The 576716-nt window shown below is 41.7% G+C and overlaps 6 protein-coding genes across 9 annotated transcripts; 3 read left to right on the top strand and 3 right to left on the bottom strand.

The window, feature by feature from the left end:
• Window positions 1–21204: 21204 nt before the first annotated feature.
• On the bottom strand, window positions 21205–74153 carry dctd (dCMP deaminase). The gene is made up of 6 exons (XM_063047706.1): window positions 74029–74153; window positions 69922–70030; window positions 61217–61352; window positions 49039–49155; window positions 31964–32060; window positions 21205–23701 (listed from the first exon to the last, which is right to left on the bottom strand). Exons 1-6 carry the CDS (start codon window positions 74085–74087, stop codon window positions 23596–23598), a joined length of 624 nt encoding a protein of 207 aa, XP_062903776.1. The 5' UTR covers window positions 74088–74153; the 3' UTR covers window positions 21205–23595.
• A 75211-nt stretch (window positions 74154–149364) lies between these two features.
• Window positions 149365–392770, top strand: LOC134347184 (protein WWC2-like). Its single transcript, XM_063049433.1, has 23 exons — window positions 149365–149707; window positions 257011–257120; window positions 283988–284191; window positions 298029–298105; window positions 304079–304158; window positions 315375–315504; window positions 317399–317545; window positions 328380–328453; window positions 332898–333140; window positions 337606–337695; window positions 343852–344543; window positions 359677–359782; window positions 362118–362198; window positions 364092–364178; window positions 365918–366110; window positions 368055–368219; window positions 371157–371257; window positions 372268–372439; window positions 374583–374747; window positions 379694–379786; window positions 384141–384380; window positions 386971–387098; window positions 387638–392770. The coding sequence occupies exons 1-23, from the start codon at window positions 149580–149582 to the stop codon at window positions 387702–387704; spliced, it is 3573 nt and encodes a 1190-aa protein (XP_062905503.1). The 5' UTR covers window positions 149365–149579; the 3' UTR covers window positions 387705–392770.
• A 7912-nt stretch (window positions 392771–400682) lies between these two features.
• LOC134346354 (CDKN2A-interacting protein-like) lies at window positions 400683–421576 on the top strand. Of its 4 annotated transcripts, none has more exons than XM_063047702.1 (3): window positions 400683–400998; window positions 413798–413928; window positions 420602–421576. In XM_063047702.1, exons 1-3 carry the CDS (start codon window positions 400766–400768, stop codon window positions 421558–421560), a joined length of 1323 nt encoding a protein of 440 aa, XP_062903772.1. In that variant the 5' UTR covers window positions 400683–400765; the 3' UTR covers window positions 421561–421576. The 4 variants fall into 4 exon arrangements, with proteins under 4 accessions (XP_062903772.1, XP_062903771.1, XP_062903775.1 ...); XM_063047701.1 differs by having other exon boundaries at window positions 400685–400998; window positions 420605–421576; XM_063047705.1 differs by having other exon boundaries at window positions 400685–400998; window positions 413798–413965; window positions 420605–420730.
• A 15846-nt stretch (window positions 421577–437422) lies between these two features.
• Window positions 437423–441145, top strand: LOC134346353 (inhibitor of growth protein 2-like). The gene is made up of 2 exons (XM_063047700.1): window positions 437423–438000; window positions 440337–441145. Exons 1-2 carry the CDS (start codon window positions 437673–437675, stop codon window positions 440999–441001), a joined length of 993 nt encoding a protein of 330 aa, XP_062903770.1. The 5' UTR covers window positions 437423–437672; the 3' UTR covers window positions 441002–441145.
• Window positions 441146–449576: 8431 nt separating this feature from the next.
• On the bottom strand, window positions 449577–531438 carry si:ch211-212k18.6 (NACHT domain- and WD repeat-containing protein 1). Its single transcript, XM_063049747.1, has 18 exons — window positions 531336–531438; window positions 529059–529262; window positions 526241–527136; window positions 511253–511392; window positions 508776–508904; window positions 505822–506153; window positions 502842–502975; window positions 487733–487861; window positions 483554–483600; window positions 475740–475908; window positions 472707–472908; window positions 471294–471424; window positions 465385–465557; window positions 463749–463903; window positions 460670–460876; window positions 459296–459390; window positions 451153–451277; window positions 449577–449815 (listed from the first exon to the last, which is right to left on the bottom strand). Exons 2-18 carry the CDS (start codon window positions 529227–529229, stop codon window positions 449577–449579), a joined length of 3474 nt encoding a protein of 1157 aa, XP_062905817.1. The 5' UTR covers window positions 529230–529262; window positions 531336–531438.
• A 1734-nt stretch (window positions 531439–533172) lies between these two features.
• LOC134346351 (NACHT and WD repeat domain-containing protein 2) lies at window positions 533173–563757 on the bottom strand. Its single transcript, XM_063047699.1, has 8 exons — window positions 563572–563757; window positions 560572–560771; window positions 556494–556918; window positions 555287–555441; window positions 552218–552426; window positions 545998–546137; window positions 540855–540968; window positions 533173–533351 (listed from the first exon to the last, which is right to left on the bottom strand). Exons 1-8 carry the CDS (start codon window positions 563726–563728, stop codon window positions 533189–533191), a joined length of 1563 nt encoding a protein of 520 aa, XP_062903769.1. The 5' UTR covers window positions 563729–563757; the 3' UTR covers window positions 533173–533188.
• Between the last annotated feature and the right edge of the window lie 12959 nt (window positions 563758–576716).

Raw genomic sequence — 576716 nt, 5'->3', positions numbered from 1 at the left:
ACTTGAACTTATGCAAATAAGAATGGCAGGAGAACACAACTAACACAAAATCACTTACAGCCATTCTTGCACAACTGGGAGTCCTTATAAATGAACACTGTCCACTGATTCCACTTCATCTTCTTAATGCCTTTTTTAGCTTCACAAAATAGTACATCACTGTAAGTAATTAAGTGATTTTGTTAACAAATGAATTTGTTTCAGTTACAAACACAATAGTGATTGAGTCTCTGGCTGTTTCTTACCCATTATCTCAACTGCATGCCACACATCTTTAGTACAAGCTCTCACAGTCAGAGGGATAAATTAACAATGGAAGATCTATCTAAGCAAAAAGGATAAACACAGTGTAAGATTTCACTGACTGTGAGGATTTAACTAATTGTAAACAAATCCCGAAAAGCCATTCTATGATTTTTCTTCCCAAAGCAACCAAGATTCCTCATTCCCCAGCTAGTCAATTTCCACATAGTTAAAAAATAACTCCCATCTCTGTCTAGGCAATTCAAATAAATCCATCTGGATATTCAGAGATGGAATCTGGCATCCCTCACTGGTATGAAATATACGTGACCTCAAACCTACAGCAAACGATTGAAATGGCCCAGCAAGCCACTTAGTTGTATTTTAGAGTCATCACGTGATACAACACTGAAGCAGAGGATCAGTCCCCGACAATTACGAAGAAAGCACAGTAGCACCTTTACTTCGTTAGGAGTGTACGAAAATTTGGCCTTACTAGATTCTGGAATAATTCCGGAAGACAGGCAAATTACAAATGTCACTTCACTCCTCAAGAAAGGAGAGAGGCAGAAGAAAGGAATCTATAGGCTAGTTTGTCTGACCTTGGTGGTTGGGAAGATGTTGGAGTCAACTGTTAAAGTTGAGGTCTCAAGCTGCTTAGATGATAAAATAGTCAGCATGGTTTCATCAAGGGAAAATCTTGCCTGACATATCTGTTGGAAGTCTTTCAAGAAATAACAAAGGAGAATCAGTTGATGTTGTGTACTTGGATTTTCAGAAGGCTTTTGGCAAGGTGACACACATGGGGCTGCTTAACAAGCTACAGCCCATGGTATTACAGAAGAGATATTAGCATGGACAAAGCAGTGGCTGATTGGCAGGAGGCAAAGAGTGGGAATAAAGGGAGCCTTTTCTGGTTGGCTACTGGTGACTAGTGGTGTTCCACATGGTTCTATGTTGGGACTGATTAATTTTATATATTTATGTCAATGATTTGTATGATGGAATTGATGGCTTTGTTGCAAAATTTGCAGATGATATGAAGGTAGTGGCAGATGGCATACAGTGTTGGAAAGTGTATGGTCATGCACTTTGGTAGAAGAAATGAAAGGATTGACTATTTTCTAAAATGGTGAGAAAACACAAAGATCAGAAGGGCTTGGGAGTCCTTGTGCAGCATTCCTGAAGATTAATTTGCAGTTTGAGTCACTGGTGAGGAAGGCAATTGCAACGTTAGCATTTATTTCAAGAGGACTAGAATATAAAAGCAAAGATGTAATTTTGAGACTTTGTAAAGCACTGGTGAAGCCTCACTTGGGATGTTGTGAGCAGTTTTGGCTCCCTTACCTTAGAAGGGATGTGCTGAAATTCGAGAGGATTCAAAGGATGTTCACAAAAATAATTCCAGGGTTGAATGACGTCATACGAAGAGTATTTGATGGCTCTGGACCTGTATTCACTAGAATTCAGAAGGAGGTGTGACTTAATTGAAACTTATCGATAGTGAAAGGCCTTGAAAGCGTCGACTTTGAGAGGATGTTTCCTATGGTGGGAGAGTCTAAGACCAGGGGACACAGCCTCGGAGTAGAGAGGCATCCTTTTAGAACAGAGATGAGGAAGAATTTCTTTAGCCAGGGTATGGTGATCTGTGGAATTCTTTGCCATATGCAGCTGTGGAGGCCAGGTCTTTATGTATATTTAAGGCAGAGGATGATAGGTTCTTGATTGGTCAGAGCATGAAGTGATATGGGCGAAGGCAGGAGATTGGGGCTGAGAGGGAAAATGGATCAGCCATGGTGAAATGGCAGAACAGATGCAATGGACCAAATGGCCTAATTCTACTCCTATATGTGGTGGTCTTATGACATCTATAATTTTGACTAACTTCTCTTCATTTGTGGTGGAGAGTATATATTGACTGGCTTGCATCACAGCCTCGTATGACAAAACCAATGCCCTTGAGTAGAAAGTCTTGCAAAAGTAGTGGATATGCCCAGGCCATCACACGTAAATTCTTTCCCACCACTGAGCACATCTACATGGATGTTGTCACAGGAAAACAGCACCTATCGTCACGGATACTTACAATCCTAGTTATGCCTTCTTCTCACTGCTCCATCAAAAAGGAGGTAGAGGAGCCTCAAGACTCACACCATCAGGTTCCAGAACAGTTATTACCACTCAATCATCAGGTTCCTGAACCACAGGGGATACCTTCACTCAACTTTCACTTGGCCCATCACTGAACTGTTCCCACAGCCTATGGCTACACTCTCAAGAACTCTTCATCTCATAGAAACATAGAAAACCTACAGCACAATATAGGCCCTTCGGCCCACTAAGTTGTACTGAACATGTCCCGACCTTAGAAATTACTAGGCTTACTTCTAGCCATCTATTTTTCTAAGCTCCATGTACCTATCTAAAAGTCTCTTAAAAGACCCTATCGTATCCACCTCCAGCACCGTTGCCGACAGCCCATTCCACGCATTCACCAATCACTGCGTAAAAAACTTACCCCTGACATCTCCTCTGTACCTGCTCCCCAGCACCTTAAACCTGTGTCCTCTTGTGGCAACCATTTCAGCCCTGGGAAAAAGCCTCTGACTATCTACACGGTCAATGCCTCTCATCATCGTATACACCTCTATCAGTTCACCTCTCATTCTCCGTCACTCCAAGGAGAAAAGGCCGAGTTCACTCAACCTATTCTCATAAGGCATGCTCCCCTATCCAGGCAACATCCTTGTAAATCTCCTCTGCACCCTTTCTAGGCTTCCACATCCTTCCTGTAGTGAGGCGACCAGAACTGAGCACAGTACTCCAAGTGGGGTCTGACCAGGGTCCTAAATAGCTGCAACATTACCTCTCGGCTCCTAAATTCAATTCCATGAATGATGAAGGCCAATACACCGTATGCCTTCTTAACCACAGAGTCAACCTGCACAGAAGCTTTGAGTTTCCTATGGACTCGGACCGCAAGATCCCTCTGATCCTCCACACTGCCAGGAGTCTTACCATTAATACTATATTCTGCCATCATGTTTGACCTACCAAAATGAACCACTTCACACTTATCTGGGTTTGACCTACCAAAATGAACAATGTCTCCCATCCACTACATAATGTACTGGTTGGGCACAGGAGTACATTCAGCCGGAGACTCATTCCACCGAGATGCAACACAGAGCGTCATAGGAAGTCATTCCTGCCTGTGACCATCAAACTTTACAACTCCTCCCTTGGAGGGTCAGACACCCTGAGCCAATAGGCTGGTCCTGGACTTATTTCCTGGCATAATTTGCATATTACTATTTAACTATTTATGATTTTATTACTATTTAATTATTTATGGTGCAACTGTAATGAAAGCCAATTTCCTCTGGGATCAATAAAGTATGACTATGACTATAACAATGAACCACTTCACACTTACCTCACGTTCTTGATATTTATTGTTTATAATTTATTATTAATTCCTTTTTTTCTCTATTTTTATTTTGCATAGTTTGTTGTCTTCTGCACACTGGTTGTCCCCCCTCTTTCATTGTCTGCAGTCTTTCATTGATTCTATCATGGTTATTGGATCGATTGAGTATGCCCACAAGAAAATGAATTTCAGGGTTGTATATGGTGACGTATATGGACTTTGATGATAAACTTACTTTGAAACGGTTTTTTCTGTCAAACTTATCCATGCCGACTAAGAAGCTCATCTAAACAGATCCATTTTTCCCATTGTTTGGCCCATATTCTCTAAACCTTTCCTATTCATGTACCCAGCTAAGTGCCTTTGTCAATATTGTACCCATCTCAACTCCTTAACCCTGCAGCTTTTCCATATACGCACCACCCCCTGGATGAAAAAGCTGTTGCCTTAGGTCCCTTTCAAATCTTTTCCCTCTCAGTTTAAAATCTCGATTTGATTCCCTTTCTTTGGTGAAATAGACTGTACATTCATCCTTTTTATGCCCCTCATTATTTTCTACATCACTCTGAAATCGCCGCTCAATCTCCTCCATTGCATGGAATAAAGTCCTAACCTGCCCAACTTCTTTACCTAACTCAGGTCCCAAAAGATGTAATAAATAATCTGTAAAATGTAGAATTTGTTCTCCAGTACTTTAACCATAAATACTACAGCATGTAAGAGGATACTGTAGCTTAAGATCACTTTAGGTATCCAATAAATAGTGGTTTAGCAAGAAACACCCATGTCCCATGAGTAAATAAAGGCAGATATTGATTGCATTGATCAGGTCACCTCTGATCTAGAGGCAAATGTTGATCCCAAGATGGCCGATCAGTGCATTTTTGAAGTTAGACTGAAATCCATTGCAATTCTTCTTAAGTGCTAATTCACTGGGAGGCGGATTCGCCTACATAAAGTTTGGTTATACTTTATTCAAGAAAGCATTCACTGAAAATGAAACCAAGTTTAAAAAAATAATTTTGATCTACTTGGACTCTATGTTAGTAATTTTGACTTCTGAGGAACAAGATATGAAAAATTTTTATAGCATCTTTCACAGCTGCAGGACATCCCAAAATGCTTCACAGCCAATGAGGCATTGAGACAATAGTCACCGCTATCATACACAAAACATGACAACTAATTGCAAACAGTGGATAGAGCAAATAAGGAGTCTTATAAAACCTACAACCTACTACCTAAAGCCAACAGGCTCCTGAAGCTGCAGGGATAACTTCATTTGCCACTTCTCTGACCTAATTCTATGATCTACGGACTCACTTTCAAGGACCCTATACAATCAAGTATCAGTGTTATTTTTATTTGTAATTTGTCTTTTTTTGAATATTGGTGTTTGTCACTCTTTGCTTATGTTGTGTGCATTGCGATCACTTGATATCGAGTATGATGTTCTCCTAATGGGTTGTGCATTGGCAGGGCCTCAGGTGGGAATAGAGGCCAAGCTGGGAATCACAAACTCTGGGAAAGTGGTGGCCATTGTTAGTGGTTGGGTCTTTTGCAGTTTATGATTTACTTGTATTTTTTTCCTATAAATACTTGCAAGAAAATGAACCTCAGGGTAGCATCGAGTAACATATCCCATAAGACCATAAGATATAGGAACAGAATTAGACCGTTTGGCCCATCTTGTCTGCTCCACCATTTCATCATGGCTGATCCATTTCACTCTGAGCCCTAATCTCCTTCTCCCCTGACTAATTAAGGAATTATTAACCCCTTTCTTAAATATACCCAATGACTTGGTCTCCACGGCTGCCTGTGGCAACGAATTCCACAGATTCACCACTCTCTGGCTATATAAGTATTTTGATTACAAATTTACTTTGAATTTTGACATCTATTTTAGTGGGATTGACTAGAGATTTCTTTTTCTGGACAGCAGATGATGACTTTTTTGTTCTTGTTCAAAATTCTTTCTTGTACTAAGGCATCATGTCAGTCTTCATTTTAACATCTTATCTGACTGTCAGGGTGTTCTTTTGATTAAATTATGAGGTGAACAAACCAAGTTCTTCTGAGCATAAATTCTCAATAAGAACTCCCAATGGTGAATCAATTCTAAGCATGTATAGAAGCAATTTTTTCTTGTGCTCAGCAGTAAGGGAATTGGAATTGTGTTCTATCTACTCCTCAACTTGCGCCTGTATAGGTAGGTTCCAGCAGAGTGATTTTCACACATTAGCAGTAAATACCCTAGCTATTTATTGCCCTTTCATTAATTGCTGTGTTGTCTGAGGTCACGTATTTCAGCGCCAACTGAAGATCAAACCAAAGTCAAGTCAAATCAACTTCATTGTCATTTACGTAAACACGAGGAAATCTGCAGATGCTAGAAATTCAGGCAACATGCACAAGAAGTGCTGGTGAACGCAACAGGCCAGGCAGCATCTATGGGAACAGGTACAGTCAACATTTTGAGCCAAGACCCTTCGTCAGGACTAACTGAAAGAAGAAATGGTAAGAGATTTGAGAGGGGGAGGGGGAGATCTGAAATGATAGGAGAAGACAGGAGGGGTAGGGATGGAGCTAAGAGCTGGAAAATTGATTGGCAAAAGGGATACAAGGTTGGAGAAGGGAGAGGATCATGGGATGGGAGGCCTAGGGAGAAAGAAAGGGGGATGGAAGCCCAGAGGATGGGCAAAGAGTATAGTGAGAGAGACAGAGGGAGAAAAGAGAGAGAGAGAGTGAGAGAGAGATAAATAGACAGATAAATAAATAAATAAATAAACAAATAAATAAATAAATAAATAACCGATGGGGTACGAGGGGGAGGTGGGGCATTAGTGGAAGTTTGAGAAGTCGATGTTCATGCCATCGGATTCGAGGCCACCCAAACGGAATATAAGGTGTTGTCCCTCCAACCTGAGTGTGGCTTCAACTTTACAGTAGAGGAGACCGTGGATAGACATATCAGAATGGGAATGGGACGTGGAATTAAAATGTGTGGCCACTGGGAGATCCTGCTTTCTCTGGCAGACACAGAATAGGTGTTCAGTGAAACGGCCTCCCAGCCTGCGTCGGGTCTCAACAGTATATAGAAGACTGCATCGGGAGCAGTATATCACCCCAGCTGACTCACAGGTGAAGTGTTGCCTCACCTGGAAGGACTGTCTGGGGCCCTGAATGGTGGTGAAGGAGGAAGTGTAAGGGCATGTGTAGCACTTGTTCCGATAAAAAGGATAAGTGCCGGGAGGGAGTTCGGTGGGGAGGGATGGGGGGGGATGAATGGACAAGGGAGTCCTGTAGGGAGCGATCCCTGTGGAAAGCAGAAAGAGGGGGGAGGGAAAGATATGCTTAGTGGTGGGATCCTGTTGGGAGCAGAGTTGATGGTGGAGGAAGGGAAGCCCCTTTCTTTAAAAAAGGAGGACATCTCCCTCGTCCTGGAATGAAAAGCCTCATCCTGAGAGCAGATGCGGCAGAGACGGAGGAATTAAGTGTATACATGCACAACATCAAACGAAATGTTTCTCCAAACAATTGTGTAGAGCACAGCAGTACACATAACACACATATAACACACAATCATTTAGGAAAGTAAGGATAAAATCTACAGATCTATTATGTGTAAATAAAGAAAGTAAAGTGTGTAAACTAAATATTGTCAGACACAAAGCAGATTAATCAGTGACACTTTGAATGCAATGCGGCAGTGAGTTCAGAAGCCTGATGGCCCGAGGGAAGAAGCTGTTTCCCATCGTGACCGTTCTTGTTTTTATGCATCAGTCTCCTGCCTGATGGCAGAAAGTCAAAGAGGATGCTGGATGGATGGGCAGGGCCCAGCGTACACAACACTCCTGATAAATGCCCCTGAAGGATGGTAGGGAGACCCCTGTGATCCCCTCAGCCATGACTCCAGTCCAATGCTTGGCTGCTCCCATACCAGATGGAGATGCAACTTGTCAGGACCCTCTCAATGGGGAATCTATTGAACCTTTAGCATCTGCCAAGAACAGTAGGGACAGCAAACCTTCAACTGCAAAGTAGCGGAAGCTCAGAGGGCAGACGTTTCATTGGTCAATTTAGGGCGTTGGGAGCAAGGGTGGATCCAAATGCAAGACACATCTTGTGAGGTTAGGGCTTGGATTCAGAATCACGGATCGCCAGGACTTGACTTGAGACTTATAGAGTTCTAGAGAGATTCAATATGGAAACAGGCCCTGCGGCCCATTGAGTCTACGTCAACCACTGACCACACTAATACTGCTAATCCTAGTTTTTATTTTCACACCTCTTCCATTCCTCCCCTGCCACCCTATTCCCACCCCCTAGATTCTACCACTCACCTACACGCTAGGGGCAATTTTACAGCGGCCAAGTAATCTACCAGCCCATACGTCTTTGAGATATGAGAGGAAACTGGATCTCCCAGAGGAAATCTGCATGGCCACAGGGAGAACATGCAGACTCCCCATAGACAGCTCTGGAGGTCATTTGGATTTGTGAGACAACAGTGCTACTTGCTGATCCAGCAAGCCAAGAATCACAAGCTTTCTTTCTTAAATCCATTGGAAAATAATTGTATAGAATTAATAGCGGCTTTTTTTTTGTTTTTACAAATTATCCCAATAACCCACATGGTTTAATTTCATTCTGAACCGTAGTTTTGTAGAGAAACTTCCTGATAACTTTCAGTGCTGTTCTGAATCTATTCTAACCTGAGTTGATTCAGACATATTTCTTCCTTTGTGCCTGATTCAATGCCAGTGACTTGTCTGGGTTTGCTCATTTTTCTTTAGAAAGGAAGAGTTGTCACATAAGCTATGGGCATCGTTCCAGTTACCCCATCTGTACATGAAAGACACCAGGCAGCTACGTGACAACCATTCTGTGGTTCAGTGTGCAGCAGGTTCCCGTCTCTTGATCACTAACGTGGCATTTTTGTTTTTTTTTCTCAATCGTTTTTGTTGATGTGTGCATCCAATCTGTCTGATTTACATAGTGGCCTACTGCCTGTGCATCTGTTCTCATGCCAATCTTGTATATGTGTTTTTTCTAGCCTAGCTACTTAGATATTGGGGAAGAGTCACTGTGCGAAGGATTTGTTTCTTATCCATGGCTCAGTGGAGTTCTCTGACTATCTAGAGCAGGCGTTCCCAACCTTCTTTATGCCATGGATCAATGGCATTAAGGACGTGGTCTGTGGACCCCAGATTGGCAACCCCTGATCTGGCGTTTCCACTTCCTCAGCCCTAAATGTATTAGTTAACCTGTATTTCAAGGGGTGTTATTATACGAACATAAAATAATACAAAAAATTTCACGTGACCGACCAGTGAAACTGGAACTAGAGGGTTGTAGGTACAAGGGAGACAGCTGATGAATCTAGAATGACAAATAATCTGCTGGAGGAACTCAGCAGGTCAAGCAACATCAATGGTGGAAAGGAATTGATATTTCGGATTGAAGCACTGCATTCAATCTATCACATTACAATCTTACACCTTGCTAGCTACTTGCACTGCACCATGTAATGAATGATCTGAAGGAACAGTATGCAAGCAAAGCTTTTCACTGTATCTTGGTACATGGGTTAATAAAAAAACTTCCAAATTTATTTCCAAACTTTAGCTCAGAAAGCAAATGCACCATTTCAGGAGGAAATTCTTCTCTCAAAGGAATATGAATATTTGGAATGCTCTGCCCATGAGAATCGTGGGGCTGAAATATTATTCAACGACGGGTGATAGACAGAATTGGAGCCAGGTGTTATGGGCATTAGGGTGGAAAATGAAGCTGAGACCAAGATCAGTTTGGCCATTTTCTTAGTAGTAGGCTGATCAGCTTGGTCTCCAGCTATTTTCATTCCTTCTGTTCTCCCTTTAGGGGTTGTTATTGGGACAGTACTAACTCTGAAAGGCCATGCTTCACAACCAGCCAGGAAACTGGAAATTTACACTGTGACATCTTGTTGGGCAGTTGAAACCAAGTCCAACATCAGTGAATTTGGTAGTGGTCTTGCCTTTAAACAGCTTTCATATCCCTTTTGGAATATCATAAACTCCTCCATAGAGATCGTTAAGAGACCAAATTTCTTGGTGTTCACCCGGTGGAGAATCTCACCTGGTCCCTCAACACCAGCTCCATAGCAAAGAAAGCCCAGCAGCGTCTCTACTTTCTGCGAAGCCTGAGAAAAGTCCATCTCTCACCCCCCATCCTCACCACATTCTACAGAGGTTGTATTGAGAGCATCCTGAGCAGCTGCATCACTGCCTGGTTTGGAAATTGCTCCATCTCGGATAGCAAGACCCTGCAGCGGATAGTGAGGTCAGCTGAGAAGATCATCGGGGTCTCTCTTCCTGCCATCACAGACATTTACACCACACGCTGCATCCGTAAAGTAAACAGCATTATGAAAGACCCCACGCACCCCTCATACAAACTCTCCTCCCTCCTGCCCTCTGGCAAAAGACACCGAAGCATTCGGGTTCCCACAACCAGACTATGTAACAGTTTCTTCCCCCAAGCCATCAGACTCCTCAATACCCAGAGCCTGGACTGACACCAACCTACTGCCCTCTACTGTGCCTATTGTCTTGTTTATTATTTATTGTAGTGCCTGCACTGTTTTGTGCACTTTATGCAGTCCTGGGTAGGTCTGTAGTCTAGTGTAGTTTTTGTGTTGTTTTACGTAGTTCAGTGTAGTTTTTGTATTGTTTCATGTAGCACCATGGTCCTGAAAAACGTTGTCTCGTTTTTACTGTGTAGTTTACTGTGCAGTTATGATCGAAATGACAATAAAAAGTGACTGGACTTGACTTGATAAAGTTCTATCAGCCATGAAGTACAAACGTTTGTACATTTGAAATGGAAGAATTTACAATGATCAATTAACCTACCAACAGGCATGCCTTCGGACTGTGGCAGGAAACTGGAGCACCTGGTGGAAACCCACAACGTCATGGGGAGAACGTATAAACTCCTTTCAGACAGCAGTGGGAATTAAATCCGGGTCGCTCTCTCCACAAGTGCCACCTGGCCTTTTGAGCTATTCCAACATTTTATATTGCCATTTCAGATAAAAGAATTTCTCTTTATTATTATATGATTATAATAAGCAACTGCAGCAAATTTAACTGAGGCAAGAGCAATAAAAATATTATCGAGAATTTCTTCATTGATTTACCTTCAATGCTGTTTTGAGCTGTTACAAAGACGCCCAAAGGGCCACCTGGCAACATTTTTACATATAATTTTTAATCTTTTTGATGGAATCGATGAGGCAGTTACTAGTGCTGAAAAAGTTATTAATTTTATGAGGTGAACTGAATGATATTCCGAGTAACCAAAATGCTTTAAAAGTGACTTAATCAATTACTGGTAAGTGTGATCAGAATTGGATGAAGCACCCACTCTGTTGACACGAATGAGCTAGAAGCAGAAAATTAATTGCACCTTATGCACATCCTATTTAACACTGAATGTGGACAAACAGGGTCAAATGCAGGGGCCGCATTGGTAAGGTTAATGCGATCTGTTTATTCAAAATGGCAACCCAACCAAAGCTGACATCCATTGCTGACAAAGGCTATAAATAGTGCACTCTATTATCAGCTGAAAAGATGTTAGCATAGCGGCAGCAAGAGAATTTTATTGCCCCATATGTATCTGTCATGATCGGAAGTGCTTTTTGCTGTATGGCTGTTCATAAATTGGAAATAACAGATGTGTTGTCTCAGACAATTATGTCACTCTTACTGCGGGATATCTGGCTGCTGATGGAACTGAGTATCAGGCACGGGAATTATCTGACAACCCAGGCTAATTGAAAGCAAGGGTGTGCAATGTTATTTTGTATATTTTTTACTGTTGATGGAATGAAGCACTTGGAATTGAACCAAGTGGGAAATTGACAAGATTAGATGGAAATATTAGCACTGCTCACATGCGACCTGAGGAATTTCAGCTCCCTGCTCTGGCAATAATCAGGATATTTATTATCACCTTTCATAGCTCCTCCTGAACTTGTGGCTTACTATAACAACAGCCATTTGTCATACTTGAGTCTGTGTGTTCTGCCAGGCTGATATGCACTGTGCCTTGTGTATGTTTGTCCTGTTCCATTATGCAGTGTTGAGATGCTCAGCTTCCTGCAGTCACTCCATCTCTAGGTAGGAAATATGTGAAAGACAGTTTACTTCAGGCAGTATTGCACAGAAGGACATCTCACTGTCACACTTTGCAACCTGTCACAACTTCTGCTCATGTTATAACTGGTCCATGTGGCAAGACGAACCAGCGCCGACTTGCTCCAAAGGACGTGCTCAGCAGAGAAGGGCAGCTTCTGCAGCAAGAATCTTTCTGGCACCCACATTTTAAAAAGGTGGACCTTTCAGATTAGATTGCTGTCTTCAATCTAGATATTGGGTCAACTTCCCATTGAAATGCCCTTGAGGGACAGGTGGAGTTGAAACTGCTCAACTTTATAAACAAGCATTTTATTAAATTTATGTTTATGTAAATATCCTCAATCCACTGTTTTTGCACCTTTGCTAAGGGAATCCTTCCAACTGCTTTTCATTTTAGAGTCATCAAACACTACAGCACAGAAACAGGCCCTTTGGCCCATCTAGTCCATGCCAAACTATTATTCTGCCCAATCCCATTGCCCTGCACTCCATACCTCTCCCATCCATGTAGTTATCCAAACTTCTCTTAAATGTTGACATCGAACCTCCATCCACCACTTCCACTGGCAGCTCGTTCCACACTCTCACCACTTTCTGAGTGAAGAAGGTTCCCCTTAAACAATTCACCTTTCACCTTTAACCTATGGCTGTAATTCTAGTCTCACCCAACCTCAGCGGAAAAGGCCTTTCTGCATTTACTGTATCTATAACATTATAATTCTGCATACCTCTATCAAATCTCCCCCAATTTTCTTACGCTCCAGGGAATAAAATCCTAACCTGTTCATCCTTTCCCTTAACTCAGATCCTCAAGGCCAGGCAGCATCCATATTAATTTTTCACATATTAATTTCTTTCCTATAGGTAGGTGACCAGAACTGCACTCTGCTCCAGATGGGGTCTCATTAATATTTTATACAACTTCAACCTAACATCCCAACTCCTGTACTTCATACTCTGATTTATGAAGCTCTCTTTATAACCTAATCTAACTGTGACACCACATGTTAAGGAATTATGGATCTGTATTCCCAGGTACTTTTTTTCTACTGTACTCCTCAGTGCTGTGCCTCTCATTGTGGAAGTCATATTTTATGCCATATTACATTGTCATTCCATTGATGGTACAGTATTGAATGTCTTTAGAGTCACCGCTGACATAAAATATCAAGTTCACTGTGATGTCCTCTACTATCTCCACCCAAAATTTCTCCAGTTGTAGCACTGGCCACAGTTGATCATATTGATCACTGGCCACGGTTGGTCATATTGATCACTGGCCACGGTTGGTCATATTGATCACTGGCCACGGTTGGTCATATTGATCACTGGCCACGGTTGATCATATTGATCACTGGCCACGGTTGGTCATATTGATCACTGGCCACAGTTGGTCATATTGATCAGTGGCCACGGTTGGTCATATTGATCAGTGGCCACGGTTGGTCATATTGATCACTGGCCACGGTTGGTGATATTGATCAGTGGCCACGGTTGGTCATATTGATCACTGGCCACGGTTGGTCATATTGATCACTGCCACAGTTGGTCATATTGATCACTGGCCACGGTTGGTCATATTGATCACTGCCACGGTTGGTCATATTGATCACTGGCCACGGATGGTCATATTGATCACTGCCACGGTTGGTCATATTGATCAGTGGCCACGGTTGGTCATATTGATCACTGGCCACGGTTGATCATATTGATCACTGGCCACGGTTGGTCATATTGATCAGTGGCCACGGTTGATCATATTGATCACTGGCCACGGTTGATCATATTGATCACTGGCCACGGTTGGTCATATTGATCACTGGCCACGGTTGATCATATTGATCACTGGCCACGGTTGGTCATATTGATCAGTGGCCACGGTTGGTCATATTGATCAGTGGCCATGGTTGGTCATATTGATCACTGGCCACGGTTGGTGATATTGATCACTGGCCACGGTTGGTGATATTGATCAGTGGCCACGGTTGGTCATATTGATCACTGGCCACGGTTGGTGATATTGATCAGTGGCCACGGTTGGTCATATTGATCACTGGCCACGGTTGGTCATATTGATCACTGCCACAGTTGGTCATATTGATCACTGGCCACGGTTGGTCATATTGATCACTGCCACGGTTGGTCATATTGATCACTGGCCACGGATGGTCATATTGATCACTGCCACGGTTGGTCATATTGATCACTGGCCACGGTTGGTCATATTGATCACTGCCACGGTTGGTCATATTGATCACTGGCCACGGATGGTCATATTGATCACTGCCACGGTTGGTCATATTGATCACTGGCCACGGTTGGTCATATTGATCAGTGGCCACGGTTGGTTATATTGATCACTGGCCACGGTTGGTCATATTGATCAGTGGCCACGGTTGGTCATATTGATCACTGGCCACGGTTGATCATATTGATCACTGGCCACGGTTGATCATATTGCTCTTCTCCTCGTGTTAGCTTTTATATAAAGTGGCGTCAATTAAAAAATGAAGAGGAATGTAAAACAGAATGTCAATTTTCAATAAATAATCACACACCTCTCCCCAGTAGGAAAAAAACAGACAAAATGTCCCTAGTCACAAGAATGAGTCATTGATTCAATTATGGTATTGAATTTATTGAGTATGGCCGCAAGAGAGTGAATCTCAGGGCTGTATATGATGACATTTATGTACTTTGATAACAAACTTACTGTGAACTTTGAGAATAAGGCAAAGTAATGAAATGAGTTCATTCTGTATGGGAAGGTGCTTGTTCTGTGGATCTTGCACAGCAACTTCGTAAAGAATGCCAGAGATTTGTTCTGATCTGAAGATTTTATAAAGAATACAGAGATCTATGAAAACATTTAAGGACAAGGGTAAAATTATGCAGTCAGTTTGCAGAAAGTCGATCAGAGGATATTGCAAGAGACCTGATGGGGGTATTTTAAATTATCACAGGGGAATCCCTAGAGAGAAACAATTCCTCTTATTGAAGATGTCAATAGTAGAGGTTATTGAATGAAAGTAAGAAAATCAAAACACAAATTTTTCCTCACAGCATATGGTTAGAGCCCAGAATGCACTCAAGTGTGAGTAGTGAAGGCAAATTCATTTCTATGAAACATAAGAGAGAGGAACCAGGATTTGAAGGAATTTGCAGAGCGGTAGAAACTAGTCTAGTTACAGTAATCTTGCATAGAACTGGCACAGACTTAAAACCTCTAAAGACCTCCTTGCATGTTATAATAATAGAGATTCTAAGAGAGCTGGTCGTGAGCACAAATGGCCAGCATTGCAAAGCTTCGAAATGACATCAAGCAGCTATCTGGAAACGCCATGGAGAGGGAAAATAGGTGGAATGATATTAAATGAGATTTGATCTGAGTAAGGAGATGGAAGGGTGTTTCCAAGGAGCTTGCTATACACCATTAGTGGCAGGGAAATCCACCAAAGCCTCTTATGCCAGACATCACAAGATTTTGAACAGCTGACACTTTATCTTCGAGTAATTCATTGAAAGAAAAATCGAGTATAAGCCACTTTAAAAATGAACTCATGATTTAATTTTGGCTCCTCTATGATGTAGATATGTTTGTTCTTTTATTTTTATATTCATACCTCTAATCCAGCAAGACAGGATATAGGGTAAAGGCACTGGCAGCTTCTTTTTCTACATAATAATTAAAGTAGTTAAAATTACTCATTATTTCTGAGGTTCAGGTACATGAAACATAATAGGCCAACCTGCAAACAGTAACCTGCTAGCAAAGTAGAGGATATTGTTATTATAATCAAACAAGAGGGTATCTGTTACATTTGGAAGCATTGCAATCAAGTTGGGTCCAAAGCTCCACACACACAGCGAGGGACAGTATTTCCTAAAGGAACTTATCAATTTTATTTGAAGTGCAAGTGTAGAACTCCAATAATGCATCTGTAACTCTTTAAAAGTTCAAGTGTGGCTCAGATGGTTGTAGTCATTAATTTAACTAGACAACGGGGTGACCCATTGGGGCACCCTTTGAGAGAAGGGTCGTGCAGTCTGATGTGATCAGAATGAACATTAAATTTTCTTGAATGCTATTGGTATTGGTTGGCTTTGGAAATTGAAGAAGAAAACCTCAGTTTATTAAAGAAGAACGACTTGTAGCAAGGCAAATATAGCTCCTCCTCATTTAACGAAAGACACTTTTGATGGCATCATTTCTGGTTGATCTGCCACCCTTATGCCTCTCGTTGTCATTCTGGAGACGTGCAGTTCTTTCATCTGCCGTCTCTTCATCTCTTCTGCTGTTTGTTGTTTGTCTCTGATCCTGGAGACGTGCATTTATCAGCTCCTTTGTCTCTTCGTCTTTCCTCCTTCTATGCCAGTTGTTGTCATTTTGGAGACGTGCATGCCTCTCCTCCTCTGTCTCTTCTTCTCTCATCTTTTTTGTCCTGATTCTTTGATCCTGGAGTCGTGCGGTCCTGGCCTCATCTGATTCTTGTTCTCGCCCTCTCCTTGCCGCTTCCCGACGCATTTGGTGTCATCTCTTGACCATAATGTCCCCCTTCTCTTTCCACGCAGCATAATTCGGCTGACCATATTCTTTTTACCCTAATGCTGGATAGAAGGTATGAAGCAGTAACATCAAAGCCTCCAGAATGCTGATTATTCTTGATGATGTGGTTGGCGCTCTCCTAAATGGGCGTGATATAGTCACTGCTTTCCTCTGACTGCAGCAAAGGGTTTGATGGGTGTCTCAAAGTACGTCATTATAATAAAATTTAATTATCTCTTATTGATGGGTCTCAGTTTGATCTGTCCCAATCCTGCACATGCTGATGGTGATTAGCGGAATGTGACCGCTCAAAATAAAGCTGCCCTGCCCTTTTGCCCTGGTTGGTGTCACTGCTGTGAGCATCATGAGTCGCTTCTGAGGCTGGCTGTGCATATGCGTCGTGGTGTCGCGTCGCGGTTTCCACCATGGCTGTCATCGGCTCTCAGGTGAAAGCGGGGCTGTTGATTTTGGTGAGTGAGCAATTTTATACGAATATATAACCCTGAACTTTGCCTGCATTCTGTAAGTTGGCGCATTTTAAGTCAATTTAGCCAAAAATAGTGCTGCTGTAATATAAATAATATAAAAATTGTGCCGTTTGCACTAATTGGAGGTCACAAACAGACAAACAGAGCATGAGGGCTTTAGTAGTATATAGATGGTGAAGCAGTATCTGTTTCATAGATATTAGTTGGACCCCTGGTCCAGAGACATGAGCACAAAAAGTATAAAGAGAGTTAGTTTTACTGTCGCACGTATAAAGTGAAATGCTTTGTTCTGCATCAATGACCAACACAGTCTGAAGATTGTGCTGGGGGCAGCCTGGAAGTGTCACCATGCTTCCAGCACCAACATAGCATGCCCACAACTCATTAACCCTAACCATACACCTTTGGAATCTGGAGCACTCAGAGGGAACCCACACAGTCACAGGGAGTATTGTGACCATGAACAAAGTCACTGGAGAGACACTGGAGCTTTATTCATCACAACAAGCAGGCATTCTTCTGGAGATCCTCTGGTAGAGTCTCACAAACTCAAAAGTACATCATATTTTTATACCCTTAAGATCAAAGGTAACGATAGGTGATACAATTTTAACATTTGCAATGACATTTACTTCAATGCCTCAGTTGAATTACCTCTCTCCAGTGGGAGACACCTGTGAATGTTCAAATACACCTGCTGGGACAAACCAATTGACACAGATATTCTAAAAACTTGTGAAGACAGAGGGCCAGATGCCCAAGATTAGGGTTCGTGTAAACTCACAGTAGATCAGCTATTGATTACAACTGTACCTGTGACCATGTTTGATATGCTAATTGACAACATCAGCCTAGTCACAGAAGTGCAAATAACTTAGTCATGTTGCTTGGTTTGATGCAGGCCAATTAACACAACCCTATAGACTTAATATTTGGCTGATGCACTACGAACTTCTCACGGTCACCATTTTACAAACCATAACTCTTAGTATGTGGGCCAGCCTGTGCTATTAACCTCAACTTACTGATTGCAATTTAGAATTTACATCAAGAATTGAAGATTGGTTCTTGCTTGAATTAATATCTGCTATATCACATTAATTGCAGAATACTCCCTAACAGCAAGTATGTACAAACTCACAGGAATCAAATCCCAATCGGTGTTCGCAGCCACTGTAAAGCAATTGCCCTAACCACTAAACTGAAGGCTGACACTCCAAAACTCCAAAATTGTACAGTATTGTGCAGAAGTCTTAGGCACACACATACTGTGTGTGTATATATATCTAGGGTGCCTAAGATGTTTGCATAGTACTGTAGTAATTTCAAGTACTGTATTGCTACCACAAAAATGCAAATTTCATGACATATGATAAACAAAGATGATAAACCTGATTCTGATATGAGTCTCTATTGCAGACTGAGAGTGGAAATGGGGCAGGGAGAAGGGAATCATGGTTGGGAAAAGGGGGAGAGAGAGAGGGGGGAGCAAGTGGAAAGTACCAGAGGGACATTCTGTAATAATCAATAAACCAATTGCGTGAAATCAAATGACCTTGCCTGATGTCTCAGGGCCGGGTGTCTCTGCATCCGTGCCACCACTCGTCCTGGCACACCTTCTCTGCCAACTGTCCCACACCCCTCCCATGGCATTCCACCCTCGCCATTTCCAATATCCTTTGCTCCCACCAAATTTACAAACTTGCTCTCCACTCCACAAGGACAAATAGAGTACTGTGCAAAAGTCTTAGGCATCCTTTTCACAGGAGATATGAAACAAAGACCCTATCTACCCGTTCAAAATCCCCTAATAGCTTTATGTAGATACACACGGAAGTTATCTCTTAGTTTGTCCTGACCAATTAATTTCTCAATGTGATTAGAATGTGCATCCCAAAACACCTCCCAACCAATTCAGTACTGCCAAGGTAGTCAATCCTATAATGTCAGAAATGTGGAGGTCAATTTGGACACAGGAAGCTCCTGCAATGTTAACATTCCTAATGCTACAACACTGACTGAATTTCAACAATGTTTAATTGGTTGTAAAGTGTTTTAAAATGTCTCAGTAGTGGTCTTCTAAAAATTTATATGGCACAAAGATAAAAGCTCTTTTCAATAGAAAATGTTAAGTAAAGCACTGACAACATAAGTTAGACTAATCATTACATTAAGAAAGAGTGCCACTAAACATTTGAGAAGTGTACTATAATTACTGTAATTCTACAGATGAAATGCATGACTTTGGTGTTAAATTGCACTTTCAGTGCATTGAAATATTGTAACGTAGAAGTACCTTAAGTCTGATCCTGGCAGACATTTTGTCTCTGCCATAGAACATTCACATTAATAAGATGACATTGGTCCAAAAGCAAATGCATTTGTGACCAAGACTGAAAAATGAAATGAGAGCAGTTTTGCAATTTGTAGATTAGATTGGATATGAAAGCTATTATCAACAATTCATATGCCAATTGCCATGTAAAATGAAAGCACCAATAGGCCAGAAGCCAATCTGAGTACACTTGACAAAATATAGAGATTTCATCTTGCCTACACTCGTTGCATTGAAAACAAAAAGGAGGCTGATTATCCAGTGCTGTTAACAGATTGCTGAAGTTGCAAAGACTTGGCCCTGGCTGTGCATCACTCAGATTATAATGAAACCGTAAACAAAAGCTAAAAGTGAAACGTTTATTTCCCTGGAGAGCTCATTTCCTTCTTCAGGATCTTAATGGCTTGGCTTGGCTTGGCGATACAGATAAAATGATTATCATGTCATTTAGCCTTTCCAAGGGTGTCAGATGATGACGTCTATCTGGATTAATGCATGATATTTATGTGCTAGTTTTATTTTACAAGCTTTAAGAGATTTTGTTTCTGATACTTTTGTTAATAACGGTTATGTTGAATTGATCTGAGCTCCAGTAATTGCTCATTTTGCTTCAGGAATATAAACCACTCTCTAAAATAGAAGGCAGTGAGATTATCCAAGACCGTAAAGGGTGTTGCTTGTCCTTCCATTCAGCATTTTAAAGAATTTTCCTTTTGGTAAAGTGACAAATATAAACAGATATTAACACTGACCTGCTTTGGCAAGAGTTAGACCTCATAGTGATGTGCAAAATAACAGGTACATTATTTGCCCTTCTTTAAATGTAGTGCATTTGCCAGTGCAAAATAAATTTCACATAATCTCAGTCATTGACAATAAATCGGATTCTGATCCCTATCACTTGCTTCTTCGACATAGAGAAAGAATGCAGCTAAGTCATTTGAGTTTGGTATACCGCCAAATCTAGAAGTTCAGGAAGTTAAAACACATTAAAAATAACTTGGGATTATTTCCGATTTTAAAAAAGGGACCATGAATACTGAAGTAAACATCTTGGGCTCATGCAGAACAAAGTAGAATGCTTGATTGGGATCTACTGATCATTCTAAACACCTACTCCCAGGGCTGACAGCATCAACCAAATTGCACTCTCTCTACCTCTAAGGGCAACAGAGGCAAACTCGTGAGAACACCGTTACCTATGGGTTCCCATCAAGCTATAAAATATTCAGACTTTGAGATATGTTGCTGATCATTCTTATCCAACAGCATTGATGCTGTCACCTTCACCAGGATGAAAACAGTTCAAGCTTATAGCTTACCGTCACTTGGCAATCGCTACATCTCAAGAAATCAATAAAAACTGACAAATTGCCAGTTTTTCTGTCCTATGTTCATGTCATGTATTGAGAAGGCGATACCTTCTGAGATGTCAAAACTAACACCCGCTTTAGAGGGAACTCAGCAGGATAGAGGATACTTTAATCCTATCAGCCCTGGTACCATGAAAACAAATTGCCTCTACTCAATTCTATTGACAATTGAAGGAGGCTTTTAAGATCTAATGTGGTTGATTAAAGAATGAAATTATTTCAACAATGAGACAAAAATTAAAATTAGAATCAAGAATGCTCAAAGTGAAGTCAGTTAACAGCTCAAGACTGTTTAATGGTAACTTGAAAAACTTGCCCAAATGGCTGTGGATTTTGGAAAGAACGGAAGTTTATATTTATTTATTAGGTATGGCCTCATGGGACATCTAGCAAAGATGCCCATACAGAGGTTACTGATCAGCCATGAACAAATTAAAAGGACCTCCCTTGTGCCTATGCTCTTATGATTTTAAGCAAGCTGAAGTTCAAAGCAAGAATTATTTTCAATGCTGATGAGTAATTATTTGAAACTCTCAAGTTATTTTGAACATTTATTGATCCAATACCATTTTAAAAGAAATTACTTATAGACCAAAATAACAACATCTGAAATCTATGTTTCAGTTAGAACTTTAATAGTGGAATTAGACAGTCTGGGGATAACAGTCAACAAAACTGGTCAAATGAACCTCCGTGCCAAGTAGTGCTCATTTGCACTGAGAGTCACACAAATAAAAACTGCTTGAAAATATAAAGAACCTTCATGAGAACATGACACCTTCTCTCCAATGCTTTAATTTTGAAGTGCGGCAACTATCAATTTCACATAACAAGACCTCACAAACAGCAATGTCAAATGAGTGTAATGTTACAAAATATTGATCAAGTTACTAGGAAAATAATTTGATCTTTAAGACAGCATTCTCATTAAATACCACTCCATTCATAATGGACTGGATCAAATATATATAAGTGAAGGTCATATCCAACATCTGATTCAGAGGCACAAAAAAAAAATCACCAATAAGCAACAGATACATCATTTTAATTTAAAACTACTTGGAATATTCATAGATATTAAGATACATGTTAAACATCCTCAACTCTGGTGCTATTATTTTGATGACCTTTGATATCATATTGAAGGCAACTCCTCTGAATCCTGGATTATGGGCATAAGATATTGTTCCATTAAGATATTGGTCAATATCGAGAGGATATGAATTGATAATCAGAACAATATCCATGAGTTTGGAAGAATTTTGTTAAGGCATACTCTGGAGTTATGGTATATAACAAATATTTACTTCACCGGCATCCAATCTTCAGACCTGAACATGAACTGTAGATTGAATTTAAAGTGCAGTCCTGAACAATAGATTTCCTGGAGCTCTGCACTGGAGTTGATTGCAAACCAGACAATGCTGATTAACATTCATTTTGGGTGTCTGGAGTGTAGGTGCAAAGGTGTGTGTAATTCAAAGGAAGTACTGTAGATATATTGAACTATAGAATTGTTCTGCTGTTACCTTTGATCTTGAGCATATAAAAATGTCACAAATGTCACATAAGATCGGGTCAGAGGGTATCCTCCTCCACGAGTGTCTCATTTTCTTGAATAAAACACTTCCATATCTACTAGCTTCAGTGTTTCTCCGGTGACTATATTCACATTACAACAATATGTACATGTATTATAAATCAGTAATGCACTATGTAAATAGACAGCGGAAGCAGACTATAATGCATCTTTTCAAATACAAGGGCAAAAAAATTGCAATGCTGAACAGACTGGTCAAATGCTGAATAAGAGCAGTTCTTCAATAACTACTAATAGTGAGCAAAAAGGCTTCCTCTAGCAGTGTACAATCCTAGGAAACCTGTTAATATTAGAACTCAGTCTAGTCAGGAATATGGGCAGCCTCTTTGGAAATGCTGAAGGCTCAAAAAAAAGACAGAAAAAGCAAGAAAACATCATAATCACAATTTCTGTTCATGTTCTTTAATTACTATGAAACCAAGTTGGCTGTACACAATTCCTGTAAGTTAGAAACCATTGGAAATCTGAAATGAAGTTACTTTCATTCAGTTTTAATTAAATTTCATTTGCCACAAAACATTTTCAGCATTACATTTTTAATGGAAGCCACAATAGTCTGTGATGACCAGATTACTAGCCACACAATTTATTCATGGAACTTCACCAAAGAAATTACGGCAGATTCAAAACTTCAGTCTTAATTTCCAGCACCAATTTCGACCAAAAGATTCCAGGCTCAAGAGGTGAGAGCTTAGACGTTCCAAGTTGGTGCCCCAACAGTTACAAGTTTATTTCTGATAACGGTCTGGTTCAAGAGTTAGAAACCAGGCTATTCCTTTATCAATCCTAGTACTAAATCCTAGAACTGCCTATACTGAAAGGTACCTTCACCAGTAAGAATGGGTAAGTGGGCCATCTTCTAAAGTCAATCAAGACTGAACAATAAAACTGGTCTTACCAGTTCAGCACACCCCATAAGAAAATTAAAAAGTGCAAAAGATAGCAGCAGTTAGAAAGTAATGGTTTTATGCAACCAACAGGTGAGATTAAAACTTCTGATGAGCCTCACTACCAGCATTCAGTGGCTATGGTGCCAGGTTTTAGGGTCAGTCATGTAGAAACTCATATCTGGGGAAGTTCTCATTCTAGACTTGGGCTGCTTAGTCAGGTGGAGGGGGTAAAGAGGGTGGGTTGGAGAGAGTGGTCATATTTATAAAGAATCTGTTTTCTTGAGCCAGTCAAACTCAGGCTCAACAGTAGATCAAGTATCAATTGGAAAAGAAACCACATGACATACAACAGTATGGTTCAACTGTACCATCAGAATACAGGGTGACATATACCAGTGATATTAAACCTGATTCTGACATCAGGTTTCTACTAAAGAATAGCTACAAATAAAAAAATATGAAGTAACAAATAAGGTTCTCCATGATGAATAATTAGCACTTTCATGGTGATGTAGGTGAGGTAGATTTGCTTGACTGTAGACAACTTCCACTTTTGTTTATTGCATCAAAATCAATGGTAATCGTTTTATTCTTTGGAGTAAATTGGCTGCAGAAATTAAAAAAAACAATTTTAGTACATGGGTGCTTTCTGATTTTGTTAAAAGCACATTCCCATATAATATTCACAAAATACAAACGTTTTTATTGTTAAACATCATTTCTTTCATTTTGTTGCACACCAACTCAAAATCTGCTCTGTACTGAAATGTTTGATTTGTGTATGAACTTTCTGTAGTCCAATGGGAGCTCACTTTCACGAAAACACAAACGTAGTTTAATATGGCACCTTCAGATTTACAGCACAATCCAGACATAGGTAGTCTAGGTTGAGACTGTTAAATTCACTCCGTTTTATAGGTCAGATACAGCGAGTTGCACCCAAGTGTCCTATGAAAAAAATCCAAAGCAGTTTTCAGATTGGAGGCCTGTGACCAGTGTGCTGCAGGGATTGGTGGGTCCCTTGTTTTTTAGATACATTTGGTTGAAAAATGTAGCAAGCTTGCAGATGACACCAAAATTGGTGGTGCAGTGAACTGTGGCTAGGTGACAACAGGATCTGGACCAACTGGAAAAAATTGGTCCAAGAAAGCCAAACAGAATTTAGCTCAGGTAAATGTAAAGCGATACTTTTTTGGAATTTAAACCAGGGCAGAAAACTGGAGAGTATTGTAGAACACAGACCTAGGGATACATGTACATAGCTTTTTGAAAGTGTTTTCAGAGTTAGGCAAGATGGTGAAGAAGGTGCAAGGGATGCTCCCTTTTATTAGATGGGGCATTGTAGTGAAGTCCATGCCAAGGTGACACTTAAAAATTTTAATGAATGTTGTACAGAATCATTATTGATGGATTTCCTTCTTCATCACTGGGTCTAAATTGTGAAGTTCACCACCATTAACACTTTTACCAGGAGCACTTTTACCAGAGGACCACATATCTAGGCAACTTTCCTTCTACTCATAGGGAGAGCCAAATTGGCTTGTTCAGTGCAGTCATCTGAGTTAATAGAAACAACTTATAGTAGCACCTTAAATACAGAACTGTGACTTGGCAAAAGCATCCTAGTACTTGAATTTACTTATAGTTACATTACAATCTCGACAGTCAGGGTAGCGTTACTGCAAGAAATAAAGTGGGACATTTAATTTTGACACAGATCTAATAAAAAAAATGGGCACACAATAATTCCCATGGCAAAGACAGATAAAAGTACTCTGATCAATCGTAGGACTTAAAAATTAACTAGAGATTCAGCTAAGTCACTGATAGATAGAAAACCTTTCTCAAAATCAAGCTGAATTTCAATCTCAGAACATGGTAGTGCAGTGCTGAAGAATTACGCACTTTCCAACATCAGTGACACCCAAGTAATGCAGCAGTTACTCAAGTCATCTACAGGTATTAATAACAATTCACTGAAATCAAGAAACACTAAGTTTAGATGCCTCTTTCACTCTTTAAGAAAATCAATTCACTCCCAAATGCTTGCACAATTCTGACACCCTTTGCTATCTTTCCCACCATTAAACACACTACTGCTCTCTTCTAGGATCCTTAAAATAGTCATAGCCAGGGTAGGGAGTGGGGATAAGCCCCCATTATCTACTAAATACTCCTAATGGTGTGTACCTCAAATAGCCACAGAAAACCAAATCCAGCTTCTGGCCTTCATGTGCGGCTTAGCTACTAAGCCCGGCTGAACTGTTTCAACTGAATGGAGAAGGGGCGAGGATGGGTTACTGGCACCTTAAAAACAGTTACTATGGATAGATGGGGCTCATCAGTTGTGGTTGGCAACTCATCTACAAGTTAAGTTCTGATCTCAAATTTCTGCGCCTTGTGGCTATATTCATTCACGTTGGCTTCAGTGGTAAACCTGAGGAAAAATCCAGAGCTGGAATCCCTAAGGCAGTCCTATGTTGAGTTCAACACTGACTAGCAACTCCTGCGACACCAGTGGTGCCAAACAGCATTGATCTCTGCCATTCCTTTGGATTCGTCAGCTGTGCAGTGAGGGGGAACCTGCTGCATGGGCAACAGCTTGCTCTCCATATTCTACAGCTTTGGCTTGTGTATCGCATAGGCAGCTAGAACACAATATACGTGGTCAACCTCCATTGACAGAGGGCCTCATTTTGAGATTTTTGCATCTAGTTCAGATGTGAAGCTGAACCAGGTGCCATGGTAGAGCCAACACAGGAATGAAATGAAAAGGATAAAGAGTTATGTGTAGGTGGTTGGATTATTTTTGACCAACTGCACTTATCCCAGATCAAAAGAACTGCTAGAGAAATAAATAAAGTCTTACATGAAAAGGAAAAGATCACTAATGGAAAAATAGATTTTAAGCAGAAGGCAACCAATGTACTGCAAACTTCATGTGATCCCACCAAAATTTCAAAAATCTTAACAGAGAAATTTCCTAAAACATATTTGTACTATTGAGAGGATTAATGGAAATTGGAGTAAAACTCCATTAATCAACATGCTCAGGTCTTTGGTAAAGTCAGACTAGCAAATTTTACTCTATTAATTCTCCAAAACAGTTTGAGTTGTCTTTTTAAATTATATTACACAACATTTCAGTGAACCTGGCAAATAGAAATGGAGCACAACAACCTAGTGAGTCCACGTTGCAAGCATTGCCTGGTGAGCCTGATGGTACTGTTGAATGGTTAGATAGTGGGTTATTGGAGTGTTACTAAAGTGAGACTCCTCATTTATCAGATAACTATAAACACTTAACACATACAGTGCCTTGTAAAAGTATTCAGCCCCCAACCCTTTGTTCACATTAATAAGTGAAACAGGGATTTGATCCATTTAACTGAGGAATTTTAATTTGTGAATCATAAGCTCTTTTTCTTTCCCCTCCCCACCCCCCACAGTATATCCCAAAAAAAAGGAACAATTGTAAAGCATAACAAGTAAAAAAGAAATCAAGAACTAAAAAGTCAGCAGTTCGAAAGGACTCATCCTCCTTTGCTCAGTACTTAGTTGAACCACCTCTCACAGCTATTACAGCCAGTTGTCTTTATGGCTAAGTCATTATTAGCTTTGCACAACATGGAGCAAGATTTTCCCATTCCTCCTTATAAATTACTCAAGCTGTTCCGCTGAAACTTTCTTCCCAGTTTAAGCTTTCTAAGTAGAGGCTAGCAGGTTTTTATCCAGGATCTCTGTATTCATCTTCCCATCAATCCTGACTAGATTTCCAGTTCCTGCTGCTGAAAGGCATCCCCACAGCATGATGCTATCTCCACCATACTTTACAGTAGGGATGGTGTTACCTGGCTGATGCACCGTATTAGATTTATACAATGCGTACCACTTAGCGTTGAGGCCAGGAAGTTCTACTTTAGTTTCATCCAACCAGAAGACCTCCTTCCACATATTTAGAGTATCCTCTAAGTGATGGTTTACAAAGCCTTTAGGAGCAAGGACTTGCTTTTTTTTCCGCAGGGCTTCTTCCTTGCCACTCTTCCATTTTTGTGGAGGGCCTTAGCAATTTTCATAGCAGTCACAGAGTCCATTCTCACGTACGGATGCGAGACGTGGACACTCACCAAGACGATGCAAAAGTGTCTAGATGGTTGCTATACACGAATGCTCCGGATGGCTCTTGACACGAGTTGGCAACAGTACATGACGAACGTCGAGCTCTATAACAACCTACCGATGCTCACCACTAAAATAGATGCGAGAAGACCGCAACTAGCGGGGCACTGTCTACGCCACCCTGAGCTACCTGCCAGCCTAGTCATCATATGGGAGCCCAAGCATGGGAGGATGAACCCTGGGCGCCCTCCCAAGACTATGGTCAACATGCTCCTAGCAGACAGCAGTGCGGCTAATGGACTGAACAGACTGATGAGGGAGAGGGAGAAGTGGAGGGTCCGTCATCATGCCCGACGCCGGCCCCCTAGCCCTGAGTCGACATAGTAGTAGTAGTAGTTAGCAATTGGGGACCATGAACTTCATCTCCTGTTGCAGTCAATGACTACTGCAGCTCACACACAGTGACTGATGATATCACTGTAGCCACTTTTACAAGTGCCACTCTTCTGCAAGTAAGCTTAGAGACAGGCAGCATGGCTGTGGTTTCGTATTTTTTCCAATTTTTCATGATGGACTGCACTGAGCTCCGAGTTATGTCCAGTGCCTTTGAGATGGTCTTATTCCTTTTCCCAAAGCTTCTGCTTCTCTATTATCATTACTTTGACTTGCCTGAAATTCTGTGTTGGGGCTGCTTCTTTTTACGTTGTACATCAACGATTTGGATTATGGAATAGATGGCTTTGTGGCTAAGTTTGTTCACGATACAAAGATAGGTGGAGGGGCCCGTAGTGCTAAGGAAACAGAGAGTCTGCAGAGAGACTTAGCTAGATTGGGAGAATGGGCAAAGAAGTGGCAAATGAAATACAATGTTGGAAAGTGTATGGTTATGCATTTTGGTAGGAGAAATAAATGGGCAGACTATTATTTAAATGGGGAGAAAATTCAAAGTTCTGAGATGCAACGGGACTTGGGAGTCCTCGTGCAGGATACCCTTAAGGTTAACCTCCAGGTTGAGTCGGTGGTGAAGAAGGCGAATGCAATGTTGGCATTCACTTCTAAAGGAATAGAGTATAGGAGCAGGGATGTGATGTTGAGGCTCTATAAGGCACTGGTAAGACCTCACTTGGAGTACTGTGTGCAGCTTTGGGCTCCCTATTTAAGATAGGATGTGCTGACGTTGGAAAGGGTTCAGAGAAGATTCACTAGAATGATTCCAGGAATGAGAGGGTTAACATATGAGGAACGTTTGACCGCTCTTGGACTGTACTCCTTGGAGTTTAGAAGAATGAGGGGGGACCTCACAGAAACATTTCGAATATTGAAAGGCATGGATAGAGTGGATATGGCAAAGTTGTTTCCCATGGTGGGGGAGTCTAGTACGAGAGGACATGACTTAAGGATTGAAGGGCACCCATTCAGAACAGAGATGCAAAGATATTTTTTTAGCCAGAGGGTGGTGAATCTGTGGAATTTGTTGCCACAGGCGGCAGTGGAGGTCAAGTCATTGGGTATATTTAAGGCAGAGATTGATAGGTATCTGAGTAGCCAGGGCATCAAAGGTTATGGTGAGAAGGCGAGAGAGTGGGACTAAATGGGAGAATGGATCAGCTCATGATTAAATGGTGGAGCAGACTCGATGGGCTGAATGGCCAACTTCTGCTCCTTTGTCTTATGGAAATGCTCCTTGGTGTTCATTTTGGTTTGCTTTGTTGAAAATCTATCATAATTTTGGACCATAGAGAGAGGGGATATTTATTCAAGCAATCTTCCAAATTTCTACATCAGCAAATTGGGTAAGTATTGCACCCGAAGGAAGTTAGCATAGCAATTACAAAGGGGATGAATACTTTTTCAGCTTCACAATTCTGGTTTTTAATTTTTCTTTTAACTTGACATGATACACAATGTTTTCTAGATAGCACAAAAATCCTACTTCAGTATACTTTAAATTTATAAAAATGAGATAGGTAGATAGATAGATAGATATACTTTATTAATCCCGAGGGAAATTTGGTTTTGTTACAGCCGCACCAACCAAGAATAGAGCGTAAATATAGCAATACAAAAACCACAAACAATCAAACAACAAAATGCAAACTATGCCAGATGGAAAATAAGTCCAGGACCAGTCTATTGGCTCAGGCTGTCTGACCCTCCACGGGAGGAGCTGCATGTTCAATGGCCACAGTAATATGTGCGAAAATAGTTGTTAATGAATACTTTTTCAAGACACTGTATGTAGCTTAGCTTAAAAATTGGAAATTTACAGGGTCAACCTAATATTTAGGGGAAATAACTGATTGAAGGAATTAGATTCTATCAAAGAGAATTGAGTAAGATTGCCTCATACTTGTTTCAGTTTAGTGAAATATGATGCAATCTCACTGAAATATAGAAGATCTTGTCCCAAAACGTTGACTGTTTATTCTTCAGCACAGATGCTGCCTAACTTGTTGAGTTCCTTCAGGATTTTTTTTTTGGTGTGTTGCTCAAGAATCTGAAAGTTTGGCAGAGTGGATATCTTTTTCCAGAGGCCGGAGAACCTGAGGTAATGAGTGAGGAACAAAGAGGTCAATCATTTAGGGAAGAGACAGAGGGAATCTCCTTACTCAGAGGATTGAGTAACTTTGGAGATTTTTTTATTCCAGTAAGCTCCAAATACCCAGTCACTGAACTACAGCCTGGTAAAGACGTTTTTTTTTTTGCTCATCTACAGGTTGGTGGCAAGGCCAGCATTGGTTGCTGACACTTAGGATGTGTCAAAAAAAATTGAAGCAAGAACAAGTACCACAAGTCAGAGGGATTTGTGGAACAAAATGACCAGTTCAATGCTGTAAATAGAATGAATTGCAATTCATGGCCACTAGTTAAACACTGTAAACTGACAACACAAACACAGGGGTGCTCAAACCATACACAAGGAGGCTCAGTTCAAGCAGAACAAAGATGACAAGATGGAACAGAGCAGATGCAAAAATAAAGAAATAAACCATCGGTTCCAGAATGAGGCAGCTGGATAAAGTTGCTAGGCAGAAGAAATGTACATTTGAATACAATATGTATAACCCAGCAAGTGTGGAACAGTTTTAAATATTTGTTTTTAAAAAGAGGATTGTACAGATGTATTTGGTGCAATGTCTTTATAAGGTATTGGTTAGACCACACTTGGATTATGGTGAGAAGTTTTGGGCCCCTTATCTAAGAAAGGATGTGCTGACTTTGGAGAGGGTCCAGAGGAGGCTCACGAAAATTAACCTGTGAATGAGGGGGTTGACACATAAGCAGCATTTGTTGGCTGTGGGCAGTACTCGCTGGAGTTTAGCAAAATGATGGGGAGTCTCATTGAAGCCTATCAAATATTGGAAGGCCTAACTAGAGTGGATGTGGAGAGGATGTTTACTACAGTGGGTGAGTCTATGACCAGAGGGTGCAGCCTCAGAATACAATGATGCCCCTTTAGAACAGAGATGAGAAGGAATTTCTTTAGCCAAAGGAGGTGAATCAGTGGAATTCATTGCCACAGGCGGCTGTGGAGGCCATGTCATTGAGTATATTTAAAGTGGAAGTGGATCGGTTCTTGATTAGTAAGGATGTCAAAGATTACAGGAAGAAGGCAGGACAATGGGATTGAGAGGGATAATAAATTAGCCATTATCAAAGGCAGAGCAGACTTGATGGACCAAATAGCCCAATTCTGCTCCTTTGTTTTATGGTATTCTGAAGGGGAACAGGAAAGGGCACAGCATTTGAATGTTTCCACAAACAGCAGAAATTCAGAGGGTGCAATCATTCAGTAGATGATTAAAGACTATTTTTTCACTTGGAGACTCTGGCTTCCACAGCTCACACTACCCACCACTGCATGTGATAGAACCAAAAGCATACAGTCCACAATCTCAAAACCTGCAGGTGCCCCACTGAGCAATAGTTAGAGCCAGAGGATGTCTGGGAATCATGATTCGATGGGGGGAGAAAAGAGCAGATTAAAATTTAATAAACTGGAAGGTCAAATTACATTACAAGATCATTTGACGAAAGTACTCCACAAGTGTGTGGATTTGATAGGTTAATTGGCCATTGTGAATTGCCCTAAGGGTGCAATGGAGAGGTAGAATCTGAGGGTGGAGGGTGTTAAGGGAAACAATATATATTGTGGAAAAGGCCCCTCCCCCAGAGTGGCTGGGAAACAGGCATCCCAGGCTAACAATCACCATATTAGCTGATCCAGCTTGTACTCTGTGAGCCCACAGCAGTGAAAAAGGAAATAGTTTCACCTCGATATCCAAAATTTTAATTCATAACATCATGGAGAAATAGGAACCATTTCTGTGTGCTTCGGTCCACTGAGTCCACATCATGGAGATCATTCTCCTTTACACACTAATCCCATCACCCTCCACCCTCAGATTCTACCTCTCCATTGCACCGTTAGGGCAACTCACAATGGCCAATTAACCTACTAAATCTGCACATTTTTGGGCCGCGGGAGATATCCTGAGCACCTGGAAGAAACACACGAGAGAATGTACAAGCTCCATACAGATGGCGCCAGAGGTCAGGATGGAACCCAGGTTGTTAGATCTGTGAGGCAGCTGTTTCACCAGCTGTGCTACCCAGTTTTGTGACTACACACAGCTTGTCACTTGACACCAGTACACGTATATCACAATCAAAGAGACATTTTTCTTGTGGATGGAGCTTTATTCTTTTTAAGTAATTTAACATCTAACTCCATGCACCATCTGCTTACCTGCATTCTACACCAGCCATGTCCAACATGAGTCTGGAGGCCTTCATTTCTGGCAAATCCTGGTATTTGTCTGACATGTAAGTAACCTTGCTGATGCCTACAAAAAAATAACATTAGATCAGATTCACAAAATAGCAAAATAATTTTCATCGGGATGTTCAAAAGTGGCGAGGCTCCAATTGAAAAATATATTCTCACTGCCAGTAGTATCAGTACCCCGAACAGACTAAGTTGAGTTAATTTACAAAAGAACATTGGTGAAAAGGAAATTCCTTTTGTGTAGCAGGTCTCTATTATTCTGAAAGCAGCATCTACACTCGTAGTTAAAGCAACTTAAATAAGAATGTAAGAAAATAGCAACTGTGCCAAGGAAGAAGATATGTGCCGAATACAGAATATGGCGACTAGCTGGGTATACACTGTAGCCACCATGGACTTGCAGGGCTGAAGGGCCTATACCCGTGCTGAAAATTAATTTATTGATCTCTGCTCTGAATGCAATCAATATCTAAGCATCCAGAGTGCTCTGGAATAGAAAAATTTATAAATTCTTCAACATATTAAAAGGTATTCCCTTCTCACTTCAACCCCAAGTGGCCTACCCTTTATTCTGAGAACGTAGCCCATATGCTAGGCAAACATCTTCCCCTCATCTTCCCGGTCAGATTGTCCTAAGGATCACCTTTAATGAGGTTGCCTCTCTCATTCTAATTTCCATAAGACCATAAGATATAGGAGCAGAAGTAGGACATTCAACCCATCGAGTCTGTTCTGCCATTCAATCATGGGCTGATCCAATTCTTCCAGTCACCCCCACTCCCTTGCTTTCTCTCCATACCCTTTGATGCCCTGGCTAATCAAGGAAGTATCTATCTCTGCCTTAAATACACCCAATGACTTGGCATCCACAGCTGCTCATGGCAGCAAATTCCACAGATTCACCACCCTCTGACTAAAGTAATTTCTCCGCATCTCAGCTCTAAAAGGATGTCCTTCAATCCTGAAGTCATGCCCTCTTGTCCTAGAATCCCCTACCATGGGAAATAACTTTGCCATATCTAATCCGTTCAGGCCTTTTAACATTTGGAATGTTTCTATGAGATCCCCCCTCATTCTCTTGAACTCCAGGGAACACAGCCCAAGAGCTGCCAGATGTTCCTGATACGGTAATCCTCTCATTTCACAGAAGAGAGGCCAGACCCATTCAGGCTTCTGCCTTTCCAGAAATCAATTTGATGAATCTTTCTTGCACCATCTCGATAGATTAGAGCACCTATGTATTCTGAGCAAGGCTTTATGAAATTGTAGCATGACATCCCCTCTCTCAAAATCAAATGCCTGCTGCACTTTCAGTGACTTATGGACATGGATTTCCAGATCCCTTTGAACAATCCACAACCTTCTACAGAATCTGTGAAACGTTTAATTATTGTAACTTGGGGAGGGTGGGAAAAGCTACATCAGGAAGAAGTATAAGTGGGATTAATTAGAGGCAGTGCAAAAGAGAAACAAAGCAAAAAGATCCTCCTACACTGGAAAATTCCAGAACAAGACAAGTGTTTGCAACTTGGGACTTCATAATAACATAGGAATTCTTAGCTAATGAACATAAAATCCCATCTTTGAGATTAATCTTTCTCAAAATAGTTCTTTAAAAAAATGCCTTAATTATACTGCAAGAACAAAGAACTCCTAAATGAAACAGCTGACAGGAAGTAAAAGCTGCTTGCTATTTGTAAAGTGACCTTATGCCACTAGGATGCTGCTCAAATGGTGTTGACACACATTGCAAAGTAACTACAGGCCATCCCTGGGTTACAAACACTTAACTTATGGGCATTCCCTTGGACAAATGAGGTGTCATAACATTACATTCAGAAGTCTGACATATATACATGCATTCCTACAAATGACAGAACTAGTTTCCTCTTTTCTGCACCACTTCCACTTTTAGCAGTTGTTTTCAATGAATGTTGTGCTTTTGATGTTATTCATTATAATACTTTGGAGGTGTGGTTGCCATTATGGAGTGACATATCCAACTTATAGGCGAAAATAAACTTATAGACAGCTATTAAAATGAAAACCGCTTGTACCCAGGATGACCTCTAAATGGATATTCAACTTGTCAGCATTGCCTAGTCAGCAGAGAAAATTAACAGTTAACATTAGGGTGCAAGTTTCAATCTCATTTTATTTTGGGTGCCCACTACTTATCATTTCTAGTCTTGCTATTTGGCAGACCTCTCCCCATCATAACCATTATATTACCTATAACTATAAAGTTTGTATAGTAAACAAATATTTCATTTTCCATTTTTACATAGTTTGTCTCATGCTCAGGGGGTGCTAAAACTATCCTGCTACCAACACAATATTCAAGCATAGTCGTTCTAACAGATAAAACAATTAACCATGGCACCACGAACTCCCACAACTGCAATGTGACAATGTCCAGAAAATACCCCTTCCCTGGTGTTGACAGAGAAAGCCCAAGGATGTGGTGCCACTTCAACATAGCTAGGGACTCAGCTTAACATCTCATCTGCAGAAGGACAACTCCAGCAGTGAAGCATTCACTCGGAACTTCCCTGAGCTATACAAATCTGTCAAACCTTGCTATACATGCAAACTCAGCTTCCAAATAGATGACAAGCTAAAAAGATGTAGACCAACTGAATGGAGGTGCTCCAAGGGGAGGCACACACACAGAGATGTCTAAACTGATACTAGGATATGGTGGTGGTGTGGGGCAATGAAAACCATCTTGGTTGAGGCATCCGGCGGTCAGGGTCGACCATCGATATTGCGTCCTAGCTGTCTAGATATGCAAGTCTGGGCAGTACGTTATGGAGAGCAAGCTATTGCCCATGTAGCAAGCTCTCTCTCTTCACGCATCTAGTGAACCTAGAGGAACAGCAGAGACCAAAACAGTTTGGTACCAGCAGCATCGCAGGAGTTGCCAGTCAGCATTGAACTCAATGTACAATTGCCTTAGGGACTCCAGCTCTGAATTTCTCCCTTGGGGTCTCCAGCTCTGGATTTCTCCCTTGGGGTCTACTCCCGAAGCTTTCCCCATAAGTAGGTATAGCCGCAAGGCAGCAGAGGTTTGAGGTCTGAGTTTTCCTTCTCCTAGATCAGCTGCCAACCACAACAGATGAGCCCCATCTGCCCGAAGCAACTGATTTTAAGATGCCAGTAACCCATCCTTGCCCCATCTCCTGTCAGTAGAAATGGTTCTGGTGAACTTAGTAGCTAAGTCACACGTGAAGGCCAGGAGCTGGATGTGGTTGTCAGAGGCTTTTTCAGGTGCACACTCCTGGGAGCATTTACTAGGTAGCTTGTCCCCATTACCACCCCCAGCTACAACAATCTAAACCCCCGAATAGCACTCTAACATTAGGTCTGTTTGGAGCCCACTGCGCTGAACATGTCTTGCACAAAACTGTCAACACACCATCTTCGCACCATGTAAATAGATTATGAAATTACAACATAACAAAAAGCTGTCAGCTTCTAAAGATTGGTTTTGAGTTGTCAATACTGCAAAGAGATCATTGCTTAGTTACAAAACATTTTGAATGATTTATTAGGTCCACTGGACAAGGAAAATAAATTCTTTATATCAACCAACAGTGATTCAATCAATATTTTTGCTATCTGAATGCAAAAAGAAAATAATTACTGATTTTTTAAACAGATGACTTAAAATGTCAGCTTGAGGAGATAGTCCCTGCTACTAAAGAAAGGAAGAATGTCCCTTCCTATGTAATTAATAACTAAGTAGTAAAAGCTTGCATTTCAAATCATAAAATTTTAACATCTTACAATTTCTTGAGCACAGAGTTAATTTCTGAGCAAAATAGGTAATCACACATTTTATTTTTAAACAACACTCTTCTGACCTGAGACCTCAAATGTTCCTCATGGTAAGATTTCACATCAGGAGCTCTAATAGTTGCCACATGTATTTGCTGCATGGTGAATGGAGGTTGTCAGATATTTTCACCCCAGCATCAGCTTTGTGTATCTATAAATATCATTAACTGCTTCATCTGTTGCACATGTCAACTTGCAGAGAATAAGTATAACTGAATAAATTGGTGTCATGTCACTGAACTTTTCCATTCAGCAACAATTCAGTGACTAAAGGCTAAGAGGCAGAGATTGCTATTTTGAGGAGTAAATATACAAGATCCATTTGGAAAAGGCAGCATGGATCAGATGAAATTGCATTATGACAAAGGAATAGTAAGCAGAATAACCACACGGAGTCGGTGAGTTAGAGTTGCGATGAAAGAGATTTATTCAAACTTCGCGGCCTGCTTTAAAGCCTTCCCATTCCCGCCCTCCCTGGGGCGGGACTGCTGTGGGGAATGCATATTCCCAGACCCTTTCCGCGCGCAGGATTTTCCCCCGATGGTGAAGATGGCCTGGCACCCTTTTTGGGGCAGGCCCTCTGCCTGCGCGCGCTGTTGTGAGCCGGTTCGTGGGTGCCGGAAAGTGGGTCGCCACAATATTAAATAGATGCTCTCCAGTTCCAGCTTGGATAGAGCTGCTGAAGCAGTACAGACTCAGTCGCCTGTTCTACATTATCAACAAGAGTGGTGCTTACATTGAAAGTCAAACTTAAAGCAAGTTTCTTCAAGCCGCTGCATAATAATCACAAGCTAATTTGCTTTAACAGTCCTGGTGGAGTTATGCCTAGTAGCTAGAACACCAGAGGAAACTTTCATGCTCCTCCTCCAGGTGGCACTGTAGCATAGCACAATGCTTTACAGTTCCAGCGACCCTGGTTCAATTCCGCAGCTGCTCATATGGAGTTTGTATGTTCTCCCCGTGACCTCATGAGCTTCCTCCGGGAGCTTGGGTTTCCTCCCGCAGTCCAAAGATGTAGCAGTTGGTAGGTTAATTGATCGTTGTAAATTGTTCCATGAAGTTGGAAGTTACTGGGCATCGTGGTTTGAAGTGCCGGAAGGGCCCATTGCATGCGGTACATCAATAAAATAAAAAGTACATGCAGAAGTCTCGTGTCAACCTGAGAGACTAGCAGAGAAGAGTTTGACCTCACAGCACCTCTGTGTGGAGTGCTTGTTCTGAATTTCTACACAAGGACGACACTCCAAAACACATAGAATGCCAAAGGATGGTTCATCAACTGTTTCTGGTTCTGGTCGGGTCTGGCGTAATCATGAAGGAAAACACTCATCCACACAGGTCTTGATGAAGCTTTCAAAAGAAGATGCATCCATCACTAAGAACTCTCACCATCCAGAGCATACCCTCTTCTCATTACCACCATCAGGGAGGATGTACAAGTCCACAATCCCTTATCCAAAATCCTTGGGGCCAGTTGTATTCCAGAATTCAGAATTTTTCGTGTTTCAGAATTCCTCCTTATTGGTTCCAGGACCCCCCGCGGATACCAAAAAACACATATGCTCAAGTCCCTTATTTAACCTGTCTCAGTGTGGGTGGACTTTAGGACCCAGCCGAGCTCTGGACCAATGCACATCCTCCCGTATACTTTAAATCATCTCTAGATTACCTATAATACCTAATACAATGTAAATGCTATGTAAATAATTGTTATACCATATTGTTTAGGGAATAATGACAAGGAAAAAACATTCAATAGCTTCAAACGAACCGAATCAAACGCATAGTAAATGACTTATTGGAATAAATGTAGAACATCACTGTCGCTATAAAACTTCAGTAACTTGTCTTTCTGTTCCTTTAAATCATATACAGTGGTAGTTCCGACACCATATTCTTCAGTAAGACGCCGCACAGACACACCACGATCAAGCTTCAATTTTCTGCGTTATTGATAATGATAGATGCTTCCTTCTCTTTTTCCACATTGTTACCCATAGCGGTATCTGCAGCTCTTTTTGACATTTTCACAGTGAAATTAAACACAAAGTCAACAGTGAACACAAAATATCAGCGAACAGCAAATGCATGTGTAACCGGTATGAGTGCTGAGCCACAACTGATGTCTGGCAGCCTCTACTAGTGCTGCCACGTCACACTTGAGTGACATCAGTATTGGCAAAAAAAAACTTCGGTTTTCAGAGCCTTTTGGACAAGGGATCATGGACCTGTACAGCAGGAGCCTGAAGACACATATTCAACATTTTAGGAACAGCTCCTTCCCCATCCGCCATCAGATTTCTGAACACTAGTTTGTTCTTTTTGCACTATTTTAATACTTGTATTCTAATTGTAATTTATTGTATTTTATGTATTGTACTGTACCGATGCCGCGAAACAAAATCCACGACAGATGTCAGTGATAAGAAATCTGACTGATTTGTTATCCAATGGAAATAAGCTGCACACAGCAGTAAGATCCCAAGTTCAAACACCACATAATGCCAAGCAGATAAGCTGACAGCAGGAGTGCTTTAATTGAAGCCAGTGTTAATAAACTAGGAAGGATGTGATGGGTGAAAACAGCTGGAAGGTGCATAGAATAACAAGAGGAGTGGATATTCAAAGGTGAAAAATGAATAGCTAAATAAAAGACTTGTAGACCAAGTTGTAGGCACCCAATAATCCAATTCATCCTCCTTTTAATGGCCCCCTTTTCTAAAAATTAAAAATCATCTCCCAAAGTATGACTGCCAAAGGTAGGGAAAAGCACAACATTAAGTTTCAGTCAAACTGAACAAGGCAAGTTTGATAGTTGCCTGATAATTTTTAAACCATCCTTTCATGAAAAGTGAAAGTAGCATGCAGCAGAATCAATTCCACATATTTAATACAACGCGAGCTATTCATGGTAATGATAACCCATATAAAAGAAACAAATTAATCTTTTTTATTCACAACGTAATTTATTTTTGATCTTACAACTGTTATTAGAAAGAAAATATTTAGCTGTCAAATGCAGTAAGTTGAGTACAGCTAATGCACAATTACTTTAAATTATATTTACTGTTCTTGGCATCTCTTCTCAAGAGACTACTGTGTAGATCAGAGGTGCAGCAGCAGCAGCAGCGAAAATGCTGCTCACTTCAGACTCCCCTGAATACACAGAGGCAATGCACATATTGTGACTCGCATTATTTATTCCAACTGCTGTTCTTCATTTTACATCTGATGGCTTCTTTGCGTCCTTTCACTTCCCAGACAACAGCTTTCAATCGTCTAGCAATATAAAATAAGTGATACAAAAAACTCCACCCAAAGAAGCTGATAGAGCACTAAATAAAGCAGCCACTTGACTTAGAACCAGTTGAAATTGGCAACAAAACTGTCAACAGCCCTTGTGACCTGAGCTAGTTGACCCATTGAAATTATTTATTCGCCATCCAATTTAAAACTATCAATGCTGAAGGAAAGTTGAAACATTCCTGAGCAACACACAAAATGCTGGAGGAACTCAGCAGATCAGGCAGCATCTATGGAGAGGAATAAACAAACAACGTTTCGGGCCAAGATCCATCAGGACGGCAAGGAAGGGGGAGGAAGCCAGAATAAGGTGGGTGGGGTGGGGGGGGGGTGCAACCTGGCAGATGGCAGGCGAAACCAGGTGAGGGGGCTGATTGGTAGGTGGGCAGGGAAACGAAGTAAGAAGCTGGGAGGTGATAATGTGGAAGGCTAAGGGCTGAAGGAGGAATCTGATAGGACAAGAGAGTGGACATTGGAAGAAAGTGGGAGGTGATGGGCAGGCGAGGAAAAGGAAAGTGGTAAGAGGGGTGCCAGAATGGGAATTCCTGACTATCCAAATCACTACTAAAGATGATGAGAGGAAATTTTAACCTTTCCCACCACTCCTTCTCTAGACTTTCACATAATGGAGAACCAAATTATTTACCTTTAATTAAACCCTTTCAAATGAAGCACTCCTAATACAAATACCAGTCCTTCCTTTCACTTATAAGCACCATTTTCCCTCCTAACCCAAAAAAAATGCAATTACTAGAGTAGACAGACAAAGGAAATACTTAGTTCACCCTGACTTTTTGCATTAACTGATAGACCTATGGCAAAAGAGCAGGGAAGCAAACTTGGAATGAGTCGACTAGGAGCAAGCATAGACTTAATAGGCTGAATTTGGTCTAATTTTGCAGATGATACTAAAACAAGTGGCATCATTAGCAGTGAAGATGGTTAACAGGATTTACAGAGGGATCTTGATTAGCTGGGTAAATGGGTTGAGATTGGCAAATTGAGTTTAATGCAGAAGAGCATGAGATGTTGCATTTTAGGAAGATAAATGGGGAAAGGTCTTTCACAATGAAATGAAGAGCCTTGGGGAGTTTTGCAGAACACAAGGCCTAGGAATTGAATTGAATTGACTTTATTACTTACATCCTTCATATACATGAGTAAAAAGCTTTACTTTACGTCTCCATCTAAATGCGCAATATGCAATTATAGTAATTTATAATAAATATTATGTATAACAGGATAGTCAATATAACATAGAAATACAGTTGCCATCAGCATGAATTAAGCAGTTTTAAAGTGCTTGTAAGTTGGTACAGAGGAGATGTCAGGGGTAAGTTGTTTTTTTTTACACAGGGAGCGGTGAGTGCGTGGAATGGGATGCCGGCAGTGGTGGAGGCAGAAACGATAGGGGCTCTTAAGAGACTCCTGGATGGCTACATGGAGCTTAGAAAAATAGAGGGCTATGGGTAAAGCCAAGGTAGTTCTAAGGTAGGGACATGTTCGGCACAGCTTTGTGGGCCCAAGGGCCTGTATTGTGCTATAGGTCTTCTATGTTTCCAATCAGTTTGATAGCCTGGTGGAAGAAGCTGTCCCAGAGCCTGTTGGTCTTGGCTTTTATGCTGTGGTATCGTTTCCCAGATGCTAACAGCTGGAACAGTTTCTGGTTGGGGTGACTCGAGTCCCCAATGATCCTTTGGGCATTTTTTGCACACCTGTCTTTGTAAGTGTCCTGAATAGTGGGAAGTTCACATCTACAGATGTGCTAGGCAGTCCACACCACTCTCTGCAGAGTCCTACGATTGAGGGAAGTACAGTTTCTGTACCAGGCAGTGATGCAGCCAGTCAGATGTTCTGAATTGTGCCCCTATAGAAAGTTCTTAGAATTTGGCATCCCATACCAAATTTCTTCAACCCTCTGAGGTGAAAGAGGTGCTGCTGTGCCTTTTCCACCACACAGCTGGTATGTATAGACCAGGTGAGATCCCCGGTGATGTTTATGCCAAGGAACTTAAAGCTGTTCACCCTCTCAACCTGAGATCCATTGATGTCAATAGGGGTTAGCCTGTCTCCATTCCTCCTGTAATCCACAACCAACTCCTTTGTTTTTGTGACACTGAGGAAGAGATTGTTTTCTTGACACCACTGTGTCAGGGTGATGACTTCTTCTCTGTAGACTGCCTCATTATTATTTGAATTAGGCCAATCAGTGTGGTGTCGTCAGCAAATTTAATTAGCAGATTGGAGCTGTGGGTGGCAACACAGTCATGGGTATATAGAGTAAAGGAGTACAGGTACATGGCTCCCTGAAAGTGATATCACAAGTAGACAGAATGGTGAAGGCGGATTTTGGCACCTTGGCCTTCATCAGTCAGCATCAGAATCTGAATCCCATTTAATACCACCGGCATATGTCATGAAATTTGTTAACTTAGCAGCAGCAGTACAATGCAATACATGATATTATAGAAAGAAATAAGTAAATCAATTAGGTAAGCACGAGGAATTCTGCAGATGCTGGAAATTCAAGCAACACACATCAAAGTTGCCGGTGAATGCAGCAGGCCAGGCAGCATATCTAGGAAGAGGTACAGTCGCCGTTTCGGGCCGAGACGCTTTGTCAGGACTAACTGAAGGAAGAGTTAGTAAGAGATTTGAAAGTGGGAGGGGGAGGGGGAGGGGGAGATCCAAAATGATAGAAGACAGGAGGGGGAGGGGGAGATCCAAAATGATAGGAGAAGACAGGAGGGGGAGGGATGGAGCCAAGAGCTGGACAGGTGATTGGCAAAAGGGATATGAGAGGATCATGGGACAGGAGGCCCAGGGAGAAGGAAAAGGGGGAGGGGGGGAAAACTCAGAGGATGGGCAAGGGGTAGAGTCAGAGGGACAGAGGGAGAAAAAGGAGAGAGAGAAAGAATGTGTGTATATAAATAAATAACGGATAGAGTATGAGGGGCAGGTTTTTATAGCTCTTTTTGATCCTGTGCAGCAGTCCTCCCCCCCCCATACAAGACAGTAATGCAGTCTGTCAGAATGCTCCCCAGAACATCTATAGAAGTTTGAGTGTTTTAGGTGACAAACCAACCTCCTCAAATTGTTTTAAGCGACAAACCAAATCTCCTCAAACTCCTAATGAAATATAGTCGCTGTCTTGCTTTCCTTAAAATTGCACCAATATGCTGGGACCAGGCTAGATCCTCAGAGATCTTGACACCCCGGAACTTGAAATTGTTCACTCTCTCCACTTCCGATCCCTCTATGAGGATTGGTTTGTGTTCCCTCATCTTACCCTTCCTTAAGTCGACAATCAGCTCTTTGGTCTTACTGACATTGAGTGCAAGGTTGTTGCTGCTGCAATACCACTCAACTAGCTGGTATATCTTAATACTGTACACCCTCTCGTCTCCATCCGAGATTCTGCGAATAATGGTTGAATCATCAGCAAATTTATAGATGGCATTTGAGCTATACCTAGCCACACAGTCATGGGCATTGAAAGAGTAGAGCATTGGGCTAAGCACACATCCCTGAGGGATTGATCATCAATGAGGAGGAGATATTATTACCAATCTGCACAGACCGTGGTCTTCTGGTTAGGAAGTTAAGGATTCAATTCCAGAGGGAGGTATAGAGCCCAGGTTCTGTAGCTTATTGATCAGGACTGTGGAAATGATGGAGTTAAATGCTAAGCTATAGTCAATGAACAGTATCTTGACGTAGGTGTTTGTATTGTCCAGGTGATCGAGGGCCGTGTGAAGAGCGACTGAGATTGCATCTGTCATAGTGGTGAAAGACAAATTGCAGTGGGTCCAGGTCCTTGCTGAGGCAGGAGTTGACTCTGTTCATGCTTAATCTCTCAAAGCATTTCATCACCGTAGTCAGTACTACCCCTCGCTCTAAATCTCAAATTTCATCTACTTCTGTTATGGGGAAAAATTTTAAATGTATTGGACAGCTAAATGGCTAGGAAAGAATGAGGGATATGGCCAAAAACAGGCAAATGGGACTAGTTTAAATATGAATCTTGGTCAGCATGGACAAGTTGGGCTGAAGGGCTGTTTCGTACTGTATGAATCTATATTGCCTCCTGCACTGTCACAACAATTCTATGATTCTTTCAATAATTCCACAAATCATTCCATCATACCAGGTAGTAGTGATTTTCTGTAAACGAGGCCTCCACCCCAACCAGAGCAACAGGTAATATGCAAGATCTTGATAGCACTGGGTGAAAACAGTGGGAGATTTAAACAGAAGTGCAAAGTTGGTAGCAGCAGAGCACAGAAGAATTAGTGACAGACATCAAACAAGATGAAGTAAAAGAAAGCAAGGTACCACAAGTCAAAGGAAGCACAGCTAACAACACCTTAGGCGATAAATTACATAAGAATATGTCCTTTGGGAAAACAAATGGACCCAATAGGCTACATAAATGGAGCAGTGTAGAGATGAAACTGGTAGAGCTGCAGCCTTAGCTCTAGCAACCTGGTTTCTATCTTGACCACCACTGTGTGTGTTAAGTTTGCAAGTCCTCCCTGTAACTTGGTATATTTCTCCCAGGAGCTCCGATTTTCCCAAACATGTACAGGTTGGTAGATTAGTTGCCACTAAATTAAGTAATGGCAGAACGGGGAAACCCAAAATGAAATTAGATGTAGCATTAAGTGTTAATGTTTGCTTGATGGTCAACATGGATTTGGTAAGCCAAAGGGCCCTGTTTCTGTGTGTATAACTATGAGATAGATGGGCTACCAGCAAGGATAAAACAGATGATGCAGGAAGCTAATAAATGGATCCAGTCTGCCTTAAATAAGTATCCACCATGCATAAATAACAACCAAAATAATTGCTAATTAATTTAAAATCATACTAATCCATCAACTAATTAATAATAAGTGTCAAATGATTCTATTAGCTCTAGATATAATTTACAGCTAATAATAGTAAACAAATGGAGGGTTATAAATGAACATAAAGTAGGAGCTTGATTGTCCCCAATTACCCAGTGCCCCAGGAGATGTTCTACCTCAAGTCATTCCAACTCAGTCATTAATGATGCACAGAATATTTTAGTTTATGTATTACAAATAGGAAAAATAGTACAACCTTTACTCAAAAATGCAAGCTTAAATATAATGAAAAGTATATACTCATACAGCATAACAGCATAGAAAAAGACCACTCAACCCAATACGTCCATGCCAACTAGTAGACGTTAATCCTTATTAATTACATTTTCCAACACTTAGGCCAATGCAAGTGATTGCCTTGGCACTTCATAAATGCAGTCAGCAACTCAGCTTCCACCATTCCCTCAAGCAGTGTCCTGCAGGTACACATCTCTCCCTGGAAGATAAATATCCCCTCGGATCCTCTACCCCTCGCCCTAAATCTCAAATTTCATCTACTACTGTTATGGGGAAAAATTTCTTGTTGTCTACCCTACCTATAACTTTCATAATTTGTTTTTATACTCAATCAACATCCTTCTTAATCTCCTTGCTCCAGGAAAAACAAGCCAGCCTCTCCAACCTCTCACAACTGAAATACTCCATCCCAGGTAATATCATGGCTAATCACCTGTGCAGTCTTCCAGCACTATCATATCTCTCCAATAGTTTAGTGGTGAAGTAATGGTGCAGTACTCCAGAGGAGGTCTGATCAAGGCTTTATAAAGTTTGGACCGTAACACCTCTACTTGTATTCAGTGCTCCAGAAGGCCAATATCCCATAAGCCCACTTAACTACAGTATCTACATACCCCTTCAAGGATCTTTGGATTTGTACATCAAGGTCTCTATTTCTCAAATATCCCCCAAGATCCTACCATTCTGTTTAAATTCTACCTCATTGGTATACCCAAAATGTATCATTTTACATTTATCTGTATTAAATTCCATTTCTTATTTCATAATCTGTTTCACCAACACACTGATCCACCTTATGGTCCAAGACCACTCTCCATCTTCTTCAGCAATCTTCAATATCATCTGTGAACCTAATGATCATACCTCCTACCTCCAACATCATTCAGAATCTGTCTGGATGGCATGCAAATGAAAGCTTTTTAGTGTATTGCAGTACATGTGACAATAATAAACTATTTCCAATTACATTTCCAAAGAACAAGGGCCCAAAGAACAATCTGCATGCAACACCATTGTCACAAGCATGCAATCATAAAAACAATCCTCTACCAGCATATGACCATAAGATACAGGAACAGAATTAGCCCATTTGACCAATCGAGTCTACTCTGCCATTTCATCATGGCTGATCCATTTTCCCTCTCAGGCCCAATCACCTGCCTTCTGACTAATCAAGAATCTATCAACTTCTGCCTGAAATATATCTGAAGAGCTGGCCTCCACAACTGTCCATACAAATGAATTTCACAATTTACTACTCTCTGGCTAAATAAATTCCTCTGTTCTAAAAGGATTCCCTTTAATTCTGAGGCTGTATCCTCTGATCTTAGAATCTCCCACCACAAGAACCATCCTGTTGCCAGTCTCCCATGTGGGACCTTGCCAAAGGCCACAATGAAGTCCATATATATCACATCTGCCCTCATCAATATTTAGACTTTTTTTTGAAAAGATAGCAATCAAATTGGTCAGATAGAGCTACCACAATTATGTCAAGGATAGATCCTATCTGATTACTCCCTGGCCTTCCAAATGATCATTAATATGGTCCCTCAGAATTCCTCTATCTGCAAGGATTGATCTGTTCCTGGTCAATCTTTGCCAGGATCTGTCTCAACTTAATTAAAATGCTATTTCTCTTATTTAAGATGTTCTGCTCAACCAACATTAATTTCTTTCAAAACATTTGTGGCAGCTATATAGTTTGATTTTCAAACAATAACAATACCTCAAAACAGAAGCACACAAGGTCAGAGAATATGGAGTCAGCAGACAGGATCCAAAATAGATTACAAAGAAAAAGAGGTGGATCTAGTATTCCATTTCTACTATTAATAATGCTATTCCCTTTCAGAATTTACATTAGTACCTTGAGAACAGAATCAAAGCATAATCTCAAAATTTGAGAGCATCTTAAATTAGGGGGGCAAATGGTTAACACTGAGAAAGAATGCAACAAATAGCAAGGTGCCATTATTAAACTCTCAGGATGAGCATGCAGTAGAAAAACTAACTTCAATACACATCAAATGTGAGAGGTAACATTTTGCTCAGAGTAACAGGAAGACTGGATAACAAGATATTAAATGGCATCAAAGGGCAGAGAGGTTAAGGCTACCAATATACAAAACTGGGAGCAGTTGCAATTCAGGTTATCAAGGCCATGAAAAGAATAGCACTGGGGAACCACACTGAAAAGCAGAGAAACTAAACATACTTGGTTAGACTGCATGGTGTTCTGACCTTTGTATTATTAAAACAATATGCAGACACTGTAGAAGGGAAAAAAAAAATCACAAAGAGGATTGCAAATTGAGAGGTTATATTTATTAGGAAAGAGTAGGGGTGCTTTTCTCTACAGAAGAGAGGCTCTGAATGACCTGTTAAGTACACAGAAAAAGTTGAAGATAGTAGGCAGGAAATGTTTTTACTTGCACACAACTCAAAACTTAGTGTTCATAAGTAAAAAGATTGTTACTAATAAATACAACAGGGAACTGAAGTGAAACTTCTTTATCTAGAATCGTGAGAATATGGGACATACTGTCACAATAGTTGTTAAGGCAGACAGCACTGATGCACTTAAGGAGAGGTTGGTTAAGCACATGGGGGAGAAAGGAATGGAAGTGTGTGCTAATTGGACTGAATGAAGAGGGATGGGAGGAGGCTCCTGTGAAGGATAAACAGCAGCTTAGCCACTTGAGATAAATGGCTTGTTTCTTTGCTGCAGACTGCATGTAATTATATGACTGCAGCAGTCAAAGGACTATTCCATGCACAGATGAGAAGAAATGCTTTCCGATATCAGCCTGAAACTTACCTCTCATTACTGCAAACTGCATCTCAGAGTCTTGTAGCTGTGATCTATTATGAAATAATGTTCTGGATTAACTGTTTCTATTCTTCCTAGCACCATGCATACACTCAGGAGCCACTTTATTAGATACCTCCTGTACTTAATAAAGAGGCTTATGTTGAGCTTATGTTCATGGCCTTCTGCTGTTGCTATAACCTATCCATTTCAAGGTTCACCCCATCTGGCATTAACAACCATTCCCAGTCAAAGTAACTTAGATCACATTTCTTCCTCATCTAATGTTTGGTCTGAGTAACAACTGAACCTCTTGACCATGTCTGCATGCTTTTATACATGGAGTTATTGCCACATGATTGGCTGATGAGATATCTGCAAACAGGGTGGTTTGAGTATCTCAGAAACTGATGATCTCCTGGGATTTTCACACACAATAGTCTCAAGACCTTACAGAAAATGGTGTGAAAAACAAAAGAAAAATCACACAGTGAGCAGCAGTTCTGTGGGCAAAAATGGCTTGCTAATGAAAAGGGTCAGAGGAGAATGACCAGACTGGTTCAAGTTGACAGAAGGATGACAGTAGCTCTGGCTATTAAAGGTAATTAAAAACCAGGAGCTTTTTGCTTTTTGTCTGTCAACCTCAGCCAGATCACAAAAGGGGCTTAAATGTGACCAGGGTTCTTTGTACATTGAGAATCAGGAGGAAGGAAGGAAGGAAATTATAAAGGAGATGGGTAAATCATGGCACCTGCTACCCACTATCTGATATACATGCATAGTCATAATTTGCAAACTCGCTGGATAGAGTGGACTAGAAAGTACATTTCCTATAATGGGGGAGTCTAGGAACAGAGGGCACAGCCTCAGAAGGATGCCCCTTTAGAATAGGGATGAAGAGGAAGTTCTTGAGCTAGAGGGTGGTAAATCTATGAAATTCGTTGTCACAGATGGCTGAGGAGGCCAAGAAATTGAAGCGGCATAGTAGTGTCACAGTTAGCTTGACACTATTACAGCTCGAGCTGCCGGAGTTCAACTCCAGTGACCTCTGTATAAAAGTCTGTACATCATTTCTTCTAACATGCGCATGTGTTTCCTCCAGGTGCTCTGATTTCCTCCCACAGTCCAAAGATGTATGGGTTAAATAGGTGGATTGCTGGGCAGTGTGGCTCGATGGACTGGAAGAGCATGTTCCATGTTGCATTCAAAACAAAATAAATATATTTAAAGCAGGGGCTGATAGGTTCTTAACTAGTAAGGGTGTCAAAGATTATGAGGAGAAGGCAGGAGAAAGAGACAACAAATCAGCCATGATGGAATGGCAGAGCAGGCACTATGGGCTGAATGGCCTAATTCCGCTCCTATGTTTTATGGTCTTATGTTGTAAATGTGCCAGATGGATGGGCTACAGAGAGGTGACACCCACTCTTTTTCCTTCCCAACCATACAAAAGATCAGCACGATTTAGGAGGGATAGGGAAGCAAATCAAACAAGGATGACAGGGAGAACGCGATCCCAATTTATCCTGATTATCAGCATCTCTAATGGAGCAGAAGATGGTCACCTGCAAACACAATCAATTTCAACTATAGATTTCTCCATTAATCTTTCATTGTGCACTTAGGGTCTTCACAGCTTAAGATCTTCACATTAATTATGCACTCTGCGGTGTTCTTATTTGGCAGCCAGTGTTTTAGAAGGTTGTTGATTTAAATTAAAAAACATGTTAAGATTTGCACAGTGTAGCAATTAGCCAATGGAAACCTGACATTGTCTGGTGATAGGAACAGATAATTTTTGCAAAATGATAGTATGATTCATTCAGACAAAGGGTATCAGTTTAAAATATATACATGCTTTGTAATGAGTTATTGAGCTGAATGCTGGTATATAAATGAAGAAAATCGAAAGCACAGTGATTGCAAATCTTTACCTGACTGGATGATGAGCTTAGCACATTCATTACAAGGGAATAAGGCCACATACATCGTGCATCCTTTAACGTCACTAGCATTTTTGTTCAGAATTGCATTTAATTCCGCATGACAAACTGAAACAGAAAATAAAAAGCCATACATAAATTAAAAATAAGATTCATAAACCAAACAACTTCTCACACAATTAATCCTGATCACATACTTGATTAAAGAAGAGCTTTCAGTCACAACCAAGATTAAATGACCAGTTCTTTATATTTTTATTCAAAAGAGATGTGTACACAACCCCTGTCAAGATACCTGGAAGTGCCCGGAATCTCATTTGGGAAGTACAGCTATTGTTACAATGCATAGAAAATAGAAATTTGTAGAAAATTTTAAACGCTGGAAATCTACCTAGAGACACAAGCATGCTTTCGAGACGACATACCCCCACACATCAGCATCCCAAAGGAATCCATCACTCTACAACTCCTTGTTGCACTTCTGCATCCCCACCAACTACTCCCCTTCTTTACCTTCTCCTTTCTCACCAGACAAGAATCCACATAATCATTAAGCATCTCTTGCATCTCTCTCCCTCACTCCAGGGAAATCTGCCATCCTTACTCAATACGAGTACAATGCACGCAACTCCCAAAATCAAAAAGTAGTGGCATTGTCAACAATGTCCCACATTCCACAAATGAACAAAGAAGCAAAGATAAAAACACTATTGCTGATGAATCTGATAGGTTAATTATAGAAGAACTAGCTAAATATTAAAACCAATAGAACGAAATGGAAGTGAGGGCATCTCATCTTCGTCCCATTCTCCTTAACCTTCTAAGCCTGGGTATCAGATTTAACGCAACAGTAAGACTTTGTCATCAGTATGTTGCCACAAGTTCCACAAAACTCCCAAGGCTTACAACTGTGAATAAGACACAAATATGTTTTGTAAAAATTATATAAAGCTCCTAAACATCCAAAGTCACTTTTTTTAAATGTGCAAACATCAACACCATTTAAAGAGGGCCAAGAAAAGAGTTGGCCATTTTCAATATCATGCAATTTTACACCAAGCTATTAACGTTAAAGCAACTTTATTATTTCACAAAAAAAGATTCCAACTGTCTTCCAGTAAGTATCTCTCCCCCTCCCTGGTTTATTCTACCAGAGCAGGTTCAAGATCAATCTGAACCAGCTAAATCTTATTCTATTGTATGCCGTGCTTAAATAGAGAGCAACTGAACTACATATAAAGTAGTGATGGAGTTTTCCCATGAGGGAAAGCAGGAAAAAAAACACCATCAAGAGTTGTTTTCAAATGAGGCATTAACTTATACTCATACACACAGAAACGGGCCCTATGAACCAACAACTCCATGCTAAACACCAAATACGCATCTATATTAAACTCTCTTAGTAGCCCGTTTGGTCCTCACTTAGATGAGAGAGAAAGAACCATTGCCTCTAGCATTCTTACAACAGCGTATTCCAGGTTCCAACTAGGCTCTAGATGAAAAAAAATCAGGTCCCTCTCAAACCTGCCACCTCTTCTACTAAAAACTATACCCTTTACATGGAAAAGTTCCTTACTATAGACCCTATAAATGCCCCTCTTAATCTAGCTTAATCTATTTTAATATATTCCAAACAGGTTACCCTAAACCCATTCTGGACAGTTTTTCCTTACAAATGAAACACTGAAAACAAGCTCAGTAGCAGCTCTTAGAATATCCATCTTTACAAATCGCTGGATTATAGTGCCACACACTGGTGAGATGGGAAGAGGAGGGTAGGTGATAGGAATGCATGGCCAGAGACATGATGCAGAAGGGAGAGCTGGGACGGGGTTTTCTTTTGGTGTAGTGAAAGCCAAGGATTGACCCGAATGAAGTATACAAAATTATGAAGGTCGTAGAAAGAGTACATAGTAAAAAAAAAACTTTGCACATAGTAGAAGCATTTGTGACCAGAGGGCATGGACATAAGATAAGAGATAGGAGATTTGAGAAATAATTTGTATTGCTCCCAGAGGGTGGTTGAAATCTGGAACATACAACCCAAGAGAGGGATGCTGGAGCGAGTACACTCATAATATTTAAGATGTATTTAAATTTGTAATTAAAATGCCATGCCATAAAAGAGAATGGGATGGACATCAAAAGCCAAGGGCCTGTTTCTGCAGTACAATTCCAAAAAAGTAAAGATAAGTGGAGCTCTAAGTGTCAGTCCTAACTTCCTGCTTGATGATTAAAAAGGAATGAAGGTCCAAATGTAGCAATTCTTTGACTGAAAACTTCAGGTTTCATATTCTCACTTTTTGCAAGGTATATCTTGTGGCAATCTACAACTCAAGGAATTTCTCTTCCGCACTACACAGTTCAAATTACACACTGGCAATTCAGATCTTTGACATCAGTCACTCGGTGCTGTGGGAGAGGGGAAGTGGTGCTCAGCCATCATTTCACCAAGTTAAACAATAAACTAATAAAATGGGAATTCAGTTATGGATTTGACTGCAAAACTTCAACCGCCCCACTTCACTGCAATACAAAGGACATATGGCCACATTTTTCATCAGCTCCCACCACTCCTGCATGCATTAACATGGATGCCGTACTGTGTTATAGATGGACAACACATTCAAGCTGGTAAATCATTTATTGCCCCTGCTTGAAGATTAGCCTTCCTATACACGGCAGTTTGAAAAGAATGCAGCTCCAAACCCATCTCTCCATAAAACGCGGTATGACAATGACATCTACTGGTCATAATTAGGAAAAGGGCAAGTGTTTTTGAAAACAAATCAAATCTCCCAAAAGAAGCCAAGGTGCCAAACCATGAGCAATAATTAAAATCTTTACATTTTGGCTTAAATATATTTTCTATATAATAGGGAGCAAAAGTAAGCAATTATAAGATTAGGCTTTAGAAGCTGTGTTTTTTTCTCCTTTGAATGAAGTGTTTTCTAATGTACACAAATTCATGAATCAGAATCAGGTTTATTATCACTGGCACATGTGAAATTTGTTAACTTAGCAGCAGCAGTACAATGCAATACATGATAATATGGGGGAAATAAGTAAATCAATTCCAGTAAGTGTATATATTTAATTTAAATAATTAAATTTAAAATAGTGCAAAAACAGAAATAATGCAAGTGAGCCGTTCATGGGTTCAATGTCTATTTAGGAATCGGATAGCAGAGGGGAAGAAGCTGTTCCTGAAAAGCTGAGTGTGTGCCTTCGGGCTTCTGTTTCTCTTTCCTGACCGTAACAGTGAGAAGAGGGCGTCCTGAGTGATGGGGGCAGGGATCTTTAATGATCAATGCCGCCTTTGTGAGACACCTCTCCTTGAAGATGTCTTGGATACTACGAGGCTAGTACCCAAGGAGGAGCTGACTAATTTTACAAATTTCTGTAGCTTCTTTTGATCCTGTGCCCCCTCTTCCATACCAGACAGTGATTCAGCCTGTCAGAACGCTCTCCATGGTACATCTGTAGAAGTCTGAGTGTCTTAGATGACAAACCAAATCCCCTCAAACTCCTAAAGAAATATAGCCACTGTCTTGCCTTCTTTATAGCTGCATTGATTATGCTGAGACCAGGTTAGATCCTCAGAGATCTTGACACCCTAGGACTTGAAATTACTCACTCTCTCCACCTCTGATCCCTCTACGATGATTGGTTTGTGATTCCTCATCCTACCCTTTCTTGAGTCCACAATCAGCTCTTTGGTCTCACTGACAAGGTTGCTGCTGCAACACCACTCAACTAGCTGGAACATTTCTCTCCTGTCCACCCTCGTCTCCATCTGAGATTCTGCCAACAATGGTTGTATCATCAAATTTATACAGTAGATGGCATTTGAGCTATACCTAGCCACAGTCATTGGTATAGAGAGAGTAGAGCAGCGGGCTAAGGTGCGCTAGTGTTGATGATCAGTGAGGAGGAGTTATTACCAATACCAATTAGCACCAATCAAAAATCCAACTGCAGAGGGATGCACAGAGACCCAAGTTCCGTAGCTTATCGATCAGGACTGTAGGAATGATGGTGTTAAACGCTAAGCTACAATCAATGAACAGCATCCTGGCATAGATGTTTGTATTGTCTGGGTGATCTAAGGCCGTGTGAAAAGCCATTGAGAGTGTGTCTGCCATAGACCTATTGCAGCAATAGGCAAATTGAGGTGGCTCCTGGTCCTTGCTGAGGCAGGAATTGATTCTGCCCAAGACCAAACTCTCAAAGCATTTAATCACCGTAGATGTGAGCGCCACTAGACAAGTCATTAAGGCAGCTCACACTACTCTTCTTGGGCACTAGCATAACTGTTGCCCTTTTGAAGCAGGTGGGAACCTTCGAATGTGGCAATGAGAGGTTGAAAGTGTCCTTGAATACACCCACCATGAACGATGTAGATTGGATATTCAAACGGAAGCAGGTCCCTTTAGTGAACTAAAGGATTAGGGGGTCATAAAAATAAAATCTGGGACAAAAAGGAAAAGTAATAAAAATTACTCAGCAACTGGAATCTGCCAACTAGGATGTTAGAAGTAGAGCATTCAAATATAAATTTAGATTGGCACTTCAACAAAAATAACCTGCAGGATTATGGGCAACAAATGCAGGAAAATGGGCCTGATGGAATCACTCTACTAGGAACTAATATAGACCCAACAGGACAAATAACCTGCTATTCTATTAGTTTAAAAGAACAAGCAAGAAAAACACTAAAACTACATGTGTGTAAAATGGTTTCAAACCCAGCTCCATCAAGGCTATAGATGGAGCCTCTTTGGTCGGGTGACCATGAGGTCATATGCCCAGAATCTGATTATCTTAATTAAATATGGGAAAACAATAGTCATTCACTTCAAAGATACCACAATATGTTAACCGAATCTGTTGTGACTGGAGGTCAAATTATCAGACCAGATGACCAAGTTTCTTAAAGAATGGAGAAAGAGTCTAAGAGCCTTCAAAGGCTGGCACTGAGGCAGGATCTTGTAATAAATATTTATATTTTCATTTTGACACAAGTGGCTGTCATGAGTCTTTAAAGCAGGGGGTTTCTAACCTGGGGCCCCTTGGTTAACAGTAACCTTTACTGTTCCTTACTTTCTATGGCATAAGAAGGCTGGGAACCTCTGCTTTAAAGGATTCAAGTTCGGCAATAGAATTGTAGTAAATTGCATGGAATAATATTTACATGTCCTGCCTTAACATGTTTTATATATTTATTTTATTTAATGATACAGTGTTGAGTAGGCAATTTTAGCTCTTTGAGCCACTCTGCCCAGCAACCCCATAAGCCTAACTTAATCACAGGACTATTTACAGTGACCAGTTAACCCACCCAATACTTCTTTAGACTGTGGGAAGAAACTGGACAACCTAGGGAAAATCCACGCATTCCACGGGAAGGATGTACAGAGACTCCTTACAGAAGGGCACCGGAATTGAATTCCAGAATGTCCCGAGCTGTAATTAAGAGCTAACTGCAATTAAGAGTGCAGTTCTGAAGCAAAGTTTAATATTTTGTTATTTTTGAAAGGTTGAAGTGAAAAGAGAGAGCAGATGCGAATACCTTGGATATAATTTGCTTTCCTCTCCTGCAAGTCTACATGGTTATTCTACAGAGGTAGAATAACAACCTGTTATTAGAATTATAGAAGTTCAACCTTTCATTGCTACATTCGAAGGTTCCCACCTGCTTCAAAAGAGCAACAGTTATACCAGTGCCCAAGAAGAGTAGTGTGAGCTGCCTTAACGACTTGTCTAGTGGCACTCACATGCTTTAGAACTGAGGGATCTAGGAATAATGGTGCATAGTTCCCTGAAGATGGAGGGAACTATGCAACTATGCTTTTGGTTTGCTGGCCTTTATTAATCAGAGCATTGAGTATAGGAGTTGGGATGTAATGTTGAATTTGTATAAGGCATTGGTAAGGCCAAATCTGGAGTACTGTCTACAGTTCTGGTCACCGAATTATAGGAAAGATGTCAATAAAATTGAGAGAGTACAGAGGAGGTTGACTAAAATGTTGCCTGGGTTTTATCTCCTAAGTTACAGAGAAAAGTTGAACAAGTTAGGTCTTTATTCTTTGGAGCATAGAAGGTTGAGGGGGGACTTGATAGAGGTGTTTAAAATTATGAGGAGGATTGATAGAGTTGACGTGGTTAGACTTTTTCCATTGAGAGTGAGGAAGTTTCAAACAAGGGGACATGGGTTGAGAATTAAAGGACAAAAGTTTAGGGGTAAGATGAGGGGGAACTTCTTTACTCAGAGAGTGGTAGCTGTGTGGAATGAGCTTCCAGCAGAAGTGGTTGAGGCAGGTTCTATGTTGTTGTTTAAAGTTAAATTGGATAAATATATGGGCAGGAAAGGAATGGAGGGTTATGGGCTGAGCACAGGTCCGTGGGACGAGGATAGGGTAAGAGTTCGGCAAGGACTAGAAGGGCCAAGATGGCCTGTTTCCGTGCTGTAATTGTTATATGGTTATATAGATACCAAGTAACTCTGACAATTATAACACTGCCTTGGAAATGTCTTGAGATTAAAAAATATTAAACAGTTTGATTTTGTATTCCCTCATAGCCTTTATTTAACCCACCTGCCAATTTAAAAAAGAACACACTAGTTACAGGCAATCTAATTCATCCCTACACCGATAACCCAAGGATCATGATAATGGGCAAATCCAAAAACCAGTTCAAAATTAAAAGGTTTCTTCTTACATGAAAATTTCAGTGTAATGGAATTAAAAGTTGGGCTCTGTCAATAAACGTGATCCTCTTTTAGACAAGTACCGTACACCAACTTGTATTTTTCTGTTCAACAAGTTTTTTTGGAGAAGAAACTAGAACTTGCTGAACGTGTCATATAAAAACATGGACACGCTGAACTCCACCTTGGAAACTTGATTCCTTTATCATCAGGGAACTGAATTTCAGAATCCGAGTACCCTGCACAGTTACTACTTTGGTTTGTTAGATCTTACTAGATGCATGAAAGAACAAACTGAATAGCCTTTATCAGTCTTTAACAAATACCTTTCAGAATCTGATTTGGGCACAGCAACCTCCACCTCAAGCACCATTCAACTTGTATTGACCCAAAATGACAAAGGGGCTTTTCTGATCAAAAGAACTGCAAAGATGAAAAGGTTTTTTAAAAACACTATACCAAGTAATGCAGTGTGCATGTCAATATTTACCAGAGGGAAAAAAAAACAAATGTTACCAAGCTATAGCTTCAAATCAAGAGAAAGCCAAAAGTTGGAGCCTATGCAGCAAAAAATAGATTAATACAAACACTGAAGTTAAGCAGATGAGGAAAAAGAATGTCAATAAAAGACTACAAAGTTTGATACTTCAGAAACAGTTTGGTGAAGCCTAATGTAAACCAAAGGAACAGCACATCCTATTCTGTCTGAGTAGCTTATAAGCCACTGCATTTTCTGATTTCAAGTAACACTTACATGTGCCCCACCTCTTCCTTTCTCTTTCTGACATTTCCCTGGTCCTACCATTTTGTCCCCTTTCCCCTTTCCACCTTCCAGTCCAATATCACCCATTTTTTAATTCCTCACCCCCTCATGGTTCCATCCAGCTACAACCCACACATTTTACTTACCAGCTTCCACACCCCCCCATCTGATTCCATCTGTTCTTCAGCCCTCTCCAGTGGTTTCCAGCAGCACCTTCCTTACTTATCAGATTCCAGCATCAATAGCCTTTGTAATCCTGCTTTAATACCCTCCTCAGCTATCTCTATCTCTGACTTTCCCTCCATACCTCCTTCTGCCTTCTTTTATTTTCCACTGGTCTGCTTCCATCTATATCTACCTGCCTCTGCCTCCCAACTCCACCCCTCTCCTAACCAGCTCAATCTACCTGTCATCCTTCACTCCTTACGAGTGTAATAACCACCTCTGGTCCAAGTCTCACCACTCCTCCTCTCCTCTTCATAACTATCTATCAGGACCTCTCAGTCCTGATTTGGGCTTTTAACCTGAAACATCAACAGATCTACACCACCCCCACCCCAACCATCTGATGCTCCAGTCTGGTGAGGCAAACTGGGAAAAATAAAGAACCAAATCAGGCAATGGTGTGTTCAACAGAAATCACTAATGGCCCACAAGATCTTGCTTCTAAAGAGTACTATTAATTTAACACAGGTTTTTATACACATCTAGATTTTCCTTCCATCTCAATGTACTTCTGAAATACAAGTGCACCACGCCACTTGCTTTCACTCAATGTATCATGTTTATCTTTCAGATACAAAACATATGTTATTAACATAGAACATAGAATAGTACAGCACAGTACAGGCCCTTCGGCCCACAATGTTGTGCCGACCCTCAAACCCTGCCTCCCATATAAGCTCCCACCTTAAATTCCTCCATATACCTGTCCAGTAGTCTCTTAAACTTCACTAGTGTATCTGCCTCCACCACTGACTCAGGCAGTGCATTCCACGCACTAACCACTCTCAGAGTAAAAAACCTTCCTCTAATATCCCCCTTGAACTTCCCACCCCCTTACCTTAAAGCTATGTCCTCTTGTATTGAGCAGTGGTGCCCTGGGGAAGAGGCACTGGCTATCCACTCTATCCATTCCTCTTATTATCTTGTACACCTCTATCATGTCTCCTCTCATCCTCCTTCTCTTCCAAAGAGTAAAGCCTTAGCTCCCTTAATCTCTGATCATAATGCATACTCTCTAAACCAGGCAACATCCTGGTAAATCTCCTCTGTACCCTTTCCAATGCTTCCACATCCTTCCTATAGTGAGGCGACCAGAACTGGACACAGTACTCCAAGTGTGGCCTAACCAGAGTGTTATAGAGCTGCATCATTACATCGCAACGCTTAAACTCTATCCCTCAACTTATGAAAGCTAACACCCCATAAGCTTTCTTAACTACCCTAGCCATCTGTGAGGCAACTTTCAGGGATCTGTGGACATGTACCCCCAGATCCTTCTGATCCTCCACACTACCAAGTATCCTGCCATTTACTTTGTACTCTACCTTGGAGTTTGTCCTTCCAAAGTGTACCACCTCACACTTCTCTGGGTTGAACTCCATCTGCCACTTCTCAGCCCACTTCTGCATCCCATCACTTCTGCAATCTTTGATAATCCTCTGCACTATCTACAACACCACCAACCTTTGTGTTGTCTGCAAACTTGCCAACCCACCCTTCTACCCCCACGTCCAGGTTGTTAATAAAAATCACAAAAAGTAGAGGTCCCAGAACAGATCCTTGTGGGACACACTAGTCACAATCCTCCAATCTGAATGTACTCTCTCCATCACAACCCTCTACCTTCTGCAGGCAAGCCGATTCTGAATCCACCTGGCCAAACTTCCCTGCATCCCATGCCTTCTGACTTTCTGAATAAGCCTACCGTGTGGAATCTTGTCAAATGCCTTACTAAAATCCATATAGATCACATCCACTGCACTACCCTCATCTATATGCCTGGTCAGCTCCTCAAAGAACTGTGTCAGGCTTGTTAGACACGATCCGCTCTTCACAAAGCCATACTGACTGTCCCTGATCAGACCTTGATTCTCTAAATGCCCAGAGATCCTATCTCTAAGAATCTTTCCCAACAACTTTCCCATCAGACGGAAGGCTCACTGGTCTATAATTACCCAGACTATCCCTACTACCCTTTCTGAACAAGGGGACAACATTCACCTCCCTCCAATCCTCCAGTACCATTCCCGTGGACAATGAGGACATAAAGATCCTAGCCAGAGGCTCAGTAATCTCTTCCCTCGCCTCGTGGAGCAGCCTGGGGAATATTCCATCAGGCCCTGGGGACTTATCCATCCTAATGTATTTTAGCAACTCCAACACCTCCTCTTCCTTAATATCAACATGCTCCAGAACATCAACCTCAGTCATATTGTCCTCACCATCATGAAGTTCTCTCTTCGGTATTCACCAATGAGAGAAGTATTCATTAAGGACCTTGCTCACTTCCACAGCCTCCAGGCACATCTTCCTACCTTTATCTCTAATCGGTCCTACCTTCACTCCTGTCACCCCTTTTTCCTTCACATAATTGAAGAATGCCTTGGGGTTTTCCTTTACCCTACTCGCCAAAGCATTCTCATGCCCCCTTCTTGCTCTTCTCAGCCCCTTCTTAAGCTCCTTTCTTGCTTCCCTATATTCGTCAATAGACCCACCTGATCCTTGCTTCCTAAACCTCATGCATGCTGCCTTCTTCCACCTGACTAGATTTTCCACCTTACTTGTCACCCATGGTTCCTTTACCCTACCATTCTTTATCTTCCTCATTGGGACAAATTTATCCCTAACATCCTGCAAGAGATTTCTAAACATCGACCACATGCCCATAGTACATTTCCCTGCAAAAACGTCATCCCAATTCACACTCCCAAGTTCTAGCCTTATAGCCTCATAATTTGCCCTTCCCCAATTAAAAATTTTCCTGTCCTCTCTGATTCTATCCTTTTCCATGATAATGCTAAAGGCCAGGGAGCGGTGGTCACTGTCCCCCAGATGCTCACCCACTGAGAGATCTGTGACCTGATCCGGTTCATTACCTAGTACTAGATCTAGTATGGCATTCCCCCTAGTCGGCCTGTCTTTTATTTCTTTAATAAAAGAAAATCCTTTCGAATCAGCTTAGAAAAAAACTGACAGTCTTCTAGAGGTATGAGACCATCAACATCAGTGTTCAGCGGGAGAATTAACATTCTTATAATATTCTCTGCAAAACCATTTTCAAAGAGATGAACTTTGTATTCCAACAGGAAGATAGCCTAAATACTATATAATCCTGTAATACATTATTCCATATTTTAAGCCCAATTTACTCTCAAAGCTGGCATGAAATTTTTTAAAAAGACTAGCTGCAGAGTGAGCTATGCCTGCTAAATTGACTACTGCTTCATGCAAGTTTCATGCTGCGACCAGTGGATTCAAACCTGGCATTTGGATCATCATTGGAGACATCCAGTGGAGACAGCTAACATTCAACTGTAAAACATATGCTCCACTCAATCAAAAATACAATTAAAACTATCAAATTCAGCATCTCAATATCACATATAATATTAGATAAAAGTACAATAATCCTGGTTACATCGCAAAAAAAAATACAATACGACCATAAAGCAGAGCAGAATTGGGCCATTCAGCCCATCGAGTCTGCTATGTCATTCTATCAAGGCCTATTTATTTTCCCTTTCAACCCCAATTTCGTCTCTTCTCCCCATAACATTTGATACTATTACTAATCAAGGGCTGATCAACCCCTGCTTTTAAAATACTTAATGACTTGGCCTCCACAGCTATGCATGGCAAAAAATTCCACGATTCACCACTCCTCTGGCTAAAGAAATTCCCCCTCATTTCTGTTTTAAAGGAGATGTACTTGTATGTTGAGGCTGTGCCCACTGGTACTAGATTCTTCCACTATCGGAAACCTTGTCTGCATGTTCACTCAAACTAGGCCTTTGGGATTCTAAAAAATAATCATATCAGCTTCAATGAAATACTAGGTTCAAGTTCAAGCTCATTGTCATTCAGCCATACACATGTATACTGCCAAATAAAACTATGTTCCTCTGGACCATGGTGCACAACACAGTACATATAACTCACATGCAACACAAAATAATGTTACCACAAATAATTTTTTTAAATGATGAGGTATATTTATGACACATTTTAAAAGTAAACAGTATAACGCTACTGGCGCTTCATGTGACCTGGCAGCTGGCAGGGAGTTTTGTCATCTCACAGCCAGAGGGAAGAAGCTGGTGTATTGCACACTTAGGTACAGTACACTGAAGATGGACGACATGACTAGACATCACTGGTCCTGTGTGGTCCCACCATGGCTGGCCCTCCAGGCACATTGCACATGACTTGCCCAGTGCAACCTTTATATAAACTGCAACTTAACCCTCTCTCAAACAAATCCAAACCCTGTACACAAAGTACTGCTCTTCTCTTCTATGGATTCCAAATCTGTAATCCTCAAGGCAACAGGTTCACAAGAGGCTAGTCATGCTCTGGCAAGTGCAAATAATTTAATTCAATATTAATTTTAAACTGTTTCAATAAAGAAATTAAATACTGGAGTTAAAATAATTGAGCTTTACAATGCTTCTGTATTTTACAATACTTACCATACATATATTTTGTGTCCAGTTTATTTTTAGCAGTTCTTGCCCAAGGTAAAGAATCATCACTGCATCTATTTGGCATTCCATTGTATCCTATGCCAACGATCTTGTTTTCTGAATTGACAATGCAAGCACCAACCTGTATTTAAATCAAAAAACAGATCACTCATTCACATTAGTGAACTTCAATCCACAAAATGTAGTCTCACAGTCCATGTCTTTATCAAAAGGTCAACTAGACTTTTTAAACTAATAATGCCATTGGTTTAAAAATAAATATGAAAAAGGATAGGTCTGGTCTGCGGGTTGAGATTCCAAATTGGAGAAAACCCAATTTTAATGGCATCAGAAATGATCTGGCAAGTGTGGATTGGGACAGGCTTTTTTTTTGGTAAAGGTGTACAGGCTTCCCCCGCCATCCGAAGGTAGAGTGTTCCTATTAAACGGTTCGTAAGCCGGAATGTCGTACAGCGAAGAAGCAATTACCATTTATTTATATGGGGGAAATGTGAGCGTTCGCAGACCCAAAAATAACCTACCAAATCATGCCAAATAACACATAAAACCTAAAATAACACTAACATATAGTAAAAGCAGGAATGATATGATAAATACACAGCCTATATAAAGTAGAAATACTTTTCCACAACCATTGCCTGCACTGTTCTCCGTAGCGAAAATCTCACGCAAGCGCTCTTGGCAAAAACACTCTCCAGTAACCTTTAAGCTATGAAGCTGCCAAATCATACCAAACAACACATAAAAATACACAGCCGATATAAAGTAGAAATAATGTATATACAGTGTAGTATCACTTACGGGAATCAGGAAGACAGCGCAGAGCACACTGATGATGGTGTGTTAGGCTGAGTCATCAGAGGTTGGGGAGGTGTAGTGGTCCCCACCCTCCGGGCAGCAAACCGATACCGATCCACAATGAACGCAGTGTTCCAGCAGTAGCCGGGATGCACCCAGCACATCTTTTAGAAAAAAGCCAAAATAAACAAGCTAATTAATTAGGTGCCGCCCAGCACATAAATGTCGGCAAGATCAGAGCCGATTACGTCGCCTCTGATCTGGGCCGGGCGACACCTAATTAATTAGCTTGTTTATTTTGGCTTTTTTCTTTCTTTCTTTTTAAATCTTTTTATTGAATAAGTATACAAAAAGGTAAGCCATATAGGCACTAATACACTGTTAGAATATAATAAAATTACAGGAGATATTAATACAGATAAAAAAGATACAATGTAATTTAAACATAATAAGGTAACATAATAGTATACTAATATATATATATGTATACTATTATGTTACCTTACTATATATATATATCAATAGAGAAAAGGAAAAAAAAAACCCAAAAAACCCCACCGTGCAGCTAAACTAAAAGCAAAGCAAAGCAATGGGCTAACTTGGAACCAAGCAGAGTTAAAAAACTTAAAATCACGTCCTCAATCCCGACCTCCATTAAAAACAGTAAAAAAAAACAAGAAGGGTATATAAATATGGAGCAAAAAAAAGGAGAAAAAAAAATTACATTATATGAAAATATTGAATAAAAGATCTCCAGGTCTGTTCAAATTTAAGTGAGGAATCATAAAGATTGCTTCTAATTTTCTCCAAATTCAAGCATAATATCGTCTGAGAAAACCAAAAAAAGGTAGTTGGAGCATTAAGCTCTTTCCAATGTTGTAAGATACATCTTTTCGCCATTAAAGTAAGAAATGCAATCATTCTACGGGCTGAAGGAGAAAGATTACTGGAAATTTTAGGTAGTCCAAAGATAGCAGTAATAGGGTGAGGAGAGATATCTATATTCAATACCTTGGAGATAATATTAAAAATGTCTCTCCAAAAAGTTTCCAGAGTAGGACAAGACCAAAACATATGAGTTAAAGAGGCTATCTGCCCCGGACATCTATCACAAAAAGGATTAATATGAGAATAAAAGCGAGCTAATTTATCTTTGGACGTATGTGCTCTATGAATAACTTTAAATTGAATTAGGGAATGTTTAGCACAGATAGAGGAAGTATTGACTAATTGTAAAATCTGCCCCCAGTCATCCACGGAAATGATAGACCCCAATCCCTGTTCCCGATCTACCCTAATCTTATCAAATGGAGCTTTCCTAAGTTTCATAATAATATTATAAATCATAGCCGATGCACCTTTCTGACATGGATTAAGGTTAATTATAGTATCTAAAATGTATGTAGGAGGAAGCATTGGAAAAGAAGAAAGTATAGTACTTAGGAAATTTCTAACTTGTAGATATCTAAAAAAATGTATTCTTGATCAATTATATTTATTAGATAATTGTTCAAAAGACATAAGGGAACCATCTAAAAATAAATCCAAAAACCGTGAAATACCCTTAGTCTTCCAAATTTGAAAAGCACAATCCGTAAAAGAGGGAGGAAAAAATATGTTACCTAAAATAGGAATCACTAGCCCAAATTGGTTAAGATCAAAAAATTTTCTGAATTGAAACCAAATACGTAAGGTATATTTAACTATCGGATTAGATACCTGTTTGAGGCGTTTCAAATCAAAAGGAAGAGAGGAACCTAAAATAGAGCCAAGTGTATAGCCCTGAACAGATTGTAATTCCAATGCTACCCATTTAGGAATGGATAGTATATCCTGGTCAAGTAACCAAAATTTCATATGTCGAATATTAATTGCCCAATAATAGAATCTAAAGTTAGGTAATGCTAAACCTCCATCTCTCTTAGCTTTCTGTAAATGTATTTTACCCAGTCTCGGGTTTTTATTTTGCCAAATAAATGAAGAAATTTTTGAGTCAACTTTATCAAAAAAAGATTTTGGAACAAAGATTGGTAATGCCTGAAATATATAAAGAAATTTTGGCAAAAAAAACATCTTAACTGCATCAAACTATTATATCATTCTCCTGTGGCCTCGGTCCGTACTAACTCTCTAAGCTCACCTTTTTTCCCTCTTTTTCGAGGTACTCGACAAGGTTGTCCTCTTAGCCCTTTATTATTTGATATTGCATTAGAACCTCTTGCAATTGCCATTCGAGAATCTCCAAATATTACTGGGATAACTCGGGGCTTAAAGTCCCATAAAATATCACTCTATGCTGATGACTTACTTTTATATACTTCTAATCCTCAAAAATCCATCCCTGCTGTTTTAGAGTTATTAGCACAACTTAGTCTCTTTTCAGGTTATAAATTAAATCTTAGTAAGAGTGAACTTTTCCCGATTAATAAACAACTTCCCTTATATCATAACTTTCCATTTAAATTGATTAATAATTATTTTTCATATCTTGGGATTAAAATTACTTGTAAATACAAAGATTTATTTAAGATTAACTTTTTACCCTTAATTGACCATATTATTCAACTTTCATCTAAATGGTTTCCTTTATATTTAACTTTGATTGGTCGTATTAAGGCTTTTTTCTTAAAGCCATGCTGGGTGCCTCCCGGTTACCGTCGCATTCTCCGCGGATCGGTATCTGTCCGCGGTGCAGGGGTTGGGAGCACTGGGGTGTCATCTCATCGTCAATCAGGGCAGGCAGGTCATCTTCTTCTATGTCTGCCTGCCTTGATGTCAAAGGTCAAGGTTCGTCGTCTGCTGTGGCTGATGTGGAAGGCTTGAAAAACGACAGTATGCTTGACTGCTAGCTTCGCGCATTTTTCTATCATACAGTTCTTTGTAAGCACTCAAACCATCTTGCAAATATGCCCTAAACCAACGTACCCTTTCAAAATTAAAGTCATACTTTATCATTGCAGTGAAAATCTCACGCAGTTGCTTTATTCAGTTCCTGGACAACTTCACTTTTGGTCCGTTCGCTACTGCATTCAGTTTTGTTATCCTTTCCTCTTCCAGCTGTATCAGCTCTTCATCTATCAGTTCTTGGTCATGGGATGCCAAAACCTCTTCAACATCATCTTCATCAATTTCCACAAGCCAAACTCACTTTGTCCTTACTTCGATCACCACGATCGAAACACTTAATTATGTCTAGTTTTACACTAAATGTAACACCCTCTCTTGCAGGCTTTTCCGATACCTTAGAACTCATCTTGCTAACGGCTGCTCACAGGCACGTGTTTAAGCAATGCCGGCGAGAATGCCGTTCCGAATCCGGGGGAGAGCGGCTGCTCGGGGCACATGCCACTCTTTTATCGCGCACTGCCTTTTTTTGCAACAGTGAAAACACCTTCTGTTAGCGAAAACAGGTAACTAATGTAGGTCTTTCATAACAGTGAGCTTTCCAAAAGCGAACGTCGAAAAGCGAGGGACACCTGTACTTGGTAAGGGGGAAACCTACAAAAGTGAAATTTTTAGATACAAAGCTTGTAATGTGCTTGTCAGAATAAAAGTTAAAGATAAAAGGTCCAGTGAAACTTAGTTTTCAATGGATATTGAGGCCCTGGTTAAAGAAAAGAAAGTGCCCAGCAGGTAGGAACAAATGAGGTGTTTGAGGCATATAAGAAATGTAAGAGAACACTTAAGGAGTCAGGAGGGCTAAAAGAAGGCATGAGGTTGCCCTAGCAGACAAGGTGAAGAAGAATCCTAAGAGATTCTATAGACATATTAAGAGCAAAAGGATTTGCAAGGGTCAAAATTGGTCCTCTGGAAGATCAGAATGATAATCTATGCGTGAAGTGAAAAGAGATGGGGAAGATCTTAAATCTACGTTTAGTCGGGAGACAGACACAGAGTCTATGGAAGTGAGGCAAAGCAGCAGTGAGGTCATGAACCCTATAGAGATGAGAGAGAAGGTGTTTGCTGTGTTGAGGCAAATTAGTGTGGATAAATCCCAAGGGTCTGATAAAGTGTCCCCTTGGAGCCTGTAGGAGGCAAATACAGAAACTGCAGGGATTTGAGCAGATACTTAAATTCTTAACAACAAGTGAAATACCAGAGTATTGAGCGATAGCTAATATTGTTCTGTTTAAGAAAGGCTCTAAAAATAAACCAGGAAATTATAGGGCATTTAGCCCGACATCAGTAGTGGAAAAGTTATTGGAAGGTATTCTAAGGGACCAGATATATAAGTATTTGGATAGACAGAGACTGATTAGGGATAGTCAGCATGACTTTGTGCATGGTAGGTCACGTCTAACAAATCTTAAGAGTTTTTCGAGAAAATTACCAGGAAAGTTGATGAAGGCAAGGCAGTGGATCTTGTCTACATCAACTTTACCAAGGCATTTGACAAGGTCCCCCATGGGAAGTTGGTCAGAAAAGTTCAGTCGCTTGGCATTCAAGATGAGTTAGTAAACTGGATCAGACATTGGCTATGTGGGAGAAGCCAGAAAGTGGTAGCTGATGGTTGCCTCTCTGATCGGAGGTCTGTGGCTAGTGGAGCGCTGCAGGGATTGGTGCTGGGTCTTTCGTTTTTTGTCATCTATATCAGCGATCTGAATGATAATGTGGTTAACTGGATCAGCGAATTTGCTGGTGACACCAAGATTGGGGTGTAGTGGACAGCAAGGAAGACTATAAGGATCTGGACCAGCTGGGAAAATGGACTGAAAAATGGCAAATAAAATTTAATGTAGACAATTGAAGGGCTGTGAACTTTGGTAGGACCAATCAGGGTAGGTCTTACACAGTAAATGTAAGGGCACTGATGAGTGTGGTAAAACAAAGGGATCAGGGCATACAGGTCCATAATTCATTGAACGTAGTCGCATAGGTAGAAAGAGTCATAAAGGAAGCTTTTGGCACAATGGTCTTCATAAATCAAAGTACTGCATACAGGAGATGGGATATTATGTTGAGGTTGTATAAGGCTTTGGTGGGGCTTAAATTGGAGTATTGTGTGCAGTTTTGGTCACCTACCCATAGGAAAGATATAAATAAACTTGAAGGAGTACAGAGAAAATTTACAAGGATGTTGTCGGGACTGGAGGACCGGAGTTACAAGGAAAAATTGAATAGGTTAGTATTTTATTCCTTGGAATGTAGGAGATTGAGGGGAGATTTGATAGTAGATAGGGTAAATGCAAGAAGGCTTTTTCCACTGAGGTTGGGTGGGACTGAAATTAGAGATCATGCATTAAGGAAGAAAGGTGCAATGTTTAAGGGGAACATGAGGAGAAACTTCTTCACAGAGGGTCGTGAGAGTGTGAAATGAGCTGCCAAAGCAAGTGGCGCATGCAAGCTCAATTTCAACGTACAAGAGAAGTTTGGGAAGGTCCGTGATTATTAGGGGTACGTATGGCTATGGTCCAGGTGCAGGTCAAAGTGACTAAGCATGCACTAGATGGGTCAAAGAGCTTGTTTCTGTACTGTACTTTTCTATGACTCTAGAAGATGACCCAGACCAGTTTTCTGTCATTAGAACAGCTTGTGGGTGACACACAGTTTAGAAAATCATGGGAACTCCACTTCTGAAGTTCACACAACCATGTTTTCAGCTCTCCTCATCAAACTCATTGCCAATTTCAGTACAATATTCTCTACGGATGTGCTATGAGCTCTCACGCTTCTCAGCATGCAGCCAGCAGGAAAGATCTTCGCATCTAACACAAATAAGCACAGCACAATGTAAACTATATTCTTCCTGTCATTGATAATAGATGAACAAATGCTGCAATGATGGGTGGAGCTGGGGGGAAAAATGGAAGTGTGTTCTCGGCATCAGAGATACCTGGAGTGGCTGAAGAACAATTTTGCATGCATATCTAGGCTGAGAGCAATCAGAGGGTGACATCTTACTGCTCTTGCTAGGAAGCTGCTGTGGAAATTTATGCAAAGAACAAAACCCAACAAGAGTAGGCCATTTAGCCCTTTCAGCCTGCTCTACTATTCCAAAACTAAAATCATGGTGGATCTTTTACCACCATAATTCCCCCAAATCTTGTTCCCCATTCCTTTAAAATCCATTCGAGAAATCTATCAATTTCTGTGTGAATAAATGTTTGCCTGCATTTTGGAGAAGCCTGCAAAGCCAACAAATTCACATCAACTCTGCCTACTATCATGGGTTGAAAGGAGAATAAATTTTAAAATTGTATGGAATTTGGGTGATGTCCTAGTGCAACAGAGAACAATAAATAAATAAATCGGTTACATGGTAGAGACTAGCAGCAACTTGGAATGGTCCGAAAGCCACAAAGTTAAGAGAAATCATGGCCCTGACTTGCAGTAGTAAAGATACTCAAGAGATTTTGTAGAGACAAAGAATCAAATTTGTTCATTGGTCCTTACACAGGAGCTTCAAGAGAAATGGAAGTTACTTAAACTTGATTGTTCTCAACTAAACTACCATCTTTCAAGCCAGTGATGCTATAAATTTCACCTCAGAAAAAAAACTTACATACTGTATTATTACTGATGTCAGTTCAGAGTATTTGTATCATGGAAAACAACCATTAAGAATAAAAATCTTTTTGGAAAGAAATGTGAACTTCCTGACAAGCATTTAGTCACCCAGAAGCATGCAAACAACAAGAGTGGAGAGGTTACATTCCCAGAAAGGCATTTATATTATGATTTTACACAACACAAAGCCACATCATCTGTACACATCAAGACATGTGGAGTTAAAATAAAATTTACAAATTCTGTGAGGCAAATTTTTATTCTATATCTCAGAATTTCTTAGTCGTGATTTGTGAAATATCCAACCTATCAGTGAGGGGTGGGGCTGCTTGCACATATAATTTCTCCAGTTCAGATGAATCCAATTTTCAACAGCACAGCAGTTTTTTTTTCAGAATTTAATGAATAAATTTCACACATTTATTATTTATTTCATAACTGAATTTAATTAAACAACATGCGATATTAAATGGCATTAAAAGAAATATATTCCATGAATATTCAGCTAAGCACTCATTATACAAAGACGGGCAACAGGCATTTTATGATTTAAAAAAATAATCAGAAAATGCAGGTCTGGCAGATCTGTAGAAAGAAAATTCCCTGAAGAAATGTTAACAGTTTCTCTTTCTGCAGAAGGTGCCTGGCCTACTCAGTGTTTCCAGCATTCTCTGCTTAAATTTTGTATTTCTTGCATCTGCAGATCTTTTTTATTTTCACAGGCATTTTAATTTAGCAAAGGGCTCTCTGTAAAGTGTCATCATTTCGTTAGTTTCAACACATAGTAAAAAAGTAAACATTATTATAGTAATAAATGAAAACAAATTCCAAATTAAGAAACAATTCAGGAGGAAATGAACTCTAGCGTGAAAATACTTGAGTGTATGTAATGAAATGCACATAGACACAAGCCGTGTCATACAGTGACAGTATGAAAGAAGCTATTTGGACAACCTTGCCTGTGACAGCTCTTTGAAAAAGCTTCAGAATGGGTCGCTTTCCCATGTCCACTTCTCTACAACGTTCCAAAATAAAACAAATTCTCCCTAAAGTTTATTTAGTTCCCAATTCCACTATCCCTTCAGAAGAAGGGAAACAACCCGCTCCAAATAGGTAACCTCACCTCTGGCTCTGTCGCGGCTCTAAAAGGCCCAGCTGTGATTTCTAAATGAAAATCATAGTCTGTATTCTTTTAAAAAAAGAGCAGGCGAAGGGGGAGAAGATGACTCAAATTAATGGTGAAATACCCAATTGCTAACAATACAACTTATTTCAAAGACAGACAGTGACCTTGAATGAACTGTGAGCAACAAGAAACAGAAGGAATAGTATTCTACATCATGTATACAAATCAATACCAAGGAGACGAGCTGCAGTCCTCATACCTGGGAGCTTGGGTCTTTGCTCCTCTGGGCTGATAGAAAAGCCACTGCCATAAAATATTCCGACCACTCAAGATAATTTTCTCTTTTTCTGCATATTGCTGCATCACCTCTGAAACAAAATTGAACATTAACGCATATCAGGTAAAGTTAGAACCACATTGCAAACATTCATTTTGTATTGTGTGATACACAAACCAATTTGGTCAATGGAGAGAAATCAAAAAAAGCCTTACACAGAATCAGCATGTCGCTGACGCACAAATGAGAAGGAGAGAGAAAGGTTTAGCCAAGGTTGGTTCAATTGGACTGCAAACACATGCCAATGTGTAGGGTTGGCTTTGATCATGAGTAGTGATTTTAAAACATCAATGGTCTATAAATGGATCCTATGTGAGAACTTATGTAGTAGCAAATACTAGTCTTTGAGATCTGTGTTAGAACATTATAAACACAAGAGATTCTGCAGAGGCTAGAAATCCAGAATAACATTACACCCTTCACTGAACCTTAGCCACTTTAGCATTTCTCAGGAACTTAAAACATTATTTCAGAATCAGGTTTACTAACAGCGGCATATGTCGTGAAATGTGTTAAATTTGCAGCAACAGTACAATGCAATACATGATAAAATAGTAAAAAAAACTGAATTACGGTAAGTATATATATGCATATTAAATAGTTAAAACAAGTAGTGCAAAAACAAATAAATTAAAAAGTAGTAAGGTATTGTTCATGGGTCCAATGTCCATTTAGAAATCAGATGGCAGAACACCCCAACTCTTAGGAAAAATCATCAACCTGAAATATTAATTCTGTTTCTCTTGCCACAGAAACTGCCTGACCTGCTGAGTACTTCAAGTATGTTTTGTGGCGGGGGCGGGGGGGGGGGTGCTAAGACTCATTTATAGCACCTGCTGATGTTTGCTGTACAAAAATGAAATTCTCATGTGTACTTTACACTTGACAATGTGATTGAAATATCCTGTTCAAAAGGTCAAGGACACTCAGGTACAAAAGTGAAATACGTAAGCAAATAAATCAAGATACTTTTCATGCTCAGTATGACATCTGCGACCTTTGTTTGCCTCAAATCGCAGACCCTTGCAATGGTTCCATCCACGTGACGAAGAGTAAATTTCCTGCAATTGCACTGACACAGATCAAATGCAAAACTAAACCCTAAATTTCATATAAAGTAAGAAACTAAGTTGAAAAACCAAAGAAAGCTTCCTATTTTGAAAATCTGAAGTAAAAGTTGAAAATGATGGAAGTACTCAGCCAGTCTGGCAGCCTTTAGGGAGAGACAGAGTTAACATTTTTGGTAAATACCTTCAATCAGAACTGTTTAAAACAATTTGCCTGATGTTCCGATATATTCTGAGATACACTTAAAAATTCACCAGAGAGATGTTCATCAATATATTTCTTATGGCCAGTGTGAGCTACAGACAAAAATTGAAAAACATCTACATTGCCAGTTCTTAAATACACTGAACCTAAACTGCATCAAGGTAGTTAAGTGGACTTAATCTTTACATTTTCTTCTTAAAAAGAATCATATTCATTGTCCCTTTGTACTTGTACTCCACCCAGGTTGGTTTTATGTTTTATTTTCATTCAAGTTTTATTGTTAGATTATTGTAGGTCAGAGGTAAATAAATGCTTTTGTGAAAGATATTTTAACCATACTACTGGATATTGATTTTTTTGTCACATACTAAAGCAGCAATACTGAAAATTATTAACAGCACAGGTTTGTTCAGATTGCTTGCAAAACAAAAGGTAACAGTCCCTTATCTAAAACTGCTGGGAAGTTTGACTTGTGATTTTGCTGGGCTTTGACTGTATAATTTACTCAAAGTCAGCTTTCTGATCAGTCAGGAAAACTTAGAAGGGCTTGGGTTTACATCCAACTAGCATCTCATCATAGCTCTGAGTATTTATCAATTCACCTCCTACCAACTTCATACAATATTAATTTGTTTTATAATTCCACACAATCACCTTTAAGAGCTTCCATCATGTGATTGAAGACATGGGAGCATTTCTATTTCTCCAATATTTTTAACTCCTCAACCACTTCCTTCCCACCAAACGTACTCCCTGAGCCCACTTAAAACACATTTAGTTCAGTGAATTAGCAAAGTAGCTGACAAATAAGTAGAGGGAAAAAGGTATAGGCCTACTATTGGAGTTCAAAACCAAGAACCTTTCAGGCACGGAAGGCAATGATTTGCCCCACTGAGTCTTCACTGTGTAAAAATTGCACAATGCCATCAGTTCCCTTTGCCCACTTTTTCCTTATAGTACTGCAAATTGTTTCCTGTCAAGAGCCCATCCATTTTGTTTCTAAAAGTTTCCCAATCTTGTAGGTGGTGAGCTCTGTTCCACAGAGCAGTACCAGAGTTGTACAGCAGGGAAAAAGGCTCTTCAGCCCAACTGGAAAGGCCACACAAACAGAAACATTGGAGCAGCTGAATGGGAAATTGGGAAAGGCACTTCTGTAGAAATAAGTTGCAAAATACGGAAAAAAAAGATTATCAAGGATCTAAGGAAAAAGAGTACAATCGACACCGGCGAAGTGCCGCCTCACCTGGAAGAACTGTTGGGGCCCCGAATGGTAGTGAGGGAGATGTAGGGGGGCAAGTAATAGTACTTGTTCTGCTTGCAAGGATAAGTACTGGGGGGGGGGGAGTGGGGAGGGAGAAATGGATAAGGAAATCACAAAAGGAGCAATCCCTGTGGAAAGCAGAAAGTGGGGAGGGGGAGAGGGAAGATGTGCTCAGTGGTGGGATCCCGTTGGAGACAGTGAAAGTTGCAGAGGCTGGTGGGGTGGAAGATGAGGACAAGTGGAACCCTATCCCTGGTTGGGTGGCGGGAGGAGCCCAGTATCTCTTTCACCAATCAACTCCCCAGCTCTTTACTTCATCCCTCCCCTTTCAGGTTTCATCTATCACCTTGTACTTCTCTCATCTATTAAATCTACTCCTCAGCTTTTTTTTCCCTCTAGTTCTGCCAAAGGGGCTCAGCCCAAAACATTGACTGTACTCTTTTCCTGGCCTGCTGTGTTCCCTAAACATTTTGTGTGTGTACTTGGATTTCCAGCATCTGCAGATTTTTTCTTGTGAGAGTTTGTTGGTAATAATCTATTGCTACCAATCACTTATAACCTGGAGACAAGATACAGGATTCAAATGTCACAGGATCACAGCAGGCAAAATTCAATACTGTTATCTCTTGTGTCTTAGCAGATTTCCATATAAAACACAACTTCCTAAAAATGGTCTTACAGAGGCCATTCTGCAACTGATGCAAGTGGTGGTTGTTAGGTTACTTATTTCTAAGAACTGCTGTATTTTATGCCATATGGTATAATTGCCTAAGAGGCCAGTTGGTATTCAGAAAGTTTTTGCTGTCCACAGAATAAAGTTAACTAGCCGTGTGAGATCTCCCATCCACAGAGGGGGATAGAGATAGGAGACACAAAGAAACATAGGAGACATAGATACGAGGTGGAAGGTTAAAAAAAACGTATTCACATTATAGAAGGCATAGGTTTAAGACAAGACGATTATAAGATATCTCGATATTTTTCTTTTACTCCTAAGAAGACTGCAGTCACGATGCTGGCATCTGCAGCAAAAAGTAAGTTGCTGATAGGAAGCACTACGAGGGTAATGGACAATTAACATTTCAGGTTGGACTCAAAGAGGAACTAGCGGAAGAAAGATTTGAGAGGGAGGGGTAAAGTTAAAAGCTGGAGAGCGATAGATGGACCCCGGTGAGGAAGGGTGAAGGGCAGATGAAGTCAGGTGGGAGAGGAGACGCCGGAGATAGCGACAGAAACTGGGATGATAGGTGAAGACAAAGAGCAGCAACACTCGCAACAGTCGAACAACATTTGGAGATCTAAGTGAATGCCGAATTATCGCTACCGACCAAGTGCTTTTAAAAGGAATGAATAATAGATGGGAATTCCCCGATCGGAATGGTGGTCCGAAGGCGTTGTTTCTGTAACGTGGTTCGATCCCGTTGGCCCCAAGACAGGCCGAAGGTATTACTCACTCCGTTGCGAGCTGTTTCTGCTTCAGTTATAACAAATATTACCTGTCTACATCGTTTTGATGGGGCAGCTCCTGCTCGGCGGCGCCCGACCCAAGCATCATAAAACTAGCCCCAGCTCCCCGTCCACACGCACTTCACTCACTCACTTCCCCTTTCCGCTGCGCTCATTCGGTTGGCGCGCTTTTCCCGCTCCCGCGCTCCGATTGGTGCTCACCGCTGCCAGTCTGCCTTACGTCCAATTGGGAGCAAGATGACCCAGAGGGTTTACTGGGTGGGCGGGGTGAAGTTTGGCCCAAAGGAGGAAGGTGGGGCCGTAGGAATTAGTCCTTCCGCGTCGGCTGAATTAGGAATGTATTTGCATTCGTGTGTTAGCTAGGAACAGGGGCGTTAATGAAGCTAATAAAGAAGAGCCATTATCTTTGTTAAAGAAGTGTGTTACACTCATGGTGTTGCCTGGGGAACCTAGCGCAAGCCGCTTCTCTCCGCTGTCGGACCTTGCTGCAACGGGAACCCGTGTCTCACATAACTGCCTTAAATCGTTAACACGAGGAAATCTGCAGATGCTGGAATTTCAAGCAACACACTTAAAAGTTGCTGGTGAACGCAGCAGGCCAGGCAGCATCTCTAGGAAGAGGTACAGTCGACGTTTCGGACCGAGACCTTTCGTCAGGACTAACTGAAAGAAGATCTCTTACTATTTCTTTCAGTTAGTCCTGACGAAGGGTCTCGGCCCGAAACGTCGACTGTACCTCTTCCTAGAGATGCTGCCTGGCCTGCTGCGTTCACCAGCAACTTTTAAGTGTGTTGCCTTACAGGAATTTACAGCAACAAATGAAAACTCAATCTGGAAAGGTTGGGTTTGGGAGTATACAAGTGATATGGCCCTTCCACAGGAAGATGTGGAGCTATGTGTCCGACTGTGGTTGGGGCAACGAATGTGGGCCATTGTCAAGACCTACTCCATTTGTTGACAGTGATCATAAGGACTTTCTGATCACCTCTTGGATGTGATAGAAGCTGCCTTTTTCTTCCTTCTTTGCCTGCTTGCACAGTGCTCCCTAGATCAGAGATCGCCGTTTATGGCTAGCGATTACCGCAATGATCCACATGCACAATGCTGGTTGGTGTGCAGCCTGGGACCACACAGTGCTGGTCAGCTTCAGTGTTTTCCCTAACCTGCCCAACAGCAGCCTTCATAACAAGTATGGACTGCTTAATTTGTTGAGGGATTACAAATGGAATTCAGCATTATTTTCATTTCTGATCCTATGATGGAAGGTCATTAAAGCATTAATTGATTCTTAAGGATGCCATTCCATTCTCCCGGTTCCTCCAAGCTTTCTCATTGTTCAGATAATGAGATTTGCTGCATATACTGCTTTGAAATGTTTTTCTTCTTGCTGAATGATAGCTTCCCTACCAGACAGAACCTTTGACTGATGTCATCTTTTTTCTGAACAGATCTTCCAACTGATCAACTACCACATTCAACACATACTTCACAATTTCCACCACTTTCAAAGTGATTTTACCACTAGGCAGAGCTCTTAAAGACAGCGCAATCAAGGAAAATGGGGAGAAAGCAGGAACGGGGTACTAATTGTGGATGATCAGCCATGATCACAGTGAATGGTGGTGCTGGCTCCAAATGGCCTACTCCTGCACCTATTGTCTATTGTCTAATCTTGCATCGCCTTCTCGTGCAACTGCAGGAGGTGGTATACGTCCTTTAGGCACTTCCCTCCCTTTCTCCCTTGTTCAGTTTTTCAAGTATTTCACTTGCATTTCTTCCAATCTTTTGTTCTATACTCAGTTCTTTTAAGACCATAAAACATAGGAACAGAATTAGGTCATTCAATCCATCAAGTCTGCTTGGCCATTTCATCATGGTTGATCCCGGATCCCATTCAACTCCATATACCTGGTCTCTCACCATATCCCCTGATGCGCTCAAAATGCGGTCTCCTCGACGTCTAGGTTTGAGAAAACACCTGCATTTAGCATACAGGAGCAAATCTGAGATTCCTGTGGGCTTTCACTTTAATTCTTCACAATCAGAAACGGGTTTATTATCACCAGCATGTGACATGAAACTTGTTAACTTAGCAGCAGCAGTTCAATGCAATACATAATATAGAAGTAGGAAAATAAACAAATCACGTTATGTGTATACTGAATAGATTAAAAATCGTGCAAAAACAGATACATAAAAAAAGTGAGGTAATGTCCATAGGTTCAATGTCCATTTAGGAATCATGGCAGAGGGGAAGAAGCTGTTCCTGAATTGCTGAGTGTGTGCCTTCAGGCTTCTGTGCCTCCTAACTGATGATAACAATGAGAAAAGGGCATGCCTTGGGTGCTGGGGGTCCTTAATAATGGAGGCTGCCTTTCTGAGACACCACTCCTTGACGATGTCCTGGGTACTTTGAAGGCTAGTACCCAAGATGGAGTCAACTAAATTTACGACCCTCTGCAACTTCTTTCGGTCCTGTGCAGTAGCCCATACCAGACAGTGATGCAGCCTGTCAGAATGCTCTCCATGGTACTTCTATAGAAGTTTTTGAGTGCTTCTGTTGACACACCAAATCTCTTCAAACTCCAAATGAAGTATAGTCACTGTCTTGCCTTCTTTATAGCTGCATCGATAGGTTGGGACCCAGGAACTTGAAACTGCTCACTCTCTCCACTTCTGATACCCCTTTGAGGATTGGTATGTTTTCTTTCACTTACCCTTCCTGAAGTCCATAATCAGCTCTTTTGTCTTACTGATGTTGAGTGCCAGGTCGTTGCTGCAGCACCACTCCACTAGTTGGTATATCTCGCTCTTGTACGCCCTCTCGTCTCCATCTAAGATTCTACTAACAATGTTTGTATCATCAGCAAATTTATAGATGGTATGTGAGCTATGCCTAGCCACACAGTCGTGGGTATAGAGAGAGTAGGGCAGTGAGCTAAGCACACACCCCTGAGGTGCACCAGTGTTCATCATCAGTGAGGAGGATATATTATCACCAATCTGCACAGATTATGGTCTTCCAGTTAGAAAGTTGAGGATCCAATTGCAGAGGGAGGTACAGAGGCCCAGGTTCTGTAACCTATCAATCAGGATTGTGGGAATGATGGTGTTAAATGCTGAGCTATAGACAATGAACAGCATCCTGACATAGGTGTATGTATTGTCTAGGTGGTCTACGGCCATGTGAAGAGCCATTAAGATTACCTCTGCCATTGACCTATTGTGGCTATAGGCAGATGGCAGTGGGACTAGGTCCTTTCTGAGGCAGGAGTTCAGTTTAGTCATGACCATCTTGCTTCCTCTCTGAGCTTATCTGTCTGTGGCCTCCATCACTGTTATAATGAGTTCCATCTATTGTGGTCTTCCAAAGAAACCCTCTGTTTCTGTCTGTATTAGAACTATCAATTCTCTGCTATAAGGGAACGGTTTTGGGCTCCTTATCTAAGAAATGATGTGTTAGCATTGAAGAGGGTCCAGAAGAGGTTTACAAAATGATCCCAGGAATGACAGCTTTAATGTATGAGGAGCATTTGGCGAATCTGTCGAAGTCATTGTCATAGATGGCTGTAGAGGCCAAGGTTATAATTAAAGTGGAGGTTTATAGTTTCTTAATTAGTAAGGGCATCAAAAGTTATGGGAGAAGGCCAGAGAGCGTGTTGAGAGGGATAATAAGTCAAGCAGAATGGAATGGCAGAGCAGACACAATGGGCCGAATGGCCTAATTCTGCTCCATTGTCTTATGGTCTATGGTTATCCACCTGCGATTTTGATTGTTTCTCACTCGCCGTAAGTACAGTCTGGCTTGCTGAGCAGTCTCTCAGCCCTGCTGTTGACAATGCATTACACTCCCCTGTCTGCATTTTCTTCCTCTAACTGCCTTTTCAACTCACTTAACCGGATAACAGCACAAGTACTATTCATTCCACTACTGCCTGCAGATATCTTCTCTGCAACTTAAAACTACCTGTTCTATCTTCCTCTCCTAGTTCTGGAAATGAGTCTTCAATCTCCAATTCTGGTTGTCTTCCTCAGATGTTACCTGATATTCTAAGTATTTATTGTATTTTCTGTTTTATCTTAGATCTCTAGCATCTGTATTTTGCTTTTGATTTTCATTGCTGAAGCTGCTGAAGATCGTTGGGAGTAAAATACTGTGCTGAGGATCTCCTGCGTTAATATCCTGCAGCTGGGTTGATTGACCTTCAACAATCCACAGCCATCTTTCACTGTGTGAGGAGTTACCAAGCATTCCAGCACCTTCCCCCGATGCCCATTGGGGATTCAATTTTACCAAGTTTCCTTGCCGCCAAGCTCGGTCAAAATTGACTACTCGGTTGGTTAATGGCAAGGGCCATCATTCTCACTTCATCCCAGTAAAGGTCAGCAGTGAGTTTCAAAATGGCAAGGGGATTCACTTCTTGACAGCCTGCTTCATGTAGAAGTGGAATTAAAATCTATCCAGTGTAAAACCCAATCCATGTGACAGTGATTATTTTTTAAAGGATGTACTCTATAAACCATTCTGTATTGATGTACAAGTAGGAGTATAAATACAGCCTCTGCTTCCATCCCTGACTATTTTATATCCTTTTTCTCTGCAGGTAAACCATAAAGGAAGGCTGCACTTGTATGGATTGGAATGAAAATAGCTGTCACTTTTCTCTGGACTATTTCATCTATGAGACCTAAAGTGATACCTTATTGTGAGCATTATAAATTATGCAGAAATGTTAGAATAAGTTTTTAACGGCACTCTTCAAAAGAGTCACTTTTAGATTTCTTGAGATGATTGGAAATTTCCATGGATGGACGATCAGTGCAAAATCAAATCCCACAGCTAATCATTTTCAGCTTTTTTATTCCCATGCCTAGAAATACATCCCTGATTATTAAGATAAATGTATGAAATAGTAGTGATAGTGTGATCTGCTTCACTTTACAAATTATGTTCCAATGAATGTGATGTCTGGTAAGATGGTAATGTGCTCAGATGTAGTGGCCTCTACGGGGCCAACTAAAGGTGTTACTGTCTTTTTTATGATCACAAGACACTGATGGACATTAAGTACTGCAGCAGGTCTACCCCATCAACGAGTTGCTTGTTGGTGGAGGAGCTGGACTTGGTGCAGACCGTGCTGCCGCCTGCTACAGAGAAGTGTTGAGTTGGGGCACGAAGGCGGTGTGCAGTCTAACAGTGAGTTATAGTCTGAGTAATTTTTCTAGTCATTGCAAGACTCTGCTGGAGATTAGTAATGTGGAATGCTGTAAGTTCACTGGTTTATAGGCAGGACTAACGGTGGGAGATGTAGGGCCTTGGTTGGAGCGCAGAGAAGCCTCATGCTGAGGTGCTGCCTGATTGCAGCAGCCTGAGGTAGAGTGGCGTGGCATCGGTGCTGCCCTCTAGTGATTGCTTGGTGGAAGACAAGCTGGATTGCATTCATCTCCACACTGCAGCGGACGTGCTCTTGCCAAAAACACTCATGGACTTGGGGACTTGGGCTATTTTGTATTTTTTTGTGTGACTGTATGTTCACTGCTATCTTATATGTGCTATATTTGCCTTGTTCAGTTTGTACTGTGCTTTGCACCTTGGCCCCAGAGGAACACTGTTTCGTTTGGCGTTACTTGCGTATGGTTGAACGATAATTAAACTTGAATTTAAATGTCAGGTGGTGAATATTGAGAAAGGTGAAAAGAAGACTATGCTGTTTCAAAATGTACGTTGAAAGTACTGCAGGGACCTCTGTTTGAGGTCTTTTTCTTAGTCCATCATCAAATTGTTCTACATTCCTATATACATATCATGATGCAGCCTAAAAGGGGACCATTCGGCTTACAAGGGCTGGGCTAACTCATTGATAACCCTACTTCCCTGCACACCATCTTTTTTTCAAACTCTTGAATATTAGAATTGAAACTGTTTCCAGCTCTCCCTCGGTCAGGTCATTCCAGGTCAAAACCATGCTGCATTATATCATTTTTCTAATTATCTTCTCTGTTGCCTTAAACTCGGAACTCCTCTATTAAATCTATTAGCTTGCTCTCCTTCAAAGTGAACAACGTCAAGCTTCCCACTTCTTCAACATGAATGAAGTTCCTAGTCCATGGAGTCATTTTCATATTTTTTACACCTTCACTCAGACCATGTCACCCTTCCAAAAGAGTCCTGCCCTGAACTAGCTAGATCAACCTAAGGACTGACTAACTCTCTATAAAGGTATGGCATTACTTCTTCAGTTTTAGAGTCCTTTTCTCTGCCAGTAAAGTAAAGGTTCCCATTATGTTTTTATCCTGCTATCGTCAATGGTTTGTGTCCCTGCATTTCTAGAACTATGTTTTTACAGCCCTTTTAAAACACCTAGCTTGATTTTTATCACTCTTCCTATTTTGATTCAAGATCTAGGATTGCTTAATGTCATTTCTAGTACATGAGTGTGGAGGAGCATGAAATAATGGTTACTCTACATTTGGATCTGTCACATATCCAGACATTTTATAAATATATGCCTTTCAGTCTTTTCCACTAATCTCAGTATCTTTCTTTCCTTTAGTCACTGAGATAATGGAAGACAGCTAATTATTTAAACATAATAATTGATTGTTAAACAAATATTGTATTTGTGGAGAGACAAGCATGTTTCTCTAATGTGTCTTCTAACACAGAGGCAGGCAAGTTCTCCCTAAAGGCAAACAGACACTTACTGGTACATTATTCCACAAATTTCTTCCAATATTTATGCTGTGAGCAGCTATTCAAATAGTTCAAATCTTATATGAGGCTTACACCAAATTATATATAACTACATAGTATATCTACTTAATACAAGTCGCAATAGCTTACCATATCTTATGCAGCACCTTCCAAACCCATTAATTCTGCTGTCTCAAAGGGTGGGGGAAGTGGTTTAACTGAGATGCCCTCTGGTTCCTTTCAAGATAAAGTACTATCTCAGTATTGAAAACGTATCACTTTTCTTTCATTGTCACTGGGTCGAAGTCTTGGACAGTGCTGTTCAAATCCCTCTTTGCCACATGGTTTGTATCAGATTGATAATGTACCATCAGCAGCTTCACAACTGGGAAGGATCATAAATTTTAGCCTTGGCGGTGTCCCTCATCAACAATCTGTTCAACCTCTTGCCATCAGGCAGAGGGTACCGCAGAATAAGAATCAGAACTGTCAGGCTAGGTAGCAGTTATTCCCCAGACTGTGAGGCTTCTTAACACCCTGATGCCACCCTGTCTGAATGCCCTCCCACTCACCAACTCGTAGACATACTCTCATTCTGCACTTTTCATCTTTCATTCCTGCTGTATCACGTATTTATAAGACTGTTTGTTTCATTATAATAGTGCCTATATCGTTATATTGTCTTACATAAACATGCACCTTGCACTTTATGTCAACCTGTCAATCTTAAGGCCATGCCACTCAGGGACGTGCTAATATTAGCTGAATCGGAATTGTGTGCTGTTTGTGACTAGATGGAATTTGTTTTCCACCTTCCCCCCAGAGGAATGATGTTTCATTTATCTGTATACACATGTGGTTGAATGACAATAAACTTGAAAATGAATTTTAAAATGTGTAAGTGAAAGCTGATTATGAATAAAGTGATGCTTGAGGTCGGGGGACATAATCCAATCAAATGTTACATCTTTCATGTCCTGGAGCCAAAAATATGAATTTTAAAGGCATTATGATACCAAGATATTCTGATGTGGAACGTAAACGTATGGATGATTTAAATAAAGGAACGATTACATTTATATAGCATCTTTCCTATTTGTTCATGCGTTTGCAAAATACTTCATGGAAATTGTAAATGTTTCCTTTTGAGTCTATTTCAAAAGTTGAATCTGTACCAGAGTAGTTTTTGAGTATGATGTTTAGATACCCTAAAGCTATAAATCGAGCAATTTCAACAGCTGCATGGTAGAATGTTAGCACTAGCTCAAATTATCCGTAAACTCGTTGAATTGTTGACTGACATTAAATAGTGAGTGAAAGTGGTAGGCTGCTATAACCCACTAGATGGCGCTCTGCTCTTGGCAGAGTTGAACTCAATAAAACAATTTGGAAACGCTGGCTTTTTTGTTGAAAGGTTTGAATTTGCCCATGGAGTAGAAGAAGAGTTCTACTCTCATGGTAGTGTTGCTTGGCACACATTTTGAACGGATAAGGAAGATTTGTTAACAAGCCTCAAATTTCTAAGCATGTGGTGTTTGCAGGAAGCCAGAAAATACAGAGAAATGTCTGCCTCAAACAATATTCATGAGCTTGGCGAATGGATTCCAAGCCTTTCTGACATTTTGGAAACAGAAACATGTTTTCTCTGTTTATGAAATATAATGTCAATTGAGCAATGAATAAACTATTTTTCACAGCAATGCAATGTAACTGTTTATTTAAAGTGAACCATAATACGGTTCATTGAATTAACTCAGAGGCTTGCTAAGCTGAATAGACAACGATGGCTTTTTAGGTTTTGTAGAAATATGGAACAAATGTAAAACTGTATCACTTCTGATAAATGTTATTCATGAAGGAGTACATAATAGTCATTGAGGATACCTACTCTAAAAAGATATATTCTCATTAATTTCAAATACATTTGATTCTCAATTGGCTTTTTATAATTTACAGAAAACAGAAAAAATATAAATGGCTTTGATTTTTATCTTAATTCAATGGCTGACAGCGATAGATATCTTCCCTTAACAGAACCATTCTCTCCTTCTCAGAGAGACTCCTTCCCTCTCTCACAACCTCATTTCCCATAAGACCAACTAATTCTAAATGGCAAATCCTAACTTACATACACCCAGTGGCCACTTTATTAGGTACAGTTGTACACACGTTTGTAAATGCAAGTATCTAATCAGCCAATCAATGCATAAGGCAGCAACTCAATGCTAAAAGCATGCAGACATGGTCAAGAGGTTCAGTTGTTGTTCAGACCAAACATCAGAACAGGGAAGAGATGTGATCTAAGTGACTTTGACTGTGGAATGATTGTTGGTCCCATACGGGGTAGTTTGAGTATCTCAGAAGCTGCTGATGCCCTGCGATTTTCATGCACAATTGTTTATAGAGTTTACAGAAAATGGTGTGAAAAACAAACCATCCAGTTCTGTGCGTGAAAACACCTTTTTATTGAAAGACATCAAAGGAGAATGGTGAAACAGGTTCTAGCTGACAGGAAGGTACTGATAACTCAGATAGCCAGGCATTACCCCAGTGGTCTGCAGAAGAGCTTCTCTGAGTGCACAATATGTCGAACCTTGAGGTGGATGGGCTATAGCAGCAGAAGAGCATGAACATACACTCAGTGGCCACTTTATTATGTACCTCCTGTTCCTAATAAAGTTGGCACTGAGTGTAAGCGGTTTGTCTGCTGATCTCCATAATCTCAGATCACATCAAAAATCTTCTGCATGGCCTCTCCTTTCTAGTACTAATATTGTCCCTGATCGGGGTGGGGTGCGGGGACTCAGGGCACGTGCTACACCTTGCTCAAGGGTGAGCCGCAGGCTAGCAGAGGGAAGGAGCGCCTTATATCTCCTTTGGTAGAGATGTATCTCCTTATTGCCACCCAAGTAAAACCAATAAATTCTTTTAATAATAACACCTTCATATATTCCTGTTCATAATTTACAACAGGGGTCACCATGTTTGACGGCAGAGCTTAAATCAGCTAAACTTTGGTTAGTTAACAATGCAGCCATTGTGCATCGGTGGTGGAAGGAATGAATAATTAGGTAGGTTGATGGAATGCTAAGCTGCTTCATCCTAGATGACATCAAGTTTCTTACAAGTGGTTGAAGCATAACTCATCCATATGTTTGTCTATAGATATGAATTTATATTCTCTATTGGGAAGTCCCTTGGGATGGGAAAGATGCTATATAAAATCAAACCCCTTCTTATTGACAAGCATATCCCGTATAATTTCAACAGATCAAATGAACATACCACCACAATACTTGTTTACTGTGCTGAGATAATGTTACCACACCCAGGAGTTCAGCTACTTAAGTTTCCATTACATCAGAGGCCAAGGATGTAACAACAAGGTAGGGCCCTTCATTGACCATCCATTCAGTGTCCTGGCCCAACCATCTCCAACTGCATCATCCAACATAAGATTAGAAGTGAGGATGTTCAGTGATACCTACACATCATTCAGCTTCATTCACATCTTCTCTGCAAATGAAGCCACCCCAGCCAGCATGCAGCAAAACCTGGATAACATTCAAACATGGGTTGATAAGTAGCAAGTGAAATGACCATTTTTAACAAAAGAGCATCTAACCACCTAGACCTTACACTCTTAAGACCGTAAGGCACAGGAGCAAAATTAGGCTATTAGGTCCTTCGAGTCTACTCCACATTTCAATCAATGCTGATTTATTATCCCTCTCGACCCTATTCTCCTGCCTTCTCCCCGTAACTTTTGATACCTTTACTAATCAAGAACTCAATGGCTTTATGGTGACCAAGTCCTCCACCGGCATTATTCTGGTTATCATCACTGAATAGAAACTCATTGGATCAGCTCTATAAAAAGGGCGATTATCTTGTGGCAGGTAATCTTCTCCTGATACCAGGAGAGTGATGGAATACCCTTTCTCGCCTGGATGAGTTATGCTCCAACCACTCTTAAGAAACTAGGATGAAGCAGCTTAGCATTCCATCAACCTACCTAATTATTCATTCCTTCCACCACCGATGCACAATGGCTGCATTGTTAACTAACCAAAGTTTAGCTGGTTTAAGCTCTGAGCCAGATAAAAAAGATTAAAGTGTCAAAGCTGAGGGCAGAGGTCAAACTGGTGTCAGGCAAGATCCCCCCTCAGAGCAGGTTCCATCTGCCTGGGTTTGACCCATCTCCCACTCTTCTCCCTGCTACCATTGGGCAGGTGATACAGGAGTCTTGGGTACACGCCTCCAGCTTCGGGTGTAGTTACTGCAAAACTCGACACAGGTCACTTAAATTCCTGAAGCCACTCTTGGCTCTTGCACCTTAATTGTCTGCCTACACTGCAGTTTCTATGTAACTAACACTAGATTCCGCATTCTATTATTGTTTTGTGTTACCTAAAGGTACAGTATTTATGTTTGGAGTGATCTGTCCGGATGGCATACAAAACAAATTTTTTCACTTATTGTATATCTTTTGCACACCTCTGTTGTAATGCATGGTTATTTGAGTTACTGACGCCCTCCTATCAGCATGAAGCAATCTGGCCACTCTACTCTGACCTCTCTTTAATAAGGTGCTTTTGTCCATATGACTGCTGCTCACTGGATCTTTTTTTTTGTGTTTTACACCATTTTCTGTAAACTGTCAAGACTGTTGTGTGTGAAAATGGCAGGAGATCAGCGGTTTCTGAGATACTCAAACCACCCATTCTGGCACCAACAATCATAAGACTATAAGAACATAAGATATTGGAGGAGAATTAGGCCATCTGGCCCATCAAGTCTGCTCCACCATTCAATCACGGCTGATCCTTTTTTGCTATCACCTCCTTAACACCAGTTCCCAGCCTTCTTCCCGCAACATTTGATGCCATGTCCAATCAAGCACCTATCAATCTCTGCCTTAAATACACCCAACGAACAGGCCCCCACAACTGCAGGTGGCAACAAATTCCACAAATTCACTACCCTTTGGCTAAAGAAATTTCTCCACATCTCTGTTTTGAAAGGGCGCCCCTCTAACCTGAGGCTGTGCCCTCTTACCCTCTTGTCCTAGACTCTCCCACCATGGGAAACATCCTTTCCACATCTACTGTCTAGGCCTTTCAACATTCGAAAGGATTCAATGAGATTTCCCGCTCGTCGTTCTGAATTCCAGCGAGTACAGACCCAGAGCCATCAAACGTTCCTCGTACGATAACCCTTTCATTCCTGGAATCATCCTTGTGAACCTCCTCTGGACCCTCTCCAATGCCAGCACATCTTTTCTAAGGTGATGGGCCCAAAACTCTTCACAATACTCAAGGTGATGCCTCACCAGTGCCTTACAAAGCCTCAGCATCACATCACATCCTTAGTCAATCATTCCTTAGTCAAAGTCATTTAGATCACATTTCTTCTCCATTCTGATGTTCATTCTGAACAGCTGAACCTCCTGAACATGACTGCATGCTTTTATGCACTGTTCCTACCCTATGATTGGCTTATTAGATACTTGAATTAATAAGTAGGTGCGCATGTGTATCCAATTAAGTGGCAGTCAGTGTAATTTTCTCAATGGGATTTTTTAGAACAAATTATTTCATCATTATGACTTTGTTATTTTGTAGGAAAATATTAGCTGCAATTTAATGCTGAAATTCCTACTGCATTGCAGAAATACTACAAAACGCTTTGGTACATCCAGAGATTGTGATAGGTGCTATGTAAATACAAATGCTTGCCTCCTCACTACTGCAAAAGATGTACAGAACCATTAGAGAGCATTCTAATTTTTAGAGGAGATGGTAAGATTGCAGTTGTGTTCAATAACTTAAACTTTTTAATAAAGGGAACAGGCTGAGAAAAAAAATACTACAGGAGATACTCATGCAGCACACAAAACCAGTTAATAAATGCAATGCCTTTATTGTCACAGCAAAGAAGTTTAGGTGTGAACTTCATTTTCTGTGAAGGATCAGGTAGCAGTGAGTGAACCTTTGCTGTAACCATATCCATGCAGGGAATTGAGCTAAGATCTGTACTTTGTCCCAGATAATAATATCAAAGGCATGACTGAGAGTGATTTAAATTCCTGAAGTTCTTCTTCATTCAGGCCCTGTAAATTCCTACACATTTTTGGTTCTGTGTCCTGATGGGTGTGGAACTATGAGTGATAAAGGGTGATCTGAATACCCTATCGCAGGCAAATTTTACCTTTTAACATTTATCTGGTGAGAGCCATTTACTGTACTTAAGACCTTTGGATCAACAGTTTGTGTGCTAAAGCTCACATTTCCCGTGAGTGAGTGTCTCATTGATAGATTAGTGTCAGTTGGTCAACAAATACATCAAGAATAATGTAGTATATAATGGGAGGGTAAGTGCTACAAGCACCAATAAAATGCCCTATGGGATCCAGAACACATCCATTGCCTCATTATATAGCAGTTTACCTATTGCACACATTATCTTTACCAACATATTTGACAGATTTGTCATTCTGCTCCATCATTATAGCACTGGAGTTACAAATTATTCAAATTATTAGTGTGAGACTTGAACGCCTAAACTACTTAGCTCAAAAATAAGAATGCTTTCAGCTGGCTGACTTGCCATCAGGGGATTTTGCTTTCAGAGCATTGCATCAGAAGTTGTGTCTCTGGCCGTGTGCTTCCTAATGTCATCAGAGGAGCTGAAGCAAACTGAAAGAGAAGGGAAATGAGCGGTAGAAGTTAGAATGTGAAATGTTACCTGTTGGACAAGAAGCAATATTACATCATAAAAATTATTAGCTCCTAAGGGAAAATATGCAAGAAACTAATTGAAAATAAACACCTTCAAATAATGGAATGAATATTAGATTATGAAGACACGCAGTCCTCTTTTATCGTCATTTAGTAATGCATGCATTAAGAAATGATACAATATTCCTCTGGTGTGATATCACAAAACACAGGACAGACCAAGACTGAAAAAACTAACAAAACCACATAATTATAACATATAGTTACAACAGTGCAACAATACCTTAACTTAATGAAGAACAGTCCATGGTACAGTAAAAGGCTCAAAGTCTCTCAAATGTCCCACATCTCACGCAGACAGAAGAAGGAAGAAAAACTCTCCCTGCCATGCCCGACTCTGAGTCATCCAAAAACTTTGAGTCTCCGAGCAGCCTTCTGACACCGAGTACTGAGCACCATCTCTATCCGAACGATTCGACCTCAATCTCGGTCGCCAGCTGCAGGCAAAGCCGGGGATTTTGGGGCCTTCCCTCCGGAAGATTTCTTGATCGCGCAGTAACAATGGCAGCGAACTGGCGTTTCAGAATATAAACAGTAAATTTTGATTACACTTAAACAGGATCAAGTTCAAGTTTATTGCTGTCTGACTGTACTGTATACGCAACCAAATGAAACAATGTTCCTCTCAACCATAGTGCACCCACAAAGCATATACAACACAGCACATAAAATTAAGTATTACTACAACTAAGTTAACAAAATATAATTCTAAATGCATGCAGTGCACGGCATACGTAAACAGTAAATAAACATGTTGCTGTCATAGTGATGGCATGGTAATCATTAGTCTCGCAGCCCGAGGGAAGAAGATGTTACCCACTCTGGCAGTCCTAAACCTAATGCTCCTGTACCTTCTTTCTGATGGTAGTGGGTCAAAGAGATTGTGGGATGGGTGAACAGGGATCCTCAACAATGCTTTGGCCTCTTTTTCTATAAATTTCACAGTAAATGTCACAAACAAATAGGTGGATCCTCTCAGCAGGCCAAACGAAAAGAGAGCCATAGTTAATGTTTCAGGACCTTCTTCAGAACTGAAAAGTAAGAAATCGAGTTAATTTTAAGTTGCAGAGAAGGTGGGGGAGGGATACAGAAGACAAAAAGAATGGAGTAAGACCAGAGTTGCTCAAGTGGGTCTGCTATTTATGTAGCCATATAGTTGGCGTGGAACAGTACAAATGGGAACTGGCCATTTTGGCTGCCATGTTACACCAACCATGATGCCAATTTTAGTAATCCTGTTTAGGCTGCACATAATCCATATCGCTCTGTTCACTTGCCTGCCTAGTGGGCAGCCGTCGATCCCACCAGCCCAAAGCCGGTCTAAGTACCTCTTAAGTGTTGCCTAGTATCTGCTTTTACCATCTCACCTAGCAATGCATTAGAAGCACCTATCTCTCTCCATGTAAAACGTTTGCTTAGTGCATCTCCTTAATACTTATTCCCCTCTCATCTTTATTGCATATCTTCTAGAACATGATATGTTGACCCTGGGAAAAGTCCATCCAATCAATGTCTCTCATAATTTTATAAACCTATATCAGTCTCCCTCCAGCCTCTGAATCTCCAGAAAAAAATAACACAGATTGGTCCAAATTCTCTTTATAGCTCATAAACTTTAACCTAGGTAACAGCCTCTTCTGCACCTGTTCCAAAGCCTCCTAATCCTTCCTATAATGGAGCATCAGAATTGCACACGTTCCTCTAAGAGCTGCCTAATGAAAGTTTGATACACCTGCACCATGACTTTCTGACTCTTATACTCAATACCCCAACTAATACAGGGAAGCATGCCATCCGTCCTCTTTACCACCCCAGCCACTTGCATGGCCATTTTCAGAAAACTATGAAGTTGGACCTCAAGATTCCTCTGCGCATCAACACCAGCACTTCCTGTTGATACCTAACTGTTTATGAACTACATGAGAACAACCTCTGTTGAGCTGCAGAGAACAAGAAGCAGCTGTGAAGGGAGAGGGTGAGCAGCCAAAAGACGGAACACTAACCACAGTCACTACTTGCTCTTGCCCACACTGAGCCAGAACATATGGATCCTGGATCAGCCTCTGCAGCCGCTTGAAGATCCATTAATAGATAACTCCTTTGAAGAACATCACATTTGACTCAAATGATTGCACTACTGATGAGAAGCCAGTTATGAGAGACCATCTTGAACCACTACATTCTTTCTGGTGAAGGTAAAGGATGGTAGGTTCCTTGATTTGATTCTTCTGGTGTCCTGCATTAAAAAATATTGTGGAAGTTCAGTCCAGTTTTTAGTAGGCATGGGTCCACAGGGTATTAGGATTTCAGGAAGCTCATGAAGTGAGCTCTCGCTCTTGAGGGAATGAGCAACATAAGAACAGAAGAAATAGAAGCAGGAGTAGATGATTTGTGTATCACGCCTGCTTCATCATTCAATGATGGTAATGGGGACAATGGAGATATTATGGAATTAAGAAAACAATATTCTGAATTTAAAGCAAAAGCATGGGGAAACTGTTGCCTCATTTCAATTCCATTATCCAAAATCAAAAGACTCCCATTACTCAACATTGACAATCCTACAACTCAATGACAAGCATTTTGAAAACTATTCACACTGCACATTTCAAGATCAAGATTGGTAATGCTATCTTTCTCATTTATTTTGTATTTAATGAAAATCTCGGAGAGAAAATAATGATTATGATGTTCCTTTCTGAATGTTTAATGCCACCAGGGTGGCTAATCTTTCAAAAAAAAACTATTTTTTTTCTTGTGCAGAAATAATATGCAAAGGAATGTAGCATGTCAAAATTCCTGGCCTTTACCTACTGTACTGCAAATATATGTGCTTGTGAGCATGCATTTATCCAGGAATGTGGTACCCAAGTGCACTGAATTTCAGTGGACCTTAAGGGTAAAACAAGTCACTGAGATTTTATTTCTATCCATGTGGTTTAAATTTTAGCAAACCCCTTCTACAATACACATACCAGGTTCATTCTTCTCAACAATCTTAACTATTTTCCCTGTTGATCAGCTCCTAAGAATCTGAAGGATCTCCTTCCTTAACCTAATTGCTGCTAGTTCCCATTGTCACCATATATAAACCAGGAGTAGGATCTCAGAAACAATAGTTAAGGTACTGAGACCCCAATAAAAAGGGATGGTTCCATAATTACAAGAGCAACACACACAAAATGCTGGAGAACGCAGCAGGTCAGGCATCATCTGTGGAGAGGAATAAAGAGTTGCACTTTGGGCCAAGACCCTTCATCAGGACGAATAACCATCTCAGTAGACTTCTACATTAGTGCAGAAAGCTGCCAGCAATAAATGATTAGACATTGGGTTTAAAGATACACTGCTGTATCATATAATATCTGTATCATGCAAGTTTACAGTACTATATACTAGCGTTTCCAACCTCGGTTCTATGGACCCCTCACTTAATGGTAAGGTCCCATGGCATAATAAAGGTTGGGTACCCTTGCTATACACAATCATTTGAAAAGCCCAGTTGTCAACAACATGTATGGTAGTGGTATCATCTCAAGCTGAGAAATTATAAAAAGGAAACCATTACAATATAACTTCATTGTAGTCTGATTTTCTTCCGGAAACTGATTCATCCTGCACATTGTAAATTTAACTAATTAAATTAGAAATTTATTCTTTTCTGTAAACTATTAGTAAAATAAATAAACACATTTTAGATTTCCTTGTGGCTAGGAGCAGAAGAAAGTTGGTACATTCAAAGTTCGTAGTGTTGTGTGTTCGTCCATCATCAATGTCGATGAGGACCTCGACACCATTATGATGGTGTTGAGACTAGCGCGTAATTTGGATTTAAGTGAGGGAGAGTTGCGCGGCGTCAGCCTCACTCTCTCTTCCCAATTCCCATCTGGATCCAGTGGCAAGACAGAGTCGAGACGGCTGGAGATGGGACTAGGCGCAGTGGATGACCAGGACGTCTTCTGTGTCTTGTCCTGCTCTACATGTTCCACAACGCTTGCAGAGACCGCCTTCTTGACTGTTGGACCTTCCATTGGTCTCGTCCGCTCAATCCGCCGGAGTCTGTCTTCACATGCAGGAGTAGACAACTCCCTATCTCACCGAGGGTTTGAGACTCGTCGGCTACCCTCACCTGGCTTAGCGGGCTTGTTGAAGCCATTGCCCAGGGTGTGGCCGCTGTCACATGCAAACAGCTACAGGGAGCCACAGGTGAGAGCTGAGTGCCAGGTGGGGACCAAAGGTGGCCTTGAAAAGGACATGACAAGTTCCCCCACCAGAGGTGCTACCCCTCCCTGACACCCCATACACCCAAAGTTCGAAGTAACTTTATTATCAAAGTTCACATATGTCACCATATACAACCCTGAGATTAATTTTTTGCTGGCATGCACAATAAGTCCAAGAAACACAATAGAATCAATGAAAGGCCGTGCCCAACATTTACAGACAAACAAACAGCGTGCAAACTGTGCAAATACAAAATAAAAATAATAATAAATAAATATGCAATAAATAATGAGAACATCTGATGAAGAGTCCTTGAAAGTGACTCCATAGGTTGAGAACAGTTCAGCGATAGGGCAAATGAAGTTATCTCCTTTGGTTCAAGAGCCTGATAATTGAGGGCTAATAACTGTTCTTGAATCTGGTAGTGTGGGTCCTGAGTCTCCTGTACCTCCTTCCGGATGGCAACAGCGAGAAGAGAGCATGCCTCGATGGTGCGGGTCCCTGATGATGGATGCTGTTTTTCTGCGATTGTGCGCCGTGTAGACGTACTCAATGGTGGGGAGGGCTTTACTAGAAATGGACTGGTTTGTATCCACAACTTTTTATAGAATTTTCTGTTCAAGGGCATTGGTGTTCCCATACCAGGCCGTGATGCAACCAGCCAATATATTCTCCACCAAACGTCTATAGAAGTTTGTCAAAGTTTTAGATGTTATGCCAAATCCTTGCAAACTTCTAAACTTGCTGTGCTTTCTTTCATAATGGCACTTACATGCTGAACCTTGGACAGGTCCTCTGGAATGGTAACACCCATGAATTTAAAGATCCTGACCCTCTCCTCCACTGATCTCCTAATGAGGACTGTGTGGTAAACCATGTATATATGTTGTAACTCGGTTACCTGTCTGGACACACCCCTCTGCTGACTGCCCCTGTGGCTCCTCCCACAGAGTCCTGTATAAAGGTGTTCGCCTTGCCCCTCCCCCTCAGTCCGGGGGCAGACACTCACTGTGGAGGTCATATTGTACAGTGAATAAAAGCCTTTCAGTATTTTACCAAACCTCAGTCTTTTGGAGTAATTGAAGGTGCTTCAGACTGGTTCATGGACCTCCAGTTTCATCCTCCTGAAGTCGATAATCAGCTCCTTGGTCTTGCTAACATTAAGTGAAAAGTTCTTGTACTGCCACTCGGCCAGATTTTCAATCTCTCTCCAATATGCTGACTCATTACCATCTTTGATTCGGCCAATAACAGCAGTGTTGTCAGCAAACTTAAATATGCCATTGGAACTGTGCTTAGCTTCACAGTCATAAGTATTAAGTGAGTAGAGCAGGGGGCTAAGCACACTGCCTTGTGGTGGACCTGTGCTGATGGAGATTGTGGAGGAGATGTTTTTGCCAATCTGAACTGACTGAATTCTACAAGTGAGTAAATCAAGGATCCAGTTGCACAAGGAGGTATTGAGACCAAGATTGTGAAGCTTATTGATTAGTTTTGAGGGGATGATGGTATGAAATGCCAAGCTGTAGTCAATGAAGAGCATCCTGATGTGCAGTATGCATCTTTGCTGTCCAGATGTTCCAAGAATGAGTGAAGAGCCAATGAATTTGCATCTGCTTTGAACCTGCTCTGACAGTAGGCAAATTAGAGTGGATCCAAGTCACTTCTCAGACAGGAGTTGATACGTTTCATCACCAACCTCTCAAAGCCCTTCCTCACAGTGGATGTAAGTGCTACTAGGTGACAGACATTGAGGCAGGTTACTAAGTTCTCCTGCAGGAACTACTCCAAAATTAATAGAAAAAGTCTGTAAGCCTAAATTTTTTTCAGTTTTTCTGAAAAAGAACCCTTGGTTGTGTATTATTTATGTAATTCATATCTAGAGTTGGAGACAAATTCTCTAAAGGTTACAGATTACATTTACCATCAAAGTTAGAGAGTTTAAATGTAATATATTTTGATTGAGAAGGTAGCATAATTAATAGTGAATGTGAAACTACTAATGTCATTAAAATCTAGATTACTAATGACCTATGTGACAAACACTCAAGACAAACAGTACTACAGATGTGCTTTCAGGTGTGAGGTTCAACTAACTTCTGCTGGTCTCCTCAAGGTAACAAAAGAGGCTCCTGCACTTATCTTGAGAAGAATGTTAAGAGTTTTCTCTGGTGTTGTGGTGACTATGACAGGATCTTTAAAGTAAAGTAGCCGGTAATTATTACACCGCTGCTTGCAGGATCTTGCTTTAAGCTTGACTTTCAGTGTAAGCACCACTGTTGATAATGTAGAATGGGCGACTGAGTCTGTACTGCTCCAGCAGCTCTATCCAAGCTGGAATTGGAGAGCATCTATTTAGTATCACAATAATTCTAACTTTTCTGCTTACTAATCCTTTGTCATAATGTAATTTCATCTGATCCATGCTGTCTTTTCCAGATGGGTCTTGTATATTTACTCCTCAAAATAGCAATCTCTGCCTTTTAGCCTTTAGTCATTGAATTGTTGCTGAGCCGAAAAGGTCAGTGATAATACACCAATTTATTCAGTTATATTTAGTCTCTGCACTTTGACATGTGCAACAGATGAAGCAGTTAATGATCTTTAGAGATAGACAAAGCTGGTGCTGGGGCTGAAATATTTGACAACCTCCAGACATCATACGGCAATACATGCTTCAAGCAGGCTTCAATTATGTAATAATAATAAAATATACTTTACTGATCCGGAGTGGGGAATTCTTTAAATATCGGTGCCTAAGAGGAATGTGGTAACCTGCCTCAGTGACTATCATCTGGTAGCACTCACATTCACAGTGATGAAGTGTTTTGAGAGGTTGCTGATAAAACATATCAACTGCTGCCTTAGAGGGAACTTGGATCCACACCAATTTGCTTTCTGGCACAAGAGATCCACAGCAGACGCCATTTCATTACCTCTTCACTTAACCCTGGAACATCTGAACAGCAAAGATGCATATATCAGGATGCTCTTTATTGACTACTGCTCTCAATCAATGCTATCACCCTCTCAAAACTAATCAAAAACTTCAAGACCTCTGCCTCAATACCTCCTGTGCAATTGGGTCCTTGGTTTCTGCAGTTGCAGATGCCAGTCTGTTCTGATTGTCAGCAACATCTCCTCCACAACCTCCATCAGCATAGGTGCACACAAGGCTCTACTCACTTTACATTTATGACTGTGTGGCTAAGCACAGCTCCAATGAGCATGAATGTGCTTTTTAATCCAGAAAATAGATCTTCTTCCTTAGCACAGTTTCTATTTTTTTTTAAGATTCTTATTTAAGTTGCTTTAGCTACAAGTGTAGATACAGATTTCAGAATAATAGAGACCTGCCACACAAAACAGATTTCCTTTTCACCAATGACCTTTTGCACATAGACTCAACTTGGTCCATTCAGGTCACCCACCCTACTGGCAATGACCCACCAAATACCCATCACTTTTGAACAACCCCACGAGCGTTCTCTCAATCTTTTGCTATTTTGTGAATCTGATGCAATTCGTGTTTTATTCTTGTTTTGCCATAGGCATCAACAAGGTTACTTATACGTCAGATAAGTACTGGGACTTGCCAGAAATGAAGGTTTCCAGACTATGTTGGACATGGCTGGCGTAGAATGCAGGAAGCATATGGTGTGTGGGATTAGATGTTAAATTACTTTAAAAAAGAGAATAAAGCTCAATCCACAAGGAAAACGCCTCTTCTATTATGGTACATGTGTCAAGTGGCAGTACTCTGCAGATCAGGTAATATCTGTGGAGATTTGAGTTACGGTCAACTTCCTGTCAGCTTGAACCAGTCTGGCCATTCTCCTCTGATTTGTCTATCACAACCGCTGCTCACTGGATGTTATTTTCACTTTTCTCACCATTCCCTGTAAATTCTAGAGATTGTTGTGCTTGAAAATCCTAGATCAGCATTTTCTGAGACACTCAAACCACCCCATATGTTAGCAACAATCATTCTACGGTCAAGGTCACTTAGATCACATTTCTTTTTCATTCTGCTGTTTGGTCTGAGCAACAACTGAACCTCTTGACCAAGTCTGCAAGCTTTTACGCATTGAGTTGCTACCTGGCTGATTAGATATCTGCATTATCGAGCAAGTGTATCCAACAGAGTGGCCACTGAATGTAGTGACTCTAACCTGCATGCAAGTCCAGACCCACCAGTGTGGTTAACTGTTAGCTGTCTCCTCAGTTCAACAAGCAATCAGGGATGGACAATAAACTTCAGTCTCGTTAGCAATATTCACATGCTGAAATGAGTTTTAAAAAGATACTGATCTTATAAATATGTGGCTTCTTATAAATCTCAGAAGACAACTCAAAAGGGAAGTGTATCTAGGCATTCTGTACAATCATGTGACATTATTAAGCTGTTAAAAGAGGAAACCCTGCTACTCTCTGTGGATACATATAAAGTACCCTTTCTCTGAACCTCGACATATTTAAACAAGTATACCTGTATCTTTTCATTGGTTGGAAGAAGCTGAGCAAATAAATAAAGCTAGTTTCTGAAATTGTTCGGCATTTTATGGATCGATGCACCTTTGTGAATGAAAGCTAAAAATTGTTTATATAAAGCATCAAAGCACTGGTGTTTATTAAGAATACAATTCATCCTCTTGGGCATCATTTCTTATCAGTGAATGTGGAAGAAATTAATTCATCCTCTGAGAGAAACAGCTTTCATCCTGTGCTGAACAGGAACATTCGGAATCAGAATTTGTATCACTGGCGTGTGTCATGAAGTTTATTAACTTAGCAGTAGCAGTTCAATGCAATACATGATAATATAGAAAGAAAAAATAAATAAGCAAATCAATCACAGTATGTGTATTAAATAGTTAGATTAAAAACAGAAGTAATATAAAAAAGTGAGGTAGTGTTTATGAGTTCAATGTCCATTTAGGAATCTGATGGCAGAAGGGAAGAAGCTGTTCCTGAATCACTGAGTATCTGCCTTCAGGCTTCTGATTGTATTTCATGGCTTATGATTTATTAGGGAAATGAACCTCAAGGTAGTATATGGTAAACATGTATGTACTTTGATAATAAATTTACTTTGAATTTTGAATGAATGATAGGAATAAGACGAAAAAAATTTTAGAAGGACTCCTTGTTGGTGCTCAGTAAATATCACACTGTGTTTGGCTCTCTACAAGAACACGTGCTTGATATCAACATTTGTCAAGTTCATTTTGACCTTGGTGCTAACCTAATTGTTCTCGTTCAAAGCAAAAATAAATATTCAAGATCATTATCCTATTGATTATTAGCACAAGATGCACCTTTGCATCTTGGAACCATTGGTTGGCATCATTTTATTCAAAGGTCTTTTAGCTGAGATATCAATTACAGGCTTCCATCAATACATTGGATTCAGTTTCAATGGATTTTTGGTTGACATTTGAACTCCATTTTGTGAGCAGTAATATATTCTCACCTATGCATATGTATTGCTATAAGTCTATGATGTACTTCTCCCAAAAGCTTCTTGACATTATTGAGCAATTTAAGGGAACGAATCCAAAAATAATATAGCAATTGCTTATGGATTAATGTTACCTGTCAAGGCCCTAATGTCTGAAATTTTGTACTAGAATTCTCAAACTTCAAAGTAAATTTATTATCAAAGTATATTTATGTCAGTATATACGTACAACCCTGAGATTAATTTTCTTGTGGGCATTCACAGTAAATACAAACAAACACAATATAATCACTTAAAATCTGCAGACAACAAAGATGCACAATCTATTTGCAAAAGATTGTGCAAATACAAAAGGAAAAATAATAATAAAAATATAAGCAATAAATATCAAAAACATGAGTTGAAGAGTCCTTGAAAATGAGTCCATAAGTTGTGCAAGCAGTTCAGTTTGGGGTGAGTGAGTTTATTCCCTCCGGTTCAAGAGCTTGATGGTTGAGCAGCAAAAGCTCCTAATGTAGCTCTCCCTCTTGGTCTTGAAACACTAAAACAAAACCAATGAGCTTTGACTCACCTATTGATAATTACTTACTGTTTTGTTCGAGGCAAACCAGAGCACTTTGCCAGCCCTGCCACCTGAAGGAGCCAACTGGTCTGCTGCAACGTTTGTAATGACCAGTGTGTGCAAAACTCTTGTGCTGTGCAAATTTTCGCCCAGTGACAACAACATGTGCGCACAGGATTTTTAAGTGGAAGAAAACCTGAAGCTATTCTAAGGATAATAAACTACCAAGTCCAGTTTGTTGTTCATTGTTTAAAAGAAATAAAATAACTGTTAATAAGAACTTTGATCTCCCTTGGGTTTGATCGTTTTTGCTTTTTTTCATCTACGCTCTCACAAAACATTCATAGCAGGCCTATTGCGGGTAATGAAGGATTTTCTTGCCGGAACTTTTGCACACTATGCATGTACGACTTGCTTGCTAAATGACACTTTAAAAAGCCACTTCTTCCCACTTGCAAATTCTCCAGCAACTTCTGCACCACAACAATACATGCAGGTAACACTATTTTTTGTATTGTACATAAATATTTCTCATAGCTACACGTTCCTGAACTGAGCTTTTAGTGTAGCAGTTTATATTGTTCATTAAGCTATTCCGCTTTGAATGAGCTAACAGTTCATTTGCATTTCACGCCTTTTGCTTCTTTAGAATTCAACATGATGAATCCAAAATTTCTTCAATAAATAGTATAAATAAGCCAGTTCTAAAATCTGCAGACAAATTATCGCAAACTCCACTATCTGCATCAGAAACCTGGGAAGGAAATGTGATTGTGTATGAACATGAATTATACCAATACCAATGAGGTTGAGCGTGACAACCTTTTGTGTGCAGTTTAAATTCCTTTGTGCGCTAGTAGCAAAAGATATGTGCGTGTGCAGATGCACACCTCTTAGAGGGATCATTGGTGTGCTCCTGCTTCTATTTCTTATAGCTTTAAAAATGATTGGGATTTGGAGATTTGAATTGAAACTCACCTGAACTTTATTTCCTGTTGTTTTTTGACTGAGTTCCATAAGACATAAGCATAGGATTAGACCATTTGACCTGCTCGACATTCTATCATGGCTGATTGATTATCTCTCTCAATACCATTCTTCTGCCTTCTCCCCATAACCTTCAACAACCTTACTAATTAACTTCCGCTTTAAATATACCCAATGACTTGGCCTCCACAGCTGTCTGGGCAATGAATTACTCAGATTCACCACTAAAATTCCTCCCCATCTCTGTTGTGAATGGACATCCCTCTGTTGTCCTCCGGTCCTAGATACTGCCAGCTATAGGAAACATCCTCAGCGCATCCACTAGCCCTTCCAATAATCAATAGGTTTCAGTGAGATTTCCTCCCCCCCCCCATGCTTCTAAATTCCAGCAAGTATGGGCCCAGAGCCATCAAACTCTCCTCAAACATTAACCCTTTCATTCCCACAATCATTCTCGTGAACCTCCCTTGGACCTTGTCCAATGCCAGCACATATTTTCTTTTATAAAGTTGCCAAAACTGCTCACAATTGTCCAAGTGTGGTCTGCCCAATGCCTTATAAAGCCTCAGCATTACATCCTTGCTTTCATATTCTAGTCTTTTCGAAATGAATGCTACCATTGCATTTGCCTTTCTTGCCACTGACTCAACCTGCAAGTTAATATTTTGGGAACCCTGCACAAGGACTCCCAAAGTCCCTTTGCACCTCTGATCTTTGAATTTTGTCCCTGTTTAGAAAATAGTCTACACCTTTGTTCTTTCTATCAAAGTGCATGACCATACATTTCCCTACTCTATATTCGATCTGCCACTTCTTGGCCCATTCTTCCAATCAATCTAGGTCCTTCTGCAGACCCCCTCAACACAATCTTCCACTCCACCTATCTTCGTATTGTCTGCAAACTTGACCACAAGGCCATACATTTCATTATCCAAATTATTGACATATAATGTAAAAACATGCAGTCCTAACACCTACCCCTGCGGAATACCACTAGTCACTGGCAGCCAACTACAAAAGGCCCTCTTTATTCCCAGTCTTTTCTTCCTTCCAGTAATAATCCATGTGCACAGGTGATATGGTAGTGTAGCAGTTAGCGCAATTGCTTTATGGTGCAGTGAACACTGATTGGTGTTTGATTCCTGTCACGGTCAATAAGAAGTTTGTACATTCTCCCTGTGACCGCTTGGGCTTCCTCCGGGTGCTCCAATTCCCTCCCACAGTCCAAAGACGTACAATTTGGGTTAGTGAGTTGTGATTTGTTAGTGTTGGATGTTTGGCTACACTTGTGCCCCCTGCATAATTCTCGGGTCTGTTGGTTATTTTTGGTCATATTTCACTGTATGTTTCGATGTAAGTGTGATAAATAAAGCTAAGCTTTAATCCCTTTGAATATGAGGCACAAAATAAACACAGACTCATTTTCAGCTGTAGGATCTGGATTGACAATGTTTTAGGCTGAGCTAGGAAAAAAAGTGATAAATATTGTGGATTCAGAAACTGGGAGCAATGGCTGTAACGCAATCTCAAGTACACTTCTAGGTCAGACCCAAGCCTGAAGCAGAGTTTGGTTAAAGGTCTGAATCATCAGCAAAGTATGGTGAAAATAATGGAAAACTCAGATGGTAGTCTTCATAATGTTGAACCAAAGAAATCTGTTCTTGCAGGAGATTCTGCCAAATTGAAGTGACATCTTCAGAGCAGAACTGCAAACCCTGACATCATTTGAGAAGGTAACGACTGTACTTCCTGAGGAGGCTCTGGTCATTCAAGGTCTGCACTACTGTGCTGCAGATGATCTACGACTCAGTGGTGGCCAGCATTCGATTCTGCACTGTAGTCTACTGGGGCAGCAGGGTGAGAGCTGCTGCTGCCAGGAAGATTGATAGGCTTGTCAGGAAGGCTGGTTCTGGTCTGGAGGTGGAACTGGATTCCCTGGTGATTGTATCTGAGAGGAGAATGCTGCAGAAGCTACAGAGCATTATGGACAATCCTTCTCAACCCCTCCATGACATACTGGGCAAACTACACCTTTGGTAACAGACTGATTTCACCGAGGTGTACCGCTGAATGCCACGGGAGATCCTTTCTCCCTGTGGCTACAAGACTCTACAACTCCTTCGCCTTAAGTATATGGTTTCATTGCACATCTGTATTTTGCACTATTACTTTTTAATGCACATTTTGTACTCTTTTTCATACCTCAATGCTTACATTTTGTATTTTAAAGTATATATTTCTGACTGAGCAACCTTGCAACAATAATTTCCTTCAGGATAAATAAAGTTTTATCTTATCTTGTGTTACCTTAACCATCAGCACAGTTGGAAGAGGGAGGGAGAGCTTACAGCCATGGAAAATGTGAGGCTGAAGATTCAAATGGCATTTGGCAGCATTTTCCATTTTCTCTCTCTGCTTACCTCGCTTTTGCTCTCATATACTCAGTGGCCACTTTATTAGGTACACGTGTACCCCTGTTTGTTAATGCAAATATCTAATCAGCCAATCATGCAGCAGCAATTCAATGCATAAAAGCATGGAGACATGGTCAAGAGTTTCAGTTGGTACAGGTAGTTTGGCAATATATGCAAGGCAGGTACTATGGTTTCTTACATATCTATGCTGATGGTTCAAAAGAGCCAGTGACAGGTCATTCAGGTGTTTCTGTTCCAAAGTTTCAGGTGAAGAAAATATTATCAGACAAAGTATCAGTATTCACATCTAAGACGGATGCTATCATTTTAGCTTTGGAATGGATTGAAGAGATACACATTGATTATGTACTTCTGTGCTCTGATTCATTCTTAGTTTTGACATCTATTAAAACACGTACTTCAAGTTGTAGGGCAGACATTCCTGTAGAGCAGGGTTTCCCAACCTAGTGTCCATAGACCCCTTGGTTAATGGAAAGGGTCCATGGCATAAAAAAGGTTGGGAACCCTTGTTCTAGAGTTTGGAAAAACATTTATGGGTAAGCCTAGGTAGTTCTAAGGTAAGGACATGTTCAGCACAGCTTTGTGGGCTGAAGGGCCTGTATTGTGCTATAGGTTTTCTATCTGCTGAGGTTGCAGTGTCTAAACTTATGTATCCATTTCTTATGGGTCCCTGCCCATGTTGGTGTTGAAGGAAGCAAGGTGCCAGACCTCTAGCCAAGTAATCATTAAAAATTAAGGAATTAGTGGTGCATTTGCAGAAAGGGGACATGAAAGCCATAATTTGATCACTATGGCAACAAAGTTGAAATAAGGAAAAGAAAGGATGGCATATACATAAAATTCCAAGGATGGTAGGAACTCAATTGGAAGATGGGTATAACAGGAGGGAAATTATCTTTACACGCTTACATATTGGATATACTTGGTTGAATAATTCCTTCTTCAGAACTAATATTTTTGATACGGGCTTTCAGAGGGAGCGCACTTGTCCAGAAATGGTGCAGCATATATTGTTTGAATGCAGATACTATGAGGTGCAAAGGGAACCTATAATTGCTAATTGAGAACTTTAGGACAGACACAGTTTAACACAGATAGTTTGATAGAATATCACTGCTGTCGTGATGTATATAAGTACGCATTTGACTCTGAGAAACATTAGACCTTTTGATATTACTTGAGGTTTTTTTTTGGTGGAGGGGATTAAAGAAGGTGTACTTCCTGTGTCTTTGCTCCACACTCCAGCTCAGTAGGTGGCGGTAATGCACCTTGCGTTAGGCTGCCAGGGGAGGGGGGGAGGGGAGGGCACGTCGACTCAGACCATGAGAGGCCTGCGTCGGACATTTTCATGCCTTACGAGGCGCGGATTGGAAGCCTGTGTGGGGCGCCAGTCCTCGCACAGACACTAGAGCAATGTGTGGTTAACACGCTGCCACAGCTGAGGCTTGAACTAGCGACCTTCAGATCACTAGGCCACTTGGCCACGTGCCCAACTGCTATCAAACTTTACTAGAAGGAGAGTTTCAGCTGTTGTTTGGACAAAACATCAGCAAAGAGAAGGAAAAAACAAGAGAAAATCTGCAGATGTTGGAAATCCAAGGAACATAGAGGAACACAGCAGGCCAGGCAGCATCTATGGAAAAAGAGTAAGAGCGAAGAAATGTGATCTAAGTGACTTGGACCAAGGAATGATTATTGGTGCCAGTCAGGGTGGTTTGAGTAACTTAGAAACTGCTGATCTCCTGGAATTTTCTCACACAACAGTCTCTAGAGCAGGGGTTCCCAATCTTTTTTATGCCCTGGACCCCTACCATGAATGGAAGGGTCCGTGGACCCCAGGTTGGAAATCCCAGCTCTAGAGTTTACAGCGAATGGAGTGAAAAACAAAAAAAAAACAGTGAGCAGTAATTTTGTGGGTGAAAACACCTTGGTAATGATAGAGGTCGGAGGAGAATGGCCAGACTAATTCAAGATGATGGAAAGCGAGAGCAACTCAGATAACTGCGCACTACAACAGTGGTGTGCAGAAAAGCATCTCTGAACACAGAACATGTCAAACTTTGCAGTGGGTGGACTACAGCAGCAGAAGACCATAGACATACACTTGTACCTTTTTATCTCCTGGCAGTTAGGCTTTACAACCTAGCCCCTCAGTTTGTGGAACAAGAAGCACAGCCAAGGCTTGGATCTACCTGTGTCCAGTCTACACTAAGCGTTTCCACAAGGCCTCCTGAAGGCTGAGCCTCAGGCAAGCAAACTCATAATAATGCAGCCCCCTGCCAACCAAAGTGAGTGGCCTTTCGGTGACCTTGAATATTTCATCCGGTTTAGGATCCAAGCTCATTAGCTCATGTAAAAGTTAGATGAAAATGCTTTTCAATCTCACTAAATTAACAGTGTTGCGTCACAGATTCTCTACAATTCGTCTCCTTCACATCACGTATGGTCACAATTTACTTCCTTAAACCTAAATCTGGTAATGCTTATTTCCCAGTAAATCTAGAAACTTTAGAGATTTAAGAATCATTCTAAAATGTTTGCATTCTTAAAGCATGCTTGTAGCTTCAACTCAAGTTTGTTGTGTTCCATTAAAGTCTCCCAACATGGGTAACACGTCTTTCCGAACTAACAATCAAACTTAAAGAACATAAGCAGCACATAACAGGCCCTTTGACCCACAATGCTGTGCTGCACTTTTAACCTACTCTATGATTAACCTAACTTTTCCCTCCCATACATATGAATTAGAAAAAGCAGAAGGCCACTCATACAGCGGATCAGATTATAAAGTCAAGTTTGCTTTTCCATCTGCATGTGATAAACCTTCTCCCTCTACATTAAGTAACTATATAGTTCAACCTTAAAAGTATGTACATCCCTGCCTTCACTGCTCTTTGAGGAAGAGGGTTTCTAAGACACTGGACTCTCTGACAGAAACAAGCTCTGCTTTAAATCAGTAACTTCTTATTTTTAATTAGTGCTCTGTAGTTCCAGATCCTCCCACAATTTAAAAATTCCTCTTCTTTTTCATCCTGTCAAGGCTCTTCATGATTTTATATGCTTTAATCAAGTTCCACCTTTTAAGCAACAATAGATATAAGACTAGCCCATCCAAGCTTCTTCATTAAAAATAATCTTGCAATGAGGAAGCAGTGTGCATGTGGCAAAATCTTCAAGAACGATTGTGGCTTGAAGATCCACCAAACAAGGATGAAGTGTTTGGCGGGAGCAGGAGCAGCACAACGCACAGGTGTCCAACCTGGTGAGACGAAGGAGGGGCCAGGCCCGGAGTCACCCCATAGTGCCCGGAACCTCCAAGTGTTGCAAACTAATCCCTCGAACATGAAGTCTAACAGGAGGTGGATCAAATGGCCTGCAGCTAACTTGACTTCACTGTGGAAGCAGTTTGATGAAGATGTTAACCAAATTCTGGAGGCAACGGCGAAGGGAGGGGTTGATAGGAAGCTGCAAGCCATAACAACAATTATTGTATGGAGAGCGAGGTGTCTCCCAGTGGAGGTTGGTTCTAGGGGATTCATAGCCCATTCTTTAGTTAGAGCCTTCAGCATTTTGGGCATTGAGGGATGGAGGAAGAGGAGAGCCATCCGCAGTACCACCGATGCAGCAGAGAGGGCCTCAAGATGGCTGTGGCTCAGAAGAGGGGAGCCATGGAGTCATAAGTAGCTAGCCATCTGGACACAAGCTGGGGTCTGATCAGCCCTGGCTGGGTCACCTGGAGGAGGTTGTATGATGTTGAAAGACCCGAAACACTCAATGATTCCAGGAACATCACTGAAGATGTGTCCAGAAGCATCATAGATGTATGTACTCAGCTGCCCATTATGAATTAATCAAGCATATCTTTAAACTGCTTCCAATTCATTAATGCAATTCCTAGAATCAGTAGTCCAATATGGTATAAAGTACTCAATATGTTGTTTCACAATTGTCTTAGATCAATCCGTTTAGACATTCAGTACTACAGATATAATTGCCTCACCTTTAAAATTCACTCTGCCACTTGAATATGAGTATCAATTAATGTGTAACTAGGGGCTGTGCACAATCCGGATTTGATGGAGATAGACGTGAGAAGCACGGAGGAACACCTGGAGAAACTTCTGAAATGCCTGCTGTGCGATAGAGAATCTCCGGAGACAAAGGCCCCAAATCCTCGGCTTTGCGTATCGCCTGTTGCCGGGGCCGGGGTTGAAGCGCTCGGCAGAGATGGTGCTCGGTGCTCAGTGTCGAAGAGGTGGTCGGAGGCTCAGAGTTTTCGGACAGACTTGGAGTCGGACCGTGGTCGGATGCTTCCAGGATGCTGCATCGACAAGTTGGCGGTGCTGGAGGTTTACTGTCTGCGTGAGATGATGCGACTTTTGAGAGACTCTGAGACTTTTACCGTGCCATGGTTTGTTCTTATCAAATTACAGTATTGCTTTGCACACTTGTAACTATATGTTATAATTATGTGTTTTTTGTCAGTTTTTAAGTCCGATTGTCATGTGTTTTCATGGTATCATTCTGGAAAAACATTGTATCATTTCTTAATGCATGCATTACTAAATGACAATAAAAGGGGACTGTGTGTCCTCATAATCATAATCATAAAAGCACTACTGTACATCAATTAGACTATTTATCAACTTTATGAAATGTTTCCTTGCAGAACATATAGTGGGGAAGTCTAGGACCAGAGAGCATAGCCTCAAAATACAAGAATGTCTATTTAGAACAGGGATGAGGAGGAATTTCTTTAGCCAGAGGGTGGTGAATCTGTGGAATTCATTGCCATGGACAGCTGTAGAGTCCAAGTCATTGAGTATACTTAAAGTGGAGGTTGATAGGTTCTTGATTAATAAGGGTGTTAAAGGTTAGGGGTAGAAGGCTGGAGAATGGAATTGAATGGTGGAGGAGACTCAATGGGCTGATTGGCTCCTATGTCTTATGGTTTTATGGTCTTATGGATATCATCCCCCAGAGCTGGAGGCTTGAGTATTGATAATAACCAAAAATGAGCAGTAATGAGAGTAAGGCAGCCAGTTCTACACTACCCAGCTTTATCTTGTGCAAGACTATGATCATAAACCACACAGATCACTTTTATCAGTGGGATACTTAATGTTCTTAGCTTACAAGATTTCAGGATGATATTTGCGTAGCCTTGGATGCAAGATTCTTCTCAATATGTGTGATTGTACAAATGTGAGTGGTTTCCTAAGCAATATGCATGTTGTCTCTGTATCAATGAAGGTGAACAGTTGTTGCTATGCATTATAAGACTCCCAACACATCCATCTCCCCACCCAGGAAATCTCATCATAATGTCCGATTCAGATTCATCCACTCGTGCTGTGCAGTGAGTCACATATTTGAACTATTGCCATTTTTCTGTAGCATTAGCTCCAATAGATTGTACTGGTTGAATAAATTAGAAGGGAATATACATCCACAATGGCTAATGAATAAATTTCCAACTTTGCCGGCAACAAGCAGTTGTGATTGAACATGATGCTAGTTCCTTGGAACTTGTGAGTATGTCATTGAGTAATACAGCATGAAAACAGGCTCTTCAGCCCAACTTATCCATGCCGACCAAGATGCCTATCTAAGCTAGTCATATTTGCCCATGTTTGGCCCATATCTCTCTGAACTTCTCATATCCATGTAGCTCTCTAAGTGTCTTGTAAATGTAATTTTGCCCGCCCCTTTTAACTCCAGGGAAAGCAATCATAACCTGTTCAGTTTCTCCTCATACGTCAAGCTCTCCAGTACAGTGACCATAGCTGTACTTATCCTCCAAAGCAGTCTTACCAAATGTCCATATGACAACACATCCTATCTCTTGTTGTAAGTACCTCAAGAGGAATGCATGCCATCTTCTTCACCACTTTGACTACTGTGTCAGTACTTTTCGGAAACTATCTCTTTGTCTCTCTATTCTATAACACTTCCCAAGGTCTTTTACTGTGTAAGTGCTGCCCGGTAGTAACCAGTGTTGGAAAAGTTCTGACTAAGAGTAGATAATATAATGTAATGTCCTAAAAAATGAGATTGCCATAATTTTGCATGCCAGCCTTAGGGTGTTAAAAGAGTGTAAACTGGGCAAGTCAAAAGATCACTGAACAATTTAAACGTACCCCAAATCCGAACTACCTCACTAAGCCCCTTAGATTGACGATTCCAGAAAATTAGCTATCTGCCCATTGCCATAAATTACTCAGTATCTGGTGCCTGCTTGGTATACAGTTATTTCTTGCTTGCTGGCTTTCTCATGCAAATGCTAGGAGTTATTATAAAGCCAGAAAATATTAGAAATGTGTGAAAAAAGAAAAGATGGTTAATGTTTCAACTACAGCTGTTCTGTTAGAATAGATTCTTTTTACTTGGGTAGTACAAGATGAGCAAGATATTGGCAATGTGGAATAAGATCAGCTTTGACCTCTGCTCTTTGCTAAGTTACCTGATATCAGTATGGGTGACAGTTGCCTTGTTTAATATGGCCTCAACAACCTCAGACTGAGGGGTTTGAGAGCAGTCTCTTGTTGTGCAGTTTCCCATGCTTGGAAAGGGATTGTCATTCTTGGCTGTGATGTTTCCCATGGTCAAATATTCTGCTAATGTTCAACGTGTACTCTTATGCCTCAAGAATGGACTTTTCGGTAATATATCCAAGACTTCCAATAGCCTGTGGAGATGTATGACAACACCTATTGGAGAGCAGAGGACCAAAGGAATAAACAGAAAAGAACAAATAATATGTAGGTGTTTTACGTTGTATTGAGTTTCACTTTTATGATTATGTATTTTGTGGCTACAAGACAATTTAAAGCAGATTTTAAAAAGGCTCTGTAAAGTTACAAGGCCGTTTGAGACTCACATACTTGTCAGTAGTCAACCCCTTAACATCTTTCCCTTTCAAAGGAGGGAATTCTGGGCCACTAAGGGTTTATCACATTTCAGTACTGAGGCAAAGATATGATGAACCTTGCTCTTTTTCGGCCTTTTTCAAATCTTCTGTCACTCTCTTACAACAGCTTCATGCTGACTTCAAGGATTGCTACAATTAAGAAATGTCGTCGTGCATTAGTAGAGTTTATCTGACCTCTAGTCACTTTTCCCCAGAGTGATTACTCAGCATCAAATAATGATGAGGAATTCCAGAAGTGCTGTTCTGAGGCTGACTTAACTCAAAAGAATGAGTTGCAGCTATTTTTAATGTGTTGGCACACTTTCAGTGTATTTTCCTTTGATGCTAACTGACATCAGTATTACCAGTGCACTTTGATGCAACGCACACGTAAATGTTGCCTTGATATTAAGGGCAGTCATTATCACCTCACCTCTGTACTCTGGAATGAGATTTTCAGCCAAGAAAAACCAAAACAGGCATCACTAAGTATGTTATTGGTGATCTTCAAAAGGCAATGCCTCAAAAAGGCGGCATCCATCATTAAGGACACGCACTACTCAGGACATACCCTCTTCTCATTACTACCATCAGAGGAACTGGAGCCTCAGGACACACAGTCAACATTTTAGGAACATGTTCTTCCCCTCTACCATCAGATTTCTGAATAGACAATTAACCCATGAACATCACCTCTCTTTTTGGACTACTTATAATTATATCCAGGTATCTGTGTTCTGTATATATATATAAAACATAGAACGTTGAAAACCTACAGCACAATACAGGCCCTTCGGCCCACAATGCTGTGCTGAATATGTATACTTACTTTAGAAATTACCTAGAGTTACCCATAGCCCTCTATTTTTCTAAGCTCCATGTACCTATCCAACAGTCTCTTAAAAGACCCTATCGTATCCACCTCCACCACTGTCGCTGGCAGCCCATTCCACACACTCACCACTCTGTGTAAAATCTCACCTCTGCAGTGTGGAGGATCAGAGGGATCTTGGGGTCTGAGTCCATAGGACACTCAAAGCTGCTGTGCAGGTTGAATCTGTGATTAAGAAGGCATACGGTGCATTGGCCTTCATCAACCGTGGGATTGAGTTTAAGAGCCGAGAGGTAATGTTGCAGCTATATAGGACCCTGGTCAGACCCCACTTGGAGTACTGTGCTGAATTCTGTTCACCTCACTACAGGAAGGATGTAGAATCCATAGAAAGGGTGCATAGGAAATTTACAAGGATGTTGCCTGGATTGGGGAGCATGCCTTATGAGAATAGGTTGAGTGAACTCGGCCTTTTCTCCTTGGAGCGACGGAGGATGAGAGGTGACTTGATAGAGGTGTACAAAATAATGAGAGGCATTGATTGTGTGGATAGTCAGAGGCTTTTTCCCAGGACTGAAATGGCTAGCACGAGAGGGCATAGTTTCAAGGTGCTTGGAAGTAGGTACAGAGGAGATGTCAGGGGGAAGTTTTTTAAGCAGAGAGTGGTGAGTGCATGGAATGGGCTGCCGGCAGCAGTGGTGGAGACGGAAACGATAGGGTCTTTTAAGAGACTCCTGGATAGATAAATGGGGCTTAGAAAAATAGAGGGTTATGGGTAAGCCTAGGTAGTTCTATGGTAAGGACATGTTCGGCACTGCTTTGTAGGCCGAAGGGCCTGTATTGTGCTGTAGGTTTTCTATGTTTCTATCTATGTTTAGTTCTGTTCTTCAGTACCACAGCTGAGATTTTGTCCACTTCCATAGCTTTGGCTCACTCTAGTGCTCCAGCTGTTTCATGGTATCACATGGAGTGAATTGAATTGGCCGTCGATTGGTTTCAGTGATGGTAGAATGGCCAAGAGTTTCCAGTTCAAACTAGCTACATTTCAGTTTATCTGATTTCATTTGCCCTGGTTCAGAGTCCTGACCCTTTGTTGGGCAAGGTTCATTGTTCCTTGGTGCCCATCACCTTATATCTGGAATTTAAGGAGCAGAAGTATGTGTTTGAGAATGGAATAGTGGAACAGCTAACGAAGCTGTTGCCTCAAAGCTCCAGTGATCCTGGTTGAATCCCAGCCTCTGGTTTTGTGTGTGTGTGTGTGTGTGTGTGTGTGCAGTAGGAGTCACAATGTCACAGAATCGTACAGCATGGGAGCAGGCCCTTCAGTCCAACCTGTTCATGCTGATCATGTTGTTTACCTGCGCTAGTGTCATTTGGTCCATATTTCCAGTCCTGATGAAGGGTCCCATTTGGCTCATACGGAAAAATGAGGAGGAGATACACTGGAGCAACAGGGAGGTCGTCACCCCAAAGTTGCAGTAGGCAGGTACCTCGGTGACTGTCAGGAGAGGGAAAGGGAATAGGTGGCCACTGCAAACTACCCCTGAGTTCTCCTCAATAATAGATATACTGCTTTAGACAACCTAACAGGAGGAAAGTTCAGCAACCAAATCTCTGGCTCTGCCTCTGGTCCTGTGGCTCAGAAGGAAAGGGGAAAGAAGAGGAGGGCAGTAGTGATAGGTCATTCCATAATAAGAGGAACAGAACGCAGATTCTGTGGACGTGAAAGAGACACCCAGATGGTATGTTGCCCCTCAGGTGCCAGGATCAGGATGTCTCGGATCAGATCCATGACATTCTAAAGGGGGAGGACGAACAGCTAGAAGCCGTGGTACATATTGGTACCAAAGACATAGGTAGGAAAAGGAATGAGGTCCTGAAGAGAGAATATAGGAGTTAGGCAGAAAGCTGAAAAGCAAGACCTCCAGGGTAGTAATCTCTCAATTGCTGTCTGTGCTGTATGTGAGTGAGGGTAAGGATAGGATGAATTAGCAGATGAATATTGAGCTGAAAAATTGGTGCAGGGGACAGTGTTTCAGATATCTGGATCATTTGGATCTCTTCTGGGGAAGATATGACCTGTACAAAAGAGATGGGTTAGACCTGAACTTGAGGGAGACTAATATCTTATGGGCAGATTTGCTAGAGCTGTTGGGGAGGGTTTAAGCTAATTTGGCGGGGAGGTGGGAACTGGAGTGATAGGGTTAAGGATGGATCAGTTGGTATACAAGTAGATGCAGTGTGTAGTGAGACTGTGAGGAAGGACAGGCAGGTGATTGGGCAGATTTGTAGTCAGTGGGTTGAGTTAAAGTGTAACAGGGGGCTAAAGTCAAAAAAGGGTGATGAATATGGGACTGAAGGTATTGTACTTGAATGCATGCAGTATACAGAGTAAGGTAGATGACTTTGTAGCACAGTTAGAGATTGGCAGGTAGACGTGAGCATCTCAGAGTTGTGGCTGAAAAAAGGTCAGAGTTGGGAGCTTAACATCCAAGGATGAACATTGCGTCGAAAGTACAGACATGTAGGCAGATTTCTTGGGGTGGCTCTGTTGGAAAAATAAGGAATAAAATCCTTAGAAAGAGGTGACAAAAAATACAATCAAAAGATGTAGTATCCTTGTGTGTAGAGTTAAAAAACTGCAGGGGTTTAAGGCCCCTGATGGGAGTTATATACAGGCCTCTGAAGCCAGGACGTGGGCTACAAATTAGAGATTACTAATGCCTCCACAATCTCTTCAGCTACCTGGGGTCTGGTCCATCTGGTTGACTTATCTACTTTCAGACTCTTCAGCTTCCGAAGCACCTTCTCCTTAGTAACACTTATGTAAGGGGTTTCTTTTTTTTATATGTCACTGCGTAGCCTAATTAAAATGGCTTCTTTGTTACGTTATCATTGAAAGGGCTTCTTTGTTATGTTAACTACTGAGAAAGTCCTCCCGCTAGCAGTTTGTTTGGATCACGTTACTGATAAGAAGATGTTATGAACCAATTGGGATAGTTGTTATGCTTTTGGTGTGTCTGTAAGATATTGTGTATGCGGGGTTTTGGGGGAGAAGGCGGGAGAGACAGATAGAGGATGGACCAGGTGCGGTGAGTCCGCCAACGGGGTCGGACCCTGAGCGGGGCATTCGGTGAGGAGAGGAGACGGAGACGGACTCGTGTGGAGCATCTGGTCGACCACCATTGTTGGTCCCAGGTGGCCGGTCGAGGTGGTCCGAGGGGTCGGGGGGTGAAGAAGAAGGGTCCTGAGCTCCAACTGTTTGTGTACGAAGAGATTGAACTTTGATAAGTGTGGTGCCTTTTTATTTTCCTGTGATATTTTATTCTCTATTAATTATATAGTTCCAGTAATATCTATAAACTGCAAATCATTTAATCGTATCTGGTGTATTGTCTGTTATTTGGGTGGGGTGGGATACATCACACAATATCCACACAAACTAATTACCCAGTTTGGCAGGGCTGAGGGCTGTTTCCCTAGAAGACAGCGAGCCGAGCGACCCTGAGGATGGCCAGGGGGGCTACATTGTGCGGGCTTTTGTCCGGGGGTTGGATCTGCTGGTACACTGTGTGGGTGCCCTGTTTAAATCAGTAATGTGTGTCTCTGTGGGTTATTTGCTGGTTATTGCTGCATGCGTGGTGGGTGAGGTCTTTGTTTAAGTTCAGACTAGCATTGGCGAGTTGGAGGTGGAACTCGGGGCTGTCCATGCTGTTGGGAGAGAGAGGAGAGAGTGGTCTGATTTGGAGGTAGTGTCTGCGAATAAATGTTCTAGCTCTGGCAGGCTCCACCTGGCGTTTGGGATAGTGTCCACCCCAAGAGGGGCAGAGGCATGCGAGATGTGGGCGGAGTGGATCTCTCAGTTGTTAGTTGAGTGGCAGTGCTCGGTTGAGGGAGAGTGACAGGGATTGGTTGAAAGTTTAAGTAGGTGGGCTGGTGACGGTGTGAGAGCTGTCAGGTTCACTTACACTGTAGTGACATTTGTCAGTTATTTGAAAGGGGAGGAAAGTTTTCAGTGTGTCTTCTCTGGCTAGGAGGGCGGCTAAATTGCTTGTAGTGCCAGGGGGATCATTTCAGGGGATCAGCCCCTCCGTCAGTTGTTCAGCTGATCAAAGAGGTGTCGGGATACTTAGTGGAGGCCCAGTGGGGGAAAGGCTTGGGGTCTCTGGGGAAGCACGTTCCCAGCAATGTACCAATGAACTTCCGAAAGGAAAAGACCCTATTCCTGAAGGCTTAGAGGGACCACGCCCCAGGGTGCCGTTATGGATAGAGGGAAGCAATGTTAAAGCCATCCTCGACCCCGGGGCGCAGGTCAAGTTGTTGTACAGTTCGTTTTACAACCAGTGTCTGAAGCATCTACCCTTGACAACCGCAAGAGCGCCGGAGATCTTGGGTACCAGTGCCAGTAATTATCCAGAAAACGATGATTGGTTAATGACCCTGGAGTTCGTGGGGGCATTGTCTGGGCACCCAGCATATCGAGTTGCTTCTGAGGACATGTGTAGCAGCCTTGAGCCGGTACCCAATTTAAACGAGACCCAGCTGTGGTATGGCCTGGGGGAAGTAGCTGAGGGTGAGATCCTCTTAGTAGTTGTTGGTCCCAGGCGGCTGGTCGAGGTGGTCCGAGGGGTCGCAGAGTGAAGACGAAAGGTCCTGAGCTCCAACTGTTTGTGCACGAAGAGATTGAACTTTGATAAGTGTGGCGCCTTTTTATTTTCCTGTTATATTTTATTCTCTATTAATTATATAGTTCCAGTAATATCTATAAACTGTAAATCATTTAATCGTATCTGGTGTATTGTCTGTTATTTGGGCGGGGTGGGGTACATCACACAGCATCCACACAAACTAATTACTCAGTTTGCCGGGGCCGAGGGCTGTTTCCCTAGACGACAGCGAGCTGAGCGACCCTGAGGTTGGCCAGGGGGGCTACACTTACTTCTGCCCCTGGCACTCTCATATTTCTGTTAGTATCGTATTTCTGTCAAAAGGTCAATGTTGCGATAATCATGAGAGATTTCAATATGCAGGAGGGGAGGGAGGGAACGTTGACTCAGACCATCAGAGGCCTGTGTCAGGCATTTTCATGCCTTACAAGGCGCAGATTGGAAGTCTGTGTGGGGCGCCACACCTCACACAGACACTAGAGCAATGTGTGGTTACGTGCCTTGCTCAAGGACACAAACACGCTGCCACAGCTGAGGCTCAAACTAGTGACCTTCAGATCACTAGACGAATGCCTTAACCACTTGGCCACGTGCCCAACAATATGCAGGTGTATGCGAAAAATCAAAGTGCTGGATCCCAAGGGAGGAAATTTATATAGAATGCCTACAAGGTGGCTTTTTAGAGCAGCTTGTGATTGAGCCCACTAGGGGAATGGCAATTCTGGATTGGGTGTTATGTAATGACCCAGATTTGATTAGGGAGCTTAAAGTAAAGGAACCCTAAGGAGGCTGTGATCATAATATGATGGAATTCACCCTGCAATTTGAGAGGGAGAAGCTAAAGTCATATGTATCAGTTTTACAGTGGAGTAAAGAGAATTACAGACGCATGAGAGAGGAGCTGGCCAAAACTGATTGGAAGGGAACACTAGCAGGGTTGACAGCAGAAGAGCAATGGCTGGTGTTTCTGGGGGAAACTCGGAAGGAGCAGAGTAGATATATCCCAAAGAGGAGGAAGCAAGAGGCAACTGTGGCTGACAAGAGAAGTCAAAGACAACATAAAAACAAAAGAGAGGACATATACTATAACAAAAATTAGTGGGAAGGTAGAGGATTGGGAAACTTTTAAAAACAAACAGAAGGCAACTAAGAAGCCATAAAGAGAGAAGAGAAGAAATAGGAATGTAAGCTAACCAATAATATAAAAGTGGATACAGAAGTTTTTTCAGATATATTAAGAGTTAAAGAGAGACGAGAGTTGGTGACTGACCACTGGAAAATGACATAGGAGAGGTAGTAATGGGGCACAAGGACATGGCAGGCAAACTCTTTTGCATCAGCCTTCATTGTGGAAGACACTAACAGAAATACAAGAGTGTCAGGGGCAGAAGTAAGTGTCATTGCTATTACTAAGGAGAAGGTACTTGGGAAGCTGAAGACTCTGAAAGTAGGTAAGTCAATTGGATCAAATGGACCAGACCCCAGGTAGCTGAAGAGATTGTGAAGGCCTAGTAATGATCTTTCAAGAATCACTAGATTGTGGCATGGTTCTGGAGGACTGGAAAATTGCAAATGTCACTCTACTCTTTAAGGAGGGAGGGAGGCGGAAGAAAGAAGTTAGCCTAACTTCAGTGGTTGGAAAGATGTTGAAGTCTATTACTAAGGATGGGGTTTTGGAGTACTTAGAGCCACATGGTGAAATAGACCAAAGTCAGCATGGTTTTCTAAAGGGGAAGTGTTGCCTGACAAATCTGTTGGAAAAGCAGACAGGATAGACAAAGGAGAGTCAGTGGAAGTTGCTTACTTAGATTTTCAGAAGGTCTTTAACAAGGTGCTGCTCATGAGGCTGCTTAACAAGATAAGAGCCCATGGTATTACCGTAAAGGTACTAGCATAGGTAGATGATGGACTGACTGCCCGGAAGCAAAAGTTGGGAATAAAGGGGGCCTTTTCTGGTTGGCTGCCAGTGACTAGTGGTGTGCCACAGGGATCAGTGTTGGGACTGCTTCTTTTCACATTATATGCCAATAATTTGGTAAAGGAATTGGTGGCTTTGTGGCTAGGCTTGCAGATGATATGAAGATAAGAGGGGGGTGAGGGTGGACAGGTAATGATGAGAAAGCAAGGTGTCTGCAGAAGGACAGAGAGATTGAGGGAATAGGCAAAGAAGTGGCAATTGGAATATAGAGTTAGGGAACTGCATATTCATGTACTTTGGCAGAAAGAATAAAGATGTGGACTATTTTCTAAATGGGGAGCAAATTCAGAAATTAGAGGTGCAAAGGGACCTAGGAGTCCTCATGCAGGGTTCCCTAAAGGTTAGCTTGCAGGTTGAGTCGGTGGTAAGGAAGGCAAAATGCAATGTTAAGAATTATTTTGGGAGGACTAGAATACACAAGCAAGGATGTAATGCTGAGGCTTTTTAAGGCATTAGTCAGACCACACTTGGCGTATTGTGAGCAGGTTTGGGCCACTCATCTAAGAAAAGGTGTACTGGCTTTGGAGAGGGTCCAGAGCATGTTCATAAGAATGATTCCAGGAACAAAAGAGTTAACATATGAGGACCGTTTGATGGCCCTGGTCCAGTACTCGCTGGAGTTTAGAAGAATGAGGGGGATTTCTTTGAAAAAACCTATCAAATATTGAAAGTCCTAGATAGAGTGGATTTGGAGAGGATGGTTCCTATATGAGAGAATCTAGGACCAGAAGGCACAGTCTCAGAACTGAGGGATGTCCATTTAGAACAGAGATGAGGGAAAATTTCTTTAGCTTGTGGAATTCATTGCTACAGATTGCTGTGCAGGCTAAGCTATTGTGTATTTTTAAGGCGGTGGTTGATAGCTTCTTGATTAATCAGGGTGTCAACGGTAATGGGGAGAAAGCATGAGAATGGGCTTGAAAGGGATAATAAAACAGCCATGATGGAATGGCAGAGCAGGCTCACTGGGCTGAATGGCCTAATTCTGTTTTTGTGTTTTATTGATTTATGGTCTTATATCCATCTATACCTTTCCTATCCTTGCACCTGTCTAAATGCTTCATAAATGTTATGATTCTCGCTGTTTTTATAGCTTTCTCTTCCAGTACCTTACTCTTGGCTAACATTTATGCAAATGTCTTTCCCAGGTCCCAATAATTTCTACCCTAGCTTCCCACAATGATCTGGGATACACTTAGTCAGGCCCCAGGTATTTGTTCACCTTTTACACATTCTCTCTCTGCCCACATGGATATTTTTCGAGTGAGTAATAGAATCATTGAATTATACATGCCCTGTTTGCCTATCTCATCCGATGTTGACCATAGTGTGTATCTACACTAATGTTGGTTGCCCACAGTAGGCTTGTATTCATCTGCATCTTTCCTATCCAGGGTACCATTCCAGATTGTATATGCCTCAACCACCTTGTTGGGCAGCTCATTAAAGATGTTCACCTTTATAGTGCCCTAACTTCCTCCTATGTTCCAAAGACTAGAGGACTAGTAGGTTCATTGGCCACTGTTTATTGTGTTGGTGAGTGGTAGAACCTTGGTGGGCACTGATGTAAATGTATGAGATAAAATAGGATAAAAAGGGATTAGTGCAGGATTGGTGTAAGCACTACTTGATGGTCAACATGGACTTGGCTGATTAAACTACCATCTCCTCTCAGTGCCATTGTTCAAAGCACCTCATTCATCATCTTCCTCATCTAACTCTACCACCTCAGCACCCCAATGACCCTGCAACATTTCTGATAACAACCTATCATCCTACCTCCTTGAAAGCATATCTGCATCTCTGACCCACTCCTGACCCATCCACCATCCTCTATTCACAGAAGTGAAATGAAAAAATGTACTTACAGGCTGTACCTAGTTCCCAGGATAGTATTGCCTGACTTACACACACCTATACAATAGAATGAGCTCCTACTACGTCATTACTTCAAAACATAGCATACATATATAAGTCCTACAAATAGCAGAATGATTTCACTCTCTCCTTCCCTCCCCCTCTTTCTTTCCCTCCCCCCTCTCTTTCCCTCTCTCTCTCCCTTTGCCAAAGAATTCCACCCTCCATATCTCAGCTACACAATCCTCTGCTCTTCTCACTTATTTTGAGATCTCTGTCTTCTGAAATAGTATCAGAGTATGGAGGAAGAGTCTTATTTACCACTATATCTTGGTCCACACACACAGTAAAGTCTGTAAGCTCCCACTTCAGAAATATTTCCCTCAGCAAACCAAATTTTGCCTGTAGATCATAATTTGGGTGCCTTTTATTTGGAGGCAATCCACTTCCATGACTACGTTGAGGAAACCAATAGCTGTTGAAACTAGGCCCATCAGCCCATCAGAACATCTTGGGCTCTCTAGCAATTAAAGAGGAATTATCAATAACAGGCCATTCCTGGGTAACAAAAGGATTTCATTTTTATAGACGTCTTTTAATCGATTTGTCTGTGAAATGGAAAATACACAATGATCACTTTACATGGCATCTATACTCCACAGTATTGTATGATTCCTCTTCAAAGCACAGAAGACTGATAAGAAAAAACAATTCCTAAAGTAGAGAATAAACGGGAGGGGAGGAAAGAGAGAGGGGGGAGGGAAATTGTTCTGCTATTTGTAGGACTTACATACGTATGCCATATTTTGAATGTAATGACGTAGTAGAAGTTCATTCGCAGGTATAGGTGGGGGTAAGTCAGGCAATATTATTCCAAGTACTAGGAACAGCCTGTAAGTACATTTTTTTCATTTCTCTTTTGTGTATCGATGTTTATTTCCGATAACAATCATGTGAGAAAAGCAACTCTGACTAGACTGGCAAGATTTTTTTTTAAATCATGAAGGGATTTGATAGAATGGACTCAAAGAAAATGTTTCCACTTGTGAGGAAAAACATAGCCAGAGACCAATGTAAAATATCCGGCTAGAAATTGAATAAGGAATTCAGATGAAAGTTCTTTTCTTCAAGGGTGGTGGGAATGTGGAACTCATTACCACAGGAAGTGATGGAGAAAAATGCTTTTTAGATGCATTTAGAGCAACTTGGCAAACATTTGGGAAGAGAATAGTGGGTCACACTGACAGATTTACTTGAGGAAAGAGAGAAAGTGGTTCAACCCAAGCACAAACTCTAGCACAGATTGGTTGGGCTGAATGGCCTGTTTACATGCTATATCTCTTAAATAATCTTATGAAACTTCCAGGAAAAATGTAATGACAATCAGAAATTCTAGCTGCTTAGCAGCATCTGGCATTCTCCCTGACTCCCTGGGGAATGTGCTTTGTCTCAGTATCCCATTGCTGACAGGAGGAACTCCAATGTCAGTCAGACTGACCTGGTTTCAGATCTTTGCAAAATCATTCCCTCTCCTAGCTCAGTAATTGAACCTGTCACTGTAGCTGTGATACTTACAAAATAGTTCAGTTTCATCGAGCATCTGTGTGACAACCTACTTCTGAAAAACTTTTCTTAACTATTAACAGATCTGTTAGTAGTTTGGTTTATACTACACTTCCTCACTGATCAGAGCTACAACCCAAGAATTTATCTCAGCGCCCAGAAACCCCCGAAAAGCCACAAATTAACTATAAAAGGTCGACAACAGTAAATGCTCCTTCACTAATTCTGTAGGTCAGCATATGAACAATTTACTTTCATTGTAGCCTGTAGTGGGTCTGTCATAGTGGAGTGCAAAATTCCCCGCTCCAGGATTTTCAAGCTCCTTTTCTTTGTATTATTCTGGCTGGAATAATGACTTATGGAACTCTGTAAAAACAGTTCACTGGATATGAATTAACCCCTTTGAGAATGAATACATTAATATTACCAACTGTAATAACTTGCCTTTCTTTCGGCCTTTAATAGGATTCTTGGAGCTTTGGGCTGAATGGCCTGTTTATATGCTATATATCTTAAATAATCTTATGACTATTTATCAATCACATTCTGTCTCAAAAACTAAACCCAACTGCTGCTAACATTCTTGACAGAAGAGAACTAGTTATTTGCCTCTTTTCACTTGTCATTGTCACCATTATATTCGGAACTAACTGTATGATACCTTAGAAGAGAGATGGTTCCAAAAATATATTAAATGCTTAATATTTGTGAGTATTTAACACAGCTCACATATTGTTCTCCATTCCTAGTGCAGGGTAGATGATATTCATTCTGCGATGCCTCATCCCACTCAAATAAATGATAAACTTTACAATAGTATGTTATAAATTATTTCCCTTGCACCTATATTTGCTGTGAGCAAATCTGAGGAGTTGCTCATGGATAAGGGACAAGGCTAAGGGCTTTCGGTATTGTGAGGCCCCATCAGAGAATGGCTCTTAAGATCATTCCAGTTTGCTCACATTGACAAGATCAGGAGAAATACAGTATTGGCACATTTTTGTCAAATGCCAGCTGCAGACTGGACTAATATTAGACAAGTAGATTGTCCCAACCTCCATGCTGCGGCAGTGCATACAACTTCATGAACAGTAGTTATTGTCTGAGAAACACAAGCACCTCCAATTTACATTTCCTATTCTCCTGCTGCAAGTAAGAATGTGAGATCACAAAAGAGGTGAGATGCACACTATATATGCAACCCTTAAGCAGCTCTCAAGGTTGCTTAATGACTCAAGTTTGGCAAATGTCTCATAGAGCACATAAGTGTAAAGCAGAATGAAGCAATAGTTACCCCGGATCCAACGCAACACAAAAAAAAGCCACAATAGTAGAATACAATAATAAAATCACAATAAATCAAATACATAAGATAGCTGATATACGTTTAGTGATTGTATGTCCATAAAATGATGCTAAGCACAGGTCTGTGCATAAGATGACTGACAAGAATGATATAAGTAGTGGTGGTGGAAGGCTGTGGAGGGGTGGGTTAGCGGATGGAGGTGTTGCTCAGCCTTACTGCTTGGGGAAAGTAACTTTTTTTGAGTCTTGTGGTCCTGATGTGGATGCTAAGTAACCTCCTCCCTGATGGGAGCGGGGCAAACAGTCCATAAGAAGGTTGAGCGGGATCCTTCATGATGTTAATGGTCCTTTTCTGGCATTTTTTCTGTGTACTTGTCCTTGATGGTGGATGGGCTGCTGATGCTGTGCATTGGGCAGTTTTGACTACGCATTGCCTTCTTGTCCACTGCAGTGCAGTTTCCATACCATGCAGTAATGCAGCATGCTAGGATGCACTCTACTGCGCATCTGTAGAATTACATGAGTATAGATGTGCATTGTCCTGTCTCTTCAACCTTCTCAAATATAAAGGCATTACTGAGCTTCCTGATTGTGTAGAATGTGTTCTGGGACCCTGATAGTTTGTGCCAGATGTACACTCCTGGGAGTTTGAAGCTGTTTACAGCTTCCACTGCTGTGCCACTGATGTAAAGTGGGCTGTGAACGGAGAGGATTTTGCTGAGGTCAATAACCATCTCCTTTGTCTTGTTGACATTAAGGAAGAGGTTATTTGCCTGGCATCTGACCTCAAGCTCTTCCATCTGCTATCTGTCGGCCATCTCATAACTGTTGGTGATGAACCCCACCACTGTTGTGTCATTGGCAAACTTGACAATGGGATTTTTCGGGTGTTTGGCCATGCAGTCATGTGTGAGGAGAGTGTACCTCAGTGGGCTCAGCACACAGCCCTGGGGGCGGGGGGGGACCCGTGTTGAGGATGAAGGGCATGGGGAGGGAGGAATGGCTGTGCACCCTGACAATCTGATGTCTGTTGGTGAGGAAGTCTAACACCCAGTTGCACATTGGTGTGCCAAACTGAAATCTAAAAGCAGCAGTCTGACACAAGTGCCCTTGTTTTCTAGGTGTGTCAGAGCCAGGTGCATGACGGATATTATGACATCATTTGTAGTGCATTCAATGTGGCAGAAATGGAATTTCTGATATGTGCCACTAGCAGCCATTTAAAGCACTTCATGATGATTGGTGTCAGTGTCACTGTGCGGTATTTAATTCTAAACTAAACGACTATGTGTAGGCGACGAAGTGTAATGTTCTTTGGTATAGAGTTGATGGTGGCTGATTTGAAGCATGTGGGGACAGCAGTCTGGATGAATGAAGTGTTGAAGATATCTGTGAAGACATCAGCGAGCTAGTGTCACACTCCCTAAGTACTTGGCCTGGGATTTTGTCTGGCCTTGTTGCCTTATGGGGGTTGACTCATTGCAGAGTCTTTCTTATGTCTGCTGTTGTAAGAGACAGTGGCTGTTCACACGAAAGCTTTGGTGGCCAGCGTTGTGTTGCATGCCTGGAGGAGTGCATAAAAGTTGTTAGAATGTCAGGTAAGGAGGCATCACTGGTACCTTTGATGCTGTTATTCTTTGCATAGTCAATAATACCCTTTATACGCAGCCACATGCGCGTGGATCGTTAATGGACAGGTGTTCCTGAAGTTCTTGTGCGTAGGCAGCCTTTGCCCTCTTGATGCCTAGGGTGAGCTCTTTCCTAGTTGCTCTAAGAGCTGTTCTGTCACCACACTTGAAGGCATCATCCCAGGCCTTTAGTAGGGAGGGCACCTCTGCGTTCAGGAAATAGTTTCATATTTCTCTGTGACATAGAAGGGGCCATTCAGCCCATCAAGATTATGCTGGCCTTCAGAGTATTTCTGTTACTCTCATTCATTCACGAAGAGTGATTGATAAGTTCATGGCTAAGGTAGAAGGAGTCAATTTTAGAAAACCTAGCATATTTACTTTTCAACATAGTCTCCTCCTACACTTACATGCTTAGTCCAGTGGTCATGGAGCATACGGACCTTTGACCTCCAGAAAGTGTCCACAGCAGGGGTGATTGATAGGTTCATGGCAGCGCTCGTTACATGCATGTGCAGTTCAATTCTTCTAGTGATTATGCAGAAAGTTTGAAGTTAATAACTCATCAGGGGTGATTGATAAGTTCGTGGCCTAAGGTAGAAGGAGAGGAGTTATTAACTTCAAACTTTCTGCATAATCACTCAAAGAGTTGACCTTCATGTTTGTGTAACGAGAGCTGCATAACTCATCTCCTTCTACTTTAGGCCACGAACTTATCAATCATCCATCTGTGGACCCTTTCTGGAGGTCCAAGATCCGTATGCTCCACGACCGCTGGACTAAGTGTGTAAGTGTAGGAGGGGACTATGTTGAAAAATAAATGTGCTAGGTTTTCTAAAATTGGCTCCTACCTTAGGCCACAAACATATCAATCACCCCTCATACAGACTCTTCTAACACCTAAGGACTAACTTACAACAGTCATTTGCGCATTTTTCAGATTGTGGAAAGAAACCAGAATAACTGGGGGAAACTATTTGTAAAAGGACCACCCTCTCATCCTAGGAATTAGTTAATAATTTTATTTGCACTGTGTCCATTGTTAAGTATGCTTTTCCTAAGTAAAACAGCCCAGACCTTACATTATATCCTAAGTGCAACCTCACCTATGCTTCTCTATTCTTAAACTATAATCATCCAGCAACAACACAATATTCCATTTGCATTTTTAATTAGCTGCTGCATCAGCAAATTAATATGAACACTCGATGCTTCATCCTCATTCTCCATTCATTTCCAGTCTCTCTCCATTAGATTACAGAGGCATGGAGTCAGAGAGCAATACAGCATGGTTAAGGCCCCCCTGGCCCAAATACTCCATTCTGACCGTGGTGCTTACCCAGCTAGTCACAATTTCCAGTGTTCAGCCCATGTCCCTCTAAGCCCCACAACAAATAGCTTCTTAAATGTATCCACCTCAACCATGTCCTCTGGCAACTTGTATCCTATACTCATCACCCTCTGCATAAAGAAGTTGCCCCTGAGGTTCCTTTTAAAACATTTCCCCTCTCACCTTAAATTATGCGCCATAGTTTTAGACCCCCTTCCCTGAGGAAAAGACTGATACTCTATAAACCTCTATTACGTCACCATCAGTCTCCTATGATCCAAGGGATAAAGGCTCAGCCTGACCAACTTCTCCCTGTAACTCAGTCCCTCTAGTCCTGGCAATACTCTTGTAAATCTCTTTAGCACTCTCTCTAGTTTAACCACATCTTTCCTCTAACAAGTTGATCAAAGCTGAGCACATGTAGCTTCACCAGCAATGTATGCAACTGTAACATTATGTTCCAAAATTTTTAATTGTTCTTATCAAGGTGCACGACGTCACATTTTCCCGTACTAAACTCCACTTGTCAAATTTTTGTCTCCATACTTATTGATATCAGAGTCCAACTATCCACATCCTAGCATGGCCTTTGAATATAGAAACTGGGAGGTAATATTGTGATTGTGCAAGTTATAGGTGAGGCCATATTTGTAGTATTGTGTTCAGTTTTAGTCATCCTACTACAGGTAGGCGACTAAATGGGAAAGAAAGCCAAAATGATTTATACAGATGTTCCCGGGACTTGAGGGACTGGGCTATAGGGAGAAGTTAGGCTGGCTGGGCCTTTAGGCCTTGGAGAGTAGAAGACTAGGAGATGACTTCACAGAGATAAAAAAAAATCAAGAGGAGCATCAATAACTGAGAAGTCTTTTCTCCAGGGTTGGGGAATCAAAAACTAAAAGCTGAAAGCGTTTTCAGCTGAGAAGCTGACAGCGATGCAGGTGGGTGCTTTCCTGGTGTCATGGATTCTTGATTACCTGACTGGCAGACCACAGTACGTCTGCTTGCAACACTGTGTGTCCTTTCTTTCTTTTCTTTTTAAATCTTTTTATTAAATAAGTATACAAAAAGGTAAGCCATATAGACACTAATACATTGTTAGAATATAATAAAATTACAGAAGATATTAATACAAAAAAAATACTACAAACAATGTAATTTAAACATAACATACCAAGGTAACATAATAGTATACTAATTTTATATATATATCAATAGAGAAAAAGAAAAAAAACCCCCAAAAAAAACCCACCGTGCAACTAACTAAAAGCAAAGCAAAGCAATGGGCTAACTTGAAACCAAACAGAGTTAAACTTAAAATCACGTCCTCAATCCTGACCTCCATTAAAAACAGTGAAAAAAACAAGAAGGGTATATATTACATTAAATGAAAATATTGAATAAAAGATCTCCAAGTCTGTTCAAATTTAAATGAGGAGTCATAAAGATTGCTTCTAATTTTCTCCAGATTCAAGCATAATATCGTCTGAGAAAACCAAAAAAAGGTAGTTGGAGCATTAAGCTCTTTCCAATGTTGTAAGATACATCTTTTCGCCATTAAAGTAAGAAATGCAATCATTCTACGGGCTGAAGGGGAGAGATTACTGGAAATTTTAGGTAGTCCAAAGATAGCAGTAATAGGGTGAGGAGAGATATCTATATTCAATACCTTGGAGATAATATTAAAAATGTCTCTCCAAAAAGTTTCCAAAGTAGGGCAAGACCAAAACATATGAGTTAAAGAGGCTATCTGCCCCGGACATCTATCACAAAAAGGATTAATATGAGAATAAAAGCGCGCTAACTTATCTTTGGACATATGTGCTCTATGAACAACTTTAAATTGAATTAGGGAATGTTTAGCACAGATAGAGGAAGTATTGACTAATTGTAAAATCTGCCCCCAGTCATCCACAGAAATGGTAAACCCCAATTCCTGTTCCCAATCTACCCTAATCTTATCAAATGTAGCTTTCCTAAGTTTCATAATAATATTATAGATCATAGCCGATGCACCTTTCTGACATGGATTAAGGTTGATTATAGTATCTAAAATATATGTAGGAGGAAGCATTGGAAAGGAAGAAAGTATAGTACTTAGAAAATTTCTAACTTGTAGATATCTAAAAAAATGTATTCTTGATAAGTTATATTTATTAGATAATTGTTCAAAAGACATAAGGGAACCATCTAAAAATAAATCCAAAAACCGTGAAATACCTTTAGTTTTCCAAGTTTGAAAAGCACGATCCGTAAAAGAGGGAGGAAAAAATATGTTACCTAAAATAGGAATCGCTAACCCAAATTGATTAAGATCAAAAAATTTTCTGAATTGAAACCAAATACGCAAGGTATATTTAACTATTGGATTAGACACCTGTTTAAGGCGTTTCCAATCAAAAGGAAGAGAGGAACCTAAAATAGAGCCAAGTGTAAGACCCTGAACAGATTGTAATTCCAATACTACCCATTTAGGAATGGATAGTATATCCTGGTCCAGTAACCAGAATTTCATATGTCGAATATTAATTGCCCAATAATAAAATCTAAAGTTAGGTAATGCTAAGCATCCATCTCTCTTAGCTTTCTGTAAATGTATTTTACCCAGTCTCGGGTTTTTATTCTGCCAAATAAATGAAGAAATTTTAGAGTCAACTTTGTCAAAAAAAGATTTTGGAACAAAGATTGGTAATGCCTGAAATATATATAAAAATTTTGGCAAAAAAAACATCTTAACTGCATTAATACGACCAATCAAAGTTAAATATAAAGGAAACCATTTAGATGAAAGTTGAGTAATATGGCCTATTAATGGTAAAAAGTTAGTCTTAAATAAATCTTTGTATTTACAAGTAATTTTAATCCCAAGATATGAAAAATAATTATTAATCAATTTAAATGGTAATTTATAATATAAGGGAAATTGTTTATTAATCGGAAAGAGTTCACTCTTACTAAGATTTAATTTATAACCTGAAAAAAGACCAAATTGTGCTAGTAACTCTAAAACAGCCGGAATGGATTTTTGAGGATTAGAAATATATAAAAGTAAATCATCAGCATAGAGTGATAATTTATGGGACTTTAAGCCCCGAGTTATCCCAGTAATATTTGGAGATTCTCAAATGGCAATTGCAAGAGGTTCTAATGCAATATCAAATAATAAGGGACTAAGAGGACAGCCTTGTCAAGTACCTCGAAAAAGAGGGAAAAAAGGTGAACTTAAAGAGTTAGTACGGACCGAGGCCACAGGAGAATAATATAAGGGTTTAATCCAGGATATAAATTTCGAGCTAAAATTAAACCTTTCAAGCACCTTAAATAAATAAGGCCATTCTACTCTATCAAAAGCTTTCTCGGCATCTAAAGAGATAACACACTCAGGAACATTTTGTGAGGGAGTATAAACGATATTTAACAGTGCAACACTGTGTGTCCGACAGAGTGATCAGCAGCACTGGGGCTCCACAGGGGACTGTCTTGTCTCCCTTTCTCTTCAACATTTACACCTCGGACTTCAACTACTGCACAGAGTCTTGTCATCTTCAGAAGTTTTCTGATGACTCTGCCATAGTTGGATGCATCAGCAAGGGAGATGAGGCTGAGTACAGGGCTACGGTAGGGAACTTTGTCACATGGTATGAGCAGAATTATCTGCAGATTAATGTGAAAAAGACTAAGGAGCTGGTGATAGAGCTGAAGAGAGCTAAGGTACCGGTGACCCCTGTTTGCATCCAGGGGGTCAGGGTGGACATGGTGGAGGATTACAAATATCTGGGGATACGAATTGACAATAAATTGGACTGGTCAAAGAACACTGAGGCTGGCTACAAGAAGGGTCAGAGCCGCCTCTATTTCCTGAGGAGACTGAGGTCCTTTAACATCTGCCGGACGATGCTGAGGATGTTCTACGAGTCTGTGGTGGCCAGTGCTATCATGTTTGCTGTTGTGTGCTGGGGCAGCAGGCTGAGGGTAGCAGACACCAACAGAATCAACAAACCCATTTGTAAGGCCAGTGATGTTGTAGGGATGGAACTGGACTCTCTGACGGTGGTGTCTGAAAAGAGGATGCTTTCTAAGTTGCATGCCATCTTGGTCAATGTCTCCCATCCACTACATAATGTACTGGTTGGGCACAGGAGTACATTCAGCCAGAGACTCATTCCACCGAGTTGCAACACAGAGCGTCATAGGAAGTCATTCCTGCCTGTGGCCATCAAATTTTACAACTCCTCCCTTGGAGGGTCAGACACCCTGAGCCAATAGGCTGGTCCTGGTCTTCTTCCCTGGCATAATTTACATATTACTATTTAACCGTTTATGGTTTTATTACTATTTATTATTTATGGTGCAACCGTAACAAAAACCAATTTCCCCCGGGATCAATAAAGTATGACTATGACTATAACTATGACTAAAAGACATGGTTTTAAAGATAGGGGTGGAAAGTTTAGTAAGAACATGAAGGACAACTTTTTTTTACATGATGGATGGTAAATATATGGAACCAACTGTCAAAGAAAGTGGTTGAGGCATATATATTAGATACATTAAAAAGGTATGTGGACAGATATATGGATGAAAAGGGCTTAGAGCTACATTTTATAAGATAGGATAAGCCTTGAACATACATCTTGGTCAGCATGGGCAAGTATGGGCCAAGTGGCCTATTTCGATGCTGTATAACTCTTTAACTCTATGAATCTTTTCACCATCATCAACAAATCTATATAATTTAAACTCTGCTAGCCCCTCTGTAAATAATATAGATTGTGACTAATTAGGGTCAAGAACTGAACCTTGAAACACCCGACTACTTAAATCTTCCAAGAAAGATCTACTTATTCTGACTCTCTATCTAAATATTAACCAGTCTGTCATCCATTCTAATACGTTTTCTCCAATACCATGAGCTCTTACTTTATGAATCAGCCTTTTAAGTGGCACCTTAATGAACGTATTCTGAAACTCTAAATATACTCACAGCTATCTGGACTATTCCTCTTCTCACCCTGTCTCTTGCAAAAACGCCATCCCCTTCTCGCAATTCCTCCGTCTCCGCCGCATCTGCTCTCAGGATGAGGCTTTTCATTCTAGGACGAGGGAGATGTCTTCATTTTTTAAAGAAAGGGGCTTCCCTTCCTCCACTATCAACTCTGCTCTTAAACGCATCTCCCCCATTTCACGTACATCTGCTCTCACTCCATCCTCCCACCACCCCACTAGGAATAGGGTTCCCCTGGTCCTCATCTACCACCCCACCAGCCTCCGGGTCCAACATATTATTCTCCGTAACTTCCGCCACCTCCAACGGGATCCCACCACTAAGCACATCTTTCCCTCCCCCCCTCTCTCTGCATTCCGCAGGGATCGCTCCCTACACAACTCCCTTGTCCATTCGTCCCCCCCATCCCTCCCCACTGATCTCCCTCCTGGCACTTATCCGTGTAAGCGGAACAAGTGCTACACATGCCCTTACACTTCCTCCCTTACCACCATTCAGGGCCCCAAACAGTCCTTCCAGGTGAGGCATCACTTCACCTGTGAGTCGACTGGGGTGATATACTGCGTCCGGTGCTCCCGATGTGGCCTTTTATATATTGGTGAGACCCGACGCAGACTGGGAGACCGCTTTGCTGAACATCTACGCTCTGTCCGCCAGAGAAAGCAGGATCTCCCAGTGGCCACACATTTTAATTCCACATCCCATTCCCATTCTGACATGTCTATCCACGGCCTCCTCTACTGTAAAGATGAAGCCACACTCAGCTTGGAGGAACAACACCTTATATTCCGTCTGGGTAGCCTCCAACCTGATGGCATGAACATCGACTTCTCTAACTTCCGCTAAGGCCCCACCTCCCCCTCGTACCCCATCTGTTACTCATTTTTATGCACACATTCTTTCTCTCACTCTCCTTTTTCTCCCTCTGTCCCTCTGAATATACCTCTTGCCCATCCTCTGGGTCACCCCCCCCCTTGTCTTTCTTCCCGGACCTCCTGTCCCATGATCCTCTCGTATCCCCTTTTGCCTATCACCTGTCCAGCTCTCGGCTCTATCCCTCCCCCTCCTGTCTTCTCCTATCATTTTGCATCTCCCCCTCCCCCTCCAGCTTTCAAATCCCTTACTCACTCTTCCTTCAGTTAGTCCTGACGAAGGGTCTCGGCCTGAAACATCGACTGTGCCTCTTCCTATAGATGCTGCTTGGCCTGCTGCGTTCACCAGCAACTTTGATGTATGTTGCTCTAAATATAATACCAGTTTCCCTCTATTGGTTTGACATATTATAGTTAACATAGGGAAAGAGCTGATAGAGGAAATCTGTTTGGTGACCATTCTCTTGTGGGCTTCAAGAACATGTCAAGAGTAACTTGGAATTCATCATCTGAATATGTGCATATGCAAGCAGTCTCTGTTTACTGCAACAGGATGACCAAGGCTGGAGTGCACTTAGTTCTGGAGTGGAAGGCAAAATTGAATAATTTCCCATTTGGTTTCGGGTAAAAGGTTGTTGGAGATGAGGTGCATCACTGCAGTAAAAAAGATGAGAGGCTTTAAGGCAATGACACCAACTTTCTTCATAAAAAGTCTGCACTGCAATTGCGTCAGTGAAAAGCAAAATGAATTTGCAGATGCTGGAAAAATGAGATAAAAACACAAGGTGTTGGACATCCTGAAATAAAAATTCTAATTTTACCTGAATTCTAATTGTACCAGAAATATTCAGCATATCAGGCACCATCTGTGCAATTTCTGATCTCTTCTGAAACATTAAGTCCAGGTGCTGACTGACCTGGTGGACTGCCAGATGAAGCATCTTGACCCGAAAAGTTGACTGTCCATTTCCCACTGTAGATGCTGCCTGAGTTATTGAGTTCCTCCAGCCCCTTTTGTGTTGCTCAAGACTGGAGGTGCGTTTTTTCAAACTTTTGTATCTTCCATGATGGAAGGGGGAAAAGGGGGTATGACTAGGGTGGGAGGGGTCTTTGATTATGTTGGCTACATTCCCAAGGCAGTGGGTAGTGTAGTCAGACCCATTGGAGTGGAAGCTAGTTTCATGATATATGGGGCTGTGTCCACAACTCTTTGCATTTTCTCAAGGTCTTGGGCAGAGCAGTTGCCAAGCTGTGATGCAAGGAAGGACAAGTATCAGTAAAGACTCGAGAGAAAACCCTTCTCATCAACAGAACTTGGAAAATTATATGGAATGTGAGTGGGGCTGAGTTTAACATCTTATCCACATTTCCATTCGAGCAGATCTCCTTCACTATTCTCTGGAGAGTCAGCCTATACTTGGTGCTGTAATCTCTGAAGTGGGATTTGTATCCATTACCTACTGTTTCAAATAACTGAATGCAGCAGCATAGGCACTCCAGACACCTAGGCTGAAGGCAGGAAAATTGAACCAGAATTCACTTATTGAATGGCTCCTGTTGGAATACTGGAGCCGGATTATCTGTTTCATTGCTCCTGGCATGTGCAGACAGATTATTATCGGAAGATTAACACCTTCCAGTCATGTACCTAAATGTCAATGTAGTTGCTGCATACTTTAAAGTTTTATATTTTATCACATTACACATAAGTGACTGAAAAATAGTTCCATAAACAGTACTATTACGTCCTTTGCTGTTTTTTAACCTCTGTTTACTGTTTTGTTTAGTTTCACTCTGTTCCTTGTTGGCATATCGAGTATAGCTGGAGTGGGTAATACTAATTTAAAGATGGCTCAGCTTTAATTAAAATCAAGCCTTGGGACAAAATCCAGGCATCAATGTTGCAGCTCGTGAATCATCCATTTTACAGATCAGCACACATCAAAGGTTCCGTGTCTGTGGAGAACTTTACCAAAAGCATACTGACTCTAATCTGCTTCATGTGATCAACCAGGAAACAACTGATGAAATTCACTTGGCTTGATTCAATCTAAATTCCAAAACAACTGCATGCACACCCTATAATATCTCCCATAAATTTGAACTAACTCTGCAATTATTTGGAATTTGCAGGGAAAAATATTGAATTTGGCCTGTATAAGGTTGAGGACTTAGATGCTCTGATTATTGGTGTCAAAACTCACCTTTAAGAATACTCGTTCTAAGTTACAAAGAAGGACATTCCCACTTAACCATATTAATAATCTATGGTTATTGTGAATATTTGGGCCTTAAATTAAATAAGTAATTAAATACTATACTTCCAGCTGTAACAAACTTCAGGGAGGCTTTGGTAGAGCTATACATTAATTTGGTTGAACCACATCATGAGCTATTTTTTCTCTAAGCTGTGCGCGTGTGCCCACGTGCACACACGTTTTTCAACCAGCGCACAAAGGAAGTTAATGTGCGCACTAAAGGTTAGTTACCTAAAATAATGTAGTAATTAATAATTATACTTATTGAAAATAATCTTTTAGCTAAATGTTTCTGTTAACCAGTTAGTCGGTTTTACAAATACCACAATGCACATCACTAATTTACATCACCTCACCTTTCCTGTTCCGGTTTGTACAGCTGCATCACGGTGGCAGCCATCTTTGGCAGACAGTGTTCCTATCGTAAAGTTTACAAAGATCTGATTCAAATCCTGTAGATAGCTTACTAAGTTTTTATTGAAAAAGATATTGATTCACTATGTTGAATTCAAAAGAAGCAAAGGGTGTGACGCGCAAAAGAACTGCAAATTTGTTTAAAGTTGCATGGCTTAACAAGATAGTAGAAACTGCTGCACCGAAAGCTCATGAGGTCATGAATGTTCAGCTACAAGAAATATTTATTTATGATTCAGAAACTGGAGTTATCTGTTCGTATTGTCATGATGCGAAAGTTGCTGCAGAATTTGCTAGTAGAAAGAAGTGGGATGATACTTGGAAACTTGACTTTTTGAAGCGTCATTTGGCAAGTAAATTGCATTTGGATGGTGTACAAAAGCACAGGCAACAGAACCTGTCATTACCCGTTACAGGAGTGCTACGCATGTTACGGTTTCTTCACGTTATCTGGGAGACAATGTTCCGTGGAGTGACAAAGTTAAAGTTTTGCTAAGTCAACAATGTGAAGAAAATGTCACAGTAGATACAAGTTCGCTGTTGACTTTTATAAATAGTCTTTATGTTCATTTAGAAGAAAGGTTTCCTGAAGATGGTGGCATTTGTACTTCAAAATGAACAGTTTTGCGACCTTGCACAGTTGATGGACATTGGTGGAACCTTTCTTGCATCTAGTGCGGACTGTGACCGAGGTTTTATCCTAATGAATCAACTCAAAAACAAGCTGAGAAACCGTTTAGGTGAATGTCGTTTGGATATGTTAATGAGAATCAAAAGCTATCAATTGGATGGAAGTTCTATTAATCTAGATAGAGTTTACAAAGAACGGGTAAAGGCCAAAGACAGGAGAGAGAAAAAATAACTGAGTGACTTAAATATGTATGTTGTTTTGTTGTTATTCTGTGTAGTTTTATGTCAAATATTTTGTAAACCTACATGAACTGTGCCATGTGTGCATTCATGCGCACATACTTTTGTCACAGGAAAAAAGTTTGCACAACATAAGATTTTTGCGCACATTGACTACTAAAAATTAGAGGGAACATTGATCATGAGTTTAACATTTGACAAATAAACCTGAATCGTGAATCATAAGTGTAGACTATTTATTCTAGATACCACAGTATTGGAAGGATGTGATGCCTAAATAGTGAAGAGATTTATGAGAAGATTTCCAGAGCTGTAGGATTATAGTTGTGAAGACAGATTTACTGAGAGTTGGAATGCCAGAGTACATACATTAAATAGCTCCATTTTTTTCTGGCATGCATATGATGGGCTGAGTGGTTCTTTCTGTGCTATAAATATCTAGATTCTATGATTCAGCATATATCAGGGGCAATTGTATTCAGTTCATCTCATTTTGAACTATGCTGAACAGGGTCTCATTTGATTTGAAAACACAGTGATTCTTCAGGGAGCCATTAGTACTGGTTACCCAAGGTGTGTGCTGAAAATGCAGGAGCTAATATTAAGCAAATGAGGAAGAAAAGTGGATTAAGCACAATCTTCAAAGTTGCTGCTAGACTTGAACACTGAATTTAATGTTTGAGCCAATGTAATCAAATTTGTACCTGTTAAGGTTTTAATGATGCTTGTATGTTTTTACAGGAAAACAAAAAATGTTGGAAACAAACATATACACACACACACACTTGAGGTCTAGTGAAGTGTGGTAGCAAAAACTGAGCTAGCATGCAGGAATCTAGAATGCAGGTATGCAAGCGTGAGTTTGAATCTCATCAGAGCAGCTGAGGGATTACATTCAAACATTTTAAGATAATTAAATCTTGACTCTCCTTTGAAATGTATTACTTCTTCATGCATTGCAGTTATACCAACCTTATTATGCCACCCACTTTCCTTGAACAAGTAAATATATTTTTCAACAAATCAGTAATTGTGACCATCAAACTATCAGATTGTTGCTTAAAAGTCTATCGAGTTCACTGGTAATTTTGGCAAAGCAAATAAGCCAGCCTTAGCAAGAGTTGACTCTGTATACTCCTCTGAAATATCCTGGTAAGCTACACGGAGAAGGGCAATAAATAGGGTTAAAATACAACACAGGAATGGCCCACTGAGTTATTGTCAGACCAATCCCATTTTATGCTCTCATCATTCCCATCAGCTCCTCCCAGATTCTACCCTTCACCTACTGGGGTACTGGGGCTAACTAACTTACCAAGCCACATTTTTTGGGATGTGGGAGGAAACCAGAACATTCAGGATAAAACCCATGTGGTCACATGGAGAATGTACAATCTTCACCCAGACAGCAGCAGAGGACTGGATTGAACCTGGGTTGCTAGAGCAGTGAGGCAGCAGCTTGCTAAAAGAGCCACTGTGCTGCCCCCTTTAGCCCACTCTTAGCATTGCAAGTGATGCCTACATCTTATGAATGGAGTTCTTCAGAGTGTAGGAAATTATTAAGTTTTTTAGTACTGAATAATCATTATTTAACTCTGTTATGAGTATTCATATTTGTGTGTGTTTTCTTAATTTTGGGATCAGTGCTTTTTGCAGACTTATTGTGTGTGTACACTTGTTTTCCCACTGCATTAATGAATCAAACACTTCTATGGGAAACCAATCACAGGAAAAAGATGAGATGTCCATTCAGACTATCCCATATCTTCTGTCTCATGTCAAGAGACTTACAAGATTCCATGACTTTTGACATGGAAAGGGCAAAATTATCAAATAGTAGGATAAGTTTGTGGGAAAAAAAATCTAGAAGTTTCTCTTCAACCCTACTAGGCAAATGGATCTATTTGAAGGAATCATGATGATCAATTCTCATATCATGTGGTGTTCATCCCTCAATTCTCTCTTAAAGATATATACAAAACAGAAGATGAGAAGATGTATATAAACTAGAAGGGTGCAAGATCAAAAATATCTGCAGTTACAGAATATGTGCATATTTCATTGAAAAAGACAGGGCAGTTTGAGATAGTTTAAGATAGCACATAGAATCCAATTTTTAGAAACAGAAGCAAAAAATGCAAGGACAAGGAAGCCACAATGAACCTATATAAAACTCTGGTTTGCAACAACTAGTTCTAAATACAGTATTGCAATTTGCAAAATAAAAGATTTCAAGGGGATATCGGATGCGATTTACCAAAGCAATTCCATGTTTAAGACTTTGGTTGTGTGGAAGAAGCTAGGAACCTAGGAGGCTCTAAAATCTGACTGAAATATTTAAAATCATGTCGACAGAGCAGACAGAGTGAAATTGCTTCCCTTGGAAGTGGGGTCAGGAACTAAGAGACCAAGAATGAAGGTGTTTGGTAAAAGAACCAAACATGGCATAAGGAAAAATATTTTTATTCATGAACTGTTGGAATCTGGATAGCTCTGAAGTCAGATTTAATTGTAGGGCTCAAGAGGGAGATGGAGAAATGACTGAAAGGGAGGAATTTGCTGAGCCATGGGAGAAGGCAGTGAAGTGGAGCTTTAACGTAGAGCCAAAATGGACTTGTTAGGTCACATGGCTTCTTGTCATGTTGTAACAATTCTGTGAAATTGGCAATGTTCTCCATGGGCCTACATCTGTCAGTGAAAAGAACCTCCTAGCATTTGATCTATTTCTAGAGTTAATTACCTGCATGAACCTACACGAGCACTATCCCTAGTTTTCAGATAGCGGTATCTTGACCCACTGATTTATTGCCGTTATTTGACCATCCGCAATTCTGAAATTTCTGTTCATTACACTATTATAATCAGAGTCACTACAGTGATTCAAGAGGAAAGACCATTTTATCAGGGCCACTGCAGTTTTGCAATAAATTTGACCTTGCTGGTGTCAATGGCCAACCAAGACCAAGTTGCAGGAATTAAATGAAGCATCTCCATATGAATTTACAGGTCAATAATATATTGACAAAGTAAATTTTCAAAGGCATATTAGTTTATGTAGGGATAATTGTTTAATGACTTATTTATGTCTGGTGGGTCAATTCCACGTGTTGCATGGGAGGAAAAGCCTCAATAAGCTAGAGTAACACACACAAAATGCTGGAGCAACTCAGCAGGTCAGGCAGCATCTATGAAGAGAGATAAACAGTCGACGTTTCGGGCCGAGACCCTTTACCAGGATATATAGCTAACTAAGCTATATGCAAGTTTTTCATTTTATTGTTTATTAAGGACTTAATTCATCTTTGTTGATATTGCTGCAAATATTAAAAGTGCCAATAAATTCAAAGATGCCTACTTAATAAATATCATATAATTTCCCCTTTGCTTTTGTTGAATCTGGAATCTGATTCTGGTATCTTAAATAGCTGAGGTAGAATCCAGAAATGCTGAAAAGCCAGCTGCAGAACAATACAACAATCCTCCAATAGATTCTTCTTGGTAACTGGTAAAAGCTAGAAGGCATACAGTTGAAAGAATCCTCTGATGTTAATGCCACGGCACATACTCTACTTTCTTTAAGTACCCGTCTTCTCTAAGCTTGCCAATTTTCAGCGTGTTGTTTATCTGCAGAGTCTTGTACGTATCAGAATATGGCTTCTACTCTCCTTTTGATTTTTCATTCCTTCATTGTTTTGCCTCTGCACACAGTTGCTGAATATGTGTCCCAGGCGGCTTGACTGAGACTGTTCCGAACTTCTTGCCTCTTTGCAATCCAATCCTTCAGTGCATTCACACCCTCTGGCTCTTAAATTCCTTTTAGCAATTTGTTTGCTAGCAGGAAAATGGGTTTGTAATATTTAATTTTTTCTTTGTAAAATTATTTTACATAGGCAATCAAAGATATACATGTACATTTCTTAGAAACACAGATAACATTGTATATAGTTACAGATAATAAATTCATATCATACCATGAGCAATTTCATTATTATCTTATAAGTCAACACATGGTCTCTGCCCTGACACACATTGTGTGCAAAGGAAATTTGTCCTTTGGAAATGCTGCATCCTACTCGCACACATCCTACAATAAATTCCCTGTATCTTAAAATGTGTTCATTGATAACTTGTGGGCAATTCCTCAGCACCTGCTTCAAATGAAGAAATTTGTAACCTGCCTCAATGACTATCATTTAATACCACTTGCATTCATAATGAAGAAGTGTTTTGAGTGTTTGGTGATGAAACGTATCAACTCCTGCCTGAGAAGTGACTTGGATCCGCTTCAATTTGCCTAGCGGGGCAACAGGTCCACAGCAGATTTTATTGACTCTTTGCTTAGCCCTGGGATATCTGGACAGCAAAAATGTATACATTAGGATGCTCTTTTTCAACTACAGCTTGGCATTCAATACTAACCCCCTCAAAACTATTCAATGAGCTTCAAGACCTAGGCCTCAATATCTTCATGTGCAATTGGATCCTTGGTTTCCTCACTTGCAGACCCCAGGCAGTTCGGATTGGCAACAACATCTTCTCCAAGATCTCCATCAGGCTGTGTGCTTAGTCCCTGTTCTTGGTTTACACTTATGACTGAAAGGCCAAACACAGCTTCAACGCCACATTTAAGGTCGCTGGCGACACCACTGTTGTTGGTCGAATCAAAGGCGTTGATGAATCAGTATATAGGAGGGAGATTGAAAATCATGCTGAGTGATACCACAACAACAACTTCTCACTCAATGTCAGCAAGATCAAGGAGCTAATTTTTGACTTCAGGAGGAGGAAGCTAGACCTCATTGGAGGATCAGAGGTAGGGAAGGTCAGCAACTTCAAATTCCTCAGTGTTATCATTTCAGAGGACCTGGCCTGGACCCAGCAGGTAAATGCTACTACAAAGAAAGGACAGCAGCACCTCTGCTTCCTTAGAAGTTAGCAAAGATTAGGCATGAATCTAAAACTTTGACAAACTTCTATATATATGTAGTGGAGAGTACACTGACTGGCTGAATCACAGCCTGGTATGGACACGTCAATGTCCTTGAATGGAAAATCCTACAAAAAGTAGTGGATACAGCCCAGTCCATTATGGGTAAAGCCCTCCCACCATTGAGCATATCTACATGAAATGTTGTCGCAGGAAAGTAGCATTCATCATTAGGGACATCCACCACCCATCATGCTCTCTTCTCGCTGTTGCCATTGGACTAGAAGTTACAGGAGCCACAGGACTCACACCACCAGATTCAGGAACAGTTATTACCCCTCACCCATCAGACTCCTGAACTAAAGGGGATAACTTCATAACTTCACTTGCCACATCACTGAAAGGTTCCCTCAACCTATGGACTCACTTTCAAGGACTCTTCAACACATGTTCTCAATATTTTTGTATATTTATTATTATTATTATTATTATTATTTCTTTCTTCTTGTATTTGCACAGTTTTTTTTTTGCAGACAGTTGACCACCCTAGTTTGTGCAGTTTTCCATTGATTCTATTATGGTTATTATTCTATTATGGATTCATTGAGAATGCCTGCAAGAAAATGAATCGCACGGTTGTATATGGTGACATATACATACATTGATAATCAATTTACCCGGAACTTTTAAGCTTTTTTTAACTGGAAGCGCAGTAAGTTTTGTGTGGATCACAGAGCCTCTTTCACCAAACTGATGGTCTTTGATCAGCAAATGATATCTGTTTCCATATGAATCTGTGGGAACAGTTGTCAAAGCAAAGTCTTGTTTTATGAAGCTTTTAGGGATGTACCAGTACAGAAGCAGTGAAGTATCCCTCTCGAATGCCAGGTGTGTCCTTATAGTCCAACAGCATTACTTCCCTCAGAGGTGTAATTTCCATCATTCTATTTTAAGGATCCCGTTTCTCAGATCAGTATTGTTTGACATACAGTATTTGTATTGATACTACTGACCATTTGATACATTAATTTTTTTATTTAAGGTAATGATATGTGATGAGAATATTGTATGCAGGTTACTATTCTGGTATGGCAAAAGGAATGGGGCATGTTGAATTCCATTCACATTTGTGTATTTTCTCTTACATAGTGCCATTGTCTTTAACTCTTCAGATAACATCTGTTTATGATGGGAGCTTTGCATGCTTAAGATGTTCTTGCTGATAAATGTGGGAGAAAAACTGGTTTATATGTCCACTCCGCAGTTCTCTGGGGAATATACAGTGCATTTCAAGTATGATAGAGTATTTTTTATTGTTTCTTATACAACATGAATAATTTCATAGGGCATTCAAGTACTTTCCTATTGGTGCAGGAAATGTCCCATAGAGAATCTTCCTGTTCAAAGAAAATCGTGAACTAATGCCCTTAGCACATAATGACTTTCATTTTTTAATAAACGAATTTACAATGACCTTAGTAGCAAATTTCCACATTGATTAACTGACTAGTTCATAGTGACAATATCAAGGAGACATGTATATGAAATATTTACCAATGTCTCTTCATGCTTTCTGCTATATTTATTGAAGTACATTGATAATCAGCTATCATCATATTTAACAGAGGAACAGGTACAAAGGACAAATGGTTCACTCCTGTTCTAATCACTTTAGGTTTTTATGGCGAGTTATCTTAAGGATCTTCCTTGACTTCCATTCACTGGCTCATGTGAATGAAAAGCTTTCCCAAGTCACATTGCAAAACCTGCCCATTACAGGTAGAGAAGATCTGATCTTTACTGCTAAGAAAAAATGTAATAAAATGGCTCAAAATAAACTTGTCATTCACAAAGGTCTTTTCATCCATCAGCTGAGGATCCATCTCAGATATGACTTTTCTCAGAAATCCACGCCATTCTATGTCTGCTACGTGCAAGCTTGATAGCCTGATTTTACTCAATGGGTTCTTCACAGACCCAAATGTAGTACTGCCTGATGTCAAACATATTTGTGCCAGCCATAGCCAACCTTGTACCCTCACCCTTAACCCATGCCCTCTAGTTTGAGTCACCTCTGCTATTCTATATATACAACAAGGGCAAAAGGATAACTAGGGAGATGGTAGGCCCACTCAAGAATAAAAGGGGGAACATTTGTTTGGATGCAGAAGATGTGGCTAAGATTCTTAATGATTACTTTACATCAGTATTTACCCAGGAGAAGGATGTTAGAGGGTAGGAGATCAGTGTTGAGCATATTAATATGCTATGGTATTTTGAGATAAGAGAGGAGGCAGTATTGGGTCTCTTAAAGAGCATTAAGGTGGATAGGTCCCCAGGACCTAATGGGATATATCCCAGGTTATTGAAAGAGACAAGAGATGAGATTGCTAGACCAATATCTTTGTGTCCTCTCTAGACATAAGCGAAGTCTGTGCCTGGCGAGTAGCAAGTGGCTAATATTGTTCCATTATTCAAGAAGTGAACCAGGGATTATCCTGGAATCTATAGTCTGGTGAGTCTCATTTCAGTGGTAGGGAAGTTGCTGGAGATAATTCTTAGGAATAGGAAAACCATGGCCTAATTAGGGAGAGCCAGCAGAGCTTTGTGTGGAGCAGGAGATGTCTTACTAACTTAATAAAGTTTTTAGATGAGGTGACGAGGGTGATTCATTAAAGCAGAGATGTGGATGTTGTCTATGTTGATTTTAGTAAGGTGTTTGACAAGGTCTTTCATGGGAGGCCCATCCAGGAGATTAAGATGCATGAGATCCATGGTCATTTGGCCATTTGGACTCAAAACTTGCTTGCCCATAAAAGACAGAGGGTAGAGGTTGAAGGGACTTATTCTAGCTGGAGGTCTGTGATTAGTGGCGTTCCACAGGGATCTGTACTGGGACAACAGAAGTCCCAAACAACAGGTTTGTGAATTATATAAAATCACAAATGTATGAAATGTAGATAGGTGGGTTAGTAAGTTTGCAGATGATACAGAGATTGGTTATGTTGTTGATAGCGTAGAAGACGAGCAAAGAATACAGCAAGATATGGATCAGTTGCAGATATGGATGGAGAAATGGTTGAGGCATTTTAACCCAGCCAAATGTGAAGTGTTGCACCTTGGTAGGTAAAATGTACAAAGACAAACACTGTTAAGGACAGGACAGAGGGATCTTGGGGTCCAAGTTCATAGCTCCCTGAAAGTGGCTGCACAGGTTGATAGGGTGGTTAACAAGGAGTACGACTTGCTTGCTTTTATTAGTTGAGGCATTGATTTCAAAAGTCAGGAAGTTATGTTGCAGCTTTATAAACTCTAGCTAGGCCGCATCTGGAGTATTGCATATAGTTCTGATCACCCTATCACAGGAAGGATATTGAGACTTTGGAGAAGGTGTAGAAGCTGCCTGGATTAGCAGTCGTGTGCTGTAATGAGAGCTTGGACAAACTTGGATTGTTTTCTCTGGAGTGGCAGAGGCTGGTGGGAGATTTGATAGAGATTTATGTGAATATGAGAGGTATAGACAGAGAAGACAGACAGTATCTTTTTCCCAGGGTTGAACCAGAGGGCATGCGTTTAAGGTGGAATGGGGTAATTGCAAAGGAGAAGTGAGGGACAATGTTTTTACGCAGAGTGGTGGGTGCCTGGAACATGCTGCCTGGTGTGGTGGGAGAGATATTTAAGAAACGCTGAGATAGGCACATGAATGTGAGGAAAATGGAAGGATATGGACATTGTTTAGGTAGATGAAATTAGTATAATTGCCCATTTGACGACTAATTTAATTGGCTCAGCACAACATTGAAGGCTGAAGGGCCTGTTCCTGTGCTGTACTGTTCCATGTTCTATGGTGAAAAGTTCACTTTCCTATCTATTTATCTTGTCATTTTAAATACCTCTATCAGGTCCCTTTTAGTCTTTGCTCCAAGAGAAACAAACCCAGCCTATCAAATCTCTCATGGTTGAGAAATCTCCATTCTAGTTAATGTCCTGGTGACAGAAAATAAAAAAAAAGATGCTTGAAAGACTCAACAGGTCAGGCAATATCTGTGGAGAACAAAATGGTTAACTTTTCGGGTCAAAGACCTTCATTAGTTGAAGGGTCCCAGACCTGTCAAGTGTTTCCAGGATTTTCTATTTTTCTGATGCTCTGGTTCATCTCCCTCTGCATTCTCTCCAGTGCAATCACATTCTTCTTGTAGTGTGGTGACCAATACTTCCCACAGTATTCCACCTGTAGCCTATTCAGTGTATCATACTCTCTGGTATATCTGAAGATGAAGAGTCTATGTACTTAATTTAGATTTTTACAGTAGTATTTTGGAGAGAGTTGCAGAATAGCAGCTCAAAAATATTTGAAGGAATGCTGGAACATGCCTACGTATGGGTCTAAAAGAGAGAGCTTTCGGATCATAATATTCCCATGACATTATTGCCATCTTTTTCCTAAAAATAAAGACGAGTAGCTTTCTGCAGAGACCTACAATTTTTGAATTATCACAGCAATATGGCAATGGAATAATACAAATCATAAACACGAGAAAGTCTGCAGGTGCTGGAAATCCAAAGCAAGACACACAAAGTGCTGGAGGAACTCAGCAGGTCAGGCAGCATCGATGGAAATGAATAAATAATAGATGTTTTGGGCTAAGACCCTTCTTCAGGACCGAAAAGGAAGGGGAAAGATGCCAGAATAAAAAGGAGAGAGAAGGGGAAGGAGGATAGCTCGAAGGTGATAAGTGAAGGCACATGGGGTGGAAGTTAATGGGTTGAAGAGGAAGAAATATGATAGGAGAAGGGAGTGGATTATAGGAGAAAGGAAAGGAAGAGGGGACCCATGGCGAGGTAATAGTCAGGTGAGGAGAGGTAAGACACCAGAGTGGGGAATAGAAGAAGGGGGGAAGGGGAGGGAATTTTTCTTAACCGGAAGGAGAAATAGATATTCATGCCATCAGGTTGGAGGCTACCCAGACAGAATATAAGATGTTGCTCTTCCACCCTGAGGGTGGCTTCATCTTTGGCACAAGAGGAGGCAGCCGTGGACCAAAATGTTGGAATAGGAATGGGAAAATGTTTGGGCAGTGGTGGAAAGATCCACTTTAGGTGGAAGGAGCGGAGGTGCTTAAAAAGCAGTCCCCCAATTTACAACAGGTCTCACCAACGTAGGGCAGGCTGGGAGGACTGCTTTGTTGAGCACCCCGCTCCATCTGCATAGGGTGGCATGATTTTGTAGTGGTTAGCTTAACGCTAGTGATCAATGATTGGAATTAAATTCCCACTGATGTATTTAACGAGTTTGTACTTTCTCCTCATGACCACGTGGCTATCTGCTGGGTGCTCCACTTTCCTCCCGCATTCCAAAGAAGTACAGTAAGATGTAGGCATGGTATGTTGGCGCTGCAAGTATGGGCTGCCCTGTATTAGCCTTGATGATTTGATTTGATGCAAACGATGAATTTCACTTTATGTTTTGACATTTTGATGTGCATGTGACAAATGAAGCTAATCCTTATCTTTTATCTTTATAAAACTAAGTTGACTAAATATGGATTTGTAACTTGTTCTGTTACCTTCAAAAATTCTGTCCATCACCACTCAAAACTGTTTGGCCCTATAATCTCTTTAAAATTGCGACATTTACTTTATATTGCTTCTTCCTTTCAGGATGCTTTGCCTTGCATCTCCAAATTATCATTTACCTGTCATGTCTCTACCCATTCTATCAGTTATTCTTCATCCTTATAAATCTATCATCCTCTTCGTTCTTTTTTCATTTTGTTTCTAAATTTCATGCTATCTATAAATGTGGAAACCGTGAGCTGTGCAGATGATCCAGTGTCCAAAAAGTGTCACCTCTTTAATACTCCTGGTCCAGGGGACTATCTTCTATCCATCCGAAAATAACAATTGCTCAACTCTATTCTCTTGGCAAACTTTCATATCCATTTTGCCTTATCTCCTTTAGTTACATAGCCTTGAATTTAGCTTACAAGTTCATGGAGTGGTGCTTTACCAAATGCCTTTTGAAAATCTATGTTTATTGTATTAACTGAAATACGTTTGTTAACTTTATCCTGTTACTTCTTAAAATAATGTAAGGTATTTTGCTACAGTAAAGTGTAATGATTACAGGCTCTTATTGAGCTACTTAAACTTGCTTTATATTGAAACTATACAATAATCAGTTTTAAAGTGAACCAAATAGAATAGATTTTTTCATATATAACCATTTCTTTAATTGATGCTTGTCAACCTGCAATGATCCTTACATCTCTGCTTGAATGTGAACATAATGCAGTATGGCAATAATTTCACTGAAGAGATTTATAAGCAATAAATTATTTTCATCTTCTCAAATGTTTTATTTGCAGTAGTAAATCCCATCTTGGAAAAAATAATCACTCCTTTGTACTTTTATTAAAGTACTTTATATTAGGATGCATGACGGATCTAATGATAATAGCAGAAGATGTCCAACCAAGTAATTGCCATCAACTTGCTCATTAAGGTCTACAGATGTTGTTTAGGTTACAACAGGCATTCATACATTCTATAAGACATGATATGTTCTTTCAGTTCTGGTTCAGCAAAGATTGAGTTTATGGGGGTTTTCAGCTGACAGCAAAGCAATGGAGATGGTAGAATAGCTCAGGGGCACAATGCCTGCCTAAAATTTGGAGGAGGAAAACAGTAAGATCAGTATTTGAAACTGCTCTCTTTCTAGATCACTTACATCTCTTGACACAGAGACAGGAATGAAAATGGGATTCACAAACCCATTTCACATGCCTCCATCATGTACTTTATCAAATATTTATTTTCACTTCCTTTACTCTGACATTCATCATCAGGTCACAATGCAAAACTACTGCAGATATGGAAATAGTAATACAGATGTTGCTTCATAAATGTTTTTCACCTTAATATGTGTGTAAGGATTAAGTAGTCTGCTCTCTGTATCTCTGCTTCTACACTTACGTTTCCCAGTTTTTTTAATTAATTTTTTTGCTAATATTCCCTTCATTATGTTTCTTTATACACCACCTTGTTTTTATGCTTATTTCTCTCTTTCATCTCGCTCCTCTTTTGATGTATTTGGTCCCCCTATCACCTCCTTTCTTCGGTGATATCAATAATAAGTGGTGATCAAGGTTCAATGTTCAAGTTTCAAGATTCATTATTGTTTAATGCACCCACTAAGCTGCAGTGCTGCGCAGTAACTGAAATGCTCCTGTGCACATGGCCTTTGTTGCCGTGCCATGGAATTTTTTTTTAATGTGGTGTTTCACTAAAGTGCCACGCAATTTTCAGGCCATGTAAACATTTCCTGCTCAGAGGAATGGTTGGTTTGCGCAGTTGCGCAAATGGCTGTCATTTTCAGTACAAAAGTGTAAAGGAGAACAAAATATTTGTTACTCCAGTTCCAATGCAGCACTAAAAATAAAGCACAATAAGATAAAGAACATAATAACAAAAAAAAATCAATAAATATAAATATGTAAGCTAGCTTATATACTTACCTCGATTGTATGTCCGTAAAGTAATTTTAGGCATGGGAGTGTCTGTACATAAAGTGACTCTGACAAGAAATGAAAAAGCAATGGTGGATGGGGTGGATTGGTGTGGGTGTTGATCAGTCTTACTGCTTGGGGAAAGCAACTGCTTTTGAGCCTGGTCATCCTGGTGTGGACGCAGCACAGCCTCCTCCCTGATGTAAGAGGGACAAACAGTTCATGAGCAGGGTGGGTGATGTTACTGGCCCTTTTCCAGCATCTTTCTGGTGACAGGTAGGCTGATGCTAGTGATGTATAGGGTATATTTGACTACCTGGTTTAGAGCCTTTCTGTCCGCCACAGTGCAGTTTCCATACCGTGCAGTAATGCAGCATTTTAAGATGCCCTCTGCCGTGCTTCTGTAGAATGATATGAGTATAGATGTGTGTAGTCCAGCCCTCTTCAGCCTCCTCAGAAAGTAAATGTGGTGGTGAGCTTTCATGATTGTGTAGAATATGTTCTGGGACCATGAGAGGTTGTGTGAGATGTACACTCCTAGGAATTTGAAACTGCTCACACTTTCCACTGCAAGCATAAGTGTATTCAGTGATTTGCTCCTCTGATCCATGTTCTTGTACAACTTTCTCCTGTCCTTTTCTTTTCTGAAGTTCACATCACAGTGAGGAATGAGTCACTTTCTCATACCTCACCCAACAGGATCTTGACTTATTGATTTGTTCACTGATGATCTACTCGGTTAACAATGCTTACAATTATTGCCCATCCCACTTTGCCACTGAACCAAGGATGCAGTTAAGAGTGAACCACATTGAAGTGTCTGGAGTCTCTTGGAGGCCAGGCAAAGGATGGGCATCAATGAACAAGATGGGTTCATGCAACAATATGTTTGTTTCATTATTACTGTTACTATGATTAACTCACTTATAGACAATAATCATGAGAACCAATAACAAAAGAGCTTATTTCTGTGCTGTAGTGCTCTATAATTCCAAATTTAACTTTTTTAATTACTAAATTCTCCACCTGCCCTCTCTAGGATGTGAACTCATTTTTCTGCCTCAATGTCCCAGTTTGCTGTGAACCCTCCAGGCTCATCCCCTCTATGCACCTATCTAAATCCCTCTTAAATGTTGCAATTGTATTTACCTCAGGCTTTCCTCTTGCAGCTCATTCATGGTACTCACTACCCTCCACGTAAAATAAGTTATCTCTCTGGTCTCATTTCATTTTTTCCCTTCTTATCTTGTACCTGTGCCCTCTGGTTTTGGACTCCCTGGTCCTGGGGAAAAATGATAACTGTCTACCACATCCATACTCCTCATGATTTTATAAACTTCTGTGAGGTCATCTCTCATTTTCCCACACTCCAAGGAATGAAGATCCAGTGTGGCCAAACTCTCCCTATAATTCAGGCCCTCTTGTCCAGGCAGCATCCTCGTAAATCTCCTCTACACCCTCTCCAGCTTGATGATAACAGGGTGACCAAAACTGTACACAATACTTCAAGTATGAACTTGCCAACAACTTACAGTATTTCTGAAAAATGTTCTCCCAGGAGCAGGTCAGTTTTCACCCATGGAAGTGCTGGCCGTTTCTGAGTTGGGTTTGGCTTGGTTAAGTTATAAAATAAAAACAAGAAAGAAAGTAGACATAGCCACGTGACGCTTTAAGTCTGCTCTACTGTTCCTTGGATCAAGGCTGACCTGATTTTGGCATCAACCCAATTTTTATGCCTCTTCTTCATAACCTTCAATTCCCAAGATCTAAAAAACTATTTCAGCTTGAATCTATTCAATGTTTGGAACTCTCTGGGACAGAGAATTCCACACATTCCCAACCTTATGCCAGATTCTTCATCACTTCCATCTTAAGCGTGCAGGTCCCTAGTTTTAGAATATTTTGATATAGGGCCCTGGTGAGACCATAGCTGGAATATCATGTATAGGTCTGGTCTTCTCACCTAAGGGAGGATTTGTTTCTGAGACAGATAGGGCACCAAAGGTTTACCAAATTGATCCCTGACATGGGGAATTTGTTTTATGAGGAAAGATCAAGTAGAATGAGCCTATATTTTCTAGAATTTAAAAGAATCTAGCTGAAACTTATAAAATTCTTACAGAGCCTCACATGATGATGTTTCCCTGGATGGTTGTCTCAGTCTCAAGACAAGGTTTTGACACTCTATGACTGAGCTGGGGTGAAATTTCTTCTCCCAGAGATACTGCATTATTGGAATTTTCTAGGAGGTGACTGTGGAGACTCATTGTGTATATTCCATGCATAGATTTTTGAATATTAAGGAATTAAGGAACATAGAAAAGAAAGCTGGTGAATATAGCATTGAAGGTACTGTGATGAAATAAGGTGGATGATCCTGTAGCACAGCTACAAATTAGCAGGTATTCAAGCGATTCATTGAGTCATGGTTGAAGGAAGAGCATAGCTGGGAGCACATCTAGATATACACATTGTTTCGAAAGGACAGGCAGGTGGACAGAGGGAGCAGGTGGCTTTGTTGGTAAAAAATGAATTCAAATCCTATGAAAGAAGATATAGAATCCTTGTGGGCAGAATTATGAAACTGCAAGGGTAAGAAGGCCGTGATGGGAGTTATAAACAGGCCTCCAAATAGTGGCCAGGATGTGGGGTACAATGGGAGATAGAAAATACATTAAAAGGGGCAATGTTATGATGGTTATGAGGGGTTTCAGTATAGATTGGGAAATCAGGTTTGTGTTGGATCTCAAGAGAAGAAATTTGTAGAATGCCTACGAGATGGCTTTTTAGAGCAGATTGTGTTTGATCCCACTGGGGAAAAGGCAATTCTGGATTTGATGTCATGCAATGAGCCGGATTTGATTAGGGAGCTAAAGGTCAAAGAACCCTTAGGGACAGTGATCTTAATATGACAAAATTCACCCTGCAGTTTGAGAGGGAGAAGGCTAAAATCAGATGTGTCATTACAGTGAAGCAAAGGGAACTACAAATGCATGAGAGAGTAGCTGGCCAAAGTTGATTGGAAGGGGACACTTGCAGAAATGGTGGTAGAGCAGCAACGTCTGGAGTTTCTGGAAGTAATTTGGACTATGCACAGTCTGTTCATCCCAGAGAAGAAGCATTCATAAGGCAACCATGGCTTACAAGCAAAGACAAAGAAAGCATTTAAAGTAAAAGAAAGGGTACATGAAATAGAAAAAAAAACTAGAGGGAAGTTAGAGGATTGGGAAGCTTTTGAAAACCAGCAGAAGGCAACTAAAAAAGCACCAGAGAGAGAAAAGACGAACATGAGGGTAAGCTAGCCAATAATACAAGAGCATATCAAAAGTTTTGTCAGATATATAAATGTTAAAAGTGAGGCAAGAGAGGGCACCAAACCACTGGGAAATAACACTGGAGAGGTAGTAATGGTGAACAAAAGAAAGGCGGGCGAACTCGATAAGTATCTTGCTTCTGCCTTCACTGTGGAAGACATCATCAGAATGCTGGAAATTCAAGAGTGTTGGGTGGCAGAAGTGAATGTAGCTTTTATTTCTAAGGAGAATGTGCTTGGGAAGCTGAATGATCTGAAGGCAGATAAGTCACCTGGACCAAATGGACTACACCCCAAGTTTCTGGGAAAGTAGCTGAAAATACTGTAGGGGCATTAGTAGTGATCTTTCAAGAAACAGGTGGAACTCTTATTCACTCTTTCTTGTTCATATTTATATTACCTTTATCATCTTGTTGTAATTGTGAATTTTATCCACTCTTCATTTTTTTTTGCATTTCTCATTAACCTTCTCACACCACACAATCACATATTGGCCCCGTGTAAAATGCCAGGTCCAAAGGGGCTGGGGGGAATGTTGGTTGCCACCAGAATTTGTAAATTTGCTGTATGGAAAAAAATCGAGAGTGGGGAAGGGTGGGGGGCAGGTGGTGTTGAAGCGAAGTTGGGGGGGGGAAGGTGGTATTGAATCCATTACTAATATTTATACTTATCAGCAAACGATACTAAAATTGATTGGCTGGAAGGGAGGACACTTTTCCGGCATTCCCGATCCTTACAGGGAATCCAAATTATCACCAAACTCAAACCGAAAGGAACAATTTTCCGAGTTTATTTTAAAAAAAACAGGGCTGAGTACAGTGACACAGGCTGGCACAGCCCAGGCAACTGCGCTGCAGTAAGCCGCGGACTTGGATTTGGCGGTTGTGGTATTAATATTTGATGAGATGTTGAGGGGAGGAATTTGTATGTAAATGAAATGTATGCTAATTCACCAGCCGACAGTGTGTGAGTGTGTGTGTGTGTGTGTGTGTGTGTGTGTGTGTGTGTGTGTGTGTGTGTATATTCCTGGATAGAGTTAAGATGGAGGACCAGTTCGTTGTAAGGATGTGAATGATCGCAGGGCTGTTTTTTTGTTAGCTTCCCCCCTCCCTTCCTCCCTTTAATTTTCCCCCCTCCCTCTTCCTCCCCGCACTTATGGAGGTCCTTACAGTATTACAACATGCATAGGAAGGGCAATGGAGAGCTCCCTTTGCCGGATGGTTGGGAAGAAGCGAGAGATTACGACGGTAAAGTCTTTTATATTGATCACAACAGCAAGCAAACGAGCTGGATCGACCCCCGAGACAGGTAGGAGGGCACTTTGCAACTAATATTCACCCTCAACACAGTGGCCGAAACTGACTCACTGCCTTGCGCACATGATAATAAAGTCCAAGGATGGGAGAGTTTGAAATGCACCTTTTGGTTCAGTAGTTTTACCCCGGCAAGAGCTGAAAATGGACTTTGATCCGCAGGGGGACAGGCACAGTGCCTTTTCAACAGACCAGAGCAAAACTGCAAAAACCCGGGTTTTACGGATCAGGGAAAGAAAGATTCTTTGTAAAAATGAAAGTCGCCACCAGTAGTTCTTTACTGCAGCTTATACTTTGTAGGTACTTTATCCCTCTTATTCTGGCTGTCTGTACGAGAAGGAGTCACAGTGATTTTGGCAGCAGGTTTAGTTCCAGCAATGAGGGCAGGAATATGTGAAGAATTTCTCACAACTTAAAATCTTCAGATGAGCCCTGCTTTTTAAACGGGCCTCGATTCTGCGGAGGATGAAGATTTTCGGTAAGGGAGAGGACGTTTTATTGCACGGGGCGGGGGTGGATGGGGGGGCAGAGGAGGACCAGGTTGTGAACAGGTTACAGGGAGGGGTGAAATTATGACAGAAACACTGGCTTGTTGGCAGGAGCTGGGGGAGGAGAGGGAACGTTTCTAACATGTAGCATTTGTGCAATAACCCAGAAGTGTAGCGGATCACAGCGCGTAGTGGTAGGAATGGAGTCTCTATCTCTCTCTCTCTCTCTGTCCTCCACTCCTTCCTTCTCCTTCTCCCCCTTTCTCTCTCTCTCCTTTCCTTTCTCTCTATTCTGCATGCTCCCTCCCTGTAGCTCTCCTCCCTTTCTTCCTTCCCTCTCACTAGCTTTCTACCTCTCAGCACTTCTCCTTTCCTCCCATCCCCTTCCTTCACCTCTCACTTCACATTCCCTCCCCCCATCACCACTCTCTCCCTACACTTCTCCACCATCTCCCTCTCCACCTTTCACTTGACCTCAAACTGTCAGCGGTGAAGGGTTGAGCCAGGTACCCTCCCAGAGGGAATGAGGGTGTAAAAGGGAAAGGAGCTTTGGAGCACACAACCTCCCCAGTACACAAACACACCTCCTTTTACTGTATATCCCTGATTCACCCTTCCCCTCGAGCTTCCTCCGCCTTTTTCCCATGCCCCGCATCGGGCTGAAGGGAATCCAGGGCTGGTTTCCGAACAAAGCGCGTCAGGAGGGACAAGGGGCGGAGCGGCCGCCCATTCCGGCCTGGGACGTATGATGTCCAGTGCCAGTGGCTGAGGCCAGGCCCGGCGGCCGGGAGGGAGGTCCACTGTCCCCCGGTCCCTAAACCCCGCCGTGGGACAAAATACAAGAAAATCTGGTATTTATACTTTGGAAAACGGGTGTCATGCAGCTCCTTGTCGTTAATCTTCGCTTTTAGACGCCGGTTTGGCATTTTCACACACAATGAAGCCACTGAATTGGCAGTGGTTTGCTGAGTTGTGTGGTAATAACTTTGTATCAGGAGCGCAGTATTGATACTGTTACGTGATGGGAGCATTTGATGCTGCGAGTAGCTTTTCTTCATGGCTGAATAGTGCCCATAAAACCCTGAATGCGGATGAGGTGTGGGGTGGGGGTGGTTCAGAAGGGGGGGGGGTGTTCATGGTTATGCAAATCGGTACTTTAAGGCGCTCACTGGAATGCAGCGATGGGCATCTGAAGAATTGAGAGAACATTGAACTGAATGCAAATAAAGCGCCGGGGAGAGTGGGCAGCTCCTGCTTCTTTCACACTAGGCTGCCCCGTTTGAGTTATGCAACCTGTTACTCACAGATCCCGTTAATTGCTGTTTTCCCCCTTCCGGCTGCACGCCACGTGTTCCTTTTATTTCATATATTGCCTCATCTCTGAATTTACTCCTAGGTAAATGGCTAGGTTTTGATGAAGGGTCTCGGCCTGAAACGCCGACTGTTTACTCTTTTGCATTGAACTCATGCTGCCTGGCCTGCTGAGTTCCTCCTGCACGTTGTATGTGCTGCTTGGCTTTACAGCATCTCCAGATTTTCTGGTGTTTGGATGCTGGATTAAATCATGGGATTAGTATCTAAAAATCTGTGCAATGAATCCAGAGAGGCATGAGTTCAAATCCTATCATCATAGATGGAGAATGCAAATTCAGTTCACTATGCACTCAGTACCACTTTATTAGGTACTCCTGTACCTAAAGAAGTAGCTACTGGGTGTATGCTCATGGTCTTCTGCCCATCCACTCCAAGGTCCAATGTGTGTTCAGAGATGCTCTTCTGCACACCACTGTTGTAACACCTGGTTTTGAATTACTGTTGCCTTCCTGTCAGCTTGAATCAGTCTGACCATTCTCCTTCACCGTCTTTCATTAATAAGGCATTTTCGCCCACAGAACCACCACTTGCTAGAATTTTTTTTTGTTTTTCGCATCATGTTCTATAAATTCTGGAGGCTGTTGGCATGAAATTCCCAGGAGGTCATCAGTTTCTGATATACTCAAACCACCCCATCTGGCACCATCAATCACTCCATGGTCAAAGTCATTTAGATCCCATTTCTTCCCCATTCTGATGTTTGGTCTGAACAACAACTGAACCTCTTGACCAGGTCTGCATATTTTTATGCATTGAGTTGCTGCCACGCGATTGGCTGATTAGAATATTGCATTAACAAGCAGGTGTGCAGGTGTACCTAATAAAGTGGCCACTGCATGTATAATTCTGGATTTTTTAAAGGAAGTCTAGTGTTTCCAACAGTAACAGGAGACATAATTAACTGGAATCTGAAGCAACAAACAATCTGCTGGAGGAACTCAGCAGGTCGAGCAGCATCTATAGAGGGATGCAAGGCTTTAGTCCAAAATGTGGACAATTCCATTCCCCATGGATGCTGCCTGACCCACTGAATTCCTCCAGTGGGTTGTTTGTTGTAACTGTGAAACCACTGGATTGTTGGCAGGATGCAGTTATCTGGAAAGAGTGCAAAAAAAAATGATGAGAATGTGATAATGCACAGCTTGAGTTGCAAGGCAAGGCTGGATAGGCTGGGATTTTCTTCTCTGGAGTGTAGAAGGCTGAGGGGTGACCTTACAGAGGATTATAAAATCATGAAGGCATAGGGAAGGGGAATACCCCACCTCCCCCCATTACCCCATCTGTTATTTATATATAACATTGATTTCTCAAACTTCCGCTAATGCCCCACCTCCCCCTCGTACCCCATCCGTTATTTATTTATATACACACATTCTTTTTCTCTCTCTCCTTTTTCTCCCTCTGTCCCTCTCACTATACCCCTTGCCCATCCTCTGGGTTTCCCCCTCCCCCTTTTCCTTCTCCCTAGGCCTCCTGTCCTTTCATATCCCTTTTGCCAATCAACTGTCCAGCTGTTGGCTCCATCCCTCCCCCTCCTGTCTTCTCCTATCATTTTGGATCTCCCCCTCCCCCTCCCACTTTCAAATCTCTTACTAGCTCTTCTTTCAGTTAGTCCTGACGAAGGGTCTCAGCCCGAAACGTCGACTGTACCTCTTCCTAGCGATGCTGCCTGGCCTGCTGCGTTCACCAGCAACTTTTATGTGTGTTGCTTGAAATTCCAGCACCTGCAGATTTCCTCGTGTTTGCGTTTTTAAATACCCACAGACTTTTTTTTCCACATAGTATAGCCCAAAACTAGAGGACATTGATTTAAAGTGAGAGCGGATTTATAAAGAACCTGACGGGAAACATTTTTACGTACATTTGTGGATCTTTGATTTTGCACAGCTAAAAACTGGGTTACGTTTTGTGATTGGTATCCAAAAATCTGGGCCATTAATCCAGAGGCGTGAATTCGAATCCCACCATTGTAGGCAGGGTGTATATATGAAATGAGCTGCCAGAGGAAGGGGGGCAGAGGCAGGTGGAATTAGGACATTTAAAAGCAATTTGAACAATACATCAACAGGAATGGTTCAGAGGGATATGGGCCAAAGGCAAACAGATGGGACTAACTCAGTAAGGCAATGGTGGGCATGGATGAGCTGCACCCTTCAGCACACCAGTATCCTGGGTAGGCAATCTGCTGTCCTTACTCCGATAGGCTCATATGTGCTGTGTGGTTGACCTCATTGCCTTCTCAGTTCAGGGCAGTTAGGGAAGGACAAAGTTACCAGCATTGTGTGCAATATCTACATCCAGTAACTAAGTTCCGGATAATTCTGCAAGGGTTGGGTGAATGTGTTGCTGTGATACCTTCTTCACGCTTGTGGATAAGACAATGAGTAGTTGTGTGTTCCATAGTCTGTTCCAAATTAACACAGTCACACACTGGAGGAGTTGTTACTTTCTATTTGCGTATCAAATATACTAAAGATTAGCCTCATTTGTCACATGTACATCAAAACATACAGTGAAATGTCACTAATTCTGTCAGATCAAATCAGCGAGGATTGTGCTGAGCAGCGCACAGTGTTCCAAGCCTTTGGTGCCAACATAGTATGCCTACAACTTACTAATGCTAACCATATATGTTTGGAATGTGGGAAGAAACTGGAGCATCTGGAGGAAACCCACAGGGTCACAAGGAGAATTTACAAACTCCTTACAGTCAGCAGTGGGAATTGAATGCCGATCTTATAAATGGCAGTATAAAAGTGTTGCACTTCTGCTGCACTACCGTGCCAAGTCCATTTGATTGATGCAAGTGACTCACCTCAAGGCACTCCAAAGTCTTCCGACCATCAACAAGGCACAAGTCAGGAGTTGGATGGAATCCTCTCCATTTGTCTGGATGAGTGCATCCCTAACAAATCTCAAGACACTTGATAGCTTCCAGGACAAAGCAGCCTTCTTGACTGGCAGCCCCTTCAGCACACTAAGCTCACATTCCATCCATTACGAGGGGATAGTGGCTGCACTGTGTACAATTTACAAAATGTACCACAGTTATTCACCCACTAACCTCCACCACCATCAACAAGAAGGGCAGATGGTGCATGGGACACCACCACCTACAGGAATCCCCTCCAAGTCTTGATTTGGAATTCTATCTGAAATCTGTGTGGAAGAGTTTTTAAATTGGAAGAGCCATTGTACTGGGACAGTTGCACTCTCTTGGCCCTGGAAGTTCAGGTCCAGTGGTATGAATAGTCACAACTGTGGACTTCCATGGTTCAGGTCCAGTGGTATGAATAGTCACAACTGTGGACTTCCATGGTTGCAGTTGATGACCATGATTTCTTCCGTGCCTTGTCATGCTCTTTGCTCTCCATAAAGTCTTCCTGGCCATCGGACTTTGCTGTAGATATCATCTGTCCAGTCTGGTGGAATTGATATCTATCATAGATCAGTTCCAGCATATATATATATATATATGTATGTCATCAGGTTAATATCTACTATGTATGAAGCACCAATGCCATTCTTGTGGTCTTGTTACGAAATGTACACTTCAAGTCTTTGAGGAGCTAGCCATGACCCAGGCACTCAGTTACTATGTCAGAGGGACCTTAGGTTGCAGTTAATCCACACAAACACTTTTTAATGGCTGCATTAAGCCTCAGTGCCTTCTTCAGCATGTGGTTCTGCCGCAGACAGCATTCCCGTTATGGGCAACGTTGCATTGGGAGACCAGACAGTTTCAAACCAAAATACTCTTTCAGTGAGTTGATGATCCAACAGCTGCAGTTGATAGTTATCTTGATATGCCTTTCTCAGAACAGCCCGTAGGTCAGAGAGTCCTCGCTTCTGCAGCTGTTTGGGACGGACTTCGACAAGGACCCTTGCATCCTTTTCCAGGCCTTCTTTGCAAGTCTGCAATCTACAAAGGCATGGGCAATTGTCTCATCCTCATCATAGTTTTTTGCAATGGGGGAAAGGATCTGATGGGGGAGAACCCCTCTCATTGGCAGGAAATCAAGCTTTAGGTGCTTGTTGGTGAGCTCTGAGTCAAACGTTCAGAATTCCTGCTGCATCAGCACTCTGAGAGTAACTTAACCAGGACAAAGCAGTTTAAAATGATGGCTCCTCACTGCCTTACAGCAGGAATACACAACATATGATGGGCTTGCCAGCAACACCAATAGTTCATTAAAATTACTAAGTAATATGTAATGTCATTATATCTTAAACAAGCTAGGAATAGTACTTTATTTTCATTATTGCCCGCTTCATGTCAAATAGGGGAAAGGTAAACATTTGTGTTTTGAACTACTGGCTCTTTGGTATCCTCCCATCCTCCACAGGCCAGGCATAAAACTATCGTAATCTAGTATGACGATGTAGTGTGTTATTGAGAAGTACCTCTGGTACAGATGCCATCTTTTGAATGTGATGTCAGAGCACGATCTCAAAAAGCATTCTGGTGCCCTGGCTAGTGACAACTAGCCATCATGCCTCAAAGTGGGTAACCTGACCAAGTGACATACATAACTATGTTCAGGTTGTTACTGTATTTTCTACAATGCTACCGTGAATACATTTCAGAAGCAATGCTACAAAAGCATCACTTACAAAGCATGAAAATAATTCTTCTTCAAAATTGTTAAACAGCCATAAGTGTGGTGATATTAGAATTCTCCTAAATGGATATTACTCATGGACTTGATTACTACCTTTCCCTAAGTTTGATTAGTTTTGAAGGATTTTGGATTCATTACATGGTCGTTTCTGTATTTCTCACCTTATTATTGAATCTATTGTACTTAGTTATTTCTTCACATGCTTTAAACTTAGTTTAGTGGATAGATAGTGTTCACTTGAGTTTACCGTGTGCAATAAACTTTCTAAGTCCAAAACCATTGATTTGCCCTGAACCTGTCTGAAGCTAATCCAAGAGGGCATAACTTTAAGGTGTTTGGAGGGAAGTATAGAGTGGGGATGTTGGAGGTAGGCTTTCCCCTCATGGGGTGTGTGGAACAGTTGGCCAGATAGAGGGAGATTTAAGAGACTCTTAAGTTAGGCACATGGATAAAGGAAAATTGGAAGGCTATGAGGGAAGGAAGGATTAGACTGATTTTCGAGTTGGTTAAAGTGTCATGTAGCATCATGGGCCAAGGGCCAGAACTGTGCTATACTGTTGTATGTCCTATGCTCAATTGCCAAATAAACACAGTAAATGGTGTGGAACTGTTGAAGTTAAATCTGACGTTGATAGTTTTCTGATCTCTAGAGGAGTAAAGTAGCAAGGTGAAAAGGTGGTTATATGGAGTTAACTACGATATGGCCGTATCCGTATTAAATGATGGAGCAAGTTTGTGTTGTGACACGTTGAAACCCCGTGTTACTGGGCATCTCTGGAAATGCGGCTTGTAGCCCTCGCTAACGGTCACCAGACTCAGCAGTGAGAAAACCACCTCTCTCAGATTCTGTACATCTAGGTTTGATATGACTTGTGTTCCACCAAACCCATGAGGTTGGGATGTCTCACCTACCCAAACCCCGTTTTGTGTGAATACTGTGTAACTTACTGCCCCATGCAATTGCCCGGCAGCAAGAAATAACAAACCATGCACTGCATACAATTATAAAAAAAGTGTATTTGTGAATGTTAACTTAACCAAAGAGTATTAAAGAAAAGAAAGAAAAAAAAAACAAAAGGGCCCAACAGAGTTGAACAGCCAAATGTGTACAGGTTGGAGCTCAAATCTTCCAAAAGCTGTTGTGTCCGATGTTCTCATGGCACCAACTTCTATCCAGTAATCCCCAGTAGAATTAACCCTCTTGGGGTCCATCGGATCTCACATTCCCGCCGGATCAAATCCTACGGCCGGTTCTCTCAAGCTTCTGCTCTCTCCATCTCCCGCCGAAAAAGACCTCCACACCCCTCAGAGTCTGTCACAAAAAACCTATCCTTCAGCATTCTCTAGAACCTTCTTCCAGTTCCACTTCCTGATTGGATGACACAACATTTCTAAGCATCCCTTATCTTTAGCGGTAACCCAAACACTACCAGCAGAACACCCTGCTTCTACAGAAAAAGATTACATGAAATACCCTACAATGTTAGCAGTAAACTCTTTACCAGGGCATTTCATTGTATTTCTGTCCCAATGTTTATACTGATAGGTCTCAAGTTTAATAGTAGGTGACAAGAAAACTAAATAGAGTCGAAAGCTCCCAGATGTTGTGGTACTTTGGCTCTATTCTTACAGTGAATTTTATACTCCAACTTTTGGAAGTCAAGATACGTGATCTGCTTCTCAAGATTTTACCTTTCAAAGTTTGACACATGCCATTCAGACCTAAGAGAGCCTTGAGAAGTTCTATGGAGTCATACAGCACAGAAACAGGCCCTATTGCCTATTGAATCCACATTAACTCTTAAGCATTCACTTACCATGGTCATATTCTCATCCAATTTTACTCTCCTCACATTCCATCAAGTTTCTCAAGACTAGGGACAATTTGCAATGCCCACTTAACCTATAAACCCACATAATTTAGAGCTGTGGAAAAAGAACAGAAATCCAAAGGACACTGTCACAGAGACAATATGCAAAATCCACACAGAGAGCACTGAAGGCCGTGACTGAACCCAGAGCACTGGAGCTGTGTGGCAGTGTCTTTGCTAGCCACGCTAGTGTTGGCCTTTACGGTCACTGAGAGGTGGACAAGCAAACTAACACATCTCATTTTGCAGTGGCGTCCCCTCCACGCATCTACAGAATACCTACAGTCTTTGGTAGGACTACCCCATCAACAAAAGCTTGCAAAGACGAAGCCTTTTATTATACTAAAAATATTTCGAGGCATTTCACTGGAAAAAAGAAGCATTATTAAACTATGTTTGACACTTAACCGAATGAACAGGTCAAGGAGGGAAGGTTTAGAGGCAATTTATGATCAGGAAGTTCAAAGATAGAGTTCCATACGTAAGGGCTTCCAGCTGGATAATGGTAGGTGTTCATGGCTTAAAAAGGTTGGGAAACCCTGCCTGCTGCAGACTTGTCCATTAAAGTTGGAACAATCAAAATAAAGGATAGCAGCAGGAAGGAGAGTGAGATCTCAGTAGAGTGGGGTTGAAATAGATTGCAAACAAAGGACAGCTGGCAAATGGTACGTCAGTTTGAAATGCAATGCAGTGGTGAGCCAAAGCACATTTAATGCAAGCACATTTGATGGTCAGGATTTTGTGTTTGCTTGGATATGAGAGGCAGAGTTTAGGATGATGTCAGGCTTGAAGTGGGAAATTAATCAGGGAACCTTGGAGTTATATGGTCTAGAAGCAATGGAGGTATGAATGAAGGCTTCAGCAGAAGGTCAAAGTCAAAGTAAAGCAAACAAAATTTATTATCAAATATGTACATGTATTTTACCATATACTACCTTGAGATTAATTTTCTTGCAGACATTTATAAGAAAGTAGAGAAATATAATAGAATTTCTGAAAAAACATAAACAAAGACTGAGAAACAATGGATGTTTAAAAGGAGACAAATTGTGCAAATAAAATAAAAATGCAAATATGAGTTGTAGATTTCCTGGAAGTGAGATTGTTGGCTGTGGAATTCATTCAGAGTTTGGTGAGTGAAGTTGGCAATGTTGGTTCAGCAACCTGACGGTAATAACTGTTACGGGGAAATTACTAGAAGCTGTGCGTGCAGCTTGCAAAACGTTGTCGTGTGTCACCAGCACCATCTTCATGGTAGCAGCAAGAAGAGAGTGTGCCTTGGATGGTGGATGTTGTTTTCTTGTGGCAGCTCTTCATGTGAGTGTGCCCAATGGTGGGGAGGCATATGCTGTACCCAGCACTTTCTGTAGATGCTGCTGTGCTTGGGAATTGGTGTTTCTCATACCAGGCTGTGATGCAGCAGTAAGGATACTCTCCACTGCACATTTATAGAAGTTTGCCAAAGTTTTTGGTGACATGCCATTGAGGTAGGGACAGAGGAAATAGCAACTACAAGTGTCAGGGGCAGGTTATTGCATCTTACTTCTCTGTGACAGTGAATTGTAGCTCCAGTCATCTGAATTATATTGATGCTGTCTGAAGCTCAGTTAAAGCAACAGACAGACTTTTCTTTGAGTGTGGAATTCTTATCCAGATATTGGCATATATTGAATAAAATAGCACAACGCAGTTCTTGTCATGTATTTGTTGTGCAGCAGGGGCTATATAACTGTAGTATGTTCAGCACAAACAGTATGAATAAGGTGGTTCTGGCAGAGTACCAGATATGGCCCTTTAGTAAATAATCGGTCAGATCTTCCACTCCTATGAAACAGATAATGATGGGATTTATCTGTGTTCCCTTCTCTGGCATTCAGTGTACCTAAGTCAGAGGTGGTGTCTTCCTGACTGCCATCTTAGGTACTTTCTGCCCCAGAGTTCAAATGGTGAATTCAGCATGTCCCAGGTGCAACAGGAATGGCCCCAACAGGATGAATGGGAGACACCAACTTCAGGGAGAAAAGTGAAATTGATGTCAATGTTTTCAATTGTTCTAGCAAAAAATGCTTAACTCATTGAAAAATTTAACAACACTTATATGATGAATAAACTCTTTTCAGGCATCCAGCTGGGTACAGGTATCGATTATAACCAATGTTTAGATGGCAAACTCTGCCATCTTCTTCAGGGTTCATGCTTGGCATGGCTAATCTGGTGGTATACCCCTGAAGTTCGTCCACCCCCCCCGCCCCATTGGTTAGTCATCATCCAATCAGGCTTCTGCTCTCCCACCTTATCAGAGCGATTCAACCTCGCACCCGGGTTAGTTGGACAGGCATCGAAACTCCTCTGCCTTGAGTTCTCTCGGAATCACTCACTCCAAATCCATCTGTGTCCATTTTCAGTGCACCAGCACAGCTCTAACTCTATCGGCGCGAAATCAAGAAAATGTCCGGAGAACAATTATTTTGTTAGAAAATGTATGCCAGTTGTGTTAAGCAGTTTGTTATAAAACTAATATATTTACTACAGGGATGAGTAAACAAGCCAATACTGGCCTTAATGCATGGATTTTCATAAAGGTTATAAATAAGAGAGTACTTTTTGTTATTAAACTGGCTTTGTTCATTACTAATTGTCATATATACAGTGTATAAATAATTCACAAGTGACTTAGTGATTCAGCAGAGCCACCGCCTCAGAACACCAGTGATTAGGGTTCAGTCCTGATCTCTGCTGCTGTCTATATGCGAAGTTTACATGTGAATTCCCTCTCTCGTCCCAAATACATGAAAGTTGCTAGATTAATTGGACTTTGTAAATTGACATTGGTGTGTTGGTAACTGTTAGAATTCAGAATTTAGGATGGTGGGGTGGATGGTAGGTTTAATGTGAATTAGGGGAGAATAAAATAGGATTAGCCTAAAATGAGTGTAAATGGTTGATCAAGTGACCTGTTTCCATGCTGTAGAATGCCACAGCTCTGTGGTGGCTGTTCTGTAGGCTCACATTTCTTTGCTTTATTACTTGAAATAAAAGTGCTTTATTTTGCTGTGGTTATTTTTAAAAGTTTGATTCCACATGATAACCACAAATAATTTTGATGATGGATTGTTTTTATAGCATTAAGGAAGTAAAAGAATTTCTCCGGCATATTGGTTTCAATCCCGGTGCAAGTATTATTTCAATGTGATAGCTATTGCTAGGAAACTGGTACGAAGCTTGAAATATAAACAGTCTTGTTTTGCTGCCGCCAGCATTTAGTGACACACCTGTATATTCCAGTGCTTCCGAATGTGAAGAGGGGTGTGTTATGATATTGACTTCTTCACTTCAGCATGTGTTTTCTTTATCATGACAGTACTAATGATTACTAGACGTGTAATTGTAGCTACCTGTGAGAACTTGCGGACCAGAACCTGAATCAGGTTTTTTGTCACTGACACATGTGAAATTTGTTCCTCTGCAGCAGCAGTGCAGTGCGTTACATAAAGCTTGCTAAAAGTTACAATAAAACATGTAGGAAAAAGGTAGTGCAAAAAGAGAGCTGAATAGTCAGGTAGTAGATGATTCAGAAATCTGATGGTGGAGAGGAAGAAGCTGTTCCTGAAGCGTTGAGTATATGTTCTCGGGCTTCGGTACCTCCTCCCTGATGGTAGTTGTGAGAAGAGGACATGTCCTGGATGGTGAGGGTCCTTAATGATGGATGCCATCATTTTGTGGCATCGTCTTTTGAAGATGTTCTCGATGGTGGGAATGGTGGGGCATAAATCTTTATTGGGAGTTTCAATAAACCTAAACATCTCCACCTTACTTTTTTACTTGCTTAAAGTCAGCACTGATAGAACTTTTGATTGTATGGCTCCTCATGTTTCAGCAATTTTAGTCAAGAGTTTTTGCTATTCAATTGTTCGAAAGAAGTTGGTGGTGGTAAGGAACGGATGCAAAAAGCCAGAGGAACTCAGTAGGTCAGGCAGGATCTATTGGGAAGAATAAACAGTTGATGTTTTGGGCCAAGACTGAGACCTGGTGCTCTTCAAGAGCTTTAGTCACATCTTTCAACAGTGACCAATCATTTTACATGCCAGGTTATGACCAGTGATTCTTTCAACAATTATCTTAGATAGATTCAATTTGGAGTAGTAATTATCTTATCAGCATATCTTTCAGATATGGGAGGAAACCCCTCAGTATACAGAAGAAACCGAGGCAATCACGGGGAGAACATGCAAACACCATACAGACAGCGTTGAAGGTCAGGATCAAACATAGGTCCCTGGGGTTGTGAGACAGCAGCACCTACAGTAATGCCATTGTGTTGCCTTATTGATTAGATCGGAAGCAGAAGAGAAAAGACCCCATACTTCATGTGTTGAGTGGTCCTGAAACCGGTTTTTGCCAGGGATTGATGTGATGTTTATGTTGCCGTGTGTTGTTTTGTAGACAGAAGGGTATTTAAGTAAGAAACATCCATTCCATATGCATTACGACTATCCTATTAACATCATGACTGTTTTAGCCCTTGTAGATCAGTCGTGGCTTTTGGAGTTAAGGGCAAGGCTGGCATGGTTTACTTGAACAAAATCTATTATGCGAATGCTGTGGAGGGATTTGAAATCACAAAGTTAGTAGTGCAACAGTCAAAATTTGTCTCCTGTGAGACTTCTGGAAATGTATCGAATAAACAGGTTTTCCTCTTACTTTTTCCCCTGAAATGGTGCTTTTTAAAGAGCTGATGCTTACATTGCATTTTTGTTGCCTCCACTGAGACCTATGAATTGCTGCAACTGCACATACAAGGTCAGGAATGTGTGCCCTTGGTCCGAAGATGACAGGGCCATGGACATCCTCAGCTTTCTGACCTCAGGATCTTTCCAGACTGTTGAGCTGTCTCACAGTTCACAGTTTTAGTATTGTAGTCCCCCAAACGTCATATTCAAAGATTGAAGTATGTCATCAATGCATTGGTGTTTCCATACCAGGCCAGGACACAACCGGTCAGTATATTCTCCACCACACATCTATTGAAGTTTGTCAAAGTTTTAGATGACATGCCGAATCTTCACAAACTTCTAAGAAATTAGAGGCGTTGCTGTGCTTTCCTTGCTGGGCCCAGGACAGATCCTCTGAAATGATATCACCAAGGAACTTAAAGTTGCTGACCCTCTTCACCTACGATCTCCTGATGAAGACTGGCTCACGGACTTTCTGTTTCCTCCTTCTGAAATAATCAGCTTCTTGATTTTGCTGACATTGAGTGAGAGGTTGTTGTTGTGGCCACCACTCGGTCAGATTTTCAATCTCACTCCTATGAACTGATTTGTCACCACATTTGATTGAGCCAACGACTGTGGTGTTGCCAGCAAACTTAAATTTGGCATTGGAGCCTCACAGTGGTAAGTATAAAGCAAGCAGGGCAGGAGGCTGCACACACAGCCTTGTGGTGCGCCTGCGCTGATGGAGATTGTGGAGGAGATGTTGTTGTCAATCTGAACTGACTGGGGTCTGCACGTGAGGAAATTGAGTGCACAATTGAACAAGGATGTATTGAGACTTAGGTCTTGAGGTTTATTGATTAGTTTTCAGAAATGATAGTAATAAATGGCGAGCTGCATTCAATGAAGGGTGTTCTGCTGTATGCATCTTTGCTGTCCAGATGTTCCAGGGTTGAGCAAAAAACCAATGAAATAGCATCTGATGTTGACCTGTTGTGATGTTAGGCAAACTGGTTTGGTTCCAAGTCATTTCTCAGACAGGCATTTTTCATCACCAGCCTCTCAATGCACTTTATCACAGTGGGTGTAAGTGCTACTGGATGATAATCATTCAGGCAGATAACCACGTTCTTCTTAGGCACTGGATAACTGAACCCTGCCTGAAGCAGGTGGGTACCTCAGACTGCCAGAGTGGTGAAGATATAAAGATATTGGTGAAAACTCCAGCCAGCGGATCAGCACAGGAGATTAGTACTGGCCAGGTGCCCCGTCTGGGCCAGATGGTTTCTGTGAGTTCACCCTCTGAATGATGCTCTCATGTGGGCCTCAGGAACTAAAATCACAGGGTCATCAGGGCTCTGGGAGTTCATGAAGGTACCTCCATGTTATGAAGAGTTAAGCATCCTTGTTTGTAGATTTTCATTGATTGTATTGTATTTCTTTGTTCTACAGCGAATGCCTGTAAGAAAATGAACCTCAGGGTAGTACTTGCTGTCATATGTATACTTTGGTAATAAATTTACTTTGAACTTTGAGTATTCATGCTGGGTCCCTCCCTCCTGCTAGAAGAGCTTGGCCGTAGATCTGAATGGTTTCCATGGTTCTGTAACATAGAGTAGACTTCTTCCCCAATCTGATTCGGGGACCAAGACAGAGTCATGAAGAATGGCTGTATAGAGAATTGAGAGAACCAAAATACGAGAAATTTTGCAGGTGCTGGAAAGCTTGAGCAATACACACAAAATGCTGGAGGAACTCAGCAGGTCAGGCAGCATATATGGAGGGAAATAAACAGTCGCCATTTCAGGCTGAGACCTTTGATCAGGACTGGGCATCATAGAGGCAGGAAAGTGAGTATGCCATGTTTCTACGTACCTTAGTCTAAGGTAAGGCTGAAGAAATCGATGGAGGTGGGACTGGCGTTTGCAAAAGCCAAACAGCTTGATGATAGTTTTGCTGAAATTTATTTCATGGAAGTCAATTGTCAACTTGGTCTGAATGTCATCCAAATAATTTGAGATGTCTCTGGCACCAGTGGAATTGGTGGAATTGAATGCCATCCTAGACATATGTACATTGATCCCACTTTTCTGGTTGATGGAAGTCAGGTGAAGTTTAATTATTATGTAGTGATGGAAGTGAAGCTATTAGAATGCTGTGACACCTATTGTTCTGAGACTGAACAGTGAAACTAACAGAAGTTCTGTGGTGATGAACTGTATTAGAAAGATACAGCTGACGATGTTGAGTGAAATTAGAAAGAATAAAAAAAAAACAAAGCCATAATCACAAGAACAGCACGTCTACACAACAGTAACAAACACAGCACGAAGATTCCATGGTTACCATCACAGCTCACATGCTTTTGGAGCTGGAAATCATATTTAATTTAACTCTTTCCCACCTAAGGATTTTTGGCTGAATTTAGTTGGGGCTCTTGATAAAAGTCCCACATCTGTGCTTTCCGAGCTTACTGAAGAATTGAGTCTGAGAGTTCAGTACAGCCTTGAAGGAATATTTCAAAGAGAATGATGCAAATTTTTGTGTGAGTTCCCATGACACACTAAGAGTAGGGTTGTTCCCCTGTGCATAGACAATATTCTTCCCTCTAACAATACAGTCAAGTTCAGATTGTCTTGTTAGTAATTTATTTATGGCTTTGAGCCCACTATTGTGTGAATTGGCAGTTGAATTTTTATATGGTAACTACTGCTCTCCAACATTGTGTGTGGCTCTGAGGAATCTTGATGTAAGGATAATTCAAATGTGCTCACTGTGTACATGCACAAAAAGGGTTAATTAAGAATAGTTTTGACATTAAATCTTCAAAGTACATTCTTTTTGAATGCTTCGACATTTTTTCTAAAAGACTGACCAGTGAAAATCTTGATGGGTGAATATCAGAATGCATTAGGACCAGGGTTAGCAACAAGTACCGGAAAAGCTCGGCCAATCAAGGAGCAACGGTGGAAAGAAAAAGCAGTCAAAGTTTTACATCAATGACCCTTCTTCAGAGTCACTGTCTGTCTTGCATCCATCACAGTTTTGCATCAAGGGTTCAGAAAGTTGGCATGCAATGATCTTTTCAAACACCTTGTCAGAATTTTTAAAAATGTCAGTACTTGGCCAGATCAGTTTGCAATTAATTTATGCTATTTAAATGTCTCACCATAATCATTCTGAAATTTCTTGCATAATACTGGCAGTACTGTATTAGGAAATTTTGGATCAGAAAAGGAAGAAGGTAATTAAGAACTTTTTCTCATTTGGCATCACATGGCACCTAATATTTAAGAAAGCACTAGCTGCATTTTAGAAAGAGCTAATTCCTGTGCTGTAGAAAGTTTGACATTCTGAATAGAAAACATAAAATGGGCAATAGGCCTTGAAACCGACGTTCAGAATTGTAAGAGAGCTGTTGGGATAAAAAAAAAACATGTAGATTACCAAATTTAAGCTAGTGAACAAAAATGTGAAAGGAAAGATAAGAATTATTTTTATTCCAAAATTTTGCTTGTGCATGAAACACTAAAGCTTAGGTCAAAGGTTAGACAAGGTCAGTGTCCACTGTTAAGATTTGGTTCCAATACTATATGACCTTTCATGTTAGACATGAAACAGCAACACAGTTGTTGTTAGGATTTTGTAATGTAGAAAGAGTAAATGAATTGCAGGCAGGTGCTATTAAATGTTATAGTCCAGCATGACATAAAAATTCTCTGATGAACATACTAGAAGGATTAGGATTACCCAACTTCATGATCTTCTGATTTGAATTTAAGATGGATATAGGAGACAGAACTAGATAAATATTTGGGGAAAATATTTCTTTACATCCATTATGTATAGACAGGAATTGGAGTTAATATATTTTTCCCAGAGCTAGCACTGAAACAGTAGCTGTGGGCTTGCTTTCCTTTTCCGAAATAACATGATTTAATGCATTTTTTGAGCTACAGGCGATTGACTTGCCAGAATTACTTGTAGGGTTTCCATTGAGATTTGCCGATTCCTTTCCTCACTATTGCATATGTATGTGTTTGCACGTGCTTCCATGTTTGAGGCTTCTTGTAGTGCAGTAAATGTCTCATTTGCTTAGCAGGCTGCAGTTTGATTGTAATAAATACCTATTAGCTTGTTTGTGTTTTCATTAACGAAGAGAAGCCCTTGTTTAGCCTTATGAGTTGTGACTCTATTATCTCCTTTCAAATCCATTGTAAATGTTGCAAGACAAGCAGTAGGTGATTAGTTGAATACATTTTTATTTAGAACATAGAACGCATTCGGCCCATTATATTGTACTGACCTTTGACTAGTCAAACCCTTCTCTCCTATATAGTCCATAATCCTCTATTTTCTTTCATCCACATGCCTAACTTTGAGTCCCTATAAATAAGTGATGTTTACTTTTTTTTGTAATGATAGAATTTGCACAAAAAGAAAAAAATAGCTAATCTCTATCTTTATGTTCTTCAAAGAAGGTCAAGCTGCCAAATAAAATGTCTTGACTGAGGGGAACATTAACAGAGAGATAACTGTGTGTGATTTATATGAAGAATTTAGAGCTTGTTGTAGATTATAAACACCTCTATAGTTAAATGTTCAGCAGCTTTGGCTACAAAGAGTTTATCTGCATCCAGTCTTTGGCAAGAGAACTTTGTGGATTGAAATGAAGGACATGCTGGTGAATTATTTGGTCTGGATAGATCTGTGGAGTTAAGAGTCACTAGGACAACTTTATCAAGGTACTTTTGTATAACAGGTGCTCCCTTACTTATTTTTTACAGTAAATTCTTCTTTTAATTTCTGTTAATATGTGGCTATTCCTCAGTTTCAGTGTATTAGTTGCTGTGCTGTGAATGGTGCACCACTCTGCTGCTTCACAGCTCCATCATTGAGTCATAGAACACGACAGCACAGAAACAGGCCCTTCAGCCCATCTAGTCAGTGCTGAACTTTATTACTCTGCCTAGTCTCATCAACCTCGACCCAGGCCATAGCCCTCCATACTCCATGTAGCTATTCAAATTTCTCTTTAACATTGAAATCAAACCCGAATCCCCCACTTCTTCTGGCAGCTCGTTCCACACATTCACCACCCTCTGAATGAGGAAGTTCCTCTTCATGTTCTCCTAAAACAGTTCACCTTTCACACTTAACCCATAACCTCTACTTCTCAGCTCACCCAGTCTCAGTGGAGAAAGCCTGCTTGCATTTACCCTCTCTATACCCCTCATAATTGTGTATACCTCTATCAAATCTCCAACATTCCTCTATGCTCTAGGGAATACAGTCCTAATCTATTCAACCTTTCCTTATAACTCAGGCGTCAAGTCCAGGCAACACCTTTGTAAATTTAACACAGGGTTTAATCCTGAATTTAGGTGCTGTCGGTGTTGAGTTTGCACATTTTCCTGTGACTGTGTGCAGTTCCTCCTACATCCCAAAGGCATGTAGATTGGTAGGTAAACTGGCTATTGTAGATTGCCAGTTGCCCTTGGTGTATGGGTGAATGGTAGAATCTGAGAGGGGTTGATGGGAATTGGAGAGAAAGTGGGATTCATGTATGATTGGTGAGAGTGGCTGATTGGTGCACTTGGTTGGTAAAAGGACATTTTCCCGTGCTGTTTGATTCTGTATGTTTTTGTCTTGGTTGGTTTAGATATACTAAAAACTAAACTTTGCTGAGGAATTGTGAGGCATTTCGCTGAGGTCATATGTTTTTGGGTGGTTAAATTGGTAACACTTACATTTTGGATTCAAACGAGAAAAAACACATCTCTCCTATGTGTTAAACGATGGTGTTTGTGCATTGGAATGCACATCCAAAATCAGAGCATATTGAAGATTGTTTTATGATCTGCTCCATTATATTTCCTCTCTTCACTCAACTTCCTTTGGCTGGATTTCCAGTCCTCATCAGCAATGGTTATTCCAAATCTGCCAGTACACATAACTGACAGACTTTTCACCAATGTGTCCTTTCCCAGTTAACCACTGGATCACTTTTCCTTTCACAAATTAACTCTTGATTTGTAGCTATTACAAATATTTGTGTAATATTTGTTTGTGGTAACTTATTTTTTATTCTTTCTGCTTCTCTTCTAATATTTATTTCTGTGCACTTGTAATGCTACTGTGACTGTAATTTCCTTTGGGATCAATAAAGTATCTATCTATCTATATATTATCTCAATAGCAGACTTTGGCGCACTAGTTAGAATTTATCGATAAACCCATAGCAAACCTGTAAGCTGACAAGGTTTAAGCATGGCAAACTATCAGATGAGAAATAAAACAGCAGATTTTTTTTGCACAATATATTGTATGCTTCCTAATATTCTTGCAATCCTTAAATATCGAAAGACAGAAGAAAACAATTTGAAGTCACTTTTAGCACATTGGCTCACCACTTTCTTGCTTCTTATTCAATTATTCCACTGAGCCAGAGGATATTGCTCACCTTCTTGACATTTCTCCAAGGTGATCATTTTAATTTCTGAGTGAAGGTTGGAAGGATGTTTAAATGGGGGAAGGCAAAGGAGGGGGTGGGGTGCAGTGCTCCAGAGATGGCTGGTAGTATCTGATCTGTTCTTATGAAATGTACGTACACTTGGATACTTTTATGGAATTGTGATCAAGTCAGAGCCAGAAGCTGTGTGGCAACTCTGACACAGGATTGTGAATGTTTTCAGCTGGTTATTGGCATCCTGTTTGAAACAAATTTACTGAGTCCTCTTAAAAGTTCTGGTGCCATCTGAGCTATATTACATGGTGGCTTTATTTGTGATTTGCCCTTACATTTGCTTTGGGACAGTGGGCACTGGAGATGGAAAGGATCTGGACTTTTTATTTTGAAGGTGGGTCTTCATCCCTTCGGCAGAAGATGCAAAAGCACGTACCACCAGGCTCAAGGATAGTTTCTATCCTGCTGTCATAACTATGGAATGGATCCCTCATACAATAATATGAACTCTTGACTTTACATTTCACCTCATTATAATCTTGCACATTGCAATTTCTGCAGTTTCACTTTATTCTGCGTTCTGTTATTATTTACCTTGTTGTACCTCAATGCACCATGCAATGATTTGATCTATATGCACAGTATGCAAATTAAGCATTTCACTGTGATTAAGTACAAACGTTTGTAGATAAACTAATTCCAATTTCAAATTCCAGTGTCCCAGTACATAAGTGGCTTTTAAAACTACTAACAGAGACCATTTCCTAGTACCCAAAAATCAGAGTTAACCTTTCAAAGACTCATAAAACTCAGTCCTTTGCAGTGCAGAGGCGGGTTAGCACTGCAGTGATTTTGATTCAGCAAATAATTGTATGCTAGAAGGCACAGAATGATTACTTCATTTGGAAGCACACGCATAGTTCTGCATTTTAACTGGCACTCAATGGTATGCCATGGTCTTGGAGCAAAGTCTTGCATTTTCCTGTTAATTCAAGTGAGCTATCATTTTGATTGTTTTCATTAGTGCTTGCCAAAAAGAAGTAGAGCCTAGAACTTTTTTTAGTCATTAATAGTTTATGGATGAAAGTCTTCATTGCATCAGTCACTCTTCTATTTCTGATTGCACCATTCTGAACTACACACATGCCAGCGGGGAATTGATGGAGATTTTATATTTGTTTTAGATTTAGAGATATATCCTGGTAACAGTACCTTCCAGCCCCTGCTGCCCAATGACACCCATGTGACCAATTAGCCTTTTAATCCCTACATCTTTGGAATGCGGGAGGAAACTGGAGCACCCAGAGGAAACTCGCACAGTTATGTGGAGAATCAGAATCAGGTTTAATATCACTGGCATATGTCACGAAATTTGTTGTTTTGCAGCAGTAGTACAATGCAATGCATAATAATAAAAACTATAAGTATATATAAAAGAAGAAAATTAAATGAAATAAGTGGTGCAAAAAGAAAGTGAAAAAGTGAGTAAAAAATACTGAGGGAGTATTCCTGGGGCCATTCAGAAATCTGATGGCGGGGGGGGGGGGAGGAAGCTATTCCCGAAACATTGAGTGTGTGTCTTCAGGCTCCTGCACCTCCTCCTTAGTGGTAGCAATGAGAAGACGACATGTACTGAGTGATGTCTTCCTCCATGCAAACTCCTTCCAGACAGCAGCGGGAATATAGCGTTATGATAACCACTAGACTACCACACTGCCCCAAATTGGTTGTATTTGTTGGAATCTAACCATTTAACACAAACAATAACACGGCAACATGGGGAATTGAAACATAACGTCGTGCAGTCTTGTATTCTCTTGCGATAGTGTAATATGCAAGTCAAAGCTACTTAAATAAATCTACAGTGCATATCATATTGGTATGAACAGTGAAAATCCTTGCACGTATTTCTAAAATGAAAGTAACTTTGCGTCAAAGGAAGCATTTTGTATGAGTCATTTCTGATTTTTAGTTAGTGATTCATAATGAACCAAAGTTGATGGATATGCTCACTGGACAAGTTCCGCCCTAAAAACAGGAATCCCTGTGGAAGCAAGCATTCTGGCAAGTTATGAAAATTTTCAGTGAATAAAAATACACTGATCTCGCTTGTTAATATGGAGAAATAGCTCCTGAATGCAAGTCATTTTCTCATTTATTGATGATTTACAACCACATTGTGCTCCCCTTTTGGGTCTTATACAAACAGCAACACAATATTGGGCAGTGTTGTGTAGCCATACTGGTTTAAGTTGCTCTATTCAGGAAGCTTAACCTTCCACTAGTACCCTGCTTCCTGACCTTACTTCAGGAAGAGTGTTGCCATGATTGGGAGGGAGTGACATTCCTGGGATTGTTATATATGTCAATGACATGTCCAGCAATTTCTTCAACTCTTTGAGCCACTTCTTAAGTGTGAAAAATGAAAACAAAAAAGATGGAAATACTGACCAGGTCAGGCAGAAGCTGTGGGGAGGAGAGATAAACTTAATGGCTCTATCTTCATTGAAAGCAGGAAAGCAAGTTACAAATTAAAGAACTGAGGAGAGATGAACTGGACAAAGGGATACTATAGAGAGAGTGCAGAGGAGATTTACAAGGATAGGTTGAGTGAACTTGGCCTTTTCTCCTTGGAGTGACGCAGGATGAGAGGTGACCTGATAGTGGTGTATAAGATGATGAGGAGCATTGTTCGTGTGGATAGCCAGAGGCTTTTTTCAAGGGCTGAAATGGCTAATACGAGGGGGGCATACTTTTAAGGTGCTTGGAAGTAGGTACAGAGGAAATGTCAGGGGTACGTTTTTTACACGGAGAGTGGTGAGTGCGTGGTAAGGGCTGCCGGTGACGGTGGTAGAGTCAGATACAGTAGGATCTTTTAAGAGACTCCTAGATAGGTACATGGAACTTAGAAAAATAGAGGGCTATGCAGTAGGGAAATTCTAGGCAATTTCTAGAGTAGGTTACGTGGTCGGCACAACATTGTGGGCCAAAGGGCCTGTAATGTGCTGTAGATTTCTATGATTCTATGAATATCTGTGGGTGAGACCAGAGTTGCCCAAGTGATCCCTCTGTTAATGGAATGCCTGGTTAATAGGTTAATTAGGCTGGTTGGAGAACATGAGGCAGAAGGGACAGGAACAGGCTATCCACGTGCTTCAAATTTTCTCATCCACTTATCCTGACCGTGGCTGATCTTTGACCATGCTGCCAAATTCCAGCTCTATCTCACTATGCCCAGAAACCTCTCGATTCTTGTTCTGATTGAAGACAACAACAAGGCTTCCACAGCCCTTTGGGCTACAGAAATCCACAGGTTCAACTTTTTACTGAAAGAAGAAATTTCTCCTCATCTTGCTTCAAAACATTCAGCTGTTAATGTTTCATCTCTACCCTCCGAGCCGAGCCTCCCCAGCTCGGGGGATCCAGAAAGAGAGAGACAGAAAGATATACAGAAACATATTAAAGCTGTGAAGTGCAGGTCAGAGCTGTTGCTGAAAGCAAAGGAGAGCTAGGCCATCTTCTGGAAGCCAATTTCCCAATATGCATATTGATACAGTCCCGATGAAGGGTCTCAGCCCAAAAAAAATCTATTATTTATTACTCTCCATAGATGTTGTCTGACTTGCTGAGTTCCTGCAGCATTTTGTGTGTGTGTGTGTGTTGCTCTGGATTTCCAGCATTTGCAGAATCTCTTGTACACATTGATACCTTACTGAAGATTACCTGGAGCCTACACATTCCCCATAAGACATTATAATTTATCTTGGTGTACACAGGCAAATGCACAGAAGGCTACAGACCATGTGCTGGTAAATGGGACTACTATAGGTAATTGATGGTGGACTGAAAGAACTGTTTCAGTACTCTGTGACTCTTGATCCTATGAAAAATCATCTGGCTGAACTTTCTCATATTCCTCTCTCATTGTTCTGTAGTCTAAAGTGAAGAGTAACCCACAGGAACAGGCCCACAATGCCAAATGAAACTAATCTCTTCTGCCTGTGCAGGATTCATAACCCTCAATTTCCTGCATATTCATGTGTCTGCCTAACAACCTCTTAATGCCACCTTTCACCTTTACCCCTGGCAACCTGTCCCAGACACCTAAACCTCTCTGTGTAAAATCAGAACACCCCCCCCCCACACCGCGCCCCCCCCCCCACACACACACACACACACACACACACACACACATTTCCTCTAGAAATTGAAGTATTTCTCTGGAGCGCAGTATTTTTCCTCAGGCTGCCCTGCATTAAATCTCTCTTCCTCATCATCCCTTCCCTGCTTCCCTACACACCAAGTCAATATCTTCATTCTCAAAGCCTAAGGTTTCTTTCTTTGTAAGAAATTTGAAATTTATTTTCTATATTTAAATACTTGCTATAAATACTGTATGTGATTCTGGAATATTTATGTCAATACTAGACAGTCAGAATCAGTATCAGGTTTAATATCACCAGCGTATGTCATGAAATTTGTTAGCTTTGTGGCGGCAGTACAGTAAAATACATTATAATATAGATAGGAAAAAACTGTGCATTACAGTTCATTACTATATTAAATAGTTAAGTTAAATAAGTAGAGTAAAACCATAAGTAGGGAGGTAGTGTTTATGGCTTCAATGTTCATTTAGGAATCGGATGGCAGAGGGGAAGAAGCTGTTCCTGAATTGCTGAGAGTGTGCCTTCAGGCTTCTGTACCTCCTACATGATGGTAACAATGAGAAGAGGGCCTGTTCTGTATGTTGCGGTATCTTAATGGCGGACACTGCCTTTCTGAGCCACCACTCCTTGAAGATGTCTTGGACACAACGGAGGCTAGTGCCCATTATGGAGCTGACTAATTCTGCAACTCCCTGCGGCCTATTTCGATTTTGTGCAGTAGCCCCCCCGCCCCCCGCCCCAACTCCATACCAGATGATGTTGCAGCCAGTTAAAGTGTTCTCCATGGTACATCCGTAGACATTTGTGAGTGTTCCAGGTGACATACCAAATCTCCTCAAACTCCTAATGAAATATAGCCGCTGTATTGTTTTCTTCATAGCGGCATCGATATGTTGGAAACAGGTTAGGTCCTCAGCGATATTAACAGCTAGGAACTTGAAGTTGCTCACTCTCTCCACTTCTGATCCCTCTATGAGGACTGGTGTGTGTTCCCTCGTCTTACTCATTCTGAGGTCCACAATCAGTTCTTTGGTCTTTCTGATGTTGAGTGTGAGGTTGTTACTGCAACAACAAGAATTTATTAAATAGTTGGCTTAAAGAAAAAGCCTTCTCACGGACGTCATTGGTCTGGTCAATAATTTCTATGGCCTCCTGATTTCTGCCAGAGCTCATTGCACATTTTAGAGATACCATAATGATAATTCCTGCAGATTCCTTGTGGTTATTGTAGATCTGCAAGCAATCTTTCCTCAGGGTGATATTATCGATTTTTTTAAACTAAGACCCTTTTGTTTGTCAATAAATTGCTGTCAAGGTTTATGTGCAGTGTTAAGAGTTGATAGCTTTGAGTAATTTCTTTTGTTGTCGTCACCCTACAGTATTAAAACATATTTTTGGGCCTCTCCTCTATTTCAACTGATAATCGAGTAACTTGCATTGCAGAGTATCTTGGAACTTTCCAAAACATACAAGCATATTTTTGAAGTTTATCCATGGTCTAACAAGCAGAAATATGAGAGCCAGTTTATGCCCACCAAGCACCCACAAACAGCAATATCATCTGTTCCCAGGATGAATCTTTCCTTTCTAGAATGCCATTTCCTTTTCTCAGTTCCTTCATCTCCACCATGTCTGTTCCCAGGATGAGGATTTCCTTTCCGGAACATCAGAGGTGTCCTCCTTCTTCAAAGAATGTGGATTCCCTGCCTCCCATTGATGCTGCCCTCACCTGGATCTCCCCCATTTCCTGGGCACCTGCTCTCACCCCATCTTCCCGCAGCCTTAACATGGATAGAGTCCCTTTTGTTATCACCTACCACGCCATGAGGCTTCACATGTAGTATGTCATTCTCCACAACTTCCACCATCTTCAACAGGATCCTACCACCAAATAATCTTTATCTCTGTCCCAACCATACTCTGCTTTCCACAGGGTTTACTCGCTGTTTACGTGTCCTTCCCCATTAATCTCTCTCCTGGGACTTACCCTTGAAAGCAGAAGTGCTGCACCTGCCATTCACCTTTTCCCTCACATTCATTCAAGGCCCCAAACAGTCCTTACAGGTGAGACAACACTTCACCTGCAAATCTGTCTACTGTATTCAGTGTTCCTGATGCAATCCGCTCTACATTGGTGAGACCCGACGTAGGTTGGGGGCCTGCTTTGTAAAGAACTTTTGCTCCATGCACAAAAGGAGTGCTTCCTGGTAGCCAACCATTTTAATTCCATTCCCTATTCCCTTTCAACATATCCGTCCATGGTTTCCCCTACTGTCACAATGAGGCCGCTCAGGCTGGAGGAGCAACACCTCATATTCTGCCTGGGTAGCCTCCAACCTGATGGAATGAACATTGATTTCTCTAACTTGTAATTTTCACCCTCCCCCTTCCCTCTTCTTCCATTTCCCTCTCTGGCTCCCCTCTTACCTCTTCTCTTCTCCTCACTTGCCTATGACCACCCTTTCTGGTGCTCCTTCTCTTTCCCCTTCTCCCATGGTCCCCTCTCCTCACCTATCAGATCCCTTCTTCTCCAGCCCTTTACTGTTTCTACCTATCACCTCTCAGCTTCTTACTTCAATCTCCTCCCCACCCCACTTAGCTTCACCTATCACCTTCTAGCTTGTACTCCTTCCCTTCCCTCCACATTCTTATTCTGGCTTGATCCCCCTTCCTTTTCAGTCCCAATGAAAGGCCTCAGACTGAAACATCAACTGAAATGCCTAATGGGTACTCATCCTATCCTGATAAGATTTGTTAGCCCTCTGTGAAAGCAAGGGCAGTTTGACTTAATACCTCTTTGATTATGCACATCTAGGTGTATCAAGTGCAACATATAATTAAATAATTCTTTGAAAAGTTCTGAGGCCAGTTCATACCAGCATCATAATGAAGATCATTCAACACAAGCTGGGTATTGGAAGAGGGATTTCCATGACCCATAAAGCTGCTTTAAGCATCTTAAGTCAAAGCAAGCTGTCACATTCTATTGTTTTTTTTCATATATGCTTCAGTCTTTGTTGATCTTTCACCAAAGTTAGAATGGTATAGTATTGGCTTATTGTCGCATGAGCCAAGACACAGTAAAACATCAGGAACATTTCAGCCAATTAAAAAGATGATCAGAAAATGTACTGTGCGAGATGAAAAACAATCATTTTCAATGTTGCAACAATAAAAATTGTTGGGTTTCTTGAATGATGATGATTACAATGATTATGATTATGAGCACATGCAGTCCCCTTTTATTGTCATTTAGTAATGCATGCATTAGGAATTATAAAAATGTTTTTTTCAGAATGATATCATGAAAACACATGACAAACTGACTTAAAAACTAACAAAAACCACATAATTATAACATATAGTTACAACAGTGCAAAGCAATACCGTAATTTGATAAGAACAGACCATGGCACAGTAACAGTCTCAGAGTCTCTCGAAAATCCCATCATCTCACGCAGACGGTAAACCTCCAGTGCCGCCAACTTGTCGATGCAGCATCCCGAAAGCATCCGATCACAGTCCGACTCTGAGTCCATCTGAAAAACTCCGAGCCTCCGACCACCTATTCGACACCGAGCACCATCTCTGTCGAGTGTTTCGACCCCGACCCCGGCCCCGGCAACGGGCGATACGCAAAGTTGAGGATTTGGGGCCTTCGTCTCCGGAGATTCTCGATCGCACAGTAGCAGCGGCAGCGAAGCAGGCATTTCAGAAGTTACTCCGGATGTTTCTCTGCATTTTCACGGCTGTCCCCATCAAATCCGGATTGTGCACGGCACCCCTAGTTACACATATCGATATTCATTCGGAACGACCGTGTGCGCTGCCTGAATTCTATAAAAGTTCAGAACAAAAATACATTATTGATTATATTGATCATTCAATATAATCAATACAGTGTTTTCATCATTCAAAAAAAACACAAAGTGACCGTTTTACTACCGTACACCTTTGTTTTCTTATCCTACCTCTGATAAAAAGGTTCATTTCCCACACTTTCTCAGAGCTGTGGCTTGTTCCTCTACCTTGTGAAAGTAACTCCATTTCCAGCTGTACTGTTCTTTATTGCTATGAAATAATTTGGAATGTTCTGAGATTGTGAAAGCCATTCTCTTAAATGTGTCACTGCCAGTATCACCCAAGACCCTTGAACAAATTACGTTTTGTTTTAAGTTCTTGCCAATAAACTTCCCACTGAGCACAGAACCATGTTAAGTCCATTTCAAGTGCAGGTTTATGTGGTTTCTCAGTCAATGAATTCAGCAGCTCCATGAGGTCATGTTCCACAATATGTTTTCCCTATCACTGTGAAAGCTATAAACCACATATTGCTAACAACAGGAATTCTGCAGATGCTGGAAATTCAAGCAACACACATCAAAGTTGCTGGTGTACGCAGCAGGCCAAGCAGCATCTGTAGGAAGAGGTGCAGTCGACGTTTCAGGCCGAGACCCTTCGTCAGGACGGCCTGATGAAGGGTCTCGGCCTGAAACGTCGACTGCACCTCTTCCAACAGATGCTGCTTGGCCTGCTGCGTTCACCAGTAACTTTGATGTGTGTAACCACATATTGCTATTTATTAGAGGTTGTGAATAATTTTTTTTTAAAAACTTGAATTTGTATAGTGGGCCAAACTTTCCTTCACAAAGTTCAAGTTTGAAGTTGAAGCCTTGTATAACTTTAGTTGAAGGAGATGAGTCTGACTTGGCACCTGAGTCATTGATCCCTGGCTAGTAGTGATCTTTGAAACCTTGCTTGGTGTTTGCTTCCACAACTGCTCTGCTAATGCTGAAGTCTTGGTATTCCAATTATTTATCTGTCCCCCTCTCCAAACCTTGGTTGATCATTTATCCAACCTCAAGTCGCGTTTACTGTCATATGAACAAGTACTTGTATGCACAGGTGCAGTTTAAAACTTTATCCACAGGTAGTTAGGATTTCAGAAGGGATTTTAGTTACAAGATAGATTTGTTCTCTTATTGCGAGAACAGCAAGTTGTTGTTAAACAGATTTATACAAGATCAGTACTGGTTCAAGCAGTATAAGTAGAATCCGTTCCCATTAGCACATGGTTCAAGGAGCAGTTGAGACAAGAAATGGAAGGATGTGAGGAAAGGCTTCTTTTAATGCACAATAATGTCATCAATAAGGCTGGACACACCAAATCCAATTAGGGCTTTTACAAATTGTGTTGATTTTTTGGTCACGCTGTTATAGGAATGATTAGGTTAAACTAGAATGGGTGCATAAAAGATTTGCAAGGATACCCCCAGGACTCGGGGGGCATGAGTTACAGGGAGAAGTTAGACAGTTCTATGCCTTTTCTCCTTGGAGCCTAGGAGGCTGTGGGCTGAACTCACAGAGATATATAAAGTCATAGGGTGAATAGTCTTCTTTCCTGGGATGGGGAATTGAAAGCTAGAGGACATAATTTTAAGATTAGATGTGAAAGGTTTAATAAGAACCTGAGGGGCAACCTTTATACAGATATGTACAAATGGCTGCCTGAGGAATTGGTTGAGGCAGGTGCATTAAGAGATTGTTAGATATATTTAAGATGTATGTGGGCAAGTGTATTGATGACAAGGAGTTAGAGGGAAATAGACAATAGACAATAGGTGCAGGAGTAGGCCATTTGGCCCTTCGAGCCAGCACCGCCATTCACTGTGATCATGGCTGATCATCCACTATCAGTATCCAGTTCCTGCCTTACCCCCATAATCTTTGATTCCGCTATCTTTAAGAGCTCTATCCATCTCTTTTTTGAAAGCATCCAGAGACTTGGCCTCCACAGCCTTCTGGGGCAGAGCATTCCATATATCCACCACTCTCTGGGTGAAAAAGTTTTTCCTCAACTCCGTTCTAAATGGCCTACCCCTTATTCTTAAACTGTGGCCTCTGGTTCTGGACTCAACCATCAGCGGGAACATGCTTCCTGCCTCCAGTGTGTCCAATCCCTTAATAATCTTACATGTTTCAATAAGATCCTCTCTCAGCCTTCTAAATTCCCGAGCATATAAACCCAGTCGCTCCAATCTTTCGACATATGACAGTCCCACCATCCTGGGAATTAACCTTGTGAACCTACACTGCACTCCCTCAATAGCAAGAATGACCTTCCTCAAATTTGGAGACCAAAACTGCACACAGTACTCCAGGTGTGGTCTCACCAGGGCCCTGTACAGCTGCAGAAGGACCTCTTTGCTCTTATACTCAATTCCCCTTTAGTTAATATTGGATATTTTAATGAGACACATTGGCCAGGATATCTATGATATCAATGCAATGTGCTTATTTTATTGCAGAATTAATGTGTACAATATTTAAAAAGTTTTAGAAACATAGAAACATAGAAAATAGGTACAGGAGTAGGCCATTCGGCCCTTCGAGCCTGCACCGCCATTTATTATGATCATGGCTGATCATCCAACTCAGAACCCCGCCCCAGCCTTCCCTCCATACCCCCTGACCCCCGTAGCCACAAGGGCCATATCTAACTCCCTCTTAAATGTCCTACAACTGCAGTAGAACTTCAAGGACAGCCCAAGGTAGAACTCAGGTTCTGGATAAGTAATTTGGTGCTCAGCCAGTTGACAAATCTAGCCACAGGCTGCATATTCTGTACTGAGTGACTCACCTGACAGCCATAGCCTTTCTGCCATCTACAAGGCACATGTCTGGAGAGAGATAAACTTTGTTTTTGGGATGAATGGACCTCCAACAACTCTCAAGAAGCTTAGCACCATCCAGGATAATGTGAACCACTTGAACCGCGCCATGTCAAACATCCATCCTTTCTGGAGGAGCCCACTAATACAGCCTATACTTTAGAGGGAATTTGATAAAAATTTCTACTTTGAAGTCAATGGTACATGACCAAAAGTGGATGAGTGCACTTATTTTGAACAAAAAATAGTCTTGCAGCGTAATGATTTAGTTTGAACTATATACTCAATCATTCTTCTGAATTATATGTTAGTGACCTGGTTGACAACAATTTTCATGTAAATAGCATTTGTAAAAAATCCAGGGTGCCCCATAGGAGAGTTATTATAGTTTTGACATCAAGCCACTAAAGGGATGTAAGAAAAGAGGCAATTATTGGGAATGTTTTAAAGGCTAAACAAACTGATGGAGTAAGGTTAGAAGACCTTACTGAAAAGTGACCAAGTTGGGGCAGGGTTTGACCATCTAAAGCAGTGTTTCCCAACTTCTTTTAGCCTGATGCCCCTGGCCCCCCCCCCCCCCCGAAAAGCACTTCCATACTTGTCAATGCCCCTTTTAGGCACAATGATGAATTTCTGACTCTTTTCAAAAGTGGATCATCACACTAATTTTTGCAAGTCAACAGAACAAAATCTGATCTGGGTATGAAAACAGTTTCAGGGAATTAATCCTAATCTCGCAGAGAATGAAAAACTATCAGCCTTCACTCAATTCATGCGGCTTAAAAATTTGTATGATATTTTGCTGGGGATTAGTGCCCTCCTCACTCTCCAACCAGGCAATTTATGACAGTCTTTAAAATACTTTTAGAATCAATTGTATCAAGTAATAAAGTTAAAGAGTCATAGAACACTACAGCAACATACACAAAATGCAGGAGGAACTCAAAAGGCCAGGCAGCATCAATGGAAAAAAGTACAGTCCAAGTTTCAGGCCCCCCATCCCTTCCCACCGATCTCCCTCCCGGCACTTATCATCCTTGCAAGTAGAACAAGTGCTACACCTGCCCTTACACTTCCTCCCTCACCACCATTCAGGGCCCCAGACAATCCTTCCAGGTGAGACGACACTTCACCTGTGAGTCGGCTGGTGTGATATACTGCGTCCGGTGCTCCCGGTGTGGCCTTCTATATATTGGTGAGACCCAACGCAGACTGGGAGACCATTTCGCTGAACACACACGCTCTGTCCGTCAGAGAAAGCAGGATCTCCCAGTGGCCACACATTTTGATTCCACGTCCCATTCCCATTCTGATATATCAATCCATGGCCTCCTTTACTGTCAAGATGAAGCCACACTCATGTTGGAGGAACAACACCTTATATTCTGTCTGGGTAGCCTCCAACCTGATGGCATGAACATTGATTTCTCTAACTTCTGTTAATGCCCCTCCTCCCCTTCTTACCCCATCTCTTATATATTTATTTATTAATCTCTCTCTCCCCCCCCCCTTTTTCTCTCTGTTCCTCTCACAATCACTCCTTGCCTGCTCTCCATCTTCCTCTGGGCTTCCGTCCCCCTTTCTTTCTCCCTTGGTGTCCCATCCCATGATCCTCCCCCTTCTCCAGCACTGTAACCCTTTTGCCAATCAACTTTCCAGCTCTTAGCTTCATCCCTTCCCCTCCTGTCTTCTCGGATCATTTCGGATCTCCCCCTCTCCCTCCCACTTTCAAATCTCTTACTATCTCTTCTTTCAGATAGTCTTGACGAAGGGTCTTGGCCTGAAACATCGACTGTACTTCTTCCTATAGATGCTGCCTGGCCTGCTGTGTTCACCAGCAATTTGTCAGAGTTCACTCAACCTGTTTTCATAAGGCATGCTTGCCAATGCAGGCAACATCCTTGTAAATCTCCTCTGCACCCTTTCTATGGTTTCCACGTCCTTCTTATAATGAGGTGACCAGAACTGAGCACAGTACTCCAAGTGGGTCCAGGGTCCTATATAGCTACAACATTACCTCTTGGCTCCTAAACTCAATTCCACGATTGATGAAGGTCAATGCACCATATGCCTTCTTAACCACAGAGTCAACCTGCGCAGCAGCTTTGAGTGTCCTATGGACTCGGACCCCAAGGTCCCTCTGATCCTCCACATTGCCAAGAGTCCTACCATTAATACTATATTCTGCCATCATATTTGACCTAACAAAATGAACCACCTCACATTATCTGGGTTGAATTTCCACTTATTCAAACTTCTCTTAAATGTTGAAATCAAACCCGCATCCACCACTTTCTTTGGAATTCGATTATTTAGCTCTCTTCAGTTGTAGGTAATCACTGGAAATAACAACTAAAACCATTGAACAAAAGGTGATCAGAAATAAAAGGAGTAATGAAACCATTATTTATATCAACTGCACTTTCCTTCTTTATCTCTGCACCTTTTAATTTCCTTTGGGCCCAAAAAGCTGTAGATTAGCATTTCAAACACACCCTGCAGACCTCTGAGGTAGAAAATTCTGAAGGTTCACAACACCCTGAGTGCAGGAGTTTCTCCGCACCTAAGTCTTCAATGACTGACACTTTAGACTCTGTGTCCCCTACCTTACTTCTTGATTCTGCAATCAATCAGTAAAGAATTCTAAGCATTTCTTTGAGATCACCTCTCATTTTCCTACACTTAATGAGGGCAGGTCTTTTATACTTGTCTCTCATTTGTGGATCTTCTCATCTCAGGAATCAAGTCGATTATCGTTGAGACAGCTATATCCTTTCTTCAGTCTGCATTTCTTCCCATTTTTATTCTTGTTGGCTTTAAGAAGAAGGATCAAATATTGCTTGCTGCCTTGCTATTGCCTGGTTTACACAGTAATGTAAAGTTAAACCCTTTCCAGGTTTGCTTTCCTATTGTCTGTTGTCAGATAGCTTTCTTTGCAGAATACTCTGTTTAACCATAATAACACTCTTTGGGATTCCAAAGAAAGAACAAACTGTAATCTCTTTATAAAATCCATTATGCTGCTCCGTGACTCTTGTGTCCAAACTGTCAATCAGAATTTGTAGCAGCAAAGGGCAGCACTGCGGCATGAAGCTACAGTGATTACCACATTAGCATCTCAGAGGGATCAAGTTCAGATAGCCATGGGCACGTCATTGCCAAGGATTATGCCTTATTGGACTGTTTACCTCACACAAAAATAGTCAGCCAAAGCTTATCCTTGGTGTAATCTTTCACAGGTGAATGAGGCATAGCCCACTCCCTAGCAACTGTAAGAGGTGAGCAGAACTGTGCTTGACATCAGAGGGAGTAGAAATTGGATGTGGTTGTTTTTGGTTTAAGGGTGCAAAATTGGGGCAGTATGGAAGAATAATAGAGAGCAAAGCCTTCTTCTAAACAGCAGCAGGGAGATAGAGCCGTAGAGCACAGAAATGACAGTGATTTGGAAGGTGGACTTGATGGCTTCGTTTCAAAGTTTGCAGATGATATGAAGACAGGTAGAGGGGCAGGTAGTTTTGGGAAAGTAGAGAGGCTACAGAAGGACTTAGACAGATTAGAAGAATGAGCAAAGAAATGGCAGATTATGCTGCTCTGTGAAGTGTATGGTCATTCACTTTGGTAGAAGAAATGAAAGGGTTGACTATTTTCTAAATGGAGAGAAAATACAAAAAAATTATAGTGCAAAGGGACTTGGGAGTCCTTGTGCAGGATTCCCTGAAGGTTAATTTGCAGATTGAATCTGTGGTGAGGAAGGCAAATGGGATGTTAGCATTCATTTCAAGAGGACTATAATATAAAAACAAGGTTGTTGAGACTTTATAATACACTGGTGAGGCTTCGCATGGAGTATTGTGAGCAGTTTTGGGCCCCTTATCTTAGAAAAGATGTGCTGAAACTGGAGATGGTTCAAAGGAGGTTCACAAAAATGATTCTAGGATTGAATGGCTTGTTATATGAAGAGTGCTTGATGGCTCTGGGCCTGTATTCACTAGAATTCAGAAGAATGAGGGGTGACCTCATTGAAACCTATCGAATGGTAAAAAGCCATAATAGATTGTATGTGGAGAGGGTGTTTCCTATGGTGGGAGAGTCTTAAGACCAGAGGACACAGCCTATGAATAGAGAGGCATCCTTTTAGAATGGAGAGGAGGAGGAATTTCTTCAGCCAGAGAGTGGTGAATCCGTGGATTTTTTTGCCCCAGACAGCTGTGGAGGCCAAATCTTCATGTATATTTAAGGCAGAGGTTGATAGATTCTTGATTAGTCAGGGGAGAAGGCAGGAGATTGGGGCTGAGAGGAAAATTGGATCAGCCATGATGAAATAGCAGAGCAGACTCGATGTGCCAAGTGGCCTAATTCTGTTCCTATACCTTATGGTCTTATAAACTGTAATCATAGAGCACTACAGCTCAGGGACAGGCCCCCTGGCCCAATTAGTTCATGACAAACTGTTGTTCTACCTAATCCAATCAACTTACACCTGGACCTTAGTCAGATCAGCTCTAAGCATCCTACCGCTCACCTTGAATAGATACCCCCTAAACATGTATATCAGCGTCATGGGTAAAAGCTTTTTATTATATATCATCTATTTCTCACCATTTTCAAATACTTCAGTCAAGTTGCCCCTCACTCTCCTTTGCTCTAGAGGAAACAAACGTCTGATAAGGAAAATGCTGTAATCAAGGTAACATCCTCATGAGTCTCCTCTGCACCCTCTCCATCCACGTGTTCCCTTGGATGAACTTGATATCTGCCTGAAATGGGGTTTGGACTTCTTAAAACAGTCTGCTTCACTATTCATGCTATTAATAAATAATAAATCTAAATCTAATTTTGTAAACACTAGTCACTGCAAAATTGGTGATGAAGTAATTCTGGGTCCTGAAGCAAAGTCCTGGTCTGAAATTTTAGCTATTGTCAACAGATGCGACTTGACACATTCAATTCCTCCAGTGCTTTATTCTTATGTTTTCTAAGCCTTCACTGCACAGAGGTAAATAGAGGTTGCAGCCACCACACTGTACTTAGTAGCATTGGAATCCTGACATTAACATCCCATAGACTTCCCCAACTATGCCACTATTACTTGCTACTTGCCTCTTCGTTTTGTCTTTCTGCTCAGCAAGGCTTGGTCGAGACCTACTTGATCATAGACCACACATCCATTCATCCTCTCCTCTCCCCTCTCCCATGGGGAGAGCTCATAATAACAGGCTCAAGGAGACCTTCCATTCGGCTGTTTCATCAGACTCCAGTACGGACCTCTCGTGCTAAAGATGAACTCCTGATCTCCCAGTGTACGTCACCATGGCCCTTGCACTTCATTTGGTTACTCCTCTGCAATTCCTCTGTAGCTGCAACACAACATTCTGTGTTCTATTTTTGTTTTACTGCCTCAGTGTACTTGTGTACGACATGATCTATCCGGATGGTTCTTCACCTTATGTCAGTACACTTGAAAATAATAAATCAAATCAAACATTTGTTGTGTCCACATTTACCAGAAGATTAGATTCATTCTTTTTTTTTTAATGGTTATTTTCCACTCTGGGTACCACAGAGTGATGGGTGCCAGATCCCTAGAGTCTGAGATTGTGGCCAGGTACTCTTATCATTGGAAGAGAATTCATCGGTTCACATTGGACACATTTCCTCAGAGGGGAAATTTGGATGTTTTGGAATCTTGAGAGTTAATTTGTTTTGTCCGACAGACACGATGAAACAAGTTGTTGCTTCCTGTTGGCACATATGAGGCGGCATCCCGGAAATGCCTGCTCTATCTGATTTGCCTACTCTGCCAGTCAGGTCAGGTACATCCAGGTGCCTGCTTGGTATCTAAAGCATTTAAAATAGGTTCATGTTTGACCTGGTATGTGGAGCCCGTGGCATATGGATTTGCTTTTTTTGTTTTACCTGTTTTGGATATGGCTCGGATTTATATTGGCATTCTGTTACCATTTCTTTAGAGATACAGCATGGTACCAGGCCTTTCTGGTCCAACAAGCCCGTGCTGCCCAGTTACACGCATGTGACCAATTAATCTATTAACCTGTATGTAGTTGGGATGTGGGAGGAAACCGCCACCGGAGGAGATGCACGTAGTTATGAGAACATACAGACTCATTACAGACAGTGGCAGGAATTGAAACCCGGTTGCTGGTACGATAAAGCTGTGCACTACTGTGCTGCCCCAGGTTTGTTTCCTTTACGGTAATTGGAATGAGCTTGTGAAATTATTGGTAACAGTTGGAGAACAGGAAAGAATATTCTGAAACTGAAATGGAGGGTAAATACAATTGTTAGAAAATTAGTGGCAAAATGGCAGGTTACCTAATGAGTGAGGTCAGAGCCAAATATGATTGACAGATATAATTAAGGTACACTGTTGGATACCAGAAGCCAATTAAAGGCCTCATTACGTTTCACCAGTAAAGATGGGCTCCAAATCTACTATCTCCTGCACTGAAATTTCACAGTGAGGATAGAAACTGCATTCAGGCTACTACCAACCCTGCCTCTCTTTACCTTACAAAGATATTTCCTGAGCTTTGTCGAGTGGCTTTTATTATGGTGCACTGGCTAAGCTGACCAGACATTGTTAAAATCAAGTGCAGAAAGTGGAACCATTTTATCTTTAAACGCAGTGGCTTGACTGAGGCCTAATTCCACGTGCTGCTTTTTCCCCAAATATTCCCTGATACCATCAATTATTCCTTTTTGATTATCTTGGTCTTGCACGTTGAAGAAGCTCCAGCAAACTGCCAGACTCAATATGGTGTCTGGTGTAGCCTGTGTATAGTTCAGCAGCCACATGTTTTTATTTATTTAGAGATAGGGTATGGTAACAGGCTCTAATGGGCAATGAGCCTGTGCTTCCCAGTTACACTCATGGAATTTGGGAGGAAACCAGGGCACCCAGAGGAAACCCACGTGGTTGTGGGGAGAATGTACAACTCCTTCAGCAGCAGGAATCGAACCCAGATCAGTGATTACAGGCACTGTAAAGTCATGCGCTAAATGCTACACTACCATAACATCCCTATGAAGTTATGAGATTTCCTTAGAAGTTATCAGTGGGAAAATATACAACTGGGAATTGAATTTCCCTCTTAAAATGTTAACCATGTTAAGGCCTTCAATGATGAGAGACAGGGGCATCCTACCAAATGTATATGTTTTGATGCACATGTGATTGATAAATCTGAATCTGGAAATGGATCTATTTGTCTGGGAGTTGTCTGGGTATCTTTAAAACCCCAGCATGAGTAATCAAGTAAAATTGGATTTTGCCTGCAGAAGTAGCGATCCACTGCTTCTCATTCACCTGCACTATGAAGTGTTTTTTTTTACAATGGAACATTGCTCTTTTCTTTTCCATATCAGTGGCAAGCATTTATAGAACATTTATGCTTGATTTAAAACAAACTTTCATTTTCTTTTATTTTTGGCTGACTAAACAATGTAGTAAAAGTTGTTAGTTTTATTTTTTGGAAAGCCCGGTGACTGCAGGGTCTGATGTTCTGAGTCACTTTATTAGCTATTTATAATGTTAAGCTTATCATCTAACTGTTGGGGTTAAGGGAGCTTTTTGCGTAGAGTGATTTTGTTTCTAAATTCCATGCTAATGAGAGGGCATGACATTACATTTGGTGCTGTGGTTTCTTGGAACTTGGCCATGCCGAGTTTACCATCTGAGAGGACTCAGTTTGTGGCGAACCATTATGGTGACCTTTCTTGTCCATATATTGGTGCTTATCCATCTCTGCAGAACCACGCAGAGATGGAGACATCACACACTGCTGACATGGAAGGAAGCCGTTTGCTGGCTCTGTGTTATAGCAGTCCACCTGGCCCCATCTCTCCACACATTCCACAGAAACTGCAAATTATTTCTTTTCAAGTACACATCAACCCTTTTTCTTAATGGAACAATGGAACGCCTGCCTCTAGTAATATTATCGTTGAATCTGCCTCCCACCTGTTACTTTTGGTTCTCTTGCCAATTACCTTAATTCTCAGAATCAGAATCAAGTTTAGTATCAGACAAATGTTGTAAAATTTGTTGTTTTGTGGGAGGAGTACAGTGCAATACATTAAAAATTCTGTTGATTACAAAAAGATATATATACAGTGGATTCTGGTTAATTGGGCCATCGGTTAATCAGAGCAACCACTTATTGGGGCACTATACTGTGCTTAGAATGAACAGTTTTTATATAGTTTCAGTTGCATGGGTTTGTGTTCAAAAACAGTGATTTTTGTTAGTGATCGTTGGCGAAGACAATTCAAAACAGTTTTGCTCATTGCTGTTTTAAGAATTCAGGCTTGGAGATGCCACAACTGGCCAGGGGTGAAAATGAAATCATTTCACTACTTCAACAAGTTAGGAGTACAAAGAATTCGAAGACTACAATGAAAATGAAGGTTTGGAAGATACAATTGTTGAAAGTATTATTTGGAGGAAATTATCTGCACTAGATGCCTGCACTTATTTTGTTCATTTACGGTCAACCAAAAGAATGTGGCAGTGTACACTGGATAAATTCCTCCACTGTTAACTATTAGGAACTAATAGACAGTTTTATAGTACTGCAGTAGTATTGATCGTGTTCTAATTTGTTCTGCATTTCATTTAAGTACATAATTTGTTACTCACTTTGTTTCCCTTTTTATACCTTTTTAACTATTTACATGGAACTTAAGTTAAATCTAGCTCCTGACTGAAATGCTGGTGTTGGAGGCAGATGTCCCAGTATAATATACCAGGAACATTCACTCTATTCTGACAATGCTCTTCATGATCTTAAATACTTTTATTGCATCTCCTTTTCCCAAGGTCTGATATCCAGAACTGGATGCAATATTTCATACGTATGATGGAAATAGCTTCTTCATTCCACTGAGTCCATCCTGAATTTGAAGCACCCAGTTAGACCATTCCCATTTTATTCTCCCCCTGCTTCCATCAGCTCCTCCCAGTTTCTCATGCTCATCTACACAACAGGCTCACTTTCCAGCAGCCAATTAATCTATCTACCTACACACCTTTGGGATGTGGGAAGAGCGGAAGCACTTGGAAACAACCCAGGTGGCCACAAGGAGAAGTCAGTCGAACGTTGAACGGTCTCAATAGAGTAGATGTAGAGAGGATGTTTCCTATGGTGGGGGAGTCTAAGACCAGAGGACTTAGCCTCAGAATAGAATGGAGATGAGGAGGAATTTCTTTAGAGAGTGGTGAGTCTGTGGAATTCGTTGCCACAGGCAGCTGTGGAGGCCAAGTGCTTGGGGATACTTAAGGCAGAGGTTGATAGATTCTTGATTGGTCAGGGCATGAAGGGATACAGGGAGAAGGCAAGAGATTGGGGCTGAGAGGGAAATGGATCAGTCATGATGAAATGGCAGAGCAGACTCGATGGACCAAATGGCCTAATTCTACTTCTCTATCTTATGATCTTATATGCAAACTCTACACAGGGAGCACTTGAGGATCCCTACCTGTGGCCAAACTAGTGATACAGCATGAATTCTCTGCTCTTGTACTCTGAATCTCTTTTTACAAAGCTCAGGATCCTCTATGCTTTTCGAACCACTTATGCAAACTGTGCACAACAACCCATCCTCCCGAGATCTCTCTGTTCCTGCACCCTTTTTAGAATTGTACACTTCTGATTATATTACCTCTTCTCATTCAGGAAAGTAAAGTGTAACAGTTCATAAACAAAAGAGATTCTGCAGATACTGGAAACCCAGGGTAACATCAGCAAAATGCTGGAGGAACTCAGCAAGGTCAGAAAGCATCAATGGAGAGGAATAAAGTGTTAATATTTTGGGCGGAGACACCCAGAAATTCGATTGTTTTATTCCTCTCCATAGATGCCGCCTGACCTGCTGAGTTCCTCAGAATTTTGTGTGTGTTACATTTCGTGTTTTTCAGGCTAAATTTCAACAGCCACCTGTATATCCATTCTATCAGCTGGTCTACATCTCCTCAAAGTGAATTATAAACCGAACTCCCCCCACCCCCGAACGAACACGCACACACACACACGCACGCACGCACGCACGCACGCACACACACACACACACACACTGCGTTGTTTGCCACACTACAAATGCAGAATTAAAATTTAAATCAGGAAAAAAAACAGAAAGTGCTGAAAAAGCTCATCAAATTAATCAGCACCAATGGAAAGGGAAACAGTTAGTGTTTCTGGTCAGTGACCCTTTGCTTGACCATTAGTTCCAAAACATAGTGCCTGGAATAAAAGCAGCTGGAAGAGCCTGGGTAGAAACCGGTGAAGTAGAGAACTGTAGTTTTCAGACTGGAGGAAATTGCACAGTGAAATTCTCCAAGGATCTTTACTGCTTTTTAATCACACATATGCACAATAATGTTTCCAGTATTTTCTGTTATTATTTTGTAAAATATGCCTTGTAAATGTCAAAATCATTCATCTGCATTAAGAAAAGCAGTAAAAACCCTTGAGGAACTTCTGTGCATTTTTCTCCAGTTCAGAAACAACTACTGACTGCAGTTCTCCACCTGGCCAACTCCTATCCACACTCTTCCAGCTGCTTACGTTCCACGGCCTTCAACTTTAATGACACACCAATAATATGGCACTTTACCAAGTCCCATCTGGAAGTCGATATCAGCTGCATTTCCATCCAGTGCCCTTGGACGTTTCAAACGCTGTGTGCAGCAACTGTAGTTGCAATGATACAACCTTTTTCTGTGAGCCAAACCATGTTTGCTTTCTATACAGGAGCACATGAATGGAGGTAATTTGTGTAAATGTCAACTTGCTTATCTAAATCGTATCCAGCCAATTCATTTGATTTCAGGATTGATTTGATGTCTGTTTTATAATTTGTGGTGATTAATTTAGATTATTAGATGATTCAAGCTTTTTGAAATCAAAATGGTCTCGACCTGTGTACATATATACAGAATAAAGTGGCTAGAAAGGACATTGTTCTATGAATGAAGTCAACAATCAGGGATAGAAAATTTTTGGCTGCACCATACTTTTCCAGTAGCTTTTACACTTTATTCTGCATTGAGGAAGGATCTCAATAAAGTAAACCCCCAGGATCAATGAAGTATGACTATGACTATGATCTCGCCCCGAAACATCAACTGTACTGTTTTCCATAGATGCTGCCTAGCCTGCTGAGTTCCTCCAGCATTTTGTGTGTGCTACTTGGATTTCCAGCATCTGCAGATTTTCTTGCGTTTGTTATTGTTTTACCTTATTCTAGTTCAATGCGCTGTGTAATGGTTGGATCTGTATGAACAAAATGCAAGACAAGTTGTATTTTGGTATAATCATAAACAGTTTACATTTTAAGTATTTAAAATAGTGAATTAAACAAAAACAGAAAATAGAGAAAAAAATAATGAAAAATAGAGGATGGTTTGGGAGAATATTTTTTTCCACTTGGACTGTGATGTGGATCTAGAAATCTCAATGCAAAAGGTCTATAGAGGTACATCTCAGTTACTTTTTCACCTGTCTTTGTGTACACAGAAAACATTGACACATGGTCAGTCCATTCATCCAAGTCGACACAAATTGTATATTATCCACGGAGAATCACTTCTCCATTACCCTGGATTAAATAATCAAAAGTAATGTGTATTCTCTTTAATTCTGTCTTCTGAATATAACAGATCACATTATAGTTGGTTATCAGGCTTCACATGAGTGGTGATTTGTGTGAAAGCAGACTGGATTTACTGGTACAGCTGCATATCATGAGCAAATTGAAGCGTGTTTATGAAAATGCCAGGGATGGAAACAATGGGCTGAATTGTTGCTGGAAATGAAACATTTGCTACTATATGGATTGTTTTTTTTTATTATTCTACCTTGTTCTACAACCTAAAGAGATATCAGCTTGTTTTCATATTTGCCATATCACTTGAGATTCCTCAGCTGCTGAAACTCCTCAAGTGCTTGACTTCTTTCCTAAAAGGTTCAGTTTCATATTCACTTATCACATGTACAGGATATTGAAACCTACAGTAAAGTGTGCTGTTTGTGTTAGCAAGCTACAAATCTAAGGATGTGTTGAGGGCAGCCCCCAAAAGTCACTACACATTCTGGTATCATAACATGCCCATAATGCTCGGCAGAACAATACAAAACGCACAAGCATCAAAATACCAGGGCCTTCAAACTTCAGGCCTCTATTTCTGGTCTCACTGATCCCTGGACTTTGACCTCTGGCTTCTTTCTCCAGCCTTGGCTGACTTCTGGGTATTGACTCCAGTTCTCACCAATCACAGGACTTAGACCTCTGGGCCTTGGCTATTGGACTCAGATTGTCCTCAGCCACTAAGACTCAGCGACCTGGGGTCACTGGTCCTCATGTCAAACCCCAGGAATGGCTTGCCTGGGGGGACTCACTGAGCTGTGTGGTCACCAGCCCTTGTCGATCGGGCCCACCAACCTCAGTCATTGACCATGAAGATTGCTGGTCTTCATCCTCAGCTTCTGCTAACCCGGCGCTCCTTCATGGGCATCACTGGTCTTCGACTGCAGAGCACTCTGACCTGGATTCCAACCAGATCCTGCCCCTGACCCTTTATTTACTGCCTCTGACCTCTATCTCCCCTCATCTCTGTCCCCTAACCCCCAGCATTTACCCCCAAAACCATCCCAATGAACCTTAAAAACAACTATGTCTGAGCCACAACCTCGATGGCCATCTTGTCTTATGCCTATAATTATTCTCCCATGCCTTTAGTGCATTAACTAAAAACTTCTTGGTTCCAAATTATTTTGCTAATATGATTGTGAAGCAACTTAAAATCTTTACTGTTTTAAACATGCTAAGAAAATGTCTATTTACTTTGCTGGAGTTGCCAGTCGGCATTGAACTCAAAATAGGATTGCCTTAGGGACCCCAGCTCTGGATTTTTCCCTTTGGGTTTACTCTCGAAGCTTTCCCCATGAGTGGGTATAGCTGCAAGGCAGTGGATGTTTGAGATCAGAGTCTTCCTTCTCCTAATGAGCCTTGATGAAGGGTCTCGAGACAAAATGTCGACGGTTTACTCTTTTCCATAGATGCTGCTGAGTTCCTCCAGCATTTTGTGTGTGTTGTTTGGATTTCCAGCATCTTCAGATTTTCTTGGCCTTCCTCCTCCTAGATGAGCTGCCAGCCATGGCTGACGAACCCCATCAGACATCAGCTCTATCTTGGTAATGTGAACCATTCCAATTCCAATTCCCATTGCATAACACTGGCTGGGCTGCCAGATAACTCTCCCCACACCCAAGCTGAGGGCAGTTTTAGAGCTCAGTTCTTTCAACTCAGATCAGTGGCAAAAGGAGCAGACCACTTTGCACACCAATCAACAGCTTGTCCCATTTACGGAGAGTTTATGGTTCCCACATTGACTTCATTAACCATCTCAGAACATATTTTACTAGATTGGAAGTAAATCATTCTCCAGTCTTGATGAACTGCCCAAGAAGATAGAGCAGCAAGGTAGACTTTTGACACTATTTGCATCCTGTGTAATTACAGCAGGAGGGAAGGTAAGCTATTCTTCCTCAGAACTGACATCTACCTGATGCACACTTGAAAATCTGGTTGAGTGGTGTCACAACAACAACCCCTCACTCATCATCAGCAAAACCAAAGAGTTGGTTATCGACTACAGGAGGAAAAAGCCAGAGGTCAATGGGGCAGTCCTCATTAGGGGAACGGAGGTGGAGAGGGTCAGTTCTGTGGCGTTAATATATCAGAGGATCTGTGCTGGGATCAGGTATTATAAGAACATAAGATATAGGAGCAGAATTAGGCCATTTGACCCAATGAGTCTTCTCCACCATTTGATCATTTGATCCAATATTCCTCTCAGCCCCAATCTCCTGCCTTCTTCCTGTATCCTTTCATGCCCTGGCCAATCAAGAATCTATCAACCTCTGCCTTAAATATACATAAAGATTTGACCTCCACAGCTGCCTGTGCCAAATAATTCCACAGATACACCATTCTCTGTCTAAAGAAATTCCTCCTCATCTCCATTCTAAAAAGACACCCCTCTATTCTGAGGCTGTGTCATCTGGTCTTAGACTCTCCCACCATAGGGAACATTCTCTCCAGCTCCATTCTATCAAAGCCTTTCACTATTCAATAGGCTTCAATTAGGTCATGCCTCATTCTTCTGAATTCACAAAGAAAAAGAAAAAAATTGTCACAAAGAAAAGCATAACAGTGCCTCTACTTCCTTAGAAGTTTGTGCGGATTCGGTGTGGCACCAAATACTATGACAAGGCTCTGTGGATGCACAGTAGAGAGTATTGTAGCTGGCTTGCATCATGCCCTGGTATGGAAACACCAAAGCCCAGGTGGTGAAAGTGGTGAATACATACCAGTCTGGCACAGGCAAAATCCTCTCCAGTATTAAGCACATTTACATGGAGAACTGCTATAAGAAAGCAGTATCCATGATCAAAAACTCCCACCATCCAGGCCATGCCCTCTACAGGGTCCCACACCACTAGGTTCAGGAACAGCTATAACCCTACAACCACCAGGCTCCTGAACTGGCATGGGTAACATCAATCACCACTACTCTAAACTGATTCTACTACTGACAGAGTAACTTTGAAGGACTCTTTACAAGCTATTGACAATAGTTTGTGTGTAAAATTGTAATATATTCCCCTTTTTCTGTAAGTGCCTGTAAGAAAATGAATCTAAGGTAGTGTATGGTAACATTCACGTACTTTCATAATAAAATTATTTTAAACTTTGAACTTGAAATATTGTCATGAATGACAATTCTGTCGGTAACAAAGAAATCAGTGTAACTTACATTGTCCAAAAATGGTGAGTTATGCATTGTAAGCGAATGAGGGATCATCCAGATTCTCGTAATTCTTTAGTTTCTCTCCTGAATGCATTGATGCTTACTAATTCCTGTGGTTTCTGCCTTCCACTGTGATGGGTGAAGGTTGAAGAATAAGAGCATTTTCATCTCTGTCAGAGTGTGGGAATAAATTCTTGACTTAACAAGAAATTTAGAGGAAATGTGGCTTTGAAAAAGATTCCTCAGTGTCCCCTGGACAGCAAAAATAACTGCTGTCTGATATACTGAGTAATTCTGGTAGTCTCTGATTTTATTTTAGATTTCCTGCATTTGAAGAAATGTGTTTCAATATATTGCGCATTGGAAAAAATGATCTCCGCACTGATGCCACAGAAAGCAAGAAAGGCTATGTTTAAAGAATCCTATTGGACTCAAACTCTGCAGAACATTGTAAATATATCAATATGTGCACAGTAGTGTGTGTTGACAGTCATTCATTTCAAAGAAATATATTTACTGTATATCAGATATTAACTTGCCTGGCCTTATCTGAGACTATAATAACTATACCTCAAAATTATAAGAGTATCAGCCATGTTCTCACTAAATGGGGATAGGACCCTGCATGATTTTAAAGCTCCTCTTTAAACAGTTTGCCCCCATCAACTGCACAGACCCGACTTGAAGGAGACCTATTATTATAAGCAGTCATGTCACACTGGCTGGTGGCGTCATGGCATCTGCACCAGACTTCGAGGCGAGTGGTTCAGGGTTCAAATCCAGCTGCCTCTTTGCACCCTATCCATCCGTGCTGGGCTGAGTGTCAAGTTTGCAACTTGGCGTCGAAAAAAGACAGCCAAATGCTGAAAAAATGGCAAAGTTGCCACCCGATATCCCACAAGGTGTGGAGAGGGACAACAACAAATAGTTATAGCCCAACATAATTTATAAGGGAGAGAATGGATGATTGATGAACAAATGTTTAGGAAAATTGCCACAAATTAATATAACTACCATGATTATACTTTAAAAATATTTAAGTATCCATATGCAAAGCTATGCATCATATTTAAATTAATAACATAGACGTTATTACTTTGATCGTAACATTTTGATGAGTCCATTTGGTTTGTAATATTGTTGGGAATACTTTGAAGACTAGTTGTATCAATGGGACCTGTGTGTTTTGGCACTAGTTGTATCGATGGCGCCTTTTGACAGAAGTTATGACTGACACTCCTGTCTCATTATGTAACTGTGGCTCAAGGAATCAGTAACTGAGAAGGTTGAGAGCCTCAAGTTCCTAGAATTGAACATCACCAGTACCCTATGCTGTCTAAACACGTAGACACCGTGGCAAAGAAAGTTCGTCAAGGCCTTTACCTTGTCAGGAGGCAAAAGAAATTTGACATGTCCTCATTGAATCTTAACAGTATTTATTGATTGTTGTTGTTCCTTTATGCAGTGCATCAGGCGGCAGTCTTAGCATCTTTGTCTGTTTTTTACGAGGCCAAGTTGCTAGCTTAATGTTCAACCCAGCACAAATGGAAAGCATGCAAGAAGCTGCTGGATTTGTCCTGGGCCCACTCGCCTCGAAGCCAGTGCGGATAGCACCATACCACCAGCCAGCTATATTTATCGATGCACCGTAGAAAACATTCTGTCTAGATGCATCACCGCTTGGTACGGTAACTGATCCATCCATGACTGAAAATAACTGGGGAAGATGTGGATGCAGCTCAGCTAATCACAGAAACTAGGCTGCACTCCATGGACTCTGTCTATACTTATTGCTCTCTCAGTAAAATGCCAGCATAATCAAAGACCCTACTAGACATTATCTCTTCTCCTCTCTTCCATCTGACAGAAGAAACAAAAAAGAGACTGCACATACCACCAGGTTCAAAGTCAGCTTCTGCCCTGCTGTTATAAATCTATTAAATATTTCCCTTGTACGATAAGTTGGTTTCTTGACCTCACAATCTACTGTACTTTTTATGATCTTGCACTTTATTATTTACCTACATTGCACATTCTATGTACGTAGTTGTTGCTCTTAATAATGCATTGTTTTTGTCTTGTTTTTCCTCAATGTGCCATGAAATGAACTTAACAGTATGAGCAGCACACAAGACAAGGTTTTCACTGTATCTCAGTACATGTGATAATGATAAACCAACTCCAAATTCCTAATAGGTGAAGGAGTACCTGATTTTCTGGTTTGATCACACCCCAGATCCTGATACTTGTCAGTGACAGTTGTGGTACAAGGTCAACTATTTAAGCTATTTAACCCTCATTAAAAATCTGCTTTCGTATGATAAGTGTGATTTATCAGCTAAGGCTGATTTATGAGCTCTTCTTCCTGTTCCACGGTGCTTCCCCTTTTTCTTGCTTATGGAACAAATGGGCCAGATTTTTTTTTTCTGACAAGATAATAGAAACATACCTGTTGGAAATTTGCTGACTTAAGGCAGTTTGTTGGAAAATATGTCAGGCACCAGGCATGGGTATTGTAAAAACTTATCAGTTGCTCACCCTGATGGATAAGATTTGTTGGGCAAGTGTTGATATTGACAGTCCTAAGGTCTTACCTCCCGCTTTGAAGTGCTCTGAATTCTGTTGGTGTACTGGAGTGTTGTCAGTATCTAATGTCAGCCTTGAGCACTTGAGATCTGACAGGCACTTTCACACTATCTCCCCTTCTATTTGCACAGGCAGAAAACGGACGTTTGTCATTTCGATGCATCCATCTTCCCATGATTTGAAAACAAGTGGTATTTATGCCAACTAAATTGGAATACCATCTTCAATAAATGATCAGAACCAGAATTAGGTTTAATATCACCGGCATATGTCGTGAAATTTGTTAACTTATTGGCAGCAGTACAATGCAATACATGACAAATATTAAAAAAATGAATTACAATCTTTCCATCTCTGTTTTGAATGAATTCAGTGATTGACCATGCATGGCACTTTGGGTTCAAAGGCTCATTTATTATCAAAGTACGTATCCATGTACAACTCTGAAATTCATCTTCTCCAGATAGCCACGAAACAAAGAAAGAGCATGAAAGTCATTCAGAGAGAAACATCAAACCCATCCTCCCTGCACAAAAAAGAACAACATCCCAATCAACTCCTAACCCTCCCCCCACTTCCTCTGCATAAAATGGTTCAAGAGCATTGATCCACCAAACAACCTCTGCCCCACACAAACCAAGTCACTTTTTATCGTCATTTCAACCATAACTGCTGGTACAGAACATAGTGAAAATGAGACAATGTTTTCCAGGACCATGGTGCTACATGAAACAATACAAAAACTACACTGAACTACGTAAGAAAAAAAACACAAAAACTACACTAGACTACAGACCTATCCAGGACTGCATAAAGTGCACAAATCAGTGCAGGCATTACAATAAATAATAATAAATAATAAACAAGACAGTAGGCACAGTAGAGGGTATAGCAGGTTGATGTCAAGCCAGGCTCTGGGTATTGAGGAGTCTGATGGCTTGGGGGAAGAAACTGTTACATAGTCTGGTCGTGAGAGCCGGAATGCTTCGGTGCCTTTTTCCAGATGGCAGGAGGGAGAAGAGTTTATACGAGGGGTACGTGGGGTCCTTCATAATGCTGTTTGCTTTGCGGATGCAGCATGTGGTGTAAATGTCTGTAATGGCAGGAAGGGAGACCCTAATGATCGTCTCAGCTGACCTCACTATCCGCTGCAGGGTCTTGCGATCCGAGACGGTGCAATTTCCGAACCAGGCCGTGATGCAGCTGCTCAGGATACTCTCAATACAACCTCTGTAAAATGTGGTGAGGATAGGAGGTGGGAGATGGACTTTTCTCAGCCTTTGCAGAAAGTAGAGATGCTGCTGGGCTTTCTTTGCTATGGAGCTGGTGTTGAGGGACCAGGTGAGATTCTCCGCCAGGTGAACACCAAGAAATTTGGTGCTCTTAATGATCTCTACGGAGGAGTTGTCAATTTTCAGTGGAGAGTGGTCGCTCCGTGTCCTCCTGAAGTCAGCAACCATCTCTTTTGTTTTGTTCACATTCAGAGACAGGTTGTTGGCTCTGCACCAGTCCGTTAGCCGCTGCACCTCCTCTCTGTATGCTGACTCATCGTTCTTGCTGATGAGACCCACCATGGTCGTGTCATCGGCGAACTTGATGATGTGGTTCGAGCTGTGTGTTGCAGCACTGTTGTTGGTCAGCAGAGTGAACAGCAGTGGACTGAGCACACAGCCCTGGGGGGCCCCCGTGCTCAGTGTGATGGTGTTGGAGATGCTGCTTCCAAACTGGACTGACTGAGGACTCCCAGTCAGGAAGTCTAGGATCCAGTTGCAGAGGGATCCAGTTCAGGCCCAGTAGGCTCAACTTTCCAATCAGTTTCTGAGGAATAAGCTAACAGAACACATCAGAGCTTCAACGTCCAAGCACCCTCCCCTCACACAACAAAACACAGAATATAGAAACCAATGTCTGAAAACGTTCACAGTTCATAAATATAGAACCATGATACCATTCGTCAATATCACTGACACTTAGCAAAAGAGAGGGACACTGAACGAGGTAGAGGCTTACCTGCCTGTCACAGTGAGATCGCCCACAGACTCCCTCTCAACAGCGATCAAAAGGAAGGCAGTTGGCACTGAATACTCGCTTGCCTTCCGCATTCATCTCAATGTCTCAATCTTCCTCATGCTTTAATCGGCGAGTAATGGATGCTTTCATTGCCAAAATGGAGTCCAACAACAGCTCGTGCCTCATTTTGAAGTTTCTTTGCATCAAGGCTTTCTGAGGATGCGCTCGCTTCCCAGAATCTTTTTGGGGACACCGGAGTGTGGGATCACGCAATCGGTCTCCAACTGTAAATCGCAGGCTCTAACAGGTACGCACGTAAAAGAAGTAAAACAGACATTTTCATGAGTTATATACATAGAACATAGAATAGTACAGCACATTACAGGCCCTTCGGCCTACAATGTTGTGCCGACCCTCAAACCCTGCCTCCCATATAACCCCCCACCTTAAATTCCTCCATATACCTGTCTAGTAGTCTCTTAAATTTCACTAGTGTATCTGCCTCTATCACTGACTCAGGCAGTGCATTCCACACACCAACCACTCTCTGAGTAAAAAACCTTCCTCTAATATCCCCCTTGAACTTTCCACCCCTTATCTTAAAGCCATGTCCTCCTGTATTGAGCAGTGGTGCCCTGGGGAAAAGGCGCTGGCTATCCACTCTATCTATTCCTCTTATTATCTTGTATACCTCTATCATGTCTCCTCTCATCCTCCTCCTCTCCAAAGAGTAAAGCCCTAGCTCCCTTAATCTCTGATCATAATCCATACTCTCTAAACTAGGTAGCATCCTGGTAAATCTCCTCTGTACCATTTCCATTGCTTCCACATCCTTCCTATAGTGAGGCAACCAGAAGTGGACACAGCACACCAAGTGTGGCCTAACTAGAGTTTTATAGAGCTGCATCATTACATCGCGACTCTTAAACTCTATCCCTCAACTTATGAAAGCTAACACCCCATAAGCTTTCTTAACTACCCTATCTACCTGTGAGTACCCTATCTACCTATCTGGAAGATGTTGACCAAAGAAGCGTTGTATGCTGGCGCCATCTTTGACCAGATAGCCGGAAGTTAAGATGGGACCAAGAATTCCAAATCTTCTGAATGAAGGCATTTCTCCTCATCTCAGCCCTGAATAGTTAACCTTATTCTCTAGTTGTACCCACTGGACCTATCTGGCAGGGTTAACATCCTCCTTGTACGATTTTTTTACATTTCAATGTGATTTCCTATCCTTCTAACCCTGTGGCCCATCTTGGTTATCTTCCTTCCCACTCAGTGGCCTTCTGCCTCAGAGTAACTCTCCATATACAATAAATTCTGTGGGCATGTTTGTAATTTACGGTGCAGTGTTGTGAAATTGGTTACTGCACCTCTTGTAAAAACTCTGCATGTCTACCATTAGGACCTTTGGACACAGTACGGAGTCTAGCAGCAGAACAAGGCACCAGGTTCGCTGACAGCCAACCTGTGACTCATTCTTGACTTGCACACTGGAATGCAAAGGCAAAGAAATCAGTGATGAGCTGGTCGATGAGGGTGGTGCAACTGGCTGTTCTCTACAGAAGTATCAGCCAAAGGTCTTTGTGGTTCAGATCATTAAATTGCAGCAAAATGATCCTTATTAAAGCCTTCTAATCAGCAATATTAGGATTCCTGTTGTCGTAGGATCTGGTTGGCAATTCCTCATTGCAAATCTGAGACCCTCTATGGGGAAATCAGTAATTCAACAGTGACTATCAACATTTTGGGCCAATCTGAATCCATACAGTGTTTCAACACAAAGTTGAAAATTTACTCCCACCCATAGATGCTGCCTGACCCACTGAGTTATTCTAGCAGATTGTTGGTAGTTCCAGACTGAAAGAACACGTGAGCATGAATTGACCACTTGGCCTCTCAAGTGTGTCTGTCATTGTGATCCTGGCTGGTCTGACCCAGTGTTCAACCCCCTTTTCCATGTCAGTTCCCCAAAGTGTCCAATTAGTTTATTTTCATTGTAGACCCATCACACCCTGGTCATCACCTGTTCCAACTCCTTCCTTCTGGTAGGCGCTTTAGATCACTGTATGCCAGGACAAATAGGTACAAGAACAGTTTCTTTCCGTATGCCATCAGTCTTATGAACACTTGAATTTTAGTCTATTATAAACCAAGTCCACCTGTACATGCACTGGTATACCTCATTGTATATAGTTCACAATTATTTGCACTATTGTTTTGTTTGCTTTTTGATTCTGTACAGCGAGAGCTCAGGGAAACCGGCATCAAATTCCCTGTATGTGTCCACATACTTGGTGATAATAAAGGATTCTGATTTCGAAAAACACATCTTCAAGCACTTCTATTAATACAGCCTCTAAACTGTCTGGAACAGAGAATTCCAGATATTCGTCACCCTTAATGAGATAAAAAAAATTCCTTCACACATTAGTTCAGAATCAGAATCAAAATCAGGTTTAATATCACATTTCACATATCACATGTCATGAAATTTGATGTTTTCAGCAGCAATACATAAAGAAACTATCAATTATAATAAGATAAATATATATATTCACAGTTGGAGGGCGGGAAGAGAATGCAAAGAAACTTTCGATGCTCCTCTCTACAAATTCCTTTTTGGCAAACTGTGTGCCATGAATTGTGCACCTGTGAAGCAGTAGTTTGTAACCACCATGGGAGTCCTACATGTTACATATTAATTGGTTTGTTAGCTTTCAGGAGTATTTCCAGTTCAGAGTAAATTTATTATCAAAGTACATACATGTCACCATGTACAGTGCATTCCAGTTAATTGTGACACATTGAGAGCAGTACATTTTGGCCCAATTAAGTGGCTGTCCCAATTAGCTGAAGTTTCATGGGAATAGTTAAAACGGTATTTTAAAAAAAACAAACGAGCATTTAACTGAGAAACAAATTATGTATTTAAATGAAATACAGAACAACTAGAACACTACCAATGCCACTACAGTACTATAAAACTATCGAGTACGATAGGGAAATTACATTGTGATTTTCATGATCAGCAGCCCAAAGTCCATAAGATGCAGCTCAAAACCCATAAGATATAGCCCAAAACTATTCAATGGAAGGAAAATCTTTGTTATCCAGTGTAGTTATTGACAGAGGAATTCATCCAGTGTGCAGTGTCCAGGGGGAGGGAGCACCTCTGGTGAAGGGAACTGTATTGTCTATTACAGGGCAGCTCACTCACCTTTGTTCCCCACCGGACACCCAGTTCTCCCCTGTGCCTCCAAGTAGCTGTTTGCACGTGACAGCGACCACACCCTGGTACACCACCTTAACAGGTGGTCTAAACCAGTTGTGGTTAGTCAAAGGGTCCTGTACCATGATGAAAGAGGGACATGCCAGTCCTAGCATGTGAGGTCATCTCTGGCGGACTAGGCCGATGAGATCAGAACTAAGATCCAGCGGCCAAGAAGGTGGTGCTGCAACACATTGTGGAAAGCAAAGGGCATGGTAAGGCACAAAATAAGTCATGGTTATCCATTGCGACTAAGAAAGACCACAGTTTCTGACGACTACTTGTACCCCTGTATCTGTACCGTACCACTGTACTTCCGAATTCGACAGAACGGAACTGGCTCAATGCAATGGGTTTTCCACTTTAAAAACTCTCCTGCATAGGTTTCACTGTCATTGTCGGCTATAACAGACAGCCAACACACTACCGTGTTCTTTTGATCAACAGTAAATGAACAAAATTAGTGCAGACACCTAGTGCAGATAATGTACTGCCCTCATATAATGCTTCTGATGATTACATCCTCTAAATCTTCTTTTCCATTGCAACATTCAAGATGATTGTCGATACCTTTAAATGTTTCACTTGTTGAAGTAGTGGAATCGTTTCACTTTTACTCCCGGCTGTTTCTGGCATCTTCAAGGCTGAATGTTTGAAACTGCATTGAGCAAAGCAGTTCCAAATTGCCTTACTGCTTATTTTTCATCATTTATCAGTGACAAGAATCACTGCATTTTGAACACTAACAAAAGCAATTGACGCTATTTAAAAATTGTTTGCTGAGGTATGGTGTAACATCTGACAAGTTCAAGAGTCTGACGCTAGTTTGAAAATGTTTGGCAACAGTCTCCTATCCCAAGTAAGCAGTATAGTGTCCCAAGTAACGAAGGGAATCCCAGCTATTTTCTCCATTAGTTTTCATTCCTTAAGAGTTGATCCAGTTGAATGGCTGCCTTGATTAACTGGACTAATCAACCAGAATCCACTGTACTACTCTTTATTTTCTTGCGGGCATTCACAGTAAATACAAAGAAACACAATAGAGTCAATGGAAAAACTGCACACAAAGGCAGATGCACAACCAAAAGGCAACAAGTTGTGCAAATACAAAAATAAAAATAAAATGTTAATAGGTAGATAATAATGAGAACATGTGAGACAGAAGCCATGAAAGCGAGTCCATAGATTGTGGAATCAGTTTAGTGTTGGGGTGAGTGAAGTTATCCACGTTGGTTCACGAGCCTGATGGTTCAGATCAAATCCTGCTGTAGCCTTGAATAGAATTTGGAGGCATCTTATTTTACCGGAATGAGGGACACATCTGGATAACAAAACAGTTGCAAACCACATTGCTGGCTAAATAGCTGCAGAAAGCAATTTAAGGAAGATGCTGTCCAGTTTTGGTAAATTCCAGCCACTGCAGTTTCTAAAGAACCAAAACCCCAGTGGTAAGATAATTCCTTTCATTGCATTACTCGCATTCTTTCCACTAATTACTGTGACTCGTTCTTGGCTGTTTTGTGTGCCTTGGGTTACAGAGCTGTGTGCTCCCTGCATTGCTAAATCATCCTGGCAATTGAGGGTTTTGGAATAGTGACAATGGATGTTACAATTTTTGTGCCCATGTTGGGAACAACTCTGACTCTGTGGTGAACGTACTGCCTGCCTGATTGTGCACGGGGCAGTCCCAAGGTTTAGCATGTTACCCTGAGTTAGCTGATTTCTTCTGAGGCAGCTTAGTAGCTGGCTTCTTTAGATTTATGAGAACCAGAAGCACAAATCTCTCATCATCTGGTGAGCTGCACTGAATTAGACATCAAAAAACCTGCTATTCTGATGTGAGTAAATTAGTAAATGATAGGTATCGTGATGGGATGGGCACAATCTAGCCTTGCCGGTTTTCCTTGATTTTACTGAAGCATTCTTCAAGAGCAATGCACACTGTGGCAAGAGACCTAGGCAAGGATGGTTGGGACCTACGTGCTGGAGCATCCGAGGCTAGAATTGAGACATGATACAAGACTGAAATGAAGACGGGGCTCTAAACCAGATGCTAGACAAGAATCTGAAGCTGAGTTAACGATTGAGCACCGAACCTCAGTTCAGGTGCTCTTTAAATATTAAAACCTTGGAGCCAAAACGTAGCTGCCAATTAGCGGGGTGGTCGGATGCATGTTGTAACAGGACCCGCTCCCCTACGGCCAACTCCTGATGGCCCCGGCTGCTCAGGAAGATGATGATGGTAGTCGTGGTTAAGAGCCGGATCCAAGAGGTCCCCTTCAGGAACCCAGCACCGTTCCTCATGTCCGAATCCTTCCCAGTCCACAAGGAACTGCCAAGCACCTCAAGCAGTTTGTAAATACAGAATTCTTTTTATGGGTGAAGACCTGTTCCCCATTGACAAACCTGGGTGGTGGTGGGACTGTTGCTGGTGGGGGTAAAGGACTGGTGTTTACAGGTTTTAATTGGGAAATGTGGAAGGTGTTATTGATCTTGGGGTCTTGGGGAGCTGCAAGGTTTTAATTGGGAAATGTGGATGGTGTTATTGATCTTGGGGTCTTGGGGAGCTGCAAGGTTTTAATTGGGAAATGTGGATGGTGTTATTGATCTTGGGGTCTTGGGGAGCTTTACTTTATGGCAGCTGCACATGGCAACCTGGAGGTCATGTATTTCCTGGCTCTGACTTGAAATTTTCTCACTGTGGCTGCCCACAGCTGACTAGAGACTCTGATACCCTGTTGGGTCCATATTAGGCACAAACGTACTGTGACGAGAGACCTAGGCGAGGATGGTTTGGACCCAAGTACTGGAGTATCTGAGACTGGAATCAAGACACAATACAAGGCCGAAACAAAGACAGGATTCTAAACTAGACCCTAGACAAGGATCCAAAGTTAAGTTGATGATTGAGCACCGAACCTCTGTTCAGGTGCTCTTTAATTATTAAAACCTTGACGCCAATTAGCTGGGTGGTCCTGAATCTTTAACGGGGCCACATCAGATTTCCATATTCTGGAGAGTTAAAGCATCTAAACCCCAGAGGCTGGCGCGGTCGGATGCGTCACATAACACACACAAAATCCTGGAGGAATTCAGCAGGTCAGGCAGCATCTTTGAATAAACGCTCCTCTCCTATCAGATTACTTCTTCCTCGGCCCTTTTAGCTTTTCCACCTATCATCTTCCAGTTTCTGAATTCAACTCCCCTCCCCCACTCACCTAGCTTCCCCCTCAACAGGCTTTACCTATCACCTGGCAACTTGTACTCCTCTCCTCCCACCTCATTCTGGCTTATTTTTCTTTCCAGTCCTGATGAAGGGTCTTGGCCTGAAGCGCCGCCTGTTTATTCCTCTTCATAGATACTGCCTGAGCTACTGAGTTCCTCGAGCATTTTGTGGGTGTCGCTCAGGATTTCCAGCATGTGTGGAATCTCTTGTGTTTATCATTTGCTGCGTGCTCGAAGAGTTCTGAATTGACCAATAGTGCAGGAGTGCGCCACGAGAGTCTTTATTTGGCTGCTGCAGAACTGTAAGTTAACGAGAGGTGTGTCGGGAATTGGAGGAAGGAGGAGAAGTAGTGCTCACCCAGAGTGTGAAAGAGAGTTATTCTCAGGCGGGGGTTTGGAGATAGTGCCCCAACTGTTCTCAATCTGCAAAAATGACCTCAGCTCAAGTGGACTGGAAGACATTTAGAAGAATGTCTCGTTGGTCTACCCAAAGCTTGTTGATCTGCCAGCAGATCAAGATGTCCATGGAGGAATGCTACCAATGGGCACATTCCAGGTAGCAGTAGGTGCTGAAGGACACCCTAAAGCTTGGTGCAGCCATCGCAAGTGCTTGGTGTGGGAGGCCCACAGTATAGGGCTCTTCCTGTACTGGACAGGGAGGGGCCAGGTTAGAAGATGATACTCCTCAATTATTGTTGTAGTATATAGTATATGACCCCAGAGGACAACATGGGTGGCAACCGTCCAGCGGGTGTTAAGGAATGTAATAGAACAGTACTGAAAGTATTGAGTGTAAATGTAAGAATGAACAGTGTATTCTTGTAAATAGTTTTATTATAAGTAAAGCTTATTTTGATATAATATAAAGGAAGACATTTGGAAGAATGGGTGGCCCTAAAGTAGATGGCATTTGAGCCTTATGAAGCAGATGTTCAGTGCAGGCTTTAACCTGTTGATAAGGAACAGGTAATTGCCTCTGTTAGTTTTATTTGGATGTGTGAAGGACAGCCCAGAGACTCGCATGTCGACAGTAATCTCTCATTTATCCAGTACTTATGCATCCAGAATTCTCTTGCAACTGTCAAAATTTTTACTTTTGAAAATAAAATTGAAATAGGTTTTATTTCGAATGTTATGCAAAATAAGTTGGAAAAGACATTTTTAGTTTATTTCCATTTATATAAACTCAATGGCCAATTTATTAGGTACAAGGGTGGAACTAGGTGTGGTCTTCTTCTCCTCCTGAAGCCCATCCACTTCAAGGTTTGACGTGTTGTGCATTTAAAAATGCTCTTCTGCACATCACTGTTGTACCGTGTGGTTATTTGAGTTACTGTTGCCTTCCTGTCAGCTTGAATCAGTCTGACCATTCACTTCTAACCCCTCTCGTTAACAAGGTGTTTTTGCCCATGGAACTGCTATTCACAGGATGTTTTTTTTTTGTTTTTCGCACCATTCTCTGAAAACTCTGGAGATTGCTGTGCGTGAAGATCCTAGGTCAGCAGATCCTGAGATACAGTACTCAAACCACCAACAAACATTCCACAATCAAACAACAGGAATTCTGCAGATGCTGGAAATTCAAGCAACACACATCAAAGTTGCTGGTGAACTCCTGGCATGCTGCGTTCACCAGCAACGTTGATTTCACAATCAAAGTCAGTTAGATCATACTTCTTTCCCATTGTTAGGTCCGAACAACAACTGAACTTCTTGACCATGTCTGCATGCTTTTATGCATTGAATTGTTGCCACATGATTGGCTGATCCGATATTTGCATAAATGAGCAGGTATACACATGGCACTGAGTGTATTATATGGGCAGTGCAATTATACGGTGATTAATGACAAACCATAGAACCACAGAACATTGACGTTAAAGATTTGGCTCTTCATGTTGGTTACAGTCTTTTATTTAATTTATTTTTCTTGGATTTTACATTAATACTGTTCAGCATTAAAATACAGCATATCAGAGTGTGACACACAAAACATTGAAGGAACTCACATAAAAGTTGCTGGTGAACGCAGCAGGCCAGGCAGCATCTCTAGGAAGAGGTACAGTCAACATTTTGGGCCGAGACCCTTCGTCAGGACTGGAAAGGAAGGGGCAAGATGCCGGAATAAAAAGGGGGGAGGGGAAGGTGGACAGCTGGAAAGTGATAGGTGAATCCATTTGGGTGGGAAAGGTAAAGGACTTCAGAAGAAGGGATATGATAGGAGGGGAGAGTGGACCAGGGGAGAAAGGGAGGAAGAGCAACACTAGGGGGAAGTGATAGGCAGGTGAGTAGGAGAGGTAAGGGACAAGAATGGAGAATAGAGAAGAGAGAAGGGAGAAGCAAAGAAATGACCAGAAGAAGAAATCAATGTTCCTACCATCAGGTTGGAGTTTATCTGGATGGAATATGAGCTGTTGCTCCTCCACCCTGAGAGTGGTCTCGTGGCAATAGAGAAAGCTTTGTTATTTAGAAGGATAAAGAGGTGAAATATAGCTAGGCAATCTCATTTGCAACTGGCATATTCTTGCAAGTGGCATGGCAAATTCCCTGTGGATGCTGAAGAGCTCTGAGAGTTTACTCTGTTTATTGGGATTTCAGGCATGGAGAACTGCATGCCTGTTTGATTTTATGACTACTAATGATTAAATCATATGTATTGCACAAAATTCCACATCTATTTCACATCATGGGTTTTTTCCTCAATCTTCTATGCTAAGAATGGCTACCTGCTACAAACAGTTCATTTTCAATTGTGCCATGTTCAGAGAAGGTTACACAAAGCATGCTTCGTAGAAATCCATGTGCAAAATTTAAGTTCTCTTATGACCACCCTGAATGGCAGCCCCTTTATTCTGAGGCCCAAGATGCACACAGGAGAAATATTAATTCTACTTTTGCCATGTCAGATTTTTGTAAAGTATTGCAGAGAAAATAAGCCCCAATCTGTTTACTGTCTCCTCATACAACAAGACTGTCACCCCGGGAGCTAACCAGGTGAATCTTCACAGCGCTCCCTCTGTAACACACACAAAATGTTGGATGATCTCAGCAGGTATGACAGCATCAACGGTGAGGAGTAAATAGTTGAGGTTTTAGCAGACATCCCACCTCTCCCGGAAGTTCCGGGAGTGTCCTACATATTAATAGTGGCTCCCTGATGTCCGCAAATTATATGCAATATCATGGAAATCAATTTTTTGAGAGCGAGTGAAAGAAAGCAAGCGAGAGAGAGCAAGAGCGCGCCATGGCAGAGTGTTCCAAAAAAAAAGAAAATATAAAACGTACGTCTTCCCAGACTACCCTGAAGTGCACCCCTGCCTAATAGGGGTCAAAAATAATGGCAGTGTTGCTCGCTGCACTGTTTGCAACAGTGACTTTTCTATTGCCCATGGTGGGTTAAGACTGGAAAAGACATGTTGAGGTGAGTTTAACAGATGTCATTCGTTCATTAGCATTGCTAACGTTATTTAAACTAGCTGGCTGGCTGCTCAGGAGCTACTCTATTGCAGACATCCCACCTCTCCTGGAAGTTCCGGGAGTCTCCCGCAAATTGATGGTGCTACCTCCCTGAAATGAGTTTTTGCAGGGTGGGATGTCTGCTTTAGGCTGGAATTCTTCATCGCTCCTGGAAGTGGAAAATATGGGTTGGTGTCCACATCTAGGAAGAACAGGCATGTTAATCTTTCTGGTGTGTGGACTGGTCAGTCTGTGCATTGAAAGCTGTCAGGAGTACAATAATGAATGTATTTATTTGCTGTTTAGCCGGCCAGTGGCATAGTGGCATCTGCACTGGACTTTGAGACAAGTGGTCCTGGGTCAAAGTCAGCCGGCTCCTTGCATACTTTTCATCTGTGCTGGGTTGAGTGTCAAGCTAGCAACTCAGCCTCATAAAGAACAGACAAATGCAAAAGAAATGACATGTTTGCTTCCCGATGCACCACAAGCCATGGAGGGGAACCCAACAACTCAATGTACTTGTTGGTTCGGGGTAAATGTTGACCACAGTGCAACTTTTCTCCATGGTACTCTGAGATCTTCTGCAGTTACCTGAGAGTCTGCAGTTTAACAGCTCCCCCTAAGAAACAAAGTCTCCACCAGTAAATCATAAACACAAGAGATTTGGCAGATGCTGGTAATCTTGAGCTACGCACATAAAATGCTGGAGGAACTCAGTAAGTCAGGCAGCAGCTATGGAGAGGAATAAACAGTCAACTTTTGGGACTGAGACTTGCTAAGTTCCTTCAGAATTTTGTTTTTTGTTGCTCAAATCTCCACTGGCACCTCATTTCTTGAAGTGTTTGTCAAGACTTTTGTAGCTGAAGCAGGAATCCAGCATATAACCGTCTGACTCCAAACCAGAATGAAATGAAAACAAAAATGAGAGAAAGTCCCTGGCTTCAGGCAAGGAGAGGTTAAGACTCTTCTCTTTAATGCCATGGCCTGGACTCTTCAGCACAGTGGATGACCTGAAAAAAAGATTGTTATTCATTGACACTGGAGAGCAGTTAGCTAAATGTAAAACTGTTTTGCAGAATATTACACTCGCTTAATCGGCACTTAAAATTCGCTTCAAGATAACTTCCCTTATTGTTTGCTTATTGCTGTTGGGTTTGTTCTGTGGATTCCAGAGGTAACATTCATGCATTACTATACAGTGAAGGATTGAATGCACCATTGTACCTGAGGGATTGTCTGAAGGAATTTGTGAAATAACAGAGCGCGGAATATTTTCCTTGTCTTGTCACAGTACGGTTGAAGGCTCTTAATGGGACATTGTCAACCTCTTAGTAAGTCTGCATAGTCAGAAGGAGCCTGCTGTGAAAGTGCCTGTTCTGCTGTTGCCAAGTCGAATGCTGATTCCCATTTGTTTGGCACTGCAGCAAGTCTGTGACTATGCCAGCCTTTTACATGTCATGTAGAGGTCTTTTATTTAAATGCAACACACTTGATAAGTGAGTTACAGGTATAACAACATGACATAAGCAAGTTTGCAAACAGCAACAGTGGATGCCTAAATAAATAGAGAATAAATTTCAATTTGTTGCATATTTAAATGTAGATTAGTAGTTCATTCAGTCGTATAAAATAGAAACAGGCCCTTTGGCTCACAGTGTCTGCAACTGCCTCCGTACCTATCTCTACTAATCCCACTTCACTAGAATGCGTTTTTTGATGGGGCTCAACATCAGTCTGAGAGAGCTGACTGCTAATAGTCTTTTCTGGTGAATGACAACTAGAAATTGGCCAAGTATTTATCAGGAATGTAAATTCAAGGATGCCCAATGAGATGCAGATTCAATAGCAAGAGCCAAGTGTACAGGTTTTGGAGAGAGGATTTGTCCATCCAGTGTCATACCTTTGTCCTCTGTGTGGAATTCATAAACCGAACAGCCAAGACCAAAAGTTACTTCGAACAATACGGCTCCAACCTTTGACATGGTAGTTAAACCGGATAAATAATTAAATATGTTCCAGTTCTGTCTGGTAATCCCATACTAAAGCACAGTGCAAATCTTATCAGGTTTATGGATGCCTGATTCGTTTATTGAAACATATAGTGAAATGTATCATTTGTGTTAACAACCAGCGTAAACTTAAGGATGTGTTGGGGGCAGCCCATACATATCGCCACACATTCTGGAGACAATATAGCGTGCCCACCATGTTTTCAGAACAACACAAGCAACAATAACAGAACAGGAACAAGATAACAACAGCAAACACAAGCACTTTTCCTCCCTCCCACCCACCCATGCACTCACACAGACAGACCTCTAACCCCAGGACAGACCATTTCTGGGCCTCCAGTTTTCAGTTGACTCAGGACATTCGCCTTTCTCAACAAATTCACTTGCAGGCCTCAGGCTTTGACATCAGGCCTCGATTCTGGACTTTTGATTGACCTTCACGCTTCGATCTTTGGTACTCAAGAACAGCCTCGGGGGGTTTGTTTAGAGTTAAATGATTCTCAAGTGCGAAACATCAAACTGACCATGTGTATGAAGACATTCACTTCAAAGTGTAATTACACTCAAGTTGGTGTGGTCTTTCATTGATTCCGTTCTGGTTATTATTCTATTATGGATTTACTGTTTCCACAACCTATCAACTCACTTTCAAGGACTCTATCTCACACTCTCAATATTTTTTGCTTAGTTCTTTCATTTGTATTTGCAGTTTGTTGTCTTTTGCACATTGGTTGTTTGGCTGTCCTTTTCATTGATTCTGTTGCGTTTCTTTTATTTATTGTGATTGCCTGAAGAAAATGAATCTCAGGTTTGTATGTGGTGACATATATCTACTTTGGTAATAAACTTACTTAGAATTTTTGTGTAGTGTGTGCCACTTGGGTCTCACAAGTAAGCTATATGATTACGATCAAATAATCGGATTTTGTGTATTTGATACTGATTTGTGGATTATTGGCTAAAAAGTCTACAGATAATTCCTGTTGTGCTTCAGAACAGTGCAATAGGATCTCCTGCATTACTCGAGGAAGGCAAGGTTGAGGCTAGGTTCGACATCTCGTCAGATACATGGCATCTCTGACAGTGAAGCATTCTCTCCATGTTGAACCAGAATCCCAGGTTCATTTTGCAGATAGGGTAATGAACTTTTACCATGAAGGTACAAATTGGGGGCCGGCTGGTGGCGCAACGACATCGGCGCTGGACCCGAGAGCGGAGGTTCCTGGGTTCGAAACCAGTTGGGTCCGCTCCCGAGTACGCTTTCCATCCGTGCCGGGTTGAGTGTCGAGATCGCAACTTGACCTCGTAAAATAAAGGGGAAGATGCTGCAAAAATGTGTGTATGATGAGTGGAACGCCACACAGTCTCTCTCTCTCGCTCCGCGCCATGTAAAAGCTATGAAAAAGACATCATCATGGGCGCACGCACACGCACAGACTCGCACGCACGCAGGCACATGCCAAAAAAAGAAAGAAAGTATAAATTGGGTGGGGTTAATTTCAATAATTAAATAACCAAAAGAGCTCCAGTAGCAGCATTTATAGGAGGCAATAGTTTAGAGAACCATGATATTGACAATGCACACAAAACGCTGAAGGAACACACCCCTCGCTAGCCTCATACCCGGCCCGCCAGTACCCCACCTCCTTCCCTTTATTTCATGGTCCTCTGTCCTCTCCTATCAGATCGCTTTACCTCTTCCACCTCCAAGCTTCTCAAATTATTCCTTCTCCCCAACCCACCCACCTTCTTCCTCATCTGCTAGGTTTCACCTATCACCTGCCAGCTTGTATCCCTTCCCCTCCCCAACCTTCTGCCCCCTTCCTTTCTAGTCCTGGCAAACAGTCTCAGCCCAAAACATAAACCAGATCGAACAGAAATGTATTAAACATGCCCCTAACAAGCATTTCTGACACCAAGGCATGCGCGTTTCTGATCATGGAGAGGTAATAACCAATGTATGCTACTGGAAGAATCCAGGATAGTTGATTAGGAATAGGATAAAACAGCAGCTTAATAAGATGACTCTAAATGGGTGCATGTAATGAATATAAATAGACTAAAGGGCCTTTTCCCACACCTTGTGACTCTCTCCTTTTTAACAGAATTGCAGAGAACAACGCAGATTCCAAATTAAAATTCTCTGCCTCTACATAGGTTTTCTGGAGTTGGGAAAACCTCATGTGTCCAACGTCGTTATCAAAAACACTGACCCAACGTCGTTATCAAAAACACTTACCCACCTCCCAAAGCCCAATTGTTAGGTAATATCCCCAAGAGTTCTCAGTGTAGCGTCCTGCCATTTTGATTTTCTGCAGCCGGCTTCAACCTAACTGGTCAGTTTGGTTTGACTTCTCCCTGGTATTTGGAACAAAAAATGATGATGTTCTTCATTGTTCAACCTCCATGGCTTGGGTCATGAGTGGCATCACAGATAGACAGGGTAGTGACAATTTTTGGCACGCTGGCCTTCATCAGTCGGGGTTTTGAGTGTTCTCCTTCCGGTAAAAAAACGTTTCCCTCACCCTCCCCTTTTCTTCTATTCCCCACTCTGGCCTTTTACCTCTTCTCACCTGCATATCACCTCCCCCTTTATTCCTCCTTCTTCCTTTTCTCCAATGATCCACTCTCCTCTCCTATCAGTCCTTCTTCTCTAGCCCTTCACCTTTTCTACCCACCTGGCTTCATCAGTCACTTTCCAGTTAGTCCTCCTTCCCATCCCTCCACCGTCTTATTCTGGCATCCTCCATCTTCCTTTCCAGTCTTGAAGAAGAGTCTTGGCTCAAAACATTGGCTGCTTATTCATTTCCACGGATGCTGAGTTCCTCCAGCATTTTGTGTGTGTTGTTCTGGATTTCCAACATCTTCAGAATTTCTCCTGTTTATTGAGTATAGAAGTTGTTATGTTGCAGTTGTGCAAGAGATTGGTGAGGCCATGTTCAGAATATCACTTTCAGTTGTTGGTCACCATAGAGTAGATGCCATTATGCTGGAAAGAATGTAGAAAAGGTTTACATGGATGTAGGATGAATGTACTCAGCGTTGGGGAATCAAGAACTAGAGGATATAGGTTTAACATGAGAGGGTAAAGATTAAATAGGGAACTGAGGAGCAACAAGTTCACCCAGAGAAGAAGCCATTCACAAGTGAAGTGGGTAGTGGTTGAAGCAGTTAGGTACATTAACAGCCTCTTGGGCAGATGCATGGGTAGGAAAGTTGTAGTGAGATTTGGGTCTAACACAAGTAAATGGGGCTAGCTTAAACGGGCCTCTTGGTTGTCATGGGTGAGTTTGGTTGCAGGGCCTGTTACAGTGCTTCTCTCTGCTTTCACCCACTCCTGCATCCTTTCGGCTCGCCCCATAAGTATCAGGGCTGTCGTGTTGTTGCATATCTGTCACTAATTCTCTTCTGAATGCTTTACTCCCACTTTTGTGCCTCTGTTCACTCCGCCCCACCTCCCCACTCTCTGCTGAGCGGATTCGCTAAAAGTGCCCCCTGCTTGGAGTGACTCTCTCTCTCTGGCTGGAGGCCCTGCCAGTGTGACACTCCGCATTACGTTGGAGCACCAAGACTTGCATCCAGAGCCGGAACGGACGCCTCTCCCCACTCCACATAATGTCAGCCGCTTCACAACAGGGTTGTTCTAATTAGAGGCCACAGACGATGAACTCCAGCTGGCTGCTTTCATGATGGGGAGGGTTTGATCTTCTTCCATCATGGATGAGAAGTGATGCTTTTAAAGAACGTTATATCGGTATAGTATATAAGAGAGCTGTGGGGTTAGGATGATAGGTTTTAAAACATTTCTTGCACGGTACCTTCTAATGCTGATTAGCTGACATAGCTTCACCCTATTGACATTGCCTGGGATAATACAATGCACAAGAACAATTTCACATTTATATATCACACGAACATTGAAACATAGCGAAATCCAACCAACACAACCTGAGGATGTGTTAACAATAGATAATGTGTTAACAATTAACATCTATGGACTGTGGGAGGAAACCAGAGCACCCAGAGGAAACCCACGTGATCATGGGAGAACCTACAGACTCCTTACAGACAGTGGTGGGAATTGAACCTGGGTCACCTGTAGAATAAAGTGTTGTGCTAACCACTACACTACAGAGCCACCCCATATGTTAGTGATAATAAGTATGATTCTATAAGAACTTTACAGAAAATTATATTGCAGATAATAAATGGGGAGAAATATTTTGGGCAACACACATCAAAGTTGCTGGTGAACGCAGCAGGCCAGGCAGCATCTCTAGGAAGAGGTACAGTTGACATTTCTGGCCGAGACCCTTCGTCAGGACTAACTGAAGGAAAAGTTAGTAAGAGATTTGAAAGTGGGAGGGGGAGGGGGAGATCCAAAATGATAGGAGAAGACAGGAGGGGGAGGGATGGAGCCAAGAGCTAGACAGGTGTTTGGCAAAGGGGATATGAGAGGATCATGGGACAGGAGGCCCAAGGAGAAAGACAAGGGGGGGGGAATCCAGAGGATGGGCAAGGGGGACAGAGGGAGAAAAAGGAGAGTGAGAGAAAGAATGTGTGTATAAAAATAAATAATGGATGGGGTACGAGGGGGAGGTGGGTCATTAGCGGAAGTTAGAGAAGTCGATCTCCCAGTGGCCACACATTTTAATTCCACATCCCATTCCCATTCTGACATGTCTATCCACGGCCTCCTCTACCATGAAGATGAAGCCACACTCAGGTTGGAGGAACAACAGGTTATATTCTGTCTGGGTAGCCTCCAACCTGATGGCATGAACATTGACTTCTCTAACTTCCGCTAATGCTTCTGTCTGGGTAGCCTCCAACCTGATGGCATGAACATTGACTTCTCTAACTTCCGCTAATGCCCCACCTCCCTCTCGTACCCCATCCGTTATTTATTTTTATACACACATTCTTTCTCTCATTCTCCTTTATCTCCCTCTGTTTCTCTGACTATACCCCTTGCCCATCCTCTGGGTTCCCCCCCCTTGTCTTTCTCCCTGGACCTCCTGTCTCATGATCCTCTCATATCCCCTTTGCCAATCACCTGTCCAGCTCTTGGCTCCATCCTTCCCCCTCCTGTCTTCTATCCCCTCCCCCTCCTGTCTTCTCCTATCCCCTCCCCCTCCTGTCTTCTCCTATCATTTTGGATCTCCCCCTCCCCCTCCAACTTTCAAATCCCTTACTCACTCTTCCTTCAGTTAGTCCTGACGAAGGGTCTCGGCCTGAAACGCCGACTGTACCGCTTCCTAGAGATGCTGCCTGGCCTGCTGCATTCACCAGCAACTTTGATGTGTGTTGCTTGAGTTTCCAGCATCTGCAGAATTCCTGTTGTTTGCGTTTTTAGAAATAATTTGTGGGTATTTTTTGTTAATGAGATACCAATTTGGTTTTTATTGTTGTAATTATAAATAATATTCAAAGCATTATTTATTGAGTGGTGTAAAGTTGCTGTGTAATGCTTTCCAACTATAATTGCAACCATAAAATATTTGTTGTAATAATAATTATCATATTCCAGAGTCTGCTTATAAGAATTGTTGTGTATTAGTAGCAGAGAGGCACGTTGTTAAAATCAGGCTCACTCTAGCCCAAGAGAAAAATGACTCACTTTATTCCCGGAAAGGGGGAAACATTTACTGTACATTTATTTTCTCTCTCTTTATTTCCTCCTAGGACCACGTTTTCTAGTCAGTAATTTTATTATGAAAATTATATCTTGTTTGTACAATGGAAAGGCTACTTTGGAGGGTATTATGAGCGCATCCCATTGTGGCAAACTGGAGTCATTTCTAGCCCAGACCAAGCTGGAATGTCAGTTCACCTTTGTTGAAAGGCATCAATAAACTAGTTGGGTTTTAACAACCAACATCAAGGTCATTTCTTTTTGGTGCCCACTCATAAATTACTTGGCTTATTCAATGCGAGTTTACAACTTGCCATTAGAGGATTTAAGCGTGACCTCTGTAGTTGTGGTATTTACATAACTGCCATACGACTGTGTTCTTGCAAAGATATTCAGTTGCAGAAGTGATCAGTTTTGGAAATGAGTCTGTGTCCTATTTCCTCTATTTGCTAACAGTGGCAAAATCATTCTCCTGTGCAAGGAATACTTATACTGCAATGCAAAATTAATGAGCGGGTGAAATTTCCCACCATCCTCCTCCCTCACCACCCCCACAGTAAACATGATGAAAGGGAAAAGATCCTGAGAGAAGAGAGCTAAAGGTAAAGGTTCCGAGAAAAAGAAAGGATCTTCAGAGCAATAAAATTTAATCTGAAAATATAATTTCCTCTGCACCTGTTCTTGGAATGGAAGAGCCATTTACCGACTGTCTTAAATTCCTCAACAGATTATCACTACAATCTCTTAGTCAGAGTTAGCAAATTAGTCAGAGTTAGCATCTGTGAAATGTTTGCACTGATCAGACCATCAAAGTGTCAGCTGATTGGTTAAAATGTTACCGGTGCAAATGTGAATTTTTCTTGTCCATTGGTGAATTCACAGTTAAAGTGAGGTGGTAAAAGTGAAGGCATAGTTTGAGCTGATGAAATTAAGGACTACTCTAGAAGCAACAGCATAATTTAATATCATTTATTCATTTAATGTCATTCTTTCAATAGTGTTTTGCTGTCAACAGGCTATCTGAACCAAGCAACATTTTTTTTGCATTCGATCTTTTGTATCTCACAAATTTGCTTTTTCTTTTCTTCCCTTCAGTATTGCTATTCTTCCCAAGGTGCTAACTCTTTTTATAGGGAGGCAGTTTGACTGCCAGTGGCAACCTCTCACTTGATGAAGTGACTGTTTTTCAGGTGTTAATCTGACTGTGAATAAGAAAGGATTGTACAGCTGGAGTGGGTGTGAAAGTTGACCTCATTTCTTTATCCATGCAGGTGATTGTGGGAGAATTATAACATTTCCTCTGAATTCCTCACTTTTACTACCCTGACTATTGCAGCAGAATAGTAGGGAAGCTAGAAGAAATGTTACAATAAAATAATAAGCTTTGTAAAGTTTGTTGACAAGCAATTGATAAACTGGAAAATCAAGGGCAAAAGAAGTGAAGAGGTGACACTGTATTCTGTTCTGATGAAATAGAAACCATTGTTGTACTTTTCTGCTGCTGCCCCGGTTGCACAGGCTTACAACACTGATACAACACGGAAGGAATATTGAACAATAGCACTAGCAAACATAGAATCATAGAATTGTTACAATACCCACTGTGTTCATTTGGTTGATGCACCGCCCAGGGGCAGCTTGTTGACCTTTGGTCCCCACCTGCCACCAGCTCTCACCTGTGGCTCCGAGTAACTGTTTGTATGTGGCAGTGGCCACACCTCGGTACACCGCTTCGACAGGTGTGCTAAACCAGGTGAGGGTAGCCGGAAACCTCCAACCCCTGGCAGACTGGGCGGCTGAGATCAACTACGTGATCCAATGGCCAAGAAGGCCTCATGGCTATCCACTGCAGCAGAGGAAGTCTCCAGTCGTGATGATTTTTCATACCATTGGACCAAGATTTTTGAGGCTGAGAGAGTGGAACTGCCCCAATGCAACAGCCTTTTCACTATAAAATTCCTCCTGCACAGGTTACGTCATCGTCAGAAACGATGGACAACCAACACACCAATGAATAGTCTATCCTATCATTTTCAATCCCGAGCTTTTCTTCCCCTCCCCCCGTCCAATTCCCAAGATTCCTACAAATTATTATTTATTGTTTGTCTCATTTTGCAAGAAAATAAATGCAGAAAATGCTGGGAACATCTGCAGAGAAAGAATCAGAATTAATTTTTGAGGACCAAGATCTTTCATCAGGACTTGGGATGCTGTTTGGTTATTAGAACAGGGGCAAGTTTGGATCAGGTGTTGCAAGGACGGTTCAGTGTAGACCACAAGGGAGAGATGCTCTGAGTGACAGAGAAATACTCAGATATTCAGGTCCAGGGAGAATATGTTTGTTCATTTTTGCCCCAAGGACTACTAAAAAGACATTAACCTCTGGAGGAACACTCACAAAAGGCTGGAGAAGCTCAGCATGTCAGGCACCATCTGTGGAAATAAGTAAGCAGTCATGGGTCTCACCCGAAATCTTTTCCATAGATATTGCCTAACCTGCTGAGTTCCTCCAGCTTCTTCTGTGTGTGTGTTGCCCTGGATTTCCAGCATCTGCAGACTCTCTTGTGTTTATGATTTGACCTCTGGAGCCAAGTTCCAGAGCCATTTTGGTACCAGCTTTCCCTGGCCAATAATTATTAAATACAAATTACTTTCCCAATTATGAAGTGAGAGCATGACTTAAATAAATTAATGAAGCGGCCCCTCTCTCTATCCCTAGATGGGACACTCAGTTGGCAGCACGTAGCAGGTTGGGGGTCACTTATTTCTTTTTCAAGGAGCTCCTGCTCACCCCTTCCCACCTGCTCATTTTGCTGGGATTAATATATAGGGTATTCTGTGGGAACCTCCGAGAGGACCACAGCCTTGTCGTAGGCTTTGGACCTGATTCATGCCTCAATGACCTGGAGAGCTATGTTGGCTGGAGTCAGGGCCTTGTGCTTCTGCTCTTGGTAGGGTCACCTATGCCAAACGGCAGAGACCAGAATAAGAATGGTCCACCATTCCTCCAGGTTTGGGGGTTCAGCTCAGGACTAACAACCCTGACTGGTCAAAAAAAGTTGCTACAGAAACAGCATTGAGGAATCCTTCTATATCTGTGTGCAACCAAGGACAGAAAGAGATGGAGGACCTTCACAGCTACCCTATATGCCAGCGGCGTAACAGGCAGTAAGAAGATTCGGTGGGAAACTGAGTATCAGTGTTGGGTAACTCACTGTTATTTTCTCACTGAATCAGATTTGGCAGTGATTTGTTCTTGTCAAATGTACCAAAATTCAATGAGTTCATGCGGTTGCTCTCCTCGTATGTAGACAAAAGGACGTTTCCCATATTCTGAGATTTATATGATTATTGGACTGTACTTTATGTTGGTTCCTTTCAGTTTTTTGGTGTTTCCTTTCTTGTGGATGATTGGTGACTGGGTGATTTGTTAACCTTTGTGTGTTGGGGGGGGTTGGGTTTGGTGCTACTGTCACTGTTTTTTATGAGTGAGAGGGGTCGAGGATTGTTATGTGTAGGGGTAATTGATTGTTATTGTGGCTGTTCTTTGCTGTGAGGTGGAGGGGGACTTTGGGGTCTGCGAGTTATGTTTCATTTCCTTTTCATGCCAAGGAGGGGGGAGGTGTTGATGTCTTTTCTTTCATCAACACCCATGGTCTTTCTGTGTTCAATGGTTATCTGGAGTAGACAAATATCAGAGTTGTATTCTGCGTGCATACTTTGACAGTAAAGTGAACCTTTATGAACCTTTGAAAAGCTGGTCAGACAGGTCATGTCACACATACTGTAATTACAATAAGTTAGTAGAAAGAAAATACAATGCAAAATTATTTTAAAATATGAAGTTCAAAAGTTATCACTTGAACAAGAAACAATGAACAAGAGAGCATCAAGTTCAATTGGAAGAAATTCCAAACAGCTGCTATAACAGGCCAAAAAAAAAACACCATCCTCCTGAACAAACTTGACACCCTGCAGTTTGCCTACCGCCAAACCAGGTCATCTCCCTGGACCTACGCTCATCTCTGGAGCATCTGGGCACCCATGTTGTGTGTTATCGTTTATTGACTACAGACTCACCTTTGGAATCAGAGTCAAGTTTAATATCACTGGCATATGTCATGAAATTTGTTGATATGTAGCAGCAGTACAGTGCAATACATAATAAAATCCTATAAATTACAATAAGGAGTAAATATAAAAATAAATTAGATAAGTAGTGCAAACAGAAAGGTGAAAAAATAGTGAGATAGTATTCATGGATTTATTGTCCATTCAGAAATCTTATGGCAGAGGGAAAGAAGCTATAATTCCAAGTAAACTCACCTCCAAGCTCAAACCTGGGACTCAGCACCTCCCTTTGCTACTGGATCCTTGACTTCCTGATCAACAAACTACAATCAGTACAGATAGGCAGCAACAATTCCACCAGGTTTATTCCCATCACTGTGTCTCTCAAAGCCATGTCCTCAACCCCCTCTTATACACGCACACGACTGCACGGCCAGATTCTGCCCAAACTCTATCTGCACGTTTCGAAATGATACCACCGTAATGGGCCATACCTCAAATAATGATGAGTCAGAGTGCAACAAGGAGGTGGAGAGTGACAAACTTTTCCTCAGTGTCAGCAAAACAAAAATGCTGGTCGCTGACTTCAGGAGGAGCAGCGGGGCACATGCTGCTGTTTACGTGAACTGTGGTGAGGTTGAGAGGGTTGAGAATTTCACGTTCCTAGGATGAACATAACCAGTAGCCTGTCCTTGTCTAACCAGGTTGATGCCATGGCCAAGATAGCCTCTTCAAGAGGCTAAAGAAATTTGACACTCCCCTTTTGATTCTTACCCATATTTATCGATGCACCAACGAGAGCAGGAGCTGGGTGCATCATGGCTTGCTATGGCGACTGCTCTGGCCAAGACTGCAAGAAGCCGCGGAGAGTTGTGGCCAGCTCAGTACATCACGCAAAGCAGCTCCCCTAAGTCCTGACGAAGGGTCTCGGCCTGAAACATCGACTGTAACTCTTCCTAGAGATGCTGCCTGGCCTGCTGCGTTCACCAGCAACTTTGATGTGTGTTGCCCCTTCATGGACACTGCCTCGGTCAAGCAGCCAGCATATTCAAAGATCCCACCCACTCCAGACACTCTCTCTTCTCCCCCTCTTCCCATCTGGCAGATGATACAAATGCTTGGCTCAAGGACAGCTTCTCTTCCACTGTTATAAGACTATTGAATGGTCCCCTAGCATGATAAGATAGACTCTTCACTCCACATTCTATCTTGTGTCTACCTGCATTGCGCTTTTTTCTAACAAGAGAAAGTCTGCAGATGCTGGCAATCCAAGCAACACCCACAAAATGCTGGAGGAACTCAGCGGGCCAGGCAGCGTCCATGGAAAAAAGTACAGTTGACGTTTCGGGCCAAGACCCTTGCTGCACTTTCTCTGTAGTGTAACACTTTATTCCACATCCTGTTGTTATTTCTGTTATGAATTGATCTGTGTGGATGGTATACAAGGCAAGTTTTTCCACTGTATCTTGGTACATGTGACAATAATAAATCAATTTACTAATTTATTTACTAATTTACCAAACAAGTGCAATTGATAATGGGCAGGACTGTCACACATTGCGGTGATTTTTTATGCAACACACATCAAAGTTGATGGTGAACGCAGCAGGCCAGGCGGCATCTCTAGGAAGAGGTACAGTCGACGTTTCGGGTCCTGACGAAGGGTCTCGGCCTGAAACGTCAACTGTACCTCTTCCTAGAGATGCTGCCTGGCCTGCTGCGTTCACCAGCAACTTTGATGGGCGTTGCTTGAATTTCCAGCATCTGCAGAATTCCTCGTGTTTTGGTGACTTTTTTATCTTCCTTTTCAGTCAATGTTTAATGTGCTTTATCTTTTATTTGCTTTGCTTGTTAAATGCCGCACACTTTTGCATTGGTTTAACTAATTACAGATAATCAAAGGCAACTGGACAGAACCATAAACTGTTAAGATATGTCTGTGAGGCAACCGTCCGGTTGTCATAATAATCTCAGAAGTTTATGTTTGGTGATAAATCCAGTGAACTGGTGGACCACTGATTTGCCTAGCAACACTGTAATTGTCTTGTTGCCATTTTCATCTGGAACTGCATGGTACAATGCCATTGTGAGTTCCTCATTAAGCGATAAAACAGACTCCAGAGCTGTTAATGTGTACCTTGTTACTGAATAAACCATGGCAATAAAAATTCCTCATCTTAATTGTACTGTAAGTAGAAGGAGAGATTAAACATTTCTTTAGAAATATATTTGAGTAAATTATTGATTTAAAATAAAGGGATAGTTCAGCCAGTCGTTTTCCCCAGGGCTGAAATGGCTAACAAGAGGGGGCATAGTTTTAAGGTGCTTGGAAACAGGTACCGAGGGGATGTCAGGGGTAAGTTTTTCACACAGAGAGTGGTGGGTGCATTGAATGCACTGGTGGCGGTGGTGGTGGAAGCAGATACAATAGGGTCTGTTAAGATCCTCTAAGATAGGTACATGGGGCTTAGAAAAATAGACAGCTATGTGGTAGGGAAATTCTAGGCAGACTCTAGAGTAGGTTACATGGTCGGCACAACATTGTGGGCCAAAGGGCCTGTAATATGCTTGAAATTTCTATGTTCTATATAAAACTCAGGAAGTTAGTGATGAATTGATATTACCATTTCACAGATTTTCATTAATATGTAACCTCCAAATTATATGCAAAAGTATGAATGTTTTAAATGGATGTCAGCTTCCAGTACAGCCTCTGCCTTTGATAGAATCCATTAACCGTTAGCCAAAGATAATACTAAATCGTGTGTTTTCTATATGACATCAATATCATTAACCCCTAGACAAGTTAATGGGATGGGATCGGAGTAGTATCAATTATATTATTATAAAACTTCATCTTGTCTGCTGGAATTCACAGTATCAGATGAAAAATCATGTCATTCATTCTCAAGAACAAGAATTTATTAACAATGGGATAGTGATATTGCTGGCATTAACTTTTAACATGTTAGTTTTATGGCAGTTGTAAAACACTTAGAATATGGTTACCAGAATAAATACATTTAAAATTGACAATACTCATGATATTAATTAAAAGTGCATTAGGTGCTACTGTGTTAATTCCATGTCATAATTTTATACCTCCAACTAAAGCAAGTTGTAATGCAAACTTCTGAACCAATTGCAAATCCTATCAGATTCTGCACCACACATACACGATTAAACTCTGAGACTAATAGTAGTACAGGTTGAGTACCCCTGATCCGAAACTCCAAAATCTGAAAACCTCCGGAACCCAATTTTTTTTTAGCGCTGGCATAACCCACAAATGGAAAATTCCATAAGGGGCTGGGAAGATTCTGCACACAGCAGTTCTAAGAAATGACCTTACATATTGCAATGAACAGAAGATCTACCAAAATGAACTGAAAATTGAAGGTCATTGTTTCACGCACAAGATTATTAAAAATATTATATCAGACTAACCCCTCCCATCGTAGCTATTGTGGAACGGGAAGCTGTTTGAAAGTTGTGGTGGGTATGAAGCCAATCGCAGTGCTAGAACCAGGTAATGGACGTGGTCTGGGGTGGTCATCCACCTACAACAGTCTGTGGATGAGCAAGACTGTGTTCCGACTGAGGACCGTTCAATCCGTGAGCTTCTTACCAGCTGTACATTAGCTGTATGTATATGTAATGTAAATGGATTTGTGTTTAGACTTTGGTCCCGTGCCAAAGGCATCTCAATATATAGACGCAAATATTCCAAAATCTGAAATCTAAAATACGGTCCAAAGCATTTCGGATACAGGATACTCAGCTTGTAGTGCAATTACTCGAGTCGAGTCTGATGTTCTCCTAAGGGGTTGTCATTTGACAGATCCTCAGCTGGCTGTAGAAGCCATTCCAGGATGCATATATTTTGGTTCAGGATCTACATCATATCACATCCCCATCTACATCAACGGAGCTGTAGTGGAGCGTGTATCAAGCTTCAAATTCCTTGGTGTCCACATTTCTGAGGATCTCACCTGGTCCCTGAACTCCTCCATCCTGGTCAAAAAGGGGCAACAGCGCCTTTATTTCCTGCGGAGCATCAAGAAAGCTCACCTCTGTCCCAGGATACTGACGGACTTTTACCGCTGTACCATTGAGACCATACTCACCAACTGCATCTCAGTGTGGTATGGCAATTGTCCCGTATCGGACCGCAAAGCACTCCAGTGGGTGGTGAAAACTGCCCAGCGGATTATCGGCACCCAATTGCCCACCATTGAGAACATTTACCACAAACGCTGCCTGGACAGGGTGAAAAGCATATTCAAGGATGCATCTCACCCTAACCATGGACTTTTTACTCTCCTCCCATCCGGTAGGCGCTACAGGAGCCTCCGCTCCCGCACCAGCAGGCACAGGAAGAGCTTCTTCCCTGAGGCTGTGACTCTGCTGAACCTCACATCACAGTGCTAAGCAGTATTGCACCCATATTGTACTGTCTCAGTACTTTTATATTTGTGTGCTGTAGCACTTAATTTTTATTCACAGTAATTTTGTAAATAACACTATTCTTTGCATTTCTGGTTAGATGCTAACTGCATTTCATTGGCTTTGTATCTGTGCTCGGCACAATGACAATAAAGTTGAATCTAATCTAATCTAAAACGTATTTTGGTTCAGTGTGGGCAAGAGTAAATGGTGCTTGTGGTTAGTGGTTGGGTCCTCTGATTGTTCAGTCTCTCCTTTCCCAGCTTGTTCTCTCAGGCCGATTTTGATGTTATGTTTTCCTTTGCCCGTCAGGATTCTCTGCAGGATAATTGTGAGAGACAGTTATGTGCTGTTAGAGGTGTAAATTTTGAAATATCAAACTGAGAAGCTCTATTCCTTGACAGGTGTCCGTGTAAGATCCCATGAGCTTGTTTTGTAGGAGAACACGGGAACTTTCTCAAATGTCTTGGCCAATGATTATCCATCAGTCAACATGACAAGGCAGATTATCTATCTATTATCATGTTGTTATGTGTGGTAACTTGCTGTATGCATACTTCCATCATGTTTCCTCCCTTATAACAAAAATTACACTTCAAAAGTTATGTCATGAGCTGCTCAGGCACTTTGGGTTATCCCAAAGTTATGAAATAAGATGCATGTCCTTCTTTATATGCTGTTGATTCATTTGTGGATTTTCAAGCATGCAGATAGTTCAAAGTTTAAAGTAAATTTGTTATCAAAGTACGTATATGGTACCAAATACTACACGGAGATCCATTTTCTTGCAGGCATTCACAGTAGAACAAAGAAATAGAATGAAATCAATGAGAAACTATGCACCAACACTAACAAAGAGTACAAATACAAAAAGCAACAAGTAATATAAATATTAAATAAATAATTCAGAGAATTTGAGTTGTACAGTTCTCGAAAGGTTCAGTGATGAGTTCAGTGTGGTGGTGAGTGAAGATGTCCATGCTGGTTCAGGAGCCTGATGGTTGAAGGATAATAACAGGTACTGAACCTGGTGGTATGGGACCTCAGGCTCCTCTTTCCTCTTTCTGACATAGCAGCAAAAAGAGAGCATGGCCTGGATGGTTTGCATCCTTGATGATGGATGCTGCTTTCTTGTGCCTGTGCTCTTGTGCAAAGTGTACAAAGGAGTGCATTCTCATGGCCAGGTGCATGTAAGTTATTCACTCTTCAAATTTTGGTTTAAGAGAGTTAATTTATCTGAAAATTTACCTCTAGTTTATATTTGTAGCTCCGTGGAGTACTGTATCAATATTTCTCATTCTTTCAGCTTAATGTGGCCACAATTTAAATTCTTCGGCTTCTTCATCTTTTGACATTTACTAAACCTCACTAGTGCAAAGTGGATCGTGCTGGGAAAATACTCTTTAAACTGGGACAGATGGTAATGCCAGATTTACAAGACTTTACCAGGCTTGACAGTGCTGCGGCTGCTACAGATTGTCTGCATTCTTAGGTCTCCTTAGACAATTTTTTTTTAAATAAGGGAAATTTAAAGAGATCGACCAAATGACCTGGACATTCAGCCTGAAAAATGTTCACCTACACTGCAGAGTGAAGCCTTACCAATCTTATTCAGCCTGTTTAATGAGGCTCAAACAATTTAAACAGCCTTCACTTTGTAAAATGAACCCACGAGGCCTGCATTTCTTCTTTTGCCATTGTTTAAAGGACTTTTAAAATCCCTGCATTCCATGGGCTTGCAGTTTGAGAGTACAACTAGAAGACAATAGACAATATCAAGAGAGCTCAAAGAGAAAGCAATGCTTTTTCCTCCCAGAAATCAGAGCAGTAGAGAAAAAAAAGTTGCATTGTTCAGGAAATGTTTTGAACATATTTACTGTAACCAATCACTTCTAATTCACAGAGGAGAAGAGAGTCAATATTCCACAATTGTTCTTACTGGATCTAGTTTTCTTCAAAGTGGTAGTACTTTCTCTCTCTCTCCCTCTCACCCCCTCTCTCTCTTTCACCCTTTCTCTCTCTAATATATATAGACGTGTTTAGGTCAGACTAAAGGACATTCCTTAAAGACACCACTGGGCCTGATGGATTCTACAAAAATCTGGTGATTTCTTTACTGCAAATAGCATTTTTCTTAGTTACAGATTGACGGAGTTAACCGAATGTAAATTTTCCAATTGCCATTGTAGGATTCAAACTTGTATTTCCAGATCACGAACCTAGCCCTCTGGATTTCCTGTAACATAACCCCCATCAGCAAAGAGAGGTCAGTCCAGTAATTATAGATGATTTGTTTTTGTGAGATTTAGCAGATGAGGACGTGTAAACATTAACAATACTTCAGGTGGAATCAGTCCCCTTTTTGTGGAACTTTAAGTCAGCACGCATCACATCGTTTTCAGACAGGAACTTACCGATTGTTTCACATAGTGCTCTGAGGCAATATGGTGAGGGAAGATCTATTCATTTGTAGTGTGCAGGTCCACTGTGCAGAGTGAGTGTTCCAACCACTGAGCACATCTACATGAAATGCTGTTACAAAAAAGTGGAGTCCATCCATCATCAGGGACCCCCACCACCCAGGACATGCTCTCTTCTCACTGCTGTCATCAGGAAGAAGGTACAAGAGCCTCAGGACTCACACTGCCAGGTTTAGGAACAGTTATTACCCCTCAACCATCAGGCTCTTTGAATCAAAGAGAATAACTTCACTCAATTTTACTTACCCCATCATTGAAATGTTCCCACAGCCAATAGACTCACTTTCAGGGACTTCATTTCATGTTCCCAGTATGTATGTATGTATGTATTTATTTATTTATTTCTTCTCTTTGTATTTATACAGTTTGCTATCTTCTGTACTGTGGCTGTAAGCCCTATCTGGGCGGTCTTTCATTGATTCCATACATTTATTGAGTAGGTCCACAAGAAAATGAATCTCAGGGTTGTATATGGTGACATATATGTACTTTGATGATAAAATTTACTTTGAACTTTGATGTTCATGTTCTTCTGCTTTTGTAGCCCATCCACTTCAAAGTTCGATGTGTTGTGCGTTCAGAGATGCTCTTCTGCACACCACTGTTGTAATGCATGGTTATTTGAGTTAGTATCACCTTCCTGTCAACCTGAACCGGTCTAGCCATGTTCCCCTGACCTCTCTCACTAACAAGGCATTAACACAGAACTGTTGTTTTCTTTTTGTTTTTCACATCATTCTCTGTAAGCTCAAGAGACTGTTGTGTAGGAAGATACCAGAAGATCTGCAGTTTCTGTGTTACTCAAACTGCCTCGTCTGGCACCAACAATCATTCCACAGTCAAAGTCACTTAGATCACATTTCTTCACCATTCTGATGTATAGTCTGACCAACAACCAAACTTCTTGACCATGTCTGCATGTTTTTTATGCATTGAGTGCTGACACATGATTTGGCATTTGCATTCCTGGTGGTCTGAGATCAGGGGGGAATAACCAAAGTTATATGCATTATTACAGAAAGGCACGATATACACACACACACACACACACACACACACACACACACACACAAACCTTGGTTTACCTATCAGTTCATGAGAAATTTTATCTCCTTTTTAATGTATTGTATTGTCTGCCTTCCTTTGGATAGCAGCTGTCCACTTTTGTGTCTTTTAAAAGGCAAGATGTGAGGAATTGTTCTTGCCTGACCTTTGTAGTTTTGCCAGAAGTTTGTTCATTTATTCATTCACAAGAATCAGACATCGCTGGTAATCCCAAATTGCATGTTGACTAAATTGGTAATTTGGTTTATTGTTGTTACAGTGAAAATCTTTTAGTTTTCAGAATCAGAATCAGAATCAGGTTTAATATCACCAGCATATGTTGAGAAATTTGTTAACTTAGTGTCAGCAGTACATTGCAATACATGGTAATATAGTAAAAAAAAGTAAATGGAAGTGTATATATTTAATTTAAATAGTTAAATTAAAAATAGTGCAAAACAGAAGTAATAAAAGTGAGGCAGTGTTCATGGGTTCAATGTCTATTTAGGAATCGGATGGCAGAGGGGAAGAAGCTGTTCCTGAATCACTGAGTGTGTGCCTTCAGGCTTCTGTACCTCCTACCTGATGGTAATAATGAGAAGAGGGCATGCCCTGGGTGACGGGTTCTTAATAATGGACTCCGCCTTTGTGAGACACTAATCCTTGAAGATCTTGGATACTATGGAGGCTAGTACCCAAGATGAAACTAACTAGTTTTATAACTTACGGTAGCTTCTTTCGATCCTGTGTAGTAGCACCCCCCTCCCACCTCCTCCCCATACCAGACAGTGATGCAGCCCGTCAGTATGCTCTCCACAGTACATCTGTAGAAGTTTTTGAGTGTCTTAGGTGACAAACCAAATCTCCTCGAATTCCTAATGAAATATAGCTGCTATCTTGCCTTCTTTATAGCTGCATCGATATGTTGCGACCAGGTTAGATCCGCAGAGCCAAACAAGAGAAAATCTGCAGACGAAGGAAATCTGAGCAACACACACAAAATGCTGGAGTAGCTCAGCAGACCAGGCCGCATCCTGGAAAAGAGTACAGTTGACGTTTTGGGCTGAGATCCTTCAACAGGACACTGCCGCAAATCCTCAGAGATTATGACACCCAGGAACTTGAAATTGCTTAGTCTCTCCAATTCTGATCCGTCTATGAGGTTTGGTTCATGATCCCTCGTCCAACCCATTCTGAAGTCCACAATCATCTCCTTTGTCTTATGACATTGAGTGCAAGGTTGTTACTGTGACACCACTCAACCAGCTGGTATATTTTGCTCCTGTATGGCCTCTCGTCTGCATCGGAGATTCTGCCAACAGTGGCTATATTGTCAGCAAGTTTATAGATGGCATTTGAGCTATACCTAGCCACACAGTCATGGGTATAGAGAGAATTGTGCGGTGGACTAAGCACACATTACTGAGGTACGCCAGTGTTAATCGTCAGCGAGGAGTTTTGCATGCCATCCACACAGATACTTTCATTACAATGGTACTTGAGGTAGTACAAAGGGAAAGCAATAACAGAGTGCAGAATAAAGTGTTATAGTTACAGAGAAATTGCAGGGCAGGCAGATAATAAGGTGCAAGGCCATAGCGAGGTAGATTTTGAGGTCAGGAGTCTATCTTATCATACAAGTGGCTCATAAAAGCAAACTAGAGGCTGTCCTTGAGCCTGGTGGTATGTGCTTTCAGGCTTTGTTATCTTCAGCCTGATGGGAGGGCGGAGAGGTGAGAATGTCCGGGTGAGTGGGTGGGTAAACCTTGATTGTGTCTGCTCCATTACTGAGGCAGCAGAAAGAGTAGACAGAGTCCATGGAGGGGAGGCCGTTTTCCCTGGTGCGTGGAGCTGTGTCCACAACACTCCGCAGTTTCTTGCAAAGAGTTGCTGTACCAACCTGTGATGCACCCAGATCGGATGCATTCTATAGTGCATCTATAAAAATTAGGATCAAAGGGCATATTCCAAATTTATTTTGCTTCCCGAGGAAGTTGTGGAGTTGTTGTACATTCTTGGCCACAGCACCTAAGTATGTGTTCAGATCATTTTAGAATGGAGTTAAAACTCAACTACACTTACTTAGAGTTACATAGAAATCAGATCAGCTGGGACAACACATTTCCTTCTCTGAAGGGAACTGGGGCACCCAAATAGATTTATGACAGGTTATAACTACTAAAACCAACTTTTTTCCACTGTTATTGAAAATCAGTTCTTTTAGAGCCACTAATCCAAGCATCTACATACTGAGGAGACACACAAGACTGCAGATGCTGTAATCTGGATTTTAAAAAGGCAACCTCAGTGGGTCAGACAGCCTCGACAGAGGTAAAGGGGTAGTCAGTGTTTCAGATGAAGCCTCTGCATCTGACCTGAGAGTATAGAGGGCAGGTAGCCAGGATTAAGAGGTGAGAGAGAAAGGTGAAGCAGTGGCTGGCAGATAATAGGTAATGAGATGAGAAATGATGGCAGGTGGAGGAATGGGAAGGGTGAAGTATGAAGGTAGAAGCTGATAGGTGATAAGTTTAGCTGTTGAATTTTCTTATTTAATCCTCCCCACCTCCCTCACCCTTTTCTCTCTCCTAATCTCACTCCACCTTTACTAACTCCTTCTCATCAACCTGCTCCACGACTGACCTCTCCACAGCAAATCACAGGTGCAAGTTTATCTTCAGCATGAACCACCTTGACCTTTCCATCTACCACAAAAGGCGGGCTTTCCTGGTGGCCACACACTTTAATTCTACTTCCCACTGGCATTCTGATGTGTCTGTCTGCGGCTTCTTCTACTGCCATGATGAGGCCACCCTCAGGTTGGAGGAGCAACACCTCATATTCTGTCTGGGTAGCCTCTGACCTGATGGTATGAACATTAAATTCTCTAACTTCCGGTAATTTAGAAGTTGCCGGAACTTCCCCTTCCCCTTCTCTCTTTTTCTATTCCCTGTTCTGATTCCCCTCCTTCCCCTTTTCTTCTCCTCACCTGCCTATCACCTCCCTCTGGTGCCCCTCCTCCTTCTCTTTCTCCCGTGGTCAAATCTCCTGTCCTATTGGACTCATTCTTCTTCATCCCTTTATCTTTCCCAGCTTCTCACTACATCCACCCCCTGCCTCCCACCCACCTTCTCTCTCACCTGGCTGTACCTACTACCTGCCAGTTTGTACTCCTTCTACTCCCACCCCTCTACCTTCTTATTCAGGTCTCTTCCCCCATCCTGATCCAGTCCTGATGTCAGGTTTCATCCTGAAATGTTGTCAGCTTGTTCCCCTCCAAAGTTGCTGCCTGACTTGTTGAGTTCCTCCAGCATATTGTGTTTGTTGTTCTGGACTTCCAGAACCTCTTGTATTTGTATTTGAAGGTTTCCTCTACATTTCCTGTGAAGACACAGCAATGGGAACAGGTTCAAGGGCATATTCCTACTTGTTTAACAGCTGCTTGCTTTCAAATGCCTCTCACAATTTTACTTTACTTTTGCAAGACCAGGGTCAAACATAAACATTTTATTAGTGCCTTTCATGTCCATGTTAGAATGCACCAATGTCCTAGTAGTTCTTCTGAGTTGTAGACATTGCTATAGTGTTGCATACATGACAGCTGGTTTTAATTCAGCCAAGAAAGACCAAGGCGTTGATAAAGACGGAGAGTAGAACTCGGGAACAAGCCTGAGCGAAAGATTAAAGTAGGCTGTAAAATTTTCTATAGATCCATTGAAAGAAAGGGAATTAGCAAAAGTGTGATTGATGTAGGCTGAGCTTGAGGAGATTATATGGGGATGTAACTTCAAAGATAATATAAAAGGTAATTTCAAAGGTAATATCGTAAGAAAATGGGACAGGTATTAAAAACAATTTTTGTCTTTGTAATGAAGTTAGATGCAAATGATCACTTGGGAATAAGTCTAAAGAGAAGAGCTGAAAGGTAGAGCATGTGAAAGGAATATTTTTGGAGAAATAGTGGGACTGAAAGCCAATAAATCTCTCTGGCTCAGTTACCAAGGTTTTAAAGAGGTCATGATGGAGTTAAGATTTAGGCGCAGAGTCAGACTATTCAGCCCATTGAGTCTCTTTCAAAATTCCCAAAGATGAGAAGGTAGCTTGTCTGTATTTAGGAAAGGAGGGCAAGAGAAAATGAACTAGCAGCTTATTAGCTGGATATCAGTGTTAGGGGAAATGCCAGAATCAATCATTAAAGACTTGTTAATGGGGCAGTTGGAAAATGGTCAGAATGGACACAGACTTATGAAAGAAAATTCACGTTTTAGAGGTTGTATTTAGAAAAATAGAGAAGAGCAAACCAGTGGATGTGAGCTATTGGGGAGTTCATGTGTTACGGAAAAGGTTTGGATTCAGAGCCAGGTTTATTCTCACTGATGTATGTCATGATTTTGTTCGTAATGAGAAGAGAGCATGTCCTAGGTGATGAATAAAATTAGAACAGAAAGATTGGTGTAATCTACTGGAGTTGATTGTGGGTGCTTCAGGGACTGGTGGCCAGGTCCACAAAACTTCACACAAATGATAGTGATATCTTTGAGGACCAAGTGGCCCAAGATCCAAATTTGTTGATGATACAAACTTGGGAAGCAGTATGAGGATGCAGAGAGGCTTCCAGCAGATAAAGACAAACTAAGTCAATTGGCATGGATATGACAGTGGGAGTAAAGTAGGGAAAAACACGAGACCATGCACTTCGGTAGAAAAAATAGAAAAATGAACAAGATTTGGAAGGAGTTGCTGTTCAGGAAGACAGGGTGACCTTCCATATGAAGGCAGGGGTTCCCAACTAGGAGTCCACAGACCCCGTGCTTAATGGTGTTGGTTCATGGCATAAAAAATGGTTTAGAATGCCTGATTGAAGGTTAAGACTGGTACAATAAACAACAAGAAAGGAATATGACCTTTGTTGCAAAGGATATGTTTGCATGACCAAAGGCACCTGACTGGAATTGTATGGCAAAGATTTTACATGGACTACTGTGTATAGTGTAGGTCTGATGTCTCTAAGAAAATATACGTTTGGGGTGAAAGATTCACAAGATTCAATGCTGGGAAGGGGGAATTCCCTAGGAGGGGAGATTAAGTATTCAGGGGCTCAACTTTGGAAGAATCAGGTCAAAGTTCAAATTTCAAAGTAAATTTATTATCAAAGTACTGTGCATATATGTTACCATATACTAGTCTGAGATTCATTTTCTTGTGGGCATTCACAGTAGATATAAAGAAACACAATAGAATCAATGAAAAACTGCACACAACAAAGACAAACAACCAATGTGCAAATATAAAAACAGAAAAAAAAGTCATAAATAAGTAATAAATATCAAGAACATGAGTTGTAGAGTCCTTGAAAATGAGTCCATAGATTGTGGAACCAAGTCAATGTTGGGTTGAGTGAAGTTATCCCCTCTGGTTCAAGAGCATGATGGTTGAGAGGTGATAACTGTTCCTGAACCTGCTGGTGTGGGTCCTGAGGCTCCTGTACCTCTTTCCTGATGGCAGTAGCAAGAAGAGAGCATGGCCTGGATGGCGGGGGTCTTTGATGATGGATGTTGCTTTCGTACAGCAATGCTCCTTGTGGATGTGCTCTATGGTGGGGTGGTCTTTACCACCCACCCACCCCCATGAGATAGGCTACTAAAAACATTCAGCTTGTTTATATAACTGAAAGGATAAACGTAGGGAGAATATTTCCCCCAGCTAAGGTGTCAAGAACCCAGGTACACAATTTCAAGTAAGGGTTCTGCTATTCAGATCAAATGAGAAGAAATTTCTTCCCTCCAAAGACAGTGAATCTTTGACTTTGTACTTGGCCTGCAGTGATAAACTGAAGTCTATGTTCAAGTCAGAAATTGATAGACTCTTGAGTGTTGGGGGAATTGAGACATGTGGCAGTTTATGCAGGAAAACAACACCGAAGAAAAACCTTTATGAAAGCCTACTCCTGATCTTATTTTGTATATACGTACCAAACTCCTACAAATAATAATGTGGGACAAGCAAATACCTGATTGTCTTTTGCATGGTAGCTTTTAATACTGTTTGGATTTGTGCAGACTGATGAAACATGATAAAAAGGTAATATTAGATTATGCATTTAGTTTTTATATTCTTCATCCAATTGTTTCATAATAGCTAATGTGAGCAGGGTGAAGAGGATTGTGTTGAATAGCACCTGGGACCATTTGGAAGCCGAATTCTTCATGCCCTGTGCTGAATTATGGATGAGTACAGCACAGAAAGAAGCCATTCAGACCATCAAACTGCTTTATTAACTGCTTCGCTAAACTGTCCAATATTCTTGAGCGATTTGAGCAAAAACACCCCTGGTTTTTGTTTTGGTATTTCCTTTTCTGAGGGGCAGGGTGCAGATATGTCTCTACCAAAGGAGGTGTAAGGCACTCCTTCCCTCCACTCGCTTGCAGGTCACTACTGGGTAATGTGTAGCACCTGCTTAGCGCCCCCCCCCCCCCGATCTGGGTCATGTGAGGCCATGAGAGTAGGTTCTGGATGGTCGTATGAGAAGCTGATGCACATCACAACTTCTGGTTGTGAATTCAACCAGATATCATCAAGATTCCAGGCAGACAATCTCTGAAGGGTATTGATAATGGCTGAGGGTCACCTGTCCTGTAAAGACACTGCCCACATGAAGGCAATGGCAAAGCACTTCCGCAGAAAAAATTTGCCAAGAATAATCATGATCATTAGACCATGATCGCCTACATCAAATGACACAGCACATAATGATGATGTTGATGATGATGATGATGTTGATTTTCTTTTCAAAATTATCGGTTGTGTTACGATAACTTTTGCTACTTTTGGCTTAAGCACCATCTTGGGCACTAGCCTACAAAGTACCCAGGATATATTTAGGGAGTGGTGTCTCAGAAAGGCAGCGTCCATTATTAAGGATCTTCAGCCCCCAGGGCATGCCCTTTTCTCACTGTTGCCATCAGGTAGGAGATACAGAAGCCTGAAGGCACACACTGAACGATTCAGGAACAGCTCCTTCCTGTCTGCCATCCGATTCCTCAATGGACATTGAATCTTTGGACACTACCTCACTTTTTTTTTAATATACAGTATTTCTGTTTTTGCACTTTTTAAAAATCTATTCAATATATGTAATTGATTTACTTGTTTATTATTTTTATTTTTTTCTCTCTGCTAGATTATGTATTGCATTGAACTGCCGCTGCTAAGTTAACAAATTTCACGTCACATGCTGGTGATAATAAATCTGACTCTGATTCTGATACAACAAGTACACCTCACACTTTACAGCATTGAATTTTATCTGCCAGGTGTCCATCTATATTCTAGTTTGCCTGTTTTTCCTTGAAGAGCATTACAATTCGCCTCATTATTTATAAAATTTGTAGGCTTTGTCTGACCCAGACAGTGAAGAACTTAACAAGGTCCTGATGAAGGGACTCTGACCTGAACACTGGCACTGTTTCTCTCCTTGTAGTTGCTGCGGATATTTCCTGTATTTTCTGTTCTCAAAAGTTTTACACTTGAATGTGACAATTGCTTGAAATATTCCATGTTTATAGAGCACTAAGGTAAACAGTGGATTGTAAAGAAAGCAGTCACATCAGCACTTTACGTATAATTTATTGCAGATGATATCAAAATAGCAAACATTATCAGATTACATGCCTTCAGTCAAGTGAATAGAATTATAGACTCATTCTCTTGTCAGTAGGTAGGAGGATGTACATAATGTTAAAAACACTTAAGTATCCTTGGTATTATGAGTGGAACGTTTGATGACAAATTCAAAAAAACTAAGTGATGCAAATATTCAAAAAATTGCAGGGTAGAGAGCAAGAAGAACAAATTGTGTTTTTTTTTCGGTTTTATGAATCATGTTAAGCGGCCAAGGAACAATTAGAAGCCAGAAAGACCAAGGGAGGGAATTTTGTAGATTTGGATCTGAAAGATGGAAAGATGAAAAAAAACTAATTTAGAGATGCACCAGGTGCCTAAGTTGCTGGCTTGTAGGGATTTTGTAGGGCTGGAAGAGCTTCCATGGATGGATAAACTAAGGTGGTGCTTGAAAGCAAAGTCGGTGAGCTCCAAAATTGTCTTGCTGGAAACTACTGTTCATTACTGACCTGGGGCAATTAGCTGAGGAGGATTTGGTGCAGGTTTAGTGTGCAAACAGTGAGCTCCTACAAATTATAATGTGGAACAGGCAATTACCTGAATGCATTTTGCGTGGTAGCTTTGTATGCAGATATGGCTGGCAGACTTTTGTAAACTGGCCAGAAGGTATTAGAATATTCAAATTTAGAGTTGATATGAGGTAGGAGTTACAACTTTCTCATATCCTACAACATCAATCCCTGCACAGTCTCCACAGTACTTCCACGGTGAGGTAGTGTTGGTGTCAAAGCATTGTTACATTTGTGGAAGCAGGTGATCTTGGTGATAGAATGAGTTTGTTATCAGAAGCTTTATGTCAGCTCAGATAGGGCACCAAGGCTTAAAAGGTTTGATTCATTTTTGGACAATTTACAGGGAGAAAATGAGTCAGTGGCTAGGAGGACAAGTAGATAATGTTAAAGAAGCTTCAGAATCTTTGGTATCGTAAGTGGAATATTTGAGTAAAAACAACGAACTGAATACAAATCTTTAACAAATTATATGTAAGGGGGTTTTGGCTTTTATGTTACTGCGGAGGCTAATTAATATGGCGTCTTTGTTATGTTAATCTGGGGAATGCGGCTTTGTTGTGTTAAACGCTGAGAAAGTTTGCGCTAACAGTTTGTTTTTGCTTTAGTGTGTGATAAGAGAGCATACTATTAACCAATTAGGATAGTTGTTATGGTTTTGGTGTATTGAAGATACTGTATGTGCAGGGTTTTGGGGCAGAAGGCGGGAGAGCGAGACAGAGGATGGACGAGGTGCTGTGAGTCCGCTAATGGGGTCGGACCCCGAGCGGGACATTTGGCGAGGAGACGAAGACGGACTCGTTTGGAGCGTCTGGTCGACCACCGTTGTTGGTCCCAGGCGGCCGGTCGAGGTGGTCCGAGGGGGTCGCAGGGTGAAGAAGAAGGTCCTTGAGCTCCAACGGTTTTTATGCACGAAGAGATTGAACTTTGATAAGTGTGGCACCTTTTATTTTCCTTTTATATTTTATTCTCTTTTAATTATATAGTTCCAGTAATATCTATAAACTGTAAATCATTTAATTGCATCTGGTGTATTGTCTGTTATTTGGGCAGGGTGGGGTACCTCACACAGCATCCACACAAACTATTACCCAGTTTGCCGGGGCCGAGGCTGTTTCCCTAGACAACAGCGAGCCGAGCGACCCTGAGGGTGGCCAGGGGGGCCTACATATAAATAACAGGCAAGTGGATAATTAACAGTAATATAAACCCAATGCATATATTAACAATAGTTTTTATAAAGCACTCAGTAGAAATGGACTAAGGAGCAGCCTATTGGGACCTTCCCGCCTGCCCCACCATTCCAGAGGATGAGGAGAAACATCAAATTCAAGTTCAAGTTTATTATCATTCAGCCATACAAATGTATACTGCTAAATAAAACAACGTTCCTCCAGACCAAGGTGCACAACACAGTACGTATGACTCACGCACAACACATGAAGTAGTATTACCACAAATAAATGAGCATATACTAAGGTGCATTTGTGATACAAGTTAAGTCAAGTCAAGTCAAGTCACTTTTTATTGTCATTTCGACTATAACTGCTGGTATAGTACTCAGTAAAAATGAGACAACGTTTTTCAAGACCACAGTGCCACATTGAAACAACACAAAAACTACACTAGACTACAGACCTACCGAGGACTGCATAAAGTGCACAAAACAGTGCAGGCACTACAATAAATAATAATAAATAATAAACAAGACAATAGGCACAGTAGAGGGCAGTAGGTTGGTGTCAGTTCAGGCTCTGGGTATTGAGGAGCCTGATGGCTTGGGGGAAGGAACTGTTACATAGTCTGGTCGTGCGAGCTCGAATGCTTCGGTGCCTTTTACCATATAGCAGGAGGGAGAAGAGTTTGTATGAGGGGTGCGTGGGGTCCTTCATAATGCTGTTTGCTTTACGGATGCAGCGTGTGGTGTAAATGGTGGGAAGAGAGACCCCGATGAGCTTATAATTTCAGGACCATGGTGCTACGTGAAACAATACAAACACTGCACTGAACTACGTAAAACAACACAAAAACTACACTAGACTGCAGACCTACCCAGGACTGAACAATACAATACTACTGGTGCTTCATATGTGATGAGACCTGGGTGATGGCAGAGAGTTTATTAATCTCATGGCCTGGGGTTTCCCATGCCAACAGACCTTGGCCTAATCGATACCTTGGTACATCCTGCCTGATGTTAGGCAGTCAAAGGGATTGTTGCATGGATGGGAGGGATCATCGACAGTGTTAAGGGTCCTGTGTATAGATACTCTGATAAATATCTCTGATGGTTGGAAGAAAATACCCAACGATCCTCTCAGCAGTTCTCGCAATCTTTTGTAGGGACTTGTAGTCAAATCCCTTGCAATTCTCGTACCAGACGGTCAAGACACGTTCAATGGTGCTTCTGTAAAAATTAGTGTTTGCTTTAGTGCAGGGGAGGTTCATCACGTTCAGGGCCTCCTCGAAGTTGCATGCTATAGTGTCTTGGATATATCACCTGCCCTTCATCATGGCTACGTCCAAATCCATAAACTCCATCTCAGTTCCATTGTCCTATCTGACCACTCTATGTGGCTAACTTAAGTAACATCCCAGGTACAACCGCACCGAAAATCAACCTCAAGTAGCCACTTGTTAAATATTTTAGAAAGCCGTTTGAAATGATGATTACAAAGTGTCTAGGTCTCCAACACCCACTACCCCCAGCCGGAAGGTAGCCTGACTTTTCTTCCCTTGATCTTTGCAGGCTACAGGACTTTGGGCCCTTCAACACCTGACAGCAGTTTGAGCATGACCTGGTCTTTTATAGGGCGGAAAGAATCTGCAATAAATTCTGGCCTTACCAGCAAACTACCGTATTCTGTAAATTAATATATTGTATATTTAAAAAATGATAGATCTTGCCTTGATTTGCAGAACAAGAATGCTGAATCTAGTTTTCTTTTAACCTCATTGATTATAGTACCAACACAACCCAGTTGTTTTTATTTTGAAGATAAAGATGAGCTTTATTTGCAGTGAAATGGGTTATTTGTGCCAATGACCAACATGGTCCAAGGGTGTATTAGGGCCAGCCCGTAACTGCTATTAGACTTCCAGCACCAACAAAACATGGCCACAGCTTACTAATACTAGCCTGTGCATGGAATTTCCAGAAGGCATTTGATAAAGCACTGCATAAAAGACCTATCCGTAAGGTAAGGATGCATAGAGTTGGGGTGATATATTAGCATGGATAAATGATTGGTAAACTAATAGAAAGCAAAGAGTTGGGATACATGGGTGTTACTCTAGTTGGAAATCAGTGGTGAGTGGTGTAACTGTTCATGATGTACATTAACAATCTGGAAGGGGGAACGAGCCTAGTGTATATAAGTTTGCTGATGATACTAAGTTGAGTGGAAAAGCAAATTGTGTGGAAAATATGGAGAGTCTGCAGAGTGATACGGATAGGTTAAGTGAGTGGGCAAAGGTCTGGCAGAAGGAGAACAATGTTGGTAAATGCGAGGTCATTGACTTTGGAAGGAAACATGGAAGAGCAGATTATTATTTAAATGGTAAAAAAAAATTGCAGCTTGCTGCTATGCAGAGGGACTTGGGAGTGCTTGTACATGAATCACAAAAGGTTGGTTTGCAGGTGCAGCAGGCTGTCGAGAAGGCAAATGGAATGTTGGCCTTCATTGCTAGAAGGATTGAATTTAACAGCACGGAGGTTATGCTGCAACTGTATAGGGTACTGATGAGGCCGCACCTGGAGAACTGCGTGCAGTTAGAAACATAGAACATAGGAAACCTACACCGCAGTACAGGGCCTTTGGCCCACAAAGCTGTGCCGAACACGTCCTTACCTGAGAAATTACCCAGGGTTACCCACAGCTGTCTATTTTTCTGAGCTCCGTATATCTGTCCAGGAGTCTCTTAAAATCCCCTATCATATCTGCCTCCACCATCGTCGCCGGCAGCCCATTCCACGCAGTCACCACTTTCTGTGTAAAAAACTTACCCCTGAAATCTCCTCTGTACCTACTTCCATGTACCTTAAAATTGTGCCCTCTTGTGCTAGCCATTTCAGCCCTGGGAAAAAGCCTCTGACTATCCACAGTTCTGGTCTTCTTACTGGAGGATGGATTTACTGGCTTGGAGGCAGTGTAGAGGAGGTTCACCAGGTTGATTCCAGAGATGAGGGAGTTAGACTATGAGGAGAGATTGGCTTGCCTGGGACTATACTGGCTGGAATTCAGAAGAATGAGAGAGAGGAAACATATAAAACTATGAAAGGGATAAATAAGATAGAGGGAAGAAAGTTGTTTCCACTGATAGTTGAGACAGAACAAGGGGAAATAGCCTCAAGATTCAGGGGAGTAGATTTAGGATGGAGATGAGGAAGAACTGCTTTTCCCAGAGAGTGGTGAATCCGTGGAATTCTCTGCCCAATGAAGCAGTGGCAGCTACATCAGTAATTATACTTAAGACAAGGTTGGATAGATTTTTGCATTGTAGGGGAGTTAAGGGTTATGGGGAAAAGGCAGGTAGGTGGAGATGAATCCATGGCCAGATCAGCCAGAATCTTATTGAATGTTGAAGCAGGTTTGGTAGGCCAGGTGGCCTACTCCTATTTCATAATGAGCACCTGGAGGAAATACACTTGGTCATAAGGAGAACATACAAACTCCTTCCAGACTGCAGTGGGAAATGAACCCTCATATTCCAATCAGTGGTGCTGTCAGGCATTATCCTAACAACTGCGATGCCATGTTACCCTGGGCATCATTTTGACATTGGCATTAGAATAAAATGAGTTACAGTCAGATTAATCAGTTCAGTGAAAATGGGGGAAAACAATGACCTAAGACTGGAAGGAACAGGTCCTTGAAACTAAGGGGAAACTTTGACAACTGAAATAAGGTAAAACACCACACCTTTGTCACAGAGACCATAGCACAAACTAAAAGATCAAAATTTACCATCTCAGTCTCAGAAACGTGTCAGTGAAAGCACTGAATATGAAAATTAGGGAGCTTTTTGGTTTGAATGGACTTTTTACCTTCAGTTCTTATGTTTCATACTTTTTAATAGGTCACCCTTTAATCTTAATAGAAAAGGTGTCTCACCATTCTAACCTCTACATCACTCCTTCAATTCTTTGTTAGGCTGCACTTGCTTTTCTTACGGAAATGTCCCAGGAAAAAAAGGAAAATATTAACTTTCCAAATGAGAATTTATGAACTGGAAGGCATTTTTCATTTCATTGTTCAAACTCAGATCAACCCCACCTGAGTTTGAATGTATTTTTTTTTGCATAAGATACCAGCTTTCCTCCGAACTAGGTTGGGTTGAATTTGCAGTCATGGTGTTCCAGAAATGTGACCCATCACTATCTCCTTTCTCCGGCTGTCTTTATGAAGCAGTCCACCACCATGCTGCAGGGTGACAAAATGGAATCCCGGCGAGGCTCGCTAGATCAGATTTTGACTGGCTGCTCCTGTGATAATGACACAAATGTCATTGATTGCTTACACAGAGAAAGACTTCATGCTTCCATTTGCCAAAATATGCATTGCTTTGCCATGTGCACAAGCGAGTGATTTAAGTGGCAATCAGGCTATTAACAGATTTCTATTCTCAATTTAATTCTAAAATGCCTGTGCTCGATTGAATCCATGCCTAAATCGACCATTGGAATCCTACTTGCATTGTACATTCTCAGCTGAACCTTCATTAACCCTCTGAGATAGAGAATCCATAATAATTGCAGCCCTTTGTACAAAGAAGTAGTTCCTCTTCTCAGTTTTTTCCTGAGACTTTATCTCATCGAAGAAAAGAATTTCTCAGCATTTGCTTTGTCAACCTTTCTCTAAATCTTGTATGTCTCATGTTGATTTGACATTTTCTTAATCACCAGTGAGTATAAGCAAGTGTTCTTCAGTTGCACTGTGTAAAGTCTTGAGCTAACACATTGGTTTAGCCCAACTTTAGTACAAGTTTTCATCGTGGTAATGGAGAACAGAAATCCGTTAACAGCCTGATTGCCACTTAAATTGCTCGCTTGTGGACATGGCAAATCAATGCACATTTTGGCACTTAAGCAGGTGCCCTCTCCTAACCAGCCCTCTTCAGTGACCAGCCAAATGCTGATCTTATTTTCCATCAAGTGAATATCAACTTCCATCTTGAAGGAAACAGATCGACTGTTTCTGCCATCCTTGCAAGCATTGAATTCAAGATAGTAGCCACTCACAAGTTTCCCCTCACATTTGCCCTGTATCTTGTGCAGAGTATTTTCAATCTGTCTCTCCTGACCATTCTATCATTTTGCTAGTGGATAATGTCTGCACTTATTTATAAAAAAAGGAACTCAGAGATACAGGAATATTGCAGGAGAGTGATGCTGAGGCAAAAGATCAGTCTTGATCTCAATGAATAGCAATGCAGTCGTAAGGGGCCAAATAGCCTACTGCTGCTTTGACTTTTCATTCTCTTCTTTATGATCATCCTTTTTAGCCTGAATAAATCATTCATGATTTTCAAAGTTCAAAGTAAAGTTATTACCAAATTAATGTGTTATTTTCTCTCAAGCACTCACTATGGAACAAAGAAATACAATAGAATCAATAAAAAATCACACAAGGACTGACAACAACCAATGTGGAAAAGAAGGCAAACTATGCAAATAAAAAACAAATAATAATAATAATAATAATATCTAATATTATTGATAAATGCAGAAAATGCCGAGAAACCAGAAACAATCCAACAAATTACAGGATCCTGCTGCAGTTTAACTCAATCTGATTACTTACACAGACACAATCAAGTGGCAAACATCATTCACCAAAATCTTACTATAAAATACAAACTCATAAAAGACACCATACCTGACTATAAATACAAGCCTGATTCAGTTTTAGAGCCAGAGTCTTACAATTTGTATTACAACCGATATACAGATAGGACAATCCATAATAACCATCAGGATACAATATTACAGGATCAACAAGCAAGGCAGCTTACTTAATAGATATAGCCATTTCAAACACACATAATGTATAGAAATCAATAAGTGAAAAACACCAGAAAAATGCTGAATTAAAAGAGAACTTTGAAAGACTATGGGGTATACATTGTCCCAGTAGTAACATCTATAACTGTGTCATTGCGAAGTCACTACACAATAGCACTGAGCAATTCGGTCTGTACGGCAATATTTATGTAAAACTCCAGCAAGCCACAGCACTAAACACCACTAATATAGTCTGAAGGTTACTAGCAATTGGGAAATGAGCGTGCTTGGCTATGTCGCTACCTCAGATTTTACCAGTCTGAGCTGAGAAAACAAACAAATAAGTAAATAAGTAATACAGTCGTCCTTCACTGATCTGACTACCTGTAATCCAGTTCCTTCGATAATGCGGCACTGATTATGCTTAATGTGATCCTTCTGTAATTCGACATTTTCACTAATCCGGCACTCCTCAGGTCCCAATTGTGCCGGATGAGTGATGGTCGACCTGTACTGAGAACATGAGTTGCAGAGTCCTTGAAAGTGAGTCTGTAGGTTGTGGAATCAGTTAAGTGTTGAGGTGAGTGAAGTTATCCATGCTGGTTCAGGAGCCTGATGGTTGAAGGGTAATAAGTATTCCTGAACCTCATAGTCCAGGACCTAAACCTATACCTCCTACCCAATAGCAGCAGTGAGAAGAGAGTATGGCCTGGATGGTGAGGCTTCTTGATAATGGATGTTGCTCTCTGTAGCAGCTTTGTCTAATCTCTCAGCTTTCCTAGCTGCAAGTAAAACCAACCCACCCTTTCCAACTAAACCAATGGTTGAAATTCCTCATTCCCAGAACCATTTAAGTGATCTTTTCTCCACCTTCTAGGACTTTAATATTCTTGCAACCGTAACAAAAACCAATTTCCCTCGGGATCAATAAAGTATGACTATGACTAAAGCATGGCAACCAAGATTGAACACAACATCCCAGATGCACTATTTTGTAGGGATGCTACGTATACTCCCTTGATTTGGACTCTACCCCCTGTTAATAAATCTTCGTCTTCCGTATGCTGAACTAACCACTCTAGCAAAACGTCCTTGCACTTTTAATTACATGCAAATGCTGTTAGTATGTGCATGTCCTTCACCACACTGGCTTTTCTTTCTAGCAGAATTTATCACTTTGAATATTGAAATTTCAAATGCCACCCTATTAAAATAGTGAGGTTGTGTTCATGAGTTTACAGACCATTCAGACATCTGATGTGGAAGGGAAATAACTGATCCTAAACACTGAGTGCCTTCAGACTCCTGTACTTCATCCCTGATGATATTAATGAGAAGAGGGCATTTGGTGGTGAGGGTCCTTAATGATGGATGCCACTTTCCTGAGGCACCACCATTTGAAAATGTTGGTGTTGCTAGCTGAGTCTACAATGCTCTGCAACATTTTTCATTCCTGTGCATTAGAGCCTCCACACCAGAAGGTGATGCAAAATATAAAAATACTTGGCTGTACTTCTGCAGAAATGTGCTAGGGTATTTGGTGACATACCATATCTCCTCAAACCCCTAACAATGTATTGCTACTGATGTGCATAGTTCGTGATTGTATCATATGTGGGGATCTGAGAGATATTAATGTCCAGGAACTAGAAGCTGTTCACTTTTCCGCTGCTGATCCCTCAGTCAGTACTGGAGTTTGTTCCCTCGACTTACCTGTTCTGATATTCCCATTCATTGGAAATATTCGGCCAGAAAGGAATGAATAGTAACCACAATCCCAATCAGTTTAATAGTCTCAATAGGTGAACTGGAAAAAAGTAATTTTAATTAAGCTGCAGGTGTTGGAAATCTGAAACAAAAACAGAAAATGCTGGAATTACTCAGAGTGAAACCAGGCTGTTCATGTTGAGGATTAGCAGAAAGTTCCAGAACATCCTATCTCCTGGTTTCTTTTTGCAGTGGCATCCAAGCAGACATGATTGACAGTAAAGCATTGAAGTAATGGAATGGAATGGTCAGGAGCCTATCAGTCGGAAGCAACCTTGTATAAAATATTCAGACTTTAGTCAAATGAAGTGATCTTCTGTGGAATGTTCCCTACTCACATCATTATATAGTATGCTTCTTCAGCTGAACGCACACTTTGCATGTGTATCTTGAGACTGACTGGTGTCAGTCTGGCTGGCCAATTAAAAAATGCTCAAGGTTAGTGACTGGTTTGAAAGCTTCGGTGCTCTGCGTTGGCTGTGGAAGTTTGTTGTTCTGTGGTGTGCAGAGTAGACATGAAAGAAGCTATTTCCCCAAGCTGAATATCATTGTGATAGAAAATTTAAGTACTGCAGGACAGCGTGCACTGAAGTGACAGGTGCAGTTGACTATTGTGAGTTTCTCGGTAGACAGCCTCGTATACAGACTACCTCAGAGTCCTGCTTGTTCTCAGCTTGGTATACAACAAGAACAACTGCCCACGTTAAAGAAACAAGTAAGGGTCCAGTCCATCACGGGTAAAGCCCTCCCCACCATTGAGCACATCTTTACGAAATACTGTTATTAGCGATAGCTTCAGTTCCTGCACAGTGGCACAGCCAGTGAAGCTGCTGCCTCGTAGCTCCAGTGTCCCAGGTTCGAGCTTGACCTGTCATGCTGGATGTGTGGAGTTTGCACGCTCTGCCTTTCACCACGCAGTTTTCCACCAGATGCCCCAGTTTACTCACACGTTCCAACACACGTGCCATCAGGCTGATTCATTCATGCCGATACAATTGTATTTCTATGTTATATTGACTGTCCTGTTGTACATACTATTTATTATAAATTACTATGAATTGCAGATTGCACATAAAGACGGAGACTTAACGTATAGACTTTTACTCCTCATGTATACGAAGGATGTAAGTAATAAAGTCAATTCAATTCAAGACGTACAGTTTAGTTAGTGTTGGGTGGTAGGGTGGAGATACGTGTCTACCAAAGGAGGGGCAAGGCGCTCCTTCCCTCCACTAGCCTGCAGGTCACCCTTGCGCGAGGTGTAGGACCTGCTTAGCCCCCCCTCACCCCCAATTAGGATCACATGAAGCCATGAGAGCAGGTGGATGGTCGTATGAGCAGCCGGTGCATATCGCAAGTCCTGGTAACATGACCACTGATGTCAGACAGACAATATCTGAAGAGTATTGATAATGGCTGGGGTCACCTGTCTTGTAAAAACATTGCCCAGAAGAAGATGATGGCAAACCACCTCTGTAGAAAAAATTTGCCAAGAGCAGTCAGGGTCAATGGACCATGAATGCCTACATCACGTGACACGGCACAGAGTGGTGATGATGATGATGAAATTGTAATCGGTTGGCGTTAGTTGTATCTGTGATGTAGATGAAAGGTAAAGTCTGGGAAGTAGTTGATGGGAACGTGGGAAGAGTAGAACATGTCAATGATGAATAAGTGTAAAATGGGAGGGGAGTTGATTGTCAGAGATTGGAGAGGTTAGCTTTATTTGTCACATGTGCATCAAAACATCGAAAACATATATAGTGAAACGCATGATTTTCATCAAATCAATAGGATTGTGCTGCAGCAGCCCACAAGTATCACCACGATTCTGGTGCCCCCACAGCATGCCAAAACTCACTAACCCTAAACTTACGTTTTGGGAATGTGGGAGGAAACAGGAGCAGCCAGAGGAGAGCCTCATGGTCGGCTAGAAAGTACAGAGTCCTTCCTGACAGCGGCAGAAATCAAACCCCGACAGGTGATCTCCGGTGTTGTAAAGTGATATGCTAACCACTATGCTGCCGTACTGGCCCACAGTAAAGTACCTGCAGGACTCAGCACATGATTCTGAACCTACCTTCCATTCCAGAGATGGCCAGTTTCATCTCCTGCAAAAATTGGGAAGATACAACTGCTCCTTTCCCCATGTGGGTAGCACTGACTTATGGCCGTTCCCTGTAACTTTATTGAATGGAAAAGAAATACTTGGGGCCGAGTGGCCTACTCCTGCTTCTGTTCCTTATGCTCTCAGAAGCAAATACGTTGGTGTCAGTCAGAATGTGTGAGTTGTCAGGAGAGTTGGCAGTCCATGCAAAACATTGAGATGTAGGAATGTGTCGTGGAATGCATCTTTACAACAAAGAAACAAGGCCTTTGATCTACTTGCAGTGACAATTATCCAACCTACACTAATCATACTTCCCTGCATTAAGTCCACATCACACTATATCTTCCCGTTCAGACACCTGTACAAATGTCTCTTGAATGTTATTATTGTTCCTTCCTCCGGCTTCTCCTGGAGGCTCATTCCAGAGACCAACTACATTTGTGTGAAAAACTTACCTCTTTATACTTCCTCTCTCTTATTACTTGTTTAAGCTCATCACCCCTACTGGGGCATAGGCCACCAATAGCAGCTTGCCAGAGTCTTCTAATTTGGGCCAGTCTTTCATGTTGTCCCCAGGTGTAGCCCATCTTCGAAGATCCTTCTTCTCCCAGGGATGAGGTCACTGGGGCATTTCTTGATGTTCCTGCAGCTCTGGGTTTTGACGGGATGGCATTTCTAGCCCCATGCCCAACCCTCCTCCTTTCACGGTTAGACTTGAGATAGTCCATGGCAGAGTTTTAAAGCTATGGCCTCCCCTTAATTTTACATACCTGTCATCACTTTGCCACCTCCATTTCAAGGCAAACAGACCTGATGCAAATATCTAATCAGCTAATCATGTGGCAGCAACTCAATGTATAACAGCATACAGACATGGTCAAGAGGTTCAGTTCCTCAGACCAAACAGAAGAAATGTGATCTAAGAGGCTTTAACTTTGGTATGTTTGTTGGTGCCAGATGGGGTGATTTGAGTATTTCAGAAACTGCTGATTTCCTGGGATTTTCATGCACAACAGTTTCTAGAATTTGCAGAGAATGGTGCAGAAAGCAAAAAACACATCCTGTGAGCAGCAGTTCTGTGAGGAAAAATGCCTTATTAATGAGAGAGGTTAGGGGAGAATAGCCAGACTGTTTCAACCTGACAGGAAGGCAACAGTATCTCAAGTAATCACACTTTACAACAGTAGTATGCAGAAGCGCAACTTTGAACGCACAATACGTCGCATCTTGAAGTAGATGGGCTACAGCAGCAGAAGTCCACGAACATATACTCAGTGACCGCTTCATTAGGTAAAGGAGGTAGCTAATAAATTGACCACTGAGTGTATATCCTGTTGTAACATTAGGCAATCTCCACTGTCCCAGCATCAACAAGTGTTAGTTGTAAGTGTTGACTGATAGAGATCGCTGTGAAATAAGTATTGAGAGTAAAGACACATGAATCTTGTGGTGCAGTTGATAAGTTGTCATTGAACATCCTGCACCATGTCTAGGTTCGAGCTGGACTCCTGGAATTATTCTCCATGGCTCTTTGGAGCAGGTGTTAAAGGGCCTTCATCTCCATTCTGTTACCTCCAGTCAGATCTCCAGTTGAGCTTGCAAAGACCTTGGAGCTGGTTTCGTGTCAGATTGTGTTAACTCTCACTGCCTGACATATTTGGTCTGTTTGTGACACCGCTGCTCTGACCACTATGCAGTTTCTCTCCTTTAAGAGGTGCACGCAAACCCTTAGGGCAGCACAGTCTTGCTTTAGCTGGGGCTAGCAAGTTGTGTTATTGAGGCTCCCCCGCTGATACCTGGTGACGTGTAAATCCAATCAACGGTGCAACTAGCACTGGCTGTGTGGAAAAGGCCTTTTAATGAGCAGGCCTGCACAAAGTTGGCATGGCGCCGGCCTCACAATCAATGGACGTGGGTCAGTCACGCATCAAGATTCCTGCACTCGGCAGTCCAATGCAGCCCCCACTGGTTCTATGTTGCTCTACTCTTTATGCAATCCTGGGTGCAATTAAAATTCACATCAGTAGGAAAGAAAGCTAGAGACAGGTGAAAGGATCGTTAGAGTGATGGTATTCTAGTCTTCATGGTGCACAGAATACCACAATGACCCCCAAATGTTCTTAGCAGGAGACATTTTCTTTTTGGAAACACTTATTCTTCCATAATTAAATGGCAGCCGGATGTCGAGGATTCTGTGAGCTTGTATCACATGTTGATTCATCTTCCAGTGTGACACATACAAAATGCTGAAGGAACTCAGCAGGTCAGGCAGCATCTATGGAAAAGGAATAAACAGTTGGCGTTTCAGACTGCGACCCTTCATCAGGACTCCATGTGTTACTCTGGCTTTTTGCATCTGCAGAATCTCTTGTATTCATGTTCATTTTCTGGATCCCGGAGTGTAAAATCAGAATCAACAGTGGGTGACAAAATATGCACCCACACACTAGCAACGTGCAATGCCATGAGATCAGCTTCAAAATCAATGTCTCTCTCTCTCCATGGTTTCCTCCCACTTAAGTACTTGGCAATGATTCAGCACAGAGGAGATGGACCCTGTAAAGGAGTGCATTGTATGCAACCTGGCTTTTTACATTTATCATCATTGACTGAAACACTGCGGTACTCTCTACGGGAAGCACGTTTTGTTCTACATTCCCTTTGTCTGAGTGACATTCAAGTTATAACTGACAACCATTCGGCATTTGTCGAGTTTAGTAGATTACTAGAAATCACTGTTACGTGACCTGTGTCAAAAGCTTTACCTAGTTATTCATTAACCTCTCTGGTTTAATACACAATAAATTCAGTCTCACTGTGGCGTGACTTTATGAATAATTTCTAAATGGTTCAGGGCACTAAATTTGATTGCGATGAAGCATTCTAATTGGTGGAGACAGTGGCAACTCAAAGGGCATGTTATTTTATTTACAGTCGATGAAGGGTTGCTGTGTTGTACAGGCCATCGGGCATTCCTGGCATACCACTTGTCTAATTTTTAACATTTATTGTAGATATTTATAACCGAGTGCAGATTCCAGCTCGCCAGGAATGCAGAAACAAATAATAATTCTCTGCAGAGCATGGTGCAGTAAAGAAAATATCGCCCTGTGAGAGTGGTTGAGGAATTGCATTAAAGGAGTGTTCCTGCAGAACTCTCCACAATAACAGCCTTGCAGTGAGCACTCCTGTTCCTTTCGAGCTTTCTTTCCCTGTGAAGTTCATTTCCTGCTAAAGATCTCTAAAAAGACGCGGAGAGCAGGAAGGAAAACAAAGGAGCCCAAAGGATTGCATTGTCTGTAGCTTGTAGTGGAAAGTCTGCAGGTTTTGGCAAGTAACACACACAAAATGCTGGAGGAACTCAGCAGGTCAGGCAGCGTCTATGGAGAGGAATAAAGAGTCAATGTTTTGGACTGAGATCCTTCCACAGGATTTCAGCTCCAAACATCGACTCGTTATTCCTCTCCATAGACGCTGCCTGACCTGAGTCCCTTCAACATTTTGAGTGTGTGTTACTCTGAATTTACAACATCTGCAGAATCTCTTGTGTTGTCAGTTTTGACAATCAGAGGTTCACCACTTCACGAGAACTCTGAAGTCATGTTAGTGGGATGATGGATTGTGGGGTTTGTTGGGATTAGGATATCAGTAAATAAGAGTACATCTGGAAGAAGGTATGTCCACATTGTTGAAAAATTCTCATGGGATACTTTAAAATTAGCTGCAGGAGACCTTTGAGATACTGTTTTACTTGTTGCAAGTTCCACCATCCAATGAAGATTCCCTGTAAATACTTGTTCCCATAGTATTTTGAATTTCAGAGACTAAATAAGAATCAAATTTGCAAAGGTCCAAAGAGGAAAGGTGTTAACCCAGCTGGTGAAAATGGTAGGCAGGCAGTCAGTGGAAATTTTTGGTGTTTCACAATTATGGATTTTTCAGGAGTAAAAAGGAGCCTGAAGTCTGAAATTAAATCAGAAAACGTTGGAAACACTTAGCTACCGGTATTCGGGAAGTGCCTGGAGAAAGTGAAACAAAATTAATGCTTTGTATTGAAATAGGAGCAGTAACAGGCCATGTGACACCTCATTGCAAGCAGAGCTTATCTTCTGCCTTTGGGTCATTTTCCAGCACTATTTCAATTTCCCTTAATACCTAAAAATCTCTCAGTCACTCTTTTGAATAAACAGAATTATAGAGCTTCTAAAACTCTCCAGGCCCTCTGTGTGAAATAACCTACCTCCTGAGGTAGGTTCTTTACACAGAGAGTGGTGCGTGCGTGAAACGCCCTGCTAGTAGTAGTGGTAGATGCGGATACAATAAGGTCATTTAAGAAACTCTTAGAGTAGGCACATGGATGATAGAAAAATGGAGGGCTATGTAGAAGGGAAGCGTTAGATTGATCTTAAACTAGGTTAAAAGGTCAGCACATCATTGTGGGCTGAAGGGCCTGTACTGTGCTGTAATGTCCTATGTTCTGTGTTCGAGTACAGCGATTTGGCCTGATTGTGCAGTTTTATATGAGCTACATTGATGCCTTGCAGCCTGCATCTCCTCACTATGTTGGGGTGGCAGAGAGAGAGTTGCTGGCTCTCAGCTCCTGTGAGCCGGGCTCGGGCCTGATCTGCAGAGTAGTTTGCATGTTCTTTGTGTGGCAGTTTCCTCTGGTTTCTTCTCCTGTTCCAGGGACGTGTGGCTTGGTGGATTAACTACCTCTTGTAAATTGCCTTAAAGTGTAGGTGAGTGGTAGAATCTAGGCCAAGCTGATGGGAGTAAAAATGAAATGGATGCTTGAAAGGCCTGCACAGAGTTGGTGGGCTGCAGTGCCTGTATCCATGCTATAGAACTCTCAGCACAGGTTCCTTTTCCTCTGTTTAATTTCCCTCAGTCGTTCATCGTAGGCTCTTGATTAGCCAGGACATCAAAAGGTATTTGGAGAAGGCAGGGGAGTGGCAATGACTGGAAGAATTGGATCAGCCCATGATTGAATGGTGGAGCAGAGTTGATGGGCCGAATGGCCTACTTCTGCTCCTGTACTTATGGTCTTATCAAAAGATAAACATTTAACGAAAAGGGAAATGGAATGACATGTTGATCTACACATACTATCCGAAAATTGTGTGACCTTATGCTGTATGGTTTCACAGCCAGGTATCTTGTTTAGCTCCTAAAATGAACAGGCACTTCGCATTGTCATTCATAATTCCACATCCATGCAGTTAGTGAACTCCCTGTAAAGCTGTTGCAAATGTGAGAAGGAATAATGATTTGCAGTGCATAGACTTCTGTGATGTAACACACATCAAAGTTGCTGGTGAACGCAGCAGGCTAGGCAGCATCTCTAGGAAGAGGTACAGTCGACGTTTCGGGCCGAGACCTGAAACGTCGACTGTACCTCTTCCTATAGATGCTGCATGGCCTGCTGCGTTCACCAGCAACTTTGATGTGTGTTGCTTGAATTTCCAGCATCTGCAGAATTCCTCGTGTTTATGACTTCTGTGACGTGATTGTTTGTCTGGAGTCAGTGTAATATATTTACAGTACTGTGCAAATGTCTGAGGCACATATATATATATAGCTAGGGTGTCTAAGACTTTTGCACAGTACTGTAGTAGTTTTACATTGCTGCTGCCAGAAATAAAAAAATTCACGACATCTGTTAAGTGATGATAAACCTGATTCTAATATGGGTCTCTATTGTGGAGTGAGAATGGGAAGGGGAAGGGAGAGGGGAAGGGGAAGTGAGAGGGGAGGGAGTGGGAAGCACCAGAGAGGCATTCTGTAATGATCAATAAACTAATTGTTTGGAAGCAAATGACCTTGCCTGGTATCTCAGGCTTGGGTGTGTCTGCACCCGTAGCAAGCCTGCCCCTGGCACTCCTCTGCCACCTGCCCCATACCCCTCCTGTGGTACTCCACCTTCGCTCCCGCCAGATTTACAAGCTTGCTCCCTGCTTCACGTTGACAAATACAGTACTGTGCAAAAGTCTTAGGCACCCTAGCTGTATATATTGGTGCCTTAGTACTTTGGTACAGAACTGTACACGTAACAAAAACAAGACAAAAGACAAACTCAAGGTAAAGAGATATGGAGATATTGGTATAAATATTATAGGTTTTTAAAAAATCTCTTTTAAATCATGCAAGTGTGGTATCTGAAAAAACAGATTTTTGTTACCATGTTAGAGTCTAATTTTCCTTTTTTGGTCCTTATCTGCCTCTATCTCCAGCTGCCACTGTCTTCTGGCTTGATCCTTGTATTCTAAGGCTGTGTCTTCTGGTCCTGGACTCTCCTACTGCTGAAAACATCCTCTCAATATTCACTTTATCAAGGCCTTTCAATATTTGATGTGTTTGACTGAGATTCCACCCCCCCCCATTATTCTAAACACCAGCTAGTTCAAATCCAGAGCCATCAAACTTTCCTCATACATTAACCCTGTCAACCTACTCCCAATAGACTCCCTTACCATGGTAAAAAGACTGACCATCCATCTCACCTTTGCCCATCTTTATAAAACTCTAAAAGGTCACCCCATAGACCCCCACACTCCAGGAAAATCAATCTCAGCCTCCTGAAATTTTGGGATAAGACCCTTCGTCAATCCTGATGCAGGGTCTCAACCTGAGAATGTTGACCATTCCTTCTGTCTCCAGAGCACATTGCGTGTCCAATGAGTACCTCCAGCAGTCTGTTACTTCTTGCTGCAGGTTCCAGCATGTGCAGTTTCCTGTGTCTTCAGCTGCCCAATCTCTTCTCTTCTATTCCCATCAACACACCTCAGATTTAACAACAGGCTAGGGGGCAACTTAGCCAATTAGCTCCCCAAACCTGCACATCTTTAGGATGCTGGAGGAAACCATGTTACATAGGGGGAAATCTCAGAACAAGCAAACTCCACACAGACAGTGCCCGAGATCAGGACTGAGCCTGGGTCAGAGGTGCTGTGAGGCAGAGGCTTTAGCAGCTGTGTCACTATAAGAAATCCTCTGCAATAAACCCTGGGGCTTGGTTTGTTTCTTAATGGCCTCACTAAGAAAGCTCACCAGCAACTCTACTTCCCCCAGAGGCTATGGATAGTTGCCATGTCCTCATTGACTCTTACCAATTTTTAATCGATGCACCAAAGGAAGATTTCCATCTGCACCTGGTTCCATCTGCCCATCTTCTGTTTCTTCACCTGGATCTACCTATCGCCTGCCAGCCCCTGCCTCATCCATCCTTCTCGCCTCTTTCAACTCGCTGTTTCCCCTCTGCACTCTCCATCCTGATGCAGTCCTGTCCTGCTACACTGAAAATCCCTTTACCTACTGAGTTCCTCCAGCAATTCGTATTTTTACAGTAAGAGTTGTGTTCGTGGGCATGTGAAAGTGAACAAGTTGTATGGCAACACACACAAAATGGTGGAGGAACTCAGCAGGCCAGGCAGCATCTAGGAAAAGAGTACAGTCGACATTTCAGGCCGAAACCCTTCAGGGGAGTAGATTTAAAAAGTGGGGGGAGGGGAGAGAGAGAGAAACACAATGTGATGGGTGAAACCCGAAAGGAGAGGGGATGAAGTAAAGAGCTGGGAAGTAAATTGGTGAAAGAGACAGAAGACCATGGAAGAAAGGAAAGGGGAGAGGAGCACCAGAGGGAGGTGGTAGGTGGACAAGGAGATAAAATGAGAGAGGGAAAAGGGGATGGGAAATGGTGAAGTGGGGGGTGGTGTGGAATACCGTAAGTTCGAGAAATCGATGTTCATACTATCAGGTTGGAGGCTACCCAAACGGAATATAAGGTGTTGTTCCTCCAACCTGAGTGTGGCCTTATCACGCCATGGGTAGACATATCAGATTGGGAATAAGAAGTGGAATTAAAATGGGTATCCACCGGGAGATCCTGCTTTTTCAAGCAGACGGAACATAAGTGCTCGGCAATGCTGTCTCCCAATCTACATCAGGTCTCACCGGACACAGTTTATGACCCCCAACAGACTCACAGGTGAAGTGTCGCCTCACCTGGAAGGACTGCTTAGGGCCCTGAATGGTAGTGAGGGAGGAGGTGTAGAGGCAGGTGTAGCACTTGTTCCGTTTGCGAGGATAAATGTCAGGAGGGAGATTGGTGGGGAGGGACGAATGCACAAGGGAGTCGTGTAGGGAGCAATACCTGTGGAAAGCAGAAAGTGGGCGGGGGGAGGCAGAAGATCTGCTTGGTGGTGGGATCCCTTTGGAGATGGTGGAAGTTTTAGAGAATTATGTGCTGGATGCGGAGGCTGGTGGTGTGGTAGGTGAGGAGAAGAGGAACCTATCCCTTGTCGTGTGACGGGGGAATGGGGTAAGAGCAATGGTATAAGCAGGGAAGCAGATTACTCTGAGGGCCAGCATGGACTCCATGGAGCAAATAGTCTCCTTTTATATAGTTAGCAAATATGATGTTGTTGGGTCTGTGCCATTATTGGAATTGAACAGCAGCTAAACACAGCTAGTCCTGAAACTTAACTGTACAAGGATTGGAGAAGAGTGATAAATTAATGACATGCACATCTTTGCATGAATAAATAAGAAAATCCCTTTCTGAATTCTTTTCTGCGTTCCTCCTACATGGTCTGAATTGCTCAAAGATGCTTTCTTTGAAATGGCTATATAGAATACCGTACTTGGGGAATGTTAATATAAAGCATTGCGAAAGACTTGAGAATTTTTTTGCTCATGTGACTTAAGTTATTAGAGTGAAGTAACATTAGAGCAAACAATTTTTATCAGTCAACACCCATAACTAACCATTATGTTTTTTTGTGTCTGTTTCAGATTTACCAAACCCCTGACATTTGCAGATTGTGTAGGGGATGAGCTGCCTTTGGGTTGGGAGGATGCCTACGACCCACAGATTGGTATCTTTTACATTGACCACATCAACAGTAAGTGCTTCATGCAAAGCTGTGGTTACATTTCAAATATCAAAGTTCAAACTAAATTTATTATCAAAGTATGCATGTGTTACCATATGCCAGCTTGAGATTCATTTTCTTGCAGGCATTTACAGGAAACAGCACAAAAGAATTTTATGAAAAACTATACCTAAACAGATCAGGACTGACAATCAACCAATGTGCAAATGAAGAAAGTCTGTGCAAATAAAAATGAGTACTGAGAACATGAGTTGTAAAAAGTCCTTGAAAGGAGGCTTTATGTTGTGGAATCAATTTAGAGTAGTGGTGATTGAAATTATTCACACCAGTTCGAGAGCCTGATGGTTGTGTGGTAGTTACTGTTCCTGAACCTGGTTTGGTGGGACCTAAGGCTTCTGTACCCTGCCTGATGGTAGTAGCAAGATGGGAGAATGGCCTGGATGATAGGGCAGTTGACAATGGATGCTGCTTTCTTGTGGCATGGCTTTATGTAAATGTAGTCAGTGCTGGAGAGGACTTTGCCTGTGATAGACTGGGCTGTATGCACCACTTTCCACAGCCTTTTTGTAACTGGGCATTCTGTTCCAATTAGCCTTCACTCGTTGTTGAAGAGTTTACATTCTCTTAAGATATGATACTGAACATCTTTATCCATAAGGAATGTTACAGTGCAATAATGCAATTTTTAAAAATGAAGAAAGAAATGAACACTGTGCTGGTCCATCTGAGATGTGTTCAGTTATAGGATATATACCTGAATGGATCAACCCATTTTTTTCTTTCCATTTCTGTTCTCTGGTGTTTGGAGTTTTAAAGATCACAGGTTTCTGTGATGTGATCCAATGAGTGTGTGAAGTTTCCTCCATAACTTCACCATATTTAATCTTTTCTTCTCCAATGCTCATCTAATGAGCCCTCCTTTGCATCCAAACTGTATAAGAATCTTCAATTCCCTTTTGCCCATTATAAGTCAACACCATATTCAACCAGACTGAACTGATTTTGCATTCTTTCCTCTTTTTGGGAGCAGATGCTTTCTGTGAGCCGCTCACTGCAAACACAATTCAAAACTGCATTCCTCTCAAAAGCATTTTGCAAGTTGTGGATTGGAAAAAAAACATAAATGGTTCTAATTTTAAAATTATTGCAATAATTTGCTACATGCCAGTGCTTGTGAAATGCATAAGGTGCTGGGAACTCTGAGGGGCTATCTATACATATCGCTTTATTAAACTATCCTTTAAAAAAAGATCTATTGTGTGCAATATTCATCTGGTATCTTCAGTGCTGAGCTCAGTTCAATAAAATTCCCGCAAGTTGAGCTTTTTAACATGCATTTTCTCATAGAACATATTAAAAGCCTTATTCCCGCATGTGGTACCACGTATGATTGTCAGCCAGCTTTGCTGAGCTGTATAAATTAGTGGGTGCTATTTTTCATTTTCTTCTACAAAAATAAGCTTGAAAATTATATTTACTTAAAGTGAGAAAGAGATATTGTTTTGATTTGCTTTGCGATCGAGGTGTCTTTTTAAATGGGTAAATTTATTTTTCATGTTGTTCAATCAGCTTGGCTGAGCAGTTGTTGAAATTCCAGTGTGACCAGATTGATTTGGATGTATTTCTGTAACTGCTGGCCAGTTCAGAAACTTGTTTAGTTGAAAGTGGAGTCATGCTCTTGGTAGACTGCCAGGGATTTTGCTGTCTATGTGGGTGGGCTGAAGAGACCAGTGTCTATGTTCCTGCCTACCTGCCTTTGGATTTGGGTTTCACAGGCAGCTCACAAAGACAGAGGTGTTTACCACAGCTCAGAATGACCAGCACAAGAGGCAGAAGCTTGTGCTTTTAACTAATTTGCTCTCCTACCACTCAGAAGGTGCAGGGGGCAGCAGGTGTATGGGAACATCTCCACCATCATGTACACACATCCTCCTTCATTGTCACTGGGTCAAAGTTCCAGAGCACCCTTCCCATCCACTTGAACTGGGAGAGCTCAAGTGTGTTTCTCAGGGTAATAAACAGTGGCATTGTTCTTGTTCCATAGTTACATCGAGCAATAAAAAGCATGATTTTGCCTTGTTTTTGTTGCAAAGAAGTAGATTATCTTGACTCCACACAAACTCTCACAGAAATCAATGCACTGCAACTTCTTATTACTTCTCACATCTGCAAGTTTTACAGGGAATTCACTGACTGCGTGGATAAGAAATTCTGAATGTTATCAAGTGTCTTTTTAAATAAAATTTAGGGTTAACTTTATACCAGAGCCGGAGAATTGACTAATTTTTAATTTTTCGTTAAATTTGTGTCAGTTCATTTTACCACAATGGCTGAAGAATATAATTACTTTTATCTCAACAAACATGGACAGTTTGTTTTAGTAATGTCCAATTAAGTGCTCTCATGGGGAAATTAATGCTGGAGGCTCATATTTAAAAGAATCTGCACAGGGAATATTTGAGTTTATTTAACTGTGAAAACGACAGCCAACAAGGAGACTGGATAAATCCAGGTTTCAATAGTGAGGTCTGGATTACGTTTCAGTTTCATTAGCATGGTGGTTATGTTACGAGGCTTATATCAAAAGACTTGTACTAATTATCCAGAGATGTTCAAAATCTATGCTGTTAGCCATTGAATTTAAATGAAACGGCAATCTTAAAAAATGCTAGTTTCATTTGTAAGCATTAATGGGAGGAGAGGAGGATTATAAAGAAAATGATACATTAATGTACTTCAGGGAAGAAAATTTGCCATCATTACCTAGTCTAGCCTACATATGATTCCATACCCACCAATGTCATTAAGTCCTAATTTGGTAAAATTGGAGACATTCCAGGCTGGCAGGTATATGTCAAATATGGACAAATGTCCACATCCAGTAAATAATCTTTTCAGACAAAAGCCAATGAACCATGTGTAAGCCTTTTCCAATTTCAGGAAGGAAGTACTTGCCTTGTAGTCAGTGAAACGGAGTCTCACTTGATTCTTGCTTTGGCCTGTATGAAAGATCAGAAGAATGAGGAGTTATCCACCTTGAGGTGTACGAGATTCTGATGAGAAATGTGACGTAGATGCTGACCAATTGTTTCCTGCAGCTGGACAGTTGAAAGGAAAAGGGTGGGACACTAGACTGAGCTGAGGACAAATATTTTAACCCAGAGGACAGTAAGTCTTTGGAATTCTGTACCTCAGAAGGCTGCGGATACTTGCCCTTGAAAATTGTCAAGGTTGAGATCAGTAGTTTTTGGACAGCAAACAAATCAGGTGTGGAATTCGGCTTGGGATATAGAATCAGCTGTGATCTTATTGAAAGATGGGTGAGTCTCAAATGTCTGCTCCTGTGTTAATTTGTTTGATCTGATACAAAGATTTATAGAGGGATTTAATAATCGTTTGCATCAGGAAGCTTCCCGGATCCGAAAGCTGAAGGATGCACAGAGCAGCTTTTTTGAGAGGGTGCGTTTTTCAAACAATGGTCATTGTTTCCTTGCTGTGATCGGTCAGAATGTTTGTATGTAGCACTTTGATGGGGCAAGCGTGTACTTCATAATGAGGGGATGATTGATAGTGTTTCAAATTTAGTTCTGTGGTGTGCCAATCAAACAGTTCTTTTCTCCAAAAAAAACAGTCAGGAGTAAGAGGTTTAGAGGGGACGTGAGAGGGAACTTCTTGACCCAGAGAATGGTGAAATACACTGCCTGAGGGAGTGGTGGAAGCAATATCACCAGCAGCATTTAAGAAGTGTCTACATGAGCATTTAAATTGTGCATGGGCCATGTTCTAGAACATGGGAGTGTACGGATTGGTACACGATGGTCAGTATGGACATTGTGGGTCGAATATATGTCTATGGCTCAGTGACTTTATAATGCTGGATGGAGAAAACCTTCTGACAAGATGGTTTGCAGCAGTCTCTCCATATCCAACAAACTTTGCAAATGTTTGTCTTAAACATTTTTCTTGTGGTCACAAGATCCTGTTCGACATTGGTAATGTAAAATACTGAAACTGGCAGTCACTGTTTTGGGGAAATTGAGAATCCTGGTCGGGGAGTTTACTGTTGTGTTCATCACTGCTGTCTACATCCCCTCCGAATGTGAATGCCAAGGACGCAGTGGGAGAACTTTACAGTACCATCAGCTCTCTATAAGACAAGCATCTAGACGGTCTCTTCATAATTGTGACACACTTCAATCATTTTAACCTGCAGGAGATTTTACCCAAATTCCACCAACGTGTCACCAAGGCCACTCGGAGAGAAAAAAGACTGGACCATGTTTATACAAATAGGCGTGGTACTTTCAAAGCCATCCCACACCCGCATTTTGGGTTCTCTGACCACATCTCCATAAAGTTAATCCTGGCTTACTGACCACTGCTGAAAATGGAGAAACCAGTCAAGAGGACAATCACTGTCCGGCCTAATGAAGCAATCTCTATGCTTCAGGACTGTTCTGAATGGACCAACTGGCAGATGGTCAAGGAGGCCACTGCAATCGGAGTAGACACAGGTCTCAAGGAACATGTCTGATCTGTCATTAGCTACATCAGCAAGTGTGCAAACAATGTTGGTACTCGAAAACGATCATCTCACTGTCCAACCAGAAGTCCTGACTGAACACAGAGATGCGCTCCCTATTAAAAGCCTGGGAAGCTGCCTTCAGGTCGGGTGACAGAACAGCTCTCAGATCAGCCAGGGGAAATCTCATCGGAGGCATCAAGAGGGAAAAGGCCGCCTATGCACAAAAAATTCAGGGACAGCTGTTCGATAGCATATGTGGCTGGGCATCAAGGGCATTACTGGCTACTCAAGGGAAAAGAGCATCGACTGTACCAGTGACGCGTCACTCGCTGATGCTCCAAACAGCTCTTATGCATGTTTCAAAGCGTGCAACACAACACTGGCCATGAAATCTGCCCCTCTCCCAGGTGAGCAGCCACGGTCTGTAACAGCAGCAGATGGGAGAAGGACTATGCAGAGAGTCAACTCCTATAAGGCAACCGGGCCACAAACATCCCAGGCCAAGTACTCAGAGAGTGTGCACACCAGCTCACTGACATCTTCATGGACAACTTCAACAGTTCACTCATCCAGGCTGCTGTACCCACATGCTTCAAATCAGCCACCATCTTCCCTGTACCAAAGAACTCTACGCCTTCTCAACTAAATCACCACTACCCAATGGCACTGACACCAATCACCATGAAGTGCTTTGAACTGCTGATAATGGCACATATTAAATCTCCATTCCTGCCACATTCGACACTCACCAATAACAGAATCGCTCCACGACAGATGCCATAGGAGCTGGCTTTGATATACCTAGAAAACAAGGGCACTTATGTCAGAATGCTGTTTCTGGATTTCAGTTCAGCATTCAGCACCATTGTCTCACAGACCCTGGTGAACAAACTCTACTCCTCGGTCTAAATACTCCACTGCGCAACCGGCTGTTGGACTTCCTCAGATCGTCAGGGTGCACAACCGCTCCTCCCTCCCCATCGTGGTCAACACGGGTGCCCCCAGGGGTTGTGGGCTGAGCCCACTGCTGAACATTCTGCTCACGGCCGGACGCCCGAGTAATCACAGCGTCAGCTTCGCTGATGACACGACCGTGGCGGGGCTCATCACGAACAACGATAAGAAGGTCTACAGAGAGGAGGTGGAAGAGCCCAAGGCCTGGTGCCAGACAAATAATCTCTTCCTCAGTGAAAACAAGACGAAAGGGCTGGTTATCGACTTCAGGAGTACCGCGCCATTCACACCCCTCCCCTTTACATCTACTACAAGCAGTTTCAAACTCCTGGGAGTGCATATCATGCACAATCTCTCATGGTCCTAGAACACATCCTACTGGGACAAGAAAACATCCCAACACCAGTACTTTATGAGGAGGCTGAATGGAGCTGGACTATGCACATCTGTAGGCACATCATTCTACAAATGCCCAGTCGAAAGCGTCCTGACAAGCTGCCTCACTGCATGGTACGGAAACTGCACTGCAGCGGACAGGGAGGCTCTGCAATGGGTAGTCAAAACTGCCCAACGCAAACAACAGGAATTCTGCAGATGCTGGAAATTCAAGCAACACACATCAAAGTTGCTGGTGAACGCAGCAGGCCAGGCAGCATCTATAGGAAGAGGCGCAGTCGACGTTTCAGGCCGAGACCCTTCGTCAGGACTAACTGAAGGAAGAGTGAGTAAGGGACACTCAGGTTGGAGGAACAACACCTTATATTCCGTCTGGGTAGCCTCCAACCTGATGGCATGAACATTGACTTCTCTAACTTCCGCTAGGCCCCACCTCCCCCTCGTACCCCATCTGTTACTCATTTTTATGCACACATTCTTTCTCTCACTCTCCTTTTTCTCCCTCTGTCCCTCTGAATATACCTCTTGCCCATCCTCTGGGTCACCCCCACCCCCGTCTTTCTTCCCGGACCTCCTGTCCCATGATCCTCTTGTATCCCCTTTTGCCTATCACCTGTCCAGCTCTCGGCTCTATCCCTCCCCCTCCTGTCTTCTCCTATCATTTTGCATCTCCCCCTCCCCCTCCAGCTTTCAAATCCCTTACTCACTCTTCCTTCAGTTAGTCCTGACGAAGGGTCTCGGCCTGAAACGTCGACTGCGCCTCTTCCTATAGATGCTGCTTGGCCTGCTGCGTTCACCAGCAACTTTGATGTGTGCTGCCCAACGCAACACTGGCATCAGCCTACCCACTATTAGGGACACACAGTATATACAGAAAGGGGCCAGTAACATTATGAATGATTTCACCACCCTGCTCATGGAGTGTTTGTCCCACTCCCATCAGAGAGAAGCAATGTCGCATCCATGCCAAGACCACCAGACCGAAAAACAGTTGCTTTCCCCAAACAGTAAGACTGATCAACACCTCCACCCATGAATTGCACCACTACAGTTCGACCTTCACTAATCCGACTACCTGTAATCCGGTTCCTTCGATAACCTGGCACTGATTATGCTTAATGTGATCCTTCTGAAATTCGGCATTTTCACTCATCGGGCACTCCTCAGGTCTCAATGGTGCCAGATTAGTGAAGGTCGACTTGTACTATTATTGTCTTCTTTATCTTTTGTGGGTTATTTTGTGTTGCATTGGATCTGGAGTAAGAATTATTTTGTTCCCCTTACACCTGTGTAGAGGAAATGACATTAAATAGTCTTGAAGTTCGATTTGTTGATTCATTGGTGAGCCCGATGGCGTGGGAGTTCCGTGGCCTTGGTTGTGGCACAGACTAGGCCCTCATGCCATGGCATCACCTGTTACGGCCACCTGGGGGAGGAGGCGCCAGAGGCAGTGTGAGCGAGAACAGAGGGTCAGTGAATACTCTGGAATCCACGCTGTGTTGGGGGCTGGCCTCTCCCTTCTGTGTTGCTCTCCAATGTTTGCTCCCAAAAAGACAAGCTGGATTGTCTACACTTGCGGCAGACCCTGAGTGGTATAAACTGAGTTTGGCTTCACCTGCGGCTGAACTAGCACAAGATGAGGGTCCAGGGCATCATGGCTCTAGGACACCCAGGCATTGTCAATCTTCCTGCAGTGCCGCTCAGGGAATTACACTAATATGATCTTTTCTGACTGTATGTGCCATTGTAACTATATGTGCTGTGTGTGACTGTATCCACTGTGTGTGACTGTATCCACTGTGTGCGAGTGTATATGCTGTGTGTGATTGGATATGCTGTGTGTGACTGTGTATGCTGTGTGTGACTGTATACGCAGTGTGTGACTGTATGTGCTGTGTGTGATTGGATATGCTGTGTGTGACTGTATGTTGTGTGTGACTGTATACGCAGTGTGTGACTGTATGTACTGTGTGTGACTGTGTATGCTGTGTGTGACTGTATATGCAGTGTGTGACTGTATGTACTGTGTGTGACTGTGTATGCTGTGTGTGACTATACGCAGTGTGTGACTGTATGTTCTGTGTGTGATTGGATATGCTGTGTGTGACTGTATACACAGTGTGTGACTGTATGTACTGTGTGATTGGATATGCTGTGTGTGTGACTGTATACGCAGTGTGTGACTGTATGTACTGTGTGTGATTGGATATGTTGTGTGTGACTGTATACGCAGTGTGTGACTGTATGTACTGTGTGTGACTGTATACGCAGTGTGTGACTGTGTGTACTGTGTGTGATTGGATATGCTGTGTGTGACTGTATACGCAGTGTGTGACTGTATGTACTGTGTGTGATTGGATATGCTGTGTGTGACTGTATGTACTGTGTGTGACTGTATGTGCTGTGTGTGACTGTATGTTCTGTGTGTGACTGTATACGCAGTGTGTGACTGTATGTACTGTGTGTGATTGGATATGCTGTGTGTGACTGTATACGCAGTGTGTGACTGTATGTACTGTGTGTGACTGTATGTACTGTGACTGTATGTACTGTGTGTGACTGTATGTGCTGTGTGTGACTGTATACGCAGTGTGTGACTGTATGTACTGTGTGTGATTGGATATGCTGTGTGTGACTGTATACGCTGTGTGTGACTGTATGTACTGTGTGTGATTGGATATGCTGTGTGTGACTGTATACGCAGTGTGTGACTGTATGTACTGTGTGTGACTGTATGTACTGTGACTGTATGTACTGTGTGTGACTGTATGTGCTGTGTGTGACTGTACGCAGTGTGTGACTGTATGTTCTGTGTGTGATTGGATATGCTGTGTGTGACTGTATACGCAGTGTGTGACTGTATGTACTGTGTGATTGGATATGCTGTGTGTGACTGTATACACAGTGTGTGACTGTATGTACTGTGTGTGATTGGATATGCTGTGTGTGACTGTGTATGCAGTGTGTGACTGTATGTACTGTGTTTTGCAACTTGGCACTGGAGGAACGCTGTTTTGTTTAGCTGTGTACGTGTGATTTGTTGAATGACTGTTGAACTTGAACTGTAAGAAACTCCATTAAATGTTCACTGCATGACTAGAAAATTCCATCCATGCTTGCTAGCTCTGAGAAAATTACTGAAATTTCTTTTACATGTAAAGCAGGTTTTGTCTCTGTCCTTAGGGTAAACTGCATTTGCCGTAAACAACAAAACACACCATGTGTGTAACAAACAAAATGCAAAGGGGCTCTGCAAACTTGGTCTTTTGAGAGCTCTCACATTAAATCTGCCTTGCTGTGGGGTTTGCTAAGTGGAGTCAGAGCTTTGTTTCCAAGAATCCTGCTTGGTTGCATCAGCAGCAGTGAGTTGCCTTTGAGAAGGTTCAAAGGCAGGTCAAGTGTAACATACCAGATGTCAATAGAATAAAGCATGCTTTAATCCACCTGAGTAGAATGCAAGTCAGTACAATGTACTGATCCACTTTGGTGGTTTCCAGAGATATGTAGCTTTGGATTTTCTCCTATTGATTACTTTCTTGGCAATTTTCCCTCTTCATTATTCATTCCACCTCCCTCGTCCCCTCCCCCAGCTCTACCTGCTTTCTCTGATCTGATTAATGGTCTACGACTGCAAAGCTTAGCATTAGAGATACCAGGCCGCTTTCAAATTAAAGGCATTAACTGTAGCCATCTAAATCTTCTCACGAGGAAAATTGCCACATGTCATTCTAAACCACAGCCACCAGGACCACCAAGACAGTTTTGCTGCCAAAGTGGAGAAAGAATTGGCAACGCTTCCTGCTTTACTCTTGTGTGTGAGTATCTGGTGAACCGAGGACTGGACTGAGGTGAGATGTAATCTCCATCACGGAATAATGGGTGGAAGTATTATAAGGAGCTGGCACAGAAGTGAGGAAAGACTTCTTCACCTTTGGAATTCTTTCCCCTGGAGGGTTTTAAAGAGATAAAGATAAGCTTTATTTGTCACATCTACATACAGCGAAATGTTTCGTTTGCATCAGATCAAATCAGCGAGGAGTATGCTGGGGGCCGCCCACAGGTGTCGCCACGTTCCCGGCGCCAACATAGCTTGCTCACAGCTTACTGACGCTAAGCGTACGTCCTTGGAATGTGGGAGGAAACCAGAGCATCTGGAAGAAACCTACAAGGTCACGGGGCAAACATGCAACCTCCAGTGATAGAAATCAAACCCCGATCAATGATTGCTGACGCCGTAAAGTGATTTGCGCTGACTGCCGTGCTACCGTACCGTACCATAGTGTGGGGACTCATTCACTGAGTTCATTATAAACGTAGATTTCTCCTGGTGCAGGAGAATAGTGCAGAGGTGTAAGTCAGCCATAATGAATGGAGAAGCAGGAGTGAAGGGGCAGATGGCCTACTCTTGCTCTTGCAGTAATAGGAAATTAAATATTGGAAGCTCAAAGATACAAAGAGCATAGCACCATTGTATGCTACCTCGTGGAATTTTCCTGTGGTTGTACAGCAGTCTATGATCCTGAAGGGTCTTGACAAAGTGGATGTTTATTTTTGTGGAATATTTCAGATCTACAGTCACTGTTTAAAAGTAAGGGGGTTGCTCATTTATGCCGGAGGTGAGATAAGTCTTTTTTTCTCTCAGAGGAATGTGAGCCTTTGAAGCTTTCTTCCTCAAAGGGCGGCGGAAATGGAGGCTCTGAATTTTTGCGAGGTAGAGATCGATGGATATTTGACTGGGGTGAAAGATGACCACGGGTAGTTGGGAGTTTGGAATTGATGCTATCATCTGATCGACCATGCTCTTAAAAAACGGTGGACGCAGGAGATTCTGCAGATGCTGGAAATCCAGAGCAACACACACAAAATGCTAGAGGAACTCAGCAGTTCAGACTGCATCTGTGGAGAAGAGTAAAACATCGATGTTTCAGGCGGAGGAGGGTCTTGGCCTGAAACGTGGATATTAATTTCCCTCCATAAAAAATAGTGGTGCAGATACAGAATCAAAATAATTGATAAGCTTAAATCAGGAGGCCTGCGAGTAAGATCAAAATCTTTCAGCAAGATTTAAACTGAGCCATTTGAGAACAATAACCCTCATTTGCAGTGACCTTGAGATACATTACTGCACATAGGCACATATATATAGCTCAGGTATATTACTATTGTATTTGTCAACGTGGAGTGGAGAGCGAGTTTGTACATCTGGCGGGAGCGAAGGATGTTGGGAATGGCGAGGGTGGGGCGCCACAGGAGGGGTGTGGGACAGGTGGCGGAGAAGGAGTGTCAGGACACACTCAGCCCTGAGACACCAGGCAAAGTAACGATTGGTTTATTGATCATTACAGTATGTCTCTTTGGTGCTTCCCGCTTCCTTCCCCTTTTTGCTGATCATGATTCCCTTCTCCCTGTCCCGTTCCCACTCCCAGTCTACAAAAGAGACCCATATCAGAATCAGGATTATCATCACCAACGTATGGCATGAAATTTGCTTTTTCACGGCAGTACAATGCAATACATAAAATTACTACAGTACTGTGCAAATGTCTTAAGATCCCAAGCTATATATATGTTCCTAAGACTTTTCCACAGTACTGCATACTGTATTTAAAAGTCTTTCTTTTGTAGTGTTACTTTGTTATAATTAGAGTTCAAATAGGTCAGACCTGGTAAGGTGATTGGTCCCAATCATGTGAACTTAACATTTGCAAAACAGGCCTCACCAGAAACAACACGGTACTTGTATACTAAACTCCATAAAAAGTAACTGAAAGGAAGGATTATATGTGCCTGGACTTGCAAATGAGCCAAGATGCCTGTGGCAAGGAGGGCTGGTTATTCTTCATAACCCACTGTACACATTTCACTTACACACTTATCATTACAATTTGATTGAACTCTAAGGGACATCCAAATTCCAAACACGACTAAAACTGTCTCGGGTTCCAGAAGTATCAAAATGCACTGGGATGGAGCCAGCACTTGAATTGACTTGAAAACAACAGCTCAATTCAAGGAGCCTTATCTGATCTGATGTTGAAAAATCCCGCACACTAGTTTCACCTGTGTCCATGGCACCAACTGATGCACAGGCGTCACAGAAATGATAACTTTCCCAACTCACTTCTGTCTGATTGCAGGGACTTGTCCTATCATGTTACGTTGTAAACAGTTTCTGGAATAATCACCAGATTATTGATAAATATTGGTAACTATTATAAACTAAATCCTAGAGAGGCACAGAGCCTCTGTGCTGTTTCAAAGCCAGGTTTTAACTTCAAGTTACACCAGGTTTTAACTGTATACTTGTGTGTTGCCAAGCATAACAACATTCTTCAGGACCAAAGTGCACAACATTACCTCAAATAAATTTGCAAATAATCAAATATATTCTAGAAAATTGACATTTTGCGTAAGGCACATTTACAACACAAGTCAAAAGGCAAACAGTGTAATGCCACTGGTGCCCATAAGTGATGAGACGTGTGTGGTCGCTGGAACTTGAGTAGTCCCATGGCCTCAGAGAAGAAGATGCTTCTCCTATAACAGTCCTTGTTCTAATGCTATGTTACCTATGGGGGTGAGGGGGGGGGTCAAAGAGATTGAGGGATGGATGGGAGGGATCCTTGGCAATGCTAAGGGTCCTGCATACGCAGTGCTCTTGATAAGTGTCTCAGATGGGTGGAACAGAGATTCCAATGATCCTCTCAGCAGTCCTTGCAATCCTTTGTAAGGTCCTTGCGATTACCATACCAGGCGGTGATGCCACTAGTCAGGACACCCTCACTGATGCTCCTGTAAAAATTGGTCTTAGTTCACCTTATCATTGGATAATAGTAAATGACTGGAGCTCCTAATTAAAAGATGAGTTTGATTTGTCACACGTATATTGAAACATTGAAATATACAGTGAACTGTGTCGTTTGCATCAAATCAGATCAACGAGGAGCAGTGTGCAAGTGTTGCCAAGCTTCTGGCATTAACATAGCTTGCCCATATCTCACTAACCCTAACCATTCATCTTTGGAACGTGGGAGGAAACCAAAGCACCTGGAGGAAACCCACATGGCCACATGGTCACAGGGAGAACATACAAACTCCTTAAAAATTTCTGAAGGCTCATTTTATTATCAAAGTATGTATGCAGAATACAACTCTGAGATTTTTCTTCTCCAGATAGCCAAAGAAAATGGAAACCATTGTAATTGAAAGAAAGACAACAATTCCCTCCCCTCGCACAAAAAGAAAAAGAAACAAGAATTTGCCAACCCCAACTCCCCCGCCCAAGCCTCTCTCGCACAAAACTAACTGATCACAAGGAGAAACAAGAACATCAAACCCCAAACCCACAGCCCACCAATTGGCAACAAGACAGAATGGGCAAGAACTCAATACAAAAACATAGAAATGAAAGAGGCCAAGGTGAACTGCAGTCCAATCCATAAATCCCAGAAGTTTGAAAACATCTCCTAGTGCATTGACTCAAACCAGAGGCCCCCTCCAGGGGTAGTGATTCAAACCAGCGGACCCTCTGAGGGCAGCAACTCAAACCAGCAGGCCCCTCCGAGGGCAGCGACTCAAATTAGCGGCCCCTTCGAGGGCAGCAGCCCAAGCTATGCAGCCTCTCTGAAAACTGCTCGCTCTCCTCCGCATTTGCTTCAATGCTTCAATCTTCCTCACTGCTTTAATCAGCGAAAAATGTAGTCGATCATGGCGCCTTGTTTCATCTCGGAGCTTCTCCTCGTGGTAGCTTCTGCTCACGTTTCTCTCCTGTAGGTTTCCTGGGGACCACAGTACACTAGCTTACTCAATTGAACTACAGACTGTAAGTCACAGGCTCCAACAGTTCCTGAAACAAAATTAAGATATAAAGAATAAGCAGAAGACGTAGAAAAACTGAAATTATTGACTATTTGGAAGATGTCACCTTATCTATACCCTATCTATACTCATAATTTTGTATACCTTTAGCTAATCTCCCTTCATTCTAGGGAATAAAGTTCTAACTTATTCAACCTCTCCCTGTAACCCAGGTCCTCAAGTACTGACTACATCCTTCTAAATTTTTTCTGTACTACCTCAATCTTATTGATACCTTTCCTGTAGGCAGGTGACCAAAGATCCACACAGTACTCCAAATTAGACTTATCAATGTCTTATGCATCTTCAACATAACATCCCAACTCCAGTACTTAATATTTTGATCACCGATCCTCCCCAACTGGATTCATGATCAGCTCCGCTTCTCTCCCCAGAATCACGGTGCTTCAGACACTGATTGTAAGCACTCAAGTTGCTCTCTTATTTAGGGTCTGCTGACCCTGACCCCTTCCCAACTAACATCAGTGACGTCTCTTGGCAGAAACTAAAAGCTCCACGCAGTGTGCCAGAATGTTTTAAGGTCCAGTGTATGATTCTGAGAGGCCGTGAGATTTTTATCAAGGCTGAACCACGATTTTCCGCGCCACACAGCCTTTTACGGAAAGGTCACCGTTTGTGTGCCCCAGATTAGTGGCAGTGTTAAGGCCTGTGTCACCAAGCAAGATTTATAGGTTGTCTGGCTGCCAACAGAAATAATTTCTCCCATTCCTGAAGGGAAGGAGTGATGGTGCTGTTTCCTAGGCTGCGACAGGACATAAATGTGTTTTTCTCTCGTGAACTTTTATCAGGAGAAACCTTATTCACGCTGCAGAATGGCTGTTCTACATCAGCCTTGGCTTATTTTGACTATGGATCATATCAAGGCAATACAGCCACAACTCACACAATAAATTCTAGCTATTATTCAGGCAGCACCTTTGTAGCCGAAGGCTAAGAACGATCATTTAAACGTTTATTTAATTAATCTCCCTCCCACTCCACCAACGTTTTCTGTTCTCACCGGGGCCCTATTCTACACGACCTTGGTGCTCAATCAAGCAATTAGACTGTAGATAGGGAGGATAAGGAGTGCTGCTTTTTGTTTTGTAGGCATGTCATGGTTGTGTGTGTCGTTGCCATAGCCAAAGCACTTGTTGTCTGTGGCATCATAACCAGCTGGAATCAAAGGGGAATTATGAGCATGCGTGAGAGAGAATAGGAACATGGGTGTGGCTTCAGGGATAAACACTAAGTGATCACTTTATCGGCGACCTCCTCTACCCAAGAAGGTGGCCGCTGAGTGGATGTTTGTGGTTTTCTGCTACTATAGCTCATTCACTTCAAGGTTTGACATGTGCATTCAGAGATGTCCTTCTGTACACCACTGTTGTAACGTGTAGTTGTTTGAGTTACTGCCCCTTCCTGTCAGCTTGAACTAGTCTGGCTATTCTGCTCTGACCTCTCTCATTAACAAGGCTTTTCTACCCACAGAACGGCCGCTCACTGCTGAGTTCCTCCAGCGTGTTGTGAATGTTGCTCACTGGATGCTTTTTGTTTCTTGCCATTCTCTGTGAACTCTTTAGACTGTTGTTCATAAGCAGTTATTCCATGGTCAAACTCACTTAGATGACATATCTTCCCCATTCTGATGATTAGTCTGAACAACAGCTGAACCTCATGACCATGTCTGCATGCATTTATGCTTTGAGGTGCTGCCTCGTGATTGTCCGATTTGCTTTAATTAGTGGGAATACAGGTGTAGCTAATAAAATAGCTACTGACTGTATATTACAATATATGGGTACAAAGAAATAAGTAGGAAGTGGGAAGGTGGTGAGATAGGATAACAGGATTGTTTCCGTAGGAACCAAAATGTACTGAATGGGCCAAATAGGCTCCATTGTCATTGTAAGTATTACTGTAATTGTGTCCACACCCACTACCACGACCTGATTGGTTGGAATAGAGAACTGTGGGTGATTTTTTTGCCCTTCCCACTGCAGGGCACTAAGATCAATCATAAGAAAGCGAAAGGGGGGCTTGGTATTTAAACTATTCTGAAACATCCAGAGAACATCCCAAAACATTTTGCAAGCAAGAATTTCCGAGCCACAGGCTTGACAATACTTGACAGTCATTCTGCACAGAGCAACGTCCCACTAAACACCAGAATCAGCCATTTGCTTTTTTTTTCATTTGAATCAAGAATAAAAATTGACTCCTGTCTTGTTCAAATCTTCCACAGGGATCCTCTTCTTCCATCTGAATCCGTTGAGGCTCAGTTTAACGACTGGTATTTAAAATGGCACTTGTGAATACTCCATCTCTGGAGAAGCAGCCAAGTGTCAGCAAGACCACAACTCAAATCCTTGGCAGGGGTTTAGAGGCAGTTTCAGTGGACAGAGTTGTATGTGGGGAGCTAAGCTGATTTCAGCATGCCAGCTGCTTCCTTAGTTTTCATTAATTAACTTCACACAGATTGCATAATGAGCCAGGAGCCTTGCTGGCCTTTACAACCTGCTGTCAGAACAGCAGAGAGCATCAGAGGCGGTGAGATAAAAGGTTCATCCAGATGGTTATCTGGAATCTGAAATCATGATGAAATTTACCTTCAGTACTTGACATTTTTCCTGTCTTTTTCCCAAGAGCTGTTGTGTTTGTCCACTAAAAGGAATGAATTAAGAAATTTTATTTTAATGCAAGAAGTTCTGATTTTTTTTCGTTAATGAGAAATCCAGCCTGAGCAATTATTGTTTATCTTCTCAGCAGAACAGTGTCATATTGTCCTCAGCCCAGACAGTTGTCAATGAAAACCCCTAACCCGTTTTGAATTAATAAGCCTGTAATCTGCTTCCCATGGTTAACATGAAAGCATATGTGTAAAGCTCATATTCTATAAAGCTTCTGAACATTGTGGGGAATAGGTTATTGCCAAAGTTGTTCATTATTGTGTACAAGGCGACAGTACTGAACTGTAGAGGACACCTACATCTGAGATCGTTCTTATTCCTGGGGATGGTCCTAGCGACTCTGGATGGAACCTCTAGTTGGAGGCTGGAGACAGTTTTGCTGAGGAGTCTGGGGAATTGGATGGTTGCCGTGTTGGGAACATAGTATGAGTGTGTGGTGAAGGTGCCAGGTCATGGGGATATGGATCAAAAGTATGGGAGAGATTGGGAACGAGTTCATTGTGTGGGCTTGTTGGCATTCTGGCTGGGTTGAGAGGTAAGTAATAGGGTTCTAGCTCAGATCAGCATTATTAAAACTCATTTGTCCTGGCAGATAACCCCAGCATGGGGTAAGGTGTAATTGGCCAGGCCTCCCGTGCAGGTGACTGGCGACTGGAAGCAGCTGGTCGAGTTTCCACAGTGGTGCACCCAAAAGCAGAAATGGTCGGGATTGCTTTCTACTTCCGAAAGACATTGCCAATCAGACAGGTCGCTCTCAATAATGTGGTGACCCTGGCCCAAAGTTTCACGTTAAAAGATCTAAAATCAGAATGTTTCAGTCACAAAGTAATACAGCACAGAAACAGGCACTTCGGCCCAACTGATCCATGCTGACCACAGCACCCTGCCCGCTTGTCCCCGTTGCCCATGATCAGACCACAACCTCCAAGCCCCTCCCTTCACGTACCCATCCAAATGCCCATAAATAGAACATAGAAATCTACGGCACATTACAGGCCCTTCGGCCCACAATGTTGCAATGGTGCAGTCGTATCTGCCTCAGCTACTTCCTCTGTCAACTCACCTCAAGTACTCACTACTCTTGGTGTAAATAAGTTAGCTCTTGGCTCTCTTTTATATCTTTCCCCTCTTATCTCTAAACATCAAGTCGCTGATGTTCTAATATGTAGTGTAGCAACTTGCTGAGACTTTTAAGATCAGGAATGTCCCAGATGGAGTCTCCATTTGGGTGTGGCAATTGATCCAACCAAGAGAGCCCTGGGGTTACCCTAACCAGCAGTGTTCACTCTGTGAATGCAGGAGCAAGCCTCTTGCAGCAATATAATTAGTGTTAGAAGTTGGATCTGAAGATCACATGGCCTTGGAACTGTACCTCATCTCTGGGAGAGAGAGGTAAAAACTATTAAAAAGAGAAGTTTGTCATGTTCTGCGTGCTTTGTTGCAACAATTGGCTGTGGAAATGCTAACGGAATAGTACAAGTTAAAGTACATTTCTCAGTACTTGAAAGTAAATCAGTAGAAATTAAAGTTCAGAGTAAATTTATTATCAAAGTCCCACAATCCCACAATCCCACAATCCCACATTCCCACAATCCTAATTGAGAAGTTACAGAACCTGGGCCTCTGTACCTCCCTCTGCAATTGGATCCTCGACTTTCTAACTGGAAGCCCACAGTCTCTGCGGATTGGTGATAACATCTCCTCTTCGCTGACGATCGATACTGGTACACCTCAGGGGTGTGTGCTTAGCCCACTGCTCTACTGTCTGTATACACATGACCGTGTGGCTAGGCATAGCTCAAATACCATCTACAAATTTGCTGATGATACAACCATTGTTGGTAGAATCTCAGGTGGTTACGAGAGGGCGTACAGGAGTGAGAGATGCCAACTAGTGGAATGGTGCCGCAGCAACAACCTGGCACTCAACGTCAGTAAGACGAAAAAGCTGATTGTGGACTTCAGGAAGGGTAAGACAAAGGAGCGTATGCCAATTCTCATAGAGGGATCAGAAGTGGAGAGAGTGAGCAGCTTCAAGTTCCTTGGTGTCAAGATCTCTGAGGATCTAACCTGGTCAACATATCAATGTAGTCATAAAGAAGACAGCAGCTATACTTTATTAGGAGTTTGAAGGGATTTGGTACGTCAACAAATACACTCAAAAACTTCTATAGTTGTACCATGGAGAGCATTCTGACAGGCTGCATCACTATCTGGTATGGAGGGGCTACTGCACAGGACCAAAAGAAGCTGCAGAAGGTTGTAAATCTAGTCAGCTGCATCTTGGGTACTAGCCTACAAAGTACCCAGGACATCTTTAGGGAGCGGTGTCTCAGGAAGGCAGCATCCATTATTAAGGGTCTCCAGCACCCAGGATGTACCCTTTTCTCACTGTTACCATCAGGTAGGAGATACAGAAGCCTGAAGGCACACACTTAGCGATTTAGGAACAGCTTCTTCCCCTCTGCCATCCGATTCCTAAATGGACATTGAAGCTTTGGACATTACCTCACTTTTTTAAATATACAGTATTTCAGTTTTTGCACATTTTAAAAAATCTATTCAATACACGTAATTGATTTACTTGTTTATTTATTATTATGTTTTATTTTATTTATTATCATTACTTTTTTCTCTCTCTGCTAGATTATGTATTGCATTGAACTGCTGCTGCTAAGTTAACAAATTTCACGTCACATACCGCTAATAATAAACCTGATTCCGATTCTGAAAGTACGTTCATGTCACCATAATACTACCCTGAGATTCACTTTCTTGCAGGCATTCACACTAAAACACAGAAATGCAATAAAATCAATGAAAATCTGCACACAAACACAGACTGACAAACCACCAAAGTACAAAAGACTAACTGTGCAAATGCAAAAAAACCCAGTAATTATAATTAATTAATTAATTAATTAATACTGAAAACATGAGTTGTGGAGTCCTTGAAAGTGAATCCATAGGTTGTGGAATCAGGTCAGGGTTGAGGTTCAGCTTGCAAATTAGCTTGCAAATTAACTTGTGGCAAAAGAGTGAAGGTAGGACCATTTTTGCCACAGACGCAGGGAGATGAGAATCATGGATCCTGATCCTTCCCTCCACTCTGCTCAGCTCTTCCCCCACAGTAATTCCACTTGCAACTGATTTCAGTATGGTAGGCGTACCACATTAACTGCAACCTGTCTCTCGTGTACTATTGAAAAATTTTACTGCGAGTGATCTAATGTGTGTTGCCTGTTCCTGCAAAATTATTTGATCGTTACCTCCAAGTTATTCATTCATTGTTCATTTTCAGGACAATCACAGGAACTGGGGCATAAGCAACTCCCTGTCAAATTTTAAAGTCAAATGTTCTGTCTCTTCCTCTTGGCAGAAATCAGGTCCCTGAGGCACGATATTGGTATCAGGGGAGTTTGGCTAACCACTATATAGTGGAATTATTACTGGAAATTCAAAGATGCCTTTAAATACGAAGTCTCAATGGACCTGAAGAGTGTTTGCTATGAACTGCATAGACGCACATTATAGCTGTCTTAACTGCAATAGTATCAGAGCTGTACAGAAAGGTCCTTTGGTTCATCATGTGACTATTGTAGTCGTGCACTTACTGATGACATTTGGTTCATAAAGGCATAAAATTACTATAAATTACAAAATAAATAATAAGGAGTAATGAGGTTATGTTCATGGACGCTTAGAAATTAGATGACAGAGAAGAACAAGCTATTCCTAAATCTTGGTGATTTAAAAGCTTGTTTCTCTTTTTTTTATTTTTATTTATAGATACAGAGAGGAGCAGCTCCTTCTGACTCTTCGAGCTGCACTGCACAGCAACCCACCCATTTAATCCTGACGAAGTCCAGTCCTGACGAAGGGTCTCGGCCTGAAACGTCGACTGTACCTCTTCCTAGAGATGCTGCCTGGCCTGCTGCGTTCACCAGCAGCTTTTATGTGTGTTGCTTGAATTTCCAGCATCTGCAAGATTTCCTGGTGTTGGCCACCCGTTTATCCCTAGCTTATTCACAGGACCATTTATAATGACCACTAACCAGTATGTCTTTGGACTGTGGGAGGAATCCCCCCCCACCCCCGCACACAAGAAGGATCGTACAAATTTGCTTACAGAGGATGCCGGAACTGAAATCCGAAAACTCTGACGTCCCAAGCGTTGCGCTAATCGCTATGGTACCGTGGCGCCAGTGCTTATTATATGTGATGAGATGAGCTACAAGCAGCTCGGGGCAGAGTGGTTCGCACATTGATTTACAGTGCCTGGGGGGAATTTGAGACCGTGTGAGTTTCCTCGCACTGCTCCGCTTTCCTCCCACATTCCAAAGACTTATGGTTAGGCTTAATGAGCTTTGACATGTCGGTGCCAGAGGCGTGACAGGACTTGCCCAGTACAATCTTCGCTGATTTGATGCACAATGTCGCTGTTCACTGTACATTTCAATGTTACATGTGATAAATAGAGTTAATCTAATCTTACCTCCACCACCTCCTTGGACAGCTTGTTCCAGATTCCAACCATTCTCTGTGTGAAAATATTCTCCCTCTGATCCAACAAATTTCCTCCCTCTCACCTTTTGCCCTTTTGTTTTGAACTCCCCCACCCCCTAATGCCCTTGTGCACTTGTATCAGGTCACCCCTCACTCCCCAGCTTCCTTGGCTCCAGGGAAAACTAAATATAGCAATCTCACAAGCTGCCTAAAGGCAAGAAATTCTGCAGGTGCTGGAAGTCCAGAATAACACACACAAAATGCTGGAGGAACTCAGCAGCTCAGGCAACGTCTATGGAAATGAATAAAGGGTCAATATTTCAGGCGAAGACTCTTCATCAGGGTTGGAAAGGAAGGGGGAAGGAGCCATCTTGAGAAGGTGGGGAGGGTGGGGGGAAACACAAGCTGGAAGGTGATAGTGAAGCCAGGTAAGGGGAAAGGTAGGTGTGCGGAAGAGGGGCGGATTAAGTGAGAAGCTAGGAAGTGATAGGTGGAAAAGGTAAAGAGCTGAAGAAGAAGGAATCTGATTGGAGAAAAGAATGGACCATGGGGCAAGGGAAGTAGAAGGGCATCAGAGGGTGGCGATAGGCAGGTGTGGAGAAAAGAAGAGGTAAGAGGGGAAGGAAAAGAGAGAAGGGGAGGGGGAGAAATTACTGAAAGTTAGGTAAATTAATGTTCATGCCATTTAGAGTAATCAAAAAATCAATGTTCATGCTATTTATAGAAATTGAAAAAGCATTTGTGCGTGTCACAGAGTTACATTACAGTACCATGGCTTGGGTCATCATCAGAAAGGTGAAGGAGGAATATTTCCATTTAAACTTGGATTTGTATAGTATCTTCATTGTAGTACTACATCCCAGAGAGGAGGTTGATTGTACGGATATAACTTCAGTCCATGCAATAGTAATCATGTAGCTCTGTCAGTGCAGTAACGACAAGCTAACATCAGCTGACCATCTTCATTGAATCAGAATCAGATTTACTATCAGTGACATTATGACGTGCAATTTGTTGCTTTGCAGCAGCAGCACAGAGCAATACATAAAAATGCTGTAAAATACAATATGAAATATGCACCTGTATGTAAAAAAGTAAATCAGTGTAAAAAGAACAAGGTAGTGTTCATTCATTGTCGGATCATAAATCTGATGGTGGAGCGGAAGAAACTGTTATTAAAAAGTTGAGTGTGTGTCATCAGGCTCCTATACCTCCTCTTTGATGGTAGCAATGAGAAGAGAGCATGTCCTGGGTAATGGGGGTCCTTAAAGATGGATGCTGCCTTTTTGAAGTATTGCCTTTTGAAGGTGTCCTGGATGCTGGGGAGGGTAGTGCCTTTGATGGAGCTGGCTGAGTTTGCAGCTCTCTGCAGGTTTTTCCGATCCTGTGCAGTGGCCCCTCTGAACCAGACGGTGAAGCAACCGTCTTCATTACTTGGTCCTTCATTACTCATGACTCTGTCAGTCTTACAATCCGGTGGGAGTACGTGCAAAGCGCAGAATGAGGACATGGTTTTAGAGGGCAGCTCTTCAAAGGTCAATTAGGCACGGCCATAAAATGGGTGCTTTGCAAGACATATCCACATCCAGTGTGAAAGAAGGAAAATTCCCGTCTCTGATTTGTGAAGTGACACGCATATTAGGCACAGGAGGGTGAAACCCAAGCTGCTTCAGCACACTGATCCCTGTTCACCTCACTGGCAGCTGGTTAGATACATCATCTCTGGTTGTTTTGCTTTCTACCACCATTTGTGTATGTTTGGATTTAATGGAACCGGATGGGAGGAGTTGGACACAGCCGGTGACTGAAGCTCTTTCACAGGTTTAATGTTAGTGACCAAGGACACATTCACTTCATCATTTTCTCCCCTCTCTATCCACTAACTGTAACCAACTATGTCAGCACGAGCCAAGCACAGTGGACGGTAGGGCACTGAGGAGTGCAGTGGGACAGAGGGATCTGGGAATACAGATCTATAATTCCTTGAAAGTGGTACTGCAGGTACAGTAGAGAGAGTTTTGGCATACTGGCCAAAATGTTATGATGAATGTTATGTTGAAGTTGTATGAGACATTGTTGAGGCTAAATTTGGAGTATTGTCTGCAGTTCTGGTCACCTACCTACAGGAAAAAATATCAATAAGATTGAAAGAGTACAGATAAAATTTACAAGGATGTTGTCATGACTTGAGGGAAAGGTTGAATTGGGTCGGACTTTATTCTTTGGAACATTGAGGAATGAGGGGAAATATGCTACAGTATACTAAATTGAAAGGAGTATAGATAAGGTTAATGAAAGCAGCTATTTCCACTGAGCTTGGGTGAGACTAGCATTAGAGCTTATAAGTTAAGGGTGAGAGGTGAAATATTTATTGGGAACCTAACGGGGAACATCTTTTCTGGTGTGGTGTGAATGTGCAATCACCTACCAGCGCAAGTCGTTCATTTGGCAGTAAAGTTAATCATCATGTATCTTTTTATTATGTGTGGGGTTTAAAGAATGGAGGGACAGCACCACATGCCACGTGCCAACAACATTTTTGTGTCTGCCATCTTGGGCACACATGCCATAGGTTCGCCACCTCTGCTAGAGAAAGCAAATGATGAAGAGAGGTTTGGTTAAGCTATTAAGAGTGAACAGTTCAATTTACCATAAGAATTAGCATTTAGACTCTCTACTGCCATGTTTAATTTTCTTCAATTGCACAGAGTTAATCCTAGGGATTTTGGGAATCTATGTAAATAGATGCCATTAAATTAAATTGGACACACTGATAAAATTTCATAAATGTACAAGATGCAGGGTTGATTTCGGGATTTATTTCCTTCCACATTCTGAGCCAAGCTGGTTGTATTTTTATCAGCAGTTAAATCATTTTACCTTTAAAGAGAAATTACAATTTTGTAAAGCGAAAGCAAGTGCAATAGCCCTACTATTGACTAAAGCCCCGAGTTTGTAGAAGGATACAGACAAGACCACTGCTGAGAATGAAGAACTGCTTCTGCCTTTTCTTATATGCTATTAGACTTAGCAATAAGCTTCAACAAAATTGTCTCCTTCATGTTTTTTGCTTTGAGATCAGATTTACAATGGTTTGTTTTTAATCTTAATCTTCTGTTTAAAATCTGGCTTGAATGAGTTTAAATAGTGTCCGGTTACATGGTGTTGCACAAAATGACTGAACATTTGATATGCATATTCTTTCCCATTTTTCTGGGAGACTGCGTTTCATATGTGAAATATGCAGATTTAACACAACTAGGCTTGTCTCATCTGATGACCACCGAACTGTGATTCGTGGGTTGTGAACACTGTGAGTCCTTATGTCTCAGATTAAACCCTCTAATTCTCCTGACGGCTAAACTAATTAAATCGTTTAGGAGCCGAGCCATACAGATGAAGAAGTGGCCAGGTTGTGCCTCTGTGACTGAGCACAGTTAGATGCCAGTGAGGGGGAATCAGTAGCTTACATTAAGAAGAGAGCAAATGATGTTTCTGCAGCTTCTTTCACAAGGAAGTGCATTTGTGTGCACATATGGACTTGATTATGTGCCAACCCCCTTAGCCCACTCCTTGGTTGCATTCACATATGATGGGATGTCCAGGGAGGGGGCGGCACCTCTGGTGAAGGGGCTTGTCGTATCCAACAGCCATGTTATTGTCCGTTCACTCAGTTTGGTTTGTATCTCCTTTAACTCTTCTTGCATCCACATTAGCTTAGTGTCATCAACAAGTCTGGAGATGTTGTATTTGATCCCCTTGGCCAACGTGTTAACTCGAGAAAATACATGGGGTTTAAGCACTGATCCCTGTGGTACGCCACTAGTCCCACAGCCTGCCAAACTTAGAAGGACCCATTTTCTCTATCTCTATCTCCAGCTCTAAAGCCATGCTGGTATATTACCTCCAGTTTTACATGCTCTAACCATATTTATTTATTTCAAGATACAGTGTGGAACAGGCCCTTCTGGCCCACCGAACTGTGCCACCTAGCAACCAACCAATTTAACCCTAGTTTAATCACAGGACAATTTAAAATAATAATTTAACCTACTTACTGGTACCTATTTGGACTGTGGGAGGAAACTGGAGCAACCAGAGGAAACCCACATGCACACAGGAAGGAAGTGCAAACTTACCTACAGAGGACACTGGAATTGAACTCCGAACTCCGATGCTGCAAGATGTAATAGTGCCGCACTAACTTCTGCACTACCGTGGCACCCCTTCATCAAGTTCTTGTGTGCGATCTAATGGAAAGACGTCTGAAAATCCTAATAGAACATATCGATTTGTTCCTCCTTATCTCTTCAGTCATTTGCATCCTCAAAGAATTCCACTAAATTTGCCATGCCTGATTTTCTTCCATAAATCTATGCTAACTCAATTATAATATTTTTTTCTAAGTGTATTGGTGTTATTTATTATAATAAGTATATGAAATACCTTTCATAAGTAGGAGTAGCTGAATACGATGGCCACATGGACTTAATGAACTGAAGGACCTATTTTTATGCTATGTGTCTCTGAGACCTCGTGGCTATGAATTTCAGCAGTTTCCCAGTTACTGATAGCAGGCTAAAGTGGAGAAGTTTCCCATTTTCTCTGACCCTCTTTTCTTAAATAGCAGGGTTGCATTTGCATCTCCCCATTCATCTGTCAGTATTGAACTCTAAGAGCATTATGTTGTCCTATGTTCTGTGTTCTGAAGCTTTGGTGGGCCAGTAATTCAGAAAAATGGAGGGTATGGGCTATGTGGGAGGGAAGGGTTAGATTGATCGTGGTGTAAGTTAAAGGGTCAGCACAATATTGTGGTCTGAAGGGCCTGTACTGTGCTGTACCATCTGATGTTCCAAAATTGAATTGAGAAATCAATTCCTCCTCTCTTCTCAATGGAAGCACCCAGTTCAAATAGATAGATCGTTATTGATCCCAAAGGAAATTACAGTGTCACAGCAGCATTATAAGTGCACAGATATAAATATTAGAAGAGAAGTAGAAAGAATAAAAGATAAGTTACCACAAACAGTCTAAAAGGAGGGCGGGGGAGGGGGTCACCACTTCCCCAGCTATAGGTTGACTCATTATAGAGCCTAATGGCCGAGGGTAAGAATGACCTCATATAGCACTCTTTGGATAAGACAACTGTCTTAGTTTATTACTAAAAGTGCTTCCCTGTTTAGCCGAGGTGGCATGCAGAGGGTGAGAAACATTGTCCAGAACTGCCAGGATTTTCCGTAGGGTCCTTTGTTCTCCCACAGCCTTCAGTGTGTCCAGTTTGGCTCCGATAACAGAGCCAGCCTATCTATTAAGTTTATTGAGCCTGTTGGCATCACCCATGTTGATGCCATTGCCCCAGCACACCATCGTACAGCAGATTGTACTGGAGACAACATATTCTATATTGTATATTCTTGAAAGAGGTTTGCAAAGAATAATCACTCTGTTGTACGCAATGGTAATTCAGAAATCATGCGCAAAAGTGGACTAAATGCAGACTCCCCGGGTTACAAATGATTTGACTTACAGATATGACATAAAAATTCTCTCCTATAGTTTTAAAGCATTTTTCAAGCTAGTTATAATGACATGATTTATGGGCTCTGTTAATGACCAGATGGAGAATACTGTATCCTGGATTGGTTTAATTTTGAATAGTGTAGGGTGACTATTCAATGAAATGAAGGAATTATAGCAAGTGGACGTAAAATGCTCTGATGCGGATTACTATAAAAAATGAATGCTCTGGACTTACGATGAAATCGGCTTATTGACTGTTCTCAGGAACGGAGCCCTTGCGTAACCTGGGGGCTTCCTGTATTCAGAAATTGTGAAATCAAATGACAGAAATAGTAGGAAGCTCAGCAACCTTCCCCCCCCCTCCCCACAACAAGTCTGATTTTGCTGAGATAATTTTTAAAAGAGCATGATTTTTTTCCCCCTTTCAGAAACCACACAGTTAGAGGACCCACGGGCGCAATGGAGGAAAGAGCAGGAGCGGATGCTGAAGGATTACTTGATGGTGGCTCAGGACGCTCTCAACACACAGAAAGAACTCTACCAGGTCAAGGAGCAAAGGTTAACTCTAGCCATCGACGAATATGTGCGCCTCAATGATGTCTGGAAGGACAAGAGCAGTTCACGGACCAGTTGTGAGTACTGGGGGAGTGTGCTGAGTGGGTATTGCTTTTCCTTCCAGAAAGTTATGAAATCCCTGACTCCTTAGCAATACAGGTTGCACTGCTTGTGATAGAGTTTCAGTGAAGTGAAAGAATGTTTGGAATTATCTGTCGAGGGGGGGATTCTCTCCTAACTCTGCTGCCAAGTAGCTCTGGATAAAGAGCATACACATCCACACAGTGTGGTTTACAGTGTTATACAGTGACAAATCCTCTACATTGTTCTGTCAGACTTGATGACACAGAAGTAAGACTTGCTGGAGACCACAGTTATTTGCAACATTTATCGGATGTTTACAACTGATGTTCTGAACTGCATTAAGACTCTTGCCTTTTGATTATATTGGAGTGGGTCCCATCAGTAGATAACAGTGAATCCCTGTACATGTCTGTGTATACCAAGTTAATTTGAGATTTCTGGTTATTGTCATGAGCTATGGGAGAAATGGGTAATTGGTTGTATTACCTAACTACGTGAGACAGAAATGCACTTGGTGGCTATTTTATTAGGTATACCTGCTCGTTAATTGAAATATCTAATCAGCCAATCATGTGGCAGCAACTCAATGCATAAAAGCACGCAGACACGGTCAGGAGATTCAGACCAAACTTCAGAATGGGGAAAAAATGTGATCTAAGTGACATTGAACAGGGAATGATTGTTGGTGCCAGATGGGGTGGTTTGAGTATCTCAGAAACTGCTGATTTCCTGGGGTTTTCACACACAACAGTCTCTAGAGTTTATAGAGGATGGTGCAAAAAACAAAGAAAAAAAATCCAATGAGCAGCAGTTTTGTGGGTGAAAATACCTTGTTAACGAGGGAAAATGGCCAGACTGGTTCAAGCTGAGAGGAAGACAACAGTAACTCAAATAAATACACATGACAACAGCGGTGTGCAGAGAATCTCTGAAATCACAACACACCGAATCTTGAAGGGAAGGGCTACAGCAGCAGAAGATTATGAACATACACTGAGTGGCCACTTTATCAGGTATAGCAGGTATCTATTAAAGTGACCACTGAGTGTGTTTTTCGTATTAAGAGACTGTGTGATGATTTAGCTAAGTGCGCAATGTCACAAAAATGTTTAAGTAAGGTCTTCATTGAACTTTACAGTATATGCAAAATTTAAGGACTTATACTGAATTACAGGTCTGTGCTGGGATAAGATGTGTCTAATTTTAAAAGACCACATAGACCTGCAGATGCGGTTCCCACTCTAGAGGCCTCTCTGGGCTCAGCCAACAGTACTGTGGAAATGGGACCACCTCAAGAACCGAAAGGTTGCCCTCCCTCTCGAGGACAGTTCGGTGTGGGCATGACGTATCGGCCTTGCCAGTGACACACGTACAAAATGAATAAAAGTGATAGAAGACGTGCACTTTGGGTTTCTAAAGGGTCTCGGGGCTTTTTGCTAAATTGTTCTGAGAGACTGAAAGTTACAAGAAATTAAGACCAACAGATTCTGTTATTCAGGTAAGATAATTGAAGTTAACAGCAACAAGGCTGTAGTAATGTCATAATTTGCCCAAAGCACCACTGCACTCAGCATGGTTCTCCACAAGGTGAGCTGGTTCGACACAGTATACAGATGGTGATGCTCTGAATTATGCGTAGTGGTTAGCGTAACGCTATTACTGTGCTAGTTATAATTCAATTTCGCCGCTGTCTGCAAGCAGTTTTTGTGTTCTCCCCGTGACCGTGTGGGTTTCCGCCAGATGCTCTGATGTCTGTAGACCACAGGACATCGGAGCAGGATTAGGCCATTCAGATCATCAAGTCTACGCTGCATTCATCCCACATTCCAAAGTCAAGTTCGAGGTCAAGTTTAATTGTTGTTCAACCAGGCCTGAACACCCACGAATACAACCAAATGCGACAGTGCAACGCTCAGGAATTGCTGGAGGAACTCAGCAGGCCAGGCAGCATCGATGGAAAAGAGTAAACAGTCAATGTTTCGGGCTGAGACCCTTCTTCAGGACTGGAAAGGAAGGGGAGAAGCCAGCATAAGAATGTGGGGTGGGGTGGCGGGGGGAGATGAGGACGAAGTACAAGGTGGCAGGTGTTTGGGAAGGGGGAGGAGGACCGGAGGGAGGTGACAGGTAGGTAAGAAGATAAGGTGAGAGAAGGAAACAGGAATGGGGAATGGGTGGTTTGAATATCTCAGAAACTGCTGATCTCCTGGTGCTTTCATGCACAGCAGTCTCTGGAATTTACAGAGAATGGTGCAAAAACACTAAAAAAAACATCCAGTGAGTAGCAGTTCTGTGGGCAAAAACTTAGTTAATGCGAGAGGTCATAGCATAATTGACCTTATCAAATCTGGGGATCTCCCATCTACTGTCACCAACCTCATAGTTCTCTTACCCTGCACATCCCGTTTCTTCTCCAATCCAAGATCCATAAACCTGCCTGTCCAGGTAGACCCAGTGTTTCAGCTTGTTCCTGCCCCACTGAACTTACTGTATATCTGCTTACCTCGACTGTTTTATCCCCTCTAGTCCAATCCTGATCTACCTACATCTGTGACACTTCATATGCTCCAGATCTTTACAATGACTTTGAATTCCCTGGCCCGATCATCTCATTTCACTGTGGGTGTCCAGTCCCTATACACCTCTATCCCCCATCAGGAAGGCCTTAAAGCTCTCTGCTTCTTTCTGGACAACAGAGCCAACCTGTTCCCCTCCACCACCACTCTGCTCTATCTGGCAGACTGGTCCTCACTCTCAGTAATTTCTCCTTTGGCTTCTCCCACTTCATCCAACCTAAGGTATAGCCATGAGCACTAGCATGTATCCCAGCTCTGCCTGCCTTTTTGTCAGCTATGTGGAACAGTCCATGTTCCAAGCCTATAGCGGTAGTGCTCCCCAACTCTTCCTAGGCTACATTGATGACTGCATAGGTGCTGCTTCCTGTATCCATGCTGAGCTCATAAACTTCATTACCTTTGCCTCCAAATTCAGCTCTTCTCTCAAGTTTACAGTCCATTTCTGAAACCTCCCTCCCATTCTTGATCTCTCTGTCTCCATCTCTGGAGACAGTCCGTCTACTGATATATAAACCCACTGATTCTCACAGCTACCTGGACTATGCCTCTCCCCACTTGTAAAAATGACATCCCCTTAGACCATGAGACATAGGAGCAGAATTAGGCCATCGAGTTTTCTGCTTCATTCCACCATGACTGATCCCATATCCCACTCAAATCCATACACCTGCCTTTTCGCCATGTCCTTTGATGCCCTGATCGATCAGGAAACGATCAACTTCCACCTTAAATATGCCCACGGACTTGGCCTCCACTGCAGTCTATGGCAGAGCATTCTACAGATTTACTCTCTGGCTTAAAAACTTCCTCGTTACCTCTGTTCTAAAAGGTTACCCCTCAATTTTGAGGCTGTGCCCTCTAGTTCTGGATACCCCCTCCATAGGAAACATCCACCCTATCTAGTCCTTTCAGCATTTGGTCCCTTTTCTCAGTTCCTCTGTCTCTGCCACATCTGGTCTCAGGATGGGGCTTTTCATACCAGAACTAATCAGATGTCCTCCTTCATCAAAGAAAGGGACTTGCCTTCCTCCACCATCACGCTGCCTTCACCCTCACCTCTTCCATTTTGTACACGTCTGCCCACACCGCATCCTCCCGCCACCACGCTAGGGATAGAGTTCCTCTTGTCTTCATTTATCACCCCACTGGCCTCTGCATCCAGCACATAATTCTCCATAACTTCCACCATTTCCAACAGGATCCCACACCAAGCACATCTTTCCCTCCCCTCCCCACTTTCTTCTTTCCTCAGGGATTGCTCCCTACGCGACTCCATTGTCCACCCGTCCCTCCCCACTGATCTCCCTCCTGGCAAACTGAACAAGTGCCATACTCGCCCCTACACCTCCTCCCTCACTACCATTCAGGGTCCCAACAGTCCTTCCAGGTGAGGTGACACTTCATCTGCAGGTCTGTTGGGATCAGCTACTGGATGTGGTGTTCCCAGTGTGGTCTCCTGTATATTGGTGAGACTCGACATAGATTGGGAGACTGCTTCGCCAAGTACTTACGCTCTGTCCGCCAGAAGAAGTGGGATCTCCCACTGGCCACCCATTTCAATTCCACTTCCCATTTCCATTCTGTCCTGTCAGTCCATGGCCTCCTCCACTGCCGTGATAAGGCCACACTCAGGCTGGAGGAGCAACACCTTATATTCCATCTGGGTTGCGTCCAGCCTGATGGGGTGAACATCGATTTCTCAAACTTCTGGTAATTGCTCCCCCATTTCACAAATAAATAGATAGATAGATTATTTAACTGTCTCTGCTTCCTCCTTCTGCAGCAGATGGTTGGAAGTGATTGTTTTCTGTCAGTATTGTAATTTAGTGCATTTGATCATTGGTGCCCTTTGCAAATAGTCTCTGTCTGTGGTTAGGAACATAATGTTGGCCTTTATCGCAAGGGGTAGTATAAAAATCAGGTGCATGGTACAATTAAATTGAGATAGCAGTCAAGATGGCACCAAGCTATGATCTCCATCATGGTCCTGGCTCAGACTTTTATTTTGTGTTGTAGGGAGAAATGGGGCTTAGACCATAAGACCATAAAACGTAGGAGCAGAATTAGGCCATTCAGGCCATCGAGACTGTTCTGCCATTTCACCGTGCTGATCCCAGATCACAGTCAACCCCATACACCTGCCTTCTCACCATACCCTTTGGTGCCCTGACCGATCAGGAAACTATCAACTTCCATCTTAAATATACCCACAGACTTGGCCTCCTACCGCAGTCTACGGCAGAGCATTCCACTGACTTGTTTTGCTGTTGCTGCTTTGTTGCTTATTGTGTTCTGTTGTTGTTTTTTGTGTTGTTCTGTGACCTTGGCTATGTTTATGCCGGAATGTGTGGTGACACTTGTGGGCTGACCCAAGGACATCCTTAGGTTGTGTTGGTTGTAAATGCAAACGCCGCATTGCATTGTATGATTAGATGTGATGAATAAGTGAATCTGAATCTGAGTACTGCTTACAGTTTTGACCTCTTTAATTAAGAAGATTCTGCTTCCTTTGGAGAGAATGTTATTTGATGTAGGGGTTGACGTATAAAGAAAGGTTAAGCTGGTCAAGCCCACCATCATTGGAGTGCAGTGAATGAAATGTGATCTGATTGAGATCTGTAGGATTTTGCAATACATTGACAAGGTGAATACTGAGAGGATTGTTCCCCTACAGAGGTTGTCATTGCTGAAAAAGGGGAAGTCCACTTAATACAGAAATGAAGGGGATTTTTATTCTCTCTTAGCAAGTCATTAATATTTGGAACTCTCCACCCCAAAGAACTATGAAGGTAAAGTTATCGAATACATTCATGACATAGACCAACAGACATTTAAACTGCAAGGATATCAAACATCAGTGGGAGACAGTGGGGAAAATGGTGTTATCAAGAATCGATCAGCCATGATTGTATTGCAGGGGTCCCCAACCTTTTGTGCACCACGGACCGGTTTAATATTGACGATATTCTTGCGGACCGGGGGGGGGGCGGGGGCGGGGGTCTTCAAGTTCAACAGTGCGTGACAGGGATTGAGGAAAGGTGCAGCTGACTCATATCGTTTCTGCGCAGCCCGGTAACACATGCTCGCAGCCCGGTGGTTGGGGACCACTGTTGTATTGAACAGTGGTACAGGCTCAAGGCTCTGACTTACCTAGCCCTGGTTCTTTTTCTTGGTTAGCATGGGTGAATTGGGCCGAAGGGTCTATTTCTATATAACTATGATTCTTACGTGAGTGGCATTGAGATAATTTTTGAATTCTGTTAGATTGTATTGTTAAATGCCCTTGTAAGAAAAAACCATTTTATTTTTATGTGCTGATATGAAGCTAATATGTAGGCATATGTCTTAAAAACAGAGCATGCTACAGAGAATAGCCTATTAGAGAAGCTGAGTTGGCTCTGGTAAAAATGCAATAGTATCTTTCATTTTGTAGCATCAACATTTACATTCATTCTTACATCTGTATCTGATACTTTGCTCAACTGACTAGCCAGGAAGAGAGTTAAACCTTATCCACTAAGGCAGTGCGTAGATCTGTTGCCAGTTAATCTACAGACACACTTGTAACTCCTCCAGAAACTCAGTGAGCTTTATCTGCTGGATGACAATGATCAGCACAGAGCAGAAGTGCCAATTAAGAATGCTGTTCAGCTACCCTGAATTAAGGTGCAAGAAAACAGGCAGGGTTTCTAGTCCATCTATGCTACAAACACTGTTGAAATCAGACAAATGTGGACATCAGTGAGTGCTATATTAACCTCATTACATATCCAATGGGATTGCTTCTAGATTTTCATTTGGAAATGTGTAACAATCCTTCAAGGCTGATGGAAATGTATCACACTGGAGAGTAAAAAAGGATATTTTGGAAGACCTGGGAAGGAATCAATGGAAAAAAGAAATACAAATTTGATTTGAACATTAATATTATACTAAAATACATTTGATGTAATGCACTACATGCAAGGGTTATTTTGTATTTACTGTAGTATATTTAGTATTGAACCAAAAACTAAGGTGAATAGGTAAATAGATAGACATACTTTATTGATCCCAAGGGAAATTGGGTTTCGTTACAGTTGCACCAACCAAGAATAGCGTATAACTGTAGCAATATAAAACCATAAATAATTAAATAATAATATGTAAATTATGCCAGATGGAAATAAGTCCAGGACCAGTCCAGGTCCTGTGCAATACAAAGATAACCAAGAATGTTTTATAATTGATTGTTGACAGAAAATTACTGAGTAAAATTAAGATAGAACGAACCCTGGTTACTTCAAAGACCATCAGTTTTTGTTTCTTCATTTGGTCTGTGTAAAATGTATTTTAATGTCTCCAGTTAGTAATAAAATCACTGCATTTCTTTCCATTAAGTGAGCTGTTATTCACCAAGGAGAAGGTGTGAGGATTCATTATGAATCAAAGGCATCAAATATATTACTTGCCATATCAATCCATGCTCTGTTAATTTGTAACTCAGTCTCATAGAAACATAGAAATCTATAGCACATTACAGGCCCTTCGGCCCACAATATTGTGCCAACCACGTAACCTACTCTAGAAACTGCCTAGAATTTCCCTACCGCTTAACCCTCTATTTTTCTAGGCTCTGTGTACCTAAGAGCCTCAATTTGAAATTGAAAGTAAATCTATTATCAAAGTGCGTAAATGTCACCCATATACTACCCTGAGATTCATTTTCTTGCAGGCATTCACAGTAGAACAAAGAAATACAATAGAATCAATGAAATACTTCACAGAAAGACTGACAAGCAACCAATGTGCAAGAGAAGACAAACTGTGCAAATACAAAAAAAAACTAATAGAAATAAACATGTAAATAGATAAATAAAACTGAGTACATGTGTTTTAGAGTCCTTGAAAATGAGTCCATAGGTTCTGGAATCAGTTCAGTGTTAAGGGGAGTGAAGTTCTGCATGCTGATTGAAGACCCTGATATTTGAAAGGTAATGACTGTTCCTGAACTTGGTGGTATGGGGCCTGAGGCTCCTGTACTTTGTTCCTAATGGCAGCAGCGAGAAGAGAGCCAAGCCTGGATGGTGGGGATCCTTGATGCTGCCTTCTTTTGGTAGCGCTTCTTGTAGATGTGCTCTGTGGTGGTGGCTTTTCCTCTGATTGACGATTGCCTTTTTATTTCAAAGGAAAACCCATTGAATGTTGAGGGGACATAGCTGAGCTCTTGCTGTAGAAAGCAAATGTTTATCATTTGTGTGGCTGTGTAAATTTCTTGTTACTTAGGAACCCAAACAATAAGGATTTCTGTGTATGGATACACATAAATGTGGACTGCTTCATTATTTGAAGAATTGTCAATAGAGTGAGCTTTACAGTCAATGCATTGCTCAAGATCATTGAGGAAATAGCCAATGGATTGCTACCTTAAGGGAACCTTGTAGAGATTTTCTACCTCTGCAATGATTGTTTTCCAGCAACCTCAGGCATCTTTCTTAATGCAAGTATGAATTCCCCCTTCACCCTTCTCTCTTTTTAAATTCCCCATTCTGCTTCCCCTCTCACCCCTTCTCTTCTCACCTGCCCACCTCCGCCCTCTAGTGACCCTCCTCCTTCCCTTTCTGTCATGGTCTACTGTCCTTTCCTATCAGATCCCTGCTTCTTCAGCCTCTTACTGCTTCCACCTATCACTTTCCAACTTCTTGCATCATCCACCCACCTTCGCCCTCACCTGTTCTGGCCTATTACCTTCCAGCTTGAATTCCTCCCCCTCCACCCACTTTCCATTTTAGCTTCAGTCCCCTATCTTTCCAGTCCTGATGAAAGGTCTCAGCTAAAATGTTGACTGTTAATTTCTCTCCATAGATGCTGCCTGAATTGCTGGGTTCCTCCAACACTTTGGATGTGTTGTTCATAATTTCAGAGTATCTCGCTCCTGATCCACACCCAATTTCAGTTTTATTAAAGCACCTTGATTCCATAGTCATAGAGTCATTTAGTTGTACAGCACAGAATTGACCCTTCAGCCCACCACGTTCATACTGACCCTTATTCCCATCTACATTTACTTGCACTCTTTCTGCATCATTTATGCCTTGGCTATTTACATCTGCCTGGGCACTAGACTCTTCGACTAATGGAAACATCCTCTCTACATGTTACACATCACTTCTGGTTTTCTTCATGAAATGAATTCATGACTGTGCTATGAATATTGGAAAGTGAACTCACTACTGGGCAAATGCCTTTATAGAAAAAAAAAGACTTCTGTGCTGTTTTAATATGGAGGTCCATGTCACTTCATGTTTATGCTTTTGGCTATTATTTGGAAGAATAAACTGACCAGAGGTGAGCTTCAGACGATGGCAATTGAATACCATACGTATTAAGTTGCAAGTTACCTCAGTGGTTCCCTTTGACATCAACGAATATCCACATTCTCAGAGTGGGAAGCAATATTGAGGAGGCAAGGTAGAAGGTAAGGTGGTCAGTGGACTCCTTTAGTAAATCACTTTTTTATTCTATCACAAAATTTCCATGTTATAAAAATTAGGGCAAATAGAAAATAATCCTTGTGATCATATTGGATAGGTTACAATGAGATACATAGTAGGGGGTTTAACTAATCTGTCTTTATTGAACCTATGTTATACATAGCCTTACAGAACTGAGTGGAATAGTTAGTAGATCAATTTCTGAAATAATCCAGGCTCCATTCGTCAATTTAATTGACAAATAAAGTAATACCTGCCAGACCTATACATATTACCGAGCATTATTTAGCTGGTTTGCTGACTCTGGAAAATTGGAGATAACATCTAGAGCAGTGCAGCTCTCCCCTGAACTTAAACCTCCTTGGGCAAAGTGTAATTTCTGTCTCAGGTATTGCATCTGCCATTCCGAAAGTTATGTCTACTCATTGTAAATCCAACAATTTAAAGCTAACTTGAAAGCTCTTAACTTCTGTCTAAAGTTACTGATGACACCTAAAACTGCTGTCTACCCAAACACAAAGTCAGCTTTGATATGGCACATTTGCAGATCGCTCTCCTCGGCTGCCATCCCGCCCCTATCCTCACAAAGTTTGTTTGGGATAATCCAGTAGGTAACTGATACTGACCAAGAAATTCTTGGAGAGATTCCTGGTGTCTGTTGATCAGAGACTGCCAGCTATAATTAGCCTGAAATCCTTCAGGCCAAGGGTGGGGAATAATTGGGCTCCACTTCTGATCACTATCATGTGATATGTGTGAAGGGGGATGTGCAGGTGAGAACATAGAACATATGGTTAATGCACATTGGTGGTCCGTCGACTGATTCTATTGTGTTTTTTTTTCTTTGCCATGAATGCCCGCAAGAAACTGAATCTCAGGGAAGCATAGGGTGAGATATATGTACGTTGATAATAAATTCACTTTGACTTTGAGTGCAATGCACCTTCAAATCAGCTGCCAACAAGCAGGTCAGTAGGTCAAAGTTGCAATTAATGGTAATTCAAAAGAAATGCCAAAGGAAGATCTGTGCCTCTTGAACTGTAGATAATATAAAGTTTGTTACTTCTGGGTGTATTTAAAAAAATAAGGAATATATACAGTTATTTATTTTAAATACAAGAGATTCTGCAGTTCTTGGAAATCCTGAGCAAGACACACATGATGTTTGATGAACTTAGCAGGTCAGGTAGCTTATGTGGGAATGACTAAACACTCGACGTTTCGAGTCAAGACCCTTCATCAGGACTGGAAAGGAAGGGGGAAGATGCCAAAAATAAAATAGTGGGGGGTGGAGAGGAAGGTGGACAAGCTAGAAGGTGATAGGTGAAGCCAGGGAGGGGGGAATGAAGAGGCTAGGAAGTGATAAAGGCAGAGGGTTGGAGAAGAAGGAATATGATAGGAGAGGAGAGTGGACCTTGGGGGAAAGGAAACGTGGATGAAAACTGGGGGGGGGATGTGGATGATAGGCAGGTGGGGAGAAGAAGTAAGAGACCAGAGGGGGAAATAGCAGAAGATGGAAGGATGAAAGGGGGAGGGGAAAAGTTACCGGAAGGAGAAATGGATATCCATGCCATCAGGTTGGAAGCCACCTAGATGGAATATACGCTGTTGCTCGTCCTCCATGAGAGTAGCCTATTGTGGCAGAAGAGGAGGCTATGGACCAACAGGTCGGAAAAGGAATGGGGATATGAATTAGAATGGTTGGCCATTGGAAATTCTGCTATTTGTGGATGGAGCGAAGGAAACCAGTGCACCCGGAGGGAACCAATAAGTTTACAGGGAGGACTATGCAAGCTCCTTATCGATGATGTTGGAACTGAACTCGAACTCTGATGCCTTGAGTTTCACTGTAAAAGGTCACGCTAACTGCTACCGTGGCACCCCATTTGAAAATGCCTCGCATGAAAGACTCCCTATAAAATTATTGTTTGTGACCCCACCTTCTATAGCAATTGATCACTGGAAAATGTGCAGGAGCAAGGAATGAGTAGCATAATCTGAACTCTTTCCCCAAGTGTGCTTGCACTTAATGATACTGATGTTTGGAATAATTTTTTAATCCAGTATTGCCGTAGATACTGTGGTGATTCATCCCCTAGCACTGTTGCTATAGGGTGGGTTAATATCATCAGCAACTCAAAGCTGAGCTGCCTGCTTATATTACCACGGGGCTTGATAAACTTAAACCTAACAGCTTTTTCCTGCTGTTCTGTTTACCTTTTATTTTGATGTACTAACCTCGTGGGTGGGCTTCCAACATCTACATGTAATCAACTGCCCATCCCCATATATGTGCAATTATACAAAAACAAACCACAGGTCAACACAGAGCCATCTCTGTGAATGTGCATATTATTGGTTGCAAATACCAGTTAATATTCAGGCCATGAAAATCTTTTCAGGAATGTAGTTTGTACACCTACGTTGGCATTGGTATGTATAATGGGTGCGTGCATAAACAGTATGTGATGATCTGCCAGATTACCACACTGGTGCTAAGGGTTAAAATGTATTCCATTGTCCTGAATATCCACGGTCACTGCGTACCACATTTTATTTACAACTACTGATCTTTAAACACCTACATTTGTAAATTGTTTTTTGGGAATAGTTCTTGTCATACCTAATGCTAATAGCTATGGAATATGAATGAACTGTGTCATGTAAGTATTCCGCTTTTCCCATATTACCACATGATAGATTCTATTGCCAAGATTACGGTGTAGAATTTTAAAGAAGTTTCTCTCATGGTATCACCATGATTTTGACACTAATCCCAGATAAAGAATGTAGGTAGGACCTCAGTGGAAATTATATACCTTCGTGCGAGACAATACAGATAAACAGGATTAGATTCAGATCTGTGATTCGTAGAAAGGGACAATTTTTCCAAAGTCTGCTGTCAGCAGAAAATTGTTGGGGACTCATCAGGAATGGTCCTTACAATAAGATAATAAGAGATAGGAGCAGAATAGGGCCACTCGGCCCATCGAGACAGCTGCCATCCTTCATGGCTGAGGCATTATCATTTTCAACCCTATTCTCCTGCCTTCTCTCCACAACCTTTGGCGCCCTGACTAACCAAGAACCTATCAACCTCTGCTCTAAATATACTCATTAATTTGGCCTGCACAGCTGTCTCTTGCAAAGGATTCCATAGATACACCACCCTCTGGCTAAAGACATTTTTCCTCATCTCTGTTCTATGTGGATGTCCTTCAATTCTTAGGCTTTGCCCTCTGGTCCTATTCTCCCCCATTATAGGAGACATTCTCTCCACATCCACTCTATCCAGTCCCTTCAGTATTCAGTAGTTTTCAATGATATCTTCCCTCACCGCCCCCCCCCGCCATCCTTCTAAATTCCAGCGAGCATAGGACCAGGGTCATCAATTGGTCTTCAAACGTTAACGATAAGAGGGAGGAGAAGATGGCAGCCTGACGCAGCATGCGCGGCCGTTCCGAATGAATATCGATTATGTGCAACTAGGGGGCCGTGCACAATCTGGATTTGATGGAGACAGCCGTGAGTAGCGCAGAGGAGCATCTGGAGCAACTTCTGAAATGCCTGCTTTGCTGCCGCTGCTATTGTGCGATTGAGAATCTCTGGAGACGAAGGCCCCAAATCCTTGGCTTTGCCTATTGCCTGTTGCCGGGGTCGAAGCGCTGGGCAGAGATGGTGCTTGGTGCTCAGTGTCGAAGAGGTGGTCGGAGGCTCGGAGTTTTTGGACGGACTCGGAGTTGGACTGTGGTCGGATGCTTCCAGGATGCTGCATCGACAAGTTGGCGATGCTGGAGGTTTACCGTCTGCGTGAGATGATGGGACTTTTGAGAGACTTTAAGACTTTTACTGTGCCATGGTCTGTTCTTATCAAATTACGGTATTGCTTTGCACTGTTGTAACTATATGTTATAATTATGTGGTTTTTGTTAGTTTTTAAGTCGGTTTGTCATGTGTTTTCGTGATTTCATTCTGGAAAAACATTGTATCATTTCTTAATGCATGCATTACTAAATGACAATAAAAGGGGACTGCGTGTGCTCATAATCATAATCATCATAACCCTTTCATTCCTGGAATCATTCTCATGAGCAGCCTTTGGACTTCCTCCAATCCCAGTGCATCCTTTCTTAGATAAGGGGCCCAAAATTGCTCACAATACTCAAAGTGCGGTCTGACAAATGTCTTATAAAGGGTCAACATTACATGTTTGCTTTTGTATTCTAGTCCTCTCAAAATGAACGTTAACATTGCATTTGCCTTCCTGGTCACCAACTCAACTTGCAAGTTAACTTTCAGGGAATCCTGCACGTGGACTCCCAAATCCCTCTGCGCCTCTGATTTCCTTTCTTCTGCCTCCTTCCCTTCTTAAGAAGCACATTGACATTTGCAATTTTCCTGTTCCCTGGAACCATCCAGATGCTAGTGATTCTTGAAAGATCATTACTAATGTTCTTCAGTAGTATAATATCACATTCAGATACCTAAAATGTATATAAATGACATAGATGAAGGTGAAAAAAAGGTATCTTATAACGTAATGATACCAAATTAGATAAGAAAGAAAGCTGTACTGAAATCATATGACGGCTGCTAGGGCATATAGATAAGTTAAGTGAATGAGCAAAGATCTTTCAGATTGGCTCCAATATGACTGAATGTGGAACTGCCCACTTTAGTGGTGGAGAAATGGAAAAGCATGTTATCTAAAGAGGGGGGAAATCTCTTAATTGGTTGTTGTTAGGAATTCAGTAGCTAATTAATCTTCATTGTTTACTTTGCAGTGTTCTCAGGATCTTCATCAAGCACTAAGTATGATCCTGATATCCTGAAGGCTGAAATAACAACTACAAAATTCCGGGTAAGAATAACAGATGCTAAAAGAATTTGATTCAGACAGAGGTATCACTGAGAAGATGGAAAGCAGGTGTCACACCTGATTCGTTTTTAGTTGCTGTGGCTGATAGTTTGTAGGCATGAGTCCAGAAATGTTTAGCTGCATCCTATTGAATTCTTGACTTTTTAACCTGAGAGAATCTGTAGCACCTCACAAAGATTTTCAACCCTTACCCAAAAGATTTATGATTTTCTGGAGGGAATACCTTGGGCGAGTTTCTCATGTGATCCATACCAAGCGCTTTGCAATCATGATACTGCCTAAGCTGCTGAGTTCCTCTAAGATACTGTGTGTGTTGCTTTGGGTTTCGAGCATCTGTGGAATCTCTTCTGTTTGGGAGTTACTCGCAATTACCATGCAGATACTTTCGACCATAAAACCTCGGAGCAGAGCTAGGCCATCCAGTGCTTTGAATCTGCTCTGCCATTCCATCATGGCTGATATATTATCCCTCTCAACCCCATTCTCCTGTGCTCTCCCCGTAACCTTTCACACCCTGATTAATCAAGAATCTATTAGTCTCTGCCTTAAATATACCCAATGACTTGGCCTGCATAGCCGTCTGTGGCAAAGAATTCTACAGATTCACCATCCTCTGGCAAAAGGAATTTTCCTCATCCCTGCCCTAAATGAATGTCCCTCCGTTCTGAGGCTGTGCCCCCAGTCCAAAACTCCCCCACTATAGGAAACATCCTCTCCACATCCACTCTATCCAGTCCTTTCAATGCTTGATGTTTCAATGAGATCCCCCCCTTCTTCTAATCTCCAGCGAGTACTGCTCCAGATCCATTAAATGTTACTCATATGTTAACCCTTTCATTCCCGGGATCATTCTCGTGAACCTCCACTGGACTCTCTTCAGAGCCAGCACACCCTCTCTTAGATAGGGGGCTCAGATCTGCTTACGGTACTCCAAGTGCAGCCTGGCCAGTGCCTTATAAAGCCTCAGCATTACTTCCTTGTTTTTCTATTCTAATCCTCTAGAAATGAATGCCAACATTGTATTTGCTTTCCTTACCACCAACAAGCTAACCTTCAGAGAATCCTACACGAGGACTCCCAAGTCCCTCTACATCTCTGATTTGAATTTTCTCCCCATTTACAAAATAATCCATGCCTCTATTCTTCCTGCCAAAGTGCATGACCGGTCACTTCCCAACATTACATTCCATTTGCCACTTCCTTTCTCATTTCCCCAGTCTGTGAAGTCCTTTAGTAGATACCTTGCATCCTCAACACTGCTTACCCTTCCACCTATCTTCTATATCAACTGCAAACTTGGCCCAAAGCCATCAATCCCTTCATCCAAATCATTGACCTATAACGCGAAAAGAAGTGGGTCCCAACACTGCCCCTGTGGAACATCACTAGTCACCAGCAGTCAACCAGAAAAGACTCCCTTTATTCTGACCCCTTGCCTTCTGCCAATCAGTGGATCTTCTAAATATTTTAGTACCTTTTCCATACTCCTATAGCTCTTATTTTGTTAAGCAGCCTCACTGCAGCACCTTGTTAAAGGCCTGCGAAAAATCCAAACATACAAAATTCACTGACTCTCCTTTGTCTATCCTGCCTATTATTTCCACAAAGAATCCCAAGAGATTTGTCAAGCAAGATTTTCCTTTAAGAAAACCATGCTTACTTTGGCCTATTTTATCATGTGCCTCCAAGTACCCTGAAACCTCATTCTTTAAAATAGGCTCCAACATCTTTCCAACCACTGAGGTCATGTTACCTGGCCTATAATTTCCCTTTTTTCTGCCTCACTCCCTTCTTAAAGAGTGGAGTGACATTTGCAATTTTCCAGTCCTCAGAACTATTCCAGAATCTAGCGATTCTTGAAAGATGATTACTAATACCTCCACAATCTCTTCAGCTACCTTTTTTAGAATCCTAGGGTGTAGTCCATCTGGTCCTGTCAACCTACCTGCTTTCAGACTTTCCCGTTTCCCAAGCACCTTGTCCTGTCCCTGACACTCCTGCATTTCTGTCCCTGTCACTCTCTTCTGTCCCTGACATTCTGCTAATATCTCCACAGTGAAGACTGAAGCAAAATACTTGTTAAGTTCCTCTGCCATTTCTTCACCCCTCATTACTACCGCTCCAGCGTCATTTACTAGCAGTCTGATATCCTCTCTCGTATCTTTTTTATTCCTTATATATCTGAATACCATTTTGTATCCTCTTTTATATTATTGGCTAGCTTACCTTCAAGTTCTATGTTTTCTCTCTTTACGGCTTTTTAGTTGCCTTCTGTTGATTCTTTAAACCTTCCTAATCCCCTAACTTCGCACTAGTTTTTACTATAGTAAATTATATGCCCTCTCATTTGCTTTTATGCTGTCTTTGGCTTCCCTTATGAGCCACAGTTGCCTTATCCACCCTTTAGGATACTTCTTCATATTTGGGATGCATCTACCCTGTGCCTTCCGAATTTTCCTGAGAAACACCAGTTATTGTTGTTCTGCTGTTATCCCTACTGGTATGCCCTTCCAATCAGCTTTGGCCAGCTCCTCTCTTACGCCTCTGGAATCCCCTTTACTCTACTGTAACACTGATACATCTAATTTTAGCTTCTCCTTCACAAACTGCAGTGTGAATTCTATCATACTATGATCACTGCCTCCTAAGGTTTCCTTTACCGTAAAATTTCTAATCAAATCTGGGTCATTACGTAACACCCAGTGCAGAATTGCGACCCCCTAATGGGCACGACAAGCTGCTCTAAAAAGTCACCTCATAGGCGTCCTTCATATTCCCCCTCGGGGTACTGCTCCTACCGGATTTTCCCAATCTACCTGCATATTGAAATCCCCCATGATTATCACAACATTACCCTTTTGACATACATTTTCCTATCTCCCATTTGAAATTGTAGCCCGCATTCTGGCTGCTGTTTGGAGGCCTGTATATAACTCCCATCAGGGTCTTTATAGCCTTGCTGTTTCTTAACTCTACCCACCTGGATTCTACATCTCCTGTCCTATATTACATTTTTCTAAGGATTTGATTTTACTTTTTACCAATGGAGCCACCCCACTCCCTCTGACCACCTGCCTTCTTTTCAATATAATGTGTATCCTTGGATGTTAAACTCCTAACAATGATCTTCTTTCAGTCATCACTTGGAGATGCCAACAACAACATACCTGCCAATCTCTAACTGCACTACAAGATCAGCTACCTTATTCCATATACTGCATGTATTCAAATTTAACGCCTTCAGTCCTGTATTTATCAGCCTTCTTGATTTGGGCCCCGTTACACTTTGAATTCATCTCACTGACTGCAATTTTGATCTATCACTTGCCTGTCCTTCCTCACAGTCTCACGACACACTGCATCTAGTTGTATGCCAACTGCCCCATCCTCAGCCCTATCACTGTTGTTCCTATCTCCCTGCCAAATTATTTTACACCCTCCCCAGCAGTTCTAGCAAACCCGCCCACAAGGATATGGGGCGCCCATGGGTTCAGGTGCAACCTGTACTTTTTGTACAGGCCATACCTTTCCCAGAAGAGATCTAGAAATCTGAAACCCTGCCCCTGCACCAGTGTTTTAGCCATAAATTCATCCGGCAATCCATCCTATTCTGACCCTCACTTTAATGTGGCACAGGCAGCAATCCAGAGATTACTGCCCTGAAGGTCCTGCTTTTCAGCTTTCTACCTAGCACCTTATATTCTCTCTTAAGAACCTCTTCCCTTGGCCTACCTATGTTGTTGGTATCAATATGTACCATGACTTCTGGCTGTTCCCCTTCCCTCTTTAGTATGCTGTGGACTCAGTCTGAGACATCCCTAACCTGACAACATACCATCCGGGGGTCTCGTTCACTTCCACAGAATCTGCATTCCCTATCACTACTGCACCCTCTTCTCCCCGCTTCCCTTCTGAGCCACAGAGCCAGACTCACTGCCAGAGAGCTGGTTGCCGTGGCTTCACCCTTGTAGGTAGTTCCCCACAACATTATCCAAAGTGGTATATATCTTATTGAGGGTTATGGCCAAAGGAGTACAATGCACTGACTGCTGTTCCCTTTCTCTTTCCCAACAGTCATCCAGGTACTGGCCTCCTGCAACTTAGGTGTGACTACCTCCCTGTAGCTCCTATCTACCACCTCCTCATTTTCCCATATGAGCCGAAGGCCATCGAGCTGCAACTCCAGTTCCTTAACACGGTCTCTAACGAGCTGTAGCTCAATGCACTTTGTGTATTTGTAGTTATTAGAGAGACTGGAGGTCTCCCAAGTTTCCAATATCAAACACAAGGAACATACCACTCCCTCTGGATCCATTCTCAGCACATTAGCTCTGTACTAAAAGGAAAACAAAACTTACCAGAAAACTTCCTTACTTTCTTACTAAGTGCCTGCATCTGTGCTTGTCCAAGCCTGTTGAGCCAAAGCCAGACTGCTCCAACAATGGGCACTCTACTTATACCTCCTTTCCTTCCGTTGGCCCGGCACTGATTGCTGTCCGCCGAGAAAAGAAGCTGGGAAGTGCCCGAGCTCTTTTTAAACCTTGCGCTGCATCGCTAACGAAAGATCTCTTGTGCTGATTTCCACCCGCCCAGATGTGATCCAGACTTCAGAACTCTATCTCGTAGAACTTGGAATTAGAGAATTCTGGAATCTCATAGCAGAGAAAGGAGGGCCCATCCATGCCTCCTATGAGGCCTTTCTACACTAATCCCACTTGCCTGCATTAGGTTCGTAGTCCTCTGTACCTTTCCTGTCAATGTCCCTTTCTCCTGGCTCTTTAAATATTACCATTCTATTTCCTAAGCAGTGACAGCGTTAGTCTGGTGAAAAGATCCTTACAACAGGAAATTAATTTACGTATCTGGTCAAGCTATGAGTGAACAATAAGCAATTGTTTATATTTAAGAAATACCCATAAATGAAGAGAATGTACACGGGAAGATAGAACATTTGCACTGTTCTTCAGGCCATGTTCTGCTGGACAGGTGGCTTCCAACTGGGGGCTCAGTTAACACTTGTATGCATTGTACCAATGTCTGTGTGGGTGATACATTGAAATGTAGACTTGTTTTTGTCAGTAGAGTCATAGAGTCAGGAAGCATAAAAACAGACCCAACTGGTGCATGCCAATCAAGATAACTATCCATTTGCCCATAGCCTTCTAAAGCTTTCCTCTCCAAGTACCTGTCCAACCTTTTTAAAATTTGTTATTGTACCTGACTCAATCACTTCCTCCAGCAGCTCATTCTGTTTAAAAAACACACACACAAATTGCTCCTCAAGTTCCTATTAAGTATTTCCCCTCTCAACTTATGCCACCTTCCTAAGCCTGGAAAAGAAACTGCATTCACCCTACCTATGTCCCTCATGGTTTTATACGAAATAGAGAAAGTGTTTTGTTCGGTGAACCTCTGACACATTTAGGAACGGAACTATCTTGATCTGGTCTGTTATCCCTTTCTGAGCTTGTGAAAGAAACTGCATCTATTCATTGCAGTGTTAGAGTAATGATGCAACCCTCTAGGAAGGATGTCTAAGTTAAAACAATCTTTACAAGAGGAAATTAATTTATATATCTGGTCAAGCTATGAGTGTACAATAAACAACCCTTCACATTTAAGAGTTGCCTACAAATTAAGAGGGTGTACACTCGTAAATAAAGCATTAGCGCTGTCTTTCAAACTAAAAACGGAGGGTTATAAGCAATGTAGGAGGGAAGGGTTAGATTGATTGTGGATTGGTTTCTGTAGGTCGACACAACATCATGGACTGAAGGGCCTGCACTATTCTAAAACCCAAAGTTGCTGGAAGTACTCATCAGTTTAGGGCACATCTTTAGCAAGTCAAACAGAGCTAACTTTTCAAGTCAAAGACCCTGTGCCAGAACTGTCTAGATTGCCTGATGCACCCTACATTTTCACTGAAGGATTTAAATTGTATTCCTGTCTTCCCAGGTAAACAAGCTGAAGAGAGAACTATCCCAGATGAAACAAGAACTGTTCTACAAAGAGCAAGGGTTTGAAACCCTTCAAGAGTAAGTTTCAGAAGCTGAGTTCAAAACAAATGGTAGATATTGGGAAACTGGTCCTGTTGGCTAGGTGCTCCATGCGGCAGAATAATGTAAAGTGGTTCAAATCCAGAATTCCCAGCTTGCGAATTACCATTAGGGAAGAGGCAAACTGATTTCCACAGGGATATCGCTTTAAGAGGAAGTCTTATCATTTGAGGAAGTGGACCAATTCCTCTCACCTAAAATGAAGCTGAAAATGGAAAGTTGAGAACTGTTAGAAGAGGCAGTAATGGCAGTCATTGGAGAAGTACGTTCCTCCTGTGTAGAAGACCAGGGAAAATTCAACTCTCTCTGGTGATTATCTCTTCAGAAATGTGTCCAACTGGATCTCCTCTCAGAATGCATGCATGGTTCAGTTGCAAGAGCAGTTGGACTCACTGAGGATAATACAGGTGGCAAGAATTGCTATAGGCAGGAGTTTCAGGGAGATGGTCACACCAAAGGTTCAGTCAGATAGCTGGGTGACTATGCAGGATTCTCCTGTGGTTGGTTCCCTCTCAAGCAAGTGCACTACTTTGGAATGCTTTCGTGGGGGTGGGGGGTGGGGGGGTGGCCTCTCAGCCAACTGGTAGATCAGTGGCACTATGACTAGCCCAGTTGTACAGCAGGTTAGGTCAAGGACTAGGCATACCTATCTGGTCACCATGAATTATAAAGGATGCAGATAATTTGGAGTGGGTGCAGAAGAGGTTCACCAGGATGTTGCTTGGATTAGGGAGTATTACCTATAAGGAGAGGTTAGGCGGACTTGAATTGTTCCCCCTTCTGCTTGTAGATGAGAGTAAAAATGATGCTCTTTCTCAACTCTACAGCATCGGAGACTGAGGGGTGAACTGACAGAAATATATAATATCATGGGAGGCACAGACAGAGTGGATAGTCAGAATCATTTTCCCAGAATGGAACTGTAAAATGCTAAAAGGCAGAGCTTTAAGGTGAAAAGGGGAAGTTTAAAGGAGATCACCATGGAGTGCGGTGGATGCCTGGAGTGTGCTGCTAGGGGAGGTGGTGGAAGCGAATACAATAGGGAGCAAGCAGAGGGATAGAGACAATGTGCAGGCAGATGCACAGTTTGAATTAGTGTCCTGGTCAGCACAGAGGTAGTGATCTGAAGGGCCTGTTCCTGTGATCTACTGTTCTGTGTTCTACATAATGAAACATAGGGAATAGGAACAGGAATAGGCTTAGTAGGTTGGCTCCACCATTATTCAATAACGTCACAATGAGTTACTTAAGAATAGTGTATGGAAAAATACTTTTTTATGCTAATGAACCAAAACTAAGTTGTATATTTTAATTATTGTATGTTTTTCCATTTAAAATTAATAAATTGTGCTTTTCTTAGACTATTCCCAAATCAAGGGATTAAGGGATTGGACACGCTAGAGGCAGGAAACATGCTCCCAATGTTGGGGGAGTCCAGAACCAGAGGCCACAATTTGAGAATAAGGGGTAGACCATTTAGAACAGAGTTGAGGAAAAACTTTTTCACCCAGAGAGTTGTGGATCTGTGGAATGCTCTGCCTCAGAAGGCAGTGGAGGCCAATTCTCTGGATGCCAGAGAGTTAGATAGAGCTCTTAGTGATAGCAGAGTAAAGGGATATGGGGAGAAGGCAGGAACGGGGTACTGATTGTGGATGATCAGCCATGATCACAGTGAATGGTGGTGCTGGCTCGAAGGGCCGAATGGCCTGCTCCTGCACCTATTGCCTATTGTCTATTGTCAAGGAAAAATTGGCATTGCAGTTAACCACCCCCATAAGAGAGCTAATTATTGAGATGATAAACACTTGTATTTAGTGTAGGTTTTGGCACTATGTTTGGCAGTTACAGATTGCAAACCTGTATTTGATTACACTCAAAGGCCACTTTATTAGGTACACTCTGTACAACTGCTCATCAGTGTAAATATCTAATCAGCCAATTGTGTGGCAGCGTCTCAAGACATAAGTGAAGACGTGGTCGAGAAGTTTAGTTGTTGTTCAGACCAAACATCAGAATGGGGAAGGCATGTGATCTAAGTGACTTTGACAATGTAATGATTGTTAATGCCAAATGGGGTGCTTTGAGTATCTCTTAGACAGCTGATCTCCTGGAATTTATGGCACAACAGTCTCTAGAGTTTACAGAAAATGGTGCTTAAAACAAAAAAAATCATGTGAGTGGCATTTCTGTGTCTTGTTAATGAGAGAGGCCAGAGGAGAATGGCCAGACTGGTTCAAGCTGACAGAGAGGTGACAGTAACTCATCAACCACACGTTACAACAGTGGTGTCCAGAAGAGCACATCTGAATGTATAAGATGTCAAACCTTGAAGTGAATGGGCTACAGCAGTAGAAGACCATGAAAATTCGCTCAGTGGCCACTTTATTAGGTACCTCCTATGCCTAATAAATTTGCCACTGAGTGTATATTGAAGTGTAGAGTTCTGATCACTGATGCTTGTTGGTTGGGGTATCATTGTGTTTACACTACCACTTTTGCTTTGAAGATCTAAAGCTGGATTTCACAATCTGGGGTCCACAGCCCCTTGGTTAATGGTAAGGGTCCATGGCATTAAAAAAATGTCGGGAACCCCCGATCTAAAGTGTTGAGCTTTGCACATTGAAAGAAAGACTAGAGCGAAGGTTTGCTCAACATATTACCCATCAGTGAAGATCCAATTTAAAATACTTCCTGAAAGAATACTTCCCATAAGGAACACCAAGTGCCTCTTGTCTATCTTTACATCATGTTTACCATGGTTTCATTGGTGCACTGAAGCTTGCCCACTTCGAACTTTGAATGGTGTAAAACTGATCTGCATTCACTGTCCTGCAGTCTATTTGTAGTTAGAGCAATGTAACTAGTTACTAAAGATGTCCTCACAATTATAAAGCGGCTTATTAAATCCCTTGGAAGGATATGCAAATATCTTGCATCCAATGAATTACTTTTCAAAACTGTGCTATTGTTAGTACTAATACATACAAAATGCTGGAGGAACTCAGTAAGTCATGCAGCGTGTACAGAGAGGAGGTAGGGGAGGAAAAAGGAGTACAAGCCAGAAGGTGAAAGGTTATTCTGGAGTTCCAGCATCAAGAAAATTTTTTATGTTTATAAGTTGCTATTACCATAGAACCATAGAAACTACAGCACAGAAACAGGCCCTTTGGCCCTTCTTGGCTGTGCCGAACCATTTTCTGCCTAGTCCCACTGACCTGCACACGGACCATATCCCTCCATACACCTCCCATCCATGTATCTGTCCAATTTATTCTTAAATGTTAAAAAAGAACCCGCATTTACCACCTCGTCTGGCAGCTCATTCCATACTCCCACCAGTCTCTGTGTGAAGAAGCCCCCCGTAATGTTCCCTTTAAACTTTTCCCCCCTCACCCTTAACCCATGTCCTCTGGTTTTTTTCTCCCCTTGCCTCAGTGGAAAAAGCCTGCTTGCATTCAATCTATCTACCATCATAATTTTATATACCTCTATCAAATCTCCCCTCATTCTTCTACGCTCCAGGGAATAAAGTCCTAACCTATTCAACCTTTCTCTGTAACTGAGTTTCTCAAGTCCCGGCAACATCCTTGTAAACCTTCTCTGCGCTCTTTCAACCTTATTTATATCCTTCCTGTAATTTGGTGACCAAAACTGAATGCAATACTCCAGATTCGGCCTCACCAATGCCTTATACAACCTCATCATAACATTCCAGCTCTTATACTCAATACTTCGATTAATAAAGGCCAATGTACCAAAAGCTCTCTTTACGACCCTATCTACCTGTGACGACACTTTTAGGGAATTTTGTATCTGTATTCCCAGATCCCTCTGTTCCACTGCACTCCTCAGTGCCTTACCATTAACCCTGTATGACCTATGTTGGTTTGTCCTTCCAACGTGCAATACCTCACACTTGTCAGTATTAAACTCCATCTGCCATTTTTCCAGCTGGTCCAAATCCCTCTGCAAGCTTTGAAAACCTTCCTCACTGTCTACTACACCTCCAATCTTTGTATCATCAGCAAACTTGCTGATCCAATTTACCACATTATCATCCAGATCATTGATATAGATGACAAATAACAATGGACCCAGCACTGATCCCTGTAGCACACCACTAGTCACAGGCCTCCACTCAGAGAAGCAATTCTCTACCACCACTCTCTGGCTTCTTCCATCAAGCCAATGTCTAATCCAATTTACCACCTCTCCATGTATACCTAGCGACTGAATTTTCCTAACTAACCTCCCATGCGAGACCTTGTCAAAGGCCTTTACTGAAGTCCATGTAGACAATATCCACTGCCTTCCCTTCATCCACTTTCCTGGTAACCTCCTCGAAAAACTCCAACAGGTTGGTCAAACATGACCTACCACGCACAAAGCCATGTTGACTCTCCCTAATAAGCCCCTGTCTATCCAAATGCTTGTAGATTCTGTCTCTTAGTACTCCCTCCAATAACTTACCTACTACTGACATTAAACTCACCGGCCTATAATTTCCCGGATTACTTTTCGATCCTTTTTTAAACAACGGAACAACATGAGCCACTCTCCAATCCTCCGGCACTTCACCTGGAGACAGCGACATTTTAAATATTTCTGCCAGGGCCCCCACAATTTCAACACTAGTCTCCTTCAAGGTCCGAGGGAACACTCTGTCAGGTCCCGGGGATTTATCCACTTTAATCTTCCTCAAGACAGCAAGCACCTCCTCCTTTTCAATCTGTACAGTTTCCATGGTCTCACTACTTGATTCCCTCAATTCCATAGATTTCATGCCAGCTTCCTTAGTAAATACAGACGCAAAAAACCTATTTAAGATCTCCCCCATTTCCTTTGGTTCCGCACAAAGCCGACCACTTTGATCTTCAAGAGGACCAATTTTATCCCTTACAATCCTTTTGCTCTTAATATACTTGTAAAAGCTCTTTGGATTATCCTTCACTTTGACTGCCAAGGCAACCTCATGTCTTCTTTTTGCCCTCCTGATTTCTTTCTTAAGTATTTTCTTGCACTTCTCATACTCCTCAAGCACTTGATTTACCCCCTGTTTCCTATACATTTTATATAACTCCCTCTTCTTCTTTATCAGAGTTGCAATATCCCTTGAGAACCGAGGTTCCTTATTCCTATTCAATTTGCCTTTAATCCTGACAGGAACATACAAACTCTGCACTCTGAAAATTTCCCTTTTCGAAGCTTCCCACCTACCAATCATGTCTTTGCCAGAGAGCAACCTGTCGCAATCCATGCTTTTTAGATTCTTTCTCATTTCTTCAAATTTGGCCTTCTTCCAGTTCAGAACCTCAACCCTAGGACCAGAACTATCCTTGTCCATGATCAAATTGCTATTATTAAGTCGTGAATACAATAGCTGTTTAGGGTATAACACTATCTGACAAGCAGCAATAATATTAATGACCAGGTATTTCCTTTTGAGATTCCAGGTTGAAGGGAACTTTAACCATAACACAAGATGTTGATTTGTGACAGAGAGATGTTAGCACTTTGAGCAAATGGATTTAACTGTAGCAAATAGATTTGAAAGCAGGGAAGCGTGCAGGATTAAAAAAGAGAACTTTCTAAATAATGAAAATGTAGAAGCAGTGGAGATTCAAAGGGCCCTATGCACAAAGGTCTGTAAATTGTCATACAGAATTACAGTAGATAATCAGAATTAGAATATTGAGCTTTCTATTTAGACAGCACATTCTTTGCCTCACATTCCTTGCAGCACAGACTCACCAAATTTGTACAGAACAAAATACCACCGATACTAGAAATCTGCAGAGAACCTCATATAGCAGAAAATGAAAAGTAATTTCTGTTATTCGATGGAAATGATCCAAATAATAGACCATGTTTTCGAGTATGCTTTGACACTTAGAAGTTCAGCACATCTGCCACATGCAAAACCGACACTTGAACTGATAATTTAAAATCTGAAATTGATGCACTTATGTTGATGGAGGTTATCAAGGGAAATGTGGAAAAAGAGTCAGAATTAAACAGTTGGCATCTCATTGAAAAGTGATTTAGGCTCAAGAGACCAAATGACTTGTTCCTCATCCCACGTTCCTATTTTCCTCTAACAAGAGAAAATCTGCTGGTGCTGGAAATCCGAGCAACACACACAAAATGCTGGAGGAATTCAGAAGGCCAGGCATCATCTATGGAAAAAAGTACAGTCGACATTTCGAACTGAAACCCTCGGTAGACCTCCAAAATATAGACTGTACTTTCTTCTATAGATGCAGCCTGGCCTGCTGAGTTCATCCAGCATTTTGTGTGTGTTGCCCCTATTGTGTTTCTTTCAACTGGGCCAGGGGAACAGGCAGGTGGGCCTGCTGCATTGTATATTATAAATCAGGTTCTTAAAGTCAACTGAGATTTAAGTTTGCTTGCGTTAAAAGTGCCCTTTCTTTCTACAGGTTTCTTTTTATTTGATTATGCTTCTTTATCACCTGACTCCCTTGAAGTGCCAGCGTCAGTGTATGATTAATGGCACTAAGGCAAGTTGGTACTCCTGTCCCTGCCCTGTTTTTCTTGTCTTATCCTACATTCCACTATAGTGTACCACCCAGGCAAGTGAGTGCACCTAGATTCTATCCCCTGTGGTTCAAGTTCAAAGTGGCAAGTCTTCTGATTCAACTGAGTCTTATATGTTAAATAACTTTTCATTGTTTTGTTGCCAAAGGGGAGGTTGTGGGAAAATTGGCATTATGGGTGAAGTGCAGTTATGGAACTGGTTGTCGCAAAGGAATTAGTTAAAGTTTAGTCAGCCAGATTGCTTTTATGCCTCTTCAATAATGTAGTATTGTGAGAAATAGTTTGCTTACTGACACTTTTGTCTGGAATCCAAAGTATGTTTGGTCCATTGTCAACAAAATACCAGAAGAGAACAATGGGAAGTTGTATGAAACCTTTGGCAGGTCAGGTTTTGTTTTCTCTAATACACCTTAAACTGAGTTACTGTAAACAAGCAGGTTTGCATAGTTATATGGACTCCAGGCATTCCTGATGCACCAAAGCACTTCCTCCTTTCTGACATGCAAACTGATAGAAAGGCTCAAATTTGTGCAGCACATGGTGCATAATACAGATGTGGAGCCACTTTCATGGTACTTGTTCATATCTTCTGCCAGCTCCACCATTGCATTCTTGGTCGGATCGCTCTTTGTCTCCCCCTTGACCTTACTGCCATGGGTGACTCTATTAGGGCTAAGCACCAGATGCCTGAACTCCAGACTGCATCGCTCTTGAGATCTCAGAAACTCACAAGCCTCTCCACCACGACAAGGTGATCCTCATAGAAGACGGCAGCAGGAGTGAATGGTCCCCAGTCGCCTTGCATGCCAAGCCACTGGGCCCTGACCCAGATCTGTCAAGGTCCGTGAGTTGGCTGCCAGTGCATCGGCCTCTCCCTGGTGAACAAAGTCACGCATAAGCATTCACCATTAAGGGAATCCGTCCTGACACCCCGGATTATGTCCCGTGGCGATCGGCAAGTGGAGAAAGCAGCAGGATTCACGGTGTTGGGTTTACGAAGGGGAACTGACGGAGAAGGGTGGTTACCGTTGCCCACACTGCACCAGAATAAGTGGATCCCAGATTGGCCTCTACACCCACCAATGGACAATTCTTTACGAGAACATCATACTCGATTCGAGTGATCTCATTACTACTTGCTCACATTTTGGAATTGGAATTTGTTTCTTATTGTCACGTGTACTGAGAACAGTGAAAAGCTTGTCTTGCATGCTGTCAATACGGATTAAATCATTACACAGTGCATTGAAGTAGGACAAAGTAAAATAATAACATTACAAAATAGGAGTTCCTAACCTGGGGTCCATGGACCTTTTGCATAATGATATTGGTCCATGGCATAAAAATGGACGGGAACCCCTGCTGCAGAATTAGGTGTAACAGTTACATAGAAAGTGCAGTGTAGGGTGACATACCAATTGTATGACACTCATTCAGAAGCAGGCCAAATTTAGATGTAAGTTAAAGGATGATTGCCACTCTGGCCATTCCCTTTACTCTCTAATACCATCTAAGAGGAGATTTAGGAGTTTGACTGCTGCACCTCCAGACTTAAGAACAGCTTCTTCACCACCGCTATCAGATTCCTGAAGCATTCACCTCTTTCATATCCTCTTCCAGGCAGTACTGCCCTGTCCTTGCACTGCTAACTCTGCATCTCTCAGTTATTCCATTATTGTCACTTCAGCATTTCACTTTGCGGGACATCAGACTGCAGTGCAGCCTTTGCACCATGCTGCAGTTTTGTGTCTGTCGTATTTATTATACCTTTGACTTCCAGCACTTAGAAGTAACTTTAGACAGAAATACTTCAAGTGAAATCTTTCTCTTCGCAACAGTTCTCTCTTGGGAACCCATCTTGATCCCAACCTGAGGTTAACCCCCTTCCCTAGTGACTGACTCACTTGCTGTTTATACCCCGACTCCAGTCCTCTCTCCCTGTATGATTCCGGCTCCTACTTACTCCAGCCTTCACGGTCCACCAAACAACCTGGGCCATTTGCAAATGGAGAGAAAGGAATCTGAGCAAGGTAAGTGGGGAAGGTTTTATCTTCTGTGTGTAACTTGTGGGTCGTGTGTGAAAAGAAACTTGCTCTAGCAGGTCTTTGTTAAATGTATTGGCTGCTTCAACTTTAGATGCTTTTTTGTTGCCAAAGAAATCTCAATTATTTCAAGTACAGTATGTAATGTGGTAGGCTTAATGGGCCAAGTTAGGAACCCACATCAGGATGGATGTATTGCTTATTTATACAGAATACAGAGCACCCTTTTGGCCCATCTATCCAGTTCCAATCTGTTTTTCTACCTGTTCCCATCTACACAAACCCAACCCATCTCATCCATGTACCTATACAACCTTCTCCTAAATGTTACAATTGAACTCGCATCCACAACTTCCACAGGTAGCTTCTTCCACACTCTCACCACCTCTGACTGAAGAAATTCTCCCTCAAGTTCCCCTTAAATATTTCACCTTTCACCCTTAACCTATGACCTGCAGTTCTAGTCTCGCCCAACCTGAAGGGAAAAATCGTGCATGTACTTACCATATCGACACCACTCATAATTTTGTATACCTCTATAAAGTCTCTCTTAATTCTCCTGTGCTCCAGGGAATAAAGTCCTAACTGATTTAACTCTTCCCTCAAGCTCAGTTCAAGATCCTTGTAAGCCATGTACACAAGAGGCTGTTATGGTGAACCTCTTCACAATTTACTGATTTTACTAATACAATACCCTGCCCCTACCAAGGTCTCATCACCAGGACAGTGAGCTGTTTCTGTACTGCTTACCTATACTACACCTTACTACGCGCATTTTGAATTTTATTTTATTTGTAGTATAATAGTATGTGATACATGTGTGGGTGCAGCATGGTCTGGGAGAACATAGTTTCGTTTGGTTGTATATATGCAAAAAAACATGTATACAATACACTTGAACTTGAAGTATAGTACTTGAAAGCTTATTTGGGTATTTTGTTTCAGGTTTTCAAAACCCTTTCTTTTTGGCTTTCACCTACAGTAGAAACCATTGAAACTGGTCTTGATACAAAGGGTTAATTGATTATTTCAAACCAAGATTAATTGATTTTGAATAGGCATGAGTAACAATGAATATATAAACAATTCGGATAAATGGAGCTAAGAATTAGTGCAATCATTCTTTAATTGAATAAGCCCAGGAGAATAAATGGCTTATTGTATTCTGCTGTTAAACCAGTGAGCTGATAAGACGAAATGATTGATATTTCCTCTTCCATTGGTTTGTTTTACTGTAAACTTGAAGAAAGTGGCTATCAATGAATATGGCAAGGTTCAAAGTGCTGTGCATTCAGAGATAGTCTTCTGCATACTACTGTTATTTGAGTTACTGTTGGCTTCTTGTCAGCTTGAACCAGTCTGGTCATTCTCTTCTGATCTCTCTCATTAGCAAGGCATTATTTTGCCCACAGAACTTCTGTTCATCAGAATTTTTTTTGCTTTTGCTTTTTGTACCACACTCTAAGTTCTAGAGATTGTTCTGCATGAAAATCACCCAACTGGCACCAATAATCAGTCACATTTCTTCACTATTCTTAGTCAGCTTGCTCTGAAAACCAACTGAACCCCTTAACCATGTCTGCGTGCTTTTATGCTTTAAGTTGCTACCACATGATTGACTGATTAGAAATTGGCATTAATGAGCAGGTTTACATAATAAGGTGGCTATTGAATTTAATGCTTTTTAGTTATAACACATTCATCAAATGCTATTAAAAGCACTAATATTTGCCATCACTAAAATATTGTAGATTTATACAATATCTATAGCCATATTTTTTCTCTGTGTGCTCAAAGTTCTTGTTACAGGCACATGAAAACTTTGAAAACTAATGAAAACTTTCCCCTCCCTTCACACCAACATTGTTGCCAAAGTTTCAGTAAAGCATTAAATTGTTGGTTCAGAAAGTAACTAACATTTTCAGTGCAAAACTTCTAATGCAGGGTTTTCCAACCTTTTTTTATGCCATGGACCAATACCATTAAGCAAGGGGAACGTGGACCCCAGGTTGGGAAGCTGTGCTCTAATGCAGTAATATTGAATAACTGCTGGTGATATATTTATCATATTAAGTTGGAACTATAATAATGGTGGGTTTAGTCCATATTGTTATTGTTAGTTTAAGTGATGCACTTCAGTAAAAAATTATATGAAGATATTTGTTCAATTATTTCTGGAAACATATATTGATATTTTTCTTTAATGTTATAGTAGAGTCTTTATTTCAAAAGTATTCTTTGACTGCAAAGAGCTTTGGAACATTCTCAGATAAGTATGAATCACGGTGGAATCGTAATGGTATGCAAGGAAGACATTGAAAGCTTTAGGTCTGTGGTGATCCAATTATGCTGTTTCCCTATGGCCCTGAAGATCACTCTTTCACATTTGAATTTATAGTTTTCCATTGGATACGTGGAATCAATTAATTCACTCATAAGATCTGTCCTGTTCAAAATTAATGGACTGACAAATGTACCAAGAAAGTATCAGTCTCAATGCTTAAATTGGTTCTTTGAGATAATTACATTTTATCCTCACTATAATGTAGTTTCTCTTTTCCTTACTTTTCATCAGTATCTTTGTTTCTTCTCTTATAGGATCGATCGCAAGATGTCAGGAGTCCACAGTGGTTATGAACTGAGAGAGGCTAAAGCCATCTTAAGTGAATTGAAGACCATCAAGAAGGCCATTAATATGGGGGAGAAAGAGAAACAAGACCTAATGCAGGTACCAGTGAGGCTTTTTTAAAAAGACTTGTGAGTTGAAGTTCATGCCCAATATCTGTACAATTACTGGGAACCATCCTTCCTTGTTTGTTTCACTGAGGCTCTGAGCAACACTGAGTTGTGGCTGAAAGGCGGCCATATTTGGGAGCTTAGTATCAAAGGCTATACTTTGTATTGAAAGGACAGGCAGGAAGGCATTGGCAGTGGTGTGGCTCTGTTAGTCTCTTTAGAAAGAGGTGACCTAGGGTCAGAGAATGTTGAATCTTTGTGGGTGGAGTTAGGAAACTGCAAGGGATAAAAAAAATTATAGGAATTATATATAGGCCTCCAAATAGTAGCCAAGATGTGGGGTTGAGATTGCAAAGGGAGCTGGAAAAGGCATGTAGTAAGGATAATGGCACAATTGTAATGGGGGACTTCAATATGCAAGCGGATTGGGAAAATCAAGTTGGTGTCGGATCACAAGAGAGGGAGTTTGTTGAACGCCTGAGAGATGGCTTTTTAGAGCAGCTTGTGCTTGAGCCTACCGAGGAAAGGCTATCTTAGATTTGGTGTTGTGTTATAACCCAGATTTTATTACAGAGCTTAATGAAAAGGAAGCTTTAGGAGCCAGTGATCATAATATGATTGAATTCATGCTGTAATTTGAGAGGGAGGAGCATGTCACATGTATCAGTATCACAATGGAATAAAGGGAATTACAGAGGCATGAGTGAGGAGCTTGCCCAGGTGGATTGGAGGAGGATACTGGCAGGGATGACGGCAGAGCAGAGATGGCTGAAGTTGCTGGGAATAGTTTATAAGGTACAGGACAGATATGTCCCACAGAAGAAATAGTTCTCAAATGGCAGGGGTTGGCAACCGTGGCTGACAAGGGAAGTTAAGGACTGCATAAAAGCCAAGGAAAGGGCAAATAAGATAGCAAAAGTGAGTGGGAAGTTGAATGATTGGGAAGCTTTTAAAATCCAACAAAAGGCAACTAAAAAGGCTATAAGAAGGGAAAAGATGAATTATGAGGTCAACTAGCTAATAATATAAATCAGGAAACTGATTTTTTTCAGTTATATAAAGAGTAAAAGGGAGGTGAGAGTTGACATTGGACCACTGGAAATTGATGCTGGTGAAGTAGTAATGGGGGACAAAGAAATGACAGATGTACTTAATGGGTACTTTGCATCAGTCTTCACTGTGGAAGACACTAGCAGTGTGTCAGAAGTCCGTGAGTGTCGGGGAGCAGGAGTGAGTGCCACTGCTATGCCAAAGGAAAAAGTTCCAGGCAATCTTAACAGTCTTAGGGTGGATAAGTCACCTGGACCAGATGGACTACATCACAGAGTCCTGAGAGAGGTTGCTGAAGAGATAACGAATGCATTGGTCATGATCTTTCAAGAATCACTTGATTCTGGCATGATCCCAGAGGACTGGAAGATTGCAAATGTCACTCCACTCTTTAAGAAGGGAAGAAGGCAAAGGAAAGGAAATTATAGGCTAGTTAGCCTAACCAGTGTTGGAGTCCATTATTAAGGATGATGTTTCGGGGTATTTGGAGACTAATGATAAAATAAGTCAAAGTCAGCATGATTCCTGTCGAGGGAAATATTGCCTAACAAATCTGTTGTACTTTTAGCAAATAACAAAGAAGGTGGACAATGGAGAATTAGTGGATGTCATTAACTTGGATTTTTAACTCTTGATGGACTCTTTACTTTATCCAGTTGCAAGCTTGGTTACATTAGGAAAGCTCGACTGGGTAGAAAGCTGGAACACTGTGTTTCCTTTTGTTTTTCCTTCCCAAATCTGAAGGAAATTCCACCTTCTTTTCCAATGATCTACTGTGATGTTCCTGTAAGCACCATTCCAGTGAATACATCTTTTCTTTGATTGTTTCCTCACAGAGCCTTGCCAAATTGAAAGACCGATTCCATTCCAAGCAGCTCATGGGAACCTCTGAATCAGGCTTGCAGTCTAATCCAGCCAATTCCCATCTCTCCATCTCCAGACAGTGCCTAGATGCTGGTTCCCAAACGGATATCATTGGTGATGTGAGTATTTCATTTTTTTTTTCAGTGATCCTTTCAGTTTGCTTCCTTTCTTGACCCTGCCACACAGACCTAAGTGTATAATCACCAAAAATTGTTTTGAACTGCAGAGCTCATCCCTTCAAATTTTGTTCTTTTGCAAGGACTTAATTTTTGGAGCTTAATGTTGGACATGGGAAAGAGAAAGGCACTACATGTGTCAGTAAACCTTTCAAATGTGTGAAGAAATAAATGTTTATATAAATGCATCACCACATGGAGTCAGAGAAGCCCAGAAACAGGTCCTTTGGCCCACCTGGTTCATGCCAAAGTATTATCCTGCCTAATTCCATCGACGCGCACCTTGACCTTAGCCCTCCCATCTGTGTACTTATCCAAATTTCCTCTTAAATGTTGAAATTGAACCTGTATCTACCATTTCTGCTGGCAGCTTGTTCCACACTCACAGCACCTAGTGAGTGAAGAAGTTCCCCCTTGCGTTCCCCTTAAATACTTTACCTTTCACCCTGAACATATAACCTCTAGTTCTAGCCTCACCCATCATCGAATGCTATCTGAAGTCAGCAGGGTTGCTTCAAGATCACTTCAGCTCATCATTACAAAGAATAGCCATTCGTGCACAAGAGATTTTGTAGACCTGAACCATGAGACTGGTTGTGGTATAAAACTTCTATGCAACTGCTTCATTGATAACTTTGCTGTCGGCTTCCTGGCTCAGGCCTGGGCCTAAATGCCTGGAATTCCTTCCTTTAAACTCCTCCTTCTTTCTTCCGTACTTCAACCCAACATCACTTCATGTAGTTTCATAGTAAGTTAATGCTCCATCGAGCCACCATGTTGTGCAGCAAGTCAAGCAGGATTTTTACTGATGCTACCTGATAAGCTTTTCAATTTTGTGCCAATAATAGCAAAAGATCACATGCAATCCCCAGAGAAAACACTATTAAAAAAAACGCATGCCCTTTTCAGAGGAATTTTTCTCCAACATATAAATGTTTGAGCATGTGTCAATGTGCCTCAAATGAAATGTTGGATTAGTGATTCAGCAGTCTGTGGTATGCAGATTTATCCAGAGGGCATTAAGAGAAAACCAGACCCATGCAGAGATTTCCTGGTGAATTGGTAGTTTATGAGGAACTGAACTGCTTTGTAGTGATTAGTGACACAGAAAAGAGCTAGTATTAACAGTCTCAAGTTTTATTGCTGTGTAAGGTTAACTAACAGTCAGAAGGTTTTGTGTTCTGTTTCAATATTGGCATTGTGTGCAGAATTGTCCTTGAGAACAGATTGATTGCCATCAGTTTATTTCATTAAGAGCAACTTGAAAGAAATGATAAGATTACCAAATCAAAGTAACACCAGACGTGTGCAGTTATTGGTTAGGCTGTTGTGGACTTATTTGCATAGGGCACAATCCACAAAGGAGTAGGTCACCTGGTCCTTCTAGCCTGTTTGGCAATTCTTCAAGATTATGGCTGGTTGTCTGCCTGACTTCCTGTCTTTTTACTAACCCATATCCCTTGATTCCCTTCTCGTATGTCTTCATGACATAAGAGTTCATTCAGCCCATTAAGGCAATGTTAGCTCGTGGTCCCACTCCCAATGAATTATTTAATTCTATGTAACCTACTCTCATCAACGTTGTCCTATATTCACTTCCAAGTTGTGTTATTACATATCACAAACATTAAACTGATTTCTAAGCTCCAGAACCTGGGCCTTAGTATTCAGATCTGCAGCTGGATCTTCAACTTCCTCACAGACAGGACCCAGGCTGTAAAAATAGGGGACGAGCTCTCCTCTACAATCACTCTGAGCACCAGTGCCCCACAAGGCTGTGTGCTCAGCCTCCTGCTGTACTCACTGTACACCCATGATTGTGTAGCCAAGTTTCCATCGAACTCAATATATAAATTTGCTGATGACACTACAATTGTAGGCCGTATCTCGGGTAATGATGAGTTTGAGTACAGAGGGGAAATTAAGAACGTAATGGCATGGTGCGAAGACAATAACCTATCCCTCAACTTCAGCAAGACGAAATAATTGGTTGTCGACTTCAGAAGGAGTAGCGGACCGCACGACCCAATTTACATCGGTGGTGCGCAAGTGGAACAGGTCGAAAGCTTTAAGTTCCTCGGGGTCAATATCACAAATGACCTGACTTGTACTGCCAGATTTGCGGCCAAGAAGGCCCACCAGCGCCTTTACTTCCTGAGAAAACTAAAGAAATTTGGCCTGTCCCCAAAAACCCTCACTAATTTTTATAGATGCACCATAGAAAGCATTCTTCTGGGGTACATCACAACGTGGTATGGAAGTTGTCCTGTCCAAGACCGGAAGAAGCTGCAGAAGATTGTGGACACAGCGCAGCACATCACACGAACCAATCTTCCATTCTTGGACTCACTTTACACCGCGCACTGTCGGAGCAGTGCTGCCAGGATAATCAAGGACATGGCCCACCCAGCCAACACACTTTTCGTCCCTCTTCCCTCCAGGAGAAGGCTCAGGAGCTTGGAGACTCATACGGCCAGATTTGGGAACAGCTTCTTTCCAACTGTGATAAGACTGCTGAATGGATACTGACCCGGATCTGGGCTGTACCCTCCAAATATCCGGACCTGCCTCTGTTTTTTTGCACTACCTTACTTTCCATTTTCTATTTTCTATCTATGATTTATAATTTAAATTTTTAATATTTACTATCGATTTGCACTCCAGGGAGCGGAAAGCGCAGAATCAAATATCGCTGTGATGATTGTACATTCTAGTATCAATTGTTTGGCGACAATAAAGTATAAAGTATTAAAGGTCCTAGCACCAATCCCTGTGGGCCCACCACTGTTCACAGACTTTCAATTGGGGAAACATCTCTTCAACACCACTTTCTGCCTCCTAACAGCAAGCCACTTTTGCATCCAGTTTGCTAGCTGGCCTTGAATCCCGTAGGTTCCATCCAACTGGACCAGTCTACCATGGGCAAGCTTCTCAAAGACCTTACTAATGTCCATGAAGACAACATATGCTGGCTTATTTTCATCAATTGTGAAGTAACCTACCAGTCAACACAACCCTGCCGGACATCTGCCGGACGATGCTGAGGATGTTCTACAAGTCTGTGGTGGCCAGTGCTATCATGTTTGCTGTTGTGTGCTGGGGCAGCAGGCTGAGGGTAGCAGACACCAACAGAATCAACAAACTCACTCGTAAGACCAGTGATATTTTGGGGATGGAACTGGACTCTCTGATGGTGGTGTCTGAAAAGAGGATGCTGTCTAAGTTGCATGCCATCTTGGTCAATATCTCCCATCCACTACATAATGTACTGGTTGGGCACAGGAGTACATACAGCCAGAGACTCATCCCACCGAGATGCAGCACTGAGCGTCATAGGAAGTCATTCCTGCCTGTGGCCATCAGACTTTACAGCTCCTCCCTTGGAGGGTCAGACACCCTGAGCGAATAGGCTGGTCCTGGACTTATTTCATAATTTACTGGCATAATTTACATATTACTATTTAACTATTTATGGTTCTATTACTATTTATTATTTATGGAGCAACTGTAACGAAAACCAATTTCCCCTGGGATTAATAAAGTATGACTGTGACTAATGGAAAGAAAGTGGAGCCCCAAGAGGAAACCCACATGTTCATGGAGAAATATGGGCAAAGTCTAATTTATTATCCAGGAAATCTCTCTATCTCTGTTTTGAATAACTCAGTGACTGAGGTTTCAACACTCACCTGGGCATAGAATTCCAGTGATCACCACCACCATCTGAGTGAAGAAATTGCACCTCACCTCAGTTCTTGATCATCTTTTATGGGAATTAATGACTGGGTCAACATTCCTCTGTAAGAGGAGGCATCTTTCTTGCATCCTGTCAAGCCCTAAAGGAACTTCTAAGTTTGAATGAAATCAATTTTCATTCTTTTGTTGAAGAAAGTACAGTCGTTTTCTACTCAATGTCTCTCAATATGGCAAATCTGCCATTCCAAAAACCAGTCCAGTAAATCTTCATTGCACTTTGTCTATGACAAGTATTTCTTTTCTTTAGTTAAAGAAACCAGAACTATATGCAGTTGAGATTGAAAACACTTCCAATCCTCAGTTTTACTGCTATTTCTGGTAACATTATGTCGCTTGGATTTAATACTATCTTTCACATCTCCTGTCAGCAACAGATGGGCTGTATTTCCTGTTAGGTTTCTGTGCCTAAAAGGAATATATTTTTTTCTGAAAATTATGCACTATTTCTCCAAATACTTGCCAGAGCCTGTCCAGCATCACATCTTTCAACGTACTTTCCCAGTCAACCACATTCATTTCTCCCCTTCTATTGCCATGGTTAGGTTTACAAACTGGTTTCGGATTGAACCACGCCACTTTCAAACCTAATGGGCAATAGTAACGTATTTTAGTCACTCCTCCCACAAGGCTTCAGAAGAGATTCACAAAGACAATTTCATTTGGAGGGAATCTAAGAAAAACACCATTAAGGGAATATGGAGCCTGACCAAGTGTATACCCGGATGTTGTGAGTAGCAAGGGAAGGAATTGCTGGGGTCCTGGACGAGATTGTTCTATTTTCTTTATTTAGCTTAAGCTGGGAAGGTGGCTAATGTTGTGTCTTTATTTAAGAAGGGCTACAATGGCAAGCTAGGGAAGAAGAGCCCCTTGAGCCGAACATTACTGGTGGGTAGGTTATTGAAGGGATTTAGAGAGCCAGCACCTATCTGCATTTGGAAAGGCAGGGACTGATTAGGGATAGCTAACAGGGTATTGTGCATAGGAAATTGTGTCTCAGGAATGAGGATGAGATTTTGAAGAGGCAGCATGGTGGACATTGTTTATGTTGATTATAGCACCGTTTTTGACAATGCTCTACATGGTAAACTGGTCTGGAAGGTAAGACCATATGGGATCCAGGGTGTGCTGGTAAATTGGATACAAAATTGTCTAGGTGGAGGGAATCAGAGGATTGATTTTCAGAATGGAGTCCTGTGACCAGTGGTGACCACAGAGATTGGTGTTGGGTTCACTGCTGTTTGTCATTTGTATTAATCATTTGGATGGGAATATTGGTGACGCACTCAGCAAGCTTCCGAATGACACCAAAGCTGGTGGTGGGACAGACAGTGAAGAAGGTTGTCTAAGGTTACAAAGATCGAGGTCAACTAGGAAAGTGGGCAAAGATATGGCAGATGGAAGTTAAATTAGACAAGTGTAAAGTGATGTATTTTGGGAAGTTAAACCAGAACAGGGCCTACCAAGTGTACCGTAGGACTGAGGAGTGCTGTAGAACAGAGAGAACAAAGTTGTAAGTCCATAGTTCCTTGAAAGTGGCTCAAGAGTAGAGCAAATGGAGAAGAAGACCTACAGCATGTTTGCCATTATCAGATGGGGTTCTGAGCATGAGTTGGGATGCCATGCTGCCAGTGTAGGATATTGGAGAGACTGCAACTGGAATATTACATATATTTCTCTTCACCATCCTGTAGAAGGGAGGGGATTAATCCAGAGAGGGTGCAGGAAGGACGTTGTCGGGACTGGGGTGCTTGAGTTAGGAGAAGAAACTGGGCAGATTGTGACTGTTTTCACTGGAGCAAAGGAGGCTTAGGGCTGATCTTATAGAGATATATATAAACATGAAGGTTGTAGATAAAGTGAGTGGCCACTGTCTATTTCAAAGAGAGGTGAGTATAAAACTAGAGGGTATAGGTTTAAGGTGAGAGGAGAAATACTTAAAGGTGATCTGAGGGGGAAGTTCTTCAATCCAAAGATGGTGGATATTTGGAACAAACTAGCAGAGAAGGTGGTAGAGGCAGCTACAGTTACAATGTTTAAAAAAACACATTTGGACAGGTTCATGGATTGGAGACATTGAGTGGGAAATGTGCAAAATGCAGGCAAAATAACAACTGGTTCATGAAGGCACCTTGGTCAAGTTGGGCTGAATAGCCCAACATTACAACATGTGAAGTAACATTGAGTTTATTGTCAAATGCACAAGTATGGTGACGTAGAGTTACAATAAAAATCTCGCGACTGGATTCAGGAAAATTTTTCCTACTTGTAGTTAAAACAGGACATGTTCTACCAGAAACAACAGAGGAAAGAATACTCGACAATCATTTTGAAAGAGAGATGTGGATAACAGCACAGATTGATTTCAACTCACAATGGGAACGATAGTAAATGACAACAATAAAACCTGTACGTGCTGACATTTTGAATTGTAAACACTCATCAGGTCAGATAGTGATTGTGACAAAAGAAACAGGTTTCTCTTTCGAGATTCATTGCCTGACTGACTTACCATTTGCAGTCTGTTTTTCTCTTTGTCAATGTTGGCTGACTTGCTGAGTGCTTGCAGGATGTTTTGTTTCTTCCCCCTATTTTAGACAACAAGCCTCCTGTTCCGTAAAGTTGGAACATTTTATAATGCCTGAAACCATTTGGGAATTGAGTTTGAGGATTTTCCATTTTACGTCCTGAGTTAGTTTGTCTCAACCAATGAGGAAAATTAGAAATAGAATGGGCCGAGGTTTGGGGGGGGCGGGGCAGCTACTCTATTTCCTAAACCTTTGCTGTGACCCCTTCTTCAAAAGGAAATGCCACTAAAAGACAGCATCCATCATTAAGAACCCCCATCACCCAGGACATGCTCTCTTCTCGTTGCTGCCATCAGGGAGGAGGTACAAGAACCTGTAGACACACATTCAATGTTTTAAGAAAAGCTTTTACCCCTCCACCATCAAATTTCTGAACATACAATGAACCAACCTGTGAACACTACCTCACGATTTTTGCTCAGATATATTCCTTATTGTAATTTATGGTTTTTAATGTATTGCAACGGACTGCTGCTGCAAAACAACAGATTTCACACCATATATCAGTGATATTAAACCTGATTCTGATTCTGAAAACTTGCCAGAGTCAATATGTCACAGGAGACCTACATCAGGATTGGTTGGAATGCCAACAAGCTAAACTGCCAAATACAACTTCTGGAATGTTCATGAAAAATAGCCACAAGATGCCCATGGTCGGTATGGAATCCTAGGCTAGCATAAATCATGAAGAGTTTTGTTTTAGTTGTATCCGTCCAGACTCTGCTAGCATTCCAATCTGTTTTGCACACTACATGTTTACTGTAGACAGCAGCTCATCTTCCTTCACGTAGTACCCAATAATATATGCAATTAACTTCTTCAAAAAACCAGCCAGAATAGCCTATTAAATCATATGAGTGAACTCTGTCCAATTATAGCTTGCTATCTGAGCACTGGAATACTTGCTGATGGCATTTTAAGCGTACAGTGATAAATCCATGTCATGCACAGGTCAAGCTTCAAAATAAGCATCTTGTAGAATAGATTTGAGCCATGATCTGATTTTTGTACAGAGGAATTCTAATTGAGTAGAAATATTTAAGCACTTGAAGTCCAATCATTGCGAGGATTCAGAGTTCACGTGATGTTTACAAGGTGCGGGTCATTTTGAGCCCCATGGCCTTTATCACCTTCCTTCTTGCATATCGTTGTGTATATTTTTAAAAAAACACCATTTTGCACAGGAATTGGGTTGCATATTACCACTTATTTGAAGCACACGCAAGAGCTTTGTGACCTTGTTTTGGAGGTGAACATGTACAAGATGTTTTGCTGGATTGTTGGTAGTTCACTGCCAAAGGCAGTGTGGATGCAGTGAGTTAAAAAGTCATTGAAGTCCAGTGTATTTGCATATGGTAACAAGACCAGCAGCACAAAACATTGCTAACTAATGACAAAAGATGCTTGCAGAGTGAAATTAAAGAAAAGTTGGCTCAAGTTTGAAAATGGACAAATGGCTATCCAACCTTCACAGACATCCCACCTCTCCTGGAAGTTCCGGGAGTCTCCCGCATATTAATAGTGGCTCCCTGATGCCCGCGAATTATATACAATATCACAGAAATTAATTTTTTTGTGAGCGAGAGAGAGCGTGAGAGAGAGCGAGAGAGCACGCGCGAGAGCGAGAGAGAGCAAGAGAGAGAACGAGAGAGAGCATGAGAGAGAGAGCAAGAGCGCGCCATGGCAGAGTGTTCCAAAAAAAGAAAATATAAAACGTACGTCACCCCAGACCACCCTAAAGTGTACCCCTGCCTCATAGGGGTAAAAAATAATGACAGTGTTGCTCGCTGCACTGTTTGCAACAGTGACTTTTCTATTGCCCATGGTGGGTTAAGACTGTAAAAGACATGTTGAGGTGAGTTTAACAGGTGTCATTCGTTCATTAGCATAGCTAACGTTATTTAAACTAGCTGGCTAGCTGCTAAGGAGCTACTCTATTGCAGACATCCCACCTCTCCCGGAAGTTCTGGGAGTCTCCCGCAAATTGATGGTGCTACCTCCCTGAAATGAGTTTTTGCAGGGTGGGATATAACTATATAACCATATGACAATTACAGCACGGAAACAGGCCATCTTGGCCCTTCTAGTCTGTACCGAACTCTTACTCTCACTTAGTCCCACCAACCTGCACTCGGCCCATAACCCTACATTCCTTTCCTGTCCATATATCTATCCAATTTAACTTTAAACGACAACATGAAAAAATGTCTGCCTTCATTGTTGTGTTACACATACAAAATGTTGGATGAACCCGGCAGGTCAGGCAACATGTATGGAAAGGAATAAAGAGTCTATGTTTCGGGTTGAGACTCTTCATCAGGACTCGGCTTGAAACATCAACTCTATTCCTTTCTATAGATTTTGCCTGACCTGCTGAGTTCCTCCAGCATTTTGTATATGTTACTCTGGATTTCCAGCATCTGCATAATCTCCTGCTTTCACATAGTGTTGACAGATCTTGATATTAAATATTCAAACTAATCTCGATTTTTGTTTCCCAGGATTCAGCTACAAGAGCTCTAGATTTGAATACTGATAAGTAGTTGCCGTACATGTAGTCAGTGAAATAGCACCACAAAAATTTTGAATAACAACTTGTATTTATGCACATTGAAATGCAACTGGTTTTAAGAGAGGGAAATTCCAGAGTTTAAGATCTTGGCAACTGAAGCCACAGCTGCTAATCCCCTGAACTGAGCGAATGGCTAGGACATTATAGAGAGCAGTTAACACTGAGAGATGAGCTTACTGTACTCACTGTATTATAGCCAGACAGGATAAGGGCAGATGGTGAAGCAAATATGTTTTAACAGTGATTCAGTAGATAGCATTAAGGACATTAACACTTTATATTCAGCAACCAAGAGGAGTGTTGCTTTTGCTCATTAGAGAGCTGGAGGAATTACGGTTAGTAAGGGGCAGGATCATAAAAAAAAGAGGGAGCACTTCATTAGTTGATGCAGGCTGAATGGTTCCCAGTGAAAGAAATGATATGGACAGAAGGACTTTGCACAACAAATTTACAGTGTCTGGAATGAGAGAATTGAGCTCAACTAATCAAGCCTAGACATAATTAAGATACAGGCAGAGTTTCAGCAGTGGATGAACTGAAGGAAGTTCACAGTGGTAAACATGAAAAAATCTGTAGATGCTGGAAATCCAAAGCAACAAACGCAAAATGCTGAAAGAACTTAGCAGGCCAGGCAGCATCTATGGAAAAGAGTAAACCATCAGCATTTTGGGCCAAGACCCTTCATCAGAACCTAAACAGTCCTGGCCTGAAATGTCGAATGTTTACTCTTTTCCATAGATGCTGCCTGGCCTGCTGAGTTCCTCCAACATTTTGTGTGTGTTGCCTCAGAGTGATAATGATATTTATGTGGATGGTCTGATATCTGGGATTGATATGTGATTCAAAACTCATCTTGGAGGCAAATGTGGGGTCAAGGTTGTGAATTTCCTGGTTCAGTTTCAGACAGACACCAGGGAGAAGGATGTAATGGGCTACCAGAGGAAGTCTGAGGCAGGGACTGAAGACGTGGCTTGCAGTTATTTAGTTGGAAATATTTCTGTTCAGACAGTACTGAATGCAGGACAAACAGCCTGACAATTTAGAAACTGGAGAAGTGAAGAGGTAATGATACAGTAGACCTGAGTGCCATCAACATAGATGCAGAAACAGGCAAGAAAAGGGTCTCAGCCCAAAACGTCGACTGTTTACTCTTTTCCATAGATGCTGCCTGGCCTGCTGAGTTCCTCCAGCATTTATTGTGTGTTGCAGGAACAGTCTATGTATTGGGAAGATGTTAAGAATGGTCAATGAGAAGAAAGCTAGGAAAGAGGACAAATCATTGCCAAATGATAGTGGTATGGAAGAGAAAGCCATCCTGAGGACTCAACAGTTACAGCTTGATGGATAAGAATAGGACTTAAGCAAGTGTGATATTGGTGGAGATATAGAGGAGGATTATGGTGAGGTTAACTGTATCAGTAGAGAGAAGTATATCCACAGACAATAGTGACAGTGGTTTGTACTCTGGTCTGCTTCCTAATTTCATAATTCCACAGTCACAGCACAATACACTGGTGGTAGATGATGGTGCATTCAGTGTTACAAAGGGAAGATCTGTGGTTCAACTGACTATGTTGGAAACTGAATAGACTGTGTAAGTGTCTCCTATTGATCCTCCACTGAAATACAGTAATTTCTTGTCAAGCCCACAGTATCTTTGAAACAAGCTACAATGACTACATTCAATTATATTTTGGAAATTTGATATATACAAGACATTTTAAATTGAAGACATTTTAAACAGGCTGATGTAATCTCACTTCTTGAACATGTACAATTGTTTGATCAAGAGGTGACAAGATTAAAAATAGAAAAAAAGTAAAAATATATTGCTTGATTTTATTTAAATCTTGTTTTTTAGTTTGGTCCAAGAAGCCAAGCCAATTTGGCAGAAAAAGTCAGGCTAAGTCTTCAATATGAAGAGGCAAAGAGAAGGTAATCATGAATAGCTCGTAAATAATTGTAAACATTGTTTTCTACATGTTTTCTTATTTGGGAAGTTGTTAGTCCAATTGCTATCTGTGAGTATCACTATATTCAATTAGAATTGAGTTTCTTCAACTCAAGTTGTGGGAGGATAAACTTCATTTTACGTCTGGGCTGGATTCCAAACACCGGTATCAGAGGCAAGAGAACACAATGGGTGGGGAGACTTCCTATCATGGCCACCTTGTGACCACAGCCGGAAAATCTTTTGCATTCCACTTGGACGCAATAAATATTCAACAGGAAACCATCCCACCATGTTTACGGTATTAACAGCATACATTTACTGGAGGAGGTTCCCACAGTCAGTAGTGAGTGATAGCAAGGTTATATGTGGGGGTTTATTAAGTTAGAGGCCTTTGTTGAAAAGAAAACATTCTAATCCGGATATCGATTTAATATCAGTGATTATTAATACATTAATATTCAGTCAATTTGTAAATATATCAAATGTATCAACTGAGTCAGAACATTAGTGGTTTATTTGAAATAAGTTGAGGCAAAAGTTGACACCACAAATGTTCTTATGGAAGATCAGTGCAGTTTTAATTGCATCATATAATTAAAGAATGTGTATATGTGTACGTGTGTGTGTATATACATAATATAGATGCAATGAATTGCTTTTTGATTTATTTTCCCTTTAAGTGTCACTTAGTCAAATATTAATGCTTTCTAATTTAAGTATTTCCTGGGTCTATTTATTTACAGAATAACCATTGCAGAACAGGGTCTTTCCTATGATTGGGAAAACCTGTTTACCTATTTACCCTTTGTTTGCAGCTGAGACAGAGCAGGAGACTTAGCCATTCTGATCTGCATGCTTGTATTTTAAATTGTTGGTAAAAGGGCATCCACCCCATTCAGGTGGGGCAGCTGCAGATAAACAGATTGACTTGAATTCCAAAGCACATTAGGAAGTTTCATTATAATTGGGAGCTCTGTGTTCTATTATGGGAGACAGCGCTTTCCTCCCCTTTGATACCCAATGGGTAAAATAATAATTGCTGGCCACTAATTCCTACAGAGTGGAATCTGACATCATGACTGGTTGTGATGGTTCACTCCCAGGTGAGCTCAAAGCCTTTTATGCACACTTTGAAAGGGAGAATAAAACTACACCTGTACGAATCCCCTGCAACTTTGGAGTCCCTGTGATCACTGTCTCAGAGGACGTTGTCAGATCATCTTTCAAGAGTGCGAACACTTGCAAAGAAGTCAGGCCTTGATTGTGTACCTAGCAGGGTACTAAAAACCTGTGCCAACCAGGTGGCAGGAGTGTTCAAAGACATCTCCAGTCACTCATTGCTGCAGCTGAAGGCTCCCGTCTGCTTCAAGAGGGCGATAATCATTCCAGAGCCCAAGAAAGCAGGATGAACTGCCTCAACGTCTAGCGCCCAGTTGCACTGACATCTACTATGATGAAGTGCTTTGGGAGGTACGCCATTGCTAGAATCAACTCCTGCCCAAGCAAGGACCTGGACCCACTGCAATTTGCCTATTGCCACAATAGGTCTACAGCAGATTAATCTTACTGGCTGGCCTTGGATCACCTGGTCAATAGCAATACCTATGTCAGGCTGCTGTTTATTGATTACAGCTCAGCATGCAACACAATCATACCTTCAGTTCTAATCCACAGGGTCCAAAACCTAGACCTCTGTACCTCCTTCTGCAACTAGATCCTTGACTTCTTCACTGGGAGACCTCAGTCAGTGCAGGTCAGAAATAATATCTACTCCTCACTGACAATCAACACTGGGACACCTCAAGGATGTGTGCTTATCCCACTGCTCTCTGTACACCCATGACTGTGTGGCTAGGCACAGCTCAAACGACAAATTTGCCAATGATACACCATTGATGGCAGAATTTCAGATGGTGACGAAGAAGTGTAAGGGAGCAAGATGGATCAGTTGGTTGACTGGTGTCACAGCACCAGCCTTGCTCTCAACATCAATAAGACCAAGGCATTCATTGTGGATTTAGAAAGGGGAAGTCGAGGGAACACACACCAGTTCCCATCGAGGGATCAGCAGTGGAAAGGGTGAGCTGTTTCAAGTTCCTGGGTGTCAATATCTCTGAAGATCTATTTTTGGTTCCCAACATTTTGATGCAATTACAAAGAGGGAACGACAGCAGCTATATTTCATGAGGAGTTTGAGGAGACTTGCTTTGTTATTAAAGACTTGCACAAATTTCTACAGATGTACTGTGGAGAGCATGCTAACTGGTTGCGACTCTGGCTGGTATTGAGGGGACACTGCACAGGATTGGAAAAAGCTGCAGAAAGCTGTAAATTCAGCCAGCTCATGGGCACTAACTTCCCCAGCACAGGGGACACTTTCAAAAGGCAATGCCTCAGATCTACCATTTAGGACCCCCGTCATCCAGGACATACTCTCTTCTCATTGCTACCATCAAGGAGCTGGTACAGGAGCCTGAAGACACACACTCAACATTCCAGAAACAGCTTTCTCTCCTCCGCCGTCAGATTTCTAAATGGACAATGAACCTATGAATACTACCTCAGTACTTTTTCTGTCTTTTTGCACTACTTGTTTAATTTATTTTTTATAAATACTTATTGTAATTTATATATTTTCATTATGCATTGCAATGCACTGCTGCCGCAAAACAACAGATTTCACGACGTATGCCAGCGATATTAAACCTGACTCCGATTCTATAATGATCCAGAATGTATTAGTGTACCACACTCTTGTCAGCTCAGTAGTGTTAGATAGCTCCGAAGATATTTTGAGATATTCACACTCTGATATACTATTCTGCCCTTGGTCAAGTGTTCTCCCCGTTTCTTAAGCTAGGCAGATAGGTAAACTCCAGTCCCAACGTAGTTGTGGTTTGAAGGCAGTTTTACTGTTCACTGATGCTTTACAGTACTCAAGGAGCTGAGTAAAAAGACAGTAGATTCAAATATTGATTAAAATTCCTTCGACTTGTAGCAAAGTGCTTCTGACAAATGAATGAATAAGTATACAAGTGATTATATAATGGCTGACCTGATGTCAAAGGTTAATTGCTTAACAGTACAGGAGTAAGTAATCAACAGCTGTGAACTTACAAGTAAGCAATGTGATATAGAATCTAGAAGTAAAATAGCAAACCAAATCAGGGGGACATAACACATACTCATATACACATACAGTGCATAATCATCTCCTTCACATAGTCACATACACTCTCAAATAAGCACACGTGGACTTTTAAACAGTATTCTACTTCTGTAAGCACATGCAAACACAAAAATGCTCAATCATACTCACAATCTCAGACACATTTATTTACACACACACATACACACACACACACACACACACACACACACACACATATATACACAAATCACAATGGACATGATGCTCGTGTACTGGCTGCAGGTTTCTTGCAGAAATGTGTGCAGTACTGGGCTGTGCACCAGAGAACGGATGTAATGAAATCAGAGCGGGTGCAGGAAAAATTCAAAATTCACTTTTGTTACTGGGGCCGGAGGGCTCGAGTTATGAGGAGTGACTGGTTAAGCCGGAACTGTTTTTCCTCGAGTGAAGAAGGCTGAGAGGTAACCTCAGAGAGGTTTATAAAATTATGAGTGGCATTGATAGGGTCGATAATCACAGTCTTTTCTCCAGAGCATGGACGTCTGAAACTGGAAGGCACAGGTCTGAGGTGAGAGGGGAAAGATTTAAAGAGGACACGAAGCAAGCTGCTTGAGGAGGTGGTAGAAGTGGGTAAGATTTAAAAGAATTTTGACAGGTATATGGATAGAATAGGTTTAGAACAGAGGTTCCCAACCTTTTTAATGCCATGGACCAATACCATTAAGCAAGGGATTCGTGGACCACAGGTTAGGAACCCTGGTTTAGAGTGACATTGGCCAAATGCGGTCACATAGAACTAGCACTTTAGTCTGCATGAATGATTTGGGCCAAAAGGTCTGTTTCCATGTCATATAAAGCTATGAATTAGCATCTAGAGTTCTGGACAATTGATTTCACAATATGATTTCAATGCTAAAGTGGTAGCTGGGGATTTTTATTAAATACATTTGGTATTGTGTTTAAATTTGCCATGTTCTTGTCGAAGTCAAATCCAAATCTCCATCCTGTGAATGAATAAAAGACTTTATATACACAGCATTTTCTACTAAATGCTTGTAAATGGGATATGTGTGGATGGGTAAGGTTAATGGTCAGCATGGACAGGATGGACTGAATGGCCTGTTCTTATTCCTTATGATTCTGTGACAGTGACACTCGTGTATTAATATCCCAACACTTCCAAAGTGTGGACATGCCATGAATGTATGTTGGTTTATTTTAATGTGAAAGAACCAGATATTGGTAAAGGATTATTTTCTACTTTCCTTGTACAGAATAGCAAATATAAAAATTGAATTATCAAAGCTGGACTCCGAGGCATGGCCGGGGCTGTTGGACGTCGAGCGAGACAGGTTGATGCTGATTAATGAGAAGGAGGAGCTGCTCAAGGAGCTGCAGTTTGTGACGCTAAGGAAGTGCTCGCAAGATGAGCTGGAGCGGCTGGAAGCAGAGAGGAAACGATTGGAAGGAGAGCTTCACTCTGCATCGAGCACACCCAGTGAAGCATTGACTGAGAGGTCAGTGTGGGATCCACCGGGGATCACTGAGCATCTTAGTGGCTTGTTTTTCAATAATATGGTGGGAGGAGGAATGAAGGGTACAGGAGAAGGGAGAGATGAGGTTGTTGTGCATAAACCTTTGGACATAAGGAAACATGAAAGAAACCAAGGGTAAGTTATCTCACCCCTGGGGTGTCCCTACTATTCTGATCTCTCAGGCCCTATTTATGAGCTCTATTACTCAAACTCCTGATGCTTTTAACATCCAGAGATTTTTAGAATGCAATCAATAACCAAGTTTCCACAACATTCCAATGTAGAAATTTCCAAAAATTTGCCACCCTCTGAGTAAAAGAAAATTCTCCTCATTTCAGTCCTTAAGGGCCTACCTCGTATTTTGAAAACCTGAACCCTAGCTCCAGGCTCGTTGACTCTATGGCAATCTGTTCATCATATCCTGTCAACATGAGAAGTAACTGATTATTCCTTCTATATTTTTTCTGCTAACCCTTAACTCAGCAAAGAACAAACTGCCAGAGCAACTAAGCAGATCTGGCAGCATCTGTGGAGGGAATTGTGCAGTTGACGTCTGGGGTCACGACCCTTCATTTGGCTTGATTAGGGGTCTTGACCTGAAATGTTGACTCTCCCTCTGCAGATGCTGCTTGACCTCTGTGTCTCCAGTATATAAGGCTGGTTTTGTATACTGTAAACTTCTTCGCAAAATTTGTGTGCTGAAAGCTTCTGAAAAGCCAAATGCAATATATCTACTGGTTTTCCCGTAAACACAAACTACATCCAGAGTGGCAGAATCGGTTAAAAAAGCCATTCACATTTCATGTAATAGTCTGCTGGATAATGTTTAAAGTTTAAAGGTAAATTTATTATCAAATTGCATATATGTAACCATATACTACCCAGAGATTCATCTTCTTGCTTGTATTTACAGTAAATGTAAAGAAACACAATAGAATCAATGAATGAACTGCACAAAGCAAATCAGATAAATAACCAATGCGCAAAAGAAAACAAATTGTGCAAATACAAAAAAGTAAAAACAAAAAAAGTAATAAATATTGAGAACATGAGTTGTAGAGTCCTTGAAAGTGAGTCTACAGGTTGTGGAATCAGTTCACTGTTGGAATCAGAATCAGGTTTATTATCACCGGCATGTAACGTGAAATTTGTTAACTTAGCAGCAGCAGTTCAATGCAATACATAATTTAGCAGAGAAAAAAAACAGTAATAATAAATAAAATAAAATAATAATAAATAAACAGGTAAATCAATTACATATATTAAATAGATCTTTAAAAACATGTAAAAACAGAAATACCGTATATTAGAAAAAGTGAGGTAGTGTCCAAAGATTCAATGTCCATCTAGGAATCGGATGGCAGAGGGGAAGAAGCTGTTCCTGAATCACTAAGTGTGTGCCTTCAGGCTTCTGTATCTCCTACCTGATGGTAACAGTAAGAAAAGGGCATGCCTTGGGTGCTAGAGGTCCTTAGTAATGGACGCTGCCTTTCTGAGACACCGCAACCCTGAAGATGATCTGGGTACTTTGTAGACTGAGTGACTGAAGTTATCTACTCTGCTACAGGAGCCTGATGGTTAAAGGGTAATAACTGCTCCTGAACTTAGTGGTGTGGGATTAAAGGCTTCTGTACCTCCTTCCTGATGGCAGCAGTGAGACAAGAGCACAGACTACATGGTGGGAGTTTTGAAGATGAATGCTGCTTTCCTGCAACATTGCTCCTTGTAGATGTGCTCAATGATGGGGAGGGCTTTACCTGTGACAGACTAGGCTGTAGCCATACTTTTTGGAGGCTTTCACAATCAAGGGCATTGTTGTTTTCATTACAGGCTGATGCAACTAGTCAGGATACTCTCCACTGTGCATCCAGTGAAGTTTGTCAATGTTTTAGATGACATGCTGAATCTTCGCAGACTACTAAGAAAGTAGAGGCACTGCTGTGCCTTCTTTGTGAACACTTATGCACTGGACCCAGAACATTTCAGAGGAAATGATAACACTGAAATGAACTTAAAATTGCTGAGCCCTCTCGATCTCTAATCCTTGAGGACTGATTCATGAATCTCCAGTTTCCACCCAGTATAGCCAATTATCAGCTCTTAGGTTTTCAATGTAAGCACTGGGCGACATTTCAGACAAAAAGAAATTATGAAGTCCTAGTTGGTCCACCAGGAAGTTTTACTGCACTGATGACCCTTTCGAGACGATAGCCAAATGGGCTGTCTCAGGCAAGGAATGCGCTACATCAGGAGCACAGGCCTCTTCCTGTTTTCTGGTAAGTCGTGACCCTTTGCTGAGGTCTGGAGAGATATGAGGGAGACTCCACCTAGTCCTCAAGGATTGTTGCAAAGGCACTCAACTTCTCATTCAAGCTTCATTATCCTCCTTTCAACTGCCAGACTTCTTAAGTTCATGAAAACACAGAACATAGAAACCTACAGCACATTACAGGCTCTTCAGCCCACAATGTTGTGCCGACCATGTAATCTACTCTAGAATCAGCCTAGGATTTCCCTAAAGTATAGCCCTCTATGTTTCTAAGTTCCATGTACCTATCTAAGAGTCTCTTAAAATATCCTAGTGCATCCACTTCCACCAGTGCCCCCAACCTAATGAGAAATCTGCAAAATTTGATAAATCAAGGGATTGCCGGCCACATTAAATCCTTAAAGTTCCACCTCGTCTTCTAGGAGTACTGCCCATTACTTGACCCATCTCCTAAAACTCTTACCCAATGGTTTGGACAAAGTACAAAGCAAGGAAGATGTGCAAAATCGAAACAAAACACTAATTTACCCAACATACAGAGTATAGTGACCAATTCTGGGCATCACTCTCCCAGAAAGATAGGAGGTATAAGACTATAAGACAAAGGAGCAGAATTATGCTATTCTGCCCATCAAGTCTGCCTCGCCATTTGATCATGGCTGATTTATTTTCCCCCTCAATCACATTCTCCTGATTTATCTCCAAAACCTTTGACATGCATACTAATTGAGAACCTATCAGGCTCCAATTTAAGTATACCCAATGGCCTAAAATAAATCACACAGACTTTACCACCCTCCAGCCAGAGAAATTCCTCCTCATCTCTGGTCTAAAGGGTCATACTTCTAGTCTGATCCTAGAGTCTCCCACTTTTGGAACCATCCTCTCCACGCCTACTCTAGGCCTTTCAATGTTCAATAGATTTCAATAAGATTGCCATCATTCTTCTAAACTCCAGTGAGTACAGGCCTAGAGTCATCAAACACTCCTCATACATACATTAACCCTTTCATTCCCCAGATTATTCCAGTGAACATCCTCTGGACCCTTTCCAATGCCAGCACACTCTTTCTTAGATGCGGGGTCCATAACTGCTCACAATACTCCAAATGTGGTCTGACCAATGCCTTATAAAGCCTCCACGTATGGGATGGGTGCAGTGCAGGTTTTCTTGAATGGGTGCGAGGTTGGGGGATTTCTCAAGGTGGATGGAGTGTTGAAGCTAAGAATGGAACGGAAGTGAGGGCTGACGGGAGATTCAGTGAATGGGTTTAAGATCATGCCTGCTGGATAGATAATGACAGTCCATTTCCAATGCTTTTTATATTGGAACACTGCCATGAAGACTTTGGTGGCGCAGGCTGGCAGATTTTCTGGGTAATTGGATGCTATTCCAATTCTAAGCAGACATACTTTTAATTTGCTTTTTTATGTTACACAGTAACATATAAAGATAAACTTTCTAGTGACCTGGTAAGTTTAAATGGGAAAAGAATTAGTAAGGGATTAATGGGATTGTTCTAATGATTAGTCTAGATCCAATCAGCTGAATACCCTCCTTTGTTATAAGAAATCTGAAATAATAAGAAATATTTAAACTAGTTGGCAAGGAAACCAAGAAAACACAGGATACAATGAGTGCATAGTTTGTCTTCTTTTGCATCTTGGTTGTTTATGCATCTTTGCTTGTTTTTCATTGATTCTATTGTGTACCTTTGTATCTACTCTGGATGCCCACAAGAAAATTAATCTCGGGGTAGTGTACGCTGACATATGCATACTTTGATAATAAATTTACTTTGAACTTTGAACTTCGGTTAGGATCTTGAATACGCCCTAGTAGGGCAACAGTAGCTTACTAAGTGGACTGGTCCTCGAAGGAAGGGAAAATTGCATGGAAAACTACAGAGAAAGATTGAGGGAATGGGATTAGTCAGACTTCTCTTCAAAGAGCCAGTGCAAACTCAGTAAGTTGAATAGTCCCCTCTCATGCTGTGCTATTCAAAGAATTACATTTTTAGACCATCTCACATTCAAAGGTCAGCCAGCTCGAAAAGCCTTGCATTTTTTAAAATTATGATTTTACATTGTTGCTTTGGTGCTTTTATTTCCTGTGTGTCACGGATAAGCCAATCCCAGTTTACTGTCAGTAATCAAAATCAATGCTTTTATTTTCAGACTGAAGTTACAAGAGAAGAGAAAGGGCCTGGTTCAGCAGCTGGAGGATGCGACCCAATTAATCATGTTTCTGCATTCGCAGCTGAAAAGGTACATGCTCACATGGTGTACATGCAAAACTGAAACCTTTGATGGCAATTATTCATAGATCAGGACTGAATAAACAGATTGGAATGAGCGTTTCAGCTCTATATGAAATTCTGTTTTGATCAGTGGTTCTGTCTCACAGTGGGTGGGCTTGGATGTTGTATGCCATTGTACGAACGTCAGGCAGCTTTCAAACTGCATTCTGTGCACTGTCACAGTCACCTTCTCTGCTCCCTGTACATTATCCTCTCACTTGGTGAGATCTGACAGAAAAAAATACAACTGAGGCAAACTAGGACTTGAACCTGTGCAGCACACAAAATGCTGGAGGAACTCAGCAGTTTAGGCAGCATCTATGGAGGAGAATTAACAGTTGACATTTCAGGCCATGACGCTTCGTCGGGGCTGGAATGGAAGGGGGATGGTGCTACTGGTTTAGCACGTGATGAATAAACTTGCTGTAAAGACTAGAATTTGTGTTTTGCATCTCTCACATTTCCCAAAGCACCAGGTCGCCCACAAAATACACATGAAGTGAAACTTGTAAAGCTCAGCAGATCTTTTGTGTTGAACTGACAGGATAATGGAGCCCTGGCTTAAAACCTTCAAGTTCAGACTGTGCAGCACATCCCAGAAATGGCAGCCTTAAGCGTGCAGTCATATCTGGAGTGGGACCAGAATCCTGGACCCTCTGATGCAGGAAGTGTGAATCCAACCTACTTGGCCAGGGTTGATGCTAGTGCAAGTAAGGGTTTATTCCAGGTGCATCAAAGGTGATGTCAATTCAAAATCGGCAGCTGCTCAGATTGTATGGTGTTGTCTTTGTAGATGCAAGTGTGGAGTTTTTTTTCTGCAGCAGTTAATACCACACCTTATATTTTTTAGGTATTCTTTCACTGGGCTGAGGAGTTTGTCAAGTTAGAACATTACAGCACACTACAGGCTCTTCAGTTCATGATGTTGTGCCAACCTTTAATGTACACTAAGATCAATCTAAACCTTTCCTCCCACATAGCCGTCCATTTTTCTACATTCCATGTGCCTGTCTAAGAGTCTCCTAAATGCTCCTAATCAATCTTCCTCTATGACCACCAGCATCTCTTTCCACACACCACCACTTGTTGTGTAAAAAAAAAACTACCTCCGATATCCTACTGATACTTTCTGCCAATCGCCTTAAATTTATGCCCCTTGGTGTTAATCATTTCAGCCCTGGGAAAATGTCTTTGCCTTGTCCACTGTATCTATGCCTCTTATCATCTCTCATCTTTCTTGGCTCCAAAGAGAAAAGCACTAGCCCGCTCAACCTATCCTCATAAGACCAGTTGTAAAGAAAATTTCTGAGAGAAGTAATATAAGACAGCAGGGCATATTCTACAAAGAAAGCTGAAATTTTCTTGGAATATTAATTTATATTAATTTATATTAATGTGAAATTGGTCACTGAGTGATCTTATATTTAGAAGAAGGCAAACATTTTGTCCTGTGAAATGCTTCAGGAGTACTCCAGTTCTGTTTAAAATAAAATGGAAATTAAGTAGAAATAATGTTTTATTGCTAGGACAGTTCTTTGCAGTTGTGTGCTTGTGCTGTCTGTTGCGACTTAGTCTATGGCACTTTCACTCTGTAAGGTTAGCCCCACTACAACACTGAAGGAACAGTGCTTTGACAGGAAATTCCACCTATTGGATGAGATTTTAAATCAAGGCCTGTCTGCTCTTCCTTAAAATAGATTAGATGTCAGGGATTATCCCAGCCAACATCCATGTCTCCCTTTTCATTATTAAAACATGATATTATCATGCTATTGTTTGGGTAGCTTACTGTGTGTGAGTAAGGCATTGTGCTTCCTATTTTACAGCAGAAGTTTCATTTCACAAGGTAATTATTTGATGGAAGTCATGTTGGGACATCCTATGATTGTGAAAGGAACTGCATAAATGCAAAGCTTTCTTTCGACAATTACAATCTCAGGATCCCAGTCTGAAAGATTAAAAACATTTTTTGATTTAAATTTCTAGTTTTAATATCCATAAATATTGCTGCCACAATTTATATTTAATTGTCTCCTTCATTGAGAATGTACATCCTTTCCCATTTCTGGCATTTGTTGATTCCTGTCCAAGTACCTTTTTCACAGAACATAAATGACAGAAGCAGTTGCTTTGGTCCAGCGAGTCAGCACCAACCATCCATTTACAATAATTCCTACATTATTCCAAATATCTATTCTTGCCACATTGTTATCAACTCCCTCCCTCCCAGATTCTATCACTCAAAAGCACGCTAGGGGCAATCTACTATGGTCAATTAGCCTACGAACCCATATGTCTTTGGGATGTGGGAGGAAACACATGCAAGCATTCGGAGAACGTGCAAACTCCACATAAACAGTGCCTGAGGTCAGGGTGAAACCTGGGTCTCTGGTGCAATTTGCACTGTTGTGCTGCCCGTGTAAGTTTGTCGCTGATCTTTTACCTCAGCTCTACTTTTCTGCCTTAACCCCATATATCTTCTTCCGCTTAATATTGTAACATTCTTTTGCTACTGCTTGGCTTTGCGTCTTCAGAGGTGCAGGTACTTCTCAACTGGTAACCAAGCTCAGCTCTGTCCTCTTTCAAATGAACATGCACAATAGCTGTTCTGCCAAACACAGGACCTGTGGCTAGCTTTCTCCCTTTCTGCACTGGAGACGCTGTGTCTGCTATGCCGCCTGAATGATATTACTGTAGTTAATTCAGTGCAATTTAATCCTGCACTTTTTCAGTAAGGATGCATCTGCATAAGTTGAATAAATCATCAGTCCTGATGAAGGGTCTCAGTCTGAAACGTCAGCTGTTTATTCCCCTCCAAACATGCTGCCTGACTTGCTGAGTTCCTCCACCATTTTGTGTGGATGATCTAGCTGAGACATCAGGTAACTGACGCAAAATACATGTAGTAGATAAGCAGCCATTTCTGAGGGAATTCGGAGATTAATTCTAAAGTCCAGTTCATCAACAAGTATCTGATACCTCTGACACAAGAAAATCTGCAGATGCTGGAAATCCAAGCAACACACACAAATACTGAAGGAACTCAGCAGGTCAGGCTGCATTTATGGGAAAGAGTAAACAGTCACTGTTTCAGGCTAAGACCCTTCATCAGAACTCAGGACTTGTCAGGAGTCCTGATGAAGGGTCTCAATCCAAAACATCAACTGTTTACTCTTTTCCATAGATGCTGCCTGGCCTGCTGAGTTCCTCCAGCATTTTCTATATGTTGTCATATGATAGCTTTGCTCAATTTGTTCATATTCAGTCACTTGTGATATTGGATTTACACACTGGCATGGTATAGATTGCTGAAGGAATCTGGCAAGCATTTTTTTCCCTCAGTGTCTTTCATGAGTGAGAGAGAGAGAGAGTGTGTGTGTGTGTGTGTGTGTGTGTGTGTGTGTGTGTGTGTGTGTGTGTGTATACGTACCAGAAATCAGGGACTTTCAGGTGCTTTGCAGAGAACACAGAAACTACATTCCTCAAGGATTAGTTTGTATCTTTTCAGTTTGATCCTACTTCCAAGAGCCTGGACAGAATTCAAACTTAAATGCTAATCTGGAACGCATTAATAGTTTGCTGCTGTTCGCCTGGCAGAAAGCTCACACCAACTAGCATTTCCAGAATGTTATGGTTATTTATCTGCTCCAACCCTTCCTTACTATAAAATATATTAAAAGTAAATATACCTGGAACAAATCATAATGTTTTCCTCCTTGGTGTTTAAGAAAATAAATAGATATTCAAATGTAAGCTGCAGAATGAAACAATCTTCAAAATGTAACAAGGCCAGGATAAAGAACTTGACAGTGAGCAGTGCTGTACATTTGGTGATGTATGCATCACTAACACCTACCAAGCCCCAGCATTTTGAGTCACTTCCTATGAAGTTGAGTCATTGATTCTAATTTAACCACAAGTAGCATATCAAGGATATGATCCATCACCCAGCATTCATGGCTCGGTGTAAGGAAAAATATGTCTTTAGTCAGCATGGCTTTAGGCATTGGTTATCACCTTTCACATACTTAATTGTGCTTTTTGAAGAGGTGACCAAAAGAATTGATGAGGGCAGGGTGGTAAACGTAGTCTACATGGACTTTAGCAAAGCTTTCAATTAAGTCACACATGTTAAACTGGTCTGGAACATGAAATCACATCAGGTCCAGGGTGAGCAATTCAATGAATTGCAAAATTGCCTTCATGGGAGGAATCAGAAGGTGATAGAGGAGGGTTATTTTTCAGATTGGAGGCCTGTAATCAGTTGTGTGCTAGAGGGAATGGTGCTGGGTCCCCTGTTGTTTGACACATGTACTAAAAATTTGGATGAGAATGCAGGTGACAAGATTAGTAAACTCGTATTGTGAATGATAGCAAAATCTTTGGTGTAGCAGGCAGTGAAGGTTCTCTAAGGCCTCCCATCAACTGTGAAATTGGGCAAAGGAAAGACAGATGGAATTTGACTCAGACATACAAAGTGGTATATATTGGGAAGATAAACCAGAGCAGGAAGAACCCAGTGAATGGTAGATCTTTCTGGAGTGTTGTAGAATAGGGAGACCTTGGGATACAAGTACATAGTTCCCTGAAAGTGGCAATACAGGTGGACAAGGTGGAGTAGAAGGCTTTTGGCGAGCCTAGTTTCACCAGAAGGGCGGGAGCACAAGAATTGGGACATCATGTTATAACTGTAAAGGACGTTGGTGAGATTGCACCTTGAATATTGTGTATAGTTCTTTTCGCTATACAAAGGAAGAAAATAACTAAGCTAAAGACGGTGTAGAAAAGATTCACGGGGGATGTTACCAGGACTGGAGGGCTTGAGTTATAAGGAGAAACTGCATAGACTAGGACTCCTTCTAGCAGCAAGAACTAGGCCTCATGTGGATTTATAAAATCCTGGGGGAAAACCTATCCATCTCTGAGGCATAGATAAGATGGATAGATTTCCCCCCAAGATAGGGAAGAGGGTAAAGGTTTAGGGTGAGAGGGCAATGATTTAAAGGAGACCTGAGAGGCCAGGTTTTCACGCAGACGGTGGTGGGTATATGAAAAGAGCTGCCAGCAGAAGTACTTGAGGCAACTACAATTACATTGTTTAAAAGACATTTGGATAGGTTTGTGGCTGAGCAAATAGGACTAGCTCAGGAAGGGCCTGGATTAGCATGGACAAGTTAGGCTAAAGGGCCTATTTCCATGTTATAGAAGCCTCTTGTTCTAAGAGTCCCCTAATATAAAAAAGCTGTCTCCAGCTGAGCCCAAAAAATTCAAGATGGCCAGAATAATCTGTGACAGAACTCACCTGTTTGATAAAATGCCTCGTACGATTGAATATTATATTAACTGCCTTTAAATGTCTGTTACAGAAATAATTACTGTGCATTATAGAAATAGTTACTTTCCCAATTATGTATAGTCTCATGGTGATTGCAAGGTCATTTTTCATCTAGTATTCTGGCTTATAATTCACTTTTTTTTTGCCTGCTCGAAGTAATTTTAAATTAACCAATTTACAAACATATGCAAAAATATTATTAGACTGTTCAGAAAATTTGAATTGTGCAATTTTGGACTAAGAGGTACAGGTATATGCCCAGAAATTCATACCTGAATGGTAGTTCTAGTTACAGCAAGTAGTTGGGTTAGTAATTTGTACTCGGCACCCGAAATTGAGATAGGTTAATCTATCAACCAGCGATGAAAATCTGTGAAGTGATCTGTGGCCGAATCCTTTAAATTTGAAGTCTGGGGTTTGAAATTGTGTTTCCATGAGCCTGGGCAGTTTTCACAGATAAATGCAAATCTGCACTGCATTAATTATAGGCTGCTGAACCCAGGGGAGAAGTTTATTTTGATCAGCATTTCCAGCCCATTCTATCTTTCCTGAAAATGTACTGTAAAATATTAAATCTGGGAGTAAGCATTTTTATTCAATTTTGTGCTCATACAAAATTCAACATGGAGGATTAACTCCTTCCTCTCCAGTTGACAGGAAATGGACGAGAATTAGGAAGCAACCCTGAGTCAGAAGTATTCATAAGTAACTCATTATTAAGGCTGGGTTGCCATGGTTACCATTTTGTCAAGACACTGTGATGAACGCCCCTCTCTTTTTCTTTTTCAGCCTTTCAGCAAGCACACTGTCCGTGTCGTCTGGGAGCAGCCTGGGATCACTCACGTCAAGCAGGGGCTCCCTAAACACGTCCAGCAGGGGTTCCCTCAACTCCCTTAGTTCCACCGAGCTCTACTACAACCAGTCAGACCAAACAGCCGACCTAGAGTACGAGTACCAGTACAAGCAGCTGGACTTCATTGTGCAAGATAAAGCTGTATACAGTCCCTCAGGGCCCATAACCACCATCCACGAAAATGAGGTGGTAAAATCCCACAAGGAGCCACGCTGTGAAGAATCTGCGGACACCTCTGCTTCGGGACATGGCGTGAAATCTCTAATTGAGTCTTCGAAGTCGGTCACCTCCTTGTCCTCCAGATCTTCGCTCTCTTCCCTGTCTCCTCCGAGCTCGCCCCTGGTCTTGGATACAGTATTTTTGTCCTCGGCCCAGGAGTCAGCTTTGCATCCTGTGGCAGCAGACTTTGAAGGCTGCGAGTTGCACCAAGGTTTTGTGAGCCTCAGCCTGTATGGCAGCAGCGAGAGCCAAATGTTGCCGGAATCTGGTCAGGCCAGCAGGACTCGAACGCCTTACCTGACCGTGGAGCCTGGGATTCGAAGCAGAGCTGGACACTTCCTGAATGAGGCTAAAGGCCTCAGTGATGAACTAGCAGTTCCTCTCTCTACCATGAACGAAGGCATTGCAGGTGAGAAAGTCCCCTCTTTTCTGCTGTGTTTAGTAATTAGCTTGGATGCTCTCTCAGTGAGAAGCTACACAATGTGTAACTGAGCTCTAAACACTCGGAAGGTCACTGGTTTCAGAATGAAAGTGTTAACGTATGAAGGGTGTTTGATATCTCTGTATCTGTACTCGCTGGATTTTAGAAGAATGAAAGTGGATCTCATTGAAACCTATCAAATATTGAAAGACTGAGGAAGAGTAAATGTGCAGAGGATGTTTCCAGTAGTGGGAGAGTCTGGGATCAGACGGCACAGCCTCAGAGTAGAAGAATGTGCCTTTAGAACAGAGATGAGGAGAAACTTTAGGCAGACAGTGGTGAATCTTTGGAATTCATTGTCACAGACAGGAGTGGAGGCTAAGTCATTGGGGTTACTCAAATGGAGGTTAATAGGTTTTTGATCAGTAAAGGCATTAATAGTTACGGTGAGAAGTCAGGAGAATGGATTTGAGAAGGATAATAAATCAGTCATTGGCCTAATTACAGTCCTATGTCTTACGGTCTTATGATTCCATTCCCAATTACTGCTGAACTGGTTGACCACAAAGCTTCTGGGATTACTTGCTTATCAATATGAAGGGTGGTAGAAAATACATTGGGTGCTTCTCTGAGCTCTAACAGCTCCGGTTGGAACTGAATGCTCACAAGCATTAGGCTAGAATGGGTCTCTTTCTGTAACAAATAAGGGAGCTCAGTGGCTCAAGCAGCATCAATGGAGAGAAATGGACAGTCAACATTTCAGTCGACGGTCAAGACCCTTCATTGAGATGTTGACTTTCCATTGTTTTCCACGGGTGCTGCGAGGTTCCTCCAGTATCTTGTTTGTTGCTCCAGATCCTAGCATCTGCCGTATCTTACGCTTCATAGATCTCTTTCAGCTGGATCGGGGAAAAAATAAATGAAAGGCAAACCAAAGGTTGAAGAGGGCACTATTGTGGAATAATGCTGTTCGAGGAATATTTTCCAGGCCTGCTGCTTCTGTGGAATTTAAATGCAGTACAGTTTAGTTGATGCATGGGCAATGTATCCAGTATCTTGTTAGTAATATCCTGATTTAAGACCGTACTTTATTTTATTAATACAGTTATGCCGTTGGGCATTTTATTTTCTGCAGATCTCCTCAAAATGCAAATCTATATAAAAATGGTGTCTCTTAAATTACATTATACATTTACAGTTTCAATAAAGTATTTCATTTTTACTGTTTAAAATAAAAATTCATTTGATTAATAAGTTAGGGTTGTTGAATTAGCCAAAAGGATTTGTTAATATTCTGGCCAATAAGATGCCTCGGAAAAAAACACGGACAACAGGCAGGATACCAGAGAGAGCGATGGGAGGAGGAGTGGCAGGAAGGGTGTCGAAGAAGTTTCAAGAAAGAAGAGAAAAAAGTAACAGACAAAAAAGGCAGCAGAAGAACATGGTGAAAAGCTCACAGAACCAAATTTGGAAGGACAGATACAGATGTCAGAAAATCCTCATGGTCTGACAGAGAGTGTGCAGAAAAGTTTCAGTGAGCCAGCTAGCACACAACATTGGAAAAAAGGCAAGAGCAAACAGCTTGATGCCTTTCCCTGGATGTTGCATAGGTATTTATAACTTTTAATTTTTTTTGGACTACTTCAGTACAGAACCATTTCGGTACTTTGAGTAAATGAACCAAAGCAAACTGGATTGATTGTTCTTTAATGATTGCGTGCATGCTATAGACTGACATATACAAGGGGTGATTGATAAGTTTGTGACCTAAGGTAGGAGTCAATTTTAGAGAACCTGGCATATTTATTTTTCAAAACGTAAACACGAGGAATTCTGCAGATGCTGGAACTTCAAGCAACACACATAAAAGTTGCTGGTGAACGCAGCAGGCCAGGCAGCATCTCAAGGAAGAGGTACAGTCGACGTTTCGGGCCGCGACACGAACGGTCGACTGTACCTCTTCCTAGAGATGCTGCCTGGCCTGCTGCGTTCACCAGCAACTTTGATGATATTTATTTTTCAACATAGTCCCCTCCTACATGTACACACTTAGTTCAGCAGTCGTGGAGCATACGGATCCTTTCTTTGTGGAAGTAGTCCACAGCAGGGGTGATTGATAAGTTCATGGCATAAGGTAGAAGGAGATGAGTTATTAACTTCAACCTTTCTGCATTATCACTGAAAGATTTGAACTGCACATGCATGTAACGAAAGCGTCTTGGACCTCCAGGTGGTCCACAGGAGGGGTGATTGATAAGTTCGTGGCCTAAGTTAGAAGGAGATGAGTTATACAGCTCTTGTTACGTGCATATGTAGTTCAACTCTTTGAGTGAAGATGCAGAAAGCTTGAAGTTAATAACTCATCTCCTTCTACCTTAGGCCACGAACTTATCAATCACCCCTGCTGTGGACCACTTCTGGAGGTCCAAGACGCCGACTTCTACACAGAAGGGATCCGTATGCTCCACGACCGCTGGACTGTGTGTGTAAATGTAGGAAAAATAAGTGTGCTAGGTTTTCTAAAATTGACTCCTTCTACCTTAGGCCACGAACTTATCAATCACCCCTCGTATGTCATGAGCCCTTTTCTTCATTTTGTTTGTTATGGCTTAAAACATTTTGTCAATGCAATTTCAATTTGTTTATACTGGTGAGAGCTGAATTATTGCTTCCTGGTGAACATTAAATTTGCAAGGTTTGCCTGTCAATATTCACACAGGTAATTGTCTCATTTTCCCTTAGAAGAAATATTCAAACTTTTATGTTTTTTTTTATGTTTACCAGAATCATATCTATCCTGGACCTGTTTATTTACTGGAAATAGCTTTTTCATCATTATTCCATGCATTGCAGAGTCATGTTGCTGTTGGTTAGTATTCACAGTAATAGCTAACTCACTGCGAGCCTATGGTGAAAGGGTTACATGCTTTTTATAATTATTTCTAGAATTAGTTGTAAAAATGTCAGCGGTCCTAAACATAATAAGTTAAAAGAACTAAAAGTAAATTGCTCTACTCTATGAGCATTTCCGTTCTGTCAGGTAGGTATAGGAGATGAGAGAGTTTGGTTAGGCCACATTTGGAATATTATGTGCAGTTCTGGTTGTGACACTAAAGGAAGAGTATAGCTGTGTTGGACAGAGTGCAGAGAAAATTCACTAGCGTGGGTAGGCTGCCTAAGACTTTGACACAGTACTGTAAGCTGATTTTTATATCATTTCTTGCGTGGGTTAACTTTGATGTAATTTGAAGCACATGGTGGAAAGACATCAATCTCCATCCTCTATTTGCCCCTGAAACAGCAATATCTGTGAGTTTTTAAGTTTTTGTTAATATTGGTAAACATTACTGTGCAAAGGTCTTAGGTACCCTAGCTATATGTACTCAAGACTTTTGCACAATACTATATATAAGATTATGAGAGGCATGATAATAAGAATTTTTTATCTATGGTATGACTATTAAAAACAAGGGGACATAGTTTAAAGATGAAAGCTAGGAGATTTAAAGGGGATCTTAAGGGTAAATTACGTTTTCCATAGAGGACATGGTGGAATCAGACACAATTTCAATGCTTCAGGGGCTGTTAGAAGGGTAGTGAAATAGGTAATGCATAGAAGAATAAATTCCTAATGTGTGCAAGTGGGATTAGTTTAGACGGGCAAAATGGTTGATATTGATGTGATGGGCTGAAAGACTCATTTCTGTCCCTGTGAGTGACATAGTGCACAGGGGTAGATGATGCTGCCTCTCAATTCTGTGAGATTGGGTTCAACCGTGAACCTGGGTGGTGTGTATTTGGAGTGAGCACACTGTCCCTGTGCTCCAGCTTTCTCCCATGTACCAAAGGTGTGCCTTTGTATTAGTTGGCTGCTGTAAATAACTCCTCATGGATATAAGTGGTAACAAGCAAAATCAAGTTGATGGGTGAGTTGGGATAGATCTGGTGGGGACCAGAATGCACTCTATGGGCTAAATGGCCTTTCTCTGTGCCTTAATAAATAAGACTATGAATTTGTGACTGGAGTTTTTCACTGGTGCATTTATAACATCAACGGCTATATAGAACAGAGAACATTGAATTGTACAACACAGCGCAAGTCCTTCAGCCCACAATGTTGTGCCAGCCCTTTTGCTACATTGGCTTTTAGTGCAAGAACACTTGAGTGTGAGAGTAAAGACAGCTTCCTGCAATGATATAAGTTCCTTGTGTAACCATGTCGGCGCGTGGCCAAGTGGTTAAGGCGTTCGTCTAGTGATCTGAAGGTCGCTGGTTCGAGCCTTGGTTGAGGCTGCATGGTGTGTCCTTGAGCAAGGCACTTAACCACACATTGCTCTGCGACGACACAGGTGCCAAGCTGTATGGGTCCTAATGCCCTTCCCTTGGACAACATTGGTGTCATGGAGAGGGGAGACTTGCAGCATGGGCAACTGCTGGTCTTCCATACAACCTTGCCCAGGCCTGCGCCCTGGAGAGTGAAGACTTTCCAGGCGCAGATCCATGGTCTCGCAAGACTAACGGATGCCTTTAAAGTCATATTGCATGTCTGTTGTTAATTTTTGCATTGTAAATCTCAAGTCTACTCAGTCCTGTGTCACTGTCATCACTATCAGATTTTTCATCAACTGCATGCAGATTAGTGCTCTTTTTGAAACTGCAACTTGACTTTTTAGATTTTAATCTTCCTTGTGCAGCCCATTTTTTTTTGTCAGCCCAACATGTGTGTTGTATGTAAGCCCTTGCCACAACAGTAACACTATTTGTTCAGCCAGGCTGTTTTCCGTTAATATGTTGCAATTTTTTTCACGGTCTCTTTCATTTCTAACTGCACCTTAATTGCGTCTCTGTCTGCTGTTTCCATTGATACAGCTACTTCAACTGCTCTTTTAAATGTAAGTTGTGCTTCAGTTAGGAGCCATATTTGAATACTTTCTTGTAGGATTCCACAAACTAATCAATTTCTCAGTGCATCATTAAACTCATTACCAAACTGGCAATGCTCAGACAAGTTCTTCACATTTAGCCACGTATGCTGAAATGTACTCCCCTTCCTTTCGATTCCAAAAGTGTTCTGCAATCAACAATGGTTTTGAATCTAAATGTTCCCGCAATATTTTCGTGATATCAGCAAAGCTCATTTTGGCTGGTTTGGTTGGAACAGTTAAACATTGAAGAAAACTGTATGCTTTAAATCCAATGCACTCAGTAAAATTGGTTCTTGTTTCTCATTGGCTATTCCATTTCCTTTAAAATACTGCTCAATCCATTCCATATACAATATCCGGTTATCTATTGTGCAATGGAGCACGTCCATCTTTCTGATGTAGCCAGCCATTCTGCTCCTTTTTTATGACTATCACCCAGTACTCACTGTTGATGAACCTGTGAATTCTTCAGTTTACTGCCTGTTTTTTTTAACCTCAACTATTTCTACACATGCTGCTCTGTGTTTTTAATTGACTGTTTCTCGCTGCACTTCAACAGATAGATAATTGTCTTGGATTCGTTTTTAAAATACATCATCACAACTGTTATATTTTGTAATTCCAAAACATAAAAACTATTTGTAACAAAACCATGGGAGCCCAAGAGATAATTCATGTATGTTTGTTTTTACTGTAAGTGAGGTGGGCACATATCATATGGAGGTATGATGACTTATGCAATTCACATACTCACCTCACTACAGGTATAGGAAAGATGTGAATACTATCGAAAGAGTGCAGAGGAGATCCACAAGGATGTTGCCTGGATTGGGGAGCATGCCTTATGAGAACGGTTGAGTGTACTTGGCCTTTTCTCCTTGGAGTGACAGAGGATGAGGGGTGACCTGATAGAGGTGTATAACTGGGTGGGCACAGGAGTACATTCAGCCAGAAACTCATTCCACCAAGATGCAACACAGAGCGTCATAGGAAGTCATTCCTGCCTGTGGCCATCAAACTTTACAACTCCTCCCTTGGAGGGTCAGACACCCTGAGCCAATAGGCTGGTCCTGGACTTATTTCCTGGGCATAATTTACATATTAATATTTAACTATTTATGGTTTTATTACTATTTATTATTTATGGTGCAATTGTAACAAAAACCAATTTCCCCTGGGATTAATAAAATATGACTATGACTATGACTATAAGATGATGAGAGGCATTGATCATGTGGATAGTCAGAGACTTTTTCCCAGGGCTGAAATGGCTAACACGAGAGGGCATAGTTTTAAGGTGCTTGGAAGCAGGTACGAAGGAGATGTCAGGGGTAAGTTTTTTATGCAGAGAGTGGCAAGTGCGTGGAATGGGCTGCTGGCAACGGTGGTGGAGGTGGATACGAAAAGATCTTTCAAGAGACTCTTAGATAGGTACTTGGATCTTAAAAATGGAGGACTATGCCATAGGGTAACACTAGGCAATTTCTAGAGTAGGTCACATAGTCGGCATAACATTGTGGGCCAAAGGGCCTGTAATGTGCTGTAGATTTCTGTGCTCTATGTTCCTACAAATAACCGTTAATGACTTACTTAAATGAACAAACAGTATACATACAATATTAATCAAATACTTCTGAAATGTTAAATACACAACACTCCTCACCACCTCCTCCCACGTATTAGAGAATGGCTGCTTGAACAAGAGTATGCAATCTATCCATCAAAAATGCAAACTCAATCTATTTGGTCTTGCAAAAACTTTTGACCGTTAAAGAGGTTTTGCAGAGAAACCTCAATTTGTTACCTTTGGATATTTATAATTTGACTTTTACTGTCTAAAGCAGGGGTTCCCAACCTTTTTTTTAATGCCGCGGACCAGTACCATTAAGCAAAGGGTCCATGGGCCCCAGGTTGGGAACCGCTGGTCTAAAGGATATTTGACAGCTACGTTGTTGGAAAAGGTTTAGAGGGATGTGGGTGAAGGACAGGTAAATAGGATTAGCCTCAACATTGGGGGGAGTAGACTTAGGATGGAGATGAGGAGAGCTGCTTTTCTCAGAGAGTGGTGAGTCTGTGGAATTCTCTGCCCATTGAAGCACTGGAGGCACTCCAGTAAATATATTTAAGACAAGATTGGATAGATTTTTTCATAGTCAGGGAATTAAGGGTTATGGGGGAAAGGCAGGTAGGTGGAGATGAGTCCACGGCCAGATCAGCCATGATCTTATTGAATTGTGGAGCAGGCTCGATGGGCCCGATGGCCTACTCCTGCTCCTATTACGTTCTTATGGATGAGATAGGTACATTTGTTGGATGAATTAGGCTAAAGGCCCTGTTTCCATGCCATATAACTCCCTGACCCAATGATTACTTAGTTATGTGTAATTTTATTATGACAATATGTATATGTCACCATACTATCCTGCAATTTAATTTCTTGCAGGCATTCTCAGTAGAATAAAGAAATACAATAGAATCAATGAAAACTACAGAGAAATAAAGACTGACAAACAGCCAATGTGCAAAAGAAGACAAACTTTTGTATGTGTGAAATACACAGACACTGGAGAGGTAGCACCTACATCATCTCTGTAAAATTCTGCAAATCCACAGCAGCATTACCAAACCAACATTTCTTTCCTTTCCCAGCCTGCATCAAGTGCCAAGTTATTCATATAACATGCTAGAGGAACTCAGCTGGTCAGGCAGCATCTGTGGAGGGAAATAAATAGTGGATATTTAGGGCCGGGAGCCTTCATCAGGACTGTATGCTGCCACCTTCCTTTCCTGTCCTGATGCAGAGACTCAGCCCGAAACATCGACTGTTTATTCTTCTCCATAGATGTTCCCCAACTTGCTGAGGTCCTCCAGTGCTTTGTGTTCTCAAGATCTGCAGCATCTCTTGTACCTAATTATTCACTAGGCTTCTGTGGGTGGGCCCATCACAACCCCTGAAATAGGAACTCCACTCTGAGCTTCCAAAACAACCACTCTAAGGTCCAACACCATTAGTGTTTAGAGGAAGCCATTTAAAGATGTTTCAGTACCCCTCCCTTGAAAAGGAATTTCCATCTAACGATCACTCAAGGTAGAAAAGGAGTAGTGAGGATTTTTTGGGAGCACTCAGTTACTTCTAGGCCCATCAGTAACAGAGTCAATGACTCCCACATTGGCCTTATTAGCCATGTCACAGCTAGAGAAAGAGTGAGTCTCCTCAACCGTCAAGGAGTACCTAAGAGGGACAAAGGAGGATATATCAGTGAAATGCTGGTAGAAAAAAACAACAGAAATGTGTAACTTTGAGAACCTGACGTCTACATATTTCTAATCTTATTTTATCTTTTACCACATATGTGGCCACGCTGAGTCACACAAGTGTCCTCAATTTCAGCTGCGCGAGGTGCAAGGAGTGAGATGAGCCAGATAATGTAATTTTATAGATGAATCGTTCCGTGTTATTCTGATAATGTTCGTCATCTGAAATTAATGAAAGTATTCATGCCAAAGTCACTTTGAACTTTTAAAAAATAACAATTGTTATGAGAATGTGCATAAGGGAAACAAGTATGTCTACCACAATATTCGACAAGGACTGTCTGTAAATCAGTGCATGCAAAGTCATTGCAAACCTCAGTTTTGGGGACAGCGGTAATCTGAACAGTGTGTGTGAAAGTCCTTTAAACCATTCTGAGGAAATCAGCAGACAGATTGACGGGAGAGGCAAGCTACGTCAATGAGGGGCTGTTAGTCATCCATGGTGGGATGGAGACTCAAATAACGTGATAGTAGGACAGCCAGCACCTTTTTTTCCCAGAGTGGCTGTGGCCAATACCATAGAACGTCTGTTTAAGACAAGCAGAGAAATGTTTAGGACAAATGTATTTTACACAGAGAGTGGAGGGTGTCAGGGAAGGTGATTGAGGCTGATACAATAGGGACTTTTTGGAGACTCAAAGATAGGCACACTCAAAGTTTTGGAACAGCTTCTTCCCCTCCACCATCAGATTTCTAAATGGTCCATGAAAACTACCTCAATACTTAGCCTTCTTTTTGCACTTTAAAAAAATACTCTTATTGTAATATATCGTGATTTTTATGTATTGCACTGTACTGCTGCCATGTAAGAACAAATTTCATTGCATATGTCAGTGATAATAAACTTGATTCTGATTCTGGATGTAAGAAAAATTGAGGCTTTTGGGCTCTGTAGGAAGGTAGGGTTCGATTTATCATGTATGCTTACAGTAGGTTGCACCACATTGAAATACCCCATCACTGAAATGTTCCCAGGCTTGCTTTCAAGGACTCTTCATCTCATGTTCTCGATATTTATTTCTTATTTATTTATTACTATTATTTCTTTATTTCTTTCCTGATTATTATTATCTCTTTCCTTTGCACAGGTTGCTGTCTTTAGCGCGCTAGTTGAACACCCAGTTTGGTGCTGTCTTTCATTGATTCTGTTATGGTTATTGTTCTGTTATGGATTTATTGAGCATGCCCGCAAGGAAATGAATCTCAGGGTTGTGTATGGTGACACGTATGTACTTTAATAATAAATTCACTTTGAACTTTGAACACTGTGCAATGAAGTGCCCTTCCTGTGTTATTTTAGGTCTACGTTTATGAACAGTTTGCTTTAAGATGAAATAGAGCCAAGGTACTACTACTCAGGGGGCTGGCGCCGGGCACGATGACAGACTCTCCACTTCTCCCTTGCCCTCAGCAGGGTAGGGGGGTGGAAATGGTCGTTAAGTTGCTAATTTTATGACAAGGGACACATTAAATGTATTGGCTTTTGAATTTTTATGTGGAGCAAATTTGATCTAGTCGAAGGCTGGATGTAGGAGAAGCAATTGCCCAGCACCGCTGATGCAGCAGTGTTTAGGGATGTTTTACAGTGCCCACTTAGAGGGATTCAAACATGAATTCACCAGTAACACCATTATCAGAAGTGACAGATCTTTCATTGTGCTTGGGGGATGAAAGGGGAAGTTGGAGATGATGAGATATTTCACTGGGAGAAAGGGATTATCTGAAAAAATATGACCACATGGATGGGGTGGTAGAGGGTGACTGAGGAGAGAGAGAGAGAGAGAGAGAGAGAGTGTCTTATAACAAGTCACTTGGGCAGATAGGGAAATTAGCTGGTCAGTTTAGTACAAATGATCTGGTCTTTTATCAAGCTCCTACATTTAGTCATAAAAAGGCAAACTTTTCAGTGATTAATGTGGTAAAATATGTTTTAGGAGTAAGTCACGCTTAGTTTTATTAAACCCATACATTTGCTTTATGAATCATTTTTTAAAGGGTGATATTGCTTCCTACCATTTCATGCATGCAATTTATTCAGTCGTGAAAATAAGATTTTGGTGCCATCTTTTGGCCGTTGACAACAGTGGACAGAAACATAGCTAATCATCCCATATTTGTTTAGATGATCAGGTCGTTGGTTCTCTTGCTTAGCTGCCCTTTGCCATATAGTTCTGTAGGGGCTGTTTCTTAGTGTGGTCATTGTGTGTTGTTGTTGTGCTGAACATTGTGGACATGCTATCTTGCCACCAGAATGTATGGCGGCACTTGCAGGCTGCCCCAAGCACATCCTTGGCTGTGTGTTTGTTAACACAAATGAAGCATTTTACTGCATGTTTTGACGTACATGTGATAAATAAATCTGAATCTGAATCGATGATTAAATCAGCCCCTGTGCTCCACCCTATCAGTCTGACAACACAGAGAGTGGCTTGGCTAGTGGAACTGTGTGGGCAAAAACAAAATGCTGGAGGATTAAGCAGCATCTGAGAGGGGAAAGCGATGGTCAACACTTCAGGGCGAGATGCTACGTCAGGACACTGCGTGAACACCCTGTCAAAGAATGGATGAACTCTTAACATACATCTATATCTAGCGAACTCATTAAGTGTCAGGCGCTATCTGTTCTTGTAGATTACCGGCTGTGACAGTTTGACATAAGTTTCTGGATAGACGGTGAGGCTGCCCTCTGTAATGTTGCCATTGTGCATGAGCACTTTCCAATGAGAGCTAAGCACTTCAGAAAAAAACTAAGTGGAAATTCTGTCACTGAATCTTTTAATTTTTTTTTTAAAGACATGAAATCCAGAAATGAAACAACTAGACAATAAAGGTCTAAATGGCCGAAAGAAAAATCAGAAAATATATTGAAAGGAAGAGAATCATTTGCATTTATATTGCTTTTCACATGCTCTGCATCACTTGGTACCTCAGCAATGATTATTTTGTGGGCAAACTCTGCAGTGATTTTAAGCACAGTAAGGAAATACAGCCATAACATAAGTTCATTAATGGTTTCCTAAAGAGGCAGGAAGGGATCACAAGGGGGCTATTGCACGAGAGCGCCTGACTCAATTATGAGCTCAACCTCCTTTTACATTTGGTTTGTCATTCTTTGTACGCCGTTTTTCATTGATTCTATTGTATTTCTTTGTTCTACTGTGAATGCTGACAAGAAAATGAATCTCAGGGTAGTATATGAAGACATATACATACTTTGAAAATGGGACTCAAGCCTCACAGATGCCTGACGCATCAAGGTTTTAGGAACTGCTTCTTCCTCTCTACATCAGATTTCTGAGCAAATAATGAACACCACCACACTGTTCCGTTTCTCTTTTTGAACTACCTATTTTTTTTATTTTTAAATATATATTTTTATTGTGATTTATAGTGTATTCTCTGAATTTCACTTACTGCTGCAACAAAATACAAATATCACAGCATATGTCGGTGATGATAAACCTGATTTTGATTCTCACAGGAAAGCAACATCTATCAACAAAGACTCCCACCATCCAGGTCATGCTCTCTTCTCACTGCTAAAAGGAGGTACAGGAGCTTCAGTTCCCACACTACCAGGTTCAGGAACAGTTATTACCCCTCAACCATCAGGCTCTTGAAGCAGAGGAGATAACTTCAGTTACTCAACACTGAACCAGTTCCACAACCTATAGACTCACTTTTGCATATGCTCTACGACGCATATCCTCAATACTATTTATTTATACTATAATTGTTTTTTTTTTGTATTTGCTCAGTTATCTTTTGTACATTGGTTGTTTATTGTGTGCACTTTTTCATTAATTCTATTATGTTTCTTTTGTATTTACTGTGGCGAAGCCTCAAAAAGGCACATCCATCATTAAGAACCCCCCACCACCCAGGATATGTCCTATTCTCATTACTACCATCTTGAAGATACACACTCCATATTTTAGGAACAGGTTCATCCCTTCCACCATCAGATTGTTGAAGGACAGTGAACCAACCCATGAACACTACCTCACTACTTGTTTTTCTCTCTTGTTGCAATACTTACTGTATTTAATTTAATGTAGGCACATAATGCTCGGGTGCTTAAAACTTTTGGACTACTACTACTACTACTACAACGTCGACTCAGGCCTAGGGGGCCAGCGTCGAACATGATGACGGACTCTCCACTTCTCCCTCTCCCTCATCAGTGTGTTCAGTTCATCTACATTAGCCGCGCCGCTGTCTTCTAGGAGCGTGTTGACCATAGTCTTGGGAGGGCGCCCAGGGTTCATCCTCCCATGTTTGGACTCCCATATGATGACTAGACTGGCAGGTAGCTTGGGGTGGCGTAGACAGTGCCCCGCTAGTTGCAGTCTTCTCGCCTCGATTTTAGTGGTGAGCATCGGTAGGTTGTTACAGAGCTCAATGTTCATCATGTGCTGTTGTCAACTCACATCAAGAGCCATCCGAAGCATTCGTGTGTAGCAACCATCTAGAGACTTTTGCATTGTCTTGGTGAGTGTCCACGTCTCGCATCCGTACGTGAGAATGGACTCTATGACTGCTATGGAAATCCTCTGGTCAGCCCTCTGGTCAGGTTCGACTTCCAGATTTCCTTCATATCGTTCATAGCCCTCCACGCCAACGCCTTCCATATCTTTATGTCCTTCTCCAAACTCATCATTCTTGACCCAAGGTACTTGAAGTCAAAGACTTTCTTAATGGTATCACTCTCTACGGTGTTGAGAGTACCTTCGTCGCAATTAAACACCATGTACTCTGTCTTTTTAGTGTTTAGGTGAAGTCCAACTTTATTGCATTCTATTTCCACTTTTGTCAGTAGCTGCTGTGCTTCCTCCATCTGGTCAGAGAGCAGGACTATAGCCTGGTTTATGCTTCTGCGTTAACTGGACGCCGTAACCTATACAAGTAGCCTACGTGCGTTGTGAGCATTTATACCTGTGCGTCGGTGTGTCTGCGTCGCTCGGCAATTTGCGCACGTTACGCATGCGCACTCACCTGCCGCGCAAGGCTTCATGGTCATGGTAGTATTGGGGTAAACAAGACGTGAGCGTCTCTTTTCGTGCGAAATGTGTCCTCCATAATTTCGGAGGTCTGTAAAGCTTTATGGAAAGCATTGCGGCCAGAGTTCCTTCCCTGCCCTTCAGTCGCCCAATGGGAAGCTATTGCGGTGTAGGATGACATGCAATGCTACCAAGCGGACAATCACAGTTCTTACGGTCTGCGTTGCCGCGACGCGCGGTTACATTTTGGGAGATGTGCGCGTCGCGGCAACGCAGGCTCGTGCGTAGGGTTCCGCGTCGGCTTTGCGTAGGGATTGCGGCGACGCAGACCTTACGGCAACGCGTTGATTCAGAAGTATAAATCAGCCTTTAGTCGTCTGCAGAATCGAGATCTGTGAGTGTAACTGGTCTGACCCTTTTGGTTCGCCATGGTTTTATGGTAAAACCAAGCTTGCCATGATCTTTGGTAGCTTGATGCAGAGCGTAATCAAGGACGATGATAAAGATGTAGGGTGCCAGAGTGTCTCCTTGCAGCACAGCAGCTAGGAGCTCGAACACTGCTGTTTCTCCATCTGGTGATGCAACTTTCGCCATGGTTTTGGTATAGCTGGACTCTATTGCTCTCAGTAGATGGTCTGGCTCTCCGTAAGCTTTCAGGATCTTCAGCATTTTACTTTGGTGAATGGAGTCAAAAGCTTTGCGAAAATCGATGTAAGTAAGCACAGCTGGTAGGTTGTTCTTCTTGACTTCCTCGATGATCCTACAGAGAGCAAGTATTTGTATTACTGTTGTGCGCTTCTGCTGAAAACTATTCTGATTGAATCTTAGCTTAGGGTCAATGGCGGTGTGAGTCCTGTTCAAGATCATCCGATTGTATAACTTTGCTAAGATGCAGGTCAAGCTGATACCATGGTAGTTATCTGTCTTTGTGAGGGGTCCAGTCTTGGGGACTGATAATGTTTGAGAGTGACCACTGTTCTGGTTTGTTGCCTTTCATCAATGCCATATTACATATGACCAGCAAGATGTCGTCCAGGTCGCAGTTCTTCAGGACATCTGGTGGTATCCCATCTGGTCCAGCACTCCTGCCCTGGTTGAGTGCATATTTGGCCTTCGTCAGTTCCTCAGTGGTAAATGGGCCGCTATCGATGTCCACTTGCGTTAGTCCTCTTCTTCTTCTGTGATCATTGGAGGGCTTTCCAGCAGGTTCTTAAAGTGGGTAAACCATGTCAGGACACGGTCCTCTGCTGTTTTCCCACTTATTTGACTTCTAATGGGACCACCTCTCTTAATGACAGCAGTGTCTAATAAATGATGCTTTATGATTAGAAATTGTTGTTGTTGCCTTCTTAAACTGATACACGGTGTTTACTAAACCTATTGAGAGTCAATCACATCCATGTGAGACAGGTGTCGCATAGATGCCAACTTTCTTCCTAATTTCTTTCCAATACAGGGCTCTGTCTCCCTATAACCTTTGGACAGTATTGTAGTAATTTTATGTTTTGCATTGTACTGCTGCCAAACAAAAAAAATCATGAAGTACGGGTTTTGGTTGTGGACTGAGAGTGGGAAGAGGGCAGGGAGAGGGGAATCATGGTGGGGAAAATTTGTTGTAATTTACATTTTTTTATGAATTGCCCTGTACTGCTGCCACAAAATTCAGTGATATTAAACCTGATTCTGATTATTTGCCACCAAAGCAGATGGGTGCTAAGATCTTGGGGAAGTTAATGGAAATAGAATTATAGGGGGTTGGCATTGCCTGGAGGGTAGCATAGATGCAATGGGCTGAATGGCTGCCTCCTATCTCATAAGGGGTTATGGAAATCTGGTCAAAGTTCCAGAAAGACTAATGAGAACTGTCTTTTCTGTGTGCAGGTGTGGATTTACAACGAGGAGAAGAAAAAGTGGCATGTGTTTCAGCTGCAGTCTCTGATGAATCGGTTGCTGGAGACAGTGGAGTTTACGAGGCCTCTGTCAAACGGTATACACCTTTTGCCCTATACTTCACTGCGGTTTACACATATCATCATCACGAAGGGCTTTGGTAGCTGTTCCCTTATCTGGGGGCTCAAAGACGAGGGACACTGCTTTAAAATTTTCTGCAAAGGATACAAGATAGAAGGAAAAAAAATATGTTTAATTCAGATAAAGTGATGACCTGGAACTCACTGACTTTAAGAGTGGTGGAACAGAATTACAGTGAGCTTTCAAAGGGCTATCAGACTGGCTCTTGCAGGACTCTGGGAAATGAGTGGGAAAACAATATTGATGATTTGTTCTAGGAGGAGTCAACAAAGTCTCAATGGACCAGATGGCCTTCTTTTGAGCTACATTTCTACATATTTATGATTCTAAATATTAATATTTTTTGGTTGTACACTATGATTTGAAATTCCTTTTGGTTAAAATGTCAGTGCAGTGGGTGTGTTATTTTACATCCATCTACCACTTATCCATTTATTCCCTTAAAGAGGAGTCATGGGTAGACAGGCTGGTGAAGGTGGCTTCTGGCATACTGGTCTTCATCAGTTCAGGAATTGAGTACAGAAGTTGGGATGTTATGTTCCAGTTGTACAATGACACTGGCGAGGCCAGACTTTGAAATACTGTGAGCAGTCCTGGTCACCCCAATATGGGAAAGATGCCATCAGGCTGGAAAGAATGCAGAAAAGATCTACAAGGATTTTGCCAGGACTTGAGGAACTGGGTTACAGATGGAAATTGGGTAGGCTAGGACTTTATTCCTTGGAGCATAGGTGGCTGAGAGGTGGTGTTATAAAGGAGTATGAATTCAGGAGGGGCATGGAAGGGGAAAGGCACACAATCTCTTTCCCAGGGTTCAGCAATCAAGAACTAGAAGGCATAGATTTAAGGTGAGGGGGGAAAGATTTAATAGGAACTCGAGGAGCAACATTTTGACACAAGGAGTGTACTTACATGGAACAAGTTGACTCTGGTTGAGGGAGGTACAATTACAACACTTAAAAGATATCTGGACAGGTACCTGGATGGGTAGGGCAGTGGTTAGCACAGCGCTTTACAGAACCAGCAACCCAGTTTCCATTCCCGGCGCTGTCTGTGAGGAGTTTGTACGTTCTCCCCATGACCATGTGGGTTTTCATCAGATGCTGTGGTCTCCTCGCACAATCCAAAGATGTACAGGTTGGTAGGTTAATTGGGCATTGTAAATTGTCCCATGATTAAGCTAGGGTTAAATACGGATCACTGGGCAGCACGGCGTAAAGGGCCAGAAGGGCCTATTCCGCAATATATCTCAATCAATCAATAAATATATACATACATAATGAACAATGGGTCAAACGCGGGCAATGGAACCACCTTGGATGGGCATCTGGATTGGCATGGACCAGTTTCCATGCTGTATGACTCTGTCTCTATTGCTGTTCAGATCCCATACCAATCATGATCCATTTTCATCTCCTCCCCGCATCCACTTGCTGACCCTTAGTTATATCATCTGAAAAGACCCGGAGATCCTGTTGTATATTGATGACATACCACCACCTCTCCTAATGACAGCAGTGTCTAATAAATGATGCTTTATGATTAGAAATTGTTGTTGTTGCCTTCTTAAACTGACACATGGTGTTTACTAAACCTATTGAGAGTCAATCACATTCATGTGAGACAGGTGCCGCATAGATGCCAACTTTCTTTCTAATTTCCTTCCAATACATGGCTCTGTCTCCCTATTACACAGAATACACTTCTAACTTGCACATTAAAGGACAAATGGGTTACTTGGCTTCATCTTATGAGTAGAAAATGAGGAAATCTTTAGTTGGTTAGGCAGGATCTGTGGAGAAAGAAGTGGAGTTAATCATTAAAGCTACTGATCTATTATTAGAGCCCACTATCTGGCCGAGTACTTCCAGTATTGTACGATCTGAAATTCACGAGTGGCATTTAAATCCCAGGGTGTAACTTATAAACACTTGAATTGAATTGACTTTATTACTTACATCCTTCACATACATGAGAAGTAAGAATCTTGACGTTATGTCTCCATCTAAATGTGCAATGTGCAATTTATAGTAATTCATAATAAATAGTATGTACGACAGGACAGTCAATATAGCACAGAAATACAATTGTGTCAGTGTGAGTTAATCAGTGGGATGGCCTGGTGGAAGAAGCTGTCCCGGAACCTGTTGGTCATGGTTTTTATGCCGCGGTACTGTTTATTGCTGAAATTTAACCTGTCATTTATAATTGATCTTAATGTTCCCAAGTCTCATTGTCATCTTGTTTAGTTTATAATTGCTCCTAGCTTAAATATTATACTCTTCTGTTAGGCCAAGTGAAATGGAAGATGCTATTTATGATGAAGATGAGGCTTCCACATTAGAAGCAGCTCAAATTCAGATCGGACTGAAGTAAGTGATTTTTAAAAAAAAATATAGCTGAAAATGTAACTGGTGTTTCTTTATCCTTTTGCATCTTATTTCTATCAGATTTCCTCTTCCTTCACTCCTTTCTCATGAGTTCACTAAATCAGCTGTAGCAACCTGGATTTCTACCTCACACCTCTTACAGTCTATGTGGAGTTTGCACCTTCTTTCCGTGACTGCCTGTACTCCTTTGAGGTGCTCTGGCTTTTTCCTTTGCAAGTGTCTTTCAAAGGATTTAGTCACCAAAGACACCCGCAAATTTCTACAGATGTACTTTGGAGAGTATTTTAACTGGCTGCATCACAGTCTAAGAAGGTGGTGGGGGGGGTGGGTGGGGGGTGGCTACAGCACAGGATTGAAGTGAGCTGCAGAGAGTTGTAAACGCAGTCAACTCCATTGTGGGCGCTAGCCTCCACAGTATCCAGGACATCTTCCAGACGTGATGCCTCAAAAAGGAGGTGCCCTTCATTAAGGACCCCTGTTCGCATTGCTATCATCAGAAAGGAGGTACAGAAGCCTGAAGGCACACACTCATTGATTCAAGAACTGTTTCTTCTCCTCTGCCATCTGATTTTTGAATGGACATTGAACCCATGAACGCTAGCTCACTATTTTTTATTTCTATTCTTGCACTCCTTATTTAATTTAACTTTTATATATATGCTACAATTCATATTTTTTTCTATTATTGTGTGTTGCATTGCACTGGAGCTGCAGAGACAACAAATTTCATGACAGACGCCGGTGATATTAAACGATTCTGATTCTTACATCCTTAAAACATGCTGGCTGCCAGCTTAATTGGAAAATGTAACATACCCCTTGTGTAGTTGGTTGGTACAAGAAAGAGGGGGGTTAATGCACACCTCAGAGAGAATAGATCAAAAGACCATATGGCTGCCCACATTATCTGTACCTTTTATAATCTTATACACCTTCTTGAATTGGATTTTAAACTCACAGCCCTCTATCACAGGCTATGGTGGTATTGACTGAAACTTTGCTTGTTTTTATGTTTGACACTGGGGCATGTACTCAGCTTTAGTCAACTTTAGTGACGATACACTCGTAGGCCACTTATTTAGGTGCACCAGTATATATGCAGGTTAATGTAACTACCTAATCAGCCAATCATGTGGCAGCAAATCAATGCATAAGAGGATACAAGCACATTCAAGAGATTCAGTTGTTGTTCAGACCAAACATCAGAATGGGTAAGAAATGTGATCTAAGTGATTTTGACCATGGAATGATTGCTGGTGCCAGATGGGGTGGTTTGAGTATCTCAGAAACTGCTGATCTCTTGGGATTTTCATACACAACAGCCTCTAGAGCTTACAGAGAATGATGTGGAAAAAATCAGTGAGCAGCAGCTCTGTGGGTAAAAATGCCTCCGAGAGGTCAGAGGAAAATAGTCAAGCAGGTTCAAGCTGACAGAAAGGCAGCAGTAACTTGAATACCGTGTGTTGCAGCAGTGGTGTTCAGAAGAGCATCTCTGAACACACAACACATTGAATCTTGAAGTGAATAGGCTACAGCAGCAGAAGACCATGAACACACAGAAATATACTCAGTGACCCCTTTATTATTTACCTCTTGTTAATGGCTGCCTCTTTAAGGTCACCGTAGGTAACTGGAATATGTCTGTATCTGCCTCAGCTAGGATGATCTAACCCAGTGCTTGACTGAGGTCAGCCTTAGAATAAACCAAAAACCATACATGTTGTAAACATTTAACAAAAGAGGCAGCATCTATGCAGAGAGAAAAATGATGATATTTTTAGTCCAAAACATTTTTGTTGACTCTGTGCCAATTTTATGTGGTGACTATTTCAATGTTGAATGATCTGTTGATTTATTAAACTTTGCCTACAACAGGTATGATCCCACCAGTGGAAGTTTTATTATAATTCTCATACAGCTGAGAAATCCGACTGCTCTACTTGTGCCCCCTGGAGGTAAAGTGTAAGTACTGGTCTCTGTGAAGACCCATTTGGCCTATTTTTTTTTAAGACAGAGCCAGATTAAGCTCGAGATGACAATAAATTGGTAAATTGATTTATTTTGTCACATGTACCAAGGTACAATGTGAAAGTTTGTTTTGCTGTCATCCATACAGATCATTTCAGGCCATCAGTGCACTGCGGTAGTACTAAGGAAAACAGTAACAGAATGCAGAATCAAGTGTAACGGGTACAAAGAGAGTGCTGCACAGGTTCAAGTCCATAATGAGGTGGATCATGAAAACTTAGAGCACAGCCTGGAATTGGTCCTCCAGAAAATCTCTTGTGGTGACAGCTTGGAACTGAGTGATTGGCTTGGATGAGAATACTGTTTATCTGAGCTCACATATAAACCAGGCCAGTTAAGAACAACAGTGCAACTTGCACAAAATGCTGGAGGAACTCAGCAGCCCAGGCAGCATCCATGGAAATGAATGAACAGTCGACGTGTTGGGTCGAGACTCTTCTTCAGGACTGCACGAGTGACGGAGTTCCTCACTATTGCGTACAAGTCTCGTTGACCCATTACAGGAAGGATGTAGAGGCTTTGGGAAGGGTGCAGAAGATGTCTACCAGGATTAGAGGGCATGAGGTTGGATAAACATGGGTTGTTTTCTCTGGAGTATCCGAAGCTGAGCAGAGACCTGATAGAAGTTTATAGAAGGTATAGATAGGGTGGACAGGATCTTCTTCCCAGGGTACAAATGTCAAGTACTAGAGGACATGTATTGAAGTGAGAGGGGGATACTTTAAGGGAAATGTGCAGTACAGAGAATGGTAAGTACCTGGAACAGACTGCCAGCAGGAATGGTGGAAGCAGATACAATGGTGGTGCTTAAGAGGCTATTTGTAAGGAGCTATCTGGGCCTCTGTGGGGCTCTGAGATTTTTAGAGCGCCAGAACTGGTTAATTGTTGTTTAACGGGTGTTGTTAATTGTTTAGTGTTCCTTGTGTTTTTCTCAAGCAGCTCACTCTTTGTAATGCAGTCTCCTGGTGCTTTCTGTTTAAGCTCAAGTTTATTTTGATGGGCTCAGTGATTCCGTGTACTTGTATTACTTAAGCGGATGCCCGATTAGTGCTAATCATGGGGTGCTAGTTTTGAGAATGTTACTTCTCGCAGTGCTGCTCAGCCGAGCCTCCTATGTGCTTTTGGAAATACTATGAAGAAACTCTCACTGTTGTCTCCACCTTGGAGTCTGCCTTTCCTCCACACTTGTGTTCCGATGTTGCCAGCACACAGCATGGCACTGTTGGACGCACGAATATGCAAGGAGTGGAAGGATGTGGATCATGTCCAGGCAGAAGAGAATTCATTTAATTTGACATCCTGTTCGAAACAGATACTGTGGGCTGAGAGCCTGTTTCTGTACAGCACTGTTCTTGTTCAGAGCATTCAATGATCTAGTGCTTTCACATTCACAATTACTGATACTAGCTATTTACTTCAGATTTATTTAATTCTTTAAATTAAACATCCACGGCTGCTGTAATGAGATCTGTACTGCAAATCAATGGTTCACTTTGCTGAATATCTGTGGAATTCTACCCTTGGATAGAAAATAGAGAAAAGGGGAATTAAAACTAAATGGAGATAAATCCTATTCAGACAAATGCTCTTTGCTGATTTGACCTTGTCACCAGTTATTAAATCTTTAATAATTTCAGTCCTTTGTGTAAATGTTTGATCACTCAATCCCGCAGGTATATCAGAACTGCTTTACTTCCAAGTTCGTGTGACTCCAGCAGCCTGTTCCGCACAAAGGTTCACAGTGTTGCAGAGACTCTCGTCTTCAAAGAGGTATTCAGGGTAGCCATTACCCAAGAGGCTTTGCATCAGAAGACACTGCGAGTGGATGTGTGCACTGTGGGGAAGACACAGGTGGAGGATTGTCTGGTGAGAAATGAAGAAGCTTAATTAAGATTATTGCACAGTCATTAGATTATTAAACTATCAATGATCTCCAGACAGGTTCCAAGGAAGTTCACGTAGCAGCCTGAGAAATGTGCACAGTTAACGCTGGAACAAAAACAACTGACATTCAAAACAAAATTAGGCAACATTGAGCAGGAAGCAGCAAAGAAGTTATTTGTTGCCTGTGTTCCCAAATGTAGCAATAGGCTGCTATTGAGAAGCAGATGAGGTAAACTTGCACTGTTTGAGCCTCAGTTCTGTGCAGTCCCACACTCCAAGAATATCTCTGGGAAGTTCTTTCCCATACTCTTGAAATTTCAGAAAGGCTGCAGAAATCCCATGGAAATATACAAAGAGACTGGGCGTACTTTGCAGTTGCAGAAATTTTATATTTATAAGTACATTTTGCTTCATCTATTGCTTGGTTTTACTAAATTGTATTATATTTCTGTCATTTATGTCTCTCAATGGCATTATCTTTAGCTACAATGAAGCCACATCATTCACAAAGATGAAGATGGTAGCTTCATTCTGGTACACGGTACACCCTCACGACAAACATGGGGCAAGGACTGTTTGTGAAGAGTTGACAGTTTCACATATAACATGATGTGAAATGATTTGACTGCTGTTCATGCTTGTTTACACATTGTAGACACAGTCCTCTGGGCCTGCAGTGCCTACAGTCAAATAAGGTGGAGCTCATAATTTGTCGGGAGGTCCTTCAGATGGTACAGGAAGGGGGAGCTCCTTTCTGAAGGCTGGTCAAACCTACACTTAGGAGCATCCATCTTGTTGGCTGCAGCCAAAGAGAAACGGCCATGAGGAAACACTGTCACAGGTTTATTCTGCGATGGTACAGAGGCTATCAGAGGCACAGATTTGGTTGTTGGTAGGCAGTGTTCACTTGAGAAGATATCAGAATTAGGTATGTCATAAAAATTGCTGTTGCATGGTAGCGGTGCAGTGCTAGACATAATGATTTATTTATAACGAGGAAAAATAAATAAGCAAGTCGACCAACAATTCAATGAATGAATGAATAGAGCAAAAGGAGAATAGTTGAGGTAGCGTTAACCATTCAGAATTCTGTCGGTGGAGGGAAGAAGCTATTCTGAAGACACTGAGCGTGCATCTTCGGGCTGCTGTACCTCCTCTCTGATGGTAGTAATGAGTAGAGGGTATGTCCTGGTTGGTGAGGGTCCTTAATGATAGATGCCACCTTCTTGAGTCACCGCCCTTTCAGGATGACCTCCAGTGGGGAAGGTTATGCCAGTGATGGAGCTTTTGATCCTTCGCGGCCTCTTTCAATCCAGCACATTGGAGCCTGCACACCAGTCAGAATGTTTCTCCACCCTACATCGGTAGAAATTTGCTGGAGTCTTTGTTAACACACTAAATCTCTTCAAACTCCCAAGCAGAGCCCCGGTGCATCAGTGTGTTGAGTTCCGTATAGATTCTACTGGAGTGGAATCTCAGTAGATACTCTACTAGATTCTGCTGAGATGTTGCTGCTTCAGTTGCTTTTAAATGATCTTATTTATGTATTTATTTATTGAGCGGAATAGCTCCTTCTAGCCCTTTGGGCCAGATCACCCAGCAATCCCCCGATTTAGTCCTAGTCGAGTCATGGGACAATTTTACAGTTAACCTACAGGAATCCAGAGCAACCGGAGAAACCCCATGTGGTTATGGGGAGAATATATAAACCCGCAGGCAGCAGCGGGGCTAAACTCAGGTCACCTGTACTGTGAAGCGTTGTGTTACCGTGTCACCCCTTCTATGCTTTTTTGAGAAGATGTGATAAAGAGACGTAAAAAAAACTGTCTACTGAATGTGTGTGGGAATAATAAGAAAATATTGTACTAAAGGTGTTACAACTGTGGTCTGATCACTTTCAACCTGACCGTCCCTTTTCTTCAAAAGGCTGGGACCCAAATCAGTCTGGCAGACCTCTCCTGCAAGGGAGAGACTTTCACCAGCTGGTACAACATGCTGCATTACAAGAACATGAATATTCATAATCCAAAGAACAAAGCACAAAGAAAAGAAGCCTTTCTCATGCCGCAACCTTGCAGTACTCTAGACAAGGTACAGTTTATTTGCGATGAAGTGGGTTTAGTAGGAGCATTACAATGAGCTGATCAATTTCTCCAACATGTGGTAAATTCTCACCCTTCCCCTTCTCTATTTCTCCATTCCACATTAGGGTTCCCTTCTCACCCCTGCTCTTCCGTTCACCTGCCCATCGCTGCCGTCTAGTGTGCCTCCTCCTTCCCTTTCTCCCGTGGTCCACCATCCCATCCTATCAGACTACTACTTCTTCAGCCCTTTACTTCTTCCACCTATCGCCTTCCAGCTTCTCTCCCACCCACCTACTGTCCCCCTCAGCTGGTTTCACCGATCACCCACCCATTTGTTCTTCTTTCCCCTACTTTCATATTCTGGCTTTGTCCCCCTTCCCTTACAGTTCTGATGAAGGGTCTTGCACTGAAATGTCGACTGTTTATTCCCCTCCAAAGATGCTGCCTAATCTGCTGAGTTCCTCCTGCATTTTGTGTGTGTCGCACTAGATTTCCAGCATCAGCAGAATCTTGTGCTTATGATTTCCTCCTAGTTTCCTTGTACATTTTTGAGATTACTTGTGTCCTTCCTTGAAAAGGAAGAACCAAAGTATGTATTTAATTGTTCTGCATTTTCTCTGTTCCCAATTATATCCGTATTGTTTTTGCTAACATTTAATCTTCACACAATGACGAAGGATATTGATATTCTTTGCAGGATTATTCTCATACTTCATCTTTGCCCTCTTGTTTTTGTCCTATGTTGAATGCAAAACTGCTACCAATCCTCAGATTCCTCTCTGGGTCTAACAGTATTACTAATTTCCTTGATCATCTAGCTTTCTTTACTGACTAATTTTTGCACCAGTCAGGAATGAATAAATGTTCTAATTCACATGTGCATTCTTTAAATATTATCCTTCACCAACCTACTGTCATCTCCAACCTAGCACTGCCAATTCACATTTCATACCTTGGTAGATTCCTTCTGCCAAACAGGTACTGAGGAATCCCAAATGAGTCTGCAAAACTTCATTTATTTATTGATTGATTGATTAATTGAGATATGCCCTTCCGGCCCTTTGAGGTATACCACCCAGCAGTCTCCAGTTTAACCCTATCCTAATCATGGGACAATTTACAATGACTGGTTAACAGACTTTAGACGTCTTTAGACTGTGGGTGGACCTGGAGCACCCGGAGGAAATCCACGCAGTCACGGGGAGAACATACAAATTCCTTACAGGCGGGGACGTGAATTGAACCCGGATCACTGGTACTGTAAAGCACTGTGCTAACCACTATGCTACAGCGCCACCCGCGGAAATGATTTCCAATCGTCAAAATTAAAATCAGATGCTGGGTCTATGTTTTTAGAAAATGACTCAAACATTCAACAAGGCGCACAACACCTACAGAAAATTGAAAGTGATAAGTTGATTGCCATATACAAAAGTACATTATGAAAAGGAAAATAGAATTAATGCTTCAGGCTGACAAACATTCATGAATAAATTGAATTACTTCTATTTTCTGGTATCCAGTTTGGTAAAGGGGGACTAAAATAGATGTTGTGATATGATAGCAATAAACACTAAGGAGCAAAATACCCATTTTTTGACTATGTAGTTTATCTCACTGCTGTTGCATAGTTCAGCTATCAGATTTTGGAGATGAAATGTTAGTGTTAGGGATGTACCAATTAAATGCTCATAAAGCGGACACAAAATGTCTCTATTTCTTGTACTTCCTGAAGAATATTTTAATGACAGATTTTTCCTTGTATTAGAATCCAAAATGCTCAGCTCTGACAATTCTTAAGAAACACGAATTTCATCTGTAGCAGATGCCCAAATCAATAATTTTCAAGATATGAGAGAAAGAGTCAGGTTTGCACATGCACACACCTACCACTCTCCCCAGCTAATAGGATTCACCTGCCACTCATTCCAGACTCATCACCTGCAACCTATTTAACCCCAGTTCTCACTCATTGAACCAGCCAGCCTCAATCAGTTGCTCCTAGCCTTCAATTTACCTTGTTGCCTGTTGTGTTTAATTTCTGTTCTTTCTTGTTTTGTGGCACCTTGAGGCTTGTTATTTTGTGATTTATTAGTAAAGTGATTATTTACTGCTACATTGTCTCCACTGCTCTGCTTTTGGGTCAAACCTTCTCTATATTTCCCGACAAATAGTGCTGCTTCCATGTCCTTTCTTACTTAATACTGGCATTGCAACCTAATATAGCCCTTACGGTGGTGGAAGGGGGTGGTGTTCAATCACCATCAAGGATGATTGATTTTCTCATTAAATAAAGGCTCAGTATTTGATCTAATAGCTAGATGACACTTGGCAAAATAAAGAATATGTTTGTCCAAAGGCGCAATTGAACTTATGGCAGGATCAATTTATTCAGTATCAGATGGGAAATATAAAGAAAACCGCCCAGAACATTACGAGGTTTAATTGTGTCACAAAAAGATGTATAGCATTTATTAGGTACCGTGGTACTAGGTACTTCAAGCACAATACTGCAGAATTTCTGCTAGTACTCTTGTGTGTCTGATGAATTTGCCTGGTAGGTTTCTTTAGATAAAAATACAAATGACATCACCAAGGTATGTCTTTGTAATTTAAACCTCATGAATAATTGCTGTTAGCGGAAACCTCAGTTAATTATAACCTGTATTCAGCAGGGATAGTGTACATCATTATTGAAAAGGTTTTGGTGAGTTGCCATTTACTTTCCACTCAAGTACCAAATTCTGCTTGAAAGAAAGGCGCTCAATTCATAGAACATAGAAATCTACAGCACGTTATAGATTATGAGGACACGCAGTCCTCTTGGCCCCTTGGCCCACAGTGTTGTGCCGACCATGTAATCTGCTCTAGAACCTGCCTAGAATTCCTTAAATACCTTGAATTATTTCACTTTCAACTGCCTTCTTCTCTTTGAACCCAACAGGATGCTGTGTCCGCACTGCTGGAGAGGACATCTGTTGAGCTGCAGGCAGTGGAGCAGGAACTAGCTACTGAAGACAGAGAGGCCATACGAGGCGAGGAGTGGTACTGTAATCCTTGTGGTATTATACAGTTAATCTTTACAGTGGGAGCATTCTTCAAAGAGTACTCACTAAATTCGCAACATAACTTCAGTGGGAAGTTAGTGGTGCAGTTTCTGGACTGTAAAGCTAACTTTTTTTTATCCAGCACCACAGAATTATAGAACATAGATGAGTACAACACAGGAACAGGTCATTTGGCCCACAGTGTTGTGCTGAACCAACTAAAAACCAAAAACACTTGCACACTAATCCCTCCCACCTACACCATGTTCAAATCCCTCCATCTTCCTTGCATCCATGTGCCTATCCAAATGTCTCTTAGAAGCCTCTAATGTATTTGCCTCTACCACCATGCCAGGCAGCTCATTCCAGGCATCAACTTGCATTTTCTTGCAGAACCACTTTGTAATTCTCTGAAAAGATGTACCTTGGATAAAATCCAGTCCACAATATATGCTGAGCTCTTAATTGCTAAGCCACTGCCCTGGGGAGGTGTAGAGTTAAAGAATGAGCATTCTCAAGGGGAAAGGGGAAAATGAAACCGCAGTGATCTTATTGGCATTGCCCTTATAATGAAGCGCTTTCATAAATCCTCTATCTGGAATTGCTCTGTTACAACTTGTTGTCAAGAGGACGGCCAGTTAGAGAACCAGTCCAGATGCTGGCGATGTCCTGTAAGTGGGCAGGCCACGAAAAGCAGAGACGGAATGTGGGGAAAAAATAATCTGTGTTTGGGCTTCAGACCATATTATAAACAGCAGCAATACTTAACATTTGGTCAATGAATCTGTTATCATTGTATCATGAGGCTTCCAATTTACAATATTTGCCAAGGTCTTTTATCATCATGTAATTGCTATGAAGAGGCTACATCAAAGAACTGGGCCCTATTATTGTTTACGCTCCATCCGTACCTGTTAAAGATACAGTAACTCCTCATCCATCTGTCCAATTGTGCATTGGAGTCCTGTGACATCCTATAAAATGGTTATAAATTGTTGTTAAATGTAGGCTACAGATGCTGGTGGAAGATACTACTGAGGCACAGGATGAAGGAGATGACATTGGAAAGGAGGTGGAGGCAGAAGAGGATACGGCAGAACCGGCTGTGTTTGAAGACGCTTCTCGGATTGTGACCGAAGAAGGAAGTGTTGGTGTGACAGAGGCTGTAATACCAATTCTGGTAGGGATGTTTAGACCATAAGATCGTAGAATATAAGAGCAGAATTAGGCCATTTGGCCCAATGAGTCTGCTCCACCATTTGATCATTGCTGATTCATTATCCCTCTGAACCCCATTCTCTTTGCCTTCTGCCCATAAACTTTGACACCCTTACTAATCAAGATCCTATCAACTTCGGCTTTAAGTATACCCAATAACTTGGCCTCTACAGCCATCAATGGCAATGAATTCCATGGATTCACCAACCTCTTGCTGAAGAAATTCCTCCTTATCTCAGTTCTAAAGTGTCCTTGTGTTCTGAGGTTGTGTCCTGTGGTCCTAGACTCCCCCACAATTGGAAACATCCTCTCCATGTCCACTCTTTCTAGGCCTTTCAATATTTGATAGATTTCAATGAGATTTCCCGGTCATTCTTCTAAACTCCAATAAGTACAGGTGTAGAGCTGTCAAACACTTCTCTTGAATTAACCCTTTCATTCCCGGGATCGTTCTCCTGAATTAATTTTTTTAAGTTTACCCTTAAAAGTTCAGTCACATGGTCAAGTATTCTTGGAATTGGGCATGGTGATATTACATTCATCCGCTACCCTCCCCCACAAAATATAATGTTTGTTACTTATCACAGAATGATATAACAACTACAATTTTTTGAGAAAATTGAATTGAAGGTGATGGGGAAAGGAGCTATAAATTGAAGTCCTAGAGGGCATACTTTCACTACATGCTGTATCCAATGAGTTGTTACATAATTGTGCACCAATAAGTTAGCTGCCTCCAAGAGGACCACAACCTTGTTGTGGTTTGGATACTTCCATGTCTCAATGACTCAGAGAGCTATGTTTGCTGAAGTCAATGATTTATGCTATGGCTCGGTAAGGTTACCCATGCCAAACAGGTCAAAGGGTAGGGGTCCGACTAACAGTGGTCCACCAGTCCTCCAGGTTCGGGGGTTCAGCTCAGGGCTAACAACCCTGACTAGTAAAACAAGATTGTTACAAAATCAGCAATGAAGAATCCTTCTACACCTGAGTTCAATGGTATTCCTGAGTCTCCACCTGTGACTTGCATGATGGACAGTAGTGAAAACTGAGTGGAAGCTACTGACACGATGAAGGAAGCCGTAAACACTGCCAGAGATAGAGGATCTTCATTGCTGCCCTAAACGCTAGAGGCATAACAGGCAGTGAGAAGAAGGATAACTTAGCCGAGAAGTTCAGAATGTGTCAAATTTAGCATTCATCAGAATTAAAATCATGCAGAATAGAAACAGGCTTTTACACATTGGTTCTGTGTTTAATATTTTGTGAATACCACTAAGAATTAGGAAACCAGGCTTAAGGCTCCCATTTGCCTGAAGATGACTTGACCTCAGCATCTGAGCACCTTGTATATGAATTGCAATCCCTGCATCAGTTCATTTCACCAGCATTCAGTGGTTTTGAGTAAAGTTTTAGCTGCTTCTCCCTAAATGATCTACATTGCACCCTTGGGCAAGAGGCATTGTCTGAAAATCAGTATTGCGTTAATTTAAGCTTCTCTGGGAAAGGACTGTGCAAGGCTAGCTGCCCCCATTGTGGTTTTTATTTTGGTAGCAAGCATTACTTCCCTCTTCTCTCCTACCTATCACATCCCCTGGGTCCCCTTCTCCTTCCCTTTCTCCTATGGTCTGCTCTCCTCTTCTATCAGATACCTTCCTCTCCGGCCTTTCCATTTCCTACTATTTGGTTTCACCTATCAGCTTCTATCTATTCTCCTTCCCCTCCGCCCACCTTTTTATCCTGCACCTTCCCCCTTCCTCCTCAGTTCTGAAGAAGGGTATCGGCCCAAAACATCTACTGTTTATTCATGTCCATAGATGCTTCCTGACCTGCTGAGTTCTTCTAGTATTATATGCGTGTTGCTATGGATTTCCAGAATCCACAGACTGTCACATGTTTATATTTGCACTGCTGTATTTGCTCTGTTGTTTCCAGAGAATTCTCCCTCTTGTGGCTTCAGGTCTTTATGATTTTATCTAACACTGTAGAGCCTGCACTTGGTAAAGTTAATTGCAACATTGATTTTTGGTGAACTGTATTTTGAGAGGTTCTCGTAATTGCCACTGACCAGCTTCTGACAGAATGTTTTCACCCCTTGTGCGCAGGTGGACAAAGAAATTAATACAGATGAAGCTATGTCTGAGTGTGTGGCTGTTAGGCCAAAGGACAGGACCAACCTGAATAACAGGCAACAGCATTTTGTGAGGAACAGCATGATAGTAAGATCTCAGACCTTTTCTCCAGGAGAAAGAAACCAATATATTTGCAGGGTAAGAAAATATTATCAATGTACCGTTGGCAACCCTTATAATTCAGTCCATTTGTTCAATCAATCTGATGTCATGTCCCCTAGTTGTAAGGATGAATGACGTTGGTGCACAATTTCTATACTCTTCAATCATGGACAAAGTTCAAAGTAAAAAGTAAATTTATTATCAAAGTACATACATCTCACCATATACAACCCTGAGATTCCTTTTGTTGCGAGCATTTACAGTTAGTACAAGAAACGCAATAGAATCAATGAAGGAACACACTCAACTTGAAGGATAAACAACGGATGTGCAAAAGACAACTGTGCAAATGCAAAAAGAAAAAAAAAAGAATAAGCAATAAATTTCGAGAACGTGCGATGAAGGGTTCTTGAAAGTGAGTCCATAGGTTATGGGAAAAAAGTTCATTAATGGGGTGAGTGAAGTTATCCCCCCTGGTTAAGAGGTAACAACTGTTCTGAACCTGCTGGTGTGCACGCTGAGGTTTCTGAACCTTCTTCCTGATGGTAGCGGCAAGGAGAGAGCATGACCTGGATGTTGGGGGTCCTTGATGATGGATGCTGCTTTCCTGCGACAGCGCTCTGTAGATGTGCTCAATGGTGGGAAGACTTTACCCGTAATGGACTGGGTCGTATCCACTACTTTTTATAGAATTTTCCATTCAAGGGCATTGGTATTTCCATACCAGGCTGTTATGCAACCAGTCAATATACTCTCTACCACACATCTATGGAAGTTTGTCAAAGTTTTAGATGCCATGCCAAATCTTCACGAACTACTAAGAAAATAGAGGCACTGTTGTGCTTTCTTCATAATACTTCTTGCGTGCTGGACCCAAGCAGATGCTCTGAAATAATAATACCGAGGAATTCAGAGTTGCCTTCCCTCTCCTCCTCTGATCCCCGATGAGGATTGGCTCAAGGACCTCCAGTTTCCTCCTCCTGAAGTCAGCAATCAGCTCCTTGGTCTTGTTGACATTGAGTGAGAGGTTGTTGTTGTGATACCACCCAGTCAGATTTTCTGTCTCCCTCCTATATGTTGATTCGTCGCCACCTTCGATTTGGTCAATGACAGTGGTGTCGTCAGCGGACTTAAATATAGCATTGGAGATATGATTAGACTCAAAGTCGTAAGTATCAGGCGAGTAGAGCAAAGGGCTAAGCACACTGCCTTGTGGTACACCTGTGCTGATGGAGATTGTGGAGGAGATGTTGTTGCCAATCTGAACTGACTGGGGGCTTCAACTGAGGAAATTGAGGATCCAGTTGCATGAAGAAGTATTGTGGCCAGGGTCTTGAAGCTTATTGATTAGTGAGGTTGAGTCTGTGGACAAGTGTGTGAATGCATAGCTACAACGAAACTCTTACTTGCAGCGGCATCATCATATAAACAGCATTCACAAAATAGACATAAATTAGACCCAATCTTCAGGTACTTTCACAGTCTGTTTACAACTCATTCTCAGTATTTTCTTACTTGCATGATCTGTCTTTTGCACATTGGTTGTCAGTATTTGTTTATGCATATTTTTCATAAATGATATTGTATTTCTTTATTTTACTGTAAATGCCTGCAAGAAAATGAATCTCAAGGCGGTATATGGAAAATTACATGTACAATAATAAATTTCTACTTTGATTCTGTCTTTGACTTTGACATGCTAAATGTCCTTGACCTTCTAAGAGAGTAAAGACATGGGCACGCTCTCTTTGTGTTTGCATTTATCTGCTAGGCCCAGGACAGTGCAAGCTTTCAATTTGTTCTTACAGGTTCATTCAAGTTTGTCTTACCTGTGCTGTGCAATATAATGGAACTTGGAGAATATCCCGAAGGTTACAATTTTTTAACAGTATCAAAATCAATTTAAAATCAACAGTTGAATGATGTACACAGTTTCACAGTAGAACTATTATTTTGAGTTTTGATCTATTAGCTGTTTGAAACAAGTTACAGTTTGAAAAAATACAGCATTCTGAAATAAGTCTATATTGTATATGAATATAACATGACTTAAGAATAGGATTAGGCTGTTAAACCTGCTCTGAACTATTTCCAAGATATCTACGTACATCTTTCCTTAAATAAAGAATCTAATACAGGTTACCCCCGCTATCCGAAGGTAGAGTGTTCCTATGAAACCGTTCGTAAGCCGAAATGGCGTAAAGTGAAGAAGCAATTACCATTAATTTATATGGGAAAAATTTTTGAGCGTTCCCAGACCCAAAAAATAACCTACCAAATAACACATAAAACCTAAAATAACACTAACCTATAGTTAAAGCAGGAATGATATGATAAATACACAGCCTATATAAAGTAGAAATAATGTATGTACAGTGTAGTTTCACTTACCAGAATCGGGAAGACTTTCCATGTTATCCATTACTGGATGCTGACTAAAAGAGACCACTTTGCTACTAGCAGAACCAATAGTAACATCAGCAGCTTTCAAGATTCTTTCTCTCTGCGTGTAAATAGTACGAGTGGTGGATGCAAGCAAGTTCAACGCACGCACAGTGTCTTTATTTCATTCACCACGATCAAAACGCTTAATTATGTACAGTTTTACGCTAAGCGTAACACCTTTACAAGCTCTCTTAGGCTTTTCTGATACGTTAGGACACGTTTTGCTAACTAATGCACAAAATAAATCTTGATAAAGTGCAGATGCTCACAGACACAGTTCAAAGCTATGGCGGCTTGATGCTGAGATACTGAGTGTAGTTCCCGGGGAAGCAGCTTGGCGGCGCCACTCTCGCTGCTTGGGGTGCGCACTGCCTCTATAACGGCTCACTACAAAACAAACGCTGAACGCTATTTTCGTTTTTTGCCTTTTTGCGTAAAAGCGAAAATCCTCTTTGGATTTCTTTCGGTTAGCGAAAACAGGTACTAATGTAGGTCTTTCGTAAAAGCAAAGTGGCATAAAGTGAACTTTCGAAAAGCAGGGGTACCTGTACTGTGTACGGTACTTTAGATGCTATCCCACCAATGCCTTATTTTGTATTCAATTCCTCTTGCAATGAATAAAATACTCTACTGACTTTCTTAGTTATTTGTTGTTCACGTTTTATGAATCATTCACTTGTTCTCACAGGTCCCTTTGCACCTCAGAGCTCTACAATCTCATATTGTTTAGACAATAGGTTTTTGTATTTTTCCTGCCAAAATGGATAATTTTGCATTTTCCCACATTATACTGCATTTGACCTGGCTTATTATACCTATCTCAATCTATATAATTAATACATACACAATTTGATTTTGGAAGTACAATGCGCAATCCTTCATGGTGGGGGGGCGGTTGGTGACCCTCACTCTGATATCTATCTCCAGGGCCCTCCTCTCTTCCTTCCACAGATCCCACGCCCAGCCCCAACGTCATCCCCTCTACCCTCTCCTTTTTCTCTCCCTCTCTTTTCCCCCTCTCAGCATTCTCTCTCATCACCCCTTCTGACCACATGCCTCTCACCAGCTTCAACCCCTGCCATGTCTGCACCAGCCCCCACCCTCAGTACCCTCCTCACTCCAGATGCTGAGCGAGCAACCTGTCCTCAGTGGAGGCCTGTGCTGCATCTCAGTAAGTTCGGAGCTGACGTACCATATGGTGAGCTCTTCTTTCATCACCCCCACCTCTATGCCTATATATTTTTTTACAATGTCCTCATCTGCTACTGGTGACCATTTCTCCTATCTCCATTTTCCTACCTCCCTATCTACCTCTTCTTGGATATCCTCACCCCCTCTCCCCTTACCCTCTCTTGACCTTTCATTTCAAATTGCCAACGCATCATCAACCATCTTAACTTTTCTGCTTCCCATATCGACTCCAATTGCATAGCACTCCATCACTTCACACCAACCCCAACCTCATTAACAAACCCGCAGTCAAGGTCAGCGCTGTTGTGGAGCCTCTGTCTCGCTCTCAAACATGGTTTTAGACCTCTCCTCAAACCATGACCCACTGAACACAAGGCCACTGTCTGTTACAGATCTCAAAGCTTCAGGAGATCGCCCCTCCTCAGCCTCTAGCCTGATCAATATGTACGAAACGCTGGAGGAACTCGGCAAGTCAGGCAGAAACAATGGCGGGGGGGGGGGTGGCGTAAACCGTTGACTTTTGGGCTGAGACTCTTCATTAGCACTGGAAAGCAAGGGAACAGAAGCCAGACTAAGGAAAGGTGGGTGGGGGGAGGGGAAGGAGTATGGTATGGCAGGTGATAGGTAAAACCAGGTAAAGGGGAAGGTGGATGGTTGGGGGAGAGGGAATGAAGTAATAACTGGGAAGTGACAGTTGGAAGAGGTAAGGGGCTGAGGAAGAAGGAATCTAAAAGGAGAGGACAGTGGGCTATGGAAAAGGGGGAAGGAGGGGAGATGCCGGGGGGCGGGTGAAGAGAAGGGGTGAGGGGAACCGGATTGGCAAATAGAATAGAATAGCCTCTACCCCCCCTCCACCACACCAGACCCCCTCCTTCCTTACTCCAAGCATATGCATGCAATGATCTTGAGAAATCTTAACCTAGCTCCACCAGGCATAGGCCTACAGCACTAAATGCTCCAGAGAAAGAACAGCAACTACGCTCCATGATACTGAAAGGAAGGCTAGTATATTCATCAAGATGAGAGTTCCTGAAACCGTGGTCTTATTTCCCTGCAGTAAATGTCGACATTGTAGTTGCTCTGGCTCACTGGGACTGAATTTCCAAAATGGAGGACAACAGGTGGTCACCGCTTGTGTTGGGCTCTTCACACAAGTGATCAAGGACATTTTGTTTTATGCTTTGACAAATGTTTCTAGGACAGAATAAAAGTCTGTAGATCACGATGTTTGCTGCTCTGATTTGAAAGTGCTGACTAATGTAACATCTGTTTGTTCTTGGATAACATGGACAGCGGATGCAAACTACTTTGTGGACTTTAATCCTTCATTTTTTTTTTATTGATAGTTGAACCGAAGTGACAGTGACAGCTCCACATTAGCCAAAAGGCCACCTTTTGTGCGCAATGCCACAGAGAGACGAAGCTTGAGAGTTAAAAGGGTATGTCCGGTCAATACTTCATGAAAATGTAAAGAGAGGAAAATGTTGATCATCTTCTTCGGGACTTGAGCACACACACCTGTCACAGAATCTGCGTTAGAATCAATCTCTAGAACAGAGATACGATAGGACCTCGGCAAAATGTGTTCAGTCAGTATTGGGCGATGTAATGAGACTGGGGAATTGCAGTGAAGGATTTGGGCAGTTTGCTCAGCTGTGCTGGAGCACCTTTACTAGAAGAACTGCAGCAGTTCAGGAAGGTAGCTTTTCAGCTTCCGGGGCACCACAATGGTGTAACGGTTAGCTGACGCTATTATAGTTCGGACCAATGGAGTTTGGAGTTCAATTCCGACACTGTAAGGAATCTGTATGTTCACCCTCTGAGTGTGTGGATTTTCTCGGGTGTTCCAGTTTCCTCCCACGTTCCAAAGAAATACCAGTTCGTAGGTTGTTTTATCATTGTAAATTGTCCTGTGATTAGGCTACGATTAAATATGTGGATTGTTGGAAGGTGCAGCTCGTGGGACTGAAAGGGAATGTCCCACAGTATATTTATAAATAAATAGATACACTACAGTGCTTAAGCGTTAGGCACATATTCACACACTAGGGTGCCTAAGGAATTTGCACAGTACTCAATTATTGCACCTTACTGAAGCCACAAAAAACAAATTTCATGATATGTGAGTGATGATAAACCTGATTCTGATATGGGTCTGTGTTGTGGACTGAGAGTGGGAAGGGGACAGGGAGAGGGGAGGAGGTGAGAAGTGCCAGAGAGACGTTCTGTAGTGATCGATAAACTATTTGTTTATTATTAAACCTGGTGTGTCAGAGCTGGATGTGTCTGCACATGTGCCACGCATTGCTCCTGGCACCACTCCTCCGCCTGTCTCACGCCTCTCCTGCAGCGCTCCACCCTTGCCATTCCCAGCCTCCTTTTCTCCTGCCAGATTTACAAACTTGCAATCTGTTCCACGCTGACAAACACAGTACTGTGTAAATGTTTGAGGCACCTTAGCTATGTATATGTGCCTAAGATTTTTGCACAGTCCTGTAAATAAATAAAAATAAACTTTCTCAAGAGCAGATGGGAGTAAAGATTTGTAAGTTTATTATCATATGGTGAGGTACGGATACAATGGAAAAACTTCCTTGCAGCATATTACAGGCACTTGGATTCAGGCAACACACGGAACAGAAATTATACAGACAGCACACGGAACAGAAATTACATAGACAGCACACGGAACAGAAATTATACAGACAGCACACGGAACAGAAATTACATAGACAGCACACGGAACAGAAATTATACAGACAGCACATGGAACAGAAATTATACAGACAGCACACGGAACAGAAATTATACAGACAGCACACGGAACAGAAATTACATAGACAGCACACGGAACAGAAATTACACAGCATACAGAACAGCATTTATACGTACAGCACACAGAACAGCAGTTATACGGACAGTACACAGAATAGAAATTATACAGACAGCACACGGAACAGAAATTATACAGATAGCACAAAGAACAGAAATTACATAGACAGCACACGGAACAGAAATTATACAGACAGCACACGGAACAGAAATTACACAGCATACAGAACAGCAGTTATACGCACAGCACACAGAACAGCAGTTATACGGACAGTACACAGAATAGAAATTATACAGACAGCACTCGGAACAGAAATTATACGGACAGCACACAGAACAGCAGTTATACGGACAGCAGACAGAACAGGAATTATACATAAAGTATACCGTCCAGTAAAGAAAGGACTGTGTAAATATAAGCAATAGCTTTGCCATTGACATCCATATTTAAAAAATGAATGAAAAATGTATAAATTTTTAAGTCAATGCTTCCAAAGGCATTTTTTAATTCTTAAATTTTAACTATGTATACGCTTCAACAAGCTTTTAGTTTGATTATAGAGGACCAACTACATATCTGAATTTGGTAACTTTATATAGATACTTGGAAGTACATCATTATACAATTAATCTATTAAAGAGAATCCATCAAAGATAATTTTACAATTTTGCTCTCCTAGTACAATATAAGATGGTTTCAAGAATTCAATATATTGATAGTCATCAGTTTAACTCATAACTTGAATGATTTTTTGTTAAATATAGCTCTTCATATATTACAAGGATTGGTAGGTTTCCGGTGTGTCTGTTTTCCATGAGTCAATATATAAATAGCATCTTTTAATATTTAATTCTGCAGAATAGCTTCCAAAGCGATGACTGTATTGTCATGTTAAAGGATAACAGATGGTAAATGAAAAAGAAATGTTATGAAATTTACATGAAAGCTCACTTGTATTAAATCCAGTCACGTTACCCTGATACTATTTGAAGAATATTGGGGGCCAACACATTGAAAGTTCAAAGTAAATTTATTATCAAAGTACATATATGTCACCATACAAAACATTCATTTTCTTATGGGAAATCATCGTAAAGACAAGAAACACAGTAGAATCAATGAAAAATCGCTCCCAACAGGACAGATAACAACCAATGTGCAAAAAAAATCTGTGCAAATACAAAGCGAAAGACTAAAAAGAAGAAAAAAAAATAATAATTAGAGTCAGAGACCTAAAGTTATATTATAACTGATTCACTATAACAGATAGGACAATCCATTATAACTGCCTGGATATAATATTACAGGATAAACAACCAAGAACAATATATTTAATAGCCATTCCAAACACTCATAACATACTGAAATCAATAAGTGAAAAACACCAGAAATATGCTGAACTAAAAGAGGAAATTGAAAGACTACGGAACATGAACATTGCATTAGACAATTAGACCTTTACAACAATATTTATGTTGATCTCCAGAAAGCCACAATACTAAACACCATTAGAATAGTCCGAAACTTCCTAGCAATTGAGAAATAAGTGTGCTTGGCTATGCCCAAACCTCAGGTTTTACCAGCTTGAGCTGAGGAAAAAAAAAATCATAAATAAATAGGCAATATACATCGAGAACATGAGATGAAATGTCCTTGAAAGTGAGTCCACAAGTTGTGGCGATAGTTCAGTGTTCAAAGTTAACCCCTCTGGTTCAAGAGCCTGATGGTTGGGGGTAATAACTTTTGGTGCGGCTCCTGAGCTCTCGTACATTCTTCCTGATGGCAGCAGTGAGAAAAGTGTGTAGCCTGGATGCTGGGTGTCTCTAATGGTAGATGCTCCTTTCCTTTGACAGCCCTCCATGTAGATGTGCTCAATTTGCGGGGGGTGGGGGGAAGACAGAACCACAATGTTTAGATTTTGTACCATAATTCAGGAAATGTGAGGAGGTATTGAGTCAATATGAGGAAGTAATGAAGGATATGAATAGGATAAACGCAAGTAAGCTTTTTCCACTGAGATTGCATGAGACTAGAACTATAGGGCATGAGTTAAGTGTGGAAGGTGAAATATTTAAGTGGAACATGAAGGGAACTTCTTCACTCAGAGGGTAGTGAGAGCGTGGAATGAGCAGTGAGCAAAGGTGGTAGATACAGGTTCCGTTTCAACATTTAAGGGAGATTTGGATAGGTATGTGAATTGGAGGGTTATGGACTGGGTACAGGTCATTGGGACTAGGCAGATTAATAGTTTGGCATGTACTAGATGGGCCAAAGAGCCTGTTTCTGTGCTGTAGTATTCTATGACTCTGTAAAGAAACAGTTTCTGATGTTAGATTATTGAAACAGTAGAATAAAAAAACACAATCATTCTTCACTGAGAAATTATGTGTGAAGAGTGACCATAATCCAAGTACAGTATTCATCATCAAAAGAATTCAAAATATGAATGCATATTTTGTTATAAGAAAGGAAATAAATAGAAAGCAGTCACTGTGTAAGGCAAATACACCACAATATCAAGATAGTTTCACATTAAGTCCTTGGCCACTACCTTCAGAAAATAATGGTAGAACATAGATGACTTCTTACAGGGATAGAAGTTCATTGGGCAGAACCCCTGTGATTTCCAGTATCTGTGGACAAAGATCCCTGTTGAGAGCCCATGGTCTGAAAATAGAATGTAATTTTACTGCACAGCAGGGTTGCCAGCTAATTACAGCCTTTAAAGTCCCACCTTGTTCAGTCGTGCCATGAATGCCACTCCGCTAAACATTCAAAACAGCTTTTTCCTTCAAAAAGGACAAGCACAGAGATCAAGGATTTGTATGCAAAATACTATAAAATGATACGGGCAACGCTTAACTAGAATTTGATGCATTGAATGGCCAGTGTTTGGAAGATATGAGATGGAGAAATCATTTGAAATCGGTTGCCTGATGTTATTTGATGTTCCGTAACAGACCATGTGTCAGCCTCTGGTGAGAAGAACTGCCGAGCCGCCGATTCGCACCTCTCTGGACTTGGAGCTGGATCTCCAAGCATCGCTGACACGGCAGAGTCGGCTGAATGATGAGCTACAAGTGCTCAGGGAGCTCAAAAACAGGCTGGAGGAGGTAAAGGCGAAGGGGGAGACCGAACTACCCACATGGATGCTGGAGGACGACAGGTTCCAGAAGCTTTTGAAACAAGCAGAGAAGCAGGTATCTATTCAGCTTTCGTGACGATTCATAAATCTTACACAGCGTGCTGTTAAGAACTTTATTCTGCATTCATCTGGATGTAACTTCGAGTCAGAGTATTTGGTTCTGTGGGCAACAAAGTGGTGAGGCCAGTAGGACAATCCAAGTTCATCCCTTTTCCATAAGACCATAAGCCCATAAGATGTAGGAGCAGAATTAAGCCTTTTAGCCCAACAAGTCTTCTCCACTATTTTATCATGGCTGATCTATTTTGCCTCTCAGCCCCAATCTCCTGCCTTCTCCCCGTACCCCTTCACACCCTGATTAATCAAGAATCAATCAACCTTCGCCTTAAATATACGCAACTGCCTGAGTCAATCAATTCCACAGATTCACCACTCTCTGGCTAAAGGAATTTCTCCTCATCTCTGTTCTAAAGGACAAGGCTGTGTCCTCTGGTCCTAGACTCCCCCACCATTGGAATCATCCTCTCCGCATCCACTCTAATGAGGCCCTTCAACATTTGATAGGTTTCAAAGAGGTCACCCCTCATTCTTCTGAATTCCAGTGCGTACAGGCCCAGAGCCATCAAACGCTGTTCATATGATAAGCTTATCATTTGTGTGAACCTTTTCTGAACCCTCTCCTTGGGAGGCTGCCTGCATAGAGTTTGTAAGTTATCTCACCTGGATTTTCCTGCATCCCTCCCACATCCCAAGGTGTTAGGTAAACTTGCTACTGTGAATTACCCTGTTATTGGTGTATAGGAGAATCTGCTGGTGATTTTGTTTGGGGGGAGGGAGTACATGAAAGTAAGAGAATAAGATCATGGGGAATGGGGTTGCTCAAACTAGCATAGATTCAAAGGGCTGAAGTGGCCTCTTTCTGCCCCATGAGGTAATACAGACTATGAGCAATCCAAGTAAGTTGGGGCTGTGGGCTCCTTAAGACGCTCCAGATGTTTAATAACATACACAGAGCAATGACAACATCTAGTGACCTAAACGCAGTATTGCAATTTATTGGTCCTTTGTAATAATAAAAAACCACTGTGATAGTCTCAAGTCCAAAAGAGAAGGCTCTGAACAAGTATAAATGTGGACTATATCTGTTACATTTCTAGCTTACTATCAGTGCGTCCCATCTGCAACTCACGCATTGCTGATGTTGTCCCAGGGTTAAATCCCCATACATAAAAAAAATGTTTAAACTATCTTGTAGGTGGCCACAGCTTTGAGAGTTATGATGATCACTTATGAACATGTAAAGAAGGCAGGCACCAACGTTTGTGTCAGGCAGGTTCAAGGAGCTTTGAACTTCAGTCCACACATCTGTCTCTCACTGTGTCCATCTTTTCCATAATAACGGTAGAATTGGTGTATGATATTACATTAATCAACAGTTATCACTAGTGCTTTGGTTTCTGCCAACATATCAGTTGACTAGTTGACATCAAAGTGTGAAGACCCAGGGGCAATTTATGGGGTCTGGTTAACCGGCCGATTCGTGTATGTTTGGGATACTGGAAGAAGCTGCGGTCAGGATTAAACCAGGCCTCTGGAGCCGTGAGGCAGCAGCTCTATCATCTACGCCACTGTACTATCCATTTTAATGAAACATTCACATTCTTCCAGATAGCAATTTATGCCCCTGATATTTAATAACAGCTCTTTTTTTGGGTTCCACAGTTAACTGTAACACCATTACAGTTGGGGTTGTCAGAGTTTGGAGTTCAGTTTTGGCGTCCTCTGAAAGGAGTTACTGTGCGTGCTCTGCATGGAATGTGAGGGTTTTCTCCAGGTGCTCCGGTTTCCTCCCACAGTCCAAAGACGGACCGAGTAGGTTAATTGGTCATTGTAAGTTGTCCCATGATTAGGTTAGGGTTAAATCAGGGTTGTCTTGAGTTGCTGGGCAGCACGGCTTGAAGGGCCGTGAGATCATATTCTGCACTATACCTCTAAATACAAAAAAATAATTTTGCAGGGCCAGTGACTGGGGTTGAATTCCTATCACTAAGGAGTTTACATGTTCCCCCTGTGACGGTGTGGGTTTCACCCAGGTGCTGGAGTTTCCTCTCACGTTCCAAAGCCGAACGGGCTAGTAAATTGTGGACATGCTATGTTGGTGCCAGAAGCACAGAGACATTTGCAGGCTGCCCGCAGCATACCCTTGGACTGTGTTGGCCATTGAGCAAACGGCACATTTCACTGCGTGTTTCAATGTACATCTGACATATAAAGCCAATCTTTCTTGTAGTAAGACATAGATCTAGTCTAAATTCTGCAGGTGAGGTCGATTTGGGGTAAGCAGTCTGAATGGATTGAAAGGTATCAGGCATTGAAATCACATTGACTAAGAGCTAAAAATATCTGCGGATCTACTCTAAAAATGAGGAAGGATGAACTCCCTAAAATTTAAGTCAACCTATTTATCAAAGGAAACATATTTCAGAATTAAGTTTTGACCAACAGTATCTGAAGACCCCTTTACTGAATTGGATATAAATTAGCAAATTTGGGGAATGAAGATGGGTGATCTGCAGCTGGAGTCTATGGAATTGATTGCATTGTTGCAAATGTTTGAAAATAAGTAATAAATGTGATCGACTCAGGCTGAGCAAACAAAAGAGGAACAACGTCAGGAGTGGAAGGCTGAAAAGCTGATGAGGAAAGCATCAAAAGAGGTGTGCAAGCTGCGAGAGCAGAGCCAGAAGGTGCCACTCCAGGTCCAGTCATTCAGGTCAGAATCCGGTTTTCTTTCTTCTTGGTGCTTGGGTGCAGAGGTAGAAATGGAAAAATGTTCACAATCCATTCCACAATTGCTGCGGGCTTGCAGCTCTCTGGAATTCAAATATTTAATATGGAAAGGTAGATTTCATTACCATATTAAACTAATTGCTCTTGAACATTCCTTGGCTTTGATAATTTCAGATGAAGATCCCATACTGGCTGTGTCGCAAGGACAACCTGAATTTTCAGGCAGTGACATTGCACCTTTTGTAATCATCTGACTGAGGGACATTAGTTAAGAGATAACTATTAACCTGTACAAGCTGGAGATCTTCACTGTTTTGTAAAGTTACGCCTTGGGATATTTTGTGTCCACTTGGGAGGGCACTCTGGGCCGTGGTTTAGAGCCTCTGGTTGAAAGGTAGCATTCTCATCAGTGCATTATGCACACAGCCTTATGACTAGGTCGTGAGAGGGGATCAGATTTTTTAAAAAGGCAGGAAAATGACACAGAACGAATTAAACAACTGTTTGATTTGCTAATTGCAGGGAGAAGATGGCGTTTTTCACCAGAGCAAAAATCAACATCCCATCACTACCTGCAGACGATGTATAATCCAGTTAATCATTTAGATTACAAAGTATTTTTCAGCATTTTAGCGGATTTTGATAGCTGGCTAAAAGTCTTTTTAAGCATTCTAATGATATAGATATAAAATATTTGTAAATTAATTGCAATTGAATACCTCTGTATTTAAAAAAAATTTTTTGGTCATAGAAAAACCAAAGTAGTGTAATTCTGAAGCAGTTGATGCTAATTTTGTACAGTTTGTATGTAATTTTTTTTTTGGAATGCTTTTTGTTTTGTAAAGAAGGGAAACGTGAATGGAGCAGTCCAGAGAAATGTATTCTGTTGCACAGCACTGCGTTTTAGAAGGTTGATTCCTCCCGGCATCTCCTGCTCAGTTCCCATTCCTTCACCTCTCCCATTCAGCAGAGGTTATCTTATTGCTTGTCATGTTTGTGTAAAATCAGACTGTGATTATGACAGTGAGCCATGGATTATTTTTGTATAAGGGGCATGAACCTATTTTTTTTTTTAATTCTGCTCTTGATTCTGTGACAGTGCTTCCTGTCCACCTCCAATGCTCCTAGCATCTGCACCCCACTGTTGTACTTCTACTCAAATCTCAGCGCAGCAACTAAGTGGCGTGGGATGTAATAAATCCGTAGTCTACTCGATGTACAAGTCTATGGCTTGATCACTCTTACTTGTTATACCTGAACTGGTGGCATCCTCACACCACCATGGTTCATTACAATTCTCGTTACTTACACAGATTCAAAAGAAAGGTCATTTGACCATCTGAGTACTTTTTTTTGGCCAGGAGTTATTAAACTGTGTATTCCCGCTCTGAAGGAATGCATTTGAAAATAAACCCTGTGATTATATTTATTAAGTGAGTTGTCCACTTTAATTGACATTTTGTGTAGCAGAGTCTCTAATCTGCCAGTTAAATTTATGTGATGAATATTTTAAAAACAAGTGATTTGTTTTAAGATCAGTTTACCCAGACTCTCTTGAACCAGAATATCCCAGTTTTTAAGATACACAATTTCTTTATTTTATTATTTATTTAGAGATGCAGCATGGTAACAGGCCCTCTGGCTCAGTGTGTCCATGCACCTAGGGCGCAAAATTTACTGAATTCTTGTTCGTATTCCAGCTTGTGCCAAATGAGTTTCATCATTATCAAGTTGGCCGATGCGTGTACTATATATCCATAATGTAATTGAGCTAGGGAGGGGTGGCTAACAAAATCACAGTACAACATTAAAAATAATTATAGGTCTCTAAGCAACCCACGCACAACTTATGTGGAATGCTTGATACATTCATGACTGCTAGCCTGAGCCCATAGAAAGGAAGGTGCACAAGTAGATGTGGTTGAAGTTGCATTTGGCTGTGATGTCCATCTCTCCTGGCATTGCATGCAATCTAACATACCAAGATGACCGATTTAGCATTGTTTCAGAACATGCTAGTTGGTGGCAGGTGACTGTGACCTACACAATGATACCTTCAGCAGAAGGGAAGGATATTGCTAGCTGGAGAAGAGGACCTTTAAAAAACTGTTAGACTTTCATCCTTGTAGAATGTAGATGTAAAATGTTACGAAGGTTCTTAAAAAGTTAAAACTGACTAGGTTCCGAATCACCTATAACCAGAAATGTTTGATGTTCAGGATCTAGAATAAAGAGATGTATAAATTTTCACATTGCCTGCTAAAAGTTGATGCATCCAGGCCCAAAACGTCAACTGTTTATTCCTCTCCATGGATGCTGTCTGGCTTGCTGAGTTCCTCTAGCATTTTGTGTGTGTTACTCAAGGTTACCAGCACCTGCAGAATCTCATGTGGTTACGGTTTTCCGACTCTCTCCACTTTCAGCATTTGTCCTTTCTTATCGGTCGTGTGTGCTTTTGATGCCATACTGTGGAGGAGTGGTAGAATGCCGAGTGATTTTTATGTCTTTTCTGGCTTATGACCAAAATCAACTGTAAAAACGGAACCTGCTTGTTTCCCAGGGATGGCCTGTAGCTGCAGAAAAGTAGAACACTGGTTGGGGGGGGGTCGGGGGGGGGGAATATTGGTACTTTTCTTCATGTGATCCCTGTAAAATACTGATAAAAATGCATCTTCTGGAATTTTGTCACTGTAGATCAAATAATGCAGAATATATACTGCAGAAGCATGCATTACAACAATTGTTAGGCGAATGACTTTGAACAGCCCATATTCATTGCCCAACTATTAGCCAGGTGACTTGTTAGGCACTAAAAATTAACAATGTCGAGAGGTTCTTGAATGCTGAGCATGCAAGTACCTTTGCCCCGGAGCAACTTGTTACTACAATGGCTGGTATCAGCCTCCATGATAAAGTTTCTATTGCTGGCTTGCCAATGACAAGATTTCTTAAATCCCATTCCAGAATTTGTCACTGAGATTTAAACCCTCATGACTGAAGACCGATAATCTAATGCTTACAGCCACCACGTTGACAGGGTGGCACAGTAGCATTGTGGTTAGCACAATGCTTTACCGTACAGGCGATCCCAGTTCAATTCCCACCACTGCCTGTAAGGAGTTTGTACATTCTCTGGGTGCTCTGGTTCCATATTCAGTTGGTAGGTTAATTTGTCATTGTAAATTCTCCCATGATTAGGCTAGGATTAAATGGGGGGATTGCTGGGAGGGGTGGCCTGGAAGGGTCTATTCCATGTTGCATCTCAATAAAAAAAATAATTTAGCAAGGAATTCTTTGTACATTGATACCGTAGTTTCAAGACTTGTGTTTTAGATTGTATACTCAGAAGTTAAAATAAAGATCAGGAAGTGGATTTTTTGGGGCTATGCTATGGTCTTTAAGGATAATGAAATGAATAGTCTTTTTGAATATATTTACAAACTTGCTAGAGCAGGATAAGAACTGGCTTTAGATATGCCAAGCTCTCAGAATTCTAACTTTCTACCCAGGAATAAAAAGAACATAAGACCATAAGATATAGGAATAGAATTTGGCCCATCGAGTCTGCTCCGCCATTCCATCGTTGCTGATTCCCCCCATTTTCCCTCTCAGCCCCAATCTCCTGCCTTCTCCCCGTAACCCTTTATGCCCTGAATAATCAATCAACCTCAGCCTTAAATGTACCCAATGACTTGGCCTCCACAACCACCCGTGGTGACAAATTCCACAGATTCACCACTTTCCGGCTAAAGAAATTCCAACTAATGTTTGAACATAGGCTGCATTTGAGATAAGTGGTGACGGTTCTACAGAATATAGTGTCAATCCTGTGTTCCTTCTGCAACATTGATCATGAATCAAGTATGCTACACAATGGTGGAGTCTTACAGCAAAGTCTATTGGTATTTTACTTCAGATGAGACAATAAGTCTCATTCAGCATCAGAATCAGGTCTATTATCACTGACATATACCGTGAAATTTGTTGTTTTTTTTCACAAACAACAAATTTCTCATTCTCTTGCAAAATACGAGTTAACCTTTCCATTTTATAAACAGTAAAATATTTTAAAAGGAATTCTTTGGTTACTTCAACCATGGTCCCCACTAGTGATGATCCGTCTGAGTTTTCATAATGCTGTCTAGTCTGATGTAAAGAGGGCAAAACAGGATCTAATGGCAAAGGATAATTCTTGCTCTTGGGTATAATATTTCTAAAAGGAATAGGACAATTGACTTTATCAGGTTCCAGCTGGACTGTACTGGAGAACTGAATTTAAACAATATGGTGAGGATTCTTTGAAATTCCCATACAGCGTGCATGTGTTTCAGTTTTTGTGAAGATGGTCCCTGGTTAAGATGCTTTGCCTTTGGCTGAGCAATCTTCTTTCATATAGTATTATCATCCTCTCCCACGTCAACAGTGCTTTCCCTGTCAAGCCATTCTTTCTTCAATCTTCACTTGTATTTGACTACTAAAAGGTGTACCACCAACAACATTCAAGGTGGACATTAAGCTGGAAATTCTGTGACTATTTAATGAAGTATATTGTTTCAGCTGGCATGTGTATGTCTCAGAAGTGTGTAAAAAAAAGTATTTACAGTGAAATTCTTAGAATTGTACCTTTTGATCCTCCTGTCTATTTATTACAGACTTATTTATGTTTTGTTCTGTATAGTTCAGTTCTGGACATTTTAGGGTATTTTTCTATCAATACTGCAGTTGGTACAATCTGGCAGTCAGCTATTTTCTTGAAAAAAGATGAGTATATTCAAAGAACACTGAAAAAAAAATTGAAAGAGCCAAAAATGCTGGAATTTCACCTAATGTACTAAATTATCATCTTTAGTTTGTACTTTGTATTTTCCAAGCAGTCAAGATGGAAAACCTTCAAATAAGTGAAGATTTAGCCTAGAACTGTGAATTTTAAGACACTCCTCGATCAGCTTTTTTTCTCTTCATACATTGTGGGACTTCATGGTTGGTTTGTTAAAATCCTTGAACTATTAACGCGGATATTCAGAATTTCTACTCTTGATTTATAAACTAGCTTATTTTTATTATAAAAAGTAATGTCGTTACCACCTTGGATTTTGATAAGGAAATCAATCATATTAAGTATGTTGTTTTTGACATTTATATTTTTTGTGAAAAAACAATTTTATAAAAGTTCTTTTTGTTTTATACCTGTATAGAAGCGCTGATAATTTATTTCTTTCCATTTCCTCTCGTTGTTATAAAACGATAAATCATCATACTAATTATAACAATGCTCATACCTACAGCTCACTTAATTAGTGTTCAATACTGTGATTTTTATATGTAAATGAAAAAGAAAACTATCAAGGACATTATATTTTTCATATTGAATGGCATTTAAATAAAATACAAATGTGAGTAATGCAGTAATAAGGACTTAATACAAAACTGCAGTCTTATCAAAAATAATGCTTTCATGATGTCTTAATTCCAACTGCTTTGTTTTCTCTTGTTTTGAAATGCACAGAACTGAACTAGCTATCTGAACATGTTCCCCTCAGATTATGGCTTTCATTCTAATTTTAGATTACCTGTAGTTTGCAAATAAACTATCACATTGAGTATTGTTGTCTCAGCACTTTTCCACATGTTCTGATAATTGATTAAAAAAAATGAAAGATCACGGCACTTGTCTTTTTTGATATGAAGTTCCTTCCGTCACCTCTAGAGTTTTTCATTTTCCAGACTATTGTATTATTTTTACCATGTGGAGGGTATGACTCCACAGACTATAAGATGAAAATTTACAAGGATGTTGCTGGGTCTGGAGGACCTGAGTTATAAAGAAAGATTGAATAGGTTAGGACTTTATTTCTTGGTACGTAGAAGATTGAGGGGAGATTTAATAGAGCTATACAAAATTATGAGGGTTATAAACAGGGTAAATACAAGCATGCTTTTTCCACTGAGGCTGGGTAGGACCACAATCAGAGGTTATGGGCTAAGGGTGAAAGGTGAAAAGTTTAAGAGGAACATGAGGGGAAACTTCTTCTCTCAGAGGGCTGTGAGAGTGTGAATCGAGCCCCGAGCACAAATGGTGCATGTGAGGTTGATTTCAATGTTTGGAGAGGTACATGGATGGTAGGTGTATGGAGGGCAATGGTCCGGATTCAGGTCAATTGGAGTAGACAGTTGAAATGGTTTGGCACAGACTAGATGGGCCAAAGGGCCTGATTATGTGCTGTATGTTTCTATTACTCTATACCTTACAGAAACTGACATCCTCTGTTGGTCGTGTTTGACAATGAATGTTGTGCCCTAGCCGTCATACACAAGCCAGGGTAGTACAATATGGAGAGCAAGCTGTTGCCGATCCAGCAGACTTCCCCCTCTTCATGCAGCTGATGAATCAAAGGAATGTCAGAGACTAATGCAGTTGGGCACCAGCAGCATCTCAGGACTTGCCAGTCAGTGTTGAATTCAACATACAACTTAGGGCAGCTCCAGATTTTTCCTCGGAGTTTACTCACAAAGCATTCCCCACAAGTGGGTATAGCCACAAGACAGTGGAGGTTTGAGATCAGAGTTTTCCTTCACCTAAATGAACTACCAACCACAGCAGACAAGTCCCATCTGCCCAAAGTGACTGGTTCTAATGTGCAGTAACCCACCTTTACCACTTCTCTTTTCAGTAGAAACAGTTCCTTTGAGCATAGTAGCTAAGCCACACGTGAAGGCCAGGAGCTGGGCTTGATGGTCAAAGGCTATTTGAGACACACACTATTGGGAGCATTTAATAGGTAATGGGGCTTATCTCCACTACTCCCCTCCCCCCCCACCCCCGCTATGACCACCTTAAGTAACCCTTCAGAAACACTTCAGTAATTACTATTAAACTGATGGACCTATTAAGAACAAGAATACGCCATTCAGATCCTGAGAAAAGTCACACCATTTAACAGGATTATGGATGGCCGTTGGCCTTGATTCCACATTCCTACATCCCTTGATTCTGTAGATGTCCAAAATTTCATCAATTACAATATTGTAGATGCTGATTTGTGAAAACACCAATATTATCAAGGCCCACAAAGAAGGTCTCATTGAGTCAACCTTTTTTCATAAATCAGCTTCATCATCTCATTGAGTCTTCAATGCAAAACCTCTGTTCAAATATATACCTTCTTAAAGCCAAAACGGAACACAGTACTCAAGGTGAGGCCTCACTGAAACATTTACAATCGCACAAAGTCTTCTATATGTTCCATTCATCTTGTAATAAAGACTAAAACCCCATATGCTATAAGAACATGGTAAGAAATAGGAACACATACAGGCAACATAGCCCATTGAGTTTACTTCACCATCCCATGAGATCGTGGCTGAGCTAATCTTGACTTTAGTTCCATCTTCATGCCATAACCCTTGATTACCCTTCTCCTAAAAACAACCTTTAATACATTCAGAAGCTCAGTTACCTAAGCCAACTTGGATAGTCAATTCCAAAGGTTCACAGTCTCTATAAGAAATTACCCTTCATCTCCATCTTGCATGGGGAGCCCTTTATTTTGAAACCATGTCCATAGTTCTACCCCCGAACATGAGGACAAACATTCAGTACGTACCCCATTTGGCTTCCTCGGAATTGTACAGCTCACTCAAGTCACTGCTCAATGTTCTCTGAGTAGAAGAAATTAAGGAATCTATAAATCTTTTGACTACAATCACAAAAAAAAGAAATTTTGCGGATGCTGGTAATCATGAACAACACATACCACATACTAGTGGAACTCAGCAAGTCAGACAGCATCTATGGCTTGGAATAAACAGCCGATATTTTGGGCTGAGACCCTTCATAAGGACTGAAGAAGGATTTTGACCCGAAACATTGAATGTTTATTCCCCTCCATTTTGTAGAAGCTATTGAGAATTCATAATCCTCCAGGGTAGACAGTTACAAAAATTTGCCCTAATTTTAGATGTGGCAATATCAGTAAGGCCTTTTGATTGCCCTTTTTATCATTGTAGTTACCATATTTTTAAATGTCATGAAATCCCCTAGCAGTGAGCCTACAGCGCCTTGCAGGGACATCCAAGTGCAATTGAATATCAACATTTCCCAATCTCATTACAAAAATACTGTTCATTTCTGTTTCCTTCAATGAAGTGTACATCACAACTTCATATCTGTCACTTTGTGACCCTCTCTCTTATCTCCTTGAAGTCTCTTTGTATCTCCATCACCACTCACTTTGTGGGTCTTTTTCCCCTCTTCTTCATCCACCATCAGGGACCGCCACCACCCAGGACATGATCTTTTCTAGCTGCTGCCATCAGGAGGAACATAAGAACATAAGAAATAGGAGCAGGAGTAGGCCATCTGACCCACTGAGCCTGCTCCGCCATTCAATAAGATCACGGCTGATCTGGCCATGGACTCATCTCCTCCTACCTGCCTTTTCCCCATAACCCTTAATTCTCCTACTATGCAAAAATCTATCCAACCTTGTCTGAAATATATTTACTGAGATAGCCTCCACTGATTCATTGGGCAGAGAATTCCACAGATTCATCACTCTCTGGGAAAAACAGTTCTTCCTCATCCCTGTCCTAAATTTACTCCCCCGAATCTTGAGACTATGCTCTCTAGTTCTAGTCTCACCTATCAGTGGAAACAACTTTCCTGCCTCTATCTTATCTAACCTTTTCATAATTTTCTATAAGACCTCCTCTCATTCTTCTGAATTCCAATGAGTACTGGCCCAGGTGATTCAATCTCTCCTCATAGTCTAACTCCCTCACCTCTGGAATCAACCTAGTGAACCTCCTCTGCACTGCCTTCAATGCCAGTATATCCTTCCTCCGGTAAGGAGACCAGAACTGCACACAGTACTCCAGGTGTGGCCTCACCAGTACCCTGTACAGTTGCAGCATCACCTCCCTGCTCTTAAATTCAATCCCTCTAGCAATGAAGGACAACATCCCATTTGCTTTCTTGATAGCCTGCTACATGGGCAAACCAACCTTTTGTGATTCATGCACAAGTACTCCCAAGTCCTTCTGCTTTTTACCATTTAAGTGATAATCTGCTCTTCCATTTTTCCTTCCAAAGTGGATGACCTCGCATTTACCACGTTGTATTCCACCTGCCAGACCCTTGCCCACTCACTTAACCTATCTATATCTCTCTGCAGACTCTCTGTATCTTCTGCACAATTTGCGTTTCCACTCAATTTAGTATCATCAGCAAACATAGATAGACTACACTTGGTCCCTTCTTCCAGATCGTTAATGTATATCATGAACAGTTGCGGGTTCAGCAGTGACCCCTGTAGCACATCACTGATTGCTAACCAGAGTAACACCCATGTATCCCAACTCTCTGCTTTCTATTAGTTAACCAATCCTCTATCCATGCTAATACATCACCTCCAACATCACTCCAAACAACGTACAGGAGGTTCAGGACTCGGGAATAGTTATTACCGCCAACCATCAGGCTCTTGAACCAAATGGGGATAACTTCACTCAACTTCACTTCATCATTGAAATGTTCCCAAAACCTATGGGCTCGCTTTCAAGGACTCTTCATCTCATGTTCTCGATATTTATTGCTTATTTACTATTATTAATTTTCTTGTATTTGCACAGTTTGTGTCTTTTGCACACTGTTTGAACATCCGATTTGGCATGGTCTTTCATTGATTCTGTTATGGTTATTATTCTATTATGGATTTATTGAATATGCCCACAAGAAAATGAATCTCAGGGTTGTATATGTTGACAAATATGTACTTTGATAATTAATTTATTTTGAACTTTTGAAGTTTGAACTTTTCCAGTCCTAATGAAGAGATTCCATCTGAATCGCTATAGCTGGAGGCAGACAACATCTATACAGAAATTCCTCTCAACGATGCTGCCTGATCTGACACCTCTTGTTCCCACTTTTTACTTTCCAGTCTTTGTCTATACCCTTCCAACCCTACCTGATTCCAAGCCTCTTTTTTCCTCTCTCCACTATTCAGACTCCCCTACTATCTCCCAACCCCATCTATTGTCGCTCTCCAACCAGCAGATGGTGCTGACTGCAGCTCCTCTCTGACTCACAGAAGGCGATCTCTGCAACATCACATCATTGCTGATCACAGAAAGTCTGTCACTGACAAATGTGAACTTCGTTGTTTCGTGGCAGCAGCGGGTCATCAAAAATTACCATAATTACAAAATAAATGAATAAATATTGCAAAAGAGGAATAGCAGATAGAATTCATGGGTTCATGGATCTGTTGGCAGAGGGGAAGAAGCTGTTCATAAAACGTTGAGTGTGTGTCTCAAGCTCCTGTACCTCCTCCCTGATGATATTAATGAGAAGAGGGCATCTCCTGTATCCTGAATGATGGATGCCACCTTCTTGAGGTACTGCCTTTTGAAGATGTCCTCAGTGGTGGTGGGGGTTGTTTCTGTGAAGGAGCTAGCTGAGCAAGTATACACCTGCTGCAGCTTCTTTCCATCCTGTGCACTGGAGCCTCCAACCCGAGCAGCCACGCAGCCAGTCAGAATGCACCACACAGCTGTAGAAACTTGCTAGAATCTTTGGTGATTTACCAAATCGCCTCAAACTCCTGACGAAATAGAGCTGCTTGACGTGCCTTCTTCATGATTGCAGTAGTGTGTTGGTCCCAGGACAGATCCTCTGAAATGTCGTTGCCCAATAATATGAAAATGCTCACCCTTTCCACTGTCCAGCACTCAACATGCAAGAAGCTGAGGAACCTTTTAAATTGGCCATCTCCCCTTTATCTTTCAGTCCACATGAAGGGTCCCGACCTGAAATATTCAACTGTCTATTTTCTTTTCCTCTCAAACACTTTAGAATGAGGGCAGCGTACCTCCATATTGGTTTCCACAAACCTGCACAGGATCACCAAGGTCTCAGTGAATATCAGCAATTTCCAAAATCCTACCATTAACAACCTCACTATTTCTGTTTATTTCAGTCATAGTGAATAATCCAGCAATTTTCCACATTATATTTCATTTGCCAACACCCCCAGATTGTTTCTGCCGTTTTGAAACCTCTTTGCATCTACTTCACTACGGACATTTCCAATTAGTATTGTGTTGTAGCAAACTTGGACATGTTATATTTTGCCACTTAGTAAAATTGTTGATATGTTGTGATTAGTGGGGTGCAAACTCAGACCTGTGTGGTACTCCACTAGTCACAGCTGCCAATCTGAGAGGAATCTGTTTATTCCTACTCTTTATTTGTCTATGTTAACTAACTTTCAAGCCACACAAGTAAATTTACCACAAATTTTATGTGCTCGAAACTTGTTTGAAAAAGTTTTGTAGAAAGACCATATATTACAAAAATTCTGAAAATCCAAATGTACCCACCACATCTGCTGTACTTGGCGCAGGTCTGGCCTGTCCCCCGCTCCTACAGCTCGGAAATCACCCGAGCTGTCTTCAGATTCGTCTGGAGATCCAAGATGGAGCGGGTGAGACGGACCGTCATGCACAAGTCCCTGGACAACGGGGGCAAGAACGTCCCCAATATCGCCCTCACCCTGATGGCCAGCTTCGATTGTGGCTGCATCAGGTTGTGTGTAGAACCCAGGTATGTGGGCACCAAGTACCACTATGTGCCCAGGTTCTACCTGTCGCCCTGGCTACGAAGGATGGGTCTGGCCCCACTCCGGCGCAACGCCCCAGTCAGCTGGTCGTTGCTGGCATACCTGTCCTACGTAGCAAAGTTCTTCCAGGAGAACGCCTTTGACCACAGGGCCATCAGGCAGTGGTCGGCACGTAATGTCCTGCAGGCACTGCAGGAGAAGGACGTGATGGACACAGTGGGGTGGTTCCCTGAGCAGACTGTCCAGTTCATCTGGCAAAATGCCTCATCGCCAGATCTCACCAACAGGCACCAAGACCTCGCCTGGCTGGCGGTGAGAGGGGCCCTCCCAGTCAGAGCCCTCCTGTATGCCTGGAACGTTGTCTCCGCACCCCACTGCCCACGGGAGGACTGCAGTGAGGAGGAGTCTGTGACCCACCTCTTTGCACACTGTCAGTTCGCAAAGAGGGTGTGGAGGAGGATGGACGGGCTAGTGTCACGTTTCATCCCCAGCAGCCGCGTAACAGAGGACTCTCTGATCTACGGGCTGTTTCCGGGGACGCACACGGAGACAAACATCCGGTGCTGCTGGCAGATCATCAACTCGGTGAAAGACGCTCTTCGGTCGGCCCGAAACTTGATGATCTACCAGCACATGGAGATGTCCGTGGGAGAATGCTGCCGACTGGCACATTCTCGGCTGCAGGAGTACATGCTGAGGGACGCACTGAAACTCGGTGCAGCCACTGCAAGGGCCCAGTGGGGAAGGACCACAGTATAGGTTTCTCCACCCGTGGGAGTGGGAGGGGCTCAGGGGCGGGGAGTATACCCCTCAACAATGAAATGGTAAGCTGAACTACTGGAGTGCCACGTGGGTGGCTATAAATACGGATATGTACTGACTATAATGGAAACGTATGTAAAGGATGAAAAGTTATTGAATGGTTTATTGTATATATTTATTTTTGAATAAAGTATATTTTGAAATTTTAAAAATCTGCTTATTACCCTTTAACAACGGGCCTGAACTATTGACTCCTGAATTTTCCCCACCACCAAGATCAAACAACCAATCTGCAATTACTGTGTTTACTTCACATGCAGGTGTGAAGATGTGTTTTTGCTCCAACTCAGCTCCATTGGACAGTCTGCCTACAGTTCCTTTCAGAACCACTCGAGGCCCTAGCCGTATCGGCTCTAATTAGTGGAGAAACCCGCACAAAATGCTGGAGGAACTCAGCAGGCCAGGAACTGAAACGTCAACTGTACTTTTTCAATAGACAATAGACAATAGGTGCAGGAGTAGGCCATTCAGCTCTTCCAGCCAGCACCACCATTCACTGTGATCATGGCTGATCATCCACAATCAGTACCCTTTTCCTGCCTTCTCCCCATATCCCTTGACTCCGCTATCTTTAAGAGCTCCATCTAACTCTTTTTTGAAATAATCTAGAGAATTGGCCTCCACTGCCTTCTGAGGCAGAGCATTCCACAGAACCAGAACCCTCTTGTGCGAAAAAGTTTTTCCTCGAGTCCGTTCTAAATGGCCTACCCCTTATTCTTAAAATGTGGCCTCTGGTTCTGGACTCACCCAACATCGGGAACATGTATCCTGCCTCTAGCGTGTCCAATCCCTTAATAATCTCATATGTTTCAATCAGACCCCCTTCTCATCCTTCTAAATTCCAGTGTATGCAACCCCAGTCGCTCCAATCTTTCAACATATGACAGTCCCATAGATGCTGCCAGCATTTTGTGTGGGTTGCTTGGATGTCCAGCACTGTAGATTTTCTCCTGTTTGTAATTAGTGGAGGGGCTTCCTACAGTTCCACTCCGGCCCGTGGAAGGCGCTACCTGCAGTTACTCTCCGCCCCGCGGGAGGCGCTGCGTGTAGTTCCACTCCGGCCCGTGGGAGGCGCTACCTGCAGTTACTCTCCGGCCCGCGGGAGGCGTGGCTGCGCTGTCTGCATTTCCTCTCATCCCCGGCGGAGGTGTTGTTTCTCGAGCCGGGCCCGGGCGGTGTTTTGGCTCGGCCTCGGTGTCGTCGCGCAATGGCGGTGGACGAAGTGTCCGAGTTTCTGCAGCAGAACCGGCGGCTCTCCGACTGGCTGGAGACGGTGAAGGGAGACAGCGAGGCGGAGGGGCATTGGAAGGCCCGGCGCGAGTTCATCCTCCGCAACATGCCGGAGGAGCAGAAGGCGAGCGGCGCGGAGCCGGGGCTCAACACCGACCGACTCCTCGCCCTCTCCATGGTCTGGGCCAACCACGTCTTCCTGGGCTGCCGGTGAGTGGGGGCCGGCCCGGGCCTCGGGCTAATGCTCTGGTGGCGACCCGAGTCATGGACCAACGGCGCCGGATACCGCACTTGCTCTTGATCTAATAAGATGTCTAATATTTTAGTACTAGTTGTGCGGGAAATAACTTCACAAGAACGGCAGGTCTGGTTTAATAGCCCCCGCGAAATATGAACTGAGCCTGCCTATTTCTGATGGGAAACGTTAAGAATCGAGTTTGCACCACCACTAATGTTGCAAAACGTGCTCCGCATGAATACTTATTAAGTTACAAGTTAGATATCAAGCTGGTGAAGGGACGTAAGGTTTGTTAAGTTTGCTTAAAAACAGGAGAGTTTAGCTAACCGAAGGAAACGGTGTTAGCAGAGGTGGCGGTAGGTAACAGCCGAGTTTCGATCCGTAAGGACACGTTTTTATTTTGGATGCGGGAAGCACGAGGAGCTGGACATCTGACCGGCTTCCTGTCCGGCGCAAGAGATTTTGCAGATGCTGGAAATCTTGAACACGCAGAAAACGCTGGAGGAACTCGGCTGTCAGGCAGCAACTGTGGACAGTCGACGTTTCGGGTGGAGTCCTGATGAAGGTTTTCGGCCCGAAAAGTCGACTTTATTTCCCTTTGTAGATGTATCAGAACTCAGTACGTCTAGCATTTTATGTGCGTGTTCCTGTCCATCTGTCGGATATAGTATACACACGTCTTGACAAAATGTCAGCAGCCCTACAGAATTTATGTTGAAATGTTCTTTGAAGTGGTAGAAATCTAAGGATAGGGTAAGGGGGGAAATCCAAGGATAGGGGACCTCCACTGATGCAAGTGCAGTAACAAATAATAGGAGTTGGAGTTTGCCAGTTGACCCATTGAATTTGAACCGACCCATGATTGAACTACCATGCCAATTTCCTGTGCTATCACCACATTCCTTAATACCCAGAGATCTTTTGATCAATGACTGCAGATTGAAAATGCCCAACATTCACCATCCTTTTTATGAGGAAATTCCATCATCCAAATCATTGACAAAAACGCGAAAAGAAGCTGTTCCAGTACCAACCCCCTGTGAAACACCATTTGTCCTCAGCAGCCAACCAGAAAAGGCCTGCTTTATTCCTACTCTGCCTCCTGCCAGTCAGCCAATCTTCTGGCCGTGCTAGTATCTTTTCTGTAATACCATGCACTCCTGTTAAGCAGCGTCATGTGTGGCATCTTGTCGAAGGCCTTCTGAAAATCCAAGTACACAATATCCACTGACTCTCCTTTGTCTCTCCTGCATGTTATTTCCTTAAAGACTTCCAACAGATTTGGCAGGCAAGATTTCCTCTCAAGTAAACTATGTTGATTTTGGCCTGTTTTTGTCATATGTCTCCAAGTACCCCAAACCTCATCCATAATAGGGGACTCCGACATCTTCTCAACCATGGAAGTCAGGCTAAGTGTCCTATATTTTCCCTTTTCCTGCTTCCCTCCCTTATTAAAGAGTGGAGTGACATTTGCAATTTTTCAGTGGTCTGGAACCATTCCAGAATAGAGTGATTCTTGAATGTTCATAACTAATCTCTCCACAATCTCTTCAGACACCTCTTTCAGAACCATCTGGTGCAGCTGACTTACTTTCAAACATCTCAGCTTCCCAAGTACTTTCTCCTTAGTAATAGCAACTTGCATCCATTTCGGCCTCCTGACACTTAAATTTTTGGCATAATATTGCTCGTCTCTTCTACACCAACACTGACACTATTTCTTTATTCCCCCATTACTATTTCGCCAGCAATCCAACATCCACTGTCATCTATCTATCCTCTTGTATTACTGGCTCGCTTACCTTCATATTTCATCTTTTCTCTCCTTATGGCTTTTTAGTTGCTTTCTATTGTTTTTTAAAACTTCCAAGTCCTCTAACTTAGCACTATTTTGTGCTTTTTTATATAACCCCTCTTTTCCTTTAATGCTGTCCTTGACTTCCCTTGACAGCCCTTTAGAATACTTCATCTTTGGGATGTATCTATCCTGCACATTCTGAATTGCTCCCAGAAACTCCAGCTATTGCTGCTCTGCCATCATCCCTTATAGCAGTGGTCCCCAACCACCGGGCCGCAAAGCATGTGCTACCAGGCCGTGAGGGAACAATATGATTTGGCGATATGAGTCAGCTGCACCTTTCCTTATTCCCTGTCATGCCCACTGTTGATCTTGAACGCACATGAGGTCATTACGCACGCGAGGTCATTCCCCGCACGTCATCTATGTCGGCGCGGGAAGGAGATCAACTCCTCAAGCTTGCAAATGACGGCGGGCTGAAAAGTATGTTTTGACATAACATCTCTGCCAGCATTCTGGATCAAAGTCAAGGCTAAATATCCTGAGATAGCCACGAAAGCACTGAAAACGTTTCCATTTCCAAAATATCTCTGCGATGAATGCAACAAAAACAAAATTGTGGAATAGACTGGACATAAGGAACCCCCTTCGAGTATCGCTGTCTCCCATCACCCCTCGATGGCACCGTCTTGTTGCAGGAAAACAAGTCCAGGTCTCCCACTGATTCAGCGATATTGGTGTGTTGCAGTGATTTTATATGTTCATACGTGGAAAATATGTGCTGTGTGTTTAATATCCAAACGTTACTTAAAATGTTATGATGCTATTGACTTATATAACCATATAACAATTACAGCACGGAAACAGGCCATCTCTGCCCTTCTAGTCCGTGCCGAACGCAACTCTCACCTAGTCCCACCAATCTGCACTCAGCCCATAACCCTCCATTCCTTTCCTGTCCATATATCTATCCAATTTAACTTTAAATGCTAACATCGAACCTGCAGCTACCACTTCTACTGGAAGTTCATTCAACACTTACTTCAAGCTCCCCTGTCCTCCTCTGGTAATTGACCTATCACTATATTCATGTGAGGAAAATGTGTGCTGTGTGTTTAATATTGAATTCATTAAATAAACCCTTTTAGAAACGAAATTGAGTGTATTAGCCACTTATCACCTATATTCCGGTCGTGATTAACACCCCCCCCCCCCCCGGAACAGAATCGCCAAAAACGATTTGTAGAAAAAAATCGGCACGTACATGCATGCGCACACAGGTGCCCGCGCAAGGCTCCATGTTCATTGTAGTCTTTCTCGGGGTAAACACAACGTGTTTGACTGCTACTCTTGTCCGTTGGCAACCCTACCTTCCCCACCCCACCCCCCCACCCGGGTTGGCCAGTCCGCGAGAATATTGTCAATAATAAACCGGTCCGCAGAAAGGTTGGGGACCCCTGCCTTATAGTATCCCATTCCAATCAACTTTGGCCATCTCCTCTCTCATGCCTCTGTAATTCCCTTTAATACAGATACATCTGACTTTATGTTCTCCCTCTCAAACTGCATGGTGAATTCTATCATGAATCAGTATCAGGTTTCTGATTCATAATATATATATATATATATATATATAATAATATATGATCACTGCCTCCTAAGAGTTTTCTTTACCTTAAGCTTCCTTATCTAATCTGGTTCGTTATACAACACCCAATCCAGAATTGCTTTTCCCCTAGTGGACTCAACCACAAACTTCTCTAAAAAGCCATCTCATAGGCATTCTACAAATGTTCTCTCTTGGGATCCAGCACTAACCTGATTTTCCCAATCTACCTGCATATTGAAATCGTAACATTGCCTTATTTACGTGCCTTTTCTATCTCCTGTTGTAATTTATATCCCACATCCTGGCTGTTTGGAGGCCTGTATATAACTCCCATCAGAGTCTTTTTACCTTTTGCAGTTTCTGAACTCTACCCACAAGGATTCCACATCTTCTGATCCAATGTCACATTTGATTTCAATTTTTACCAACAGAGCCACCCCATCCCTTCTCCCTTTCTGCCTGTCCTTTCACTACAAAATACATACTTGGGTGCTAAGCTCCCATATGAGCTTTTTTCGGCCATGAATCAGTGATGCCCACACTGTCATACCTGCCAATCTCTTAACTGCACTGCAAGATCACTTATTCCATATATTGTGTGCATTCAAATATAACATCTTCACTCCTGTATTCATCACCCTTTTTGATTTTTCACCATGTTACACTTCAACTCATGCCCTATCTTCTGTCTTTCCTTCCTCACAGTCTCACCACACACTGTATCTACTTCTATATCAAGTGCCCCGTCCTCAGCCCTATCACCCTGATTCCCATCCCCTTGCCAAATTAGTTTAAAGCCTCCCCAACAGCTCTAGCAAACCTGCCTGCAAATTGGTTTCCCTTGGGTTCAGGTGTAACCTATCCTTTTTGTACATCTCTCTCCAGAAGGGATCCCAGTAATCCAGAAATCTGAAACCCTGCCCCCTGCACCAGATCCTTAGCCACTCATTCATCTGTACTATCATCCTATTCTTGCCTTGACTAGCATGTGGCACTAGGAGTAACTCAGAGATTACTTACTACCTTGGAGGTCCTGCTCCTCAGACTCTTAGACCATAAGATATAGCAGCAGAATTATGCCATCTGCCCCATCGAGTCTGCTCTGCCATTCAATCATAGCTGATCCTTTTTTCTTCTCCTCAACCCGGCCTTCTCCCCGTAACCTTTGATGCCATGTCCAGACAAGAACCTATCAATCTCTGCCTTAAACACACCCAATGACCTGGCCTCCACAGCTGCATGTGGCAACAAATTCCACAAATTCACCACCCTCTGGCTCAAGAAATTTCTCCACATCTCTGTTTTGAAAAGGCGCCCCTCTATCCTGAGGATGTGCCATCTTGTCCGAGACTCTCCCACCATGGGAAACATCCTTTCCACATCTACGCTGTCTAGGCCTTTCAACATTTAAAAAGGTTTCAATGAGATCCCCCCTCATCCTTCTGAATTCCAGCGAGTACAGACCCAGAGCCATTAAATGTTCCTCGTGTGATAACCCTTTCATTCCTGGAATCATCCTTGTGAACATCCTCTGGATCCTCTCCAATGCCAGCACATCTTTTCTAAGATGAGGGCCCCAAAACTGTTCACAATACTCGAGGTGAGGCCTCACCAGTGCCTTATAAAGCCTCAGCATCACATCCTTGCTGTTGTATTCTAGACCTCTAGAAATGAATGCCAACATGGAATTTGCCTTCCTCACCACCAACTCAACCTGCAAGTTAACCTTTAGGGTATTCTGCACAAGGACTCCCATGTGCCTTTGCATCTCAGATTTTCGGATTTTCTCCCGTTCAGAAAATAGTCCGCACATTAATTTCTACTACTAAAGTGCATGACCATGCATTGTATTTCATTTACCACTTTTTTGGCCATTCTCCTAATTTGTCTAAGTCCTTCTGCATTCTACCTGTTTCCTCAGTGCTACCTGCCCCTCCACCAACTTTCGTATCATCTGCGAACTTCACAGCAAAGCCATTTATTCCATCATCATTCTAAATCATCATTATACAGTGTAAAAATAAGTGGTCCCAACACCGAACCCTACAGAGCACCATTGGTCACTGGCAGCCATCCAGGAAAGGATCCTTTTATTCCCACTCGCTGTATCCTACCAATCAGCTCATGCTCTAACCATGTTAGTAAATTTCCTGTAATACCATGGGCTCTTAACTTAAGCAGCCTCATGTGTGGAACCTAGTCAAAGGCCTTCTGAAAGTCCAAATATACAACATTCACTGCATCCCCTTTATCTATCCTACTTGTAATCTCCTCAAAGAACTCACAACAGGTTCGTCAGGCAGGATTTTCCCTGAAGGAAACCATGTTGACTTTGTACTATCTTATCCTTTGTCACCAAGTACTCCATCACCTCATCCTTAACAATTAACTCTAACATCTTCTGACTGAGGTCAGCCTAACTGGTCTATAATTTCCTTTCTGCTGCCTTCCTCCTTTCTTAAAGAGTGAAGTGACGTTTGCTATTTTCCAGTCCTCTGGCACCATGCCAGAGTCCATTGATTTTTGAAAGAGCACTTCTAATGCCACCACAATCTCTAACGCTATCTTTTTCAGAACCCTAGGGTGCAGTTTATCTGGTTCAGGTGACTTATGTACCTTTAGGTCCTTCAGCTTTTTGAGTACCTTTTCTCTTGTAATAGTAACTGCACCCACTTCTCTTCCTTCACACACTACAACTTCAGGCATACTGCTAGTGTCTTTCACAGTGAAGACTGATGCAAAATACTCATTTAGTTAATCAGCCATCTCCTTGTCCTCCCGTTATTATTTCTCCTTAATTTTCTAGGGGTCCTCTATCCACTCTCATTTCTCTTATTTTTAACATACTTAAAAACAACTTTTACTTTTCACTTTGATATTATTTGCTAGCTTGCTTTCATGTTTCATCTTTTCCCTTCTAATGATTTTTTTTATTTGCTCTCTATAGGTTTTTAAAAGCTTCCCAATCTTCCATCTTCCCATAATCCTCTTTCTTAATTCCCCATACTCACTACACAGGACCCATTATTTTTTCTCTACTTATGGTATTGGTGTCAATGTGCACCATGATACTTTATTGTCGCCAAACAATTAATACTAAAACGTACAATCATCACTGCGATATTTGATTCTGCGCTTGCTGTTCCCTGGATTACAAATATTAAATATTAAAAATAGTAAAAATTAGTAAATATTAAAAATTTAACTTATAAATTGTGAATAAAAAATAGAAAGTAAGGTAGTGCAAAAAAAAACCGAGAGGCAGGTTCGGATATTTGGAGGGTACGGCCCAGATTTGGGTCAGGATCCGTTCAGCAGTCTTATCACAGTTGGAAAGAAGCTGTTCCCAAATCTGGCGTACGAGTCTTCAAGCTCCTGAGCCTTCTCCCGGAGGGAAGAGGGACGAAAAGTGTGTTGGCTGGGTGGGTCGTGTCCTTGATTATCCTGGCAGCACTGCTCTGACAGCGTGCGGTGTAAAGTGAGTCCAAGGACGGAAGATTGCTTTGTGTGATGTGCTGCGCCGTGTTCACGATCTTCTGCAGCTTCTTTCGGTCTTGGACAGGACAACTTCCATACCAGGTTGTGATGCACCCTGGAAGAATGCTTTCTACGGTGCATCTATAAAAATTAGTGAGGGTTTTAGGGGACAGGCCAAATTTCTTTAGTTTTCTCAGGAAGTAAAGGTGCTGGTGGTCCTTCTTGGCGGTGAACTCTGCTTGGTTGGACCAAGTCAGGTCATTTGTGATATTGACCCCGAGGAACTTAAAGCTTTTGACCTGTTCTACTTGCGCACCACCGATGTAAATTAGGTCGTGCGATCTGCTACTCCTTCTGAAGTCAACAACCAATTCCCTCGTCTTGCTGAAGTTGAGGGATAGGTTATTGTTTTCGCACCATGTCACCAGGTTCTTAATTTTCTCTCTGTACTCAGACTCATCATTACCCGAGATACGGCCTACAATTGTTGTGTCATCAGCAAACTTATGTATTGAGTTTGATGGAAACTTGGCTACACGATCATGGGTGTACAGTGAGTACAGCAGGGGGCTGAGTACACAGCCTTATGGGGCAGAGGTGCTCAGAGTGATTGTAGAGGAGAGCTTGTCCCCTATTTTTACAGTCTGGGTCCTGTCTGTGAGGAAGTTGAAGATCCAGCTGCAGATCTGAGTGCTAAGGCCCAGGTTCCGGAGCTTAGGAATCAGTTTGTTTGGAATGATGGTATTAAAGGCAGAGCTGTAGTCAATGAAAAGGAATCTTAGGTATGCGTCTTTATTCTCCAGGTGTTCTAAGGAGGAATGTAGGGCCAGAGAGATGGCATCTGCTGGTGACCTGTTGCTCTGGTAGGTGAATTGCAAAGCGTCGAGGTTGACCGGTAGGCTGTGGTTGATGTGTGTCATAACCAATCTCTCGAAGCACTTCATAGCAATTGATGTCAGAGCCACCGATCGATAGTCATTCAGACATGCCACTTTGCTCTTCTTCGGCACTGGGATTATCGTTGCCTTCTTAAAACACGAGGGGATCTTAGACTGAAGCAAGGAGCAGTTGAAGATGTATGCAAACACTCCAGCTAGCTCGCTTGCACAGGCCAGGAGAACCCGTCCCGGGACACCATCTGGGCCCGACACCTTCCTTGGATTTATCTTCAGGAATGCCCTTCTAACGTCCTCGGTGACGATGAATCTCGATGCCACCAGGTCCGGTTCATCCGGAGGGAGCGGGACACTCCTTTTCTGTTTGAATCTTGCATAGAATACGTTAAGTTCGTCTTGAAGAGAAGCGCCACAGTTATTGATATTCCCAACCTTTTCTTTGCGCCCAGTGAACTCATTCAGACCCTGCCATAGTCTACTGGCATCCCTCTGGTTAGCCTGGGCTTCCAACTTGGCTCGATATTGCCTCTTGGCGCCCTTAATGGCTTTCCGGAGTTCACGCCTGGATTCAGTGTAGCGACTGGCATCCCCAGATCTAAAAGCCGCAGCTCTAGCCTTTAAAAGGGACTTGACCTCATAATTCATCCAAGGTTTCCAGTTAGGGAATACCCGGATCGTCTTGCGAGACACACAGTCCTCCATGCATTTCCAAATAAAGTCCATGACAGCTGAGGCCTACTCATCGAGGTTAGCTGCCGAGTCCTTGAATACTAACCAGTTCACCGATTCAAAGCAGTCACGGAGGACCTCATCCATTTCCTCCGTTCAATGCGACACTACTTTTGACACTGTGACCTCCCACTTCAGTTTCTGTTTGTAAGCCGGGAGGAGGGGTATGGCCTGATGGTCCGATTTTCCGAAGTGAGGGTGTGGGGCGGAACGGTAGGCATCCTTGACTGCTGTGTAGCAGTGGTCAAGTATATTCAGGCCTCTAGTGGGGCAGGAGACATGTTGGTATAACATTGGCAGTGCCTTTCTGATGTTGGCCTGGTTAAAGTCGCTGGCTATAATGAGCAAAGCCTCCGGATACCTGGTCTCAAGTTCACTGATGTTGGCATACAGTATGATCTATGGCTGCTCACCCTCCCCCTTGACTGTATTGTGCAACCACTCTGAGACATCCTTGACCCTGGACCCTGGGAGACGAGCACATCATCCTGGCATCTTTTTCACGGCCACAGTGTCTCCTGTCCCATCAGTCTCCCTAACTATTGATTCTCCTATCATTGTCACTGCATTTGATTTTACTGGTCCCTGCTGAGCCACAGAGCTAGCCACAGTGCCACTGCCATGGCTGATGCTGTGCCCTGATAGATCAATACCCTGCCCCTACCCCTGCAGTATCCAAAGGGGTATACTTGCTGGTGAGGGGAATGGCCACAGGGTAACCCTGCACTAACTACTTACTCTCCTTACTTCTGGTGTTCACCCATCTACTATCTGAAGCTTGTTCCCTTGGTGTGACCACCTCAGTAAAGGTCTCATCTGAGGTTTTCAGCCTCTTGGATAGTCCTGATTACATACAGCTCCAGCTTCAGTTCTGTGACTTTGTCAGTCAGGAGGTGAACTTCGGTGCATTTCCTGCAGATGTAGTCATCAGGGAGACCCTCATAATCCCCCATCTTACAAGAGGAGCATTCTAGACCTACTAGCCTGCCTACACTTGTTATGCCTTTTTCTACAATCAACTAAATAACTCCAAAACTTTAGCCTATGCCTGTTCTTGCTGAAGTCTGTTAACACTGGCCCATTCCCACAATTGCCACTCCACTTACACCTCCATTACTTTTATTGGCTCAAATAAGACTCACTTCTGATGAGTCTTGCTGTTTTCAAATAGCTCCCGCCCTTCAAGACGTCACTCGCAGCTTCTAATGATGTAACATTTGGTTCTAGGTTCCTCAACTAGTATAAATATCATTCTGCATCCCACTTGTTATGCACTGTAAGAATTCTTATCCCATGAAAATACATATAAGTATAGTTTACTCAATTTTTTTTCTCCAATCCAATCTGGCGAATTAATGCTGTGCTCCCTCTATGGCAAATCAAATACAGGTCCACAATCCCTTAACCGAAATCCTTGGGGCCAGTTACATTTCGTGCTTCAGAATTTTTAGGATTTCAGACCCCCCCCCCCAATACCAAAAACCACGTATGCACAAGTCCCTTATTTAACCTGCCTCAGTGCGGTGGACTTTAAGACCCTGCAGCGCACCAAACCTACGCGCATCCTCCCGTATACTTTAAATCATCTCTAGATTACTTATAATATCTAATACAATGTAAATGCTATGTAAATTGTTGTTATGCTCTATTGTTTAGGGAATAATGACAAGAAAAAATTTTATTTCCTACAAAAACATTCAGTAAAACATAAACATATACAGCTTCAAACGAACCGAATCAAACACATGGTAAATGACTTATTAGAATAAATGTAGAACATCACTGTCACTATAAAACTTCAGTAACTTGTCTTTCTGTTTATTTAAATCATATACAGTGGTAGTTCCGACATTATTTTCTTCAGTAAGACGCCACACAGACACACCACGATCAAGCTTCTGCAATAACTCCACTTTCTGCGTTATTGATAATGATAGATGCTTCCTTCTCTTTTTCTCAATGTTACCCAGTTACCCATAGCGCTACCTGCAGCTCTTTTTGACATTTTCACAGTGAAATTAAACATAAAGTCAACAGTGAACACAAAATATCAGCGAACAGCAAATGCACGTGTAACCAGTACGAGTGCTGAGCCACAACTGGCGGCCTCTGCTAGTGCTGCCACGTCACATCTGAGTGACGTCAGCTGTTGGTGAAAAAAACTTCGGTTTTTGGTGCTTTTTGGATTTCAGGATTTCAGATAAAGGAATGTGCACCTGTAGTGTTTTTTTTTCAGCTGAGACCAAAGCTGTACAGAATGGTCTATGTTACCGTAGTCAGATATCTTAACTACTAATAAAAGCCATCACACTATTTGATTTCCTAATTTCTTGCTATGCTGTATGTATCCCTTTGGATATCAACAGTGCCCATTCTCACCATTTGAAAGATACTGTGCTATTCCTTTCCATGCACCAAAGTCAATAACTTTGCTTTTTCTTCCCCCGAGTGACATATACATTCACTCAGCTTTCCTATGTCCTTTGAAACTTCTTTACATCTTCCTCTCTATCTTGCCCTTTTTTCAATCATCACCAAAAATGAAAATACAACATTTGTTCCACTATAGGTCATAGATAGCCAATAGTAATTTTCAGTAGAGTATCTTATACTTCAAAGGAATAATTGCAAATTGGAATCAGACTTGTTATCACTGATTAATGAGAAATTTGTTTTACAGTATCAGTACAGTACAAAGACAAAAAAACCATAAATTACAAAATAAAAGGCATAACAAGGTAGTGTTCAGGTGTTCACAGACTAGTCAGAAATCTGATGGCGGAGAGGAAGAAGCTGTTTCTAAATCATTGTGTGTGAAACTTCAGTCTCCTGTACCATCCCGCCCCTCCCAATGGTGGTGATGAGAGGGCATTTCCCAGGTGGTGACCGTCCTTATTGATGGATGCTGCCTCCCTGAGGCACCACCTCTTGGAGATGTCCTGAATGATGGGGATAGTTGTGTCCATGATGGAGCTGAGTCTGGAACCCTTCGCAGTTTCTTGTGATCCTGTGCATTTGAGCCTCCACTTGATGCAGCTACTCAGAACGCTCTCCACTGTAATTTATAGAAATTTGTGAGAATCTCTGATATATCAAATCCCCTCAAACTCTTAAGGAAGCATGGGAAAAGAGAAATTGGGAATAATTGATTTCATTTCAAAGTAGCACGATGAACCCCCCCCCAGTGCTCATCAGTGCTCTGATGTTTAACTGGGTATCTCGAAAGTAAATCAAGTTCAGGTAAATCTAAGTAACATTTATATCAAATAAACATGGAATCGGGTTTCATCTAATTACAATAGATTTCAATTTGTACTTTTAACGTCAGAGAAATGTATACATTACACATCCTGAAATTCTTTTTCTTCACAGACATCCACGAAAACAAAGAAGTGCCCCAAAGAATGAATGAAAATTAAAACGTTAGAACCTAATGTGCTGCCCCCAACTCCCCCTCCCACACACAAGCAGAAGCAAGGCAACGACCCCACCTCCACCCCAACCAGCAAAAAAGCATCAGCACTCTCCACCAAGCACTCAAGCATGCAGTACAGCATCAATAAAGACACAGGCTTGCAGTACCCCAAAAACTACTCATTCACCGAGTAATTCAGCATACCACAGGCTCGCTCCCTAATCAGGGAAAAAGATGTCCCCATTTCACAGTGAAAGGGGAGACATAATAAACAACTCGCTGATTTACGATGTAAAAAGTCTGTTGTGTTGCTTTTTCTGGGCTCTGCACCCAGAGAGTCAGCACCAACCTGGCACAACTCTCCAGGCACACAACCCTCTGCAGTTAACTGCCTGCTCCCGATGTTCCATGTTCTCCCACGACACTTCAGTCAGGGGCACTGGCCTAGAATCAGCACGTCCCCAGAGCCATGAGGTACGCTCGTGTTCCAGGCTGCGGCCTTGAGATATCAAAAAGCGGCTGGTTGTGGGGCCCCGAGAGCGGGTCCCATTCCCGCAAAGAACCAAAGTCAGAGTATACTCCAGGTCAGGGTCTTCAAATGAAACCGCCCCCCCCCCCAACATGCACGCACCCACCCACCCTGATAAGGACAAAAAGAAATATCAAAGGTAGAAATAGAGCTGTTTCTGAAAATGCAAGCTAAGGAATCGCCACTTGGTGCTATCTTGACTTCGCCCCGGCTTGGTGTTATTTGATTGGAAGTTAAATGAGTGCTAATGTAGTCATTCACATATTTGCATTTCTAAATGTATTCTTAGTAACTGGTGACACTTGTTTTATGATTCAGATACTCAAACAAAGTGATGGATAAAGTGTTGGAGATGGGTGAAGGGATCGACGTTACAGATGCTCCAGTACACACGACAAGGGGTGAATTGGTAGCCAATAAGAAGAAAAGGGAGCTTTCAAACAACAACGGTTAGCGGATTATCTTTATACTAGAACACTTTGAAAGGTTAATCTTTGAATTTAATTAGTACCTGATGTAATGATTTTTTTTTAAGTAATTACACTTGTATTTTGTGGTGAAGTTCTGTTAAAGGTTAGTCCTTTATCAAAATTTGTCGTAATATTTTCCAAATTGGGAGTGCTATCAAAGTTTAGCCTTAAAGGGTCAAATAGTCTTAGTGTGCTACGCAATTGTGTTTCTCAGTTAAATACTGGGTATGTGATGGTGCTTAATTTCCTTGTGGTTTTACGTGTCCATCCAATATCTTCAAGACAGTTCAGGCTGACATCAATGCTGTAGGACCTTTCAGATGCTATGCTAACTGGAGACCCCTTTGGCCCCCATGCTAACAATGAAAGAGCATGAGATTGAATTTTGTTTCTGGGCCATTTGCTTATCACTGTAAATGAAACAGATAATCTGTTCATTTATTTTTTAATTAAGATACAGTGGGGTATAGGCCCTACTGGCCCTTCAAGCCACGCGCCCCCAGTAACCCCTCAGTTTAATCCTATCCTATTCCTGGGATAATTTACAATGACCAATTAACCTGTCAACCGGTATGTCTTTGGACCGTGGGAGGAACCCGGAGCACCTGGGGGAAACTTACTCAATCGTGGGGAGAATTTACAAACTCTTTATAGACAGCAGCAGGAATTATACCGGAATCACTCATGCTGATCACTGTGCTACCGTGCTGCCGTTTTATTGTAGGTAGTAAGGTCTAATAAACTACAAATTGGCTGCCATGTTTCCCTACCAGTGACCACATTTATTTAGTTGATAAGAAAAGTGTGAGGTTCAGCAAGGCACTATGTATATTAACTGCTTTTTATGTCCTATTTAATTTTGCTGTCAGTTAACTCTTTCATCTGTTGGATAGACTGTTCACACTATTGAAGTCATTCACTGCAAAGTACATGAAGGTTTTACATGATAAATTCTCTGTATTTAAACTATGCTGTTTAACAAAATATTAAATGTTAGCAGTCTAAGTCAGTCAGTGGGTGCCGTCCCGAATCCGGGGTTGGCTATGCACCTCCATCTTCTTCGATTTTGCGACAGCACCGAGTACAGACTCTCCTCCAGTTTGTTCTCACTGGCCATCTTGGCACTTCCCCACTGAACTCGAGCCCGAGGCTGTATCGGCCTCGAGCCGCGGCCACTTCTTCGAGCTCGGCCCTTCCTTAGGCGGAGGCCTTGAGCAGGTCCAGGCACACGGTGCAGCGCCCAAGTTCATCATATCTCTTCTAACTAGGTGCATAGCATACGATTTGTAGATATGTGGTGAGGCTTTAATCTCTTCCATGGAAGATGGCTGTTGGCTCACAAGGAACTCATCTGCCCTTTGTCAGGTCTTGTTTTTTTTTAGTCCTGCTGGGTTTCCTCACACCCTCCTCACCAGACTAAGTCCGGTGGGGGAGCTGGCCCAAGTCGCCGACCACTTGAACACGGCTCCCGGCTAAGTGTCGGGCAGCCACCCCCAGCCGAATCTCTCCAAGCGTCCACAGCCGACCAAAAACCATGGTTTAGCAGTCCATCTTGTCCTAACTTCAAAGGATGGAGTGTTTAAGTGAGATGGAGGAACTGAGGGAAATGCATGTTAGTAGGGAAGTGGTGTTAGGTAAATTGAGGGGATTAAAGGCAAATAAATCCCCAGGGCCAGATGGTCTGCATCCCAGAGTGCTTAAGGAAGTAGCCCAAGAAATAGTGGATGCATTAGTGATAATTTTTCAAAACTCTTTAGATTCTGGACTAGTTCCTGAGGATTGGAGGTGGCTAATGTAACCCCACTTTTTAAAAAAGGAGGGAGAGCGAAACCGGGGAATTATAGACCGGTTAGCCTAACATCGATGGTGGGGAAAATGCTTGAGTCAGTTATCAAAGGTGTGATAACAGCACATTTGGAAAGCGGTGAAATCATCGGACAAAGCATGGATTTGTGAAAGGAAAATCATGTCTGACGAATCTCATAGAATTTTTTGAGGATGTAACTAGTAGAGTGAATAGGGGAGAACCAGTGGATGTGGTATATTTGGATTTTCAAAAGGCTTTTGACAAGGTCCCGCACAGGAGATTAGTGTGCAAACTTAAAGCACATGGTATTGGGGGTAAGGTATTGATGTGGTTAGAGAACTGGTTGGCATACAGGAAGCAAAGAGTGGGAATAAACAGGACCTTTTCAGAATGGCAGGCAGTGACTAGTGGGGTACCGCAAGGCTCAGTGCTGGGACCCCAGTTGTTTACAATATATATCAGTGACTTAAACGAGGGAATTAAATGCAACATCTCCAAGTTTGCGGATGACACGAAGCTGAGGAGGATGCTAAGAGGATGCAGGGTGACTTGGATAGGTTAGGTGAGTGGGCAAATTCATGGCAGATGCAACTTAATATGGATAAATATGAGGTTATCCACTTTGGTGGCAAAAACAGGAAAACAGATTATTATTTGAATGGTGGCCGATTAGGAAAAGGGGAGGTGCAATGAGACCTGTGTGTCATTATACACCAGTCATTGAAAGTGGGCATGCAGGTACAGCAGACGGTGAAAAAGGCGAATGGTATGCTGGCATTCATAGCAAGAGGATTCAAGTACAGGAGCAGGGAGGTACTACTGCAGTTGTACAAGGCCTTGGTGAGACCACACCTGGAGTATTGTGTGCAGTTTTGGTCTCCTAATCTGAGGAAAGACATCCTTGCCATAGAGGGAGTACAAAGAAGGTTCACCAGATTGATTCCTGGGATGGCAGGACTTTCATATGATGAAAGACTGGATCGACTAGGCTTATACTTGTTGGAATTTTATTGAAACGTATAAAATCCTAAAGACATTGGACAAGCTAGATGCAGGAAGATTGTTCCCGATGTTGGGGAAGTCCAGAACGAGGAGTCACAGTTTGAGGATAAAGGGGAACCCTTTTAGGACCGAGATTAGGGAAAACTTCTTCACACAGAGAGTGGTGAATCTGTGGAATTCTGTGCCACAGGAAACAGTTGAGGCCAGTTCATTGGCTATATTTAAGAGGGAGTTAGATATGGCCCTTGTGGCTAAAGGGATCGGGGGGTATGGAGGGAAGGCTGGTACAGGGTTCTGAGTTAGATGATCAGCCATGATCATACTGAATGGCGGTGCAGGCTCGAAAGGCCGAATGGCCTACTCCTGCACATATTTTCTATGTTTCTAAGCCAATATACTAAATTTTCATTTTTGGAGTAGGTGGTACATTAGTGTAATGGTTCACACTGCTGCCTCACAGCTATAGACACTGGTTTTGATCCTGATCTTGGATGCTGTCTTTGTGGAGTTTGCACCTTCTCCCTGTGGGCACACGGCTTCAGTTTTTTCTTCATGCCAAAGAGGATTGCTGGTAGGTTAATTGACCGGTGTAAATTGCAGTATTGGTTGGTGGCAGAGGAAATGCAGTGTAGGGACAGAGTTAATGGCAAGGTGAGAGGTAAATATGATTGGTGTAGATGGATATTTCCATGCTTACAACTATAGTTCTGCCTATCTATAATGGCATCATTTGCAGGATAGGCAATTGATTTACACCTTTAACATGCATTCTGCTCATTAACTATGATCAAGTTTGGTATATTGTGAACTGCTGCAGAACAATAGTATTCCTACTGAGTAAAGTAATGATTACTCTGCTTGTATGATCTTATCATTTCCCATAATAGTTTAGGCACCACGGCAGTGTAGCCTTTAGCATGAGACTACTGCAGCTCGGGGTATTCTGGAGTTCAGAATTCAATTCCGGTGAGGAGTTTGTACACTCTCCCCATGACCGCGTGGATTTTCTCCGGGTGCTCTGGGTTCCTCCCACAATCCAAATATGTACTGGTTAGTAAGTTAGTTGGTTGTTGTAAATTGTCGTGTGACTTGTCTAGGGTTAAAAAGGTGGGTTACGGGGCCATGCTGTATCTCAAAAAAAAATGAGCATCTTTATACCTGCTTCTGTGAAATTTTCGGCTTTATGGATCTTGATTTGTGGGAAGCTTATAACTTTTCAAAGTTCATTTTACTTAGAAAGGTTGAAAGATCACAGGAGAAATCTCAAACTTGTTTGCATTAATTCGAATCACTTCTTGCAGTTGCAGGGATAAATGCCACGAGGGGAGCAGCACTTGTTGCAGTTGCAGGGATAAATGCCAGGAGGGGAGATCTGTTGGAGAGGGATGAGTGTACAAGGGAGTCAGGTAGAGAGCAAATGATCCCCATGGGGTGCGGGTGGGAGGCACGGAATGTGTCTTCTGGGAGGATCCTGTCGGTTGCGGTGAGAGAAGGCACAAGGGAAATGGAGGAGATGCAGGTGAGGGCAGCATCAATAATGGTGGAAGGGAAAACTATTATTTGAAAAACGAGGACATCTCAGATGTTCTGAGATGGAGAGCCTCATCCTGAGAACAGATGCAGCAGAGGCGTTGGAGTGAGAGAAGGGAATAGTATTTTTACAAGTTACAGAATGGGAAGAGGTGCAGTAAAGATTACTGAGAGCCAGTGTAAAGAATGTTGGTAGATGATCTGTTTCCAACGATGGAGTCCGAAAGATCAAGAAAGGGAAGGGAGGTGTCAGAGATGGGCCAAGTAAATTTAAGGGCCAGATGGAAATTGGAGGCAAACTTGATGAAATTGCTGAGCTCAGCGTGGGTGCAGGAAGCAGCAACAATGCAGTCAATGAGAAGGGAGCATTACCAGCATAGTCTTGGAAAATAAGAGTTTTTAACATTTCCAACAAAATGCAGGCATAGCTGGGGTTTGAACTTGGCTTTATTTCAATAATTTCTCAAGGCAAAGGGGATTACTTTGCCTCACTTAACAGTAGTTTTTGTTTAACTCTGGCTTTATTTTAGTCAGCTTCATCTTGGGTATTAGCCACCGTAGTATCCAAGCCATCTTCAAGGAGCAGTACCTCAGAAAGGTGTCGTCCATTATAAAGGACCTCTATGATGTAGGGCATGCCCTCTTATTGTTACCCTCAGGAAGAAGGTACAGAAGCCTGAAGGCAACTACTCAGTGATTCAGGAACAGCTGCATCCCCTCTACCGTATTTCGTTACAGAAAAGATATTGGCATGGATAGTGGAATGGCTGACAGGCAGGAGGCAGTGAGTGGGAATAAAAAGGGCCTTTTCTGGTTGGTTGCCAGTGACTAGTGGTGTTCCCCTGGCGTCAGTATTGGGACGACTCCTTTTCACATTGTCAATGATTTGGATAATGGAATTGATGGGTATGTGGCAAAGTTTGTGAATGATTCGAAGATATGTGGAGCAGTAGGTAGTTCTGAGGAACCAATGCGACTGCAGCAGGACTTAAACAAATTGGAAGAATGGGCAAAAAAGTGGCAAATGGAATACAGTGTTATGAAATGTATGATAATGTGTTTTGGTAAAAGGAACAAAAGTGCAAAGTATTATCTAAATGGGGAGAAGGTTCAAACATCAGAGGTGCAGAGGGACTTTGGAGTCCTTGTGCAAGACTCCCAGAAGGTTAATTTACAGGTTGAGTCTGTGGTAAAGAAGGGAAATGTAATGTTGGTATTTATTTCAAGGGGAATAAAATATAAAATCGGGGAGATGACGCTGAGCCTTTATAAGACACTAGTCATGCTGCACTTGAAGCATTGCCAACAGTTTTGGGCCCCGTATCTCAGAATTGGAGAGAGTCCAGAGGAGGTTCATGAGGATGATTCCAAGAATGAAGGGGTTAACATGTGAGGAGTGTTTGGCAGCTTTGGGCCTGTACTTGCTGGAATTTAGAAGAATGCGGGAGGGGGGTGATACTTTTGAACCCTACCGAATATTAAAAGGACTAGATAGGGTGGATGTGGAGAGGATGTTCTTATGGTGGGAGCATCCAGAACTAGAGGGCACAACTTCAAAATTATAGGACAACTGTTTAGAACAGAGGTAAGGAGGAAATTTTTTAGCCAAAGAGTAGTGAATGTGACAACTGATTGCAGTGGAGGCCAAGTCTGTGGTATATTTCATGCAGAAGTTGATCATTTCCTGTTTGGTCGGGGCATCAAAGGATATGGCGAGAAGGCTGGTGTATGAGGTTGAGTGGGATGTGGGATCCGGGATCAGCCACAATGAAATAGTGGAGCAAGTTGAATGATCTAATTCTGCTCCTGTATCTTGTAGTTTTATCTCCCATCTCTTGTGTCTCCATACCTTTGACTGTTCAATTAAAGAAAAAATGCTGAGAAAATATGTTTGAATAAAATTCTAACTACTGCCATCAACCTTTAGAATTTTAGAGCTTTTCCAGTGATGCAGGAAAGTCTCAGAGGTGCTTGTAGTAAAAGCAGAATTGCCTGTCTCACTCTCCATAAGCTGGTGATTGTAATTATAAATCTCCTGAACCATGTGATCCCTGCACATTTAAAATTCTTGTTACTGACTTGTTCAGCCACTATAAATCTATAGATCCGACAGTAAGAACTCTTATTCACCGTGCAGCAGCTTATATTTTTTTAATTGCAGAGTAAATTGCATCCATATTGCTCAACTGTAGAGTCCTATTTATGGATTTCTTACTGGTGTTTTTAAACTGGGATAATATTTTTGATAAAATTCAAAAAGAAAGCTTTGATTTGAAGTATAATATTGATCCCACATAGTTATTTTTGTTTTAGCAGAAAAAATTAAAGAAGAACCTTGCGTTAAGAAAAAAGCTGTCGAAGAAGATAAATCCATTGCATTTCCTTCATTGTCTGAATCTACTGGAAATGGCAGTCAGGATGTTGATCCCAACAAAATTCCAGGTCTTGATGGTTTTCCTGACAGTGAGCCAGCAGATCCTTTGCCTGAACCTCAGGTGCAGGTTCCAGTCTGTCCTGCACCGTCCACTGACTCAAATCAAAAAGAGGTCCAGCAAATCCCAAAAGAAAATGAAGTAAAGAAAGTTAGCACACCTGCACAGGTTCCGGTTACTCATCAGCAAACACTGCCGCATCGTTCTGAATCTCCGGCGCAGATTAAGAATTTCTCAACTAATTCTTCGGAGGCTAAGCCGACTGTTCATCTAGACATAGTTGATCGCCCTGTCTCTGTAACAAATTCCCAGAAGACAGCACAGCCGTCTGTTTCACAGAGTTGCAAGCCCCCCATTACGGTGATCAATTTAACTCCTGAAGCTATAAAAGAGAAGCAAACATTTTACAATAAACTCTACAAGGCTATAGCATGGAAGCTGGTGTCAGCTGGTGGTTTCAGCAATGATATTAACCACTTAACCATTTTGAGTAACTGCATACAGTCAAACAAGGGGACACTTGAAAGCGTCTGTGTTCCCTTGAAAGATATTTCTGAGCTGCATTTACCACAAAGCTCTGCCCGTGAAGGAATTGTTTGTGAATTACGGTGTAAATCTGTTTATTTAGCTACAGGATATGGTAAATGCAAAGTGACTGCCAAAGATATGGCTGCCAAGGAGGCTGTGAAATTATTTTTGAAACACAAGGTTACAGTGAAGACGTGTAAAAGAAAATTCAAAGGAAATGAAATTGAGGATTTAGTACTTTTGAGTGATGAGATACATCGGGTAAACTTAGCTCCTGCATTAATGAATCCTTTAGAATCTTCTACAAGGTAAACGTACTTATAGATGTTATTTCAATGAGTTAATCAGAAATGTTTTATATATATATATATATATATATATATATATATATATATATATATATATATATGAATACATATTAAAAATCTGAAATCCGTTTGTTACTTGATTGTAAAAGGGAGACACTGCAGTTAAAATTATTATTTGAATTTCTGTTAACACCAGATTAAAGCTGCATTGCCCGACAGTTTCTCAGATTGATAATACCCAAGTAAGATTATTTTTAGGTTATTATTATAAATCTATTATTCTGTCAATAAACATTGGTCTTGAAATACTCTTCAAATTGTTGTAATTTTCCCATTGCTACTAATTGTTCTAAAGGAAAAACAAAAATGTAGCTCTAGCAAATACAATAAGACCTCAAGAATCTTTCCATCTGTATGTCAGGCTAGGGTACATTTTTTAAACTAGCTTTACAAAAGCTAAAATGTTGTATAATTTTATGTTCCAAACACATCACTGTAATAGAGTTGGTTCATTTAAACATGATTGTGATTTTAGTGTGGATTGGAATTGATCATAGTTAGGCAATCAAAACTGGTAGATAATTTGTATTGATGTTTAAAAAAAAAATCCAACTTAAATGCCTACTTTTCTAAAATGACATTCAAGATAGTCAAATCGGCATGGAAAGAAAAGTGATGAAATCTGCATCTTGAGGTAGGAGAGCACTATGATTTATTCCCAAATTTGAATAGCTTTACCTGGTTCTCAGATGCAGACCTCCACCAGTTAGTGTAGGAGTATTCATATCATTTTTATTGTCCTGATTTTCTAGTCTTTTAAAATGCATTGTGAAAATGTGTGCTCTATCTCCATTTAAAGTAATGTTGCAATACAATTCAGCAGTTTTAAGTACAGTCCCAATTACTTTAATATTTTGCTCATTTCTTTGCTATTTCCTTTACAATTTTCTGCTTTGGTCATAATGTAAATATCTTGCCCTCTGCTCTTATCTAGATTTAACTCATCTATCTAATAGAGATGAATATTTATAAAAGGATCCGGGAGGCATGAGTGGCAAATGATAGGAAGTGTATGGAATCCAAGATAATGTTTTAATTAATGATCCAATGCAATGGCCTTTTCATTAGATTGAAAGAATCTGAATGATATGGTTTAAAATAATTTTTAGAGGCAGCAATTGGCATAATTTGTATTTGGTTCCAGGCTTTTCGGCTTTAATACTGGTGTGTACAGACAGTACCAACATGTTAAAAGATAAACTGAGATGTAGATAATAAGGACACGATTGCCATTGTTGCAGCCCAGTCACGCATCAGAAACTCAGTTTTAGTGTAATATTTTTGACTTTTATTAATCCTGATCAGATACTAAATGGATATTTGTTGGAGGTTCCATTATATTGTAATGAGTATGCGAAATGTGTATTATCTCCTTGGATTTATGGGAATCAGTAATACTTCATTAATTTATTTGTTTAGAATGAATGGCTTAAAATATACTGTCAGGTAATGATTAGAAAAGTGGTTTTATGGAGACTAATTGCAGATGATGGACAATGTTTCATGCATTGTATGCAAGTTAAATGTATTTGTTTTCTCCTGTGACACATGTAAACCAGATCTAATCATTAGATTGCATCTAAATATATGTCAAGAAATCCACAATTATTAACTCAAAGGATGCTAATTAATTCTGAATTGTATTGGTAATTATCTTGCCTGTGCTCCAAACTCTTACATCTGGGAATATCTCTGCCCTGTCAAACAATTTCCTAATTTTTATATCAAATCATCCCTTGGTCTCTGTTTCACTAGAGAAAGGCACACAATCTTGCAACACACAAAATGTTGGAGAAATTCAGCAGGTCAGGCAATATCCATGGAAATGAACAAGCAGTCAACATTTTGGGTCGAGACCCTTCAGGACTTGGAATTTTTTTTCATGTTAGACGTAGCCTCCTCTGTGTTCTAGAATCAGGTAACCTGTTTTGTTCAGGTGAGTTATGGATCTGTGCTTTAAAATACCTTTGCTTTTCCACTTCCATTTAAGCACTTTCTGAGTGGCTTCCTTATTCTTCCTACCAAAATATATAGCCTCAAACACATGTTCAACAACAATTCTATATGTTACTTTTCACCCTCCAAAATTACTGCGTAAATTTGGTGTTGTCCACAAATTTGAGTTCTCTTCCAATTCTGAATTTGTGAATAATGCTGTTCTATGCACTAATTATCTCTTTTACCACTTTCCCACATCTTCCTACCATGAATGAGTATCATGCAGATGAGTAATGTCTCTTAAAATGAAGTAAGAATGTAGTTAATGGATTAAACTAATCTTCTGACTCAATTGCAAATGATATGCTTTAGTAATGAGATGGTCAAGCTTTATATGTTTTAATTTTCATTTAAGCTGATTTCAATGAAAAATGCTCCACTGAGCATATTTTTAAAACACAAATAATGGCCAGAAGTCATTGGATTAGGGTCATCACTGTTTTAGAAAAAGTTTGGTTGCATTGTGTCTGTAAAATAACAAGGACCCAACAGTATTAATTTTTCTTCAGAAATGGTGTTTCCAGAATTCTATGCTAAATACATTTGACTGTTAACCTCCTAAAAACGGGTTTTGATCTTTAATCCGGAAACAACACATGCCAATATCTGCTGTTACGTTTTGCCTAAACATATCTAAAAGTAGAGCCTATTGTATTGATATGTTGCTATTCCGGGCTCAGATGGAGTGTGTATATTGAATGGCAATGATTCATCTTTTGTGGCTTGCTGAGAAATTTAAAAGTTGAAATTACAGATAGCGCTAATAGCAAATCGCTTTTGTGTGTGCTATGACAAACAACCAACATAACTCAGCCCTTGTTAAATTGAATCCTTTTTCTGACTTTCATTTGAACAGCATAATATTGATATTAGAAAAATAAAGCCAAACAGATGGTTGCCACCCATGAGAGCATTACTTAATGGCCAACACCATTGAAGACCTGCACAAATGTGCAAATCAAATAATGCTTTTTAAAAAGTTGCAGTGTTACACCTTCAGTTGGGGTCAGATGTAGTTTATTTGGCAGTGCTTTTCCTATTTAGTTTCTGTCCCTTTCCAAAGATTTAATGTTAGCGCTCACTCCACTGAAAAATGAAGGAAGTGTGACACTTCTGTATTTTGTATGTCAGTGCAGATTGTTGTAACTAAGTGTTAAAGATGATCACAAATATACAGTGCGAATGCTGGAAAACTGAAAGAACAAACATAGGAAATGGCACTGGGAAAGAGATTAGAAAAGTTGGCTTTAAGTTGCAGAGAGGGTGGGAGAGAGCAAAGGCATGGGGCAAATAAAAGGGCAAAACGTGAAGAAATGAATAAAATCTATGAACTAATGATCATTTGAATGAAGATACAAGTAAACAAGAGTTGAAAAAAGTGCAGAGCTGTAAAGCTTGTCCATCTGTGTTAATAGAATTTTTATTAAAAAACTGAAGCAATATCACAGAAAGATTGTCCATTTATCAGAACTGACCCAGTTATTTCTAGTTATTACATGGCACTTGGTGGGAGGTTGCTGTCAAATCATTCTGGGAAGGAAAAAATAATAATTGCAAAATTTCTTAACTTGATGTTAGTTCACCTAATATCAAGGTTTGTATCCTGACAATGAATCTTTAGCTAAAGCATTAATATTCCAGAGCTCAAATTCTTCAAAAGATTTATGAATACTTTTTTCTTATGCTTATGGTGTACTAACAGTGTAAGTTAATAGTTCAAGTACTTTGGTGTATTGTTGTTTAGTCTAGGACCAAGGTATTATGAGAGAGAATATTGTTATAATTATATTTCATGATGCAAATTCCCCCGCCCCCACCATTTAATGTAATCAGATAGATAACTGCTTTTTGAAATGTTGAAAATGTAATAACAGTGTAGAGGCTTCCTTCCTATATTCTAATAACTAATATAAATGATAACTAGCGCATGGCCAAGTGGTTACGGCGTTGGTCTAGTGATCTGAAGGTCACTAGTTCGAGCCTCAGCTAAGGCAGTGTGTTGTGTCCTTGAGCAAGGCATTTAACCACGCATTGCTCTGCGATGACACCGGTGCCAAGCTGTATTGGCCCTAGTGCCCTTCCCTTGGACAACATTGGTGGCGGGGAGAGGGGAGACTTGCAGCATGGGCAACTGCCGGTCTTCCATACAACCTTGCCCAGGCCTGCGCCCTGGAAACCTGGATATCCATAATCTCACGAGACAAAATGAGAATTTCCCCTTTTTCAGTTAAGTACATTTTGTGTTTTAGGTTGAGTGGCCAGCAAGTTCTAAACTTAACTTGCATGTTTGAAAGCACTAATGGTCTTTAGCGGATTCTGATCCTACCATAAGGGAGTTAATTATATTTCTGGCATAGACAATTTCCTGTCCATTCAGGACAAATTCTTTCCTCGGTTTGTTCTTTGCTTTCTTCCTGTTACTTGGCGTTGAGCATGACTTGCTTCTACTCCAGTTTTGGATATTCTTAAATGGTGGATAGATCCATTGTGGAATACACAGGTAGAGTACAAGAATCTTGGTGGGGTGGGTGGAGAGTTTGTGAGGTGGTGCCACCGTTCCACTGGACCTCTACATATTGCCAATAATGGGATTTCAAGTTCTCACTTCCAGATTGAATACTGCTCCTTGATTTTGAATGGTGGTGGTCCCAGGGTTCCCACAGCTTCGCAAGAATGTTATACCCTTTCAAGAAGAACTTAAGAGTGTCCTTGCTGTATGTCATCTGCCTTCTTGATAATTCATTACTGTGACAATGCTTGGAGTAGAGTACTGGTATTGGAAGTATGAAGTTGGGCATTCAATAAATAAATAGATTTAAAAGATATGACAGAGCTAGCTGAGCATAATAAAGCCATGATGCCATTACTTGGCAGGGTACATTGACTTTGGTTCACTTATCTCGCCAGTACATCTAACACACTATAGAAGCTCTCGTTTTTGAAGGTTATTTGTACTGAATTGATAACAATATCTGGCAATATTTTTAAACAAAAACTACTGATGCATTGTTACCTACTACAATATTGTGAGTTCAATTGTTCTGGCTGTAATCTATCACAGAGTTCTAAATGTAACCTAACGGTTTTTAATGCTGGGTTTGGTGTGGAACTTTCTAAACTGCTTTATATGTTTATGTAAATTGATTTCTAAAATGATATATTTGTATAAAACAAAAGTAAGCATCCATTCTTTTTGTTTTGTACTCTTTTAATAAAATATTTTCTTCTTTCTTTTGTGTTTCCTGATGTGTTCAGTTTTTCTTTATTATTTGTCTATTATAAACTTATTTTTGCAGAAAGGAAGATGCATCAAAGCACTTCATATGAAGAAAAGAATAAAGAAGAAAAAATGGTCAAACTTCCCAAGGAAGTTAGAAATTGATTTTGAAAAGGGCAGAATGGAGAACTGGGAATTGAAAAATATAGTGACAGTACAAAGTGAAGAATTGTAGAAGAGGCAAAGATGAATGCAGGTCATCATAGCAAGATAATAGGCAAAAATTCTAGAAATCAGAAAAACAAAGATGGAAGCACTTGACAGGTCAAACTGAATCAATGGAGAGCAACAGAGTTGACTGATTGCTCTTTATATGAAATATCAAGTCTTACCCCCCTTTGAAGCCCATTGCTTCAAACATTTTTCTGCTTTAGAGTGGAATAGGCCAAAGGACAGATTTGAAAATTTAAGATGCCGCTCATGAAAAATGCTGAGAAAGCAGAATATCTTTGACTACTAGAAAATACACATGGCCTGAGATTGATCTAAATAAAATAGTGATGGAATTTTCTATGTAAATATACAAATATATATATTGTATGTTTCAGAACATATTATTTGAATGGTAATTGGTTGGTTCACGGAAACTATTGTGGCTTTCTGGAAGTGGAACACAAAATATGCAGGTGGAAATGGGTGATTTTGTGATGAAGGTTTCTATTAAAATTGGACCTGATATTGGAAATATTAATGGGTAAATGGTTAAAGTGACAATGAGTATTTGGAGATGGTAATCATAACTCAAGTTGCAAGGTAATTATGGAAAGAGATAAAGATAGTCTAGTATTTCTGGTGCTAAATTGGGAAAGGAAGATTTCAATATATTTAGACACAGCCTGGCAATAGTAGCAACATACAGAAAAGTTGCTGGTGAACGCAGCAGGCCAGGCAGCATCTCTAGGAAGAGGTACTCTGGACGTTTCAGGCCGAGACCCTTCGTCAGCAATATTAGACTAGGAAAACCTGCAAGTCATTCACAAGTAGACTAATGAGTTCAGGGCCAAAGCTTTCTCAAAGGAGTTAAAGTTAAGGGCAGCAATTCCAAAGAATGCTGGTCGTCAAGGTACAGTATATTGAGCAGTGGATAAAGGAAGCTTGTGGAAGGTATAATGAACTGAAACTCGGGGGTGGGGGGGGGGGATGATCCATGAGGTATCACTGGTGGACAAGATTAAGTAAACCCTCATGGCATTTTATAATTACACTCAGTAACTGCTTCATTAGGTACACTTAACAATAATGCAAATAGGTAAAAAGATAATCATGGTAGCAACTCAATGTATAAAAGGCATGCAGACATGGTCAAGGGGTTCGGTTGTTAAAGACCAAACTTCAGCATGAAGGAAAATGTGATTTAAGTGACTTTGACTGTGGAATAATTGTTGGTTTGAGTATCATGGAAACCGCTTATTTGGGATTTCCACACACAACAGTTTCTCAATTGTATAGAAAATTGAGAGTTTTTTTTAAAAGCATCGAATGAGTAGTAGTTCTGTGGGCAAAATACCTTGTTAATGAGAGAGGTCGGAGGAAAACGGCCAGACTGGAGAAGGTGAGAGTAACTCAAATAACGTGTGTTCCAGCAATAGTGTGCAGAACAGCATCTCTGAACCCACAACACGTGGAATCTTGAAGTGGATAGGTTACAGCAGTAAACTGGATTCCACTCCTATTCCTAATAAAATGGTCACCTAAGTACATTGTCAAGAGTGGCCTGTTAGGGAAGACAGAAATCAGCAAGATCTTAAATACTTATAAGAAACAGTTGAAGAATTCAATGAGGGACAGTACAATTCTAGAATAAATCATTAAAATGCAAGTATTAGATGTCTCAGTGGGCTGAACTACACAGAAAACCCCCAAATCCTCCACATTTTACTAATGCAAACTTTCTCTAGTCAGATCACAGTCTTCTTTTAGAATCATCTTATCGGCGTGCGTGACTCCAGACTTTCCCCGCATTCAAATCTATTTGCCATGTTTTTGTCCACTCTACCTACATGTATGTTGCAGAATCCAAATATCCTCATTGCAACCTTTTTGACACTGGCAAACTGAATACCCTATATTCTAAGCAGCACTTATAGGAAGAGGTGCAGTCGACGTTTCAGGCCGAGACCCTTCGTCAGGACTAACTGAAGGAAGAGTGAGTAAGGGATTTGAAAGCTGGAGGGGGAGATGCAAAATGATAGGAGAAGACAGGAGGGGGAGGGATAGAGCCGAGAGCTGGACAGGTGATAGGCAAAAGGGGATACGAGAGGATCATGGGACAGGAGGTGCGGGAAGAAAGACGGGGGGGGTGTGACCCAGAGGATGGGCAAGAGGTATATTCAGAGGGACAGAGGGAGAAAAAGGAGAGTGAGAGAAAGAATGTGTGCATAAAAATGAGTAACAGATGGGGTACGAGGGGGAGGTGGGGCCTAGCGGAAGTTAGAGAAGTCAATGTTCATGCCATCAGGTTGGAGGCTACCCAGACGGAATATAAGGTGTTGTTCCTCCAACCTGAGTGTGGCTTCATCTTTACAGTAGAGGAGGCCGTGGATAGACATGTCAGAATGGGAATGGGATGTGGAATTAAAATGTGTGGCCACTGGGAGATCCTGCTTTCTCTGGCGGACAGAGAAAGCAGGATCATTTTGCATCTCCCCCTCCCCCTCCAGCTTTCAAATCCCTTACTCACTCTTCCTTCAGTTAGTCCTGACGAAGGGTCTCGGCCTGAAACGTCGACTGCACCTCTTCCTATAGATGCTGCTTGGCCTGCTGCGTTCACCGGCAACTTTGATGTATGTTGCTTGAATTTCCAGCATCTGCAGAATTCCTGTTGTTTACCCTATATTCTACCCTCTCCAATTTTACTAACATAAATAGAAAAATGCAAGAGGCCAAGGATTAGAATCATAGAGCATTACAGAATGATACAGGCTCTCTTCAGCCCAATGGGCCCAGTTCGACTCAACTTCTTGCGTTCTGCCAGTATCCCTCTCAGTCCCAGCCCGCCACGTATCTGTCCAGGTGCTTCTTAAATGGTACGATTATACCTGCCTCAACCACTTCTGCCAGCTCGTTCCATATACTCACTACTCTGTGTGTGGCAGGGGGTGGGGGGGGAGGGAGGGAGAGTTAACCTCAAGGATAACTTTATTAGGGTAGTTTTAGTGTACCCTGGCCTGGGGAAAAGGCTGTTGGCAACAAAATTAACCAAGTATTCCATTATTTTTTAAAAATCTATAAGGTTGGCTCATTTTCTAAACACAAAATACTCTGCAGATGCTGGGGTCAAAGCAACCCTCACAACACACTGGAGAAACTCAGCAGGTCGGGCAGCATCCGTGGAAACGATCAGTCAATGTTTTGGGCCGGAACCCTTCGTCAGGACTGAAGAGGAAAGGGGCAGAGGCCCTATAAAGAAGGTGGGGGGAGGGTGGGAAGGAGAAGGCTGGTAGGTTCCAGGTGAAAAACCAGTAAGGGGAAAGATAAAGGGATGGGGGAGGGGAAGCAGGGAGGGGACAGGCAGGAAAGGTGAAGAAGGAATAGGGGAAAACACAATGGGTAGTAGAAGGAGGCGGAACCATGAGGGAGGTGATAGGCAGCTGGGGGAGGGGGCAGAGTGAAATTGGGATAGGGGAAGGGAGGGGGAGGGAATTACCGGAAGTTGAAGAATTCAATGTTCATACCAAGGGGCTGAAGACGACCTAGATGGTATATGAGGCGTTGCTCCTCCAACCTGAGTTTAGCCTCATTATTGCAGCAGAGGAGGCCATGTATGGACATATCCGAATGGGAATGGGAAGCAGAGCTGAAGTGGGTGGCAACCGGGAGAACCTGTCTGTTGTGGTGGACAGAGCGGAGGTGCTCGATGAAGTGGTCCCCCAATCTGCATCAGGTTTCACCGATGTAGAGGAGGCCACACCGGGAGCACCAGATGCAATAGATGACCCCAACAGACTCACAAGTGAAGTCTACCTGGACTCCATTTTGTCACCCATAGTTCAGTCCCTCCCCACCTACATCCAGGATACATCCCATGCCCTCCACCTCTCAATAACTTCCAGTTCCCCGATCCGGACCACTTCATTTGCACTATGGATGTCCAATCCTTATACACCTCCATTCCCCATCAAGAAGGCCTCAAAGCTACTTTCTGGACGATAGACCTCACCAGTTCCCCACCACCAGTACCCTCCTCCGGTTGCCGGAACTGGTACTCACACTTAATAACTTCTCTTTTGGCTCTTCCCACTTTCTTCAGACCAAGGGTGTAGCTATGGACACTCGCATGGGCCCTAGCTATGCCTGCCTCTTTGTTGGTTATGTGGAACAGTCTGTGCTCCAAACCTATTCTGGTACTGCTCCCCAACTTTTCCTTCGCTACATTGACGACTACATTGGTGCTGCTTCCTGCACCCATGCTGAGCTCGTCAATTTCATCGACTTCAAAACTTTTATAAAACCTTCAAAGCTTTTATAGATATGTGAAAAGAAAAAGATTGGTTAAGACAAATGTAGGTCCCTTACAGTCAGAAACAGGTGAATTGATCATGGGGTACAAGGACATGGCAGACCAATTGAATAACTACTTTGGTTCTGTCTTCACTAAGAAGGACATAAATAATCTTCTGGAAATAGTAGGGGATCAAGGGTCTAGTGAGATGGAGGAACTGAAGGAAATACATGTTAGTAGGGAAGTGGTGTTAGGTAAATTGAAGGGATTGAAGGCAGATAAGGGAGAGGAGGTGTTGGAGTTGTTAAAATACATTAGGACGGATAAGTCCCCGGGGCCTGATGGAATATTCCCCAGGCTGCTCCACGAGGCGAGGGAAGAGATTGCTGAGCCTCTGGCTAGGATCTTTATGTCCTCATTGTCCACGGGAATGGTACCGGAGGATTGGACGGAGGCAAATGTTGTCCCCCTGTTCAAAAAAGGTAGTAGGGATAGTCCAGGTAATTATAGACCAGTCAGCCTTATGTCTGTGGTGGGAAAGCTGTTGGAAAAGATTCTTAGAGATAGGATCTCTGGGCATTTAGAGAATCATGGTCTGATCAGGGACAGTCAGCATGGCTTTGTGAAGGGCAGATCGTGTCTAACAAGCCTGATAGAGTTCTTTGAGGAGGTGACCAGGCATATAGATGAGGGTAGTGCAGTGGATGTGATCTATATGGATTTTAGTAAGGCATTTGACAAGGTTCCACACGGTAGGCTTATTCAGAAAGTCAGAAGGCATGGGAACCAGGGAAGTTTGGCCAGGTGGATTCAGAATTGGCTTGCCTGCAGAAGGCAGAGGGCCGTGGTGGAGGGAATACACTCAGATTGGAGGATTGTGACTAGTGGTGTCCCACAAGGATCTATTCTGGGACCTCTACGTTTCGTGATTTTTATTAACGACCTGGATGTGGGGGTAGAAGGGTGGGTTGGCAAGTTTGCAGACGACACAAAGGTTGGTGATGTTGTAGATAGTGCAGAGGATTGTCGAAGATTGCATTGAGACATTGATAGGATGCAGAAGTGGGCTGAGAAGTGGCAGATGGAGTTCAACCCGGAGAAGTGTGAGGTGGTACACTTTGGAAGGACAAACTCCAAAGCAGAGTACAAAGTAAATGGCAGGATACTTGGTAGTGTGGAGGAGCAGAGGGATCTGGGGGTACCTGTCCACAGATCCCTGAAAGTTGCCTCACAGGTGGATAGGGTAGTTAAGAAAGCTTATGGGGTGTTAGCTTTCATAAGTCGAAGGATAGAGTTTAAGAGTTCTGATGTAATGATGCAGCTCTATAAAACTCTGGTTAGGCCACACTCGGAGTACTGTGTCCAGTTCTGGTCACCTCACTATAGGAAGGATGTGGAAGCATTGGAAAGGGTACAAAGGAGATTTACCAGGATGGTGCCTGGTTTAGAGAGTATGCATTATAATCAGAGATTAAGGGAGCTAGGGCTTTACTCTTTGGAGAGAAGGAGGATGAGAGGAGACATGATAGAGGTGTACAAGATAATAAAAGGAATAGATAGAGTGGATAGCCAGCGCCTCTTCCCCAGGGCACCACTGCTCAATACAAGAGGACATGGCTTTAAGGTAAGGGGTGGGAAGTTCAAGGGGGATATTAGAGGAAGGTTTTTTACTCAGAGAGTGGTTGGTGCATGGAATGCACTGCCTGAGTCAATGGTGGAGGCAGATACAGGTATATGGAGGAATTTAAGGTGAGGGCTTATATGGGAGGCAGGGTTTGAGGGTCGGCACAACATTGTGCCGAAGGGCTTGCACTGTGCTGTACTATTCCATGTTCTAAGTTCTATAAATCCCCAGGCCAGATGGTCTGCATCCCAGAGTGCTTAAGGAAGTAGCCCAAGAAATTGTGGATGCATTAGTGATAATTTTTCAAAACTCTTTAGATTCTGGATTAGTTCCTGAGGATTGGAGGGTGGCTAATGTAACCGCGCTTTTTAAAAAAGGAGGGAGAGAGAAACTGGGGAATTATAGACCGGTTAGCCTGACATTGGTGGTGGGGAAAATGCTAGAGTCAGTTATCAAAGATGTGATAACAGCACATTTGGAAAGCGGTGAAATCATCGGAAAAAGTCAGCATGGATTTGTGAAAGGAAAATTATGTCTGATGAATCTCATAGAATTTTTTGAGGATGTAACTAGTAGAGTGGATTGGGGAGAACCAGTGGATGTGGTATATTTGGATTTTCAAAAGGCTTTTGACAAGGTCCCACACAGGAGATTAGTGTGCAAACTTAAAGCACATGGTATTGGGGGTATGGTATCGATGTGGATAGAGAACTGGTTGGCAGACAGGAAGCAAAGAGTGAGAATAAACGGGACCTTTTCAGAATGGCAGGCAGTGACTAGTGGGGTACTGCAAGGCTCAGTACTGGGACCACAGTTGTTTACAATATATATTAATGACTTAGACGAGGGAATTAAATGCAGCATCTCCAAGTTTGCAGATGACATGAAGCTGGGTGGCAGTGTTAGCTGTGAGGAGGATGCTAAGAGGATGCAGGGTGACTTGGATAAGTTAGGTGAGTGGGCAAATTTATGGCAGATGCAATTTAATGTGGATAAATGTGAGGTTATCCACTTTGGTGGCAAAAACAGGAAAACAGATTATTATTTGAATGGTGGCCGATTAGGAAAAGGGGAGGTGCAACGAGACCTGTGTGTCATTATACACCAGTCATTGAAAGTGGGCATTCAGGTACAGCAGCGGTGAAAAAGGCGAATGGTATGCTGGCATTCATAGCAAAAGGATTCGAGTACAGGAGCAGGGAGTTACTAATGCAGTTGTACAAGGCCTTGGAGAGACCACACCTAGAGTATTGTGTACAGTTCTGGTCCCCTAATCTGAGGAAAGACATTCTTGCCATAGAGGGAGTACAAAGAAGGTTCACCAGACTGATTCCTGGGATGGCAGGACTTTCATATGATGAAAGACTGGATCGACTAGGCTTATACTCTCTAGAATTTAGAAGATTGAGGGGGGATCTTATTGAAACATATAAAATCCTAAAGGGATTGGACAGGCTAGATGCAGGTAGATTGTTCCTGATGTTGGGGAAGTCCAGAACAAGGGGTCACAGTTTGAGGATAAAGGGGAAGCCTTTTAGGACCGAGATGAGGAAAAACTTCTTCACGCAGAGAGTGGTGAAGCTGTGGAATTCTCTGCCACAGTTGAGGCCAGTTCATTGGCTATATTTAAGAGGGAGTTAGATAAGGCCCTTGTGGCTAAAGGTATCAGGGGGTATGGAGAGAAGGCAGGTATAGGGTTCTGAGTTGGATGATCAGCCATGATCGTACTGAATGGTGGTGCAGGCTCGAAGGGCCAAATGGCCTACTCCTGCACCTATTTTCTGTGTTTCTATGTTTCTAAACTTCCACCCAGCCCTCAAATTCACTTGGTCTAACTCGGACACTTCTCTCCCCTATCTCGATGTCTCGGTCTCCATCTCTAGAGACAGACTGTCCCCTGACATCTTCTACAAACCCACTGACTCTCATAACTACCTCAACTATACCTCTTCCCACCCCACCACATGCAAAAATGCCATTCCCCATTCCCAGTTCCTCTGTCTCCGCCGCATCTGCCCCCAGGATGAGGCTTTCCATTCCAGGACATCTCAAATGGCCTCTTTCTTAAAGGATTGTGGTTTCCCTTCTGCCGTCATCAATGATGCCCTCACCCGCATTTCCTCCATTTCCCGCACTTCGGCCCTCACCCCATCCTCCCGCCACCACAACAGGGACATAGTTCCCCTTGCCATCACCTACCACCCCACCAGCCTCCGGATCCAGCACATTATCCTCTGCAACTTCCGCCAGCTTCAACAGGACCCCACCACTAAGCACATCTTTCCCTCTCCACCCCTCCCCGGTTTCTGCAGGGATTGTTCCGTCTGCGACTCCCTGATCCACACATCCCTCGCCACGGATCTCCCACCCGGCACTTATCTCTGTAAGCATAAGTGCTACACCTGTCCCTACACCTCCTCTCTTGTCACCATTCAGGGCCTCAAACAGTCCTTCCAGGTGAGGTAACACTTCACTTGTGAGTCTATTGGAGTCATCTATTGCATCCAGTGCTCCCAGTGCGGCCTCCTCTACATCAGTGAAACCCGACACAGATTGGGGGACCACTTCGTCGAGCACGTCCGCTTCGTCTGCCACAACAGACAGGATCTCCCGGTTGCCACCTACTTCAACTCTGCTTCCCATTCCCATTGGGATATATCCATACATGGCCTCCTCTACTGCCATAATGAGGCTAAACTCAGGTTGGAGGAGCAACACCTCACATACAGTCAGGGTAGTCTCCAGCCCCTGGCATGAACATAGAATTCTCCAACTTCCAGTAATTCCCTCCCCAGCCTTCTCCTTCCCACCCTCACGCCTCTGCCCCTTCCCTCTTCAGTCCTGACGAAGGTTTCCGGCCCGAAATGTTGACTGATCGTTTCCATGGATGCTGCCCGACCTGCTGAGTTCCTCCAGTGTGTTGTGAGTGTGGCTCATTTTCTTACGTTTCCAAGGATAAGGACCCAGCCTGGCCTCGTAAACATTTTCTGTGCTCTTTCCAGTTTAACCACATCTTTCATGTAACAGGGTAACCACAACCGAACTCAATACTCCAAATATGGCCTCACCAACGACTTATGCAACTGCAAAATACTGTGAAATATCAATTCCTGAACTCAGTGCACTATGAAGGCTACTATGCACCTCCATGTGATAAAAACGGAGCTTGCCGGTGGCCAAGCATCTCAATTCCGATCCCATGTCGATCCATGGCTTCCTGTTGTGTCAAGATGAGCACACTCTCTGGGTGAAGGAGTAACACCTTATATTCCGTCTGGGTAGCCTCCAACATGATAACATGAATATCGATTTCTCCTTTCGGTACAAAAAATTCCCCCCTCCTTTCTTCTTCTATTCCCCACTCTGGCTTCTTAACTCTTCTCACCTGCATATTACCTCCCCTGGGTACCCTCCTCCTGTCTTTTCTCCTATGGTCCACTTTCCTCTCCTATCAGATACCTTAATCTCCAGCCCTTGACCTTTCCTACCCACCTGGCTTTACCTATCATCTTCTAACTACCTCCTTCCCCTCCCCCGACCTTTTTATTCTGGTGTCTCCCCCTTCCTTTCCAGTCCTGAAGAAGGGTCGCGGCCCAGAACATTGACTGTTTATTAATTTCCATAGATGCTGCCTGACTTGCTGAGTTTCTCTAGCATTTTGTGTGTGTCACTATGCTGAAATCCGTTTTTCACTACCTGTGACGCCTCTTTCAACCAGCTTTGTACTTATACCCCTAGGTCTCTCTATTCCGTTACACTCCCTACCATTCATACTATAAAATCTAGCCTAGTTTGACTTTTCAAAATGCATCGTTTCGCACAGCTGTATGTCACCATGGGAGCTGCTTCCTAGAGGAGTCATGGTCTCTGTCTGACATTAACAAAAGAAAACCTGCAGATGCTGGAAATTCAAGCAACACGCACATAAGATGCTGAAGGAACTCTGCAGGCCAGGCAGCATCTATGGATAAAGAGTTAACAGTCCGTGTTTCGGACCGAGACCCTTCACTTGCCAACTTCTATTCATTTATTATCACTTAGTTAGGGTCTCAGCCCGACACTTCGACTGTACTCCCGTCCATAGATGCTGCCTGGCCTGGTGTGTGTTCCTTGGATTTCCAGCATCTGCAGATTTTCTTTCATTTTTCCTCTTGTCGGCGCTCGTTTCAACTGCTGACAGGTTAACTGTTTCCAAATGCGGTTATGAATTTGTTTTGCTGCCGGCAGGCCTAATTAGCATAATTTATTCATATCTAAAGTTTTCTATCTCATGTATCTCATTCATCCTTAGTGGATGAATGAATGCATTAGAGAACGTGTTTTATAAGCGTTATTAATTCAACTACCATCCTTTTTTCACGACTCAATTACAATAGTCGTCCTAATGTTAAAGTGCTTCTGATGTTGGTGGTATTTATATTGCTGCCGGCTAAACTGAAAAGTCAGGGCATTCTGAAGACCTGCTTTCTAGGCTACCCACTGGGAACGACTGTTTCTCTGCACCGCCTAGGGGAAAGTCCCTGGACCCGACGGGCAGCAAGTGCCCACCCGTAAGGGGCGAGTAGCTGTGCACACAACCCAATGCTCGCTCGCACTTGGCGCTAAGACGTCCCCGGACTGAGCGCGCGAGACCGCACCAGCACTTGTCACAGCCAATAGTTACGCAGGTAATGTACCGAGCATGCGTACATCAACAAGACGGGGCTCATTCTCAGGATGCTTCACACTTTTGCAAACCGCCTCGAACGTGATTTTCTTCCCGGACTCAGCCCGGAAGAAGCTGAACGCAGTGCGCAATCGTCGAGCCGGCAGAGTCACGTGCGCCGGGGCGGGACGGACCGGCGCGCAGGCGCGGAGCCGGTTGGTTGCTTTTGCTGGGAGGAAGGCCGACGGTCTTCTGTCCGTGTCCGCACTATGCTCGCCCAGTGCCACAGGCCGCGGGTATCCGGCTATGTGGAGGATTACCTAGAGAGTGTGGAGACGCTGCCCCTCGAACTGCAGCGCAGCGTGTCCCGCCTGAGGGAGATCGACACCCGGTACTGTGGTGAGTGACAGGAATCTGGGAAGGGAAGAGTAGCGGGAGTTCAGCAGGAAGGAAGGAGGGGGCCGCTTGAGGAGGAGGAGAGGGGAGAGCAGGGAGGTGCTGGAGAAAGAGGGGAAGGCAGAAGGAGGGGACGATATGAGGAGAGGGAGGGGAAGGGGCACTACGGGGAGGAGTGGGTCGATGGGCGAGAGACTGCAGGAGAGGGGGGCGATAGGGGAGAGACTGCAGGAGAGGGGTCAGTCGGGGAGAGAATGCAAGAGAGGAGGGGACCATAGGGGAGAAAGGGAGGGCAGGAGGAAGAGGACGGGGGCGCTAAAGTGCAGAGGAGGGAGGAGCACCAGGGTCAGGGCAAGGGCAGAGGGTACGACAGTGGGGAGTAGGGTTGGTGGGGCCAGCAAAGGGAAAGAGGGGAGGGCAGAGGATTTGCTGGGGCGTCGGGGGGGAGGGCTGGGGTCTAAGATGACAGGCAGTTAATGCCCTGTGGGGGAGGGGAGTGATTAAGGAGTCGGACGGCAGTGGCAGTTAAAAGTCTACTGAGTTCCCTCTTTTAAAAGAAAGTTTTAAATGAATCATAGGCCGCATTGTAGCATAACGCTATTGCAACTTCAGTGACACTAGATCACTAGTCCTACCACTGTCTGTAAGGAGTTTGTACATTTTCCAGGTTGCTTTCCTTCGCGTGGGGTTTGAGATTGGAGGTCTTTTATCAGTGGTGGTGTGCCAGAGGGATTGGTCCTTAGTCCCATATTGTTGGACATTGATATTAACGATTTTAATGCAAATGTGGGCATCAGGATTAGTAAATTTGCAAGTGACGCCAAAAATCGTTGCTGTGGTGAGGAGTCAAGGTTGCAACAGGATGTAGATCAACTGGGGAAATTGGGAAGAAAATAGCAAATAGAATTTAACTCGGACAAGAGCAATGTGATATGCACTTTGGGAAGTTAAAACGAGGGCAGGATATACACCCAGTGAATGGCAGGATCGTTAGAGTGACTAGTTGAACAGAGAGGTTTAAGGGTACAAGAAAGTAGTGACACAGACAGGGTGATGTAGAAGATGACTTCTTTGTTCAGGGTATTGTGTACAAGAGTTGAGATGTCGTCAAACGATGTGATTAATCTAGAGAGGGTATAGAAACAAGTTACAAGGGTATTGCCTAGACTGGAGGAGTTGAATTAAAAGGAGAGATTTGCATAAACTGAGATTGTTTTCCTTTGACCAAAGAAGATGGAGTGATAACCTTAGAGTTTTATAAAATCTTGGGGGGGGGGGGATAGATGAAGCAGATGGTCAGTACTTTTTTGCTAGGATAGTGGAATCAAAAAATGAAGGGTATAGGTTTAAGGTGGGAGGGGAACATTTTAAAAGTTACTAGGGTGTGTTGTTTACACAAAGGGGTAGTAGGTATGTGGAGTGAGCTGCCAGAGGAAGAGGGTACAAAGGTCATACTCTGGCAGATGGGACCAGCTCAGCTGGACACCAGGGCTGGCAAGTACTGGTGGGGCTGAAGCACCTGTTTATGATGCTGTGTAGCTCCTGTACCATCCTTAAGTTTATTTGAGATGGTCAGTGAATGATTCTGTGCTAACAGTCCATCCCCATGAGTATATATTTTTTCTGTAATATTCTCCAGGGCTGATTGCTTCAATTTTTATTTGCTTTATTCTGCTATAGCTTTGCTAATTGGGTATGTAAAAGCATTTAGCCCAACTAAGGTATAATGACAATAAGACTCAAAATGCTGGAGGAACTCAGCAGATCAGGTAGCATCTATGGAAACAAAGTACAGTCGACATTTCAGACTGAGACCCTTCAGAAGTCCTGCTGAAGGGTCTCTGCCTGAAACATCGACAGTATTTTTCTTTCCATAGATGCTGCCTGGTCTTTTGAGTTCCTCCAGCGATTTGTGTGTATTGCTTTGATTTCCAGCATCTGCAGATTTTCTGTTGTTTATAATAGCAATAAATCTGCTTTCTGTGTTATGTAACGTAGTCTGAAAAGACCATAAGACATAGGAGCAGAATTAAGCCATTCAGCCCATTGAGTCTGTTGGCTATTCAATCATGGCTGATTTATTTTGCTTTCAACACCGTTCTCCTGTAACCTTTGACAACCCATACTAACTAAGTACCTAGCAACCTATGCTTTAAATATCTCCAATGATTTGGCCTCCACAGCCATCTGAGAATTTTGTTCTTCACTAGATTTGTTTGAACTTCATGCAGCAGAAATGTTTGTGGCTTATTTAATTTCTGATACTGGGAAATGATGAGTACTGAAAGTCGAACCATGTTAATTCCTTTGCAAATATGGCTTTTATTTCCCTCTTCCAGAAGTTTTAAAGGAACTCGATGATGCTTATGAAAAATACAAGCAAGAAATGGACATCACACAAAGGAAGCGGCTGCTGCATCACCTCCAAAGAGCATTAATTAACAGCCAAGAGTTGGGGGATGAGAAAATTCAGATTGTGACACAAATGAGTGAGCAAGTAGAGAATTGTGCAAGACAGATGGATAGTCACTCGGATTGCTTTGAGGACCAAAATGAACATGATAAGTCTATAGAGAAGGTTAAAACAGAGATACCTCAAACAGAAAGGCCTTCCAGAAGACCACGTAGACAGAAAAATAGTGAAAACCGTGAATTGTGTCACATTGGCAATGAAATTGAAGAGGGAGAGGAGCAGCCCAAAGAGAAGAAATCAAAATCTGCAAAAAAGAAACGCTCTAAAGCTAGACCAGAAAGGGAAGTCTCTCCTATTGACTTTCCGATTGATCCCAATGAGCCCACCTACTGCCTCTGCAACCAAGTGTCTTTCGGTGAAATGATAGGATGTGATAATGAAGAATGTCCAATTGAATGGTTTCATTTTTCTTGTGTAGGATTAACATATAAACCGAAAGGCAAATGGTACTGTCCAAAATGCAGAGGTGACACTGAAAAGACAATGGACAAATGCATAGAGAAATCAAAAAAAGATAGGAGGTCAAGATAGTGCTTGCCCCTAATTTTAAGGTTTTCATATTGATATCATGTATAAGCATATCGCTTAAATTGTATTTGAAGCTATGCAATTTTTACTGTAGTATTAAACCTTGCTGAATTTTCACTCATACGTTTTGACTCATGGACATTTGTGAACAAATACTTACTGAATTAGATTTTAAATTAACAGTAATGTTCAATTTGGATTTTTTTTGCTAGTAGTTTAACATACAGAAGAGCTCGAACAGTTAATCTAGATGGTACCATTTTCACGTTAGAGCATAGAATATTTGTGGGAGCAGGAGCAACAACTAATTGTAAACACAAAGTAGGGGTGTAGAAGATGGACAGAAATAATTGTAAACTATTATACATTATGTCCTTTATAGTTTAGTCTTATTGGCTATTGATATGCTCCTTATGGTACAGTATTGAAATGTGTTACTGATTTTAAGGCTATATTTAGTAAGCTAACATTTTGGTACTGAAATAAGACACTTGGGAAGTAAGCTTCATTTTTTTTTGGTACAGGTCTAATCTGCTTGTAGCAAAGAGATCTCTGTATTCGGACCAACATTAACACTTCACTACCACTATTACAAAGTAGTTGAAAGGTCAATTGAGATAAACTAGTTATTTAAAGGTAGAGTGCTACAGCACAGAAACAGGCTCCCTGTGCCGAACTGTATTCTGCCTCGCACCTTCAACCTGCACCTGGATGATAGCTCTTCGTACCCTTCCCATCTATATACTTATCCAAATTTCTCTTAAATATTGCAATCAACCACTTTCTGAATTAAGAAGTTCCCCTTAAATATTTCATCTTTCACCCTTAACCCATTACCTCTAATTCTAGTCTCACCCAATCTCAGTGGAAAAAGCCTGCTTGTATTTGACCTATCTATTCCCTCATAATTTTGCATACCTGTATCCAATCTCCCCTCATTCCCCCTCGCTCCAAGGAATAGTCCTAAACTATTCAACTTTTCCCTGTAACTCAGGTCCTCAAGACCTAGCAACATTCTTGTAAATGGTCATCTGTACTTGAAAATATTATTGATATCTTTCTTGTAGGTAGCTGACTAGAACTGGGCAAAGTACTGCAAATTAGGCCTCACTGCTGTGTTATATGACTTCATCATAACATCTCAATTCCTGTATTCAATACTTTGAAGGTCAATATGCGAAACACTCTTTTTACAACCCTATCTACTTTTAACGCCACTTTCAGACGATTATGGAACTGTATTCCCAGATCCTTTTGTTCTATTATACTCCTCAGTGCAGTACCACTCACTATAGAAGTTCTATCCTGTTTTGTCCTCATAAAAGGCAAAACTTCCCACTTATCTCCATTAAATTCCATCTGCCATTTTTCAGACAATTTTTCCAGCTGGCCCAGCTCCCGCTGCAAGATTTGGTGGTTTTCCTTGCAGTCCACTACGCCCCCTAATCTTAATGTCATCTGCAAATTTCCTTCCTGTCTTTGAGAAGGGAGGGAGGCAGAAGAAAGAAAATTATAAGCCAGTTAGCCTGACCTCAGTGGTTGGGGATGATGTTGGAGTTGATTGTTAAGAATGAGGTCTCAGGATTGACAGAGGAGGATCGGTGAATGGATAAGAGCCCATGGAGCTACAGGAAAGATACTAGCTGACTGGAAAGAATAAAAGGTGCCTTTTCTGGTTGGCTGTTGGTGAATCAGTAGTGTTCTGTAGGGGTTGGTGTTGGCACTGCTTTTTACGTTATACGTCAATGATTTAGATGACGGAATTGATTCCTCCAGGTTTGTAAACAATAGGAAGCTAGGCAGAGGGGCAGGTAGTTTTGAGGAAGTAGTGTAGCTCCAGAAGGACTTGGACAGATTGGGAGAATGGGCAAAGAAATGGCAGATGGAATACAGTGTCAGGAAGTGTATGGTCATGCATTTTGGTAGAAGGAACAAAAGCATAGACTGTTTTCTAAACGGGTAGAAAATTCAAAAACTAAGTGCAAAGGGACTTGAGTTCTCATGCAGGATTTCCTAAAGCCTAATTTTCAGGTTGAGTCGGTGGTGAGGTAGACAAATGTAATATTAGCATTATTTCGAGAGGACTCAAATATATGCATGTAATGCTGGGGCTTTATAAGGCACTGGTGAGGCCTCACTTGGAGTATCGTGAGCAGTTCTGGGCCCCTTGTCTAAGAAAGTATGTTGACATTGGAGAGGGTTCTGAGGTGGTTCATGAGAATTATTCCAGGAATGAAAGGATTACCTTACGAGGAGTGTTTAATGTCTCGGTGCCTGTACTCACTGGAATTTAGAAAAATGGGAGGGGTTGAAAGGCCTAGATAAGAGTGCATATTTCCTATAGTGGGGAAGTGTAGGACTAGAGGGCGCAGCCTCAGAATAGAGATGGGTGCAGTTTCTGTAGCCAGAGGGTGGTAAATCTGTGGCATTCATCGCTACAGCTGGCGGTGGAAGCCAGGTCATTGGGTGTACTTAAGGCAGAAGTTGTTATGTTCTTGATTAGTTGGGGAGTGAAAGATCACAGTGAGAAGGCAGGATAATGGGGTTGAGAGGGAAAATGGATCAGTTGTGATGAAATGGCAGAGCAGATGTGATGGGCCAAATGGCCTAATTCTGCTCCTATCTCTTGTGGTTTAATTTGATGATCCAAGTTACTACATTATCCAAATCATAAATATAGATGACAAGTAACAATGGACTTGGCAACATTCCCTGTGGTAAACCACTAGTATCTTTAAGTTTTGTTCAAAAATATACTTCCAAGAGTAGAATCCATTGCAATGTTGCAAGGTGAAGTGAATGCCATTAGTGTAAATACCTTTGATAGACATGCTTTTTAAAACTTTTACAATGTATTCTACATGTAACTGATTCAGAATTCTTGATACTCTATTTTCATCTTTAAATTAGCCTTCAAGTAATGTTACTTGATAAGCTGAATATCCTGCTATGACCATGACTATGAATATCCTTCAAGATATAAATTTGGACAGGTTATGGAGACTGAATTAGGAATTTTCTAGTCTTGTGCTTTATCTGAGTGGGATATTTGCCAGTGATGATTGTACAATGAAAATACCTTTAACATGGGAAAAGATTCTAAATCACTTCCCCGAAGCACAGTAATGAATGTTGTGCATAAAAACTGACACTGAGAGCATAAAGACGAGGTTGATAATTCTGTGTAATGGATGGTCTAGATGCCAAATGTTGGGACAGGAAATGGATGAGAAGGTGGAATACACAGCAAAACCATGAAAGTTTAATAAACATCCCCAAGAAAATTTAAAAAACCTTGAATTGGAAGCTAGTGCAGCTTATGTCCTACATTCCCAACTCCAATTAAACTTTAATTCCTGAAAATAATGCATGTTTGTTTGAAACATTTGAAAATTGCAAAATCAAAAAAGAAACCCAAGTAATTCTTTTAATGAAAATTATACCCCCAATAACTTAAGTTCTTTGAAAACTTCATTGATACATTCTCAACAGGAATTGTTCAGATGAAGTATGAAACAAGAACTGAGTATCACCACAGGTCACCAAGATTCAGCAAACTTTGAGATTGAATGGGTTTCTCACAGCTGTTGCAAAAAGCACATGAAGCTGTTGAGCATTGTTGCATTATGAAGGAAATTATGATAGTTTGATTGGCTACTTGACAATCCAAGACTATTTTAGATGGGCAGTTAGGACAGCATTTCTAAATTGAGCAAGGAGTGGCTCTTAGATAGGCACATGAATGATAAAAAAAAATAGAATGCTATGGAGAAGGGAAGGGTTGGATTGATCTTTGAGTAGGTTAAAAGATCAACAAAATGTGAGCTGGAGCCTATACTGTGCTGTAATGGTCTATGAGACTCCCAAGTAGCAGATAAGAGAGAAACCCATTTATTGTCCCTCAGTGCACCTTTTAGAGTGGGCAGCAAATGGTAGTATTGGCCTTGGAATAGAAACAGAAAACCTACAGCACAATACAGGCCCTTCAGCCCACAATGCTGTGCTGAACATGTACTTATTTTAGAAGTTACCTAGGGCTACCCATAGCCCTCTATTTTCCTAAGCTCCATGTACCTATCCAGGAGTCTCTTAAAAGACCCTATCGTTTCTGCCTCCACCACCATCGCCAGCAGCCTATTTCAAGCACTCACCACTCTCTGCATAAAAAAAAACAACAAACTTACCCCTGACATCTCTATACCTACTTACAAGCACCTTAAGACTGTGCCCTTTTGTGTTAGCCTTTTCAGCCCTGGGAAAAAGCCTCTGACTATCCACACGATCAATGCCTCTCATCATCTAATACACCTCTATCAGGTCACCTCTCATCCTCCGTTGCTCCAAGGAGAAAAGGCCGAGTTCACTCAACCTGTTTTCATAAGGCATGCTCCCCAATCCAGGCAACATCCTTGTAAATCTCCTCTGCACCCTTTCTATAGTTTCCACATCCTTCCTGTAGTGAGATGACCAGAACTGAGCACAGTACTCCAAGTGGGATCTGACCAGGGTCGTATATAGCTGCGCATCACCTCTCAGCTCTTAAGATCAATCCCGTGGTTGATGAAGGCCAATGCACTGTATGCCTTCTTAACCAGAGTCAACCTGTGCAGCAGCTCTGAGTGTTCTATGGACTTGGACCCCAAGATCCCTCTGATCCTCCACATTGCCAAGATTCTTACCATTAATACTGTATTGCGCCATCATATTTGACCTACCAAAATGAACCACCTCACACTTATCTGGGTTGAACTCCATCTGCCACTTCTTAGAAGAGTTTTGCATCCTATCAATGTTTTGCTGTAACCTTTAACAGCCCTCCACACTATCCACAACACCTCCAACCTTTGTGTCATCAGCAAATTTATCAACCCATCCCTTCACTTCCTCATCCAGGTCATTTATAAAAATCACAAAGAGAAGCGGTCTCTGAGGCACACCACTGGTCACTGACCTCCATGCAGAATGTGACCGTGTACAACCACACTTTGCCTTCTGTGAGCAAGCCAATTTGGGTTCCACAAAGCAAGGTCCCCTTGGATCCCATGCCTCCTCACTTTCTCAATAAGCCTTGCATGGGGTACCTTATCAAATGCCTTGCTGAAATCCATATACACTACATCTACTGCTCTACCTTCATCAATATGTTTAGTCACATCCTCAAAAAATTCAATCAGGCTTGTAGGGCACGACCTGCCTTTGACAAAGCCATGCTGACTATTCCTAATCATATTATGCCTCTCTAAATGTTCATAAATTCTGCCTCTCCGGATTTTCTCCATCAACTTAGCAAACACTGAAGTAAGACTCACTGGTCTATAATTTCCTGGGCTATCTCTACTCCCTTTCGTGAATAAGGGAACAACATCTGCAACCCTTCAATCCTCCAGAACCTCTCCTGTCCCCATTGATAATGCAGAGATCATAGCCAGAGACTCAGCAATCTCCTCCTTCACTTCCCACAGAAGCCCGGGGTACATCTCATTCGGTCCCATTGACTTATCCAACTTGATGCTTTCCAAAAGCTCCAGCACATCCTCTTTCTTAATGTCGAGATGCACAAGCTTTTCAATCCGCTGTAAGTCGTCCCTACAATCGCCAAGATCTTTTGCCGTAATGAATGCTGAAACAAAGTATTCATTAAGTACCTCTGCTATCTCCTCCGGTTCCATACACACTTTTCCACTGTCGCACTTGATTGGTCCTATTCTCTCATGTCTTATCCTCTTGCTTTTCACATACTTGTAGAATGCTTTGGGGTTTTCTTTAATCCTCCTTGCTAAGGCCTTCTCATGGCCACTTCTGGCTCTCCTAATTAAGCTCTTTCCTGCTAGCCTTATAATCTTCCAGATCTCTATCATTACCTAGTTTTTGAACCTTTCGTAAGCTTTTCTTCTTGACTAGATTTTCAACAGCCTTGGGACATTTGGGATATCCTCGTTCCTACTCAACAGTCCATCAAGTTGAAAAAAAGAAGCACACGTCATGTTCACATGAGTAATTACTGGTGTAAGTAATCCAAAGGAAATTGTGCTATTTTAAGTGATTGGTAAACACTTGTGTTTTTTTTTGCATTGGCATATTAATCAACATTTTGTGTACAAAAATAAGGATGCGAGCCACTTGTTCTACAAAATTTCAGGATTTAGAATGCAGTTTTATAATCAGATCTTCCTGAAATCAAACTTTTTCGAACAGCTAGAATATATGATAATAGCTCTTTAAGTGTGTTGTCTTTTTTTTGTGACAACTAACCTCAGTAGATTTTTTGGTTCCATACTGTGTGATGTCTGCACCAGAATAATGTTTTTATATTGTTAAACTCTGAAATGTGAAGATAAGGAAATGGAAAATGATTACCTTTGCATGTTAGGGCATTATGTAATAAAACAAAAAAATGAATATGATGATGACTGCATTGGTGCTGCTTCATGTACCTATGCTGAGCTCATCAATTTCATCAACTTTGCCTCCAACTTCCACCCTGCCCTTAAATTCACTTGGGCCATTTCTGATCCTTTCTCGATCTCTCTGGAGACAAGCCTGTCTACTGATATCGTTTATAAACTCACCAATTCCCACTCTGTCTCCTGTAAAAATACATTTCACTTTTCTCAGTTTCTTTGTCTTCACTCATCCGTTCCCAGGATGAAGCATCTTTTTCAAAGAACAGGGTATCCCTTCCTCCACCATTGATACTGCCCTCACCCGCACTCCTCCTTTTCCTGCAAACGTGCTCACCCCATCTTAATAGGGTTACAGTTCCTCTTGTCCTTACCACCCCATGAGCCTCTGCACGCTACATGTCATTCTCTGCAACTTTTGTCATCTTCAACGGACCCTATCACCAAGCACAGCTTTACCACCCTCCCCCACTCTCTGCATCGGTAGCAGTTGCTCCCTCTGTGATTCCCTTTTTGAACAGCTACAGTTCTTCTAGGAAAGGCAATACTTCACCTGCAAATCTATTGTGGTTGTCATTTGTATCTGCTGCTCCTGATGTAGCCTGCTCTACCTTGGTGAGAGCCAACGTAGACTGCTTTGTCAAGCATTTCTGCTCCGTACCCAAACAATGGAATTTCCCAGAAGCCAAACATTTTAATTCCTATCCCCATTCCTGTTCTGACACATCAGTCTATGGCCTCCTCTTCTGCCACGATAAGGCCACTCCCAAGTTGCAGGAGCATGAAAATCAATTTCTCCAGCTTCCAGTAATAGCCCCCCCTTCAATTCCCCACTTCTCTTCTCCTCACCTGCCTATCACTTCCCTCAGTGATGCTCTTCCTTCCCTTTCTCCCATGGTCCGCTCTCCTCTCCTATCAGATTCCTTCTCCAAACCTTTACCCTTTTCACCTACCACCTCCCAGCTGCTTAATTCATCCCTCACCTCCACCTGGCATCACCTATCATCACCATCTAACTTGTCTTCCTTCCCCTCCCCCACCATCTTACTCTGGCATCTTCCCCCTTCCTTCCCAGTCCTGATAAAGGGTCTTGGCCTTAAATAACTGTTTATTCATTTCCAAAGATGCCGATGACATGCTGAGTTCCTCTGGAATTTTGAGCATGTTTTCAGCATCTGTAGTATGTCTTGTGAAAGGGAATCTGCTGTTACATTCCACATCCCGTTCCCATTCTGACATGTCTATCCACGGCCTCCTCTACTGTAAAGATGAAGCCACACTCAGGTTGGAGGAACAACACCTTATATTCCGTCTGGGTAGCCTCCAACCTGATGGCATGAACATCGACTTCTCTAACTTCCGTTAATGCCCCACCTCCCCCTCGTACCCCATCTGTTACTTATTTTTATACACACATTCTTTCTCTCACTCTCCTTTTTCTCCCTCTGTCCCTCTGAATATACCCCTTGCCCATCCTCTGGGTCCCCCCCCCCCGTCTTTCTTCCCGGACCTCCTGTCCCATGATCCTCTCGTATCCCTTTTGCCTATCACCTGTCCAGCTCTTGGCTCCATCCCTCCCCCTCCTGTCTTCTCCTATCATTTTGGATCTCCCCCTCCCCCTCCAACTTTCAAATCCCTTACTCACTCTTCCTTCAGTTAGTCCTGACGAAGGGTCTCAGCCTGAAACGTCGACTGCACCTCTTCCTAGAGATGCTGCCTGGCCTGCTGCGTTCACCAGCAACTTTTATGTGTGTTGCTTGAATTTCCAGCATCTGCAGAATTCCTGTTGTCTGCTGTTACATTGTTGCAAATGAACAATCTTTTGTAATGCTCAATCTATTCACAAATAGTAGAGATTAATGTCAGTGAATTCATTATTTGACTTTGTTTTGAATAATAACACTTAATTCTGAACAATGTTTGCAGGTTGCTTAGAATAAATATTTCTCATCTGGTACTGAAAAGGTACCAAACAGTGATAATTCATTAAGAAAGTATGGAATTCTGATTATGAAAGCAACTATTAAATAACATGTATACATTTAAATTATACTTTTTTTCTGTTACAATACAAGAAGGAATTCTTAGGCAAATTTTAACAATGTCTGCTAAATGATATCAACTTTCACGGGATCTTTTATTTCAGCTTCCACTCAGACTTAGTCGAGCCAGTGATTTTATTTGTAATTTTCATCATCTTCATTGCTACTGGATGCTTCTCCAAACATATCTCCTCCTGAATTTAATTGAACTTTATTATTTGATGTCAGCTTTAAGGTGATGAGGACAGGGTTGTTGCTCATGCCAACAAGAATGAGGTTGCTTTCATTTGCTAGAGTCATGGTCGTAATGGCATTGTCAGGAGTAAAAATTGATAGTACAGTCCCACCATCTAGATCCCATACACTTAGATCACCTAAGGCAAAAGAGAGGGTGAGTTAGTGTACAGCAAATTTTAATTAAATGGCTATTTATGATACTGGCAGATATAGTACTTTCCAAGGTCAATACCACCAATGGTTCAGAGAGAAGACAAAAATGGCAAATTTTCGCTAAGGTGATAATGTTAAGTTTTATTAAAATAGAATTTTTCTTCTCTTGATAAGGGTTACACTGACTTTACTCCTTTCTGTTTGAGGGAACACTCTTTCTATAGCATTGCATTTCACTAAATACTGTTGTTGGCATATTTAAAGTGGAAGTTGATAGGGTCTTGTTTAGTGAACCAGTCAGAGGTTATGGAGAGAAGGCTGGAGAATGGGGTTGAGGGGGAATAATAAATTAGCCATAATTGAAGGGCAGAGCAGACTCAATGGGCCAAATGGCTAAATTCTGCTTTGATGTCTTAAATTCAAGAGTGGATACGAGTTGCCCGATAACTGCTTTGTTCCTTGTGAATACAAGTACAGTTCAATTTGTACTGTGAATCAGAAGTTCAATGTTGCCTTTTTTATTTTTCATAATGCATTGTACTGAATTTCCTTCACATTGCATTTTCCTATATTATCCATGGTAAATTAAGGATCTAATTTAACACAATGCAAATAATTAACCGCTGTTAAAGATTTGATAGTTGTATTTTTGTGCAGTGTGCTAGACCTGTATTTTTCTCTGGTATGAAATTGCAAATTAGTGCATGTAGTTCACTGTGCTAGGTTACACTCAATAACAAGTCTTACTGTGTACAACATAGCAGACCATTAAGAAAATTGTATGGTACATAAGATTAGCTTTGCTTGCACTTCAGACAATAAACCATTCAATCCCCAGGTATTAACTGAGAGTTGGGTAGTTTTCTCAAATTCACCAAAAAGGTTATAGCATGCTTGGAGACTAGAGTGTATTCTGGCTATATCTGTGAGCTATCCACCTGACCTCTTTCATGCCCCTGTATATTTCTTTTCCTGATATTTATCCAACTCTATTTTGAATGCTACAATTGGATTTATTACCACAACCACCTCTACCAGTACTTTCCAGACACTAATCAATTACTGCATTTATTTTCTTTCCTGTTGCATTTGATTATTGCTGAACCAGTGTTTTGCATCACTGTTTTTGTAATTCAGTAAGCCAAGTTTTGCATTTGCAGACTGAGAGATCATCAAAGTGATTAATATTTGTTAAGAAAAGCAAATTTCTTAGCCATAGTTTATTATAGTGTGATATATTGTGTTTTTAATGGGGTGAATGGGCTTGGAGTTAAAAAGAAAATTGAGATCACAACAGATTGGAAACACAGGCTGCACATACCTGCCAGAACAATAGCTTTTGATCCACCATCTATCAAGTGCACTGCACTGTTTGTACCAAAGTTAAGGTTTTTGTAACCAGGGATAGACTTGTGTCCTTTTCTGAAGGGATCCCACACCTTGAGTCTTAATAAAACAAAATAAGAAAACAAACTCATTATCTTTCGACCTTGTGTGTATCAAAAATTGTCGGACTCATACTGTTAGGTCAGATATTAGTATTTTGTTAAAATGTGATCATATAAAATGCAAACATTAAGTTGATACAGGAAGAGTAGTTTAGGGACTTGTGCAGTCTAGATTAGCCTATCTGGAAATGCAGTTAATTTTCTTGTCTTGGTCATTGTGTATTTCTGTTCAGCTTCATGGTTGCACAGTACAGAAATGGGCCCTTTGGCCCATCATGTTCATACAAATTATCAAACATTCACTTACACTAATCCTGTTTTCCTACACTTGTCTCCAGCCTTCTGTTCCTTAGCAATGCAATGAATTCACTAGAATTCAGAAGAATGAGGAGTGACCTCGTTGAAACCTGTCAAATGGTGAAAAGCTTTGATAGAGTGGATGTGGAGAGGTTGTTTCCTATGGTGAGAGAGTCCAAGACCAGAGGCTACAGCTTCAAAATGGAGGTGTCCTTTTAGAATGGAGATGAGGAGGAATTTCTTTAGCCAGAGAATGGTGAATCTATGGAATTCTTTTCCACAGGCAGCTGCGGAGGCCAAGTCTTTATGTATATTTAAGGCAGAGGTTGATAGATTCTTGATTGGTCAGGGTATGGGGAAAAGGCAGGAGATTGGGGCAGAGGAAAATTGGATCAGCCATGATGAAATGGCAGCGCAGACTCGATAGACCAAATGGCCTAATTCTGCTCCTCTATTTTATAGTCTTATGGTTGTAAGGTTACCTGCCTTGAGTCCAACCACCCTCCAGCTTAAAACAAATCCTTGTCAGATCCCCTCTTACCCTTTTCCCTGAACTTGTGCCTTCTCATCTTAAATATTCTGTTATGGGGACGTTTCCTGATGACTATCGTATCTCCACCCTTCAGTTTTGTATACCCACATCCTGTTCACTCCTCTGTTCCAAGGAAATCAAAGCCAGTCAATCCAGTCTGAGTGCAACTGAAATGCTCCATCCCAGGAACCATCCTGTTGAATCTCCCCAGTACTCTTTCCAATCCAATCACTTACAATATCTCCTATAATGCTGTTGGCCAAGAGGAACTGCAGTCTACAAATTAATGGATTCAAATGAATCAAGGACAGTGGAAGTTGACAAAAAGAACTACAGTCTACAAATTAGTGGATTTGGATGAAGCAAGGATGGGGAAGCTGACAAACTGTCTTTATTCCTCCTCTCTCCCCCCTCCCCCATTGTGTGAACTTTGAACTGATTCTTCTGATTCTTGCTGTGGAATAATTTAATCAGATCAACTGAATGTGGACACAAGGAGCTTCAGACAGTGACCTGCTAAGCCTGAGACCATTCTCAGACGAGTAGCTATGTATTATGTAAAGTGCCAGACCTACCAAAGAGCAATCTGTAATCTCATTAGAACTTGCCTAGGCCACCTAGTTTAACTGGTTTGGATATCTTTTCTCTTCACTGACTGTTCATGAAGGGTCAAGGAATTCTAGTGGGGTGCACACAGGTAGTTATTTTGTGAACCCACATGCTTTTTAGTTGAGACCAAACAGGTTCTCTCTGTGCCTCTCTGATAATTACTACAATCAGTGATTCCTATAACAATGTGGTGACCAGAAATGAACACAAGACTATAATGTTGTGCCATGAGCTCCTTGCTCTTATATTCTAATGAAACTGAACCATCCATCTCATGCAGTCACCTTCAGGGATTCTCCTGGCCCTTCTTCATTAATATTCTGTAGGGACATTCAATTAATTGTGTTCACCCGACCATTAAAATATAAATGTATCATCCTGCAAGTATTCAATTAAATTCAGTCTGCTACTGCATTGTCTGTCTTACGTACTGCACAATACCATCCTGTAGTGAATGACTCCTCATTATCACACCACCAATTTTAACTTTACTTACAAACTTACTAACCAGACCATCTCCATTCATCTAACATCAGGTCTTGGAACTGTTCCCCAAGTTATGCCGCTGGTCACAGGTTTCCAATCACACCAAAAATAGCCTTCCATCACCTTCTGCTTCCCGTTACCAACACTCTTCAGATCCAGTTTACCAATGCTTTGGATCCTATGGGCTCTAACCTTTTGGACCAATAGCCCTCTGTGAAGCCTTGTCAAAGGACATAATGAAGTTTAAGCAAACTGTTGCATTTGATAGAATTGGCATTGTTGGAAATTAATAGAGAACATATGTAATACTGGCTTGACATCAAGAAAGAGGTCTCCCTTATATTTCATATGCCACTAGTCTCTGAAAAATCTAATTTTAGTAAACTCTGTGCCATTGCTGGAAGGGAGGGCTTCAGGATGAGCAATCTGTGTTGTACACAATGTAGGATGCCTACATCTACAAGTTGATTTTAAATATGTTACAAAGTTACACCTACAGTGAGAAATTATCAGGCATTGAGAAATGCAGCCTCAATGGTCATAAGGAAACATGTATGTTATAGTTGTTGGATGTGATTTGAAAATCTAATGATGTATTTCAGATATTCCTGGTACAATAACTATTAGTTATTTTAATCACTGCTCACCATTATGTTCAAAGGGAATAGCGCTTTGTTGAAAACCACTTTGAAAATTCAATGTATGAAATTACAATTTGGTGATTATTTGGGAATGTATGTGAAATAATTATTCTATTTGTTGCAGTCATGGCTGTTTGCACAGAACTTTTCATCCATCATGCTACATTAGCTCATAAGTCCCATGTTTCCAGAATTCGCCAATATCAATCTTCTTGATGTATTTTTAGAGAGAAATTGCTGCATGGTAAATGTTGTTTTAAGTGCACGGTTTTTTAAGAGAACTTGCTTTATTCATGTAGGCTTTATTTTCAAAGCACTAGAGTAACTGATACTGCAGGGAATGTGTGTGCAATTCAAAATTCGAAGTAAGTTCATTATCAAAGTATAGTATATAGCTATATATCATATACAACATTGAGATTCATTTTCTTTTTGCAGTCACCCAGAGGAAAACAAAGAAATCCAAAAGAGCTGAAAAGAGGACTGAAGGTGATATTTGAATGGACACAGTACAAGGAATAAGGTAGATGATCAGTTAAGAGATCGGCAGGTATGATGTTGTGGGCATTGTTGAGTCATGACTTAAAGAAGATTATAGCTGGGAGCTTAACATCCAAGGATACACATGATATCAAAAGGACAGGCAAGTAAGAAGAAAGGATGGGGTGGCTCTGTTGGTAAAAAGTTAAATCAAATTTTTAGGAAGAGGTGACATAGGATCAGAAGATGTAGGATCCTATGGGTAGAGTTAAGAAACTGCAAGGGTGAAAAAGCCCTGATGAGAGTTATATACTGGCCCGTGAACAGTGGCCAGAATATGGGCTACAAATTGTAATGGGAAATAGAAAAGGAATGTCAAATGGCAATGTTACGATAGTCATGGAGGATTTCATTATGCAGGTAGATTGGGAAAATCAGGTTGGTGCTGGCTCCTAAGAGAGAGAATTTGTAGAACACCCACGAGATGGCTTTTCTCAGCAGCTTGTGGTTGAGCTCACTAGGGGATTAGCTATTCTGGATTGAGTGTTGTGCAATATGCTGGATTTGATTAGGGAGCTTAAGATAAAGGAGCCCTTAGGAGACAGTGATCATAATATAATAGAATTCACTTTGTTATTTGTGAGGGAGAAGCTAAAGACAAATGTATCAATATTATAGAGGAGTAAAGGTAATTACAGAGGCATGACAGAGGAGCTGGACAGACACATCCTGAAGAAAAAGTAGTATTCTAAAAGCAGGATGATGCAACTGTGGCTGACAGGTGAAGTCAAAGCCAACGTAAAAGCAAAAGAGAGGGCATATAATAGAGCAAAAATTAGTGGGAAGTCAGAAGACTGGGAAACTTAAATATCAACATAAGGCAACTAAAAAGCCATAAGGAGGGAAAAGATGAAACATGAAGGTAATCTCGCTAATAATATCAAAGAGAATACCAAAAGATTTTTCAGATACATAAAGAGTAAAAGAGAGGTGAAAGTATCATACCACTGGAAAATGATATTCGAGAGGTAGTAATGGGGGACAAGGAAATGGTGAATGAACTGAATAAGTATTTTGCATTCGTCTTCACTGTGGAAGAAATTTGAAATACGCCAGAAGTTTGAGATTAAGGGGGTAGAAATGAATGCAGTTGCTATTACTAGAGAGGAGGTGCTTGGGAAGCTGGAAGTTCTGAAGGTAGATAAGTCACCTGGAACAGATGGACTACACCTGAGGGCTCTGAAGGAGGTAGCTGAAGAGATTGTGGAGGCATTAGTAAAGATCTTTCAAGAATCAGTTTGGAGGACTGGAAAATTGTAAATGTCACTCCACTCATCAAGAAGGGAGGGAGGCAGGTGAAAGGAAATTATAGGCCTGTTAGCCTGACCTCAGTACTTGGAAAGATGTTGGAGGCAATTATTAAGGTACGAAGGTTTGGGTACTTGGGAGGCACATGATAAAATAAGGCAAAGTCAGCAAGGTTTTCCTGAGGGAAAATCTTGCCTGAAAAATCTGTTGGAATTCTTTGAGGAAATAACAAGCAGGGTAGACAAAGGGGAAATGGTGGATATTGTGTACTTGGATTTTCAGAAGGCCTTTGACAAGGTGCCACACATGAGACTGCTTAACAAGGTACGGGCCCATGGTATTGCAGGAAAGATACTAACATGGATAAAGCAGTGGCTGATTGGCAGGAGGCAGAGTGGGAATAAAGGAAGCCTTTTCTGATTGGCTGCTGGCGTCTAGTGGTGTTCCACAGAGGTCAGTATTGGGATAACTTCTTTTTAAGTTGTATGTCAATGATTTGGATAATGGAATTGTTGGCTTTGTGTCTAGCTTTGCAAATGATACGAACACAGGTGGAGCAGCAGGTAATGTTGAGGAAGCAGAAGGACTTGGATTAGGAGAATGGGTGAAGAGGTGGCAGACGGAATACAGTACAGTGTCAGGAAGTGTATGGTCATGCACTGTGGTAGAAGGAATAAAAGCATAGACTATTTTCTAAATGGGAAGAGTTTGGGAAAATGAGAAAAATCCAAGGTACAATTGGACTTGGGAGTCCTTGTGCAGGATTCCATAAAGGCTAAGCTGCAGTTTGAGTCAGTGGTGAGGAAGCAAATGAAATGTTAGCATTCATTTTGGGAGGACTAGAATACAGAAGCGAGAATGTAATACTGAGGTTTTATAAGGCCCTGGTGAGGCTTCACTTGGGAGTACTGTGATCAGTTTTGCACCCCTTATCTAAGAAAAGATGTGCTGACATTGGAGAGGGTTCAAACGACGTTCATGAAAATTATTCCGGGAACATAAGAGGAGCGTTTGATGGCCCTGGGCCTGTACTCACTGGAATTTAGAAGAGTGGGGGTGGGGAATCTCATTGAAACCTAGCAAATGTTGAACGGCCTGGATAGAGTGGATGTGGAGAGGATGATTCTTATTATGGGGGAAGTTGAGGACCAGAGGGTACAATCTCCGAATAAGGGACAACCATTTAGATGGAACTACTGAACCTGTGCAACTGATTCATGGTAGTCAAAAAGCTAAGAAATCCTACTCAAAACATCACTAAAAATATCTTTTCTGAAGTAAATTGTGTTAACTTATCGCCGCAAACCGTGAAGGAGTGAACGATGGTGAGGCGAGTTCAGGAGATGAATCGATGCAGATGTAGTTCCAATGCCTAAACAACTGGCCCAGGAGCAAGGTTGGATCGCTCTGGGTGCTGAGCTGATTTGAAGAGTTTGAGACCGAATTTTGGGCCCAGAGCAAGTCACTGGGCAGTGTGATATAGGCTCGGGGCCTTTCACAGCAGTGGTGCCTGGGCCCTAGTGCGAGGTACAATGCACTGTTTAGACAATTTAAACATCAGTCCAGATCGGAGGCAAGAGCTGATTTTGCTCACTTGCCGTGATGTTCACTCCTCTCTCCAGGGCGCCAGAGGCCTTCGCTGTTCTGTCATTGGGTCAATTTAAAGTCTGGACAGACTGAAAAGACAGGGTGTCAGTTGGGATGAGAGCCGATTTTGCTCATTCTCCATGATGGGCATCTCCAAGGCACTGAGGCTATGAAGACTGCCCCTGCTGCTGTGCTCTATGCCTGCTAATATGATGAACTGATTAGCGAGGCTTTGGGCCTACTCTGTGTTGCTCCTGGGTTCAGATTTGAGGACTCATCTTTGATTTGGAATGTTGTTGTTCGCTTCAATTGTTTGCATAACTTGTTCTTTTTTTCTATCTCTTGCACATCAGGTGTTGGTCTTTTGTTTTTATCTTTTTTCCTTTAAATTTGGTTCTTTCAGGTTTCTTGCTTTATGGCTACCTGTAAGCAAATCTCAAGGTTGTATAATTTATACATTCTTTGATAATAAATGCACTTGAATCTTAGAACAGAGATGAGAAGGAATTTCTTTATCCAGAAGGTGATGACTGTGTGGAATTCGTTGCCACAGGTGGCTGTGGAGGCCAGGTCATTGGATGTATTTAAGGTGGAGGTTGATAGGTTGTTGCTTAGTCAGGATGTGAAAGATTCTGGGGTGAAGGCAGGAGAATGGGGTTGAGAGGGAAATGGATTAGCCGAGATAAAATGGTGGAGCAGATCAATGGGCCAAATGGCCTAATTCTGTTCCTATGTCTTTTGATCTTATGGAAGTACAACATAATTCATGAAAAACTAAAGACCAACAACCATCCAATGTGCAAAAGACAAATTATGCAAATAATTTTTAAAAAAGTAAACAAATAATACTGTGAACATGAGCTGCAGAGTCCCCGAAAGTGATTTCACAGGCTGTGGAGTCAATTCAGTGCAGAGGCATGTGAAGCCCGATGGCCAGAGGTGCTTCACAAACCTGGTGGTGAGGGACCCAAGACTTCTGCACTTCCTGCTTGATGGTAGTAGCAGGCAGAGAGGAACAATTCAACAATTATTCCTCATACATTACCACTCCAGTCAAGATATGACTTGAGTAACGGCAAAGCTAAATCTACAACCTTCTGAAGCTTCTCTTAATCCTGTGAATTGAAGACTTGATGTCAGGCTGTAATATAGCCTATCAGAATGCTCACCACAATACAGCTATAGAAATTTGCAAGTGTTTTTGGTGACATGTTAAATCTTCTCAAACTCCAAATAAAGTGAGAGCTGCTGGTGTGTCTTCTTCGTGATTGCATGAATGTGTTTGGCCCATTATAGACCCCCCAAAATGTTGATGTTCAGGAACTTGAAACTGCTCACTGCTTCCATCACTGACCCCCTCAATAAGGACTTGTTCTCCCAACTTCCCTTCCTAACATTCATAATCAATTCCTTCGTCTTGCTGGCGCTGAGTGCAAGATTGTGATACCACTCAACCAGCCGATCTAGTTCAGCCAACCTGTACCCCTCATTGCCATTGGAAATTTTACCAACAGCAGTGATTCATTTGTGAATTTATAGATGGCATTTTAGCTGTGTTTAGCTACACAGTTGAGTGTAAAGAAAGTCAGGCAGTGGGCTAAGACACATCTTTGAAATGCATCTGTGTTGATTGTCAGTGAGATGTTATCAGTGATTTGTACTGTGGTCTTTTGATGAGGAAGTAAAGGATCCAGTTGCAGAGGAAGGTACAGAAGCCCAGATTTCGAAGCATGGTGATTAATACCAAAGGGATGATAGTATTGTACTGCAAGCTATAATTGATAAACAACCGTCTAACGTATATTTTGCTTCTTTTCTAGGTGCTCCAAAGCAGAGTGGAAAGCTGGTGAGATTGTGTCCGCTGTAGACTTGTTGCAGAGGTAGGCGAATTTCAGTGGGTCCATGTCTTTGCTCAGGTTGGAGTTAACTCTTCCCTCTTAGACATCGCCAAGTTTAATCACTGCACCACTGATAGCTGTTTCCCAACAGCGACATCCAGTTCACAAAACTTAGAAAAGTATTGTAAGTCAGTAATTTCCACAGCACCAAGGCTTAAAAAGAGCAGCCAAGCATTACCTGTTTGCTTCCACAACTCCAAACACTATTCGGTCAGCAGAGTTCGTTATTGCAGTGCAACACACATTCGGTTCATTTTTTAAACGTTTTTTAACCTATAAAAATAATTTTAAAATTTGTTTCAATTTACAAATACATAATAATCCATGAGTACATCAATATTTATATAACTTGTTTAAGTTGTGTGTTGATAAACTTGAATGTGACATTAGTCAGACCAGACTTGGAGAATTGTGTACAGTTTTGGGCTCTTTATATAAGAAAGAATGTTCTAGTGTTGGAGAGAGTCCAGAAGAGGATCATCCGAGAATGAAAGGGTTAACATATGAGGAACATTTGATGGTTCTGAGTACACACTGGAGTTTAGAAGAATGGGGGGGGGGTCTCATTGAAACCTGTTGAATATTGAAAGGCCTAGATAGAGTGGACGTGAGAAGGATGTTTCCTATAGTGGGAGAATCTAGGACCAGAAGGCACAGCCTCAGAATACAGGGATGCCCCTTTAAAACAGAGATGAGGAGGAATTTCTTTAGCCTGAGGGTGGTGAATACTTGGCATTCATTGTCAGAGGCAGCTGTAGGGGCCAAGTCATTGGGTATATTTAAAAAGGAGCTTTATAGGTTCTTGATTAGTAATGACATCAAAGGTTACAGGGAGAAGACCTGAAGGACTGAATGGCCTAATTATGCCCCTATGCCTTATGATGTTTTATATAGTGTGCAAAAGGATATTTAGTTAAATAGTAGCCATCTTAAATGCAATGAAATCTGACAAATTTGGGAGAGTGATTTAATAAGATGGTAAGGAACCTGTTTTAGTAATGCTTGTGGGATCAATATTAGGAAAGCTGAATATTGCCTCAATGTATGACCAACTGAGAGAGATAGGCAAGATCATGGTTTAATGCCTCATTGAAAGGTTTATTTCTTCACCAAATGTACTGAAGTATCAGCTAGGATGGTGTGCTCGTGTCTTTGGAATGAGACTTAAGACTCTGATAAGAGGTCATTGAACTGAAACATTAATTATTTTCCTCCTTAATGCTGCCTAATCAATATCATACTTGCAGCATATTGTGGCTGCCTAATTATGGCCATTAGTACAGAAACAAAATCAAAACTTTTCTTCATTTCTCCTCCACCCCAACCCACTCACTTTCACTCCTGTTAGTTGGTATGGCAACTATATATCACAAAATCCAGCACTGTGGTGAAGTCAGACAACTAACACATTACCACTTAGACTTAGTATCCACACTTGAACAAATTGGGGAAAAAAGAACCCCTTATTTCTAAAACCTGAAAAGATTCTCCCAGCTGATAATCAGATCCAATTACATGGTTCATAACAAAATTAATGTGACTTTTCTTTTACCTTGCCAGCACACAAATCCCACAAAGTAACATAACTAACTTTCTCCGAATCATTGTAGTTTGACAGCACAAGATAGGTGCCACTGTTCGTTAGTGCTGCGTTGTGCAAGAACAACATAGATGACTTGTCTTCGAGGGTGTGTGTATGAGTCTCTGTTTCCAAATTAAAAACAGCAAGATGGTGTGCAAAGTAGGAGCAGACGACCACCTGAAACAAAGACAGCAGTTAGTGTGTTTCTGTAAAATACTTTTTCTTCTGTTCCTACCTTACACATCACTGGAAATCACTCATACTGATGTTTAGCTCTCTGATTTTTCATTCCTGTTTGATATTATTTAAAAATCGGACAAGCTAATTCAGAGCAGGTAAAATTAAAAATCTTTGGAAATATTTATGTGCTAGGCAATTGCAAACTAATTGTCTTTCCTCTATCTCCTATGGCTGCTGGCATTGTCATTTGAAAGCTAACATCAATCAGGCACAGGATCAACATACATCGGACCAATTTAGGAGAAGCAAAATGTGGAGAATAAATGTGGCCATTACATACTCAGTAAATAACTACAAATAAATCTCAGGCAACAGGAATGTGTTTGGATCTCTTGTTTATACGGCTATAGAATCACAATGTACCATTAACAATTAGAATAACTCCAAAAAACATTCTCATTCTGAGTTTGTATATGAATGTTGAAAATATTGTTTCACTTTCTTCAATCTACTTTCGTTCATGAACTACAGAGAAAATAAGCCTAAGGTGGATCAGGCAGGAAAATAAATTTTAAGCCAAACATCAGATCAGCCATGATTAACTGAGCAAACTTAAGAGGCACTATTCCTATGCCTACTACTGTTATGTGTTTGTCTTTCTGGTTTCTCCATATTACAGTATATAACTGACAAGAAGACCCATGTTTTCATTGTGCTGGTACTCTTAAAACAACTCTAAGCATTTACGTCAAATTCTTACAAAGAAACATTTCAATGAAACTTTTCATTTCCTGTGGTATAAAACCTCAGAGTTTTGCTAGTAATGAAATGTTCAAACTAATTTAGTAAATGGCCAAACACAGAAAAATACTAATGAAAAGAAAAAAAGTTACACTTAGAATTGGGAAGGGTAAGTAGCATCAGAATAATAAACATAAACTAAAAAACAATTCTTGGGCCAAGATCAGTTCATAGTGTATGTAAATAAACACGTGTATTAAACAGGGTTGAAAAGACCAAACTGCAGGTGGTGGAAATTTGAAATTAAAAACTGAAAATATTGTGAATAGTCAGCGGGACTGGCAGCATCTATGGAGAGAAAATCAAGGCTCCCTCTTCATGGATGCTGCTGGATTTGCTGCATATCTCACTATTTTCCAGTCTTTACAGAGGGACCAGAAGTGGGGAGTGAAAGCAATTTCAAGTTCCTGTGTGTCAATATCTCTGAGGACCTAACCTGGTTGCACACATTGTTGCAGCTATAAAGAAGGCAAGACAGTGGCTATATTTCATTAGGAGTTTGAGGAGGTTTGGTCACCTAAAACACTCAAAAACTTCTACAGATGTACCATGGTCAACATCCTAACTGACTGAATCACCGTCTGGTTGGGGGGAGGGGTGGTGCTACTGCACAAGTTCAAAGTAAGTTGCAGAAAGTTGTAAAATTAGTCATTAGATGTAAAATGTCTTAGATACTATAGGTACTGGCCTCCATAGTATCCAAGACATCTTAAGGAGAGGTGCCTCAGGAAGGCGGCATTCTTCATTTAGGACCCCCACCACCCAGGACATGCCCTCTTCTCATTGATACCATCAGATAGAAGGTACAGAAGCCTGAAGGCACACACTCAACCATTCAGGAACAGCTTCTTTTCCCTCTACCATCTGATTTCTAAATGGATATTGAACCCATGACCACTACCACACTCCTTTTTTCACGTTTCTGTTTTTGCACTTATTTTAACTTAACTATTTAATATACATATATATTTACTGTAATTCAGTTTTTTCTGTATTTTTCATGTATTTCATTGTACTACTGCCTCAAAGGTAAAAAAAAAATAATGACGTGCTGTTATTAAACCTGATTCTGATTTTCTGTTTCTATTTCAGATTTCCAGTTCCATCAAAGGTCCATCAATCAGTAACATTAACAATAATTTTCTCTCCACACAATGTGAGGTAACTGTATGCTCAGGATCACAGAACGAAGACACTTTGCAAAGCAGTCACCCAGTCTGTACGTGGTTTCTCTAATTTAGAGGAGACCACATTGTGAGCATTGATTGCAGTAGACAGAATTGGAAAAAATGAAAATGAATTGCTAATTCACCTGGAAAGAGCATTTGGAAATGGTGGGAAGGGAAGAGGTAAAGATTAGGTATAACATCTTCTGTATTTATACAGGAGAGCGCTCTTAGAACAGGATTAGTTTGTGGGGATTGAAGAGCAGACCAGGAAATAGTCCCTTAGGAATGCAAAATGGACGATGAGGGGAAGATGCATCTCACTGAAGGTGATGTTAATAATTAAGATGATCCATTAAATCCAAATGCTGTGGGGTGAGAAGGGTGCTCCATCCTTGATCTGATCAAAAAGCAATGAGAGCAGAGATACAGGAAAAAAGATGAAAGATAGACTCTTTCTATCAGGACTAGAAACGATATTAGTGTTGTTGTTGTAGAGAGAGGTCATGAGGAAAGCTGTGCTGACGCAAAGCATTATGGGTAGATTTCAGGGGGTGATGAGAACTGTGTCTCATATACCTCATTCTGCCTTTTAAAAACAAACTTGTTTTCTCACTTTCTTTATTCCGATGAAGGGTCTTCAACTTGAAATTTTAGCTCTTCCTCTCTCTTCTGCCTGATCTACTAAGCGTCTACAGCATTTTCTGGTTTTGTTTCAGATTTCCAGCATCTGCAGTTTTGATTTTCAGTTATGTGGTCTGGTGATTTGGATAATTAGTCATTTCTTTGAGGTTTTTCACCAATCTTCAGCTCAACTTGTCACAGGATATTGAATCATGAACAGAAGCTACAAGTCTAGATTGGGAAGCAGAATTTCACTTGGGTACACACGTATTTCTGACCTTCTCATTCCCACTTAGAAGATACTGATCAATGGGGTTGGATTTCTCTTTACAGAACTCTTGCAATATTGTGATTTCCTGCTTCACTTCCTTTTCCAGCCTTCTCTTTCGTGCAGTCTTGGTTTCATTACGTTTGTCCCATGGGGTCATAAAAGCTGAAATTAAACAGATTCATACACATTTGGAAGATTAACTTATGCTTATTGTTACCTGCACATCAGTTAGAGACTGACTGCACAATCAAATCCTCTTTTGGTTTCAATATTGACTCAGAAGTCCACTAGCACCATGCTGAAATTTGTTTTTGTTGTCTATTAAAACTCCTCTGTCACTGCCTTTAAGGTCGATAACTTCTAAACGAACTAATGGCTGCAAGGATGGAACTGATGGCTCCAGGACTGAGAGGAGTACTCCCCTTGCCCGCCTAGTCTTCAATTTATTTAGACAACTTCTAAAGTCTTTCACACACAAAACTGATCACAGTGAAAGAATTGGTTAAATGTCTCCTGAGAACTTAATTAAAGTTATTCTTTCATCATCTCCTGTATTTAACCATTTTGTAAGGGATAATCCTATCCTTCCAAAATTATGGTGGGACAAAAGACTGCAGATGCTGGAATCTGGAGCAAAAGCAAAGTCCTGGGGGAACTCAATGGGCCAGGCAGCATCTGTGCAGAGAAATGAACATTTCCTGTTTTCGGTCAAAACCCTTCATTTAGTGTTCTGTATGTTGTTCGAGTTGCCAAGCTACAGGAGTGATGTGATTGCCCTGGAGAGAGTGCAGAGGAGCGTCACCAGAATACTGCCATGATTTGAGGACTTTAGTTATAGAAAGAGTCTGCATTGGCCGGGCTTGTTTTACATAAAGCAAAGGGGGTTGAGGAGTGTGCTGATAGAGGTATGTTAAATTATATGATGCCTAGGTAGGAAAGGTAGTCAGAAACTTTTTCCTGTGGCAGGGATAGGACATCAAGAACAAGAGGTCATAGGCTGGGGGTAAGAGGAAGGAACTTGAAAGGGGATCTGAGGAGGAAGTGATTTTACCCAGAAAGTGGTTGAACAGCCTGCCGGAAGAGATGGTGGGGTTAGATACAGTTACTATATTTAAGAGACATTTACAATAGGCAAGGTAAAGTAGGATATGGACCTAATTTAGGCAAATGGGATTAGTTTGAATGGACAAAAAAAGATGAGTTGGACTGAAGGGTCTATTTCTGTTCTGCAAGACTCAATCTTTCTATGACGACATCATTCATTTTCACACAATAATCTCAAACCTCTTGATTCATAGTGCCCAAAACCTTTGCTTAAAACATCATAATCTGTCTCCTCAAATTCTGTACTGTGCCATATATTGAACAGCCAATTTAAATCTATATATTTGTATCTCATTTTCTCCCTGAATGAAACAAAATTCCATTCATGCTATTGTATTATAGCAACATTAAATTTTCAAACTAGTTCCAATATTATTCCTTAATTATATAAGGGAATTTTGTCAGAATTCTTAATTCTGCAGCTGGTACCAGTGAACTGTATAAATGGCAGGGCTTGTTTGCTTCCCAATAATTAACTTTGGTACTTCTGTCCCAGAATAAAAGATCCATACTCACAAAGCCACATGGAATATCTTTACCTACAGAACTACCTGACCCTTTTCTTTTTTTACGCTTCGTCAGAAGCTCTCTGTAGAAGTCATCCTTTGAGTGAGAAGAAAGACCATTTAACAGGGGAAGTTGGTCTTTGTACGTGGGCCGGATCCGTTCTTTGATAAATCCAGTCTTCAAGTTCCAGATAACAAGGTGATCCCTTTCCACAAGCAAAGAAAAAAAGCACCATTAATCTTCTAGTTTATTCAAAAATAATTGTTTGAGGGCTTTTGTTTCCATACAATATAATAGGCTGATTATCAATTGGATAAGAGGAGGCAATTGCAGCTCAGATGATATTGGACTACCAGGCATGCTCAGAAAACAAACAGATGAGATATTGGCAACATATCTCTTGCCACGCTACCAGGCCCACTGTTGTGTGGCATTACAATTGTGCTAAAGGAAGATACTCAGAGAAGACCTCTGGGGGAAATGTCAAATACTAGAGGGCATGATTTAAGATGAGGGCGTCAGGGATGTTTAATCAGAATCAGGTTTTATATCACCGGCATATATCATGAAATTTGTTAACTTAGCAGCGGTACAATGCAATACATGATAAGTAGAAACAATTACAGTAAGTATGTATATTAAATAGTTAAATTAAGATAAATAGTGCAAAAACAAATTTAAAAATAGTAGTGAGTTTGTGTTCATGGGTTCAATGTACATTTAGAAATTGGATGGTAGAGGGGAAGAAGCTGTTCCTGAATTGGTGTGTGCCTTCAGGCTCCTATACCTCCCTCCTGATGGTAACAATGAGAAAAGGGCATACCCTGGGTGATGGAGGCTATTAAAGTTCAAACTAACAAACAAGAGAAAATCTGCAGATGCTGGAAATCTGAGCAACACACACAAAATGCTGGAGGAACTCAGCAGGCCAGGCAGAATCTATAGATAAAAGTACAGTTGACATTTCAGGCTGAAGCCCTTCAGCAGGAAATTTAGTTCAAACTAAACTTATTATTAAAGTACATATATATCACCATATACTACCCTGAGATATATTTTCTTGTGAGCATTCACAGTAAATACAATAGAAATGAAATCTCTATTGTGTTTCTTTGTATTTACTGTGAATGACACAAATGAAAAAAACACATGATGGACCAGATTATGATGTGAGTATTTTTACATAGAGGGTAGTAGTTGGCTGCAGCATGCTGCCAGGGGAGTTGGTAGAACAGATCTGTTAGCAAAATTTAAGAGGCATTTAGGCAGATATATGAACAAGGGGACATTGTATTGTGGATCCAGAACTGGCTTGCCCACAGAAGGCAAAGAGTGGTTATAGACGGGTCATATTCTGCATGGAGTCCAGTGACCAGTGGAGTGCCTCGGGGATCTGTTCTGGGACTCCTACTCTTTGTGATTTTTATAAATGACCTGAATGAGGAAGTGGAGGGATGGGTTAGTAAATTTGCTGATGAGACAAAGGTTGGGGGTGTTGTAGGTAGCGTGGAGGGCCGTCAGAGGTTACAGCGGGACATTGATAGGATGCAAAACTGGGCTGAGAAGTGGCAGATGGGTTCAACCCAGATAAGTATGAGGTGGTTCATTTTGGTAAGCCAAATATGATGACAGAATATAGTATTAATGGTAAGACTCTTGGCAGTGTGGAGGATCAGAGGGATCTTGGGGTCTGAGTCCATCGGAAACTCAAAGCTGCTACACAGTTTGACTCTGTGGTTAAGAAGGCATACGTTGCATTGGTCTTCATCAATCATCGGACTGAGTTTAAGAGCCGAGAAGTAATGTTGCAGCTATATAGGACCCTGGTCAGACCCCACTTGGAGTACTGTGCTCAATTCTGGTCGCCTCACTGCAGGAAGGATATGGAAACCATAGAAAGGGTGCAGAGGAGATTTACAAGGATGTTGCCTGGATTGTGGAGCATGCCTTATGAGAATAGGTTGAGTGAACTCGGTCTTTTTTCCTTGGAGTGACAGAGGATGAGAGGTGACCTGATAGGGGTGTATAAGATGATGGGAGGCATTGATCACGTGGATAGTCAGAGGCTTTTTCCCAGGGCTGAAATAGCTAGCACGAGAGGGCATAGTTTTAAGGTGCTTGGAAGCAGGTACAGAGGAGATGTCAGGGGTAAGTTTTTTTTTTTACACAGAGTGGTGAGTGTGTGGAATGGGCTGCTGGGGGCGGGGGCGGTGGCGAAGGCGGAAACGATAACGATAGGGTCTTTTAAGAGATTTTTGGATAGGTGCATGGAGCTTAGAAAAATACTTTATACTTTATTGTCGCCAAACAATTGATACTAGAACGTACAATCATCATAGTGATATTTGATTCTGCGCTTCCCGCTCCCTGGATTACAAATCGATAGTAAATATTAAAAATTTAAATTATAAATCATAAATAAAAAATAGAAAAATGGAAAGTAAGGTAGTGCAAAAAATCCGAAATGCAGGTCCGGATATTTGGAGGGTATGGCCCAGATCCGGGTCAGGATCCTTTCAGCAGTCTTATCACAGTTGGAAAGAAGTTGTTCCCAAATCTGGCCGTATGGGTCTTCAAGCTCCTGAGCCTTCTCCCGGAGGGAAGAGGGATGAAAAGTGAGGGCTATGGGTAACCCGAGTAATTTCTAAGGTTTGGCACAGCTTTGTGGGCCAAAGGGCCTGTATTGTGCTGTAGGTTTTCTATGTTTCAAAAAGAAATAGATAGATATGGACTATGGACTAGCTGTGCAAGCAGATATGATTGGTTTCATGGTCAGCACAGATAGTGGGCCAAAGGGCCTGTATTGTGCTGTAGGTTTTCTATGTTTCAAAAAGAAATAGATAGATATGGACTATGGACTAGCTGTGCAAGCAGATATGATTGGTTTCATGGTCAGCACAGATAGTGGGCCAAAGGGCCTGTATTGTGCTGTACCACTCTATGTTCTACAGTAAGTGGCAGTTCAAAACTGGGCATCACCAAGATGGTGTAGCAGCAGAAATGAACAACATCACAGGCATTATCATCAAGCCAGGAGCTCAAATCCTGTTCAATTAACAAAGCAGAAGTACCTGTTCAGAGCAGCACCAGGCAAACCTAAAAATGTGATGCCAATCTGGTGACTGTTCGCTAAACAGAAAAGGGAGCATGCAACAGCCAGAGCCGGCAATCTCACAACCAATGGATCAAAGGTCTGCAGCACTGCCAGATCTAGTTGGCAATGCTGGGGGCAACAGAGGAGAAGAAAATTCTCATCCTAGACCATAACATATAGGAGCAGAATTAGACCACTTGGCCCATTGAGATTGCTCTGCCACTTCATTATGGCTGATCCAATTTTCCTCTCAGTCCCTATCTCCTGCCTTCTCCCTGTATCCCTTCATGCCCGGACCAATCAAGAATCTATCTCTCTCTGCCTTAAATACACATAAAGACTTGGCCTCCACATCTGCTTGTGTCAAAGAATTCCACGGATTCACCATTCTCTGGCGAAAGAAATCCCACCTTATCTCCATTCTATATTCTGAGGCTTTGTCCTCTGGTCTTAAACTCTCCCACCAGTGGAAACATTCTCTCCACATCCACTCTATCAAGGTCTTTCACCATTCAACAGGCTTCACCCCTCATTCTTCTGAATTCCAGTGAATACAGCTCCACAGCCAATCCAATCGCTCTTCATATGACAAGTCATTCAACCCTAGACTCTTTTGAACCCTCTCCAGTTTCAGCACATCCTTTCTAAGGGGCCCAACACTGCGCACAATACTCCAAGTGGGGTCTCACCAGTGCTTTATAAAGTCTCAACATTACATCCTTGCATTTATATTCTAATCCTCTTGAAATGATTGCTAACATTGTATTTGCCTTCCTCGCCAGACTTAACCAGCAATTTAACCTTTACGGAATCCTGCACAAGGACTCCCAAGTCCCAATGTACCTCAGTGGTTTTATATTTTCCCTCCATATAGAAAATAGTCAACCCTTTCATTTCTTCTGTCAAAGTGCATGATCATCCAATTCCCGACTGTATTCCATCTGCCATTTCTTTGTCCATTCTCCTAATCTGCCCAAGTCCTTCTGTAGCTTATTTCCTCAAAACTACCTGCCTCTCCACTTATCTTCATATCATCTGCATTCTTGGCAATGAACTCTTCAATTCCATCTTCCAAATCATTAACATATTACGTAAAAATAATTGGTCCTAACATGGACCACTGTGGAATACTAGTCATTGGCAGCCAACCAGAAAAGGCTCCCTTTAATCCTACTCTTTGCCTCTTGCCAATTAGCCACTGCTTTATCCATGCTAGAATCTTTCCTGTAATACCAAGGGCTCATAGCTTGTTAAGCAGTGAGTGGCTGCTTCTGAAAATCCAAGTATACACCATCAATTGATTCTTATTTCCTGCTTGTTATTTCTTCAAAGAATTCCAACAGATTTGCCAGGCAAGATTTTCCCTTGAGAAAACCATGCTGACCATGGCCTATTTTATCATGTGCATCCAAGTGCCCTGAGACCTCATCCTGAATAATCAACTCCAACAATTTCCCAACCACTGAGGTCAGACTAACTGGTCTATAGTTTCCTTTCTTCTGCCTCTCTCTCTTCTTGAAGAGTGGAATGACATTTGCAATTTTCCAGTCTTCCACAACCATTCCAGAATCTAGTGATTCTTGAAAGATCATTACTAATGTCTCCACAATCTCTTCAGTCACCTCTTTCAGAACTCTGCAGTGTACATCATCTGGTCCAGGTGACTTATCTTCCTTTCAGTTTCCAAAGAACCTTCTGTCAAGTTATGCTAACTTCACACATTTCATGCCTCCTGACATCTGGAACTTCCACCATACTGCTAGTGTCTTCCACAGTGAAGGCTGATGCAAAATACTTGTTCAGTTTGTCCACTTCCTTGCCTCCCACTGCTACCCCTCCAGCATCATTTCCAGCAGTCCAAAAACCACCCTCATCTCACTTTTACACATTATGTATCTTAAAAAAAACTTTTGGTATCCTCTTTAATATTATTGGCTTGCTTACTTTCATATTCCTTCTTTACCTTCTTAATGACTTTTTTTAGTTGTCTTCTGTTTGGTTTTTAAAAGCTTCCTAATCCTCTAACTTCCCACTAATGTTTGCTCTATTATATGCCCTCTCTTTATCTTTTATGTTGGCTTTGACTTCTCTTGTTAACCACAGTTGTCATCATCTTCCTGTTTGGGATGTATATATCCTTTGCCTTCTGAATTGCTTCTAGAAATTCCAGCCATTGTTGCTTCGCCATCATCCCACCAGTGTTCTTTTCTAATCAATTCTGACCAACTCCTCTCTTATGCCTCTGTTATTCCTTTTACTCCATTGTAATACTGATACATCTGACTTTAACTTCTCAATGATAGCAGGTCCCAGCACACGAGTGCTAAAGATAAAGCATTCCAGAAGTATTGATTGGGTGATACATCTTGACTTCCTCCTGAGATTCCCAGTATGACAGGAGCTGGTCTTCCGCTTATTTGATTAATTTCAAGGATGAGGGGCCAGACAAGATCACAGCAGTGGCTAAGCCATCTTTAGCTGCTTCATTGTTGACCTTCCTTCCATCATAAGGTCAGGAGAGGAGATGTTCACTAATAGTTCCAAAATGTTCATTTCCACTCCCAAGTCAATTCAACATTTAGGTCTGAGCTGATAAATGTCAAATTATGTACTTTATGAAACAAACTTGTCCTTTCACAGCAGTAATTCATTATCTAAGAGAACCTGCTATTGTGTTGCTTCGTCTGTACAAAAGACTAATAGTTCACAGGCATTAAACATGCTCCAGTTCAATGAGGAACCTGACCTATCACTTGATTTTGTACATTATAACCCAAGGACAAATAAATATATTTTCAGCTTTCAATTGTATTTCAAAGTATTTGTCACCTGTGAGTACATCCTCACCTGTATTCAGATAACCCAAGGAGTAGATCCCCTTCCAAGATTCTGTATTCATGTTTAGGGCTTGGGATAATGTGCAGGCCAGTCAACTTTGTTGTGTATTTTTTCTTTAGAAGATCATACATCAGGAGAGTCTGAAATAAACATAAAGTAAAATGATAAATTTACAAGATAAATTCCAATACTAGAAATCGGAAGATAAACAGGAGTTAATGAAATGCTCAGTCGGTTCAGGCTAATAATCACGGATAGAAAAAGTGCAAAGGTTAAACGATCTTTTTATCAGACTGTGAGAAAATAGTTGGACGGGAGTAATTGGAGAAAGTATTGGCAGAGTATGTAGTCATTGTGATGGGACTGGAACAATGGGATAGACTTTTCAATGAGAGGAAATGGATACTCAGTAAAGACAAGGTATATCACCCAAGCAGATAGGAGAAACAAGATAAATGCTGGGGAAGTAGAGTCGTGCATCATTCATTTACAATAGTTCAAGGTCATCTTTAGGATATATCACTGAGGGGTAACTTATAGAAAATGAACAGACGACAGCTATTGTAATTTAATGAATAGTCTTAATCACAGTGATAAAGGGCATGGAGTCTTGAATATTTGAGATTGAGTGGGATTGAAGTCAAGGTGATCAAGAAAAAATTATGGGGCAAAGAGATAACAAGAACAACTTTCACTTACATCGTATTTACAGCAAAGAAAAGTACACCAAGGATTTCTCAGACAAAATTTGACATTATTTCCAAACAGAGAAGTTACTGCATATCACAATCAGAATTATTATCACTGATCTATGACATGAAATTTGTTGTTTGTGGCTGCAGTACAGTGCAAGACAGAAACAAATTTCACAGTATGGCCAAATACTTAGTTAAACTTGTAGGTATTTAGGAACAGCTTTTTAAAAAAAAAATACAGGGATGTTTAGGATATCATAATTAACAAGGAATCTAGGTGCTGCTTTAGACAGCAACTGCATGGGACTGGGCACTGCAGGATGATGGAAGTGGCTAAGCTAAAAAAGCCCTGAGTTGCATTATTGAACTCCAGTGTTCACACAAATAATCTGAGCTACTAATATCTAGAGAACATGCAACTACTCATAATGGGACCTTTCTAGCATTTTATGGGCTAGATTTTCTATCTCCAGGCAATAGACTGAATTTCCATGAGGTAAGCTTAGGCTGGGATCTAATTAATGGCATACAGGACAAGATTTGGTGTAAATCTTGTCAATGCTACATACCTCTTCCAATTTTCTTTTGGTTGAAAAGTACGCTTTCAACTATTTTATATGGTCAGCGCTATCCCACTGAATCACACTATATTTTTCATCCAATCCAAGTTGATCATATATATAATTTTGCTCTAGAGTAGTCAAAGGAAATAAACAGATATAATTACCTGGAAAATGGGCCGAGGTATTTCAGCATGAGTGGTTGTGCCTTTATCTGAAAGGATGTAGAGTTTTGTATCTCTCACCAGTACAATGTTTGTTCTGTCAACCAAACCCCTCTCCACTTGGACTGCCTGCCCCTTATGCTTGGATTTTCTTATGTTCCAGATCGATATAACTTCAGAATTTAAGCTCCTGCATACAGCATAACTGAAAAAAGTAACACAAAAATATAAAAATCTAGGGAGTAAACACTTTTTTGTTACAGAACCTTTTATTTCCTGTTTTAAAATAACAGGAAAGTGGTTTAATGTTAATTCCTAGAGGTGGAATTACAAGTAGATTTTCTTTTCCCTGTTTTCTAGTCCAGGTCACATTCTCAAAGATTTATGCTGTTTCTGAAAATTTGTGATCAACTGCAGAAATGTACATGATACCTAGAACAATAAAAACATCATGAGCATTATTTTAGTAAGTATTAGCAAAACTATCACCATCACATGAATGTAATTAGAAAAAAAATTGTCCACTTTGACCAAATATACTCAGCTGTAAATGCAGATTTAAAAAAACCTTGTAGATGCAGAAAATTGAAAAGAAAAACAGAAAATGCTGGAAAAATTCAACATGCCAAACAATATCTTATGCAGATAAAGAGAAACAGATAACAGTTCAGTCAGATCCTTCATCATAACTGAGGAAGAGAGAAGCAAGTAGCATAGGAGACAGAGAAGGTGTGGAGGGTAGTGGATGGAACAAAAGAATTTCTCTGACAGGATGAAATGATGTGGTAGTAAAGAGGTAGTTAAGCTCTAACATGTTCCTAATTTTAATTTTTTTTTTAATTTAGAGGTGCAGCGCAGAATAGGCCCTTCCAGCCCACCGAGCCCAGCAGCTCAGCAATTTAACCCTATAGCCCAATCACAGGACAATTTACAATGACCAATCAACCTAATAAGCGGTATGTTTTTGGACTGCGGGAGGAAAATTGGAGAACCTGGAGAAAGTCCATGTACACACAAGAAGGACGTATAAACTTTCTTACAGAAGACGCTGGAATTAAACTCCGAAGTCCAACGCCTTGAGCTGTAATAGCGTTGTGCTAACTGCTATGGTACTGTGGCGCTAATGTTGTGCAGTTTATGTAATGACTGGCCTGCTGGGTCATGGTAGGCCTAAGAACACAAAGGAAGGAAGAAGAATAAAGGAATGGGATGTAAAGTGGCCTGTTTGGTATCAAGAGCAGGAAAATGAGAGTTATCTGAAGTTATAGAATTTATATTGAGTCCTACAGGTTACCATGCGCATAAGGTGTGGTGGTGCTCTTCAGGCTTCTGTTGGGCCTTGTTGTAACAGTGCATCAGGGGGGTCAGAGTGTGAGAGGGATGGTGAATTAAAGTGGCAGGTAATTAGAAGCGACAGTTCACTCCTGCATGCTGAATGCAGGTGTTTCACTAAGCTGTCATCCACTCTGCATTGGGCTTCTTCAATATACAGTACAATCACATTGTGACCACCAAGTCCAGTACACTGGATTGGAAGGGATGCAGGGGAATTGGAAAACTGTTTGGGAAGGGAAGAAATGGAAGGACGGGTGTTACACCTCCAATGGTTGCATGAGGGTGTGGATCAATCTCTCCAAATTGTTGAAGCAGTGAAAATTGTAACAAATGATCCATTGAATGCAGAGGCTGGAGGAGTGAAAGGTAAGGACCAGGAGATCTCTGTTCTAGCTCAGGAATGTTGGATCTAACATTCAGCCATATTCATCATCATTATATACTGTGTTGTATGACGTGGGAAATCATGGTCTATGATCTGTCTTTGCCTGTGGGGAAGAGCCCCTTCACACTGTTGTTCTTATTCTTTTCGTATCCATGACCTTGACTGTTCTTGGCAAATTTTTCTACGGAAGTGGTTTGCCATTGACTTCTCCTGGGCATTGTCTTTACAAGACGGGTGACCCCGGCCGTTAACAATACTCTTCACAAATTGTCTGCCTGGCATCAGTGGTCGCATAACCAGGACCTGTGATATGCACCAGCTGCTCATACGACCATCCACCACCTGCTCCTATGGCTTCACGTGACCCTGATCAGGGGGCTAAGCAGGTGCCACACCTTGCCCAAGGAAAGAGCACCTTACACCTCCTTTGGTAGAGAGGTATCCCCACCCCACCAACTATGTCACATTCTGCATAAGATAAACAGTGCAGGTCCCTCCAGATTAAGATAGGGTTCTGTTCACGAGAACGGTTCGTAAACCAAACTGGTCGTAAATCAGAAAGGAACAGAACAGCTGTGACAGGAGAGTAAGAAAGCACAGGGGGACATCAAACAGGCGTGAGAAGAGTAGCTGTCAGCTGGCCTCACTGACTCGGTGAGTAAGCATGTCTGCTCAGCGGTCCCACCTCTGCCTGGGTTAACCCAACCCCTAATTGTTCTGGGCTAAGTGCTGTGGAGAGGGGTGAGGAGAGAAAGCATGCAGAAATGCCCTGTTCCCACTTGGCAGAGGATGCCCACAACTCCACAGAAACCAGCAAATCTGGCCCATCCATCCTGTTATCTCCCAAATGCTCGGGTCCATAGTTCAGTCATTCATAACCCAGGGAGGACCTATACAAGTGTTGCAAATGCATGGTCAGCATTATGAAATGGGTAGAACAGTTTTTTCTGATATGGCCTTTTCATAAGAACTCGTAGATGACAGTAAGACAAGAGTATGTGAGGCCAGATCACCGAGAGCTGGGTTAACAACTTAGGTTTTCGAAAGCACCTTAGATGAAGAGAGGGTGGAGTGGGTCGGATTACCATTGCACTTTTTATCTGTAAGGATACTCTCTCAATCCAATGCTCAAAGATAATGTAGAATCTAACACTTCCACTGAAATATTCAATAACCTTCTGCAGATCCCAGCATTTTCCCTTTTGTTGACCAATACTCATCACCTTTTCATTTTCAATGGAAGGCAAAAAAAAACAAGTTATTGTTTACAAAAATAACTTTATCAATGAACGAAATCTTAGACATCGAAACCTCACCTGGGATTATTCTTCATAGGAGTGATTTCTACAATGCCTTCAGCCTTCTTCATATTATTTGTAGTGATGGCTAGCGACTGATCATTTATCCTCAAAGCTAGGTTCCACACCCGCAGAAAGTTCTCTCCATTGCAGATTGCCAGACAGAAACGCAAGTCAAGGCATGTCCCTAAAATATTGAAATAACTAATGCTTATTTAGACATATTTGTGAAAATATATCATTAATCGTCTGCAAATGACACTGATTTCCACTCTCCCTTATCCGTTTTCCTGCTGTCACCTGATACTGGGGTGTTGTTCTATCAACAAGAATTGTTTTCTACCTAGACCTACAACTAGACCTGTCTGATTGATACCCACGCTCATTTTCAACAAAATTACTTAATAAGGGTCAGAAGCATGCACTTGGCATTGCTAATTGATCTTTGTGGAGACTACTATAATATTTACAGTAGTATTTTAGCTGAGCTATTCAATTTAACAAAGTCTTTTAAGAGATTTAACATTGACTAACAGGATATTGTTACAACTAGACACTGAGTAAATTCCTACATTAATTAAACAATATGACTCAAGTATTTTGCACATCAACAATCTGTCAAGATGATTTTCTCATGCGTACTGATTAAATAACCCACATGACGTCTTTAGCAGGGAAGTACTTAAGAATGTAACTAACTGCAACAACTTAAGAAATAGATGCAAGAATGCCATTCTGCCTGCTCCACCATTCAATATAACCATGACTGATCTTTTACCTCACTGAAATTATCCTGCACAAACCCTATAAACCTTGATTTCCTTAATATCCAAGAATCAATCAGTTTCACTCTTGACTGACCGACTAATCCTCATTGACCTGCTGGGTAGATAAGTTCAAAGAGTCACAATTTCTCAGTGAAAAATAAATTATCAGCTTGCTTCTGGTTAGTTACCCTTGTATTTTGAAACTTAACTCTTAATTCTAGACACCTCAGTTCAAGCAAACATCATCCTTGCAACTACCCTGTCAAACCTTATAAAAACAATGAAAGCACCTCTAATTCTTTCACATTCAAATCATGGACCCGACCTGCTTAAAGAATATAACTTCATCCCATGAATTGATCTGGTGAACCTTTATTGCAAACCCTATAATGTAAATATATCCTTCCTTTGGTTGGGAAACAAAACCGAAACTCAATATTCAGGTATGGTTACACATAATAATAATAGGCATCTGTTAGTCTCATGAGACCATGGATTTGCACCTTGGAAAGTTTCCAGGGCACAGGCCTGGGCAAGGTTGTATGGAAGACCAGCAGTTGCCCATGCTGCAAGTCTCCCTTCTCCATGCCACTGATGTTGTCCAAGGGAAGGGCATTAGGACCCATACAGCTTGGCACCGGTGTCGTCACAGAGCAATGAGTGGTTAAGTGCCTTGCTCAAGCTTGAGTGGAAACTCCAGCAGAACAACATGAGAGAGGTCTGGAGGGGGTTGAGGACCATCACTGGGTTTTGGCAAACTAGCAACAGAGGAGCTGAAGGCAGTGTGGACAGGGCCAATGAACTTAACCTGTTCTTTAACAGATTTGACATTGTGACCCCTGCCCATTCCCCCATATGAGCCATCTGTTGTCGGCCCCCAACCAACACATATTCCACTCTCCCCTCCTACCCCTCCTCACAGTCCCCCACCCTGCTCTCATGACTATACCCCTCCCCCACAGGAAACCACCACGGTGGGCTTCACGGCTGAACAGGTGAGAAGACAGCTGAAACGTCTCAGCCCAAGCAAGGCTGCAGGACTGGATGGTGTCAGTACCTGGGTGCTCAAAGCCTGGAGTACTTCGCCATGTATTCAACATGAGCCTGAGGCTCTGGAGGGTTCCTGTACTGTGGAAGACGTCCTGCCTCGTCCCTGTGCCGAAGACACCGTGCCCCAGTGGCCTCAATGACTACAGACCGGTGGCATTGACCTCCCACATCATGAAGACCCTGGAGAGACTTGTTCTGGAGCTGCTCCGGCGTATGGTCAGGCCACACTTGGATCCCCTCCAGTTCGCCTACCAGCCATGACTAGGAGTTGAGAATGCCATCGTCTACCTGCTGAACCGTGTCTACGCCCACCTGGACAAGCCAGCGAGCACTGTGAGGGTCATGTTTTTTGACTTCTCCAGTGCGTTCAACACCATCCGCCCTGCTCTGCTCGGGGAGAAGCTGACAGCGATGCAGGTGGATGCTTCCCTGGTATCATGGATTCTTGATTACCTGACTGGCAGACCACAGTACGTGTGCTTGCAACACTGTGTGTCCGACAGAGTGAACAGCAGCACTGGAGCTCCACAGGGGACTGTCTTGTCTCCCTTTCTCTTCACCATTTACACCTTGGACTTCAACTACTGCACAGAGTCTTGTCATCTTCAGAAGTTTTCGGATGACTCTGCCATAGTTGGATGCATCAGCAAGGGAGATGAGGTTGAGTACAGAGCTACGGTAGGAAACTTTGTCACATGGTGTAAGCAGAATTATCTGCAGCTTAATGTGAAAAAGACTAAGGAGCTGGTAGTAGACCTGAGGAGAGCTAAGGTACCGGTGACCCCTGTTTCCATCCAGGGGGTCAGTGTGGACATGGTGGAGGATTACAAATACCTGGGAATACGAATTGACAATAAACTGGACTGGTCTAAGAACACTGAGGCTGTCTACAAGAAGGGTCAGAGCCGTCTCTATTTCCTGAGGAGACTGGGGTCCTTTAACATCTGCCGGACGATGTTGAGGATGTTCTACGAGTCTGTGGTGGCCAGTGCTATCATGTTTGCTGTTGTGTGCTGGGGCAGCAGGCTGAGGGTAGCAGACACCAACAGAATCAACAAACTCATTCGTAAGGCCACTGATGTTGTGGGGATGGAACTGGACTCTCTCACGGTGGTGTCTGAAAAGAGGATGCTGTCTAAGTTGCATGCCATCTTGGTCAATGTCTCCCATCCACTACATAATGTACTGGGTGGGCACAGGAGTACATTCAGCCAGAGACTCATTCCTCCGAGATGCAGCACAGAGCGTCATAGGAAGTCATTCCTGCCTGTGGCTATCAAACTTTACAACTCCTCTCTTGGAGGGTCAGACACCCTGAGCCGATAGGCTGGTCCTGGACTTATTTCATAATTTACTGGCATAATTTACTATTTGTGGTTCTATTACTATTTATTATTTATGTTGAACTGTAACGAAAACCAATTTCCCCCGGGATCAATAAAGTATGACTATGACTATGACTATGATACACATGCTGCCTCAGCCAAGGCTCGAACTAGCGACCTTCAAATCACTAGACGAACACCTTAACCACTTGGCCACGTGCCAATACAGTTAAACAAGGAACTTATATCATTGCAGAAAGCTGTCTTTACTCTTGCACTCAAGTGTTCTTGCACTAAAGGCCAATGTAGCATTTGTTTTTCTAACTGCTTATTATACCAGCTTCTTAACTTTAAGTGATTGATATAAAGGACAAGTACACTTAGGTTCCTTTGAACACCAATAAATCTTCAATCTGTTAAACAAACTCTTAGGTAAGTGATTCTCCAGAGTGACACACACAAAATGCTGGAGGAACTCAGCAGGTCAGATAGCATCTATGAAAAGGAATAAAGAATCAAGGTTTTGGTCCCCTTCATCATGACTGGAAAAGAAAGAGGAAAAAGTCAGAATGAAAAGGTGGGGGAGGGAGCAGAATGAGTACAAGCTGCGAAGTGATAACTGTAGCCAAGTGAGGGGAAGGTAGGTAGGTGGGAGAGGGTTGATGAAGAGAAGTATTTACTTCTCTATTTTTGCTTCCAGAGCTGATAAAGACCATATTTTCCTACATTATATTTTATCTGTCATATCTTGCCCATTCATTTATATTCCCTTGAAGTCTCTCTGCACTCTCCTCACAACCCACTCTAGTACCCAGCTTTGTATCATTAGCAGTATTACATTTGGTCCCCTCATCCCATTGATGTGGATTGCAAGCAGTCGGGATTCCAGCACTGATTTCTGCAGCATTCACAGGCTTACTACTGTTCACAGCTTCTGAACCTAAAAGAGAACCTTTTATTTCTTCTTCTTGTTTTCCATTCAATACCCAACCTTCAACAAATGCCAGGGCATTTCTTAGACAGGCACACGAATGTGCAGAAAATGGAGGGAAATGGACGTTGTGCAAGTAGAGGTAACTAGTTAAGGAATTTACTTACAGTTTAACTAGTTTGCACACTAAAGGTGGACCAAAGGTCTGTTCCTGTTCCTGTGTGTTAAACCATGTATTCTAATTTTGTGGGACATCTTATGAACTGAGATATACAAGTCCAAAGGCACTGCATCTAACGATTCCCTCCTTATCAGTTCTCTCGAAAACACTATAAGGTTTGCTAAACATACTTTTTCTTTCATAAATCCATGTTGTCTCCCGCCAATACAAGCCTGTTTAGGTGTACAGTGGGATTCAGTTTTTCTATTAATTACTTCAATAAAGAGTTAGAATTGTAAGCAGCTGAATAGCAGCCCAGAATGATGCTGATATCTCTTTCTGAAGAAGCCGTGCAGGGCTATTCACCACGCATACGCAACACACATACGCAAAATGCTGGCGGAACGCAGCAGGTCTGGAAGCATCTACGGAAATGAATAAACAGTCCATGTTTTGTCCGAGACCCTTCCACTAGACTGGAAAGGAAGGGGGAATATGCCAGAATAAAAAAAGGTGGGGGGAGGAGAAAGATGACAAGCTGAAAGGTGGTAAGTGAAGCCAGGTGGGTGGGGGAGAAGGGATGAAGGAAGAAGCTAAGCGGTTTTGGTGGAAAGGGCGAAGGACTGGAGAAGGAGGAATCCGATAGGACAGACAAGTGGACCATGGGAGAAAGGGAAGGAAGACGGGCACCAGGGAGAGGTGACAGGCAGGTGAGAAGAGGTAAGAGACCAGAGTGGGGAATAGAAGAAGAGGGAAGGGAAGGGGGAAAAATACCACAAGTTGGAGAAATCAATGTTCATGGCATCAGGTTGGAGGCTATCAAGCCAGAATATATGGTGTTGCTCCTGCATTCTGAGAGTAACTCATCATGGCAGAAGAGGTGGCTATGGACTTACATGTCAGAATGGGAAAGGAGATATGAATTAAAATGGTTGGCCACCAAAAAATCCTGCTTTTTGTGGATGGAGTGGAGTTGCTAGAAAAAGTGGTCCCCAAGTCTACGTCAGTTCTAACCAGTGTAGAGGAGGCCACATCAGGAGGACCAGATACAGTAGACAGCCCCAACAGATTCACAAGGGAAGTGTTGCCTCACCTGGAAGGACTGCTGGAGGCCCTGAATGTTGGTGAATGGACAAGTGTAGTATTTTTGCACTTAGAGGAATAAATGCCAAAATAGAGATTAGAGGGAAGGGACGAATGGATAAGGGAATCACAGAGAGTGCAGTCCTTGTGGAAAATGGAGAGTTAAGTTGCGGAATGTAAAGATGTGTTTGGTGGTAGGGTCCCGTTGAAGATGATGGAGTTGCAGAGAATGATGTTTTGGATGTGGAAGCTCATGGGGTGGTAGGTGAGGACAAGAGGAACTCTATCCCTGTTAAGGCAACGGGAAGTTGGGGTGAGTGTGTATGTGCGTGAAATGGAGATCTGAGTAAGGACAGCAGCAATGGTGAAGGAAGGGAATTCCCATTCTTTGAAGAAAGAGGACATTTCTGATGTCCTGGAAAGGAAAGCCCCATCCTAGGAACTGATACGGTGTAGACAATGGAACTGAGAAAAAGGAATGGCATGTTTGCAGGAGACAGAGTGGGAAGAGGATATAGTCAAGTTAGCCGTGGGAGTTGGTAGGTTTATAAAAGATATCGGTAGACAATTTGTTTCCAGAGATGGAGACAAAACGATCAAGAAAGGGGAGAGAGGAGTCAGAAATGTACCAAGTGAATTTAAGAGCAGGGTGAAAGTTGGAGGCAAAGTTGATGAAATTGAAGAGCTCAGCATGGGTGCAAGAAGCAGCACCAATGCAGTTGTCAATGAAGCACAGAAAGAGTTGGAGAGCATTATCATGGAATGCATAGAACACAAACTGTTCCATGTAGTCAATCAAAAAGCAGGCATAGCTGGGACCCATGTGGGTGTCCAAGGCTACACCCTGAGTTTAGAGAATGTGTGAGGAGCTGAAAGAAGAATTGGTGAAGCTGAGGACCATTTCTCCCAGAAGGAGGAGGAGTGGCAGAGAGGAACTGGTCAGGTTTGTTGTTGAGAAAGAAGCGGAGAGCCTTAAGGTCTTCTTGCTAAAGATTAGAAGTGTATACGGACTGGACATCCACAGTGAAAATAAGACAATCAGGGCAAGGGAATTGAACATTGTTGAGATCAACAGCATGTGTGCTGATGCAGGTGGGAAGGGACTAAACCAAGGGGGATAAAATAGAGTCAGACATGAGTTCAGTGGGACAGGAGCAGGCAGAAACAATTGGCCTATCTGGACAGTTCGGTTTGTGGATCTTGGGTAGGAGGTAGAAACAAGCAGTGCAGGGTAAGGTAACTATGTGGTTGGTGCCTGTGAATAACACACCACAATATGTGTTACATTGAAACAGCCAATTCATTGAACTATCATTCAACCATTGAACAACGAAGGAAAAAATGAAGAAATGAGATGTTTTTTCTGAAAATGATTTCAATTAATTTGTTACTTAAAAATAATTCTGTCCATTCTCCATAAATGTTCAGCTGTTCCATTTGAATTGATTAAGACTAGGAGCAGCAAACTCCTGGAGGCACTCAGAAGCAGCGCTTGTGGGAGGAAAGGAACAGTCAACACTTCAGGTTGAAATCCACCATCAGGAAATTCCTTTCCTCCTGCTGCTCGACCCATGGACTTCCTGCAGCTGAATGCTTGTTGCTCCAGATTCTGGTAGCTGCAATACCTTGTGTAGCCTCTGATTGAAAATGAATTCCAGTTTCCGGCTGCAAACTCAGAGATTTTCAGTGAGGAGCCTGGACTGTTAAGAGAGCTTGTTGTTTTGACAGAGAAAGCTATTGGAACAAAATTTACACCCACAGTCCACGGCATAGTAGTGTAGTGGTTAGCATAACGCTTTACTGCATGAGCAACCAAGGTTCAATTCCCGCTGTAGCCTGTAAGGTGTTTGTATGTTCTCCCCATGTCCGCGTGGATTTCCTCCCACAGTACAAAGACCTACTGGTCAGTAGGTTAATTGGTCATCGTAAATTGTCCCGTGATTAGGCTAGGATTAAATTGGGCATTTCTGGGCTGCATGACTTGAAGGGCTGAAAGCACAGGTGGATGGATTGATGGGTGGGTGGAAGTTTGGATTTCATGCTGTAAAAAGCTTGGTGCCAATTGCCAAACTAATAGGCAGGGTCTACAAACCCACTCATCAAATGAACCCTTTATCTTTCCCAGTCTCTCCTTCACAACATGAACTAGTGATGAACATTGACAGTGCAGACAATAACCGATGGATGTCACCTCATACAACAGATGTAAAACAAAACACCAGGATATTCTCATTTGTTGGTTCATCTTCATTTCTCAACATGCCTGGAGACTTTTTGAAATGCAATCCTAGTCATTTTGGGGAGAGATCACTTGCCTCCAACTGCTATTGAAGAGAAAGTGGCCAAGTGCTTGTGGTCTTCTGTTTCTAGGTTCCAGGAGACAACCTTGGAGATATTCATTTTGAGAGCGCAGCAGACTGCCACAAGATGAGAACCTGAGTCGTTCACAGACAGGAAGGAAAGGTGATGATTACAACAACCTGTTACCGTGCGGACATAAGCAAAAGTCTTCGCACCAAACAGTTCAATGTGGAGCACTTCACGCAGCCTTGAGCATGGATACCTGAAATAACAGTGTGAGAAATGGAAAAAAATTCACTGGTGATGATCACAGCATTCAGAACACACTGATAATGAAAACAGCATTCAGAACACACTGGTAATGAACATATGGAGAGGCCTCATTTAAGATAATTCTATTCAAGTTCAGAAATCCAGATTTACGTACCGCTAATTTGAAACTCAGATTTTGGTTTCAAGCTCATACTGATGTTGATTTCAAATCAGGAATTTGCAAATACAACTTGAGTGAACAGACATTGCTCCTATGCTGATATATCATGGAGCTAATAGTAGAAATACCACCTTCACCCAGTAGAAGACTTAACTAAAGGGAGGAAATTCATGAGCTCCACAGTGACAATCTCCTGAAGTATAAAGTTTCCTTCAGAAGAGGATACCCAGATGAGTTTGTGGGGGTTTGTTTCAGAGTGGTGTAAGGAGTGAGAGATGACTAACTCCTTACAGGAGTGAGCAAGGGTTAAAGTTATGAAAATCATATATAGGCCTCCAAATAATAGCCAAGATGTGGAGATGAGATTACAAAGGAATTTGGAAAGGTCATGTAATAAGGGTAATATCACAATTGTAATAAGGGACTTCAATATGCGAAGGGCTTGGGAAAATCAGGAGGGTGTCGGATCACAAGAGAGGGAATTTGTTGAATGCCTACGAGATGGCTTTTTTGAACAGCTTGTGCTTGAGCCTATTCAGGGAAAGGCTATCTTAGATTGGAAGTTGTGTAGAACCCAGAACTTATTAGGGAGCTTAATGTAAAGGAACCATTAGGAGGCAGTGATCATAATATGATTGAATTCATGCTGCAATTTGAGAGGCACATGTATCAGTATCACAATGGAGTAAGGGTAATTACAGAGGCATGAGCGAGGAGCTTGCCCAGGTGGATTGGAGGAGGATACCGGCAGGGATGACAGCAGAGCAGAGATGGCTGAAGTTTCTGGGAATAGTTCACAAGGCACAGGATAGATATGTCCCACAAAGGAAGAAGTTCTCAAATGCCAGGGGTTGGCAACCGTGACTGACAAGGGAAGTTAGGGACTGCATAAAAGCTAAGGAAAGTGCATATAAGTCAGCAAAAGTGAGTGGGAAGTTGAATGACTGGAAAGCTTTTAAAATCCAACAAAAGGCAGCTAAAAAGCTATAAGAAGGGAAAAGATGAAATACAAGGGCAAACTAGTCAATAATATAAAGCAGGATACCAGAAGTTTTTTCAGTTATATAAAGAGTAAAAGGGAGGTGAGAGTTAATATTGGACCACTGGAAAATGATGCTGGTGAGGTAGTAATGGGGGACAAAGGAATGGCAGATGAACTTAATGGGTAATTAGTATCTGTCTTCATTGTGGAAGACACTAGCAATGTGCTAGAGGTCTGTGAGCATCGGGGAGCAGGAGTGAGTGACTTATTTCTCCAGCGGTTTGTGCAAGCACGTGGACGTCAGCCAGTTAGAACAGTGAGAAGAGTTTAAAAGGAGACAGCTTTATATAGTGGGTGTTGAGTAGAGGGAAACGGAGTGGGAGGGCTTTGGCTCAACTGGGTTTCGGCGATAACGGGTGGAAGCAGATACGATAATGTCTTTTAAGATACTCCTGGATAGGTACATGGAGCTGAGAGAAATAGAGAGCTATGGGTAACCCTAGGTAATTTCTAAGATAAGGACATGTTCAACACAGCTTTGTGGGCTGAAGTGCCTGTATTGTGTTGTAGGTTTTCTATGTTTCTAAGTTTCTATGAGTGCCATTGCTATTACAAAGGAAAATGTGCTAGGCAAACTCAAAGGTCTTAGGTGGAAATGTCACCTGGACGAGATGGACTACATCCCAGAATCCTGAGAGAGGTTGCAGAAGAGATACTGGATGCATTGGTCATGATCTTTCAAGAATCATTTGATTTTGGCATGGTCCTGGAGGACTGGAGGATTGCAAATGACTCTCCACTCTTTAGGAAGGAAGGCAGGCAAAAGATAGGAAATTATAGGCCAGTTAGCCTAACCTCAGTGGTTGGAAAAGTGTTGGAGTCCATTATTAAGGATGAGGTTTTGGGGTACTTAGAGACTAATAAGTCAAAGTCAGCATGGTTTCTGTAAAAGGAAATCTTGCCTGACAAATCTGTTAGAATTCTTCGAGGAAGTAACAAGCAGGGTGGACAAAGGAGAGGCAGTGGTTGTCATTTACTTTGATTTTCAGAAGGCATTTGATAAGGTGCCGCACACGAGGCTGTTTAACAAGATAAAATCCTATGGCATTACAGGAAAGATACTGGCATGGATAGCGGAATGGCTGACAGACAGGAGGCAGTGAGTGGGAATAAAGGGGGCTTTGCTGGTTGGCTGCCAGTGCCTAGTGGTATTCCTCAGGCGTCACTAACAGGACCACTATTTTTCACATTGTTTGTCAAGGATCTGGATAAAGGAATTGATGATTTTGTGGCAAAGTTTGCGAATGACATAAAGATAGGCGGAGGGGTAGGTAGTGATGAGGAAGCAATGCGATTGCCGCAGGACTTGGACAAATTGAAAGAATGGGCAAAAAAGTGGCAGATGGAATATAGGGTTGGGAAATGTATGATAATGCATTTTGGTAAAAGGAACAAAAGTGGAGACTATTGTCTAAATGGGGAGAAAATTCAAACATCAGAGGTCCAAAGAGACTTAGGAGTCCTCATGCAAGACTCCCAGAAGGTTAATTTACAGGATGAGTCTGTGGTAAAGGAGGCAAATGCAATGTTGGCAGTTATTTCAAGGGGAATAGAATTTAAAATCAAGGAGATAATGCTGATGATTTATAAGATATTAGTCAGGCCACACTTGGAGTATTGTTAACAGTTTTGGGTCCCATATCTTATTGGAGAGAGTCAAGAGGAGATTTACGAGAGTGATTCCAGGAATGAAGAGGTTAATATATGCAGAGTGTTTGGCAGCTTTGGGCCTGTACTCAATGGAATTTAGAAGAATCTGGGGGTATCTAATTGAAACCTACCGAATTTTAAAAGACTAGATACGGTGGATGCGGAGAAGGTGTTTCCTGTGGTGGAGATGTCCAGCACTAGAGGGCACACTCTCAAAATTGAGAGGTGACTCTTTAGAAGAGACTTAAGGAGGAATTATTTTTTAGCCACAGAGTAGTGTATCTGTGGAACGTTCTGCCATAAACACCTGTGGAGGCCAAGACCGTGGGTATATTTAAAGCGAAAACTGATAGTTATAGTGAGAAATCAGGCATTTGGGGTTGAGTGGGATCTTGGATCAGCCATGATGGAATGGCGGAGCAGACTCTAAGGGTTGAATGGCCTAATTCTGCTCCTATGTCTCATGGTCTTATGACCTGTGCCATTTTGAAATATTGTCATATTTTCAAGAAAAAGTTTTCAAGTGCATTGTAGAATACTTATTACATTCAGTATCAATTACGTTCAGAATAAATTGTGCTTGAAAATCAATTTGGTTCTTTGGATTGTGGCTTAATTTTCATAAATATCATATTTTGGCAAACAGAATACCCTTCATAAGGAAAAGTTACTATGGAAAACACAATGGAAATAGTGGAGTGAACAGTGTAACGTCCAGGAAATAAGGATAATTAACTGACAAAATATGGAAAACATTGGGTAAGCATAGTAGCCAATCAAAGACTTAAATAAAACAGATTGTAAAAATGCAATTGTTTTAAGAAAATTCCTTAAAACTTTGAAAACATATGAACCTATCTTTCCAGTCCCGATATGATAATACTACTATCAATGTCCAGTTTTCATTCTTAGCTCCGATAACCAGCATGTACAAATTTTTGTTGATGTAAATTTAGCAATTCTAGTCTATCTGCATTAGAATTGTAATACTTTCACTACTTCCAGTTAAACCATAAAAAGGTAATTTGTACTTGTGTCTCCTAATTACAACTACCAAGTTCTAATAAAGGAAACAATTTCCCCTAGAGAGCTCCAAAGCTCACTTCTATTCTCTATTATTTTTCAAGCAACACACAAAATGCTGGAGGAACTCAGCCGGCCAGGTAGCATCTATGGAAAAGAGTATTGTGAACATTTTGGGCCGAAACCCTTCAGTTATTTTTCACTTTGTTTTTATTGAACAAGAGCTTGGTGTTACACAATACGCACCTGCAGACTACTAGGAAATAATCTTTGGTGACTGCCACTCCTTGGATGGATGCTGCTGCATCACTGGCTGGCAGCTTGGCAACGACCTTTCCCTTTTTAGAACTCAACACCATAGCTTCTTTTCCACTCCTGACAAAGTCACAAATAGCTATTAAATCAAATAGAGTAGCTGCAAGTACATAGTAAACAACCCACCGAATATCAAATATCTGTCCACCTTTTTTTTAGCAAAATATACTTTATTCACAATAAAAATATTAACAAGAATGAACTGTGCAATACCTTTACAATCTTTACATTCATTGTCAATGCTTTCCATGCTGTTATTACATTCCTATTGCTGCTATTCTGGGTGTAATACTGTACCACTAAAATAATTGAGGGGCTTCCTCACCCACCCTGGCCACTTCCATTAATGTTGTAAATACTGTGATGTTCCCATGGCTGGAGGGTGCTGGGGGATGGAAATGGAAAGGGCAGCAAACAAGGGTGGGCAACCACTGCTGAACTTACTCTTCTGGTGAGTGGGAACAGCACATAATTTATCCAACAGTTCAGTTCAAAATTCAAAACTTTAAAGTAAATCTATTACTAAAGTACATATATGTCACCATATACCATCTTGATTCATTTTCTTGTAGCCATTTACAGAAAATACAAAGAAACACAATAGAATCAATGAAAAACTGTGCACAAAGGCAAACAACCAAGATGCAAGAGACAACATATTGTACAATTCCAAAAAAAGAAAAAAAAACCAAAATAATAACTAAATATATAAATAATACACACACACATATATACCTACATATAGATAGATAGACGGAATAGATGACAGGCATATATATACATAAAAACTGAGAACATGAGTTGTTGAGTCCTTGAAAGTGAGCCCATACGGTGTTCAGGAGCTGGATGGCTGAAGGGTAATAACTGTTCTTAAACCTGGTGATATCTGCAATCATAATGGTACTCCTCTTGCTGTTAACAAATCAGTCGTTCACCCGATACAAGGTTAAATAATTATTCTCTCTTGGTGCTGCTTTTAGATATAAATCACATCAAATGCCTTCACAGGGCAAGCCTTGGTGGAATAGGCTTTCATTTATCAGGTATATTTCACCACCTCGCCAGATTTATCCTCATTAAACACATCGCACTCTCTCCTGGGATGTTCACTTTTTAAGTTAAATCTGTCTAAGGCTCTTAAAAATCCTGTTTGCTGGGGTCAGGAGATGCTTGCTAATTATTTGAACTTGGTTTTACAACAGTCACAATGTATCTGCAATTACAATTTAATTTTTAATTTTGCTCACACTTCTTATAACTTGCAAGATATGGAGACAAAAACGTTTAAAGAATTACACAAGTACTTCCAAAGAGAAGGACCAAAATGGGTGGAAAAGCTGACAATGGATAAAAATCATTAGGGAATTATATAAGTTTATAGCTTAGAGGAAGATGAGATGAGTGATTGTATACGTCAGCTTCATAGTTCTTAATGCAGGGACGTAGCTTTACAAGCGTTTCATTAGAAAATAAAAGCAAGTCTCGGACACCTGACACCTTCAATCCTGCTCTACCATTCAATATGATTCAACCTGCCCCAGGCATCAGCATCCATTTCATGCCAATTCCATTTGGCCATCAACTCTCCAACCCTTCCAAAACTTATCTACATCCTCTTTAAGTATCCCTAGTGACCAGGCTTCAACAACTCATGAAGGAGGAAAATTCCAGTGATTCACTAATTTCTGTGAGGAGTTCCTGCACACTTCAGCTTTCAGTGCAGCACCTTTACTTTAATATAGTTGCAGCACCCCAAGTGCTTGTCTGTGCAATTTTTAAATACGGTGAAGATTTCTGTCTTTACCACCTTTTCCAAATGCTCCCCATCTCTCTTTACTTGATCAAGGGGTAGTGGGCACTGCTTCTCTCCACGACAAAGCTCTCAAGCTAGCTTATCTTACCTCTTGTGGTGCAACCATCACTAAATTCTCTCTACAACACACATCAAAGTTGCTGGTGAACGCAGCAGGCCAGGCAGCATCTGTAGGAAGAGGTGCAGTCGACGTTTCAGGCCGAGACCCTTCGTCAGGACTAACTGAAGGAAGAATGAGTAAGGGATTTGAAAGTTGGAGGGGGAGGGGGAGATCCAAAATGATAGGAGAAGACAGGAGGGGGAGGGATGGAGCCAAGAGCTGGACAGGTGATAGGCAAAGGGGATACGAGAGGATCATGGGACAGGAGGTCCGGGAAGAAAGACAAGGGGGCGGGGGACCCAGAGGATGGGCAAGAGGTATATTCAGAGGGACAGAGGGAGAAAAAGGAGAGTGAGAGAAAGAATGTGTGCATAAAAATAAGTAACAGATGGGGTACGAGGGGGAGGTGGGGCATTAGCGGAAGTTAGAGAAGTCCACGTTCATGCCATCAGGTTGGAGGCTACCCAGACGGAATATAAGGTGTTGTTCCTCCAACCTGAGTGTGGCTTCATCTTTACAGAAGAGGAGGCCGTGGATAGACATGTCAGAATGGGAGTGGGATGTGGAATTAAAATGTGTGGCCACTGGGAGATCCTGCTTTCTCTGGCGGACAGAGCGTAGATGTTCAGCAAAGCGGTCTCCCAGTCTGCGTCGGGTCTCGCCAATATATAGAAGGCCACATCGGGAGCACCGGACGCAGTATATCACCCCAGTCGACTCACAGGTGAAGTGTTGCCTCACCTGGAAGGACTGTTTGGGGCCCTGAATGGTGGTAAGGGAGGAAGTGTAAGGGCATGTGTAGCACTTGTTCCGCTTACACGGATAAGTGCCAGGAGGGAGATCAGTGGGGAGGGATGGGGGGGCAACTAAATTCTCTCTATTCAGACCCAGCTAGCAGCTTAATAGACCCAATACCATGAACTGGTGGAATTAGGTAGGTACATGAATGAAAGAAAAATGGAGGTCTATGTGGAAAGAAGGGTTAGATTGATCTTAGAGTACATTAAAAGGTTAGCACAACATCACTGGCTGAAGGGCTGATACTATGCTGTTGTTGTATATTCCATGTAATTAGTCTCTAATAAGTTTCCGCTAACTTCTCAATATGTCTTCCTCACGACTGAACTAAGGAGTGCAATGAAATCCTCCTCCTTCATCCAATGGGTACACAGCAAGCTGCCACCTGAGAAAAGCAATTTACTTTGTCTTGAGAGATACAGCATAGAATATGGTCCTCTCCCCATCAAGTCTGATCTATCTATCAAGCACTCAATTACACTAGAGATACAAGGGATTCTGTAGATGCTGGAAATCCTGAGCAACATACAAAACGTTGAAGGAACACTGCAGATTAGGTAGCATCTAATGGGGAAAATTAACAGTAAACTGTTCATTTCCCTCCACTGATGCTGCTGACCTGCTGAGTTCCTATAGTATTTTGTGTGTGTTATCCATTGACACCAACCTATTCTATTCGCTGCTCAGTCCCATTAACTACATCCTCAAGGTAGTACCACTCTCCGACATATAGTACTAGGTCAACTAAACTACAAACCTGCACGTCTTTGGGAAGCGCGAGGAAACCAGAACACTTGGACGAAGCCCATTCAGTGACAGTAAAGAAATGACAATGTACCTGCAAGTCAGCGAGTGTGTGGCTTGGGGGTGGGGAATGGGGGGAGTGGTGACGGCAGCCAGGTGATGCTGTCATGTTTTGGCTGCCCTGTCTTGGCGAGATGCTGCAGTGTCGTGTAGACGGCACAAACAGCAGCTACTTTGTCTTGGTAGTGGAGTGAGTGAGTTGAGCGTGGATGAGGTTCCCATCATGTGGGCTACTATGCCCTGAATGGTGACGAGCTCTTTGGGTGTTGTTGAAGTTGTACTAATCCAGGCGTGCAGTGAGCATTCCATTGCTCACTGACTTGAGGCTTGTAGATCATTTTAATTTTTTTAGAGATACAAGACTGTAAAAGGCCCTTACTACCCAATGAACCCACTCTATCCAATTACACCCATGTGACCAATTAACCTATTAACCCTTACACTTTTGGACTGTGGGAGCAAACCGCAGCACCTGGAGGAAACCCACGCGATCATGGGGAGAATGTAAAAGCTTCTTACAGACAGCAGCAGGATTGAATTTGGATTGCTGGTGTTGTAACCCCTATGTTAGCATGCCACCTGTAAAATGGACAAGCTTTGTGGAATCAGGAGGCAAGTTACTCACCGCGGAATTCCTCACTTCTGACCTACTCATGTAACCACGTTGTAACCCCAGGATATTGACAGTGGGGGATTCGGGGATGGTAACGTCAGGGGGTGAGAGCTGGCTTTCCCTTGTTGGGTGTCATCATTCACAGCTAAGTGGTGTGAATGTTACTGACCTCCCTTTAGCCCAGGCCTGGGTATGGTCCAGGTCTTGCTGCATTTGGATGTGGACTGCTACATTATCTGAAGAGGTCTGAATGGTACTGAACATTGTACAATCATCAGTGAACATCCCTACTTCTGACATTACAACTGAACCAAAATCATTAATGAAGCAGCTGAAGATGGTTGGTCTGAGGACATTCCTCTGAGGATCTCCTGCAGAGATGTCCTGTGGCTGAGATGACTGACCTCTAACTAACATAACCATCTTCCTTTGTGCTGGGTATGATCCCAATGAGCAGAGGGTTTCCCCCGATTCCCATAACCAGGGCTCCTTGATGCAATATTCATCCTAATGCTGCCTTGATGTTGAGGATAGTTACTCACCTCTCGAATTCACTCTTTAGTTCACATTTGCGCCAAGGCCCAAAGGAACACTAGGGTTGAGATTGCCCAAACCGAAGAATCTGACGCATCTGCCAATGGGTTGCAGGCCAACCAAGCAGAATATCAGATCCTGATCCTCTAGTCAAGGACTGAGTGTCTTTAGCAGAACCAGATGGAGCTTTTGTCAGCAAGTTCTGCTTGATAACACAGCCGATGATCACTTACACTACTTTGCTAATGATAGGGCGGTAAGTTGCCAGTTTGGATTTGTCCTGCAATTTTCCACAGTGCCAGGGTTGTGGTCGAGAGTGCAGCAAGTTCTGGAGCACGGGGCTTCAGAATTATGGCCAGATAACTGCTTTGTTGTTCTGTGCAACACTGTAGGCTTGCTGCGTTGGTGCTGGAAAATGTGGCAACACATGTGGGCTGACCTCAGCATATCCTTGGGTGTACTGGTTCTTAACGCAAACAATGCATTCCACTCTATGCTTCAATGTTCACTTGATAAATAAATCTGAACCTGAGAATGCTGTCTGGGCTCATAACCTTTGCTGTATCTATTGTCCTTAGCTGTCTCCTGATATCATGTGCATTCAGTATGATGTGACCTCCTCTAGACTGACTACACTAAAGTAGACTGTTTCGAAGAGAACTGCGCTCTACCTACAGCAGCCAGCCTATTTCTGGTTGTATGTCATTTTAACTCCCCTTGCCATTCCAATACCATCCTGCCTGACCTTGGCTTTCTCCACTGCCGCACCAAGGCCAAACTAGAGGATCAGGACCTGATGTTCTGCTTGGTTACCCTCCAATTCATTGGTAGATACATCAAATTCTTCGGTTCGGGTAATCTCAGCCCCAGTGTTCCTTTCAGTCCAACCAGGGATTCCCCTCCCTTTTGTTCACCTTTTCCATCCCTTTCCACCCCACCTCATTACCAAAGCTTATTATCATAGAAACATAGAAAACCTACAGCACAGTATAGGCCTTCAGCCCACAAAGCTGTGCCGAACATGTACTTACTGTAGAAATTACCTAGGGTTACCCATAGCCCTCTATTTTTCTAAGCTCCATGTGCCTATCCAGGAGTCTCTTAAAAGACCCTATTGTATCCGCCTCCACCACCGTTGCTGGCAGCCCATTCCAGGCACTCACCACTCTCTGTGTAAAAAACTTACCCCTGACATCTCCTCTGTACTTACTTCCAAGCACCTTAAAACTGTGTCCTCTCGTGCTAGCCATTTCAACCCTGGGAAAAAGCCTCTAACTATCCACACAATCAATGCCTCTCATCATCTTATACACCTCTGTCAGGTCACCTCTCATCCTCTGTCGCTCCAAGGAGAAAAGGCCGAGTTCACTCAACTTATTCTCATAAGGCATGCTCCCCAATCCAGGCAACATCCTTGTAAATCTCCTCTGCACCCTTTCTACGGTCTCCACATCCTTCCTGTAGTGAGGCGACCAGAACTGAGCACAGTACTCTAAGTGGGGTCTGACCAGGTCCTATATAGCTGCAACATTACCTCTTGGCTCCTAAACCAAATCCTATAGTTGATGAAGGCCAATGCACCATATGCCTTCTTAACCAGAGTCAACCTGCGTAGCAGCTTTGAGTGTCCTATGGACTTGGACCCCAAGAACCCTCTGATCCTGCACACTGCCAAGAGTCTTACCATTAATACTATATTCTGCCATCATATTTGACCTACCAAAATGAACCACCTCACACATATCTGGGTTGAACTCCATCTGCCACTTCTCAGCCCAGTTTTGTATCCTATTGATGTCCTGCTGTAACTTCTGACAGCCCTCCACACTATCCCAACCTTCGTGTCATCAGCAAACTTACTGACCCATCCCTCCACTTCCTCATCCAGGTTATTTAGAAAAATCACAAAGAGAAGGGGTCCCAGAACAGATCCCTGAGGCACACCACTGGTCACTGACCTCCATGCAGAATATGACCCGTCTACAACCACTCTTTGCCTTCTGTGGGCAAGTCAATTCTGGATCCACAAAGCAATGTCCCCTTGGATCCCATGCTTCCTTACTTTCTCAATAAGCCTTGCATGGGGTACCTTATCAAGTGCCTTGCTGAAATCCATATACACTACATCTACTGCTACATCTAATTCAATCAGGCTCTAAGGCATGACCTGCCTTTGACAAAGCCATGCTGACTATTCCTAATCATATTATGCCTCTCCAAATGTTCATAAATCCTGCCTCTCAGGATCTTTTCCATCAACTTACCAACCACCGAAGTAAGACTCACTGGTCTATAATTTCCTGGGCTATCTCTACTCCCTTTCTTGAATAAGGGAAAAACATCCTCAACCCTCCAATCTTCTGGAACCTCTCCTGTCCCCATTGATGTTGCAAAGATCATTGCCAAAGGCTCAGCAATCTCCTCCCCCACCTCCCACAGTAGCCTGGGGTACATCTCATCCGGTCCCAGTGGCCTATCCAACTTGATGCTTTCCAAACACTCCAGCACATCCTCCACACACACCATTAAACCTCCACCCTCCTCTAGTTCTGTCTACATCCTGCCTGTTTCCCCTGGTGGAGAAATCCAGAAATAAGGTGGAGATAGTCGCAAGCTTAGGGGCCACCAGTTTAGGAAAAATGAGGTCAAATGGTTACAGAGTTATTACAACTCTGCATCCTGGAGTCATTGGGTCTATTCAGACTACGACTGATACACATAAACACATGAGGTTCTTCAGATGTGGGAAATGCAGATCAACACACACAAAATGCTGAAGGAACTTTGCAGGTCAGGCAGAATCTATGGAGAAGAATAAGCAGTTGGTATTTCAGGCTGAGACCCTTCATCAGGATTCATACTGATTGACATTGTGCTTAGAACCAAGGGTAATGGGGCCTGGCCAGGGAAATGAAGTTGAAACCAAAGATTCAGTCAGTCTTGATATTGAATAACGCAAGGTTCAAGGGGCTGAATGGCCCACTCTACTTATCCTTATGAGAGGTAATTTACAATTAGATCAAGTATCTCCAGGTACAATAAGGATAACAGATCAGGATTCAAAAATACATGCTAGAGGGTCTATGTCTGAAAGTTAAGAATCTAAAAGCATTATCTTCAAGTCACCATGAGCAGAATGAAAAAGTAGCTTGTCTGGTTAATTCCCAAGGATGAATTATTTACTTATTTGTTAATTTCAGTGGATGGGTTATAGGTATCAGCTCCTGTACTTGTTAGAAATTATTTGTTAGACTCTCTTTGAATTAAATCTTAAATTACTTGTAGCCGCAGAGAACAACATACAGATACATTATTTACAGCTGAGCCGTTTCAGTTCAATTACCTAAAAATCTGTAACCAGACCCATTTACTTATATTATGCATGTAGCAGTGTCACGAGTGTCTTAATTACGTTATTCAGGTGCCAATCACGGAGAGAAATGCTTTCCATTATTCACACACTGATAAAGAATGTGGCATTATGTACAACAGAGGGGTGTTGATCTACTGTGACCGAGTTTGATTGTCACTCGTTTTACAGTAACAGGGTCAATGGAGCAGTTGTTGGATCTCAATGACGAGACTGGATGTGAGTGCACGGGACAGGGAGCAGAGGAGATTTACCAGGATGACAGGGTGACTTCACCAGGATGGAAGACAGACTGCAAAGGCTGGGTTTATTTTCCTTGGAACAGAGGAGGTTAAGGGGAATCTGATTAAAGTATATGAAATTATGAGGAGCAGAGATAAGAGTGGAGACTGCGAATGATCTTCCCATAATGAAGTAATAGAGGGCAGTATGGTTGCTTGAGGCCTGATGAAGGGTCTCAGCCTGAAACTATGACTTTTTACCCTTTTCCATAGATACTGAGTTCTTCCAACATCTTGTGTGTGTTGGTTTGGTTGCGCAGTGATTAGTGTAATGCTACAACAGCTTCAGCAATCCGGGTTCACTTCTACCACTGCCTACGAGGAGTTTGTACATTCTTCCCATGATGACTATGTGGGATCTACTCCAGTTTCCTCCCACATTCCAAAGACAGACGGGTTAGTAGATTAATTGGTCACATGGGTGCATTGAGTTTGTAGGGACAGAATGTGCTGTTACCACCTAAGTAAATTAAAATTAAAAAATAAGGTTTTTAAATTTTTTTATCCAGATGGTGGTTGCAAACTAGAATGCACATCTGAGAAGGTTGTGGAGAAAGGTGCTCGCATAGCAATTAAATTTCTGGACAGGCTACAGTTATGTGATTCATTAAGTACAAGAAGTGGGATGTCATGTTAGAGCTGTAGAAGAAGTTTGTGAGATCACATTTGGATATTGTGGGAAGGCAGCTGTCGATCCCAGGGGATCATAGGTTTGCACCTCTGGTGGACTGTGTCCTCTCCAGGGCGTATGCCTGGGCGGGAAGATTTGAAGAACCGGCTGTTGCCCATGCAGCAGGTTCCCCCTCTCCACGTCACTGATGTAGTCCAAAGGAAGGGCAAGTGCCCATACAGCCTGGCAAAAGTGTCGTCGCAAAGTTTGCCAGAGTGAACTCATAAACAATATCAAACTGCCTTAGGGAACCTGGCTCCGGATTTCTTCCTTGGGGTTTACTCCCGAGGCCTTTCCCATGGGCGGGTATGGCCGCAAGGCAGCGGAGGTTTAAAATCAGAGTTTTCCTTCTCCTGGGCGGGCTGCTGCCCGAGGCTGATGGGCCCCACCTGTCAGAAGCGACTGGATTTGAGGCACCAGTGGTCCGCCTTTGCCCCTTCCCTTGTCAGTAGAAACAGTTCCGCTGGGCCTAGTAGCTAAGCCACACATGAAGGCCAAGAGTTGAACTTGGTTGTCAGAGGCTGTTAGAGATGCACGCCATTTGGAGCACTTGGTGGTAGTGGGGAGCTTATCCCCACTACCACCACCAGCTATGACAACCTTAGTTCTGGTGATTAAATTATAGAAAGGATGTCATTAAGCTGGAAAGGTTGCAGAGAAATTTTACAAGGATGTTACTGGGACTAGTGAGTTTGGGTTATGGATAGGCTGGGGCATTTTAACCCGGAGTACCTAACAGAGATAAAAGTTATAACAGAAATAGATAAAGTAAATGGTCACTAACTTTACCTTATGATAGGGAAGTCTAAAACTAGACACCATGAAATTAGTGTGAGAGGAGTAAAGGGCACCTGAGGGGCAATGTTTCACTCAGAGGGTGCTGGGTTTGTGGAACAAGCTGCCGGAGGAAGTGGTAGAGGTGGAACCAATTATAGTAGCCAATTAACCTACCCATAGGTCTTTAGGATATTCAAAGAATTTAGAAGACCTCAGGGGCACACACATGGTCAGGGACAGAATGTGTAAACTCTGTACTGACAGCAACCAAGGTCATGAATGTACCTGCAGACCCTAAGGACTTGGCCTCCACAGCCATTTGTGGCAACAAATTCCACAGATTCACCACTCTCTGGCTAAAGAAGTTCCTCGTCATCTCCATTCTCAAAGGATGCCCCTCTATTCTGCAGTTGTGTCCTCTGGTCTTAGACTCTTCCACTATAGGAAACATCCTCTCCATATCCATCCTATCGAGGCCTTTCAACATTCAATACATTTTCAATTATGCCACCCTCCCCCCATTCTGCTGTATACACTGGAATTAATTTATGATGTTACAAAATCACTAAACAGATTTTTAGCCATTTTAACCATAAATCTATAAAACACTACATTACAAATATATACTTATTAGTAAGTAATTAATCAGGAGCACGTAATCAATTAATTGGGTTGTATGTTCAGGTAAATTCAGCGGAGTTTGAAAGTTTATTAACCATTACATCCTGATTCCAATGTGAATTTGAATAAGTGGTCTAGCTATAAACATTTCAAAAAGCCAACAGCTCTCCTACTTTCATTAGATAATCCACCGTTCCCTGACTACCAAATCCATTAGCAAGTAAGACTATTGCGACTGGAGTTAGAGACAGCTGTGACTTGGTCATCACATAACATGGGAAGGGAGAAATGATTTTGCCACAGTGAATGTATGGAGCAAATCTTCCTTCACAATGTCATGTTCAGCGTGCTCAAATTTCAAAACCCCACGAGATAACCGAATTCCATCTAGCGGCTATTCCAGCAGGTCAATTAAGAGTGATTAAGATTTTCAAGTCTAAATTTAACTGTGGTAATTCGACCAATCGTCTGATTGCTGATCAATAGACTATAGTAACTCAATTAATTAGAATCAACAGATCAGCTTACCTAATAGGAATAAAGTTAGAGCATCACCTAAATTTGAATATTGGATTTTTTAATTAAGTGGATTTCTTTAGTCGATTTTATTTTTATCTAGAGATAGAGCACAGTAACAGGCACTTCTGGCCCAATTAGCCTGTGCTGTCCAATTACACCCATGTTCCCTGTTAATCTACTTAGCCATTCACCTTTGGAGTGTGGAAGGTAACTGAAGAAAACCCACATGGTTACAGGGATAACATTCAAACTCCTTACAGGGAGCGGCGGCATTGAACCCAGATCACTGGCACCATAATTGTATTACACTAAACGCTACACTACTGTGCCACCCTGCTTATTAATTATTCTGTAATTAAACCAATCAAAAAAGTAAATTAGGAGATAATACTGAAGCACTTTTAAGAAAACCCACTGTTAAATTCCATGGACAGATGATGGGACAATCTGGATAGCAATGTGGACAACTTAACTGTTTGGAAATACTATGTGTTACATACTTCATGGATATCTTGTGACTGTCTTATGAGGATGATGTAATGGTCTTGCAGAGGTCACATGATGTAATTTTCCTGCCAATGAGGTCACATGATGACCTATTCTCAACTGGTATATAAAAGGGAGACCCCTGGTGACGCAGTTATGTTTTAAAGTGAAGTTCTACTTTCTATTGTAAGTAGTATTGGAGAGTGAAGACCTTACCAAAATACAGGAATTCGCCAAGTCAAGTAAAGCTGATATTGTTTGGCCGTTTTGGAGAGGATCGACCTTTATTGAATCTTCGTTCAAGTAAAAGTGACCTGTAACTAAGATATCCCCTGCTAAAGTAGGAAGGATAGTGCAGTGTCTATTTGCCAGAGGGAAAGGTCAGTTCCTTTAAACCGTTTTATTTCTGTCGTCGTGAATCCTGCGGACAAGGCAGGTTCCGGCTGGGATCAGCAGTAACGTGACGTCTTCGAGGAATTCTTTACTTCAGGAAAGTCTCTCCTAATTGACTGTATAAATACCTTGGACTTTCGAATTTACCATTCTAAGAACTGTGCTCAAATTTACCACTTTAAGAACCGTTTTCGCATTTACCCTTTTAAGAACTGTTCCAGAGTTGCCGTATAGCAGTTAACTTCCAGTCAAATTAGTCGTTTAAATATTTTTCACTATTGTTGATCAGAGTTTAATAAATGTTAGTTTGTTTTTACAAAACCTGACTCAAATGATACTCATTGTTGCCGGTCACGTGACATATGTAGAATTAACTAAAATTTACAGCCCATGATTAAATATTTTAATCGAATATGTAGTAAAATTATTCTTCAGATGACTATATTTATTATTGATTAAGCCAATTTAGGGAAGAAAAAGGAGCAAATATGTATTAGATTACTCCAATCTATTGAAGGATATTTCCACATCTAATCTGTAGAAATTAACTAAATTTTATTCCATTTGTTAATTAGCATTTAATTGTCATTTTGTATTACTGTTTACTTAGGAAACAATGCATTATAGATAAAAATCAGGTTCATGTGATTTGATGTAAATAATAGAAACATAGAAAATAGGTGCAGGAGTAGGCCATTCGGCCCTTCGAGCCTGCACCACCATTCAGTATGATCATGGCTGAACATCCGACTCTGAACCCTGTACCTGCCTTCTCTCCATACCCCCTGATCCCTTTAGCCACAAGGGCCATATCTAACTCCCTCTTAAATATAGCCAATGAACTGGCCTCAACTGTTTCCTGTGGCAGAGAATTCCACAGATTCACCACTCTCTGTGTGAAGAAGTTTTTCCTCATCTTGGTCCTAAAAAGCTTCCCCTTTATCCTTAAACTGTGACTCCTCGTTCTGGACTTCCCCAACATCGGGAACAATCTTCCTGCATCTAGCCTGTCCAATCCCTTTAGGATTTTATACGTTTCAATAAGATCCCCCCTCAATCTTCTAATGACTACACTGTTAAAATATAACATCCTTAGTCACAGTTAAGGAGGACAGTGTGTTTGGTGATCATGGCATTGTTGCAATACAAACCTAAGAGTGGAATAAGAGTAACGTAAGATGCTGGAAATCCAAAGAAACACACACAAAGTGAACTCAGCAAGTCAGGCAGCATCTATGGAAATGAAAAGAAACAGCTGATGTTTCGGGCCAAGACTCTTCCTCAAGACTGGAAAGGAAGGGGGAAGATGCCAAACTAAAAGGGTGAGGGGAGGGTAAGAAGGATAGCAAGAGGATGACAGGTGAGTGGGAAAGGTAAAGTGTTGGAGAGGAAGAAATCTGACAGGGGTGGAGAGTGGACCATAGGAGAAAGGGAAGAAGGAGGAACCGGGGGGAGGTGATATGCAGGTGAGAAGAGGTAAAAGGCCCGACTGGGGAATAGAAATAGAGAGGAGGGGAAAGGATTCTTTTTTTTACAGGAAAGAGGAATCGATATTCATGCCATCATGTTGGATGCTACCCAGATGGAATACCCAGTTGCTCCTCCACCCTGAGGATAGCCTCATTGTAGCACAAGAGGAAGCCATGGACCGATACGTTGGAATGGAAATGGGAATTGGAATAAAAATATTTGGCCACCAGAAAGTTCCGCTTTTGGTGGTTGGAGTGGAAGTGCTCGAAGAAGCAGATCCCAAGTTTACGACGGGTCTTACCAGTGTAGAGGAGGCCACAACAGGAGCACTGGACACAAAAGACAACCCAGCAGAAAACATGACATTAATTCTCTGTTCAGCTTGCTGATGGATATCTATGGCTCTGAGGTAATTTCATGGAGGTTCAACAAGTAATGATGGAACAGATTTTGTTTACATGGACCAGGCACTTCAACTGAATAGGTCAGAGAGGACGAGAAGGACAAGTCTGGAATAGATATCCAGGCCGGTGTTAAATATTAAGCAGTTATTTTCCCAAAAAATATTCAGATAGATTATCAGTTCAGAAGGTAACTGCTGATTCCTTCAGCAGGAACCAAGACAAATTTCTGGCTGGAACATACATTACTCTGTAACTTAAATCATCTTCAGCATGAGGTTTTAGAGTGGTTTATCGTTCAAGAAAATACTCTTCCTTCTCTCCCAATTGCACATGCTGTAACACTTTCACCCCTCTTCTATTGGGCATAAGATTTTAAAAAGTCTGAAAACACGTACCACCATGCACAAGGACAGTTTCTGTCCCATAATTATAAGACTGTTGAATGATCCTTTTGTATAAGATGAACTCTTGACCTCACAATCTACCTTGTCATGGCCTTACAGTTTATTAGCTCCCTGTGCTGTACCTTCTCTGTAAATGTAACACTTTCAGTACGCTGGATGAACTCAGTAGGTCGGGCAGCATCAGTGGAAACGAGTCGACGTTTCGGGCTGGAACCCTTTGTCAGGACTTCGCAGTCGTCACATGCATCCTTGCGTTAAACAAAGGAACAAGGATGCATGTGACGACTGGGTAGTCCTGACGAAGGGTTCCGGCCCGAAACGTCGACTCATCGTTTCCACTGATGCTGCCCGACCTGCTGAGTTCATCCAGCGTACTGTAAGTGTTGCTTTGATCACAGCATCTGCAGATTATTTTGTGTTTATGAAATGTAACATTTTGTTCTGCATTTTGTTATTGTTTTTCCCTTGTACTCCCTTGAACAATAGGGGATAACTACACTCATCAATTAAGATGATAGCACAACCTCACTTTAAGGACGCATGTTATTTATTGCTATTTATTTATATTGCATTTGCACAGTTTGTTGTCTTCTATGCTCTACTTGATCTTTCACTGATCTTGTTGTAGTTACTATTCTGTAGATTTGCTGAGTATACCAGCAGGAAAAAGAATCTCAGGGTCGTATGTGGTGACATATATGTATCTGATAATAAAATTTACTTTGAACTTTGATGTACTGATGTGATGCAATTATCTGTATTGACATTCATGCAAAGCCATGTCTTTCACGGTATCTCAGTACACGTGACAATAAAAAAGCAATTAACCAAATTAAAGAATCAGTACTATGTTGTTCCAGGCCTGATATGCAGCAAGTATTTTTTCCCTTTCCATTATTTTCACATATTTATATATTCAAGACAATGCATGAAAATACACAAGGTGTAATCCAGTTAAGAGAGTGTGTAGGGTGAATACTAACCGATAGGCAAAAAGAATTTGATCATTCAATGAGTTCTCAGATACCAAAACAGTGTGATCCTTGTGTATGGGGTCATTCTCCGGTGATAGGTCCACTTGGTGTAGCAGTGTGCAGCAATTAGACAGGTCAAAAATCTGAAATCACAAACATTTCTTTATTTGGTCATTGTCAGTTTTAGATCTGCCTTAGTCAGTAGCAAAATGGGTTCTTAGTTGAGTTGACTTAGACCATGAGACACAGGAGCAGAATTAGGCCATTCAACTCATCAAGTCTTCTCTGCCATTCTATCATGGCTGATCCTGGATCCCACTCAACCCCATACACCTGCCTTCTCCCCATAACCTTCGATGCCCTGATCAATCAGGAAACTATCAATTTCCACTTTAAACATACCCATGGTCTTGGCTGCCACAGCTGTCTGTGGCAGAACATTCCACAAATTCATTGGGGTGAGAGCAGACGTGCGTGAAATGGAAGAGATGCGGTTGAGGGCCCCAAAGCTGTCAAATGCTTCTCATACGTTAACTCCTTCATTCCCGAAATCATCCTTGCGCATTTCCTCTGGACTCTCTTCAATGACCAACACATCCTTTGTGAGATGTGGGGCCCAAAACTGTTGACAATACTGTAAGTGTGGCCTGACTAATGTCTAATAAATCTTCAGCATTATCTCCTCGTTTTTATATTCTATTCGCCTTGAAATGAATGCCAACATTGCATTTGCCTTCTTTATCACAGACTCAACCTGTAAATTTCCTCCATCATGAACAGTGCTCTCAATCATATCTCTTCCATTTCCCACACGTCTGCTCTCACCCCATCCTCACACCACCTTACCATGGACCGGGTTCCTCTTGTCTTCACCTACCATCCCACCAGCCTCTGCGTCCAGCACATAATTCTCCATAATTTCCACCATGTCCAATGGGATCCCACCACAAAGCACATCTTTCCCTCTCTCCCAACTTTCTGCTTTCCGCAGGGATCGCTCCTGGCGTGGCCTCCTTTATATCGGTGAGACCTGACATAGATTGGGAGACCACTCCGCCAAGTACACACACTCCATCCGCCAGAAGAAGCAAGATCTCCCAATGGCCACCCATTTTAATCCCACTACCTATCTTCGTATCATCTTCAAAGTTTGCCACTAAGGCACCAACTCCATCATTTAAATCATCGAGAAACAACGTGAAAAGTAGTGGTCCCAATCCTGATGCCTGAGAAACACCACTAGTCACTGGTAGCCAACCAGAAAAGGCCTCTTTTATTCGCACTCACTGCCTCCTGCCTGTCGACCATAACTCTGTCTATGTCAGTATCTTTCCTGTAATGCCATGGGATTTTGTCTTAATGAGCCAGGGGTTAATTTAAGAGCAAACAAATGTATTTACTGCTAAGTTATAAGAAATAATGACAGAGCCAAAACATTAACTATATTCACTGTAGGAAGGAATGATTAGCAGTTTAACTCATCACGCGAGTATTTCACTGACTTTCAAACTAAATCTCCAATTCAATCTTCAACAAGTTACTATACACTTTAATGTATAACGACACCAGAGTTGAATGACCACCTTAACAACAATGGCCTCACTAACAGTCTGTTGGAGGAACCCTGTGGATGAGCAGCAGTTTGGGAGGAAAGGAATTAAAACCTTGCATGAGGACTGAGAATGGAGAGAGTTCCCACAGATGCTACTTGACTCACTAGGTTCTTGCAGCAGATTGTCTGTGGCTCCAGATTCCAGCACTTGCAGTCTCTTGTGTGTCTAATGATGTCTAGAGCTTGATATCAACTGAAATCAAACATCATTGACTCCCATGGTGGAAAAGCTGTGGCGACAGCAAAATTAAGAGCAGATGGTAGGTGGAATTAAGATACAAATCAGTCATAATGCAACTGATTGAAGAAACAGGCTCCATGGGTTAAGGAGTCTACCCTCCTGCTTGTGTTGTCACTTCTCACTGATGCCAGCTGCCTAGGAATCTTCAATACAAACAGATATATAATTGGCAGCAACACATGGAAATTTAACGTGATGTTTAAATCTCATTTTTAAGTAGTAACCTGAATTTCTATGGCTACCGATAGCTGTTCACTTGATCCTCTATAAAAGGCACTGAAGTTCACTTGATCCTCTATAAAAGGCACTGAAGTTCACTTGATCCTCTATGAAAGGCACTGAAGTTTACACTGCTGTTGTGAATTCAATGTTGTCACGCCAGAACGTAACTCTCTTTTCTATTCCTATGAATTTCTCTCAAGAATGTATCTTCCATTGTTGAAATTATTGCCACTCTCTGAGGTACCCACTCTGTGCCCATGCCAGCATTCTACGTTAGGTGACCCAGCTGTAAAATGGGACAAAACAGGACCCATTTTCCCTACATGTGAGATTTGGCTAGGATCATATTTGCCCTTTTCACGTTAGTTTTAGTTTTAGAGATGCAGCATGCTAACAGGCCCATCCAACCCAACGTGACCGAGCTACCCAGTTGTACCCATGTGACCAATTAACCAACTAACCTGCACATCTTCTGAACATGGGAGGAAACTGGAGCATGCAGAAGAAACCCATATGGTCACGAGTCAAACATACAAACTCCTTACAGACTGAGGTGGGAAGTGAACCTGGGTTTCTGGTACTGTAATAACATGAAACTAATGGCCACATTACCATGCCAACCAATTTAAATCAGGCTTGTGCAGCCTCATAAGCCAAAGTTCACCATCTTTTCCAATTCCTACCAGTAGATTTATGCATGATAGAGCCAAGGAGCTGTGGTTGTTTACAAGAGTGATTTACATTGGAACAAGTCATACTGAATTTATCTCAATCCAACTGGCAGTTTAGACATAACATATTTTTCTCAAATGAACTTGTGAAAATCTAATATCAATTAATTCAAAGTTTGCGGTTGTAACCTCTGAAATGTTACTTCTGGTTTTGCTTTTACAGTAGCTACAAAAACTTCTTACCTTAACAGAATGGCTTCCATCATAAAAGGCCAGCAAATGTTGTCCATCCAAAGCTGATCTTACTATAGGAGGATCTAGAGAGCTACTGGTTGTAAATATCTGCTTTCCGGAATGGATATCCCAGACTTGGAGAGAGTTGTTCTCGGTAACTGCAGCCAGTGTATTTTGCCTGCACATAGTAATGGAGTCTATGTTTTTGCCAACTCCATGAACCGTATGCAGAACTTTGCCACTGGTCAGGTCCCATACTTTCAGCGTCCTATCCCGAGATGCAGTGATAGCTTGAAGACCTTTCTGGAAACCTGTTACAGCTGTAATCCTGTCAGTGTGACCTGTGTGATTGGAATGGGTAACTATTAAATCACCCCATTCACTCTTTTAATAAACAGTCTATAACACTCAGGAAGAAAGATAATGCGTTAATAAAGCCAGCCATCTTGTAGGTCTAACCCCAAATGGATAAACTCTTCAATTGATTTCAAAATTCAAATATACTTAAATTTCACATCATGGTACAGGTTTATTCAGGCAGCTGTGAGTCACAAGGGTTTATCTGCTGGACATGTTGCCCTGGGAGAGAATACTGGCATTGCTTCACTTTTCATTGAATATTACAGCACAGTACAGGTCCTTCTTCAGCCCATGATGTTGTGCCAATCTTATAACCTACTCTAAGATCAATCTAACCCTTCCTTCCCACATAGTGTTCCATTTTTCTATCATCCAATGTGCTAAGGGTATCTACCACCATCACAGGCAGTGCCTTTCATGCACTCAGCACAGTCTGTGTAAAAAAACACCTCTGACATCCCCCTATACTTTCCTCCAATCACTTTAAAATTATGCCTCCCATATTTTCTTTTCAATTAATTTGGAAGGTTTTGTAGGGAGTGTTGGGCATATTTTTTTAGTGCCTTTAGGTGCCTGTGGCAGGTAATACACATGTCAGAAATGGGCATGGATCATTACAGCCTACACAACAATGATTCTTGTGCTAAAACTGAGGTTTTGATTTTCAAATATACTTTTCTACAATCAAAGACCGTGTTGGTGCACGGAAGGACGTGATGAATTTTATCATCGATGCCTGCCCTCACCAAGAGGTGGCCCTAAAGACATGGGACGTGATCCATGCTTTCTGGTCTCATTGTGAACCCTTAGTGTCACAGCTGCAGTGGGAGTAGGCTGGTAAAGGACCTTGGTCTTGTTGACATTCTGTGTAGCATCCATCCCCTCTCATACACCAAGAAATGAGTTGTACGATACATTGATGAGGCCATACTTGAAGTATTGTGTTCAGCTTTGGCCACTCTGCAGAGGAGTTTTACAAGGAAGTGGCCATGACTTGAGGAACTGGGTTATAAGGAGAGTTGAGCATGCTCAGACTTTGGTCCTTTGAGCATGGGAGACTGAGAGGTAATCTTATGGACGTGTACAAAACCTTGAGGGGAATAAATAGGGTGAATGTGCAAGTTATTTTTCCAGGGGATGGGCAATCCAATGCTGAAGGGCATAAGTTTAAGGTGGTCGGGGGGGGGTGGGGGGAGAAATTTAGTAGGAACCTGAGCGGCAAAGTCTTTGTTACACAGAAGTTGATGGGTAATATGGCGTAAGCTGCCAGAGGAAGTGGTTGAGGCAAGTACATTTTCAATTGTTAAAAGACACTTGAACGGATGCATGAATAGGAAAAGGTTTAGAAGGATATTGTTCAAATGCACGCAAATGGTATAAGTGTAGAAATGTGAGGTGATGCGTTTTGGGAAGACAAACCATGGTAGGGCTTGGATGGTGAACAGTACGGCACTATGGAATTCAGTGAACATCAGGATCTGGGAAAACAGATCCATAATTCCTTGAAAGGGATATCACAGGTAGAGAACTTTTCATACATTTGCCTTCATAAGTCAAAGTATTGAGTACAGATACTGAGATGTTATGTTGACGTTGTACAAGACGTTGGTGAGGTTTAATTTGGGGGTTTGTGTGTAGTCTGGCCATCTACTAACAGGAAAGATATCAATAAGACTGTTAGAGCGCGGAGCAAATTTACAAGGCTTTTGTTGGGACTTGAGGACCTGAGTTATAGGGAAAGGTTGAATAGGTTAGAACTTTATTCCCTGGAGGGTAGGAGAATGAGGGGAGATTTGATAGAGGTATCCAAAATTCTGAGGAGTACAGATAGGGTAAATGCAAGCAGGCATTTTCCACTGGGGATAGGTGAAACTACGACTAGAGGTCATGGGTTAAGGGTGAAAGGCTAAATGTTTAAGAGGACATGAGGGGGAACTCCTTCATTTGGAGGGTGATGCAAGTGTGGCATAAGTTGTCATTGCGAGATGTGTGTCCAACTGCAAAATTTAAAAGAAATTGGGATAAGTACATGGATTGGAGGGCAATGGAGGGTTATAAGTTAGATGCAAGTCGATGGGACTAAGCAGAATTACAGATCGGCTCTGACAAGATGGGCTGTAGAGCCTGTTTCAGATCTATAGTGCTCTTTCACTATGACCCTATGAAAGATTCGTCAGGTCAAGGAGGATAAAAGTCAAATTAATTATTAACGTATAATAACTGTTAAGATGCAAGTTGAGTATAGCTCCAATATTGCTTTGCATTCCTTGCTCCTAGCTTAATAATGACCACATTCACATTCGTAGATGTAAAGGTGGCTGAGGAATATAGTCCTGAAATTGCACATCTAAGGCAATATAGTGACAAATAAAACAGAACAAGTACTTTGTGCTTCGCAGAAAAGACGAGTAGGTTGCATGTCAGTTTATTGGGACTTATGCTTCCCCTGAACCATAAAGAGAATACTCAGAAAGCGCTGGAAACACCAGCAGGTGAGGAGCTATCTATGGAGGAAGATTTTTCAGTATATATTGCTGCAATGCTTTGCTTTATATTTTACAGCAGATTGTTGTGTTACGGTCTCAGGTTTCATTTTGTCTTACCCGTCAATGTCTTGTACATCAAACCACCTGGGGGCAATAGGCAGGTAAATGAAGGCACAAGGAAAGGGATTGAAGATCTTTGACACTGACTCAGCAGACGCAGAAGATAGGGGTATTTTCTTGGGTCATCTGAAGAAGTAGTAATGCAAATCTCGTTTAAAAATTATAATTTAAGATACAGACATAAATATACTTGAAGGTGTAATAGAGTTTTGCACATTTTACAAGATATATTAAGAGAATAAAAGTAAAGTTAATAGTTAAATTTTTGTTTTAAAACTCCTCACCTGTCTAAAATTGGGATCAAACTAAGAAGTTAGGGTTCTTAGGCCCCCTTCAAATCTATTCAATTTCTATGAAGTCTGTAATAATTGATTGTAACAATTCCTCCCAGGGGTAAATATTGTTCCTACAAGATAATTCACCCTGACATTCCCACTAATCAATTCTTATTTTCAAGATGTTTTCCCAAATTTACTTTCATTCCTTGTTTCTTAGTTATTTCACAACTTACGTCATTTGTGTTCTGGCAAACAGAATCAGAATCAGGTTTATTTTCACTGACTTTATACTTTATTGTCGCCAAACAATTGATACTAGAGCGTACAATCATCACAGTGATATTTGATTCTGCTCTTCGTGCCCCCGGAGTACAAATCGATAGTAAATATTAAAAATTTAAATTATAAATCAAAAATAGAAAATAGAAAAGGGAAAGTAAGGTAGTGCAAAAAATCCGAGAGGCAGGTCCGGATATTTGGAGGGTATGGCCCAGATCCGCGTCAGGATCCGTTCAGCAGTCTTATTACAGTTGGAAAGAAGCTGTTCCAAAATCCGGCCGTACGAGTCTTCAAGCTCCTGAACCTTCTCCCGGAGGGAAGAGGGATGAAAAGTCTGTTGGCTGAGTGGGTCGTGTCATTGATTATCCTGGCAGCACCGCTCCGACAGCATGCGGTGTGAAGTGAATCCAAGGATGGAAGATTGGTTTGTGTGACATACTTTACATAATGAATTTTTTTCATTTTGTGCCAGCAGTACAGTGCAAGACATAGAAAACTACTGAAAGCTACAATACAAAATAAATAAATAGTGCAAAATAAGAATAATGAGGTAGTGTTCATGGACTGTTCAGAAATCCAATGGCAAGGGGGAAGAAGCTGTTCCTAAGACATTGAGTGTGGGTCTTTAGGCTCCTGTATCTCCTCCCTGATGGTAGTAATAAGAAGAGGGCATGTGCTGGGGGTGAGGGTCCTTAATGATGAATACCATCAGGTTGAGGAACTGCCTTGTGAAGATATCTTTGAGGGTGGATTCAGATCCTAGGCCAGGAATTTACCACTGATCAACCACTCATTTTTAGGAGTTGTGTTATGTTGGAATGGGTTAACACACTCTCAGTGACTAGGTAATGGGTAATGTACACAGTGATGAAGCACTCCCTTCTCTTCAGCACTTTTCCTCATTTGTTTTCCACAATTTTTGTTCTCATCATCTTCATTGACACTTGACCGCACTTACCCGACAGAAGGACGCACAGAATAACATTCAGGAAGACAAACTCACTTGGCTCTCCCCCATTCTTTGCAGAAGACTGTCTGTCTGATTCAGGGGTTCCCAACCTGGGGTCCATGGAGCCCTCGGTTGATGGTAGAGGTCCATGGCATGAAAAAGGTTGAGAACCCTTGGCTCTGGATGTACCATCTGTGCTGCCATCCCAGCCAGCAACAATAACTCAGAACAGACAAGGGACACACTCAATATCACATCATCCAACATGTTTATCTCAGTTAGTCACCAGGTAAGCTTTTCAACTCCCAAAAGCCTTACCAAAATTCACTGTACAAAGCAGTGAAACCTCTTCTCCCAGAGTTTGGAATAGAATGACTGCACAATTCAATTTTCCTATCACGTTTATTATTATATATCCTTGTCTATTTTTGTGAGTTTGGATTCCTACTCGATACTATAGTCTGGGCACCTTCATTAAGTAACTCACTGGTAAGGGGACGTACTGGAGCACTGTGCACGCAGGGCCCTGAGTTTTATTAGGGGTCCCACCCATCCATCCAGCATACTCTCTGACTTTCTACCATCAGGTAGGAGACTATGATACATAAAAACAAAAATGGTCAGGATGGGAAATGGCTTCTTCCCTTAGGCCATTAGGCTTCTGAACTCACTGCCGCTCGCATTCGGTTAGCCTGATCCATACATTATAATATTTAATTTATGCACTTTAGTTTGTTATTTATGTGTGATTCATGTGTAGATTTTATCCCTACCTTCATAAGTTATCGTGTTATGTACTGTATACTATTATGCTTTACACCCCGTTTCAGAGAAAAGTTTTCTTGTTTCTAAATATATTATATGGTTATTTACATTATATACATGTATATAGTTAAATGACAATAAACTTGACTTGACTTAATGTTGTCTGCCAGCAGCCCCCTCCCCCCCCCCACCATCATCTGTACCTGGAGCTACTGGTTTATCTTCTGTAACGATCTGCTGAAGGCGACCGAGGAGTTGTGAAGCCAGCTGGCGTGGATCCTGAAGCAAGACCCTTTTAGACAACTCGATAGCTTCACTCAGTATGTTTAAGTCATCAACTTTCCTGTTCAGAAAATATGAAATAATGTTTAAACCGCCTCAATTTCTCCTCAAATATTAACATGGTGCAATTCTTTATTGCTTGATATAATTTGACATGAATGCTATCTACCACTTCTCATTCCAAGTGTGAATAGTGTTCTTGATATAAGTCTAGCTCCATACATGCATAAGCTAATACATGTGTTGAGCAGCTGTAAATAGAAGTGAACACCGCATAATCATCAACAAACATCTCCTCTTCTGCTCTTACGATGGCAAGGAGGTCTTTGATGAAGAAGCTAAAGGTGTTTGGTCCAAGGATGCTGCCACTGGAACTCTTGTGATGATGTGAGCAGCTGGGGCGATTCAAAAATTACAATCTTTGTTATGCAATGTATAAATGGAGTGATTTTCCCATGGTGCCCATCAGCTTTAGCTTTGCCATAGATGATTAAACACTATCTTTTTTGGTAAAGACTGTTACACTCACCACATCAGAGTAAGTTATTGGATTTTCAGTTATTGGAAGGTATTCTAGGCGACTGGAAGTATAAGTATTTGTATAGACAGAGACTGATTCAGGATAGTCAACACAGCAAATCTAACCAATTTTATACATTTTTTTGAGGAAGTTACCGGGAAAGTTGATGAAGGCAAGACAATGGATGTTGTCTACATGGACTTTAGCAAGGCCTTTGACAAGGTCCCACATGGAAGATTGGTCAAGAACATTCAGTCACTTGGCATTCAAGACGAGGTAGTAAATTGGATGAGACATTAGCTATGTGGGAGAAGCCAGAGAGTGGTAGTAGATAGTTGCCTCTCTAAATAGAGGTCTTAACTAGTGGTGTGCCACAGGGGTTGGTGCTGGGTCTGGCGTTGTTTATCATCTTCATATATCTGGATGATAATGTGGTAAAGTGGATCAGCAAATTTGCAGATGACACCAAGATTGAGGGTGTAGTGGAGGGCAGGGAAGACTATCCAAGCTTGCAATGGGACCTGAACCAACTGGAAAAATGGGTTGGAAAATGGCGGATGGAATTTAATGCAGGCAAGTATGAGCTGTTACACTTTGGAAGGACAAGCCAGAGTAGGACTTACACAGTAAGTGGAAGGGCACTGAAGGGTGTGGTACAACAGAAGGACCTGGGAATACAGATCCAGATTTTCTTAAAAATGGCATCACAAGTATAGAGGGTCATAAAGAAAGGTTTGACACATTAACCTTCATAAGTCAAAGTATTGAGTACAGGAATTGTGATGTTGTTGAAGTTGTATAAGATGTTGTTGAAGCCTAATTTGAAGTATAATATGTAGTTCTTGTCACCTACTTACAGAAAAGGTGTCAATAAGATTGAAAGAGTGCAGAGAAAATTTACAAGGGTGTTGCCAGAACTTGAGGAACTGAGTTATAGAGAAAAGTTGTATAGGTTAGGACTTCATTCCCTAGAAAAAAAAGGAACAAAATTGGTTCCCTAGAAGATCAGACTGGTTGTCTATATGTGGAGTGTCACGAGATGGGGGAGATCTTAAACAGTTTTTTTGCATCAGTATTTACTCAGGAAACTGGCATAGTGTATATGGAAGGAAGGGAAACAAGCAGTAGTGTCATGGAACATATAGAGATTAAAGAAGCGGAGGTGCTTGCTGCCTTACAGCAAGTAAAGGTAGATAAATCCCCCGGGCCTGACATGATATTTCCTCGGACCTTGAGAGAGACTAGTGTAGAAATTGCAGGGGCCCTGGCAGAAATATTTAAAATGTCCTTAGCCACGGGTGCGGTGCTGGAGGATTGCAGGGTAGCTCATGCTGTTCTGTTGTTTAAAAAAGGCTCCAAAAGTAACCAGGTAATTACAGGCCAGTGAACCTGACATCAGTAGTAGGTAAATTATTGGAAGGTGTTCTGAGAGATCGGATATACAAGTATTTGGACAGATTAAGGATAGTCAGCATGGCTTTGTGCATGGTATATCGTGTTTAACAAATCTTGTAGAGTTTTTCGAGGAGGTCACCAAGAAAGTAGATGAAGGAAAGGCTGTGGATATTGTCTACATGGACTTTAGTAAGCCCTTTGACAAGGTCCCACATGGGAGGTTAGTTCAGAAGGTTCAGACACTAGGTATCCATGGAGAGGTTGTAAACTGGATTCCAAATTGGCTGTGTGGGAGAAGACAGAGAGTGATAGTGGATGATTGCTCATCAGACTGGAGGCCTGTGACTAGTGGAGTGCCTCAGGGATCTGTGCTGGGACCTTTGTTGTCTGTATCAATGATCTGGATGATAATGTGGCAAATTGGATCAGCAAGTTTGCTGATGACACTAAGATTGGAGGCGTTGTGGACAGCGAGGAAGGCTTTCAAAGCTGCAGAGGGATCTGGACCAACTGAATGGCAGATGGAATTTATTGCAGACAAGTGTGTAGTGTTGCATTTTGGAAGGAGAAAGTCAAGGTAGGACATAAACAGTAAATGGTAGGGCACTGAGAAGTGCGCAGGATTGAAGGGATCTGGGAGTTCAGATACATAATTCCCTGAAAGTGGCGTCACAGGTAGACAGGGTCATAAAGAAGGCCTTTGGCATCCTGGCATTCGTAAATCAATGTATTGAGTACTGTATAGGAGTTGGGATGTTATGGTGAGGCTGTATAAGACATTGGTGAGGCCAAATTTTCAGTATTGCGTGCAGTTCTGGTCACTTAACTATAGGAAGGATATCAGTAAGATTGAAAGGGTGCAGAGAAGACTTACTAGGATGTTGCTGGGTCTTCAGGAGTTGAGTTACAGGGAAAGATTGAACAGTTTAGGACTTTATTCCTTGGAGCGCAGAAGAATGAGGAGCGATTTGATAGAGGTATACAAAATAATGAGAGGTATAGACAGAGTAAATGTGAATAGGCTCTTTCCACTTAAGATTAGGAGAGTGTGACGAGAATACACATAAAATTAAGATGTTTGCTGGCCTGGGTTAGCATCAGTGACATCAGCAAGTGGTCTGCCACCTGCCCTCAGGGGAAGGAGAGATAAGGAACAATGGAGCAGCGTCTGGAGATGTGTAATGAAGGGACGTGGGAGAGAGAGAGCTGTCTGGATCGGCTCCCCCCCCTTTGAACCTTGAACTGTTTGAAGTGATGGACAGGCGATACCCCAGCAGGGGGATAAAAAGGGACCGGTTCGCTAAGGCAGCACACACGCCACCCGAGGTAACGAGACCCTGGAAGCGGTACGCTTCTCACGAGTCGGTGAGAAGTACCAGACAACGTCCAGGGTGGAAAGGTACGATCAGCGGGAACCCGGTGTGTGTCCGCCCTTGCCTGGGTGCCGGGTTCACTGCAGAGGATCGACCGCATCTGGAGGAGGGGTCACAGTCGGTGACCTCAGGTGACCTCAAGGACCCGCCCAAAAGTTGCTCGTGAGCCATCTCGCTGGTCTGTGAGTGAAGCCGTGTATGAATAGTTGTTCCTGTTCTCTCTCTCTCTCCCCGCACGTTGTCCATCGCCATGGCAACGATTACTGCGAACTGAACTACTAAACTGGACTGAACTTTGAGTCACTTTGAAATTTGGTCATTTACCCCTAGACAACGATAGAGCTTGATTGATGCTGTTATCTTAATTCTGTGCACATGTGTGGTTATCATTGCTGAACTGTTGCATTTATTATCCTTTTGATTACTGTGTTGCTTATTTCTTTAATAAAACTTTCTTAGTTCTAGTACTCCAGACTCCAACTGAGTGATCCATTTCTGCTGGTTTGGCAACCCAGTTACGGGGTAACGTAACAAGAGATAAATACGAGAGGACATAGCTTTAGGGTGAAAGGGGAAAGGTTTAGGGGGAACTTCTTCACTCAGAGAGTGGTGGGAGTGTGGAACGAGCTGCCATCTGACGTGGTAAATGCGGGATCACTCTCAAGTTTTAAGAATAAATTGGATAGATACATGGATGGGAGAGGTCTGGAAGGTTATGGACTGGGTATAAGTCAATCAGACTAGTGGAATAAAGTTTCGGCACAGACTAGAAGGGCCAAATGGCCTGTTTTCTGTGCTGTAGTGTTCTATGGTTCTATGGTTCTAAGCCTGTAAAAGATGAGCGGGGATTTGATAAGAGGTATACAAAATTATGAGAGATATTGATAGCATAAATGTAAGCCAACTTTTTTCACTGAGAACAACAGGAATTTTGCAGATGCTGGAAATTCAAGCAACACCCATAAAAGTTGCTGGCGAAAGCAGCAGGCCAGGCAGCATCTCTAGGAAGAGGTGCAGTCGACGTTTCAGGCCAAGACCCTTCGTCAGGACTAACTGAAGGAAGAGTGAGTAAGGGATTTGAAAGTTGGAGGGGGAGATCCAAAATGATAGGAGAAGACAGGAGGGGGAGGGATGGAGCCAAGAGCTGGACAGGTGATAGGCAAAAGGGATACGAGAGGATCATGGGACAGGAGGTCCGGGAAGAAAGACAAGGGGGGGGGGGACCCAGAGGATGGGCAAGGGGTATATTCAGAGGGACAGAGGGAGAAAAAGGAGAGTGAGAGAAAGGATGTGTGTATAAAAATAAGTAACAGATGGGGTACGAGGGGGAGGTGGGGCATTAGAGGAAGTTAGAGAAGTTGATGTTCATGCTATCAGGTTGGAGGCTACCCAGACGGGATATAAGGTGTTGTTCCTCCAACCTGAGTGTGGCTTCATCTTTACAGTAGAGGAGGCCGTGGATAGACATGTCAGAATGGGAATGGGATGTGGAATTAAAATGTGTGGCCACTGGGAGATCCTGCTTTCTCTGGTGGACAGAGCGTAGGTGTTCAGCAAAGCGGTCTTCCAGTCTGCGTCGGGTCTCGCCAATATATAGAAGGCCACATCGGGAGTACCGGACGCAGTATATCACCCCAGCCGACTCACAGGTGAAGTGATGCCTCACCTGGAAGGACTGTTTGGGGCCCTGAATGGTGGTAAGGGAGGAAGTGTAAGGGCATGTGTAGCACTTGTTTCGCTTACACGGATAAGTGCCAGGAGGGAGATCAGTGGGGAGGGATTGGGGGGACGAATGGACAAGGGAGCTGCGTAGGGAGCGATCCCTGCGGAATGCAGGGGGGGGGAGGAAAAGATGTACTTAGTGGTGGGATCCCGTTGGAGGTGGCGGAAGTTACGGAGAATAATATGTTGGACCCGGAGGCTGGTGGGGTGGTAGGTGAGGATCAGGGGAACCCTATTCCTAGTGGGGTGGCGGGAGGATGGAGTGAGAGCAGATGTACATGAAATGGGTACCAGGGGAACCCTATTCCTAGTGGGGTGTACCAGGGGAACCCTATTCCTAGTGGATCCACTCTGCTCCGTCTAGCGGAATTAGTCCTTACTCTTAATAATTTCTCCTTTGGCTCCTCCCACTTCCTCCAAACTAAAGGTGTAGCTATGGGCACCCGTATGGGTCCTAGCTATGCCTGCCTTTTTGTTGGCTTTGTGGAACAATCTATGTTCCGTGCCTATTCTGGTATCTGTCCCCCACTTTTCCTTCGCTACATCGACGACTGTATTGGCACTGCTTCCTGCACACATGCAGAGCTCGTTGACTTTATTAACTTTGCCTCCAACTTTCACCCTGCCCTCAAGTTTACCTGGTCCATTTCCGACACCTCCCTCCCCTTTCTAGATCTCTCTGTCTCTGGAGACAGCTTATCCACTGATCTCTACTATAAGCCTACTGACTCTCACAGCTATTCCTCTTCTCACCCTGTCTCTTGCAAAAACGCCATCCCCTTCTCGCAATTCCTCCGTCTCTGCCACATCTGCTCTCAGGATGAGGCTTTTCATTCTAGGATGAGGGAGAGGTCTTCCTTTTTTAAAGAAAGGGGCTTCCCTTCCTCCACTGTCAACTCTGCTCTTAAACGCATCTCCCCCATTTCACGTACATCTGCTCTCACTCCATCCTCCCACCACCCCACTAGAAATAGGGTTCCCCTGGTCCTCACCTACCACCCCACCAGCCTCCGGGTCCTACATATTATTCTCCGTAACTTCCGCCACCTCCAACAGGATCCCACCACTAAGTACATCTTCCCCCCCCCGCTGCATTCCGCAGGGATCGCTCCCTACGCAACTCCCTTGTCCATTCGTCCCCCCATCCCTCCCCACTGATCTCCCTCCTGGCACTTATCCGTGTAAGCGGAACAAGTGCTACACATGCCCTTACACTTCCTCCCTTACCACCATTCAGGGCCCCAAACAGTCCTTCCAGGTGAGGCAACACTTCACCTGTGAGTCGGCTGGGGTGATATACTGCGTCCGGTGCTCCCGATGTGGCCTTTTATATATTGGCGAGACCCACCATAGACTAGGAGACGGCTTTGCTGAACACCTACGCTCTGTCCGCCAGAGAAAGCAGGATCTCCCAGTGGCCACACATTTTAATTCCACATCCCATTCCCATTCTGACATGTCTATCCATGGCCTCCTCTATTGTAAAGATGAAGCCACACTCAGGTTGGAGGAACAACACCTTATATTCCGTCTGGGTAGCCTCCAACCTGATGGCATGAACATCGACTTCTCTAACTTCCTCTAATGCCCCACCTCCCCCTCGTACTCCATCTGTTACTTATTTTTATACACACATCCTTTCTCTCACTCTCCTTTTTCTCCCTCTGTCCCTCTGAATATACCCCTTGCCCATCCTCTGGGTCCCCCCTCCTTGTCTTTCTTCCCGGACCTCCTGTCCCATGATCCTCTCTGTTACATACCCCGTAACTGGGTTGCCAAACCAGCAGAAATGGATCACTCAGTTGGAGTCTGGAGTACTAGAACTAAGAAAGTTTTATTAAAGAAACAAGCAACACAGTAATCGAAAGGATAATAAATGCAACAGTTCAACAATGATAACCACACATGTGCACAGAATTAAGATAACAGCATCAATCAAGCTCTATCGTTGTCTAGGGGTAAATGACCAAATTTCAAAGTGACTCAAAGTTCAGTCCAGTTTAGTAGTTCAGTTCGCAGTAATTGTTGCCCTGGCGATGGACAACGTGGGGGGGAAGAGAGAGAGTGGGCGGGAACAACTGATCATTCAGAACGGCTTCACTCACAGACCGGCAAGATGGCTCACAAGCAGCTTTTGGGCGGGTCCTTGGTGATGTCACCTGAGGTCACCGACTGTGACCCCTCCTCCAGATGCGGTCGATCCTCTGCAGTGAACCCGGCACCCAGGCAAGGGCGGACACACACCGGGTTCCCGCTGATCGTACCTTTCCACCCTGGTCGTTGTCTGATACTTCTCACCCACTCGTGAGAGGCGCACCGCTTCCAGGGTCTCGTTACCTCGGGTGGCGTGTGTGTGCTGCCTTAGCAAACTGGTCCCTTTTTATCCCCCTGCTGGGGTATCGCCTGTCCATCACTTCAAACAGTTCAAGGTTCAAAGGGGGGAGCTGCTCCAGACAGCTCTCTCTCCCACGTTCCTTCATTACACATCTCCAGACGCTGTTCCATTGTTCCTTATCTCTCCTTCCCCTGAGGGCAGGTGGCAGACCACTTGCTGATGTCACCGATGCTAACCCAGGCCAGCAAACATCTTAATTTTATGTGTATTCTCGTCACACTTCCCCCCTTTAAGGATTTTTACCGGGAGGTAAAAATTACAAACATGAATACATTATTTGCTACATACACAAATATACATCTTTATCAGCTATTTGGCTAACACAGCGAGTTTGAAGCTGTCAACACCTTGACAGACAGTCATCACATTTTCTGTTCCTTTTACACGTGTTATTAATAATCCCTTAGACCAGGCTCCAACTCAGCAAACTTCATAGTGGCCAAAAACACTGATGAATTGCGATCAATGTAACCTCTCATTTGGTTTTGTCCCGGACCACAATAACAAGGGTCGTCCCATTCCGACTCAGTTTTCTCTCGCAAGGGCTTAGTAGGAGGGGGACGGGTATTGACCGCAGAGTTATTGCAAAACTTCCTGCAGTACCCCACCATCTCCAAGAGCCTTCTGAGGGCCCTCTTGTCTGTCGGGGTTGGGAGGTCAGCGATAGCCCGCACTGTAGCTTGCATCACTGCCAGCTGCCCCTGTGTCACCACAATTCCCAGGTAAGTGACCCTCGTGTGGCCGAATTCATTTTTTTCAAGGTTCACTATCAAACTGGCTTCAGACAGCCGTATTAAATTGCCAATACACACCTCTGTGTTCATCAGCCCTTTAGTCACTGAATTACTCAAAAAATATGGGTGTTGTTTACTAAGCCGCCCTATTGTAACAGACATCACCCAACGTCCCAGTTCTTTGCATTTCCTCGGGACAATCAAACCCACGGGCGCGAGTCGTTTAATTACTTCTTCTAAAGATTCGCTTTGTTCGGGGATTAAGGGAGAGACCTTATCAGTAGACCTGGCCAAAACAATAGCCTTCTCCCATCTGATCGATCCCATACTAATCTTTTCAAAATGTTTTTTTCCTCTTATCAGGGGGCCCCTAGCTTCATTGATTTCCACGCTAACACCGACTAGGTTTGTTAGCATATCAAAAGCCGGTGACCGTCTCAGTTCGCGTCGGTCATGATCAATAACATTCTTCCCCCTGGGCAGCCGGTAAATCTCTTTCATGATTCCACCAACTGTTTCCTCCAGCACCGCAAAATGTCCACCGGGGGGTACCTCGTGGGCCATGTTAAAAACCTCATCCCCATAACTCTTTTGCACCACCCCCCACTCCTCATCTGCGGATACTGTACTTGATTTCCCTTTCTTCCTTAGCACTTCCTCCTCAGCACAATAGTCTACTAGTTCCCTTGTCAAGGCTGTGTCAGAGAGAGCTGTCTCTGCAAAAACCATCAGCCCCTCGTCTCGCTCCTGCGTCTGCACAAATTCTTTCCTGGCTACTGCTACGTCCGTCACAGCTCCCTCACTACCTCTTATCTCACTATACCCTGTCTCATACAAGGTTGGCAGAAATGTTTCAGCTAAATTCACTATCGCGGGCCGGTGATGAACCTGTGAGTCCATGGGCGGGGCCTCAATGCTGGCAGGCTGACTTGTCAGCCTCACGGCGGGGAACACAATTCCTCCGGCGATGTCATTACCGAGCAAGACTTCCACGTCTTTCATCGGTAATTCGGACCTCACCCCGACCGTGACTAGTCCAGAGACCAGGTTGCTCTGTAAGTGTATCTGGTGCAAAGGGACTGACTCTGTCCCTTCCCCAACACCTTTGACCTCTACCTCCCCAGTCTGGGTCTCTGAGCTAAACTCTAATACACTCTTCAGTATTAGTGACTGACACGCTCCCGTGTCTCTCCAGATCCGCACTGGAACTGGTTTTAACCCCTCCTTCACTGACACCAGTCTGGCCGAGATAAACCTCTCGCGCCCTTCCTGGACTTTTTCAGACCTGTCCTTCCCTAGCGGTTCGCTTAACAGCTCGATACAGCCATTCCAAATTTCCGCTTTTCCTTTCCCCGTCTCCTTCCTTGGGGCAAAGCACCTGGACGCAAAGTGTCCGGCTTTCCCACAATTATAACAGACGACCCTAGGAGACTTCCTACCAGACTGCTCCCGGTCTACCTTATCCTTTTCACTAGTCCCCGGCTTACTTTCTGACTTTTCCGGCGGACTCTCCCCTCCGTCCTGACTACCCTTCTGGTAGCCTTTACTCGGGGCAAACTTCATTTTATGCGTCAACGCATACTCATCCGCTAACTTAGCAGTTGCGGCTAACGTGGCTGCCTCTTTCTCATCGAGGTAGGGTCTCATACCCTCAGGGACACAACCTTTAAACTGCTCAATCAGGATCAGTTGTAGCAGTCTGTCATAATCCCCCTCTACCCCCTTCGAGGCGCACCAACGCTCACAATATGTTTGCATCTCACGGGCAAACTCCAAATACGTGCGGTCCCACTGCTTCCTCGCATTCCGGAACCTCTGCCGGTATGCCTCCGGGACCAACTCATAAATCCTGAGGATGGCCTCTTTCACCACCTCATACCTCTGGGCATCTTCCGCGGATAAAGCGGAGTAAGCTTGTTGGGCTTTCCCTTTCAGTCTGAAGTAACACAGCCCACTTATCCCTCGGCCATTCCTGACTTATAGCCACTTTTTCGAAGTGGAGGAAGTACCGATCCATGTCGGTATCGTCAAATGGGGGAACCAGCCTAACCTCCTGGGTCGCCCGGAACCCTCCACCTTGGTTCGGCACGAGCCCCTGCTCTGCCCTTATCTTTAACTTCTCCAGCTCAAATTCCCTTTCCCTCTGTTTCCCTCTCTCTTCTCGCTCCCATTGCCTCTCTTTCTCCTCTCTCTCTAACTGTCTCTCCTGCCTTTCTGACTCTCTCTCTTGCCTTTCTAACTGTTTCTCTTCGTGTTCTAACTGCCGTACCCGGAACTCGTGCTCGAGTCTCAGTTTTTCAAGCTGTACCTGTACTGCGTCTCCAGCAGGTTTTTCAATAGACACCACCCCCAGCTCACCTTGGGGAAACACACCTTTAGATACATAGTGCTCTACAATAGCTCTGTGTATCTCCTCTCTCCTCATTGTCGACTTCACCTTAGCAAGATTCAACCGTTTGGCCACAGCTATCAATTCCGATTTCCTGGCATCCTCTAATGCCTCCAAGGTCGGCGCCTTTATAAATTCCTCAGCCTCCATTTCTGCTGTTTGTCTTTTCTTTCTTTCGGGAATTTTAACCCAATCAATTACTCCGTCCCAAATTTAGCATTCAAAATCGCGGACGAGAACCCCACTTATGTTACGTACCCCGTAACTGGGTTGCCAAACCAGCCGAAATGGATCACTCAGTTGGAGTCTGGAGTACTAGAACTAAGAAAGTTTTATTAAAGAAACAAGCAACACAGTAATCGAAAGGATAATAAATGCAACAGTTCAACAATGATAACCACACATGTGCACTGAATTAAGATAACAGCATCAATCAAGCTCTATCGTTGTCTAGGGGTAAATGACCAAATTTCAAAGTGACTCAAAGTTCAGTCCAGTTTAGTAGTTCAGTTTGCAGTAATCGTTGCCCCGGCGATGGACAACATGGGGGGGAAGAGAGAGATAGAACGGGAACAACTGATCATTCAGAACGGCTTCACTCACAGACCGGCGAGATGGCTCACAAGCAGCTTTTGGGCGGGTCCTTGGTGATGTCACCTGAGGTCACCGACTGTGACCCCTCCTCCAGATGCGGTCGATCCTCTGCAGTGAACCCGGCACCCAGGCAAGGGCGGATACACACCGGGTTCCCGCTGATCGTACCTTTCCACCCTGGTCGTTGTCTGATACTTCTCACCCACTCGTGACAGGCGCACCGCTTCCAGGGTCTCGTTACCTCGGGTGGCGTGTGTCGTCTTAGCGAACTGGTCCCTTTTTATCCCCCTGCTGGGGTATCGCCTGTCCATCACTTCAAACAGTTCAAGGTTCAAAGGGGGAACCGCTCCAGACAGCTCTCTCTCCCCCGTTCCTTCATTACACATCTCCAGACGCTGTTCCATTGTTCCTTATCTCTCCTTCCCCTGAGGGCAGGTGGCAGACCACTTGCTGATGTCACCGATGCTAGCCCAGGCCAGCAAACATCTTAATTTTATGTGTATTCTCGTCACATCTCGTATCCCTTTTGCCTATCACCTGTCCAGCTCTTGGCTCCATCCCTCCCCCTCCTGTCTTCTTCTATCATTTTGGATCTCCCCCTCCCCCTCCAACTTTCAAATCCCTTACTCACTCTTCCTTCAGTTAGTCCTGACGAAGGGTCTCGGCCTGAAACGTCGACTGCACCTCTTCCTAGAGATGCTGCCTGGCCTGCTGCGTTCACCAGCAACTTTTATGTGTGTTGCTTTTCTCACTGAGGATGGGTGAGACTAGTACTGGAGGTCATGGGTTGCGGTTGAAAGGTGAGATGTTTAAGGGTAACATAAGGGGCAACCTCTCCACTCAGAGGGTCGTGAGAACATGAAACAATCTTCCAGCACAAGTAGTAGATACGATTTCATTTTCAACGGTTAAGAGAAATTTGGATAGGTACATGGGTCAGAGGGGTACAATGGTCTGGGTGCAGGTCGATGGGACTAGGCAGATTAATAGTTCGGCATGGACTAGATGGGTCAAAGGGCCTGTTTCTGTGCTGTAGTGTTCTCTGACTCTGTGACTCAGTTCTTTAGCCCATATTTATACGAAGGCAAAATTGATGAGTGGACCTGGCAAAACCCAACTTGGGCATCAAAAAGCAAGTTTTTGGTATGCTGATTAATTGCACTGCAAATGACACCTTCTGTCCCACTTGATCATTCATTAGCCAAAGTAAATTTGTCCTGCTCTTTATAGATGCAGCTTGCCTGGGAAATGTTCTGCATTGTGAAGCTGGTGCCTGAGTTGTAATTATACTCGAACAACAGCTGATTACACTTGGCCTGCATTTTTAAAATGCTTAGTTTCTTAAATAGTTGGGAATCTATTATATCTGTTTCTAAAAGTGTGCTTTAAAAAGTATTCAGATCATCAAGACAAATTGTAAGAAATAACAATGTTTTCACTGGAATTAATTTGCTGTTTGCATGTCGTTACCAGTTTTACAGTCAAATTACTTGATAACAAGTGAAGAAAACAAAACAATCATCAGCTGTATTAGATATTAGTCAATATTACGTTATTTTTCTATGACACAATTAAACTTCTTGGCATGGAATTTGCATTGGTAGACATTGAATTGAAATCCACTGTATATCTGAAATTCTTCTTGTTATGAAGTTTCCTTTACCAGGAAGTATGGACGTAATAAACGAAATAGTTTACACCACTTGTTGCAAGCTTTAGAGGATTAATTCTTGTTTAACTCTTACTGAGTGCTATTTCTAAAGTATAAAGCCATACAACAGAAACAAATTGCTTTCCTTGGAGACTGGAGTGCTGAAGGACTGAAAAACTGCCTGGTCACTCAGAATTACAAGTATTATCCACTGAGAAGATGATTTTCATCTAATAGCGTAAATAAACAATATATTTGCACCTTTAGCCATGGCTCGGTGGGCACTACACTGATTGAGAAGATCATGGTTCAGGTTTCCCTTCATTTCCGCCATTTTCCTTGACTGGAATAATCAAGACATCACAGAAACTAGCCACCCCTCCACAGGCTCTGCCTGTTGGGGCACCACGTTAGCATAGCAGTTTAGCATCTTGCTAGTACATTTCGGGTGAGTTTGAAGTTCAATTCCAATGTTGTCTGTATGTGTGGGCTTCCTCTGGTTGCTCCTGTTTCCTCCCACAGTCCAAAGAAGTAGCAGATAGTAGGTTAAATGGTTATTGTAAATTGTCCTTTGATTAAGCTAGGGTTGCTGGGCAGTGCAGCTCATTGGGCTGGAAGGGCCTTTGTGCATTGTCTCTCTAAATAAATCAATAAATATACTTCTCAATGCCTGAGTAAAGCCCGCGTAATCAAAGACCTCACTCACCCTAGACATTCTCTCTTCTTCCCTCTTTTACTGGGTCTGAAAACATGTACCACCAGCTCAAGGGCAGCTTCTACCCTGTTGTTATCAGACTAGTAAATAGCTTCCTAGCACAAAAAGATGGACTTTTAACCTCTTAATTTACCTCATTATGAACCTGTACTTTATTGTTTACCTGTATTGCACTTTCTCTGTAGCAGTTACAAGTTGTTATTGTTTTACCTTGTTCTACCTCATGCACCATGTAATGATTTGATCTGCATAAACAGTATGCAAGACAAGCTTTTCACTGTATCTCAGTACATGTAACAATAATAATCCAATCCTAACTCCAAGATTCTCCCCAGCAGATTTTGTGTGCCATTTTTTCAGGACAACAATGTGATGTTCTGAGTAAAAATTGGCTTCCCTTGTGTGAGCTATCTCATTCTAAACAGGAACAGGTACAAACATCCAAGTAGAAAGTACACTGAGCAATGTATAGCGGGAGCAAAACATTTGACCCAGCCAGATGAGCCAAATTTATATTTATTTAGCTGTTCATTTGCAGCCCAATAAAAGTTCAAGTTTGTTACCATCAATTTTCCCAAAGATTGAGTTTACCCATGGCATTACCCATAAAGATCGTCTAATCTGTGCTAAGACTGGTAATTTTGTTAAGTACTCTAAATTGTTTCAATATTTTAAGCTAGGAAAAGGAAAATTCAGTCCACTTTACGTCCTTATCATTAGCCAGCAGCGGGTGCTGCAGGTAGTCTGGAACATTGGGTTGGGGAAGATTTGGGTTTACCATGGTGGGATCTTGTGGTTAAATAGATCAAAATACTCTGGTCTTACAGGGGAGAGACAGAGATTCATAGAAGGGAGATTAGGGCAACTGACCAAACTGTGACTCAGGGGGGTCAAGGAAGTCTGGTTAAGATGTACTGGAAGAAAGTTGCTGTTTGTTCATTCCTGAGTGAATATAACAATCGCCACACATTCATTCAGGTATGAAGAGATAGCCCCATCATGAAAAAAAACACTGCATTCAGCTTCGTATATATGGGTTATCATATAGGTAGAATAAATGATAAGCGTACACAAATAGTTAGCTAGTGGAATAATATAATCAAGATTTTCTGTTGTTAAGATATGCATCTTAAATAGAAAAACGTTATATTTATGACAAAATATCCATTGCTGGCAAGTACATGCTGAGTGCCACTCAGAGGGGTGAGTTTAAACATGAATCCCGAGCACTCGTGGAACTGCTCTGTGATTTTCAGCTCTTCACTCCTCAGGAGAAAGGAGGCATTTGCAGTCAACTTTCCCCTTTCAGAAATATGTGGTACTTCACAAATACTTTGATTTCCAGAAATAATTACACAATCAGCAAGAACCTGATTTGACATAGGTTACAATGGAATCTTGATTGGAACTCATCAACTCACCTTTCTAGTGTCATTGCTCCCTTCAGGTCCTCTTCCACGCTGATGACGGACAAACCCCATACCTTGTGCAGCAAGAACTCGAAATTAAACAGACACTCTGTTAACAGAGTTGGCACTTGGCTCGGGGACTGCAGCAGGTGGTAAGGAACCCCATTCAGTTTTCGGAGGTTGAAGGTGTAACTCACTTCAGAATCTTCTCCGCAAACCCAAGCCAGGGGCTGGCCATTGAGATCCTCTGGGCCACAGATGCTCGACTTTCCAGAGAGGACAGATACTTTTCCCAAAAAATAGTTTGCTATAGTTGAGTGCAGAGAGAGCTGATCATCTTTTGATGCCAGGTACCTCTTCAAACAGTTAAATTTCAATGCTGAATGGGCCCAGTTAAATGTGTGAGTGTTGTCAGTCCTCTGCTCTACTATGTGGATTTTCAAGTCTCTCTGAAGCTTCATCCAGATTACTGTGGGCACCTTACAGAGAGAAACATTTTGGAATTGCCTGATCTCTTGCATGACCATCTGGTCCAAAGAGAGAAGATCAATCATTTCAGCAAATGTGACACCATTTCTTGACAATGTCAGTAATCCTGCTACTTTCTTCACAAGCTCTTTCCCATGTTCCTTCTCCAATCTACTAAGAATTGCTGAATACAACTGCTGCAGACTTTGTGGTAGATAAATGTCTGAGACCGGTGTGCAGGACTGCCAGTGTAGAGACTCCCTGTATGCACACTGGAGATAGAGAGGAGTAGGGCACCCACTGCAAGCTTCCAGTAGTAAGTCCCATTGGTCAGCTGTCAGTTTCCGATGGTCTTTCTTCAACCAAGAACTGATCATTTCCTCTATTTCCTCAGAAGTGAGTGGTGGGATATCAAGAATGTTCCCATTTTCCTTTAAAATCTGTTTAAAGAATTGAGGCTTTATTATGACTTTGCTTCACTGCCTTCTCCAATCACTGTAAGAAACTCTCTTATAAAACATCTAATTAGAGAAATTATGCTACACTGGATTGGAGTCTTAAGACAAAGAAATGGATTGTATTCTGTGGACAAACAATAGTCATAAATCTCAGAGCAAAATTCTGAATGGTGCTGGGGAGAGATTGTGTATTTATTTGTGTGTAACAGCAGAGAAGGAGAAAGAAATAAGTTAGTTTATGCTGACTTTGCTACAGTTTCCATCAATTTCAAATAGCCAAATCAAAAGATGGTATATGTTGTGAAGAGGCAGAAAAAGAAATATAAAATAAAAAGAGTAACTGAATGAAGAACTTGAGTTAAATTTTATCCTAAAGAGAGGTTGAATCAGAGTCAGGTTTGATATCATTGGCATATGTCGAGAAATTTGTTGTTTTGTGGCAGCAGTACATTGCAACACAAAAAAAAACTACTTAAATCACAAGAAATAAACACACACACACACACACACACACACACACTCACTATATATATATACACACACACACAATACAATAGTTTATATACACAATATATTCCCAAATTTGCTACTTAAAACTTAGATCTGCAATTAAATTCAGAACTAATAATATATTTTACCCAATCAAACTTAAGACATAATAGTTAATGAGAGTTAACTAATAGCACTATAAAGATGCTCTCGGATGCAGCAGTGTTAGAATAATACCACAGAACTTTGCCTTGCGTGTGACACTGGGCTCAAATAAACCATTACAAAGAATGCTGCTACTGATATTGTAGCAGAAGCAAAATAAATATCTCCTGAGACAAATTAGGTTCTGTTGGATTTGAAGTAGTTCAGGGTGACACATATCTATTGACGGAAAGTAGGAACTAAATCTATCTTTTATTGTTCATTGAGTCCAACAAGGTTCAGCTGTTGACTGTAAAGACAAGAGATTCTGAAGATGTTGGAAACTTTGAGTAATACACTAAATGCCGGAGGAACTCCGAGCAGAGGCCCTTCGTTGGGACTCATTGCAAGGATGAAGTCCTGATGAAGGGTCTCAGTCCAAAACATCGACTGTTTATTCCCCTCCACAGATGCTCCCTGATTTGCTGAGTTCCTCCAGAATTTTGATTTTGTTGATCAGTTGCTGACTGAGTAGGATTTGGTGCTGTAGGATGGGACAACAACCCATGCCATTTGGGTTGCTACACACTTGGCCCTGGATAACTGTGCAAAACAATGGGTTGTGTAGTGCCAACTGCACAAGTTGCATTCAATTTTCTGGTAAACCATGCAGATTCAGCAGGTTAAATTACAGTACATCATTGGCTTTGCAAACCTGTGTCTGATTTCTCAGGATACAGGAAGATATAGTGGGGTAATAGGGTTGGTGGATATCCTTCTGGAGATGGAGAGTCTCATTTCACATCCGGTAAAATGAATAAACCATAGCTGTATCAACAATGACCTGTCACAGTGTGGGTGAGACGTTTGACTCACAAGGAAATGTAAAAGAAGAGCAGCTCTAGGAATTTCTGCAGCACTTGCTTTTGCCGCGATTTAGATTGTCTACCATCAAGCCCTTGAAAATGATTAAGGTAGCTCTTTATCGGTTGACCAAACAACTTGTAGACTCTGCATAGACTGATAAGTACTAATTTTGTAAGCAAGCTTATAAAAACTTCTCTGTGGCCTTGGAGGTTCAGCTCTGTAAGATAAATTGTACTATAATAATATATAATAAGTGCCTACATACAATCCATTAGTTGCTTTTATTGGTTAGCAACTATCAACCTTTAACAACGAACTAGGCAAAGACACAGGTGTATAAAGATACTCCTGCTAATCTGTGAAAACTGTACAGTAATTCAGTCATTACAATAGATTTTTATTACCTTTAGTGCTGCCTGATTCTCCTCAACTGTCATGGATACAATGATATAGACATTCTTTGGCAGTTCTCTGGGAAACCAGGATAGATTTTGAGCATTGTAGTCATCAGATAATTCTTCCAAACCATCCAAACTAATTAACAGAGGCTTGTCTTCTGTAGCAAGCTCCAGCATTGAAGTAAACTCATTTAACAGACCTGAGAACTCCTGAGCAAGAGCACAAGACCAAAAGGTATTGATAGAATTATAAGCAGATTAATCCCATTGTTCATATTCTATTTTATATCCTGAATTTTCAGGTCTGGTGGAAGAGGTGGCAACCTGGAAATGGAGGCTTAAAATTTAGTAACTCTTTTCCACCATTAATGTTGTCACTGCCATTTTGGAGTGGCCATAGGAGGAGGAGACAGCCATTGGTGGGAGGCACCCAGCTTATTAAAAACATACAAATAAGTGTCAATGAATTCAGTAGGAAAAATGTGTCATGCTTGGACTGTTTAATGAGAGTGTTTACCAGCATTAGGAGGAAAAGCCCCAAGGGGTTTCAGAGAGGTGAAATTCTTGATTTCCGTGGGACTAAGGACCTTTACTGTTGCCTTGCCTCTCCCAAGTGCAAGACTGTTACAAACTCTAACTTCTTTCCTTCTGTGGACTGGGATCTCTGCAGACCTTCTCCTCACCTCTTCTTATCACCTGGGACACTTAATACTGTAGCAATCTGAAGCCAGAGGGTTGACCTTGAGCATCTGTAGCCTGCTAATCTGTGTATATCAAGCCCAGTTGTCAAGTACACGATATATCCAAGAATTACTGCCAATCAGCTAGAGGATACCCCCCTCCATCTTCCTGGTTATTAGTCCAGAAAAGAATGTAGCCCCAATTAACAATAAACACTGCTTCTCCCAGACTTCAAAATCAACAGATGCAATATGCAATTGTGTCCATTCTCCATTCAAAGTGCAATGTGGTCTAATGTGCAGAATAATATTTCAGTGCTTCAGTCCAATGTTCGTAATTCCCAAGTCATCCCTTCCCATCATCAAAAGTGCCTCAAGAAGGCAGCATTGATTATCAGAGATCCCTATCATCCAGGCCATGCCATCTTCTCACAGCTACCATCAGGTAGTTGGTACAGAAGCCAGAAGTCCCATTCACCCAAGTTCAAGAATACCTACTATCCTTCAACCATTCTCTTCTTGAACTAACCTACACAGCCATAGTCACTGCTTCATAAGGGCAACGTTATCACCACTTTGCACTATAATGGACTTGGTTTTTCTTATCCTAATTGCGTTCTTACTTGTATAATTTATGTTTACTCTCAGATTTTCTTGTGAATGTTGTGCCTTTAATGGTATGTATCTGTGATGCTACTGCAGGTTAAGTTTATCATTGCACTTATGATATGACAACATGACTTCACCAGAGTTCCGAAAAATGAATGAGGATCTCATTGAACCTACCGAATACAGGATAGCCCATTTGGAGAAGGTGTTTCCATTAATGGGAGAGACTAGGACCAGAAAGCACAGCCTCAGAGTAGAAGGAAATCCCTTTAGGACAGACTTCGTTACTTACTGCCCATTACATCGCTGGCATTTAGGGCAGCAATGAAGGTCCTCCATCTCTGGTGGTGTTCAGGGCTTCTTTCATCACGTCAGTAGCTTCCTCTCAGTTTTCACTACTGTCAGTCATGCAAGTCAAAGGTGGAGACTCAGAAATACCATCACACTGAGATGTAGAAGGATGTTTCATTGCCGTTTCTGTAACGATTTTGTTTTACCAGTCAGGGTCGTTAGCCCTGAGCTGAACCCCCAAACCTGAAGGACCGGTGGACCACTCTCAGCCTGACCTCTACTGTTTGGCATGGGTGACCCTACCAAGAACTGAAGCATAAAGCCCTGACCCCAGCCAACATAGCTCTCTGAGCCATAGAGGTATGCAAGCCTCCAAACCACAACAAGGTCCTCTTGGAGGCTTTGGAACAGAGATGAGGAGGTAATTCTTTAGCCATAAGATTATGGGGAGAAGGCAGGAGAATGGGGTTGAGAGGGAAAATAAATCAGCCATGATTGAATGCTGGAGCAGACTTGATGGGCTGAATGGCCTAATTGTTCTCCTATGTGTTATGGTCTTATGGATTCTCTTGTGAATGTTCGTTTAAAACAAGGGATGAAAATTAGGCTGTCCAATGGTTGGAAGACCCACTTAACAAGATCATTGCCCAGGTTGAAAATGATCCCCATATGACTTTAAATATTCCCCATTTACTCATAATACCTCTGAGAAATATATCGACTTATTATATATTTCGGCAAGTTGGATGCACAAGCTCCAAAGAAGCAGGCGAATACTTCTACTTTCTCCAGTGATGCCAACAAAGCGAACAATTCTGCGCAATTCTCTGAAATGAAAGGACTTGTCAGTTTTAAATTGTCCACATTACAAAACAACTGCCTTAGTGCAGTTACACAGATATTTAATTTTTTTGTACAAAATATTCTACCTGTGATATAGCAAAACAAACCTTGCTATAATTATGATATTCAAGCAATTTATAGATTATAGAACAGTATAGCTCAAAATGCTTTGCTGAACTAATCAAATAATCAGTTTAATTTAAATCTTTCTTCCTTCACATAGTCCATATCCCTCCATTCTCTGTATTCACTGATCTCACGTGCTTATCTCAGAGTCTCTTAAATGAGACTATCAAATCTGCTTTCACCAACATCACTGTCAGCGCATTCCAGCCACCTGCCATCTCTGTGTAAAAAAAACCTGTCCCATATATCTCCTTTGAACTTTTCCACTCTGACCTTAAATGCATGTTTTTTTGGAAAAAGATACTGGTGTCCAATCTTAAGATATTTCTCTCTCTCTCTCTCTCTGACTACTCTATCTAAATTTCTAAGATGTATCATGAGACAGTGCTCTTCAAATACTTCAGAACTAAATTAAATTTCACATTTTGAGAAGATAACTCCAGTTCCTACTCAACATTAGTCATAGCCTCTGTAACTATGTCAGGTGGCGCTTCCTGGGATCTGAATTCTGGAAAACTAGCACCAAAAATGTAGAGAAAATTGCCAGCTGTGTTTGCATTTGCAGTCCTAACTTGTCACAAAATGAAGAATGGATCAACAAAATTAATTCAGAAACATTTAAAACTGCATGCTGACTTGGCACCCTTGTAGTTTGGAAGTAAAAACCACAACACTATATTTGGTGGTTACTGAAGTGGCAACTACGAGGCTAATTCTTTACATCTCTTGAAACTCATTAAGATAAAGTGAACTTAAAGCAAATACTAACATTAACAAAGGATAATTTATAGTCTGTTTCGGCAAATGAACAGGAAATATGCAAGTGAAAGTCAAGTGCACGAAACTTGAGTATCTAATATCCACAGGAGTTTCATGTACACAGTCATAAAAATGTTCCAACATTGGAATTAATTGCTAAAACAGCTTTTATTAATTGATATTATAAATTATCTTTAAATATAAACCTTGTTGGATTGAAGTGTTTAAATTAGCATTCAATGATAATGTCAACTTTCAATTAGGTTTCAGTTACTACAAATAAGTAGGTTAAAAACTATCTGAGAATATGCTAATTTGTGCTCTAACCAAACTGGACACATTTTATCTTTTGTTTTCAAAGTGTTCAGTTAATTTTAGTTAAATTTTATTCAGGCATGTCAATATTGATACATGAATTAACACTCATTAGGGTAATTTATCTAGGGCATTTGACTCCAATAGAGTGCAGCACATGATTTCACTTAAACAGAATTTGCAACCAGAGACACAAAAATCCTTGAAAATGATTACTATCAAGGGGAAACATTGAATAAATTATTTACACTGTATTATATCGATTTCCATTATCTGACACTAGATTGTATTTACACAGGGTTGAAATCTACTTGACAGCCGAATTCATTGAACCATGTTTCATTGTTTTATTGGTTGATACTCCATATGTGAAACTGGAATCACAGTGCCAACTGCAGATATAATATTGCAAACATGCACCGCATGGCAATTGTTCTAATGTGCTGATGGCTGATGTCTGACTTCTTTTCTCTTTTGCACATGAGGCTGTGTTAAAGATTGAGGATCTGGCACTTACCCTGAGATCCATTCGGAGGACAGGATGGATGCCTTGGCAACAAGAGCACTCTTGCCGCATCCCGCTTCCCCAAGAAGTACAATCGGTCTTTGTTTCGACTGTTGCAGACATTCCTTCAGGCTAAGCAAGGAAGTTTCTCTTCCAATGAAAAATGATGCCCTTGGAAAAGATTTATAACAATAAACCTTTCAATTGGGACAATACTGGACCAAAACTTTTGATACAGAGGGCTCTATTTAAAAGAATTGTCAAGGTGACATTCATTTCATCAAACAATAAACTGCACTAAGGCTTATAGCAATCTTCAATTAAACACTAATGTAAAATGTATAGCTTTGATATTATTAATTATTAAGGCAAAACTATATTTGAAATTAAGTAGTTTTTCACTCTTAGAAAAGCAACACGTGCATTTTGAAATAAATTGACTACGATATGACAACAGCCGCTAACTGTGTCAGTGCAACAACTTTTAATGCTCATTACATCATGAATTTTTGCAAATGTCCTGATTTCCACTGGCACCATGACAAAACAGCTTACGCAGATGTTTTTCATGAAAGAGTGCACCCTCTTCAATGAGATTAGGAGCTGTTGGATCCTGACGCTTTTGTAATCTAAAGGTTCTTAGCAAGTCCAGAATGAGACATAAAACTTGCCGCTTACGGTCTTGGTAACATTTTATTCATTGTCACAAGATCAAAGAAGAACAAGAAGAGTCGAGGGAACAAATACCAGACTACAAAGTAGTCATAGATTTTACTTTGGTCTCTCAACACTTCTTCTCTTTGTTCCTCCATACTGACTATGCCAAGTTGTTGGATCCTGATGCTTTTGTGATCCAAGGTTCTTTGGAAGTCGAGAATTAGGCATAAAACTTATTACTAAGCAATTTTATTTCGTATTACAAGAATGAAGAATGAACGAGGAGCCGAAAGAACAAAGAAAAGAAAAAAGAAAGGCATTTGTGGTCATCATACATAGATTAGGGATAACAGCAATTCCAGTGCTAACATTTAACATATAAAATAGCCAGATTCATAGGGCATTACACTTGCTACTGAAAACTAATAAGATTCTAGAAAAATACAGAAGCAACTGTACTGTAATGACTGGCAAATCCGCTGAACAATTACATGTACATGTCGGTGATTATATAAAATTACAAGCAAGCATAGGAAAGTTAAACTAAGGAAGAAAAATATCAATTCTAAACCTAATCCAACAGACCAAAGTAACCATACGTTGTCTGGTTTCCTAGAGCTAAGTAACCATATATTGTCCTGATTCCTGATTCCTCTCAAATTATGTCTCAAATTACACCAGTCACAAAAGCTTCTGCCTCATAATTAATGACATCCTTTGAATTCCACAAGGAGTTGTGTGCAAGCAACAAGATATCCAGTTAACTACTAACTATTCACTGAAGTAAAGCTGGTAATATGAAATACAACCAAAAAATAGTGGAAATACTCAGCAGCACAGGCAGCATTTGTAGAAGGAGAAATAGTTATAGCTCGCAACTTCAATAACCTACGACTATTGAAGTCGAAATATTAATTCTGTTTCTCCTTCCACAGATGCTGCCTGAATATAAGAATTTGAGAAGCAGGAATGGGAGTAGGCCATCTGGCCTGTCAAGCCTGCTACACCATTCAATAAGATCACGGCTGATATGGCTGTGGATTCAGCTCCACTGACTTGCCTTTTCCCCATAACCCTATATTCCACCACTATGCAAAAATCTATCTATGTTTTAAATGTATTTAATGAGGTACCCTCTACTGCTTCCCTGGGCAGAGAATTCCAGAGATTCACTATTCTCTGGAAAAAATAAGGTTCATCTTCATTTCCATCCTAAATCTACCCTTTGAAACTTGAGACTATGGCCACAGTTACACACCTACAGTGGAAACAACATTCCTGCCTCTATCTTGCCTATTCCTTTCATAATTTTATATGTTTTTGTAAGTTCCGTTCATTCTTCTGAAATCCAGTGAGTATAGTCCCAGGTGACTCAATCTCTCCTCAGAGTCTAACTCCCTCATCTATGGAATCATCCTGGTGAATCTCCTTTGCACTGCCTTCAAAATCAGTATATCTAATTTCGGGTAATGAGACCAGAACCAGATGCACTACTCCATAAGGCATAGGGGCAGAATTAGGCCATTCAGCCCATTGAGTCTGCTCTGCCATTCCATCATGGCTGATCCCAGATCCCACTCAACCCCATACACCTACCTTCTCACCATATCCTTTGATGTCCTGACCGATCGGAAACCATCAACTTCCGTCTTAAATATACCCACGAATATGGCCTCAACTGCAGTTTGTTGCAGACCATTCCACAGATTCACCACTCTGACAAAAAAAATTCCTCCTTACCTCTGTTCCAAAAGGTCGCCCCTCAATTTTGAGTCTGTGCCCTCCAGTGCTGGATAACCCCAGCATAGGAAACATCCTCCCCACATCCACCCTATCTACTCCTTTCAACATTCAGTAAGTTTCAATGAGATCCCCCCGCATTCTTCTAAATTCCAGTGAGTACAGGCCCAAAGTTGCCAAATGCTCCTCATATGTTAACCCCTTCATTCTTGGAATAATCCTCGTTAACCTCCTCTGGTCTCTCCAATGACAATACATCCTTTCTGAGATATGGGACCCAAAACTGTTGACAATATTCCAAGTGTGGCTTGACTAGTGTCTTATAAAGCCTCAGCATTACCTTCTTGCTTTATATTCTATTCCCCTTAAAACATTGCATTTGCCTTCTTTACCACAGACTCAACCTGTAAATTAACCTTCTAAGAGTCTTGCATGAGGACTCCTAAGTCCCTCTGCACCTCTGATGTTTGAATTTTCTCCCCATTTATATAATAGTCTGCACTATTGTTCCTTCTACCAACATGCGTTATCATAAATTTCCCAACCCTGTATTCCATCTGCCACCTTTTTGCACATTCTTCCAATTTGTCTAAGTCCTGCTGCAATTGCATTGCTTCCTCAGTACTACCTACCCCTCCACTCATCTTCGTATCATCTGCAAACTTTGCCACAAAGCCATCTACTCCAGGTGCAGCCTCCCTAGTATCTTGTACATTTGCAGCATAATATATATTGAAAGGTCTAGATAGAGTGGATATGCAGAGGATGCTTTCTATAGGTGGAGAATTTGTCATCAGTGGGGTTAAACTCAGAAAAGAAGGACATTCCTTTAGAACAGCGATGAGGAGGAATTTCTTTAGCCAGAGGGTGGCGAATCTGTGGAATTGATTGACACTAAGGATTGTGGAGGCCAAGTCATTGGGTATATTTAAAGCAGAGGTTGATATGTTCTTGATTAATAAGAGCATCAAAAGTTACGGCAGTGAAGGCATGAGAGTGGGGTTGAGAGAGATATTAAATTAGCTATGTTCAAATGATGGAGGAGACTTGATGAACCAAATGGCCTAATGTTCTACGTATGTCTTATAGCTTGTAACATAACTACCCCGCCCTCAAATTCAATCTCTGTAGCAATGAAGGCCAAAATTCTATTTGATTGGGTTGGCAAGTTTGCAGACGACACAAAGGTTGGTGGTGTTGTAGATAGTGTAGAGGATTGTCAAAGATTGCAGAGAGACATTGATAGGATGCAGAAGTGGGCTGAGAAGTGGCAGATGGAGTTCAACCCGGAGAAGTGTGAGGTGGTACACTTTGGAAGGACAAACTCCAAGGCAGAGTACAAAGTAAATGGCAGGATACTTGATAGTGTGGAGGAGCAGAGGGATCTGGGTGTACAGGTCCACAGATCCCTGAAAGTTGCCTCACAGGTAGATTGGGTGGTTAAGAAAGCTTATGGGGTGTTAGCCTTCATAAGTCAAGGGATCGAGTTTAAGAGTCGCGAGGTAATGATGCAGCTCTATAAAACTCTGGTTAGGCCGCACTTGGAGTACTGTATCCAGTTCTGGTTGCCTCACTATAGGAAGGATGTGGAAGCATTAGAAAGGGTACAGAGGAGATTTACCAGGATGGTGCCTGGTTTAGAAAGTATGCATTATGATCAGAGATTAAGGGAGCTAGGGCTTTACTCTCTGGAGAGAAGGAGGATGAGATGAGACATGATAGAGGTGTACAAGATAATAAGAGGAATAGATAGAGTGGATAGCCAGCGCCTCTTCCCCAGGGCACCACAGCTCAAAACAAGAGGACATGGCTTTAAGGTAAGGGGTGGGAAGTTCAAGGGGGATATTAGAGGAAGGTTTTTTACTCAGAGAGTGGTTGGTGCTTGGAATGCACTGCCTGAGTCAGTGGTGGAGGCAGATACATTAGTGAAATTTTAGAGACTACTAGACAGGTATATGGAGCAATTTAAGGTGGGGGCTTATATGGGAGGCAGGGTTTAAGGGTCGGCACAACATTATGGGCTGAAGGGCCTGCACTGTGCTGTACTATTCTATGTTCTATTATTATTTACCATTTAAATAATAATCTGATCTTCTACTTTTCCTTCCAAAGTGGATGACCTCATATTTGCCAACATTGTACTGCATCTGCCAGACCTTTGCCCATCTATATTCCTCTTCAGACTTTGCTTCCTCTGCACAATTTGCTTTTCCACTCAACTTACTTGCATCAGCAAACACTCAGTCCCCTCTTCCAACTTGTTAATACCTACAGTATCATGAATAATCTGCGGCACTCTGCTCACCAGATTGCCAACCAGAGAAACACCCATTTATTCTACCTCTCTGCCTTCTATTGATCAACTAATCTTCTATCTTGCACTGTACCATTGCCACAAATTTTGTGATGTATGTCAGTGACAATAGACCTGATTCTGATCCATGCCAATACAGTACCCCCAACTCCATGCACCTTATCTTATTGATAAATTCCTTATGTCATACCTTATTGTACACCTTCTGGAAATCTAAGTATGCAACATCCACCTGTTCCCCTTAATCCACTCTGCTTGTTATTTCCTCAAGGAACTCCAGTAAGTTTAGCAAACAAGATGCTGAATGCATTCTGAGTTTGCCTGAAGGAGCCACTTCCATTTGCAGGTCTTGTTATTTCTTACTTAATGATAATTTCAAACATTTTCCCAACTAGAGACATCAAGCTAACATGCCTATAGTTAACAACAGGAATTCTGCAGATGCTGGAAATTCAAGCAACATACATCAAAGTTGCTGGTGAACGCAGCAGGCCAGGCAGCATCTATAGGAAGAGGCGCAGTCGACGTTTCAGGCCGAGACCCTTCGTCAGGACTAACTGAAGGAAGAGTGAGTAAGGGATTTGAAAGCTGGAGGGGGAGGGGGAGATGCAAAATGATAGGAGAAGACAGGAGGGGGAGGGATGGAGCCGAGAGCTGGACAGGTGATAGGCAGAAGGGGATACGAGAGGATCATGGGACAGGAGGTCCGGGAAGAAAGACGGGGGGGGGGGTGACCCAGAGGATGGGCAAGAGGTATATTCAGAGGGACAGAGGGAGAAAAAGGAGAGTGAGAGAAAGAATGTGTGCATTAAAAAGAGAAACAGATGGGGTACGAGGGGGAGGTGGGGCCTAGCGGAAGTTAGAGAAGTCAATGTTCATGCCATCAGGTTGGAGGCTACCCAGACGGAATATAAGGTGTTGTTCCTCCAACCTGAGTGTGGCTTCATCTTTACAGTAGAGGAGGCCGTGGATAGACATGTCAGAATGGGAATGGGATGTGGAATTAAAATGTGTGGCCACTGGGAGATCCTGCTTTCTCTGGCGGACAGAGTGTAGATGTTCAGCAAAGCGGTCTCCCAGTCTGCGTCGGGTCTCACCAATATATAAAAGGCCACATCGGGAGCACCGGACGCAGTATATCACCCCAGTCGACTCACAGGTGAAGTGATGCCTCACCTGGAAGGACTGTTTGGGGCCCTGAATGGTGGTAAGGGAGGAAGTGTAAGGGCATGTGTAGCACTTGTTCCGCTTACACGGATAAGTGCCAGCAGGGAGATCAGTGGGGAGGGATGGGGGGGACGAATGGACAAGGGAGTTGTGTAGGGAGCGATCCCTGCGGAATGCAGAGAGAGGCGGGGAGGGAAAGATATGCTTAGTGGTGGGATCCCGTTGGAGGTGGCGGAAGTTACGGAGAATAATATGTTGGACCCGGAGGCTGGTGGGGTGGTAGGTGAGGACCAGGGGAACCCTATTCCTAGTGGGGTGGTGGGAGGATGGAGTGAGAGCAGATGTACGTGAAATGGGGGAGATGCGTTTAAGAGCAGAGTTGATAGTGGAGGAAGGGAAGCCCCTTTCTTTAAAAAATGAAGACATCTCCCTCGTCCTAGAATGAAAAGCCTCATCCTGAGAGCAGATGCGGCGGAGACGGAGGAATTGCGAGAAGGGGATGGCGTTTTTGCAAGAGACAGGGTGAGAAGAGGAATAGTCCAGATAGTTGTGAGAGTCAGCCTGAAACGTCGACTGCGCCTCTTCCTATAGATGCTGCCTGGCCTGCTGCGTTCACCAGCAACTTTGATGTATGATGCCTATAGTTATCTGCCTTACGCCTACAACCTTTTTAAACGGTGGTAACATATTTGTTGTCTTCCAATCCATCAGGATCTGCCCAGAGTCCAGAGAATTTTGGTAAATTATCACAAATGCCTCTACTAGAGCTTCCACCATTTCTTTCAACCCTGGGATGTATTCCATCAGGACCAGAGGACTGTTTACCTTTAGGCCCACCAGGTTGCTCAGCTCTGTATATTTAGTAACAGAAATTCCATTGATGTCCTCAACTCCTATCACATCTATAAATCTCTCTTTTGCATGCTTGGTGTGTCCACCACCATGAAGACCAACACAAAGTAGTAATCCAAAACCTTGGCCATTTCCACATTAACCTGTATTAGTCCCCCCTTTGCACCTTCCAAGGGACCTATGTTCACATTAGCCAGCCTTCTTCTGCATCATAATTATAAGAACTCCTACAATTTGCTTTTATATTTTGTGTTCATTTATTTTAATAGCTTATTTTCCCTTTCTTTATTGCCTCACTTCTGGTCGAAACCTTGTTCCAGTCCGGATACAGGATCTCGACATGAACTCATCCCTTTAGAGCAGGAGTTCCCAACCTGGGTACATGAACCCTTTGCTTAATGGCATTAGTAAAATAGATAGATAGATAGATAAACTTTATTGATCCCGAGGGAAATTGGGTTGGGAACCCATGCTTTAGAGATCCCAGGGGATCAACATCTTCCCGGATGCTTTTTTCTCCATTTGGACCCATCGCAGGCGAGCAAATTTCATAAAGGATAACAAATTTTCTTTTCAAGGAACACTGCAAACATCTTTTAAGTATTATTCTTACTTCCTGGAAAATTTCTGTCATGATGGAACTTGGTGTGGAGTGTTATCTAGTGTCAGACATGGACATGATATGGACTGCCCATTGGTGCTGAGTGTGAGCACTAGTACTGGTTTGCTTATCTTGCCAATGGAATTGGAAGACTTTCCTGAGGCAATGTTGATGGTTTCTCACCAATGGTTTGAGGAATTTTGCTATTGGTAGACCTGTTCCTATGGTGCATTCCAATGAAGTTCGTTAAACATCTGAGCTCCGAATCAGCTCTGTTTTAAAGACTAGGCATTATGAAGTTATTAGTCACTGATATAATCCATAAAATCTCTGAAAGACTCACAGTGTGTGACAATGCTGCACATGCTCCAGCATCTCCTCCTGGGCCCAGCTCTTGGCTGTGTTGCAGCTACTTTCTGCCCCTGGCAGTATCTCAGCATCCTGTGAGCTAACCGTCCTTTGAGGAAAATGTTGAAGGTTGAATAGTTAGCACAATGTATTTCATCAATCTATATAAAATATTGAGCCAAATTTAGAGTCATCAAACATGACAGCACAGAAATGGGCCCCTTGGCCCACCTAGTCCATGCCAAACTATTATTCTGCCTGGAAGCACAAAATCAAGCACTCTTGCCAAAACCAGATAAAATATTTATCTACTAAATAGCAGAAGATAAGTTTAATTAGTCAGACATTCAGCAAAATGATCATGATCTGAACCTCTCCCACAAGAAATAATTTTAAATGAAGCACAGAATTGGGGATGTAGAGGCTTGAATGAACAGTGGGTTTAAGGAGTGATGCCCTTGAGACCAAGAACCTTTAATAAGGATCCTGGCCATGCAAAATGTTTGATGGTAGGTCAGAGACTATGTAGCCCACATCACCACTCTTCAATCACTGAACTACTATTTCAGTGAGATCCCTTGTTTCTGTGGTGGGTAGTGATCCCATACCTAAACAGAGGTGAATAAATGGTGGTGTCAACTTATGCACCCACTCATACTTTTCCCACTGAGTGGAAATGGTTTAATATTGACTAATTATATTTTCAAAAATATTTTTAATGTTTTGTTTGCATAACTCATGCTGATTTCATACTGTATATTATATGTAATATGTAATGAGAAATGATAAGCTAGGCATCAATTCTGGTTTCTCCCTTCCATCCCACCCGAAGATGATTGAATGAAAATCACAAGAGTTTGCTCTTAACTTCTAACATGTCTGAATGACGTCCCAGACATATTGCCACCCAAGAATTGGTTTGTTTCTGTTAGAAGCATGCCTTTGATCTCGCACAAAGGATTCACATTTATCAGGAGGAAGCATTTGTAGAACACTGAGGTTTTTTAACTAATGAGTCTTCAAATCATACGAGAAGAATGCTCTGAAGATACAATTCTCCACAATTACAAATAACAGTGGGGAGAACTTTTTATATTAATATTTTATATACATTAGAAATGTAGTTATAATTTAAAAGGATGTTCACAGAAAAACCCCTTATTTTACAGAAGAAGCACATATAAAATAGTCTGATGCAGTTATAAGGACAAAATTACCATTTTGTGAAACATAAAGAACATTTCATTTTAAGATGATTTTCACCATTCTTCAGTATGTCCAAGGCATAGGCTTCAATCTTGAATGCTGACCTTTTTACTTAATTTGGTGAATTTTCTGTTCTTAACCCTAACCCTTTATAATGGGGGTTCACGAGCAATATTAATTTGGTTACCAATTAGAATAATTGCCAGTGGTTTTTGATCTATGCAATTACTGCCACAGATGCACAGAAATACGGGTTTGAATCAAGAGCAAAGCCTTCTCTTCTAAAAAAAGTTTTACCTATGTAAATCAGAGTTCTCATTGGATTTTATAAAGAGCATTTTATGTGTTGGCCATTGGACACACTAAGCTTTGGAAATATCACTCCAGTTTTGCAAGAACAAGGGTATTTCAATGATAAATGTGTATCCTGATATATTCTAATTGTTATTCAAATTCTAGCAAGGCACTGAAAATGTAGGGCAGCAGTCAGAAGGGCTGTTTTCATAAAGAATCTTTGGCACACAAACAGGCCATTTAGTCTGACAGGACAATGCCAATGTTTGTGCCCCTTACTTGCTCTGCCACTCATGTTTATCAAAACTGATTAGTACAATCCATCCTTGTGTGCTTATTCAGTTCCCCATGCCCCCTTGGATTCATTTGAAATGCAACATCTGAAGGGCAAGTCATCAACTTGAACAATAAATCACTTCTAATATTAAGTAAAAATGAGTCAAGAGAAAATTGTTCTTTAGTTCACAGGTTAAAAATGCACTGACTGTGTATTCTCTGCTCCTGGAATTTAGTTCTAATGAAATTTTTATTATTTATGAACATTTTATTCTATTTTCACACTTTAAACTCTAAGCTTATTTTATATAATACTTTATTCTTATAATTGTTGAATGTTGTTGTTTTTTGTTGCATGTCACGCCAACATACCATAGCAAGTTCCTAATACATGTCGATGTATATGGCAATTCAAATTGATCCTTGAACCCGAAGCCAACGGAGAACGTTACACAACTGTGACATTGTGATGCAATTAGGCTTGAAATATACAGTACATCCTCAGGAAATCTGAGGATGTGAATCCAAAGGGGACCAATATTCTTGCGGGCAAATTTAATACAGCCGTTGGTAGTGGTTTATACTAATATGGCAGGGGGATGGGAATCAGGATGATAGAGTTGAGGATGAGCCAGTAGCTTTACAAGTAGATGACAGGTATAACGTGAATGTAAATAAGGACAAGCCGATGACTGGATACAAATGCAGACACAGCAAAGAGTTAAATTGTGCCACAGAGGCAAAATTCAAAAGGACGAAGAATGCTGGACTAAAGGTGCTGTATTTAAATGCGCGTAGCATTTGGAATAAGGAGGATGAACATGTGGCGCAATTAGAGATTGGTCAGTACGATATTGTGGGCATCACTGAGTTGCAAGGGTTAAAAAAAAGAACTGTGATGGGAATCATATATGGGCCTCCAAATAGTAACCGAGATATAGGGTTAAGATGGGAAAACCACGTTGAAGTCAGATCGCAAGAGAGAGAATTTGTTGTATGCCTATGAGATGGCTTCTTAGAGCAGCTGTGCTTGAGCCTATTCGGGAAAGGGGAATCTTGTGCCGTGTGATAACCCAGATCTTATTAGGGAGCTTAACATAAAGGAATCCTTAGGAGGCAGTTATCATAATATGATTGAATTCATACTGCAATTTGAGAGGGAGAAGCATAACTCACAAGTATCAGCATCACAATGGAATAAAGAGAATTACAGAGGCACGAGAGAGGAACTTGCCCAGATGGATTGGAGGAGGATATTGACGGGGTTGACGGCAGAGCAGAGATGACTGAAGTTTCTGGGAATAGTTCACAAGGCGCACGATACATGTGTTCCATGGAGGAAGAAGTTCTCAAATGGCAGTGGCTAACAAAGGAAGTTAAGGACTGCATAAAAGCCAAGGAAAGGGCGTATAAAGTAGCAAAAGTGAGTGGGAAGTTGGATGATTGGATGATCCAACAAAAGTTAACTTAAAAAGCCATAAGAAGGGAAAAGATGAAATATGAGAGCAGACTAGCTAATAATATAAAGCAGGAAACCAAAAGTTTTTTCAGTTATGCAAAGAGTAAAAGAGAGGTGAGAGTTGATATTGGACCACTGGAAAATGATGCTGGTAATGGGGGACAAAGAAATGGCATATAAACGTAATGGGTACTTTGAATCTGTCTTCACTGTGGAAGACACTAGCAGTGTGCGAGAGGTCCGTAAGTGTCAGGGAGCAGGAGTGAGTGCCATTGCTATTACAAAGAAAAAAGTGCTAGGCAAACTTAAAGGTCTTAAAATGGATGAGCCACCTGGACCAGATGGACTACATCCCAGAGTCCTGAGAGAGGTTGCAGAAGAAATAACAGATGCATTGGTCATGATCTTTCAAGAATCACTTGATTTGGGCATGGCCCTGGATGACTGGACGATTGCAAAAGAAAGGAAATTATAGGCCAGTTAGCCTAACCTCAGTGGTTGGCAATGTGTTGGAGTCTATGATTAAGAATGAGATTTCGAGGTGCTTGGAGACTAATGATAAGTCAAAGTCAGCATTGTTTCTGTAAGGGGAAATCTTGCCTGACAAATTTGTTAGAGTTCTTCAAGGAAGCAACACGCAGGATGGACAAAGGAGAGGCAGGAGATGTCATTTACTTGGATTTTCAGAAGGCATTTGATAAGGTGCCACATGAGGCTGCTTAATGGGATAAAATCCTATGGCGTAACAGGAAAAATACTGGCATGGATAGAGGAATGGTTGACAAGCAGGAGGCAGCGAGAGGGGATAAAAGCGGCCTTTTCTGGTTGGCTGTCGGTGACGAGTGGTGTTCCTCAGGGGTCAGTTTTGGGACTGCCACTTTTCACATTGCTTGTCACAGATTTAGATAATGGAATTGATGGCTTTGTGGCAAAGTTGCAGATGATACTAAGATAGGTGGAAGGGTAGGTAGCGCTGAGGAAGCAATGCAATTGCAGCAGGACTTAGACAAAGTGGAAGAATGTACAAAAATGTGGCAGATGGAATACAGTGTTGGGAAATGTATGATAATGCATTTTGTTAAAAGGGACAATAATGCAGACTATTATCTAAATAGAGAGAAGAGATGCAAAGAGGCTTAGGAATCCTCATGCAAGACTCCCGGAAGGTTAATTCACAGGTTGAGTCTATGGTAAAGAAGGCAAATGCAAGGTTGGCATTTATTTCAAGGGGAATAGGATATAAAAGTGAGGAGATAATGCTGAGCCTTTATAAGACACTAGTCAGGCCACACTTGGAGTATTGTCAGCAGTTTTGGGCTCCATATCTCAGAAAGGATATATTGCCATTGGAGAGAGTCCAGAGGAGACTCACAAGGGTGATTCTAGGAATGAAGAAGGTTCAATTCCACATGCGGAGTGTTTGGCAGCTTTGGGCCTGTACTCACTGAAATTTAGAAGAATGCAGGGGGATCTCTTTGAAACCCACTGAATGTTGAAAGGACAAGATAGGGCGGACGTCGAGAGGCTGTTTCCTATGCTGGTGGCATACAGCACTTGAAGGCACTGTCTCAAAATTGAGGGGCAACCCTTTAGAACAGAGGTAAAGAGGAGTTTTTTTTAGCTAAAGAGTAGCAAATCTGTGGAATGCTCTGCCATAGATGTTGTGGAGGTCAAATCCGTGCGTATATTTAAGGTGGAAGTTGATCATTTCCTGGACGGTCTGGGCATCAAAGGATTTGGTGAGAAGGCAGGTGCATGAGGTTGAGTGGGATCTGGGATCATCCATGATGGGATAGTGGAGCAGACTCCATATAGCCTAATTCTGTTCCTATGTCTCATGGTCGTATGAAATAGATTGAAAATTGTAATTTCTGATACAGTAGAGCGAGGCAGAAGCACTGACCTGTTAAAATGGGCAATGAAGGTCTTTCGAAAATCATTACACAGATGCTCTGTGTAAAAAAAGTGGGACCTGTTGAGCTTTGGATTGATTCCATCCCGACCCCAGCTGACCTTGTACTCATAAATATTGGTATGACGAAGCTATCGGGCATAAAATTTATCATTACTTCACAAGCTGAATAAATCAGCTACAAGAGAACATTATAAGACCATAAACTAAAATTAACATTTAACTCTATCAATTAAAACCAGATACAGTAGCTTACCAGGAACTTCAAGGGGATGAATGAGAATTAGAAACAGAAGAGGACTTCCCCTGAAAACTATGTACCAAACAAAATGCATGCTGGGTCAATATTTATTTCTAATAGTACTAACTGAAGCAGAATGTTGTTTTGCGCTCAACTCTCTTTTCTGGAACCAAAAGTACTATTCATTGAGCGCCTCGGTAAGTAAATATTGAAGGATTTTCTCCTGCATTTTTGAATATTTACTTAAACATAAAAACATCAGTTGGCCCCTGGTCACAGTGGAGGTTAACTAAAGAGATGGAATATTGGCCTCCCAAAATAGACAAACTCCAAGAGGACCACAACTTACTTTGACATAGGGTTTGTTGGCTTGTGTGCCTCAATGACCCAGAGTGCTATGTTGGTTAGAATCAGAGCCTCGTGCTTTGGCTCTTGGTAGGGTCACCCACACCAAACAGGTCAAAGAGTAGAGGCCAGACTAAAAGTGATCCACCAGTCCTCCAGGTTTGGGGAGTCAGCACAGGGCTAACAATTCTGAGCAGTAAAACAAAATTGTTACAGAAACAGCATGAAGAATCCTACATCTGTGTGCAATGGTATGGACAGACAGAGATCGAGGACCTTCATTGCTGCCCTAAACACCAGTGTCGTAACAGCAGTAAATAAGTAAGAAATAGACAAAACAAGTAAAGCTCAGTGGGGAGATATGCAAGGAATGGAAAGGTTGTCAGATCATACACAAAGTTACCAAAGTGTATAACACGCAAACACGAGGAAATCTGCAGATGCTGGAATTTCAAGCAACACCCATAAAAGTTGCTGGTGAACGCAGCAGGCCAGGCAGTATCTATAGGAAGAGGTACAGTCCACGTTTCAGGCTGAGATCCTTCGTCAGGGTATAACAATTAGGTTTAAGGACACTGATAATAAAAAGTAGTATGTATCATATATTAAAGGGATGTAAATGGTTCAGTTGACTACAGAGCTACCATATTTTTTTAAAATCCATCTTGTTCACTTATATTCCTCAGGACAGAAAATCTGCTATCCCTATCTTGTCTGACCTATATACGAGCTGACAGTTATGAGATCAGCTCTTAACTGCCATTGGCTGGATCCAGCAAGACACACAACTTTAAAGCAGAAAAGGAATAACATTGGATCTGCCTAAGTCCTGAAGGGATGTGGGGTGCATTTTGGGAACTGGTGGGTTAGTAAGTAGAATTTTTCTGTGGGACCTATGTGTGACAAATTTGATTTTCTATGGCACAACAACATGAAAGATGAAGATTTCCCAGGACACTTTTCTGAGCGGTCTTTCGAGTTCTACTTAAGGCAGACCTGGACCGTGCCTCTTTATTTGTCTATTTAAGCACCAACTTCCAGCACTCCCTCATTTTGACATGACCCTAAACTGCCAGGTGCCCATTTAACAAGTCCAATGCAGCTGGCCATGAGATGAATGTCGCCATTACCCATCTCTGCCATGCAATCAAACACCATCTGCATTTACTAATGTTGTCTCGAAGACCCCCTCCTATGCATTAAATCACTGCATTAGCAAATCACAACATTAAGCAGACATTCCAAATGAATTCAAACTGTGTCCATTTCCCTGTAACAGTTTGTCTATTGAAAATACCTTCAAACCACTCGAGTGTATTTATTAGTTGGTGGATTTAAATAGAATATTTACCTAAGAGTTGGCAAGCAGAGCATTACAGAAGAAACACTATAGCCATCAATTATGAAAAGCTGAAATGAATATGGTCTATTGTCCAGGTGTAGAAAAGTAAATCCAATTTAGATAAGTGTTGATATAATTCTGTGGCTGTAAATCATATAGTGTAGTGTACTGTTCCCAAAGACAAACAGCTGTCACTTGCTTCCTTTTAACACCGTCTTTCTTCTCTTCCATTGTACCAGGAACTAAACACACCAGGTGGTGTTTGTTTCTAGAGTCTGATCCCTCTCCTGTACCATTAGCTGATTGCATCTGTCACTGCAGGAAAGACCTTCTCACTAACTCAGGATCCCCGGATTAAGGACAGCAAAATTTCATTGTTCTTGTTTGCACTGCAGGTCTGAATTCAATCCTCACCTTGGGCACTGTCTATCTGTAGTTTGCACATTTTTGTACGGCTGTTTGAATTTTCCTCTGTATGCCCCTGTTTCTTCACACATTCCAAAAACACATGGGTTGGGTGTTGAGAAGTTAGTCACTTTAAATTGCCCTAGAAAGAGAGTGAAGGGACATTTGATGGGAATTTTGTGAGAATAGGTTACAGGAATAATTAATAAGGGATGGGATTGCACTATGAATTGGTAAAGATTGTTATTGTCGCTTTTTTTTCTGCGAGTGAGGGGGTTGGGGATTATTATTGTCGCTGTTTTCTCTGTGGTTGAGGGGGTCAGGGATTGCTGCTGTTTTTTTCTGTGAGTGGAGATTGTTACTGTGACTGTTTTTTCTGTGAGTAAGGATTGTTACTCTCACAGTATTATTTCTGCAAGGGAGAGAGGATTTGATGCTATTGTGGCTTTTTTTCAGCAGGGTGTGGATTTTGGGGTCTGCAAGTTTTCTTCTCTTTTTCAAGCCAGGATTGGGGTTGGGGGTGAGAGTTGATGTTTTTTCTTCCATCAATCCCATGGTCTTTCTGTATTTCATGGCTATCTGGAGAAGACAAATATCAGAGTTATACTGTATCTGCATAATTTGACAATAAAATGAACCTTTGACTCAGTGGGCTGAGATTCAGCTTCCATGTCAGAAGTAAATCTAGTAATGTAGATGGGAGGAAGGAAGTATATTAAATAGATGGGAGGGGCAATTTTATCTTATCTCAGGAGCAAATTTAGTCAGTTAGATTTCTTCATGACTCTCATCAAATGCACCATTCTGCCTCTTTTCCAGCATTTTCTATTCACTATTAGATCTCAAGCTAGATCTCTGCCATTGAGTGGGAGCAATCAGGTATGTTGCAAACCCTTCTCACCAATCAGATAATGACCCATCTTTCTATTTTTAAAACCAAAGTTAGATAATCTCACATTTCTCCACATTATATTTCATTTTCCAAGCATCTTCCCTCTCGCCTGCGACTTTGCGTCCACCTCACAGCCCAAATACCCCAACCTAATTTTTGTGTCAGAGATAATAATTGCCTGGCACTAGATTATGGGGAACTCAGTGATAAAATGACATTGAATGTTAATAGTTGGGTTTTCTTTTATTGGACACAATTATTGATGAGCAATTTTGTGGGGTGAAGGGTTATTGGCCAATTATCAGCCCAAACGTTAATGCTGAAAATCCAAAAACTGCAGACACTGGAAATCTGAAATGAAAACAGAAATGCTGTACAGACTCAGCAGGTCAGACAGAACTTCCAGAAAGAGAGACAGAGTTAATGTTCCAGGTCAAAGCCTCTTCATTAGAACATTGTGAAAAAGAAAACAAAGTAGTTTTAAGTTGGAGAGAAGATGGGGAATAGACGTTTTTGGACAAAAGGAATAGCTCTGATACAGTGAGACTAGGGTTGCCATGGAGATAATCTTAATGGAGGATATCTAGTCAATGGGTTGATGGAGGAAGTTAGAGAATGTGAATAATGAAAAACATAGGGTACGCTCAGTAAGTCGGATGGAAAGAGGGGAAAGAGAAAGGCCTGAGACCATTCTGAAGTGGCAGAACCCGGGCCGAGAGCAAAGAATGACCCAGGTTTGAATAGTTTAAGCGGTGGGCCAGATGGTAAAGGTCCAGGTGCTGGGGTTGGAGGTGAAGGATGGGCCATTTTAGATTGCTACTCCTCGACATTTACTCAGCTCTGTGCTGAACTGCGGCTGTTGCCTGCTCCAGAATTGGTTGTAGTGACACCTGCCTTCGTGTCTGTGGACTCACTTTTGTAAACTTCAGTTCTGACTGCTATTTGCTTACTTTGTTTGTACGATTTGTTTTTTTCCCTCTGTACACTGGGTGTTTGGTGGTCTTCCTTTTTTAAGGCGATCTATTCTGTTTCTTTGTTTTGTGTCTGCCTGCACTGTTACAATGAAGTCTTATGTCAGCTTGATGAACAGTAGCATCAAAGTCTATGCGCAGGTATTTGCACTTAAGTGCAACTTTTACACTTAATAACAATTTCTAAAACCTCATATAACTTGCCCTGTCTGTGTCAGAACTGAGCAATCCACTTAAGAATTCAGCTCAGTTTTCCTCTCTCCTTCAGCACAGCCTGACCTACAGGGCGCATGCTACAACTCAACATTTGCAGAGTTGGTAACCCCAGCCTTTCTTTTTCAGAGATATTCATCCCCTTTGTCTATCCTCCTCTCCCTAATATCCCCTGTAACTTAAGACCAACTTGTTTACTCTCATACCAGTTCTAATTAAGGGTTTCAACCTGAAATGTGAGCTTCAGGACATTAGATTTAAGACAGAGATGAGGAGAAACTAGCTCTCCCAGAGAGTAGTCAATCTGTGGAGTTCTCTGCCCGGGGAAACAGTAGGGGTTCCCTCATTAAATATATTTCAGACGGTTAAATATTTGAATAGCATTGAAATTAGGGTAATGGAGAAAGGGCAGGTAGGTGGAGCTGAGTCCGTGACCTTATTGAATGGCAGAGCAGGCTCGCTGGGCTAGATGGCCTTCTCCTGTTCCTATTTCCAATGCCTTTATGTTCTTTCCAGAGATGCTGCCTGATCTCCAGAGTGCTCTCAATATTTTCTGTTTTTATTTAAGCCTCAATGTTCACAGGGACTAATCCAAAACGTTATCTATTCTTTTTCCCCACTAATATTGCTCTCCAGATTACAGCATCTGCAGTCTCTCACCTCTCCGTCATCTGAATTGTGTTTTTTACATTTTTGTGGAATTGAACATTGGGATGTTCAGCGATGAGAACACAAAGCCTGACTTTAGGAAGGCCATTGAAGAAGATGGTTGAGCCAAAGGCACTACAGTACTGTTGAAAAGTCTTACAGTCAAAATAAATATATATAGCTAGGGTATCTAAGACTTTTACACAGTACTATATTTTCACTGTGGAGTGGAAAGCGAGTTTGTAAATCTGGTGGTGGCAAAGGATATTGGGAATGGCGAGGGTGGAGCACAGTGGGGGCGGGGGGGGCAGGAACTGGCACGGGTGCAGATACACTCGGCCCTGAGACACTATGCAAGGTCATTTGATTCCAAACAATGGGTTTATTGATCAATACAAAATGTCTGTCTGTTGCTATCTGCTCCCTTCCCTCTCTGTTCACCTTTTCCCAACCATGATTCCACTCTCACTGTCCCTTTTCCAATCTCAATCCACAATAGGTTTCCCTTCATTCACGTGTCATGAAATTTGCTCTTTTTGCGGCAGCAGTATAATGCAATACATAAAACGACAACAGTACTGTGTAAAAGTTTTAGACATCCTCTCTATATGTATGTGCCTAAGATTTTTGCACAGTACTGTACCTTGAGGATTCTAAGCTATTCTAAACTAAGCTATTTGACCTCCAACAACCATATTCCTTTGGGCAACCAGTGGAATACTTTCACCTTGATTCCAATTGATATTAATTTTATAGTGCTTCTTGATACCTGCTCTTGTCAGATCTAGTTTTACAGACTGACCACTTCAAAAGTTGATCTGTTTCATGTTGAAGATGAGGAGGAACAAGATGGAGCATAGGCAGCTATAATGGCCACAGTGTTTTACATTATCATTCAATTGGCTAAAGTTTGTTTGGCAACTGTCAGAAAGAAAGCATAACTATGAACCAATTCATCTTTCAGCTAAACAAATAGTCAGAAGTAATAACTGAAGGGGTAGAGAGAAGACAAAAGATAAATAACATGAGAACAGATACAAGACGGATTTTTAATGGTTCCTGTAATAACCGGTACAGTTGCATTTTACTTTTGGTGCCAGATAGCAATAATATAATCCAATAACACAAATAGTTAAAGATTAACAACTTCTTACCCTGGCATGGATGCTTTCCACAAATTTTTTGTGGGCTTTCCACACAGGTACATTCAGCTGTCGTTTCCGTGGTAAAATATCAATGTAATCTGAAACTTTCTCACTTGAAAGATTGTACTGAATGTCGGTGATATACCGTTTGAACCAATGGCAGTGGTTCTCTGGAATTTCTTTGGTCTGCAGTCCCTGTTTAACCTCCTGTTCTATAACTGAGGTTAAATTATATGAAAGGAAAACAACAGAAGCTTAATTATGTATTTTTATTATAAAACACATTGACTATTTATGGATTAAATAACTAATAAGAATGGTAATGGCTAAAAGTTACATCATAGTTTACATAAATCCTTGAGCAGATTTGATGGACGGTGGTTAGCCCATATGAGAACAGGAGAGATCAAATCTGAGAAAGAAAGAAGACAAAGACTCAGAGTTTCTGAGTTGCTTGAATATTTAAATACTATCGAGAATGTCTGGGCAGTCAAGGAATGGATTTGCTAATTTAATTAAGAAGAGTCATTGTATTGTGAGTGGGATGTGGCATTTTAAAGAACTTGAAGCATGGAGATGTATAGCTTGAGGAAACAAGACAGAGAAACTTCACTGGAACACAAACTTTTTTCAGCATTTGATAGAATTGGCGCAGGGATGACTTATCCTCCCAGAGATAACTTTATTGAACTGCAGGTGCAAGGGGCCAATAGCTTATTCCTGATTATATTTTATTTTCACTAATTAATTCTAATCAGGGGGTATAGTCTTAATAACGAATCAGAGGTGATAGTATCAAAAAAAGGTCCAGATGTTCAAGGGAAAGCAACATGAAAGCATGCAACAAAAAATATTCAAAATGCAACAAAGGCAAAGGAGGATGAGAGGTCAATTGATAGAGGTAATTAAGACAGGAAGGGGCATTGTTAGATTGGACTTTCAGTGCCTTTTCCCCAGGGCGGAAACGGCTAATATGAAACGGCTAATATTTTAAGGTGATTGGAGAAAAGTATATGGGGGATATCTGAAGTAAGTATTTTATTTTTTATACGGAGAGTGGTAAGTGCATCAAATGCACTGTTAGAGCTGCTGGTAGAGTCAGATATATTAGGGACTTTTAAGAAATAGGGAATTGGGTGAAAAAAAACGGAGGGCTACGTGGGAAGGAAGGTGGTGATTGATCACGGGGTAGCTTAAAATGCAACCTGCATTGTGAGATGAAGGGCCTGTACAATGTCATACTATTCTATGATCTAAATCACTAACTTACTGGTGAAAATGTTTTTTTCTCCTTGTTTGTCTTTGCACAAGAGGGCTATGGAGACAGTCAATGAGTATAGATTTTTGTATATTAAGGAAACCACGGGATATGGGATTTCACAAACACAAGAGATTCTGCAGATGCTGGAAATCCAGAGCAACACACACAAAATGCTGGAGGAACCCAGCAGGTCTGGCAGCATCTATTGAAATAAGTAAACATTTGATGTTTTAGGCCAAGACCCTTCATCAGGACTGGAAAGGAAAGGGGAAGAATCCAGAATTTAAAAAGAGGCAGAGGGAGGGGAATGAGGGCAAGCTGGAAGATGATAGGTGAATCCAGGTGGGTGGGGAAGATGGGATGAAGCAAGAAGCTTAGAGGTGATAAGCAGAAAAGGCAAAAGGCTAGAGAAGAGGCATCTGATAGGACAGGACAGTGGACCATGGGAGAAAGGGAAGGAATGGGGGCACTGGGGGAGGTGATAGGCAGGTGAGGAAAAGGGGTAAGAGGTCAGAGTGGGGAATAGAAGAAGAGGAAAGGGGGATGAGGAAAATAATTCACCAGAATGAGAAATCAATGTTCAGGCTATCACGTTGAAGACTATCTAGATGGAATATGAGGTGTTGCTGCTCCACCTAACAGTGGCCTCATTGTGGCAGAAGAGGAAGCCATTGACATGTTGGAGTGGGAATGGAATAGGAATTTAAATTGTTGGCCACTGGGAAATTCTGCTTTTTGCAGATGGAAAGGAGGTGCTTTAAAAAGCGATCCCCAATCTAAGTCAAGTCTCACCAGTGTAGAGGAGGCCACATCAGGAGCACCAGATACGGTAGGAAACCCCAATAGATTCACAGGTGAAGTATGCCTTACCTGGAAGGACTATTAGGGGCCCTGAGTGGAGGTGACAGAGGAGCTAAATGGACAGGTGCAGCACTGCTTCTTCAACTTGCAGTGATAAGTGCCAGGAGGGAGATTAGTGGAGAGTGACAAATGGGCAAGAGAACTATGGAGGGAGCAATCCCTGTGGAAAGCAGAGAGTTGGGGTGGGGGTGCGGAAAGGTAAAGATGTATTTGAAGGTAGGATCCCATTAAAGATGGTGAAAGTTGTAGAGAATGATGTTTTGGATGTGGAGGCTCATGGAGTGGTATGTGAGGACTTGAGGAACTCTATCCCTGTTAATGGGGGAGGACAACGTGGTATGTGATAATGCTGGGTAACTGGAGATGTGGGTGAAGGCAGCATCAATGGTAGAGGAAAGGGAAACCCTGTTCTTTAGAGGAGGAGGACATTTCTGATGTCCTGAAAAAAAAAGCCTCATCCTGGGAATTGATGTGACAGAGACAAGGAATGGAGAAAAAGGAATTGCATTTTTACAAGATATACAGTGGAAAGATGTGTGGTCAAGATAGCCATGGGAATTGCTAGGTTTATAAAAGATATTAGTAGACAGATTGTCTCCAAAAATGAAGACAGAGATTAAGAAAGGGGAGAGAGCTGTCAGCAGTGGGCCAAGTCCAAGGTATGGGTTTGTACAGGAAAATGGTGCTGAAGTAAAAGATACTCGCATTGAATTGCAGGTGCAAGGGGTCAATGGCTTATTCCTGATTGTAGTTTTTTCACTAATTCCAAAATTGTTGCCAAACCTTCATTCATACTTGTCTTTCCAACAAATATTTAATGATGGGATATGAAACAATGTTTTGTAAAATCAATTAGCAGTTTGGAAAAGCTGCATAGTTCATCTAATATGACATTGTTATGATTATTCTTATTATTTCAGATATAAATCCATTACTGCTGACTCTTCCACCATTACCTGTTTCAAGGAGATTTGAGGCTGCTTTTTCGCCGAGGGCCAAAGGTGCATATTCCTGAAGAATGCTCCATAGCTTCCGGGAAGAATTAGACCAGTTATTTCTTGCTTGTAGTCTACGGGAGGAATCCTTGCTGTAAAAGTCTTTGAAGTGTGCACTGCAAACCAAAGCAAAACTCATATTAAACCATAAGATATAGGGGCAGAATTAGGCCATTTGGCTCATCGAGTCTGCTCCACCATTTCATCATCGCAGATCCATCTTTCCTCTCAGCCCCAGTCTCCTGTCATCCCCCACCCCGTGTCCCTTCATGCCCTGACCAATATTAGCATTTATCATTATTTGCACTTAGCATGAAAATGTTTATTTCTGAATTTGTGTAAGAACCAATCAAGAAAAATATAATTTTATGATGTAATACAGGGAAGTCCAGAGCAACACTCGCAAAATGCTGGAGGAACTCAAGCAAATCGGGCAGCATTTTAAGAGGAGAATTTATTCTTCTGGATAGATGCTGCCTGACCTGCTGAGTTCCTCCAGTAGTTTATGTGTATTGCTCCTGAGTCATTGAGTGTTTGATTTCATTCTCAAAATTATGAAAACCTGTGAGTCCCCTTATGGTCTCTACTGACTCAAAATTTATGTTTCCATATTCCAGTGATATGGTACAGTGGGTTGCATGGGCTCCTATTGTGCATCATTTCATTCTAGCCAGGATCCAAGATGCCGGGGGCTGTTAAGAGTTAAATTATTCTAATGCCACATACTGCTTTCGTAAATTATTGGTGGCTAATCTATGTCTTACAAAATTCTATAAAATGTTTATCCATAGTCAATAATTTGCTCAGGTGGTTTTCAAGTGTATCGGATGAATGCAGAGCTGAAGCTTTACCTACATGCAATATTAGACAGGTAACAACTTGCATGAAATAAACTGGGAGAGATGGGTGCTGATTTCTCTTTAGTGATTTAAAACTGAACATACTTATAGTACATGAGTTAGGCTGATTTGCACAACAATTACTCAATAATTATGGTCTAGACGTTGTGTGTTGTAAATGAGGATACACAAAAGCACTGCTTCACAAAGAAGTCTATGCTTTATAAATTCTCTCAATGCCAGGAAGCTCTTGGAGCTAGGCCAGTTTGTGAGTCACAGGTCTGATCTTTCAACTTATTCCTGCAATTGCTCCTCAGTTTTAAACCAACCTGATTGGCTGAAGTCTGTAAACACTGGGGATGCAATTTTCATCCAACTTGTACCACTGTTGAAGAAGCCCAATAGCTTTTCCAAGGTCCAATGCAGAGTATGGTGTTCTCATGGCTGGGTCACTTGTGTCATTAGTCTGATGGTAATGTGCAGATAGAGTTACACTTCCATCATCATCACAGCTTCCTGACAGCCCCTCATTAAATAGATTAGAGCTCTTGATTAGGTCGAGTTCCGTACAATGAGACTCCCCGTGCAATCCAGGCTCTTCGGTCAGAGTACGGGGTTCAGGATTGTGAGTTACGTGTGTCTGTTTTGTCGTCTCCATTCTTTCCTTTTCAATGCAATTAAAAATAGCTTCAAAGTCATCTTTAATTATGGTATCAGGAAGGTAAGCTGAGTCATGCTTTTGTCCTATTAAGAGCTGCATGAGTGAAAAAAAAAGGCTTTATTGTCCATCAGCTTCACAAGCAATCCTGTTCAAAATGAGAGGTGAATCTAATCACCATGTTAAATTACAAATTATGGGACATGTTAGGATTGTGTAGTTGATCTTACAACAGTTTTGTCCAACACGTCATCCAGACCTGTCTCAGACGCACACAAAAACACAATGCAGCAGCAGTCACTTTGTGCAATATTGAAAAAAAGGGGAATTTGTGAGTCATAAACAAGAGAAAATCTGCAGATGCGGGATATCCAAGCAACATGCACAAAATGCTGGAGGCACTCAGCAGGCCAGGTAGTATCTACAGAAAGAAGTACAGTCAACATTTAGGACAGAAACATTGACTGTGCTTTCTTCCATAGATAGTGCCTGGCCTGCTTAGTTCCTCCAGCATTTTGTGCGGATTTGTGAGTGAAAGTGCATGGAAATTAGAGCCAAAAACAAACCAGCTTGGGAGTATACACAGATCAGCCATGATCTTACTAAAGTACTGACTAGGCTCAAGGAGTCAAGTTGATTATCCCTGCTTCTAATTGAACTACCAGTTGCAAATCATTTCATCTCCCCTCCCTGTTCCCACTCCAACCTGTCTGTCTTCAGGCTCCCACTGCAATGTGAGGCCAAGCGCGAACCCAGGGGTACAGCATCTCATATTCTGTATGGGTGGTCTAAAAACCAAGGACATGAGCATTGAATTCTCCATTTTCAGATAACCTGCACTCCCTCTGATCCTTTCTCCTTAAGATCCACTCAGATGGTCTCTCAACCCTTCTTGCAAACATGAAACATCCCCATGTATGTGGTTTCTTTCTATCAACACACTGACGCCCCTCGGTCCTTGTTCATCCATCCCCTCCACTCTCTCTACTGTTCCCACCTGCTCAGTATTATCTTGTTCTACTCACCTTCCTTTCTTTCTTATCAGGTTCCATAATCTACAGCCCCTGGTCATCTCCATCTCCCAGCCTTCTCTACCACTTCCTTCCCCAACTTACTCCATTTGCCCATTAATCTCTTCTCATTTGGCTCCACCTAGTGCTTGCCAGCTCTTGCCTTAATCCTCCCTGCCATCTCTTCATAATGGCTATCTCCCCTCCGTACACTCAGCCCTAACGCAGGGTCTCAACCTGAAACACTAAAAAGCTGACAGGACAGTCAGGGTTAAGGTTAGGACCTCAGTTATGGTCACTGTTCACAGACTGCTCCCCATTGCGGGATTCCCTCCATAGTTGCTGCCTGTCTCACTGAGTTCCTTCAGAAGCTTAATTTTTGCTCCAGTTCCCAACATCTGCAGTCTCCGATGTCTCATGTATCTGCTTTATGTTACAGCAGTCTTGTGAATTGTACTATATATGTATGTTGTTCTTTGCCTTTTACACTAAAGAAGGACACTTGCAGACATGAGGAAGTACACACTGATTTCAACATTGTCCAGTATATTATTAAACTCTTGAGTATGACATGCAGTCACTTGCACCAATCCTCATTTATCTTTCTTTATCTTTCTTGTCACTATTAATCAGGCTTTTGTTCTGTACTATGATAAACTATTTTTCAGTTTGGTTGTGTATGCTCTCAGTCCTTGTGCAATGTGATACCTCTTCCTCCACAATGTCTATTAAAAAAACACAGTGGGCTGAATCATACTTGATCCAACCCACGTGGTTCCCACTCATATGTTGTGGTCTTACCGCCTTGGCTGTCTTGCAAAGGGGAGCAGTTTGTGAGAAGTGACCATAACTGAGGACCTGACCTTATCCCTAACTGTTCTGTTAGCTTATTGACATCTCATTGCTGTCAAAAATCTTTGAATTGCTTTTACATGTCTTTGACAAGTAGATATATTTATAAACAGTTTAAAAAAGATGTTAACGATTTAAAATACACCATGAAGAATAAATTTACTGAAAATTAAGCAAAACTGTTAAAAATCAAATGAAAATGAAGTCACATTATGTATGCCAGGCTGCCCAGCCCTAATGTTTAGCCATTGGCATCTATACTCCAGTTTGTTCTTGAACTCAGTATTGAAATATATAGGCACACATGTCAGCAATGTCCTGAACTGCTCACTGCACTTAGCTGTTGGTCTTAGATCAGTTTGTTACAACTGTGAGGGGATCGAGGAGTGCCCCTATTAACTGATTGAAGAGAGATCGAGAGACATTTATCATTGATGGTTTGTTTGGAAAGGAGAGAGAGAGACAAAGTTATTTACCACCGATATGTTGCTTTTGGAAAAGAGAGAGAGAGAGACGAAGATTAACAGTTGGACTGTCACTTTAAGGCATTGGAAGTAACTTTGGATTTCTACTGAGTTTGGAGATAGAGACAGCACCAAGCAGCTCGAAGGTTGCTATGGTGACCAAAGGCTGGTTGCTGATGTTACTTTCAAGGACAGGTTGCCTGCTTGTGTACTTCTTTGCAGACAAAGGAAGGAGGGACTCTTTGAATGACAGGTGATGCTCAGCCTGGAGAAATAAATGGGAGGTCAGATGATACAGACCTCAGGACACATGATCTGGACACTGAATGAGCATTGTTATGCCCGCAGAGAAAGTGGGTTTTGGAGGATCAATCAGGCGGATTGATCCAAATTGCTATTCCAGTTTGAAGGAGAAGGGGTTGACTGGTGGGGAGTTGTCTATGTGTCCACCCTCGCCTGGGTGATAGCTCCACCACAGAAGGCCAGCCCCCTGGTTAAAGTCACAGTCGGTGACTTGTGAAGGATTTCGGAGGACGACGAGTAGATCGATGGTATCAGCTCACCTGAAAACTCAACTCACTCTCTCTCTCTCTCTCTCTCCATCACTACTCAACTAAATACCACGAACTGAACTGAACTGCACTTTACCCAACATGGTAAGACTGTATCTTTTTACCCCTAGACTTAAAGAAGCTTGGTTTTTTCATACATATATATTCTACACTTACTTTTATATATAATCATTGTTAACCTGTTTGATTTATTTACATTTATATTACTGTATTGCATAGTTACTAATAAATATTAGTAGTTTATAGCAATACGAGACTCCAAAGTGTTTTCCATCTCTGCTGGTTCTTAACCCCCATCACGGGGTACGTGACACATAGAAACATAGAAAATAGGTGCAGGAGTAGGCCATTCGGCCCTTCGAGCCTGCACCGCCATTTATTATGATCATGGCTGATCATCCAACTCAGAACCCAGCCTTCCCTCCATACCCCAACTCACTATTTTCATTAAATGACAATGGGGAACAGGAGGGTCATCCACCAGATAATACAACATTGTAAACACAGGAGATTCAGCAGATGCTGGAAGCCCAGAGTAACAAAACACAAAATGCTAGAGGAACTCAGAAGAACAGGCAGCATCTATGGAAAAGAATAAAGAATCGATGTTTTGGGCCAAGACCCTTCATCAGGACTCCATTACATGCACAATGTTACATTGTTCATGCAATGGTTCTGGAAGTTACTGAACTGAAAAAAAACTCAATAAGAAAGTAACAACGTGTTAAGCTTTGGACATGCCATTCGGATATTGCACAAGGCAGGTCCATGTACACTGATGAAAGCATAAATCATGCAAACTCTGACAGAGTATTATACACTGAGTGACAAGTTGCACACAGAATACTTACAATGAAGTTGACACCTTCTGATTTTTGGCACTCTTTAAGCACCTCAAGATGTAGATGGGCCATTGTATGGTTGTCACTAATTCCATCCTTCACTCCCCACCTGAGGTCAACCATCACGATGTCATAACCTCTTTCTTTACAGTATGTGTATAGTTGTGGATAAGCTCCCTTCATTAGTGCATTTCTTTCATGCTCTGTATCTGGAATTTCAAATCCAAGTCTTTTTAAAATTCTGTTGCACTTTATAAAAACTCACAAAAATCAAGGAGATCTATATCGATACATAGAATATTACAGCACTGGAGAGGCCATTTGGCCCGCAATGTTGCACTGATTCATTAATCTTTTAAAGGCATTTAATGTGTATTAATAGGAATATGTAAACAAGAGCCCACTGGTCATCTGTCTAGGCCATACTCAACCCTCAAGCTACATCCCAAAACTTCAAAGTTCAGAGTAATTTTATTATCGAAATATGTATATGTCACCATAACTACCCTGAGATTAAGTTTCTTGTAGGCATTCACAGTAAGTACAAAGAAACACAAGAGAATCAATGAAAAACTATACACAAACTAAGATGGACAACAACCAATGTTCAAAAGACCATGTACAGGGCAATTACAAAAAACAATATCAAATATTAATAATAAATAAATAAATAATATTGAGAACATGAGTTGTAGGGTCCTTGAACGTGAGTCCATAGCTTGTGGAATCAGTTCAGTAACAATTGACTTTTCACAATTCAGACAATTAACTTACTACGTTGCTGCCTGTGGGAGTTCCTTGCATTGCAATGCTCCCTGCATTACACCTGTCTATACTTAAAGATATTTCACGGCTGCAGCATACTTTGATATGTCCCCAGATTACAAAACAAAAAGCTTTATAAAAGCAAACTTCTTTTTCTTGTACATAAAGGTCTTTTGTTCTTCCTTGAGTTGAAATTAAACCAATCCTCTAGAACAGCACTGAGAGAGCTCTGTTTTATTACCAACGATGTTGTTTAGCCCGGAACTGAAAACAATGAAGTCGAAAAGAGTAGGGGAATGGGACAAAATAGAGAGTTATAAAGAGTCCAACTACCTTAATTCTGTACTGTAAAATTCTATCATTCCATGAACATTAATTCACCTGGATATCACAAGCAATTATGGATTAATGTTCTGAAACAGTAAGTTTACAAGCCACTGGATGGGCCACATTTGGACCGTTTTATGCAGTTCAGGTCATTACACTGGAGAAAGTGTCCAGTTCTGGTCACCTCACTATAGGAAGGATGTGGAAGCATTGGAAAGGGTACAGAGGAGATTTACCAGGATGCTGCCTGGTTTAGAAAGTATGCATTATGATCAGAGATTAAGGGAGCTAGGGCTTTACTCTTCGGAGAGAAGGAGGATGAGAGGAGACATGATAGAGGTGTACAAGATAATAAGAGGAATAGATAGAGTGGATAGCCAGCGCCTCTTCCCCAGGGCACCACTGCTCAATACAAGAGGACATGGCTTTAAGGTAAGGGGTGGGAAGTTCAAGGGGGATACTAGAGGAAGGTTTTTTTCCTCAGAGAGTGATTGGTGCGTGGAATGCACTGCCTGAGTCAGTGGTGGAGGCAGATACACTAGTGAGGTTTAAGAGACTACTAGACAGGTATATGGAGGAATTTAAGGTGGGGGCTTATATGGGAGGCAGGGTTTGAGGCTCGGCACAACATTGTGGGCCGAAGGGCCTGTACTATGCTGTACTATTCTATGTTCTATGTTCTAAAAAAAATTTAATTCACCATGATATTTTCTTCACTGGATGACTTTAGTTTGGGGGAGAGATTAGATAGGCTGTGCTTGTTTTCTCTAGAGCAGGGGTTCACAACCTGGGGTCCATGGTCATAAAAAGAAAACCCCTGCTCTAGAGCAAAGCAAGGTGAGGAATGACATAATTATATAAGATTATGGCAGGTGGATTTCTTTTCCCCATGGTAGGAGTATCAGAAACAAGAGGGGACTGTAATGCACTATGCTCTAGAGGTTTAAAATGAGAGGAAGGAGTTTTAAAAGGGATTTGAGAGGTAATTTTTTTTAAAGCAGAGAGTGATTGATATCTGGACCACAGCCAGAGGAAATGGTGGACAAATACATTCGTTATGTTTAATAGGGATTTAAATGGACACCTAAACAGGAAAGAGACCCACCTTGTCTAATACGGGCAAATGGGATGAGATTAGAAGGACAAAAAAAATCAGAATGGATGTGGCGGGCCCAAGGACCTGTTTCTGTCCTCTGCAATGTTGGTACTCATCATGACTAAATTAAAAAAACATGGATTCTTTTCCTCACATTTTTGAACAAATCTCCAAAAGTGCACTACAAAACCAAATGTAGACAGAAGATAGAACAGTACAGCACACAAAGAGGCTCTGTGGCCCTTGATGTCTGTGCCAAGCATGATGCTAATTTAAACCATGTCATCTAATTCCCTGCCTATTCGTGGGCCTGTCTAAATGACTCAGAATTATTGCCAACTCCCCTGATCATGTATTCCAGGCACCTACCACTCCATGTGTGAAAAAAACTGGCCACATTATTTTTTTAGCTTTACCTTCATGTCTTAAGCTATGCTCTCTAGTTATTTAGTAGGCATAGTTTTAGATAAGAGGGGCAAGAGATTTAAGGTAAGAGAAATCCATCCTGGCAAAAATACTTTAACCACATATCCTGTCTATGCCTCTCATATTTTACATATTTGATACCAGGAGATTTAAAACAATTCAAGTAGACTGCCTTTAACTGGTATTTATTGGAAACTGGCACAATATAAAATGTCCACAAGACCAGTTTCATTATATTAAATATGCCTCATCACAACTTGAAACATTTTTATCCCTATTTTTATTCACTTTCACTTCAATGAATTTGAAATAGGAAGCGATGTAGCTGGGGCTGCTGATCTCCATCATTCATCGTACGTACATTACTGCAAAGTCAAAATGTCAGACACAATTACCTTTGTAACCACCGCAAATGTAAATCATTAATTTTTTCTTCTTGGGCGAGTAGGCAAGATTGATGTTTCCTTTCATTATTTCATTTACAGGATCATGATCTGCTGGAGGGTGGTCTTCTTGGGCTTTTGGGTCCTGAAGGCTGTTGGAGTCTCCCATATATTCCCAGCTTAAAATGTTCTCAGTGGTTTGTCCTTTATGTTTTAGTTCAGGCATTGCTAGACTTTGGTTTGGACAGTCTGTTAAGCACGTACTCTCATTGGCCTGAGAATGTCCTGACTGTCTGGTCCCTGAACATCTTGACCCATCAGTGCTTGAAATTCCTGTTTGCTGTGTTTCAGAGCCCCGGTCTTTCTCCACATTACTACTGGAAACTGATGCTAAACTTCCTCCCTGACGATCAGCCAAAGCTGAGGGTGCCAATATCTTACAGTTTTCTTCCTGACTCACTCCTTCTTTCAGTCTTGGTTCTCCTCCTTGTATTAATTTGTTTACCAGACTAGCGGACAATATACTCTCACAATCATCTGTTGGATTATCCTGGATCCGAGGTGATAGGCAGATGTCAGGTTCAAATACGGAAATATTACTGCACTGTAAAACAAAATTGGAATAGTTATACTGATGAGCCATCACAGCAAAACAGGTGGAATAGTTAGATCAATGAGGGATCAAATAAGTGTAATGGGTACACAAGAGACAGATATTGGAATCTGGAACATACTTAGAATTAATTATTGAGATGGTAATAACAGAATATTAGTCGAGGAACAATCTGACCTAAAGGTTAAAGATAATCTTTACCTGTCATTTGTACATTGAAAGGAAGTGAAATGCATCATCTGTGAGGATAGCACTGGGCAGCAAGTGCCTCCATGCTTCTGGTGCCAACATGGGATGCCCATGATTCGCTAACCCTAATGTAAGTCTTTGGAAAGTGGAAGGAAAGCTGAGCACCTTAAGGAAACCCATGCAGTCTCGGAGAGAACATACAAACTCCTTCCAGAGAACGGCAGGATTTGAACCCCAGTTTATGATCACTTGCATTAGCGCAGTTAAAAAAATTGCTGGAAATCTTTGAGGAAGTGGGCCAAATAATGGAAGATGTGTGAGGTGTTGCACATTGGTAAGTTAAACTTGGGCAGGAATTACACAGTAAATGGTAGGGCTTCAACAAGTTACAGAACTGAGGGACTATAGTTATATAGTTCTTTGAAAGTGGAGACATGGTTCCCTGAAAGTGAAGGCATGGTAGACAGGGTGATGAAGATGGAAGTGGAATTGACTTCATCAATCAGGACACTGAATATAAGAGATGGCATGCTATGGTACAACAGTACACATTGTAGGTGAGACCACACTTGGAGTATTGTGTGTAGTTCTGGGTTGCTTAGGTATAGGAAAGGTGTCATAAAGTTGGGAAAGTTGCATAAAGGGTTTACGATGCTGTTACTTGGACCAAAGGGCTTGAGTTATAGGAAGAAGCTCGATAGGCTGGGACTTCCTTCCCTGGAGCACAGAAGATTGAGAGGTAACCTTAGAGAGGTATATAATATCATGAGGGGAAGAGATAAAGTGATTTGTCACAATATTTTTCTGAGTACTGGAGATTGAATGTCAAGGGCAGAGGTTTTAGATGAGAGAGCAAAGACCATAGACTGAAGAATAGTGAATGTACCATGGCAAAATTAGTGCATGACACAAAGGTAGATAAGAAAAAATATTTATAAAATGAGAAAATGTGACTCGGTCATTTTGAAAGAAGGTTATAAACAGATAATTATTTAAATAGAGAAAGATGGTAGAAAGCAGCAGCACAAAGCGAATTGTGTCTTTGTACATGAAACATAGAAAGCTAGCGTACAAGTACAGCAGGTAAGGGGAGGACCAATGGAAGGATGGTTTTTGGTTTCAACATGATTGGAATATAAAAGTAAGGAAATCTGACTACAACTGAACAAGGCACTAGAGAGAACTCATCTGAACAGTTTTGGTCCCCTTATATATCAAAAAATGTAGAAACACTGGGGACATTTTGGAAATGGTTCACTAAGATGATAGCAGATATGGAGTTAAAAACAAAAGTGTTTGAGAGGGAAGGTTAAACAGGTTTAATATACTGTAGTAATTTGAGCTTCGAAGGATGAGATGTGATCTTAATCAAACCAAAATTTCTTAGATTCTGACAGAGTAAATGCTGGAAGAATGTTACCCCTCATGGGATCATCTGGGACAATACATTATCTCAGAATAATGGGGTCTATTTTTAAGAATAGGCTGAGTCACTGGAATTGCTTGCCCCAGGAAACCATGGATAGCTGAATCCTTGAATATATGCAAAAATGAGATAGATAGGTTTCAAATCAGTAAATGGATCTCTATTTCTTTTAAAGATACAGCGCAGAGTAGGCACTTCTGGCCCTTCAAGCCTCACTGCTAAGTAACCCCGATTTAACTCTTGCCTAGTCACAGGACAATTTACAATGGCCAATTAACCTGTCGGCTGGTACTTCTTTGGACTGTGGGAGGAAGCCAGGGTATCTGGAGGAAACCCATGTGGTCATGGGAAGAATGCATAAGTTCTTTACAGACAGCGGTAGGAATTGAACCCGGGTTGCTGGTACTCAAAGGGTTACAGGGAAAGTGGACGTTAGGAAAGTTGGATTCAGCCATTAACTTATGGGAGGCAGGATAGGTTCAAAGGATTGAGTAGCTGCTCCTGTTGCTAAATCTTATGGTCTTGTAATGGTCATATCCGATTCATTACAACAGTGATATATCTACTTTAATTTTCTACAAAATATAGAAAACACTTTATTTGGAGGTTCAAGTGAGAGATAAGAAATAAAAGAGACCATGCAGTTATCAGCTGTGACAAACAAAAGAAAATCTGCAGATACTGGAAATCCAAGCAATACACACAAAATACTGGAGGAACTCAGCAGGCCAGGCAGCATCTATGGAAAAGAATAAACAGTTGACATTTCAGGCCGAGACCCTTCATCAGGACTGGAGAAAAAGGATGAGAAGTCAGAGTAAGAAGGTGGGAGGAGGGGAGGAAGAAATATAAGGTGATAAATATAAGATGATAGGTGAAACTGGGGGAGAGGAGGGGTGAAGTCTTTGCTTCACCCCTCCCCCTCTTTTGGTTATCAGCTGTGGTTTTATTGGAGCACAATCTTAAAAAAAATAAATCAGAGTCAAAATCAGGTTTAATATCAATGGCATTGTTGTGAAATTTAAAAATCCAAAGATCTGTTATTGGTATTAGTACTGATTTTATTGTCAAACATACTGAGAAAGAGCGAAAAGCTTTGTTTGCGTGCCATCCAGGAAGATTATGCCATACACGCTAAATGTACATTGATATGGTAAAATGAAAAGAGAATGGAGAATATAGTTTTGCAGGTACAGAGAAAGTGCAGTACAGATAAACAAATAAAGAACAAGGGTCACAACGACGTTGAATGCAAGGGCCACAATGAGATAAGGATACCCATGCATTGTGTCAAACTATTCCTGTATATCATTACTACACAGTCAGAATAATTCTATTATGTTATATATAAATGCCAAAGATGTGGATTGAGTGTTCAGATTACAATTAAATACAACGTTAATTACTAAGCAATATATCTCACTTTGCACGTGGTTGCTATAACGGATAACATGGTCTTAATTTTTTTTTTTGTAATTTCCTGAGGCCAGTAACTTCATTAGGGAATTGCAGAAAATTCCTGAGAAAAGGTTCTAACATCTAATGTCTCCCATAGAACCATAGTTACAACAGAGGCCAGTAAAGAAATGGCAATGGTAATTCAAGTGTGAAAAGAAAACCTTATTGTTAAAGTATTATATTTATTTATTGAAATACAGCGTATAATAGGCCCTTTTGGCCCCTTGAGCCACCCTGGCCAGCAACTCCTGAATTAACCCCAGCCCAATTATGGGAAAATTTACAATGATCAACTAACCAATCAACCACTAGGTGTTTGGACTGTGGGAGAAGACCAGAGTACCCGGAGGAAACCCACGCAGTCATGGGGAGAACGTACAAACTCCTCACAGGCAGCGGCAGGAATTGAACCCTTGACTCCTGTACTGTAAAGTCTTGTGCTAACCACTATTCTATCGTGCCATCTATGTATCCATGGACTTTAACTGTGCATTGGCAATTACTACTCATGTTGCTATCAGGCTGCAAAGACCAACTGAAGTACTTTGGTTATTTTATTTCATTGGATCCTAATTTTTTTTACCCAAGTCTTGGTACGTTATGTTAAGCCTGCATTTGGAAGAGGTCCAAATGAGTCCAGATACACAAATCAGAATTATTATGGATTTCCCGTATCTGCAGAACTTGCCTTTTCTCATTTCTGCTTCCTCCATTTACACTGTCTACAGATAATTTTTATTTTGCTTTGCCTTTTGTCCCTATTAACACCTTGAACCACTTGTTCCATTTGAAGTTTTAATCCCTGTTTCTCTCCACTCTATCACAGATCTTCTCCTGAATTTTCCATCCTTCTATGTAACTTAAAGCCCACTTTAACCCTTTTTTCCTGGATTCTGAAATGTTAACTTGCCTTCTTTCTCCATTGGCACTGTCTGACCAGCTGTGAATTTCCAGCTCTTATTTGCTTTCATTTTATTAACTAATTAATTTAGCTGTTTGCAAGTTACTATGGTAAATTGAAAGTGATAAATTACCTATGGTAAATGGATCAAGGTAACTATGATCTTTTGTCTCATTTGATGACATAGATTGCCTTTCATTATCGACAAATCTTGCCAACCTCCTCATCCATCAGACCAGGTAAATCTAAGATGGCTGTCAATTGAAGAGTAACCAGGTCTGAGTCTGTACAGATTCTGGGAACAGAATAGGAACAAGCTTTTCTGGATTAGAACTAAAATGAAAAGAATGAATTGTAGTGTCATAAAATTATATAGCATGCAAGCAGGACATTTGGTCCCTGAAATCTATGCTGACAGGTGGGCATCCATCTACATTAATCCCACCTTCAGAACTTTACAGCAAGGAAGGCCGATGTTTGGACTACTGTGTCCATATTGGTCAAAATTATCATTCGGACAACATTAGGGTGCCACGGTAGTGTAGCAGTTAGTGTGGCACTATTACAGCTTGGGACATTCCAGAGTCCTAAGTTCAGTTCCGGGACCATCTGTAAGGAATCTCTGTACATCTTCCTCATGGAATACGTGGGTTTTCCTCGGGTGCTCTGATTTATCCCACAGACAAAAACAAACCGGGTAGGTTAGTTAGTCATTAGAAACATAGAAACGCAGAATCATTGTAGGTTGTCCCGTGATTAGGTTAGGATTAATCGGGCTGTGGGGTTGCTGGAGCAGCGTGGCTCAAGGGGACGGAAGGATATACTCTGCACCGTATCGCTAAATAAAATAAATAAAATCGGAATTAAAGTTAATGTTACTCCCCAGCTCCTGGTCCTTAGTCTAGCAGTTTATTGTCTCCTTAAATGTAAATATTCTGAGGATTTCAGCCAGTGGAATTCTAACACCCGCTGTTATTGAGTGACAACCTTTTTTTTCCTTCCCTTTTGATGTCTAAATGTACGCTTTATCTCCCCTCAAAATTTTTGTTTCATTCTAATCCTGCTTGTTATTTAATCACTTCCGCCTTCCAGCCCAAATAATAGGATTATATTGGCTGGACACATTGGTGGTAACTTTATTCCTACAGTACCTGTTCAAAGTCCAGAGAACTTCTGTTACTGCCCGAGTGGCTTCCTTCGTCCTCATTTGAAGATGAGCCAGTTCTGTTACGTTGACTGATCTGCTTCTGATGTCGTTGATGAAAGTGAAACTAAAAAGTAAGTAGAAGTTAAGCATGTTGAGTTTTCAGCAGCAAATTCATAAAATGAGGAAACATTTAGGCAAATTAAAATAACACTTTAAAAGTTACACTTCAAAAATACATGTTTTTTGAAATGTTGATGTTTTTTCCTTTTTCCCTATCATTACATTTCCTTTGTTCCGTGCCACTATAATGCCCACAATTAGGCAAACTATTGCATTCGTAAGCTCTAGCTTCTAGTGCTCCACTTTCAATTAAGCTACCTCAATCGCAGAAGGTTATTGATAAGACCAATGTGCAAAGTGACAACCTCAAGAAATAATAAGTACAATGTAGAGTGTTGGAAGGAGGACACAGAACAATTATACAAACTGTGTGTTTATCAGATGGGATTTTATTGGAGGAGAATCTGCAAAAAAATTACTGTGCTTTGAAGCCCAAAGATCTGGGATATAGGACATGGGATACTGATATTCATACTTAGCCTGAGAAACTATTCCTGAATATTATTACTCTATAGTCAGAACAATTTTATATTATCGAACATTGGCAAAAGAGGACTTAACACTTGTAAATCCCCTGCTCTTGACTTGCTGGGAAGTCCTACCCCAATTCTAATTGGCAAGACCATGCGTGATTGCAGGGTTTGCATCGTGTAACACAGTGTGAGTGAGATAAGCCAGGCACCACTAACAAAATGGCTGGATAATTGAACCGACGGCAGTCAGAGCCCCTCCCCAAGCTTTTCTGAATGTTAAGGATTTTGAATATATCTAACCCAAAAGCTACCAAGAGCTAATATTTACAGTTCAAAAAAGAACTCTGAATACAAAATTGTGAGAGGTTTAGACAGTCAATGCAAAAAGGCTTTATCTCCGAGGTTGAGTGAGACTAGAGCTGGAGCCCATATGTTAAAGAGTGAAAGGTGAAATATTTAAAGGGAACATGAGAGGGAACCTCTTCATACCGAAGGTGCAGCAAGTCTGGAAGAAAGTGGTGGATGTGGGTTTGATTTCAATGTTTAACAGAGGTTTTGCTAGGTGGGTCCAATGGATAGATAGGTGATGGGAGGGATATGCAGGGCTACAGACCAGGTGAAGTTTACTGGGACTAAGCAGAATTACAGTTCTGCGTGGACTATATGAGCCGAACGGCCTGCTTCTGTGCTGTAGTGCTCTATGACTCGATGATACTATTTAAAAACTAAGATTTAAATCACTTAAAGTACTTACTAAAAATTGAAACTATTAATACAAGTGTGTCATTGAAGCTGTTGAGATTGATTATTTAAAGAAAATCTTCATAAAATGTAAAGTTACGGAAGATACAAAAATAATGGAAGAGATCAGAACAGTGGAATTAGATATGGATGGCATTAATAGAAAGTCAGTGCAAGCATAAGGCAAATTGGTTTCCTCTATAGTGCAAATTACAGTGACTCAATGATAAATAGGTAAGATTAATTTCATCAGTTGAGATTAACAACCAGATCACAGGATACAGCAAATCAAGCGTAAACTAAAAAAAATAAGAGCCTTACGGTTTTAGAAAGTGAGTAATTGATTTTTACCTATTTGATAAAATTTCATGTTCCTTTTGAAGTACTAATGATAATTAAACTCTTCAATGAACTCTTAAAACAGATGAATTGCCAAATTATTCACGCAAACACGAGGAAATCTGCAGATGTTGGAACTTCAAGCAACACACATAAAAGTTGCTGGTGAACACAGCAGGCCAGGCAGCATCTCTAGGAAGAGGTACAGTCGATGTTTCGGGCCGAGACCCTTCGTCAGGACTAACTGAAAGAAGAGCTAGTAAGAGATTTGAAAGTGGGAGGGGGAGGGGGAGATCCAAAATGATAGGAGAAGACAGGAGGGGGAGGGATGGAGCCAAGAGCTGGACAGTTGATTGGCAAAAGGGATATGAGAGGATTATGGGATGGGAGGCCTAGGGAGGAGGGAGGAAGCCCAGAGGATGGGCAAGGAGTATAGTGAGAGGGACAGAGGGAGAAAAAGGAGAGGGAGAGAGAAAAAAAAATATATAAAAATACATAACAGATGGGGTACAAGGGGGAGGTGGGGCATTAACAGAAGTTAGAGAAGTCAATGTTCATGCTATCAGGTTGGAGGCTACCCAGACGGAATATAAGGTGTTGTTCCTCCAACCTGAGTGTGGCTTCATCTTGACAGTAGAGGAGGCTGTGGATAGACATATCAGAATGGGAATACGACGTGGAATTAAAATGTGTGGCCACTGGGAGATCCTGCTTTCTCTGGCGGACAGAACGTAGGTGTTCAGCGAAATGATCTCCCAGTCTGCGTCAGGTCTTGCCAATATATAGAAGGCCACATCAGGAGCACCAGACGCAGTATATCACCCCAGCCGACTCACAGGTGAAGTATCGCCTCATCTGGAAGGACTGTCTGGGGTCCTGAATGGTAGTGAGGGAGAAAGTGTAAGGACGTGTGTAGCACTTGTTCCGCTTGCAAGGATAAGTGCCGGGAGGGAGATCGGTGGGGAGGGATGGGGGGGAACGAATGGACAAGGTGGTCACGTAGGGAGCGATCCCTGCGGAAAGTGGGGGGGGGGAGGGAAAGATGAGCTTAGTGGTGGGATCCCACTGGAGGTGGCGGAAGTTACGGAGAATTATATGTTGGACCCGGAGGCTGGTGGCATGAACATTGACTTCTCTAACTTCAGTTAATGCCCCACCTCCCCCTCGTACTCCATCCGTTATTTATTTATATGTATTCTTTTTCTCTCTCTCCTTTTTCTCCCTCTGTCCCTCTCACTATACTCCTTGCCCATCCTCTGGACTTCCCCCCGTCCTCCCTAGGCCTCCCGTCCCATGATCCCCACATATCCCTTTTGCCAATCACCTGTCCTGCCCTTGGCTCCATCCCTCCCCCTCCTGTCTTCTTCTATCATTTTGGATCTCCCCCTCCCCCTCCCACTTTCAAATCTCTTACTAGCTCTTCTTTCAGTTAGTCCTGACGAAGGGTATTGGCCCGAAACGTCGACTGTACCTCTTCCTAGAGATGCTGTCTGGCCTGCTGCGTTCACCAGCAACTTTAATGTGTGTTGCCAAATCATTTCATTGGCTTAGCATTTAGTCAGCAGTTTTTTTATACAGTTCACTACTAAGTTTAAAAGGAATAAATATTTGGTAAATAGACAATACCTTCAAATGCGTCTTAATTTTTGAGTCTATATCATCACTGAGTCTTCTGTAAGGCACTTTCCAATGACATTCTGCTGCCTGAAAATAAATGACATCTAACGAAAATTGACTTTCTAATATCTGCAAATACAACTATTCAAGTATTTTATATCAACTTACTTTGTTGTCTTTAATGTCAATGATTCGAGATGAAATTCTCTGAGAGTCCAAAATCCGAGGAGTAAAGAATAGTTCCTGCAAGCTGTCTGAGAGGGATCGACGTTTGGAACCAAACTCCATTGAAACAAAATAACTGCATATTAATACAGTGACATATGGGCTTATAAAGACCTGATACAAAACTCGGTCACCCGGTGTTAGGTGATGGGGCAGATTAGCAAAGAACTATAACATACTAGTTCTTAATTATGCATGCTCCAAAAATATTCCTCTACTGGATGAGGAGACTTGAAATTAGCACCATAAGTCTTTGCTACAGTTCGGTTTCTATCTGTACAATTAGTCAGAAAGTCTTCATCCTTCATTTTATTCTGCCCATACTAAGTCTTCCATTGGAATCATCACTTGGGATCACCTCATTTAAGTATAAATTTTTATTTAATTCGTTGTGTGGATTCTGCCAAATCTAGTCAGTGCCCAGATTACTGTTAAAGGCTTAAGATCTTCTACAAATGGTTTGATTTGCCTCTTGGTGTTTCACTTTGTAAAATAACAGATACCAAACTATCATTGCTCTTCCAACACAAAGCACAACACAGCATGTTCTTGTTTCAGACTTTAACAAACAGCTTTAGGTGAAGCAGCATTGTGCTCCACATACTACAAAGGTTGACCAAATATTATATTTCAGTCTTGAGGAATCTGGAGCCCCAAAAGTTGGCATTTAAAAGAAATACAAGACAAGGACTGATGGGAATGTTGAACCAATTCATAACATAAATAAATATGAATTTAATTTTTCTAAAATTTCTTCCCTGAAATTCAGGCATCTCTCCTAACCAATTAATTTGGGTTATTTCACATTCTTGAAGTGAGCTCGTTTCCAATCCAATATGTTTATTGCTAGTTTCTTTTTATTTTGAATACTTTCACTGTGATCCTTATCACATTATGGTCACCATCTGTCCTTCTGTCTTTCTGTTCCTCACACTTGTTGCTAAGTTACCTAGAACTGGATCTAGCACAGTATACCACACGCTTCACTGATAATTCTTGCATAATTCCTCAACATGAGCCCTACCCATATGCATCTGCGTTCATCTACAAGTCTCATCAGCCAGAACCAAGACCAAAACCTCAGCACACCCAGTTTTCATTCAAGGTTGTTTCATGTTGTTCCCAATAGACAGGTGTAAATGAGAGCAAAACAATGGTTACTCTGGATATGATACAGCACAAAATAAACACAATACATTAAAGAACACAATAGTAATAAAAACACAACAAATATAAGTATGTAACATGGCTTGTATACATAATTAATTATAAGATTCTTAAAAGAAGATATTTTTTCATGTGGAAATTTCCACTCATTTTCACCAATCCGGAAATTATCAACTCCTAGGAATTGTTACTGATTTACATATTGTCATATTTCTTTAAAATATATTAAGAGATTGCGTTGCCCTATGAATCTATGCTGACTCAGAGTGTAATATCAGACCCCACTATTATTTTCCCCATAATCTATTATTCCTACATTGCCTCCAATTCTTTCAGATTCTATCTCTTACTAACTAACAAAAGCTACTGAATTATCTCCCTCTCCTACTCTCATTTAACTTAGAGAAGAGTGACATAAAAATACAAACCTATAAATTCCTAAAAGAGATGATACTCCTATATTCTGGCAAGTATTTAATCATAGCTTTTACTTGCCTATTCCTCCCATTGATAATTCTGGCACCAGAAGATAAATATTAAACAGAAAAAGGAAAAGCACATTCAAACAGAAAAATCAGCAAAATGCAATAAATATACTTTTATGCAGGCATTAAATTTATTTTCTACTACATGAACAAACTAATACAACAAATATTTAATACCAACTTACTTTTTGTGTTACAAGAGAGGATGAGATTCCTGGTAAATCGTTAGCAATTTCAGGGAAAACTATGGCTTCTTTTAGCTGAATGCTTTCCTGAAAATAGTTATATGAATAAATCTCAATCTTGCAGCAACCGTTACTTCTGTATCGCTCACCTAAAAAATTCTAGCTAAAGTTAAGCAACATCATTCATTGAAAATTGACCTACAGAAATCATTTTGAAATTGATCTCATAAAATATGCTTAACCATTTGCACTATGTCCATGGTTTTATTTTCAAAGGTTTTATACTTAGAGCTGCTGTTCAGCATAGACACATACCCCTTGGCCTAACTAGACCATGTGCACCATGACTCCCCTCTAAGATAGTTCCATCTGCCCATGTTTGGCTCATATCTTTCTAAACCTTCTTATTGATGTGCCAGTCCAAATGCTTTTTAGATGTTGTTAATATACTTGTTCCACCACTTCCTGATGTCTACCCACTCAGCCCACTTCTTATGTTTCAACATCACCACCCCTTATTCATCTGAACTTTAAAGAAATCAGAGCCAATCTGTTCTCATCCTCCGAGGATGAGAGGCAACTTCATTATGATTTATAAGTAAGAGGTACTGATAGAGTGGACAATCAGTGACATTTTCCCCAGGGCAGTAATAGCTAATATGAGATGACGTTCTTTACAAGTGATTGGAGGAGCACGGACTGCTTGCTACACTCATGATTTGAATCAGCTCCTTCTTGTGCCTAACAACAGACCATTAGTTTGTGTAGAGATGACAAAAGATGAATTAGATGCCTACCTAGATTCGTGAGTTATGCACCTTTCCTACTCTACCTTAGTTCTTGCCCTCCTACAACTTCCTTATTCAAGTTAAAATTAAGATTGTGGACCACCACCTCATCTTTCAATTAGGCTAGTCAAAAATTTTGATTACTAATTCTGTTGTTCCCAATTACCCTTCTTCCAGACACAACTATAAGTCTTTAATGATGAAGGAACAGAATCAGGCCATTCCCCCCATCAAGTCTACTCCAACATTCTATTACAGCTGGTTTAACATCTCTGTCAACCACATTCTCCTGCCTTCTCTGCATAGCCTTTGACAACCTTATTAATAAGAACCTTTCAACCTCTGATTTCAATATACCCAATGACTTGGCTTCCACAGCTGTTAATTAATTCCACAGATTCACCACCGTCTCACTAAAGAAATTCCCCCTCATCTCTGTTCTAAAGGGACATATATGTATTTTGAGGCTGTGTCCTCTGGCCAGCTCCACAATAGGAAACATCCTCTCATTGTCCAATCTATCTAGGCCTTTCAATATTTGATGGGTTTTAATTCTCAATCCCTCATTCTTCTAAACTCCAGCAAGTACAGGTGCAGAGCCGTCAAACACTTTCATTCCCAGGATCATTTTCGTGAACCTCGTCTGGACCTCTCCAAGTATAATATCATTACTTACTCCATTGGGGTGGCAGGGTGGAGATACGTCTCTACCAAAGGAGGGGCAAAGCACTCCTTCCCTCCACTCACCTGTAGGTCACCTTTGGGCAAGGTGTAGCACCTGCTTAGACCCCTGCCCCCCAAACTCAGGATCACGTGATTATCACCAGCCAGATGCATAGGTGCTACGCTTCAAGGAAGAATTACAACAATGGCAAACACACACAACTGTTAAGCCTCAGTATATTCTGTGATAATTTGTTAAATGAGTTGGTAAAGGAATAAAAACAAGAAATTCTGCAGATGCTGGAAATCCTAAGCAAACCACAGAAAATGCTAGGGAACTCAGCAAGTCAGACAGCATCTAAGGAAATAAATACGCAGTTGACATTTCAGCCTGAGATTCTTCTTCGGGACTGGAAAGGAAGGGGAAGACTTCAGAATAAAAAGATGGGAGGAGGGGGAGAAGGAGCATAGCTTGAAGGTGATAGGTGAAGCCAGGTGGGTAGGGAAAGTAAAGGGCTGAAGAGGAAGGAACGTGATAGGAGAGGAGAGTAGAACATGGGATAGAAGAGTGGACCATTGGTAAAGGCATGTTTTGATTCCCTAAGAGTACAATCAAAAAA

Source organism: Mobula hypostoma, chromosome 5 (assembly GCF_963921235.1).
Source record: "Mobula hypostoma chromosome 5, sMobHyp1.1, whole genome shotgun sequence".
Taxonomy (NCBI): domain Eukaryota; kingdom Metazoa; phylum Chordata; class Chondrichthyes; order Myliobatiformes; family Myliobatidae; genus Mobula; species Mobula hypostoma.
This window is presented reverse-complemented; position numbering and strand designations above follow the sequence as displayed.

Coding starts and splice junctions, on each gene's coding strand:
- dctd (XM_063047706.1), bottom strand. CDS start 74,087: ATGATGCTTGGGTCGGGCGCCGCCGAGCAGGAGCTGCCCCATCAAAAC. Junction 70,031..74,028: donor CATCAAAACGATGTAGACAG/GTAATATTTGTT, acceptor ATTTTGTTTCAG/AGGTGATGCAGCAATATGCA. Junction 32,061..49,038: donor TAAGCTCATCATCCAGTCAG/GTAAAGATTTGC, acceptor ATTTTTTTGTAG/GCATCAGCAAGGTTACTTAC.
- LOC134347184 (XM_063049433.1), top strand. CDS start 149,580: ATGCATAGGAAGGGCAATGGAGAGCTCCCTTTGCCGGATGGTTGGGAA. Junction 298,106..304,078: donor TAACAACTACAAAATTCCGG/GTAAGAATAACA, acceptor CTGTCTTCCCAG/GTAAACAAGCTGAAGAGAGA. Junction 366,111..368,054: donor CACAGGTGGAGGATTGTCTG/GTGAGAAATGAA, acceptor TTTCTTCAAAAG/GCTGGGACCCAAATCAGTCT.
- LOC134346354 (XM_063047702.1), top strand. CDS start 400,766: ATGGCGGTGGACGAAGTGTCCGAGTTTCTGCAGCAGAACCGGCGGCTC. Junction 400,999..413,797: donor CACGTCTTCCTGGGCTGCCG/GTGAGTGGGGGC, acceptor TTTATGATTCAG/ATACTCAAACAAAGTGATGG. Junction 413,929..420,601: donor GGAGCTTTCAAACAACAACG/GTTAGCGGATTA, acceptor TTTTTGTTTTAG/CAGAAAAAATTAAAGAAGAA.
- LOC134346353 (XM_063047700.1), top strand. CDS start 437,673: ATGCTTCACACTTTTGCAAACCGCCTCGAACGTGATTTTCTTCCCGGA. Junction 438,001..440,336: donor GATCGACACCCGGTACTGTG/GTGAGTGACAGG, acceptor TCCCTCTTCCAG/AAGTTTTAAAGGAACTCGAT.
- si:ch211-212k18.6 (XM_063049747.1), bottom strand. CDS start 529,229: ATGCTGGAGCTTGCTACAGAAGACAAGCCTCTGTTAATTAGTTTGGAT. Junction 508,905..511,252: donor AGATAAACCAGTAGCTCCAG/GTACAGATGATG, acceptor CTACTTCTTCAG/ATGACCCAAGAAAATACCCC. Junction 471,425..472,706: donor TACCTCGGCCCATTTTCCAG/GTAATTATATCT, acceptor TGTTTATTTCAG/ACTCTCCTGATGTATGATCT.
- LOC134346351 (XM_063047699.1), bottom strand. CDS start 563,728: ATGGGAGACTCCAACAGCCTTCAGGACCCAAAAGCCCAAGAAGACCAC. Junction 560,772..563,571: donor CATTTGCGGTGGTTACAAAG/GTAATTGTGTCT, acceptor TTGAAATTCCAG/ATACAGAGCATGAAAGAAAT. Junction 546,138..552,217: donor TGGAAAGCATCCATGCCAGG/GTAAGAAGTTGT, acceptor TATGCCCGATAG/CTTCGTCATACCAATATTTA.